This window comes from Rattus norvegicus, chromosome 12 (assembly GCF_036323735.1).
Source record: "Rattus norvegicus strain BN/NHsdMcwi chromosome 12, GRCr8, whole genome shotgun sequence".
NCBI classification, from domain to species: Eukaryota; Metazoa; Chordata; class Mammalia; order Rodentia; family Muridae; genus Rattus; species Rattus norvegicus.
The window spans coordinates 51850333-52292832 of record NC_086030.1 but is presented as its reverse complement, the minus strand read 5'-3'; the positions used below and the strand labels follow the sequence as shown (position 1 = coordinate 52292832).

The 442500-nt window shown below is 46.1% G+C and overlaps 14 protein-coding genes, 2 long non-coding RNA genes and 2 pseudogenes across 93 annotated transcripts; 8 read left to right on the top strand and 10 right to left on the bottom strand.

Moving 5' to 3' along the window:
* Window positions 1-1498: 1498 nt before the first annotated feature.
* On the bottom strand, window positions 1499-6936 carry LOC120096018 (uncharacterized). 2 transcript variants are annotated; one of them, XR_010056636.1, is made up of 3 exons: window positions 5797-6936; window positions 5458-5589; window positions 1499-2506 (listed from the first exon to the last, which is right to left on the bottom strand). It is a non-coding gene; the product is annotated as an uncharacterized LOC120096018 (long non-coding RNA). The 2 variants fall into 2 exon arrangements; XR_005492107.2 differs by having other exon boundaries at window positions 5458-5585.
* Window positions 6937-7037: 101 nt separating this feature from the next.
* Ube2n-ps2 (ubiquitin-conjugating enzyme E2N, pseudogene 2) lies at window positions 7038-8608 on the bottom strand (annotated as a pseudogene).
* A 3642-nt stretch (window positions 8609-12250) lies between these two features.
* On the bottom strand, window positions 12251-21736 carry Zfp950l15 (zinc finger protein 950 like 15). 2 transcript variants are annotated; one of them, XM_063271815.1, is made up of 5 exons: window positions 21172-21736; window positions 17502-17628; window positions 17132-17192; window positions 14498-15996; window positions 13261-13481 (listed from the first exon to the last, which is right to left on the bottom strand). In XM_063271815.1, exons 1-5 carry the CDS (start codon window positions 21484-21486, stop codon window positions 13384-13386), a joined length of 2100 nt encoding a protein of 699 aa, XP_063127885.1. In that variant the 5' UTR covers window positions 21487-21736; the 3' UTR covers window positions 13261-13383. The 2 variants fall into 2 exon arrangements, with proteins under 2 accessions (XP_038946136.2, XP_063127885.1); XM_039090208.2 differs by having other exon boundaries at window positions 12251-15996.
* Window positions 21737-37806: 16070 nt separating this feature from the next.
* B230307C23Rikl (RIKEN cDNA B230307C23 gene like) lies at window positions 37807-52010 on the bottom strand. Its single transcript, XM_063271814.1, has 5 exons — window positions 49970-52010; window positions 48560-49034; window positions 42370-42496; window positions 42059-42119; window positions 37807-40924 (listed from the first exon to the last, which is right to left on the bottom strand). The coding sequence occupies exons 2-5, from the start codon at window positions 48872-48874 to the stop codon at window positions 39871-39873; spliced, it is 1557 nt and encodes a 518-aa protein (XP_063127884.1). The 5' UTR covers window positions 48875-49034; window positions 49970-52010; the 3' UTR covers window positions 37807-39870.
* On the top strand, window positions 50949-54383 carry Plcxd1 (phosphatidylinositol-specific phospholipase C, X domain containing 1). 4 transcript variants are annotated; one of them, XR_010056361.1, is made up of 7 exons: window positions 50949-51052; window positions 51439-51528; window positions 52030-52166; window positions 52418-52546; window positions 52703-52858; window positions 53004-53183; window positions 53667-53806. XR_010056361.1 is itself a non-coding variant. In NM_001427696.1 (7 exon segments), coding segments are annotated over 6 exon segments (924 nt in total). In that variant the 5' UTR covers window positions 50968-51052; window positions 51439-51449; the 3' UTR covers window positions 53906-54211.
* On the bottom strand, window positions 54255-58187 carry Gtpbp6 (GTP binding protein 6 (putative)). 4 transcript variants are annotated; one of them, NM_001135840.1, is made up of 10 exons: window positions 57815-58124; window positions 56868-57005; window positions 56452-56522; window positions 56236-56366; window positions 55942-56012; window positions 55430-55588; window positions 55082-55290; window positions 54771-54919; window positions 54515-54667; window positions 54255-54435 (listed from the first exon to the last, which is right to left on the bottom strand). In NM_001135840.1, the coding sequence occupies exons 1-10, from the start codon at window positions 58122-58124 to the stop codon at window positions 54285-54287; spliced, it is 1542 nt and encodes a 513-aa protein (NP_001129312.1). In that variant the 3' UTR covers window positions 54255-54284. The 4 variants fall into 4 exon arrangements, with proteins under 4 accessions (NP_001129312.1, XP_063127636.1, XP_038945575.1 ...); XM_063271566.1 differs by lacking the exons at window positions 54255-54435; window positions 54515-54667; window positions 54771-54919; window positions 55082-55290 and having other exon boundaries at window positions 55450-55588; window positions 56452-56589; window positions 57815-58187; XM_039089647.2 differs by lacking the exons at window positions 54255-54435; window positions 54515-54667; window positions 54771-54919; ... (1 more) ...; window positions 55430-55588; window positions 55942-56012 and having other exon boundaries at window positions 56176-56366; window positions 56868-57060; window positions 57815-58187.
* On the top strand, window positions 58051-90346 carry Zfp605 (zinc finger protein 605). 24 transcript variants are annotated; one of them, XM_063271807.1, is made up of 6 exons: window positions 58244-58383; window positions 70860-71013; window positions 79339-79459; window positions 79893-79985; window positions 82921-83320; window positions 84662-89826. In XM_063271807.1, the coding sequence occupies exon 6, from the start codon at window positions 84724-84726 to the stop codon at window positions 86698-86700; it is 1977 nt and encodes a 658-aa protein (XP_063127877.1). In that variant the 5' UTR covers window positions 58244-58383; window positions 70860-71013; window positions 79339-79459; window positions 79893-79985; window positions 82921-83320; window positions 84662-84723; the 3' UTR covers window positions 86701-89826. The 24 variants fall into 24 exon arrangements, 15 of the variants coding, with proteins under 15 accessions (XP_063127881.1, XP_017454060.1, XP_063127877.1 ...); XM_063271812.1 differs by lacking the exon at window positions 58244-58383 and adding an exon at window positions 64556-64870; XM_063271808.1 differs by lacking the exon at window positions 58244-58383 and adding an exon at window positions 69653-70254.
* A 4626-nt stretch (window positions 90347-94972) lies between these two features.
* On the top strand, window positions 94973-128619 carry Chfr (checkpoint with forkhead and ring finger domains). 3 transcript variants are annotated; one of them, XM_006249535.5, is made up of 18 exons: window positions 94973-95172; window positions 95281-95424; window positions 99732-99831; window positions 103617-103726; window positions 104499-104558; window positions 104678-104893; window positions 106328-106492; window positions 110064-110223; window positions 110878-111032; window positions 111804-111966; window positions 113697-113842; window positions 115355-115474; window positions 117503-117586; window positions 118621-118691; window positions 119949-120036; window positions 123816-123923; window positions 125051-125123; window positions 127468-128619. In XM_006249535.5, the coding sequence occupies exons 2-18, from the start codon at window positions 95292-95294 to the stop codon at window positions 127508-127510; spliced, it is 1995 nt and encodes a 664-aa protein (XP_006249597.1). In that variant the 5' UTR covers window positions 94973-95172; window positions 95281-95291; the 3' UTR covers window positions 127511-128619. The 3 variants fall into 3 exon arrangements, with proteins under 3 accessions (XP_006249597.1, XP_006249598.1, NP_001009258.1); NM_001009258.1 differs by having other exon boundaries at window positions 95130-95172; window positions 115358-115474; window positions 127468-128616; XM_006249536.5 differs by lacking the exon at window positions 115355-115474 and having other exon boundaries at window positions 95008-95172.
* On the bottom strand, window positions 109382-131663 carry LOC134481217 (uncharacterized). Its single transcript, XR_010056627.1, has 2 exons — window positions 131528-131663; window positions 109382-118028 (listed from the first exon to the last, which is right to left on the bottom strand). It is a non-coding gene; the product is annotated as an uncharacterized LOC134481217 (long non-coding RNA).
* Window positions 131664-132521: 858 nt separating this feature from the next.
* Window positions 132522-180704, top strand: Golga3 (golgin A3). Of its 8 annotated transcripts, none has more exons than XM_063271404.1 (24): window positions 132522-132945; window positions 137365-137683; window positions 139915-140184; window positions 143573-143685; window positions 145073-145719; window positions 147050-147161; window positions 149431-149737; window positions 152783-152985; window positions 153587-153724; window positions 156431-156592; window positions 156959-157327; window positions 158954-159031; window positions 159947-160210; window positions 161213-161307; window positions 162772-162988; window positions 163742-163885; window positions 164769-164966; window positions 167284-167400; window positions 171733-171872; window positions 172528-172660; window positions 172815-172937; window positions 175105-175266; window positions 175977-176137; window positions 177219-180704. In XM_063271404.1, the coding sequence occupies exons 2-24, from the start codon at window positions 137548-137550 to the stop codon at window positions 177388-177390; spliced, it is 4461 nt and encodes a 1486-aa protein (XP_063127474.1). In that variant the 5' UTR covers window positions 132522-132945; window positions 137365-137547; the 3' UTR covers window positions 177391-180704. The 8 variants fall into 8 exon arrangements, with proteins under 8 accessions (XP_063127474.1, XP_006249625.1, XP_063127475.1 ...); XM_006249563.5 differs by having other exon boundaries at window positions 175974-176137; XM_063271405.1 differs by having other exon boundaries at window positions 175974-176137; window positions 176606-177465.
* Window positions 180705-182057: 1353 nt separating this feature from the next.
* Ankle2 (ankyrin repeat and LEM domain containing 2) lies at window positions 182058-214970 on the top strand. Of its 4 annotated transcripts, none has more exons than XM_008769343.4 (13): window positions 182058-184912; window positions 187455-187931; window positions 189326-189532; window positions 191035-191228; window positions 191324-191512; window positions 199192-199314; window positions 201255-201321; window positions 205588-205757; window positions 206802-206908; window positions 207383-207573; window positions 211032-211659; window positions 212184-212315; window positions 212694-214970. In XM_008769343.4, the coding sequence occupies exons 1-13, from the start codon at window positions 184324-184326 to the stop codon at window positions 212911-212913; spliced, it is 3294 nt and encodes a 1097-aa protein (XP_008767565.3). In that variant the 5' UTR covers window positions 182058-184323; the 3' UTR covers window positions 212914-214970.
* Window positions 214971-216701: 1731 nt separating this feature from the next.
* On the bottom strand, window positions 216702-223810 carry Pgam5 (PGAM family member 5, mitochondrial serine/threonine protein phosphatase). Of its 2 annotated transcripts, none has more exons than XM_006249534.5 (6): window positions 223543-223810; window positions 220874-221052; window positions 219919-220044; window positions 219748-219836; window positions 219520-219650; window positions 216702-217944 (listed from the first exon to the last, which is right to left on the bottom strand). In XM_006249534.5, exons 1-6 carry the CDS (start codon window positions 223728-223730, stop codon window positions 217794-217796), a joined length of 864 nt encoding a protein of 287 aa, XP_006249596.1. In that variant the 5' UTR covers window positions 223731-223810; the 3' UTR covers window positions 216702-217793.
* A 4739-nt stretch (window positions 223811-228549) lies between these two features.
* Window positions 228550-238882, bottom strand: Pxmp2 (peroxisomal membrane protein 2). The gene is made up of 5 exons (NM_031587.2): window positions 238731-238882; window positions 236629-236739; window positions 234384-234546; window positions 232154-232273; window positions 228550-228862 (listed from the first exon to the last, which is right to left on the bottom strand). Exons 1-5 carry the CDS (start codon window positions 238850-238852, stop codon window positions 228794-228796), a joined length of 585 nt encoding a protein of 194 aa, NP_113775.2. The 5' UTR covers window positions 238853-238882; the 3' UTR covers window positions 228550-228793.
* Window positions 238883-239071: 189 nt separating this feature from the next.
* Pole (DNA polymerase epsilon, catalytic subunit) lies at window positions 239072-287678 on the top strand. 13 transcript variants are annotated; one of them, NM_001107152.2, is made up of 49 exons: window positions 239171-239275; window positions 242293-242434; window positions 242827-242907; window positions 243578-243622; window positions 243757-243849; window positions 244105-244259; window positions 246378-246519; window positions 246821-246901; window positions 247445-247552; window positions 248246-248356; window positions 248586-248671; window positions 248877-248996; window positions 250500-250632; window positions 250855-250968; window positions 251226-251438; window positions 251707-251814; window positions 252148-252276; window positions 252355-252457; window positions 252545-252691; window positions 252856-253001; window positions 254807-254955; window positions 256396-256488; window positions 256677-256821; window positions 259026-259183; window positions 259580-259775; window positions 261680-261894; window positions 266135-266237; window positions 267113-267193; window positions 267282-267404; window positions 269632-269841; window positions 270072-270281; window positions 270530-270673; window positions 275000-275140; window positions 275385-275538; window positions 275615-275721; window positions 275981-276157; window positions 276243-276466; window positions 276637-276857; window positions 277072-277276; window positions 279146-279319; window positions 280859-280984; window positions 281995-282136; window positions 282820-282997; window positions 284467-284598; window positions 284730-284923; window positions 285843-286043; window positions 286507-286632; window positions 287189-287278; window positions 287359-287678. In NM_001107152.2, the coding sequence occupies exons 1-49, from the start codon at window positions 239214-239216 to the stop codon at window positions 287470-287472; spliced, it is 6852 nt and encodes a 2283-aa protein (NP_001100622.2). In that variant the 5' UTR covers window positions 239171-239213; the 3' UTR covers window positions 287473-287678. The 13 variants fall into 13 exon arrangements, 5 of the variants coding, with proteins under 5 accessions (XP_038945444.1, XP_063127466.1, XP_063127465.1 ...); XR_005491633.2 differs by lacking the exons at window positions 286507-286632; window positions 287189-287278; window positions 287359-287678 and having other exon boundaries at window positions 239072-239275; window positions 284798-284923; window positions 285843-285980; XR_005491635.2 differs by lacking the exons at window positions 282820-282997; window positions 285843-286043; window positions 286507-286632; window positions 287189-287278; window positions 287359-287678 and having other exon boundaries at window positions 239072-239275; window positions 284798-284923.
* Window positions 279494-279612, top strand: LOC120096104 (small nucleolar RNA SNORA70; annotated as a pseudogene).
* A 2527-nt stretch (window positions 287679-290205) lies between the features above and the next one.
* Window positions 290206-293726, bottom strand: P2rx2 (purinergic receptor P2X 2). Of its 11 annotated transcripts, none has more exons than XM_006249516.5 (12): window positions 293228-293719; window positions 292949-293120; window positions 292780-292851; window positions 292625-292700; window positions 292450-292546; window positions 292216-292296; window positions 291976-292114; window positions 291523-291653; window positions 291266-291359; window positions 291059-291124; window positions 290896-290973; window positions 290206-290688 (listed from the first exon to the last, which is right to left on the bottom strand). In XM_006249516.5, exons 1-12 carry the CDS (start codon window positions 293401-293403, stop codon window positions 290584-290586), a joined length of 1287 nt encoding a protein of 428 aa, XP_006249578.1. In that variant the 5' UTR covers window positions 293404-293719; the 3' UTR covers window positions 290206-290583. The 11 variants fall into 11 exon arrangements, 10 of the variants coding, with proteins under 10 accessions (XP_006249578.1, XP_006249579.1, XP_017453725.1 ...); XM_006249517.5 differs by having other exon boundaries at window positions 292949-293084; window positions 293228-293713; XM_017598236.3 differs by lacking the exon at window positions 292216-292296 and having other exon boundaries at window positions 293228-293724.
* Window positions 293551-307047, top strand: Lrcol1 (leucine rich colipase-like 1). Of its 2 annotated transcripts, XM_017598231.3 has the most exons (7): window positions 293551-293760; window positions 295166-295239; window positions 303730-303857; window positions 305131-305256; window positions 305425-305550; window positions 305661-305783; window positions 306809-307047. In XM_017598231.3, exons 3-7 carry the CDS (start codon window positions 303744-303746, stop codon window positions 306809-306811), a joined length of 492 nt encoding a protein of 163 aa, XP_017453720.1. In that variant the 5' UTR covers window positions 293551-293760; window positions 295166-295239; window positions 303730-303743; the 3' UTR covers window positions 306812-307047. The 2 variants fall into 2 exon arrangements, with proteins under 2 accessions (XP_017453720.1, NP_001257347.2); NM_001270418.2 differs by lacking the exon at window positions 293551-293760 and having other exon boundaries at window positions 295145-295239; window positions 306809-307019.
* A 6070-nt stretch (window positions 307048-313117) lies between these two features.
* Fbrsl1 (fibrosin-like 1) lies at window positions 313118-401622 on the bottom strand. 11 transcript variants are annotated; one of them, XM_017598560.3, is made up of 19 exons: window positions 400924-401598; window positions 386372-386572; window positions 370996-371100; window positions 369083-369118; window positions 349063-349092; window positions 334331-334376; window positions 332198-332522; window positions 331823-332040; window positions 331357-331425; window positions 330957-331186; window positions 330235-330285; window positions 329307-329375; window positions 329178-329207; window positions 328932-329003; window positions 327070-327199; window positions 324686-324763; window positions 324404-324487; window positions 324047-324251; window positions 313118-314579 (listed from the first exon to the last, which is right to left on the bottom strand). In XM_017598560.3, the coding sequence occupies exons 1-19, from the start codon at window positions 401209-401211 to the stop codon at window positions 313736-313738; spliced, it is 3111 nt and encodes a 1036-aa protein (XP_017454049.1). In that variant the 5' UTR covers window positions 401212-401598; the 3' UTR covers window positions 313118-313735. The 11 variants fall into 11 exon arrangements, with proteins under 11 accessions (XP_017454049.1, XP_222254.5, XP_063127875.1 ...); XM_222254.11 differs by having other exon boundaries at window positions 331823-332043; window positions 400924-401597; XM_063271805.1 differs by lacking the exon at window positions 400924-401598 and adding an exon at window positions 400690-400879 and having other exon boundaries at window positions 331823-332043.
* Window positions 401623-442500: the final 40878 nt, after the last annotated feature.

The window sequence follows — 442500 nt, the reverse complement described above, 5'->3', positions numbered from 1 at the left end:
AATTAATAAAGCTGCAGTGGACTACATGCAGAGAGAGGATGGTTAAGTGCCTGACACAGTAATTCACAAGCAAGAAAAGGCTTTGTTATTTTTATTCAAAATAAACAATGCACCAGGGCCTTCAGGACCATTTGCCTTATGTGTTCTTTTGTAACACAGCTCTTGGGGCAGCCTAAAGGCCATGACCCTGATATAGCTACATTCACTGTCTAGATGGTTATTCTCCCGTTGTCAAAACCCCAGGTGTGCTTGAGACTCAGGTAAACGATGATTGGATCTCACTAAACTTGACAACCCCTTATCAAAAGCTGGACTAAGCTTGGGTACTGGAGCCTGGAAGGGGTGGTATCTGCAGTAGACACTGTAGGGAGGGTTTTATTCACTTAGGTGCATCAAAAAGTCCATGACAGAAAACAGCTTGTCTAAAGCCACCCTTGCCAAGCTTGGATGCTGTCCTCTTGGTACATATAGCACTGGACGAAACCCATCAGAGCCAAGCACAGCCAGAAGACCAACTCCTGGTTCATAATAAAATCGGGGATATCAGGGAGCTCCTGCTGGGCTTCACCCTTTCTCAGGACTCCTAGGGACTTTGGTGTGCATCATCATTTACAGTCATTTAATTGGGGTTATTCTCCTGGTGTATCATTTTACCTGAAAGCAGAACTCCTTACCTATGGCCCTAGGTGTCCTTGGTAATCAAGTGAACAATTGCAATGATGGTAGGAGAACTATTCTACACCAACTGTTAATCCTGAGGTTGGCCAAAAAAACATTTTGAGCCAAATTTAAAGAAATCTTTAAATATTAAATATTGACCTAGGGATAGACTTTGCTCAGGATCATTTCCTGGAATTTTCCAGCTGAGAATGGCCTCGAGCCATGCGTTGCAGGGGTTTATAAGGACAAACCTATAGGACACTTATTTTCCCATGGGACCTTGTTGTTTTCTAAGAACGACAGCTTCCAGCTTCCCAGGAAGTTACTTGGTCCCTGGGCAGGTGAGGCATACGGGTTAATTCTGGGAATTACACAACCTCAATCTGTTGTCATCATAGTCTCTTCACCTCTATCCATTGTTCCTCTAGTAAGCAGTGTGTATCATAAATGAGGTTTTGCATATCAAGTAATGGGTATAAACAAAATTTCTACTGCTATGATCCATTACTAGCTTGAGTCCATTCTCAATGTATTTAAATGAAAGCGCTCTTTCTCTATCTATATATCTATATATCTATATCTATATATCTATCTATCTATCTATCTACCCCCTCTTATATTAAACTGACAAGAGGATTTCTTTTTTTTTTTTTTTTTTTGGTTCTTTTTTTCGGAGCTGGGGACCGAACCCAGGGCCTTGCGCTTCCTAGACAAGATGATTTCTATTTGAATAGATGGTCACGTTTTATTTGGAAAACACTGGATTTTCTTATATTTGTAAGGTTCAATAATACGTATGTGAACCATTCGGTTTAGGGAAAAAATAAGACCAGGCTGACTCATTCCAGCAGTCTATTTTGGTAATTTTAACTTCTCATTCTTACAAGGCTCTGTGGCCTGAGTTGGGGCCTGGTTCTCTCAATTCTAACACTTGGTGACTTTCCAGATCTAGCAAAAATGTTGTAAACATCTATGACTTACAAAGCAACAAGGGGGAATGGAAGCGGGGGTGGGGGGCATTGACCTTTAGGAAGAAATAGCAACGTTTGAAGAAGGTAGAAGAAAGAACATCCAGAATTTAAGACGGGCAGCGTAGCTGGAATTTCCAACCCCTTAAAAACCACACAACCCAGCTGTTAGAATCATAAGCTCTCTGCCTAGAATGGGCAGATACAACACGACATTACCTTATTCCCCAGCTACAGGACCCCCTGCCTACTTGCGGTTTCTCCTGGCCACAGGGTTCTGGTCCATCCTGCTTCCTCCTCCTGCGTCCCCTCTCCTTCCCTTCCGTCCTCCTCTCTGCTCACCTGCCCCACCCTCTAAGACCTCCCACCCCGCCTTTCCCCTCCACTGCCCAATCACAGACTCCGGCCTTTATTGTCCAGTTGAAATGGGGAGAAGGCTCGCCTTTCACCGAGTAGGACTGTGCTCGCCTGGGGCAGCCCTGGGAGGAAGCAGAATTAACATCAGAATGTGAACAGCGTCAGGCCAACCCGTAGCAGGACTGAACCGGAGTTGGAAAGGAGAGGCCAGTGCATGGGCAATTACTGGATGCCAGAGAGGATGGGAGAGGACGTCGTGGGGCTGAGAGGAGAGAGAGTCCTGATGGAGAAAGAAGGATTGAGCCAGTGAGGAATGTCAGGGCCTGAGGGCTCCTTGTGGGCACTGGGCAGACAGGGGAGGCAGCCCCGTGTAGGTGGAAAACATCAACAGGAAGCAGAAAAGCCCGTTCCAGATGACTCCAAGGGCCTTGAACGCCACAGCAAACTCTCGGGATTTCTCTCTGTAATTCGTTCCGAGCCCGGGAGCGCCACGATTTGTTCTGTCTTTCCTAGGAGAGGTCCTGGGAATAGAAGGAAATCATAAAAATTAAGTAATTAATTAAATTAAAAATTTAAAAATAATTGGAGAGGGAAAGAAAGTTAAGTTTAGATTTTATATAAAGGAAAAGCCACCACTACTGCAGAAAAGAGAATCTGAATGAAAAGGTTGCCATACACGCACGTGGTATGACATGCCTACATGCCTACAGCTTGGACGTTAAGGCAGAAGAGTGGAGAGTTTGAGACCAGACTGAGCTACATACGGAGGAGACCTTGTCTCAAAAATAAAACAGAAAGAGCAGAAAAGAGAAGAAGGAGACAAGAGAGGGAAGAAAAAGGATGGGAGGGAAGGGGGCTGCTTTCAAGTGGGGGTAGCTCTTATAAATTAATGGTTGGAATTCATTGTAAACAGTGCCAACGTCTACAGAAAGGGTAAGAACATGACAGCTAAATAACGATTGGGGATTTGAAAGTAAAAAAGCAATCTGGCTTGTGTTTGACCTCACGTACTTATGTATCAGGCTGGCTCTGCTGTGTTTTACAAGCAACAGTAACTAATGCTTGTAAAGTACAGAATATGTTTTGGAAAGCAAAATACTTTTCTTTAATGCTTCAGACTCATAAACGTAATTCAGAGAACACATAATTTGACTGTCCTGTTAGTTCCTTGTTGGGAGAGATGCGGCTCAATCATTGAGAAAACAATCTGAGTGCCTAGGTCTTCGGAGAAGGCTGGCTTAGGGGCTGATGCTGACAATGTGGAAGCAGCAGATGGGTCCCTGGTCAAGGTTTAGGCTGTGCAGATCGTTCCATGTTTATTCCTAAAAATACACTTCCAGAAAGCTATGTGAGGCCTGGCAACATGGCTCAGAGGGGATAAAAAAGCTCTTACCACATAAACCTAAAGACCTGAGTGCAAGTCCCAGAGCTCATGCAAAGGTAAACAGAACCAATTCCACAAAGTTACCCTGATCTTCACACATGTGCCATAATATGTATGTGCCCTCGCATTCACCATACACACAACAAAATTAATAATTTTTGTCAAAAACTTTAAAAATAAATGTGATGTGAATACCATATTTTAGAACATTGGATCTTATACAAAGTGCACTCAGATAATAACATTAGTGTGGCAATCTCTTTGCATGTTATTTAGAGTAATGCACAATATGTGTGAGTGGTATAATCCCTGTTGTTCATATGAGAAAAGTGAAGCTCTCAGGAGACGAATGGTGGAGTGACGAACCAGCATCGGAGGAGTGAACAGAAGAGCCAGAGGAGAAGGGGCTGTGAACATGAGAGATGAGTAGCAGAGCTCGGCTCACCCAATGGACAGGAAGTGAGGGCTGCAGAGGCTCAGAGAAATGGGACCAAGGTGGAGGTGGAAGGCAACCTGAGCAGTGCAGGTGTCCCCTGCAAAGCTGTGAGTTCTGTGCCAGGAGTAGCTTAGGAACAGAGAAGCCCTCAGCACAGTTTTGCGCTGTCTTTCTCGGTCTCACACCTAAGATGCAAACCATCCCTTTGTCTGTATCCAGTCTGTGTAGTCACCCACCCATGTGTTGCTCCATCGCTGTCTCTGTCCCAAATCTACTGTCACTGCAGCTCTGTGTTCAGATAACTTCCATAGAAGCCCATTGCTACCACAGTGCTGTGTTCTCTCGCTACCTTTATCTTACTACGGAGTGGCATTGCCATCCCACATCATCACAGGAAGAACAGTGCACGTATTATTTTAAGGGTACAACAGCCGATTTGCGTCACTTTTATTGTAGGTTTCAGTTAAAAATGGCTGTTAACCTGTTGTTGTGTTTAATGTATAGGCTAATGTTTATCATCAACATCCGTGTACAGAAAAACAGCACACATAAGGTTTGCTATTCCACTGGAGTCTCGACATGCATTTCCCATGGATAAGGAATTACTGGTCCTACTGAAGGACAGAGCACAGTACAAAAATACATACTGAATGCACTTGCCAGGATTAATGTGTTTATGCACACACCCAGTCCAAAGGAGAACATGGAAGCCATCATTTAATCAAAGCCTCCTTACTAAATGTGTTTTCCACATGATGACGCCTGCACTGCCATGGTACCAAGAACCAGGCGAAGGCCTGCAAGGTTTAAGAGAAAACACATACTCCGATCATTTGTGTTATGAAAATGCCAAAACATTTACTGAGGTTCACAGAAGATATACCCCAAGCCCACCAGTGAGAGCACAATGGAGAAACAAGTTTACATTCTCAGCAGAAAAACAGAAACCTTAACCCAGCCCTGACTTGAAAAGATCTTAGTGCCCGGGTTAATCCACCATGGCCAAACAGAAAGGCCAGGATGTTCCTGTGTTAGGAACAAAAGGCTTCCAGGGCTCGGGCCAGGCTCAGCAGGGGCAGCCACTGACAGGGCCCAGGAGGGTCCGACATCCACATATGAACAATTTTCAGCCAACTAAAGCTTAAGTACTGAAATATTTTTGGTTAAAGCTGTTTTATATGGGAATATTTCTACAATGAGATAATCCCTATAAAGCATGGAACACAAGTCTCGGCACACAGAGTTCAGTAAGTGTTAATGATTCTTAATGTTAATTCAGTGTATTATGTAAGCACCTGCCTTAGGAATCAGAGTAAAGAGCATAATTACTCCTCTTGGTGGCCCAAGGTCCTCATAGTAAATATTAATTACTTAATGGGGCTCTGAGCACGAGGACATCCTGGAAGTGGCCAGGAATTCTGGGGTTGTTGGCTCCTGCACAGCTCCAGTGCGAGGGCTGCCTGATGGTGGGACTGGCAGTCACTTGATTACCACCCACCCTATCGAGCCGTCGGTCCTCACGGCTGTCAATGTGCCTGCACTGGCCATTTCTCATCTCACAGTTTCCTACCTCCGAGCATCTCTGAGCCGGGACACTGAGCCAATTAAATATTGGAAAAACATACAAACGAGGACTGGACTATTTAACCAACCTCAACCCATTTGCCGATTGTTCAGAAACCTTGAGGTTTCCAGAGTGAAGTCTGTGAGTCTGTCCAGGTGCGATGCTGCATAGCTATAAGAACAGCAATCAAGAAGCTGAGGCAGGGGGATTGATGCTCTGTCTCAAAAAATAAAATAAAGGAACAGGTAAGAGGCCCACCCCCCTCAGAACATTCCCACGCCCTCAGTTTGGATCCCAGGAAAACCTAACCAAGAAGATCCCCAAAATCAAATGGGTGGTGTCTTAGTTGGGGTTTCTCCTGTCGTGAAGAGACACCGTGGACATAGCAACTCTTATAAAGGAAGATACTTAGTTAGGGTTGGCTTACAGTTCACAGGTTTAGTCCATTATCATCACGGGGAAGCGCAGCGGCTCGCAGGCAGACATGGTGTGGAGAGGCGGCCGGGATTTCTCCATCTGGACTGACAGGCGTCAAGAAGAGAAACGGAGCAACTAGGCCCGGCTTGAGCTCCTGAATCTCGAGGCCACAGTGACGAACTTCCTCCAAGAAGGCGGCACCTGACAGGGCGGCTCCTCATGGGCCTACGGCAGCCATTTTCACGCGGACCTCGCGGGCCGAGTGTCCTCAGCCGCGGGATGGCGTCAGGACCAGAAACACTTTCTAAAGTAAACAGTTTGCTCAAATGCCCGCACGTCTCGTCCTTCGTCCCTGTCCTTTAGAATGCGGAGCTGACATTTAATCAGGATTCAGGGGAATTAGAGCCCCACACCGCCGCGCTGGACTTGTGGTAGGTGCTCGCCGGGCCAACCCTTTCCTCTTACTCTTCTGACGTCGCACAGGCGCGGGCAGGGAGGACGAAGGGCCCTGGCGGCTGCAGTGGAGACCGGGATGGAGCCGTGGGTCCTGGTCATTTCTGTTCCTCCTGAGGACGCGATTTTAAAGACAACTCCTCCTCGTGACTGAAGGAGATTGCCACAGCAGGACATAGACCGGTAGCCGGCAGCCGCTGCGTCGGTGCCTGTCGTGGCGTCGCTCTGCACAGGTGCAGGGGAGTCACCGACTGGGATGTGGAGAAGGGACTGCCGGGGTAGAAGGTGTGAGAGTCACAGTCTCTTGTTCACAGAAGTGAATGGCTCATCCCCACTGTCTCAGTCCCTCTTTGTTGAAGTTTATCTTTCTCCTGAGAACGCGCACTCCTGGAGACGTCTGTTTTCCAGTCTCACCTGCGGCCAGCGCTCCTTACACAGGACGCAGGTGGAGGACAGCGCTCAGGCGCCCCCTGGTGGCTTCTACTGAACGGATTTCAAGTAATGAGACGCCGAAAGAAATTCTGAGAAAGGTGCGGGACTGTGTACAGTAAATTTCCCTTACAGAAATGTTCATGTGTGATGCTTATTTTATTAGAAAACAATTATGATAGTTTTATAAATAATTAAATTTAATAATTACATTATATTATATGTAAATAAATTTTAAAAATACAAGATTTAAAATAAAATTAAATTTAAAAAAGTTTTCACAGACTTTAATTTTAGAATAGCAAAAAATATTTTACTAAAACATAAGATTTACAGAAGTTTCCAGACACTCCATACAAAATGGTCACAAGCTTTTTCTTTGTCCTTGGGGGCTGGGAGAGGGGGCGGAGAATCTACACTTGAGAGCAAAGTCACAATGTTATTAGTGAGGGCTGTGATGTTTATTTAATGTTCCCATTTTGGATCAGACAATCAAGCTTGTCCATCTACAGCGTCTAAGGTTGGACTTGGCTACAGAGCATATTCTAAAAAGCTGGTTACCTGCATTTAACCACTGCGATTAGATTCCTTGAGAGAGTGGAGGGGACAGGAAGCCATAAAATTAAAATAAAACTACTTTCCCCCTAAAAAATAAAATAAAAATACCCACGCCCCTGGCAGCTAATCCTGACAGCTACCTTCATTCACAGCGCCTTGCATTTAGACCATGATGGGGAAAGGAGTCAAAGCAGAGAGTCCCGCTTCTCAGCAACCAGGGTGATGCTCCAGCCTCTGCTCATGCTTTACAACAGCGAATCAGGAGAAGACAGGTCTACTAATGTGCATGTGATAGCCAAAGATGAAGATTCCTGGGCTCTTATTCTGTAATGTTTCTAAGACTGTGTCCATTAAATGCAAACAAAAAAAGGAAGGAGTCTTGGTAGAACAGGAGAAGTGGTGTACACTTGATGATCTGATCGACTTAAATGTTGTTCATGGCATAGAGCCTCGTCCATGCTCTCGCTGTTTCTATGGCTTGGGCTTCGTTGCTTTTCCACTGCTCAGCTACATAATTTGCTAATGGATCATCTGGATTAGGAGCACTTAACAAAGCCTGGATTGACAGCAGAACTGTCCGGATCTGCAGTGCTGGGGACCACTTATCTTTCAAAATATCTAAACATCTTCTTCCCAACTTGTCTACATTAGGATGATAAATTTTGGTCATGAAACCTACTTTAGGTGCTGCCATTGGGTATTCTTCTGGAAGGAATAGTTCGAGTTTAAAAGTCCCTGCCTCAAAGTGGGAATCCTGGGACCAGCAATGACCACATGAAAATAACAGGCGCTGCTCTCATCTGGTTCTGCTTTCAAGCCAGTAATTAGTTCTGCCAGCAAACACTGGGTTTCCTTGATGATCCTGTGGGGCAGCCCGGCCATCTTGTCAGATCCCGAGTTTGGCCTCTGCTCCGCTCGTCTCACGACGGAGTCGGTCTTTAATTTTAAAAGAAAAATTGTTTCTGGGTGAGTGAGTCTTTGAAGCACATTTCAACAGCCTATTCCCAGTGTGATCAGGACTCTGGCTGGAGGTCAGGATGTGCAAACTTGCTCAACTACATGGATTTTACAGGACTGTGCTCCCACACCAAAGGGAACCTTCTGATCTGTAGTTTAGGTGCAGAGCATCAGGGTGACAAACCATCTTCTTCAAACAGACATAGAGCCTTTTGTCATCTCAAATAAATCTCACCTACCTTCTTAGGGAAGAGACAAGGATTCTCCCTTTTTTGGCAAGGGTTTTGCATTTTTATTGTTTTTTAAAAGATTTATTTATTTATTATATACAGTGTTCAGCCTGCACACTAGAAGAGAACACCAAGATCCCATCACAGATAGCTGTGAGCCTCCATGTGGTTGCTGGGACTTGAACTCAGGACCTCTGGAAGAGCAGTCAGTGCTCTTAAGCACTGAGCCATCTCTTCAGTGCATTTTTATTCTTAATATAATTTCCCAGGATCACTGTATCCATATTTCAGTGAATGTACTTAAATTTAGTTTTCTGATCACGAACAAATTTATAGTAGATCAAGATGACTGGATGGAAGGAACATGCGTTGCACTTGGCAACAGTTTTCAAAAGCAAACTCTGTTAACCATCAATGAATTGTGAGTTAGATGCTCAGTGAGTCACGCTGAGCAGCCACAACAACGCGGTTGAGTTACACTGCACAATTGTAGAATTGTGTAGTAACAGCACAGAACCCAGACACATCCTCCTTACACGTAAGTCAGCTTAGATGTTTTACACTATTCAGTGTAATGTGGATTCTAAGAAAACACATTGAATTACTAGGAAATCGTGATCTCTGCATGAACATCAAAGACCAGAATTCATTGCCTGTTCGTCAGACAACGTTACCAAGGAGAAGCGGTGCAGGACCTCAGAGGCCAATCACGGACACAGGAGGGAAAGCTGTAAGGAAAACCCGCAGGACTTTTCTTTCCCTGCCCATCACTAACGTAGCCAGGGGCACTCTGGTCATTGTGTGTTCTTCCTATGAACCTTTCAAATTCTGAAGAAGCTTGGAATTAAACATTTTGAAAACTGATAGTCACATAACAGGGATCTTTCTGGAAATGCTTCAAAGTGTCAGCAGCAGATCCCACGATCTGATGCTCTGTTGAATGGCAAGGAGGTGGACATGGAGGATGGTCTAGAAAGACTGCCATGTGAATCTTAAAGATACTCATCTCTACCCTGTCCAATCTGTGTCTGTGTTTAAATAAACACTAGTTTTTAAATAAAATAAACACTGTCAGAAGCTGGAGGGAGGCACCTTGGAACCGTCTCTTACATCTCATAACACCATGGGGTGGTCCTCTCTGGCCAAGGATCATTGACTCTGAGAGCATCTCCTGGAGTGATGGAGTCTGGCTTGAGACGGCCTTTCCTGTGCTTTAAGCTGTAGTCCCTCCTGGTCATTTTGATGCCTCTAATTGTGTCAAGTGAAACAGACTGTGTTAGAACTGATGCCTAGGTTTACGCCATACCCTAGAGGAACGGGCGTCAAGGAGCCAACACCAGTGGAGGCTGCTCTCTCTGAGTCTACTCCTCAATGTTGTCATCACCTCAGCAATTTCCCAAAGATTAGACAGATAATTTGCGGCTCAGGGTTCCGCATCCATGAATTACTGCTTGGAAAACTTGGGCATGATATCCACACCTATAATCTCACCCTTCAAGAGGTAGAGGTCGGAGTATCTCCAAGACGACCCTGGCTGCATGTGATATTCTGTCTTAACACATCACTGTCCTCATGGGGAAAAAGAAATGGAAAATAAAAGGAGGTGTAGAAGGAAATATTATCTTCATAATGGGTGTGACTTTGAGTTTTATGGTTATATTATTACTCTGGGAGAGAGTGCAAGATACAAGCTTTTGTGGTTATAAGGAACACAGTATTTTGGAAGAAAGATTTTGTCTTTGTGTTTTTAAAAAGTGTGATTAGGGACTGGAGAGATGGCTCAGAGGTTAAGAGCACTGTCTGCTCTCCCAGAGGTCAAGAGTTCAATTCCCAGCAACCACATGGTGGGTCACAACCACCGATAATGAGATCTGGTGCCCTCTTCTGGCCTGCACGTATACATGCAGGTGGAACTCTGTGTACATAATAAATAAATCTTAAAAAAATTTAAAAAAAAAACAAACAAACTGTGATTAGGCTCTGGGAACCTCAGAGTCATACTGATCAGATTTGAGAGAGGGAGACTGCCAGAAAAATTAGATTCAGGAGAATCAAACAGGATATCTCGATTCTAATCTTTTGTCTTGAGAGTTGTATTTTGCAGAATGTGCCTACTTGGATTCCTGGTCTCAAGGACTTTCAGCTGGGTCAGGTCAGGACACATCGGCTACAGCATTTGCTTCATTCTTCCTACCCCATACCCACAAGGATATCTCAATGCCCATGTACAGCTTGAAGAAGTTATGGCGGAGTCGTCACCCCAATTCCCTGGACTTTTGAGGGGCTGAAACTGGTTATTCTAAGGTTGTTTTATGAGGAATTTAGAAATGGTTGTAATTTAACAGGGAGGAATTAGCTAGATTTAGTTATACAGTCATAATCTCATTTGGTAACTAAGCTAAAATCATATCTATACTTTGGAATAGAATTTGTTAAAAAAAATTGTAAAAAGTACAAGGTTTAGACTCAGCCCTTCTATTGATGCCATCACAAATTTATGAGCTGATTACACATGTGAGTTCTGGGGCCAAATAGCAAATTCATGGCTCTGAGTTTGCTAGTGTACTTTCAACATAATAAGATAAAAACCCCTAACCCTAAGCTCCCCACCCCAACCATAAACACTAAACTTAAATCCTAAACCGAACCCGAACCCCCTAACCCTAACCCAGACATGGAGTTGCAGAGTTTGGAGTCTGCCCAGCTGGTTTCCTGTCTTGCTGTGAGGATTACAGCTCAGTGATTCCATGAATCTGAGGAGAGACTTTGAATTTTTAACATTGTTGAGACTGCTATAGATTCTGGGGACTTGGGAAGTTGGATTAAATGTACTTTGCATTATGCTATGTTTAAGTATGGGCCATAGAGACTCATGTGTTTGAACAAGTCAATGGGAACCAGAGAGTGGAATGGGATGATTTGTATAAGCTCTGCCCAGGGGGGTGGCAGTACTAGGTGTGGCCCTGTTGGAGGAGGTGTGGCCCTGTTTGAGGAGGTGTGGCCTTGTTGAGGGAGGTGTGGCCTTGTTGAGGGAGGTGTGGCCTTGTTGGAGTGGGTGTGTCACTTTGGCATGACCTTTAAGACCCTCATTCTATCTGCCTGGAAGCCAGTATTCTGCTAGCAGCATTCAGATGAAGATGTAGAACTCTCAGTCCCTCCTGCACCAGGCCTGCCTGGATGCTGCCCTGCCCCCACCTTGATGATAATGGACTGAACCTCTGAACCTGTAAGCCAGCCCCAATCAAATGTTGTCTTTTATAAGACTTGCCTTGGTCATGGTGTCTGCTCACAGCAGTAAAGCAGTGGGTGTGGATTTATAGACTGATGGTCTCTGGTTTTCTATGTCAACTTCAGACAAGCTGGAGTTATCACAGAGAAAGAGGCCTCCCTTGAGAAATTGCCTCCATGAGATCCAGCTGTAAGGCATTTTCTCAATCAGTGATCAATGGAGGAGGAACCAGCCCACTGTGGGTGGAGCCAACCCTGGGCTGGTGGTCCTGGATTCTATACAAAAGCAGGCTGAGCAAGCCATGGGGAAGCAAGCCAGGGAGCAGCACCCTCCATGGCCTCTGCATCAGCTCCTGCCTCCAGGCTCCTGATCTGCTTGAGTTCCAGTCCTGACTTCCTTTGGTGATGAACAGCAACGTGGGAGTGTGAGCTGAATAAACCCTTTCTTCCCCAACTTGCTTCCTGGTCATGATGTTTTGTGAAGGAATAGAACCCTGACTAAGACAGTTATGTAGTCTTTGTTCTATCTCAGTGGGAACTGAGTGGCTCTAACTTTCAGCCTGATAGTCCAAGTCGAAGTCGCAGAAAGAAAAAGGAACACTTGGAAAAGTGATTTTAGCATTTATTACTAAGTTGTAAAATGTTTCCTATGAAAGCTCTCTAAGCAAAAGGGGGAAAACAGAATGAATGAAAAAGGGGCATAAGGGAAAATATTTCGCTCTCCTCTCTTTGTCCTCAGCACTTATACATCTTTCAGAATAGAAGAACGCATGTTAAAGAGTTGAGCACAAGTTTACACAGAAATTTAAATCAGACATTGAATAAAAAGCTAACATCAGTGAATGTTTACATGCATATCCATTAGGAGAAATTACCTGGCTAAACGTTCATCAACTGTCTCAGCTTCCACAGGCTCATCAAGATTTTAAAACCAAGTAACTAAGTTATTGGTGAAGTTTTGTATAGATAAGCTCAGTCAATATCTTATCTTCTGTCCTAAAATAAGTCATTAGTTCCTTTTGATGACTTTTGGTGAACGGTTTTACAACCTCTTGGAATGTGCTCTGAGAGGTAGAAAATCTGACTGCCATCTAGAAGCCACGAACCGCTAACACGTGGGGAACTGGCAGAGCTCTCATTGCTGTTTTGACTATCAGAACTGACTTACTAGCAGTCCTGCTATAAAATATCTTAACAAATACTGATATAATTTCAGGAATTCTTATAGGATCATCATTAAGTATCAAGAAATCATCTATCTCTCTATGTAGCCTCACTGCAAGACAGAAAATCTTCATAAATGTGCAGAGAGCTGCTCAAAATGGTGGGCTAATACCTAGTGATTGTCCCATATGTTTAATGACAGGAAAAGCATATTAATAGCAGGAATCTTTCCTAGAGTGGTTTTCTCCTGGGCCCTGACTACGGGAGCAAATCTGAAATGGATTATTATAACCAAGGCAGACCATCTCAGGAAGATCACCTGCCAGTTATTAGCTTGTTGGCTCCTGACACTAACCTAACCATGACCCGGAACTGCCCTTCCACCCCTAACCTGCCCCTAAGCTCAGCCTCAGCCCTGACCGTCTAATCATATCCCCCTAACCCTCTAACCCTAACCCTTAACTTTGTAACCACAACCACATTAAACCCTAACCTTCTAACCCACCCGGCCTCACTACATCAAACCCTTGGCCTTTACTTTGACCAGGTCATTGAAGTGTTATGGATCTATGCAGATTTCAAAACACAGAGACTTTACCACACTGAGCACATCCATAAGGTTTTTCTCCAGTATGGGTTCTTTTGTGCATCCAGACATAACTGTGAAGGGCAAAGGCTGTACACTGCTTCCATTCACAGGGTTTCAGTGAATGGAAGTGTGAATACTTCTGCTTTAGTGAGGACTACAGAAATGTGCAAAGGCTTCGCTATATCCAATACTTTCACAGGGGGTCTCTCTGGTGTAATATCTTTTATGCCTTTTGTCTTAATTTGGATTTTATTGCTGAGAAAATGTACTATGACCAAGGCAACTCTTATAAAGGACAACCTTTAATTGGTGGGTGGTGTACAGATTCAGTCTATTATCATCAAGGCTGAAGAATGGCAGTGTCCAAGCAAACACGGTGCTGTAGGAGCCGAGAGTTCTACATCTTGATCAGAAGGCGGCCAGGAGAAGACTCTTCTGCCCTGGGTGGAGCTTAAGCATAGGATCTCAAAGTCCAGCCCCACAGTGCACAGTTCCTTAGAGGCCACATCTCCGAATAGTGCCACTACCTATGGGCCAAGCATATTCAAACCACCCTATCTCTGAAGATCATTCCGACCTGTAAAGACTTTACCACGTTGGTTACATCCATAGGGTTACTTGCTAGTATGTGTTCTTGTATGCACTCGGAGGTGACCTGATTGTGAATAGCCTTTACCACATTGATTACATTTGTAGGGTTTTTCTCCAGTGTGAATTCTTTTTTTTAAAGATTTATTCATTTATTTTATGTACAGCATTCTGCCTGCATATGTGACTGCAGGCCAGAAGAGGACATCAGATCCCATTACAGATGGTTGTGAGCCACCATGTGGTTGCTGGGAACTGAGCTCATGACCTCTGGAAGAGCACTTAGTGCTCTTAACCGCTGAGCCATCTCTCCAGCCCGTGAATTCTTTTATGTACTTGGAGATAACCATAATATGCAAAGGCTTTACCACATTCGTTACATTTGTAGGGCTTCACTACAGTATGTGTTGCTTTATGTATTTGGAGATTAGTGCTAAATGCAAAGGCTTTACCACATTCATTACATTTGTAACGTTTCTCTCCAGTATGAATACTTTCATGTCTTTGAAGATGACCAGGATATGCAAAGGCTTTGCCACACTGATTACATTTGTAAGTTTTCTCTCCAGTATGTGTTACTTTATGCATTTGGAGAAACACATGATGTGCAAAGGATTTACCACACTGATCACATTTATAAGTTTTCTCTCCATGATGTGTCCTTTTATGTCCTTGGAGATGACTGTGTTGTGAAAAGGCTTTACCACACTGACTACATTTGTAGGGTTTCTCTCCAGTGTGAATTCTTTTATGTACTTGGAGATGCTCATAACGTACAAAGGCTTTACCACACTGATCACATTCATAGGGTTTCTCTCCAGTGTGACTTCTTTTATGTACTTGGAGATTCCTATGATGTGCAAAGGCTTTACCACACTGATCACATTCATAGGGTTTCTCTCCAGTGTGAGTTCTTTTATGTACTTGGAGATAACGATGACTTACAAAGGCTTTACCACACTGATCACATTCATAGGGTTTCTCTCCAGTGTGAGTTCTCTTATGTACGTGGAAATAACTATGATACGCAAAGGCTTTACCACACTGATCACATTTGTAAGTTTTCTCTCCAGTATGTGTTACTTTAAGCATTTGGAGATGACCGTGTCGTGCAAAGGCTTTACCACATTCGTTACATTTGTAGGGCTTCACTCCAGTATGTGTTGCTTTATGTACTCGGAGATTAGTGCTAAATGCAAAGGCTTTACCACATTCATTACATTTGTAAGGTTTCTCTCCAGTATGAATCCTTTCATGTCTTCGAAGTCGAGAAGGATATGCAAAGGCTTTGCCACACTGATTACATTTGTAAGTTTTCTCTCCAGTATGTGTTACTTTATGCATTTGGAGAAACACATGATATGCAAAGGATTTACCACACTGATCACATTTGTAAGTTTTCTCTCCAGGATGTGTTAGTTTATGCATTTGGAGATGTCTGTGTTGTGCAAAGGCTTTACCACATTCGTTACATTTGTAGGGCTTCACTCCAGTATGTGTTGCTTTATGTACTCGGAGATTAGTGCTAACTGCAAAGGCTTTACCACATTCATTACATTTGTAAGGTTTCTCTCCAGTATGAATCCTTTCATGTCTTCGAAGATGACCAGGATATGCAAAGGCTTTACCACACTGATCACATTTGTAAGTTTTCTCTCCAGTATGTGTCCTTTTATGTCTTTGGAGATGACTCTGTTGTGAAAAGGCTTTACCACACTGATCACATTTGTAGGGTTTCTCTCCAGTATGTGTCCTTTTATGTCTTTGAAGATGACTCTGTTGTGAAAAGGCTTTACCACACTGACTACATTTGTAGGGTTTCTCTCCCACAGGTATTATATTATGCATTTGGAGACTACTGTGATGTGCAGAGGATTCACCTTTTTGAATACCTTCATAGGGTTTCTCTCCGGTATGAATTCTTTCACACCTTTGAGGATACCGGTGACATGCAAAGGCTTTACCACACTGAGTATATTCAGAGGGCTTCTCTCCAGTAGAACTTCTTTTATGCCTGTAAAGATAATTGGCACAGGTGAAGCTTTACCAAATTCTATATACCAATGAATCTCTTTGCCTGCAGGACTTAATTCTACAATGTGGTCTAATTGTAAAGAGAAATCACATCTTAAGGTTTTATCACTGTGTTTACAATCATGGTTTAAGGCATTTGTAATGGTAATGGTAATGTAATGTAATGGTAACATGGCTCACATCCGTAGCGTCCTTTTTCTCTATGAGATTTTTTTCACATACTTGAAGAGGAATGGAAGATCTCAGAGCTTTACCACACTGAGTGCATTCATAAATTTTCCTATATTGTGAAATATACTATGTTTGCATACTATATTGATTGGCAAAGAAAACCTGGACAAAACAGAACACAATTTCCACATTCCTAGTACTCATAGGGATGTTCTGCAGTGTGAGTTTATTCCCAGTGAAGTTGGAAATTCAACCAATTATAAACTTGTTCAAACTGAGAACGTCTACTCAAATGGGGACTGCTACATATATTCTAATTGCTCTGGGAGAGAGAGAGGTACATTGCTTCTTTCCATATCCCTATGTCCACATGGCTTGTATCCATTGTGACACATGGTATAGCTATTAAAAGGAGAATAAGAAATTAAAGATTTCTACATTGCATTCACACCGTTTGAATTTTTATTCATCAAAGACATGTGGTATAGGGATTAAGGTTTCTCCTAAACATTCTTGACTCTCATAAACTGCCCTTCACTTAAACTTGGCAATATTACTATATAAGTAATCAATTTTACTATGGGATATTTGCTTATTAGAAACATATACTGATCCTATTCAATATGCAAATATAGATATAAATATATATCTTTTGCAGTATGTGAGTGGTGTGAAACTAAACAGAGTGGCTGTTCAACAGAGTAGCTTTAGTGTTGCTAGGATTCAAATATTAATATCTGCTGAGGCGTCGCTTCCTTTTCTTCTTTCTTAGAGGAAAACACAATCAGACGCCTGACATTGAGGCACATGGATTTGTGAGAATTTAATGATAACAGATGTACTTGAAGAAGTGCTTTTTTACATTGTTGCTTTTCTTTAAAACTTCCAGGACACATTAAAATTTCTTCAAAGCATATTCATAGCAATTTGCACTTGAAAATTACCTTCCATGTCTTCTGGAACTTTGACAATATTCTTCAATATTACGGTCTCCCCAATTGTAGCCTAAAATATAGTTCCAGAAAATGTATAAATATGTTATTGGAAATTAGGCAAAATTAAACTTGCTATGTTTAGCAAACCTGATTTATTCACCTCCTTCTTCCTCACTGTCAATTGAAGTTACAGAAAAGCATTAGTAGCAAAGAGATAGTTGTTCCCTTATTTTAAAGAGTGAAAGAGAGGTTGGGGATGTAGCCCAGTGGTAGAGCGCTTGCCTGGCAAGTGCAAGGCTCTGGGTTTGGTCCCCAGCTCAAAAAAAAAAAAAAAAAAAAAAAAAAAAAAAAAAAAGTGAAAGAAAGTTCTCTATCTTACCTACAGCAGTTAGGTTCCAGTAGGTCTCCAGCATCACATCTTTGTAGAGATTCTTCTGTGAAGGATCCAGCAAAGCCCATTCTTCTCGAGTCAAGTTCACATGCACATCATCATAGGTCACTGCATCCTAACATATCCCACACATGTGTACATCAGAAACCATGATACTGACATCACTGTAAATGTATGCTTCACCGACAATGTATCTGTATGATTCTGGTGCTTCCCCCACTTATTTCTTGACACAGAAGTTCTAATGTAATTACCAAGTCATCGAAGAAGGAAACTGAATAATGAGGTTCACCTCTGTCACCTCATTGCCCTTTGAATAGGATATAGAGCCTTGCAAGAGAAATACCAATTAAAAGAGGGAGGAAGAGGGAGGAGGGGAGGGAAGGAGGTAGGGATGGGGAGACAGAGAGAGAGAGACAGAGGCCATGACAAGCAAAGAGTACTGAGCACATCAGAGAAATTGTATGAACAGTTACTAACTACGGAAAAAGATGGGCAAGCTGAGTGTATTGCCTCTTGCAAGCCTTGAATCCCAGCATTCAGGAGGCAGAGGCCGGTATCTCTCGCTGAGTTGGATGCCAGCCTGGTCTATCCAGGACGTCCAGAGGTGCATATTAAGACCGTCTCCCCTGTAAAAAATCAATCAAAGACAGGAAGGACTCGGAGGTTTTTACTGGAGTTCCTACAAAGAATTACATATTCACTCCAGTTCTGTATTCATCCTCAGGAATCCTGAAGTGCCCTGAGCTTAAACTCTAACAGTAATGAGATCTTACTAAGGGGGATGCATCCTTAAACCATACAGATGGACAGGTGAAATGTTGGCAATGTAAAGGTTGATTCTAAACCAGCAGCATAGGACAGGAGAGAAGGCTCAGGCTGAAGAGCTCTCGCTGGTCCTGCAAATAACTGGGCTCAGTCACCAGGACTTACAAGGGGCTCACAATTATTCATTACTCAAAGTTCAGGGATCTGAAGCCACCCTCTGACTACTATGGGGACCAGGCATACATGATGTGCATATTCATGCACAGGCAAAATACTCATATTCATTCAAATAAATAAAAACAAACAAGAGGTAGGAAGAATGTCACCTGCAATCCAGTGACTCAGAAAGCTCGGCAGTGAAGCGCAGGCAGTATTAATGTCCTGAATACCCGCCATACTGAGAAAGGGAATATTCTCCCTCCCAAATTTCAAAGTTCACAATGTGGATGAAGATCGGCACAACAGCATATGCTTAACTTGTACCAAAACCAACATCCCACGCCCACCAGTCAAAAATATAAAAACAAACAAACAAACAAACAGCAAAATCTAGGCATACTGGACCACATCTGGAGCCAGGGTCACATGGACCTTTATGTTTGAGGCTTGCATGTTCTACACCCCTACTCCCAGGACAGCCAGGCCCACACAGAGAAACTTTGTCTTTAAAAATTGAAACCTTGTGGGCTGGAGAGATGGCTCAGTGGTTAAGAGCACCGACTGGTCTTCCAGAGGTCCTGAGTTCAAATCCCAGCAACCACATGGTGGCTCACAACCATCTGTAATGGGATCCAGTGCCCTCTTCTGGTGTCTGAAGACAGCTGCAGTGCACTCACATCAATAAAATAAACAAATCTTTAGAAAAAAAAAGAGAACAGGTGTCCTAAGTATACTTCAACAAATTACTTCTTGTTAGCTTTTGGCTTTGCTTCCCACACTACTGTGGGGTATAAAAAGTCTATGAAAAATAAACTTAAGGCTCTAGTGCTGCACTAACCAGCAGGCCTCCCAAATCTAACTCCTGGCTTTGCATCTTTTTTCTGCCTTTCCTATCTTTCATCCTCCAATCTCCTCAGACACTGTTCAACGCATGCTGGTGGGTTGACTACAAGGAAAGAAATTAGATTCAAGGAACTCTTTCTCTTCAGTCCTTGTTTCTCTCCTATCTGGTGTTAGCGGTGGAAGGGGGAGGGGGATTAATGGTGGAGAAAAAGAAAAAACCATAAAGTAGCAAAGCCCAGCTACACTGGTTATTTCTAAAAGAGGAGCTGACCTAGGGCACATTTTGCATCCCGTGTATGCTGTCACCCTTAGGTCCCTGTTAGGTTCAGGTTGCAGGTTATGCTCTGAACGATTTAAACATGGACTGGAGACTGCAGGTCTAGCCACTTAGACAGATGGCACATTTACACAGCGAGTGGAAGGTCCCAGACGATGAAAAACATAGACGGGAGGTCTTACACAAGCGATGTCTTATGCTAAGTTCGCTTCTTAAGAAGAGTGTCACCTCGTACACCACTCACATGTGGGAAATGGAAGGAAACGAGAGACTTCTATGAAGTCACAGAAGCAACGGGTCACACTCAGGAGTCTAACCAAACAGTGGGAACTCCGGGAATCTCAAAAACATTACTGACCAAGCCAACAGTGGCCTTGGGACCGACACCAAAACCTCATATGGTGGGAAGAGTTGTGTTCTCCGAATCTGAAGCAACCCTTCCCCGAGGCCCTGGCCTCTGACCCTTACCATCTCCCCCAGCCATATTCATGGTGTAGAGAAGGAACGCTGTTTTCCGTCTATACCTCAGCCTCAGGAAAAGCTCACAAGGCCTAGGCCTTAGACTGGCTCTGCCAAGCATGTTCCTGGGTTTCAAAAGGAGCTATGTCATGGGGACCTCAGGGAAAGAAAGCCTTGCTTGACCTGCCCAGCACTCAACACAACCATGGATTTTAACCTTTTCAAATGGTTGTCAGCAGGTGTCATCCTGCCCATGTGGCAAAACTGTGTTTTTCTCAAGAAGAACTGAACGTTTATTGCACACCAGGCCCTAATGTTGATTGTGCTCCTGTAATACCCCACTGAGCAGCTTGTTAGAGGCCTGCTCTTTGACATGGGGATGGGCCTGGTGGCTGGTTGTAAGTCACACTTGTTTCCTTTCTTATGGCTTGGAGCCATGTTTCTGGACAACCCTGGTGGCATGCGGATCTCTAACAGGCCAGGTTAGCACACTTACCTGTGGGGTGCTTTACAGGCAGTCCTCCCTCAGCTAAGTTCTCGTTGTGACTTTCGATATCCTAAGAACTAGTAAATACTTTACATCGTCAATTCTACTGTTTTACATCACAGCTCGATATTGAATGGCTACCCAGCATGTGAGATGCCTTTTACAACCTCCACAAAATAACTCCAAATGGATTTTACACCTTAATTTTAAATATTAAGAACGGAACTGGTGGGCTGGAGGGATGGCTCAGTGGTTAAGAGCACTGACTGCTCTTCCAAAGGTCCTGAGTTCAATTCCCAGTAACCACATGCTGGCTCACAACCATCTGTAATGAGACTGGATGCTCTCTTCTGGTATGTCTGCTACAATATATATATATAATATTTTTCTTTTTAAAGAAAGGAACTGCTAGAAACTAGGGCTCTCTGGATTTGGCATCCTGACAAGCACTCTCCCAAATGCTGTGCGCGGATGCAGCCCCACTGTGAAGTTATTCGGGGGCTACCACTGGGTCGAGCTAGTGGCTAGGAGCACAAGAGATCGCACACGTGGCCGCGTATGGATGCGGGTTCCCCCAGCCCCCGCCCCAGGAAAAACCCACCACATCGGCTCCCACAGCCCAGCCCCCTGCTCCTCCAGGTCGTTGGCAGTGACCCTGTGCTCACCATGCCACAACTGCAGAGCCTGCCTGAGCGCGCCCCACAGCATCCAGTTGCAGGACAGAGGATTCGAGCCCGTGCAGCTACTGGGAAGAAAACGCCGCGTGGTCGCAGAAGATCCCGCCTCCTATTCTGATTGGTACGACTGGAGGCTTTGATTGGCCAGTGAGTCTTGAATGACACGAGCACCTTCCTTAGGATTAGAGCGTGAGTAAGGGACTCAGTAGAGGTTTTTGACCTGGGCTTCCTGTCCAGGACCGGATCTTTTCCAGATCTGCAGAGATTGTAGCACTTGTGCCGGTCCACCGATAGCCTAACCATCTGTCTCCGGGACCAGCCCCAGGGAGGCCCTACCACTCCACCCACCACTGCTCAGTCGCCTGCTCCTCCCCTGTGTGGGCAGTGACCCTGTGCTCACCAGGTCCTGACTTCAGCCTGAGCTCCCCTCGCAGCACTCAGTAGGCTCTTTCCCTTCTTCCTCCTGGAATCAGGGTAAATAGCTTGCATAGCCCATTACTCAACTTGCAGTAAGTTATCGATCTGTCCCACAAGCGGAAGGGGGCCCACGATATTAATAATTAAAGAGAGGGGGTTGGGGATTTAGCTCAGTGGTAGAGCGCTTGCCTAGGAAGCACAAGGCCCTGGGTTCGGTCCCCAGCTCCGAAAAAAAGAACAAAAAAAAAAAATAATTAAAGAGAGATTTTGGGAAAATAGGATTTTTGGTTTGTGGCTGCTGTGATTCACGTAATTTAACAGGGAGGAATTAGCTAGATTGAGTTATACAGTCATAATCTCATCTGGTAACTAAACTAAAACCATATCTTTACTTTGGTATAGAATTTGTTAACAAATTTTAAAAGTACAAGGTTTAGAGTCAGTCCTTCTATTGATGCCATTACGAATTTCTGAGCCGATTTACACATGTGATTTAAGGGCCAAATAGGAAATTCACGGCTCTGAGTTTGCTAGTATACTTTCAAGATAATAAGATAAAAATCGAAAACAGTCCAGATTGTTCTATATAGATAGACGGTTTTCTTTTTTTTCTTTTTTTTTTTTTGGTTCTTTTTTTTCGGAGCTGGGGACCGAACCCAGGGCCTTGCGCTTCCTAGGTAAGCGCTCTACCACTGAGCTAAATCCCCAGCCCCGATAGACGGTTTTCAAAAATGTCAGAAATCCACAACCTCTCAGGTCTGGAAGCCGATGTTTATAGATAGTTGGTCATTCTCAGATTTCTGACTGGGTGAAGACTGATTATAGTCTCATAGCCTATCAGGCTGTTTAACTCTGAAAATACATATTTTATTAGATAGTTATCAGATAGGATACAAGCTAGCCAGGATATAACATAGATTTTAAGCCTTTCTTAAGCTGGAATGGATAACTAAATGTTCTGCTTAACTGGTTTTTTTTTTGTTTTTTTGTTTTTTTTTTTCCGGAGCTGGGAACTGAACCCAGGGCCTTGTGCTTCCTAGGCAAGGGCTCTACCACTGAGCTAAATCCCCAACCCCTGCTTAACTGATATAGTGTTGGACTGGGTGTTAAATATATGTTATGCTTTTATACAAAATGATAATAGTTGTGCTCAGCTTATATTTGAGAGAAAAAAATTTTTTAATTAGACAAAAAGGGTGAAATGCAGGATGGTGTCATACAGGTGAGGCAGGTACAGGATAGAATGAGTCCTGTCATCAGACGAGCAGGAAGGGTGGGCGGGAGAAAAGCTTGAAGGAAGAGGAGGAGACTGAAACGGAAAGGACTGGAGACTGGAAGAGAAGGTAGAGAAGCCACGGAGAGGACATGGAGGCTGACGTTAAGGTTCCACTCTGTGTATTTACAGGTTGTTATGAATGTTCTTAAGGGATGGATGTGTACAGGGCCTTGTATGTCTAAGTGGGCGATTATATCTTATCCATCGGATCAGGGGTTGTTGTGTTGTGTGTTCTCTCATGTGGAGGATTGAGGTTGGGAGAGTGTGTGGCAGCAGAGACACTGGGCCGCCCCAGGGTTGGGATGTGAGTTTCTGCCAAGAGCAGATATCTTGGGGCACTGCAGTGATAGACCCAGTGGGAGTAGAAGAAAGCCATTTAGTATAATTTTACAGCAACAGATATAGATGAGGAAAAATGAAAGGAGAAAGGAGGAGGACTGAGAGACATTTAAAAGATGTTACTTCTGTATCAAACATGCAGAGATCTATCTGCTTGCTTGTCACGATTTCCTGATAAACCAATGTATTTTCTCAGAATCCACATTGTATTGAATATTGAACACTACACAATTTTACATAGGAGGCCTGACCAGACGTGATATCGATGAGGGGGGCCTGGAACCAACGTCCCATGTGTACACAGAACTGACTATTACCTACACCTTACAGAAATTGTCAAGGTGATCATCAGAATCTAAGGGAAAATGCATTAATGCAGATGAGTCCAACCCATGTATGGCTACACAGGGTCAGTGTGGGGAGGTGACACAGACTCAGTGATCAGCAAGGTCCCTCCCTCCTGTCTCTTCATAGCCTGCTCTATGACCAGAGTTGCCCCAAGAGAAAACAGAAAACAAGACCCAGAGATAGTAACCATTGCTCTCTGCTTTTTAACTTCTCTCTGAAGATATTGGTTGGGAAGTCACCTATAGGAAGTGCATTAAACAGCATCCACCATAAACCTGACGGATCTCCCGCTTCTGTGCACAGCAAATGCCCATTACTCACAGGTGCAATGGTACTTTTCAAGGGAGGACACAGGGAGAGAGGTGGGATCCACTTCTCCTACTTGTCGTGGGCCAGCCTCTCTGTGGTTGATGGAGCAAGATTTCTTCCATTCAAAGCAATGAAACATCTACTGCTGTGCGCTAAGAGGCAGAGCTTTTGCTCAGTGTCTTCATTACCTGCCCAGGACCTTGAGTTTAGATACGACCATGGACAGAATCCCGCACAGTGGCTTTATAAGGACAAGTAGAGAAACCTGGTTCTCACATGTGCTCTGTCTCCCTAGTGATGCCCTGGTCATGTTACGATGTAGCAAGAGGGCCCTAGTCAGACACTGTTGCTGGGTTCTTGAAACTCCCAGTCTCCACAGTGGAGAGCCCAACAAATCTATTTTCTTTAAAAAATTACCCAGGCTGTGGCATGTGGTTACAATTACAGAAAATGAACTAAGATAGTATCTTTTGTTTTCTAGTCAATTTGAGTATAGAAACTTTGAGGGATATAAATATAGATTTAAAGAATGTAGTAAGGGCCAGTGGAGTGGGTTGATGATCTGAGTTTTAGCCCCAGGATTGATATGGTGGAAGGAGAGAAGTAACTTCTGAATGTTGTCCTCTTGTCTCTACACGTGCACTGTGGCACTCACATGTGTGAGGGTAGGAACTCCACCCACACAAGTAAATAAATATTTTAAAGTCATTTTATTTGTACCATTTAACTCAACAATATTAATAAATATATTTATTGATTTAGTGACACAGTATCCTAAAGCACATGCCATACTGTATTCATTCAATACCATTAATTTTTCTACTTTTGTTTCCAGTTTTATATGAACTTTTCATGTGACTATTTGCTATAGGTATTTTTTAAATATTTATTTATTTATTATGTGTACATTGTACAGCTTTCTGCCTGCATGTAGACCTGCAGGACAGAAGAGGGCAGCGGATCCCATTACAGATGGTTGTGAGCCACCATTTGGTTGCTGGGAATTGAACTCAGGACCTCTGGAAGAGCAGTCAGTGCTCCTAACCACTGAGCCATCTCTCCAGCCCCGCTGTAGGTATTTTTATAATTCCTACTGCCAGTGTTCAGTCTCTTAGAATCATTCTAAAGTGCAAGACTTTTGGTTCTGGCCTATTGAAGGCTGTGGCCGTGACAACTAGGAAAGAAGTTCCAACCACAAGCTTCCGTTGACTGGAAAATAAGCTCAATTCATAAGCTTCGACCTTATGATTGACTAAGGAAGACGACTTTTTCATTGATCCCATCATAAGCTTCAGAATTTGAACAATTACCCCTCTCTTGATTGAGGTTTAATGTCAGTGTATAGTGACTTTCAACCATTCCCATGTGAGGCCCTTATTCTGATTATTAGCCCTTTCTCAAGTGCATTTCCTTTTTTGCTTTTAAGTGATCTCTCCAGTGGCCTCTGTTACCAGCCTAAACTGACATTTTTGAAGGTGTTTCCAGATTAAATGTCGAAAATAATTTAGTTGTGGTCACATTCTACATTGTGAAGCTTTTAATGACTGGACATTAGACATTTCTTCCTAATGAGTAAACTAACCCTAACCCTCTAACCCTAACCCTCTAACCCTAACCCTTACACTAACCCTGTAATCCTCTAACCCTAATCCGTCTAACCCTTACCCCGTCTAACCCTAACCCTAAACCCTAACCCCTAACCCTAACACCTAAACCCTAACCCCTTAACCCTAACCCTAACCCTAATCCCTAACCCTAACCCTCTAATCCTCACCCCACCCCTAACCCCTGAACCTAACCCTAATCCCTAACCCTAACCCTCTAACCCTAACCTTAACCCTAACCCTAACCAGCCAGATCGTAAACCCCAACTCTAAGCCCCAAACCCTAACCTGCAACCCCAGACCCACAACCCCCACCACAACCCTGACCCTAAGGAATTTGTCGATGACTCACAGTCTGTAGTCCAGCTCCCAGTGTTTGTCAGCTGAGCGTTCTAAGTCCAAGAATCTTGTAGTTGTTCTGTCCCAGGAGGCTCGTTGTTTTCGGGGTCTTACGCACAAGGAGTGGATGTCCTGTCAGAAAGTGCAAGCAGGTGAAGAGGGAATCTGTCTTCTTCCAAGGTCCCATGTCTATCTCCACCTGAAGCTGTGATATGATTAATGGTGTGTATTCAAGCCTCAAGGTCTGGATCACAGGTGAGCCCCGCAGTTGTGGATTGTAGTTAATTCAGATATAGTCAAGTTGACATCCAGGAAGAGCCATTACCTACACTAATAATATTTCCCACCTCCTGCCTCTCCAGTCTTCCTCTACACCTAGCCCCTTCCACTTCCACGTCTTTCGGTTGAAATGTAGATTATGCATAGAACAGAAAAATCCAATATTTGTATTTCTGAGTCTGACGTATTTTCTTTAACATGATACCAATTTGGCCCTATTTTCCTGAAAAGATCTTTCACAATTTCGCTCTTTTTATGGCTGAATAAAATTCCATTACACGTGAGGCATAGTTTGTTTATCTATTCATCTCGAGCATCTAGATTGGTTCCACTTCCTGACTATTGTGGCAATAAACACAGATGTGCAAACGTCTCTGTGATGCCCTGACTTAGACTTCGGGTCTATAATAGACTTGGTTGGTGTAGCTACGGTGCAGTTACATGGTCATTTCTTTGGGGTGCATTCCATGCTGATGTCCTTGAGGCCCCAATAATTTACATTCGGTGATTTGCAGTCAACCTTTTGTTACTAGGAGAGGTCGGGCTGTCAGGGTTTTATGTTTTTGACAAACTGCATGCAGTGCCCTCATGCGCAGTGTATGAAAGTCTGTGAAATGTCCTTAGAGACAGAGTAAAGCAGGACAGGATCCAGCCACGGGCGGTGCCCTCCTCCATCCTCGATCCTCCTACTTAACCTTAACAAGGAAAGTCCCTGCCATGACCCGGAAGAGGGGCCACACTGGAGCTGCAGGGGCCGCACTGGAGCCTGAGGGGATTCACGGACAGGTGAGCCACGTGACAGGAAGGGAGCAAGGACAGCAGGAAGCCTTTTGACACAGTGACTAAAGCCGGAGAAGAATGATTTTCACGATCATCCTGGCTGACAATGTCACAAGGACGAGCTGGAAAGATTTCCGTGCCCGCCCTCTACTGCGCATTATCCGTAAAATGACAACCTCGATGTGATAAACCGATCAAAGGATACGTGCCAGCATCCCCAGGTACAAAGTCCTCCCTTCCCTAAATAGGACGCCTCCCCAAGACTGAAAAGGGGATCCCCAAAAGTTGTACCTATGGAGAGCCCGCTGTGTCTGCTCCAGGGAGACAGTCGCTATGCATTGTACTTCCCCACCCCTGCTCCTTCCATCTGCTGCACCCACAGGAGGTAAGGGGTGAGGGAAGGCACTGCTGCGGTCTGAAGATCACTCCACTGGACGGGCGGGGCAGAAAGACACAAGGGAAGAGGAAAGTTGTTAGTGTTTCCAGTGTGTGTAATCTGTACTGAAAGCCATGCTGCAGAAGGAGCAACAGCCTGGGATTCATGAATGAAAGACATACACACACATGCATGCACACATGCATGCACACATGCACGCACACAGGCACGCGCGAACACACGCACGCACGCATGAACACACACCCACACACAGGCACGCACACACTCAGGCATGCACGCAAATACATACATGCACGCGCACGCACGCACGCACGCACGCACGCACGCACGCACGCACGCACGCATACGCGGTTAATTTTACTATGCCTTGACTCCTTAATGCTGAGCGTTTCTAATCCTCCCCGTTGCTGGCAAACGCCCCCCCCCCCCGTACCCCCGAGTTAACTGTGCGACCGTGAACGGTAGCTTGGTCCCTGGTTGAGCTAAGGCTCCAAGCACCAGGGTAGGAGCTTTGCCTGTTCCAGCGCACCAGGCCCCGTCAGTAGCTGCAGCCCACGGACACACACAGATTTGTGGCCATCAGTGACCTAAGAGCAGCGCCCCAGGCCCCTCCACAGGCAGAGGACGTGACCTGTGGTCAAGAAGGCTCAAGACAAATCTGCATTTTAAGAGGCACCTAAAGCCTGGAGGCCTAGCCAATGAGCTTTCCTTCCTAAAGACTCCTCCCTGCAAAAGGGATTTAATCTCAGGACCGCCCTGAGAAGTGGGGTACGGTTTTACACGTGCACTTTCCACCATGACAATAAACGCCTCAGAACCTGGCCGCCTTTTCATCAGGATCCGCCGTGGGGAGCCACGGAGGCCTCCGCCCACAGAGTCGCCGTCTGATCTCCGCGCACAGCCTCCCCGCGCTCCCAGCCATGACCACCAAGCCCAAGCCTGCAGCCACCGTCACCCCGAAGCCTCCCCGAGGGCCGGGGCTGAGCTCCCCGCTTCCCCACCGCAGCCCCGCGCCTGACCCAGCCTGCGGCCCCCACTCCGTTCCCAGCTCCTCCGCGGCTCCCGGTGGCGCCGGGATGTCTAGGAGCCTGAGTCCCCGACGGCCCCGGCCTCCCTGCAGTCCCCGGGACCCCCGAGCCAGCTCCTGTCCTGCACCGCAGACTGAGCTTCCCCACCCCTGGAGCGGTGTCCGGGGCGGGGGGCTTCCCTGCGGCCCAAAGCCTGCCCTGCGACAGCTCGGGGTGAACTCCCTCAGGTTTCCCGCGCTCGGCCCCCGAGCGGCCACGCCCTCTGGCAGAGCGGACGCAGGACCCACAACCCTGCAACTCAATCTCTTAAAGTCTGGACTTCACCTCTGCTACCCCAGGGGCAGTTCCCGCGTCCACTTACCCTGCTTCTCACGTGACTGAGGCCCTGAGGTTCGACCTTCTCACGGTCAGGGCGACCTGCGCCGCCTTCCTCTCCCGGTTCCTCACCTGCGCGAACCTCCGAGCCCCGCCCTACTCACCTGCCCGCCCATTGGCCCGGGGCCCGTTATTGATCGATCAGAAACCAACCCGGGGCGAGGACCCCCCACTGAGCACAGGGAATTGCGACGCTGGAGCGGGTTAAGTCAGGCCTTAGAACCCCAGCAAAAGCACAGGTGGAGGGACCACACTACGGGGAAGGAGCGGGAAGGGTTTTTCAGTCTTTTCCACACTTTTTATTCCGTCCTGTAACACTCGAAACCTGCATTTACCAACCTCAAAACACCTTAGACCCAAAAACTCTTCCTCAGAGCTTTTGTATCCTCAGACCTTGCATGAACTTTAAACTTTACCCTTTCCTCCTATCCGGTTGTTCACCTTGAGAAGCGGGAGGTCGATAACCGGGATCCCTTACGGAAAAGAGAGTTTCTTGAGGTAAAGGAACTCGTCCACTCTTCAAACCCTTCAGAGCTGAGAGCAGATTTTACCTGAGTAGGCGGGAGGATAACTCACAGGCCTACGTGAAAGACCCCTGGAGTGGGGAGACCCTCACTCAAGTCTCGGGATGACGCAACCCCCCAAGAACTCACACAAGACCATCCTTGTTGTAATCACATGAGGTTTATCGATAGCAACCAGTGCACTTGGGTCGAGACTCGTATCCCACGCAGGGGCAGTGGAGTTCGACCCCGAGAGGCTGGGAGAAGAGGTATTTAAAGGGAGAAACCACAACCCGAGGGGGCAGGGATGGCGTCATAGAATAACAGTGAAAAATCACAAGGAAGAACTCTGTCCCCCAAGATTGTTTCCTAGGAGAAGCTGTCTCTTACTTCTCAGATTGTTTAACTTTTAGTCGGCTAGTTCCTAGGAGAAGTTGTTTCCTGCTTCTCAAGATGGTTCTCTAAGATTTATGGTCAGCTAGTTTCTGGGAGAAAGCTGTTGAGCTGGCCAATGTAATTATCCATTCTATAGCCCTAGGAGAGGCTTCTTGGAACATACAATTCTGGGGCCTAACCTGTTTTCTTTTTTTTTCTGCTCTAAACTTTGTGTCTAGGGGGGCAACTTTAAAACTTTTATCTTTCATACGTATCATTAATGGCAGAGACTGACCGGTTACCCGGATGCTCATCCGACTGGGATCCTGTGGTTTCGATGGCTTCACTGGGGACCAAGGTCCCACCTCAGGGTCAGCCTTGGCCGCCAGGCCTGGCAACCCTGACCTTACTGGGGGAGAAACTCGGGAGACCGACCTGACTCTGTCTTAAGCAGCACAAGGCCTGCCCTGTGCCCCTTTTGTCCAAGGTTTGGGCAGGGTCCTGGCAGTGGGGAAGGCATCGGGGCAGTAACGCCCAGTGGTCAGTGCACCCCAGTCCACGTGGAGTCCTTTGTCATTGTTTCCACATCTTGGAGGCCTTGGAGGGGTCACTGCTAGGGTTTGGGGGTCTCTGTCATGGTGAGTTTAAGCATCTTAAATGCCATGTTCAGCAGGTTCTCTGACAGGTTTGAGGGCTGCTACCTACCAAGCGAATCTGAGTTAAACAACCTTTGTCTGTTTTTAGTTATCTGCTCTAAACTGTCCCTGTGTGTTAAAATAAATACCTTTTAAAGAGTAAAGACAGCGCATAACCATAATTTTTGGAAGACAAAAACTAAGTTCTAACAAGAGAAAACAATGTAACGTCTTCGAAATTAATACCAAGTGGGTTACTATTACGTTACAAGGTTTAACTGTCAGGGCCACCAAGTGTTCCTTTTGTTTTTTCCCCCCGAGCCATAACAGAGACAGATGCCAGCCACGTACTGCCCTTAAGTCAGTGAAGCTATGACCCCTCCTTCTTTATCCCATAGTCAAGATGACAACCAGCCCTGTGTTGTTTAAACCATTCCTCCTGCCAGCCCGGGCGTGGCTGTCCATGCAAAGTTCTGAGACAAACCCAATTGGATAAACGTCTCAGCAGACACCTGGCAGCATCTGACAATCGAGGTTTAGACCCAAAAGAGTCCATTTCCTAGTCTTAGCTGGAACCCGGATGCTCAGCTGCACATAAGCCTGGGGCTGTACAGTTCGGAATGAGGGTAGCTTGGGGTCAAACATCTAATCCTCTTGCCTCTGACTCCTGAATGCTGGGATTACAGCCATGAAAACCACCCTGCACAACTCAAAAACGGAGTCCTGAATTTACATTTGTGGGTTTGCACATTTTCTTCTGCTTTTTGTTTTAAGCTTTGTTTGTTTGTTGTTTGTTTAGACAGAGTTTCTCTGTGTAGTCCTGGCTGTCCTGGAACTCTCTGTACACCAGGCTTGGCTGGAATTCACAGAGATCCTCTTGCCTCTGCCTCCCAAGTGCTGGGATTAAAGGCGTGAGCCAGCACCACCTGGACTCTTTTTGAGGCTTTATTCCACCTCCTTATAAACTCTCACATTCCATGCACATACTTTTGGATTGCTATATATTCTTAGTAATTATCCTTTTCCTCCCAAGCAACATCATTCTTCATAATTTTATCTTCTGAGTTATACTTGGTTCAACATTAGTATAGCGACTTCAGAATTCTATTGGTTAAGGTATGCACCATAAACATTCTTGTAGACAGTACAAAGTTTATTGTTGCTTTTTAACCAGCTGAATACTTGCTGTCTTTTAATTGGTGTGTTTAAACAATTCATGATTAATGTATTTTTATGTGTTTAATATTAAAATCTGTGGCATTTCTAGTTATAAATTGGACATTTTTATTATTCACTTCATCATTACGGTTGAATTATTACTCATTCCTTGTTATTCTCTTTGAAAAGCATTTTGTTAACATTTAATGAATTTCCCTACATTAGACTTCAAGCCACCAAGAACCACTGCCTTAGTTAGGGTTTCATTGCTGCGAAAAGGTGAACATTTCATTGGAGCTGAAGGTTCAGTCCATCATCATCTTAGCAGGAAGCATGGCAGCTGCAGGCAGGCACAGTGCAGGAGAAGGCATCCAGGAAGTGACGTCTTCCGCCCTGGGCGGAGCTTATGCGTAAAACATCTCAGCCCAGCTCTACAGTGAAGCACTTCCTCCAACAAGGCCAGACCTACGTCCCGGGTCAGCTCTACTCTGACTTCCCAGGAGACCCCAGTGCTGTCTGTGCAGTAAAGGACCTCATGGTTCTAAAATCCCAGGTCTTCCTTGACCTGGAGGGCAGATTGTGTTCATATGAAAGAGCCTCACAATTATGTTTAATACTTGTAGTTACCCCGGTGTTTACAGTGTACGCTTTTAATGAATCAGAGTCTACATTCAATTTACATGCACTATGAAGACCTTAGCATAATAAATTCTCAATTTTCCTCCCTAACTTTGTGGTGCTGTTATTAGCGTTAGCACATATTTTTCCTCTGTGTGTTCTGTAAACACATAGACTATTGATACTATTTTTACCACTGCAAATTTTCTTTTAGAGAATGTTAAAATAGAAATTATTTAAACTTTCATTTATTTGATTCTTAAGTTTTCTGCACAGTATAGATCCCGGTTTCTCTCTGGTGTCATAGTCTTTCCTGCCTGAAAAACGTTTTATCATGAAATTGATCCACTGATAGAACGGAGTACACAGATGATGTGAACTCAACATTTGTTTCCCTGCACAAGGCTGTACTCTCTTTACTTTACTTTCTGTGTACAATTATGGGTTAGTAGTTTCTTCCCGTAGGTCATGTTAAAGATAAGTTCAAGCTACTACAAGTTCTGGTGGACAATGACTATAATTTTTATCTTCACTTTCTGCATTAATGTTGCTATTATTTCTCTGGTTGCCTTCAAAATAATTTCTTCTCAGAAATTCAACTATGGTACAACTATGTGTATAGGCTATGTGACAGACTTGTTGTTTTGGGTATAGATGTAGCTGGTTGGATTTATGATTTATAAGGCTTTATATTTTTAATTTCCAGATCTATTTATCTTTTTAATATTTTATGAATTTTTAAGTTATGTTGCTGGTATCAATCAATTTTTAAAATTTATCAGCAATTGCTTCTTCAAATATTTCTTTTTTTTTTTTTTTTTTTTTGGTTCTTTTTTTTTCGGAGCTGGGGACCGAACCCAGGGCCTTGAGCTTCCTAGGTAAGCGCTCTACCACTGAGCTAAATCCCCAGCCCCCAAATATTTCTTTTATATTAAAGACGGGTTTATTGGGAAGATGCTTTCTGGTGGGCAAGGTCACTGGCCCCAAGCACCAAGGCCAGGGAAGTTGCCATGGGGAAAGGGGGTGAGTAGGAGAGAGGAAGGGGCACTGAGAGAGGAGAAAAAAGTGCTCTGTTTTTTTTTTCAAATCTTTGTTCTGTTCCTTTATGATCCTTGATTTTAAAACATCTTCATCTAAACCAAGGAGCTTACTGTGTGCTTTCAGCACCTATCGAGTGGTAACAAACTGCCCCAGGTTAGTTCCTAATGTCTTTTTAAGTGTGGCTTTTCCTGTCATTCATGTATGTATGTATGCATGTATGCATGTATGTATGTATGTATGCATTATTTCTAAATTTATATATAACCTATATTCTACAAGAATATAAACTGAAAACACACTTTTGATAAATTACTTAACCAATCTTTCTCTCTATTTGGGGAGGCCAAAGAAGGGAGAGACTGACACTGGCCTCACCTCGGTACTGCGGATCTGTGAGGAAGCAGCTCCACTCTCAGACAGGAGACCCGAGTGACTTGTCACTCACTCTCATTACCATGAACTCCTCATGCTTGATTCTGTCTTTATAATATTACAACACCATCTTAAGTCTTACACAGAGACTTGCATGTACGACAACTGTTAGATGTAGACCACGCCACCTGCACTTTGGTGATAGGATAAACCATACATTATGCATATTAAGCTGCCTTTAACTCTCAAAAACATTAATTTTATGTGGCTCAGCATAACACTAAACTGCTGAAAGATATTATAAATCCCTTCTTGAAAGACTCCTAGGTTAAGGTCCAAGAATACTAAATTAGAAATGAAAAATTTAGTGCTTAAGATTGGAAGTTCAGAAATCAGATTTCCGGGCTGGGGAGATGGCTCAGTGGTTAGGAGCACTGACTGCTCCTCCAGAGGTCCTGAGTTCAATTCCCAGCAACCACATGGTGGCTCACAACCATCTGTACTGGGATCTGATGCCCTCTTCTGGTGTGTGTGAACACAGCGACAGTGTACTCAGAAAAAAAAATCTTTAAAAAAAAAAGGAAATCAGATTTCCATTATCAGTTTATTCTTCAGAATTTTTTCAGTCAACATTCATGTTCTGGTTAATTTTATGTCAATTTGACACAAACTGGAGTCATCTCAGAGGAGAGAACCACAATTTAAAAATGTTCCCGAAGACTGGGCTGCAGGCAAGACTGTAAGGCATTTTCTTCATCAGCCATTGATGTGGGAGGCATTGTGGATGGGGCCATAGCTGGGCTAGGGGGTTCCTTGTGCTATAGAAAAGCAGGCTAAGCAGATCACAGTGAACAAGGCAGTAAGCAGCACCCTTATATTATTATTATTATTATTATTATTATTATTATATTATTATTATTATTATGTTACCATTTAGGCGACTTGGTCAGCTTCATTTTCTCTACCAATTAAAGAATCAAAAGGTTGGAAAAATCTTGACAGCCTGCTGGTGGAAAAATGCATTATAAAAAAATCTTTATTTTGGGGTGGGGATTTAGCTCAGTGGTAGAGCGCTTGCCTAGCAAGCACAAGGCCCTGGGTTTGGACACCAGCTCTGAACAAAAAAGAAAAAAGTCTTTGTTTTAAGCTGCCAGGCTTTTCTCTCAGGTCAACAAATTAGAGGGACAGAAGAGATGGCTCAGTGCTCATGTGCAAGCATGAGGACCTGAGTTCAAATGCCCAGAACGCACCTGCAAATTAGGCGTGGTTCTGATGTGTCTGTAACCTCAGTATCATGGAGTATGAGGGAGACAGACAGATCCTAGAGCTGGCTGGACACCAGTCTCACAGAATCAATAAGGTGTATCCAGGTGTAAGGGTGCATGAGTTGTATGTGAGAATATATATGAGTTTGTGTGTGTTTGTCTTAGTGCATATGAGTGTGTGAATGTGTGAGTGTGTGTGTGTGAGATGTAGGGTGAATTGGGTATAGAAGCAGATGCGTATGACCTGTCTGGATTTGATGAGGAGAAGAGTAGTCATTCTGCACATTCTGAGTTTTAATCGTCTAAGATAAAATCAGAAGCTCTGAGACTTTTACAAGAGCAGGGAGCACAGTGGTCAGGACGGCTGCCTCAAAGGCCAAGTGGGCTAACAGTAGGGGGTACCAGATTTCTGCCTCGTGCACAAAATGAGAGCCCCTAGGAAAGCTTTATAGCTTCTGTGCACATGCAGCCAGCAATGTGGAGCGACATGTGAACACATCTGAGCCACAACATCCAGGACGATGGCCTCTGGCAAGCCTGCCTTTCCAAACTGCATGAGGTTTCTTATCATTCAAGTCTAACACAAGAAGAAAAATGGGAGGGTCCAACTCAAACACTAGCAACCCAGGCATGGTTTGGACATTTTTATGAGACAGACCTTGAGTTGATTCAAATGTGAGTGCATAGCACCCTCCATTAAGTCATCTCACCCCAACTTAGCCACAGAGTTCACACAGTCTTCCACATTAAAAATCCACTTACTATAAAATGCTTCTAGCACAATTATTGTGAATATGACCACGATTCCTGTCAGCTACCATCTATTTTTTATTTTTTGTTTTTTGAAACAGAAAATGTCCCGCGCGCGACTTTTCGCCGGCAAGGAGCACGCGGACATTAGAAATCCTTACTGTGACCAACTTTATTAATCTTAGAAGAGGAAAGGCCACGCCACGCCAACATGGGGCGCTTATAAAACCCTCGTGCAGCGCACCCACACCTGATTGGTTGTTACCCATGATCTCATAAGGCACGCCCCGGAGTGGGCAAAGACCTGGCACGAAGGCACTCTTGCACATGCGCACAGTTAACTACCTGAAAGGGGGGCCGGCTGGCGCGGCGAAGGTTGGTGCCATCTTGCAATGGCGGAGTCTATCCTGACCTACCACGTGGGGCGCAGTGGAAGACAGCGCCAACTAGTGGTTGCGAATGTTTTGCGGCCCTCTACATCTCACCCTTATAATTTATATAATTTTATAGCAGAAATGATCACCCTATCGCGTGCAATGAGGAAACCTCAGCGATGTGCAAGGGCTGATCAAAGGAACACTGAGTCTCTCTCAATCCCAGTGCAATGGATCCACAGATCCATGGGGTGCAGGAGCAGAGAACTCAGATACAGAGAGTATCCCTCTCCTCCCAGTGCAATGGACCCACAGATCCATGGGGTGCAGGAGCAGGGAACTCAGATACAGAGTAAATCCTGAACAAGATAACCAAATTCCAGGTGAGGCCCTTTGTACAATGGCCACAAGTGCTTGAGTGATAATGGCCTTGTCACGTTACTGTTGAGATCTGAGTTTGTAAACCAACCATGGTACAAGTACAAGGTTTAGACTCAGTCCTTCTATTGATGCCATTACAAATTAATGAGCTGATTACACATGTGAGTTCTGGGGCCAAACAGCAAATTCATGGCTCTGAGTTTGCTAGTGTACTTTCAACATAATAAGATAAAAACCCCTGGGCTGGGGATTTAGCTCAGTGGTAGAGCGCTTGCCTAGGAAGCGCAAGGCCCTGGGTTCGGTTCCCAGCTCCGAAAAAAAGAACCAAAAAAAAAAAAAAAAAAGATAAAAACCCCTAACCCTAAGCTCCCCACCCCAACCATAAACACTAAACTTAAATCCTAAACCGAACCCGAACCCCCTGATCCTCACCCAGACATGGAGTTGCAGAGTTTGGAGTCTGCCCAGCTGGTTTCCTGTCTTGCTGTGAGGATTACAGCTCAGTGATTCCATGAATCTGAGGAGAGACTTTGAATTTTTAACATTGTTGAGACTGCTATAGATTCTGGGGACTTGGGAAGTTGGATTAAATGTACTTTGCATTATGCTATGTTTAAGTATGGGCCATACAGACTCATGTGTTTGAACAAGTCAATGGGAACCAGAGAGTGGAATGGGATGATTTGTATAAGCTCCGCCTAGGGGGTGGCAGTACTAGGTGTGGCCCTGTTGGAGGTGTGGCCCTGTTGGAGGAGGTGTGGCCCTGTTGGAGGAGGTGTGGCCCTGTTGGAGGAGGTGTGGCCCTGTTGGAGGAGGTGTGGCCCTGTTGGAGGAGGTGTGGCCCTGATGAGGGAGGTGTGGCCTTGTTGAGGGAGGTGTGGCCTTGTTGGAGTGGGTGTGCTTTGGCATGACCTTTAAGACCCTCATTCTATCTGCCTGGAAGCCAGTATTCTGCTAGCAGCCTTCAGATGAAGATGTAGAGCTCTCAGCCCCTCCTGCACCAGGCCTGCCTGGATGCTGCCCTGCCCCCACCTTGATGATAATGGACTGAACCTCTGAACCTGTAAGCCAGCCCCAATCAAATGTTGTCTTTTATAAGACTTGCCTTGGTCATGGTGTCTGCTCACAGCAGTAAAGCAGTGGGTGTGGATTTATAGACTGATGGTCTCTGGTTTTCTATGTCAACTTCAGACAAGCTGGAGTTATCACAGAGAAAGAGGCCTCCCTTGAGAAATTGCCTCCATGAGATCCAGCTGTAAGGCATTTTCTCAATCAGTGATCAATGGAGGAGGAACCAGCCCACTGTGGGTGGGGCCAACCCTGGGCTGGTGGTCCTGGATTCTATACAAAAGCAGGCTGAGCAAGCCATGGGGAAGCAAGCCAGGGAGCAGCACCCTCCATGGCCTCTGCATCAGCTCCTGCCTCCAGGCTCCTGATCTGCTTGAGTTCCAGTCCTGACTTCCTTTGGTGATGAACAGCAACGTGGGAGTGTGAGCTGAATAAACCCTTTCTTCCCCAACTTGCTTCCTGATCATGATGTTTTGTGAAGGAATAGAAACCCTGACTAAGACAGTTATGTAGTCTTTGTTCTATCTCAGTGGCTCTAACTTTCAGCCTGATAGTCCAAGTCGAAGTCGCAGAAAGAAAAAGGAACACTTGGAAAAGTGATTTTAGCATTTATTACTAAGTTGTAAAACGTTTCCTATGAAAGCTCTCTAAGCAAAAGGGGGAAAACAGAATGAATGAAAAGGGGGCATAAGGGAAAATATTTCGCTCTCCTCTCTTTGTCGTCAGCACTTATACATCTTTCAGAATAGAAGAACGCATGTTAAAGAGTTGAGCACAAGTTTACACAGAAATTTAAATCAGACATTGAATAAAAAGCTAACATCAGTGAATGTTTACATGCATATCCATTAGGAGAAATTACCTGGCTAAACGTTCATCACCTGTCTCAGCTTCCACAGGCTCATCAAGATTTTAAAACCAAGTAACTAAGTTATTGGTGAAGTTTTGTATAGATAAGCTCAGTCAATATCTTATCTTCTGTCCTAAAATAAGTCATTAGTTCCTTTTGATGACTTTTGGTGAACGGTTTTACAACCTCTTGGAATGTGCTCTGAGAGGTAGAAAATCTGACTGCCATCTAGAAGCAATGAACCGCTAACACATGGGGAACTGGCAGAGCTCTCATTGCTGTTTTCACTATCAGAACGGACTTACTAGCAGTCCTGCTATAAAATATCTTAACACATACTGATATAATTTCAGGAATTCTTATAGGATCATCATTAAGTATCAAGAAATCATCTATCTCTCTACGTAGCCTCACTACAAGACAGAAAATCTTCACAAATGTGCAGAGAGCTGCTCAAAGTGGTGGGCTAATACCTAGTGATCGTCCCATATGTTTAATGACAGGAAAAGCATATTAATAGCAGGAATCTTTCCTAGAGTGATTTTCTCCTGGGCCCTGACTACGGGAGGACATCTGCAATGGATTACTATACCAAGGAAAACCATCTCAGGAAGATCACCTGCCAGTTATTAGCTTGTTGGCTCCTGACACTAACCTAACCATGACCCGGAACTGCCCTTCCACCCCTAACCTGTCCCTAAGCTTAGCCTCAGCCCTGACCGTCTAATCCTATCCCCCTAACTCTCTAACCCTAAACTTTGTAACCACAACCACCTTAAACCCTAACCTTCTAACCCACCCGGCCTCACTACATCAAACCCTTGGCCTTTACTTTGACCAGGTCATTGAAGTGTTATGGATCTATGCAGATTTCAAAACACAGAGACTTTACCACATCCATAAGGTTTTTCTCCAGTATGGGTTCTTTTGTGCATCCAGACATAACTGTGAAGGGCAAAGGCTGTACACTGCTTCCATTCACAGGGTTTCAGTGAATGGAAGTGTGAATACTTCTGCTTTAGTGAGGACTACAGAAATGTGCAAAGGCTTCGCTATATCCAACACTTTCACAGGGGGTCTCTCTGGTGTAATATCTTTTATGCCTTTTGTCTTAATTTGGATTTTATTGCTGTGAAAATGTACTATGACCAAGGCAACTCTTATAAAGGACAACCTTTAATTGGTGGGTGGTGTACAGATTCAGTCTATTATCATCAAGGCTGAAGAATGGCAGTGTCCAAGCAAACACGGTGCTGTAGGAGCCGAGAGTTCTACATCTTGATCAGAAGGCGGCCAGGAGAAGACTCTTCTGCCCTGGGTGGAGCTTAAGCATAGGATCTCAAAGTCCAGCCCCACAGTGCACAGTTCCTTAGAGGCCACATCTCCGAATAGTGCCACTAGCTATGGGCCAAGCATATTCAAACCACCCTATCTCTGAAGATCATTCCGACCTGTAAAGACTTTACCACGTTGGTTATATCCATAGGGTTACTTTCTAGTATGTGTTCTTGTATGCACTCGGAGGTGACCTGATTGTGAATAGCCTTTACCACATTGATTACATTCACAGGGTTTCTCTCCAGCATGAGTTCTCTTATGTACGTGGAGATAACTATGATATGCAAAGGCTTTACCACACTGATCACATGTGTAAGTTTTCTCTCCAGTATGTGTTACTTTATGCATTTGGAGATGACTGTGTCATGCAAAGGCTTTACCACATTAGTTACATTTGTAAGGTTTCTCTCCAGTATGAATCCTTTCATGTCTTCGAAGATCACCAGGATATGCAAAGGCTTTGCCACATTAATTACATTCATAGGGTTTCTTTCCAGTGTGAGTTCTTTTATGTACTTGAAGAGAACTAGGATATACAAAGGCTTTACCACACTGATTACATTTGTAAGTTTTCTCTCCAGTATGTGTCCTTTTATGTCCTTGGAGATGACTGTGTTGTGAAAAGGCTTTACCACACTGACTACATTTGTAGGGTTTCTCTCCAGTGTGAATTCTTTTATGTACTTGGAGATTCCCATGATGTGCAAAGGCTTTACCACACTGATCACATTCATAGGGTTTCTCTCCAGTGTGAGTTCTTCTATGTACTTGGAGATAACCATGACATACAAAGGCTTTGCCACACTGATCACATTCATAGGGTTTCTCTCCAGTGTGAGTTCTCTTATGTATGTGGAGATAACTCTGATATGCAAAGGCTTTACCACACTGATCACATTTGTAAGTTTTCTCTCCAGTATGTGTTACTTTATGCATTTGGAGATGATTGTGTTGTGCAAAGGCTTTACCACATTCGTTACATTTGTAGGGCTTCACTCCAGTATGTGTTGCTTTATGTATTTGGAGATTAGTGCTAAATGCAAAGGCTTTGCCACATTGATTACATTCATAGGGTTTCTCTCCAGTGTGAGTTCTTTTATGTACTTGAAGATAGCCAGGATATGCAAAGGCTTTACCACACTGATTACATTTGTAAGTTTTCTCTCCAGTATGTGTTACTTTATGCATTTGGAGATGGCTGTGTCCTGCAAAGGTTTTACCACACTGATTACATGTGTAAGTTTTCTCTCCAGTATGTGTCCTTTTATGTCCTTGGAGATGACTCTGTTGTGAAAAGGCTTTACCACACTGACTACATTTGTAGGGTTTCTCTCCCACAGGTATTATATTATGCATTTGGAGACTACTGTGATGTGCAGAGGATTCACCTTTTTGAATACCTTCATAGGGTTTCTGTCCAGTATGAATTCTTTCACACCTTTGAGGATATCTGTGATATGCAAAGGCTTTACCACACTGAGTATATTCAGAGGGCTTCTCTCCAGTAGAACTTCTTTTATGCCTGTAAAGATAATTGGCACAGGTGAAGCTTTACCAAATTCCATATACCAATGAATCTCTTTACCTGCAGGACTTAATTCTACAATGTGGTCTAATTGTAAAGAGAAATCACATCTTAAGGTTTTATCACTTTGTTTACAATCATGGTTTAAGGCATTTGTAATGGTAATGGTAATGTAATGTAATGGTAACATGGCTCACATCCGTAGCGTCCTTTTTCTCTATGAGATTTTTTTCACATACTTGAAGAGGAATGGAAGATCTCAGAGCTTTACCACACTGAGTGCATTCATACATTTTCCTATATTGTGAAATATACTATGTTTGCATACTATATTGATTGGCAAAGAAAACCTGGACAAAACAGAACACAATTTCCACATTCCTAGTACTCATAGGGATGTTCTGCAGTGTGAGTTTATTCCCAGTGAAGTTGGAAATTCAACCAATTATAAACTTGTTCAAACTGAGAACGTCTACTCAAATGGGGACTGCTACATATATTCTAATTGCTCTGGGAGAGAGAGAGGTACATTGCTTCTTTCCATATCCCTATGTCCACATGGCTTGTATCCATTGTGACACATGGTATAGCTATTAAAAGGAGAATAAGAAATTAAAGATTTCTACATTGCATTCACACCGTTTGAATTTTTATTCATCAAAGACATGTGGTATAGGGATTAAGGTTTCTCCTAAACATTCTTGACTCTCATAAACTGCCCTTCACTTAAACTTGGCAATATTACTATATAAGTAATCAATTTTACTATGGGATATTTGCTTATTAGAAACATATACTGATCCTATCAATATGCAAATATAGATATAAATATATATCTTTTGCAGTATGTGAGTGGTGTGAAACTAAACAGAGTGGCTGTTCAACAGAGTAGCTTTAGTGTTGCTAGGATTCAAATATTAATATCTGCTGAGGCGTCGCTTCCTTTTCTTCTTTCTTAGAGGAAAACACAATCAGACGCCTGACATTGAGGCACATGGATTTGTGAGAATTTAATGATAACAGATGTACTTGAAGAAGTGCTTTTTTACATTGTTGCTTTTCTTTAAAACTTCCAGGACACATTAAAATTTCTTCAAAGCATATTCATAGCAATTTGCACTTGAAAATTACCTTCCATGTCTTCTGGAACTTTGACAATATTCTTCAATATTACGGTCTTCCCAATTGTACCCTAAAATATAGATCCAGAAAATGTATAAATATATTATTGGAAATTAGGCAAAATTTAAGTTGCTATGTTTAGCAAACCTGATTTATTCACCTCCTTCTTCCTCATTGTCAATTGAAGTTACAGAAAAGCATTAGTAGCAAAGAGATAGTTGTTACCTTATTTTAAAAAGTGAGCCCTGGGTTTGGTCCCCAGCTCAAAAAAAAAAAAAAAAAAGAAAAAAAAAAAAGTGAAAGAAAGTTCTCTATCTTACCTACAGCAGTGAGGTTCCAGTAGGTCTCCAGCATCACATCTTTGTAGAGATTCTTCTGTGAAGGATCCAGCAAAGCCCATTCTTCTCGAGTCAAGTTCACATGCACATCATCATAGGTCACTGCATCCTAACATATCCCACACATGTGTACATCAGAAACCATGATACTGACATCACTGTAAATGTATGCTTCACCGACAATGTATCTGTATGATTCTGGTGCTTCCCCCACTTATTTCTTGACACAGAAGTTCTAATGTAATTACCAAGTCATCGAAGAAGGAAAGTGAATAATGAGGTTCACCTCAGTCACCTCATTGCCCTTTGAATAGGATATATAGCCTTACAAGAGAAATGCCAATTAAAAGAGGGGGTGGGGGAGGAAGAGGGAGGAGGGGAGGGAGGAAGGGAGGGAGGGAGAGAGAGAGAGAGAGAGAGAGAGAGAGAGAGAGAGAGAGAGAGAGACAGAGGCCATGACAAGCAAAGAGTACTGAGCACATCAGAGAAATTGTATGAATAGTTACTAACTACGGAAAAAGATGGGGAGCTGAGTGTATTGCCTCTTGCAAGCCTTGAATCCCAGCATCAGGAGGCAGAGGCCGGTATCTCTCGCTGAGTTGGATGCCAGCCTGGTCTATCCAGGACGTCCAGAGGTGCATATTAAGACCCTGTCTCCCCTGTAAAAAATCAATCAAAGACAGGAAGGACTCGGAGGTTTTTACTGGAGTTCCTACAAAGAATTACATATTCACTCCAGTTCTGTATTCATCCTCAGGAATCCTGAAGTGCCCTGAGCTTAAACTCTAACAGTAATGAGATCTTACTAAGGGGGATGCATCCTTAAACCATACAGATGGACAGGTGAAATATTGGCAATGTAAAGGTTGATTCTAAACCAGCAGCATAGGACAGGAGAGAAGGCTCAGCCTGAAGCGCTCTCGCTGGTCCTGCAAATAACTGGGCTCAGTCACCAGGACTTACAAGGGGCTCACAATTATTCATTACTCAAAGTTCAGGGATCTGAAGCCACCCTCTGACTACTATGGGGACCAGGCATACATGATGTGCATATTCATGCACAGGCAAAATACTCATATTCATTCAAATAAATAAAAACAAACAAGAGGTAGGAAGAATGTCACCTGCAATCCAGTGACTCAGAAAGCTCGGCAGTGAAGCGCAGGCAGTATTAATGTCCTGAATACACGCCATACTGAGAAAGGGAATATTCTCCCTCCCAAATTTCAAAGTTCACAATGTGGATGAAGATCGGCACAACAGCATATGCTTGACTTGTACCGAAACCAACATCCCACGGCCATCAGTCAAAAATATAAAAACAAACAAACAAACAAACAAACAAACAAACAAACAAACAGCAAAATCTAGGCATACTGGACCACATCTGGAGCCAGGGTCACATGGACCTTTATGTTTGAGGCTCGCATGTTCTACACCCCTACTCTCAGGACAGACAGGCCCACACAGAGAAACTTTGTCTTTAAAAACTTAAGGGGCTGGAGAGATGGCTCAGAGGGGCTGGAGAGATGGCTCAGCGGTTAAGAGCACCGACTGCTCTTCCAGAGGTCATGAGTTCAATTCCCAGCAACCACATGGTGGCTCACAACCATCTGTAATGGGATCCGATGCCCTCTTCTGGTGTGTCTGAAGACAGCTACAGTGTACTTGTATATGATAAATAAATAAATCTAAAAAAAAAAAAAAAAAGAAAAAACTGAAAACTTGCAGGCTGGAGAGATGGCTCAGTGTTTAAGAGCACCGACTGGTCTTCCAGAGGTCCTGAGTTCAAATCCCAGCAACCACATGGTGGCTCACAACCATCTGTAATGGGATCCGATGCCCTCTTCTGGTGTGTCTGAGGACAGCTACAGTGTGCTCCTCTACAAAATAAATAAATAAATCTTTAAAAAAAATTAAAAAATAAAAACTGAAACCAAAACAACAAAATTAGAAATATAAAAACACCAGGGTCCCAAAAAATAACAACAGTTTCAACTGCTTCTCCTGTGATTTAGGGAGTGTATAATGGTGAAGGCAAGACAACATGAGAACAAAGCTGACTGATCAGGTTCAATCACAACACAGTATACACACACACACACACACACACACACACACACACACACACACACAGAGGGAGACAGACAAACACACACACACACAGACAAACGCACACAGACACACAGAGACAGAGAGACAGACAGAGACAGAAGACACACAGAGACAGAGAGATAGACAGACACACATAGAAGACACACAGAGACAGACAGACAGACAGACAGACAGACAGACAGACACACACACACACACACACACACACACCAGGAAACAGGGTGAGTCTACAGACACTCAAATCTCATCCACAATAAGCAACAGAAAGGTTCCTCCTAGAAAAGCTTTTATTCAGAGGACTGAGTTGGCCAGAGCCAGGCTGACTCCATGACAGGCTGAGAAATGACAGTTTGGGAGAATAGGCCGAAGTCTCTGTTTCCCAGAACTGGAAAAATCCTAAAAAGTCGATTCCAGGAAAACCACCCCTCACAGGAAGCCAATCAGGAGCTGCCAGGAGCTGCCCCTGCCACCAGTACTGAGCCAAGAATAGTTAATCAGCAACGGTTCCAGAAATTTCCCTAAATTCCCCAGATATTGACCAATCCCAAAGACACCAATAGCCGGAAATTGAGCCAACCAATCAGGATAAAGGTCACCTGCTCCTCTCTGGAATTCCCCTCATTGAGTTTCAATTGAGCTTGCAAAACTCGCATGTCTGTCTCCACCCTGGTGAATGGTAAACCCCTGCATGACAGAATTCTGCAGAGTAAAACGCTCTTTCCCTTTGCAAGGTATTTGAGTCTGGGGTCTTCCTTCAGTGACTCTTGGACCCTAACATTGTAAATTCGCCCACAGAAAGCTACAAAGGAGAGAAGCGTTCAAAGACATCACCCTGTCTGGGAGCTTTCTGACTCCATCAACTACATTCTGACCCCGATCACTGTAGGCTCATGGTCATCCATGATGAAAATGCATTTAGTTTAACTTCAATGATCCTAGCAGCCTGCAGCTGCCCCTACACTCTACAAATGCCCAAAGTCTCGTCTGACACTCCTGATTGCCACAGCTTGTAAAATCAGAGAGCGAGTTATATCTTTCCAACACACAAAGGCACGGAACACCCTTCCCTTTCCAGTAGAGAGGAATGTGTACACAGGGAGGGAGGATTGGACAGAAGCAAGAAACCCAGCAGGACAAACACCAAATCCCATAGCTCTGTCTCAGACACATGGAGCCTCAGCCTCAAAAGGCTTACATGGCCCTATCCCGGCAACTTCTCATACATCTCTCGGCTGCGTTACCTCCACTCCCTACATGCAGCTCTCCATGACAGGTGTCCCATAGCTTAAGGATCTCAATATCTTCTGGTCTCAAAATGCAACTCAGGCTTCATGCTCACCGGTTCATGCAATGCACTCTCACAGCATCCTCCCTCCCTGGGGTTCTGCCAAACATAGATGCCTGAACAGTGCTGAACTGAAACCACAGGGAAAGAATCATGACTTAAATTTTACATCTTTCTTATTTCCAGAACTTGGGTGATCCTGCAAGGTTTGGATTCTAAATTGGGGTGGACCCTGCTCCACCAGCTTGGACCACAGCTGTAGTAGGTTCCTTCCTGGGTCTAGGATTCACTTTGCCTACTCCTTCCATTACTTGAAGGCTTAGCATGAGGGAGTGTTTCCCTCAGGACACCTTCTGCGATGGTTTGTATATGCCTGGCCCAGGAAGTAACACTATTTAGAGGTGTGTCCTTGCTGGAGTAGGTGTGCCGCTGTGGCCATGGGCTTTAAGACCCTACTCCTAGCTGCCTGGAAGCCAGTCTTCTGCTAGCAGCCCTCAGATGGAGACCTAGAGCTCTCAGCTCCTCCTGCACCAGGCCTGCCTGGATGCTGCCACGCTCCTGCCTTGATGATAATGGACTGAACCTCTTAACCTGTAAGCCAGCCCCAATTAAATGTTGTCCTTGGTCACGGTGTCTGTTCACAGCAGTAAAATCCCTAACTAAGGCACCTTCTTAGGCTTTCGATCCTGAGCAAGGACCTGCTCTTTAGTGGTGATGATCTCTTTGAAAATTCATACCTGTCTCAGCATTTGGCTGCCACCTGAAACGTCCCAGACCTGTTTTTCTCTATAAACCACAGACTCTGTATTAATTCTGCCCCATTTGTTGCTTTTTTTTTCCCCACTGTAGTCATGAATGAGGTACTAGTAATAATCATCCAACAGATTCAATATTCCACGTAAAAATACAGCCTATTATTTTTTTAAATTTATTCATTTATTATATATAAATACACTGTAGCTGTCTTCAGATACACCAGAAGAGGGCATCGGATCTCTTTACAGATGGCTGTGAGCCACCATGTGGTTGCTGGGAATTGAACTCAGGACCTCTGGAAGAGCAGTCGGGTGCTCTTAACCGCTGAGCCATCTCTCCAGTCCCAACCTATTATTTTTTAATTCTGCCTTACTCAATTTCTCATGGCATGAGAAAAATAAGAAAGATTCGAGGTCAAAATACCACACAAACGACCTCTGGCTAAATTTTTCATAGAGCCTATTTTCGACTGAAATTCCATGACTTCTCTCTGCATTTCTGACAAAACTCAGATCTTCCAGGTGCTACAAGATGAGAGGGAGGTGCCTTTGGCTATGAGTCCCAGATGGGTCCCAGATGATGAAAAACAGAGGGTAGACAGTAGAAAAGCTGGGGTGTGGAGGTCTTACACAAGCAATGTCTTATGCTAAGTTCACTTCTTAAGAAGAGTGTCACCTCGTACACCACTCACATGTGGGAAATGGAAGGAAACGAGAGACTTCTATGAAGTCACAGAAGCAACGGGTCACACTCAGGAGTCTAACCAAACAGTGGGAACTCCGGGAATCTCAAAAACATTACTGACCAAGCCAACAGTGGCCTTGGGACCGACACCAAAACCTCATATGGTGGGAAGAGTTGTGTTCTCCGAATCTGAAGCATTCCCTCCCCGAGGCCCTGGCCTCTGACCCTTACCATCTCCCCCAGCCATATTCATGGTGTAGAGAAGGAGCGCTGTTTTCCGTCTATACCTCAGCCTCAGGAAAAGCTCACAAGGCCTAGGCCTTAGACTGGCTGTGCCAAGCATGTTCCTGGGTTTCAAAAGGAGCTATGTCATGGGCACCTCAGGGAAAGAAAGCCTTGCTTGACCTGCCCAGCACTCAACACAACCATGGATTTTAACCTTTTCAAATGGTTGTCAGCAGGTGTCATCCTGCCCATGTGGCAAAACTGTGTTTTTCTCAAGAAGAACTGAACGTTTATTGCACACCAGGCCCTAATGTTGATTATATTATTATAATACCCCACTGAGCAGGATGGGCCTGGTGGCTGGTTGTAAGTCACACTTGTTTCCTTTGTTATGGCTTGGAGCCATGTTTCTGTACAACCCTGGTGGCATCCTGATCTCTAACAGGCCAGGTTAGCACACTTACCTGTGGGGTGCTTTACAGGCAGCCCTCCCTCAGCTAAGTTTTCGGTGTGACTTTTGATATCCTAAGAATTAGTAAATACTTTACATCGTCAATTTTACATCACAGCGCGATATTGAATGGCTACCCAGCATGAGAGATGCCTTTTACAGCCTCCACAAAATAACTCCAAATGGATTTTACACCTTAATTTTAAATGTTAAGAACGGAACTGGTGGGCTGGAGGGATGGCTCAGTGGTTAAGAGCCCTGAATGCTCTTCCAAAGGTCCTGTGTTCAATTCCCAGTAAGCACATGGTGGCTCACAACCATCTGTAATGAGACTGGATGCTCTCTTCTGGTGTGTCAGCTACAGTATATATATAATTTTTTTCTTTTTAAAGAAAGGAACTGCTAGAAACTAGGGCTCTCTGGATTTGGCATCCTGACAAGCCACTCTCCCAAATTCTGTGCGCGGATGCAGCCCCACTGTGAAGTTATTCGGGGGCTACCACTGGGTCCACCTAGTGGCTAGGAGCACAAGAGATCGCACAGGTGGCCGCGTATGGATGCCGGTTCCCCCCCTGCCCCAGGAAAAACCCACCACATCGGCTCCCACTGCCCAGCCCCCTGCTCCTCCCGGTCGTTGGCAGTGACCCTGTGCTCACCATGCCACAACTGCAGAGCATGCCTGAGCGCGCCCCACAGCATCCAGTTGCAGGACAGAGGATTCGAGCCCGTGCAGCTACTGGGAAGAAGCCACCGCGTGGTCGCAGAAGATCCCGCCTCCTATTCTGATTGGCACGACTGGAGGCTTTGATTGGCCAGTGAATCTTGAATGGCACGAGCACCTTCCTTAGGATTAGAGCGTGAGTAAGGGACTCAGTAGAGGTTCTTGACCTGGGCTTCCTGTCCAGGACCGGATCTTTTCCAGATCTGCAGAGATTGTAGCACTTGTGCCGGTCCACCGATAGCCTAACCATCTGTCTCCGGGACCAGCCCCAGGGAGGCCCTACCACTCCACCCACCACTGCTCAGTCGCCTGCTCCTCCCCTGTGTGGGCAGTGACCCTGTGCTCACCAGGTCCTGACTTCAGCCTGAGCTCCCCTCGCAGCACTCAGTAGGCTCTTTCCCTTCTTCCTCCTGGAATCAGGGTAAATAGCTTGCATAGCCCATTACACAACTTGCAGTAAGTTATCGATCTGTCCCACAAGCGGAAGGGGGCCAAGGATATTAATAATTAAAGAGAGATTTTGGGAAAATAGGATTTTTGGTTTGTGGCTGCTGAGATTCAGCCCTGGGACAAGGGGCTGAAGTGCACATTGAACAGAGCAGAGCCGCCAGGCCTCCAGGTTCTCCCAGCGTTCCTCAGGCCCCACCAATTATGGGAGTGGCTGGCGTACCCCGCCTAGCACCCTGAGCTTTCCAGCCCAGGGGCTGGGCTTTCCCTCCTCCAGAATCTCTTCCTATACAATCCAGACAGGTTGTGCTCTCTGTCTCTCTGTTTCTGTCTGTCTCTGTTGCTCTCGGTCTCTCTCTGTCTCTCTGTCTCTGTGTCTATCTCTGTTGCTCTCGGTCTCTCTCTGTCTCTCTGTCTCTCCTCCCTCCCTCCCTCTTCTTTGCCTCCCTCTCCTCCCCCCCCTTTCCCTCCTCCTTCTCCCCTGTGCTGTGTTTTTCTCTCCCTGCTTGCCTTGCTCACTGTTCCTCTCTTCCTCCCCACGCCCATCCTAATTCTCCCTCCCCATAGTGACTTCCCTGACCTCCTTGGGTCTGGTGAACCCTCTGGTTCCTTGGGATCAGTGAACCCCCTAGAGAGCTGCCCCCAAATACTCTAAACTGGCTTGGGTTGAGTCCTTCGTGGTGAGCTTAGGGAAGCTGCAGCCACCAGGTGAGAACCCTGGGAGACAAACAGGAAGCGGGTGAACCCCAGGGAGCCCCGTCCTTAGCCAGCACAAGGCGAGCAAGCATCCTCGCTCGGAGCTGAGTTAGTAAATTTCTCTAGATGAATCTGATAGGATGAGTGCATGTCTGTAGAAAGTGGATTTATTAGGACTTTTCACGGGCTGTGGTCCACCTACCCCAGAAATGGCTCATAGCGGCTCAGTCCGTGTTGTGTCTCAGCTGCTCTTCAGCATCCACCAGAACTCTTGAGGTGGATTCCTGTTACTAAGATGATTTTCCTGTTAGTACAAACATAACCGCAGGGCATTGGTCCCCACTTCGGAGCAGAGCTCTGCAGATCTATGGAGATTTCCCCGAGGTGCTTACGTCTTAGTGATGCTCTTCTAAGAATTCCTAAAATTATATCAGCGATTATTAAGCTCTTTTATAGCGGGACTGCTATTAGGTCCTTTCCGAGTCGCGACTGCAGTGAGAGCTTTGCCAGGCTCTGTCCGCAGCCCATTGCTTCTGCTACCCAGAACACATTCCAGGAGGCTGTAAAAGCAAAGGCCATAAAAAGGGGACTAATGATTTACTGTGGGCGCTAGGACAGATGGTAAGATGCCGCCTGGGTTTATCTGTACAGAACTTCCCCGACAACTTAGTCGTGGTTTGGTCCTCTCCACGAACCTGCGCAGCTGTGACGGGCGATGTTCCAATAAAAGGGCCCGGGAAACACAGTTTATTTACTTTGCTCTGTAGCCTAAGGATGAAAGAGAAAAGCCTCGCGGTTTGGCCCGGGAGCCAGGACCGGGGAATGCGGGGCCTCCCGACCCCGTAAGGGAAGCCATCTCAGGGGCTTTGGGGTGGCTTCGAGGAGCCTGTGACACAGTGGAGCCTGGCGAGGGAGGGACGCGGTGCCTCAGTTTCCCCCTCTGTATCTCAGATGCCGCCCGGGTAGAGTTATGGCTGAAGAGCGAACCGGTCAGAACCAGTTCCCACGCGATCCCCCCGACCCCCGATCCCGGACCACAGCCGAGAGGGCGGGAGGGGTGAGTGACGTCCCGGCTCAGGGCATAGGAACGCGCTGCGTCCCAGCGCACACAGTAGGCACCGAAGGTATGCGCGCCAGTGCCCTGACTGTGCGTGACATCACGGAGGACACGCCCCCGGGGACACAGTCTTTGGGGAGGGAGCGCGGGCCTCAGACTGGCTGGTCGGGCAGCGTGGACGTCGGCGCTCCCCTTCCTCAGTCGCGAGTGGAAACCTGCAGGGGGCAGGTCAGTGACAGCCGGGTCACGCGGTCACACGTGGGGGGGAACACAAATTCCAGGGTCACAGGGGGGTGGTGTGGGTCGGGGTCACACTGGTGGGGGGAGTGCGGGTCCCGGGTCCCGGTATGGGGGAGCAGTGAGGGTCACGGGGTCACAGGTGGTGGCAAGCGGGTCCAGGGGTCACCCAGGGGCGGGAATGGGGGTCCCCGGGTGTGCACAGGGGTGTGGAGCGCGGGTTCTCAGCACAGTTCAGCCTCCTGCCTCAGTTTCCCCTCTAGCTCTGTCTTGCACGGCCCTGCCCTGTTCCACCCATCACCCCGACCCCACTCCCCGACCCCTCAGGGCGCCGCGCCCCTCACTCACTGCGCCCCCACCCCCCTTCCCCGCCGTAGCTGCAGCCCTCATGGGAGACCAGGCGGACTGGATGTCGCAGCTGTGCCCGCGGCTGTGGGACGTCCCATTGCACCACCTGTCCATCCCAGGTGAGTGCGGGGCCCGCCTTCTCAGGCTGGGAGGGGGCTTCCGTGGGGAAGCTGTCAATCACTGTCAGTGGCTCTGTCAGGCTGGGGGGACCGCCCACTGGCTGGGGGTGACAGGGGCTGGGGGGAACAGGGGCTGGGGTGACCGGAGCTGGGGGAGCGGGTCTGGGGTGACAGGGGCTGGGGGAGCGGGGCTGGGGTGACAGGGGCTGGGATGACAGGGGCCGGGGGTGACAGGGAATGGGGGTGACAAGGGCTAGAGGAGGGGGGCTGGAGGTGACAGAGCCTGGGGGTGACAGGGCCTGGGGGTGACAGGGGCTGGAGGAAGGGGGCTGGGGGGTGACAGGGGCTGGAGGAGTGACAGGGGCTGGGGAGTAACAGGGGCTTTAAGCCCCGCCCCTTCCAACCTGTCAGTCACAGGGGACCCTGACCCGCTCGGGGCTCCGCGGGGAGTAGGGAGCGGGGCATGGCCGATGACGTGGTGATGACCGTGCGTGTCCCCAGGGAGCCACGACACGATGACGTACTGCCTGAACCGTAAGTCTCCGATCTCCCGCGCACGCTCGCGGCTGCTGCACTTGCTGGGCCGGGTCCTGCCATTCCTCACCGGGCCCGCGGTGATGAAATGGGCGGTGACGCAGGTGAGGGCGTGTGCATGCGTGTGCGCGCGTGTGTGCTTGTGTGCATGTGGGTGTGTGTGTGTGCGCGCGTGTGTGTGTACGCGCGTGTGTGTGTGCGCGTGCGCGCGCGAGGGCGAGTCTGAGGGAGGGGTAAAGGTGGGCCTGGTGACGTGTGGGGGCGGGGTTAGGGCCCGGTGATGTAACTCCGTGGGCGGGGCTAGAGTCCCCCCCAACACAAATCCCGTGCTCGGGTGTCCACCCCCACCCTGCAGACCCTGGACGTGACGCGGCAGCTGGATGCAGGTGTGAGGTACCTGGACCTGCGGATCGCGCATGCGCCGGGGGGCTCCGCACGGAACCTGTGCTTTGTGCACATGATGTACACGAAGGCGCTGGTGGAGGTCCGGGCCGAAGTGGGGGTGGGGGTGGCGGTGGGCGGGGCACTGGTTGGTAGGGGAGGAAGCATGGAGGGTGGGAGGGGTCCGGGTGGACACCGGTCCCGCCCGGCTCAGTCCGTGGTGACCCCACCCCTGACCCGGCCCGCCCCGCCTCCCCAGGACACCCTCACCGAGATAGCCGAGTGGCTGCAGCTGCACCCGCGCGAGGTGGTCATCGTGGCCTGCAGGGACTTCGAGGGGATGACGCGCGAGATGCACGACTACCTCGTGGGCTGCATCGTGAACATTTTCGGGGACACGCTGTGTCCCAGCGGGGTGAGGAGGCGGGGCCTCCGCTGCGTGGGGCGGGGTGGGGAATGGGGCGGGGCGGGGGGCGGGGCGGAGCTGGTCCTTGGCTGGTGTGGTGAGAGGGGCGCGACCCTTGCCCTGGCCCTCACCCCCTGCCCCTCCACCCAGGAAGTCCCCACCCTGGGGCAGCTGTGGGCGCGCGAGCAGCAGGTCCTTGTGTCTTACGAGGACGAGGCCACGGTCAGCCGCCATGATGAGCTGTGGCCCGCGATCCCATACTGGTGGGGCAACGCGGTGAAGACCGATGTGCTGTTGCAGTTCCTGGAGACCAAGAAGGGCCATGGACGACCAGGTGACGTCACTTGGGGAGGTCGTGGTGACGTCTTAGGTACTCTGAAACAGGGACTTCAGTGCTGTCATCGTGGGGGATGGGGACAACAGTGATGTCATGGGCGTAGAAATGTTAGTGACATTACAGGATGGTGATGATGTCACGGGGACCAGTGACACATGGGATACGGTTCAGTGTGACATCATGTGGGGCAATGGTGATGGCTTATGGGATACGGGGAAGTGCAGTGATGAGGTATCATGCAATGAGGCGGGCGTCTGGCAGGGGATGAGGGCAGACATCGGCGTGGGCGTGAATGGTGCCTGTGGGGATCGGGAGGGCACCTGACAGGTGCACTAGGTGTCATCCTGACACCACAACTACCCTCCCTGATGATGTCCTCAGTCACAAAGGGAGGGGACGAGGTGTCTGCTGTGTTTATGTGGCTGTGTGGTGTGGTTTTCCCTGTGACATCATCCACATAACATGGCGTCACAACCCTAGGTGGCCTGTTTGTTGCTGGCATCAACGTCACCGAGAACTTGTGCTATGTCCTCCTGCACCCGGGGGACTCCCTGGAGGAGATGACGCGGCGTAGCGTCCCGCTCACCACCCAGTGGGTGCGCGCGCAGCAGCCGGGGCAGCGCCCTCACTGCACCAACATCATCGCGGGTGACTTCGTGGGTGCAGATGGCTTCGTAAGCGACGTCATTAGCTTGAACCAGAAACTAGTGTCTCCCTAACCGCCACGCCCCCAAGTCAAGCGTCACCACTTCCAGTAACTTGGTGCAGGACAGGGGCCCGAATGTTCCACTGTGCTGCAGGACGCACGGCGGCCACTTCCGACTGTGTCACTTCTGTGCGCATCGCCAGAAGCTCAGTCCTCCGCTGATTAAGGAATTTCCAAGTAACGCACACGTGCGGTTATTTTTGTGGTCTCTGGTAGCCCACGTTAGACCCTGGCCATGGAAAATCTGTGACTTCCCCCCCTTCGCCCCACCTCAGCTTCCACCGGAAGCTCTGCCCCCCCCCCCCCCCGTCACTGAGCACAGCGCTTTCCCACGTGAAACGGACGACACGACCCAGGCAGGCAAGGGGAACACAACCGGCTTTAATGAACTGTCAGTCAGTGTGGGGGTCAGAAGTGATGTCAGTGGGGAACAGCTTCTGGAACCGGCCATAGGCGGCCTGGGTGATGACGACTGTCACGTGGGCCGCACCGCCCTCCGGAAGCTCCTGCACCTGCTGCACCACGGCCTCATTGTAGAGCCACCTGCACGACACAGGAGAACCAGCGCCAGACATGCTGGAAAGCGGTGCGGGCGCGGGTCGGCCCCCCACGCATGACTCACCCAAGCTGGGGTCCCCCGAGGCGCACGCGTATCGTGAGCAGCTGCCTGCCGGTGGCGCGCAGCACTGACGCCTCCAGGGCCGCCTTCAGCTCGTCCAGCCCACGCCCTGAGACTGCAGATACCGCCAGGGCTCCAGAGCATGGCGTGGTGTGCCTGCCGGGGTGGGGTTAAGGAGTCACATGTGGGGTGGGCCCGGAGATCGGTGTGGGCCACCACCCTACCCACCGCACCACGCTACCCACCGCAGCATGCTCACCCAGGCACCAGGTCCACCTTGCTGTGAACCTCCACGGCAGACTCCAGCAGTGCAGGGCGCAGACCCAGGCCCCGCAGTGTGGACAGGACCGTGGCTTTCTGCAGTTCTGCGTCGGGATGGCTCACATCGGTCACGTGCACCAGGACGTCCTGGGTGGGGTGTGACCAGGGGTCATGAAGGGGTATGGTCAGGGGTCAGAGGTGGAAGGTAATCGAGAGAACAGTGGTCACAGACAGGCCTGTAAGCGGGGACACCCCACACCGCTGAGCACTGCGCAGGAGTCAGGCTATAACCACTGGACTGACACGCACCGAGTAGGCCACATCCTCCAGCGTGGCAGAGAAGGCGTGGATCAGGCTGTGCGGCAGCTGGGACAAGAAGCCAATGGTGTCCACGTACAGGACACGAAGGCGCGAGGGCAGCCGCCCCTCGTGCACCGTGACGTCGAGCGTTGCGAATGGCTGGTCCCGCGGCTGCAGAGTGGCCTCGCCCGTCAGAGCCCGGATGAGCGTGGTCTTCCCTAGGGGCGTGGGCGAGACCATGGCTCCTTCGGCCTCCCCGAAGCGCCTCGCCCACCCCGACACAGGCCACGCCCACCCCGCCCTGGCAGCACCTCGCTCACACCACGCCCACCCAGAGCAGCGCCCCTCGGTCCTCACCGCAGTTGGTGTACCCCACCACAGACACCACGGGGAACTCGCGCCGCACCCGCTCCTTCCGCATCAGCCTCCGCTTGTCACGCAGCCGCTCGAGGACACGGCGGAGCCGCAGCTCCCGGTCTCTGAGTGCACGCGCCCGCAGTTCCGAGAACGACTCACCTGGGAGGGCAAGGGATGCTTGTGGGGTGCGGGGTATGGGGGATGCGGGGTGGGGAGAAGCTGGGGCACGCATCCGCGGATCCTCCCGCGAGAGTCACACCGACGGTCACAGAAGGACACACAGTTGGCCCTACACACAGCCCTGAGCTCGGAGCAGATTCCGTGTGCATAGATGCACTCGGGGGTCAGGAGGAGTCATGGAAAGGTCAGGGGTCACATGGACTCGCCATACCTTGCAATGTCCCTCGTGCCCCCTCCCCCGCTGTGATCTCAGGGCTCAGTAACGTGCTCCGCCCACCCCCAACCCCACCCCGTCTCCCCACCGTCTCCCTGTCATCCGCCCCGGGGCTTACCTGACCCCATGATGTACCGGGAGCCCCAGCCTTGCTGATCCTGCTGCTCAGAGTCCCCGCTCACGGAGGACCTGGGGGAAGACGAACAGGGAGCACTCGTGCCTCAGCGTCCGGGGTGTGTGCAGCGGAAACGCGAGAGGAAACTTGGAGACCCCCGCAGCATCCACAGACATGCGAGAGTGCGTGGGGAGGGCTGCGGGGAGCACCACAAACACTGCAGCACCCACAGACGCGCTAGGACCGCAGATAGTGAAAACACGAGTGGAGGACGTGCGGGGGGACAGCACCGCGCACCTGAGGAGCGGAATCTCGGCCAGCGCCAGCTGCATCCTGGCCTCCCTGGTGCGCGCGTTGCAGCGGAAGATGTGAAGCACCAAGGTGAATCTGTCGAACACGCGCAAGCCCCACGCGGTCTCCAGCTCCTTCTGAGGAGACGGGGGTCATACGGGGATCAGTCACGGGGTCACGTGGTATCATGGGTCACGTGGGGAGCAGAGAACACAAGGGAACCTGGGTCTGTGGCGTCATCCTCTCCACGTTCAGGAAAACCGATGTGATATCCTGGCATCCCCTGATCTTCTCTGGAGCACAGGGAGTGGCCGTCAGGGGTCAGAAGTGGGGGAGGCGGTGTGTCCTGGGAGGCGACATCTACACCCGCCTGGGTAGAGGCAGCAGGCACACACACACACACACACACACACGCACGCACGCACGCACGCACGCACGCAGGGGCGCTCAGCAGCAATGGTGAAGTACTGCTCACCTGTCACACACATACACACACACACACACCTGTCACGCATGCACACAGAGGCGCGCCCAGCAGCCAAGGGTGTAGTACCGCTCACCTGTCACACACACACTCACCTGTCACTCACACACACGCACAGAGGCACGCCCAGCAGCAAGGGTGTAGTACCACTCACCTGTCAGGTCCCGGAAGTTGCCCTTGCCGAACACCTGCCTGCTGCCAGGCGCTGCGCTGGACACCACCAGGGTACGCGCGACCGACCATCCCGGGAGCGCGCGCACGAGCGCGGCTGCCTCTGCCACCTGCCACTCCGCTGCGGGGACACACGGGTCCCGCGGTCAAGAGCCGGGCAGGGAGACCCCGGAACGCTGCTGGCGCAGAGGTTAGGTCCGGGATGGAAGCGAGCCCACGCCAGGCCCGCCTCCTCCCCCCACCCTACGCCCCCACCCTGCGGCTCACACCACGCCCCCAAACAGCTCGCCCTGCGGAGCTCCAATGTTCGACTAGGGCAAGGCACCGAACGTCAAGGGCACGCCCCCACCGTCCGAAGTTTCCCCCAGACTCCGCCTACAATTTAACGAAAGCCCCGCCCCAGAGCAGCCCCTAAATCTCACGCACACCTTACCCACACACAACCCGGAGCACACGCAGCCCCACCTATGGAGTAGCCCCAGGTACCATCCCACTCTCAGCCAGATCGAGCCCCCTCAAACTCCCCAGACTCCGACTCCACGCTCAGAGTAGCCACGATCCCCAGCCAATCCGACTTTCCACAGTGCGTACCCCATGCCGATGTCCATCAGATCACCCCAGTGCTCCTCCCTCGGCTTGCCCTTGTTTTGGATCCGCTCCTCCCAGACCTCCACCCGCCTGTCAGTCTGACCCGTAGCTCCTCCCTTCCGCTCTCAGTACCCACTTCGGTCCTCTCTGCAATCTCTTCCGGCCGCGGCGCTCTGATGCCTCCATCGTTTCCGGCCCCGCCCTCAGGCGGCACCGCCGCCCCGGTTCCTTCCCGTCAGCCCTCCGTCCGGCGGCCTCCCGATAGCACCGCGCGTTTCCGCCTTCAGGTCCCCGCCCCTTCCGGCTTCCCTACGCGGTCTCCACTCTGGCCATACCGGTTACCTGTGCTGCGAGGCGTTTTTCCGGCCGGGCGTTTGACGTCAGGATGCAGGACGCACACGCGCTGTGCGTCAAAGGGCAGGAGGGGCGGTACACGGAGCAACTCCTCCTCCTCTTCGTCCTCACGTGGATCCTCCGGGCCTCCGCCTCGCACGGGCCCGTCTGACGCCCACACGCTCCCCAGTGCCCGGCTCCCGGCGCTGACAGCGCGGACGGGACGTGGCAGGGTCCCCGCGAGGCTCAGAGCGTGTTGGACACGCCTCACACGCAGGAGCCAGATGCCCGGGAGCGCGGCCACGCGAGGGAACAGCATGGCGCGTGCGCGCGCACCGGGGTGGGTGAAGCAGTGACAGACAGGAAGGACAGCACGGCGCATGAGCGTACGTGAAGGGCTCCGTGCGGCGGGACAAAAAACGGTGCTAGCGCGCAGCGAAGAACCAGGCGAGGGGCGGGGTCAGAGAGAAAGGCCAGCGAGGGGCGGGGCCGGAAGGACAGTGCTCCTCCCCTCAGGGGCTGCTTCTGAGCTTGGCTCCTGATTGACAGGAGGCAGAGCCCCGTGTTGTCACTAGCGGGTAAGTGTGGCCTTAAGGAGGGGATGTGGTCTCACTGAGGGGGCATGGTCTGTGCTGTAAGTCACGTTGCTCCTTTATCGTGATGTCACGTGTGTTATCTCCTGGACACCGGGGTCAGTACACCTGTCACACACCTGGGATTATCCACTATAGCCGAGACGAGCACCCACCCCTGTCACTGCTCAGCCCAGCTCCACCCCCCCACCCCTGTCACTGCTCAGCCCAGCCCTTTGCTCTACAGCCCGCCCCCTCACCCTGCCTGTCACCGGCCAGCCCCGCCCGCACGGCCCGCCCCTTCACACCTTCCCAGTCACAGCTCAGCCGGGTCCCCTCATCCTGCCTGTCATCGCTCAGTCCCGCCCTCACAGCCCACCTCTTCACACCTTGCCTGTCACCGGCCAGCCCCGCCCGCAATGCAGCCCCACCCCCTACCTGTCACTGTTCGGCCCCGCCCTCTCACTTACAGTACGCCCCCTCACCATTCCCTGTGCTCAGCCCCTGTCTTGGGCCCAGAGATACTGAGCTAAAACGATTTTATCCTAACGTTTACTTTCCTTGCTCTGTTCTCTGTTCCCTCTTCCGTCGGGAAATTACAAAATCGACGGATGAGGAAATGGTTTTTGTGTATTCTTGAGCCAACAAAATGGTTCAATAGGTCAAGGTGCCTCCCACCAAGTCTCTAAATTTGTGTTCAAGCCCGGGGACCTACATTTTTGAGGGCGAAGGCAACTCTCATAGTTTGTTTCTGACTCTGTACCGGCGTATTTTCCCAAGCACACATTCCCCCCCTGGTAGATAAGAAAATGTAATTGAATAAAATAACACTTCTGTTTTCTAGACTTTAAAGTGAAAATAAGGGTTTTTGTGATTTAGTAAATATTCATTTTGCTGCACATACTGTTGTAATGGAGCTATTAATATAACAGTACGGTATTCATTCAGTTAGTGGTTTTGCATTTTCTAGAAGCTGTGTACAGACAAGGCTAAAATGCAATTTCACATTCAACCCGGCAAACATCATCTAAAATTAAAGCGTTCCATACTTCTACCAGGTTTTTGACAAAATTCTTCTCTGCGTTTATCCAAGCAACTCTCCATTGGTGTGGGAAGTGTAAAGCTTGTTTTCACATTTCACGGCCACAGTGTTCTGACCATTTCATGATTTACACATAACCTGGACTCAACTCACGAATCAGATTCTCCTCATACCCAAAATTGTTAAGAGTTTATCTGATACCGAGGAAGTCAATCTTTTGAGATTCAGGGAATACTTGAGTGTGTGAATTTTGCTCAGCTCCTGAGTCTTAGGATTCTCCATCTTCCATGTAGAACAGAATTTTCAGTTCTAAGGAAATTACAATAACCTGGCAGGATACGTGACTGCCAAAGGTACAACTGGTTTTTCTTCATCTCTCATCTTCATCTCACTTCATCAGTGGCACATTTCTCTGAGATAGATCCCTAGGCCAGAGCTGTCCTGCATCCTCCATGCCCACTTTGGATGAGTTTGCCTTTGGTTCTTTTATTCTTTGGAGGTTGTTCTGTAGATTCCGTTCCTCAAATTCTATGTTGTCTCCATTTCTGTATTCCCACTGAAAATCATGGAGATTAACTTACATTTTTTCTTTTGTGGGAGTAGCACTGGAGATAAGAAGTCTCATTTCTTTTTATATTTCAGAGTTAAGAGACACTTTTGATTCTCATCTGAGGATATTTGTACCAGTGCTAGTCAGCAGTGTGGTTTTGTTTCAGTGCCTGAATTGGGACATATGTCTACCTTTCTTTTCTTTTCTTTTTTCTTTTCTTTTTTTCGGAGCTGGGGACCAAACCCAGGGCCTTGTGCTTGCTAGGCAAGTGCTCTACCACTGAGCTAAATCCCCAACCCCTACCTTTATTTTCTTAATATTTTATGGATGAGTATACTGTAGCTGTCTTCAGACACACCAGAAGAAGACATCAGATCCCATTACAGATGGTTGTGAGCCACCATGTGGTTGCTGGGATTTGAACTCAGGAGCTCTGGAAGAACAGTCAGTGCTCTTAACCTCTGAGCCATCTCTCCAGCCCCAGTGGTGCATTTCTAAAGGACATAAGTTTAATTCCCAGCACCCACATGGGAGTTCACAACAGTTTTAGGAGGATCCAACACCCTCTCTCTGGCCTCTGTAGGCACTAAACATGCACATGGTGCACAAGCATGAGACAGAACTAATCCACATGAAATAAACAACTTTAAAATAAAGTTTTAAAAAGTAATATTCAGGCCAGTGAGACAATACAACACAAAAGGACATTGCTGATGACATCATCCTTCGGAAACAAGTATGTTGTGGTACCCGAGGTAGCGTGGGGTGTGGGGTGGGTTCCGGAAGTGAAGCCCACCTCCAGTCCCTGGCACATTTGTGCCAGTGGATCTCTGGAAAATGTAGTTCTACATGGACACGTCCTCTACTGGGCCACATTGACTCTGCAGCTATCAGTAAGCATGAGTGAAGCGAGTGACAGATGATACGGTCCTGTAGGGAGCAAAGCCTGTGTCCATCCTGGTCTTTGGCAAACTCGAAGAACGTTCAGGATCTGATTGAAGCCAGCACAGATGCTTTGGACAGGCTTGGTGCGCATGCGCAGAAGGGCGTTAGGGGGGCGTCCTGGTTTTGGAGAGGATTAAGGTGAGTTGTGGCCTGGAACATTCTGAGGGATTGTGGCCAAACACCTGGTAGGAGGTTGGGGGAGGTGGCTGGGGGTGAGAATGGGGGTTGGGAGTGGGGGGATGAGGGAAGATGGGGGTGGCATCGCTGATGCTGCACCCTGTCGGGGAGAGTGACTTGATTCATTGATGGAGGAGCTCTGAATATCAGATCATTCAGGCCTGAGAAAGTGGGTGTCGGTGCCAGGTACATGAAGGGCTAGTGGGATTCCCCAGACAAGCCCTTGTGGGGTTGGGGAGCAGGGGCTTGCTTTCTAGGTTTGTAAACCTATGAGATCTGGACAGCATCCATGTGCGATCTTTTTGTTGGTGAAGACAGTGATGATCAGTCATTTTGATGCCAGTGAATTATGAGGCTTGGGAGGTTGATTTACAAAATTCTCTTGTGTTGTGGATTTCCTTGACTGGAAACATGTAATTGTGAGGACATTAGGACCCTGTCTTCCTGAGAAACAGCAGAAATTATAAAACTTTTCACCGTTTGGATTCTAGGAGATGCTCTCTGTAAAGAATTATCATCGGATACAATAGTGCTTAGTTAGCACTGGCTGTGCTTCTTTGTTAGCAATAACAAACCTGAAAGTGATGCTCTCCATTCCATTCTTGTCTCAGAAAATTATCTTCACTACCCACCTATCAGTCCCAATGAAAAGATTTTTAAACAAACTGAATAAGTTTCCCTTCTTTCTCCAGTTTTTTGAATCTTGTACTGCACGCAAACTCTCCCTAAGCAGAGAAATATTCCTATTTGCTCTCCATCACAGACTTTAATCACACTTGGCTATACTCAGTTCTTTATACAAGTTTTAGTTCTTTTAAAAGAAAATCTAAGCTGACAGTCCATGCTTTTCATCCCTGCTCTTGGGAGGCACAGTCAAGCAGATCTCTGAGTTTGTGGCCAGCCTGGTCTACAGAGTGAGTTCCAGGACAGCCAGGGATAACTAGAGCTAATCCTGTTAAAATAAACTAAAAGAAAGGAGGAAAGGTAGAGGGAGGAAGGTAGGAAGATGGGAAGAAGGACAGGAAGGAAGGAAATAAAGAGGAAAGAAAATCCAGCTGGGCATGTGACCCACGCCTTCTGTCCCAGTTACCTCCTTGACTATATAGTTTAAAGCCACCATAGCCTACTGGAGACTGTATCAGAAAAGGGGGAAAAAAAGCTAAAAAAGAAAAGCTCCTAGGACCACATTGGCCTTCAGGTCTTCTACAGGTTCCCTGTTATCAAATTTATCCCTAAGCATGTCCAACCCCATCCCTCTAAAGGTCTCTCTTTGTGACTGATCTTCTCACGGCCTTATTCCCACAAGCTGCCTCTTTTGTGGAGAATTCTTCTTCTTTTCCTTTAAACCCTAATAGGTTTATTCATTTAGAAATATTTATATTAGTATTTGCCTGCATATATCCACAGATTCTGAAGAGGGCACTGGAATGGGTTGGGGATTTAGCTCAGTGGAAGAGTGCTTGCCTAGCAAGCGCAAGGCCCTGGGTTCGGTCCCCAGCTCTGGAAAAAAAAAAAGGAGGGCACCGGGTCCCCTGAAATGGGGATAGAGGATGGTTGTGACTACCATGTGGGCGCTGGGGACTCAACCCAGGTGCTCTGCCAGAACAGAGCATCCTCTAAACCCCTGAGGCACTGCTTCAGCTCCAGAAAAATGGAGATGAGATTTCAGTCACAGTCTTCTCTGTATTGAGGCACAAAGATTGAGACACAAAGGTAAGTCAGAAGCCTCTTGCTCTGATCTTGCTCAGTCTAACTTTCCGACGTTGTCACCCACACTGTGTCTTCTTACCTGGACTATCAGAGTCTGGTCAGTGGAAATTAAGGCTTTACTGTGGCCTGCTTCGACATTAGTAGTTTGATAGTCAGTCTGCTGTCATGCTAACCAGCTGAACACTCTCTACAGGTATAGTTTGTAAGTCTAGAACACGTTGCACTTGCCAATATTGTTATATAAAGTAGAATTTTTGTTTTTCTTATCTACAAGTTTGTAAAGTAGGAGTTTTCCTTTTTTTTTTTTTTTGATGCAACTCACAGCAGAGTCTTTAATTTATTTGAGCTAGTGCAGACTCCCCCAATGCACCACTGTCACACAGGATGGTTTTGGTGGTGGGGGAGAGCCACACATCAATCCGGTCAAGGTGTTATATAGTAAGCAGCAGCCAGGGAATAAGTGAGCAAGCATCTAATTGGACAGCTACTTTGGCCTCATAATTGGCTGGTTAACACTTAGGTCAAGTTCTCTAAAATAAAGTCTGAACTTAGCCTCTCGGTAGCTGGCTAATAAGAATTTCTTTTTTTTTTTTTTTTTTTTTGGTTCTTTTTTTCGGAGCTGGGGACCGAACCCAGGGCCTTGCGCTTCCTAGGTAAGCGCTCTACCACTGAGCTAAATCCCCAGCCCCAAGAATTTCTATTGTCTCAAATCCATGTCCAGGCAATCTTCTCTAGTGGATACCCCACAACAAGGTATATAGATGGTGACCATCTAAACTATGTATTTTAGTAAATGGATATGAGTAGCTAATAATATCCCTAAAAGAGGAGATTATTTGGGGAATTTTTAAAAGTGTGCATATTGGATGAGTTAGGATAGACATCAAAGGTAAAATTTTAAATTACTGCAATTATAGGATTTTTAATTTTGATAAGTGTTTTTCAGTGTTTCATGGTGAAATTATGTTTGAATCTACAATAAGAATTTATTATTTTGTATATGTTTGCCAGTACATGAAGACCCTCACCTGCCCACGCACATACTTGTGGAAGCCAGAGAAAGTTGTACCCTTTCCTTTCACTCTCGGTGTTACGCCTGAGTCTGTATCTGTCACTGAACCTGGAGCTGGACTGGCAGGCTGCAAACTCCAGCGATCTTCTGTCTCTACCTCAACAATTCTGGGACTACAGAAGCCATTGTGGCCACCAGCTTTTTACATGGCTGCTAGGTAGTTAGACGAAGGTCCTCATGCTTCCCCCTGCAAGCAGTTTAACCCCCTGAGCCATCTCAACTCTAGGAATTATTGCTTTTAGGATATATCTTTTTACAATGGATAATTTCTCTAGTAAAGAGAACTCTTTGTTAATGCTTTATGTCACTCTGGCTGGCTTGGAACTCTGTGTAGACCTGGCTAATTTCGAACTTGTGCTGGGTCTCCTGCCTTCTGGGCGCTGGGATTACAGATGTGTCCCACCAAGAGTGGCAAGTACACCCCCACATTTTTTCCAAAGAGAAAATATTTCATTAGTATATCATCTTGAAAAATGAGTGCCAAAGGCAGGGTATGATACAGCTGCGTGCACGTTGCTTGTCTAGGAAAGCGCAAAGTCCTGGTTTTGATACTCGGCACCTTAAAGTAGTTGAGATTTTTTTCTGGCAGAATTTCAGAAGCAACTTGGCGATAGATTCCACGCTGGACCTCTGGGTGCCGCTGTCGTTCAGTCCGTGGCCATTCTGACCCAGTGATCCCCGCGGGCTTTCGTAAACACATCCCTAAAATGCTCGGTCCTGCGCTCAGTTTGAATCTCTTAGCGCCTTTTCTCCTGCTTTGCTGGCCATCATCTCCATCATGTTTAAAGACTCTGAGCGAGGAAAGCTGGGAGTAGCTGCAGGAAGTAAATTCGCGTCTCAACGGCTGCCGGAGTTTTCCTTTTTTATCTTGGCATTTCCTTGGGGGTTATTCTTAGGAAGAAAATATCCCTGGATGATCCATACCTGTAAAGTCTTTGACTCTGACTTCACATCTAGTTAAATGTGACTTATACCATAACAATGAAGGAACACAACTGTAAGTACCCATGTGTATTAGAATGTCATTTTTTTTGGAGTTTGTTATACTTACATTGAGTATTGTTTATGTTTATTTGACATGCTGATGTGACTTGCTTCAGTCTGCAATTTGCAAGTTGAGCCAGGGTTTTTCTTTTTTCTTTTTTTTTTTCTTTTCTTTTTTTCGGAGCTGGGGACCGAACCCAAGGCCTTGCGCTCGCTAGGCAAGCACTCTACCACTGAGCTAAATCCCCAACCCCTCTTTTTTCTTTTTTTTAATAGATTCATTTATTATGTATAAGTACACTGAAGCTGACTTCAGACACACCAGAAGAGGGCATCAGATCCCATTACAGACGGCTGTGAGCCACCATGTGGTTGCTGGGATTTGAACTCATGACCTCTGGAAGAGCAGTCAGTGCTCTAACCGCTGAGCCATCTCTCCAGCAAGAGCCAGGGTTCTTAAGGATGGAATGTGACCTGGGCCTGGCCCAGATGTGGCCAGGAGCAGCAAGATATGCCATGATGCCATACGCCATCTTTTTTCATACCCACTGTTTGTGACATCTAGCATGAGGCTTTAAATTATTTGAGTTCCCATCAAGAGAAAACCAAGATTTGCACATCCAAAGTAATGATATTCACTAAAATGATGTATCTGGTATCTCCACAGGCCATTGCTTTCAGGAATAAAACAATTCCTGTGAGACAAACAAAAGGGGGACTCAAGAGTGAGAATGTAATCTTAGGTTCCAAAGATTTTCTCTCTGGAATGAAGATGATTGTAGTAGTTTGGCCCAGGGAGTGGCACTATTTGGAGGTGTGGTCTTAAAGTAGGTGTGTCACGGTGGGCATGGGCTTTAAGATCCTCATCCTAGCTGCCTGGAAGTCAGTCTTCTCCTAGCAGCCTTCAGATGAAGATGTAGAACTCTCAGCTCCTCCTGCACCGTGCCTGCCTGGAGGCTGCCCTGCCCCTACCTTGATGATGATGGACTGAACTTCTGATTCTGTAAGACAGCCCTATTAAATGTTGTCCTTTATAAGAATGATCTTGGTCATAGTGTCTGTTCACAGCAATAAAACCCTAAGACAGAAGTTGGTACCAGGGATTAGTGTATTGCTGTGATAGGCCTGACTATGCTTTTGTTTGGAGGAATGTTGTTTGGGACTTTGGAAAGCGGTGCGATGCATTAAGTGAGGATTAATGGTTTATCCTAGTAGGAATATGGAAGACTTTGTTGCTGAGGGTGATTGGATCTGTGGATGCTTGGATGTGGTGGTTTCAGTGGAGAAGAATTTTAGTATGTGACCAAAACTATGTTCTTGTGTTAGTCTGGTGAAGAACGTGGCTGCTTTTTGCCCTCGTCTGAAGAGTCTGCCTGAGGCTAAGGTGAAGGGAGTCAAATTAATTGCATTGAAAAAGGAGGTCTTAAAACAACCCAGTTTAGACTGTGTGCTATAGAGTTTAGTCTCATGAAGAGCACTTTGATGAGGGGTAGCAAGCTTAAAAAGAGCAAATACAAAATGTATGCTTGAAGTATTAAAGGGGCACTAAGAAGTAGAATGGAATTTTATCTCCTTTGTTCTAGGAGATAAAATTAAGGGAGCAGTGACATGGAAGCAAGTTTCAGGCATGGCGGTAGAGGCAAGAAGATCTCTGAGTTCAAGGCCAGTCTGGTACAGAGCCACTTCCAAGTAGAAAAAAATAGGTCAAGATACAGTCGTACATGCCTTTAATCCCAGCACTCAGGAGACAGAGCCATGCAGATCACTGAATTCAAGGCCAATCTACAGAGCAGGTTCCAGGACTGCCAAGTTTAGGCAGTGAAGGAGTTAGAAAACAGAAAGCTGGTGAGGATGTGATAGAACAAGGGTGGCCATGTTCCAACTCCAGCAAGCAGCAGAACTCAGCATCTTCTGCCATGTGCCTCTGACTTTAGAATCAAGAGTGGAAGGAAACTACTGGAACAATTGATGCTGCTCAGCCAGAGCTAAGAAATTAGTGACGATTAAAAAGAGGCTAACATCCCTCAGGTTAAATCTTCTGGGAGGATTTCTGAGAGCACAAAGAAAGTATGTTCCAAAGATAGCCAAAGTTGTACATGTGCTTCATCTGGACTTGATAATGTGTAAGAATCACCCAGGTGGTACTGGTTTTGAAGGCATGAACACATGAATGTGTCATGAAGAACAGCTGAGGCTTGGCACTGAGAGAGGCCAGGGCATTGGTGAAGGTGCAGCCTTAGTTACAATTGATTGCCCAGGACTGAAGGGATCAGGCAAAGAATTTGAGGCTTGACACATGAAGAGAGCCTGTGAGAGGCTATTGGTGAAGCCTAGTTCCAGCAGAAGACCCCACGGTATTGGAGAGACCAGTACCATGGGATGATCACCAAAAACAGTAGCAGCAATGGAGTGGATCAACCTGAGCTTAGAGTGCTACAGAGGGCAGAGCTGCAGAAGTGACCCAAGCCCTTTGATCATGTGTGGATCTCAGACATTGGAACAAGAAACTGAAATTTGAAGTTACCTTGGAGACCCCGAAAGATGGAGAGATGCCAGGGCTGTGGGATATGTACTGAGGAAAGCTGCTCACAGGGAGGGGAACCAGCTCAGGAGAAACAAGTTTGTTGCAGTCAACAAAGATGAAAGGAGTTGGAGATCTGGACTGCTTTGATATCAGACATGGAGATGCAGAGTTTGGGAATTTACCCAGATGGTTTTTGGTCTGTTTGGTCCAGTATTTACTCACTGTGACATTTTGGAATGGTGGTATATCCTGTGATGTTTAAGGTATGTGTTTTGCTTTTGACTTTAAGGGATTACAATTTAGTGATTGAATCTCAGAGGAGACCTAGAACTTAAGATTTTTTTTCTTTTTTTCAGAGCTGGGGACCAAACCCAGGGCCTTGCGCTTGCTAGGCAAGTGCTCTACCACTGAGCTAGAAATTAAGATTTTTAAATATTGTTGAGACTGTGATAGACTATAGGGACTGCTGAAGTTCAGCTAAATGTATTTTCCATTATGCTGTGTCTAGGTATGGCCCCATAGACTCAGGTTTGAACAAGCCTACGGGGGCCAGGGACTGGAATACGTTTGGCCCAGGGAGTGGCATTATTTGGAGGTGTGGTCTTGAAGTAGGTGTGTTACTGTGAGCATGGGCTTTAAGACCCTCATTTTAGCTGCCTGGAAGCCAGTATTCACCTAGCAGCATTCAGATGAAGATGTAGAACTCTCAGCTCCTCCTGCACCATGCCTGCCTGGATGCTGCCATACTCCAATTAAATGTTGTCCTTATAAGAGTTGCCTTGGTCATGGTGTCTCTTCACAGCAGTAAAATCCAAAGACAATAATTAAGTCAAAGGTGAGTTATTTGTTTATATCCTACGGCAGTTTTTTCCCCCCACATAGAAGTAATGAGGCATACATGAATCTGTAACTGGAAAGGCCTAAAATTAGTCTCTATATAGACGTGAATCATAATAAGAGAAAATATAAAGCTTTAATAGCTATTTAATTAGATGGTTAGTGAACAAATTTCTAAGTAGCAACCTGTAATAACTATATTTCCCAAGACTGGTTCTTACAGAATTCCTTAATATGAGCTTAGAACATGAATTTAAATAACTTGGACCATTGTATTAGAAAGTAAGACAGGCTGTTTCCGTCATCTTGGTGCCTTTGGAGGCCTGCTGGGAACAGGACTCCTAAAAAAAAAAACCAAGTATGTCTGGAAGGCTGTGGTGCAAGGCCATTTTTGCTGGCTACAAGCTAGGCCTCCGGAACCAAAGAGAGCACATGGCTCTTCTTAAAATTGAAGGCGTTGGGGTTGGGGATTTAGCTCAGTGGTAGAGCACTTGCCTAGCAAGCGCAAGGCCCTGGGTTCGGTCCCCAGCTCCAAAAAAAAAAAAAAAAAAAAAAAAAAAATTGAAGGCTTTTATGCCCAAGATAAAACTGAGTTCTACTTAGACAAGAGGTGTGCTTGTGTGTACAAAGCAAAAAACAATACAGTGACTCCTGGAGGTAAACCAAATAAAACCAGAGTGATCTGGGGAAAAGTAATTTGAGCCCACGGAAACAGTGGCATGGTTCATGCCAAATTCTGAAGCAACCTTCCTGCAAAGGCCACTGGACACCGAATCTGTGATGCTATACCCATCCTGGATTTAAACTAATGGAGAGTAAATATTACCCATCCTTGATTTAAACTAATGGAGAGTAAATATTACCCATCCTGGATTTAAACTAATGGAGAGTAAATAAATAAAAGTATATTTGTGGGGCTGGGGATTTAGCTCAGTGGTAGAGCGCTTACCTAGGAAGCGCAAGGCCCTGGGTTTGGTCCCCAGCTCCGAAAAAAAGAACCAAAAAAAAAAAAAGTATATTTGTGATCTTGTTTAAAAAAAGAAAAAAGAAAGTAAGTAAGACAGGAGTCTTAAATACACATTAGTTTAGATTATGGTTTTAGGAAGGAGAACTAAGTCATATAGCAGGGTGGTCTTAGAGTGTCACTTAATAGTTATAAATAGATGGACCAAGCTGAGCTTTAGGTCCCATGTGGTAAGTTTGAAAGATCCCCGTGTGACTTAGTGCAGCCATTTCTTAAGTGATATTGGAAAAGCTGTGCTGACATAGCTGTGGCCTTGTCCTGGGAGCTCCAGGAGGGGAAACATCTGCCAAGTCAGATATCCTTGGCACCGGAATAGTTGAGCTAATAAAGCTGTGTGGCCTTGTAATGACTATATATAATATATATATATATATGTCAATCAGCAGAAATATATATATATATATATATTTCTGCTGTTCGAGGCTCTTCACATCCCTCCTGCGTGAGGACAGTGTCAAGCCCCAGCGCACTGGTATCCCGAGTAAACCTCTTATTTTTACATCAAGAGTGAGTCCCGTGTGTTCGTGGGGTGGTGGGTGTCCTCAGGATTGGAGTGAGTCTCCTCAATCTGAGGGTCTTTCAGTTAAAGCAGCAAACCAAAAAAATAATGCACTAGCTTTCTACCGTTTCAGCTACTTAGGCTGTGTTGGGGAGGGGGGGGGCTTCCGGAAGTGATTTCTGGGAGTGTGACGGTGACAGGTGAGGTAATCTCCAAGGAGCAAAGTCAACAACCTCAGAGCATTCAAGGTCTGATTGGAGCCAGTACGGAGCTCTAGGACAGACTCACTGCGCATGTGCAGAGTAGCGAGGTTGGCAAGATGAAGGTTTAATTGTGATCCTGGTTTTGATCAGAATTAAAGTGGGTTGGGGATTTAGCTCAGCGGTAGAGCGCTTGCCTAGCGAGCACAAGGCCCTGAGTTCGGTCCCCAGCTCCGAAAAAAAGAAAAAAAAAAAAAAGAATTAAAGCGAAGTATAGCCCGAGGCATTCTGAGGAACTGCAGGCAAATGCCAGGTAGGCCATTGATGCTAGAAGAGAAGGTCAGAGGCACGCGTGTGTGCACGTACACGTGTGTGTTTGTGTGTGTGTGTACTCATGCGAGCGTCTGTGTGTACATGTATGCGCATATATGCGTGTGTGTATGCGTATGCATGTGTATGTTTGCATATGTGGGTGCGCGCGCACGTGTGCCTGTGTATGTTTGCATATGTGTGTACGCGCGCGCGTGTGTTTGTGTGTGTGCGTGCGCGCGTGCGCGCGCCTCAGGGAGCAGGTTGAGGCTTCCATTGCTGCTGCGTTCCGTGGCGAGAATGATTCTATTCCTCCATTCTTTGGTGACGCCTGCGGATTAGATGATGGAGCATCTGAACATCATAGCGTTCTGGCCCGAGAGAGCAAATGCCCGGTATATAAAGGACTAGCGGGATTCCCCAGACAAGTCTTTAGAGGGTGTGAGTCCTGGGCTGCATGGATGTGTGATCTATGGGGTTTGGGGAGGTTGAGTTACAAGGTTCTGTTGTAAGACTTTAAATCATTTGAGTTCTCATCAAGAGAAAACCAAGATTTATACCTCCAAATTAATGATATTTACTAACATAATGTATCTCGTTTCTCCACAGGCCACATCGCTCAGGAGTAAAACAGTTTCTGTGAGAGACAAAAAAAGGTCGATGTGTTCTTAGGTTCCAAAGATTTCTCCCTGGAATCAGGACAGAAAGACATCATGACATATTGAGTTTCTTAATATAGCAGAAGATGATGGAATCATCCAAGGTGAGTCATTTGTTTATATCCTATGGCATGGGTTTTTTTCCACCGTATGTAGAGGTGATAAGGCTTATATGAAACTGCAACAAGAAAAGCCTAAAATTTAGACTCTAAATGGATTTGAATTATAATAGAAAATATAAAACTGTTTAATAGCCATTTTAAACAGATGGTCTAGAGAACAAAGTCCCAAATAGCAACTCTGTAATTACTCTATTTCCTGAGATTTGAAGGTCTTCAGGCTGGAACCGCATCAGTAAGGTGAGACTATCCACAGAACTTAGTCAGACAGAAATCGTAATGTACAGTGTAAGAAGAGCTATGCAGTTACACCAATAGGGATCCTGCCCCGGAGTTCTTAATCTGGTCTAGATCATTTGTTTCATATGAATTTTATTTGTCTGTTATTATTTTGTCTGAGAGAGGGTCTTTTTTAGATCAAAGACCATTGCCATCATCTTTAGTAAAAGGATAACCCTTGTATCTTCATGTAGTCTTAATTCCTGGGTCATTCTGTTTTGAGAGCATATGTGAAAGAGTAGGCAAGAATTTGAGGCTAGCATGGGCTACATTATGAGCTCCTGCTAACCTGGGTTACATAGTAAGATTTTTCAAAGTGGGTAGGAGAGAAAAAAATAATTGGCATTCTGTTTTGTTTTGTTTTTTACAAAATGTATCTGAGAATTTAGCCCATACACTCACATGAAATCTACCTACTTGACTGGGAGTGGGAGCTCATGCCTTTAATTTCAGCACTCAGGAGGCAGAGGCAGATTGATCTCTGAGTTCAAGACCACCCTTGTCTACAGACCTAGTTTCAGGACAGGCTACACAGAGAAACCCTGTCTTGAAAAACCAAAAAGCAGAAGAGGAAGAGGAGGAGGAGGAGGAGGGAAAGGAGGAGAAGAAGAAAAGAAAAAGAGAATTGGTTTCTACAGAAGGAATGTCTGGTTCTTCCTTCCAGCCCCACACTCCCAGAAATAAAACTCAGGCTCAAAATGTATTTACAAATACCTTGGTTATATAGCTAGGCTCTACTCTGATGAGATCAAAACTTAGATAACCCAATTTTTTTTTTTTTGGTTCTTTTTTTCGGAGCTGGGGACCGAACCCAGGGCCTTGCGCTTCCTAGGCAAGTGCTCTACCACTGAGCTAAATCCCCAACCCCAACCCAATTATTTTAACATACAGTCTGCAACATGGCTGGTGACCTATGCTCATGTACCATGCATCTGTCTGTCTCCTCGCACCTTCCCAGCAAATCTCCCTGTTCCTGCCTCTTTCCCAGAATCCCTTCTTTCTCTCTCAGATGTCCCACCTCTATTTCTTGCCTAAGTCATGAGCCATAGGCTTTTTAATTGACAGGTAAATTGCTTTTAAAGATTTATTTATTTATTATATATAAATACACTGTCGTTGTCTTCAGACATAGCAGAAGAGGGCATCGGATCCCATTACAGATGGTTGTGAGCCACCATGTGGTGGCTGGAAATTGAACTCAGGACCTCTGGAAGAGCGGTCAGTGCTCTTAACCGCTGAGCCATCTCTCCAGCCCATCTTCTTAAATCTTAAACAACTTAAGCTTGAGTGAGATTATGACTATCCACTCTTCAACTCCAAGAGACCCAAGAAGGAATAAATATTACCTGAGTATGCAGGAAGCTCAGAGATGCAGCTTCTGAAAATTATAGAAATGACAGCGACAGGTGATTGAACAGTCCCCAGTATTGTCTGTACAACATTGGAGCGACTGTCTTCAGCCTTCTGGCCCAGAGTGTGACACACTTTTTCTGAAGCAGGACTTAGGAAAGACTTGCTTACCCTGTATTGGCAGAGCTTGGCAGTCGACTTCCCTGCATCCGTTTGTCCTTTCTGGACAGCATGTCTGCAGTTGAAGCATGGCATTTTCTTTACCGGTGGTTAGCTTGCCACAGTTGAAGCAACTCCACGTGGAGTTATTGGTGCTCATCATCTTCTTTGAAATGAAATAGGATATTGCCAGGAGTAGACTTGTCTCATAGTCAAAAGATCTTTTTGTTGTTGGAATCCCTAACCCTATTAAGCCTAAATGACAAGCATAATCCAGATGTTATAAGTTATATGTCAGATTGGACAGATACAACACTATATTAACTTGTTCCCCAGCTGTAAGACCTCTTGCTATTAGCAGTTTCTCTCAGTTACGTGGTTCTGATCCATCATGGCTTCTTCTCCTCTACCTCTGTCCTCTTCTCCACTTACCTTCCTACTCTCCTCCTGCCCGCCTCCCACTCTTGAACCTCCTGTCCCACCTTTCCCCTCCACTGCCTAATCATAGGCTGTAGTCTTTTATTGACTGGTGGACATTAGGAGAAGGTTCACATGAGATCACCTGAGTACGTGATGGACTGCTTGTGGGCAACGCCTCTTGAGGAAGCAGTATTAATGGTAGAATATAAACGGCATTAGGTCAACTCACTACATCTTTTAATAATGAAATAATTTTAAATGCCATATTCTGTGGATCTCTGATAGACCATCTTCTGTCTATTTATAGCATATTAGACCAAGCAACAGGATTATAATTTTGGGACAATTGAGAGTACAATCTAATATGACCATGGGTTCAATTGATTGACTGTTAACTTACATTACTTAATTATCTTAAAGTTTGTACTAGAAGCTGTTGAAAGGACTGGGACTAAACTAAATTTATATTATTAAATGAGTTTCATAGTCATAAAACCTATACAAGAGTTGAAACGTACAAATATTATGTTATAACAAATTAATCTTAAATTTTGTATCAATATCCAACCTCATACCAATGAAAACCTTGAATCTGTATCAGTGTACAAAGTTTTGTACCAATGTAACAAAACATAAAGATCTCTTCCAATGTAAGATTGTGGCTATAAAGTGTTTTTTGGTTTAAGAGTAGATTCAGTAATCTACCCCATTTGTCTAATTTCTTGTAGTTATCCCCCACCCTTTTTTCTTTTCAATCCCCTTCCCTTTATCTAAGGAAGAAAGACAAAAGGGTAGAGAAAAGAAATTCCTTAATCTAACCTCTCTCGTGCATTTTCTCTCTATCCAAGACCATAACTATTTGTATCATCCCTTAAAATGTCCACATATGTATAATTTATAAAGTAACCAAACCCATGCCCCTAATTTAAGAGACTGGGACCACTCTTTTTAGAATTGCTTCCTGTTGAATTGGGGTGAAGAATTCCTGTTTGGGAGACCAAGAAAATTAGAAAAATGGATAGTTTTAAGAAAGCTAGCTGTAGGATTTGGTGTCCAGTCTCTGTATGTTAAGAAAATTCAGACTTAAATGAAGTCCTGACTGGATGGAATGGACCAACCAAAGACACCTGGGATCAGCAGCCTTTCCTGAAGCTGTTCTGGAAGCAGCTCTTTTGAGGAAACAGCAGGAAAATAGGCATCCCAGAATCTTCACGATGGATTTTGCCGGCCTGCTGTTTTGGCCTTCCATTCTGCAATATACAAACTTTACAAGCAATATCTGAATCTATGAAGACATTTGTATGGGATGTGCATGGTGTACAGACCAATTGAGGATGATTTCCTGCTCTTTGTTTAAGCAGGTGCAAGGCAAGTTTCTTTCTTTAGAAGTTAGTTTGATCATATAATCAAACTGTGATATAAGTCTCCATTCATACCACATGAAAGGTGGTATGTAATAATAAGTCATGAGAATGCTATAGCCAACAAGACTTACTGACAATGTAAGCTGAAGTTCTGGCTGGAGACATATATATGTCCCAGTCAATTTCAGAGTTGTTTCAATAGAGGGTTTAGCAACACATATTACCAGTGCATTTGGTCCTCTTGATTTTCTCCTGTCTGAAGCTGAGATCTTCCAAGGTCTCCCTCTACAAAGCTGATCCTTATTACTTTGGAAGGAGTCCAAAGCCTTCTCTTCTTTCCTGTTAGCACAAATACAGTTTCTCTTCCAACATAACATGTCCTTCGTGTGGCAGTCTAAAGTCACTAAAAGTCTACATTGATCCACATTAGCAGCCCCTTTCCTACCTAGGTCTGTCTTATTTTGGCCTCTCTCATAGAGGGTGTGTAATACCATCATAACCACCGAACTTATAACCACCTTCGTTTTAATAATTTAAAACAATTAAAGCCATCGGAAACCATTATTTGTTGAGACAGGGTTTTTCTGTGTAACCTGAGTTGACTTTGACTTGTTTTGTAGATTAGGCTGGCTGTTAACTTATGAGGAACCTTTCTGTCCCTGCCTTTGTCTCCCATGCATTGAGGTCAAAGGCTTGGATTTATTGATTTATTTATTATCAATGAATCCTTGAAGACATTTGTATCAATTCTTGTTTTTTCTCCCTTCTTTGAGGATTATTATCTATGTGGATTTATTTAACATGCTCTTTTTTCTCTTAATTATTATTCTCTATATTCAATTTTATTCAGATTCCCTTCTATTTGTTGTATAAGCTTATTCCCAAGTAATATTGTATATGGTTAGAGGTTTTTCCTTGTGTTTGTTTATATGTCGTGTGCTAGCGTGAATTGTAAGCAGGTCTCCCACGGGAGCCCATGTTGCTCAGACGAGTATGACACCCTATTTTATGTTAGTTCTCGTGGGAACCCCGCATTCCAAGGAGACAGGCTGGCTGCTCAGACTAGTGTGAAACTACCCTCTGTTAGCTCTCATGAGCATAGCTTTTCTTTTTTTATTGGATAAAAGCAAAGCAACTCTGCCGAACCCCAACTCTGGGTCCCCACATCGACCAGCAAAATATATCTTTCCTAGGGCAAAATGCTTTTTGTCAACAGAAAAGCACTATTTGAAATTATAAACATACCTTATGTGAATAAATATGCCCATATTCCCTTTTCTTTATATGAATTAAAGACTGATGTGTATTTTTTTAATTACTCAGGCCCCCTCCCATTTATTATTAAGCAAAATATAGATACTATATAAATATAGATAGGTACTATATAGATAGTACCTTTAAGGAAAAAAATGTCATTTTGAATTTTATACTGTCATTTACAAGTGGCTGTATCTTTAAGTAGAGGGTCTTGTCCTGATTTTATTGTACAGACCTGCCTGTCTCTGTCTCCTGTGTCTGCTATGTTTTAGCGCAGACATTGTGCTGCCGGCACTTGTCCACAACCGCATTCGTTTGTTTACAAGAAAAGGCATTTCTGCCTTCCTCCCGATTCTGGCTGAAGCAGCCAACTTAGAGCTGCATTTCTGCATGCATGAGCACAGGGCACTGATTCCCACGGGACAGGACAGGGGCGAGCCAAGTTTGGGAGAACCTGAAGAGGCTTATCCTGAAGCTGTGGTCTCCAGGAAGTCTCCCAGGTTTCACCGTCCGCCCTTGCATTCAGTCTGTGTGTAACCTGGAGCTGGTTCTCCTCTTCAGCTGGCGCTACCTTTAGGAGAAGCCCCAACTTCCGTGTTCTGTTTTTAAATTCAGTGGCGGCTTCTTTAAAAGCGGTCTTCTGCGCTCTCCGTAGGTCCCTTGACTAGGAAACCCCTTCCCAGCTGCTGGTCCTGTGCTGTTCTGGAAAGCTTTTGCTTTCCTGTTTTCCTTCCTTCCTTCCTTCCTTCCTTCCTTCCTTCCTTCCTTCCTTCCTTCCTTCCTTCTTTCTTTCTTCTTTCTTTTTTTTTAAAAAAGAGACCAGACCTCTTTTTCCAGCTAGCCTGACTATTCCCTGCTTTTTACACGGGCCTTTTTTTTTTTTTTTTAATTAACTTGAGAGTATTTCTTATATACATTTCGAGTGTTATTCCCTTTCCCGAAGCTGGGGACCGAACCGACGGCCTTGTGCTTCCTAGGCAAGCCCTCTACCACTGAGCTAAATCGCCAACCCCCCTCCCCTTTCTTATGAGTGTTCCCCTCCCCATCCTCCCCCCATTGCCGCCCTCCCCCCAACAATCTAGTTCACTGGGGGTTCAGTCTTAGCAGGACCCAGGGCTTCCCCTTCCACTGGTGCTCTTACTAGGATATTCATTGCTACCTATGAGGTCAGAGTCCAGGGTCAGTCCATGTTTAGTCTTTGGGTAGTGGCTTAGTCCCTGGAAGCTCTGGTTGCTTGGCATTGTTGTACATATGGGGTCTCGAGCCCCTTCAAGCTCTTCCAGTTCTTTCTCTGATTCCTTCAACGGGGGTCCTATTCTCAGTTCAGTGGTTTGCTGCTGGCATTCGCCTCTGTATTTGCTGTATTCTGGCTGTGTCTCTCAGGAGCGATCTACATCCGGCTCCTGTCGGTCTGCACTTCTTTGCTTCATCCATCTTGTCTAATTGGATACACGGGCCTTTTTAGGATGTAAGCTTGAGTTCTAATTGCCATAAGTTGAGCACCATTTTGTAGATGTTACAGCTGGCTCTTCCTCCTAGCCCCATGCTCCCAGAAATAAAACTCAGACTCAAAATATATTTACAAATACCTTGACCATATAGCTAGACTCTACTCTGATTAGATCAAAACTGTATGCAGTAGGCATACATTGCCCTGGCAGCAGCAGCAGAACGACCAGTTCCTCACTACCCACCCCAGTGTTCTGAGTTCCTGAATGAAACGCGCGCGCGCGCACACACACACACACACACACACACACACACACAGAGAGAGAGAGAGAGAGAGAGAGAGAGAGAGAGAGAGAGAGCGCCTTATATTTAATATGCCTAAATCAGCTCAATGGCTAAGCCATTCCCAAACATCCACATAGCTAGCACACTCTCCCCTCCCATACTCCTGAATTATTCCTTACTAAAACCCATATTCCACTCTGGCCACTCAGGACCCAGTTGGGGGAGCCCCTGGGGCTGCTCTTTCCCTGCTCTTACGTGTTTGGTTTGCTCTCCCTTCCTGCACTTCTCAGGCCTGAGTGTTTTGACTTCCCAGCATGGTGGTTCTCCTTTTGCTCTTCAACCCCTTGCTGGTGAACCCTAAAGTCCCATCTCTGTCTCCTTGCCTAGCCACTGACATCTGACAGCTTTGTTCACCAATCAGAACCAACTGCTGTCAGGGACCCTCAGTGTCTTACATTATGAATTCTCATCCAATTTTGGGAACTCAAATAACATGATGCAAGCGTCAGACCAAATCCACAACAAAGCCTTAGATAAGTCAATTATTTTAACCTACATTTTGCCATGTGCCTGGTTACCTGTGCTCAGGTACTTATCTCCTCACACTTTCCCTGTGAATCTCCCCATGCCTGGCTCTCTCCCAGATATCCCACCTCTATTTACTGCCTAAGCCGTAGACCGTAGGCTTTTTAATTGACAGGTGATGCATCTGTACAGTACACAAGGCATTCTCTACAGGCCTCACTGTGTGGAAAGGGTGGCCTCCGTAGACGCACGTGTTTGAGTACTTGTGGCCTTATTGGAGGAGGAAGTGTGTCACTGTGTAGGTAGGCTTTGAGGACTCCTATGCTCAGGTTGTGCCCAGTGCAAAAGTTAGTCTTCTCCAGGCTGCCTTTGGATAAAGATGTAGGACTCTCAGCTCCTTCTCACCATGTCCGTCCGGATGCTGTTGCGCTTCCTGCCATGATGACAATGGACTGAACCTCTGAACCTGTAAGCCAGCCCCAATTAAATACTGTCTTCTTGCCTTGGTCATGGCGTCTCTTCACAGCAATGAAACCCCAACTAAGACACGGTGTACCCTTGGCTGGCCTAGAACTCGATGTGTAGACCACCGCTCCTAGTCAGGGAAGTCTTGCTATGTAGCTAAGGCTGGCCCACCCCAGCCTCCCCAGTACCCGGGATTACAGACGTAAATCAACCACATCCAGCTCACAATTATACAAACTTGAATAACATTTTCGTTCATCTTCAAAATATAATATATTATTATATCACAGTATTTATTCATCCCAATGATGCGCAGCAGAGAAAAGCATTTATCTTACAGTTTCTGTGGTTTATTGGTTTCTTCTATCTCTGGTTCTTGAACAGAGTCTTGAATAACACATAATACCAGATGTTCAAAAAGATTGAGGCCATCTCAAGGTGCACTAAGGAGAAGATCCAGTTCTTACGTCTTCGTAGGAACGTTTGAGCCTTGGTTTCTTGCTGTATGTGGCTCAGACTTCCCTAGGGAGAGAAAGAACTCTTAAGAAGGAAGTTACATTCTCTGAGAACCTAATCTATGACAGGGCACCACTTCTCTTCAATCCTTATGTCCTGTGGTCGGTGAGGTCACTTAAAAGCCTAACACCAGTGCTAGCAGTCGGAGACCACGGAGGTTGTCTGCCACGGAGACCCCAGCCTGTGTCCCACAAAGCCCCACGAGAGTCACTTCACATCAAACAGAGATTGTGCTTTTCAGATATCATTTGAGGATGTGGCTGTAGACTTCTCCTGGGACGAGTGGCAGCTGCTTAGCCCTACTCAAAAGAGTTTATACAGAGATGTGATGTTGGAGAACTGCAGCAGCCTTGTCTTCTTGGGTGAGAGTTTCTGCTGTAATTTAGTGTGTGGCTAGTAAGCATTCCTTTGCTGTGTTTGCTGATTTAGATCTTAGTCTCAAATTTCAAATTTCCTCATTTATATACCATTCCTATATATATATATATAATGATTTTTTTCTCTCACTTGCTTTATTTTGTGGTCTTTAACGGTTCTTTTAGATTCATGTATTTTGTGTGCATGTGTGTTTTGCTTGTATGCATTTGCATCACATACATGTCTGGTGCCCACAGAGGAACTAGAATTACATATGATTATGAATTACCGTGCTGGGAACTGAACCCTGGCGTATGCTCTTAAACGCTGAACCATCTCTCCAGGCCAATATTTCCTGGCCTTTATAATAAAATTTCTTTATGCTTGAGTCTCTCAACTAAAGCAACTGGGCTCAAATTCTCTGCTTCTAATTTATAGGTAATCAAACCATCAAACCTGATGTAGCTTTCAAGCTAGACCAAGAAGAGTCACGGATAATGGATGAAGAAATCCTAACTCAAAACTTTTTAGGTAAGAAATCACAAACATTAGGAAAGGTAAAAATTTAGTTTTAAAATTTTCAGGAACAGGTGAGTACATTTGAAATGTTGTTCATAGATTTTTATTTAAAGTTCCTAAATCTTGAGACAGCTATGGTGGCAAAGGTCCCAGGGCAGAAAATATCTTTGTAATTAAATATTTCAGAGTATTTATGAGATGTGGTAGAAGAGTCGGGGGAGGAAAAAAGGGCTATAAAGGCTTGGAAATCATGATAAAATTTTCAATCTGTCAGAGTTTTTTAAAGATTACTAGATGCTGTGCTGAAGTCAGAAGTAGGACTATTATTTTGGAGAAGTAGGTAGAATTAAGGATTCTGTATGCCAGCATGTGACAGACACAAAGTGCAGAAGTATGCACGTGCCCCACACAATAGCAGCAGTGTGTAATTAGCCTGGCACACATCGTGCTTTAGAGTGCTGGGATTACAGGCATAAGCTGTTATGCCTAGGTTAATGGGTTTTTTTGTTTTCATTTTTATTTTTTGACACAATTCTATTCCTAAACCTTTGAGTTTATATATACACAGGGTTTGTAGTACTAGGGATTGATGCCAGTATCTTACATAGACTAAGCAAGTAATCTACTACTGAACTACATCCCAACTCCTTTTTGGTTTGTCTTTGAGACAGAGTTTTACTATGTAGCCCTGGCTGTTCTGGAACTTGCTTTGTTGGCCAAGCTGGCTTTGATCCTCCCAACTCTGCCTCCTCAGTACTGAGATTAAAAGCATGTATCACCATGCCAGACTTTCCAGTTTTTTTTTTTTATTAAAGACATGGATCTCACTAAGTTTCCCAGATGTGATATGAATTTGGAAGGCTCCCAAGTAGCTGGGATTCGATAAACATAATCTATAATCTTACGTGGATTTTTCTTAGATTTACCTATTTCATATGTGTGAATATTTTGCCTGAATATGTGTTATATGCACCATGTGTGCCTGGTGCTCAAGGAGGTCAGAAGAAGGCATCATGTCCCTTGGAACTGAAGTTATGAATGATTTTTGAGCCACCATATGAGTACTGGAAAGCAAGCCTGGATCTTTCACAAGAGCAACAAGTGCTTTTAACCACTGAGTCATATCTCCAGCCCTTTATTTTTATTTTAAAAGTACAGTCTTTGAGTCTGGGCATCGTGGTGCGTGCCTTTAGGCCCACCACTTAGGAAGTAGAAGCAGGAGGATAAGGAGTTCAAGGCTATTGGTTACACAGTGAGTTTGATTGGCTAAGTGAGATATTTGTCAAAAAAAAAAAAACTCACAAAAAAACAAAATTACTGTTTCTTTCTCTCATAATTCATAAAATGGCTTGCTGCAAATTCTGCAGATAGACTCTGTTTTTATCTTATGATTCTTGTTTTTTTTTTTAAATTATTATTTAGATTTATTCATTTACTATATATAAGTACACTGTAGCTGTCTTCAGATACACCAGAAGAGGGCACCAGATCTCTTTACAGATGGTTGTGAGCCACCATGTGGTTGCCGGGAATTGAACTCATGACCTCTGGAAGAGCAGTCGGGTGCTCTTAACCGCTGAGCCATCTCTCCAGCCCATGATTCTTGTTTTTAATCACCAGATTTAAGCTGACTGGTGGTCGGGCATGGCTTTAATCCCAGCACTTGGGAGGCAGAGGCAGGCAGATCTCTGTGAGTTCAAGGCCAGGCTGGTCTACAGAGTGAATTTCAAGACAGCCAAGGGTACAGAAGGAACTCCATCTTAAAAAAGCAACCCGGGGCTGGGGATTTAGCTCAGTGGTAGAGCGCTTACCTAGGAAGCGCAAGGCCCTGGGTTCGGTCCCCAGCTCCGAAAAAAAGAACCAAAAAAAAAAAAAAAAAAAAAAAAAGCAACCCAAACAGCAACAAAAACAAAACTCAAACAAAAACTATAGACTTTACTTCCCCTCATATCTGTGCATGAACCATCAGGTCTTTATTTTGTTCTCTTTCATATCAGCAGCACTTGTTGGTTCCTTCTCTCAGATTCTAATATTTGATAATTGGATGGTACCTTTATTCCCCACCAAAAAACTTGTCTCTCAGGAAAAGGGTAATCCATCTCTGAACTTAAGTAAGATGGAGGAGTGCTACTTATTGGCCTGTTCCTCCTGGTTTGCTCAGTTTCTTAAGACACCCCAGGACCACCTACTAAAGGATGGCACCGCCCACAGTGGGCTGGGCCCTTCCACATCAATCATCCATCAGGAAAATGATTGATTTTTTACAACCTTGCCTATAGGCAAATATGATGGGGCATTTTTCTCAGTTGAGATTTCTTCTTCTCAGATGACTCCAGCATGTATTAAGTTGCTATTCTCAGAGGACAGTGATCCACAACGTCACTTTCAAGTATTCAGTAATCTGGACATGGTGGCACGTGCCTTAATTCCAGCTCTCAGGAGGTAGAAATAGGCAGATCTCTGTAAGTTTGAGGCCAGCATAATCTACAGAGAGAGTTCCAAGACAACCAGGTCTATGTACAGAGGTGCTATCTTAAAAAAAAAAAAAAAACCCCTCTCTCTCTCTCTCTCTTTCTCTCTCTCTCTCTTTCTCTCTCTCTCTCTCTCTCTCTCTCTCTCTCTCTCTCTCTCTCTCTCTCTCTCTCTGAAATCTTCTAATCTTAGCACCTGTGAAGTAAATTGGAAGCCAGCCTAGACTTTATCATGCATTTGAGTCCAGAATTCACAGTGAGTCCTTCTCTCAAAAAGAGAAACAGGACTGGATGGGTTTGCATAACTTGCACAAGGCCTTCGGTTCAATTCCCATTACCAGAACACAAGCAAAATTACAGAAAAATCAATACAGTGAACAAGTTTAATCAGCAATCATGTGGAATTCAAATGTAATTGCACTTAAAAGGAAAAATACTATCCTAATGTAATACAAATATTTTTTTTCTTTGAATAGGGTCTTCCAGGCTCGTCTCAAGTTCGTTAAGTACTCAGGAATAACCTTGAAGTTTTGATCTGCCCATTCTAAAGTTACATAAAACCTTCTCATGGTTTGCAATAACTTCTATTGCTAGCATCATCTATATATGATACATATATATATATTTGTTTATAGGTTTAATTATTGGCCCAATTAAAAAAAGGATTAATGTCAAACGTTGATAACAGTAAATTTGAGATGCTGAGACAGAAGGAACACCACAAGTCTAAGTTCAGCCTGACCTTCAGAGCAGGTGTTGAGATGGCTCAGTCAATAAAGGCATTTGCAACCAACCATGATACCCTTAGTTTGATTCCTGAACCCCACATGGCACGCGAAAAGAACTGACTCAAGCTGCCCTTTGATTTTCAAACATGTATGTATGCTGAGGATGTACACACAAATAAAAAAATTAATATAAATATTTTAAAGGCAAAAATTGTTTTAGTGATGGTCAAGTTACTGATGCCAGTGATTCAGTTGATGTATTTTTTAAAAAACAGATTTGTTTATTTTATGCATATAAGTACACTGTCTCTGTCTTCAGACACACCAGAAGAGGGCATCGGATCCCATTACAGATGGTTGTGAGCCACCATGTGCTTGCTGGGAATTGAACTCAGAGCCTCTGGAAGAGCAGTCAGTGCTCTTAACCACTGAGCCATCACTCTAGCCTCTCAGTTGATGATCTTAAGGGAGATTATTTAAAGGAATTTTTTTTCATTTTTATTTTGTGTGTTTGTTCTCTTCTTCCACTGTGTGGGTTCTGGGGAATGAACTTAAGCAGACACTTTTAACTCACTAAGTCATTTTGCTGGCTCTGAGATTGTTTCCGTCCTTCCTTCCATGATTGATTGATTGATTGATTGATTGATTGATTGATTAAGACAGGAGCCCACTGTGTGGCCTGGAACTTGCTATGTAGACCAGACTGGTTTCAAACTGACAGAGATCCACCTGCCTCTCTGCCATCCAAGTACTAGGACTAAAAACGTGTGCCAACTCTAGGCAGTAGTGGCCCAGGCCTTTTATCCCAGCACTTGGGAGGAAGAAGCAGGTGGGTCTCTGAGTTCGAGGTCAGCCCGGGCTACACAGAGAAACCCTTTGTTAAAAAAACTTTTTAAAAAAAGTGGGTCACCATTACCAGCTACTGAGGGTTTTTGTAATGTAATTATGGTATGGAAAATTAGGGCTTCTCATCTTCCAGATATAAGGTTGGTAGCCTGTGCTTGCTCTGCATCTCAGCCAAGGTTTTTTTTTTTTTTTTTTTTTAAATATCATTCAAAAGCTGAGTGTGTTACAATGTTAATATTTGTTTATTTCTCAGTTTTCAGTATATTTTGTATGAGTAGTTACCTGCCTTTTATGATCTTTTGCATCTGAGTTCTAGACATATACTCGAAAATCACAGGTTACTGCATATTTATATCATTTGAAATTCAGAATTTAATTTTTATGTTTCATTATCCAGGACAAATGCCTGGAGTTCTAGTATTTATGAGATTTAAGTCAGGAGGATTTTTAGTTTGAGGTCTGTGTGAGCTACATAGAAAAACTGTTTCCAAAACAAACAGAAAACCAATTAGTTCTAATTAGCATATATTATATGAGGGCTTACCTTCTTCCCAGGATAGTAGGCTTTATTTTAGAAATTTTATTTATAAATACAATCACTGAAGAATTCATATAGTGTGGTACATTTCTCTTTTCTTTTTAGAAATCTGGCTAAACAGTAATTCTGAGCCATGGCCTCAAGATAAACAAGACAAGCTTAAAAGGATGGAAAGAGGCAATGGAGATAATGTTTTGGAGAAACTGTTTCAGCCAAGCATGAACTCTGTTTATTTAGAAATGAGATTCCATATATGTGGTACAAGTGAAAAGAATGTAAAAAATCCTTTAAATTTTTTTATTCTAAAAAGTAACTGTGGAAGAATAAAAAGTAAAGTGAGTAAGAAATTATTATTTTATCTAAAATTTGACAGATCCTACAGTAAAAGAAAATTCCATGATTGTAATAAGTATAGAAAAGCAAACAGTAATGAGTCACAGCTTGTTACAAACCAAATGACACATTCTGGGATCTATTTATGTATGGAATGTGGTAGGATTTTTAACAAGAAATCACAGCTTACTGTACACCAGAGAAATCATACAGGAGAGAAGCCCTATCAGTGCAATGGATGTGGGAAAACTTTTGCACAAAAGTCCCTGCTTGCTCTTCACCAAAAGAGTCACTCAGTAGAACCAGATGGTTGTGATGAACGTCAGAAGGCTTTCAGTGGGAAGTCCCTGGTCATTCAGCAACAGAGAACTCATGCTGGACAGAAGCTCTGCACACATGGGAAAGCCTACAGCAGGAAGTCACAGCAAAACAGGCAGGAGATGATTCACACAATGGGTAAACCTTATCGTTGCAGTGACTGTGGGAAAGCTTTCTCTCAGAAATTGAAACTCATCATTCACCGAAGAACACATACAGGAGAAAAACCCTATAAATGTAGTGAGTGTAGAAAAGCTTTCTTTTGGAATTCACAACTTATTACTCATCAGAGGTCACATAGAGGGAAGAAACCTTATGTATGCAGTAAGTGTAAAAAAGCCTTCAGGAGGAACTCACTTCTCATTAGGCATCAAAGAATTCATGCAGTAGAGAAACCACAGAGAAGCAGGGAATGTGGTGAGGCCTTCATCAGAAAGGCACAACTTACTAAACATCGCATGACCCATACAGGAGAGAAGAGCTATCAGTGTTATGACTGTGAAGAAGCCTTTTTCAAGAAGTCACAGCTAATGAGACATCAAAAAAGTCACTTAGGGGAGAGACCACTTAGGTGTACTGAGTGTGGAAAAACATTCCCTGAAAAGTCACAGCTCCTGACACATCAAAAAAGTCACTTAGAGGAGAGACCACTTAGGTGTACTGAGTGTGGAAAAACATTCCCTGAAAAGTTACAACTCCTGACACATCAAAAAAGTCACTTAGGGGAGAGACCACATAGGTGTACTGAGTGTGGAAAAACATTCCCTGAAAAGTTACAACTCCTGACACATCAAAAAAGTCACTTAGGGGAGAGACCACACAGGTGTGCTGAGTGTGGGAAATCATTCCCTGGAAGGTCGCAGCTCCTGACACATCAGAGAACTCACACGGGGGAAAAACCTTACAAATGCAGTGAGTGTGGAAGGGGCTTCTCTCAGAGGTCAAGCGTTGTATCACACCAGAGAACACATACGGGTGAGAAACCCTACAAATGCGGTGACTGTGGGAAAGCCTTCACTGAGAAGTCAAGCCTCCTTCATCACAAGAGAACCCACACTGGGGAGAAGCCTTTTGAATGCAGTGACTGTGGGAAAGCCTTTGCATGGAAGCCACAGCTCCTTCGGCATCAGAGAATTCACACGGGGGAGAAACCCTTTGAATGCAGTGAGTGTGGGAAAGCATTTGTTCAAAAGGTGCAACTCATTAAGCATCAGAGACATCATACAGGAGAGAAGACCTATAAATGCAATGGTTGTGAAAAAGCCTTTTTTGAGAAGACACAGCTTATGATCCATCAGAAAATCCATACGGGAGAGAGGCCCTATACTTGTGGTAAATGTGGGAAATCTTTCACTAGAAAATCACATCTAATGAGGCACGAGCCAATTCACACAAGAGTTAAGTCCTATAGGTGCAGTCAGTGTGGTGGTATCTTCAACAAGAAGTCACACCTCATCAGACACCAAAAAGATCATACTGTAGAGGCCATATAAATGCAGGGAGCTCGGATAGATGCTGTCAGGTTCAGATGTCCCCCTAATACTTCTTGAGAATATGCAGAAGAGTCCATCAAGACCATGACTGCTGAAAAAGCTTTAGGAGTTGGGGATCAGAATGTGGAAAAGAGACTGTAGAGACAGACCCTGTGAAAAGTCGTTTTTCCAGAAGACACAGCTTAGTGCACCTGAGGTAAATTATGGTGACACTGGTTTCAGTGCCTCTAGTGATAGTGCTAGAGCCTCTACAGAAGTTACAAGCATTGAACAGGAGAAAAGCCATACAGCAGGCAAACCAGAAATCTCATCCGAAAGGGACAACCCATTGACCACTAGAGAATGCTAACAAAGAATGCCCTGAATAAGAGTTCAAACTGATGATTCAAAGACTGTGATTAGTGTGATCCTACTCAAGTGATTTTGGTGAGGGAGTTGTGTTCATTACATATAAATTATTTCCAAAAAGTTGCCTGTTTTAACCAGCAAATGTGTTTATGGAGACATCTGCTTGCTACTGTGGAGGAGTAATAGACCAGATGGACTCTCCTGCCTTAAACAGCTAGAAACTGTACAATATATGTGAAATATTGTTTAATGTTTTTAATTGCCATCTAGAAGTTGTATGTATTTTGGAGGTATAAAGTATGTCATTTCAATACACATTCATAATGTGCAAAGATCAGACCTGGATAATTGATATAATGTGTATTATATCAATTTATATATTTATCATTTTTCTGTTAGGAATATTCAAAAATCCTAAAAACAACAAAAAAAGCTTTATGTTGTTGAGATGAGTCTCACATAGCCTCATCTGGCCTGGAACTCCCTATGTAGACCAGACTGGCTTTGAACTCACAAAGAGATGCCTGCTGCTACCACCGGAGTGCTGGAATTAAGGACACGCACCAGCACACCTGGCTTCTATTGGCTAATTTTAAAAGCTTGGTTTTGTTTTGTGCAGTTACATTGCTGTGCTGTGGAGCATTTGAAGTGAATCCCTGTGGTTGTGCACCTGAACTTGTTTACTGTCCTCTACCCATTCTCTTTCTACACCCTCCCCAGGTTCTAGTAATAACTTTCATTTTCTCCTTTAAGATCTTTATCAGTCTTTAAAATCTACATGTGCTGTTTGTCTCTCATTATTGGACTTATATCATGTCACATGATGTCCTTGACTTCCATATGTATTTCTACAAATCACCAAGTATGTGTGAGTATGTGTGTGTGTGGGTGCTTGTGTCTGTGTCTGTGAGTGATTTCTCAAGCTTTTGGCTAAGATCAACTGTAATTAATAGAGTATCAATAAATACAAACTTGGTGAAACCTGAGAGTCGAGATACATTCCCAAGGTCAACTGTGATACACGTCTGTAATTCTGTTCTTTTAAGCAAGAGGATTGCAGCATGTCCCAAGATAGGTTGGGCTACACAGTAAGACCTTGTTTTCCTTGTTTTTGTTTGGTTTTTAAAGTGTGTGTGTGTGTGTGTGTGTGTGTGTGTGTGTGTGTAAACTTTTAAAAAGTTCAAATGGAACTAGTAGAGATCAAAACATTACTGAAAAGATTTTTTTAAATGCTTAAAGTGGAATTTAAAAAAAGCAGTTTGGACATTGTAAATAAACCAGTGAATTTGATAAGCAAAAATAACAATTATTCCAATGATATATAGAAAGAGAAGACATAACTAAAAAAAAAAAGAAAGAAAGAAAGAAAAGAAAGGAAGCCTTTGAAGTTTGGCATATAAGCTAGTTGGCATAGCATTTATCTGGCCTGAGTGAAACACTGGTTTAACTGCCTGCACTGCCAAATGAGAAAAAAGAAAGTGTTTGAAGCTAGATTGTCTCATCAGCCTTTTGTTAAGTGGGACAGGAGGATAGTGACTGTGTCCCAAAAACCTAAAAACCATTTAAGGAAGAGCTGAAAATGTTCCAAATACGATTTTTTTTTTTTTTAGTTCTTTTTTTCGGAGCTGGGGACCGAACCCAGGGCCTTACGCTTCCTAGGTAAGCGCTCTACCACTGAGCTAAATCCCCAGCCCCCCAAATATGATTTTTTAAAACAACAATAACAAAATAAACAAAAAACTAACCCTGCATTTTGAGGACGTCCCAAGAACCCAGGGCTGAAGTGCATGGAAGACCTCAGGAATGCACACCAGGCTGGTGAGGACTAGTGATGAACCGAACAGGTTTGAAACACCTGAAGAGGAAGAAGGATAATACACAGGAACAAAGGGTGGCAGCGTGTCACCTGGGCAGAGATTTAAATTAGAAGACAAAGGGGCCTCAAGGAAGACACATCAAAGGAAGCTCGGGGGCTGCAGGGAACAATTCAGAGTGTAAATTTGGAATTAGTTTGAATAGGGAATGAAGAATTCTGGAAATAAATGCTATATGGAAAGATTAAAAGTAGCTTAAGATACTTTGTTTGTATAAATTGAGTGTTTAGGACCAAAGCAACATATTTTAAGCTCCTAGGCACCTAGATGTTCAATGGGACTTAACAGACGGTGTCATCTGTTCCTGGAACTCTGGCGAGCTGCTTTTGGAACAACTGAAGATCAGGAAATGTATGTGGTACTGGTTCTGTGTTGATGGCCCCCTACCTCTGTCTAGCAACCCAGTCTCTGTCTTCTAGAGACAGATTCCCTGGAACGTCTTCCTAGGTTTGAACCCATAAGAGGCGAGATCTGTCCTACTCCTGTTTCTCTGCTGGGCCTTGGTTTTGGTTCTTCTCTGTGATTAGCAGCCTCCCTTCTGTGGCTTTCAGCTAGCAACACACACCTTGCTTTTCAGATGGTATTTCCCCTGAGTGCTTGTCCGTCACTGGTTGATTTAATTCTGAACACTTATCTGTAAATAAACCCTTCATTAAATGTTCTCTTTAAAAATTTTAAAGTTTTGTATGTATGAGTGTTTTGCGGGCATGCATGTATATTTGTGTACTAGATCCAGGCTGGTGCCAGTGGAGAGCATGAGCGGGCATCATGTTCCCTGGAGTGGGAGTCACACATAGTTATATCCCACCGTGTGGGTGTTGGGAATCAAATGTGGGTCCGATGCACAAGTGCTCTAAACCACTGAGTCACCTTGTAGTCCCTATTAAATGGTATTCAAATTAAAGCTTTGGCTGTGTTGTTGTTTTCTCTTGTTAAAATGAACATTTGCTAATTGTGAGCATCTGCTCCTAGTACATGTTCTCAAGGAACATAAGAGCGACATTTGTGAAAATCTTACCAAATACCTCATTTCCACTTTGTTTTAGTATTACAGTAGACGTGACAAATGCCAAAGTTTTACAGTTTGTGCACATGTTAATAGCCCTTGAATCTGTTTCCACCTGGAACTTATACCTAAACCTCTGTGTTAACCCAACCCAAAAAGTTTATAAAGCCTTGTGCTACTTCCGAGCCGGCTAAGCAACCTACAGAAAACGTGGGATTACCTATGCATGACTAAAGACGACAATTAAAAAGGAAGAAGTCGTTTCCAAAGTATGAGGGAACTTTCACATATTTTCACATGGAGGTTGGCTCATTTTTAAGCATGCTTAGTTTCTGGTCATGATACAAATTTAAACAAGATTATGGACAGGAATGCTTATCGATATTCCAAAGTTAAATAAAGGTGAACTATCACTGGAGACTTCCCTGTTTATTTCTCACTGTCTCACCATGAAATTGTCTGCAAAGAGTCCAGTAAACCATCTTGGTTCTCATCACCATCATCATGCCAGGAAGAAATTTCGAAACAGACTACCCATGAGGCCTGACTCAGGCAGCACCATACCCGATCATTTCCTAAGTATCTGCTTTAGAAGCATTGCCTTCAGGCGACTGTGGTGGTCCATGCCTGTGATCTCAGAAGTTTGGAGGCTGAGTCAGGAGGATTCCCATACATTCAAGGCAGCCTGGAATACATAATGAATTCCAGGCTGGCTTGAGCTTATACTTTGAGGGTGTAGACTCAAACCAGATCATCCGTGTAGTGCGAAGAAAACTGTTAGTTTGAGGTAAAGCCCATAACAGAGGACTCTAAAATGAAATAGTCCGTGGTGTTGCTTTTATACAAACTGTTCTGCCATGTGGGCTACACAATCCAGCCAAACCAGTGGTGTCTGATTTGACGGTGACAAACATGGATGTGATTTACAGCCTATGCCAGCTCCCCATAGACAGTTTTGGAGCAGAGCCTCAAGATTTTTTTTTCTTTTTTCTTTTTTTCGGAGTTGGGGACCGAACCCAGGGCCTTGCGCTTGCTAGGCAAGCGCTCTACCACTGAGCTAAATCCCCAACCCCGAGCCTCAAGATTTTTAAACAGATGATCTCCTTTTGAGAAAGTAAGAACACATACCACCGTGTACAGCAGATTTTTTAAAATTTTGTGTTTGTGGTGTTTTGCCTACAAATATATGTCTGCACCACCATAACCACTATAGAGAATTCAATCTCTCTCTTTTTTTAAAAGATTTATTCATTTATTATATATAAGTACACTGTCGCTGTCTTCAGATACACCAGAAGAGGGCATCGGATCTCCTCATAGATGGTTGTGAGCCACCATGTGGTTGCTGGGAATTGAACTCAGGACCTCTGGAAGAGCAGTCGGGTGCTCTTAACCACTGAGCCATCTCTCCAGCCCAAGAATTCAATCTCTTAGTACCAAAGTTTACTATAAAGTTCTGGATATGGCTCCTTTCCCCAAGGTAACCAACCAGTGATCTGGTAGCAAGTGGATGACAACATTGCATTGGGAAGGGGGCAATATTTTCTTACTTGAATGACAGCATGGGTATTGATTTGCCTACTCTGTATGAAATGCTTCTACACAAACTATCATCTACAGACTCACTAATTCCACCATCATTGTTTTCTATACAGTGTTGTCTTTGATCAAGGAATTCACACCAAATAAAGTGCACCCTGGCTCCATGAACATGGAATTCATGAGTCTTGTTATGCAGAGAACATCAATCTACTATTTTTATTTGAATTATAGAACCCAAAATGATACAACTACAGTATTATGCACCACATAGCAACAATTTAGTTAACAATATTACCAGTAGTGACTCTGAAAGACTGTAATGAAACTTTAAAACTCCTATGTCCAGTATTAATATTGTTTCTTTTCTACACTTAGATACACAGATACCATTTTATTACAAGTACCTACAATTGTTAAGGCCTAGGTAAAATGTTAAGGCCTACTAACAGTTTCCTGGCTAGCCTGCTATTATAAGGAAACTTTCTCATATGTTTCTGCTATTACTAGGAAAATTTCCAATGTCAGGTTGATTACATAGCCTGTTATGTTCTATCCCCTTGGAAACCAATCATGATAGGTGTCAGTAGAACTGTGTCAATCACAACAAGCTTGGACCTGAAGCAACCACTCAGTAGCTCTTCCTGCACCTGTGTATAAACTTTCATGATATAAGCTGCCCCTGGGATGAATCCCAACATAAGAGAGATACCCACACCAATATAAGAAATTATTTGGGGGTTGGGGATTTAGCTCAATGGTAGAGCACTTGCTTAGCAAGCACAAGGCCCTGGGTTTGGTCCCCAGCTCTGAAAAAAAGAAAAAAAAAAGAAACTATTTGGAATAAGACTTCCATTTTGAGTAGTGGTGGGGTAAAGTTTAAGTTCCCAAGACCTCCTTGGGAATTGACATCCTACTTGGCAGAAAGAAACATGTACATGGGTAACTGTGGCAAGTTAAGACATGAATATTAGACAAGTCACTGCTACAGTTGAATATCTCAACCAATGGGAACAGGATAAGTATACAATAAAGACATATTCCTAAGTAACCCTCATCCCTAAATCCTAATTGGTGGAATAACTTGACACAGATGTTTACGGATTTTAGGCTTAAAAACCCTGTAAAATCTTAACTGGGGGTCACAATTCAATTCCCAAATGTGGACAGTGGCCCTCGTCGATCAGTCCTGAGGTATATGCTCAACAAACTGTCGCTGTCTGAGGTCATGTTTGTGAGGTGATTCCTGAACCCCAACACAATGTTCATTGCAGTAACAGGTTATTCAGTTTGGTAGCCTAGGAGCAATAGACAGCATATAGCTTAGCTACATAGTAGACTCTACCATCCTGGCTTTTGTAAATCTATGATACACCACAATGAAATCATCTAGTGAGGCACGCCTTTGAACACACTTATCCGAAGGCTAGGAATGGCTATAAATATTGGATGCAAGTCTAATCACCGTGCTGACTTTGAAAGGACAACATAAACCCCATTTGTCTCCATTTAAGGACCAGGCCTGATTTCGAAAAGAAGGCCATAGACACTAGCTCTAGGAACAGACCATAAGTCCCAGAAACTAGGCGGTAAGGCACAAGGCTCAGGAACAGATCATAAAATCCAGATAGAAGGTCATAAAACCTCCTCCCAAAGAACAGCACAGGGATAACAACAAAAATGGGAAACAAGGGGTTGGGGATTTAGCTCAGTGGTAGAGCACTTGCCCAGCAAGTGCAAGACCCTGGGTTGGGTCCTCAGCCTCGGGGTTGGGGGTGGGGATGGGGGTGTTGGGGAGTGGGGGGGGGTGAGTGTTTGGCTGACGGGGTGGGGGCTTGGGGGAAAACTATCTTATCCCAGTTGGGGTCATCTGTGCTGGGCAGTCCTATCCGTCCTCTAGTTAAACATTCATTGAAAGACCCCCGGAGCGGGGAGACCCACGCTCAAGTCTCGGGGTGACACGACCCCCCAAGAACTCACGTGAGACCGTCCTTGCTGTAATCACACGAGGTTTATTAACGGGAACCAGTGCACTGGGGTCGAGACTCATATCCCACGCAGGGGCAGTGGAGTTCGACCCCAAAAGGCTGGGAGAAAGGGTATTTAAAGGGAGAAACCACAACCTGAGGGGGCAGGGATGGTGTCACTGGAAAGTGTCGAGAATACTAATGAAAAATCACAAGGAGGAGCTTCCTGTTTCTCAAGATTGTTAAAGTTTATGATCCATCAGTTCCTGGGAGGAGCTTCCTGTTTCTCAAGATTATTCTCTAAGTTTTAATCTAACTTTATGATCAGTTAGTACAGGTAGAGGGCAGGGTCTGGAATTTGAGGTATTTTGGCTTCTTAGGGGTGAGGTTGCATTTTTTTAAACTTCTGACTTTTTGGCTATATTTTTTTATTCTTTCATCATGACATAGGTATGCAGACCACTGACCACCAGTACAAGCCAATCAGAAGCCGACCCTTGCACCTCCCCAGCACCCACCAATGAAATTTTAGATTACCTAACTCACTCTCTAAATATAGAAGGACTAACATAGTTACCAATCAAAGTTATACTATGTCGTGGCTTTGCGGCTGCTGCCAATCACATTAGAGATCACCTAATCCTACTTGAGAGTTCCCCTGGTTCCCTATAAGAAGGCCTGGGCACCTTTGCCTGGGGTCACCATTTCAAAACATGGTTGACCCCTACACGCCGGTTGCTTCTGCAGAATAAACGTTCTTTGTTTTTGCATATTATCTGGGTCTGGGGTCTTCCCTCAGCGATTTTTAGACCCTTACAACTCCATCTCCCTAGAGACAGCCACTGCTACTTCCTTTTATATCCTTTCAGAAGAATTTCAGTAAATATTTATAGATAAAGACTCATTTCCACGTATATTTACAAGTATGTCAGTGCATGTGTTTTCTTTTTTAAAAAAAATCAGATGTTTAATAATTTTTTGAAGCTGTTCTCTAGCAAAGACATTACTCTGAGCTGCGGAAGTATCACTGTGTGCAATTGATTGTCTTCAGTGACGTCCTTCCAGGGCATTGTTTTTGCCAGTGTTTCTCTTTCATCAGAGGCCACAAACATGTTTGAGGTATACAGCTCGGGAATGACACAAGACTCTAAGAAACAGGATTTAACTTGGAAAGATATCGCAATCTGCCCTCAGAGACGAGTTACCAATTTCTATTCTAATTGACATCTTAATTATACTGTTAGTGAAGGGCTGGCTCACTTCTTTACCTAACTTCCACATTTTATAATCTGATGTATGAAAATAGCACCTTATCTCGCTACAGGTTAAATGGCAAACCGTATCGGTATAAGATTTTAAGCCCCTCGCATTTAGAAGTTACTCGGTCCTTTTTTTTTTTTTTTTTTTTTTTGCCTGAACATAACATGGCGCCCTCCACAGCTTCTTCCGTGCTTTTGCAGGAGGCTAAGTTGGCTTGCCAGCATCAAAGATGGCAACCAAGCGCACATCCTCTTGTCTGCGCAGGCTCAGATCGCTCCGCCCGGCCCTCTTCGGATAGCCTTTCCTGGCACCGCTCTAGCCGTCGCTCTCGGTGGGCACCGCCGCCAGCCAATCACGGGGCACACCGCCCTGCACCCCTCCCCCTCGCCTCCCGTGGATCAGCTGGGTCCCCGAGATGTCTGTTGACAGCGGTGGCGGCGACTGTGCTGCCGGTTCCGGGATCCGCGCAGGGAGGGGGGTAAGCAGGCGGGCGGGTGGGGTCCCGGCTGGGGAGGCGGCGGCCGGGGTAGCAGCGGTGCTGAGCTTTCCAAGTCGTCCCTGAACCGGCGTTTCTGGGTCTCTGTAGATGTGAGTCCTATGGAGCCACACGGGGAAGACGAGCAGCCGCCACCGCGGGAGCCCTGGGGGAGGCTTCTTCGCCTAGGCGCAGAGGAGGACGAACCCCAGATCCTTCTTTGGAAACGCGAGTGGACCATCGGAAGGAGGAGAGGTGCGGAAGCCGGAGTGGAGTGAGGACGAGGATGAAGGCTGCAGGGGTAGACAGGGGGGACCCAAAGTGGGTGCCCAACTGAGTAGACACTGAAGGCCTAGAGCAGGACGGAGACCCGGTCAGAGTGGGTTCAGATGGGGGAACCGACGGGGGCTTGAAGTGGGAAAAGTACAGGGCTGCCGAGGCTGAAGCTACCAGAACGGGGAGGCAGGTGCACTGTGCTTTCCTTCCCCCCCACCCCCCATAAAATGGGGTTATTTACGTGTGCAGTTGCTCTTCTGGATGTTGGATGATGGCTATCGGTTAGTTCTCAGTACAACTTTATGAAATAGATCTGTAAATATATCCTTCAGAATACGATCTTGTGCTCACTGCTGTACACTTCTCTTTCTCAATGAAACGCAATTAGAAATCAATAACAAGGAAAACCGAAAAGGTGTGTAGAAATTTGACACCGCTGTTAAACAGTTGATGGGTGGAAAAAATAAACCACAGACAGGTACTTTACAGAAATGTTTTGTGACCAATGAGAACAAAGAATATGTTCAGAGGGCGATTTATAATGGCAGGGTTTCTATTTGAAAAGGTCTCAAAGTCCCAGGAACTAGAATCTTTTATTTAATAAACCTGAGAATTTGAACAAAGTCATACACAGACCCCAACATCCCTAGCTTTGGGTCAATGACATACATTTCTATAACATTGTGTCCACCTTATTTTGCAAGGAGGGTTGATGAAATATTATATGAACTGCTTGTACCTAACCTAAATTTGGGGCCGGAGAGGGCCTAGGTGATACAGTTTTTGAGGACCTGAATTCAGATCACCAGTACCTATGTAAAAAGCTAAGTTTGGTGGTGCATAACTAATCCTAGTTCTGGGGAGGCAGAGACAGAAGGATCCAAGTTTGCCGGCCAACTCGTTTTGCAGACTTCTTGAGCTCTGGGTTGATGGAGAGACCCTGTCTGCCTCCACAAACAAGATCATGTACACATGCATACACATACATTAGAGAGCCCTGTTGTCACAATATCAAGATACAGCATTGCATGTTAAAACAAGAAACAAAAATCTGCTTTCTAATAGAAATGCTTTTAGTAATTACTTTTGCTAACAATGTAAAGTTCATTGCACTCGTTTGCCGGTACCGCTATGTGGAAGGCTAGAACTAATCCCTGGTTGGTTGTCCTCTAAATCTTCACACTAAAAGTTTTATGGGATTTTTAATAGAATTGAATGGAATTGGCTTTGAATGACAAAGGAGAAGAAAAGTAGTCTTTTTTCCTTACTTTTTTTTTTCCTTTTTTGGTTTTTTTCATTTTTTTTTTCAATTTTTTTTCCCGGAGCTGGCGACCGAACCCAGGGCCTTGTGCTTCCTAGGCAAGCGCTCTACCACTGAGCTAAATCCCCAACCCCCTTTTTTGGTTTTTTGAGACAAGGCTTTTCTGTGTAACAGCCCTGGCTGTCTTGGAACTTCCTTTGTAGACTGTGCTGACCTCAGACTCATGGAGATCTGCCTGCCTCTGTCTCTGCCTCTGCATCCGCCTTCCAAGAGCTGGGATTAAAGGCATTTGCCACCTTGGCACAGAATCTCCTGATATTTCCATCTCCCCAAGCCAATGTCACTGCCAGATGCCCTCACTGTGTCTTGCTGTAGCTTCCACTTGTTGTCAGTTACTTTCTCCTTCAGGGGTCTGGATAGAACCTTTGGGACTAGGAGCATCCACGGGGCCTTAGCTGGGCCACGTCTGTGTCTTTCACCTTTTCATGTCCTCACCTTCCTCTTTGGTAGCTAAATTGTGCCTGCATGCTGACTGCGTCTGTCGAGGTACTGGCAGGGAATGCAAATGTCACTGTGTAGAATCTCAGTGATTGTCAGACCAGAGTGAGCACATGGCTGATACTCGTAGCAGGGGCTTGAGACCTTCTGCAGTCATCACCACCACTGCAAGACCGTGGAGGACCTTCAGAACAAGATTCTTGTTGCCTTCATTGGCAACTCTCGATTTGTCCACAGATCGGCAGTTAGATGCCTGTGATTTCTAAATCCGTTTTGAGATGTGTCAGAACAGATCCTGTGTCTGAAAACCAGCATCAGTAAACTTGACCATGAACAACCTGGAGATGTAGGTTATAAGCCTTGAAGAAAAGCTGGTGTACCTGCAGAGTCACAAAGCATCTGATCAGACTGGTAGGGACATGTGGGCATTGACCTATATGTGACCTTAAAAGAGACAAGGCAGTATGAGATTGTGGCAGAGAAGAACTGGAAGGATGAGTAACTGAGGCTGAATCAAACCAAGTAGCCGGATTCTCTGGTGGTCACCACATGGATGACTCTACACGAGCAAGTCTTAGGTTACCAGCCTACAACATATCCTTTAGAATCTCGAAATACAGCTTCCGTTGTAGCTTGGCATGAACACTTTCCTGGAAGGCATGCTAAGGCATGTTAACAGAGAAGTTCGCTTTAGGGCCCAGTTGGCACAAATCTAGGCAGTGATTAGCTGAACCTAAGGCTATCTAGGTCCCATGCACGCTGATATCCGGGAGTGCCAGCAGCTTGTGGACATCAGCTAGTGGCTAGAGTGGAGCATAGCGAACTATGCAGCCTGGTTAATGTCCAATACACTCACCCCCAGGTTCTCTGAGTTATTATGTATCTAGACTTTTTTTTTTCTTACAGAGGGCTTCCTCTGATAGATGAAGGGAGGGATCCTCACCTTAGCTCATTTCCTTTCCTGCCGATAAAAGTTGGTGGTTCAAGGATGGGGAAATGTTGGGTCTTCTGATCTACCAACACATATATAGTGGCAATTTTGGAATTTTTATTTCTTAAAAAACAAAACAACAACAACAACAAAACAAACAAACAAACAAAAAACAGGAATATTGGGCTGGAGAGATGGCTCAGAGGTTAAGAGCATTCTCTGCTCTTCCAGAGGTCCTGAGTTCAATTCTCAGCAACCACACAGTGACTCACAACCATCCGAAATGAGATCTGGTGTCCTCTTGTGGCCTGCAGGTGTACATGCAGGCAAAATGCTGTATACATAATAAATAATCTTTAAAAAGCGAGGAGTATTGTAAAAATACAGTATGGAGATGTGCAGCCACTTCAGATTGCCCATGCAGCGGACTGTGACTTGCTTTTGTGCTCCAGCAGGAGTATTATTTTGCCAGTGGCAAATAGTTTCTACAGTTGTGTGACATTTGGTTAGAATTCTGGGGACTTTTCAAAAGGTCTATGAATGCTAGGGTCCTGAGAGGCAGGGTGGGCTGTGGGTTGTTGGTCGGTTGCTGTTGATCAAAGTTTATTAAGTTGTTGTACCCAAAGAAGAAACAAGAAGAGGAAATTAGATATCCTGATGGCAAAGGTCAGATTTGCCTCAAGGAACTGGATGCCCCTAATCAGCAGGAAATAGTTTAAAGATAGTGCCAGTCCCTCTCCTGTGTATCTTTTCTCCCTCTTATCTATCGTTAGGGGGTCGAAAGGGTGGAAGAAAGAAGAACCCACAAAGTCTCCAAAGCCAGCCTCACCTATAGCTCAGTGATGAAATCAAAGCATAGGGTGAAGCAGAGTAAGGTGTGGTTTCTGGGGGACAGTGTGTCCCCCTTACCCTTATTTTGAGACAATCTTACAATGTGTAGCCCAGGCCGGCCACAGCATAGGCTCCTGCACTAGCCTGTGGGGTACCTCAGTATGAACTCTTGTCTAGCTGTCATTTACATTTAAAGAGAGGAGCTCTAGTGGTGCTCCAGCTATATGTCTGTCAGCACATATACTTCCTTAATTTAAAGAAAGCACTGATTTTTTTTTAGTATTTTCTACTTTGCATTTAATAAAGATCCCTTTCTATTTTAATTTCCTTATATATGTCCTATGATACTTTGATTAATCATATTTTCTGTCTGTCTTTACTTCAGTTTTATGATTTATGAAACTCAAAATTTCCATAGAGGAAAAACTTGAGAACTATTTTAAAATATTAAAAATTAATTAATTTTTGCTTAGGTTAGTTAGTTGTTTTGTTCGTTTGTGCATCTGTTTTACAATCTAGATACTGTTATCTGTTGGGCTGTGTGATAAACTGTCATGCAGCTTTGCTGATGTGATGGGATGTCTTCCAGGTGACTGGGTTGAAGAAGGTTGGGATTTACATCCTGTCCCTTTACTTTAGGTTAACACTTGAGTATTTAAATGTTGTTTGTGTCCATGAGCACAATTGGTCACAAACTGGAAAAGCAAGGTGGTGGTACTCAGAGCACCCACACTAATGTCCAGTGTCTCTTGCCTTCTGTTTTAGGCTGTGACCTCTCTTTTCCCAGCAATAAACTGGTCTCTGGAGATCACTGTAAACTTAGAGTGGATGAAAAATCTGGTGAGGTGACACTGGAAGACACCAGGTGAGCACTTTGCCTTCTCTTTCCCTTTGTAAGTTAGGGAGCTGGCCATGTAGTCGCATTGTGGTGATACAGCTCATACGTCTCAAAAATAAGACTTAAAATATATAGGTTGGTTTTTCTTTTTCCTCCTGATTATGGTTTCCTCACCCTGTACTTTTCCCAGTTCCTACTTACCTCCCTCCCATCTGTATCCATGCCTATTCTGTCGCATTAAAAAAACAGTCATCGGGCTCAGTGGTTAAGAGCACTGACTGCTCTTCCAGAGGTCCTGAGTTCAAATCCCAGCAACCACATGGTGGCTCACAACCATCTGTAAAAGGGATCTGATGCCCTCTTCTCGTGTCTGAAGACAGCTACAGTGTACTCACATATAATAAATAAATCTTAAAAAAACAAAAACAAAAACAAAAAACAGTCATCAGGATCAGGGTCTGGTGAAGGGGCAGGAGGCACCATGTGGGGCTGTGAAGGTGTCAAAAAGAAGCCCCTGAAACAGCCCAAGAAGCAGGCCAAGGAGATGGATAAGGAAGATAAGGCTTTCAAGTAGAAACAAAAGGAGGAGCATAGAACGTCGAGGAGCTAAAAGCCAAGGCCGCAGGAAAGGGACCCCTGGCCACAGATGGAATTAGAAAATCTGGCAAAAGTAGGCTGTTCCTCACATCTGAGGTGATGGTGACCATCTGAATTCCCTGCCGTAACATCTTTGCCACCTAACAGCTCGAATGAAGTGTTATCCTGGAGCCTGCTGTTGTACATTGTAATGAACTTTTGTTAAAAAAGAAAAAAAGCAATATACTGAATAATGCAACAAACAAGCAAGCAAACAAACAAACAAACAGTCATCTAGGGCTAGAGAGATGGCTCAGTGGTTAAGAGCACTGACTGGTCTTGTAGAGGTTCTGAGTTCAAATCCCAGCAACCACATGGTGGCTCACAACCATTTGTAATGGGATCTGGCGCCCTCTTCTGGTGAGTCTGAAGACAGCTACAGTGTACTCGCATACATAAAATAAATGCTTCTTAAAAAACAACAACAAAAAAAAACCCAACAACCTAAAAACAGTCATCTAAATAACAATAAAACATAAGCAAAGAAACTCAAATAAGACAAAACAGATAGAAGAAAGAGAGTCTGAAAAAAAGCACAAGAAAAAGATACAGACAGAGACACACTCATTCACACACTCAGGAGTCCCATAAAAGCACAAAATCAGAAACCATAATATATATGTAAACGGTATGTAGGGTAAAAGTAAATAAAAATGAAAAATAAAAATTGAATTTTTAAAAGGCCTGACGCAACATTTTGAGACAAGGAACCTTCAAAAGATACCAACAGAAACACTTGAGTTCATTTTCTGTTGGCATCTACTGATGGGCATACGGTCTACCCTGAAGAGTGGTTTCCCCAGTGAGGCTTCCTCGGAGAAAACTAATTTTTCATTTGCAAGTGGTTATCAATGAGAGCTAGCTGTTGGGAATGGAGGCGTGACCTCCTCTTTCTTGTACTGGTCCATTCCTGCTCCTTCCGTTTCTGTGAGTTTGTGTGAAGGCCTCGTTTCCTTGGTGTCTTCATCCCCTCTGGCCCTTATACACTGTTCTGCAGGACTCCCTGACCCTAGAGAAGGATTTGGTGGGAGACGGTCCATTTACTCATGAAAGCTTATCATTTCCCTCCTCTGATTTCTTTCCTTACTATAAGTAACACTGCTGTAGATCTCTAACTGTGTTACGTCTGCTTATCTTTTAAAGGGAGATACTTGGTTCAGAATGTTAAATTTGGTACAAGCAGTAGGCAGTCTTCTGGCAGTACCTTGAGTTGTACACCAGTGAGAGAAGGTTTAGGGACCTTGTTTTGTTTGTTTTCATACAATATCACTGTTCTGTGGAACTCATGAGGTGTGTGTACTTATAGAGATTAGGCACCATGTCAAGGGATAGAAGCTGGGAAGAGGTTTTTCTAAGAAGAACTAATGGTCTTTTTCTGTTTTAGTAGATAGTAGATTAAATTTTTCTTTAATTCTTTTTTTTTTAAAGATTTATTCATTTATTTATATAAGTACACTGTAGCTGTCTTCAGACACACCAGAAGAGGGCATCGGATCTCTTTACAGATGGTTGTGAGCCACCATGTGGTTGCTGGGAATTGAACTCATGACCTCTGGAAGAGCAGTCGGGTGCTCTTAACCGCTGAGCCATCTCTCCAGCCCCTAATTCTTAACACTGTATAGAAAATGATGCTAATTCTAAAGTCATCTTCCTATGACAAGAAGTTGCCACAAACTTAATAGCGTATGAGAATGGTGACTTACTTTTGACACTTGTAGAGGTTCAGAATCCAGTGTGGGTCTTGGCGGGCTAAGTCCTTCTGGATGCTCTGGGATAATCTCCTTTCTGTCACAGGTGTTGCCTTGTGGGCAGAGGTGGGCTAGAGGAGAAGCAGTAGTCAAGGCAGAGGCAAAAGGACATGTGGGTCAGTTCAGACAATAAGTAGAGATCACAGCAGGGCATTTGGGCTTCAGCCTGAGTGCAGGGGTTCATTTGTTTGAGAAAGAGTTTAAAAATGGACAACTGGAGGATACCTGGTTGCAGAAAGCCAGTTAGGCTTGTGTCAAGATTGAGGTCTGCATAGCATTTCATCAGTTACTGTGCCATGGTCCTGCCTGCGTATTTATGTCCTGCCCTTGGCTGCTGTCAGGCTACAGTGGCAAAGCTGAGCAGTTGGAGTGAGACTTTGTGACCACAGAATTTGAACTAGCACCATGTGCTTTCTGGAAAATTTTTGTCATTCCTTGACCTGAGAGAATTATTTTGCAAGTCTGAAATACAAATTCCTTCCAGTACTGGACCTCAGGAATGAAGCTGCAGAGCCAAGCTTGGTTCAGTTGAAATTTATTTTATGTTCAGTATACTGAACTCTTTGGCCATCATGTATTCATTGTCTGATTTTTCCAATAGCTCTCCACCAAAACGTTCTTCCCAAGAGAATCCTTCCTGTGCCCACACTCTGGACCTAGGACATGTATTGTGGTTCCCCATCTAGCAATGTGATTATAATTGGGTTACTAAATCTTTTGAGCACAGGAGCCACACAACCTTTAGTTGAAAGCCCACAGTTTGTTTTCCTTTTGTCCTGAATGCATCTTTTGGGAGGGATCAGTACTCACTAAGGAAGGAACTGACAGGGGATAGTGAGAGAGAGGGAGAGAAGGGGCAGACCTATCCACAACCCAGGAAAGAAGGAAATGGCAGCACTGTGCTGCTTCAGGATCCAGATGACCCAGATTCAGTTTTCACCCCACATGATGATTCAAAACCAAATGTAATTCCAGTTCCGAGAGTTCCAGTGCTCTCTTCTGGTGTGTGTGCGTGCGCATGCACGTGCGTGCGCACACACACACACACACACACACACACACACACACACACACACACGTACATCACAAACACAAAATAATCATACACTTAAGAAAATAAGGCAGAAAAAAAAAAGAAAATAAGGCAGGAGTAAAAAGTAATCTTTTCAGAAAAAGAGAAAACCACTCTATTAGATAATTGGGTTGCTAATTTGCTGGTAACTGGGTAGTAACAGGTAACCTTCTTGTCTAGATCATTGTCAGGAGATGCTTGCATATATAAATGGTTAAATAGGTTTTTTTCCCTATGAGTATGTTCAGAATAGTAATGCTGAGCAAATTTCTTAATATGGTAGAAAAATGTTTATCCTATTTAGTGTCTCGAGTGGGGTAACGTACACTTTTGTTTTTGTTTTTGTTTTTTTTCAGCACCAATGGAACAGTAATCAACAAACTGCGAGTTGTTAAGAAGCAGACTTACCCTTTACAGAGTGGGGATATCATCTATTTGGTGTACAGGAAGAACGAGCCAGAGCACAGTAAGAGGACATTAACTGGTGTAGATCCTTTCCCAGCTGTTGCACCAAGAAGCCCTCTAGCTGAGGCTGGAAACACCCTCAGGAAGGCCGTGCAGGAGGGGACATCTCCGTTAACTGACAGTTATGGGGGTTCTTGGTGTAAGCACTTGGATGGAGTGCTGGCCTTTCAGCTGGGCCTTCCTTCAAGAAAGCCCCAGGAGGTGCACATCTCACAGTGGCAGCCAACGAGGAGAAATGAGCTGCACTGGCATGGACAGTAGAATTTGGAGTGTGGGGATAACTTAGACAGGGCCCAGAAGCCATTGGCAGTGCTGCCTTTGGACGGTTTACAAGAGACAGCAAAGGTTAGACTGGATCTAGCTCCATGTGCGGCAAACAGATTGGGAGAATCTTTGAAGGGTATCCTGAATACTTGAAGGCCACCATAAAGTCATTCTTGGCAAGGAGAGAAAAGAGGACACCTGTATTCTTTAAGTCCTCTTAAGTAAGACCAGCCTCTTGCCACACGGAAGGATCTTGTACCTTCTTTCTGGTGGTTATTTCACAGTTATTAGTGAAGTGTGTCTTATTCACCCTTTTCTCCCTTATGAGACCATTTTCCCCTTTGGTTGCTTCCTTACACTTAGGTTGGTAAGTGTGATTCACTTTTATTAGAATCAGATGTTAAGTGAAGACAATCAAAAGACAGGTTGTGATGTGATTATAGGAGGGGAGCACTGAGGTCGCACCTCCCATGGGGCCTCGGCTCTCTGACTTTTTAATTTCCTTTTAGATGTGGCATACCTCTATGAATCTTTAAATGGCAAACAGAGCTTAACTCAAGAATCCCTTGGTAAGTGAAAGGAAGACAGAGGCCTGGGTGTTATAAAGGGCTTTGTTCTAGGACGGCCCTTCAGCCCCTTAGTGCCTTTCTGAGTTGTGAGTGTACTCCCTTTGTTTTTGTGCCTGCAGAAGCCAATAAAGAAAATATGTTCCATGTGACCAAAGAATCCTCAGGTCCAGGGCAGGGTGATGACCCCCAGGTTCCACTCTTGTCACCCATGGCTCAGACATGCTTAGAGGAACCACAGCCATCAACATCGACATCAGACCTCCTTCCCACGGCCTCTACCTCTTCTACGGAGCCAGAGCTGACCTCTGCAGGGCAAAAGCATTCCTCTAGCTCTGGTGAGACACTATCACAATGACAGTCACAGTTTTGTTTCTGGAGATACAGTAAATCCATTCATCAGTGAGTATTCTGTAGCCATGTTTACTGGTTTATTCCCAAGAGAAACTAAACATTAAGGACCATGGTAACATAATATTTTTATAATTTTATCTAAATATGATTCATACAGTATAAGTATCACTCAATTGAAGTGTCATTCATAAGGTTATATGGCCATCACTGTTAATTACAGAACATTGTCAGTTCAAAGGAAACATGTTTCTCTGCATTTGCATGTTCTGAGCATTTGTATTCATAGTCATACAGTATGTGGTCTTATGACGACTCCTTCATGTGTCAGAATGTTTTCAAGGCCTATCCAGAACTGTCTGTTGCTTAGAACCGGTTTTACAGGCCCCGGTCCCCGTGGCTAATCCTTTCTTTTTTGATTCCCATCAACACACACATAAACACTGAAAGCCTACTTTACCATTACACGTGTATTCTGTTCCGTCTCTCCACGTACACTGTGTGTAGTCTAACAAGGCTTTATTGATCTTCTGATAATCAGATCTCTTACAATGGCTAACTCCATTCATATCATCTCTGTATATCACACTGGCACAGTTACAGTTACTATGAGTGTCTACCAGTGGCGATACAGTGTAAGTGTGTGTGAATATCCATTCCCCCTCTCTGGGACCTTCCACACATGTGCCATGATCTAATGTTTGTTCTCAAATGAAAAGCTGGACATGAAAAGCTCTGACGATCAGAGGATGAGTAGGTTCCAGGGCCAGGAGATAGCATGGGAAGGTTGTTCATTTTTAGTATATGAGTTCCTATGTAGCATATGGAAGTATTATTTGTGCCTAAAATAATTCCATTCCCTCGCTCCCTCCCCTTTTTTGGGTTGATAGTATAAACCAGTTTCTTCTTTTTCCAATACTGGTACTTATTTGGATATAATAAAGCATATATGTATTGTGCTATTATAAATAAGGTAGGGATAGTGAAAATTTTCCTGACTATTTAACGAAGTTCATTTAGCTTAAGCATGTGATGCTTAAGCTTCTGCCTGTTTAGATCAGAACTCCATCTGTTAGTTCCTTGACAGTTTCCTCACTCCTGTCAGAAGTATCTGCCTCATAGCTTTTGCAGGTATTTAACATGTAATATGCATTTTGTAATTGCAAAAATGCTCAGTTGTACATCTTAGACCCAGTATTTAGGGATGATTCTGTTGTGGGCCTCCCTGCCTGTCTTCGTGAGCGCAGTGATGGGCTCTAGTGCACTTGAGGTCTGACTCCTGGGTGAGTGTGGAAGACGGGCGTCATTCTTAAGCTGAGATTTATGATTACAAGCAGCACTTGATTTAAATCGATGACTCTCTCTTGACTTTATTCTGAAGCAGATAAATCAGAATCGTTCTTATTCGTTCTCTTTTACAGGACCTGGGACTATAAGCATCTCCCCAAAAGAATGTAGTTCACTTGTTGCAAATGGTGAACTCTCTAGCCTTTCTTCAGTTTTCCAAGACAACGAAGCATCCTTTTCTTTGTTGAAAACCGAAGACACTGAGGAATTGGAGCCTGCCAAAAAAAAGATGAAAGGAGGTTAGACCACTGTTCCGTGTTGGCCTCTTGTGCTCTGTGCTGTGGCAGGTGTTGCCTGTAGTAGAAGTATGTGGATCTGCCTCAGGTTTAGTAACAACTTGCATTTTCTGTATGAAAGTCTAGAATTCCTTCTGCTTGCATAATTTAAATAGAACTGTTCACTACTAGGTGAACATGCTATTGTTCTGAAAACTGCATTTTCAATTACAAAAGGGTGTCCTCCATCTTTGATAGGATAGTAATTTCTCTAAAAAAAAGTTGTCTTAAGCAGGGTATGGTGACACATAATCTATAATATGTGTCAGTACTTGGGAGACAAAGGCAGGAGGGTCAGAGTTCAAGGCCAGCTGGCTGTGGGAATCGGGTGATAGAAGAGCTGTTGGAATGATGTCCTGGGGAAAAAACTAGATTATCTGAACATTTTTATAAATTAAATTAATTGGCTTGTGAAAGGCATGATAAATCACAACAGTTCCATAGGAAAATGTAAGTATAGGGCTGGGGACATGGCTCAGTCAGTAAAAGCATTTGTTGTGCAAACCTGGCAACCTCAGTTCTCTCTCTGGAACCCATATAAAGGTGAAAGTAGAGAACTAGCTCTGTAGGTGTCCTCTGACCTCCACATGTGTGCCTTGGCATGGACACACCACATCACACACACACACACACTCTCTCTCTCTCTCTCTCTCTCTCTCTCTCTCTCTGCAGGACAGCGAGGGCAACACAGAGAAACCCCATCTTGGGGGAAAAAAGGTATTGATAAGAGGTGACTTTGAAATTAAACAAAAATGGAAAATTAGAGGCTGGAGAGAGGGGTCAGTGGTTAAGAGCTCTTCCTCTTGCAGAGGACCTGAGGTACCACCTGAGGCTTCCAATCACCTGAGAGTCCAGTTTCAGGGGACCTAGTGCCCATTTCATGTAATCTTGGGCTCTTCCTCTTGGCCACGTAGTTCCCAGAAATAACGACTCTGAGACTAAATTTTTTTTTTTCTTTTTTTTTTTTTTTTCTTTTTTTCGGAGCTGGGGACCGAACCCAGGGCCTTGCGCTTGCTAGGCAAGCGCTCTACCACTGAGCTAAATCCCCAACCCCCTGAGACTAAATTATTATGAGTCATGGCTTAGGCCGAAAGCTGGAGCTTGTTCCCCAAGTAGTTCATCCCTTCCTTTCCCTGTTCATTCCATTCTGTGAGTGCCACATGGCTGCTTGCCTCTCCTCAGGTTATGCCAAGCCTGAACTCCTCCTCAGAGCTGCAGGCGAATCTCCTATGTCCTGACTCCCAGAATTTTCTCTCCCTGCTGGACGTCCCACCTTCTACTCCTGCTCCTTGTCCATAGGCTTCTTATTGACAGGTGGAGCTTAAGAGATTCTCTCTGTAAAGTCAGGCTTCGGCAGGCACCAGGCATGTACATGGTACACATACATACATGCAGTCATTCACACACACATAAAATATATTTAAGAATAGAAAATTATGTAAGTTTGACTACTTGACTAAGCAATGAATACTTATATTTATAATGATGGCCATAAAAATGTAGTTTAAGCAAGCAATACTTGCTTAGTAATTTTAAGAGGACCTTAATATTTGATAATTTGATAAATCAGTTGAGGGTAACTTAGTGGTTGAGCCTAATGTAAGGCCCTATATTTAATTCCAATACTGTAAACAGAGTGAGTCAACTAAAGAATTATAATACAGATACATAGCAAAAAAACAATCATTTCCTCAGATGAGGAGACTAGGTAAGGAAAGGCCAAGGCAGAGAGTAGCTGCATTTATTTCCCTCTGTGTGACTTTAAAAGTTGTTTGCCTTTCATGCTCTTTTTCCTTTCTTTTCAGACAGACTTTTGGTATGTAGCCCTGGCTAACCTGGCACTTGTTATGTAGACCAGACTGTTAGCAAACACAGAGATCTGCCTGCTTCAGCCTCCCAGTGCTGTGATTAAGCATTTGGGAAGAAAGGTGTGCACTGTCATGTTTGGCTTTTTTTTTTTAAATGGGTACATGGCGAACAGAGAGGACATCGGCTCTCTGGAGCTCGTGTTAGAGGTGGTTATGAGCTGAGAACTGAACTCAGGTACTTTGAAAAAGCAACAAGTTCTCCAGCCCTAAGCATTTCTTTAATTAAACATAAAAATTGAGTATTAGTGAGATGTCTCAATGAATAAAGGAGCTTGCTGCTAAGCCTGAAGACCTGAGTTCAATTCAGCAGGACCTACAGAGTAGAAGGAAAGGACTAGGTAAGTCCTGCAAGTCCTATGGAGGATCTGACCTCCACATGCATCCCCTTCCCTCTCTGCAAATCAATAAGCAAAATGTAATAAATCCAACATTTTGTTTGAGATCTAGCTGTCTATCACAGAATTCACTCTGAAGACCAGGCTGGCCTCAGACTGACAGAGATCCCCCTGCCTCTGCCTCCCTAGTGTGTCATCACACCCAGCCTGTATACCCAACTTTTAAAAATAAATTAAATTGAATAAACTATGATATTGCAAGCCTAGAATCCCAGTCTTGGGGAAATGGAAGCAGGTGGAGCAGAGCTTCAAGGTAACTCTCAGCCACATAATGAGTCTGAGATTAATGAGGGCAGCATGAAGAAATCCCCAAAAACAATCAAACAAACAAAAAACCAAAAAACCCAATAATAGCAGTATAGTTTATGTACATAAATGTACCAGAAGAAAGGATTTTTTTCCTTTTTTGTTTTTTTCAAGACAGGGTTTTTGTGCATAGCCCTGGCTGTCCTGGAACTCACTCTGTAGACCAGATTGACCTCAAACTCAGAGATTGACCTGCCTCTGCCTTCTGAGTACTGGGGATTAAAGGCGTGCGCCACCACTGCCTGGCAAAAGGACATTTTTAAAGTTTTCAGTGTACTTTAGAGTTTTTTTTTTTTAGTACTTTTGGTTATATTTTATTTGATTAAACAAAAGTGACATTTATAAAAATACTATACAACTGATCTGTCCTCCTCCCACTTGTCATCTTCACGTCTTATGCATGTATCCTAGGTGTATGTTTTACCCCCCTTTTAGGTCAGCAACTCTTTTTTTTTTTTAAAGATTTATTTATTTATTATATATAAGTACACTGTAGCTGTCTTCAGACACACCAGAAGAGGGCATGGGTTCCCTTCACAGATGGGTGTGAACCACCATGTGGTTGCTGGGAATTGAACTCAGGACCTCTGGAAGAGCAGTCAGTGCTCTTAACCGCAGAGCCATCTCTCCAGCTTAGCAAGTCTTCTTTTAAACCAGAATTTAGGCAAATAAGAACATTGACTCATTTGGGACCTTCTTTAAAAAAGTTTTTATAGCTAGGCATGGTGGCACATGCCTTGAATTCCAGCACTCAGGAAGCTGAGGCAACCAGATCTCTTGAGTTCTAGGGCAGTCTGGTCTATACAGTGAGTTCCTGGACAGCCAGCGCTACACAGTGAGATCCTGTCTGAAAAACAAGAAAAGTGGCTTTGTTTCTTCTGCTATTGGTAGACAATAGGAATGTGAGGATCTTCTGTCTTCACGTTAAATGATTGTGACTGTTGGGACTTGTCCTTTGTCTTATAGATGGGGAGCTTGACTTGAACCTCCAGTTATCAGTTGCAGACCAGCGTGGAATTGCCCAAACCTCAAGTGAGGATGTCAAAGATGCCTCTGTGAAACCAGACAAGATGGAGGAGACACTAACCTGTATCATCTGTCAAGACCTTCTGCATGACTGTGTGAGGTGTGCTGCTTCACTTCATATCCTAGGGTGGCTTCAGCAGTACCAGCTCCCTTGACAAGTGTGAAGAAGTGGCCATAAATAAAACAGACTTTGAGCTTCTTTGCCCTGAAATCTGTTCAGGTTTCCATTTTACTTGTGTCAACAAGGAGAAACTATGAGATGTGATCAATCTTGGTTTTGACTGACAACAGGACATGAATAACCCTGCAATAACAGAGCAAACCTGATCTTTCCTCTGTAGGGGAATCATGTGAAGTATACTGGGTTTTAAACATTTCCTGGGTAAAGACATAATACTTAACAATAGAATGAAGTTCCCAGGATTCTCTTTGGGAGAAACTTCCCTTGGTTTTTGTTTGGAAACTCAGGGGGTAGATCCTACCCAACTTTTAGTACTCAAATACTTGGTACTTGATCTATGATTTATTCTCCCTGAAAATAGGCATATAGCTCTGATTTTTTTTAATTACTATTTTTTATTTTGTATCTTCTAACACTGAGCTTTAAGTATTTTTAGGCTAGATGGCACCGTTCTCCACAATTGGCCCATGGTTGGGAATCTAGCTTGCATTCCTGTTTGGGTCAGCCTGCAGCTGTCAGATCTTGGAAGATTTTGTCAGAAAATGTGTTCTTTATTCCTTCGTATTCTGCCAGTTTGCAGCCTTGTATGCACACATTTTGTGCGGCTTGCTACTCTGGTTGGATGGAGCGTTCATCTCTGTGCCCTACCTGCCGATGTCCAGTGGAGCGGATTTGCAAAAACCACATCCTGAACAACCTTGTGGAAGCATACCTTCTCCAGCACCCAGGTCAGCGCCAGTAACTTTTCTCTGCTAGGGACCTGGGGGCTGACGCTCTGCCCTGAGCCATCTAGAACATCTCTCTAGTCCTGTCCTGTAGTAAGAAGTATTAAAAACCTGGTGCAGGGGGGTTGGGGATTTGGCTCAGTGGTAGAGTGCTTGCCTAGGAAGTGCAAGGCCCTGGGTTCGGTCCCCAGCTCCGAAAAAAAAAAAAAAAAAAAAGAACAAAAACCTGGTGCAGGGCTTCTTCCCCACCTTAGACCATTTATGTTCCCGGACGAAGGATACACACAGCCTTTATATTTTAATAAGCGTTATGTAGCATAACATCTAGGCCGCTGCCTACCCTCCATGCTGTTAGAATCTACTTTTCTATCGATGACCCCAAGTTATCACTTACTATTTACTGTGTTCCATCTGGGCTGCTGTTAACTCTAATTGGCCAGCCCTCTGGGCCCTGTTCTCTTGGCCTTAGCCCAGGCAGCGCTCTATCTCCCTCCTGTATGTTGTTCTTCATGCATGGTGGCTTCTTTTTGCTTTTCCTCCTCATGGTCCTCTCTCTCCCAAGTTCGTGAAACTTCAACCCTACCTATGTCTCTTCTGCCCAGCTATTGGCTGTCGGCATCTTTATTCACCAATCAGAATTAACTTGGTCCTAGGGGCTAAGTACAGACGCTAAATCTGAGGGTCCAGCACATAACATTACAATAGACAGTGGTAAAAGGCGAACCCTCAATGCTGTCCCTTGCCAGTGACTGTTGCTATGCCCTTTATGTCTAGATAAGAGTCGCAGTGAAGAAGATGTGAGAAGTATGGATGCAAGGAATAAAATCACTCAAGATATGCTGCAACCCAAAGTCAGGAGGTCTTTCTCTGATGAAGAGGGGAGTTCAGAGGACCTGCTAGAGCTGTCTGATGTTGATAGTGAATCCTCAGACATCAGGTTAGATCTGTGCCTGGGATGAGAAGTCCATTAGCACTGTACTTAACTGTACTGTGGGGTGTACAGCTATAGGACTTCAGTCAGTCAGTTTCCTTAATGCTTTTAGCTTATTTCTCAAACTGGAGTATGACCAGAACTGAATGGACTCAGAGCAGCAATGAATAAGTTAAAAACCACAGGTAGCCTTGATGAACTTTTTAATTAACTAATTTTGAGACAAGGTCTCTTTATGTACCCTTTGCTATCTTAGAACTCACTGTCTAGACCAGTCTGGCGTTGATCTCACAGGGATCCACCTTCCACAGCCTCGTGAGTGCTGGGATTAAAGGCCTGTGCCACCACTCCTAGCTTAGTCTCTCTCTGTATGTAGCCCTGGCTGCCCTGGACTTATTTATGTAGACCAAGCTGTCCTTAACTCATAGAGATGTGCCTACGTCTGCCCCTGAGCAGTGAAGTTAAAGGCATGCACCACCATTGCAAGACTCTTCAGTGGGTTGTGAACTCCCCAACAATACCCTTCATTTCTTAGGCTCTTCATCATGAGTCCTGATTCACTGGCAAAGCAGAAAAGTCATATGTATTGTTTTACTCCCATAAGCACATGTAATTCTTTTTTTAAAAATTTATTTATTTTATGTATATGAGTACACTGTAGCTGTCCTCAGACACACCAGAAGAGGACATCAGATCCCATTACAGATGGCTGTGAGCTGCCATGTCGTTGCTGGAAATTGAACTCATGACCTCTGGAAGAGCAGCCAGTGCTCTTAACCACTGAGCCATTTCTGTAGCTCATCACATGTAATTTTTATAGTTAGGGATTGGGAGTCCTTGGCTGTAAATGATAGTGTTATAATTTCTTAGAGTAGTATCACAGGAGAAGCATAATACCCAGGCTGAGAGGAGATGGCTCTTTGAGACCTAATTTTACTTGGTGACACATTGGTTTCAGGTCTTCATTTTGGGCCAAGGCCCTGAATGATTTTTTTTTTTTTTTTACAAATAAATAGAAAATTACCTTGTCTGGCTTAGAGTGAGTTCAAAGCTAGCCTGAAAAGCTTAGACTCTTGTCTCAAAACAAAACTATTTTAGAAGGTCTAGAACTGTAGTTGCGTGATAGAGTGATTGCCTAGCATGTGAGAATGTTCGGGTCAATCTGGCATACTAAGTTGGGTGTAGCCACTGACACCTTTAATCCTAGCTCACTAAGACCCTCTTGCCTCAGTCTTGACAGTGCTGGGATTGCATCTGTGCTCTGATTCCAACAAGAACACACATGAATTGAGAGAATCAGCAGTACTTGCCGTGTAGTTTTCTCTCATGAGCCTGGGTTTCCTTGGCCTTGGAGTCTGAGTCTGTGTGCACTGAGTAGGGACTAAGTGGCCCAGGGTAGAGTGTGCTGAACATGGGGTGTGAGGGATTGAGCAGGAACGTGGCTGAGCTCAGAGCAGCTGTCGTGTGGTAGGTGCTGTCCTCACTTTCAGACTCCTGTTCCAGGTAGTTATGGGTAGTGTCATCCCTGTGGTAGGAGCTGGGCAGAAAAGTAGGGTTCACTGCCATCCTCACACGTGCTGAAGTGGTGCTGCAGATGAGCCGAGGTAGAGCAGAGGCCTTGAAGGATAGAATCCCAACAAGTGGAGCTGGGGTAGGTGATGATGCAATGATGATGTCTGTGTGTCTGCCTGGAGCCTGTTCCTTTGTAACTGCATCTGTGCTGCTTCTCCTCACAGTCAGCCATACATTGTATGCAGACAGTGTCCTGAATACAGAAGGCAAGCAGTGCAGTCTCTTCCTTGCCCAGTCCCAGAGAGTGAGCTGGGAGCCACACAGGCCCTTGGTGGGGAAGCACCTTCAACATCTGCCAGCTTGACAACAGGTAAGACAGTGGAGTCTAACCGTGAGCTCTTCCTTCCACTGTGTTATGGCTTGTGATTTTTGTTCTATTTTTTTTTTTTTTTTTTGGTTCTTTTTTTCGGAGCTGGGGACCGAACCCAGGGCCTTGCGCTTCCTAGGCAAGCGCTCTACCACTGAGCTAAATCCCCAGCCCTTGTTCTATTTTTCTATGGCGTGATTCCTCTATGATATCTTTCCTGCCCTCTCTTCCTTTGCGTCAGCTATCTTCTTGCCCCTCATAGCTTCTTGCTTGGCATAACCAGTATTGGTAAGAAATCACGGGAGCCGGGTAGAGATAGGATCTCTGTACATTTGAGGCTTCCCTGGTTTTCATATTGAACTCTAGGATATCTAAGCCGAAACAGAGAGACCTTTCTGTCTCAGAAAGAGAGAGACAGAGAGAGGAGAGAGAGAATTAATGAATTAGGTGAACATCTGTTTATTTGAGTCTCCCCTTTTGGACATATCTAATAATTGACAGTTCTGGTTTTAACTTTGGTCTTTCTCCAGCCTACTGCTTCAGGGAGTTTGCTTAGTGGTTTTTTCCAAAGCCAAAATGATCATTCTGTATCTGTTACCCAAATTAAGAGACTGGCTTCTCCCTAGCAGTATGCCAAATTCCCATCGGCTGCCTTGCATGTCTATAGAGCTGTCCATCATTTGTGTATTTCCAACAGATCGGCACCTAGATGCTCTGAGAAAAGCAGAAGACAGGCCAAGACATAGAGCTCTTCCCAAGAGAGGGCATGCCGAGCATTTATTTGTAAGGCATTGGGTTTTACTCCAACTTAAAAGAAAAACAGAAAAGATGAGGAGAAGGGGAAAGAGAGCTGCTTACTTGCATGTAGCATGCTGTTCTTAGCTCCAAGGGTTGACCTCGCTGCAGGTAGCATTCCAGTGCTCTCTGCCTGGGGCTGACCACTCTAGTTCTAGTTCTGCCTGTTCTTAGTACAGTCAACACCGTGATCATCGCCAAACTGAAGATAGCCTTAGAAGCCCCGGCCCTTTAGCTGCCATTTAGCCTGAGTGTGTTAGGCGGCCACTAACCTAGGATTGTAGTTAGGAGGCACATTCTAAGGGTTGCCCAGGACAGCCTTTTGATTTGCTTTTTTGAAACAGGGTCTTAATTTGTAACTCAGGCTAGCCTTGAATTTGATCTTCTGCTTCAGCCTTCCAATAGCTAGCATTATAGGTGTATTCACATTGCCTGACTTGAACTACCTTAGTCCATTTACTTTTTTTTATTTTTAATTTTATTTGTATATGTGTGTGTATGCATGCATGCATTATGTATTTTTGGTGCTGTCGATTAAGCTGGGGATTCTCAAATGCTAGACAAATACTGAGCTATAACCAGCCTGAATTCCTGTGTTTCAAATACCAGACTATCATTTGGCCACTTAGGAAGTAGTTTGCATTCCTGCTGGGTTCTGGCACTCCTCCTGTCTTTCACTTGATACCTAGACATGCTCTGACCTAAGTATGTCTGCTTCAGCAGCCCCGGGTTATACATGCCCTCTTCAGGGAAGCCATGCCATATGCACCTGCTGCTTCCAGCCTATGCCGGACCGGAGAGCTGAGCATGAGCAGGATTCCCGCATCGCCCCTCAACAGTGTGAGTATGTCAGTCTTCCTGGGGTGCCGCCTGCCCAGGAGGACATTCTTGTGTATCCTCCATGGCTTGGTTTTCTTTTTTTTTTTTTTTTATAGTTTTTTTTAAGGATTTATTTATCTATTTATTTATTTATTATATAAGTACACTGTAGCTTCAGATCTCATTACAGATGGTTGTGAGCCACCATGTGGTTGCTGGGATTTGAACTCAGGACCTCTGGAAGAGCAGTCAGTGCTCTTAACCACTGAGCCATCTCTCCAGCCCTCATGGCTTGATTTTCAAATGAAATCGACTTTATGTAAGCTATGAAAGATGTTTTTTTTCCATCTGTATATAATCATAATCATTTGATCCCACTTGAGCATGTTCCCTACCAGTTAATAACACTGCCCTGTAGAGACCACATTTCCATATGTGTATGGTTCTCCTTCTGGGTTCTGAATCTATATCCATTCTCTTATCAGTACTATAGCCGTTATATAATATGTTATTTATAAATCTAATAGGTGAAATATCTGGTTTTTAATTTATATTTCTTACCATTAAAAGAGGTCTTTGGATAGAGACATAGCTGAGTGGTAGAAGAGTTGTTGGGATGTACAAGCTCCTGGGTTTCATTTGCGCATTTCAAAACTGACTCAGAAGCACTCATGGAGCTATTCATTTATACAATGGCTGCTTGAATTTACCTTTGCTTGAAATGCTTGTTTATATCTGTTTCCTTTTTAAAATACTTATCAACTTGAGAGTTCCTTGAATATTCTTGCTGTTAAATGAAGAAAGACATAAACTCATGTGGCCACATCAACAAGTTCCTACCGTACCTGAGCCACTCTTCTGGATGTGAAGGGCACAATGTCTGATACAGCGTAAGCTCTCCACTTCAGTGATGTAGTGCGTTCTGTGCTCAGAGACTGCTTCTGGGGAGAGTGTTCTCCTAGCCTGGATTTAATTCAGCACAGAAGAAGAAACAGTTTCTCAGAAGGGGTCTGCATGTGGGAATAGGTAGTTCACAAGTCCCAGGCCTACCAGTGTGACTTCTAGGCATGTCGAGAAGAATCCCTGGAAGAGTCCTGAAAATACTTCACTTTATATCCGAGAAATACAGAACAGCAAGTGGCAGCTGAGGTTATGTTCTCAAAATTTTGCAAAGAGGGCAGTCTTTGCTAGTTTAGTAGATATTGCTTTTATAGATACAGGTATTTACAAAATGATTACTCCCTTTAAAAGATTTACTTACTCAGTCCTGTAAGAATTTCAGCTAGCTGGGGCTGGAGAGATGGTTCAGCAGTTAAGGGCACTGACTGCTCTTCCAGAGGTCCTGAGTTCAAATCCCAGCAACCACATGGTGGCTCACAACCATCTGTAATGGGATCCGATGCCCTCTTCTGGTGTGTCTGAAGATAGCTACAGTATATACATAAATATACAGTATATTCATATACATAAATAAATAAATCTTTAAAAAATTTCAGCTAGGGTTCGTTCAGTAACATACTCAATGAAATTGCATTGTAGAGAATATTAAATATTTTTTTTTCTTTTCTTTTTTTTTTCGGAGCTGGGGACTGAACCCAGGGCCTTGCGCTTGCTAGGCAAGCGCTCTACCACTGAGCTAAATCATCAACCCCTGAGAATATTAAATATTAAAAACCTTTTCTACAAAGGCAAGCACAATGACAATGTAAAAGCAATATTTATGGTCTGTAGAAAAGTTCTTTGCAGACATGAATGTGCGGTTCCTTCAAGTGTATCACATACTCAGATCTAGGAGACGATGAACTAGGGCTTTTTGGGGCTAGGGTCACAGACCAAGCTGTCTTTAAGATCACTGAATTATCATAATTCTGTCACCTTTTATTTCGGATGTCACTTTGGCATGTTGTCTCTGCTCTCTAGTTCCATGAAGACACCTCAGAAATACTGTTTTCAAAGAGTCGAGCTCTTGAGTCTGGTGCTAAGTGTCCTCAAGGTATGAGAGCAGCCTCAGTTCTAGGTTTCAGTTGACCAACTGTCCTCTATCCTCAGGTGCAGTGTGCCTGCAGCCCTTCTGCCACCTGTACTGGGGCTGCACGCGAACTGGCTGCTTTGGCTGCTTGGCCCCATTCTGTGGTAACGTCAACTCTTCAGCCCTTAGTTGCTTTGACATTTCTGTGTCCTCTTAGTGAATATGGGACAGGTGGCGTTGAATGGTGTTCAGAGAAAAGAGGCTTCTATGAGCCATCAAGTGATTATCTACCCTTTTCTGCTATACTGCAGACAGTTCTCACTTAGAAAGACTCAACCCACATTGCTTCAAAAGCAAGCGATATCAGAATAAGAAAAATAATGGTTTTCCTATACAGGAGAAATTGCTTATTCACATAAAAACACTACTGCTATAATCCCAGCCCTCCAGAGGCTTAGAGGAGGATTAAAAACTCAAAGATAACAGGTGTGTGGTGTTGCATAATTTAATCCTTACACTCAGAGAGGCAGAGCCAGATGGATCTGTGGAAGTTCCAGGCCAGCGAAGTCTAATAAGAGTTCCACACCAGGTCTATACAGTGAGATCCTGCCTCAAAGAAAAAAGAGTTCAAGTTTAGTCTACAGAGGAAGCACACCCTGTTTCAGTACTGAGATGGGGATCAGTTTTACCTGTTCTCTATTTAAAGTTGCATTTTAGTTTGAGTAGATGGTGCTCTCTCTCTCTCTCTCTCTCTGTGTGTGTGTGTGTGTGTGTGTTGTGTGTGTGTGTTGTGTGTGTGTGTTGTGTGTGTGTGTTGTGTGTGTGTGTGTTGTGTGTGTGTGTGTGTACAGAGAGAGGACAAAGGTCAGCATTGAGTGTTCGCTATTGATTCCTGCCTTATTTTTAGAGAATTACTCATTTATTTTGTATGTGCACACACATGCCATGACACATATGTAGTCAGAGGAGTTTGTGGGAGTCAGGCCTCTCTTCTCACCACATGCATCTCAGAGATTGAACTCAGGTTGTCAGATTTAGAGGCAAATGCTTTTACCGGTTGAGACATCTCCTTAGCTCTCCACTTTAAAATTTCTATTTTTTTGTTTGTTTTTGTCAGTGATAATGTCTTTTAACTTTTGTTGATTTTAAATGATGTTATATCATCCTTAAAAAACAATATTCTTCCTTCCTCTGGCAGAGCTCAACCTGGGGGACAAGTGTTTGGATGGAGTGCTGAACAATAACAATTATGAGTCGGATATCCTGAAGGTATTGCCTCCATACTTCTGGGGATCAGTGAAAACCGTGAAGCTTTCCTATAACCTTTGTGGTTTCGTTAGGATACACACTTTCCTCTTTAGCATTAGCCTGCCAATGTATACTGTCAAAAACACTGTATTTTCTGACCAGTACAATCAGGTAGTTCCATGGTTCTAATAGGTCAAGTTTTCCATGTGTTCCAAAATGAATTTACTGTCTGTTCATCATGCTGTCAGACCATAGGAACTGGTTGATACATCTTACAGAGAGGCTTTCTAAATTCTGGCTTGCTCTGGTGCCTTTCTCTGAATATTTTCTTCTGTGTTTGAGGACGCTAGCTCAGGTCTTAGAATTGTAACATGTTCAGTTCTGCACCTTCTGCCCTTGCGTTGAGAACTTTGCTTCCCTTTGAGTCCTCTCATTGATTTGAACACATCACCAGACATAGTTAGCTAAGCACCACTACACCCAACTTTTGTGTACATTAAAACACCTTTTAGTAACAGCCTGGACAGTGTCAGGGAAAACAAAGGCCTAGCATTCAGCTATACTTGTCATCCTGGGTGAGGAGAGTGGAGGGCAAGGATACAAAAATACTCAGAGGGCTGGAGAGATGGCTCAGAGGTTAAGAGCACTGGCTGCTCTTCTAAAGGTCCTGAGTTCAATTCCTTGCAACCACATGGTGGCTCACAACCATCTGTGATGAGATCTGATGCCCTCTTCTGGTGTGTCTGAAGGCAGCTACTTCTACACAAATAAATAGATCTTTAAAAAAAAAATACTGAGATAAAAAGCAGAAATTCTCTTTGGAGTGTGCTCCTGAAACCTGTAGCTTCTATTCAAGGAGATTTAGCTTCTACCGGAAGTCATCCGTAGCTTATCTAGGCCAGGCAGGATCTAAGCAGACATTGGAGATTGTCCCTTTTCAAGGGCATATGTCTGCCTTTCCAGAAAATAAGGGGAGGGGTTCTGGTATGTTGTTTACTAAAAGCAGATGTTGGCAATTTAATGATTTGATTTGAACTATGTTAGAAGCAGCACTGTGACTAACAGTCTGTTTTCTTATTTCTCTGTCCCTTTTAATAGTATTTAATGTTAAAGCTTGCTGTTTTCCTTCTCCCCTTGAGTGTCTTATCTGTCCTTGTGCTTTGAAAGCCTTTATGGAATTTTTTGAGAGAATCATGAGCCTTTTAGTTTAAGTATCCCCTTATTAGTTGAGTGATTCATCTAAACTAGAATTCCTTTTCACCCCTTTTCCCTCCACAGAATTACCTGACAACCAGGGGTCTGACATGGAAAAATATGTTGACAGAGAGTCTCCTGGCTCTACAGCGGGGTGTATTTATACTGTCTGGTAAGCAATGTTTAGCTAGTCCTGCCCTCCAGAATGCGCATGAATTTTTAAGGGTGTCTTAGTTTCATATAAAGTGGTAAGATCTTGGCAGTATTACCTATCTGTTTTACTACAGATTTGTCTTTGACTCTGACCCTTCCTAAGAAGATAGAGGAAGGTCTAGATACTTTATATTTATGTTTTGATTTGACAGAGCCCCACAGTGTAGACTAGGCTTTCTCTGAACTCCTGATGCTGCTGTCTTCCTCGTTAGTGCTGGGATGACAGATGTGAGCTGTCATACCTGTCAAAACACTTTTTAAAAAAAGCGATTTATTTATTTTATGCATATGAGTACACTGTTGCTATCTTCAGACACACCAGAAGAGGGCATCATTGGATTCCATTATAGATGGTTGTGAGTTACCATGTGGTTTCTGGGAATTGAACTCAGGACCTCTGGAGGAGAAGTCAGTGCTCTTAACCACTGAGCCATCTCTCCAGTCCCTGCCTAATCACTTTTGATGTTTTAAAAACTTGGCTTTTTAAGAACTTGGTGCACTTGAAACCTGTATATCATGTTCCAGCACCTCCTCTTCCTACTAGGGCAAGAAGGGAGCGTGGGCTTAGTGTGACTAAGGGAGCGTGGCTAAGCCTCCACAACTTTGTCACCAACTTGTCAGCACTCAGTTGGCAAATAAAGTCAGCATTCTGCTTTCTCCCAGAGGAATGCATAGTGTGGAGGCTATAGAAATTGTAACAGTTTTTTTCCTCTAAGACTTAAATGTTTTATTAAGAGAAAGTGAGCAATTTGCTTAAGATCCCTTGAGTTATTTCTTTCTGGTGATCATGTTCTGGTGTGTCTTGTCTGTTGTTGCAGCAATTTCTACAAACATCTTTGATTTCTTGATTGTCGTATTGTAATAGGAGAAGCTTATACAGAAATATGAGTGACTTCCTGTTCTCCCAGTACACTCAGATGAGTCCCAGCACCTCTTATTGGTGCACAGCCACCTGTCAGTCCTGCAGGGGATTGGCACCCTGCACTGGCCTCCATGGGTATACACTCTAGCACAACTATAAAATAAATAAGGAAAGAAAGAGAAGGAAGGGAGGAAGGAACGGGGAGAGAGAGAGAGAGAGAGAGAGAGAGCGCGCGTGAGCGTGTGCGCATGTGCAAGCGCTCAGTGCTGGAGAGATGGCCCAGTGGTTAAGAACAACAACTGCTCGGGGCTGGGGATTTAGCTCAGTGGTAGAGCGCTTACCTAGGAAGCGCAAGGCCCTGGGTTCGGTCCCCAGCTCCGAAAAAAAGAATCAAAAAAAAAAAAAAAAAAAAAAGAACAACAACTGCTCTTCCAGAGGTCCTGAGTTCAATTCCCATTCCCAGCAACCACATGGTGGCTCACAACCATCTGTAATGAGATCTGATGCCCTCTTCTGGTGTGTCTGAAGACAGCTACAGTGTCCTCATATAAATGAAAGAAAGGGGGGAGGGGAAAAAGAAAAGGCTGGATATACACATATAATCCCAGCACTCAAGATGCAGAGGCAGGAAGATCTCTGTGAGTTTGAGGCCAGATGGCCAGCCTAGTCTACACAGCTAGGGCTTTGCAGACAGACCCTGTCTCAAAAAAACCAAGAAAGGAAATACAAGTAACTTTTCGGAAGAACATAGGATAAAGTAAAATTCACTTGAAATCCCACAGCTGATCACTGGCCGAGTGACCTGGGGTAGTACTCATGTACACACTGCTTACCTAGCATTTGTGATGGCCTGGGTTTTGTCCCCAGCATTGGAAATCATAAACAAAGAATAAAACCAATATGGAAATAGTGTTTTCATGTATATCCATCCAAGCTTTTCCAAAAGGTCCTCATTTGCAGGTTACATTGTAGATGGTGCCCTAGTATTGAAGATCCTGTTTGCCCAGCATCTATCACACACTCCTTTCTGCCAAAAAACTCCAGGCAGTGTTTTTGAGGTAGTGGGAACTCGTCAGGGTTCTGAACTAAATTCCCAGCCTTACCTTGTTTTTTTATTATTTCATAGAGTTTTCGGAGGGGACAGGCTTAGGGAAATGGTTATGTCCCTGACAAGGCTCAGACTTGCTGTATAACCAGGACTGACCTCGGACTTCTAATGTCACCTCCCAAATGCTGGCAGAAGCCAGCCTATACTACTATCCCAGTTTCATATAGTGTTAAGGATCAAGCCCGGGGCTTTGAGCAGGCATTCTACCAACTAAGCTACATGGGCAGCTCCCCACTGAGCTTTCATCTCATAACATGGTTAGCTACTTCATTAAATGATATTTCTGGTTCTCCACTACATCGATGCCATAGCTGTTGAGAATGCAGTGCTATATGCCTAGAAGTTTTCATTTTAGAATAAGTGGCAGGATTTTTTTTTTTTGACTGTGGTTTGCACAGCTGAGTCTTTGCCACGTGAACACACAATCTTCCCAAGGTTGAGCAGGTTCCCCTTCGTGCCCGAGGCAGCTCTTGCCCCTGGGCTTCGCATTTGGCATTTAGTTGTGAGTATGAGAGAAGCTGACAGTGACTTATTCTTTGAAAGCCTTTGTGTGACTGTTAGCAGAACTGAAGGCCTTTTTGTACCTACAGATGCTTATTTATGGTCCTGGGCTCTACGTGTGCGCTCTGGTGTGTGTGTGTGGGGGTCTTTGGCAGCACTGACTGTCTTTGTTAAAGTGTGCAGTACTGCCCTTGTGTTGTAGAGATGCTCTTACTGTAGCATTACAACTTCCCAGTTTATGTTTTTTATATTTCCATTTCAAATTTTAAATTGTAGGTAGTCAAATTTACCACTCATTTCTTATATGTGATTTTTATTCTGAACACATGTAGGTTTAGCATTCCAAATTTGAAAATGCCTTCAACACTTTAACCGATAGAGTGCCAGAGATATGACAGCACAAGAAAAACTCGATCTATCCCAGACCTGTGGTGAAATCACCTTCAGGCAGTGTGTGAGATGTGTAGAAAATGTAAATGATTCTGTGGTGAGAATTGGGTCCTCCATTCTCATTACGTCACACAAATCTCCAGGGATGGTGCCACACACCCTTAATTTCAGTACTGGGGAAACAGAGGCAGGTAGATCTGAGTTCCATATCAGCCTGGTCTTATCTCAAAAAACATGTAGGGAAACTGGAGAGATAACCCAGCAGTTAAGAGTACTGGCTGCGGGGTTGGGGATTTAGCTCAGTGGTAGAGCACTTGCCTAGCAAGCACAAGGCCCTGGGTTTGGTCCCCAGCTCTGAAAAAAAGAAAAAAGAAAAAAAAAGAAAAAAAAAAAAAAAGAGTACTGGCTGCTCTTACGAAGGATCCAGTTTGATTCCCCAATCTCACATAATGGGTTACAGCTATCCATAACTGCATTTCCATGGAATTGGAGGCTTTCTGACTTCTGCAAGTACTAACAACACATGTGGTATCCATACAGGCAAAGCACTGGGACTCATTATTTTAATCCTTGGGAGCATATACACAGATATCTCCCCATCTGGAAAATCAGTCTAAACCAGAGCACCTCTGACCTTCATGTTTCAGATAAGGAATAATTTACCATACTAAATACCTCTTACACATGTGATGCACAGACATTCATGTATATAAACACTGATAAAATAAAAATAAATCTTAAAAAAAAATCCAGTCAAATTGGTATTTAGATTGATTTTGGGATTATTTTCCAAATGTCTAACCCATTTTGTTAGTGTGAAGTGTGTCTATTTTGGTGTTAGAAAATGGCATTGCTTGATAAATGGCTGTGTCCCCAGATTACAGAATCACTGGAAACACCGTGCTGTGTTACTGCTGTGGTCTGCGTAGCTTCCGAGAGCTGACCTATCAGTATCGTCAGAACATTCCTGCTTCAGAGTTGCCAGGTAAGGCACCCACAGACCATTTCTGTCTGTATTGGTGTCTCCTCAGTTCTAACAGGCACTTACTATGACATTATACTCCATACTTAGCAGAAGTTGTAGGCAGAAGACAGGCACACAGGTTGCATTTGCTTTTCAGGCTTGATCAAGACACATACAGACATTATAGACATCACTAGAGCAATATCATTTCCTTTACGTGATTTTCAGATAGATGTGTTTTTCTTGTCTGACAATCTTGGCAGTCTATGAATACTGATCATAAGGAGAGATAAGATGTAAGCTAGCATGAGAGCTTAGTAAAGGTCTTGCTGTGCTGGTGTGAAGACCTGAGTTCAGTCCTCATGTTTTATATATATATATAAAAAAAGGGGGGGGGGGTTGGGGATTTAGCTCAGTGGTAGAGCGCTTGCCTAGCAAGCGGAAGGCCCTGGGTTCGGTCCCCAGCTCCGAAAAAAAAAAAAAAGAAAAAAAAAAAAAAAGGTTATGTGGATATTACACATTACAGAGGTCCCAGGTTCAGTTCCCAGAACCTACATGGCAACTTATCTGGCACCTTTTCTGGCCTCCATGATGACCAAGCACCTATACTTACATGCAGGCAAAATATTAGTACACGTAAAATAAATAAAACTGTTTTAAAAGCAAAGAAGAAGGCTGGCCGGTGGTAGCACACACCCTTAATCCTAGTACTTGGGAGGGATAGGCAGGTGGACCTCTGAGTTCAAGGCTAGCCTGGTCTATATGGCCAGTTCACAGAAGTAGCAGTAGCTGCCAGAAGCCAGGTGTAGCATCTCATGCTTATAATTCCAGAACTAGGGAGGCACAAACAAGCAGATCCCTAGTTTGGCCAGGTAGCTTAGCCTAATTGGCATGTCCGAAGCTAGTGAAAGACCTTGTCTCAAAACAAACAAACAAACAAACAAAAACCCAAGGTAGATGATGCCCAACATTGACTTGTACACATACATTTGTACCCACACACTTGCACCTTGAACATACATGAACACACACAGAGTGACAAGAACGCTTTGTGCTCAGACAGTTTCCTTGTATGTCCAGTTAAATTTATTTAGCTACATGAAAAGTATATGATACATCTAATGTGGACATGTACTTCTCTTTTCCAGTGACCGTAACATCCCGTCCTGATTGCTACTGGGGCCGCAACTGTCGCACTCAGGTGAAGGCTCACCATGCAATGTGAGTGAGGCTGGGGAACATTGGGGAGACAACAGTAATATAAATTATATGCTAAAAAATGCTCGAATTTGGGGACTTTAGGTGTACTTCCGTAGTAAAGCACAAACTTCTGGCTTCAGTTCTCAGAATCCTACTCCTTCCCCCAAATACACTTATGTATGCTAATTTAATCCCTATACTTCTATAAAATCATGCAGTATGCAAAGTAGTGTTTTCAAATAGAAATTGTGCTCTTGTTACTGTGTTTCCTAAACAGCTTCTCTGCAAGTGTCCTCCTCTGTCTTTTATCTTTGTCTTCATAGATGAGTCACATTATGCCTTGTCTGACAGCTTCCAGAGCTGACAGGCAGAGTCTAGTGCTGGCTCTCTCTGGGCCAGCAGCTGTGGTCTAGTCATGTCTCCCAAGTTACTGGCCCAATTTGTGTGATGGAGTAACACCTGGGTTTTTCTTCCTATCGTATGTATGGAGGTTATGCAGTAACTTAACCACTCCTGTCTTATGGTTTCACTGCTATGAACAGACGCTATGACCAAGACAACATTTAATTGGAGCTGACTTACAGGTTCAGAGGTTTAGTCCATTATCATCAAAACAGTAGCATAGCAGCATCCAGGCAAGCAGGATGCAGGGAGAGCTGAAAGTTCTACATCTTCATCTGAAGGCTGCTATGAGAAGACTCACTTCTAGGGAGATAGGATGAGAGCCTAAAGCCCACACCGACAGTGACACACCTCCTCTAACAAGGCCACACCTCCTAATAGTGCCACTCCCTGAGCATATTCAAACCACCACAACCCCCATTGTGGTGTCTTCAAGTGCTGTTCAAAGCAACATCTGCATTGCCTTATGGAGTCAGAGTCAGTGCACAGCACTAGTCTTTTTGCTCCTGTTTTTAAAGCAACTAATGCCATGGTTCTCTGCCAGTCAGTCCATTGGCCAGTTCTTAATTTTTGGTTCAGATTAAGGCACTGGAGCTGTTGCCCACAGTATAAGAGAGAAGAATAGAGATGACTTGTTGGTTTGTTTGTGTTTTTGTTTGTTTGTTTGTTTTTTGGTTGGTTGGTTTTTTTGGGAGGGGAGGTATTATTGTTTTGTTTTTTGATTTTTGAGACAGGGTTGCTCTGTATAGCCCTGGCTGTCATGGACTCACTTTGTAGACTAGGCTGGCCTTGAACTCACAGAGATTTGCCTACCTCTATCTCCGAGTGCTGGGATTAAAGTCATACATCACCACATCCAGTCCTAGAAATGAGTTCTTAATGGGTAGTTTTGTGGCATAAAACCTTGCATTGTGCTTCAGCATGAACAGCAGACACATCTGTTTCAAGAAAGGAAATTTTAGGTTGTAGATGTAGCTTAGCATTTAAGAGTGCATGTTAGATTCTGGCAGTGGAGGCACACACCTTTAATCCCAGCACACAGGTGGCAGAGGTGGATCTCTGTGAATTCAAGTCCAGCCTGGTCTACAAAGAAAATTCTAGAACAGCCATGGCTGCACAGAGAAACTGTCCTGAAAAACAAAAATACAAGCAAGCAAGCAAGCAAACAAACAAACAAACAAAAAAAGAGTGCATGCTGCTCTTGCAGGGAATCTGAGTTCAGTTTCCAGCATTCATTCTGGGCATTAGTAACCACCTATTCCTCTTTTGTCAGAGGATTAGACATTGATAGCCTCCTTAAGAACCCACATGCCTCCAAACAGACACACACAACTAAAAGTAATAAAAATAAATTTGGCGGGGGGGGGGGGGGGGCATTTGATCACCTGTTCACCTTTGTTCACGGTCGTATGGATGTGGGTAGCAAAGACAATGCCACTTTCTGCAAGGATCTCCAATGTTGCCCTGGTCTATGGAGAGGGGGAAGTGGCCCCTGTTTCCATAGGGTTTGTCTCCACCTTGCTGGCTGAAGTGCAGGCACAGGCACACACTAAGGAGGCACTGCTCTTATTCTATGATAAATTATCATAGTGTTTTTATTTTTATTTTAAAAAGAGAAAAGGAAAAAAATACTTAGTGGAGCTAGAGAGATGCCCCAGCGGTTAAAAGCACTTGCTGTTCTTCCAGACAATTTAGTTTGGCTCCCGGCACCCATGTCAACATCAACCATCTATAATTCCAGCTCCAAGGGATTTGATTCCCTCTTCTGGCCACCATGGTCACCTCTACACACATGGCATATAGATGCATATAAATACACATATATTTGAAATAAAAAAATGAAACCTTTTTTTGAGGATAAAAATTGTTGAGTGGGCTCACATGATTCACACATGTTCTTATGTGGCAATTACAGTGTGCAATTTCACAATTTGAATTTGATGTTTTTTTTTTCTCTCTGCAGGAAATTCAATCACATCTGTGAGCAAACAAGGTTCAAGAACTAAATATTGGAGGAGACACATGAAACAGTTACAGAGCACAGGAGGCAATGATACTATGGTTTTTTTTTTTAAATACCATGTACATTTTTACGGTTTTCCCTAAGCAGCACTGAGGTTTCTGGTCAGACTCTCTGGTGTGGCGAGCTTTATCTTCAGTCACACACACACACACACACACACACACTCTACATGCCCCACTAACCTGGGAGGCCTACTGGCCACACTGGCCTTCTAGTCAGTGTGAGAGGATGAGCAGACTGAGATCCCCCCTCCCACTAGACAGCTCTCCCTTCCTGTGTGGTGGGGCAGTGACAGTGCAGGTTTGCAGGTTTGCAGGTTTGTACTTCTGTGTCTTTTCTACCTTGTACCTTGACTACAGTTAAATGGGAAAGTTTGTGGGAAAAGCTGTCAGATATGTTAGAAACATTCTCCGGAAGGAAAGGAAGCATACGTTTACAGCCTCCAGGGATGTATAGGATATTCTTCTGTCTGAAAAGACACAGCCTTTTGTATATTTTTTATTTTAATAAGTTTGGTGGTGCTTATCTTCTAATAAGATTTAAATATTAAAAACTGTAGCACAAATACTATAATTTATAATTTACAAATTGACTAAAATTAGGAATAGCCTGACATTTGGAAGAATGAGCATATGTTTTTGTTTATTTAAAAACTTATCAAATGTCCAAAACTGCTAATCCTGGGGAGGATGTCTTGAGTATCCAGGTCCTTGACACAGGGCTGGCCAATGCCTCTTGTCCAGCAGGCCAAGCCCTTAGCCCTCCAGTCCCTGAGAGCAACTCCCTGCTGAAGCTCCAGATGGCTCCAGACTGACAGGGCCTTGCTTCTCCAGCCCTGATCTGGTACATTATTAGGTTTGCCATGTCATCTGGAATAATACTTGAAATTTTGTTCTTAGTTTTTTTTAAACTTTTTATCTTTTATTGAAATCACCTGTTATATTTGTTTGCAAACTGGTAACTTTTTGCTTCTCAGGAATACAATTTTCAACTGTTGTCTTGCTCTTGATATAGACTGAGAGGCAGTACTCTGTGTTTGTGGGAGATGGTTCTCTTTTTTTAATTCTAATAAATGAGCTGTGTTTGTTTCTCTTCTTGTGTTGTTTTCGTATGTGAGGGTCCACATGGTCCGTGCTAATGCACACGAGCACCACTAACTCTTCACTACACTAATCGTTCACTATTCTTAGTGTTTACTTTATTGCCTGCTAGTCAATCTGGTAGCTTCACCAGCAGATAATGTCAACAGGTAAGCAAACGGGATGTTTGAGTTCAAATCCTGAGCGTCTCTAAGCATGACACCAGACATCTTTATTTTCAGACCTGGGCAGTGTTGAATGTGTTATCTGCACCTTGAGCTCTGTGCTTGGTATTTAATCCCTGGCCCCTGTACTCAGGTCTACAGGATCCTATTCCAAAGGGAAGCGCCTGGGGCATCAGCACCAGGACATCCAGATCCTTGGGAATCACTTAATCCTCAGTTCTTTAAGAGAGCATAATGTCTGAGAGTCACTTCAGAGGGGCTGCAGGGACTCCACATGGCAGAGAGAATAATGTCTACATGTCAGGCTGTACATGTCTCTGCATAAGAGAGCTCTGGGCATTGGTGAGCATTGCTGGGCAAAATTTGAGTGAGCTGCTTATCAAGGCAGGTTTGTGGGACTCAGGCAGTGTCTTTATTTTTTTTTTTTTTTTTTTCGGAGCTGGGGACCGAACCCAGGGCCTTGCGCTTCCTAGGTAAGCGCTCTACCACTGAGCTAAATCCCCAGCCCCAGGCAGTGTCTTTATGATCATCTGAACTTCATTTCTCTAGATTCTGTAGTAGTTCCTTCTCTTGTTGGTATGTGAAAGAAGGAAGGGCTTATTTTGGTTCTTAGTTTGAAAGTATAGTCCATCCATTGTAGTGGGGAAGGTATGTTGATGGACACGTGAGACAGCTTGTCACATTGAATCTGCAGTCAGGAAGCAGAGAGAAATGAACAATGGCACTCAGCTTTCTTTTTGCATTCCGTTCATGTTGAGGACCCAGCCCATGGGATGGTGCAGGCTACACTCAGGGTTGTCCTCCTCAGTTAAATCTTTCTGAAAACAACCTCACAGACACACCCAGAGTTGTGATTCCTAGGTGACCTCAAATCCAGTCAGGTTGATAATAACATTGAACCGCTCCACCCCAAAAACCAATAATCTGGAGTTGTCTTGCTGGCTGTTATCACCTATAGGGTATGACTTTTCTCTGTAGCTCTTGAGCCTAGCCTTGTGAACATACCCAGAGTGGGGCCTGCAGATGTCCACTGAGCCCCTACTTCCGTGTGCAGGAAGGGGCACTCCATATTCCTCCAAATTTGTGGTTAGCTTGGCCTACATCTCTGCCTTGCCAGCTGTTGTATCTTTCTTTTTGCTATCAGAAGGAACCCTTCCTGCCCTGTAGGGTTCCAAGCTCAAGCCAGAAAAGGGTGGTAGGGGTGCTAAAGGAACCAGGCTGACCCCAGTACAACCTCACTGGGTCAGACTCCCAATTACAACTGAGAAAACTGGCTTAAAACAAAGGAGACCCTACTTCCAATTACAAAAAGCTGATTAAATCTTCAGGCTTACTCATCTTGATTACTTTATATTGTAGGTTAAGGTGTAGTGGGGAAGGTCAGACCAGGACTCCAGCAGGCTTTCCTACCCTGGAACTGGTGTTTGCCTTAAAGACACAGCTAACCCAGAGGTGTAGCTGGGAGTTCAAAGTGGGTTTCTGCCAATTGAGGGGACCCTGGTGACAGCTTACCCTGCATTGGTCTGGCAGCCTAAGAAAGAGCGATAGAGAGCCAGGATGGCCTTACATAGCTACAGTGAGGACCAGGTAACAGACCTAGAAACTTGCCACCAGAAGCTCAGAAGTAGGAAACTGAAACTTAATGAAAAAAGAACTCATAAGTCCAGTGTGGATCTAACTTTGTACGATGGAGGAACCCAGGCATTGTCCCTGAGTGTTCTCCGGCTTTGCCTTTTCTATGCCTCCCTTCAGGTTTTGTATGCACACCTTTGTTAATGTTTATACACTGTCAGGGCTGTATAAATGGGCTGGGCTTCTCCTCAAGAAATGAGAACAGAGGCCCATAAAGTAGGAGAGGCCAGTCTTACAGACTCACCAGATATAGTAGCCACATGAAGTAAGTTCGGTGATCTATAACAGGACTGCCTCCAGAGTACTAGTACCATTAAACAGACAGTTTAAACATCATATAACATAAAGCACCCATAACATATTAAAACCAAAGGGAAAAAACACTTGGACTTAAAATACTTCCTAGTCTACTATAACCACGGGTCTTTTCACCAGCACTCAAGTTCCCCAAAATAACAACTAAGACTGAGTTATAGTTGAATAAATGCTTAGGCCAAAAGCTTGGGCCTATTCCCCAACTAGCCCATAATCCAATAATCCATTTGTTCTATTCCAAGCCCCGCCACATGGCTTGTTCTCTCTCCTCAGGGTTCACAAGACAGTGGTCAAGAGTTCCAGGCAAATCTCTCCCAAGTCTCAGACTCTATTCCAGAATCCTCTTTCTATACAGGAACTCCCACCTCCCTATTTCCTGCCTAAGCTCATAGGCTAACAACCTTTTATTGACAGGTGAAGCTTCCATACATTGCACAAAAGATTCCTTCCACAGTCTATTACTCTCTGAGAGTAACAGACCCTGATGGAGTTGATGCTGTCTGGGCTCCCTGGACTATGTGATATTCTTGTGCTGGTGACTGGATAGTGTGTTACTTGTCTTTCTGACATCTCAAATTTTCTTAAAACTCTAGACGCTATAACACCACCCACACATACCATGAAAGTCTGCCTTCATGATCTTCAGCATCTCAGAAAATATGACCTGTGACTCGGGTCAAAACCCAGGCATTGTCCTTCATCTCTCTGGAAAAGCAACTGCATTATACATGACAAAAGATAGGCCTGTTCCCACCAGAGGCCAGAGTCTGTGCCTGGGCCAGTACTTACCTCTGATTGCTGTAGCTGTTGCCATCTCTGAAAGTTCTGCCTTCCCCTTGCCACAGACCCTATGTGGCTATTCCCTAGCCTCACACCGACCTCCAATCCCTGTGCTACTCATATTTAACACTCTCCTAGATCTTCTCATGCTCACTACCTGCTTAGGCAAGTTTAGTTCATAGCTTACTTCCTCACGGGAACCTGGGAGCACTTTGGACTTCTTAAGCACCTTTCCGCAGTTATGTTTTGTTTAGGAACTGGCTCAGATTGATGAGAGGTTTCTAAACCTTTTTAAAATTATTACAGTACATGTTGATGATATGTGTAAATATATGTGGTGAGTGTATCACGGTGCACGTGTTGAGATTAGAGGACAACTTGTGGAGTTGGTTCACTCCTTCCACCTTTTTATGAGCTTTAGGTTGCCAGTCTTATGCTGCAAGCTTTGAGGTGGGGAGGTTGATAGACATGTTCAAGGCCCAGCAGTCTCTAGCTCTGAAAAACAACTGTATACTTAGCATTTTTCCCATGTAGCTGTGGCATCAGTTTAATTAGTATATTGTTTGTTGAAAGAACTTCTTCTCTCTTCCTATCTCTTCACATACTAGAGGCCAAACCCGAGGGTTCTGAGCTACATTGCAGACATTTTTTTTTTTACTTTTTAAGACAAGTCCCGGGCTGGAGTGATGGATGGCCCAGTGGTTAATAGCACTAACTGCTCTCTTCCAGAGGTTCTGAGTTCAATTCCCAGCAACCACATGGTGGCTCACAACCATCTGTAACGGGATCTTGGTACCTTCTTCTGGTGTGTCTGAAGACAGCAACAGCGTAGTTAAATAACTAAACTAAATAACTCTTTAAAAAAAAAAAGACAAGTCCCACTCTATAGTCCGGTCCTCTGCCTCAGACTTCCTCGTGCTTGTAATGCAGTCGCGTGGCACAGCGTCCGGCGGTGAATAACACTGGCATAACACACGCTAGATTTCCCAGCACTTGCGAACAAGTTGCCTGTACAGTGGTGGAGGCGGTGTCTGGAGGGCGTGGCCACGTGGATCATCATACCCTCCAGTCAGAAGGCCGCGAGGGGCCGGATCCTGGCGAGTCCTGGTTACGTCACTGCCGCCGGAAGCACTTTTTTCGGGGGGGAGGGGAGTCTGAGTTGGTCCTTTAGGCTGGAAGTTGTTTCTCTGAAGGGAAGGCACGCAAAATTTTAGGGCCAGTTTCTGAAGGATACCTCAGTTCTGTTCGAAGATCCGTACCAACCCTAATTCGATAGTGGCTACTGGTCGCAGAGGACTGCTTGTCTTCCGGAACGAAGACATCGCATACAGTTTGTTTCCGGGCGGTTGCCCGAGACTGGTGCCCTGTTGCGCCCCGCCCCTTGCACGGCCACGTCCTACCGGAGCCGCAGGGTTGGGCCGCTACGGGTGAGGGTTGTGGGGCCGGTCGAGGAGTGGGGTGAGGAGGGTCGGGAACCCTGTGGTAGAGGACTGTGGAGGGACTGCTGGGGCAACCCTGACCGCGTCAGGAGAGGCGTACACGGGCAAGGCGGATGCGGAGTCCGGGGAGGGTCGCGCAGACTTTGGGTCAGCGGCGGTCAGCTCAAATCAGCTTTTCCTTTTACTCTGTGGGGCTGGAAGCCTGCCTCGCAGCTGGTGTCAGAACAGGGTTGTGAATGCAGAGGCTTCCTCTGCACCTCACGGGATGCGGTCGGCCCTGAGAGCGTGTGCTACTGTTGCTTGGTTGGGTCAGCGTGTTTGAAGTCTGCTCCTTTTGCAGTTGATGACGAACGTGACAGGGTGGCAAGTGGTTCAGTGCGTGGGGAACGTATTGTTTTGACTCTGGTGCTCAGAGGTGTCTCACGGTGCTGATGAACATGGTCAGTGGAGTCAGTGACCGGAGAGAGCTAGGCGAACAGCTTATCACCTTCCCACGGGCGACGGCTGAATGTTTATAGAAAGAGAGGCCCTGTTTGTAAAAGGTACCAGGATACAGTAGTGTTGTGGTCTCTGTTTTCATCACTTTATGGTGGAGGTATACGAACAACTCAAAACAGTTGAGAGGATTAGCTTTGTGCGGCCTGCGAAAGAGTACTATTGAGTCAAGGCAGTCCTCCATGACAAGAAGCGTCTGTACAAAATTATTGAGAGGAATGTCTCAAAAAGAGTGAACAAGTATAGAGACCCTATGGAGACTCAGTTGTACTTCTGGATGCATGACATAGCCAGATAATAAAAGGCGCAGCATGTGAGGGGTACGGACATAAGTAGGAACCCCTTTAAGCTGATCTCCAGTTTAGGCTAAGAGGTTTGTATTTTGTTGTCAGTAGGACATTGTAAACCATTTACAGGTGCCTCCTGACTTTTATTTTTATAATCCTTTAATGACTCAGACACAGTGTGCCCTGAATAGAAAGAAAAGGAAAAAGCTGGATATGGTGACACATGTCTGTAACAGCTCTTGGGAGGTCAAGACAGGAAGACCACCAGCTTGAGGCTCAGGCTACGTAGGGAGATTCTGTCTAAAAACCCAAAAGCAGATTGAAAGACTTCTCAGTGGTTAAATGTTATAGAGTCTGATAACCTGAGTTCCCTGGAAGTCCCGTGGTGGAAGGAAAGAACTCACCCTTCAGTTGTCCTCTAATCTCCACACACCTGTGCATATGAACACAGACAACGATTTGGAAAATCTTGTTTTCTCCCTACTCCTCAGAAAAGAAAAGAAACAGAAGAAATGAAAGTTACTCAGATTTAAAAGTAGCTGCGTTTTGGCCAATTGCTTTAAATAGTGTTATTTTCTCAAGGAGAATATATAATTACAATTGGCTTTTACTATTAATGTTTAATAGCTGTTGAAATGAGAAATAATTAAACTTGTTTAGCAAAGGCATAACAGATCCTATATCTTACTGCATCAATCCTAGCAAAAAAATTTGTATTCATTTTTTTTCTGTTTTTATTGATGAGGAAATAAGCTAATCGTGACTCAGAAATCTACCTAACAAGATCTTACAGCCAAATGGAAAAACAGGATTTAAGGCAAACATGTTTTGCCTCAAAAGCTATCACTTATGTCCTTGTTGTACCTGAGGCTGTCCTTTGGTTTTTACCAAAACCAAATGGTATTTGCTGTTGTTCAGTAGTGCAGCGTCAACCAGACATCTTCAGGAAGTCCTGTTTTATCTTTGCCTGTGCCTCATGTCTAGTTGATGATAACCACAGTAATGGGGTAGCAATTGTTTGTGGATCACGTTTATGGACTTTTGGGAAAGCTGGAAACCTGTTGCACCTGAGATGGTAGTCTCTCAGTGTGAATCTGGGCAAACTGCTGAAGTGAGGTATATCTTGGGAATTTCTCAGTGATATCTTTGTTTTGCCATCTAGAAATAGGAATGCAGATGGTTAGAAATGAAACTATAAACTGAGTGAAGTAGTACATGACTATAAGCCTACAATTCAGTACATGACTGTAAGCCTAGCATTCAGTACATGACTGTAAGTCTAGCATTCAGAAGGTGGAAGCAGGAGAATCTCCATGAGTTGGAGACTGTCCTGGGCCATATATTGAGCCTATGTCTTAAAAAAAAAAAAAAAAAAAAACCAAACCCAAAACAAACAAATTGAGCTGGCTGAGATGGCACAGTCAGTAAAGTGCTTGCTGTACAAGCATGAGGACTTGATTTTGATCCTTTGCCAAAGCCTATGAAGCTAAAGAAAGCTAGGCACGGCAGTGTACACTTGTAACCCCCACACTGGGGACGTGGCAACAGTCAGAATTCTGGGCCTTACTGGCCAGCCAGCCTGTTCCTAGTGATGAATTCCAGGTCAGTGAGAGATAGTGTCTCAAAAAAAAACAAGATGAATGTCACCTCAAGATTTGCAAATACATATGCACAAAAAGAGCCAAATTGACCAAACAAAAGAAAAAGATAATTATAATGAAAATAATCCTTTCGTTCAAAAAAAAATCACAAATGTAGTGTATATTACCCACAGTAGGGTGTGTGTGTGTGTGTGTGTGTGTGTGTGTGTGTGTGTGTGTCTGTCCGTCTGTCCGTCTGTCTGTCTTCCCGTCTCCCCACCAGCACCCCGCTGTCTCATCTTCCTTGGTGTCTAGAGATTTGCCCTTGTCAGCAGTCTGAGATAATGAGACCCTGTATGACTGATTCATGCCTACCCAAATTCAAAGAAGACTGAGGTTAGACAGTAAATGCCAGATGACTACCCTTCAGGCAGGACTGCTGTCAGAAGCCTAACTCCTAGCACAGTGCAGAAATTCATCTGTAGATCCACGTCAGGAGGAGCTAGCTGACTATGAGCCATCTGAGAGAATTAACCAGAGTCAGCTATAGCTGGGGGTCCTCTGTTCTGGAGGACTGTATCATTCCATGCATCTCTGAAAAGAGGAGGGACTGCTTAGGAACCAGATGTCTTGCTCAGCACAAACTCAGAGTAACAGGAATTAAGAGGCGAATATGTGATGGTCTCCAGCTGTGACAGCCTGATTCATTTGTCATCAAATTTAAATCAATGGAACTTGAATGTTCTTGACTAATATTTATCTATTAGCAGTCTAAGTCATAGGCATTGCCCTGCCTCTAAGGCACATTATCTCTGGGACTCTTTGGCTGCACTCCTTTTGTGTTTACCGTATACTAGACCTGTATGGCATTGGCTAAGTTGATAGACTAAGCTGACTTTATTATTGGTGAGTTCCTTCATTCATAGGTAGTCGTCAGTCACAGAAGACAGATGGAGTCAGAGGCTGTGTGTCTGTAGTGACAGCTGTCAGTGTGCTAGCCCTCGTTTTGAGTCAGCATCACACATCTCTCAGGCTTCTTACCTGCAATTTCTCTGTGACTTTTTTTTTTTTTTTTTTTTTTTTTGGAGCCAGGGTCTCAACTTTGTGGCCCAGGCTGGCTTGTAACTCACTATGTAGACCATATTAACTTCGAACTCTGAGATCCACCTAACTCTGCCTCCTGAGTGCTAGAATTAAAAGCATGTGCTACCACACCCAGCTTCAGTGTGATTTATAAGATCAGGAAGTAGGTTATTTTGTCATGAAACATGTTAAGCATGAAAGAATAATAAGGAACTTATTCTGAAAAATAACATAGATATGAATATTTCTACTGAGTGCTTGGAAGCTTATATTAAAATCTGACCATTTGATAAGAAAGTAAGTTAGTAATACCATCAGCTTACTTCAGGGTTGATAACTAATTGTCAGACTCACAGTGAAGTTATATTTTCTTAAACTTAATCCACCATAGTGATTACTGGTCCTGCTAATAGAGAAAGGTGGATGGTTACCTACTGTGAGGTGCCTTCTCTGCCCACCTTCTAAGTTAGCTGCCTTTCTGTGTATCCTTGGATCTCCCTTCAGGATTCCCATCTAGCATACGATTACCTCATCCTTTAGTAATCACTTCTTTAGTTTTCTCTCCTTAGCCTTGGACTTGGTCATTCCAGGTGTTTTATGAGTATCTAGCTGGGCACAAATGGTTATTTACATTCAAATTATACTTAAATAAAATGTAAAGTTCAGTCCCTCAGTTGCCACATGGGCAACTACAACACATTACAAGCACTTTTTAAAAGCCTCGGAGAATCATTTGTGGTAGAACTTCTTAACGCAGGCACCAGGAGAGACTGAATACCTTAGAAAAGGGCTAAAGTGTTGTGGGGTTTGATATTTTACCCTCAAAACCTAGGATGTTGTAGGTGCTCAGGGATTGTTTGTGGGCGGAAATCTGTATTTCTTTTCTGTACAAATCAGGAGCCTTGTTACTTGAAATCTAACAAATTAAGTTTCACAATGTATTTTTCTCTTTGTCCTCACAGGAATCATGGTATTGCTTGGTTTGACTTCAAGCCATTTATGAGACTTTAAACCTTACCCTGAAAATGGAAAACAGAGTAAGATCCTTCTTAGAAGCTCTGAGCTGTTGCTGATGGCAAAAAGCAAACTTAATCCAGAGTTACCTGTAGCTCCTCAGAGTCTTCTTAGTCTGGGCTGCCCTGACCATGGATGGAGCATCAGCCAAACAGGATGGCCTCTGGGAAAACAAGTCTAGCAGTGATATTTCATCTTGCCCTGAAGCCTCACTGGAAACTGTGGGCTCTTTGGCCCAACTGCCTGACCAACAAGATACAGCTCAGGGTAAGTCATCAGGTCATTCTATGATCTAGCCCTTCACTCTGAAGAAGAGGAGGTCAGCTAGTGTTTTGGAGGGGGACGTAGACTTTTCATTAGTAATCTTATAGTTGTTTTCATTTGGTGCTAATGTTAGATCAAGCACAGTCCATAGTCAACAGAATAGGAGATGTGCCATGGCCTGAAGCAGAACCGATTCCTGAAGGCTTCTATTGGATTTCCACTGGCAAATTATTGTTAGTGCTTGGAATTCTACCTTTTTGGTTGATTGGTTGCCGAATTTTGAATAACTGGGGCTGATTAGTGGTGTAGGATTCTTGAACCATGTGTCTCTGTTGTTTGTGCACCAGTAATAACTCAGGGGATTCTAATATCCCATGCAGTCAGGAGCTAGCAATGCAATAAGGACTTTAAAAAGATAATTATCTACTGGTTCTCTAGCAGAAGTTGCATTGTAGGTCTTATAAAATGATGTTTAAGCAGTTAACTGGTTTTCATGCCTGAGACAGTGGGTTCTTGCACAGAACAACATCTTAGATCAGCCACTTGGAAGATTTATGTTACCTATCATGCATAGTTGTGGGGGTTAAAAGAAGTAATGTGTGTAACCACTTAGATCTACCATTTAGTGAGATTCATAGAACCTATGCATAGGGTAGTCGTGAGGGTTGTGATGTATATAACATGAAAAAGAGCTGGAATGTAGCTCAATGGTAGAATGCTTACCTGGCAGGTATGAAGCCCTGAGATCAGTCCCTACTACCTAGTGAGCATTTAGTAAGAGGATTTTTGTCTTCTGTTTGTCGCAATGTTTATATTTAAGCTTGTGTTTGCAAACAAAATCTTCATACATAGTGGATCTTTTTGCTAAGAGATTTTAAGTGTAGTATGCTGCTCATAACTCATTTTGTGTATCAATCTACACATCAGAAAGTGGTATTTACTATGTGTAACTTATATCAGAAATGCAGAATCCCTGCACCCTTTAATAAAGAAAGGGTGAAGGTGCAGGACCACAATCCCCGCACCTTTCAGTAAGTAGAGACCTTTAGTAAAGCTAACGGTGAGGGGCTGTGCCATATGCAAAATGTCTTGGGCCTTGATGGTTTCTGTGCTCTACTCTCTACTTGTAGCTTTCATTTTCAAGGAAGAATGAGAGTGACTAATAGGAATTTGTGTCTGTGAATAACAACTCGGTTTTCACTTGGCTTGAGCAAAAACAGGGAATTTCCTGCATGCCTTCTGGACATATCTTGGTACCCATTGATTTTGGTGCCTATGAGGTCTTAGGCCACTGAGCCTGGGAATACTTCAGGATGGACCTCCCTCCTTCCCTCCTTACTGATGACTGGTTACCCACTAGAGGAAGGCAGAAGAAAAGCTAAAGTTGAATTAATTTTGAGAACTTTATCTTTTTGAGGAAGAACTGTGTTTTAGTTCTGTATACAGTAATGCAGCATGTAAGGCTGGGTTTGGGCCATTAGCGGAGTCCTTGTGGGTAAACTTGGGTTCTTCAGTTTTTAATGTTTTTGAGATAGGGTCTCTTGGAGAGGCTTTCCTCAAACCTGCTATCTAGTTAAGGATGATCATGAGCTCTTGATCTGTTTGCTTGTATCTCCTAAGTGCTGAGACTATAGGCATGAACAGCCACACCCAGCTTGTGAAATTGTTTTTTTATAATATTTAACTCTTGCTCATCCAGCCAAAACAAAATTTGATTTCTGTTCACTCTGATATAGCAAATTTGATTTCTGTTCACTTTAGCATAATCACTCTGATTAGATCATCTACTTCTTTGGAGAATGTATTTTGACTTTACTTTGAATCCAGCCCTTGGAAATGCGACCTTGGACTTTGATTAGCCCTGCTGTCACCTATACATTAGAAAAATCTGCTTTGTTTTAAGCCTCTGCTCCTCCCAACAACACTTAAAAAAATAGGTTTTCAGAGGTTTTTGGGTTTAATTTTTCTTATTTAAGTGGGAAGGAAACATGAGTTAAATACAACAGCCATAGTGTAAAATATGAGCCTAACTTAACAGGAGAGGACATGAGGCGTGGCCCCAATGTCCCTTGCCTTAAGATAGGTGTGGTGGCTGTTTTCCTGAGAGTCAGAGAAAACAGACTTATAAACCACAGAAGTGCTATGCTCATAGGACTTACATATAGCTGTATGTTTGGATATAACTTAAAACTTTTTCAAACAATGTGTCTAACACACGTTCTCTCTCTTTCCAGATGGCAGTGTTGAGGTAAACAGAGTTTTTAAGGAAGAAGGAAGCCCAGACAGATCCAGCCAGGTGCCCATCTGTCAGAATGGGCAGATCCCAGACCTTCAGTTGTCTCTTGATCCCACAACAAGCCCAGTGGGACCTGATGCCTCTACAGGTGTGGATGGTTTCCATGACAACCTAAGGAAGTCTCAGGGAACTAGTGCTGAGGGCAGTGTTAGAAAAGAAGCTTTGCAGTCTCTCAGACTCAGTCTTCCCATGCAAGAAACGCAACTGTGTAAGCATCCGTTCCCTCTGGACTCTTCCTGCCCCTTGCTATCAGCACCTTCTACTTGGAATCAGTGCCTGACTGCTCCTGTGTCAGCAGTTCTGACTTGCCCTGTCTTATTTTCCTACTGTGTGGGGGAGGCAGGGGGATGCACCTTAATGATTTAGCTTCCCTTTAAGGAGTGCGAGTATGTCTGGATGTGGGGACTTCCTGCCATCTAGTACTAGCAGTGATATCAGACTCCTCGACAAATACCTCCCATGTCATTCTTCATGGGTGGCCAACAGACAGACAGGGAATTCATCTAAAGACGGAAAACCAGATTCTTACAAGATCCTTTGCATGTTTATATAAAAACCTGGATGTTTTGTCATGGTCTTTAAAAATGAAATTTATATGCCTATAATTAGCTATTTGAAAGACTGAAGCAGGAGGATTGAAAATTGAGGTCAACCTTAGTGCCACTTAGCAAGGCCCCCATAAACAAAGCAAAAGGAACCTTAGGGGCTGGCGAGAGAGCTCGGCAATTAAGCGTGTTTGTTGCTCTTGCAGAGGACCTAGCTTTGGTTCCCAGCTCCAACATAAGGCAGCTCAGTAACCTCAGCCCCAGGGAATCTGATGCCCTCCCCACACATCTGTGGATATTTGCACCTACAATCACACACAGTGATTAAAAATAAAACTTATAGAAAGGTAATATTAAAGTGGGATTCAATTGTTCAAATAATTTTTCAGGATTAGAACACTTGGTTTTATCTTATGACATGGTCCTTCCACTCCCCAGAGCACCTTAGAATATGCAGACAGCTCCCTATTTCCTGGTGCTTTTCTTTTTCTCTTTTTCTTTTGTTTTCATTTGTTTGTTTTTTCTAGACAGGCTTTCTCTGTGTAGCCCTGGCTGTCCTGGAACTCATACTATAAACCAGGCTGGCTTCAAACTCAGAGATCACCTGCCTCTGCTTCCCGAATGCTGGGGTTAGAGGTGTGGGCCACCACTGCCCAGCTTTTCTGATGAGTTCCAATTCTTGACCATAATGGGTTCATGTATCCTTGCGCCATTAAGCTTGTTTCTCTGTGGGACAAGCAAGTCTTTAGTGTTGTCTCACATAGTCATATGGCCAGTGACTGGTGAGGACACGTTCCCCTCAGATAATCTTCCTTTCCTTTTTTGTTTTTGTTTTTGTTTTTTGTGGAGTGTTGGTTTCCTTGTTGGGTTTGGGTGTTTTTGTTCTTTTTGGTTTTATTTTTTGTTTTGTTTTGGAGAGTCTTGCTTTGTATCCCAAGCTGTTATGCAAGACTAGCCTGGAGTTTATGATTCTCCAGCCTCAGTCTCTTAATTGCTGGTATACAGGCTTTCACCCACTTTTTTTTTTTAGTTAGTGTTTTTGTTGTTTTGTTTTGTTTTCTGAGGTAGGGTTTCACTATGTAGCCCTAGCTGACCCAGAACTAACTATGAATACCAGACTAGCTTTAAACTCAGAGATCTGCCTGCCCTAGGCTCCTGAGAACTGTACTTGACCAACTTTTGTTAGTTTTCACGATGAAGTCTGTATTCCCAGGTTAGCCTATGCTTCCTAAACTCCGGTGATCATTCTACTTCAGGCTTCCCAGGAGTTGAGACCACAGGCATGTGCCCCTGTACCCAGTGCCTTATTGTTTTCATACATGACAGTGATGTGATGATTCATCATTTTATTTCAGTTATCAAAGGACTTGAATGTCTTTGTATCTGTTGGACATTTGTAAATTCTTTTCTAAATTGTCCCTGTGGTGTCTGGAATTATTTGCCTTTTTCCATCGCTGGCATTATTTATTCAGTGCTATAGTGTATATATATATATATATTTTTAAATTCTGGAGAACTTGCCAGCATTTAAGTCAAGAAATAACTTGTAGGCAGGGAAAAGTTCTGATGGCCTGTGTTTGATTCCCCAGAATCCATGTAAAAGTAGAAGGAGTTGTCCTCTGGCTTTCTCACTCATGCTGTAACATGTATTTGTAAATATAGATAGTGAATGAAAACAATTTAATAAATTTAGGGTCTGAGGAGATGATGGTTCAGCTGGTAAAGGTATTTGCCATCTATCCTAAGTTCAATTCCCAGGACACAACATGATGGAAAGAGAAGTGACTCAGGCAGCTTGTCCTCAACCTCACAAGCATGCTCTGGGACTTGTTTCCACTTTTCCAGGAAATAAATGGTAACTATAAATTTTTAAAGTGAGCTTACAGATTTGATCTTCCCTCCCTGTTCTGGGGAATCCCTACCCTGCTAGGATTGATGTATGGATCGATGTATGGATCCATTGTCATTTTCATCCTGGCCTGAGCTCCGTCTCACACAGCTTGTCATGGAGCTTTAGTGGTCTTTAAACCCAGGTTTATTTGCTGATTTGTGACATCTGTACAATGGCCAGAACTCTTGAATTTGTCATCCTATGGCTACACCACTAGAACTACAATAGCTCTGTGGAAAGCCATTAAAGCCATTGCACAGAATGCTAGCCAAAGTGGTGAGATCCTAATGAATTTGGTAGCTGCCCTGATTTTAGAGATCTCAGAAATCTCATATATGTATGTATATATGTACATACCTACATACATGTATATATATGTATGCATTTTTCAGATTCTATGTCTGAAGAGGGTGATGTATATAAAAGATCGTTAAATTATTGCATTTATGCTCTTTTTTTTGACCTCTTAACCCTCTGCCGATGTTTCACAGACACATCTGCTGGTATTAGGATTAAGCCACAGCCCCAGTCCTGGTGAGAGTGTCTGCCTTGGTTTTGCAAGTTACCCCCCTTACACACACACACACACACACACACACACACACACACACACACACACACGAGAAGTTGGCTTTTAATATTTTAAATCATTCCTTATATTTAAGAGTTCCCATTTATATTTACCGTCCTTGTGTGTGAGTTCTGGATTTGAGCTCATTTGTCAGGCAACTGATGTAGCCTGCCCTTGGCCCTCAGAAGCACAGCTCCGTAGGTCTTCAGTCTACACAAAGTGCTGCAGCAAGACTAATGGGTCATTTTGTTTATTAAATGGACAAGGTCTGAATAAATAGGGTTAAATAAGCTCTTGACGTTTACATGGCGTTATGACTTGTTACTGCAGCAGTTCAGATGATGTGTGCCTGTAACTTCCTATGAAAATGTCTCTGTGATGGAAAGAGGTTCATCTTGGCATGTGTCACTTGCAAGTGCAGTTCTTAGAGCCTCAATTTTCTCAGTCTGGAAATTGTCATGGAATAGAGGTTGCTGTGTGTTTTTCACAAGCTAAAGCATATTGGTGATTAAAACAACCAATCTGTGATTACCAACTTGTTTCCGGTACCCTGCTCCCTTTAACCTCCCAATGGCTGTTTCCCTTGTAGGCTCTACTGCATCTTCACTGCCCTTGGAAAAGGAGGAGCAGGTCCGACTGCAGGCCCGGAAGCGCCTGGAAGAGCAGCTGATGCAATACCGAGTTAAGCGCCATCGGGAAAGGGTGAGTCTCTTAGATTGGAGTCTGGACTGTCTGCTGTCTCCTCTGTGTGAATTCTGAGCAGCTCTGAGTTGTACAGCATGGAACTTGTCCAGTCCACAACTGTGCGTTCCAGTCTCCATCCTGTGTTTAACTGCTGCATTTAGAGTGCATGTCACCCTGCCCGTGTCCCTGCCGTGGGGTACATCAATTTGGTAGAATGACAGGATTGATGTTTTGCTAGAAGAGGAAGTTATGCTGCAGCTGGAGAGATGGCTCAGCGGTTAAGGGCACTTGTTGCTTTTCCAGAGGACTTGGGTTTGATTCCCAGCACTCACAAGAGGGCTCATAGCCCTCTGTAGCTCCAGGTCCAAGACATCTGACACCCTCTTCTGGCCTCCAAGGGAACCAGACATACACATGGTGCACAGATGTGCACACAGGCAAACACCTATGCACATAAAGTAAAAATAATTTTTAAAGAAAATTATGTTGACATACATAGCTTGAGTTTTTCCTTTATTTCAAATATCACTCAGACCATTTTGGAATTTCTAGCTAGTATAAAGAGATAAGAGATAGAAACACTGACAACAGGAGAATTGGTGTTATTTGCAAGTTGATAATGCCTCAGAAGATTATGAGAAATCAACTGAAAACTTACTAGGTATAAATTTTTTCTGTTTGTTATTCCAGTTTATTAATGGGAAAAATCAGTAATTATCTTGCCATGATCAGTTGTAAAGTCACTTGGGAAAGAATTTGCAACAATAAAAATGATAAAATAACTAAGAACTAAAATGATAATAAACAGTGATTATAAGTTATAAAATGATAATAACATTGGAGCCAGAGTTCCACATGGTTGGGCGTTAATGGCACATTTACATTCCTAGACCAAGATGGAGGCAGGGGGATGGCGAGGTTTCTCTTAGTGTGGACCATGAGACCTATATGTCAATATCCTCCTCGCTTCACAAGAAAGGATACCGTGTGTATTTGCTGAGTTTTGCATAAGCAGACATGAGTAAAGAGGCTCATTACCTCTGAATTAATTATAAACCAAAAGTAGACCCAACTCAACAGAACTTCTGTTTAAAAACATTTTCTGTATCTGAGACACTAACCAGGACAATAGCCAGGAACATTTTGCCAGGAATCTGAATGAGAACTTATTATGTAACTCACTTTAAAGAGTTTTAAAGTGTTGGCCATTAAAGGCCCAGGGACGGTCAAGTCTGGTCATTCAATGCAACCTGAGATGTGATTTTTCAGATCTGCTGCATCCAACATTCTAAGGGCCTGGCAGACTGTTGGTAGAATGTTCATTCATGCATGTTTTCTGGATGACAGTTTTAAAATGCTGCTTGCTAATCTTAGTCATATTTTTATACTTTTGTTTGTTTCTCAGTCCAGTCAGCCGGCAACTAAAATGAAACTTTTTAGTACACTTGATCCTGAGCTCATGTTAAATCCAGAAAACTTGCCAAGGGCCAGTGCTGTAGCTGTGACAAAAGAATATTCCTTCCTGCGTACCAGTGTTCCTCGGGGGCCCAAGGTAGGCAGCTTAGGGCTGCTGGCACATTCTAAAGAGAAGAAGAATTCCAAGTCAAGCAAGATTCGGTCTCTGGCTGACTATAGAACTGAAGATCCAAGTGACTCTGGTGGCCTTGGTTCTACTGCTGATGCTGTTGGAAGTTCCCTGAAACAGAGTAGAAGTAGCACTTCAGTTGTGTCTGAAGTGAGCCCATCATGTGAGACTGATAACCGTGCAGAGAGTGCCTCACTGGCTGGGGACAGTGTGTCAGAGGCTGATGGAAATGAGAGTGACAGTTCCTCACACAGCAGCTTCTCTGCCCGAGGGGCCTGTGCTGTCCTGGGGAATGTCGGCACACCAGGAGCAGCTTACGTGGTTGATGGCCAGGAGATTTCTGCTGAGGCCCTGGGCCAGTTTCCTTCGATTAAAGACGTGCTACAGGCTGCAGCAGCCCAGCACCAAGATCAGAACCAGGAAGCCAATGGGGAGGTGCAGAGCCGCAGAGACAGCATCTGCAGCAGGTAGGGCAGCAGCCTTGAGTCTGGGCTCTTGCCTGTTGCTATGCCTTGTGTCTTTGCTAATGCACCCCAATCTTTACATTAGGTTTTCATCTATATACAGCTCTGTTACTTCTCTATAAGTAGAATCAGCTCTAAACCACTTATGTGGAATGAAAAGCACTGTAGACCCGGTTGTCTCTTAAGACTTCCTGGGTTCTTACAAGTTCCTGTTTCTAGAGCATGTTCTTCTGTAGAAGGCGTGAACCTCAGATTCAGTTCACTTTTTTTTAAAATTTGTTTATTTTATGTATGTGAGTACACGTCACTCTCTTCAGACACACCAGAAGAGGGCATTATCAGATCCCATTACAGATGGTTGTGAGCCACCATGTGGTTGCTGGGATTTGAACTCAGGACCTCTGGAAGAGCAGTCAATGCCTCCTAACCACTGAGCCATCTCTCCAGCCCCCTCAGTTCACTTCTTTTTTTTTTTTCGGATCTGGGGACCGAACCCAGGGCCTTGTGCTTGCTAGGCAAGTGCTCTACCACTGAGCTAAATCCCCAACCCCTCTCAGTTCACTTCTTAAGTTGTATGTTTAAACTCTGGGAGAAGATGGAGATGATGGAGCAGGATGATCCAGATCCAGGTGGACTAGGTCAATATTATCTTGTCCAGGCGGGCAGTTTATATCTTTACTAATTGGCAGTGAATTTATTGTGTGGATGTATTGTGCATTGAGAATTTAACATATAAATGTTATTGTTGGGTTACATTTTTTTAGCCTTGATTTTACTGGGTAGTTGGGAGTTTATACTTTAACTACCAGGGGGCAGTTACTGGGAGTGTGGGCAGAATCCGTGGCAGGGAGCCATGATAGGCCAGCCACTGCTGGACTTCTGGAACCATGATTTTACTGGGTAGCTGGAACCAGAGAGTTCAGGACTAGCAGAGAGCCACTGAAAGAGTTACTAATCTGAGATAAATTAGTGCTAATTCCAATGGCCTGTTGGAGCCTGAACTAGCGACCGCCAGGGTAGCGCGGACACAGTTCTGATGCTCTTTTATTTTTACTGCAACAGTGGTGCATACCTATGATCCAAGCACTTAGGAGGCTGAGGCAGTAGGATCATACATTCAGGGTCAGTCTGGACTACATAGTTTCAGGTCACAGAGGACCTATGTATTGTCTACATAAAAAGAACTCTCTTTTAAACAAAGCAAAAAAACAAAACAAAACAAAAAACAGGAGAAGCAAGAAGGGAATGTAAAAATTGGACAGTATGATGAAGGATAAGAAGGAATAGCAGTTATCATGTTCTTATCTCTTGACTTTGTACTTCTGACCCCTAGTGTGTCCATGGAGAGCTCTTTTGCTGAACCACAGGAAGAATTGTTGCAGATCCTTAAAGATAAGAGGAGACTTGAAGGACAGGTGGAGGCTTTGTCATTAGAAGCCAGTCAGGTAAGGGATGTTTGATTGCTGCTCAATAAACTGAATCTCTGAAAAGATATGTAGGTCTTTGCTGTATGGAATTTTACAGATAACTTGAAGTGTAATTCATCAGCCAAGTTATCCCTGCTACTCATTTGTGTCCGCTCGTTGTGTTGGTCTCAGAGTTGTGCTAGTTTATTTATGGCTCATTCTTTCCCTTTGTCTCCATCAGAATTTGCCAAGACCATGTCCTAAATATACCTGAGAGTTTGTGACAGTTAATTTCTCCTGGTGTCTTTCCATTTCTCTGACAGAGTAAAAGTTTCATTGTATCCACATTACTACTTTTTGTGTGTGTCTGTGTTTACTTAATAGTTTTTCATTTCTTAAAGATTATTATATTTATTTATTTGAGTTCGTATATATGGTGGGGGTGGATATATATATATATATATATATATGTGGTATGAAACATTTTGAGACAGCTTCTCATGTAGCCCAGGCTCGCTTTGAACTTGCTATGGAACTAAGAATGACCTTGAATTCTTGATCCTCCTGCCTGTATCTCTCAAAGGCCTGTGCCACCATGCCTGGCTTGCTTCTCTCTCTCTTTTCCTCCTTTCCTCCCTTTTTCTCTCCCTCCCTCCCTCCCTCCCTCTCTCCCTCCCTCTCCAATCACAAAGAACTAGATCTTTATCCTTCTGTTGATAGTTTAGAGTGAATCTGTTCATGGGAATTGAGGTATATGCTTTGTGATGGAGAACACAGACACACACACACACACACACACACACACACAGACATACACACTCACACACAGTCACAGATGGAGAACACACACACAGACACACACAGACAGATGGAGAACACACACACACACACACAGTCACAGGTGGAGAACACACACACACACACAGTCACAGATGGAGAACACACACAAAGACACACACAGACAGATGGAGAACACACACACACACACAGAGTCACAGATGGAGAACACACACATACACACACACACACACACAGTCACAGGTGGAGAACACACACAGTCACAGTCACAGATGGAGAAACACACACAGATACACACACACACAGTCACAGATGGAGAACACACACACACAGACACACACAGTCACAGTCATAGATGGAGATGACAGACACACATACACACACTCACAACAAGATGGCTGACCAGAAGTTATGAACACATACAACAGGAGGAGAGCAGTGGCTACAGCCATGTGTGAGATTCAAGTGCTTGCTAAGTACATATGTCAAGCTTTAACAATCGTTAGATACAAGCCAGTTTGTTTAGTTATATATAAAACAATCTTCTAAGGCGATTTCAGAGATTTTAAGAGAATTTTTGATTGTACACAGTTTTCTGTGCTAATTGAGACTGTCCCTGTCTCATCACATCCCTGATACTTCCTCTGGATACTCAGTCCTGAGGTGGGTCTAAGCACCTTTACTTCCTTCCTTCTGATGCACTTGTGATCAACTCTGGATGGGTATGGCTCTCTGCCAGTGTCCTGTGGATGTCGGCTACATTGACTCTAAACTCCTCTTGATCTGGGGTACAGCTCAGAGCTAGAGCATTTGGCTAGCAGGAATAAATCCCTGGCATCAGTCCCCAGTACTACAAAGAAGTAAAATCTTGTTAAGTTTTACTGATTATCCCAATTCCTTTGGTGTTTGCTCCTCTGTCTGTGGACATCCTGTTGACACACTTCTTTAACACGTTGAGTGGTGCGTTTCCATACTTAACTCTCAGATAGATCAGGTGAGTTGAGTGCTGGTGACTGGGGCTTGTCTTTGTCTTTTTAATTTTTTATTTATTGAACCCCCTTTTGTAGTTCTAGGGATTGAATTTGGGTCCTGTTGCGTGCTAATCAAGCACTCTGCCACTGAGCAATACTCGCAGCCCTCACTTGTCTCCTAGCTGTTGTCTGTAGCTCCTGGAGCCTGTTTGCTGTCTGTGGTCTGTCCTGTGGCACTGTTGCTATGGTCACTGAAGTCTACTCTTAAATCTGTGTTATGGCTTAGCTCTGAATTTCTGCAATGGCAGCATTTCCCTCACTGATCTCAGTCTGACTGCTTTTATCTCTCAGGGATCTGTCAACTTGTTTTACATGGGGAACAGGTAACTGACACGCTTAAATGACTGCTTTTTGGGTAGGCCATTTTTCTCTGTCCCACTGATTGTAAACATAATAAGTTTAAGCAGTCTTGTGAAAACAGTAGTTGAGAGGGACTTATTTTTCTGAAAGCCATTATGGTTTTTTGGGGATATTTTCAGGCACTTCAAGAGAAGGCTGAGCTACAGGCCCAGCTTGCTGCCCTGAGCACAAGGCTACAGGCACAGGTGGAACACAGTCACAGCAGCCAGCAGAAGCAAGACTCCCTTAGTTCTGAAGTGGACACTTTGAAGCAGTCTTGCTGGGATTTGGAGCGGGCTATGACTGACCTGCAGAACATGCTAGAAGCTAAAAATGCCAGCCTGGCATCGTCAAACAATGACCTACAAGTGGCAGAGGAGCAGTATCAGAGACTGATGGCCAAAGTGGAGGCCATGCAGAGAAACATCCTTAGCAAGGACAACACAGGTAAGGTCTGCAGCCCAGGTGTGATTTCTGGGTCCTGTAATTGGTTCAAGTTAGCAGACGATTAACACAGAGACCCTCTGCATTGTTAAAATAAAATAATTTGGGCTGAACTCCTGAGAGTCTATGGTTTTGCATAAAGAAGGTAGCCTAAACTCAGGAATTGACTTTGGACTTTTACCACTAGAAGTATTTCTTTCTGCTCTCCTTCCTCTTAAATCCAGTGTTTTGGGAGTGGTTGAACTGTATATTTATTCTACATTTTGTAGCTTGTCTTTCACCATTTTGTGGGTTTTTCTTTCTTCTGCCCTTCTCCACCTCTTTTCTTCTATGCTTTCAACCCCCTACCAGTAGATAGGAGAGGAAAAAGGGTACAGGGGCACATTACCATTAAGACTACTTTCTGGGGGTTGGGGTTTTAGCTCAGTGGTAGAGCGCAAGGCCCTGGGTTCAGTCCTCAGCTCCAAAAAAAAAAAGAAAAGAAAAAAAAAAAAAAGAAAAGAAAAGACTACTTTCTGCTATTAGGGGCATTGAGTTCCTTGGGGCAAATTTGATCTTCGACATCAGGATATCTAATATCTTTTTGTTTCTTCTTGCACATAACTACTTGACAAACCACAACCAACAAAAAACAAACAACCACCCAACCAACCTTGCTTCTTGGGGCACCAGCCCCTATAATGTCTTCTGAAATCCCCAGAATTTCAAGCATTACACAATTGCAGAAACTGTCTGCAGCTGGCAAAGTCGTGTTCCTGCCGGAGCATGAGGCAAATCACAGTCAGCTGCTGTGGACCATCTGAAGCAGCTCCATCCCACATTTGGGGTTAAAATGAAAGCACAGTCCTATTTCTGTGTTTTTAAAAGAAACCAAAATTCTCACTACAACATTTATTCCTGCTAATTTCAGATGCTGTCTAAAGTATTTTAAGAGCAATGTGTGTGTTAGTGGTTAGTAACCTTTGCTCATTATGTTGGTCTATAGCCCTTGGGGCTTACCTACAGGTCATTCATAAAGATACCCTGCTTTCAGTTTTCACCTGAGCCAAACCCTGATACTAAAGGATATTATTTGAATATAAGTCAGAAGGAGAGGGGGAAGTGGGGTTGGGAGATTGAAGGCCTCGTGATAAAGGAAATGCAGGCTTGTTAAGTGAGGCTTTTGTCCAGTACAGTGTAGTGATGAGCTGCTACCCAGAAGCTCATTCCCAACACTAGAGCATCGAAACAGTCCCTTAAATTGCTATTTTTCAGTCTTTGAGCATTTTATGGTTCATTAGTTCATTAGGGGAAAAAAATCTGAAAATTTCTAAATAGGTTCATTTCGTTCCTTTCTAAGTTCTCATTACTTTGGAATTGAAGCACTGCAAAGGGATCGTGAACTCTTAAACAATCTTTTTATTTCTTTTTGAGACAGGGTCTTATGTAGGTTAGCCTGGCCTTGAACTTGCTATGTGGCTGAGGATGACCTTGAACATTGGATCCTTTTGCCTCCCATCTCCCAAGTGGTAAGCTAACAAGCTGGTGCCACTGATACCTGGTTGTCCTAGTTAGGGTCATTGTTGCCGTGATGATCACCATGACCAAAGCAACCTGGGGAGAAGAGGGTTTATTTGGCATCTGGTTTTTATACAACCCAAGACCACTAGCTCAGGGATGCCACTGCCGTGAGTGGTGGGCCCTCCCACATCAGTCACTAATTAAGAAAATGCCCTACAAGCTTACCTACAACCTGATCTTACTGAGGAATTTTCATAATTGGAGTTCTCTCCTCTCAGATGACTTCAGCTTCTGTCAGAGTGACATCAAACTATCCAGCAGACCGGTCACCCCTCTCTGTCTCTGTCTGTCTGTCTCTGTCTTTTTCTCTGTCTCTCCCCCCTCATTTAAAATATTTATACCAGTTTTCGTGGCATATAACTTTAGTCCCAGCTACTTTGAAGATTAAGAGAAAGGAATGAAAAGCTTGTGGCCTGGACATCTTAGCAATCCCTGTGACCACATAAAATAAAGAAAAGAAGGGAAATGTCTTCACAACACAAGTACTTTCTCAAGCTCAGGATATAATTTAAAATTTAAGATGTCTGACTTTGTTTGTATTGTTGACTTCTTCGTCGTCCTTCTTACTTTCCTCCCACCCTGCTCATGCTGAGTTGACCAAAGGACCAATTAGCAGGTGCTGCTTCGGAATCAACCATCCAATGCTCAGGCTGTTTCTTTATGGCAAATCGATGATGTCACTGGGTACTCAAAGATGAGAGCCACAGTGACATGGCAGTTTCTGGGACACATGGTTGGGTTTCGGTCCTTGCAGATTCCATAACTGGAGTTTCTTCCCGGCATAATTTTTTTGTTGTTCCAGCTTTACTCAAGCACATTTATAATTGTTAATGGATATGGCCATGATATTAGCTAAATATTTGAATTACTTGATGTGTGTTCTTCCACCTCTGTAGAAGGAACAAGGTAGTAATCATTTCTCTTGTACCCTTAGTCTTGCCCTCAGCTCAAGTTGTTATTATGTGTCCTTTTTGTATCTCTTTCGTGCCACAAGTAATTGCTATTTAAAATGGCTCCAAATGATGTTATTCTGTATGTGAGGAAGCTCGAAGCAATTTTATAGATTAGACAGTTCCTTACAGAAACTTCCTTAAGGCATTGTAGCTGACTTACATAGAGCTGCTGGCCATGAGCTTTATAGTCATTCATAATAATTAAGGTAATAGATATGTGGATGAATAATTAATAGATAATAGATTAATAATTAAGCAGATATTAATTAAGGTGTGTTTAAACTAAATCACAGGTAAATGAACAGACACTTTCATCAGTTAATAGAACTGTTGTGACTCCTTTCTCTGGGAGCAGTGGTTCTCTGTCTAACACTGCTGTTTTTGTGGTAACTTTATAGAACATGTCCACTGTGCAAAACCAGCATCAACAGTACTGCTTCTCTCTGTAGACTTCAACCTTAGGTCAAACGACCCCAGCTGTGGCTTTTTTGTTGGTGCTGGCTGGTCTGAGTTGGCTGTGCCTGCTTACTTTCAGTTCATGACCTGCGGCAGCAGATGACAGCGCTACAGAGCCAGCTCCAGCAAGTACAGCTGGAGCGCACAACACTGACCAGCAAACTACAAGCATCACAGGCTGAAATCACTTCTTTGCAGCAGGCCCGGCAGTGGTACCAACAGCAGCTTGCTTTGGCCCAGGAGGCCAGAGTCAGGCTGCAAGGAGAGATGGCCCACATCCAGGTACAGTGCCAGAAACTCCGTTCAGAGCTGTGGGACACGCTTCCCCTGAATTGCAAAGGTGTGATGGCATCTAAAACTCCAGAGGCTAAAACAAGAGGATCACATGTTCAAAGCTAGTAAAATGGTGGTGAAAGGTGTTTATAGTTTTAGATATCATGGATATGTTTTTGTTTAGTAACTGCTGATTACTTTCCAACCAGCACCCATCCTCTATAAGAGCTTCTCACGCCTTCCCTTCCGTCACAGGGAGCTGGTGGGGATCCAGTGGGATCTGCTTATTTATAGGTGTACCTTAAGTAGGAATTCCAGTGTAGGTCATGTCCAGACTACACATTCTCAGGTGTGAATGCCTGATCTGGTGGACAGTCCCCTGCCCCATATAGAACTCACATGGCTCAAGTTCAAGGTAGGTTGGCAGAGGGTTTGTGTAGGTGAGTCCTGGGGTGGAAGACAGAAGGGCAGGAGCTTTCCCTGCAATAGGTCACATTGATAAGTTCAGTCATTGTTAAAAAAGAGAGAACATCTTAGTGACTAGGGATAATGGGCCACACTTGATGCCTAATTTTAAGTTTCTTTTTACCTCCTGGGTTTTTCTTTGAAGGTCGGACAGATGACTCAAGCGGGCCTTTTGGAGCACCTGAAACTTGAGAATGTGTCCCTATCGCATCAGCTAACAGAAACTCAGCACAGATCCATCAAGGAAAAAGAGCGCATAGCTGTTCAGCTCCAGAGCATTGAGGTGAGGACTGTGGTGCTAGTGGAGTGATACTTTTTATTCCATGTTGGTTCTTGCTAGCAAGTGTAAAGCATGCACAAACATAATCAAAATACCCACAAGTAAATACGAATGTGTCTTCTGAATATGTATACTTTTCTATCTTATTTAATATTTCAAAAAATGCTTTTGTGGCTACAAACATGGCTTAGTGGATAAGAGCACTTGCTGTGCAAGCAGGAGGACGTGAGTTAGTTACGTGGAAGTCAGACATTGCTATAACCCCGGCATTTGCAGGAGGTTGAGACTAGGATTCTGTGAGCTTGCTGGCTGGCCTAGACAAAATGGCAAGCTTCTACTTCAGTGACAGACATTGCTTCAAGGTAGTATTGTGGAGAAAAACAGATACCCTAAATTTTTCTTGGGCTTGTATATACATGCAGGTAATTGTGTGTTACCACACATTTATGTGCACACACCACAAAAACATAACACACACACGTAATCCCTTTAAGCTGCATGCAGTGTAGCTGTTCAGCATTTTGGAATTCTACTTCTTGTGTGGCCCAAGTGCCCTTGGGACCTTGTCGCTCTTCTTTAAAGCCTCCCTTGGAGTTCCTACCAGTGCACTGTTGCAGTCTTGGGACAGAGCCAACCACAGAGTGAATGGAGAAAAGGGGATTAAGGATGTTTGTACGTTAGACAGTATTTCCAGGCCCAATACAGGGGCTTGTATTTGTTTGCAAGTGTTCACCCTCTTCAGTCCTCCAGTGACAGTGTTCTTCTGAAGGCATTTTCATTATTGCCTGCTGTTTCTCTAGATGATGATGGGGAATGAACTGTATTTGGCTTGGATCTCAGTCCTGTTCTCTAACACCTAGGTCAGAAGCTCTCAACCTTCCTAACGCTACAACCCTTTAATACAGTTCCTTATGTTGTGATGACCCTGACCATAAAATTAATTTTTTGCTACTTGATAACTATTTTGCTACTATTATGAATCATGGTGTAAATATCTGACATGCAACTCCCAGGTTGAAAACCACTGCCCTGGATGATTTCTTAGATCCCCCATGTTGAGAACTGCTACCCTGGAGGATTTCTTAACCACTCTGAGAATTTCTTTCAGTCTTGCTTTTCATAACAGGCCTGTGTGGCCCAGGCTGGCTTCAGACTCTCTATAGCCTAGGATAACCCTAAACTCTTAACCTCCTGCCTCTTATCTCTGGGTGCTTCTATCTGAGTGCTGTGATGTGTACATGTCCCACAATTACCCATTTTAATGTGATATGGGGGTCAAAACCAGAGCTTTGTGAGTCAGGCAGTCATTCTGCTATCTGCATTCTATCACTAGCCCTTTGCCCTGGTCTTTATTTTTTTTATAAAATAGATAGTATTACTTGCTTAAGATTCTTGTTACAAAAAGCAAAAAAATAAAAAGGAAACAAAATACAAAATATCTAATCAGAGACTGGTAGGATGGTAAGGTTGCTTGCTGCCAAGTCTATGACTTAAGTTTGATCCCTGCAGCTCATATAGTGGAAGAAAAAACTGACTTCTGTAAGTTACCCTCTGACCTCAACATTGGCACTGTGGCACATGTGCTCACATGCACACACGTACACAGACATAAACGAAATATAAAAAAGTTTTTATTAAAAAAGATCTAGTCAGTAATGACTTTGAATTGTGTGCCTGGGCCAGTTTTGATCCTGATCTTTCATAGATGATCACAGAGGCATTTAGCTTTCCTGTGGCTTTTCTGATTTCTCATCTTTTCCTACCTGTACTTTTGTCATATGGAGCAAACAACCATTTGGCTCAGGTAGTTGAAGAGAATTATGTTGAGAGCTATAATGAGTAAAGACTCTGTTAAGAACTAGAAACAGTTTTGAAATTATTTCCTGGAAGAAATGTACCTAGGTTGGATGTGATGGTGTCCACCCAGTGCTATCCCAAGTATGTGTCACCATGTGTAATTTTATGTAATAGTTCCCAGGCCCGAAAAAACACTTTTTGTAGCCGAAATATATCTCCAACTCTGTTTTCTCAGGTTCTCCCTTCTCTTCCCCTCCTTGGGACAAGCCCAGGTCAGCTGGAGTAACCGTCCTGAGTAGCCTGACTATGCCTCCACCTTTAGTACGTCCGTAGGTACCACCTACGGACTAAGCCTGTCAGGTTGCAGTTCATAGACAGGATGGAGATACGGATAGAGACTGCTTACATAGCAGTGGGTTTCTCTGTGAAGGATGAGACTTGAAGTTTGTTATTGGTGATCAAGTTTTTCTGCTTTTTAATAAATAGAGTGGGGCTGGAGAGATGGCTCAGTGGTTAAGAGCACTGACTGCTCTTCCAGAGGTTCTGAGTTCAAATCCCAGCAACCACATGGTGGCTCACAACCATCTGTAATGGGATCTGATGCCCTCTTCTGGTGTCTGAAGACAGCTACAGTGTACTTATATATAATAAATAAGTAAATGAAAAAAAAGAAAGAAATAGAGCTGGCAAGATGGCTGAGTGGTTAGGAGCAATTGCTATTTTTTAAAGGACCCAGGTTGAATTTCTAGCACCCATATACCCCTCACAACCATCTTACCTCCAGTTTCAGGAGATTCAATGCCCTCTTCTGGCCACTAAGCATGCATGTGGTACCTACCCATACATACATGCAGTAAAAACACACATACACATAAAATAAATCTTTAAAAGAAATACTATTTTCTTATTCAGGCTGACATGTTAGATCAGGAGGCAGCATTTGTACAGATTCGGGAGGCGAAGACAATGGTGGAAGAAGACCTCCAAAGGAAGCTGGAAGAATTTGAAGGTGAACGGGAACAGTTACAGAAAGTGGCGGATGCAGCAGCGTCCCTGGAGCAACAGTTGGAACAGGCAAGCAATTGTGCTCTCTGGACCCCAGGCTCACAGAGATCTCTGTGGATGTGGGCCTTGCCTGGAGTGCATGTCTAAGTGCAGTTTACACATGCTCAGTGTGCTCTCTGGCATCAGGCTGGGTTGGTAGCTAAGGTTTGCTTGGGGCTATCTGTTGAATGTATTTGATGGTCACTATCAGACTGTTCTGTCACTAGCTTGATCATGGGTTTGCTTCTTTCTATTCATGTTCTTCTACTCTAAAATTTTACATAAAAAAAGGCCTTTTAATGAATCATCAAAATTACTTAAATTCTAAACATCAAAAATACATAAATTCTTGTGCCAGGTGGAAGGCAGCATGTTAAATTTATCACTTATTTCCAGGTGAAGTTGACATTGTTCCAGCGAGATCAGCAGCTGGCAGCACTTCAGCAGGAGCATCTAGATGTGATAAAGCAGCTTACATCGACACAGGAGGCTCTACAGGCCAAAGGGCAGTCCCTCGATGACCTGCAAACACGTTATGATGAGCTACAAGCAAGGCTGGAAGAGCTGCAGAGAGAGGCTGACTCCAGGGAGGATGCCATTCACTTCTTGCAGAATGAGAAGATTGTCTTAGAAGTGGCTCTGCACTCAGCCAGGAGTGACAAGGAGGAACTTGACAGAGGAGCACGGCGTTTGGAAGAAGATACTGAGGAGACATCAGGACTTTTAGAACAATTGAGACAAGATGTGGCTGTCAAGTCCAACCAGGTAACACTAGCTTAGATGTTTTCTGAAGGACTTGTGTAGAGCATGTTTTGGTCTTTGAAGAGGAATAATTTTAATATAGAAAACCTGGGTACTCAACAAAGTCTTCCTATCTCTGAGGCATTGTGTGCAAGTTGGTGCCCCAACTGCCTTACATCTCAGATGATGCTCCTAACTGCTGTGGGGTGAACATGATTTCACGGCCACTTCAGAATGTAATAATTATAAATAATGTAATATGTCTGGTTATCTCTATCATATATCCTGGACATATACCATGCAGAATGCTCTAAGAGCCCTGATGGGGTGAGTGTGGCTTGCTCAAAAGCAATTTTTTTATTGAGTGTGGGGTGTGATTTAGTGGTGGCACACTTGCCTCATGTCCCAGGGTTCAACCCCCAGAATTTCTCCATCTTTCTTTCTCTCATACACAATAACAAAGCAGCAACAAGCTTTTTTTTTTTTTTTTTTTTTTTTGTAGCCTTTTACATACATCCTGTATTCCTGAGTCCCTGGGGCTCTTCATGTGCATAGCTGAGGTAGTCTAAGGCCTGAGATGTCAATTTCTACCAACTTCCAGATAGTATGGCTGGGCCAGTCTCTGGTATGGGTTAAGTCAGAAAAATATGGGGTGTTGTAAGTTGAGACTCATTGGATTAGAACCCCATTCACTCCTCTATGTAGTGTTTGGCTGCTTTCCTGCCACAAGAACAGAGAGAGCTGAGACTCTGTCGCTAGATGTGTTGCTCACAAAACTTAGAATTCCTCTCTGGCTATTCCAGAAAGGGCTTACATCTGTCTACTCTAGAGCATCCCCTGCCTTACCCTTTCTTTCACTGCACTGCCCTTCACCTAGTCTTTGTACTTTTAAGTGGCAAGGAAGAAGGATACTGGTCATGTGTCCTCCTTGAGCAGCCTCTGGGCTATCAGCATGTGTCTGATTGAAAGCCACCTTCTGTGCTCTAGATGGTGTTGGCTCTTAAAAAATGTCAGTGGGCACAGACTAGAACTGTCAGACTGTACTCCCTGTAGGCATACATTTTTTGTAACCATCTTTTAATAAGGGTTGCACCTCTCCTCTATCGCACCACCCAGCAGAGGTCGTGGAAGAGAAAAGTTATCAGGATGTGGGGAGTGGACCTGCTCAGCAGTAGTTTTTCGAGTACAAGCTCACTCTTCTTTGGCAGCAGTTCAGTCCTGTAGCAAACACCAAATACAGCTCAGCAGCTGCAGAATAGTCCTCTAGGCAGGCAAACAGCACACATGAACTGGCAGCTACAGACCAGTCCTTTCGGCAGGCCCACACCAGGGACAAACCAGCAGCTGTTGTTTAATCCTGAGGCCGTGGAAGTCGCATACTGCCACAGGAACCTCACAAGCAATTTTGGGGCAAACTTTTCTCAATGGCAGCATTTGCACAAGTTGAGCTTAACAACGCTGTGTAAGGTGAACCAATACATGGGTGTCATTAGCAAAGAATAGCAAGGCAGAGCAAATCAAAGCAATGCTCTCCTTTATCAAGCATCCTTTGACCCGTGTGCCCCAGCAAAACATCATTTGACCTGAATAACTTTGCAAAGAAACTAGAGTTTCCACGTCAACCCACTCTTCTGCAAACCTCTCCTGTAGGTGGAACACTTGCAGCAAGAGACAGCCACATTGAGAAAACAGATGCAGAAAGTAAAGGAGCAGTTTCTTCAGCAAAAGGTAAGGAGACATAGGAAACAATTGTTGGGCATTCTGCTGAGTAGTCTGTTGCAGTAGAGCAAAATCAGAAAGAGGGAGGCATCTGTGTCTTTCTTACTGTTTTAAAGGTGTACTTATTCTAATGTGTCCCCACATTGCAGACAGTGAGACATCATACCCTTTCCCCAACCATTGTGACAATGAAGGTGCCCTGTCATTATCTCTTCCAAAAGCCGTGTGTAATTTTTTGGTCAGCGTGTACTAGTTGTATTTTCTGTATAGAGTGTAAAAAGCTTACACTATAATCCAACTTTAAAACAAATGTAGTTTGTACCAAAAAGATCCATGACATAAGTTTTGTATTTTGAAGCTCATGTTTCCTGGTGGAGGGATGGCTCTGATTCCTTACTTTGTTGCCAGCCATCAGTTGAATGTTTTGTTCTAAGAGAGGAAGATCCTCCAAAGCTTGTTTATAAGTAGTGTTTCAGTTTATTACTGCGGTACTCAAAGGATAAACTTTCAGATTCTAAGCACTGCAACCAAGGGAAGATAAGTCCTTGTACGATCACCTAGAAGATACAGGGATCCCAGGAAGATAATGGGATGCTTCATGCAGTGTTTGGCTTTGGGGTCATTGTTTGTAGAAATTGTGTGACAGAAATCCAGACATGCCATCATCATTGGTGTTTCTCCATGGGCAGTATCAGATTTCAGTAACTATTATTTTGTGTAAAAAGTTACACCCTAGGGCTAGAGATGTAGATTAGTGGTTAAAGCATTTTCCTCTAATCCTCTAAGCCCTGGGTTCCATGCCTAGAATGTGGGCGAGGAGAGGGTTATGCCGTGAATTGTTGATAAACGCTTTTATAAAGCAGCCTTATTCACTGAGTAAGGTGCTGACTGTCACTGGCTTATTACTTGTGACTTGTCCCGAAGGTGATGGTAGAGGCCTATCGGCGAGATGCTGCTTCTAAAGACCAACTCATCAATGAGCTGAAAGCTACCAAAAAACGCCTGGACTCAGAGATGAAGGAACTGAGGCAGGAGCTGATCAAGCTGCATGGAGAGAAGAAGACTGTGGAAGTAGAGCACTCACGGCTGCAGAAGGACATGTCCCTGGTTCACCAGCAGATGGCAGAGCTTGAGGGGCATCTCCAGTCGGTGCAGAAAGAGCGAGATGAAATGGAGATTCACCTGCAGGTGCAGTGCAGTAGATTGGTTCTTTTGAGTTGTGAAGGTTCAGCCAAGTGTGCTGGGGGCTTACTGTGTGCGGGGTGGAACAGGGAGCTTCAACAAAGAAAGACTTTTAAAACAGTTTAAAGACAAGGCTTCCTGAACTAATATTCCGATAAATCCAGGCTGTGATGCTACATGAAGGAAACAAAGAAGAGTGAACATCGGGTCATGGCACCTGTTACATGGTCTGGGGAGCTAGTTTCTTGAGACTAGAAGTCCACAGAGTTGGCACCAGACAGAAAGGAGAGAGTGCTCTGCAGATATCCTGAGTTTAGGCAGGATGCTTGCACTGGGAGGATTGTGTAGCTGCCTACCCTTTCCCTCTGGGCAGCTCTACTGCCCCTGCATCTGGCTGTTTTAATGAGTGCAGTGACTGACTGGCTTGGTGACCAGACAAGGGTGTAAGAGGTGACTTTAATGGTAAAGATAGAGATCTTGGTCCCAAATAAGGAACACTTCCTGGGATGAGAAATTTGGAGAGGCAATAATGAAGGATGCTAGAACAAAAAACACATGCTGAAAGTCCCTAAGAGGTCGTGGCCCCTTTCTTGTTCCTTTCATGAGGTATCAGGTAAGGCAGGGGCTAACCTGAACTCGTCTTTCCTGACAGGAGAACTTTAGGAAGGCGTGTGATGGTCTGGACATAATGGACAGAAATCGGTTGTGGTTTTGTTTTATGTGTATGGATGATTCGGTTGCATGTCTATCTCTGGACCATGAATGTGCCACCCACAGAAGCTAAAGGACGATATTGAACTGCTTTGACCTGGAATTAGAGATGATTATAAACTGTTATGTGGGTTTGGGAATTGAAACTGGGTCCTCTAGGGGAGCAGCCAGTTCTCTCCAACCCCCAGAAATGCATTTGATTGCTAGGAAGTGTTGTCATCAGTGACAGATATCTGGAGTATACAGCGTTTTACTAACTGCACATTTTTTTTTTTGTTGTTGTTGTTCTTTTTAAAGTCTTTGAAGTTTGACAAAGAGCAGATGATAGCCCTTACTGAGGCCAATGAGACACTAAAGAAACAAATAGAGGAGCTGCAGCAAGAGGCCAAGAAGTAAGTCTGAGCAACATACACCTGCCTGTGAGGAGCACCATCTCTGCTGGAAGAGGGACTAATTTGGATAGTCCGTGGTGTTGGCTGTGCTCATAACATATCCTTATTAAACTCCAGCTCATGGAGAGGTAGCCTGGAACGTGGTTCTAACATTCCTTCGTGATTGGCAGTTACCTTTTTCTTACTTATTTATCTGAATTTCTAAGTTGATTTGCTCGAGCATCTTTTACAGAAGCACCCCCTCCTGCCCCAAAGCTGGAGATGAAAGCCAGGGCATTGAGTATAGTAAATAAAAGCTCTCCTATTAAGCTACATGCCCTAGTCCTACAATCTCTTTATTTAATTTGACTTTTTTATGCCATAAACTGGTGCCAGTATCCTGTCATCCCTGCTCTCTCACTAGGGTTGGCACTGAGACTCATCTGTCACAAATGGAAACACATGACTCTCACCAGTCACTGCTCATACATGCATATGTACACTTTTGCAAATACCCTTTTGGGTAGTTTATTTATTTTTATATTACTTTATTTTTCTAGAGAGGGTAGCACTATGTAGCCCTACCTGGTCTAGAACTCATTGAGATTCAGCTATCATTGCTTTTTTGGCTTTTGAGACTCTGTCTCTCTTTATAGCCAAGACTGATCTCAAACTTGTGACTTTTCTACTTCACCTTCTCAAATGCTGGGATTACAGTATGAGCTCTGACTCTTGGGACCTCTTTACTCCATGGTGCAATCTGTGCTGCTTATGAATACCTTCAAAAATCTACCGAGTGCTTTTGACCTTCAGGAAAAATGATGGGGATGTTTTTTGGTTGAAATTTGCTGTTTCTCTGCCCTCACAAGATCATTTTGTTTTGTTGAGTAAAAGTCTCTGTAGCCCAGTCGTCCTGTGTCCAGCATAATCTCTGACTTACAGGTATCTTTCTCCCTCAGCCTTTCAGATGCTGGAATTACAGGTGTATACCAATGTGCCCATCATAGAATCACTTTTAAATTGTGCAGAGAGGAGGGCAGATCTTGATGATTGTGGATTCAACTCGGTGGATTTACAGTTTCTTCTGTCCTAGCATAGATCCCTGACAAATTCCTCTTTTCCTTTAGTAACCAAACCAAAGCAAGAACACACTTGCCCAAGTTCACCTGAGGATCAGCCTGGTTTGGGGAACACAGAGTGGTTAAGCTAAAGTGGCCTCTCGAGAGCCAATACCCTAAGCCTGGTGTGCTGGTAGGCACATCTCTTGAGTTTAAGGTGCACAGAGCAAGTTCCAGGACAGACAGGGCTACACAGACAAACCCTGTCTCAAAAAGGCAACACAATACAATACAACACAACACAACAAAACCAAAAAAAATCCTGCATCTAACCCTAAAGGATGAACATGCCAACATATGCCCTTGGTGTTTGAGGTCAGGAGCTGGTTGAGTGCACTAAGATTAACTCAGCTTTCTCATGTCTCAGGGCCATCACAGAACAGAAGCAGAAGATGAAGCGGCTGGGCTCAGATCTGACCAGTGCCCAGAAGGAGATGAAGACTAAGCACAAGGCTTACGAGAATGCTGTGAGCATTCTCAGCCGTCGCCTACAGGAGGCTCTGGCTAACAAGGAGGCCACAGATGCGGAGCTGAACCAGCTCAGAGCTCAGAGCACAGGTGGCAGCAGTGACCCTGCTCTACATGTAGGTAAACACATTTCTCCCAGTCGAAGTCCTTAGGACTCTTGGTTTTCTTTGGTTATGTTTTTCTTTTTTTCGGAGCTGGGGACCGAACCCAGGGCCTTGCGCTTCCTAGGCAAGCCCTCTACCGCTGAGCTAAATCCCCAACCCCGTTTTTTTGTTTTTTAAGACAGGATTTTTCTGTGTAACAGCCCTGGCTGTCCTGGAACTTGCTTTGTAGACAAAGCTGGCCCTGAACTCACAGCAGGCTAAAGTAGGATGACCAGGATTTCAAGGTTAATCTTGGCTGTCTGGCAAGTTCTAATGAGACCTATCTCAAACAAAAGAATAGATAGAGCCTTCTGAGTTGGGTTTAGTAATGTAATCTCAATACCTGTGAGGCGGAGGGGAGAAGTTTACTACTTCAGAGCCATCCTGTGCTGTTGCATAAGGAGGTTGTGTTTCTAAAACCAAAACAACGGGGATGGCTGAATGGCTCGATGGGTAGAGGCCCCTTGCACCATGCCTGATGACTTGAGTTTGATCCCCATTCACATTGTAGGAGTCAGGAAGAGACCTGACACCAGAAGTTGTCCTTTGAAGAAGTTTGTCTATGCACACAAGAGCACCTACACACATGCACGTACACATGTAATAAATGAATAACATGGAATAAAACTTTTAAAACAAAATCTAGAATGTGATCAGGTATGTGCCCATAAGAGTTGAAGGAGGAAAAGACCAGTGACTAAATATGTTTCCCATTTTGACTTTCAGGAGAAGATTCATGCTCTGGAGGTGGAACTGCAGAATGTTGGCCAAAGCAAAATACTGCTGGAGAAGGAGTTACAGGAGGTGATCACGATGACTAGCCAGGAGTTGGAAGAGTCCCGGGAGAAGGTGCTGGAGCTCGAGGATGAGGTAACACCTGCACTGCTAAGCGCAGCGTGGCTGTGCTTTGCTCCTGGATCACCTGTAACTGTTGTTGGACCACACTGTTGCCAGTATCTAGGGAAGATCAATAGTTACCACCTTTGCAGCTATTACATGGCTGAGACTACTGAGACATGTGGAGGCAGGTATGTCTAGCCTGTATGCACATGAGTCCCATGATAGCTGTGAGTCCATCCTAGCAGATTTTTAGGTAACAGATTTCTGATTAATTCAGTGTTTAAAGGTTAGACAATCCTGTTCTTTTCCCAGTTAGAATGCTTTGATTGTAAATAACGAACCCAAGGTAAATCTGCCAGAGAGCAGACACCGCAGTTTATTGGCCCTACTCACTAAGGTCCCGTCTCCAGCCTCTGGCTAGCCCTGCCTACTCTGTTGCTACAGCAGGGCCTTTAGGAACTTTACATAACTTTCAGGGATGTGTGTTTTATTCAGCAATCTATCCTATCCTCAAATGGGTATTGCTGAGGTCAGATCAACTCCATGTTCATTGGTGAGCAGCTCATTCAAGGCCCTGAGCAACTAGTTTCTGAAGTGGCTTCTCTGAAGCCTGTGAACCCAGAAGAGTAGCGGACTCACAGGTAATAAGTCGAGGACAGTTTGTGCTTTAGTATTAACTCTTGGTGAAAATCGCTTACCTTTTCAGTTGAGTATTTTTAGTTTAGTAGTCTGTCTAGCAGAGTATGATTTTTTTTTTGTATGTGGGAAGGTGTTGCTTTTGATACAGGGTTTCCATATCCAGGGTGGCCTTGAGTTGATCCTTCTGCCTCTGCCTCCCAAGTACTAGCGTTATGGCCATGGATCTCCACACCTGCCCAGAGCATGACATTTTACATGTACCAATATGTTTCAGCTTCAAGAATCCAGAGGCTTCAGAAGGAAGATAAAACGTCTTGAAGAGTCAAATAAGAAGCTAGCTCTGGAGTTAGAACATGAGCGAGGGAAGCTCACCGGCCTTGGACAATCTAATGCGGCTTTGCGGGAGCACAACAGCATTCTGGAAACTGCACTAGCCAAGAGGGAAGCTGACCTGGTGCAGCTGAATCTCCAGGTGCTGAGGCCTATGTCTGCCAGGAGCAGCATGAGAGTCATGTGGACCATACTTATGATCAGTGTCTCACCATACTGAGTCATAGCCACTTTCAGGGGACCCCACACCTGGCTCAGAGGAACCTGGCCATTGATTGCATAAACCGGGATCCCCAGTTGTGAGAGCCTGTGCTTACTGTCCCAAGTTCATTAGTCCCTTTTGTGTGGGAGGCTTCTCGTGGGACAGGTCAGTCTGTCCTAGTTCTAGACAGAAACCTGTACAAAAGACACTCGTCTGAAGTCATGATAGGAATTAGAGATGGAATTTGAACCCCAAATTGGCATCTTACTGTAGATTCTGTTCTTAGCTCCTTAGGTTCTACAGTGCTTTGGAGGTTGGTGAACAGTTCAGGGAAAGTTTCAGAATGTCACTTAAGGGTCACTTAACTACATCTTCACTAATGGCCTCTCACAGCTACTCTGCATGACCCCTTCATGTCTTCAATACCCACCTGAGTGACTCTTAAACTACCAAGTTCAACTGCTAGCACAAGATACAACCTTGGCCAGTTTTGGAACACAGCTTTTCTGTGTTCTCAGGAAACTTCCCATATTTCACTTAATGATAGTGGTCTCTTCTCAATCACCATTAATTTCTTAGCTCTAGCTAACCAGTATTCATTGTCCCAGCAATGCAAAGTTTTCATTTCAGTGGTCTCTCTAATCCTAATCACAGCTGACTCTTCAGACCCTGCTGACCAAAATGACAGAGTCTTAATTCAAAGTAGCAAACAGTCCTGTCAGAGTTTCTAACTCTGAAACTTCACAAGCCAGGCCTCCATCTCTGCACTGGTCAGCATTCTTAACCTTCCAGGCTCCTAAAAAACATCCTGCTGAGTTCTTAATGAACTCAGGGGCCCTTCCAGCTCGAAGTTTGAATGACATTTCACAGTCATCCCCACATGTCAAGTCTGTCACAGCAGTAACCCACTACTGTCTTAGGATTTATACTGCTCAATGAAATACCAAAAAGCAAGTTGAAAAGTTAAGGGTTTATTCAGCTTACACTTCATATTTGTAATATGAAATATTTTATGTGTCCTTTAAATGACTCTGTGCTCTTCAGTGACAATTGGCTCTCTGTAGAGGCTGAGAAAGAGAGAATAGGGAGAAAGGAGTTGAAGAGAGCAGTAGGATTGAGGAGGAGAGCAGTAGGGTCAGGAGACAGAAGCATAGGGTCAGAAAAGAAGAAAGAAGGTTGAGTAGGACTAAAGAAGGGAAGAGATTTTGAAGAGCGAAAATAAGAGACAGTTGAAAGGGAATTGGGCTCCCAAACTGAAGAGACAGTTGGTGTATTGTGGTTCATCACTGAAGGAAGTCAGGATGGGAACTCAAGCAGGGTAGGAACTTGGAAGCAGTAGCTGATGCAGAGGTCATGGAGAGGTGCTATTTACTATCTGGCTTCCTCCAGCTTTCTCATTCTGCTTTCTTATAGAACACAGGACTAGCAGACCAGGGATGGCACTACCCACAGTGGGCTGGGCCCTCCCCTGTTGATCACTAATTGAGAAAAATGCCTTACTGCTGAATCTCATGGAGGCATTTCCTCAACTGAGGTTCCTTCCTCTCTGATGACTCAAATTGACACAAGACCAGCCAGTACAGCCATGTCCCACCCATGCCTTGAAATAGTAGTTACTAGAAGAGTTTAGCCAATTTGCATTTTGTTCCAGTTTCCAAAACTCCTGTTCTTGCTGGTCTGACTTCCTTGTAAACATCTCTTATGATACATTCGCTTCTTTGGGAGGATGGTTCAAAGCTGTGTTCTTGAACATAGCTATTCAACAAAGTGACACACTCCTGTGAGGTCAGACTTCTGCATCGATTGATCTCTCTCTCTCTCTCTCTCTCTCTCTCTCTCTCTCTCTCTCTCTCTCTCGTCTCTCTCGTCTCTTTGTCTCTCAGGTGGGGATCATACATCTGGGCTGGCCTTAAATTCACTCAGTAGCTAAGGATGATGACCTTAAACTTCTAGTTCTTTTGCCTTGAGTTCTGGGATCATAGCTATGCCTGCTTTGTTTTATGTATAAGAGCTGTGACTTGAATCCAGGACTTTATGCCTGCTAGGCAAGCAGTCTACCACCTGAGCTACATCTCCAGCCCAGAGTGGGGTTTCTTACCTTCCCGACCTTGTTCCTTTCCTGTGATGCCATCATTTATGCTGTCCTACTGGGTTCCACGTGATGGCCGACTAGAGAGGATCTCAGATTGTATTGCAGATTGTATGGGTGCATGGAATTTATACTTCTCTTTATTTATCCTTTCAAAATGTGATATAGGTGCAGGCAGTTTTACAGCGCAAAGAGGAGGAGGATCGCCAGATGAAGCAACTTGTCCAAGCCTTACAAATCTCATTAGAGAAAGAAAAGACGGAAGTGAGCAGCCTGAAGGAACAGGTGTGTGACCAGCTTCAAGTTGATCAGGCCTTCCGGGAGGTGTAGCTCTCCACATGATAACTTTGTTTCTAAGGACTGGGCAGTCATGACACAGACTGCATAGGACATGGCATTGTTTCTTTGTAGAAAATGACATCATACGAAATGACTTTAACAATGTAGGACTGGGGAGGATAGACTGAGCCACCCTTACATACACACATTGGTCTTTGCTAGGAAGACATTCCTGTAAAATTAAAAACCACACTTCCTGTTTGTGCAAACTCCCAACACTTAAAAGACTGAGGTAGGAGGATTCTGACTTCAAAGCCAGCTTGAGCTGCATGTAGTGAGTTTGAGCCCAGCCTAAGCTCTATAGCAAGACCTTGCCTAAAAATAGTCATCAAAGACGGCTGCATACAGCCTTAAAAGTCTTTGTGGCTGGCTCCTCTCCATATCCCAGTTTTGCTGGTCCATTGTATAATCATAACAGCAAAGGCCTGTGGTGGCCAGTGTGCATGCCGTCCTATGCTCCATTCTTGGTTTTGTTTTTTGTTTTTTCTTCCTGAGACAAGGTTTCTCAGTGTAGCCCTGGCTGTCCTGGAACTTGCTCTGTAGACCATTCTGGCCTCAAACTCACAGACTCCACCTACCTCTACCTCCCAAGCCTTGTGCCACCACTGCTTTGTAACCTCCTCTCTTTTAGAATGTGATCTTCCTGCTGACATTTCCCCTGGCACAGAACAAATACTCATGGCCACTGTGTGTGTGTGTGTGTGTGTGTGTGTGTGTGTGTGTGTGTGTGTGTGTGTGTGTGTAACATTGTTACTTATATACACATAGAGTTTTCTTTTTATTTTTCTGAGACAGTGTCTCTTGAAGCACAGAATGTCCTTGAACTTGCTGTGTGGCTGAGGATAACCTTGGACTCTTATTTTTCCTTTTGTATTTTTTAGATAGGGTCTCATGACGTAGCCCTGACTGGCCTGATACTGGCTACATAGACCAGGCTGGCCTCTCATGGAGCTCTACATGCCTCTGGCTCCCAAATGCTAGGATTAAAGATGTATACCATTGTTCCTGAAAACCTTGAATTCATGATCCTCTTCTACCTCCCAAGTACTGGGGATTATAGGTGTATACCTCAGTGGCTACCTGAGATTGTGAAATATAATTATAACTTAAAAATTTTTTTAATTTATCATGTACATGTATGTATACATGCATATATACATGTACATGATGTGTGTGAGTCATCACACACACACACACACACACATGTATATATATATATATATATATATGAAAATTTAGGGACAACTTTGTCCCATAGACCACACGAACACCAATCTCAGTCAGACAGGGATGATTTATTGAACACATAACTAAAGACTGATCCATGAGGGCAACAGACATATCAGACTCAGGAGCAAAAAGCTGTGCACTGAACATTTCTCAATGTTAGCTCTTAAAGGCTAAAACAACAAAAACCACAATGAGCTCATAGGAGATACAAGGGGAAGTAGAGTGGTCAGTCTTCCATGTTTCCTTAGTAATTATGGTAAATTTCCTTCGTAATTTGCTCTTAACCATTGAGCCATCTCTTCAGTCCCAAGGACAATTTCTTAAGAGTAACAAACCTCATAACATATAGAACATAACAGGGTATGTGGTCAGCATGAACCTGCTCTGAGTCAAGTTTTTTTTTTTTCTGCGTCAATGATTAGTAAGCATAGCAATAATATGAAGTAGTTGGCAGGCATGGAACAAAATGGCTACAACTATGCTGTGGGGGTGGGCCTCAGTGGTGTCAGTTCACTTTTCTCCTTCACAGGGTTCCAGGGATTGAACTAAAATGGTCAGACTTGTGTGGCAAGCACCTTTACTTGATGAGCCACCTCATTGGCCCAGAAAAAGTTTTAAAAGTGAGACAATTTCAAGGCGTGGTAAACACAGTTTTAATATGAACATAATGGTATATCCATGGCTCCCATTTGCTTATCTGATTAGCTACCTGGGCTGTGCTTGGGACTTTGACTCATGGTCTATTGCACCCCACATCGTCATTCCTTCTGTGTTAAGATATCACTTTTCTTTGTTTTGGTTCTTGTGCATCTAGTCATAATTTTAACAATAGTCATGATGATAATATATTTTTGATATTTTTATGGTTGTTTGCATGTGTGGTATGTATATGCATGTTTGCATTTGTTGGGCACATCTGTATATGCAGATGTTAGTTCATGACTGTGTGCTTGCACATGGAGACCTAAGGCTAGTGTTTGGAATCGTCCTTGATTGATTTTTCACCTTATCCTTTGAGGCAGGATCTCTTAATTAAATCTAAAGTCTGCTGATGGCTAGTCTCCTTGGGGATCCTATCTTTGCCTTTTAATGCTGTCCATTTCAGATGGCCTACCATGCACACTTTGTTTTTATGTAGACACTAGTGATAATGAATTCTGGTCCTCTTGCTATCATGGCAAGTACTTTAATCACTGATACATCTCTCTAGCCTATAAGACATTGATAATGAACTTTGGAACCTTCAGAAGGAAAAGAAAATTTGTGGGAGATGTTTGTTTTGGGGTTTGTTTTTTCTTAGACAGGGTCTTCCTATGTAGTAGCCTAGGCTGGCTGAACTTATAGTGTAGACCAGGCTTGCTTCAAGCACACAGAGATCTGCCCCCCAAGTGTTAGGATTAAGAGTGTATATGTCAATGCCCATCTGGAGAACGTTTTAAGAAGTGTGTGTGTGTGTGTGTGTGTGTGTGTGTGTGTGTGTGTGTGTTTGTGTTTTACTTGTTTTAAAAGTAGTCTTTTTTTCTCATATTAAAACATTTTTATGGGGTTGGGGATTTGGCTCAGTGGTAGAGCGCTTGCCTAGGAAGCGCAAGGTCCTGGGTTCGGTCCCCAGCCCCGAAAAAAAAGAAAACAAAACAAAACAAAACAAAACATTTTTATACAATCTATTCTGATCATGCTTTTCCCTTCCCCAACTTTTCCCAGATCTTCCTACCCCTCTACCCAACTCTATATATACCCTTTCCTTCTCTAAAAATAGGCAAATAAGAGAAACTTTAAAAAAAAAAAAAAAAAAAAAGGCCATTGAGTTCATTTTGTGTTGGCCAACTACTCCTGAGCATGGGTTCTGGCCTGAGGTGTGGTTAATACCCAGTGAGATTCCACTGAATAAAACTTTTTCTCTTTGTAAGTGGGTATCACTGGCAGATAGTTTCTTGCTTGAGTTGGGAGTCCCTGTGCACTTACCCTTCTCATTGTTTGGACCCTGTGTGTGCTGTCACAGTTTCTGTCAGTTCTTACGTGTTTCAATCCTGCTGTGTTTGGAAGACAACATCCATCCCCTCTGGTTCTCCACCCCTTTTTTGAATATGTATCTTCCTGAGCCCTGAAGGGAAGGATTTGATGAAGGATTGAGCACTCTGAAATTTCTCATTCTCTGCACACTGTCCATTTGTAAATCTCTTTGGTTCTCATTTTAAAAGCAGACATTTTGAAAGGAAACAACCTGACCAAAACAATCTGTGACACAATTTGAAGGACCATTAAAGTGAAAGTATAGAGCACATTGCAGAAGTAGTGATGATACTGATCGTGCCTTCTTTTTTCTTCTTTGTAGTGAACCCTAATCCTCTAAAGTGCTAAGCACAATGTTGCTGCACAGACAGCTGTAATTGTTTCTCTAATATTTCTAAACTATTAGAAAAGAAAATGTAATTTTTTTATGCATTCAAGAATTTGCTTGGAAATCTTGTGAGAATCTATTGTTGACTTTGAAAATCACCAAATATTCAGAGAATGCCAGTTACATTAAGAATAGGATTAACTTTTTATTACAACTAGATGGAAATATAAGAATTAGGGGTGGCTGGAAATGGTGGTACTTGCCTTTACTCAGGAGGCAGAAGCAGGCGGATCTCTGTGAATTTGAGGCCAGCCTGGTCTACAGAGAGAGTTCCAGGACAGCCAGGCTGTTACACAGAAAAACCCTGTCTCAAAAGCAGACAAGAAAAGAACTAGGAATACTCTTAATTACGAATAAACAAATATAGTTGAGGAATATAAAACCTATTTAAACTAAGAAACTGTGATTGAGTTTTATTCATTCAGCAGTCTGTCAGCTACATGTTACTGGTCCACTGCATGCTAAACGTACAGCCAGTTACCTTCATCTTTATCAGTAAGTTAGTCTTGAGAGGAAAAAAGAAGTGATTGGTCCTACATGGGTTTGAGGGGGCTTCAGTCCTGCCACTGGAAATTCCATCAAACTTGTTGCAGTCATCATGGTACAACTTGTGTGTGAGGAATGTCAACTTCTTCACTTTCTTCTAGATGGCTGCTGCCAGGGTAGAAGCTGGGCACAACCGCCGCCACTTTAAGGCAGCGACTTTGGAGCTGAGTGAGGTGAAGAAAGAATTGCAGGCCAAAGAACACCTGGTACAGACACTGCAGGCCGAGGTGGATGAGCTCCAGTGAGTGCCTGATGCTTGCACAAGTATACTCCAGGGCTGGCCATGGCGATCGCAGTCAATTCCATATACTGACTGCATCAGAGCAATTAGGGTTTTCTGTCATTTTTATTTCATTTTGGATCTCACAGCAAGAATCATCTGTCTTTTCCTAAGATACCAATCAGGGCAAGTCAAAAGAACAGAATTATCTGACTCCTTTCTTAGGAAGTCTGAGTTTAACCATAACCCAGCTCTTCCTTGACTTCTTCCTGGAATAGAAAGAACCCCCACTTGAACCCTTAGTCAAGGGATATCCTGGATGTTTTGAGATCCATTGTAGCATCACACTAACAGAGTATCAACTCCGACGTGAGGAAAGGGGCAGGATAGACCTAGGCTGCACACACACCTCTACAGAAGCCTCAGAGGCATTTGTTTATTTTGTTATGAAAGTGCCTGACAGCACCGTAATCTGAGCTTTGCGAAGTGTCCAGAGTGCAGAAGACTTTGCAGGGTTAGGGAGGGGTAGAGCACTGGAAGGACTTTATACTGTCTATGGCCAAGGGTAAAGGTCTCATCATGACATCCTTGGAGGACAAATTGAGAGAATTCTGTCATTTTTAACCTGTTTGTTTGTTTGTTTGTTTGTTTATTTGTTTGTTCGTTTAAATGCCAGGATTCAGGAGGGAAAGCATTCTCAAGAAATCGCTCAATTCCAGACTGAGCTGGCAGAAGCTAGGACCCAGCTCCAGCTCCTGCAGAAGAAGCTCGAAGAACAGAGGAGCCAGCAACCAACAGGGAGCCAAGAGGTAACAGCCAGGTCCCTGTTTTCCTACTGCTCAGACAGAAAGTGTATGCTTTTTTAAATATAATACTAAAAGATGAATAGACATTCCTTAGAACTGCTTTACAGAATAATACAGCATTTTAAAATTATCTTAGTCATGTGATTTTATTCTTTAGATGGAAGATCTCAAATGGGAATTGGATCAGAAAGAACGAGAGATTCAGTCCCTGAAGCAGCAGCTTGACTTGACAGAGCACCAGGGCAAGAAAGAACTCGAGGGTACACAACAGACACTGCAGGTCGGTCCTGTCCCTGTCCAGGGTCCTGTATCTGTGTTGAAATGGTGCAGTTCCAGCCAGGCTGAGTGTTACACATGTACCAGGAGTTCTCACTGAAGTAGATCACGTGTAGGCTCCCTGACCCCACCCCAGTAATCTGAAGACATTGTTTCCGTTTTAGAATGAGGCGCAGCATGGTTATCTGGTTCAGGTCACACACTGGATGGAGGAGAAACTGAGGGAAATTCAAGTACTACCCTTTGTTAAGCTATATGAAGTGTATGTACCTGGAACATGGTTTTTCTTTAGCTCCAGCGAGTAGTCCAGTGAGTAGTATCAATATGCAATTTGTGCTTATTATGATCAACTTCTCCATGAAGGCTCAAATGAGTAGTCTTTACTACTCAGGGAAAGGACCAGAAACATAACTTGTTAATATTCCTCACTTGTTTAAAAAAAAAGGGGGGGGGCAGAATTTATTAGATTGCTTTATACTGTGTTTTTAAGAATGATTTATCTTATTCTAATAACTGACTTTGGAATTTAAAGATTCTTTGGGGCTAGCTGGCGATGCAGATTTGCTGTTTGCAAAGGGCTCGATGTTGACTGTCAGGGGTGCTGAAGTGATGCTCAACAATTACGAGCACTTCCTGCTCTTGCAAAGGACCTGGGCTTGGTTCCCAGCACTCACTCAGTAGCTCACAGCTCCCTGTAATTGCAGCTCCAGGAAATTCAGCAACCACTTTTGGCTTCTGAAGGCTCTTGTGTGTTTGTGCTACCCATAAACACACATAAGCAACTCCAGCTCTAGAAATTCCAGTTCTCTCTTCTGGCCTCTACAGGCACCTGTGCTCATGTGCACATACCCATGCACAGACACAGATACATATAATTAAAAACACGATAAAAGGGTTGGGGATTTAGCTCAGTGGTAGAGCGCTTGCCTAGCAAGCGCAAGGCCCTGGGTTCGGTCCCCAGCTCCGAATAAAAGAATAGGAAAAAACAAAAAAACAAAAAAACACGATAAAGATTTTTTTTAAAGTCAATGGTTTGATATCAGTGAACTTGTCAGTGCCTAGGAAACTGCTTAGATGAAAAGAAAACTTATCCTAGGGAAAAATATGTTGCCCAAACTGACATACAAGTAACATCTTTTTTTTTTTTAAGGTATGTGCTCCACCTAGGAGTCACTTTTTTTTTTTTTTTTTTTTTTTTTTTGGTTCTTTTTTTCCGGAGCTGGGGACCGAACCCAGGGCCTTGCGCTTCCTAGGCAAGCGCTCTACCACTGAGCTAAATCCCCAATCCCTACAAGTTAACATCTTAAAGTGTGTTTTAAGATGTTTACTTTTTGAGACAGCCTCTTATGTAGCCCAGCTCTTATGACCTCAGTTTGATATGTAGCTAAAACTGGCCTTGAACTCTTTTTTTTTCCCATTAATTAACATCCTGATCAAAGCCCTCCCCTCCTCCCAGTTCTCTCACACAGTCCCTCCTCCCATCCTCCTTCCTCTTCTCTAAGACTGGGGGGTGGGGGGAGCCCCTCTGCATACCAATCCACCTGGCACATCAAGTCATTGCAGGACTAAGCATGTCCTCTCCCACTGAGGCCAGACAAGGCAGCCCAGTTAGGGGAATAGGATCCATAGGCAGGCAACAGATTCAGGGACATCCCCCACTCCAGTTGTTGGGGGACGGGTGTGAAGGCCAAGCTGCACATCTGCTACATATATATGTGAGGGGCCTGGGTCCAGTCCCTATCTGCTTTTTGGTTGGTGGTTCAGTCTTTGGGAGCCCCCAAGGGTCCATGTTAGTTGACTCTGTTGGTCTTCCTGTGGTGTTCTATCCCTCTGGGGCCCTCAATCTTCCCCATGTCTCTTTCATGAGACTCCCCAAGCTCCGATTAATGTTTGGCTGTGGGTCTCTGCATCTTTTTCAGTCAGCTGCTGGGTGGAGCCTCTGAGAGGACCGTTATGCTAGGCTCCTTGCTGTTAGTGTAAGAGAGTATCATTAATAGTGTCGGGAATTGGTTCTTGTCCAAGGGACGAATCTCAAGTTGTGCCAGTCAGTATTAGTACTGGCCTTGACCTCTGAATCCTGCCTCCTGAGCCTCACCAGTGCTGGGATTGTAGGCATGAGCGACTCACTATGATCTTTTAGCTTTACAAAAGTGTCTGATCATTTTCCTTAGACTATCAAGTCTGAGTTGGAAACGGTTCAGGAAGATCTGTCTGAGACCCAGAAGGATAAGTTTATGCTTCAAGCCAAAGTGTCTGAACTGAAGAACAACATGAAGACTCTGCTGCAGCAGAACCAACAGCTCAAGCTGGATCTCCGCCGCGGTGCAGCCAAGGTTGGATTTAGGCGGCGTCCCTCACAAGTTAATGGTCTACCTCACTTAGATTTTGGCTGGGGATGGGGGTGGGCAGGCAAGAGATTGGCAGGTCTAGATTGGTTTTCTAGTCATTCACAGATTAAAACACTTAACCAACATTGAACTATCTTGTGCACAAAGATCATAAAGAATTCTGCTTGGATAGTGGCCAAATAACTTTATTTTGTTACCTTGTTCAAGAGCATATTTGTTCTCTTCTTGAACACATATCGTCTTGCTGTGATACTATTTCCAACTAATGAACCCAGCCAGGATGTGCCGCCATTGTGAGTCATGGTGCCATCAGCTTGGCTCAGGTGGGAGCTTCATGTAGTATCAGCCCTGATGGAGGGTTTGAGATCGCTGGCAGATAATTTTTGCACAATCGAAGTAAATATTGCCTAATTTCTTAGTGAACCTCAAGTGTAGGCTTATATCTTAGGAAACTCCTGTAAGAGAGCTCTGATGCCATGTTCAGTTATTTCTCCTGAGGGACAGTGCACAAGTGGTTTGTGCTTAACTAAGTGCATTAGGACTACTGGACTGGCTAGTAAATCTTAACTACTAACTCTCCGACCATCTTCACAGACCTAGCAATTCAGCCCTCTTCTCAGAGTGGGGATGCAGGGAGGTTCAGTTGTCACAGTAGAGAATGAAGAAAGCTAATGGTGTACTTTTACAAACAGAAGAAAGAGCCAAAAGGTGAGTCCAGCTCATCCAGTCCAGCAACACCCATCAAGATACCAGACTGCCCTGTCCCAGCCTCACTGCTGGAGGAGCTGCTGAGGCCCCCACCCGCTGTGAGCAAGGAGCCCCTGAAGAATCTCAACAGCTGTTTGCAGCAGCTCAAGTATGATTTGTTTTCTATGGCCCATTTTGCTCAGTATTTAGACATGATATGTTTTTCCTGGGGGCATATCTTACGTTGTTTGTAGAGTGCCTATGTCTTTGAAGCCCTTGTGAAATAAAGGATTTTTACTGGCAGAGCTTCAGGGGTCCATGTTGTAAGGTGAAAACAGCTAGGTAAATCTTGGTGGTCCCTTGAAAGGTCAGGTGTTACTGAGCCTCTTAGCTGAGGACAGAGGAGACTAGCACCAGGGGCAACCTAGCACATGGGACCTTGATAGGCAGGAGACCTTGCTGGGGGAAATCATGGGTTACAGTAGCCCCAGGTACAGCTTCTAAACATTGGCATCAGGCCTTCAGGTCAGTGTCCCAACAGAAGCACCGCTCAGAAAACAGAAGCCTGTGTCTGATTGTTTGCTGGTTTCTGCCCAGAGTGGAAAAAAAGTGTCAAGAGTTTTTGCTTTCTTTGCAGGATATTTGATGACACTGGGAACCCCATGGTTGTATTATCTACTGGAAAAACCTGTTTCTAGTTGTGATGTATCTCAGCCCAGCACACACTTTAATCCAACAGCTTTCTGTTTATCGTAAACAGGATTAAATAAAGTCAACCATAAGTCTAGAGGAGAAGCAATCAACCAGTTGGCAGGGAGTGAACATAGGGGAAAAAAACAGAGAATAAGAGGAAGTCAGGAGGATAGATAGATCAAAGGATGTGGAAGAGTGGAACATTAAGTTTGAGGGGGTTTTGAGACTGGGTGAAGAAGGAGAGTTTCCTTTTCCTTTGGGTTGTGGCTGAGGAGGGAAGTCAGCTGGAAGTTTTCTCTGCCTTTCTGCGTTAGCAGGCTTTCACCCCAGCATCTGGCTCCTGAGTCTTCATTAGTAAAATTGATAGATGGAGATTTTGTTAATAACAGAAAACAGATTCCAGCTGATTTTGCTGGTCTGTGATACACTTATTGGTAGAGAAACACATATGACCGGTGGTGAGCCCATTGTATCCACTGTAGTTTGTTAGAGCCGTGGCTGGGGTTCTATCTGATCCTTGTATGATTTAGGATTTCTTCTGCCTTCTGTCTCCCCAGGCAGGAAATGGACAGTCTACAGCGCCAGATGGAGGAGCATACCATCACTGTGCATGAGTCCCTGTCCTCGTGGGCTCAGGTGGAAGCTGCCCCAGCAGAGCATGCCCATGCCCGGGGAGACACAAAAGTACACAATCAAAACAGTGTTCCTGGAGAAGGGCTGGGCCAATGACCACTGTTGTCCTTATCACCAAGTATTTGTGGCTGTTGAAGGAATACTCTTGTCAATATTATTTATTTGATTGAATGCTCTGGTGGCTTTCTTTTTTTTTCGTTTTTTAAGAAATTACTTAAATTTCCCTTCACTTTTTATCAAGGATTAAAATAACAAACATCTGGGAGGTGGTGGCACACACTTTTAATCCCAGCACCCAGGAGGCAGATGTAGGCATGATCTCTATGAGTTTGAGGCCAGCCTGGTCTACAGATCAATAGTTCCAGAACAGCCAGGGCTACAAAGAGAGACTCTTGTCTCAAAATAAATAAATAAAGGGATGAGGCAAGAATTAAAAACATAGTCATAGCTTTTCCCATGAAATGACCAATTCTTAAAAACATCAGAGTTTGGACTGCTGGTGAAATCTGAGTGTGTATATCTGAACAGTCACTTGCAGAAGGAGAGAACTTCATGTGTGGCTACAGACACACATAAGACCTTTACTTTCCTACATAAATGAGTTTTTATTTACACCTTTTGCTTTTTATTTCATTTGCCTTTCAAACTATTCTACCTAAATAGGATGTATATATATAAATACCAAAAGTCTTTTGAAAACATACACCTATGTTATTTAAGGATCTAATTGTTTTACTACTGATTTCCCTTTGAAAATTTGCTACTGGGAAACAGTATACATGTAGCTTTAGGGGTGTCAGTTTAAAAATGTATTTTAAGAAGTATAACTTATTTTCTATGCATCCTAAAACCAAATACTCTTGGCACAGAAAGAATTGTGTTAGTTTTAGTCTTTTCATTTCTGAGGGTCTTTTCTACCAACATGTCCATGAATTAATAACACTGACCTTTTAGGTCTGTGGCCTTACGTGGTTTTACTCACTTTGGCTTACCAACAGGCAGGGCCAGTCAGGCCTTGAGGTCAGTTAGCAGGGGACAAAAGGACCTCCAAGGTCTCCTCATACTGACCTGATATTTGGAGAACACTGGTGGAGGCAGCCTTGGGCTGTGGGTTATAGGCTGCAAACACTGTGTCCCAAAGATGGTGTTTATGAAACAGTGAATGTCTGTCTGTGGGCATCAGGAACCACCATGGACCTCTATTGAATACTTGTGGCACAACAAGCCAGAGTAATACCTGGAAGAAGGTAGGCAACTTTGGTTTTCTGAGACAGGGTTAAAAGACAAAAGCCTTGTTTAAAGTCAGCACCAAGTGTGTGATTTATTGCTGTCTGCTTCCCAAATCATAATAATATTTACATAGAACACCTGACTTGAGGTCTGTAATCTTTGTGAATGCTTGTGAAGAAAATTTAAAATAAAGTAGATTTTTGATCCATGACTGTAACCCCAGCACTTGGGAGATAGAATCAGGAGGCGAATCTGTTCAAGACTAGTTTTCAGCTACACAGCAAGTTTGAGGCAAGACTGGGTTACATGAACCATGACTTAGAAAGACAGACAAGCTGGAACAACAAGAGAAACGATCTGGAACAGTGTTAGAAGGAAAAGGGAGAAAGACCTGAAGGAAGCTGTAAGCGTGTTCAGCTAGTTGGTGTCTTTGAGTGGGTTTCTTGTCTATTTTATGGAAAATCAGTATGGCATTTTTAATCTGTGTTCTCTTAAAATATCCTATTAGAGCGGTAAATGATGTGGTTAAAGTAGAATTATCAGCAGTGATGTCTGGTGTTTGAAAAATATTCTTTAGCAAGTATTGGGACTTTAAAGTGTGTATATCACTTGTACAGGGTTAATCTTAAAAAAATCTTTAAAACGTTATTGTAAATATACCCTTTTATTCTCTAAGATAGAAATTAGAAAAAGATGGTAATTTACATTATTTATTTTGTATTTTTAATGTCAAAACCAAGAAATAGCTCTTGGTTTGGACTTACTCTGCAACAGAGCTAGTTTCTCCTATGTAAAGAGATCTTCAAGTGAGTTTTGTTGATTGTGTTGTCTGGGGAAGGATAAGCTAATTCTGAACTCATTCAGATGAAGGTTGTTTTCATGTCTTAACCCATTTCTTCGGTTGCTTTGCTGTCCCATATGCACGTCCCATATGTCCCTCAGAAATGTCACTTCTTCTAAACTTTGTAGTCTGCCTTGTGAATCCTTGGCTAGGTTCCTTTTGGTTCCATGAAAGGTCTGACATGTCTTGGCTTCTTTCTCTGTCCCTCTTTGCATGTCAATGTGTCTTTTCTCACAGTTGTGATTCAGAGGACTCTTAGATTGGAGCCGGGATTCTCTTAGGGCTCTTTAAGTCACATTGAAGTTGAGTTTTCAGGTTCCCTTTTTTTGTTTGTTTGTTTTGAGTTTTTCCCTTCTATTTTTCCCTCTTATTTCTATTGTACTTCGCCTCCTTGAGCTTATTCCTGAGTGAATATGGCTTGACTACTGTTGCCTCTGCAGCCAGACCTGGGGGTTTTAGTTTGCTCATGAAAAAGTGCAGGCAGGTATGGAGAATTGCTTTCTCAGGCGGGCTCACACCATTGTGTACCATTTCTGCATATATCATATATGCTGAATCTTGTCCTATACTGGACACCTTGGCTTGCATGCTTTATACTATTAGTTTTCTTATGTTTAAAAATTACCATGAAATTTCTATCTTTGTTTCTATGGTAGACGTCCAATTGATGCTGTGATTTTAGATTTTTATACCATGGTAGCAGGCAATGATTTTGAGAGATGTGAGGCTGACTTTACGTGGACGTGGGATACAGGGAGCTCAGAAGGTAGACTTAGTGCATATATCAAAAAGCTTGGTTAAATTCTTCTCCATTTCAAAATAAACTTTCCAGTATGTGGACACTGTAAAAGCCATAGGCTTATAGGTCACAATGATATATATTTTTCATATATTTTGAAACAAAAATTGGCAGGTGAAGATTCTGGATTTAAAAGGGACCATCATATTTGAAAAGTCCTGGAACCTCAGAGGACCCCTGTGATAAAAATAATACTGTGGCATGAGATATCTCGAGTCTTAATCTAACATGCTCAGTAGTTTGGAAATCTAGCCCAGTCTACTCTGTAGTGGTCATAGGTTCTGACAGGATCTTTGGGTCCATGTACGGTTTGGAGGGTCCAACATTTCAGTGCTTTTTGAGTTTCTCATTTCTATAAAAAGTTATCTTACAAGGGAGTCAGTCTTCATGTTGGGGCTTTCCCAGGGAAACTGTCATCACTGGTAACAAACTGTAACTTTAAAAAGGCATGTTGTTGCTGTTATTGTTTTGCCTTCTTTTTTTAATATAAGTGTGCTTGGGAACTCCTTACATTTTATGCAATAAACTATTTTTGGTAAAGGTTTTCATAATTCATTGGGGAGGGCTTCCTTCTTAGAGCTAGTGTTTTGTCATATTTGGGAGTAGCTTTTGTAGCTCATGTAGTTTTCACACTATTTTAAAAGGTAATTGTGTCCTATCAAGGTTTGAGGGTAGGATACGAAGATTCACTCCTTGTTGTGTGAGACCAGCAGAAGTAGCATGGTAACCATGTCTCTTCATTGGCCTGCATCCACCATCACCATGAAGAAGGAGCACACTTGCAAAATCATGTGCATGAGCAGAGGATGTTGGGAGCCTGTCTGCCCAGTGCTCTTGAGCTGACCAGTTTCTGCTGGGTTAATTTTCATACTCAAGCAATTTTTTCTTTTTCATTAATCCTTTATTTTTGATCAATGAATTATACAGGCCTATTTCAGCTAAAAGTTATTAATAAGCCACAGAGTTAAATCAAGTACTGTAAAGGAGAAGTTTATATAAATTCCTGAGGCACTCAGAAACCTGATTGCTCACGCAGTATTAGAAGCAAGTTATGAGGGAACTACAAAGTGGGTTATTTAACACCCCTGCCATCCATGGTGGGTGTCTTAGTTTGAGTTTCTGTTGCTATGATGAGACACCATGACCACAGCAATGTGCATGTGTGTGTGTGTCACCCACCCGTACTCATGTATAAATGGGAGCTAGGCAAAAGCCTATTTAGAAAAAAATAAGCTTGCTCTCTACTTAACACTAAACACAAAAGTAAACTCTAAACAAGATAAAATTGTGAACATTCTTTTTTCTTTTTCAGTTTTTCTTGTTTCCTTTGTATTTTGAGACAGGATCTTTCTGTTAGGCCTCCATCTGGCTGTCCTGGATCTTACTCTCTAGATCCTCCTGCCTCGTCCTCCCATGTGCTGGAATTAAAGGCATGCACCACCCCACTGCCTTGCAACCACCACTCTCATAAAGGAAAACATTTAATTGGAGCTGGCTTACCGTTCAGAGGTTTAGTCTTTATTGTCATGGTGGGAAGTGTGGCAGCACAAAGGCAGATGTGGTGCTAGAGAAGTAGCTAAGAGTTCTGCAGCTGGGTCAGCAGGCAGCAGAAAGGATAACACTGATACTTCAAAGCCCACCCCTGTGATGCTTCCTCTGACAAGGCCACACTCCCAATAATGCCACTCCCTGTGAGTCTGTAAGGGCCATTTTCATTCAAGCCTCCACAGTGGGTAACCATTGAATGGTCCCACAGCCTAAGTAAGAATTCTTAGAATCTGTCTTTCACTACCCTTTGCCAACCTTTGTATAACTACACTATTTCTATATCCATCCCCGTGGCTCTTACAATGACGAGATCCTGGCTCCCAAAATAAACTGGGTGGTGACCTGAGAGGTAAACAACAGTGTTCACTCTGGGGAAGCAGTGAGATTAGTGGGGTTCTTTACAGAGCATGGCTGAGAGAGGTAATTACATGAATGTGGGTGCAGTTGGAAATCCTCTACCCTGCAAGGAGGGCTTCCCGGTAATGGCACAGATAGAGCACCCCTTCCCTGTTCTTTCCCACTCTAGACTCTGGTTTCTCCAAATACAGCAGATGGTAGGAAGCAACTACATATTCAGGTAAAGTTCTCATAAGGGGATATAAAAAGTCAGAAAACCCAGTAGGGACAAACCTTTTACAAGGGGAACAGCTGAACTCCCAAAAGTAATGATTGCTTGACTCAGAGGACAGTCACTCACAACAACCTACATTCATAGGTCTTGTGTGTTCTTCCATAATTGAACTAGAGTTAGAGTTAAAGATGGCACCTACTAGGCTGCAGTTGTAGCAGCCCAGATAAGAAGTGCTGGCTCTTCCTCAAGTCAGCTCCAGATAGCACCATGGATATACATCTTCTGTGCCCCATCCTATGCCGCTTCAGGTAGGTATGTGCAGGTGATTTGTAGACTTTCTATATACATAATTAGGGTCAAATATTACCTTCACAGTAAAATACTCGTGTGTTCTGTATGAATATCCTAGAGTAGTGGAACTCTATGGAGGAGTAGCCTTGACCTATACACCCCACATTAAGTTTTCTGAACATTACATTAGCATTTCCTTATGCATTCCACTACCCTTGTCTACTTTGTAGATCTCACTGGATGGAGATCAGGAAGATCGAAGTGGGCTTTCTCAACAATTTTGTACCTTGTCATTCTGAAAGAAAGTCCAGAGCCCCTTGCCAGCCTATTGTTGGGCTAGCTACAACCCATAGCCCATTATTCCTGCTGTTTTCCCTACCTTAGTCGGATGAACTAGCATAGCATGTCTCTGCCTGAGAACCTCAGGCTCCTGGTTGCTGTTCTCTCTACTGAATTATCTGCTATGGGCTGAGACCAACTGCATATAACTTAATATATGGCTGGATCTCTGAAAATACAGCACATTTCTGTTAAGTCTTTGGTTTTTGAAACAGGCTGGCCTTGAACTCAAGATCAACCTCCTCAGCTACCTGGGTTTCAAATAAATGCTTTAGTCATCACACCCAGGTCTAACAATCTTAATGAACATGGTCTTTTAAAATACAATTTTGAGGCAAAGACAAAACATTAAAAGTTGTTCTCCACTGCTCTATGACATATTCCTGTACCTGTTTCTTGAAGGAATTAAGACTACCCATCTGTCTCTGTCTACAATTAAATTTACTTATTTGGATTTTGGGGACAGGGTTTGGAAACTTAGTCCTGGATGCCCCTTGGGCTCGATCTGTAGACCAGGGGTGCCTCAAACACAGAGATCCACTTGTATCTGTCTGGGATTAAAGATGTGCACCACTACACCTAGCTAAACTGAAATATATTGGCCTTCTAAATCCTGGGGCTAGAAGAATAAATGGAAATTCATCTTAGCATTTCTGGTTGGTTTTTTGTTTTATATCTAGTTCCGCGGGCTTCCCTGGGGAGTAAGTAACATCTTTAACTGAAGACATGAGCTTAAGGTGTGTATATCTGACTCTTGGCTGGTAGCCTGTAAATTGATTCTGCACACAACGCGTTGGGGCCTCAACTCCGGCCTTTTTGAGGCTATTCCTCAGGGCACCCTCTAAGGATAGTGAGAATTGGTCTTATCAAGGCCTCATTGGCAGGAAGGTAGGGTACACATTTGAACAGAACAGGCCTCCATTCCAGCGTCAACCCTGCACTCTGCCTTCTAAGACCCCAAATAAGCAGCCTGCACTTCTTGCTGAAGACCACTCAAAGTACATGTGAGATGCTTCTCCGCCATCACGGGCTTCCACAGTCTTCGGTCCCAAGGGAAATTATGGTGACATGCTTGTAATCGCAACATTCTGCGAGCTCAAGGAGGCAGATCTCCAGCATGAGGCCAGTTTGGGGGTATATAATAAGACTCAAGAAGGGGAGAAGGTTAAAGAAAAGTCTTTAAAAAACTATAATTATCGGCCTGACATCTTCAATCCCAGTGCTAGGCAGGCTTTCGTGTTATCCGTCAGAATGGCACAGGCTTTTTGCCGGACGTGTCCGTTGTATTCCAGAGAAACATCTCCATTAACAAGAGGCAGAGTTACAGAGTAGATTTCTGGACTTGGCCGCCGCGTTCACCCTCAGCCCCTACCAGTCAAGGACTCGGCCTCCTGCTCCGCTGGCCTCAGGATGCACACGTCTCGGTGGCCCAGGAGCTGGCTCTCGCTCTCCAGCGGGCGGACCAGCGGCGAAGAAACAACTCATGGCGGCGCGCCAGGCAGTGCGCCGCGTCCGACTCAGGACCCCGACGAAGCTGCCCGAGCCACTGCCGGGCTGCGCTCGTATGAATCAGGACCCCGGCTGCCTCCGAAGCCGCCTGAGGCTGGGGTCCTGGCGCGTTCTGGCCTTGGTCGTTGGGACACGGGAGGCTCCGCACTGCGCGCGCAGCGCGCCTGGTTTTCCCACGGCCGGGGAGGAGGCCTGAGGCAGGCGCGGCTCCGGCGGCCGGGCGAGCGGCCTACAGAGGGCCCCAGGCGGGCGCGGGCGGTGGCTGCGGCGGCCGCGCTCGAGGCGTCGGCGCCGGCGGTGGCGATGCTGTGGCAGCGGTTGGCTGTGGTGGAGTGGGCGGCCCTGGCCTGGGAGCTCCTGGGCGCCTCGGTGCTGCTCATCGCCGTGCGCTGGCTGGTCCGGCGCCTGGAGAAGCGGCCGCGGGACCCGAACCGCTGCGGGACACTCTCCTCTCTGCCTGGCGCGTCTGCAGCGGTGTCCGCTCAGCCCGGTAAGACAGCGTTAGCGGTGGGAGGAAAGCCTCACTCTCCACTCTCGCGGCCCCCGGTCCTCTGGCGGGTGTTTTGGGAACTCCTGACAAGGACCCACACCCCTGTTTTTAGCAATTTTCCTCTCAGCCCTCCACCTCTCTAGACTACAATCCCATGCTTACTTACGAGGTATGTGTTCTTCAGAAGCCACTTCACTAACACTCACTTTCTCTTAAATCTAGTTTTTAGTGTAAGATGAATAGTAATTCCCCCCAGATATTCTAGAAGGAAAATGGCATTTTAAACCGTTGACTAAACCTTAGAACTTTAGAGATAACCCAAACCTAACAAGATCTCACGGGTAACTGAGAGACTCCATTTGCTACTATGAACTTAAACAAGTTTCATTTCTTTAAATTATTTAGGGCTGGGGATAAAACTCATGGCCTGGCACATTTTGGAAAGTCTTCTACCACGGACGTACATACCAACCCTTTCTTAGTAGTCATTGGTTTCTTGGTGTTTTTTGTTTGTTTGGGTTTGTTTTGCTGAAGAAACGAGAACAGGAAAGTCAGAGTCGTGCTGTTTATTTTACATGGCTGTGGAGAGATAGCATGTTTGTGTAGTGAAAACGGGCCAACACCCTGTCTTTTGGTTTTTACATTCTCCTGTTCCCCTAGGAAAAGAACACATAGTCTTACTGCAACTTGATGTGCCTTGTCTGGTTAAGGGGGGGTGGGGGGTACGGGGGGCGGGGGGGGGACGGACACGGGACTGGGAGGAGAGGACGGGCAAACTGTGGTCAGGATGTCAAACAAATACTTGAGTTTGAAAAAATGGAGTGGCACCTAAAGAGGCTAGTCTCTGACTTGGGAATACATACACATACACCTGTACATGCAATTATAGGAAAGCACAAAACAGTAAGGGCATCGTTAATAAATATAGTGTGCGATAGTCCGTTTACTCAGTGAACACAGTACCAAAAACCAAGAGAAGGTCACAGTGAAAATCATCCAGACACTGAAGTAGAGTAGTGTACTGGCTAATAGTGTATAGAGCCAAACCCCAGTGAGACATCTCCTTTCACTAAAAGATTCTTTTTCAGTTCTTAGTTTTTAGTTTTGAAATCATTTTAGATGTATAAAGGATTATAAAAACAATATAGAACAGTTCAACTCATGCACTAAGATACTCTACCAGCAGTAGGGGAAGAAGAGTTCAACCTAAAGTGAGGTATCAGTGCATATACCTACTAGATTGACTAAGATTTAAAAGGCTGATGTTCGCAAAAGTCTGCAAATGCTGAGAAGATGGCTCTCCTGCATTGTTGGTGTGTCTGTTTATTAATGGTATAGTCCCTTTGGAGATTAGTCTAGCAGTGCCTCAAGGAAGTTAAATCTGCCCTGTACCCATAAGCTTTTGTCCTAGAGAAATGAAACTCTTACTTGTTTAATGTTCTTGCTATATACCTTAGGCTGACTTTGAAATTTTATTATCTCACCCAGGATGAATGGATGGATGGATGGATGGATGGGTGGTGGGTGGGTGGGTGGGTGGATGTGGTATGTTGCTATAATCTTGTAACATTGAGACTCAAAAAAAAAAAAAGAACCTACCTGGATTAGCAAGTCCAAGTCTGCTCACTGTGCTCACTGAATTGTTCTGTGAAGTCAGTTTCCTGTTTTTGATGATGTGCTATCGTTGTAAAAAGTGTCAGCTTTTAGGGAAAGCTGATTGGCCAACTGGAACTCTACTGAGTTCATAATTTCTTGAGTCTACAAATTATTTCAAAATAAAAAGGTAAAGGAATTCTGTAGATTTTCTATACTACATAATCACACCACAAGTATGGCAAGGAAATGAACAGTGACAGAACACTGTTGTCTCATCTGCAGACCTAATTTAACTTCTCATGTCTCTATCAATCTATCCATCTTTCTGAGACGACAAAGGTGCTAACTCTGAGTTCAATGAGTTCAATACAATGCAGTTGCCAAGCTATTGCCCTCACCTGTTTTGTTAGAGGCTTTTTGGAGAGCAGCTGTGGCCTCTTTATGTGTCCGAGGTGGCTGCCCTTGAGTGTCTGAGAGGGTTTTTGTTCTTGCTGTTTTGTTTTTAATTTTAATTAACTTTCCAGTGTGCTATTACTCATTCTGAGGACTAATAAGCCTGTGTTCCTCAACAGGTCAATAGCTGTAGCAGACATTTATGGGTATTATATCAATGTCAGACCCAGTGGTACAGAATTTATGTTCATTATTTTATCTGAGTCTCATTATAACTCAAGAATGGACCTTCATTATTTCTATTTTGTAGGTGAGGAAATTAGGACTTGGGGTCTCAATAATTATCCTAAGGTTGAAGTTAGTGATGTGTGAAGTCCTGTTTATGTGTTAAGTTGCAGGGAAAAACCTTCTTTGAACAACTAAGGTTAAAAACACAGCTTTCGAGTAGGAATACAGATCGTGTCTGAGGTGAGGAAGCGAGCACTTCAGCATGTGCTGAACCACTGAGCTGCAGTCCTGTGGTTCACGTTGCTGTTTGCTTTCTTGATCTTAGGTGAAGTGATGACAATGGACGCTATGTTGGCTCGACTGAAACTCTTGAATCCAGATGACCTCAGACAAGAAGTTATGAAAGCTGGACTGAAATGTGGGCCCATTACATCAACTACAAGATTTATTTTTGAGAAGAAATTAGCGCAGGCCTTACTAGAACAAGGTGGACTGCTGACTTCCTCTCTTCCAAAGCACAGTGAGGTGACTGGCACGGCATTTATCCATGGCACTTCAAGGACTCCTGCATTTGTGGACAGGAAACAAACTCAGCAGGCCTGTTTATCTGAAGACAGAGATTTTGGTTATAGTGTGGGCTTGAACCCTCCAGAAGAGGAAGCTGTAACATCCAGTGTGCACCCCATACCCTTTAGTGCCTCCACCAGGAATGACAACCACAAGGCTGGAGTGACAACTGCTAAGGAGCCCCTTCTGTACTATGGAGTGTGTCCAGTGTATGAGGATGGCCTTGTGAGACACGGTAACATGCTGTGTAGTTTCTCCTTACACCGAGAAACTATAATCTTACCAACCAAGATTAATTTTATTATTCATATTTGTTACACTCTATTCTCTGGTTCTTTTTTTTTTTTTTTAATTTTAAACTCTAAGGAATACTTTTTTACTTACTAAGAAAATGGATTCCATCAGATAGATGTGATTTGCAAACGATTGGCTCGCTTCTGTTCGTTAGTAATTGCTGATTAATCATCTTCCTTCTACCTCTTAAATTCATTACAAACTGAGCAGCTTTTAGGTTAATAATGCAATATGTAGGGGGTTGGGGATTTAGCTCAGTGGTAGAGCACTTGCCTAGGAAGCGCAAGTCCCTGGGTTCGGTCCCCAGCTCCGAAAAAAAGAACCAAAAAAAAAAAAAAATGCAATATGTACCAATAATAATTGTAAATGTACCAATTGTGCAACTGCAATTTTGTAGAAGGAATTGTACATTTTAGGCTAGAAATCTACTGTAGTTGGTAGAGCATTTGCCAAGCATGCATGGAGCCCTATATTCAATCCCCAGAGCCATACAAACCTGATGTATCCACTTGGGTGGATGCCAGCATGTAGAAATTGTCTCTTCAAAGAAAGAAAGAAAGAAAGACAGACAGACAGACTTGCAATTTTATTTTAGTCAGGATTAAACTGTGTGCTTAGGCCTGGATCTTGCTATATGGCCTAGGGTGGGCTTCAAATCTCAACCCTCTGACTTTTCCTTATGACTGTTGAGATAATAGGAATAAGCCACTGTATCTGATCCAACAATTTTAAATTTAAGTTCGAATTTTTTATTTCTATCTTTAATCCACTTAAAATTCATTTTTAGTAAGTTATTACTTTTTTATCATACTTCTCATGAATGCGTCACATTTTGTAAGTTATTGTACCTCTGAAATTAACATATAGGTATATATTATGGTATCCTTGCTTGCTTATATACATACACACACACTGTCAAGTGTATTCATGTGAATTTTTGGATGGCCAAGGACCTCTTTAAGATAAAAAATGGTGAGTGGGTGGAGTAATGGTTCAGCGATTAAGAGCACTTGATAATCTTCCTGCATAGCCCAGCTCACATGTTAGAAGATTCATAACCTACCTATAACTCCAGCTCCAGGGGCTCTGATTCTCTTTAGGCCACCAAGGGTACTCACACATTATATACATATAGTTATAAAAAACACACTGATATACTTTTTTTATTCTAAAAAAGTATTTTTATAAAAGCTTGAAAATCTGAACTGTGACCATGAGAGAGTGAAACCAAGAGACTTGTTAATAAATGTAAACTGACTGCTGAACTCTGGGTACAATTAATACATGGTTCAACCTATTCATCTCTAAATTTTCCGTTGGTACTTTGAAACCCAGAAAGGATCCATGTTTACGAAGATAAAAAGGAAGCCTTACAAGCTGTCAAATTGATCAAAGGGTCCCGGTTTAAAGCTTTTCCAACAAGAGAAGATGCTGAGAAATTTGCTAGAGGGATATGTGATTACTTACCTTCTCCCAGCAAAAATATGTCCTTACTGTCTCCTGTAAAGGCAATGCCCCTCTGCAGCAATGATGGGCCAAAAGGTAAGGCACTCTGTACCTCCTACCTTGTCATTGCTGTTAGTTACTGTCTTGTTTTCTTTCTTGATGTACGGCAGGCATCACGATTTCTTCATCTAGGAGATAAATCTGGTGTAGGAAGAGGCATTAAGCTGAGGTGTCCTACAGTGGAACAACCAAAGAGAAAGGGGCCGGGGGCTGCCCTGGAAGGTCTGAAGTTATGCATAAGGCTGGATGGACCTGGTACTGGTAGACCCTGAAGCTGATGAGCCAAGACTGGGCACGTGGACCACAGAAGCAGCAAAGGGAACAGTTCCATGTCTTGGGGCTCTAGCTATAGTTTGAGTTGTGGGTATTTTGATGCTGACAATCTATAATCCCACCTGGACATACACCTCCTTCTAAGATGTTCAAGAATCAGTCTCCCTATAGAAGCTAGAAATCTGACTCCGCCCTCTGTGTGACTCAAAACCAGAGGCCTGTTGGAGAAGCTTGACTTTGATTCACAGCCTTTGTAGGAAAAGTCCCTTCCGTTGTTTGAGGTGGACCTCTGGCATGTCTTTTGCTTTCTACTCTTCCCTCACTCAGGTTTCTCTCCTTTCAGCTTGGGAAAGTGCCCCTGCAGGAAATTATTTTACGAAGCTCTCAGGTTTTTATTAAACCTTTTAGAAACTGTATGTGGAACTCTTTTTCTCTAAGGGAGTATTATGGTTGAGTATTGGGTTTTTTGAGACGAGGTTTTAATCATGTTAATCCACACTACCTTGAACATGCAATCCTCCTATCTGAACCCTCTGAATACTGGGATTATATGTTATAAATTGTAGGATACAGATTGTATTATTATATTGGTATATATCATGTTAATATAGATTATATTATTATAGAATATAGATTGTAGGTTATATCTTCTTGACTTAATCTTCAAAGTACACTAAATGGTCAGACATGGTAGTGCATGCCCTTAATACCAGCACTCAGGAGGCACAAGCAGGAAGATGAGTGTAAGGTTGAGACCAGTGTGGGATACATAGTGAGACCTTGTAGGGTGACGTCAGTATGCAGCAAGGCAGGTCCAGGATAAGGTGAAGCCTATCATTGGATGAGAAGAAAGGGTAGGTGGAGGAGGGGGGCCTGGGAGAGAGGAAGGAGGAGAAGTAGGAGAATCAGGGTGGAGACAGGGAAGATAGGGAACAACCGCCCAGGTCCGAGAAAACCAGGGGGCTAGCGTGGAGTGGTGAGGTATGGGACCTGGCCACTCTCTTTTTTATTTTTACCACAACAAGACCTTCTCAAAAAAAAAAAAAAATACACAAAATTCTATCTTTCTCTCGGTCTTCAGCCATCTGATTGGACTCGGCACTTCATTAGTGCTGTGGTGTGCTCTGTGTCCTGTCCCTTCCTACCTGTCACTCCCAAGAGCTGCACATCCTCTGTAGAGAGGCGGCAGCCTTCACCACAGTAGACTAGGAAAGAAGGAAATGTTTGTGCAATTAAGTGTCTTCAATTCTGCTTCTTGATAGCAGATGGCTTGTGCCTGGCTGAATCAGAAACAGTAAACAAAGAACGAGCAAACAGTTATAAAAACCCCCGTACACAGGACCTTACTGCCAAGCTGCGGAAAGCTGTTGAAAGAGGGGAGGAACACACCTTTTCTGATCTTATCTGGAGTAATCCTCGATATCTAATTGGTTCTGGGGACAACCCAACCATTGTGCAAGTAAGTATGCTTGTAATATCACTTCTAGTCACTTTGTTCCTGAACAGTGACAGTGTTTTAACAAATATGAAGCTCAACATGTGGTCTTCTTTCAGGAAGGATGTAGGTACAATGTCATGCATGTTGCTGCCAAAGAGAATCAGGCGTCTGTGTGCCAGCTGACATTAGAGACTCTGGAGAACCCTGAATTTATGCGTCTTATGTACCCAGATGATAACATGGACATGCTACAGAAACGTATCCTCTACATTGTCGACCTGTATCTTAATACTCCTGACAAAGTGGTAAGTATTCCTCATTTAGTTTGTCTGATAAAGGTTTGGGTTCCTGATATGTGAGAGTATTTTTTTCTGTGCTACATCAACGTGCAAGGCTTATGGAGTACTAGGGAGACAAGAACTCATTGACTTAGATGTTTATGAGGGTATTACATAACAAAACTTATCTTTGGGAGACACAGCACACACACTGGGAACTCCTCTTGACAGACCAAAGGTACAGATACCACCAAAGCCCAACTTGGTGTTACTTCTAGGAATACGGATGAGTGGTTACTTACAGGAGCAGAAATGACTCAAAGACAGTTGCATCACCAGGGCCCACACTAGCATGGGTGACAGCTTACAAAGAACTGGGAACCTAGAACACATTATACAACCTGCAGGCAGCTCAGCAGATGAGAGGATGGTCTTTCCAGGTGCCTCAGTTGGTCTCACCCATGTCTAGGCAGCTGGTCTGTCCTAACATCCCATTACTGTGAGGAGACAGCAGGATTGCAGCAACTCTTATAATGGGAAGCATTTAATTAGTTCTTGCTTTCCGTCCAAAGGTTTAGTTCATTGTCATCATGGTGGGAAGCATGGTGGCATGCAGTCAAACCTGGTGCTGGAGAGTAGCTGAGAGTTCTGCGTCTGGATCCACAGGCAGAAGGAAGAAGAGAGATACTGGAGCTGGCTTGAGTTACTTTTTTTTTTTTTTTTTTTTAAGATTTATTTATTTATTCTATGTATGTGAGTACACTGTGGCTGTCTTCAGACATACCAGAAGAGGGCATCAGATCTCATTACAGATGGTTGTGAGCCACCATGTGGTTGCTGGGATTTGAACTCAGGACCTCTGGAAGAGCAGTCAGTGCTCTTAACCTCTGAGCCATCTCTCCAGCCCTTGAGTTACTTTAAAACCCCAAAGGCCACCCCCAGTGATACACTTCCTCTAAGAAGGCCACACCCTCTAATATTGCCACTCCCTCCAACCAAGCATTCAAATCTGTGAGTCCATGGGGACCATTCCTGTTCAAACCACCACATTCCATTTGGCTATAAAGCAAAAATTCATTTAGTCCAACTTCAGCAGTCTTCATAGTCTATAATCTCAGCACTGTTTCAAAATTCAAAATCTCTTTAGAGATTTTTCTCATGGCAGTCTCTTAACTCTAATCCCTATAAATTAAAAGTCAAAAAGCAGGTCATATACTTCAACATACAATGGCATAGATAAACTTTACGATTCCAAAAGGGAAAACTGGGAACATAATGAGGAAATACTAAACTGATAGGACCAAGAAATCAGCAGCGCAAACTCCAAACTCTGTATTTCCGTGTCTGATATCGAAGCATTCTTCAGATTTCTAACTCCACTCAACTTTATTGACTGCAGCACTCTTGGGTTGCTTCTATACTTGGTTTGCAGTTTTCCTTGGCAGGTATCCCTTGGCTCTGGCTTCTCCAGCATCTTGGGCTCTCCAAAGCAACCTAGGCTTTACCTCCACAGTTTCACGAAATGACCTCTCTGGGCCTCCATGCAGGGTCATCCCTGACATTGCAGCAGCTTAGCAGTGGAGGGATGTAGGGTTAACTGGCACCTGTTGTAGGGTTATTGGGAGGGCTCAGGGCCACTTGGGGAGGCAGGAAGCAGGAAGTTGACCGGGCTTACCCCTCACAGCCCACTGGGCGGGTGTCTGACTGTAGGGCAGCCATGGGACACCGATCAGGGGTGGGAAGCACAGTCTGGGGCACAGGACACAGCCAGAGCTGGCTCAGGGGTTCCCAGGCCTGCAAGGAGGCTGGACCTGTCAGGTTCTCAGGCTCATGTGCATCCAGGCCCTTCTGGGATGCTTCGGAAGAGCTGAGAATGGAGTGGGGGCTGCCAGGCTTGATGTAGCCTGGGGCCAAGGGGGAAAGGGGAACTCCGGCTGGTCCAGTAGGGGAGGTGGCTGGGAGCGCAGGGAGGTCTTCTTTGGGAGATTAGATAGCAGCTCTGTAGGCGATGGCCTTCTCTGTGGCTCCCCACAATAGATCTTGATGAAAAGAGACAGTCCATGCTTTTAAGACATTTATTGTCATGGAGGAAACTGGAGTAAAACCGTACCCCACTTCTCAGAGTGGGCCTGAGATTAGATACCTTTTGCAGGGAGGAGTGTCTGGGAAGAAAAGTTCATTGGCTAGGCCTGGAGCCTCCAGGCCTTTAGGTACCTCATTAGCATGGAGATCTATCTAGAAACTACTTTACCTGTGATCTCATCCTATACCTGTGGAGGGGCTTGGGGTGTTGCCCTTATGTAACACAAATCTATAGAGGGCTGCGGGCTAGTGACGGGCATGGCTTCCTGGGAGTCAGGTGAAACGCCTACTGTCCTTTCAGAGTGACTAAGGTCTTAAACCTCCTCTACTGGGAACTAGGGTGCCTTTCAGGGTCCCACAGAGGGTTGATTCCACAACCACTTTCTTATGTCCTTGACTCTAAGACCAGAAGCAGGTGGCCAAAGCTGCCAGGTTCTTCTGCTTGCTGTGGCTGGAACAGGTCCTCAAATACATTTCCACCAGCTTTCAGGTTTTGTTTTGTTGCTTGTTTCATTTTTGTTTTGTTTTGATTTGGGTTTTTTGTTTTTGTTGTTTTGGTTTTTTCAAGACAGGTTTTCTCTGTGTAGCCTTGGCTAGCTTTCTGGTTTTGATGTTTTCTTTCACTGACTAAGCTTGGCTATTTTAGAAATTGCCCTGTAGATCAGGCTGGCCTCAAACTCGAGATCAGCCTGCCTCAAACTCCTGAGTGCTGGTATTAAAACTTTTAATTCCTTTTCACAAGTTGGAAGTTTAGTTGGGTAGGTGACACCCTGAGGGTTACCACTCACTCCTTTTATTCTATTTAAGATCAGACTTTCTGTTAAATTGTTGATTTAACTCTGAACTTAACTCTGATACACTCTAGTGCTCCTTTTCTCCTCTGTATTTTGTATTTTTTCTTGCTCAGCTTGCTCCTTTTCTTTATAGTTCTGCATAAAAGTCACTATCAATAACAATAGGTTGCCCTGAAATCTCTTCTCCCAAGGTCATTAATCCAAGAGTCATTTTACCCTCAGGCAGATTTTTTTGGACAAGGGCAAAAAAGCAGCCTTCTATGCCCCTAGTAGCATGGCCCATTAAGTCCCACTTAAAGTGTCCACTTGGTTTTCTATTCCAGAGTTCCAAAGTGTTTCATATTCCTCCAAACAAAACATGGACAGGGGTGTTGATGGCGTACACCTTTAATCCTAGTGCTGTGGAGGCAGAGGCAGGTAAATCTCTGTAAATTCAAGGTTAGCTTGGTCTACAAAGTTGAGTTCCATAAAAGCCAGGGCTACACAGAGAAACCTGTCTCCAAAAAAAAAAAAAAGTCCGATCTCCAGTCCTATCACAGCAGTACTCAAGTCTTTGATCTTAGTCATTGTTCTGTTGCTGTGAAGAGACATGGTGACCATGGTAACTCTTACAAAGGAAGGCATTTAATTGGGACTTGTTTACAGTTCACAGGTTTTTAGTCCATTGTCATCATGGCAGGGAATGTGGCAGCATCCAAGTAGACATGGTGCTGGAGAAGTAGTATAAGAATTCTACATGTGGGTCCACAGGCAACAGGATGAGAGAGAGCTACTGGGTCTCACTGGAGCTTCTGATATCCCCATAGCCCACCCCTAGTGACAGACTTCCTCCAACAAGGCCACACCTACTCCAACATTGCCACACCTAGTAGTGCCACTCCCTAGTGACCAAGCATTCAAATCTATGAGGGCCATTGCTATTCAAACTACCAGGTGGTCTGTCTCACTGTGTTTGCAGCTCAGCTTCCTTCAGTATGAGAGGTACTCTTTGCTTTTATTGTTTACTCTGGCAGGGAGGAACCTAATAAATATGGTCAATTTCAGGGACTTCCTGAAGCTATTTTGAGTTATTTTTCCTTCCTGTTAAAGAGCTTCACCGCAGGATGGAAAATTTGAATTTCAGAGAAAACTTACAGAACAAGGATGGCAGGGGCATGTAGCTTAGTAGATAGAGTGCCTGCCTAGTTGTCAATTAGTCCTAATTAGGTTGTCAGCAGCATAGAAAACTATGGTGGTATATGCCTTTCGTTCCAGTACTTGGGAGGTAGAGGCAAGAGGAGTAGAAGCTTACCCAATGAGTTTAAGGCTACTCTGTGCTATGTGAGACTACGTGTTAAAACAAACCAGCCAACCCCATGGCTCAGCAGTTGAAATCACTATATATATATATATATAATATTTATATATTATATTTATATAAATATATATATCCTCCCCCCCCGCCCCAAACATCTAACTCTGCTTCCTGGGGATCTGACTCCCTCTTCTGACTTCCCTGGGCACCAGGAACATATGTTGCATACAGACATATTTACAGACAAAACAACCATACACATAAAATGAGATAATTTAAGATAACCAAAAAGCCTCAATAAATTTGTGGTTATGAAAGTAATACTCTCTGATGAAGAGATTCCATAGGTAGTGAGTAGACAGAAAGCAGCTAGATGGAGTATTCTAGGTGGCTTGCCTTCTGTCAAGAAAGGGCAGCTAGGCTGTGACTAGAAAGAATGCCAAAAACCAGACAGTACACAACCTTGTTCAGAGTGTGTAACTGGTAAGTGTAAGGCTCTATTTGATCCCTTGTACTACTAAGGAAAAAACATTAGTGAGGTGGTTCATCAGGGAAAGAAGCTTGTCCTTACGGGGTTAATCCCTGGGACTCATGGTTAAAGGAAAGACTCAGTTCCTACAGGTTGTTCTGTGACCTTGTAGCATGTGTGCACACAATGTGTACTATATAAATAAATAAAATTCTAAAATAATGATTTGGAAAAATTTTCAAAAGTATAGCTTTTAGTTGTGTAAGTCTTAAATAAGGATGAGACATAGGAATTTATTTTACACGAAGGAGAATTCAATGACAGGTTAGAGCCAACAACTAAACTCTCAGAAATCTGGGAGTTTAGAAAACAGTGGAGAAGAATAAAAGAAAGCACTGGAGGGCTGAGGCAGGAGGACTGTTTATTCAAAGTCAGCCTGGTCTACAAAATGTTAAGAGAGGAGTAAAATTTTACAAGAGAAGAATATACTTTAATATGTATTTTTATAAGTGATTTCAGGTAGCTAGCCTAAAACTCATGTATGGGAATGGGAATGCTGGGAACTGAACCTAAGATTTCATACAGGCTAGGGGGCCCTCTACCGCTAAGCCCACAGTTTTAGTTTCTTTTAAAAAATGATTTTTAGGTTTTATTATTGTTATTTTGTATTTATTTGAAAGTGACAGCTTGGCTGTTGTTTCTAACATATTTCTGTTATAATTATCCAAGGGCTTAGGAAATTGATTCCAGTTGCTGCAAAAATACACCTGTCTCAAACAATAAATAGGAAAAGAAATTAAAGATAACAAGATAGAAGTAAATTGTATAATTAGAGAGAAATTTAGTCAACTAAGCAAAACTATAGAAACAGATTTAAAAGAAAAAGGAATAAAGTCAAATTTCCATACCCTCAAAACACACTCCTGCTATCAGAACAGTGTGGAGGATGCCAGTTGGGTGTACTCCAGCTCAGCTCTGGTAATATGGAGAGTCCCACACAATCAGGGCTTAGTCACAAATGATGATCCTCACCTTAGATATTAGCCATGTGCCCAGTTTGTCCCTGCTGACTTACTCAACTCTTAGAACACTGTTTCCCTGACTGTATACTGGGTTCCAAATTATTAAAGTTAAGATTGACTATATACCTTTGACTGTAAGTGTCTCCTTGGATCTGGGCACTTGACATCAAATGAAGAGTGACAGATATTAATGTGCCAGGCTCAGGGTCTGGCAAGCAATGTCTATATGCTAGCATGCCAAGTGCTTTTGCCAGCAATAAAAGCAGTATCTTTTTGTTTCTGAGGCCCTTATTTTGGAGTGTTCAATTTTGAGACAGAGTTTTTTTTTTATTATTTTTATATACAATAGTGCTTTGCCTGCATATATGTCTGCTGCAGGATATTTGATCACACTATGAACCCTGAGACTGTGTTGTTTACTGGATAAACGTGTTTCTAGCTGTGGTGTGGCTCACCCTTAGTACACGCCTTTAATCCCAACAGTGAAGGTAAAGTTAGTTTTAGAAGGACGCCCATGTTTGAAAGTGATGTCTAGTTGAGTGGCAGACAAAGTGATAAATCAGAGAAAGATCTGACAGACTGGGATATGCCCAGCTCTCATGAGAAGAGAAGAAAGGGAAGCTACTTCAGGGGTAGTCCAAAGGAAGGACCAGACAGAGAGGAGGCAGCAGTCTAACCAAGTGATTTTTACAGAGACGGGTTAAGAAAGAACAAGCTAGACACAGGTGATGACCAAATGAGCCAGAGAAGGAGAAGGAACCAGCAGATGGGAACAGATGGCTAGAGGTGGTTTGAGGTAAAGCAGAGCAGTTCAAGAAAGGCAGAGGAAGTGGGGGCAGGGGTTGAATCAGCTAAATGGAAGGGGGTGTTTTGAGCCAGAATAGAGGCTAGAAACTCCCAGAACTAGGCCTAGGTTAGCAGATTGCCATGTGAGTGCTAGGAATTGAACCTGGGACCTCTGGAAGAGCAACCAGTGCTCTTAACCACTGAGCCATCTCTCCAGCCTTTGAGATAGGATCTTATGTAATCCAGGCTGGCCTCAAACTTACTATGTAGCTAAGAATGACATTCAATTCCTGACCCTTCTGTCTTCACTTGTCAAGTCTTATCATGAAAGTCTGAGGCTTTTTTACTTTTTGTTATTTTTTTAAAAAAAAAAAAACTTCTAGAAATGTTTGCACGTATCTTTAATGCCAGCACTTAGGTACAGAAGCAGGAGGATCGGAGTTAAAGCCACCGTGGTCTGCATAGGGAATTCCAAGCTAGCTAGAGCTGCGTAGTGAGACTCTGCCTCGAGACACACTTTTATTATATATTTATTTAGTGTGTGTGCTGGGGGTGAGGGGGTGTAGATGTCACAGAACACAGTTCTCTTTTTCCACCCAGGGATTGAACTCAGGTTGTCAGGCTTGGCGGACAGCCTGCTGGTTTTGTTTTAAATTAGTAGTTCTTCACCAACAAAAGAGTATGCACGGATGACTAGGCCCCCTACACATAGATGTACAGCTTGATCTTCATGTGGGACCTCTGATAGCAGCTGCTTGGACCGTCTCTGACTTTGTTACCTGCTTTCGAATCCCTTTCCCCTAACTGGACAGACGTGCTTGTCTAGCCTCAGTTGATGTACCCATTCCTACTACAACTTCATATGCCAAGGCATGTTAATAACATGGGAGGTCTTCCCTTCTCTGAGGAGAGACGGGGAGGGGGTCAGGGGGAGGAAAAGAGACTGGGAAGAGAGGAGGAGGAATCATTGGTTCTCAACCTGTGGGTTGCAACTCCTTTGGAGAGTAAAATGACCCTTTCCTAGGGGTTGCCTAAGACCATTAGAAAACACAGGTATTTACATTATGATTCGTAACAGCAGTAAAATTACAGTGATGAAGTAACAATGAAAATAATTTTGTGGGGGTTGGGCGTCACCCAACATGAAGAACTATTAAAAGTTGCAGGCTTAGGAAGGTTGAGAACCACTGTTTTAAGTAAACACCACTTTCACTGTTTCGTGTCAGTAATTTGAGTAAGCAATTGTGCTTCTTTCCCAGGGCTTTGACACACCATTGCATTTTGCTTGTAAATTTGGGAATGTGGATGTAGTCAACGTGCTTTCTTCCCACCCTTTGATTGTGAAAAACCCAAGGAATAAATATGGTAAAACACCTGAAGACGTAAGTGACGTTGTAATGGCTGCTGTCTTGTGTTAGAAATTAAAGTATGTAAGTCTGCGCTCTGTGACTAGCAAGTAAAAGCACGTAACTGAGTTGTGTTTGCCTGGTGGGGCACATTAAGAATGCTGACTGCTGAGCATGATGTACTCTGAAACCACTGTATTTGTGGAGCCAGGAGGGAATGGGCTAACCTAGTCTTGCTGCTTTTATTTTTCTGAAACTGGCCATCAGTTGTTCTGAACAACCCATTGTTACCATGTTCCTTCTAAACACATGAGCCAACCGAGTTCAGAGAGAAAGCAGGTGGTGGTCATGAGGCTGTGGGCCTTGGTGGTAGCGGTGGTGATGATGGCTATGGTGGTGGTAGTGATTGTGATAACGTGTAAAGCAGCTGATTGCTGTCAGTTAGGGAACCAGCCCACATACATACTGTTGCACTCAAGCTGAATGAAGATTGCCTTTTCGTGTTCCTAGCAGTAGAACGAAATATGATACGTGTGCACACTGCGCCTGTGACGTAAAGTCAGACCTAGAACTCCTAAGAACCAAACTGCTAATTTAAGGATCAGGCATTACATGCCGCTAGCTGACCTAGGTCTCCTGCTTTGAGAAATAAAGCCTAAAGGACATTGTTGTACTAAGAATGTCTGCCCTAGGGCCAGGCCCCTTCTTTAGCTATTACAACATTTTATCACACTCACATACCCCAGTTGGTAGAAAACTTCCCTGACATATATTAGGCCTTGGTATTCAGGAATGGAGGTAGGAAGAAACAAAAAACAATAAAATTTTACTACAGAGAGATATAGTTTTATTTATATTTTTAATAAAATGATTTTTGATAACCAGCCTAAAATTGTATATGTGACTGTTGTGTGTCATATATACAGTGTTAGGCATAGCACCTGTGTCTCAAATATGCTAAATAAGCCTTCTAAAACTGAGTGAACAATTTTAGTTTGCTTCACAAAGTGGATTTTTTTTGTTGTTGTTTTGATGTTATTTGAAAGTAACTGCTTTTCTGTTGTTTCCAACGTATTATTACTATCGCAATTGCATAGGAGCTCAGAAAGCTGATTCTTGTAGCTGCAAAATGCATCTATGTTCTATATGAGATTAGAGCACTGTTTGAGCTCAGATACTCAACAGCAAAAATTTGTGTAGAGAGGGAATACTTTCAGACTGTAAAACTCCTTCAGATGAGAAGCTGTAGCATGTTCATGTATTCATACTAGATATACTTTTTAAATTATTTTTACTTTATGTGCATTGGTATTTACTCACATGTCTGTATGATGCAGTATGTCTGTTGCAGGAGTCAGAACCCTGGAAATGTAGTTACAGACAGCTGTAAGTTGCCATGTGGGTGCTGAGAATTGAACCCAGGTCCTGTGAAAGAACAGCCAGTGCTCTGAACTGCTGATCCATCTTTCTAGCCCCCTAGCACAGGTTTTCTGAGTGTGAGTTTTGTGAAATTTTTAGCATTAAGATAATGCTAGGGCTGGAGAAACAAGCTCAGTGGCTAAGAACACTTGCTGGGGTGGTGCCACACCCCTTTAATCCCTGCTCAGGAGACAGAGCAGGAGGACAGCTGGGGCTATACAGAGAAACCCTGTCTTGAAAAACCAAACAAAACAAACTAAAAAAGAGCATTTACTGCTCTTGCAGAAGACTGGAGTTGTGTTCCCAGCACCCAGGTTGGATGACTTACAGCTGCCTGCAACTCCAGCTCCAGGGGAACTAACACCTTCCTCTGCCCTCTGGGGCATCTGCACTTATACCACACATATACACAACATATACCCATAAACATAATAAATAATACAAATTTTAAAGATACTATCCTATTTTACTAGCTTTAAAGTTAAGAAAACATTTATTTGTTAGGAAATAATATAGTAATATTTAGAATGCTCACTTTGTCTGTTTTGTTTAAATAGGTAATTTGTGAAAGAAGCAAAAACAAATCTGTAGAACTGAGAGAAAGGATTAGAGAATACTTAATGGGTAAGTTGTGGATTCGATGTATGAACGAGTGGACCTGGGCAGTGCAGTGGAGATTGAAAAAACAGTGCTGTGAAATGATTGTTTTTCCTAAATACTGCAGTTCTGATTTTAGGCTTTCTTTTACTTGATTGATTGCTGCTCAGAGACTCACTCCAACTCTGAAGCAGGTGTCGCTGATCATTTCTCACTGGGGAGGGCTGAAGCCCAGAGCTCCTTGTTTAGTTATTTGGCTTTCGTTTTTGGCTTGTCTCAAAGAGGCTGTATCTTGGGTCTGTCTCCCTCTTTTGCCCCTGTGAGTGTCCAGCTCAGCTTAACCTTTCAAACCTAGGACCCAGTCAGGACCATTACCCTGCTGGACTGTGGAGGTACGATATTCATTCATGTTCATTTTCTCTTTCCTTGCCATCTCTTTCTTCCCCTCCTCTCTTTCTCTCCTGCACTTTCTTCTCTTCCCTTCTTTCTCCTCAGTCCCCTCTCTCTTTTCCTCTCTGGTATCCACCAAAGAAAACTGCTTGCACATGGGTTTAAGCCAGTAGAAAGTATTAGCCTGCCAGCAACTTCAGTAGGTGCTCAGGATCCCAGCATGCCCATGAGTCTTTCTCAGGGTGACCTTTTAGCACAAAATCCTTATCTTTGGTCAACATATTCTAGTTAGCCAGAAGTGGAAGGAACGACAGAAGCCCAAAAGCAAGGTTGGTATGTTTAGAGCCCTTCCCAGAGGTACAGACTGGTGGCTCATTACTCACTTTGGCAGGCGGTGCTGTCTGTGTGCTGAGGTCTGAGGGCTGTTACACTTCTCTCCTTTTCTTTCCGTCTTATTGTGGCTTCTGTGCTTCTGGTCTGTGGGTATGTTAGTTTTTCGAGGACTGTCCTACTATGTTATCTTCAGTGCATCTCAGAAGATGTGATGATACTTTCCCTTTGTCTCCACCCATGGACCCATTTGTTGTTTCTGCCGACCAAGTAAAATTGAAGTTTTCTGGCCTCTGTTTTGACTTTTTTTTTTTTCTTTCTTAGGTATATAGCTATGGCAATGGCTTGGCACAGTGTCTCTGGGTATTTTCTCGAGTCAGAGTCCCTGTAGCCTGTATATCTGACATTTTATAGAATTGGGTACTAACTGTCTTAGTTAGGGGTTCAATTGTAAAGAGACACCCCATGACCAAGGCATCTTTTATAAAGGAAAACATTAATTAGAGCTGGTGTACAGATGCTCAGGTTCAGTCCATTTGGAGCATGACAGCGTCCATGCAGGCATGGTGCTGGAGGAAGAGCTGAGAGTTCTACATCCTCTTCTGAAGCAAACAGAAGGCTGTTTTCAGGCAGGAGGAGGGTCTCAAAGCCCAACCCTAGAGTAACACACGTCCTCCAACAAGGCCACACCTCCTAATAGTGCTACTGCCTGGATCAGGCATATACAAACCGTCACAGACTCTATCTAGATTTTTAATTGTACTCGGATCTCTTTCAGTCCTTTCTGCCTATGTGCCCATGAATCCCAGTGTGTGGTGGAGGAGGCAAAGGTGTCTCTTGCTGTCGTTTGTTGGAGATTCCAGTTGTGTTACAGAACACAATTAAACTAAACTGCCAGAAATACCTTAAAATGTATTTAGTTACAGTCTGTGGTGGGACTTCTGTTATTTGTAACCATGTGATTGATCACTGCTAAGATCATCTTGTCACCTAGCTTTCTGTGAGATTAGCATGGTATTTCTGCATCCATGCTCCTTTTTGTTACTCAGCCTTGTGGGATTTCGCATACCTTCCCTGTTTCTTCCTGAGGGTCATTAAAACCCAGTCAAGAGCTTCAGTGTTTGTCTTGTGGCAGTTTTCACATTCAAGACTTACCGCCCCAGGGAGCATGCTGCAGAACTGACTGCTTTGCTGCATTGCTGCCCAGTCACCCAGAAGACACCCAAACTAGCATAGAGGGAGAGAACAAACTGCTATTTATTTGTTTATTTTATGTGCATTGGTGTTTTGCCTGCATGTATGACTGTGAGGGTGTCAGATCTTGGAGTTACAGACAGTTATAAGCTGCCATGTGGATCCTGGGGATTGAACCCAGGAGCTCTGAAAGAGCAATCAGTGTTCTTAACCTCTGAGCCATCTCTCCAGCCCCCAACGCACAACATTTTAAAGAAATGAATGGGATAAAAAAGATAGACACAAAACCACTGAGGACATGAATCCTGGTTTGTTAATGTAGTATTGTTGCCTTCTCCAAAGTGCTGGGGATTGAACTCTGGTCCTCAAGCAAGCGGGACACCTCTACCTCTGATCTGCCTCACAGCCCTTTATAAACAGGCTTTAACATCGTGCGGTGGTGAAGTATATTTCTGGAACATTTTAATACACAAAGCCCTAGGTTCTATCCTCAGCCTGTGCACACACATACTCATACACACACATACACACACTCCAAACTTTTAAAAGACTTGAATATTCCAAAGAAAGGTAAGCTATATTTTATGAATAGCTAGCTTATACGTGGGTTCTGTTGTGTACTTTCCAAAAAACAGCTATTTTAAAATCCCTGAAATGGGAAGGGGATAGAAATCTGTCATTTATGAAAATCTTATAGGTATGTGATATCAATCACAATCTCAGATATTGAAATGTTAAATACATTTCCCTGGTTGATTTGTTTGTTTTGAGGCAAGGTCACACTATATATTCTTGGCTGCCCAGGAACTCATTCTGTAGACCAAGCTGGCCTTAAACTCACAGAGATTAGCCTGCCTTTGCCTCCAGAGAGCTGGGATTAAAGGCATATGCCTCTATGCCCAACCATTTTCCTATTTTTAAAAATTATTTTTATTGTATATGCATGAGTGTCCTGTGTGTATATATGTGTGTGCATCGAGTACATATCCCTGGTACCCAGAGAGTGGAAGAGGATATTGGATTCTGTGCAACTGGATTACTACGAAGTAGGTAGGTAGAGTTAGAGAACCAAACCCTGGTGCCCTGCCCAAGCAGCAGATTCTCCTGACTGCTGAACTCTGCCTCCATCACCCACTTGGTTTTTTATGTAGAATCTCATGCAGCCCAAGATGGTATCACACTCACTAACTCAGGATGGCCCTGATTTCTGGTCCTCTTCCCTGTCCTCCCGGGACCTGGGATTATAAATAGAAGCCACCGTGCCCAGTGTTATGGAATGGTCAGTATCAAACCTGGGCCCTTGCGGGCGTATTCTAGACAAGTAATAAATTTTAAAGATATGTCTTAATGCTGTGGGTTTTTTCCTAGGTGGGCTCTATGTTAACACTCTTTTAAGTAGAAAAGGAAAGATATAAAAGCTATTATAAGCGCTTGAAATAAAAAAATTCCCAGGAAATTGTGAGCAGCATGACAAGCTGATATTCCAGCAACCTCTTCTACAAGAATGAGAAATTGAGTCAGGGAAGAAGAAAGTGTGACCTCATCAGACTCCTGGCTGCAATCTTACAGCTTCCTTGGGTTTCTGCTTGCCTCTTCTCTCATTCCTTTTTTATTTTTATTTTTTAATGTTTTTTGTTTTGTTTATATTCAGTATGTTTCAGGGCAGGAATTTGTTAGTGTGTTTTATAGATGGATATAGAGAAAAGAGTTTAGAAGTGTGTGTATGTGTGTGCATGCATGTACAGGCCTGTGTGTGTGCCCGTGCATGTGTGTATAAGAGAGATGATGGTGACTAGGAATAAGAAAAGAATAGGCTTCAGAAGTTTTACCATAAAGTAGAATTACCTAGAAGTAGTAACAGATCAGATAATTTTTAAAGACAAAGGAAGAATTACATGATGCCTTCTAGATTTGAAGTTTTGGTGAAATAACATTGATAAACTACTGAACAAAACAGGAAGCTGCAGATTGAGTAGAAGCAGTATGGGGTAGGTTTGTTTGTTTGTTCCTATGGGATAGGACTGAACCTTGCTGACCTTTTTCTCATAGTTCATGTTTTTACGAACATTTCCTCTTGGCAGCTCATGTATTGAAGAATACCTTAAGTACGCATCTTCATTTGTAATCTCAAAGCCTTGCAAGGAGTAGCACTGTCTCCATTATGCATGCAGGGCTCAGAGAACAAAAACAAACAAAATCCTGCTTTAGTAGAGAGTGGAGAAGAGACTCACTTAGTAGTTGTTGACACAAATTGGTCTTGGACCCCAAACCTATCTTATTGCCTGGTCCTTTCTGTCACTGTTTTCCTTGATGTTCTCCTAGACCCTGACTCAGACCAAATTACGTAGAAGCTTGGGCTGACATTTTTCTCCTATTCAGGTCACTACTATGTACCACTTCTGAGAGCCGAAGACACCTCTCCTGTCATTGGGGAGCTGTGGTCCTCAGACCAGAAAGCTGAAGCATCCAGTGCCGACCACTGCAGAAGTAGCCCCAGGGATCCTGTGATGACACTGAGAGCTTTTGTGGGGCCTCTGAGTCCATCCAAAGTAAGTGGCCAGGAAAAGAAGTTTTGGGAAGTCCTGGCTAACTCCGCTTTAGGGTTTGATCTGTTGGTTTGGGTCGTGGAGGCCAACCATGCATGCCTAAAGTCATCTTTATCTGAGGTCACCTCTGAGGGAGTATTACCGAAGCCTTGGAGTGTTTATTTTGTTCTGTGGCCAAGGGAAGGTGTACTTGAACCCAGGCCTCCCAGCATATTAGTGTTTTCCTGGCCAAGCTCCTTTTGTTCCTTACCAGTCCATTGCAACTTAGGGAGCTCCACATTTGCAAATTCAGATTCCAGACTGAGCTTCCTACACATGAAACTCTTACCCCTTCCTCCATGTTCCTGAGTTCCTGTCATACACTGTTTAGCCGGCTTCTACTTACAAATGGTGGAATTGCTGGGTATACATGCTTTTGCACCATGTTTACGGTTGACCGCTTTCTCCAATGAAATCTCTTACTGATGGATTATTTAAAACTTTCTAAGTAACCTGGTCATAGTGGCACATGCTCTAATTCCAGCTTCTTGGGAGGTTAAGGTAGGCATATCATAACGACAATAAGCCTGGGTAATAACACATAGTAAGATCTTGTCACAAAACAACTTTCTAAATAATTTGCAAGAAAATTCCGGTAAGGATTGCTTCTGAGAGAGAGATGTCCACTTTCCTTTTACGTGTAAGGGGGAGGGAATATGAACCAGTGAGGTGGCAAACTGACAGACAATGCCTGCTGTCCGTGAGGTGGGGCTTCATATGTAGGCTATCCTGGGCCAGATCTGACCCTCGACATTAAGCAGCACAAAAAGACAGCTCTCTTTCGTGTCACTTTTCCTGGAGGTGTAAGCAAACATCTACCTAGGAAAAGTCAGATAACCAACCTCACCTTTCCCAGATCCCTTGAGGCCATTCTCTGTCTTGGCTATATGTAAAAATGACTGCAGAATCTGTAAAATGGTAGAAAGTCATTAAGTCAGTGGTGTTGGTGGTTCCAAGTCTCAAGTGAGCTGCATGAAGCATTGCCTATCTTGACACTTTTTCTTCCAGGCAGAAGATTTTCGAAAGCTTTGGAAAACTCCACCTCGAAAAAAAGCAGGCCTCTTCCACAGCATCAGGAAGTCTGACCCAGAAAGAGGCATTGAGAGAGTTGGAAGGTATTCATAGGTCCATGACTGCCAGGCTGAGCAGAGTGTGCTGTGTGGTTGTGGCTAAATGATAAAAAATATTAATTATGTATACTGAAATGTAAGTTCCCAGAAGGAATTAGAGCCTTTTCTCAAAAGATGTGCCCACTTTGAACCTGCTACAGACCTCTAAAGTTTTACATACTTAGCTAAAGCAAGGACATACGTTAGGAGGATTTGTGTGTGATTTTTATTTTTGCTCTGAAGTTATGGTTGTACACTAGGCTTCTTCTATGAGTAAGAGTCAGTTTGCTATGTCAGAGTAATTCCTCAAAGAACATGCAGGTCCCCCACTGGGGGGGCATGAGAGAATGCCCCAAATTAGAGCAAATAAAATACCCAAAACAACAGTGGCCCTTTAGAGATTACATGCTATTATCTGTGTAGTTGGGGTTTTGTTTTTCTTTTCCTGTTTTCTCAACTATTGTGTTTTATTTCTTACAGGGAGCTAGCTCATGAGCTGGGGTATCCTTGGGTTGAATACTGGGAATTTCTGGGATGTTTTGTTGATCTGTCTTCCCAGGAAGGCTTGCAAAGACTAGAAGAATACCTTATCCAGAAGGAGTTAAACCAAAAGGCTCAACATGAAATAGGAGAAGAGGAAGGCTGCCTTCAGGACAGAACCTCAGATTTTGGTAAGTGGGTGCAGGTATCTGTGTGGTTCTCTTTTCTTTTTTAATATGTTTTTACTGTAAAATCAGATCTTTTCCTCAAACTGATGTCAGAAAATGTACATATAGTTGTGTTAAAACAAACATGCAAACAAAAACAAGGTATCACAGCAGGCTCTGTGTCTGGGGCACTTGTGTTTATGCAGGTTTATGAATTATGCTGTATGCATGGGTTAGTATATAAAAATTCAGAATCACGGGGTTGGGGATTTAGCTCAGCGGTAGAGCGCTTGCCTAGCAAGCGCAAGGCCCTGGGTTCGATCCCCAGCTCCGAAAAAAAAAAAAAAAAATTCAGAATCACAGCAAGCAGCGTGTGTATACTACACGAAAAAATGTGGCATCCTTGCAAGGAGTCTGGTACTTTGAGCTTCTTTTACTGACCTAGATATGTTTTATATTTCAATATAGTGTGTAATGTCAGAAAAAGAGTAAGGAGCATAGCTTTCAGAGTACTGCACATTGTATTTTGTGAAGTCATTGGGTATAGCATGTACTGAGTACTAAGCAAGTTAGTGGGGTGCTTAGAAAAGGTTAACCTGAGTACAAAAAGCATAAGATAGGTCATCATTCACCAACACCATTGAAAAAGGTAAAATTAGTCTGGGTTGTAGCTCAGGTAGAACGTGCTTACCATGAACAAAGCCATAGATTCAGTTTCCAGCACTGGGGGTAGGAAGGCATATTAAAGTTTTTAATGTTATACACCTAAAGTGAAATGGGACAAGAAAAATAGTCTTTAAAGGAAGGAAAATCATGTATCTCACTCAAATCAAAGAAGTACTGGGACTGGAGAAATGGCTCTGCAGGTAAAAATACTTGCTGCTTTTGGAGAGGACCCGAGTTCAGTTCCCAGCACCCACGTGCGTGGTGGTTCACTGCCACCTACAACTCCAGTTCCAGAGGCTCCCACACCCTCTACCTCTGCTGGCACAGGGCACACGAAATGCACATGACACACAAGCAAGCAAAACACTCACGTAATAAAATATATTTTAAAAAAATGTTTTAAAGAAACACCTTAAACCTCTATGCCAACGTGGAGAGTTTCCCAGAAAATAAATGTGCTGTCCGGGCTCTGGACAGACCGTTGGCTTAGTCCAGTGTTCAAGCATATAGTTGAGGGACCCTCACCTACAGTTGAGGATTGGCTGAGGAAGTAAATAGTTCTATCCTTGAGCAGAAAAATCATGGCTTTAAATAAAATTATGCTTTAAAATTCTTTAAAGTAGTGAATGATGTAAACAATTAGAATGAGTGATGTAGAATAATCAGTCATTAATGTAGAAAAAAACTTTATATTTACATAATGTTAGTTTTCAAAATGTTTTTATGATTTTAAAAAATTTAATAATTTTATTTTTCTTGGATATTTTATGTATTTAAATTTTAAATGTTATCCCCTTTACTCCCTTTCCCCTCCCGCTCCTCTTGCTTCTATGAGGATGCTCCCATGCCCACCCACCCACTCCAAACTAATGCCCTGGCATTCCCCTACATTGGGGAACAAGCCTTCACAGGACCAAGGGCTTTTCTTTCTACTGATGCTGGACAATGACATCTTCCGCTACACATGTGGCTGGAGTCATGGGTCCCTCCATGTGTACTCATTGGTTGGTGGTTTAGTCCCTGGGAGCTCTGGGGGAGGGGGGTCATCTGATTGGTTGATATTGTTGTTCTTCCTATGGGGTTGCAAACCCCTTCCACTCCTTCAGCTTTCTCTCTTAACTCCTCCACCAGGGTCCCCTTGTTCAATCCAATGGTTAGCTGTAACCATCCTCATCTGTATCAGTAGGGCTCTGTCAGAACCTCCTAATTTTCAAAATATTAAGATGATTATAGCAACATTAGAGTTACATCTCACTTCAATGTTTTCCAACTAACATATTATCATTTTTGTAATTAAAACTAAAATGAAACAAACCTAGTAAATTTGACAGCACATTGGAAACAAGCTGGAAAGTCAAGAGTCTTCACTGTAGATATGTCCTCTAGCTAAACTCCCCTCACTCCTGCACTTCTGTTCTTGCAACGTAGAGCACCGCCCTCCCTGAAGAAACAGCTTAGGGTTGCTGTTGGTCTAGCAGCTCTTTATTCTATGTCAAAAATAAAACTGTGTTATGAGTCCAACTAAAGATAGTGGTCTTAGCCCAGTATAGCAGTGTCTATAGCATTAGCATCTAAGAGTAAGAGGGGCTGGGAAGGAGATCAGTGCATTGAAAACTGCAGCTCCACGGAAGGTTAGAGGCCAGGCTGGCCAGCTGGATGAGGCCCCTCACACACGGGTGTGCTAGTGAATGCCCAGAACTGAGGTCAGGAGGCAGGAAGGATATGGCCAACCTAATCTATGCAAGAAGAGGCAATCCAGGAATAAAGTATAGACACCCTGTCTCAAAAATAAAATGGAACAGGCAGGCCCTGGTGGTTCACCCTTTAATCCCAGCACAGGTAGGAGGATCTCTGAGATGGAAACCAGCCTTGTCTGCAAAGTGGGTTCTAGAGGAGCCAGGGATAACTGCAGCTTTGATTTCCCCAAAATAGAAATTAATGTCATTTAAAGCTTTCTAAGTTAAAATTGAAGTACTGACCTACAAATTAAATTTTCTGTAACAATGTAGGGAAGGAGGGAGAATATGATATATGTAAGTAGAAATTGGTTCCTTGAGGTGGCATAGCAAGTAGAAGCACTCGCTACAGATGCCTGGTGACCAGGTTCTATCCCTAGAACCCACATAAAGGTGGAAGGAGAGAACCCCACAAAGTACTCATGACTTCTAGTTTCATGCCACTGCCTACACACACACAGCACATGTTATGTATGTAGACACACGTCATACCAAATTAAAAATGAGTCTGAGAAGCAACCTTGAGTCTGCTGGAGAAAAGGCTATGTCCGTGGGCTATGGAAGAAGCTGCCCCAGGCTGGCAGTCAGTGTCAGGATGCATCTTTATGTGCTTGACTTGACTATAAGCAATTAGTTAATGTTGAAGAATTCTCTTATAGCAACTGACTTCAGTGTTACTCTCAAGTTGTTGATATTTCATGAGGTAGTTTTATTTTATATTTATTTTTTAAAGATTAGTTTTATGTAAGTGCGCTGTCACTGTCTTCAGACAGAGCAGAGGAGGGCATTGGATTCTACTATAGATGGTTGTGAGCCACCGTGTGGAATTGGACTCAGGACCTCTGGAAGAGCAGTCAGTGCCCTTAACCGCTCAGCCTTTTCTCCTGGCCCCATGAAGTAATTTTTCACGAGCTTCTTCTACATAGTATTTCTAGAACCTTATCAAACCAACTTGAGGGTAACTGGCCACGTGGTCCTTGTCTCAAAGCCTAACCCAGTGCAGTCATTTCTTGCTCGAGTTGTAGGGTTAGGGTTATAGTCTCATCCTGAACACTGACATGCAGTGTTGTTGCCTTACAGGCAGTGGAAAGAAGTACAGCAACTCCATCTCCGTGGGAGCGTTTCTAGATGGGGGTGATGACATTAGCTTGGAAGAAGTTAAAAATCAGCAAAATACAGTTCCAAGTCAGAGTCAGCCCTCAGTCGACAAATTCCAAAACTCCAAAAGTGGTTCCCCTTCCTTGGGACAGAAGGCGGACCCTGGAGAAGCCGCAGTTGGATTTTACCCAGATAACAGCAGAAATGGGTTTTGTTATCCTCTGAACAGCAGGACTGCAGATGGAAGGGAAACAGAGGCCACCAATGGAGAGGAGGCCCTTCCACCACCTGTTTCTATTTTGACTCAAGAGTTTGATAAACTGAATTTGCAAAGTCTAGGAGATAACCTTTTCGAGACACCAAATAAAAATAGGGAACTAGAGGATAAGATACTGGCTTCAAGTAAAGGTGTAGTAGAAAGTGGCTTGGCATCTCCTGCTGCAATAGCAAGACTTGAAAATAAGCAAGTCAGGACCAACAGTGAGGTGTCAGAGGCAATGGCTGAAATGTCTTTGGGCCCCAACAGCCCCCAACTTGGGGTTCAGGCTGGTCTGGAACCTGGGTTCTCATCTGCCACAGCAGATCCCACCAAGAGGCTCTTCCTGTCTGGGTAAGTTAAAGATGTTTGTAAACTGTAATGAGTGTACAGTTTTCTAATATCCTTGGGGTCTTCTCTCTGGGCTGTGCTAATCCAGTGTCAGTAAGGATAAGTACCTACAGAATGATTTCATCTGCCCTATGTTTAAGACTCAAACCCATGTTAGTAATAAGGGCACACGATACGACCAATGGATGGAAGACCCATTCCTGACAGCACTTACCTTGACCAGCCCTGGCCTTGCATACCAGCTCCCCCTACTCACTCACCTTAGGCTGGTTTAATATGCTCAGCCCAGATTGGTGGTGTTTTGTTTGTTTGTTGTTATTGTTTTTTTTTTCATTTATTTTGTGCTTGTAAGCTTTCCAACTTGGATACTAGAAGCCAAATCCAGTCCTCTGTAAGACCCCTTAGCTACTAAACCATTTCTTTAGCCCCTCCAGATTGGTTCTTGAGTTAAAAATACAATACCTTAAAAGTGCCCCCAACCCCAGTGTTTCTGCTTTTTCTTATTTATCTTCTGTTCTGCATTCTAGAGAGGAGCCATCAAAACTAGATCGAGATGTTTTAGCAGCCCTTGAGTGTGCGATTATTGACCCTGGTCTGTACCCAGCAGTCCACAGATGGAAAAGTACCGTCATGGGCTACTCGCCCTCAGACAGACAGAGGTACTACTAATCACAACATCAGAGTGCAGAGACTGACAGGGTTATCATGCATAGGTGGCTTTCTCATAGTAATAAAGCTAACCGGGGTAGCTCCCCAATGCAAGCCTGGCCTGTGTCCATGTAGATGTGGTCACAAAGGCAGATGTCCGTTGAGTAGAAAAGTAGGCCAGGCTTGCTCCTGGCAAACTGCATCCGGGGAGGCAGTGTCCAGAATTTATAGCTGGAACATGGGTGTTGTGGGTAAAATCTTCATATTTGGGATGTAGGAGTATCTCCTCTCTGTTAATACAAGTGTCGTGCCTATGTCTTTGTTTTGTTCTTAAATCTCGACTCTCTGGTGTGCCTTTCTGTGGTAACAAATCTTTTTGGTTTCCGTAGTTGGCCAAGTCCTGCACTCAAAGGGAAGTTCACAACTGAGTTGGTGGATCTTGATTGCTGTCATAGCTGCTCAGGACGAAGCAGCCCGGCTGGGAGCAGCCCCAGTAAGCCTGGCCACACCACCTTCTCTTCTGGCCTGCACAGCCCTGGACGCTACAGTCCAGCACATGGGAGACACTTCCAAAGAGTGGCATGCATGGCCCGACTTGCAGCTCTGTAGAGCCAGCCAGTATGCTCACTCCTGGGATTCATTTACTTCTTTGTTTTTTAAAGAAGAGTAATGCTTATTGGTAAAAATTCCATAAAAGAATTGTATAATCCTCACTTTGAGGGTACCAGAATTTTAGAAAATAACAATGTTCTGGTAGAATTTGAATGTCTGATATTTTGGAAGAAGTTAATGAAAGCAAACTCAGATACAAATTGTTTGAAAGTGTGGCTATAGTAATGATTCAGACTTTTCAGGTGGAAACTTCTGATTTTGAAGTGGAGCAAAGATACAAAGGCAGTTGACAAGTGAGGTGCTGCTCTGATTGGATGTGTTAGCAGCAGCTCTGCAGCATGTGCCAGCACACCCAGTTTCTGAGACCGATGAATTATGTGCTGTCTCTCTTTGGGGAGGGACAGCTTTCTGATATGCAATTGCAAATCTGTCACTTCATCCCAATTGTTCCAACAGTGAGAAAGCAGGTGTCAGAGAAGCAGATGGGCCTTGACTGTCTCAGACTTCAGTAACAATGCTCAAAACACTGCCAGGAAGTGGGGCGGGGAGACTTAAAGCCACTGAGAATCATGCCAGTAATCATAGAAAACTCAGCAGCAGTAACTAAACACAGAACCATTTCTCAGTGCTCGTCAATGAATAAGCAATCTGGGAGTTGTTCCCTAGTCTTAACATTTATCCTGAGATGTCACTGAGCATGATTAACATGACAGATGTATCCCATATTCACTCGAGACCTGAGTTCATTTCAGTGGCTTGAGGTGTTTACTTTTGGCTATCCCAGGAGATGTGTGAAGAGTGGCACTGCAAACCCTAAGGCACCAAGATAAAGCCACCTTGCTAACGCTGGGTCCTGGCTATGTGGCACGGCCGCTTGCACAAAGCCAGTAGTGTTCTACAGACACTTGCAGTCTTAATCCCACTACAGAAGTACACCACTGATTTTACCAACTTCAGTGCCTTTTGTGAGTCATTTTTTAATTTTTCCAAATTTAGATTTTGAGACTATAGTGCTAAATGGGTGTTACCAGGCACTCTTTTAACCCCATCACCCATTAGGCAGAAGCAGGGGGTTCTCAGAGCTTTGAGGCCAGCCTGGTCTTCATAGTGAGTTCTAGGACATCTAGAACTACACAGAGATCTTGTCTCAAAAACAAAAAACAAAACAAACAAACAAAAAAACAATAAAGTAAAAATTCTGAGCTCAAATGTTTAGGTCCTTTTTTTTTTTGAAGCATTTTAATGTGGTAGGAAATATCAGAATTGAGATTTTGGACTTTGGATTCAGTTTGTTTTCATTCCCCTTGTAAGCAGCTGAGCTCTAAGTACAAGACAGCCAATAACGTGACCTGGAAACAGTCCCAAAGGGAATCTTTGTTCTCAAAAGAAACCAAACCCCACACATTAGATCCAGCTATGATCTTGTTTTCTCTAAAGTCTTATTGTCCTGTGGGGTTATTTTTGTTGTTTTTCCATACTCAAATAAAAACCAAAGTACTAGTTTTGCCCTTTTTTAACTTTTTCTTTTTTTTCCGGAGCTGGGGACCGAACCCAGGGCCTTGCTTGCATTCGCTAGGCATTAACTCTTATTTCTTTTTTTTTTTTTTTTTTTTTTTTGGTTCTTTTTTTCGGAGCTGGGGACCAAACCCAGGGCCTTGCGCTTCCTAGGTAAGCGCTCTACCGCTGAGCTAAATCCCCAGCCCTAACTCTTATTTCTTAATGACATTTACGTAAGACAACTTTTGGGAGTCAGTTCTTATACCATGTAGGTCTCAGGGATCCAACTCAGGTCACTGGAATTGAGTTTTACTTGCTGAGCCCATCTTGCTGGCCCATTTTAAACTTTAAGCCACCTTTGGACTAGACTATTTTTCCACTAGTGTGAAGAATATATGATGCCTGTTAGTAACACATGATTCTATATCATAAACACTGTTTAATTGATCTTTCTCAAAGTGTTGTATAAGAAATGATTCCTTGTTATCTGGACAGAATCCCCTTCTTAGTAAAACTGTAAACAATATTTTCATTAAAAAGTACATTGAGTATCACCACGTTGGTGTCTGTGAAGTGGTCTTACTCTGTGCATGCCCTGATGATGGCCTTGAACAAGATAAGTTTACTTGCTGTGTTTCGGATGATTCTAGCACAGTTGATAACATTTGATTACGTAGCAGTATAAGACTTCTTCTGATTAACAGCTATGAGTTTTTAATGTGTGATGGGGTTGTAAAAGGCATCCTTCCTGCAGTGGCTTGGTATGGATGAACTTGTAACAGACACCCTACTACCACCACCACCCCTCATTTCTAGAGGAGGATACAATGTTGAAAATAAGTGCTTGCAGCTCTATGGCAGGAACCAACAAGAGATGCTACTGAATAGTCCATCTTCACTGCTTCTGGAGGAAATGGTTAAGGGTTTTGTCTTCTAGATTTGGGCCTTGCTTGCTGGGCAGTTGACAGACACTTGTTATGTCAAGATCTAGTCATTTTCTGACTTAAAATTTTTATTAGCATTTCTCATTTGTCTCATAGTAAACACTGGAATAAAGCAAACCACAGTAGTCAAGAAGTCATAATCAGTACTATGCAGCGGCATGCCATTCTTACCACTGTGATTCAGATTCCCTCAAATTATTCGTAAACTGTTTTCGCAAGACTTACCAATACTGTCACCAGTGTTTCAGAACTCTTTAAACATTTCTCTTAAACCAAGGAATATGGTTTCAATATCCAGCACCACACAACATTTTCTGTCACAATCTCATTGGGCCTCTAAGACCCACTGGTCAGATCCCTCCCTAATATGGGGTTGGTGGTCACTCTTGCCCAAGTATTCACAGCAGGTGCAGACCATAAGGAAACCTAATTTCACATGGTTGCTTCAAATCAAACAATTAGTATAGTTACTTTAGGAGTTGTATTATAGTATTTCATTCCATTGTTTTCCTGAGACAAATGAGAAAAAAAATGTAACTTTGAAATCAGAAAATAGTGAGATTTTGACATAGCATTGTGTAGATCAACAGCCTAGCAAGAAAGGTCCAACCCAGGAACATTTAAAAATTACTGGATCACAGATTTTGAACTAGCAAATGTGAACAGCCCAGCAAGCAAGGTTTGACTCAGGAGCATTCTTTGAAGTCTTATCAGATTTGTATCATGACCAGACAACAAACTTCTGCAGGCCTTGCTCTAGCCTCTTGTCCCTACTGTTCACTTTGCAGTGTGAATTTTGACTGGTGATAAGGAGAAGTAGAATCTGAAGGGTTAGAACTGACTGGGTCAGACTGGGTCAGCTTGCAGGGCCACTGCTATTACAAGCAATCATTATGCCTTACAGTCCAAGAAAGGTAACTCATTTCCCATACAAGGAGCTCACCTCTCATCACAGCAAAGGCTTATTCCCAAAATACTGCCAGTTCTTAAAGGTCTGCTATGAAGTTTGTACCACACGGGGATATCCTTAGTACACTGACCCTGAGCAAGTCACTGTCTCCTGTGAAATGCTTTACTTTCCCATCAGGTCAGATGAGGAGTCCTGACAGGTGAGAAATTGACAGCTTACCATTCTTGCTTCAATTACTTCTAGAAAGCAGCATAAGGGTAGCCAAAGTTAACTCCAAGGGATACCTCTCAGGCCTATTGTTGGACAAGAAGCAGTGTGCCTTCTGGCTTGTAGGTAGTCCTCCAAACAGGAAGCCTTGGGATTAGCCCTGGGATAGAAGGCACTGAGAAAGGGCTCTAGACACCTTTTTTCTTTTAAAACAAATAAACAACAACAACAAAGTAAAATTTTATTATTTCCAAAGAGGGCAGAGAGATACATCAAATATTCCAATTCATTGCATTGATTACAGAAGATGCTCACAACCATTTCATAGAAACTGTACTGGGTTTTTTGGAGGATAGGGGGACGAACGGACAGGTGTGGTAGTATATACCTGCAATCCCAACAATTACAAGACTCAGAAGGGTCTCAAGTTTGAAGCCAGCCTGGGCAACAGTTAAGATTCTGTCACAAAAACAAAAACCACACATACAAAAACCATTTTTTTCTTATCAGAATATCTGGAATAAACACATCATTTCTAAATAACCTACAAGTTCAAGGTTAACAGTAGCAAACTAAAATGGAACCGTCACTCAGGGATATTTTTCTGGGTCTTTTAACATAACTCAGGCTGGCTAGAGACTCACGATCCTGCTTCTGCCTCCCAGATGCTAGAATTACAAGTATATGCCACCTCTTCTGGTCAGTGGGGCTATCTTTGCTTCCAAGGAACCTCTTACAGAACTATCACCTACTTGCCTTATACAGGCCACAGTCCTTTAGCAGTGCCACTTTCTTGGCTTTTATCTACCTTATAGGAAGCCAGCCCCTTTGTCCATCATTCAAATGCAGTAGACACAGAATCTCCTAATTGAGCTGAGAAGTTGGTTTTCAAAGCAAGAACCCACATGAGGAAAATCTTTGATAAATAAGCAACCAAAGTCCCTAGATTGCAGTGAAATAACCACCTGTAAACACCACCCCACTACCTGACAGGTCTTCCAGAGGTCATAGAGTGTTCGGTTGATCTACTACAATCCCGTGATACAGTACCCGTGACAGGCCCGCCTTCTGCCTAGGAAGGCTCCTGTCGCACCTCCTAGGGCTATGCTGGTGGTAATAGTAAAGTAGAGAGCTTTCAAAAAGGCCATCTAACTCATACGTTGCCTTCTTCAGCCTGAGCCAGAAGTAAGCACCCAAATGTGACACTTGAGATATCCTCTTCTGGAGACGAACGTGAAGCCACAGCACAGCTGTGGAAGACAAGGGAAGGCTGTAGGCAGGCCACCAGCAGAGGACAGGGTGCAGTCTTACAGACAGCCTCAGGACCGAGTAATCTTGTCTGGGGGCATGAACCCTGTGTCCCCAAGGGTCCTGAGTGCAACACGACCATTGGGTCGAATCACCAGGTGGGTGATACTACCATTGTTGAGGGACAGGCGGAGCCAACCTTCTGGGGGAAACTGCAGTGCCCTGGGGAAAGAAAGATAACGCTAGCAGAAAGTTCAGAGTGATATACAGTTGCTTTTCTCAGGGAGAGAGGCTGGGTTCAGGCAACTTGACAGTCTTAGAGTAGATGCATTCAGCTAGGCCAGTAATGGAGGTCTTCAGGGAAGAGAGTCCAGGGGAAATGTCTCAATAGAGCTCTAAGTAAGGTACTTAACCTGTAGGGACGAGAGCTTGACCCAAATAAGTCAGAAACTAGTGATATCAAAGCATTTAATGTTCTCCACTGCAACACAAATTTGTGCTACAAGTATTTCTGACAAGACGTGGCTGGTCTCCCAGGACAGAGGTATGGCTCATGCTCTCCCATATTTTTAAGACAGGGTCTCTCTATGTCACACTGGCTATCCTGGAGAAGAGCTGGATAGATGGAGCAACGTGCTGCTCTTCCAGAGGAAGAGTTCAATTCCCAGCACCTACGTTGTAGTCTTAGTGTTGCCCTTTACAACTCAGAACGCTGACTCCTGAACAGAACTAAAAACTGCCTTTCTTCACAGCACAAATACTCTTCCCAGGATCCTAATTCCTTCTGCATTTTCATCATTAATGTCGGTTTTCAGGGACTACTAAAGAATATAAGATAATGAGGTGCAAAATAAATAATCCAGGACGTTCCTGGCACCATCATGGCACGGGTAACAGTCCAAAAATAGGTAGCAAGCTACTATGATGGCACCCATGGAAAAGTGGCCAAAGCAAGGATATGCAGGGAAACAGCATGAGCCTGGAATGTTCTATTGTATAGAAAGTAAAGAAAATCCAAAACACAAAGCGGACTGAGCAGCAAACCAACGATCGTACGTCATAACGTACAACAGGCCCAATTACATGTGCAGGAGTAGCAGAAAAGTATCAGGACCCCCAAGGTGCCCAAACTGTTCACAAACACTGAGAAAAATGATGCTTATAGAAGTTCTGATATCGGGGCTGGGGATTTAGCTCAGTGGTAGAGCGCTTACCTAGGAAGCGCAAGGCCCTGGGTTCGGTCCCCAGCTCCGAAAAAAAGAACAAAAAAAAAAAAAAAAAAAAAAAGAAGTTCTGATATCAACAGAAGGAAGGAAACAAAATCTCAGAGCAAGTCCATGTTGACTGCTACTGGCACCATCTACCGACAGGCAACTGGAACAGGTATGTAAAAATAAAAAACAGGCCAGGGGGTGGTAGCACACGCTTTTAATCCCCGCACTTGGCAGGCATTTGGATCTCTGATTTTGAAGCCAGAGTAAGTTCCAGGACAGCCAGAGCTACATAGAGAAACCCTGTCTAGAAAAACCTTAAGACCATTCTTATAAGGTGGTGGAGGCCAGGACACAGCTCCTTAATCACATTATACACTGTCATGGCCACTTTCACTCGAGGTTTATCACTGATAGAGCAGAAGAAGGCAAAACAAAGGTATTCTACAATCGGTCAGGCTTCACCAGTATTCTCCTGTGAGTCATACGGCACCTGGGCTGAAGAAGCACAAGGCCAGGAAGGATGGTGGCAGGGAAACTGGGAGCGGACAGTGTTCTGGACAAAGGCGCTGTTGCTGGCACTTACCTACAAACAATATAACGGATGACATTGGCGTGACATATGAAGATCTCGTAGCTGTCCTCCTCCTGCTTGGCATCAGCTCGGTGGATGTAGTTCCTGAAGGCAGCCTCAATCCGGGCTCCATCTTCATAATACTGCTAGGAGCAAAGTAAGGAGTTGTCAGTGTGCAAGCAGACAAGGGTAAGGGCAGGCCTTGCCCTAATCGAGTGGTACAAGGGGTGACATTTTTACCACAGCCTCTGGCTTCCAGTGAGACACAGGTGGATCCGGTTCAATGGGGGCACCTTCCCGTAGCAAGTCTGTGCTGACTCTGCAGACACCTGGACAAAAGCGGGTCCCTGGTCAGCAGTGCAGCCCAAGGGTCAATCTACACACTCAGCACAGTCGACAACCAGCACTCACCTGGCAGGTGCTTACTGATGATGTCTGTGGTCTCTACTGCACGGGTCATAGAGGAATGGACGATTTTATTAAACTTCAGTCCCAGGCTTGCAAGTCGGATCCCCGTGAGTTCAGCCTGTTCCCGACCTTGAAGGAAATACACCCGTGAAGGTCATAAACCAGGATCCTCCACTTACTGCAAAAACAGGTGCCAACACTGAAGACGTTATCCTCATAGGCTTAAACAGGGCCTCAGGGAGCAAAGAAACAATCAGTTGTCCTCGACCCCGAGAGAAAATACACTGATTTCAATTAGCAACATGTGTAAACTTGGCAGCAGTGGAATGTAGACCTTTTGCTATTCCTATTTTTATTCAACTACATTCAAAACCAAGTTCTACTTGGGAATAGAATATAGCCCACTGATAGAACTGCCTAACATGCAAAACCCTGGGTGCGATTCCCAGTACCGATAAGGGGAGAACAAAATCCAGTTTCAGCATCATGGTAGCCCGCCACCTCATGACAACAGATTCAACATAACATGAAGAAAAACATGAAAACTGGACTGGTTTTGGTGGTGCAGACTTGTAATCCCAACACCCAGGAGGCTGAGGCAGGAAGGTTGCCATGAGTTCATGGCCTGCCTCATAAAACAAAACACACAAACTACAAACTGATTCTCTGGAGTCACAGGAGACAGTGACAGCAAATGCTTTTTCCTTAAATGTACTTTAGCATATAACTGAAAACATTCTAAGAAATCATTTTCCTTTTGTTTTGAAAATAATTTCCTGCTGGATATAGTAACCTGCATCACCAGAGTGGTGACCTGATATCACCAGGAATTCAGACTACATAATGAGACTGCCCCCATCATCACCATGCGGAAAGGGGAGAGGGAGGAGAAGGAAAGAAAGGAGAGAGAAGTTACCAGGTTTAGCTGGTAACTTCAAGGCCAACCAATGAGTCATACCTAATGGGGTCAGGGTGCGGTCCTTCTCCATCGAGCCATCCACATTGTACTGGGAATGCCGGATGAGGAATATGTGTCTTGTAGCCTTTGCCTTATAGTGGTCCAGCCTGGAAGCCAGTTCATCTTCTCCAGATTCCACGTTCCTTTTCTTCAGGTTAATGAGTGACAGTGGCTCTCGCCTAATTATGAAAGTATGTCTTGTCTTGTGACCTCTTGTCCAAGACACCTTTCAGTGCTTGGGAAAAGGCCAGGGGGGAAGCCCAGCCCAGAGAGCCTAGCCTCACAGAGCACATCTTCACTCTTCCCGAAGGCCAGCCTTGCTCTGGGTGATACAGATGTGTGCATAGAACATGAAGCCTTAGGCTCATGTTTCTGTGAAGACAGGCTGGGGAGATGGCTCAGAGGTTAAAGTGCTTGTTATACAAGCAGGAAGACTGGAGTTCAGAAGCCACATAAATACTGGATAGTGACCCACCTATAACTCCACCCTCAGAATGTGGAGGCAGGATGCCCACAAGAAGCTGTGTAGTCAGACTACTTCTATTAGCAAGTTCTGGGCTTGACTGAGAGACCATGCCTTAAACGATAAATCTGAAGTATGATCAAGAAAGAACTTCCATTATGTGCCTCAGGCTCTCACACAGACTCACACATGCACGAGAAGGAAAAAAAGGAAAACTGTCAATAATGCCACAAATATGCAAGCAGTGATAGGACAGGGGTAAGAATGGAAAGTTGCATTGCAACAGAGCCTAGAACAGGACTGTCTGTATGACTCCGGTAGTCATGGGGCTGTTTCATTGCTTTTTAAAGATTTATTTATTTTATGCATATGAGTAAACTGCCGCTATCTTCAGACACACCAGAAGAGAGCAACAGATCCCATTACAGATGGTTGTGAGCCATCATACGGTTGCTGGAAGTTGACCTCAGGACCTACGGAGGAGCAGTCAGTGTTCTTAACCACTGAGCCATCTCTCCAGCCCATGGCTGTTCATTCACTCCTTTTGTTGGTGGTAAGACAGGCCCTCTCAGTGTAGCTCAGGCTGACATCGCAGCAACCCTACTTCAGCCTTCTAAGCACAAGGAGGACAAGCTTGCACAAACATCCCTAATGTAAATTAAAAATATCAGACATGGGCCCTTGGCTCTATTTTCTCATAGTATGAGTCTGGACTCCTCACACATGGAAAGCTGAGGAGGAAGGGTTGCAAAAGGCCAGGTTGAATAAGTAAATTGAATATGCTTAGGTCTTTTGTAGCTGAAGATTCCATACTCAATATTCAATCAACCGGGCATCAAAAATACTCAAAAGTTCACACCTGAATTAAAAAGACCTTTCTGTATGTGATTTTTACCTCAAGCTATATAATTTAACATCTACTTAGGTAGCAATTTTATTGTATTGGGGGTGGTAAATAATCTAGGAATTACTTAACGTATACAGGAGGATAAGCTAGATGTCTAGGTTATCTGCAAATACTTCATCATTTTGAACATCCACAGAGTTTGATATGTTCAGAGACCCTGGAACCAATCCTTCAGCATTAGAGGGATTACTATAATTAAATTAAAACTAAATAAAAATAGAGCTCTTTTCTAAGTCACACTAAACACACTTTAAATGTTCACTAGTCACGAGGTAGTGACCATCACAATGCTGAGGACCGCAGTTAGTGGACTGGATGTAGGAGCTGAAGAAACTGAAGCTACTCAGCTAAATGTAGGAGGCAGGAACAGGACAAATGACAGCAATGGTGAAGAGGAAGGTTTGCAGAGTTTGGTGGTGGCTCAAGCATTATCTGAGCAGGCTAACCTGGGGTGTTAGCCCCATATACAACCAAGCCAAAGTCTTGTTGCAGATACAGGAATGTGTGGGGCTGGCTGGACCAGACAAAATTTGAAGAGGACTGTCAGAGAGGAATGCACAGCAGAAAGAAACCAAGTGGATATGCCAGTTTTAGTCCCTTCCTGTCTTGTTTATCCATCTGTCTGTCATGCATCCTTCCCCCACCTAACAAAGATCCAGTCACTGTACCTACCGGTCCATCTGCATATGCAGACATGGCAAAAAAAAAAAAATGAAACATTTAATATCAGGTAACTTCATTTTCCTTTTTTAGAGACAGGGTTTTTCTACAGAGCCAAGAATTCAGGGATCTGCCTACCTCTGACTCCCAGTGCTGGGATTAAAGTCCTACGCCACTATACCCGGTTTCCATGGGTTCCCTTGGTTCTATTTCAAGCACAGGTTCTCTGACTCTGGAGGAAAAGCAAGCTCGTAGTCCCAATTTTCCCCCAAGCTGCATCAGGACAATTTGTGAGGCAAACCTGATCAAGACCCTGACTATAAGTAAAATTTAAGCCTTTAGAATTTCAGGCCCACAAAGGTCCTGGGACGAAGTCCTTCGGGTGGACGGTCTCTGAACAAGGACTCTTCGAGGATGGGGTCCGAGCGAGTATAGGTCCCTCAGAGGGATGGATGGTCCAGGCACGAAGACCCTCGGAAGATGCACCTTCTGGTATGGGAACCCTCAAAGGGCCGTCGCCCCGATTCACACAAACTCAAGACCCACTAACACACACCGTCCCCTTCAGGGCACCGATATCTGCCACACCGAGATGCATGTGAGGGCACAGGCCTGAGCCCCACCCTCCCGTCCCCGCACCTGTCCCAGTTGGAGTCCCAGACGCCGTGCCCGGGGCGCGCTCCGGTCCAGGCCAGCGGCTCTGTCGTGCGCGTGTCTGCATCCCCGCCAGCTCTCGGCTTCCCTACCGCTACCGCCGAGAAGAGAACAGCGGCCGAGCCACCCGCCAGACCACAGGCCGCCAGCTGAAGAGCCTGCCGGAAAGCCATGCCGCAAGCCGCACGACCGGACGGCGGGATGCCAGGGACACGCTTCCGCTTCCGGCTAGTGGACGTCCCACCCCTTTCCCCGAAACAGCAGGAAACGCGATAAGGAGTGCCACCTGCCGGTGGTTTTAGGGTAGAAGGCGCAGATGCCTGCCCTTTGGCGGGTGAGACTCCAGGGGGACGAAGTCAGTCAGGCATTAGATTTATATGAATTGAAAAACCTCAGGATTGGCTCTTGCTCTAGATCTAAAGTTTTTTGTGTTTTCTTTTGTAATCCTTAAGTGTATACATCTTCCTAACACCTACCATCGCGCCTCTGCCTAGTTGTTATTGATCAAATGACCAGGTCTTTCTGTGTAGGAAAAGTGTCCACCTGCCCTTCCAGTGCTGGCAGTTCTAGACCCTGCCAAATTCAAGGCCTAGGGACTAGACTAGCAGGCCCAGTGACTTATAGGCTTGGGCTTATTGCTCTGGGCTTTAACTACCGACAGGCCCAGCACTTGGCAGCTATTATAATTTTTAGCTTTGAGCAGTAGTGAACAGCAGCAGGCATTTGGTAATAATAAGGTAATAAGGCTCCTGAATGAACCCCTAACCTCAGACATTCTCAGGACCCTTGGCCTTTGACAATGACTAAAATGGCCCTAAAACTCTTAGCAACAGAATCTCTCATTTTTTCCACAGCCTTCTATAACCTCAGCTCTCTATTCTCTCTAGCCTCAGTCAGCCTTTTTGTGTAACCAGCTCAGCCTACCCTACTACTAATAAAAATAAACTAAACTATTTACAAAAATCTTTAAGGCCTGAAATTGTAATATCAAATAAAGGGACACAAGAAGCTGTATTTCCACTGACTGGAAAGTGAGCTTCAGTTGGCTTATATATAAAGAGAAAAGGGATGTGGCAAGGGTCTTAGTCCCAGTCCTGGCAGTCCTTCATGCGTTTGCATCAACCACAGGCTTTCTGCAGAGCCACCGAGGAAGTGCTCTCCATCTGGCTTGGATGAGATTATCGCAAGGTCATCGGCGTTCACCAGCATGCATGTCTTGTTCATACTACTTTTCAGTGTCAGTGGAGGCTGTCTGGACTGATCACGATTGAAGCAAGTGTTCAACAGAAGTTTTGGTGGTCCACTGTGGCTGCAGAGGTGCCTGCATAGTGGGCCCTGATATCTCTCTAAACTGGCTGCCAGGAGGGCAGTGTGGCAAGTTGTCCGTAAGAGTCTGCTTTCCTGACAGGGCCTCAGCCAAGCACCAGAGCAGGACCTGTTAAATGCTTTAATCTTTTACAGGAAGCATCAATAAGGTGCATACATAAAGGCCTAACAAAATCTGTAACAAAATTACAGTATAGTTCTTAACAGTGCTTACTTATTGGCTCCCTGTCCCATGATTTGTATTCTAGATACCTTAAACTATTTGGACTTCCACAGTCTGTCTTCTTGGAACTAGGTGTCTTTTCCTGTTTCTTTTTTCTTTTTTTCTGTTTCTTTTTGCTTCCTCTGAGATGGAATCCTGTGTAGTGTTGGCTGCCTTGGAGTATGCTGTATAGACAAGACTGGCTTCAAATTTATACAGATCCACCTGCCTCTGTCTCCCGGGTGATGGGGGAACGGCCCTTGCCACCAAGCCTTGCTTATGTGGCTATTTTGAACATTAAATTTGTAAACAAATAAATGTGTTGCTTCACCCCAAGAAACTGCTTCTATTTCTGCAGTACTCTATCTTACATCACAGCAGTGGGGGGCAAAGGGATCATGGACAGGGTAGGCAGGAGCTACGTGCTGAACTGCGGCAACATATAACAGTACAGTTGTAAAGCCATTTCATGTGTTGCATATAGATATTGGTATACTGGGTACATAGCTCAGTTGGTATTAAAAGCCCTGAATTCAATTCTCAGTATTGCCTCAATAAATCAGGTACAGTGGAGCACACCTATAATCCCAACAAATGAGAAGTGAAAGTAGGAGATTCACAAGCTCAAGGGCATCCTTGGAGTTCAAGACCACCCTGGCATACATAAGATCCTACCTCCCCTCAAAAAAGAGAGTGGAGTGGGGTGGGGTGGGTCAGAGAGATGGTTAAGAGCACTGGCTGCTCTTCCAGAGGTCTCAAGTTTAATTCCAGCACAAGCCTGTGACTCCAGTTCCAGGTGATCCAAAACCCTCTTCTGGCCTCTAAGGGCAGTGGACACAAATGGTACACAGGCATAAATTCAAGCAGACATTCGTACACATAAAACAAAAATAATAAAATCTTTTAAAAATAAAGAAAATGTTGGTCAAAGTATCCAGAGCTAAATATGAGGAAAAGACTATTCTCTTACCTACCAAAACTATTCCCAGTTCATTTACCCACTTGTAAGGACAATGATGTCTGAGTGGAGGAGACTATGTAGAAGAGTATGCTCTGACCTTCTTTATATGTGGTTGTGCCAACAAACATGTATGGAATAAGCTGAATGATGTGGGCTGTGAAGTTCCGGAAATAGGAATTCACAGCATCTTAAAGCAAAGAGGCTGACATGGTAAGACATGTAAGTCCAGGACTTTAGAGGAAGAGGCAGGATATGGCTGACTGTGATGGCATACTCCTGTAATCCCCATGTTCTTAGGTGAAAGGCAGGTGGATCTCTGTGAATCCAAGGACACCCTAATCTACACAGCAAATTCCAAGCCAGGCAGGATTACCTAGTAAAAACTTTACTCAAAAAAATTAAAATTCCAGTGTCATACTTTATAAAAATTCCAGGTTACTATTAACTACACAATGAGTTCAAGGCCAGCCAGGTAGCCCTGGTTACCTGATATCATGGCTCAACAAACAAACAAAAACCTGTATCTACTTTAGTGACCTCACCATACTGGCCTAGCACTGACATTTCGAGGCCACATGCTAAGGTGGTAAAGAATGCTGTTGTTTTCAAACCCAGCAATGTAAAAATAAAAAACAAAAAAACAAAAATAGGCATCGGAGGGTTGGGGATTTAGCTCAGTGGTAGAGTGCTTGCCTAGCAAGTACAAGGCCCTGGGTTCAGTCCCCAGCTCCGAAAAAAAAAGAAAAAAAAAATAGGCATCGGAGACTACACCTGAACACATGAATTAGGTTCCCCATCCGTGAAATGCAGAGAACAGCAGTACAGCGTTGTTACAGGATCAAGCGATGGAAGCTCATGAAGGGCACTGAAGACTGCTGGCACAGAAATCCCTCAGGAAATATTATCATGGCTGACCTCTAGAACTGAGTGGTGGGAAATCTAATGATGGGGTTTTACTGCATTTTCCAGGCTGGTCCTGAGCACTTGAGCTCCAGTTATCCTCCCACCTCCATGTCCCATGCAGTTAGGACCACAAGCATCAGCACTGCAGCTGCTGGTCTCTAGAGCTGTGCATGGAATCCAGATCTCTATCACAACCCAGCAGGGTGGGTCAGACTGAGATGTGTCCAGCTAGGGCTATGCTGTAAATTGTGTAACTGGTATCAATCATGGGCTCAGTTATTATTGTCGGGGTCCTAAGTTGAAGGCCAGTGTAGGAACAAGGCCTACACACCCATGTTCACACCAGCATCAGAATGACCAACTCTTAAAAGTGATGCAGAGGTCTTCTGACAGAGGAATAAACATAATGTGGTATATACACTTTGGAATATGTAGCCTCGAAGAGGAAGGGAATTCTGACATGCAATGATACAGATGAATTTTAAATAAAACAAAATACCACAGACTATTCAACACACAACCGAAACTTACGTCTGCTTGGAGGCTGAAAAGCCCAAGATCAAGCACTGTTTCTGAGATGGTACTCCTGGAAGAGGAAGGTTCTCCTCACATAGGCAGAGCAAGAAGGAAATTCTATGAAGCTTCTTTTAATAAGGGCATTAATCTGTTCTTTGTCAGATTTAATAACTGCCATAAAGACCCTAACTCTAAATACTACAACGAAGATTAAGTTTCAACACAAATTCAAACCATGGCAAAATGTAGTTACTTTCCTCGTTCCTGTAACCAAATTCCTGACAAGGAACTTTAGTAAGGAAGTATTTACAGCATGGCTGCAGGAACATGAGACAAGTGCTACTGCTCTGCTCGTTTTCTTCTCATTCAGTCTGGGACCCTAACCTATGGGAATGGCACTGTTCATATCTGGGGTGGAACGTCCTTCCTTGGTTAAACTTTTCTTTATTTTTATGTGTATGAGTGTTTTGCCTGCATACATACCTGTGCCTGGTACATGAGGACCTAGTGCCTGTGGAGACCAGAAGGCATCAGATTCCGGGAAACTAGAATTACAGGTGGCTGTGCGCTGCCATGTGGCTACTGGAACTCAAACCTGGGTCCTCTGCAAGAGCAGCCAGTGCTCTCAACCACTGGTTCTGCAGACCCAGTTAAACCCTTTTGGAAACACCCTCACAGACACACCCAGAGGTATGTTTCCATGGTGATTCTAACTCCTACAAGCTGATCACCAAGATTAACCAACGTGCAGCTATTATGCAGGGGAATAAGCTCCTAAAAGAGCAGTATCAACAGATGCTACGAGGGACGTGGCTCACACTCAAGACAACACAGGAATGGTGTTACTAGGATGGAAAGAAGGGGAAAAGGGGAGCTGGTGTTTAGTAGGAACAGCTCTACTTGAAAATGAAAAACACCTAGAAATGGATGCTGATGTTTGCAAAGTGCCATGATTGTACGGACTGCTGCCGAACTGTACACTTAAGTGCTAAGTGTTGATGCATTTTGGTGAAAGAATTTAAAGAGTCTGGCAATGCGTTTTTCTCCAAGCAATGGCTACTGTTCTGAGAAACCACAACCACCATGGAAGCAGCTGCATCACTGTTTATTGACCTTTACCTGTTTGCAGTGACAACTAAGATTAACTCCACCGAGACTAGTGCTGTCTCTTTGAAGCACATGATTCCGACACTGACACGTTCCTCCCTCTGTAATTTTAAGGCATCTTGAATCACATAATTTAGTCATGAGGTGTCCTTAATGATGGATTCTGCTCTCTCCTGCTGGTGGTTGGATCTCCCCACACCTCATCCACGGTGTATCAGACATCACTTCCCCAGAGAGGCCAGGTAGGCATACCAGAACAGAGCTGCCATGTTGGCAAAGAGCACCCGGAACTGCCAAGAGAACAATCATTACTCCCTGAGTGGGAATCCTGACCACATCTCTCCCACATTAGTCACCCAAGATGGAATTTATCCCTTCAATGGTTTGCTGTTGATATTTTACCTTCCCACTATTGAATGTCCTGAGCCTTTCTAGCAGAGGTAGGAGTATCATTTACCCTCTCCTAACAATGTTCTCTGTGACTTGACCTCAGCCTAGCCCACCACTCCAGTGCCTGCTCCAATCACCTGGACTTAACCCACCCGAAAGCACCTTCAGTCAGGTGCTATCTCTTCTAGGCCGACAATCTGCCCCTGTCTTACTAATTACGAGTCTTTGGCACTGGAGCACAAAGTAGTGCTTAGCAATACTTGATACATAACTTTCCTGTCCCTCAATCAGTCCTGTGCAACTGTCTAACTAAAACCTTAAGCCTAGCCTCACATCCCTGCTTTGAAGCAGTTTTCTAGGCTCTTCATTCCTCAACTCACCAATCCCTTTGTATCTTTCCAGGATGCCTTAGGGTTAAAGGTCTCCCGAGGACTTTTGAGTGTAGATTCCAGTACTATGAGGAAAACAGCCCCAGGCCCACAACGAAGAGGGTTTCTTATTTAACCTTATTTAAGAGGGTTTTTCTTCTTAACGCAGAAGTTTTATTTTCTTCCAAATACCTAACTTGCTTCTCTGCTCAGACCCAGAGGGGAAAGGCCAAACAGTCTTGACCATTCATATCGACTCTCTGAAATCACAAAGAAAGAGCACCCACCTGCCCATGATTCTGCACTCAACCAGGGAACCCCATTCACTCACCCTTCTAAGATGGCTCTACAGGACCCTCTTTTTGGACCTGAATGTCCACCCATTTCAGAGGCAGCCACATTTATACATAACATAGTTTTGGGGTTGGTTGCTTGGTTGGTTCGGTTTGGAGACAGGGTTTCTCTGTGAGCCCTGGCTGTCCTGGAACTCACTCTGTAGACCAGGCTGGCCTTGAAATCACAGAGGTCCACTCACCTCTGGCTCCCAGCTGCTGGGATTAAAGGTGGTGTGAATCCAGCTTTATAAGACGGGAAAACATGGTATTATTTCCTGACCTCAAGACCCCTCTATCATCCTGGAATTCCTGGTCCTCCTGCCTCTGCCTCCAGAGTGATGGATTACAGGCACCAGCATGCTCGACTTGGGTTGTGATTTGTGTGCTTCCCACGCACTCTTCAAGTCAAAGCAATCTGGCTTTAGCTCCTAATTCATCCCAATATGGCTCTTAGGAAGGTCACTGGTAAGGTTACGTCAAGCTGGGCATCTGTTAGGTTTTTTTGGGTGGGGGGGAAGGTTCTACTATTTCTGCTATGGTTGACCAGCCCTTTGTTATATCCTAAATGTTTGCTGGTTTCCTCCTACTTTATGGCAATATATGTATATGCATATAGGCATATGGATAAGTACTATAGGGTGTGGTATAAAGCGAGGCTTGTATATGGAATGATGTATATGTGGTGTGTATACATGCTAACTCACTCATTCTCTCCCTCTCATCCTCCTTGTATGTATGTGTACCTAATGTGGTCTGTGTATAGAGTGTAGTTTACATGGCATATAGGTTGATGTCATTATGCAGGTGAAGGCAGGTACAGGATAGAATAAGGCCTGTTATTGAACAAGAAGGAAGGACAGACAGGAGAAACAGTTTTGAGAGGCAGAGGAGACCAGAGCAAGGCAGTGGCAGCTGAGAGATCATGGCAGCAGATGTTAAGATTCCTCTCTGCACACATTACAGGTTGTTATGACTATTCTTAAGGGATGGATGTGTACAGGATTTTGCCTTGTCTATATGGGAAAAGTATATCTTATCAATTGGATCAGAGGATATTGTGTGATGTGTTCTTTCATGTGGTGACTTAATTGAGTTCAAGAGAGTGTATAGTGGTCAGATGCACTGGGCCACCACAGAATTGGGATGTGTATGCCTGCTGTGGTGGAAACTAGCCAAGAGAGCAGTGAGTGAGGGCGGGGCAACCTGACAGGATGCAGTGTTGGAACGGCTCATGGGCATCAGGGAGCCTCTGAGATAAATTGGTGCTAGTTTTGCCAGAGCCAGAACTATCAAGAGAGCGCGACGGCCAGGATACATGTGGGAACCAGTTCCACCATTTTTTATTTTTACTGCAACAATGGTATATATGTTTATAGTATATAAGCTGTATGTGTATGCACACTGGCCAAGCTCCCTCGTCTTTTACTCAATAGAAGTCTTATGTTGACCTACTCTGTTCCTCCTTCATTGGGCCCTTAGTCTGTGAGATCCCTATAGAAAAGATGTTTAACAGAGCACAGAAGAGGATTAAGTTCCCAGAATAGACTAAGGTTGCCATCCAAGAGAGACCTGGTTAGAAGAATGGCCCTGGGTGGCAACTTGGGTGTCAATGTTCTCACCTTTTCCTTCTTCAGTGTGTATAGACATAGCGCCTTGGTTTGGAAATTGGCAGAGGTACCCAGTACCAAGTCTTGGAAGAACTGTGCTGGTTCCCTGAGCAGAATCAGACCCAGAGCCAAAGGAAGAATGACCTTGGAGAAGGAAAAGTCTGCATCTCTGATGGCCCTTCTTCCTTAGGGTTTAGCAGGATCCTGCCATCCACTGTGTAGACTTACTGTGACTGTGAGTCCTTCCAGATGCAGGGAGGTCTTAGGTAAACACAGGGGATGGGCCTGGCACAAGGACAGCTAGTACACAGCAGCCTGAAGCAGTGCACAAGTGCTATAGAATTTGTAGAATTTCTGTGTAACATTGAACCAGTGAGTACTGCCCACCCTCCTGTGCTCTGCACTGTGGAACACTGAACCAGTGGGTGCTGCCCACTTTCCTGGGCTCTGCACTGCTCAAAGCCAACAGCTTCACTCATCCTTCAGCAGGCAGTTTCCTCAGCATCACCTTTGTGCCCACAAGCACTGCTGCAGTTCTCCCAGTTACCTCCAAGGGCCTTCTCTTTGACCAGTCAGTCCTTTGAAGACCCCGCTCCATGCCAAGATCTTCTCTATTTACCTACTCCACTGCACTTGACTGTTGTATCTGCCTGTTCAGCTGACACTGAAGTAGCACAGATTGTTTCAGTTACCAGAAAACACTAGGCTGAAACCGCTGCTTGGGAGTCTCTGTGCAACTTTGCAGCTGTGAATCCAGAGCTCACAGACAATGATCTGGGATGTACCAGACCTCCAGATATGGGTGAGAACATGGCTTGAGAGTACAACCATTTGTTAGAAGAAAATGACAAAGGCCTTCAGTGGAGACAAGCAAACCTCACCTGCAAGGGCACATAGTTGATGTTGATGAACTGTAAGGGTGTCCACATCCTCCAGTTCATTTGCAGAGCAGGCCAGAAGCCACTCCTCATCTTGGCAACAAAGACACTGATGTTTTTTCCCTGTAGGGAAGGGAAGGGAAGCTGTGAGCAGTCCCTCCATCGATAGAAACTATAATATGGCACCCTGACCTTGACGATCAATTATAAAACCTGTATTATATTTGAAAACACATCTGCATGTGCTACTCTGCAGCTAAAGGAGTCAACTATCCAGGTGGAAGATCTTCAGTGACACAGCTCAGCGACACACTGCCTCTCATGCTGGGTGGAATCTGTCCCATCAGCTCCTTATGGCTGTTTGATGATGACTTGTGCTGTGGTAGCCTCAGCTATCAATGCTTCCTACATTAACTTTCAAAGATGATGACTTTCTAGTCAAAACTTATCAGTTTTTAAGAGACGACCCCCGCATAAATGTTATCTAGAAGAATAAATGTATTAAGAGTGACCATGCTGAAAATGGATAGAAGCACCTGCCTTGCCAAAGTTTTTTTTTTTTTTAAGATTTATTCATTTATTCTATATAAGTACACTGTAGCTGTCTTCAGACACACCAGAAGAGGGCATCGGATCTCTTTACAGATGGTTGTGAGCCACCATGTGGTTGCTGAGATTTGAACTCAGGACCTCTGGAAGAGCAGTCGGGGCTCTTAACCTGAGCCATCTCTCTGGCCCAGGACTATTATTCTTAATCTATCCAAATATACAAGTCCCTCTAAGAAAAAAAAAAAAGGCACAGTGGTGCACATCTGTAATCTCAATACTTGGGAGGTAGGGGCAGGAGGACTGGGAGGGTAAGGCCAGCCTGCGTTACATGAAACCTATCTCAAAGAATACCCTTCCACAAAAGGAGAAAAAGTGAAACCCACTAATATAAAAGAAGCAAAGTTCACAGAATACACAGCATTTGGCATATAAAAATGTCTGCCCTTACAAATGAGGTATAAAAAATAAACAGACAAGCAAGAGAAGGCACATTCACCTGACAGTTACAAACTCTTTGTGAAGGATTTCGCAACATCTCAGGCAACCTTAAGATATCTACAGCACAGGCCTCTTTGGTAAAGCCTTTCTCGGAATCATGTGTTAGTTTACTGTTTATATTTTTATTTATTTAGGTTTTAGAGACAGGATCTCACCTTGTACTCCAGGATGACCTTGAACTTGTGGTAATCTTCCTTTCTCAGCCTCCTGAGTATGGCAATTACAGGCACAAGCCACCAAGCTTGGCTTAGAACCTTATTAGTATATATACAGGTTAAAAAACTATACTAAAAGTTATGAAAATATTTGGAAGCCAGTCTATGACAGAGTAGCATATATGCCTCCTGGACAGCAGAAGTGGTACTGAGACCTAAGGGCAACAGCCACCACATGAGGCTCATAACCTCGACTAGGGACAGACAGGCTCCGTTAACACTCCTGTGCTCGCGCTCACATGGAAAACATGAAAACCGAAAGTTGAGGACTAGCAAGATGGTGCAGCAGGTAATGGTATTTGCTGTGCAGCCTGATGGCCTGAGTTCAATCCCTGGGACCCACGTAGTGGAACTCCTACAGGCTATCTTCTGGTCTCTACATACATCCTGTAGTACATGCATGCAGAAACACAAACACACGGAGAAAACAGGGAACACCGTTTGCTGAACTTGACAGCATTATTGTACACAACAACTCATAGAAGCTTTGACTCTGTGCATAAGACCCAAGCAAGACCACGCCAGGAAACCCCAGTATGGATAGGAAGAGGTTCATAAAGTCCTCCCCCAGCTGAGGAGCTACTGTAAATTAATAGCTTCTCAGAAAGAAAGAGGTTTTTTTTTTTTTTTAGGTATGCAACTCCTGAGAGACCTATACCCAACACATACATGCAGCACTAAGTGAACTCAGCAGGTTTTAAGAAGAGAACACATGAAAGTGAGGAAGGAAAAGTAGAGTGAGGATGGGGGTGGACACATTAGAGGCATGCACAAGATTCTCAAAAAAAATTGTAAAAAGAGAAAAAAAGGAAGGAAGGGAAGGGAAGAAGGGAGGGAGGGAAGGAGGGGAAAGGAAAGAGAAGGGAAGAAAAGAGAAAGCTGAGAGTTCAGAGCCTGGGGCCCACCCCAGGAAGCAGGCTACCTATCCATCTTTAACTGGAGACACAGCAGATGCCAAGACAAACACCCACCTCCAGCAAGTTCATGACGAAGAAGAACAGCAGCAGAAAGGTTGGGGCAAAGAACAGGCGATCCAGCAGGAGCCTCTTGACTCTGGCCCAGGGAACCTCAGGAGGGACCCAGTACTCCATGAAGAGGTAGAGGTAGTGACTCAGGGGACCTGTGACAAACAACCTGGACGCCACAGGGGTGTGAGCTGCACTGTGGTTCTTTCTACAGTTCTGTCTCTGGTCCCAAGATTCACCTCAGATCCTAAGTCCTCTTTTCTTCCTAAAGTACTTATTGGCCATGCAAATTTATAAAGACATTCTAGGAAAAAAAAAAAAACAAACTTCCTTTCAGCCAGTTTCAGGCAGTCTTTTTGCCCACAAAGACTGAAGTTACTTCTGCCAGTTCTTCCATTTGGTGAGCTGGGACAGCCACAATGATGGCCCTGGCTGAGGTCTATGCCCATCTGACTCCTCTGTGTTCCAGGCAATTATGCTGTCTGTCCTTGTCTGTGCCCTCATGCCTTAACAGGCTCTGAGAAACAAATAGACATAGGTCAGCTCCCAGAGATTTTCAAACTTTTGGTGGAAACTGGCAAGAGAAAACCTGGTACTACCCTCTGCCTTCTCTAAAGTGCGGATTTCTAGTCCACACTTGGCTCACCTGGGAATGAGCCAAGTCCAGCTAAACTGAGTTTCACAAAGCACAGTAATACAGGGAAGGGCAGGAACCGTCAATTCCAACAACCGAAATCTGTTAACAAGGCTTTCAGCTGGACTTTCTTGCATCACTGTGGGCCACTAAAGTCTTTGGGAGGCCAAGACCATGTGAGAGGGGTAAAGGTTACTTGTTAAAGTATGGGGGGGGGGGTGTTGCTTCATAAACATTTTAATAAATGGTGTGGAATTATTATTCTTGGGAGCTTTTTGTGGGTATCAAAAATCTCAGTTGGTAGAGTAAATCCCAAGTATGCAAAACAAATAAACAAATAAAAAACCCTGGGTTTGATTCCCAGCACTGCAAAACAACAAACAAAAACCAAAAAACAGATAAGGCAGCGCACATCTATAATCCTAGCACGCAGGAGGCAAGGGGATCATCAGAGTTCACAGGATATATGAGAGAGTTCAGTCTCTTTTATTTACACACATTGGGGGGGGTCTTTCTGATTATTTATTTACTTACTTATTTACTTATTTATTTTGGCTTAATACAGGTGTAGCTGACCTGAAACTCACCATTTAGACGAGGTTGGCTTCCCAAGTACTAATACTAGCACACCCAACTAAATGATGAAGATAGGTGAGATCAGTGACAACGTATATGAAGCCACAGGTTTAAATCTAACACCACACACCCACACAAAGTTTGCTTCTTTGTTTTGGACACAGGGTTTACCTGTGTAGTTCTGGCTGTCCCAGAACTCCCTCTGTAGACCTGTCTGGTCTCAAACTCAGAGATTGGCCTGCTTCCACCCTCCAAGTGCTGGGATTAAACGTGAGTTCCATCACCATCCAGCTTTCTTTCTTTTTTTTCTTCTCTTTCTTTCTTTTTTTTTAAAAATCACTCCTATTGGAAAGACTTCAAATCATCCAGCCAGTTCATTAGTGGTGGTCAAAGAACTCAAGGAGGATTTTGTTTTAAAGGCAGATCTCTGTACATAGCACAAGCCGGCCAGAAACTTGTGGCAATACTACTGTCTCTGCCTCTGCCTGCAAAGGGCTAAGCTAAAAGTCTCTGTCATCATATCCGGCCTCTGATATTTCTTTTTTGTTGTTTTGTTTGAGACACGGCCTTACTATGTAGAACAGACTAGCCTCAAACTCACAGAGATTCACCTGCCTCTGCCTCCTGAATGCTGGAATTAAAGATATACACCACCATACATACCTGCTCTCTGATGCTGCTTAAAGAATTATTTTTTTTTCCTTTTTCTTTTTTAATTTTAATTTTTGTTTTCTATTTCTTGTGCATGGATATTTACATTACAGGTATATTCGTGCACCAAGTATGTGTCTGGTGCCTTATGAGGTCAGAAGAGGTCATCAGATCTCCTGGAACTGGAGGTTACAGATGTTTGTGAACTGCTACATGGGAGCTGGGAATCAAACCTGGGTTGGCTATAAGAGCAGTTAGCGCTCCTAGCTGAGCCATCTCTCCAGCCCCAGAACTAGGTTTTTAAAACAAAGTATCCCAAAGGCTTAATGCTGACAGGCAGCTCTGCTGTGCTCAGTCTGCAGAGATGAGGCAGCTCTCTGTGGTACTTACCCATAAACTAAATATCTGAGAAGCCCACTGACTTCTAGACTTCGAGAGTCTTTTTTCTGCTTCTTCTCAATCATCTGGGCCAGAAGGTTTCCAAGGGCTGACAAAATGCCACTGTAGAGGAAGAGGCAATCAGAAAATGAGCAACAGACACAAGGGCCTGCCTCTCCTGCATGGCCATAGCAGGGCTGCTGTAAGATCCTGCTGTGTAGATCATGGGATACTGGAGTCCTTGTTGAAGTAACTTGCTTAGATAAAGACGGAGACTCTAAGACCTAAAGCCAAACCACAGATGAGCACAATGAGACTTCCACCTGCTGGACTGCGTGCCTTCCAACATCCCTACAGCTGCTCCACGGAAGGCATGGGTATAAAAGGCAATGGGGGGATCCTCCTGAGGACATTTCTGTAGTTGACCATGGTCTGTGGGCTGTATTCAAGCTGGAAACTCTATGTTATGCTGTAGTTTTTTTAAATAAACATTTGGGGGTTTTTTTGGTTTTTTTTTTTCGGAGCTGGGGACCGAACCCAGGGCCTTGCACTTGCTAGGCAAGCGCTCTACCACTGAGCTAAATCCCCAACCCCTTTAAATAAACATTTGAAATGGGGCAGAATTCACCAGGGATTTTTTTCTTTTCTTCTCTCTTTCTCTCTTTGAAAACAAAAAGAAAGCAACAACAACAAAAAAGCCAACAACAAAACACTTCTATAATAGTAGTATGTAAATTTACACTCCTGAAGTGAAATTCTCAATAAGAAGACAGGACCAGTTGCTTCTTTAAAAGGATGGGTCTTGTCTTAGTTTCTTTTATGTTGGTGTGATTAAAAAAAAAAAAAAAAAAAAAAGCTAGCACACTTTTTCCACTTACAGTCAAGGACACCAACCAGGAATGGGGCCATTCCTAGTGATCTTCCCAGGTCAATTAAGTTAATCAAGATAATCCCCTCATCAAGTTGACAATTAGCATTAACCACCACAGGTCTATAAGCTGTCTTCTTTTTTTTTTTTTTCTTTTCTTTTTTTCCGGAGCTGGGGACCGAACCCAGGGCCTTGTGCTTGCTAGGCAAGCGCTCTACCACTGAGCTAAATCCCCAACCCCAAGCTGTCTTCTAAAAACTATAAAATCCAAAACTTTTAGTGTGGATCATAAGGACCCTTTTGACTTGACCCCTAGTTACTTCTTCCTTCCATTTACATTTTCTCCCCTGAGTCCTTCTCTTCACCCTTCCAACATGCCCTGTATTCTTCTCTCAGAACTTTTGCACTTACTGTGCCCTGTGAACAACTGCTTCTCTTCTCTGTGCTTCTGATCAATGTCAACAACACAGGAGAAATTTCCCTAACTGCTCTAAGTTATACATTTATCTGCCTTTTGCTGGGGTGGGTGTGGGGGTGGGAGCGTGGTCTAGTTCCTTCTCGGCTCCAAGACAGAAAAAGCATATGAGCCTGTTTTGATCACAGCTATGTGCCCAGAACACAGGAAACACTCTGTACACACTTGTGAAAGGTTAAGTTAGTAGAGAACAAACCTAGAAAATTCACTAATAAAAATTAACAGAAACAGGGTGATATCTCGTTAGGAAATCGAAAGATGTAGATCAAAGGGCAGAGTTCACCAGCAACAGTGCATTTGGTGGCTCAGGGTTGGAATGTGTCCCTGACTCGCGGGTCTTCACAACATTCAGACTGCAAAGGTTAGCGCTTGGGACCCAATACACAAACTGGCATTTAGTGGCTAAGCAGAACAGGGCGCACCTTAATGCAGAACTCTGCCTTTGGTACCCACATTCCTCCATAGCAGTGGTTCTCAACCTTCCTATGTTCGTGGTGTAGTGACCCCCAACCATAAGACTGCTTCCATTGCTACTTCTAAACTGTAGCGCTGCTGCTGTTACGAAACTTAACGTAAATACCTTCTATACAGGAGATCTGATCTGAGACCCTTGTGGAAAGGCCGTCCAACCTTCAAGGCTGAGAACTGCTGCTCCACCCCCAGGATTGGAGCTGCTTTGTCGGCCGGCCCCCTCTCTCTCACCCTCCCCTGCACGAGCGTCTCCCCTGTTGACAGCCCTCCTTTCCACTTCTCTTCCCAGTGTGCGCCCACCTGCTGACAGCTTTGGTGACCACCGGATAGAACTTTAGAAACAGCAAGTATTGGGCGAGCGCTCGCTTGGGAAGCGACCCGAGCTCGGATTCCACCCTCAGCCTTGACGCGGCAGGTGCCATCGCGATCCCGGCTCTGAGTCGTCCCGGGCGCCCACCCAACAGCTTGGCGGCCGGGCGCCCGGCCCGGGACCTGGGGCACAGGGCGGGGACGGCCTGACATTTCCTGCTCTGCCTCGGCCCTCAGCGGACCCAGCCGTCCCGCCACCCGCGCAGCCAGCCTGCACACTCTTTTCCCTCAGTCCCTGCGACCCAGCCTCCCCGCTCGGCGGACGATTGGAGAGCCGAGGGGCGCGGCGGGGCGGGCCCCGGACACGTCCGTCTGAGGCCGCGCCTTCTCATTGGCCGGAGCTGTAGTCTCGCGAGAGCACATGAGAGCGCGCCAAATTTTCCCGGGAGCTGGAGGGAGCTCAGGAACCCTGCGATGGTGCTGAGGAACAGTGGACGGAGGCATCCCGAGCCGGGCGCGGACAGCGAAGGCAGCCGGTGAGAGCCGGTGTCCTACTGCGAAGGCGCTGGCGGCAGCCGCGGCCGGAGCAAACCTGGGCGGGCGCCGTGTCCGGGGGAGCGGCGGGCCCGGCGCGCGACGCGGTGGACAGGGCGGGCTCCAGTCTTCCCGTGTGCTTCTGTAGTTTTATTGAGATGCTAACTCACTCCGTGGCTCAGGCTGCTTCTCTAGAAATATTTGTGCCTGTTGTGTGTCTGTTCTCATCAAACGAGGAGGTAACAGGAAAACCAACGAAAGACTCTGTCTTGTCCGTCTCGGCGAAGTAAAACAGTTTATTGAGATTAAAGAAGCATCAGTTACTCGTGGGCACCAAAAGCCGCAAGCCTTTTATGCATCGGCAAGAGATACTAGAGTATGGCAACAAACGAGATGTGAATAGCGTATACTGAGATTGGTGACACTGCCTAGTGGCAGAAACAGTTGGGTGAGCCATAAGACTATGTGTCAGAGTGCGAGCCCTGAGTGGGAAACCTGTTCAGAGCTGAGTAGTGACAGTGTTTTTCGATGATATGTGAAGCCCTGGGTTTGTTGTACAACAGCTGCATAACAGCAGTGGTAATTGACCTGGATCAGTAAGTAGTTCTTCAATGACAGGTTCCTGAGAGTGACGGCCAGGGGGATGTGATCCTGAAGATAAGAACGTTTAGGATCAGGAGGTGTCACACAGGCTGATGGCTCCCACAAGCAAGTTTTTTAGGTAGTAGAGCATCTCTTTTTAGTGTGCATGAGTATTAGTATGTGAAGACTCAGTATCACCTATGTGCCTGGTGCCCGTGGAGGCCTGAAAAAGGCATCAGATCTCCCGGTACTTTTAATTACAGATGATTGTGAGCCACTGTGTAAGTGCTGGGCATCAAACCTGGGTCCACTGCAAGGTCTTAACCACTGAGCCATTTCTTCAAGCCCAAAAGTACAATGTCTTACATAGAAGTTGGGGGTGGGGGGGGCGCACACAGTGTCATAAACAGAGCACATAGCAGCCTTGGGACTGTGACCCATAGTCCCTTAGGATGTTCCGGAAGACTTGATTTCTCAGGACCTGGATCCACAGCTCCCTCAAGGCCCAGGTCTCAGGCTATTACCTGCCCCACCAAGCTCATTCCTGATTTAGAAAAGGAGCTGTGTTCTGTTTCATACATTGGAGCCTCAGTCTAACCCTCCAACAGTGATGATAGTTACTGTGCTGTCTTCATGTCCATAATGCCATGAAAAGCCACGAGGTGGGCAGTACTTGTACTGTTACGTTCATGCTAGACTTCAGTTTAGAGGTGAGAGGTGGATGGGAAGTATTTTATCTACACTCATGACTTGTGTGTGTGTGTGTGTGTGTATATATATATAATGTGTTATATATTAGATTTTATGCATTGTATTACTACATATTATTGTGGCACGGTATATTGGATATATAATACATACTTTCTGTATTACATATGTATATGTAGCTAGAAGTGGAATAAAGAACCTCTCATACTCTACCACTAAGACATATCATCAGCTAAGGACATGCCCTTAGTCATCCAATTTTGCCACGTACTTGAGCAGATGAAAGCTGTTGTTGCAGTAAATAAATAAACAATAGCTTTTGGAAGGCTTTTATTTGTTTTTAAGAATTTGGTTAAGGGGTTGGGGATTTAGCTCAGCGGTAGAACGCTTGTTTAGCGAGCCGAGTGCAGGGCCCTGGGTTCGGTCCCCAGCTCCGAAAAAAAGAAGAAAAAAAAAAAGAATTTGGTTAATAATCACACACATACCCTACTCCTCTGAATTCTTCCCAGATACACCCTTCTCCAACTTTGAGACCTTGTTCTTTTTAAAATAACCCAATTTGTACTGCCTGTGTGCTCTTAGATCTGAGGACAAGTAATAGCGTTTAGCGTATGCTTATTCCCTGTGTGTTTTGTGTGGATTAGCTCACTTAATTGTTGAAAGAGTCCCATGAGGTCAGTGTGTGTCCTTGAAGCTGCAGGTAGAGGTAGAGAGTGAGCTTTAGGTAAGACTGCTTCCGTATTCACTGAATGAGGAAATGGGTGGTCCTCTTCATGGGTGTTGTCATGAAAATGAACTGAGAATGCATGCTCAGAGCGATTTGACACTGTCTGAGGTAATACGTAAGCAGGTGTCTGGTACTTTCATCATTTATTTAGATTTTTACACTATGGCTGAATAAAAAGTAAGGTAGACAGCTTAGAGCAACCCATGTTAGGAGGAGATGATGTCTGGGTAAATAGTTTTCTAGTCTACTTTACCAACTTACTCACTGGAATGATATTTAAAGGCCAGGGAGTTTTGTGCTCCAAAAATAGTAATACCTCAGAAGTCGCACTTCATTCAGCCCTGGTTTTGTAAAAGATCTGGATACAGACTAAAGCTCTTTTTCTCTAGCAAAGTTAAAAACAGTTTCTGATTTTAATTTGAAGTAAATCCAAGCAGGATGTGGCATTGCACACCTGTAGTTGCACCACTATGGAGGCAAAGAAAGACTATCTCAAAAAGAAGCAAGTAGGGCTGGGCGTGGTCGTTCCCCTCCAAACCCACTACTTGGGGAGTAAGTTTTCATTTCTCTGGGCATAAACTCAGCACTGCCATATTGCTCTTTGTGTGGTTTTAGTATCACAGGAAGCAGCAGCACCCTGGTGTGACTGGTGTTTTGTTAGTGTTCTGGTGGTAAAGTCAATGTTGAGGTGGGGGTTGACTTTGTTGTATTTTTCCTAGACATGCTGTTTGTTTGTTTGTTTCGTTGAGCCTTCTACCGGCCTTGATGTTTTTCTAGGAATGTATATGCTATGCCATATCAGAAATACATAGTCACCAAATGTGGTGGCACACTCCTTTGATCCCTTGGGAAACAGGCAGGTGGCTTACTGTGAGTTGGAGGCCAGCCTTGTCTACATTGAGACACTGTCTCAAAAAGACAAAACTAGGCAAAACAGCAATAAAAACATAGATGAAAGTTAGGGGTCTGAGTGGTGACGCCTGGTTCTCTTCTTTTACTCAGGGATGATGGTCCCTCCTCTTCAGTCTCAGCACTCAAGCGTCTGGAACGGAGCCAGTGGACGGATAAGATGGACTTACGGTTTGGTTTTGAAAGGTTGAAAGAGCCTGGAGAAAGGACTGGCTGGCTTATCAACATGCACCCTGTATGTCCCTTAACACTGCCCATCCTTTGCTTCTGGGGGATGGCTGCACCTCTTCTTGTAAATGTCAACCTTGTCTAGTGGATGAGTGATAGAGGAGAGGAAGGCATGTCTGAAAGACCTGGTCATTGGAGGTGCTTTTCCACAAAATGGAATCCGTTAGCTCTCAGCAGAACGCTTTCAAGAATTATTAAAGAAAATTCAGAAGACTCCCCACTGAGGGACCATAATGCAGTTCTTACAAAGGAGGCTGGTGGTGTTTGTATAGGGGTGAAGAGAAGGGCTAGGTGTGAGGATTTCATCTTTAGAGTACTCAGTTTCTCAGAAAGTAGCCTGGAAAGAGCTCTTAGGCTTCACAGAGGTTAACATGCTTGTGTTCCATGGTTCTCTCATAGACAGAGATTTTAGATGAAGACAAACGCTTAGTCAGTGCAGTGGATTACTACTTCATTCAAGATGATGGAAGCAGATTTAAGGTAAGCCCTTGACTCCAAAAATCTAAAAACCTATTCGTGTTAAATAAGTTGTCTAAAATAAGGGGTATTCATTTATTCTGGGGGGGGGGGGGGGATGGGAGGCTGTAGTGAGTGTGCAGGTGCTTGCAGCTCATCGAGAACATGCCCCTGTGAACTTCATCAGTCACATCTAAGATATCCTGAGGGAAGGTAGCTCAAGAGCTTGAACAGTATTGCTTCTGGGGTTCTTGCCCCTGAGAGATATGCAGGTCCAAATTTCATGTATGCAGTATCTTTCGGCAGGGTTGGGGGGGGCGGTGGTCTCTGTAGCCCTAGCTGACCTGGAACTCACTCTGTAGAATAGGCTGGCCTCAAACTCACAGAGATCTCCTGCCTCTGCCTCCTGAGTACTGAGATATAAAGGCATGTGTGTGCCCTCACCACTAGGCTCATGCGTCCCTCTTCTGTTGTCTGTGGGCATCAGGCATGTACTTGGTATGTAGACACACATGTAAGCAAAACATCTATACACATAAAATAAAAATTAGTAAATCGATCTTAAAAGGAAAAAAAGCCGTCAAGGTCCAGGGTGCCTTGCATCCAGGTTGCTCATCAGTTGCCACTCTGAAATCTTTTTCCCCTTTCTCTCCCTTTTTCCTTTTTTCTTACACCCTTTTAATGGTTTTTATAGGTGGCCTTGCCCTACAAGCCATATTTCTACATTGCAGCTAGAAAGGTAAGTCTGTGCTTGGTAGAAATTGGTCAAATGATCTGTTCCTTGTTCTACTGGGTGGGTTTCAGAACTGATACAGGTAAATACGGAGATTGATCTTATTAATGGAAAATACATGAATTCTGATCCTAATTTAGGGTTGTGATCGAGAAGTTTCATCTTTTCTATCCAAGAAGTTTCAGGGTAAAATTGCAAAGTTAGAGAATGTGCCCAAAGAAGACCTGGACTTGGTAAGTATCCCCAGACCTCCCAGGAGCAGGTGAGACGGACAGTGTTGGATGAGGTAGAAGGTCAGGTCGTTTACTGGGTTGTGAGGCAGCCTGGAGGATGAGGGATGGTAGTTGTTCCCAAAGCCATCTTTAAGGAACTCGGTGGTGTTACACACAGGCAAAAATAAGCTAGGTGCTTTGACTTGTACATGTTTACCTCGCAGGCTTACCCTCCTATTTCTCATCAACCCATCAGCTTGTCCTTTTACTTTATAGCCAAACCACTTGGTGGGCTTGAAGCGGAGTTACATCAAGCTGTCCTTCCACACTGTGGAGGATCTTGTCAAAGTGAGAAAGGAGATCTCTCCTGCTGTGAAGAAGAACCGAGAGCAGGACCATGCTAGTGACGAGTACACAACAATGCTCTCCAGGTAACTTTCCTTCTCAAGAGCAAAGTGCCAGTTACTCTAGAATAACAAGCTAATGGAGGCAGGAGCTCTTCAGAGCGACTCCCCTGATGTTTGGCCATGTTAGATATCTTTCTGTTAAATTAACGCTGTCTTCCCAAGATTTTGTTCTGTTTTGTGCTTGAGCTCCTCTTACATAGGAGAGAGGCTTGTGGCTTTAAAATTGAGTTGCTATAACAATGAGAATATTTTAGAGTGCTGCCTCCACCACTTTAACATGGTCTACAAATGTTATCAAGTGTTTTGTTTTATAGATATCTTCTCCAGAGAATCTGGAGTGTACAGAGAAGTTTAAGTGCAGAACACCATGTACTATTATTAAATATTTAGGCACGTTAATAACAGAAAAGCAAGATAAAAATGAAACATGATTTCAGAAACAGTGATCACAGTCTTTTGATAAAGAATTAATTTTAGGGGGTTGGGAATTTAGCTCAGTGGTAGAGCGCTTGCTAGGCAAGGCCCTGGGTTTGGTCCTCAGCTCCGAAAAAAAAAAATTAATTTTAGAACCAGGTATAGTAGCATACACCTTTGATACCAGCACTTCGGAGACAGGCAGACGGATCTCTGAATTTGAAGCCAGTAGGACTATGCAGAGAGTTTCAAAAAAGAAAGCAAGGAGGAGGGCAGGTTTTGAATCTACAGAACACACATAAAGCTAATGTATATGTAGTCCCAGTGTTTCTGTGGTGAGATCAGAGGCAGAGGAAAGAAAATTCCTGAAGTTCACAAGCCATTTGGCTTGGTGTATGCAGCAACAAAACAACAGCAAAGAGACCTCATCTCAACAAGAAGCAAGGCAAGGACCAGCACCCAGTGTTGGCCTCTTACCTTCCACCTGTGCACTGTGCCACACACACACACACACACTAAAAAGTACATCAACATCGATCTGAGACTTAGGATACTTCCTCAGTCTGCGCGCCCACCTCCACTCATCTCTACTCTTCAGAATATTTTAAGATGCAGTTATTAACTGAACCATAAGGAGCCTGTAAGCCATCTGATAGGTGCTACTTTTTCTCTCTTTTAATTTAGATTAATTTATCTTATTTTATAGGCATGAATGTGTTGCCTGTGTGTATGTGCTTATGTGTGCATGCTTGGCCCCACAGAAGGGGTTAAGTCCTCAGAAGTAGTTACAGATGGGTATGAGTTGCCAGGTCTCCTGCAAGAGTCATCTCCCCATGCTCTTTTTTTCTCTTACAAAGCCATTTGATTTTAAACTTAGAGTGATAGAGTATATTGTCTAATTTTAATTTAAGTTGTGTGTGTGTGTGTGTGTGAGAGAGAGAGAGAGAGAGAGAGAGAGAAAGAGAAAGAGAGAAAGAGAGAGAATGAGGATTGAGCCTAGAGCCTTATGCATGCCACAGAGCTTTTCCCTCTTTCCCTCTTCCCTTTTTCCCCTTATTGGTTGTCTCCTTGGTTCAGTGGGTCATTGGTTGGTTGGAGTCAGGGTCTCACACTATAGTTTAGTTTAGCTTGGAGCACACTATGTAAGCCAGGCTGGCCTTATGTTTAAACCGGGTGTCCTGCCTTTGCTTCCCAGTTATTAGGATATTGAGTGCTATTCCAGTGTAAGGTTTTCTACTTGAATATAGACTTTTATAGAGGTAGTTGACATTACCTAGTCACTTCATTGTACACTAAGCTGGATGCTTTATGATATCTTATTCTTACTTCACTCCTACAGGATAATCTAGTTACCATCATCTTTATTTTAATAAAGAAAGGGATGTTCATTTGTTAACTGCAGCTCTCCACAGTCTCTGTGGTGCCAACTCGACTCTTCACGCTCGCTGGAGCAGGCTGCTGGTAGAGCTGATGCACTGGGATTAGCCACACTGGAGCCCTCCTGACTACTGTGCACAGCCTAACTTACATCATGTAGAATGCACACCTCTCCAGTATACCTTGATTTTCCTTTCTCTGTGGCCTGCTGCTTGTGTTGTGTGATGATCCAAGGCCATTTCTTAAGAGATTACCCTGGTCCTCACAGCCTCCTCAGCTGCCTTTGTCTTTACTCCTGTAGTTCCTCGTAGATCATAACTGAGTTAGTGGCTTCCTGTGTTTATTTGCCAGTATTCTGCAAGGAGGCAGTCTAATTACTGATGAGGAGGAAACCTCTAAGAAGATAGCTGACCAATTGGACAACATAGTGGACATGCGGGAGTATGATGTTCCCTACCACATTCGCCTCTCCATTGACCTCAGAATCCATGTGGTAAGGAGAAGGTGGCTGTTGCTTGAGTTAAGTTCCTAAGAGCCAAGGGGAGCTATGGATAAATCTGCATAAAAATTGATTTTGCTGGAGCCAGCAAGATGAGCTGGTGGATTAAGGCTTCCAAGTGTAATGACCTGAGTTTGATCCCCAGGACCTGCACGGTGTACACAAACACATACACACACACACACACACACACACACACCACTCACTAAGTAAATAATTAAAACATTTTTGTTAGAGAGATAGACGTTTCTGGATAGAGAACTTTTTAGTTAATGTGTGCTTCATTATTCTTTAGGCCCACTGGTACAATGTTAGATTTCGAGGAAATGCTTTTCCTGTGGAAATTGCCCGACGAGATGATCTCGTCGAACGACCTGTAAGTTTTTACATTTCTTCAGTCCTAAAATCTATTTCTTTAAATACTTTCTGAAAATAATTAAGGAGGTTTTTCTCTACCGGTCTCCAACCTAAAAACATATTTTTGCACTTATGTGTTAGCCTCAAACATTAGTATTTGAGTTAAGCTGGATTTGAACCCTTGAGCTTTCGTTTAGGTAGTTGATAACCCAGTGACTGGTGAGAAGTAGATTCGTATCTCATTCAGGTATCCATGTCTTCCGTTTTCTTGTTTGCAAGATGAAAATGTTGTCCTGGACAAGGTTCCTTGCCAGTGCTGTCCTAACTAATGTTCAAGTGAGACAGTAAATGAATACAAGGGAGCTTCGGGTCTGAGGTGGTCTGACCAGGAGCTTCATTCCTTGTGTGTTTTCATTTTCTTACCCCCAGTGGGGGTTTTGTTACTGTTTTGAGATATGTATGGTTATTTTGTTTTTGGTGCTGGTGATTGAACCCAGGGCAGAATGTGGGTGTCCAAAGGATGAATGCAGACCTGAATTCATGGTGTATTTTGTCGTTTTAGGATCCTGTGGTTTTGGCATTTGACATTGAGACAACCAAACTACCTCTCAAATTCCCTGATGCTGAGACAGATCAGATTATGATGATCTCCTATATGATTGATGGCCAGGTGAACAGAGTCTCTGTTTGGGAAACTCAAAATGCTTTTGTGATGTTTTGCTGTTGTTGTTTTTTTTTTTTTTTTTTTTTTAAAGATTTATTTATTTTATGTATGTGAGTACACTGTCTATGTCTTCTTCAGACAACACCAGAAGAGGGCATTGGGTCCCATTACAGATGGTTGTGAGCCACCATGTGGTTGCTGGGAATTGAACTCAGGACCTCTGGAAGAACAATTAGTGCTCTTAACCACTGAGCCATCTCTCCAGCCCCTTGCTGTTGTTTTTTTTTTAAAGATTTATTTATTTATTCTATATAACTACACTGTAGCTGTCTTCAGACACACCAGAAGAGGGCATCAGATCCCATTACAGATGGTTGTGAACCACCATGTGGTTGCTGGGAATTGAACTCAGGACCTGTGGAAGAGCAGTCAGTGCTCTTAACCACTGAGCCATCTCTCCAGCCCTTTGCTGTTGTTTTTGAGGCAGAGTATCACTCACTCTGTGGCTCAGCTTGGCCTTGTACTCTTGGTGGCTCTCCTGCCTCAGCCTTCTGAGTGCTAGGATTATAGGCAGGTCACCTTTATGTTTTTGTGGAGTTCTTTGAAATTATTTTGTTGAGACGCTTGTGGGTGGGCTAGGAGTCTGCGTCTCAGCTTTTCTGTAGCTGACTTGTGTTGTCTGCTCGTGAACTTTACCAGGGCTACCTCATCACTAACAGGGAGATTGTTTCAGAAGACATTGAAGATTTTGAGTTCACCCCCAAGCCAGAATATGAAGGGCCTTTCTGTGTCTTCAATGAACCTGATGAGGTAAAGAGACTTCCTGTAGAGCCTGCCTGGTATTTGGCATGAGGCGCCAGGATGCAAACCGATTCTGGTCAGGTGTTTGTTGTTCAGCTTCCTCTTCCCTGGTCAGGCTAGAATAGTCCTGGGCATCTGGGCTGACGTGAGGCTGCTGTTTCTAAGTTTGGGGAAGTATTGGCAAGTTGCCGAAAGCCGAGAAAGGGTTCCGCTAACTTCTGTGGTTTGTTGAGCCCAGGTCCATCTGATCCAGAGATGGTTTGAGCATATCCAGGAGACCAAACCTACCATTATGGTCACCTACAATGGGGATTTTTTTGACTGGTGAGTCCAGCTTCCTGTTAAGGTTTAATTGTGTCAGGGAAGGGTGGGAGAAGAGCAGCTCTGCCTGCTGGTATCAGTGGTTTTCTCACTTTCACAGAGAAGTGCATGGGACCAGTGTTTCCTGGGAGCAGTCTGCCTACACACAAGGATCAAAGGAAGCACTGGCAGCTCATTTATCCCCATTGCCTGTCTCTTTTGTTGTTAGGCCGTTTGTGGAGGCCAGGGCAGCAATTCATGGCCTAAGCATGTACCAGGAGATAGGCTTCCAGAAGGATAGCCAGGGGGAATATAAGGCACCACAGTGCATCCACATGGACTGCCTCAGGTATGTATACACCACATAGTAGGCAGCTCATGCCTGTGATCCCATCAGTGATAGAGAAAGGCTCCTTGTACAGACTGTTTGCACATCTGTTGGGAGAGGTGATTGGCCTCCAAGAAATGGCTTTGGGCCGCAGGGATTTGCTGTGTGCTTGCTGCTAGTCCTCCATTTAGTCAAGAATGCTTAACAATACCCTGCGAGGTGGAAAAGCTTGGCTAGAAAGAAGCATAGAGCAAGATTCTGATGCTTGCATAGATGAAGTCAGATGAGGCTCCCAGAGGCTGTATGTTTTCAAGATGAGCTCAGTGTGCTTCATGCTGACTGAAAGCGAGTAGTTACCCCAGGTATTGAAGTCATGGTCTTTAGAACATAGGTCCATGTAGGTAGGAAGACAGGTATGAACGCATACATACAAAGAGCTAGCTGAAGAAGGTGGCATCTGAGCTGGGCCAAGACATGAGTTCATCAGCCTCCAAGATTGTCTGAGATCGGCTGTTGCTCCTTTTTCTCTGATAGTCTAGCCTTTGGGTTAGAGGAAAGCCAAGAGGTTGAGACTGGTTCATTGATAAAGAAAGATCAACACTCAGGTTTGCTAGCATGGGCGGGGGCTTAGGGATAGATAGGTGCCTAACGTCTCTGCTCACTTGACTTGGAATGAGAAAGAATAAATTTAAGATATGAGAGGATTCTGTTGTAATCATGCTTTTGTGGAAGTCTCTGTGCACTCGGAGGAGCCCAAAACTAGATGGTGTCACCTAGAGGCATAGGGTTGGTCAAAGTTCTAATAGATGGCAAACTAGCAAGGTTAGAAGTGTAATGAGAGGGGTTGGGGATTTAGCTCAGTGGTAGAGCGCTTGCCTAGGAAGCGCAAGGCCCTGGGTTCGGTCCCCAGCTCCGAAAAAAAGAACCAAAAAAAAAAAAAAAGAAGAAGTGTAATGAGAGAATATCTGAACATCTACAGAGGAAGGGGCCACAGAGAAGTTGTAGGAGCAAACAGCTGCTAGGACAGGTCATGGGAGATAGAGACTAGGTGTGGCCACTGGACAGTGCAGTCCCTAGCTTTTACATGGATGCTGGGGCTCTGAACTCAGGACCTTATGCTTGAATGGCAAGCGCTTTGCCCACTAAGCCATCTTCCAAGCCCTAGAGAACATCTTAAGGGGATGCTGTTGCGAGAGTGCATACTGAAAGGACAGGGTAAACAGAGGACAGATGGACAGGTAGTTCATGCAATACAGTTTGATAGGCTCATAGAGGCCTAGGGATTCTTGTTGTGTTACCTTTTTATTTCTCCGTAGCAAGAAGCTGAGTTCTTTGCTGAAAGTGGAGGGTGGGGTAAGGGTACAAAGGATCCTGATTCTTACATATAATTTTTTGAGTGTTCCTGCGAGGCAAGTGGATGTTCAAGCGGCACTGGTCCCTTGAATGTCTCTAAAACCTACATTATTGTGATATGTCTGGTTTTGCCAGCCTTGTGTTCATCTCTAGAATCTGTCCTTTTTCCAGGTGGGTGAAGAGGGACAGTTACCTTCCTGTGGGCAGTCATAATCTCAAGGCAGCTGCCAAAGCCAAACTTGGCTATGACCCTGTGGAGCTGGACCCTGAGGACATGTGCCGTATGGCCACTGAACAGCCCCAGGCACGTAAGCCCATTCCCTAAGCCCATTCCCTTTCCTGTGTATCCCTGAAGTCATAGACATTGTGACTAGAGAGCCTCAGTTACCTGAGATATGGGTACCAGCTTTTCCTTCCTGATCACTCCTGCTCAGCCTTGCCTCCTTCCTGAACTTTACTTTCTGTATTTCATGAATTTCTTGGACCCTTAGTTTTTAATGATCTTGCTCTCTGATGTTCTCCCCAGACTCTGGCCACTTACTCAGTGTCAGATGCTGTTGCTACTTATTACCTGTACATGAAATATGTGCACCCCTTCATATTCGCCCTCTGCACCATTATTCCCATGGAACCTGATGAGGTCAGTGCACCGATGCTCCAGGTGGGATGGTTCTGGACTCTTACGGGTGGCACCATTGGCATCTTCCTGGAGTCTGGGGCACCAAAGTGAGAATAGCCACAGGAGGCAGGGGCTTCTGTTAGCAGCTGCACAATTTTCCTTCCATGGTACAGTCAAGGTTTCTGGTGGTCGTGGTCTTGCCTAGGAGTCAGGGCTTTTGGCATAGATTTGGGATTTCGGGGTCGGCGTGCATAGCTACAGCTGCATCTTCCCTGCAGGTGCTGCGGAAGGGCTCTGGAACATTGTGCGAAGCCTTGCTGATGGTGCAAGCCTTCCATGCCAACATTATCTTTCCCAATAAGCAAGAGCAGGAGTTCAACAAGCTGACAGATGATGGCCACGTGCTAGATGCTGAGACCTACGTTGGGGGCCATGTGGAGGCCCTAGAGTCTGGTGTCTTCCGAAGTGATATCCCCTGCCGGTTTAGGATGGTATACCTCTTTCCTGGGCCTTCTGGGGTTCTGCTCTTCCCATACTTGTGCTGTTGTAAAACCCAAGAGGCAATGGCCTGAACAGTCTCACCTTCATCTCTCTGAGGCTCAGTATCACTCCCGTCCCCCTTACATAAGACGAGCTTTCGTGTGGTGCCTTCTAAGACACAGTCTCCTTGCAGAGCACCTCTGGTGCCTCCTGCCTTGTTTTACACTGGCAGCAGATTGAAGCTCTGCCTGACCTGTGTCCTCTCGTGTCTTATACTAGAATCCTGCAGCCTTTGATTTCCTGCTGCAGCGAGTTGAGAAGACTATGCGCCATGCCATTGAAGAAGAAGAGAAGGTGCCTGTGGAACAAGCCACCAACTTCCAAGAGGTAGCCATCTAAGAGTCAGGGCTGGCCTATATTTGACTCTTGGAGATTTTCGTCTTACTCCCTCTAGACTTGCCATCCTGGCTTGATTACCATTATTGTACCTCATTCTTTTGGGTTTTGTATTTGTTTTTGTTTCTTCAAGATATGATTTCTCTGTGTAGCTCTGCCTGTTCTAGAACTCACTCTGGACCTAGACCAGGCTGGCCTTGAACTCGGAGATCCATCTGCCTCTGCCTCCCTAGTGCTAGAATTAAAGGGGCGCACCATCACCACTCAGTGCACCTAGTTCTTACGTTGGCCACCAACGTCCCTTTGTTTTTCCCTTCTCTATAGGTGTGTGAGCAGATTAAGACCAAACTCACCTCCCTAAAAGATGTTCCTAACAGAATTGAATGTCCTCTAATCTACCATCTAGATGTGGGGGCCATGTATCCTAACATAATCCTCACCAACCGCCTGCAGGTGAGACCTCCCTTCTCATATCATAGTCATCTCTCTTTGCAGACCCAAGTTGATTCTGACCCTCCCCTCCTTTCATAGCCTTCTGCCATAGTGGATGAGGCCACCTGTGCTGCCTGTGACTTCAATAAGCCTGGAGCAACTTGTCAGAGGAAAATGGCCTGGCAATGGAGGGGAGAATTCAGTGAGTGTCAGGCCCTAAAGGGTGCTCAGCAGGTCAGGACAGACCTAGATTCTGATCTCGGAACCTGTCCCATCACTTCCTTTCCAGTGCCAGCCAGTCGTAGTGAGTACCATCGAATCCAGCATCAGCTAGAGTCGGAGAAGTTCCCCCCTTTGTTCCCAGAGGGGCCAGCAAGGGCCTTTCATGAGCTGTCCCGTGAAGAACAGGCTAAATACGAGAAACGGAGGCTGGCAGGTGAGCACCTGTTCTCTTTTACAATGACAATTAGCAGTATCTGGGTTTCCCATTCCTTTATGTTGCCTTAGTTAAGTGAGCTCCTTAGCATCCAGGTGTCCCAGCTTGCTCTTTTGTCATCTGGAAGGTCTCAGCTACCGTCCCAACACTCTGAATTGTCTTAGATTATTGCCGGAAAGCCTATAAGAAGATCCATATGACCAAGGTAGAAGAGCGCCTGACTACCATCTGCCAGCGGGAAAACTCATTTTATGTGGACACAGTGCGGGCCTTCAGAGACAGGCGCTATGAATTCAAAGGACTGCACAAGGTGGGTCAAAGTAAACTGGTGTCTGAAGTGAGAGGGTCTTGGTTTGGCTCTGTGGAAACACCTTGGTCAACTACAAATACCTTGTAGTTTGTGGGTTGCCATATGCATCCTGTGAGCCGCCATATGCATTTGGATAATAAGTACACTTAAAGAATTAATGGCCAGAGAGGATGCAGACTGTTTGTCGTGGCCTGAGCCCTTGGAACTGTGCTGAGTAATTGTTTCAGAAATAATTATGTAGAGCAGCAGCTACAAAAGACACTAGTTGAGCTGACAAAGACTTACTGAGCTAGATACAACCGTGAGTTGACTGCTTTCCCAGTACAAGCAGGTAAGTCATCCCTACAGACTCTAAGGCCACCATACACACTGGATTTAACTCTGTGGTTTGCTAACCTCTGACTTAGAAGAATTGGGGAAATGTTTTTTCTTTTCTCTCTCTCCCCCTCTTTTTAAAAATTTCATTATTTTTATATCTATATTGGTGTTTTGCCTGAATGTATGTTTATGTGAACCTGTGTGCTTGGTATCTGTGGAGATCAGAAGAGGGTGTCAGATCCTCTGGGACTGGATGTACAGACATTTGTGAGCCACCTTATAGGTGCTGGGAATCAAACCTGTGTACTAACGAAGAGCAGCCAGGACTGTTAACTGCCATCTCTAGCCGCAGGGGAAGTGTTTTCATGTACATATTTTATCTCCTGGTATAAAACCTATCTCTTTATATAGAGGTTTAAATGGTTTCTTCTGTTTTACCAGGAACCACCTGAGTTTTCCTACTAAAAAGTGAGTTTTATGTTTTATCGGGTAGTTAAATTCTGAGAGCTTGTTCCTTGAGGCCAGTTTTGGTGAGATCCTTGCTTGATGTCCCTTGCACTCCTCGCTGTTCTGATACACAGTCCTCATCACTCTCCTGACTATTATTGGTTCTCCTTTTATAGTGGTGAGCTGTCGTATCTTGAAGTTTAACATTTGTAATTATAGTTGGGTGGCAGCTGTTATGCAACTGTCACTGCTCTCTTCAAAGCCTTTTATTTTCTGTATTATTCAGGCTTTCATTGCTCTGGCCAAGTTCTTAACATCACTTTAAGATTTATTTTGTCTTACAGTTTCATAGATCTCAGCACATAGTTGGCTGGCTTTGTTTCTCTTATGTTGTTTTACTTAATTTTGAGACACAGTTTCTCTGGATAAAAACCTGGCTGTTGTAGAATTAGCTCTGTAGACCAGGCTGGCTTCTAAGATCCACCTGCCTCTGCTGGGATTAAAGGCCTGTGCTGGCTTTGTTTTTAAATCAAGGTGACAATATTGATGGGAGGCCTGGTAGACTAGAAGTACTTGTTTTATGGGGATAGATGTCATGCGGGATGGAGATGCGCTAAGGTATTAACAGGTGGCCAGTCTGAAGAGGGATTGGTCTTCATTATCCTTTTTCAAGTTCTCTGGATTTGAAAGTTGTTCTTTTCTTCTTTGTTTTATATTGTTTTTTGTTTGTTTGTTTGTTTGTTTGTTTGTTTTTACTGTGTTTGAATGTTTTGCATGTGTGTATGTATGTGTACCTGATGCGCATGGAGGTCAGAAGAGAGCATCAGATCCTCTAGAACTAGAGTTAAAGATTGTTGTGAGCCGTCATGTGTGAGCAGGAAGAACTAGAAAACAAACTTTGGTCCTCTACAAGACCCACTGAGTCATCTCTTTAGCCCCAGACTTGAAAGTTTTTAATATTGAAATTGTATGCTTGTTGATTTTTGTGGACTGAAATTGGAGAAGCTGTAAGGTACTTAGGCTCCCCAGTGTTCTTCCAGGTGTGGAAGAAGAAGCTCTCGGCGGCTGTAGAGGTGGGCGATGCATCAGAGGTGAAGCGCTGCAAGAACATGGAGATCCTTTATGATTCGCTGCAGCTGGCTCACAAATGCATCCTGAACTCATTCTACGGCTATGTTATGCGCAAAGGGTACGGGACATATGCGGTAAATGAACAGGGAGGGAATGAGCAAGATGGGATGGCAAAAAAGCAAGAAGTTGTGGGGGAGGAGCAGTTCAGTTATCGACAGAGCGAGCAGATGATGGGTGTGGATGGGAATGTTCTTCCTGCTCACAACATGCTGGTGACACGGGCTTAATTGGGGCTGAGTCCATCAGAGTAGGGCTCACATTGGCTCAAGGGTCCAGTGTTGAAAAACATTACTTTCTTTTTTTTTTTTCTTTTCTTTTCTTTTTTTCGGAGCTGGGGACTGAACCCGGGGCCTTGAGCTTGCTGGGCAAGTGCTCTACCACTGAGCTAAATCCCCAACCCCGAAAAACATTACTTTCTACTCGGCACTTTGATGGAAGCAAGCATAGTGGGCTGGAGATAAGATTAGGTTATTTGACGTTTTATATCACTGTATCCTCGCTGCAGTAGAAAGGGCTTTTGGTATTTAATGGCATCAGTTTATTTAAAGAGTGGGCAGAAGAATGACCAATGAACGGCATAGAACTTGACTGGTGGGCTGAGGTCTCACAGCCAAGGTGGAGACTGTTCTAGGAAGAGAGAATAGGGCATGGTTTGAGTGGTATGGCAAGGAGGGCATGGGCTCTCTTCCTTGGACAAAACTAGTTTGGTCTTCTAGGGAAACAGACCAATAGACTGAATGTTCAGGAACATAGGAGAAAAGAGGACTTCCAACCTGTAGCTCCACAGAAAAGGAGAGAACTGACTGGAGTTGATTGTGAGGAGGTCACATCTGATTGTGTTTATATGTTGGGGTCTTTAAAAATTGGATAAGAGTGTGGGCGCACACGTACTAGAGTGTTCGTGCAGAGGTCAGAGGACAACTTGGAGAGTCAGTCCTACCACGTGAGTACATCGTGTCAAACTCAGATCATAAATCTTGGTAACAAGTGCATCTACTCACTGACTGAGCCATTTTACTAGCCCTATTGGTTGACTTTTAATAAGAGTGGATGTGCTAAATGCTGCTGGGTCAGAATGAAGAGGGGACAGGGAAGAGGTCTAAACCCAGACAATGAGGTGGATGGCAGGAGGCTGAGAACAGCTGTCCAGATATGGGTTTAGAGTTTCTGGAAGTAGGTGGGTGAGAGTAGGATTTGGAAAGAGCTATGACAAGAATAAAGAAGGCATGGGATGGAATAGAGTGGGATTGAGAGGCCTGTGACTCTGAAACTCTGAACTGTCAAGTGACAGCTTGTTAACCCTTTGTGAGCCACAGGGTCCACCCTGACTAGGGATAGAAGTTTCCCTAGGTCAAAGCCAAATTCCACCTTAGTTCTGTCCTGCTTCAAATATGTTTGACTGCTTCTATCATCTCTTCTGGGGATCTCCTCCCTCCGATTCCCCATGGAGGGAGTCTCCTGTCAGTCCTGCTCACCGTAGACTGGCTGTCCTTTCCAGAGCTCGCTGGTACTCCATGGAGATGGCTGGTATCGTCTGCTTTACAGGAGCCAACATCATCACCCAGGCAAGAGAGCTGATTGAGCAGATCGGGTGAGTGTGGCCTGGGGTTGGCCGCAGGGCTTGCACCACAGAGGCACAGCAGGGCAGTGATAGGAAATCGTAAAGACTGAGAAGACAGAACTCAGCTTGATATTTTCATATTTGAGGTTTTGACACCTGGCTTCTAAGGACTTGGGGGCATTGCCCCATATCCATGAATTTTACTCCTTTCTTTGAAGGAGGCCTTTAGAACTGGACACGGACGGAATATGGTGCGTTCTACCCAATAGCTTTCCTGAAAATTTTGTCATCAAGACAACCAATGTGAAAAAACCCAAACTGACCATCTCCTATCCTGGTGCCATGTTGAACATCATGGTCAAGGTGAGTGGGCCTGCAGCAAGTAAACACATATAATATGACCTCTGGCCTGTCCCCAGTGTGGATATTTGGAAAGATCTCGGCTCTTGGTATCTTTGGCCCCCTACAAAAACCACCCATCTATAACGTTCTTTTACCTCGGATGTAATGTTCTAATTTCCTCAGCTGTTTGGTACGACTGTTAGATTCATGTTGCAAAGAAAGTTACTTTCGCAGAACCATACTGCTTTTGCTCTTACGTTTACTTGAAAGCAATTTTAAACTTATCCAAAAGTCTCAAAGAGTACTAAAGAAGGGAGGGGCTATGGCTCAGCACAGTGCCTGTCACACAACACTGAGTTGGATGCTCTAGACCTTTGTAAAATCGGGACATGAGCACATACTGTGTCCCGTGCTGCCTCGGGGACCCAGGAAAGGTAAATGCCTGGGCCTCATTGGCCAGCACCCCTAGCCAAATTGATGAGCTTCAGGTTCAATGGGAAACCCTGTTTTGAAAAACAAAGTGAGGAAGAGTTGAGGCAAGCATCCAGTGTCAACCTGGCCTCCATGTGCACATACCACACACAAATATTGCAGGAAACTGTTTTATACCTTCCAGGCTGCTTACTTAATGTTAGTATCTGCCTGAAGCATGCTTGTTGACATACCCTGTAACTAAATATTATCTGAAGTCCCCAGTTTCCAGGTGCCCACACTATGTCCTCTTTACCCTGGATAGTGCCTTGGTCTGGAATTTTGTTTTCTGCTGTCAGTTTGGAGACCTCATTCTAAGGCTATTGTAGCCACAAGCGTTTATACATAGCCTCTTTGTTCCCAGAATAACTACTCTGAGACTTAGTTATTTATAAATAAATGCCTAGGCCATGGTCTTGTCTTATTCCCTAGTAGCGTGTAACTTATACAACCCTTTTATTCTAGTCTATGTCTGTCACATGGCTAGTTACCTCTCCTCAGTTCCATTTGTCTGTTTCCTCCAAGTTCAGTGCAAAATCTTCCACTCTTGACTCTCTAGAGTCAGTCTCTCTCTCTCTCTCTCTCTCTCTCTCTCTCTCTCTCTCTCTCTGCCAGATGTCCCACCTTCTAATCCTGCTTCAGTTAATAAGCCATCAGCTTTTTATTGACAGGTGACACTTCCACACAGATTCTCTCTACAGGCTGTTATCTGGGTCTCCTTGGAGGAATATCATGGGGGTGATGCCTGATCATCACTTCCTCCTTGTTGGAGACATTGGCTTCATCGCCAGGTTGTCCACATCAGCCAGGTGTCTCCACAAGGAAGTTCCCCAAGTCCCTATTCATCATGCTGTTCTTTCCTCAGTAATCACACCTGAGGGAATGAGTGTCAAAGAGCATCTGAGCGTGTGTTAAAGGCACCTCATATCAACACGTATCATGAAGGCGTGCTATGAGATGTTTCTTGACCTTTGTTGAGGTTTGCAGGCATCAGTAGTGTCTCCTGCATCACTGCATACATCTCCTGTGCTGGCGTAGGTTCATGGCAGGTTGCTGTTTATCCCATTCCTTCTGCTTGCTCATTGGAGTCTATAGGGGGTAGTGTTACCCTTCTCTCATTTGTATTCCCCTGCTTGTCCGTACTGATTTACAGCAGCATGGATTCGCAGACTCTTTTATACCTAGGAGGATAATCCAGTGTGATCCTCATGTCTTTTCTTGCTCAATTTGTTCCTAGCTGGCCACAAAGAGACACACAGTTTCCTTTTTTAGATCTTGTGTTTTTTTTTTTTTTTTTTTTTTTTGAGCTGGGGACCGAACCCAGGGCCTTGCGCTTCCTGGGCAAGCGCTCTACCACTGAGCTAAATCCCCAACCCCTTGGAGCATTTTCTTACTTGCTGTTATAAGATACTCTAGCTTTGTGTTTATCTTGTATCTTTCTTGTCTTAGCTCTGGGGTGAAGCATTTCTTCAAGGAGTCTTTCCACTGAAACCTAGGCAACTCTTGTGTTTTTGTGCTCTTTTTTCCTTTCCCAGGTCATATTTATGGAAACATAGACCATGCAACCCTAGACCCTGTTAATTATACTTGAGTCTCAGTATGTTGCTGTCAGAACCCTCTGCTTGTCTGCTACCCATTTTGTCCATTGTGTGGTAGAGTTAATTTGCTGACCTACCCGCTCCCTGAGGAGAGGAGGTGGGGCCTGGGTGTGAGCCCATAGGAGTGAAGTTACCTTTCCTGTTATTGATTCTTAGGAAGGCTTTACCAACCACCAGTACCAGGAACTAACAGAGCCTTCGTCTCTCACCTATGTCACCCGCTCTGAGAACAGCATCTTTTTTGAAGTTGATGGACCATACCTTGCTATGATCCTTCCAGCCTCCAAGGAAGAAGGCAAGAAGCTGAAGAAAAGGTAGGCATCTCAGAGCCTATGTTTTAGAAAGGAAATGCAGTAGATGGACAAACTAAGGACTCAGGAAAGAAAATAAACCTGGAGCCAAAATAAGAACAAACTGGGTAGGGTTTCATTGTTTGTTGTTTGTTTTATTTGCTTAATTTGAGGGGGAAAAAAACTGGATGCTGATGTGTCAGTCTTCTATTCTGGTTCTGTGAGCAGTGGTCCCTCAATGCACTCCAGTTTGCTAAAGCCATCAACCTAATGGGCAGGGGCGGGGTGTTGGGGTGGGGGTTGCTACTTGCTGCCTCAAAGACAAGAGGGTCAGGCAGTGAAGCAGGAAGGCAGAAGGGAGACAGAAAGCACCTAGCACCCTGAGGTTCATTTCTCTGTGGTGTTTCCCTTGCTTTTTAGATATGCTGTATTCAATGAAGATGGCTCCTTGGCTGAACTGAAAGGTTTTGAGGTGAAACGCCGAGGGGAGTTGCAGTTGATTAAAATCTTCCAGTCCTCAGTGTTTGAGGCCTTCCTCAAGGGCAGCACACTAGAGGAGGTGTATGCCTCTGTGGCCAAAGTGGCTGACTACTGGCTAGATGTGCTCTATAGCAAGGTAAGGCTCCACCCGCCTCCTCAGCTGGTTCTCAGGAGTAAGCATCTTTCAAGGAATTGGACTTGTATACTAAGCTCCTGGAGAATCAGGTAACAAATGAACCTGGATCAGTTTGATGAACCCTAGCTTCCTTAGCTCTGATACCCTAAAATTCCCTAGCTTTTGGAGTGCCGGCATGATAGTAAAAGGAGTCAGAGGAAAACTTAACAATTATCAAACCAATTTCTTTGAATTTTGAAGTCTGTGTTTTTTTTTAATTGTTTTTATTTACTTTATGTGTATTTATTTATTTATTTATTTATTTATTTATTTATTTAGACTATGTATCTGTGTTCACTGTGTGTGTCTGCTGTCCTCGGAGGCCAGAGGTCAGCATCAGTTCCTCTGGAAGTAGAATTATAAGGCAGTTGTAACCTGCTGTGTAGGTTCTAGGAACCAAAGGCAGGTCTTCCATAAGAGCAACAAATGCTCTCCCCATCCCCTCTTAAAAACTTTTAAAAGGTGTGTGTGTGTACGCGCACATGTATGTGTGGAAGTGAGAGGACAACCTATGAAAGTCAGTTCTTTCCTTCCATTTTCTGGGTGCTAGAACTTGAACTAAAAAGTCTTCATGTTGGCAAGTTCGTGCTGAGCCATCATGCTGGCCTCGATTTTTTAAAGTCTTTTAATGTGCACATAATTTTTTTCTCTTTTTTTTTTTATTCTTTTATTATATATAAGTACACTGTAGCTGTCTTCAGATACACCAGAAGAGGGCATCGGATCTCTTTACAGATGGTTGTGAGCCACCATGTGGTTGCTGGGAATTGAACTCAGGACCTCTGGAAGAGTAGTCGGGTGCTCTTAACCGCTGAGCCATCTCTCCAGCCACTTTTTTTGTTTTTTGAGATAGGAGTCTTACTATGTATCCTGGCTGTCCTGGAATTTAGTGTGTAGACTAAGCTAATTTTAAATTCATAGAGATCATTTAACTTCTTCCTCCTCCTAGAGTTGGGAATAAAAGTATGTGCCACGATACCCAGCTATAACATCATTTTCATAATTTATCTTGAGCATTACCAAAGAAAGAAAAGGAGGGAATGCCTTTAGTTCTGCCTTGAAATATTTGACTATTTCTGTATTGTTATGTTTTGGGCCACTTACAGTCCATCTGTCTGCACATTTCCATCTGTGAGGAAGTTTAAGAATCCCATTGTTCTAGCCAGTGTCACATGAACTTCAGTTCTTTTGGGCAGATGTCACCTTACCTTCTGTATTGGGCATAGTTATTCCCCACAGTATGGCTTTCAAGTGACATTTATTTTGAGGATAGGGGACACTGGAGTAATGGAGTGTACATGTGGAAGTCAGAGGACAACTTGTAGGAGCCAGTTCTCTGCTTACATCATGTGGGTCCTAGAGGATCAAGTTCAGGTTAACATGGGCTGGAGAGATGGCTTGATAGTTAAGAAGACCAGGGTTTGAGTACTAACACCCACATGGCAACTCACATTGTAATTTTAGTCACAAGGGATCTAACACCATTTCTGACCTCCGTGGGCACAAGAACACAGTGATGCACAGACATACATTCAGACAAAACCTTTCACACAAACTTAAATGAAAAAAAAATACTCAGTTGTCAGCCTTGGCAGTAGGCGCCTTCACCCACTAGGCTATCTTGCCATTGCACTATCCTACCACACTTTAATTCAGTGCTAGGGCTCTAACCGAAGGTGCTAGGGTAGCTTTTTTAAGGGTGTTCGTTTGTTTTGTTTTGTTTGTTTGTTTGTTTTTTGACATTACTCTGCCCTTTGAAAATCCAAAGCCTGCCTTCATCTTTCTAGGGAAGAAATATGTACAATCCGACAGAATCAAAGTGAATACGCCTTCATCTTCCTGGCATGTGTTGTTTCTTTCTCCAGGCTGCTAATATGCCCGATTCTGAATTATTCGAACTGATTTCTGAGAACCGCTCCATGTCACGGAAGCTAGAAGATTATGGGGAGCAGAAGTCTACGTCCATCAGCACAGCAAAGCGCCTGGCTGAGTTCCTGGGAGACCAGATGGTCAAAGATGCTGGACTGAGCTGCCGCTACATTATCTCCCGAAAGCCAGAGGGATCTCCTGTCACTGAGAGGTAAAGGCCTCTTTAAAGAGTTGAGCAGGGGTTAGGGATTTAGCTCAGTGGTAGAGCGCTTGCCTAGCAAGTGCAAGGCCCTGGGTTCGAACCCCAGCTCCGAAAAAAAGAAAAAAAAAAAAAAAAAGAGTCGAGCAGATGGGCAAGTGCCTATAATCCTTGTACTCAAAAGGCTGAGACCAGAAGATTTTGAGTTTTAGGCCAACCTGGACAATTTAAGAGACTGTCCTGAAGGGGTTTAGGGTATCAGGAATGATGGTATACACTTTTAAGCCCAGTATTTGGGAAACTAAAACAAAGGTTTCATGAGTTCACTGTTAGTCTGGACTATAATGAGTTTGAGGCCTAACTGGACTGGGCTACATAGTCATTCCCTAGCTTTAAAAAGACAAAACCGAAAACTGGCTTTGTAAATCCACACCTGTGGTGGAGCCTCTAGACCCTTATAATAGAGTTTCCATAGGAAGAATGTGGATCTGGTAGCTGTTGAAAGAAGGAAGTCTACCTGGTATGGTAGTGAATGCCTTTAAATCTCAACACTTGGGAGGCAGAGACAGATGGAACTCTGTGAATTCAAGGCCAGCTAGTACTACAGGTGTGACCCTGTCTCAGAAAGAAAAGGGAAAACTGGCCTCATCGAATGCATATCAGTTCATAGGAAGGCCTCCTGGGGCCCAAGTAGAACTCTGGAAAGGGAATGGTAAGTCTGGAGGATTTTGGTTTGAAGGAAGTCAGCTTCTTTTTCATGGACATAGATATGGATATCTTGGAAGGACAGGATCTAGGCTGCTCATACAACAACTTGATGTTGAGAGTGGCTCTATGATGAGTCACATAGAGTAGGACTCTGGCGTACAAGAGGCTACTTTACCTGCCAATAGCACCAACACTTCTCAGTCACCGTCACAGGTGAGAAGAAAACACGTTTCACCTCCGAGGATGTATCAGATAAAGCGGCATACCAGATGGGCTACATCCGCAATTCCCACTTGGCACTTAGGAGTACATGTCTCACATAGCTTTACATACCTTGTAACATGTACCTGCCTTAAAAATAGCATTCTTCTTGCTGGGCAATGGTGGCACACACCTTTAATCCTAATGCTTGGGAGTCAGAGGCCAGCCTGGTCAACAAATCAAGTTCTAGAACAACTATGGCTAAACAGAGAAACCCTTTCAAAAAAACAAAAAGAAAGAAAATAGCATCTTCCAGAAATGGACAGCTGGTTTTTGGTGGTAATATATTCTGCAGGAGCTAAGTATGGAGGTATAGTATATAATCTAAAGCTGCTGGAGAGGCTCATGTTGCTGTAAAATTATAAAAACAAAAAAAAGCTTTCTTTTACCCACACTAAGTCTGGCACTGTAGTGCCCCAAGGTATCTGTTAGATGTCTTCATCTCAGTCAGCAAAGCGTCTCCCCCGCTCTACTCTATCCCATATCACACTGCTGATGGCCTCTTTCTACCCATCTAGTTCCGAAGGCAGGGTGCCACCATGCCAGAAATATATCACAATTCCATGGCAGCTCAGTGTCCCCAGCCACCACATATTCTCTTGAATTTAAATCACCACATGAAAGAACACACAACACAGTAACCTCTGATCCAATTGATAAGATATAACTGCCCACCTAGACATACAAAGCCCTATACACATCCATCACTTAAGAATATTCATAACAACTTGTAAATGTGCAGAGAGGAATCTTAACATCAGCCTCCATGTTCTCTCCACGGCTTCGCCCCTCTTCCCATTCCAGTCTCCTCCACCCTCAAACTTTTCTTCCACCCATCCTTCCTTCTTGTCCAATGACAGACCTCGTTCTATCTTGTACCTGCCCTCACCTGTATGACATCCTACAGGCTGAGAAAATTTAGCAGCATTGTCTCAAAATAGAAATAAAGGGCTGGGAGTATTTTTCTGGGAGGCCCTGAATTCAACCCCTAAGATCAGAAAGATGAAGTAATCTTGCTTGTAGATTAGTTGTAGTACACTACCTGTGTGAACAAAGCCCTGGGTTCAGTTTCCTACACGGCAACAAGAGATGAAGACATGCTGTGTAGCATCGAAAGGGTCTAACTATTATCACAGACACCAGGGAGGAGCTCAGACAGCATCTCGCCAAGGCTACCACGTAGGAGCTGGGTTTGGCAATGCACACCTGCCATCCTAGCACGCAGGAGGCCGAGGCAGCCCAATCTGGACTACATAGAGGTTCCAGGACAGTTTAGATCACATCAGGAGACCTTGCCTCAAAAATAATAGCAATAATAATAATAACCCCGCCACCTAGTTTTCTTTACTATGGCTACACCAAAATAAAGACATGCACAAAGGTAATAAATACCAGAGAAGGGTTGTGCTGTCGTCTCTGTGAGGAGGGGATCTGCAGCGTTCCTCTTTACTGTCTCTCATAGGAAGTGACATTTTAGAGCACTGCAGCTTGACAGAGCTGAGTATATGAGTACCTGCTGTGTTCTAGGTTTATAATGTTTCATAATAAAAAACATTTTGTGGCAACTGAATGTTGCCAGCTGCTTTATTGATAATATGAAAACCAACTCACTCCTTAGTAAAGCATTTCATCTCCTGTGTATCTACCCAATGGACAATGTTTTAGATGTGTACTGCCCACATGTAAGAATGGCTGTAAACAGCTCTGAACAGTGGCTGCATACGAAGCTAACACAGGGCAATGTGCATTCAGCTTCAGCCCCTTCTTCTTCAGTTATGTGTAGTAGTAGGGGACGTCATGATAACACATTCATACCCATAACATACTGTGATCGTATTAACTTCTGGGGACTTCGTTATGACACGTTCATATATACAGTATCTGTGATCATATTAATTGCCATTGTTTTGTCCTGTCCTGGTTACTTTTATATTGATGTAATAAGACACTGACCAAGACAAATAGAAGAGTTTAATTTGGGGTTACTGTTCTAGGGTTAGAGTCCATGATGGCAGAGCAAAGGGGTGGAAGCAGGAACAGCTGAGGCCCTAACCCTAACCTTAACATCTTTTTTTTTTTTTTTTTTTTTTGGGGGGGTTCTTTTTTTCGGAGCTGGGGACCGAACCCAGGGCCTTGCGCTTCCTAGGTAAGCGCTCTACCACTGAGCTAAATCCCCAGCCCCTAACCTTAACATCTTAATGCCCGAGTAGGATCAGAGATAACTGAAAACGAGGGAAGTCTTTTGAAACATCAAATGCTGCCGCCACCAAAGCCACACCCCCTAATCCTTCCCAAATGTTACAACTGGGACCAAATACTCAAATATGAGTCTATGGGTCTCATTCAAACCACCACAGTCCCCCACTCCTGTTCCTTTTCCAAAATAGGCTCCTTTGTGCTTTAATATCTTTAAATTTAGGTGCTGCATGTGAAAGAAACATGAAATATTTATCTTTTCTCCTAACGTAATCTTTAGTTCCATCTTTCTTCCTGTAAAGGATATAATTTAATTTTTCTTAATGACCGAGTAAAACAATTAATGGGATGAAAATATACTTAACTCCATATAGTTTACCCCATTGTGTGTGTGCCAGTGCCATATTTTCTTTCCCTTTTTTTAATTTTAAAAAAAAATTTTTTAGAGATTTGTTCGTGTATTATGTGTACATTGTTCTGCCTGCATGCTCGCACACCAGAAGAGGGCACCAGATCTCATAATAGATGGTTATGAACCACTAATTAGTTGTTGGAAATTGAACTCAGGAACTCTGGAAGAGCAGCCAGCACTCTTTTTTTTTTTTTTTTTAAGATTTATTCATTTATTATATATAAGTACACTGTAACTGTCTTCAGATACACCAGAAGAGGGCATTGGATCTCTTTACAGATGGTTGTGAGCCACCATGTGATTGCTGGGAATTGAACTCATGACCTCTGGAAGAGCAGTCGGGTGCTCTTAACCGCTGAGCCATCTCTCCAGCCCCTGCCATATTTTCTTTATCCATTCATGTATTTCTCTTCCCCCTCGTCTTCTCCTCCTTATTCTTCGTTCTGTTTTATATTTTTGAGAATGGAACCCAAAGTCTTACATACGATAAGCAAATCCTCTACCAGTGAGGCAGGTCCCTATCCCCTAAGCTAAGTGTTTTATCATGACACAGCATCACTCAGTCATTGAATGTTATAAAGATTAAGTGTGTACAGAGTCTTTATCCCATGTACGTTTGATAAGACTTATAGTGGTTTTGCATTGTCTTTGATTCTGGTTGTTTTCCTAACCTAGGGCCATTCCACTTGCCATTTTCCAAGCAGAGCCTACAGTGAGGAAACATTTTCTCCGGAAATGGTTAAAGAGTTCATCACTTCAAGACTTTGATATTCGGACAGTGAGTGCCAATTTTTTTGGAGAGAGAGTTTGTGTGTGGGGGTGGGTGGAGATCAGAAGATAACTTAACCTGAGTTGGTTCCCTTCCATCATGTGGGTGCCAAAAATCTAACTCAAGTCATGAGACAAATGTCTGTGTCTACTGAGCCATATTGCTACCTGCTAGCTATTTTTATACTATTAAAGATTTAGGAAAAAAAAGCTCGTCAGAATGTATCTGACCTTTCACAGTGATCACCTAAGACAGAAAACACATATCTATGTACATTATGATTCATAAGAGTAGCAAAATTACAATTATGAAATAGAGATAAAAATAATTTCATAAAGAACTAGCTGTAGGGGTTGGAGATTTAGCTCAGTGGTAGAGCGGTTGCCTAGCAAGCGCAAGGCCCTGGGTTCGGTTCCCAGCTCCGAAAAAAAAGAAAAAAAAAGAACTAGCTGTATTAAAGGGTCACAGTGTTAGAAAGATTGAGAAACACTCACTGCTCTGAGGCATCAGGAAGCCCTTAAGCTGCTGGAATAAAGCTGGGGTACTACCTTAACCATCTACCATCTCTTGATCCTATAGTTTTATTAAGCTTTAAATGAGCACATCATTCCTAGAAGATGAAGTGAATCACAGCGTTTAGTAATCTTTTTTTTTTTTTTTTTTTTTTTTTTGAGCATATAAGGTTTTTAATCCACGTACGTGCGGTTCCTCATCCACGCAGGGAGAGGCAACCCCGAACCCAAAAAGCACACAACTTTTATTCATTACAGAGGGCAGACTTCAGTAACAGGGTTAGCTGGCCTATTCTCATTAGTGGTAGCATTTAGTAATCTTGACATGTAACAGTGTAGACAAGTGCTACTTCTCATTTTTTCTGTATGCAGATTCTGGACTGGGACTACTACATAGAGCGGCTGGGGAGTGCCATCCAGAAAATCATCACCATCCCTGCAGCTCTACAGCAGGTGAGACAAAAGCCATGGGTGCCATCCTGGACCACAAAGACCAGTAGACCCACAGAAGAACTTCCTGGTGTGTGTTATCCTCACTTAGGTGAAGAACCCAGTTCCACGTGTCAAACATCCAGACTGGCTGCACAAAAAGCTACTAGAGAAGAATGATATCTACAAACAGAAGAAGATCAGTGAGCTCTTTGTGCTTGAAGGAAAGAGACAGGTAACACACAGGACCCAGGGTACCAAGTCTGCAAGCTGCTATCCATAATGTATAAGTTTTGTTTTTGTGACATGGTCTCATTTAAATTATTATTTTATTTATTATTATTTATTACTTGTATGTATATGTTGCATGTATGTAAAGGTCAAGAGAATCAGTTTTCCTTCCACCATGTAGGACCTCAGAGAATCAAACTCAGATTCGCAGGTTTGGAGGCAAGTACCCTACCTACTGAGCCATCTTGTCTCTACAAGTCTTGATTCACTAGGAATACATAATTCTAACAATGTAGCCTTGATTCAATCAAAAATTACACTGAAATATTAAATAAAAGAAAGATTGACGATCATTTTTGAAATTTTTAACATAAACAATGTTAAATGAATACATCACAAATTAGTAAAATATATAAAATTAATGTATGTAAGTATTTGGCCTGAATATGTGTGTGCATGATGTGCATGCCTGGTGCCACAGAGGTTAAAAGAGCCATCTCCCTAGCCCCAGCTATGTTTTTAAATAGCTATACTTAATGCACAAATAAAACCTTATGCTCAGCAATTAGGGGCTAAAGAGATCACTTAGTACGTCAGAGCATGGGCTGCTTGTTCAGACTATATGCATTAGTGACGAGCTCCCAGTCACCAATAATGTGCTGGTATTGAATTAAGGAAAGAAATAAAAGCACTTCCCCTTGGAGTCGTTTAACCAAGATCTGGTTAATATTTAAATTCTCTACTTCATGTTCCCTGTGTCTCCATCCTCTGTCCGTCTGTTGTATGAGTCTGAATCAGTGCCAGCCTAAATTTTATTTTATGAGTTTGTTTCTGCCTTTTGCTTTTGTTTGTTTGCTCCTGTGTCTGTCTGTTGGTCTGTATGAGTCCACGTGTGAATGGTATCTGTCTGTGTGTCTCCCTAACAAGGGGTTTCTTACTATATCTATTGAACAGCATAGAAAGCATTACCTGGGGGAAGGAATGGCGTACTTTACAGAAATCTTACCCAAATAACAAGCATCATCGTTTTGGGGTTTTGGGGGGAGGGGTAGTTAGGGTGACTGTTGGGGTTTTGGGTTGTTTGGGTGCTATTGTTGTGTTTTTGTTTGATTGGTTTTCAGAACAGGGTTTCTCTGTGTAGTCCTGACTGTCCTGAGACCTGCCTGCCCCTGCCCCTGCCCTGCCCCCTACCCCATACCCCATACCTCATATCTCATGCCTCATACCTAATTTAAGATTGCAGACATGCATTAGCTTAAGTTATAAAAGTTGATTATATGGGAACGTCAAGGCAAGTGAGGTTGTTCCATTGTTCTCTTAAAAGCAGGTTAAACAGTTTTGAGTACACAGGAGGCTAGTAGTCTTATTTTAATTGACCTCAAGTATACTTTGGCTGTAAAGTCCAGCAAAAGTTCCAGTCCTTTAAAACGTAAGAGGTGCTTTCATGATAATAACAACAACAGCACATAGTCTTACCTGGTTCGAGTGTGGCAGACCTGTAATAACAGCTACTGGGTCCGGAGTTCAAAGCCAATTTGGCCTATGCAGTGAGATCCTATCAAAAAACTGAACAGGAGCCACCAAGATGATTCTGTCTTGGGAATCACTCGCATTTGGGTATTGTTCTTTCCCTAAGTGCTCCCTTCTTTTCTCCCTTCATATTCAGGGTTAAATTAGTGTTAAAACTTCAGCTCTGACTCAAAACACACAACCTTGTAAAAAGGCTTGCAGGTACACCTTTTTGAAAGAACTGACATTCTCTGATAAGTACCTGAGAAACTTAGGATGGAGCTTCCCTAGGAGAATTAAGGCAAATGATCTAATTCCAGTGCTTCTAGACAAAAATAGGTACATCTCTGAAAGTTTTCAACCTGTCTGGTCTACATAGAGAGTTCCAGGGCAGGGAGAACTACAGTCTCCAAAAGGGGGATGGGAGAACAGGCTAGAGAATGGCTCAGCAGTTAACAGCACATACCATTCCTGCAGAGTACCTGAATTCAGTTCCTGATATCGGTATCAGGAGGTTCACAACTGTCTATAACTCCACCTCCAAATGGTCCAATGTCTTCTGACCTCTAAGGGAGCTGCACTCATGTACATACACATGATTAAAAATAAATCTTTTTTTTAAGTTATGGTAATCTGTTAACAGCCCTTTTCAGGGCTGTTACTGTGAATAGAATTTACCAGATTGAGATTCTAAATTATAAGGCTGGGTTTTATTTTTCCAGATTGTGATGGCCCAGGCTTCAGAAAACAGTCTGAGTCTCTGCACTCCAGACATGGAGGACTTTGGACTCACAAAGCCATATCACTCTACAGTTCCAGTTGCTACTAAGAGGAAGCGAGTCTGGGAGAGCCAAAAGGAGTCTCAGGATATTACACTAACTGTGCCCTGGCAAGAGGTCTTAGGGCAGCCTCCCTCCCTTGGAACCACACAGGTGAGACCTCTGAGAAAGTTGCTATGGCACTCTGTCTCCTAGTGGTTTGCTCCATGGTACAAGGATCCTAAAGGCAAAAATCCTTAAGCCTGGAACAAATTGGTTGCATAAATGCCTGAGTGTTAGAGAGCATTTAAAGCTGCCGAAGCTTAGGAACACGAAGCAGGCTGTTGGAGGAAGGTATTGATGATCAGCGTACGTTAGCAATTGTTCATTGCCATCCATCCCAGGAAGAGTGGTTGGTCTGGCTCCAGTTCCACAAGAAAAAGTGGCAGCTGCAGGCTCAACAGCGCCTAGCCCGCAGGAAGAAACAGCGCTTAGAGTCAGCAGAAGATATGCCAAGGCTTGGGGCTATCCGAGAGGGGCCTGCCACAGGACTGGGGAGCTTTCTGCGACGGACCGCCCGCAGCATCATGGACCTCCCCTGGCAGATCATACAGGTGTGGGCCTTCTTCCATGAGAGTGGCAGGATGTTGAGAGCAGTCCTTCATGGGCCTGGAGGAGGGAGTGTGCAGCTATTCCTGTAATATAGGATGGAAACTAAGAAATACCTTCAGCTTCCTGCCCGTCACAGGGGCCCTGCACATAGGAAGATGTGGCCAAGGCTGGAGGCTATTGTGGGAGGTGACCTGTTCACAGGTGTCAGTATGTTCCTCCGTTATGTATTATGTATTCTGTGTTTTCTCAGATCAGTGAGACCAGACAGGCTGGTCTGTTCCGGCTGTGGGCTATCATTGGCAGCGACTTGCACTGCATCAAGCTGAGTATCCCTCGAGTATTCTATGTAAACCAGCGGGTAGCCAAAGCAGAGGATGGGCCTTCGTATCGAAAGGTAAGGAGGCCCCTGGCATTGCTTGTCACCTCTGAGGTGTCTCCATATGCTGGAGGCCACATAAAAAATTGGTCAGAAGCATGGACTTTGCCAACCCAAGACCACATAGCTAGTGAGCAATGTGGCCTGTTCCCATTTCTCAATTACCTCACTGATCCTGGGATATTGAAAGAGTTACTTAAAACTGTTCAGGAATGGACACTGCTGCTCTCCATCAAGCTGATGAGCAGGGAAGAATTGGATATAGGTGACAAGTAGTTTGTGTAATAGCAGTTTGTACTATTGTAGTTACTAGGATCGTTAGGATATAAATTCATCTACCATATAGCCTGTTGACTGGAAGACTAACTCAATGGCTTTTAGTGAAATTGTAGCATCTGAACTATAGTCATTCCCAAAAGAAGCGTGTACTAGTCAGCTGGAAGCCTGCTCTTCCCTGCAACCCCAGGCAGCCAACCACTCTCCCACTTCCTGCCTGAGGACTTGCTTAGTCACGGCATCTCAGATATGGAGTTGTACTCTAGGTAGGTGTACTCTTTGCACTGTAACTCTCTTCAGACAAAAGAAGAGGGCATCAGATCCCATTACAGATGGTTGTGAGCCACCATGTGGTTGCTGGGAATTGAACTCAGGACCTCTGGAGGAGCAGTCAGTGCTCTTAACCACTGAGCCATCTCTCCAGCCAGACTTAGAAGATTCTGAGGAAGGCTCTCTTTATGTGACATCTCAGTTGGAGCACCGCACTTAACTCAATATGTGACTCAGGGTAAAGCTACTTAATGATAGTGTCTGCTCCCAGGTGGACATTAGCTGTATACAAGGAACACCTGGGAGAGGAGACGATTGTAGATGGAATATGTGAGGCCTGGTTCCAGCTCATTGACGTGGTAAAATATGAACCTAGAAAGTGGGCAGGGTCAGCAGGATAATGGACACATTGGACTAATGGATTTTCATACAGGTAGCGCTGTGTGGTGGTGAGTGTCTGTGTAGGAGAATGTCTGCACTACAGAACCTTTTTCCCTTGTGATTATCTGCTCCCTTCTGGCTCGGTGTACATCACTGTCCTTGGCATTGGCATTTGGTAAATCCCTGGGGAGTCTCGGAAGGAGCATCTCTGCCTCTCGCCTTTCTGTGTAAGAACTTTGTATCTCACTCAGAATTGAATTGTTTCAGGGTGGAGGTGGTCATTGTTTGAGACAGGGTCTCATGTGGTTTAGGCTGGCCTTGAGTTTGTAATAAAAGTGAGGCCGGCCTTCAATTGCTGACCCTCTTGCATCTGCTACCCACATGCTAGGATTATAGGCCTGTGTTACGATACTAAGCTCATGAATTGTGTTTTTCTCAATGCCAGAGACCAAACCCAAAGACTAGTGAGTTGCTAGGTACACATTCTTTCCTTAAGCTGCGTCCTCCAGCACAGAAGCAAACTAGTTTCTTCCTTAAAAAGTGAAATATTTACTATTTTGCCCTTAAGTATTATTGTTTCCAGGGTAATGAGTGGCAAGTAGATTTCTTTTCTTTCCTTTTCTTTTCTTTTCCATTCTTAATGTGTTTTTTGTTTTTTGTTTTTTTTTTTTCCCGGAGCTGGGGACCGAACCCAGGGCCTTGCGCTTGCTAGGCAAGTGCTCTACCGCTGAGCTAAATCCCCAGCCCCCCATTCTTAATGTTTTAAAAGTATTCCTGTGAGCTGGGTGGAGTGATCCTTGCCTGTGAGGCCAACACTCAGGATGCCAAGGCAAGAGGATCTCAAGTTCAGGGCCAGTCTGGCTGACGTAGCAACACTCTTGTTTCAAAAACAAACAATTTTAAACAAACGTTACTGTGAACTTGGGACTATATTGTTGTTATAGTCAGTTGCAACCTGCCTTCCCTAGTGCAGATAAGGAGCATAGGTGTGGTCACTGTTGACTTGCATCAGTTTTGAAAAGTATAGCTACCTGAATCGTTCTCCCACCATCCAGGTAGACATTGCCACTCCCCAGAGCATGCTCCCCCACTCCTTCCTGCTGCTGTGTGAGATCCATGTTTCTGTAACTGTAGATGCACTTGATCTCCTGCAGCTTCGTGTCAGTGTGTCATTCCATTGACCCTATAATTACCTTCCTGAGCTCATGGTGTTCGGTGTTGGTGCAGGCATTGTTTGTATTAGTGGTGATGTATTAAGATAAGAACTACACCTGCAGTGTGTGCATAGAAAGTCCTTGTCAGCAACATCGAGAAGCTGAAATCTGTAGGATGAGCTGGGAAGTTCCCTCTTTCATCTTTTCCATTTTCTAATTAGATACCGAAGACACAGCCATCATCAATTTGGTATTTATTTTTCCAGGCTTTATTTTGTTTGTTTAAATACAGTAAAATGTTCTTTTGACCTTAATATTGCATGGGTGATGGCAGCCACAGTTCCATGATTTTCTTTTTTTTTTTTTCTTTTTTTAAATTTATTTTTCTTGGAGTGCTTTATGTATTTACACTTTAAATGTTATTCCCTCTCCCCCTGCTTCTGTGAGGATACGCTCATTCCCACCCACCCACTCTGACCTCAACGCCCTGGCATTACCCTCCCTACACTGGGGAAAGGAGCCTTTGCAGGACCAAGGGCTTTTCCCCCATTGATGCTGGACAATGCCATCCTCTGCCACATATGTGGAGTCGTGGGTCCTTTGCCCATGATTTTCAAGATACAGATCATTTCTTTTCACCCCATCCTTGGACACTGACCTCTGTCGCTATAGCATAACCTTTTTAGAATGCCCCTTTATGGACTCATACTGTACTCTGAAATTTCAGTCTGACTACTGTCATGTAGGGTAACCCATTGGTATTTCCCAGAGGGAAACCAGGAAACTGTTGCTGGTTGGTGCTCTGTGAGCTCCCTGGTTCCTGACTACTTTCGTTCATTCTGAGGCTTCATGCTGCTGCTTCAGGCATGCATTCAGTAGGATTTTTTTTTTTATCATCTTCATTCTTTTACTGAGCTCAGATGCTGTGGTAGGTTTTGGCTCTTGGTGTGTATGTGTGTATATGTATGCACCTGACTGTGTGGATGCCACTTGTGGAAGCCCAGAGTCGGCATCAGACATCTACCTCAATCACTTTGCGCCTGAACCTAGAGCTCACTGTTTCTACAATCCATGTAGGGATTTCATGCATCCATTCATCTCTCTAACGCTGTGACGTAGACATGCGTCTCTATGCCAGACTTTCTACATGGTGATAGGCATCCAAAATCAGGTCCTCGTGTTTATACCGCAAGCACTTTACCAACTGAGCCATCTCCTGTGGACGTTTTGTTATTTTATTGAAACAATTTTATTACATAGGTCAACATTATTCTCCGCTGACTTTCCTCAGCCTCCCTGCTGGGGTTCCAGGTATATGAACCTGTAACAGTCTAGCTGTAACAGTCTAGCTGTAACAGTCTAGCTGTAACAGTCTAGCTGTAACAGTCTAGCTGTAACAGTCTAGCTGGCTCATGGTAGGTACAGCTGTAGTGGCCATAAAGCTGTTATTAGTTGTGATGTGTGACTCAGCACAGGGCTAGCATTTGATGGTGCTCTCTTGAGAATTACTCATTTTCCCCTGATTTCTACATCAAGAAACGTGTTCCATTGAGGACAGCCTGCATTTGATATTTTGGGCATTTTATAAATCCGTGCACTGGTAAAATGACTCAGTGAGTAAAGGGAACTGAGCCCACATTGTAGCAGAGAACTGATTCTTTCAGGTCCTTGTTTTCACACACACAAAATAAATAAACAAACAAGCAAATGCTTTCTTTAATTGTTTAATCTTTTAGAGAATGTTGAGACAGCCAATCCTGTTAATTTAGATCTCAAGTTCAGCCTTGCCTTCTTTGTGTAAAGGTTCCATTGTCAGCTCAGCTTTCAAATTGTGTTCCTCTGACCATGTCTGTGTTATTGCAGCTTGAAGTGAGATTGTGTTTTATGTGGAGATTAATGAAGAGTCAGTGTGTATTCGCTCCATGCTCCCATACATGCAACCAGTACACACATAGGACTGTCTGATCATCGCTTTTCTAGTTCTCTGGCCAAAAAAGTATGGTTTATTCGTGGGTTTTAGGTGCCGAGAACCTCCAATTGATAAAACAGAGATCTGAGAAACATTGACTGAGAGCCCATCCTCTAGACAAGAGTTGACGATGCCTCAGTTGGAAAGAATTTATAATCCAGTTCCAGGTTGCTATTTTATTATACCGTGGTCTTTTAGTTGTAATCTTTGAAATCTCGGGTCCTGAAAGCCCTAGGAGTTGGTCAGTGATCCACTGTGTAGGCTATGGTAAGCTCATCACCACATTGTCACCAGGTGAATCGGGCTCTTCCTCGTTCCAACATCGTCTACAATCTCTATGAGTACTCAGTACCAGAGGACATGTACCAAGAACACATCAACGAGATCAACACTGAGTTGTCAGCACCAGACATTGAGGGCGTGTATGAGACTCAGGTGATTTTCTCCCTGGCCACTGACCACCTGGTTGATAATGAAGCTGGATAATCAGAGAGGATCCCACAGGGAATTGGGCAGGGGGCAGTGGTGGGTAGGTGGGTTAGATAGTCATGGCTGTCAGCAGCATGTCTACCTAAGGTGGTCTCTTCTGAGTAAAGACAGGCTATCCTGGGGCATGTCCAAAGATAAAGCTGTGGGTGCTAGGGTCCCATTTGACCCAATATACTCACCACTCTCCCAGGTCCCATTGTTATTCCGGGCCCTGGTGCAGCTGGGCTGTGTGTGTGTGGTCAACAAACAGCTGGCAAGGCAACTTTCAGGCTGGGAAGCTGAAACCTTTGCCCTCGAGCACCTTGAAATGCGTTCTCTGGCCCAGTTCAGCTACTTGGAACCAGGTATGACCTTACCAACAGCCTTATCACCTGCCTTGCCTCCCCTACATCTCAAGCAACGGTTTGCTTTCTTCTACAGGGAGTATCCGCCACATCTACCTGTACCATCACACACAGGGCCACAAGGCACTCTTTGGGGTCTTTATCCCCTCACAGCGAAGAGCATCTGTGTTTGTGTTGGATACTGTGAGTCATTGGGCCCAGGGCATGTGAGAATATGTGGGTCAGGCAGAATTTGGGGAAGGAAGACACTCCTCTTGCCATTCAGTTAGAAATAGAAAGGCACCTCAGTGGTAGAGCGCTTGCCTAGTAAGCGCAAGGCCCTGAGTTCGGTCCCCAGCTCCTAAAAAAAGAAAAGAAAAGAAAAAAAAAAAAAGAAATAGAAAGGCACAGTGATTGCCCAGCTACACACACACAGCAGACCTAACAGTTGGTGTCTGCTTAGGTGCGCAGCAACCAAATGCCAGGGCTCAGTGCCCTATACTCAGCAGAACACAGCCTGCTGCTGGACAAGGTGGGCCCCAACCTCCTGCCTCCCCCAAAACACACCTTTGAAGTTCGTGCTGAAACCAACCTGAAGACCATCTGCAGAGCCATCCAACGCTTCCTGCTTGCCTACAAGGTAAGAGAATTGGGGTCCAGTGGTAAGTGTCTCCCCTCCCGAGGCTTTGTCCACTGAGCCCTGTCTTTCTGCCTTTTCAACCCAGGAAGAGCGCCGGGGGCCCACGCTCATCGCTATCCAGTCTAGCTGGGAACTGTGTAGGCTGACCAGTGAGATTCCAGTCTTAGAGGAGTTCCCACTAGTGCCTGTCCGAGTGGCTGACAAGATCAGCTATGCAGTCCTGGACTGGCAGCGCCACGGAGCTCGCCGAATGATCCGGCACTACCTCAATTTAGACATTTGCCTTTCACAGGCCTTTGAGATGAGCAGGTGAGGAGCTGGATGTAACTCAATAGTAGAAGTTAGCTAGAAAGTGCAGTTCCCAGTACCACACACCCAAGAAGAGAGGTAAATAAGCTGGGAGCCTACAGTGTGTGGCCCTGTGAATGGTCCCTAAATGATGCTAGTATACTTGGGACTAAACCTGTACCCCTAAATAGGTACTTCCACATCCCCGTTGGAAACCTGCCAGAAGACATCTCCACCTTTGGCTCTGACCTCTTTTTTGCACGCCATCTCCAGCGCCATAACCACCTACTTTGGTTGTCCCCTACCTCTCGGCCTGACCTGGGTGGGAAGGAAGCTGATGACAACCGCCTTGTCATGGAGTTTGATGACCGAGCCACTGTGGAGATCAATAATTCCGGCTGTTACTCTACTGGTGAGTGAGAGAAGGAAAAGATGGGGTTTCTGCTCAACCATGTGAAAGAAGCCCAAAGGCAGGTAAGTCTTAGGAAATGGGTACCATCAAGTTAGATGTTAGTTGGAGGTCACGTGCCATATCTGACCTTTACTAGGCAGCAATGACTGGCTCAGACCTGGGAAATGATGCTAGTGCCGGCTGGGGCTCGTGGACAAGCTGTGTTTCTCTGCAGTGTGCGTGGAGCTGGACATTCAAAACCTGGCAGTCAACACCATCCTCCAGTCCCACCATGTCAATGACATGGAGGGGGCTGGCAGCATGGGCATCAGCTTCGATGTGATCCAGCAGGCCTCCCTAGAGGACATGGTTACAGGCAATCAAGCTGCCAGTGCCCTGGCCAGCTACGATGAGACAGCCCTCTGCTCCAGTACGTTCAGGTATCTACCCTATAATATGCTACTTCCTAGCCAAGGCAGCAGGGGAAAGGTAACCTCCACTTAAGAATGCTAAAGCCAGAGTCACCAAAAGATACATATTGTCGGGCTCTCTCTGTAGCTTTGGATTGCCTAAAACTCACTGTGTAGACTGGACTGGCCTCATTCATAGAAGGCACATACCACTGCCTGCCAGGTGCTGGGATTGATGGTATGTGCCACACATTCCACTTTCTTTTTTAAGATTTTTATTAAGTCATTTACTTTATATCCTGATCCAAGCTTCTCCTCCCTCCTCTCCTCTCAATTCCTCCCTCTCACCTCCCCTTCATCCCATCTACCCTTTCCTTCTCAGAAAAGGGAATGGTTCGTGTGTGTGTGTGTGTGTGTGTGTGTGTGTGTGTGTGTGTGTGTGTGTGTGTGTGTCTATACAGTGCATGTGAATATGAATGTCCAAAGAGGCCAGAAAAGCCAAGATACCCTGAAGTAGTTACAGGAGGTTGTAAAACACCTGGTTTGGGGGGTTTGGGGAGTGGAACTCCAGTCTTGTAGGAGTAGTGTGTGCTCTTAACTACTGTGCCATCTTAACTACTGTGCAACCTTAGAGTCAGCAGTCCTGACATGCCCTCCCTTGAGTCTGCCATAATACAATCAAGGACCCTCCTGTCCCTGCCTACTTGATAGTAGGTAGTACAAGTGCTCTCATCTGACCTTTCTGGGGCCAGAGGCTTTTCTCACAAAGAACTTTTTGATACATAATTGCTTTCAGTGTAATCAAAGGTATATCTGCAGGAAATTCCCAGGATACCTAGCCTAGTGAGTCATTGTAGCCAGTATCATCTGTCAGAGATATGTCAGCCCTGGCTTCTAGAGATGGAACAGTGTATACTATAGGGTGCTTCCTTTGTGCCAGAAACACAGAGCGCTTTACTCTGCCTATTCCCATAGCCCTGCAGGGTGGTACAGTCTTCACCCAGGCTAGGAACAGTGAATCCACGGTTTAAGGGGCTGTAGTCATGATGTGTTACTGTGGCTAAGTATGAGGTAGATATTTCATGTCTGTGATTCTAAAACATGTGTTTCAGCCCTGTTGCCTCCAAATGAAGGAAGAAAAGAATTTGATGAAGTAAGAACTAGGTTAGGAGGCCTGGGATCTGAGCAGAGTTGTAGCAGAGAAAGTGTTTGAACCTTGAGGAGCAGGTGAGGACCAGACACAGATGGAGCAACCCAGATGAGGGAAGTGGGCGTTTGTACAGAAAGCCAGAAGAGTGACCTCAGCATCCGTCTCTGATACTCTGGCCCCTTCATGACCCAAGTCCAGTCTGTTCTACCTAAGCATTGGATTGATTCCAGGAACCTCCCCTGAGTCTCATTGGTGTCTAGAAAATGCAGCTTGGGCCCGTCCCTGTTTCTTCACATGGAAGATACATAATCAACTCTGTGTCTCTTCATTCCTGCTCTTCTGACAGTGAGACCCTGTCGTCTCAGAAAAATAATAAAGAATACTGCTATGCAGAGGACATGAGTTTAGCTCCCAGAATGCATGTTGAGTAGTTGACAGCCACTGTAAATCTAGCTCCAGTGTAGTAAACACTGGGCACTCAGACCCACCGGACAGACCATCACAGCTACACAAAGGCTTTGAAAAATTAGAAATAGATCTTAAGAAGGACAAAAGCCTAATGTGCGTCTCCTTGTCCGGGTGTGATAAGCAAGTCCGGGAGTTACATGGAGGGAAGTGGTGAGGAGGCAAAGCTCACAAGTCATGGGACCAAGGAATGAATCTCAGACAAGCAGTTGGGGATTATGAGAAGGGTCAGTGATGCCAGCAGCTGCATATGGTAGAGTTCATCCTCCTTTGCCACCTTTCAGGATCCTGAAGAGCATGGTGGTTGGCTGGGTAAAGGAAATCACACAGTACCACAACATCTATGCTGACAACCAGGTGATGCACTTCTACCGCTGGCTCCAGTCGCCGTGCTCTCTGCTCCACGACCCAGCCCTTCACCGGACACTGCACAATATGATGAAGAAGCTCTTCCTGCAGTGAGTGTGTCACCCTGCGCTGTGGGTGGAGGGACACGAGCCTTTGTGCTGTATAAAGAAGCCCAGGGCAGTCTTAACTGTATTGTGACAGAGTCAAGGCCAGCCTGATCTACAGAGCAAGTTCAAAGAGAGCCAAGGCTACACAGAGAAACCCTGTCTCAAAAAGCCCAAACCAAACAAAAACCTGAGAGGAGTTCCCATGGGGCCCTTGTGCAGTGGTCGTAAACAGCAACCTCCTTAGTGTATACAGCTGGTTGCCTGTATGGTTGTCCTAAGGGACCTTGGAGACTATTCTCTGGCAGTTATTCAAGTTTCTGATCTCAGCGCTGTCCCCAGTCTAGGCTCCACACAGGTATTCATGGTACCTTTGGGAAGCCCCAGGGCTCAGTGGTCAGGGTTCTCATTGGCCAGGTCCTCATGTCCACCCTCACTAAGCTGCAGAGTAAGCAATATGTGATTGAGGTTCTTTGTGGAACTAAGTTCAAGTTCCATGACCACCAGAAGATCCTCACCGCAAAGAAGTGGGCCTTTATCATTAATTACTTTACTGCAGCTGGATTTGAAGACATGGTTGCTGAGAAGTAGCTCGCTCCTGATGGCTGTAGAGTCAAATATGCCCCAGTCATGTTCCCTGGATAAGTGGCACATTCAGGAAGCTGAGAAAAAATGGCAAGTCCAGGGCTAGCCTGGTTTATGTAGGAATTTCTCAGTCAGCCTGGACAATGGAAATCACCTCAAAATAAAAAACTAAAACCTAAATGAGTTCTGTATGGAAAGGAGCCATTTATATATTATAGATACATATATAGTAAGAGCTAACCGTCTTCTCTTCACCTTTTTATTATCTATTACTTTTGTTCCTGCTATTTTTCTGCCGTGCTGCACTCCCATCTAAGCAAAGGAGGGACCTTGCTCTGCTGTGGTGCACACACCTGTGGTCACAGCTACTCAGGAGGTTGAGACCTAAAGTTCAGGGTCAGGCCTAGTAGTGCAGCCAGAGCTCATCTGTCTCCATTTTTTTTTTTTAATGTTTATGAGTGTTTTGTCTTTGTGTATATCCATACCATGTGTGTGCCTGGTACCCAGAGAAGCCAGAAAAGTGTAGTGGATCCCCTGGAACTGAAATTATAGATAACTGTGAGCATCCATATGGGTAATAAGAATCAAACCTGGGTCTTTGGGGAGTCTAACCAGTGCTCCTAACACTTTAGGCATCTCTCCAGCCCCCAAACCTCATCTTAAAAGAAATTTTCTTTTTGGATTACTTATTTTATGCATGAGTGCACTGTAGCTGTCTTCAGACACCATCAGAGGGCATCAGATCTCATTACAGATGGTTGTGAGCCACCATGTGGTTACTGGGACTTGAACTAAGGACCTCTGGAAGAGCAGTCAGTGTTAACCGCAAACCCATCTCTCTAGCCTCAGGATACTTCTTGTTTCAGTATCACCATGGTCTTCTTCATGGTTTCTTTTTATATGTTTTGGCTTCGTTTTACACCGAGGCACCTCTTCCATTAATACAAACATACCCCATAGGCTCATTGCTGAGTTCAAGCGCCTGGGGTCATCGGTCATCTATGCCAACTTCAATCGCATCATCCTCTGTACAAAGAAGCGCCGGATAGAGGATGCCCTTGCCTATGTGGAATATATCACCAACAGGTTAGTGGAAGGACATCCTGGTGATATAGCTGCCATAGAGAGAGGCCTGAGGGTATCTCTATTGCTGATGAAGAAATCACACCAAGGTTTAAACACAGCAGCTGAAAGAGTGACTACTACCTTGAGGTCTACCTATGGTCGACAACTCAGATACAGAGCATGCTGTTCACGTCTGAAATGTTAAAGCAATGCCGCCTTCTGTTTATAAGAAGGTTCTATAAAGTGCTGTTACATAAACGTTTCCCAGATGTGAGCTGCACACGGGAGTGTTGTGATTCCAGGTCATCAGTTCTCAATTGCAGGACGCTGTGCTGTAGCCTTGGCTTCAGGCAGTGACTACTGCCTGGATGAATCCTATTCTCAAGTCTGTCTGGGCCCAAAGACTCCAATGTAAATAAGAAGAAGTCTTGAGGGTTTGACTGCAGGCTCTTTTAGGTTTGGGGTGGTTTGGTTTTGTTTGTTTCTTGAGAAAGAAAATGTATGTGGGTGCCTTGAGCAAAAGAGGGTGTCAGTCAGATCTCTTGGAGACAGTTAAGCCGCCCAATCTGAACTCCAGTTCTGATAGAGCAATAAATGTTCTTAACAGCACACACTCATATACGTTAAGGTAAATAAATAAACACATCTTTTAAAAAACGAGGAAGAGGAGGATCTGTTTAGAGTCTCCTTCCCTCCTCACTGGTACCAAGGGTGGGATTAGGGATAAAGGCCAACTTAGCTAGGAATGGCACCAATGAAGAAAGCTGACAGGGCTTGAAAACAGGAAGCTGCTGCCAGTGACATGTACCTAAGGTAGACGCAGTGGATCCGGTCTTGTCCTGGCTTTCCTCTTGGTCACCTTCATTACGGGAAGCTCCTTCAGTATGCTAGGAAGTTTGGGGACTGTGTGAATCCACTTAAAGTCCATTTGTGAGTAGAAGGATGAGTGTAGCTACAAAGGGGAGGAAGGGAAGGGAGGAACAAGGAAAGCTGCTACGTCGCTTTCACAGTTTCTGTCTGTCTTCTTGCAGCATCCATTCTAAAGAGATCTTTCATTCCCTGACCATCTCTTTCTCTCGATGCTGGGAATTCCTTCTCTGGATGGATCCATCCAACTATGGTGGAATCAAAGGAAAAGTCCCATCCAGTATTCACTGTGGACAAGTAAGGGAGGTAGGTATTGTCCATATATATATATATATATATATATATATATATATATATATATATATATATATATATATAATGTGACCACATTTACCCCCTGTGGCAGGTGCTGCTTACCTCTCTGAATCCTGTTTCCCGGGGCTTACAGGAAAAGTTAGGAGTATGGTGTTAGCCCCAGTAAGAGCAAAGAGCTTTCCGTGAGGCAAAACCTATCAAAACTCATGGAAAAGAGGGAGGAGAGAGAGTTGTGAAACACTGGCAAAGCCAGACATGTCAAGAGAGCAAGACACCCTGGGAACTGGGCAGCTCAGGCACATTGGGTGTTTGGGCAGTAGTTTCAGGTGATCACAGAGAGCTGGCAGTGCCCAGTTTTTGCACAGAATGGAATTCAATGTTAAAATAGAAATTCTGGCATTTACTTGCTCCCTTTGAGACTACCACATCACAAGGGAAAGAAAAGCAGGCAATGTCAGTTCAGGGGAGTTGTGAAAAGGCAGGATTCTCTACCTTAGCATCCTGAGTATCAAGGCATAGGTTAAAGGCACTGCTCCCAGCTAAAGAAGAAACCGTTAAAGGACCAGAAGCTGGTCACTGGGAATTTCTTGTTTGTTATCCCTAAATAGAAGCACATGTCTTCTTGTTTACATGTTACTGCCATGGTAGAAATAGGGGTTGTCTTTGTGTTGTAGCAAGACTCCCAGACAAGGGAGGAAACTGAGGATGAGGAGGACAATGAAAAGGATGAGGAGGAAGAGGAGGACATGGGGCAATCTGAGGTTGAGGACTTACTGGAGAACAACTGGAACATTCTACAGTTCTTGCCACAGGCAGCCTCTTGCCAGAGCTACTTCCTTATGATCGTTTCAGGTGAGCCACGCTGAGGCTGAACCAGCTGAGTTATTGAAAGTGGTCTGGCTCCTTGATGTGGAGAGGACAGTGCCAAGCTCAGTGGAGCTGCTGCTGTCTTAACTTTTCCCAGCAAAAAGACCAGAGAACAACTAATGGAAGGGCTTTCTGTCTTCTCTCTGGGCCTCCTGAGCAGCTCCCCTGAGGGAGTTTTCCCAGTTCTTTTTCTAACATCCCTGGGAACATGTGCATGCTCATACAGTAACGAGACTGGCCTCAGGGGCCCACTAACTAGGAAACTCATACCTTGAAAGTATTTGTAGACCTGGTTATTGTGGTCAATATGCAAATAAGCATAAACTTAGACTTTTATAATCCAGTGCCATTCATTAAAACAGAAAAACAGGGAGTTGGGGATTTAGCTCAGTGGTAGAGTGCTTGCCTAGGAAGCACAAGGCCCTGGGTTCGGTCCCCAGCTCCGAAAAAAAGAAGAAAAAAAAAAAAGAAAAAAGAAAAACAAGTGATGAGCATGGTCATTACACTGTGAGCAGATAGACAGGACTTCCCACACATCTCACGTCTGTACCAACAGGTGGTTTCATTTGCGATTGCTTCCGTCTTGTCTACATCTTTTAAGTCTTTACCTTTCCAAGTTGTCTCAAGAAATATTCCAAGTTAGCTGAGCAGTTGTGTGCACACCTTTAATCCCAGTATTTGGGAGGCAAGTGCAGGTGGATCTCTGAATTCAAAGCTAACGTAGTCTACAGAACAAGTTCCAGGATAGCCAGGATTATACAGAGAAACCCTGTAGAAAAAAACCTTTAAAAAAAGGGGGGGGGGGATTTAGCTCAGTGGTAGAGCGCTTACATAGCAAGCGCAAGGCCCTGGGTTCGGTCCCCAGCTCCGGGAAAAAAAAAAAAAGAAAAGAAAAGAAAAAAAAGAAGGAAGGAAGGAAGAAAAGAGAAATATTCCAGGCATGTGGGCTCAGGTTTTACAGTACGGTCGGCATTTGCTGTTAAGGATCTGTTTTTATAAACTGTCCTATTTATTCACTATTCTGAGGGTGAATTTAGGCATCAGCAGATTCCATTTTCATAGGATTTTCTTGGTTGATTGGTAGGTAGGTATTGGTTGTTGGGTGTTTTGTGCTTTGTTTTGTTTTGTTTGTTTTGTTTTTTGAGACAAGGTTTCTCTGTATAACCCTGGTTGTCCTGTCTTGGAATTTGCTATGTAGACCAGGCTGGCCTCAAACTCAGCCTGCCTCTGCCTCCCAAGCACTGGAATTAAAGACGTGTGCCATCACCACCACCCTGCTGCAAGTTCCCTTCTGATATTTAGTTCTCTATTTGACTTTGGAATCATCAAAGGGCAGCAGATCTAGCATTGACATTTCAGATGAGCATGTCTGACCATCTAAGCAGCCACCGGGCTCCTTCAAATTCTGGAGTCTTTTCCAATGTTCCGTGACCTATATCTGCTTCTCTCTGCAGCATACATCGTGGCTGTGTACCAAAGCATGAAGGATGAGTTGAGACACAGTGCCCCAGGCAGTACCCCTGTGAAGAGGAAGGGGGCCAGCCAGTTCTCCCAGGAGGCTGAAGGGGCAGCCGGGGCCCTTCCTGGTGAGCAGTCCCTGGTCACAGGATACTGCTGCGTGCCGTGACCTGATAGTATGCTTCAGATGGTATAGGCAAATTGGTAGGAGATGTCCAGTGCCAGCAGAGTCTGTCCCTTAGCACTCTCTCTTTCCCAGGAATGATCACTTTCTCTCAAGATTATGTGGCAAATGAGCTCACTCAGACCTTCTTCACCATTACTCAGAAAATTCAGAAGAAAGTCACAGGCTCTCGGAACACCGCTGAGCCCTCAGAGATGTTCCCTGTCCTCCCTGGTTCACATTTGCTGCTCAATAACCCTGCTCTGGAGTTCATCAAATACGTGTGCAAGGTGAGGGCCAGTATAAGTCCTTCAGCCATTCCATAAGCATCTGCTGGGTCCCTATCAAATGCGACCATCACTGAGGGACTTGAGCTCAGGTATTACAGAAGAAGCCCTGCTCTGATAGATCCTAAGCCTGGCAATAAACAGTAAGAGATGTGGGCACTCTGGGGGACCTGGAACCAGGCACAGAGGCTCTGGAGTAGGAGAGCAGAGTGCTGGGAAAGTTACAGCCCGTGGAAGTGGAAGTAGTCCATGGATCACCTGCCACCAGTGGGCCTGATGGGCCTGATGAGTCAGAGCAGACCTCTGAGACCAACTGAGGTGACAGAGTCTGTTTTCTGGGAAAGACGGGCCAGCATGGTGAGATGATATTACCGGTGCCATGTGGGGTCATTCCTCAAAGCACTTATTGTTCACTGTGCCATCTGAGCATCCCGGTGCTTCACTCTGAAGCTGAACACTGAATATCAAGTGACTACACCTTGGGGTTTAACATGGTGAGCTGGGGGTGTTTCTTCTCCACAGATGCACTTTGGACAGTCACTGACCTATCTTTCCCAGAAAACAAGCTGTAATGAACTGCACATTAGATCTGTGGTCCATTTTTAGTTCATCTTTACAGCGTATGCACAAGTCTCCAGGGTGTCCAATTCCAGAGCCCTTTTCCGTTGAGTATTTACACCCTTTCAAAGCACAATTGGGCTGGGCATGTTAGCTCACACCTGCAGGCCCAGGGACTGCTGAGGCAGGTAGGAGGACCAGTTTGAGGACAGTCTGTATCTTCAAAAGCTATTGAGTAAGACTCTGTTAAAAGTGGGAAGAAGGACTGACATGGTGCTGGGAAATGAACTAAGAAGAGGTATTTGGTCGAGTCAGAGCGACAAAGGCCTAGGAGCTTCTTCATGATGGCCTGTGGTCCCCATAGGTACTATCTCTGGATACAAACATCACAAATCAGGTGAATAAGCTAAACAGAGACCTGCTTCGCCTGGTAGACGTTGGTGAATTCTCTGAGGAGGCCCAGTTCAGAGACCCCTGCCACTCCTACGTGCTCCCTGAGGTAATCTGCCACAGCTGTAATTTCTGCCGAGACCTGGACCTATGCAAAGATTCTTCTTTCTCTCAGGTGAGCTCAGCTGATGATCAAAACCTCTAAATGTCCCAAGTGGTTGGGACATGTAGCCCAACCTGTAATACTCAACATATGTGGCCTCAATGACTCTTTTATGGATTAAAAATAGGCCGTCCCTTAGCCACTCATTGCAGCATGCTAAAAATCTGTTTTGAAAAGGTCTGATCGGGGTTGGGGATTTAGCTCAGTGGTAGAGCGCTTGCCTAGGAAGCGCAAGGCCCTAGGTTCGGTCCCCAGCTCCGAAAAAAAGAACCAAAAAAAAAAAAAAGAAAGAAAAGGTCTGATCAGCACAAACAAAAGGCTCAGGCTCCATGGAATGCAGCCAAGAGCAGCAATGGCTTCCCTTGCCCCAGCACTCCCCTTACATCTTCCTTTTACACCAGGCCTCTGTGCTGTTGCCCACGTGGGCCTTGGCTACCACTCACACTGACATCTCAGCCTTCCTCCCGTTTCCCAGGACGGAGCCATCCTGCCTCAGTGGCTTTGCTCCAATTGTCAGGCCCCCTACGACTCATCTGCCATTGAGTCAGCCTTGGTGGAAGCCCTGCAGAGGAAACTGATGGCCTTCACACTTCAGGACCTGGTGAGCTCCCCAGTCCACCCAGGAGTTTCCAAGCACTGTCGGCATTTCAGGGAAGCCAAGTCATGCTTGGGTCCTGACTGCCCCAGGAGTGGTCCTCATCCATGGACCTAGCCCACTCACTGTCATTATCTGTTGATACCTCCTGAGGGCACATGCATCTGTCCAGTGGGGGGAGATAGACAATGGGCAGTAAAGGTGTTGGTAGAGCGCAGGAGCAGAGCAGAAAAAGCTTCAGCAGGTTTCTGAGGACCTGAGCAGAGCCCTTGGGTATATCCCTGGACAACTATTAGGACACAGCCAACTGGGACACAGGATCTCCCACCCCTCGTAGTCCAGGTTGAGGATACCCACAGCAAGGTGGGCACCTTGGAGAAGGAATGGCAAGAGTTGAGTAACTCTTGAATTTCATCAAGCACTGAGTCCTGATATGACTGCCGGCAGCAGGGAAATAAACTTGCCATTGGTTCCATAGATATTTCTCTCCTCAGCAAGGCTGCAAAGCTGCAGGTAGGATCCAGTTTGAGCCAAGATTAGTGGTGCTGCTTGCTTGTTTCAGGTGTGCCTCAAGTGCCGTGGTATGAAAGAGACCCATATGCCTGTGTACTGCGGCTGCGCAGGGGACTTTGTTCTCACCATCCATACTGAGGTGAGCCATTCTCACACCGTGGGGCATTTCCCCTCCTGTCTGAGTAGAACCCAGAGTCATTGTGCTTCTTTGTCCTACAGGTCTTCATGGAACAGATTAGAATCTTCCAGAACATTGCCAAGTACTACAACATGTCATATCTCCAAGAGGCCATAGAATGGCTGCTACAGACAAGCCCTGTATCAAACTTTTAGCAAGCCTAGGCTGAAGACACCTTGGAATCCCACACCTTACTACCTGCTCCAAAAGTCTGAATCACCTGGCTTTTCCAAACTCATGACCACAGTCTAGGAAGAACAGAGAGAATACTTCCGGGAATGTCAAAAGGCATAAACAAGCAGTGATGGAATGACTCTGTCCCTTAGTTACCTGCTAAATAAACAAGTTTTTGAAGCTTCTACTTTATGCTTCCATACAAACCTCTTCTGCCTCTGGTCTAAGCATGAGATGTTCTCAGATGAGCTGAGGGGATGTGGACAGAGAAGATGCAGAAGCCAGTAGAAAACCCTGACTGTGACCAGCATCTTGCTTATTTTCAGACAAATGGACCTTTTCCTCAGCTTCATGGATATAGAATTCAGGCTGCTTTCTGGGAAATCCAGAAACACAGAGACCCAGGGTTTTTTCTTCAGAGCAGAGTATGAAGAGGGTCATCTATCACTCAGTGTCTTGAATGAGACCTGGATCTCTGTCCAGAACTAGGCTGAGGTGGGCCTAAAGGGTAGAAAATCTTTGCCCTGCCTGGCCTATATGGAAAACCCACTCTTTGTCCACCAGGACTGCTATAGCAAGGACCTCTTAAGCCTGAGGCCCATAAGCATAGGGTTTTTTTTTTTTTTCCCCCCTTCGGAGCTGGGGACCGAACCCAGGGCCTTGTGCTTGCTAGGCAAGCGCTCTACCACTGAGCTAAATCCCCAGCCCCAAGCATAGGGTTTTTAAGTGTTATTTATCATAGTCTTGAACACCCTAAGACCTAGATTTTAGAAAAATGTCTTCTCGGTTGGGGATTTAGCTCAGTGGTAGAGCGCTTGCCTACCAAGCGCAAGGCCCTGGGTTCAGTCCCCAGCTCCGGAAAAATGAAAAAAGAAAAAAAAGAAAAATGTCTTCTCACATGCATGATTTGAGGCTTAACTGAAGAAGAAGCAAGGAACATGAGGGAAACACAGTCCTGTGAGGTTTCAGATCTATTGAGGGCTTGTACTCAGCCATCACTTCTTCCTCGGAATATCACAGACCCAGAGCACGGAAGCTGGTACCCTCTTATTAAAGGCTTGATCTCCAGCCTTTTTAATATGATGCCTTTTAATACTGCAAGTGGAGTACGTAGCTGCTTTCACCTCCTACTCTCTACTGACACTGACTTATCTGCTAGATGTGCAGAACCTTTCATTGGTTTCATGAAATAAGAGAACTCTCGAATCTCACTGAGCTAAATGCAGCCCTTGTCTACTGCTTCTTTCTGGTCCAGGCCATAGTTTACCAGGGCAGCAGCCAAGTGCCAAACTCAAATACTCCAAATAATGAGATCCCTACAAGGAGATGGGAAACCCTACTGAACTTAACTTGTGTGAGTATTTTGCCTATGTGTATGTTTATGTACCAAGTGTATGCTCAGTACCCACAGAGGTCAAAAGAAAGCATTGGATCCCCTGGAACTGAAATTATGCTTGTGAGCCACCATGTATGTGCTGGGAACCAACTTCCAGTTCTCCGAGAAAGCTGCAAGTGTTCTTATCTGCTTAGGTACCTCTCTAACCCCCTATAGTTTGCAATTCCTAGTTTACTATTTTCATTTGTACAGGAACCCTATACACATGAGCCTGTGCAGGGAGTCTCTGAAAGGGAAGGGTAATATCTAACATTTATCCATCAGGCATTTGTCTGAACCTTGGTGAGCTCAGGCTGTCTGCAGGGAGAAACATGATACTTACTTGATCCCTCCCTGGTTGGAATGTGGACTGAACTGGCAGTGCTGGGACATTCTGAATGGAAATCAAATCAAATTATACGAGGGGAGGAGGGAGCTAGTTAACTTAGCTTCCTGGATTTCTGGGCCCAAGAGACATTGCCTTGTCTCCCAGAAAAGCCAATCTACAGCAGCACAGGGTAGGTAATGGAGCCAAACATACCACTCAGCCCTGGGTTCAATCAGAGGTCAGTTTAGAGATTCTGAAGTAGAAAACTGTATTTCTGGCCCTGGTTTCTGAGCTGTGGCCAGATACCAAATTGAAAAGGGCTGTTTGTCTAAAACTAGATAAACTTAAAACCAAACATAGAGGGGCTGGGGATTTAGCTCAGTGGTAGAGCGCTTGCCTAGGAAGCACAAGGCCCTGGGTTCGGTCCCCAGCTCCGAAAAAAAGAACAAAAAAAAAAAAAAAAAAAAAACAAACATAGAGGAAGTTAAACATATTTGGTGGCCTGTGGAGGCCATGACCAAGGAAGGAAGGCTCTGGGAGTATCAAGAGCCCCTGTTCTTCCAAGCATCCTGTAACACTCGGTGTGACAGTCAGTGGCCAACACAAACACCATCTTCAGGTAATGTGGGCAGAAACTGAAAGGACTCCTTCCTAGTTCTTTGGCCACTCTGCTACTTGGTGTACTGCTCCAAGCTAGGACATGCTCTCTGGTAGCATTCAGCATAGACATACCCAGGGAACTAAAGGGGAAAGATGCAGTAACTTGATTACCCCAGGCCCCGATGTTAGTACTGGCTTTGTGCTTCATCTGTTCACTGTCCTCACCCCCATGCCATTGATTCTGAACACAGCCTGATCCCCTTGGCATGTAGCCTTACTGTATACCCAATCTGGTTAACAGACCTAAGAATGCAGGCAAACTCAGAGTACAGGACCCATAGGAAGGAGATTGACTCTCCTGTCTTATATTCCTGAGTCCAAAGCTACTCTCAAAAGAATTGAGGCCAGAAAGCTCATCACTGGTTTATTGAACTCAGCATGCTGCAACTTCTAAAGGGGGGCTTGAAATTATACAACAGGAGGGCATAGCCCCTAACTTGGGGTCCCTGAATACTGTATGAGAGTACAAGAGGTGAGCAGGGAAAGGTCCTATGAGGAGTTCTGTTGGGAAAGGAGATGGCAGGGAACCCACTTCTCCCCAGAGGCCTTAGGGAGAGGAAGAATGTAAGCTTGGGCTAAAGCAAGACGCCTGTCCTCTTGCACAGGTTTCTGTTTCCCAGTCACATGGACATGGTTACTGAAGAGCGCAGATCTTCTCTAGGACTGCCTTAGCAGCCAAAGCTGTCTCTGCCTTCCCAGGTCCAGGTCTGTAGTTTAGTGAGGACGAGATCAAAGTTGGGCCAAACCTTTGGGGTCCGTGGATGTGGAGTCCTGTTGGGAAGGCTCAGGGACAGGAGGTCTTTGTCCCATATGCTGGCCAAGTGTGTCCACCACCTGCTCAGTCAGAGCAGAGATGGAGCAAGGCCGAGGAGACTGGACAGCCAGTGGTAGCTCTGCCCCTTCTCCCAAAGTTGGTCCTTCACCTGATGGAGGGCTGGGTGGCTGATCCTGGGAGTAGTGACTAGGTGGGGGAGGGATCTGGCCCAAGACAAGGGCAAGGGTCACAGGCCATCTACTTGAGGGATGCTTTGGAGTACGCACCTTGTCGAACTTCTTATGGCTGTAGAGCTTGTTTTTGTTCATGAACGTTAACAAAATCCAGTCACACAGGAAGGAGCCCTAAGATCAGCAGATGCCAGTGGGTAGAGGCCTACCAAACACTCCCTACCTGACCCAGATCCCCAAGGGAGTTTGGATTTCTTACCACCCCGATGGAGGTCAGAGCAGTGGCCAGATTGATGATGGTGGGAATGAGACTGAATTTCCCTGCCTGTAGAGAACAGACTTGCATTTAGTTAAACCTTCAGCACGGGCTGCTTGTGGCAGAAATGGAGCTCAAGGGTGGGATGCTATAGGGGACACGGAGCTAGCCCAGCACAGACCTAAGCGGAACCCTTCAGGCTGTGCATACCTGTCCATGCACGATAACATCGATTCGAATCCCATAGGCTTTGATGAGAGTTCGAGTGGTGGTAGTGCCGTTTATCTTGTAATACTTGGCAAACCTAGGGTGGAGCGAACCAGAGTGGTGTTGAAGCTGTCATTCTGAGGACTGTGGCATTTGAGCACACTCATCTTCCTCTCTTCAGGCCCATTTCTGGTGTAACTAGAATCGACGCCACCATCACTGTCTATGTCATGGATCCAGACATTCAGGGAACAAGGTACCTGAAGTTGTAGCCTGAGGAGGCAGGGTCATACTTGGGGTCGAGCCTCCGGAAAGAATATTTGGGGTTGCACTCTGATTCAGACAAGTCCAGGTCACAGTTCCAGTTGATGATGACTCCAATGACACCGCCCTGCAGAAAAGTAAGCCAAGGAGGGTTGAAGAGCACAGAGCAGACAAACCTGAAGGGGTAGGGTTCAGCTCAGAGTCAAAGGTCCAGGGAATAAGTGACTCTCTGGCTTTGGAGGCATAGCGAGGTACTAGCACCAGTCATGGGACCAGGTATCAATAATTGAGCAGGTGCCTGCACAGACCATGATCACATTTCTCCCCTCTGCCTAAACCCAGCTAAAGCCAGCCAAAACAAAGAAGGGACATCTAGATGCAGTAAAACCCTTCCCGGGTAGCAGATGCTGGCACCCAGCTTCTCTGTCCCCATGCCCTTTGTCCCTCACCTTGTGTGCCAGTTCTGTGAAGTTCTCTCCTGCCTTCTCAACAATGAAACCCAGCCTGAAGATGGGACAGTATGGGTCAGAGTCCTGATCAAATGTGCAATGCTTGAGGTAGTCACTCTTCTGGCTTGCAATGTTGCCCCTAAGGAGTTGCAGAAGACACAGACCTGTACTCTAAACACCTGGCTTCCAGCACAAGCCTACACACTGGCCAGACATTTGATCTCTGTCCCTCAGACTCACTTTGAGAACTTGAACTTGGGGTAGTGGATGCTGTTCTTGATGAGGATGGTGAAATTTGGGGCCATTTTACCCAGAAAATGGCTGTAAAGGTACAGACAGTGGTTTAATCTCCTTTCCCCCAAAGTCCCGGAGAAGGGAGGGCATGGTCTCCCTCCCCCCCCCCCCCCCAGCTAATCTGATCTTCATCAGTAAGGAGAGAGGAGACTGCCAATGGGGTCTTGGGATCCTGCATACTTGTCAGAAGTTCCATCCTCCACCGGGCACCAGGCTGACACCTCGCAGGTCTTGGAGTCCCCATGGTAATAGGGTACACAGTGCCCTGTGCGAATCCCTACAGGACACACACTGGTTAATCTGCTGAGGTCTGTGCTAACCCCGCCTTCCACCACTGTCCCTGGTGCACACTGACCATTGCCTTGCATGTCCAGCTGTCCGGCAATACAGTCGTCGTCTGAATGGCAGGTAGAGCTGTGAACCCTCATGCTCTAAAGTGGAGACTGTAGGTCAGAGGGTAGACTCTGTAACTGGCTTAGGTTTTCCCAGACCGCCCTTGACCCGCCTCACCTCTGGGCATGTTCCCAAGGTCTGGGAAGGGGTAACCTCGATCCTGGTGATGATGCTGACTACACTGCCCCCCTGGGTGCAGAAATAAAGGCGCGGTGGGCCTGTCAGCTCACTCAGACCAGTCACACCCCGCGGAGGAGCATCTGGCCTGGGGCAGGAAGCGCCGCACCTCCGGGGGCTTTACGTATTCCTCCACGTCCCACACTTTGTCTTCCGACATGGTGATCCCCTTGACTTTGGTGATGATGGAGCTCTCCGGTCCGGTCTCGCTGTCCTGGTAGCTTTTCTGCACGATGAAGACGTACCTGTGGGACAGGGCGGTGCCGGCTCCGGAGGCAACCCTGGAGAGACCTGGATGTCCCTCTCCTGAAGCCCTAAGGGCGCCCGCGCAAGCCCCAGTTGAGGATCCCCTTCCTCCCGATCGCCCACTGTGCCCCGGCCCGCGCACCACACGAAGTAAAGCAGGATGAGAAGCTGCACCATGCGGTGCACGAATCCCAGGCGCCGATTCCGCACCACGATCACCTTAGGCGTCTCGTAGTCCCAGAACGCGGACCAGCAGCCCCGGGCCAAGCGCCGGACCATGGCCGCCCCCGCGGGAAGCCGGGGCTGTGCAGCGGCCATGGCCCAAGGAGCTCGGTCCACCAGGGCTGCTGGAGCGCCTCACACCCTCGGCTCCAGTGGGCAGGCTGGGGGTGTGGCCTCGCTCCCCGCCCATTGTGACAGTAGCCATCTAGTCCCTGTTTCAAAGCTGATGGAGTTGTATGTACTGGTCTCCCTGAAGGCTGCAGGTGCGGCAGGGTGCGGCTCAGAATGCAGCCTGGTGGTGCTGCTTGGTGACAGGGGGGAGAGGCCAGGCCCGCCTGGAGAGTCCTGGGGGAGCCCAAAAGAAGCTCCACACTGGGAGAGTTCAACCCTCAACCCACTTGAGGCTCAGGAAAGGCCCAAGGGATGGCACCCCAGATTTCTCAAAACAGACACGTAAGGGCGCAAGCTCCAACCCTCATTTCCCCCACGGAACTGCCCAGCATTGCGCTGTTAATTCTGTTTCCCACCCCCACCACCCCTTGCAAACCAAAATTGTTTCCTGGTAACTAATTATGTCTCTCCTGAGCCCAGGTTATTTGAAGCAAATATCAAACATCTTAATATGTCTCAGAGAGATGATTTTAAGCTGTCTTTTGTGGAAATAAGATGCATTTAGCGTATGAAAAATCCAACGAGTGTAGTACGTGCTGAACGTTCCCTTCCCTGGACAACACAAAACATGTTCTTCCACCTCAAAATAAACCCCTACCCATGAAGCCAGATTCCTGTTCCCCCCTCCTAAGCTCTATCAGACAGTAGTCTTCATGTCTCGAAGGGTTTTTCTTTGAAATACGACGCCTGCATCCATCTGGCTTTATCATGTTTTCAGGATCCACCCATATGATCTTTGCTAATACTTCAAAGTGAGGTCAGAGCAATTCCATCCTCGGTAAACCTGGACATCTCTTTGCTGTTGCTAACAGCACAGTTAAATTGCATTTTTGAGCTGTTTTATTAAATCTGACCAGTGTCTAGGGAGCAAAGGCAATCTAATTCAGAACAACCGAATGCATAATTTTAGGGAATATTTTGTAACAAATGGCTGGGTCTTAGCCCATCTCAGACTGCCAATTGCCCAGATCCCTTCCAGACAGAACCTCCTCAGCGGAAATCATCAAGCTGATTACATCCCTCATGTTTACCACCAAGGACCTCCACAGACCTCAGTGTCACTATTCATGAGTCCTCCTTTCTTAGCTAAATCCTGGTTTGATTTGCCTGAGGCTGAGCATGCATAAACAAAACAAGTAACCCCACCACTTGGGAAGGTGGAGGCAGGAGGATTGTAAGTAGTCAATCCTAGTCAATCCTAAAGAGCTAACAAGGAGTGCTGGAGCTATCCCTCAGAATAGTTCAATGGTGGAGCACTTGCCTGGTGTTTGTGGGCCCCTGGGTTCAGTCCACATGCCCCACACAAAGCGAAAATCTCAAGTGAATGAACAGCCCACACACTGTAAAACAGACAGAAGCATAGATAAATGAGAACAAACTGAGACCATTATCAGGAGGTGGAGTCGGCAACAGACATGAGCACTGACAGTGGAGACCTGGGGGCAGAGAAAGGGGACTCTAGGTTCCTGAGGTGTAGTGGTCCTGTAGAGGGGTGGCCCACAGGTAGCTGGTCCTGATTTGGAACAGAAGCAAAAAAGCGGGGAAAGTATGCTGGGAGGCCATATCCATGTATCTCTACATCCTCTGCTGAGGGCGGGGCAGGAAGTAGGAAGCGGAGTGGAGTAGAGTTACTGCTCAGAGACTAGAGGCCAAGTTCGCTGACTAACCTGTAACCTTCTACTTCAAGGCTGACGTCGGCTCGGAAACTGCAGTTTGGCTGCTCTCACTGTACAGAGGAGCAAGTGGACCTGAGGCAAGGAGGTAGGGCCACTGGGTACTCAGCAGTACCAAAAACTACCTTTCTGCTCCCAGGAATAAGTCAGATTAGTCTGCCCTGGGTGGGTGGTACCTGACAGGAAACAGTATAGTTCCTGGGTCTACCCAGCGGGGTTGCAGTCACCCTGAAAAGTTAATTGTAAAATGGCTTCTTCTGTGACAGCGCACAGCCTGGAAAACCCCTGCTTTGTACAATGTGAAATAACTGAGAGTAGGGTGTAGCTTGACCTCAGCAGTCACCACAAAGCCCTCCATGCCCCACAGAGCACATCTTCCCATTAAACCATGCCTTCCTAGGCCCTGACACCACTCTTCTGTCTGTCTCCATGGATCTGACAACTCCGCGGCCTTCATGTAAGTGGAGTCCAACAATATTTGGCCTTTTGTGACTAGCTGATTTACTTAACACGGTGTGCTCCGTGCTTTCCTGTCCAGTAGACCTTTGTGAACAGTGGTGATCTGTGACCTTTTTATACCGGGCTTCTCATGGGCAATAACACAAGTGTTCTCGGGCTGTGTGAGGTATACCCTGCCCAACTTGGAAACAGGGCCTGTGACCTTGTCAGGACCTAAAGGAAGGGTTGAGGCTTAAAAACAAAATCTTTTCCTGGTTTCAAGCACAAAAAGGACATGGCAAGTTTGAAATTCAAAAGTGTTCTGGTTGTGGCTCAATTTATAACATATGAGGCCTATTAAGCTACACGGGAAGAACACTTGATGAGTTTGTACAAAAGCTGTAGATCTACTACCTTGACTGGGACAATGCTATGTGCCCCCGAGTACCTGGTGACAAGGGACATCTGGGACCCTTGACTTACTGTCATGGAAACGAATAGATTCTTTCTACCCTTAGCAGTCGGTCCCATTCCTGTGGCTGGCACAGGCAGTGACTGAGAAAGAGGAGAAGAAGGGGCCATTGGTCAGCATGGGGAAGAGGGGGTATCTCACATTACTGACAGAAGTACAATTGGTCTTGAATTGGCAGAGTAACTAAAAGCCATGGAAGCCGAGGCGGGAGAACTGGCTCAGCAGATAGGAGCACTTATTGCTTTTCTAGAGAACCACATGGTGGCTCACGATCATTTGTGATCATGGTGTGATCACGATCACAATTCCAATTGCAGGCATGTATGTGGTGCACATACATAATTACGTGCAGGCGAAACAAACACAGCTCTAAAAATAAAAATAGAAAAAAAAAAAAAAAACAAAGACATGGAGGCAGAGATCTGGCGGAAGATCTGCCTGCTGGAGCAGACATGGTTGGCACCTCAGGCTGTGGCCTTACGCTTTGCCGTCGTCATTGTTGCTTATGTGTATGTATGTCTATTGTCATGTGTGTTCATGCCTGTGGAAGCAGAGGACAGCCTTAGTATGTATCTTCTGCTGCACTGAAATAGAGTCTTTCATTAGCCTAGCTCTCATCAGTTAGGCTTGTCTGGCTGGCCAGAAGGCTCCGAGGATCCTCCCCATGCTGGTATGCTTACCACCACCCATGGCTTTATTCTTATCTATATTTTTATTTTAAATATACATATGTTTATGTGTGTGGGTATTTTAAATTGCATGTATGTATGTGTACCATGTGAGAGGCCAGAGAGGGCATTGGAGTCCCCTGGATTTGGAATGACAGACGGCTGTGAGCCATCATGTGGGTGCTGGGAACTGAGCCGTGTCTTCTGAAAGAGCAGGCAAGTGCTCCTAACTGCGGAGCCATATCTCCAGCTCCCACTTTTTATTACATTTTATTTTGTGTGCATTAATATAGAGGAGGAGCTTGTATGGAGACTCGAGGACAACCTGTGGGACATGGTTCTCTCCTCCCACCACATGGGTCCTGGGGATCAAACTTGTAGGCAAGGATCAGGCTTGTAGGCAAGAGCCTTAACCTACTGATCCATCTCACCATCCTCACCTCTGGCCTTTTTTACATGAACTCTGGGATTTAACTCAGGTCCTCCTGACAGCTATCTTCTCAGCCTCACAATAATGCTGGCTTTTCAGAAGTCTTTTCTTTTTGATTATATATGTGTGACTGTCTCTGTGGATCTGTCTGTGTGAGTGCAGGTATCCAAGAGGCCCAGAAGAATTGCCTGATGTGGGTGCTAGGAACCAAATTCAGGTCCTCAGCAAAAAGCAGCAAGCATTCTTTATTGCTATCTTTCCAGCCCCACAAGTCTGATTTTACATAATAGGCTGGACCTGTATATTTTGTTTCAGGACCAAAGATTGTTTCTGGCAGAGGCATGAAACATTGTGGAAACATTGTGCACAGTGAGCCCTAACAAGATAAAGTCAAGAGGTTATGAAGAAAGGGCTCTCTTTCACACTGCCTGATGGCGGCCATCTCAGACGCCTCTGCTAGGACCAGCAGCTTGCCTAGAGTATCCTACAAACTCATACACAGTGCTGAAACATGGAGGGAGGTTGTTAATCACGTAGTCAAAGATGTAGTTCCAGAGCTGGGAATAGTAGTGCAAGTCTTTAATCCCATCACTCCGAAGGCAGCAGAGACAATCATATCTCTGTGAGTTCAAGGCTAACCTGATCTCAGTGAATTCCAGGCCAGCAAGGACTACACAGTGAGAGTCTGTCTCAAGTAAATGAATAAACAAACAAACAAACAAATAAATCATTGTTTCAAGAAGGGGGAGAAAGAAAATTATTGTTTCAACATGTCTGATATAATCATCGGTTTTGTCTTTAAAAACTTCTTTACGTGGCTGGAAAGACGGCTCAGTAGGTAAGGCATTCGAGGGCACTTGGGAGCACAAACCTGAGTTGATCCCCGCAACCCATGTGGTGGAAGAAGAGAACTGACCTCACAAAAATTATTCTTTGACCTCCACATACACACTAAATTAAAACATAAATCGAATAAATTTTCATGCCCTTGAACCTCCAGGAACATACCTATAGTTAACCAGAACACATATCTTCCTAGTGCAGTGCTGTCCACTCCAAACAAACGCTAATGTTTTTTGGAGGGTTTTTGAGGTTTTGTTTTTGAGATAGAGTAGCACTGTGCAGCCATGGGTGTTCCAGAACTCCCTATGTAGACTATGTAGACCAGGCTAGCCTTGAAGAGATCTGCCTCTGCCTCCTGAGGGCTAGGATTAAAGGTGCATGCCTACTTGTCCAGCCCAGTACTTCTGGCAAGGGATCTACAACGAAAATGATGAGACCACAGGATATAAGAGCCACAGCAGTAAGACTCAACAATGGAAGGGAGTATCCTCCAGAGTTTCTGGAGTTTCAGAGTTTCTGGAAGGAACCAGCCCTCTTGATGCCTTGATTGCATGTGGGCTTTTGGGTCCAGAACTGTCTGAGAATAAATTTCTATTGTTGCAAGCTAAAAAAATGAAAAGTGTTTCTTGGGGTCCAGTGTAAGCAGTTATATCAAAAGAGAAACTTGAAGCTTGCCATGGAGGCAAGAGACTGAATTTGAGGCCAGCCTGGTCTACATAGAGAGTTCCATGACAGCCAGGACTACACAGTGAGAGTCTGTCTCACCCCTCAAAGGGAGAACTCTAAGATAGATAAACATGGCAGACTTTATTGGAACAAAAAGTGACTTGGAATTGGGTACATGCAGAACCATGAAGAATCATGACTGGGCAGCCTAACAATGCAAGACTCACAATTAATAAAAACAGGGCACTTAACCTGGTGGGCTTTGGGGGGTTCAAACCTCTGTTGCACACAAAGCAAAGTGATGTGTTCTCTTTTTTTAAAAAAAGTTATTTATTTTATGTATATGAGTACACGCTGTCTTCAGACACACCAGAAGAGGGCATCAGACCCCATTACAGATGGTTGTAAGCCACCATGTGGTTTTTGGGATTTGAACTCAGGACCTCTGGAGGAGCAGTCAGCGCTTTTAACCACTGAGCCATCTCTTCAGCCCAATGTGCACCTTTAAATGGTGGATTTTAGAAGAGGACGTGTTCATTCCTCGTAGTAAGCCCTTTTCCCACTGGTTCTTTATCTTTTTTCTTCCTTTTATTTCTCTTCCCTTTTCTTTTTTAGTGCAGGTCAAAATAAGACTAGGCCTTCAGGCTGTAATGCTCTCTCCCAAAACCAATGAACCAGACTCTCCGATGAAATGTTCCAGCGCAGTGAGCTGTGGCTTATTGTGTACCTATAACTCTGATGTCATGAAACCCAAAACACAAAGAAACCACGTGTCCTGCTGATTGGTTGAGGAAACTCTTTGCTGAGATTCACTGCCTGGTGGACTTCATCCTCAGGGAGGCACTTGGTTGGCAGAAAGGTGATCTTAGGATATCATTTGGGCAAACACGTCACACAGCAGGTGCTCAGTAAAAATGCCAAGCTTGGTGGCATGGAACAGAGCTCTGGAGGAGATCAGAACCCTTATGCCGTCCCAGTCCTCTCTTTCTGCTCCTGCCTCCCAGTGTCCCCAGTTTAGGAATCCAAGAGGGAGGAGAGAATGCCCGATGCCCCTGGGCCAGTGTAAAGGTGCTGGGGAAATTCCCACCTCTGTCCTGAGCCTTGGGGTATGGGTTTCCTCTCCTCCTGATACTCCAATCTGTGTCTGTTCCTGGGCTCGCTCAGGTCTTTCATCCTGTAGTCCCAATACCCCACCCCCACCAAGACCAGTGCAGAACCAGCAGCAAGATGGGGGATGCTAGCTAGAGACCATATCTGAACTTCCTAGTGTCAACTTCTCTTCTAACAGGATTTCTTGCTCATAACCCCAAGAAGTCTGGGGTGTAGCGCGCGCGCGCACACACACACACACACACACACACACACACACACACACACAGACACACACAGACACACAGACAGAGACACACATAGACATTCTCTCTCTCTCTCTCTCTCCTTCCCTCTCTCCCTCCCTCCCTCCCTTCCTCCCCCTGCCCCATCCCACTCTACTTTACACAGAGATTTCCCAGGAAGAACAGAAAAAACCAAATAAGATGTCACTGGGAATCCCCTGAAAGCCAGAGGCTCATGTGATGCATGAATCAGCTTGCCCTTGGCTGCTGTGACAAAATGCCAACAGAAACCAACCTGGAAAGAAAAGGTTTATTTGGTTTCCACTTCCACATCACAGCCCTTCCCTGAGGACGGCTAGGGAACCCTGGAGGCAGGAAGGGAAGCAGAGACGGTGAAAGACGGATTCTTATTGGCTTGCTCTTCTTTGCCCACCTCACACTCAACCCAGGACCGCCACCCAGGGATGGCACTGCCCACAGTGTGCTTGTCCTTCCCACTCAATTGTCAATCAAGACGCTACCTCACAGACATTCCTGAACACCAGTCTAATGAGGGCAATTCCCTAACTGGGGTTCCTTCTTGTCAGGTGTCAAGAAGTTTGTATCACATCGACAAAACCAGTACACCCGACTTTACAGGAGAAACGGCTAAGTCCACAAAAGACTCCTTGATGTCCTTGTCCCTGGAAGTCCCTGGTGGCCAAGACTGTGTGTATAGAATGGAGCCCAGTGTGTGTGCTATCCTGGACCCCAAGGCTGGCATACCTGAAAAGAATGAAGTAAAAACTGGTGTTCATAAGATTTTAAAATGTGTGTAAAGCAGGGGTTTGTGGGGTATCCTGGTGAGATGGGGATCGGGCTGGAGATTAGTTTAGGGGTGACAGCATGAACAACAATTTTAGGAACTCACCTGATCAATTATGCAGTGTGGGAAGGGTCACGTCAGGGCTTTGGGGGCATTGCATTGCTGAACTGTAGTGTTTGGAGAGCCTGGTTTGTGTTGGAGTGAGAGACCCAAGGACCTGTCCAACAGATCTCTGAGCCACAGAACATCAAGCACGGGGAAGGCTGGGTCCAGCTTCTCTGGCATTGCAGGCGGTGACTATCCTGAACTCAAGATCCGTGGAGCTATGCACTTTAAATGGTGAATGGTGTGCTGTGACACTTGCTGCCTGAAAAACATATGGAATCCGAATTCCGCCCTTCCATAGTAGTTTCTTGAGCAGCAAAGACTCAAGAGAACTGAGACTGACAGTGTGGCACGTAGGAGCTGGAACCTAGGTGTTCACAAACACCACAGGGGCTGCCTCTGGCCTGAGCAGAAGGCAAGGCCCTCAGGGAGGCTCTTCCTGAAAGGTCATAGTATGACATTACAAGTAGTCCTATTGGGCGTATTTGCATGTTTTCTGTGAGATTGTAAGGAGGGGAGAATCATTGCATTCTGTTCACATCATTAGGAAGATAGGAAAGATGTTCTCTGGCTTGTCCCAGGACCACACTGCGCTTTGCAAACTCACAGTAGCCTCTGGCATGAGAACAACCGTCTCTCACAGATGCCGGTGATAACTCGGCATGGAATACTTTAAAAGGGACTCTGAAGCTTCAGGGGTGAAGAGGACATAGCTACTTGTAGACAGAGAGGGAGGCACTATGTTTTGTTAATTGAGGGCAGAGCAGCTGGACGTGAGAGGGGCAGGGAAAGTGAAGAGACATATCCCAGAGTCCCAGCATTCTGCACTCAGACTCCGCCAGGCTATCTGGTCCCCTAAGCACTCCACTGCTTATGCCAGACCCACAGAATCAGACTTGGACTAGGCCCAGCCGGTTTTAACTGCTTCTTGAGATAAACAGACATTGTTCTTAGAAACAAAGGAATCCTGGCCGTCCTCAGCAAGTCATTCAGTGTTTAGGGCACACCGAAATAAAAACACAAAGAAACAGGGACCATGACCCACGACAAGGACAGGCTGAGCAGAAACAGTTCCTGTAATCGCTGCTGGGTACAGGGAAGGCACTGTGAAGCTTTCAGCACCTGTATAAAGGCAAAAACAGGGAGAGTATACTCTTCTGATGTTACTACACTCTTTAATGTTTGACCTCTTTCCTGACTTTCACAGAGAATCTAATCCATTTGGAATTAGCTTCAATGGGAAGAAGGGATGTTGAAAGTTCAGGGTCAGGCTAGAGATTCAGCCTAATCAGTACAGTGTTTGCTGCAGAAGCGTGAGAATAGGAGTTCCATCCCTAGAACCCACATAAAGAACTCCAATGTGGGCCAGGAAGTAGTGGTGCATGCCTTTCAGCCCAGCACTGGGGAGGCAGAGGGAGGCAGTTCTCTGTGAGTTTGAGGCCTGCCTGGTCTACAGATTGAGCTCTAAGATAGCCAGGGCCACACAGAAACCCTAGATCAAAAAAAAAGAGGGGGGGTGAGCTAACAAATCAGAAAGAGACACAGAGGATCCTTAACCCAAATGAAAGAAACCATTCTGAAAAGTCACAGACTGTGGTTCCAGCTAGAGCCTTCTGGAAAAGTTGAACTGCAGAAAAAAGAAAAAAAAAACTAGCAGTTGCTTTGCTGGGCTGGGCGAGGATGAACAGGAAGAACAGGCAATTCTGTGTGATATGACGGTGGACACGCCGTTTTCTTTTTCTTTTTTTAAACTTTATTATGTATACAGTGTTCTGCCTGCACATATGCCTACAGGCCAGAAGAGGGCACCAGATCTCATTACAAATGGCTATGAGCCACCATGTGGTTGCTGGGAATTGAACTCAGGATCTCTGGAAGAGCAGTCAGTGCTCTTACCACTGACTGAGTCACCTCTCCAGCAGTATTTATTTATTTTTATTCTATTTATATGCACCAGAATACATTTATGCACATGTATATGCTATGACCAAGAAGGTCAGTAAAGAGTGTTCGATTTCCTGGAACTGGATTTACAAATGATTGTGAGCTACCGTGTGGGTACTAGGAATTGTATCTGGATCCTCTGCAAGAACAAGTGCCCTTAACCACCAAGCCAGGCCACCTCTCTAGCCCTTTATTTGTTGTTTCTTTGTTTGTTTTGAGGCAGAGTCTCACTGTGTAGCTCTGACTTGTCTGGAACTCACATCCGACTACCACTTCCGTGTGGTGGAGTTAAAGATGAGAGAGAGAGAGGGAGGGAGAGAGAGAGGGAGAGAGAGAGAGAGAGAGAGAGAGAGGAGAGAATGTGTGTTCACATGGTCAAAGCTGGCCTCCAAGTTGCTATATAGCTAAAAAAAAAAAATTCTGATCATCATGACTTTACTTCCAACTTCTAGGAGTCACGACCATCTCATCGGGTTTATGGAGCGATGGCGGATCAAACTCAGTGTGTTCTATATGCTAGGCAATCAGTCTACCAGGTCTTATACACATTTTTTTTTCTGTGAACCCAAAACTGCTCATAAAAACAATTATTTATGGGGGCTGGAGAGACAGCTCAGAGTTTAAGAACACTTCCAGAGGTACTGAGTTCAAGTCCCAGCGACCACATAATGGCTCATAGCCATCTACAATGAGGTCTGGTGCCCTCTTCTGGCCTTCAGGTGTGCATGCAGGCAGAACACTATACATAATAAATTAAGTCCTTTTTAAAAAAAAGAATAAAACAAAAAAAATTACAAAAAAATTGTTTATAAAAGCTATTTTCTAAGAGAAATTTCTGGGGAGGTCAGGGCTTACTCTATAAAACCCTGACAGGCCCAACGTGAGATATGTCTGTCATGGTGAGGACGCTGCTGCTGCTGCTGCTGCTGCTGCTGCTCCTGCTGCTCTGGGCTGTGCCCACATTCCAGAATGACAACGTAAAGGTGGTTTCAGCCTACAAGGTGAGCTCAGGCCATGCCCTCCCATGCATGTCTACTATCTAGAAGGCTGGAGGCAGGGTGGGGAACCCAGGACCTGGGTGGAGCAGAGGTGACAGGGGCCTGGAGCATGTGGGCAGGCCCAGTGGGGAGGGATGATGAGTGGTAGTCATAAAGGCATCTGAGGGTCTCTATCCCACTGCTGCACACCTAACCCTCACGTAATGCCATCTCTCTGTGAAGTCCTAAAGAGACAGCAGACTGGGAGAATACACCAGAAGGCAGGGAGCAAGGACTGTGCTAGGCTCTCCCCTGACTTCTTTCTGTGCAATGTCATATCCCTGGTTGCCTTGCTCATACCCCAAATCACCCAACACTGTGCCCTGTTGATCTGTGATTTCCTTCTCCTCAGTCTTCTCTCCTGTGTGCCCTGCCGTGTCTCCTTACTGACCCCTGGTTGCAGTGGGCTTACCAGTTCCTCTGCCTTTAACCTACAGCCAATATGCGGTTTCTGTTATAAAGAATTATTTGTTTATCATATATAAGTACACTATTGCTGTCTTCAGACACACCAGAAGAGGGCATCAGATCTCATTGCAGATGGTTGTGAGCCACCATGTGGTTGCTGGGAATTGAACTCAGGACCTCTGGAAGAGCAGTCAGTGCTCTTAACCGCTGAGCCATTTCTCCAGCCCCGGTTTCTGTTATAAAAACAAGACAAACATGTCCCTGGGTAGAAATCCCCGGTTTTCCTTTTCTCCGTCCAGATGAGCTGTGTGACCCCGGGGAAAGTGATTGTCTCTAAGCATTGATTTCTCTAGCTGTCATCAATGGTACTAAGGCGGACTGTGCAGGATTGCCCTGCAGCCCTCCTTGCCCATGTCCCGTGTTCTGACACTTGTCTCTTTCTTCTGTGTCCCAGCTGACCTTCTGGGCACCTGGCCTATGACAGACACTTTTTTTTTTTTTTCCTTTTTCCTTTTTGGCTTTTTCGAGGCAGAGCTTCTCTGTGTAGCCCTGGCTGTCCTGGAACTCAGTCTGTAGCTCAGGCTAGCCTGCCCGTCTCTGCCTCCCGAGTGTTGTAATTAAAGGGAGTGCACCACAATGGTCAGACTCACACGCTCTCTCCCACTCTCCCCACTCCTTGTCTTCCCCTTTTCCCAGGTCAGACAACTCTGTCTTGCATTGAAGGGAGGTTAATACAAGGAAGCCAGAGTGGGTGGAGCCAACGTCTAAAGGGAGAACTGGTTTTGCTGCTGCCGTGAAGCATGTGAACAAACCCCCCTTGATGTTTCAGGGGATCGGAGAGATGTGTCAATACAATTCTGAGTGTCAGAGCAACTGCTGTGTCACCAACAGCCTGAACCCACAGAAATTCTGCACCCCCCAGACGGTGTTTTTGCAATGTGTGCCCTGGAGGAAGGTGACTGGGGCCCTGGGTAACCTCGGGAGGGAGAGAAACCATCAGGGGACACCTTCTATCCCCACTCCTACCTGCTTTTAGATGAGCTAGAGGAAGTGGGCCCCTGGGGAGGGAGAGGGAAAGGGAATCCCTGGCAGCAGAGAGTGCTGGTACCCTGATCCCTCACAGCCAAATGGGTACCTCTGTGAAGAAAAGACAGAATGCCACAGCAACTGTTGCATCAGGACTAGCAACAACCCAGACAAGTTCTGCTCAGCAAAGTCCATCTTCTTGCAGTGTGTGTCTTGGCGCAAGGTGATCATGGGAACAAAGGAACCATGGACCCATGAGGAAGGGTCTCTGGTGAGAGGAGGGGGAAGAGGGACTTCCCTGGGGGTAGATGATATCTGACCGGCTCTCTCCAGCCTGAAGGAGAAGTATGCCAAACCCACTCTGAATGCTGGAGCCTGTGCTGCCTCCCGCTGAGCGAGAACAGCCTTCCCCACTGCACAAAGCGCACCGGGCTCCTGGCCCTCTGCCTGCCCGTGGTGAGTAGGGGTCCCAAACCTTACCTAACTGCTGCGGTAGGGGTAGGGTGAGGGTTGTGTGTGAAACCAAATCCCACCAACAAAGGGCACAGCGGCTCCCTGTACTTAGTGTTCATTTTGTCTCTGTGGAGCAGATTTGGGGGGATTTGGGGTGGGGAGCTCCTGGACCAGACACTGAGCACCCTGGGTATGAAAGTATAGAACACAATGGTAAACACCTGGAGGGCCAGAAACTTTACGTCAGGAAGCTGGTGTTGAAACTACCAGGAGCTGGAGCAGGCCTATGAGTGTGAGTCTATATCTGTACATGTGCACACATGCCTGCTCTGTCCTGCTCAGACTCTGTCTCTCTCTCATAGCTTTGTCTCTGTTTTTCTCTGACTCTGTGAGTGTGTGTGTGCGTGTGTGGATGGTGTGTGTGTGTGCATGCATGCCAGCATGTGTGTGTGTGTGTGTGTGTGTGTGTGTGTGTGTGTGTGTCTGTGTGTCTGTGGTGTCTACCAAGGAAATGTATCATTACACCTACCAGGCAGAAAGCGGTCTCCTAGCTTCTCTCCCTCCCACCTTCTTTACTTTCTGCTGGCCCTTAGTGGACCCAGTGGACAGAAGCTCACAGAACAAGGGCTATGAAGAATAGGGCTTGTGGGCATGAGCAGCCTAACTGCGTGCATGGGCTATGAATGCCACGGCGGCCGTGTGGGGTTAAGTACATATTTTGTTAGACATCATGATAACTTCTGGTGCACAGGGGTCTATAGCTTCTAAGGTTAAGAATATGGCCCCTGTCAGGAGAGCCCAACCTATTGGGTGTGTTTTAGCGTGATTACCACTTCAGACATCCTGACACATGGCTAGCTATCGGGGAACAGTTTGAATGAGGGAAGTAGTCCCATCCACAGTGCCTGGGCCCTAGACAACAGTGCTGTGGCTGGTGCTTAGAATGAAGCTCATGCGATCTCTCTCTCTCTCTCTCTCTCTCTCTCTCTCTCTCTCTCTCTCTCTCTCTGATCTTTACTGTCTCGTAGTGAGTGAACATGACCTTGTGGGATACAGAACTAAAGCTGGACTTCAGAGAGCAGAGAATGCTTTGCTCACATCCAGACCGTTCCCTTATTTGGGTTCTGAAAATCTGTAGGGATTAGAGATGTCTGTTGCTTGTTGTTAATGTGAATTCCTCGAGTCCCACTCGTGAAGCATCCGGGGACAGATCACAGGATTGCTGCTCTGTTACTACACGTAAATAAAAACTGCTGATTGACGAGGACCTTGTCCAGTCCGTGTTTTTCAATAACGAGTGTATGGAAATCTTTGGAAACCCTGAAGACACATTTGGATTTGCTCAGCTCTACTGGGATCACCAGAAGCATTTGAGATGTTGGTGTCCCTCTTTAAGAAAAGGATTCGAGGACAGGAGGTGACCCAGCCTGGCCTGCACAGGGCTGTACGTTCAAACTTCGGTACCACAGAAGAAGACAACTTTAGCTTAATTAGCTTAATATTGTTTATGACATCAGCTCTCTATAAAAATTATAAGTGTATAAGTTCAAATGACAATATGCAATTCTTTGTTGTTGTTCTTTTTTTTTTTTTTTTTTTTTTTTTTTTTTTTCGGAGCTGGGGACCGAACCCAGGGCCTTGCGCTTCCTAGGCAAGCGCTCTACCACTGAGCTAAATCCCCAACCCCGACAATATGCAATTCTTAACAATTGCTGACATTCCTAGGACATTTTATTTCCAACTTTTTGGCTTCATCGTCATCTTTAACTGTACTTAACAAAATAGCATTTTGGAGCCAACAAAGATGGCTCGGTGAGTAAAGGCATTTTCTGCCAAGGCTGATAATCTGAATTCTATCCCTAGGATCTAGAGGTTGTGTAATGGATTGGTCTGATGCTGTTTGTATTCTTTCCCCCCCCCCCGCACCCCCCCCCCCCGCTGTTTGTATTCTAATGTTAATTCTGGTTCCTCGAGAAGGGTTGGTCACAGGGCTGGAGAGATGGCTCAGTGGTTAGGAGCACCTGCTGCTCTTCCAGAGGTTCTGAGTTCAATTCCCAGCAACCACATGGTGGCTCACAACCATCTGTATGTGATCTGGTGCCCTCTTCTGTGTGTCTGAAGACAACAACAGTATACTCACATATATAAAATAAAAATCTCTTAAGAAAGGTTTGTCCCTGAAGAGCAGTCCATCACATACACGAACCTTCTCCCCATTTTAAGTGATTAATAAAAGGCTATAGTCTGTATTGGGCAGTGGAGGGGAGAGGTGGGACTGGAGGCTCCAGAGGGGATGGCAGGTAGAGAGGGAAAGAGAGAGGACTGAGGAGGAGGAAGAAGAGGAAGGGGAGAAGGAGGAAAACGTTGAAATGGATGAGAATTGCTGGGTCGGGAGAAACTGCAAGCAGCTATAAGCAGGGGTCTTATAGCTGGGGAACAAGTTAGCACTAGTACTAGACCTGCCCAATCTAGGCATGCGGTTTATAATGAAAATATCCGGATTGTGTCTTTCATAAGGGCTTATTAGAGTTGCCATCTAATCTGTCCTATGCCTTCATATGCGGAGGTACACATACATATACACACACATTCACACACACACATATATACACACATATACACATACATATACACACACATACAAACACAAACACACATATACACACATATACATACATACATACACACGTACACAGATGAGGGGGAAAGGTATGCCTTCCAACTGAATAAATGCAAACTAAATAAATAAAATAGCATTCTGTGATGTCTTCTAACAAGAGAAAGGAAAAGCAGCTGACTTCCCACTGCCTCTCAAGTCCTGGAATTTGTGCACCACCATTCCCAGCTGAGAGATGTTGTTTTGTTTTGTTTTATGTGGGAAGGCCTATTTCTGACCCCGATCTTTTCAGGTCCTTCTGGATTTTCCTATGAGGATCAGTCGGGGCTAGTATGCAGAAAAGTCTGTCAGCAGGTTAGGATTCCGGTGCTGACTGTGGGAGGTAGCCATCCTCTTAAGGGAAGGACATCCTAACTGTGGTCAGTTTTATGGTTAGTGCCTGGTTTGGGGAATTCGGGTTTTTTTTTATTTGTTTCATTTTGCTTTTTAAAGCAAGGTTTCAGGGATTGCACAATGAAAACCATGAACTGAGACTGAAAAAGACACAGGAGTAGAGCAAGCAGGAACCCTGAGTCACAGGCTCAGGTGTTTTCTTTAGAAATTACCTCTAGTGAATGGGCACCAGCTCAAGACCGTGTGCTGTTCCAAAAACAGCCACCAGATGGTGATATGGCCTTGGCATGAAAGTGCCTGGGCAGGAATTGATACCTGATTCAGAGAAAATAAAACAGCCAAAAGTGGAGTAGACTCCCCCTTTGAGCCCAGACTTGATCTGTCCCTGTAACACTTGTTTTTCCTGCTGAATAGTTTCAGCCTGAGCCAAGTGGATTGCAAAAAGAAACATAAGGACAAAAGGGATCACCGCTCTGCAGAACCCAGGGCTGGAAGCCTCTGAGGACAGTCTTGAATCTCAAAAGTCAGACATCCGGGATGAAGGTTAGCTCTGGAGTTGATTCCCAGGGCCGTTGCATCTGAAGCTTGGTCCGTGGAAAGTAAAAACCATGTTTCAAGATGCAGCAGGCTGGGTAGTGCTGGTCTCTGGAGAGCCTGCCCAAGGCAACACCTCAGAAGTGCCTTACGGCTTTAATAATATGGTGGTGGAAAAGGGGGTGGCCGCTGCTCAGCACATGTTTTACTCATGTCAGGAAAGACTGACATCTACAATTAGCACCAGAAACCACAGCTGAGCAGGGCCACTGGCTGGTCCTGTGGGGCTATCACAAGAGCCCAAGCTGCCAGGCAGGTCACACAGAAACGCGGCTGGTGGTGAGGCTCCTGCAGGAAGTGACCTTGGAGGCAGTCAGGGGTCCTTCTCGCTAGAAGTCTAGAGCATCACATAATGTGAAGGTGGAACCGAGGAGGAGAATCTGCTTATTAACTTGGGAGTGAGGACAGACCCAGGTAGCAGTGAATTGCAGGAACAGTGAAGAGGAACTCGTGGGTTTATCAGTAGAGTGAGGGCAGAACGCTTGAGGAAAAAGCTGCCGAAAGGCAGAAGTTGCTCAGAGCCAAGATCACTCTTATGTGTAGAGCCTCATAGCCGCAGACCACTTGAGAGGTACATCAGACTAGGGGACTTGCTACAGTTGGGGTACAGATGGGGGTCTTCCAATCTCGACTCGCATCATCTAGGAGTGAAGATGAGTGACTCCATGCAGTGGCAGCAGCCAGAGGGGTATTGACAAAGCTCAAGCCTCCACCTCTCAGAGAGCAGGCTTCTGCTGCAGCAGCAGCTGCTTCATCCAGAGTGCAGCTTCTTGTAGAGGTCCCTGGCCTCTTCTGCTGCCCACTGGATCCAAGATGTTCCCTCCCAGTGACATCTCATCTTGTCCCCTTTGTCTTCACAGATGCTGATACCTAGGAGCTGGTTGTTGGCTGGAGGCCAGCTGCAGGCAGGCAGGTCAGTGAGGGCTGAGACACTTATGGCATGGGCAACTATGGAGTCTGATGGGCCAGTTCTGTTTCCATGTTTCTCTTGATGCACCTTTTGCTCTGGGTCTTCCCAGGTTGTATTGCATCCTCATTCAAAGACACCCACTGGACCCAGATTCTCACAGACATGCCCATATAGCAGAAGGTATCACGAATCCTGCCCATCTGAGACCATCATCCTCAAAAGTAACATTCCACTCCAGAAAGGAATGAATGCCTGACTCGAAGCCCAGTGACACACTAATGAGGGGCCAGCACCAGGTAAGCACCCTTTTAGACCTTGCATGAGCTTGGAGCCACTCGCTCCCTTGCTCAGGGCTTGAAGTATTGTATTCCTTGGCTGCCAATTCAGTAATCATCTACACGAACTCCTTAGACACAAGATGGTCTTAGCTGGAGAACACCCTTGAGCTGCTGTCCACCCCTCATGGTGAGTTCTGTGGCCCTGGCAGTCCTGTGGCATTTGAACAGGGTTCAGGGCTCTGGCAGAAGATGTGAAAACAAAATAAAAAAGAAAGAAAGGAAGAAAGAGAAAGACAGGTGTCACTGGGTAGCCTGGCTGGCCTTGACCATGCTATGCTCTCACAGAAATCCGTCTTCCTCTGCCTTTGCTGGGGTTAAAGGCATATGTGGTCACACCTAGGCAACAACATATATTCTTTTTTTTTTTTTAAAGATTTATTTATTCTATAAGTACACTTGTAGTTGTTTTCAGACACACCAGAAGAGGGCATCAGATCTCATTACAGATGGTTGTGAGCCACCATGTGGTTGCTGGGATTTGAACTCAGGACCTCTGGAAGAGCAGTCAGTGCTCTTAACCACTGAGCCATCTCTCCAGCCCCAACAACATATATTCTTGAGGACCAAGTTTCGGAGTCACTCTAATGCAGATGAGGAAGGCAGATGAATCTCTGTGAGTTTGAGGCCAGCCTGGTCTATATATCAAGTTCCAGGCCAGCCTGGTCTACATACAGAGGCCCAGTCTAGTCCAGGCTACCCTGGGAGGAGGTAGATGTCAGAAAGACCAATCTGCCTCACGACTTTCTGAGATGCAGGGGACATTCCCCTCTGCCACCCACTCCAAAGCATCATGGTGCTCACGGTGCCCTTCATTCTGAGGCTTGGGGAGCCATGTGGTTGTCGAGCACTGACAGTCATCAGCAGAGCTGCTGTGACAATTTTCAAAAAACCTCTAACATCTGGCTTGGGGTCTATTGACATCTCCTCACAGGAGGGGACAGAGAGGGTCACTGACCTTCACTTTTTACATGGTTCTTCTTGCACCTCCTGGTCAGTTGGATGTAATTCTGCCCAAGTTGAACACAGCCTTGTGTTAGGGAGGCACTAGTGTCAGAGCTGGGGAGCTACAGGGGAAGCTTATTTATGGTGCTCTAAGTTCTCTTTTGGGTTCTCATTTTCTGGTCATGCAGCTGCTTTCAGGGCCACCCATGTTCTGAGAGTTGGCCCAATAAACTCACTGGTTTCCCAAGTTGGACTCCAGTGGAATACTGCTGTGGTTTGTCACTGGTGTCCTGTCACCCAGGCCTGTCACTCATCAAGGTGACCTGATTCAGACTCCAGTTCAAAACCCATAGTGACGGCTACACCAAATCAGATGTACAGGTGTCCTGAGCTTCATCTGTATGGGCAAGGGTGAAGGAGACCATTGGCCACCTCCTAACTCAGGCATTCATTCTAAGTTTTCATTTACTGGACAAAGGGTTAACCTGATTCTGTGTAGCGCTAAACACAGTGGGAGTCAAGTCCAACCCCATGTGGTAACTAACATGTTCCTGTGAGCCGCAAACCCGATGCACAAAACGTGGGAACTTGAAGGGTGGGGTCCATGCAGAAAACCTGACAGACTCTGGTAACAGGGGCTGCTGTGTCTAGGGTGGCTAGGGTCATGTGACACCCAGGGCCAACCGGTTACGGTCAGTAGAATGAAGACAGGGAGGGGGTTGCTGCAGCAGAAGTGCCACAAAGGAACAGCTCCAAAGGAGCAAAGGAAAGAGCTGAGCAGCAAGGATGGATGCCAGCCATTGTCTCAGGATGTCCTTGAGGTACTTTGAAGCCCTGAGCCCCATACCCCAGGGAGGGATGCAGGCAGTGAGGTACCTACCTCAGAGCCAAACAAAACACTGCACCACGGTTCATCCAAATCACGGCTGTATTTGTCTCTCTGTGTCAACTGACGTGAAGACAGACTGTTTAAAATAACCAGAGCCCACTTCGGGAACCAGGCTGGAAGGAACTAACAGAGTGGTAGACCAGCACATTTATGCTGGTCAAAAAGGACAAGCTGACAACACATGTACAACACACGGGAAAGCTTGAGAGGGCAGGGATGCAAAACCAAAGCCAAATGGGAACGAATGGATGAGAGGCTTAGTGGTGGGGAGGAAAAAAAAAACCTCATCTCCTGGTAACAAACCTTTACACGATTGAACTTCTGAGATTCTGCCTGACCTACATAAATCTAGAGAACACTGCATTAAAATAGAACATGGGTGCAGGTTGGTCCTTGTGACTAGAGCCCGCCAGTCCTGAAGTCCACTATGAGTCTAAGCAGAACCCCAGAAGTGTGGCTCTCTGCAAGGTCCAACCACCTAGATAGGAAGCTCAGAAACCGTCTCCCCCCTCCCCCAACATCCCGCTCTGCCCTCCCAGGCGTGCATAGCTGAAGGATAGCTGTTGCAGTTAAACTGTTGAGTGTGTTCACGACTGACAGTGGAGTGGGTTTTTGCGACCACATACACAAATAACCAGAGGGGTTTCTAGAAACTTTTATAGACTGTCCAGGTTAAGAATTTAATAAGTTTTATAATTATATCAACAGTATTTACATTTTTTCCTAAAAAAAAAAACAAGGAAATTCTCTTACACCTATGCATAATAGAATAAGGCAGAAAACCCAAAGTTTTGTACATTATTATTAATTATTATTTTAATATATATCTGTAACGTCGGTTCCAAGTACCAAGGGAAGGCCAGAGCCGGGCCTGAGTTCGGAGCCTCACAGTGCGCTGGACAGAAAGACTGTTTCTTTCCATAAATAAGACAAACCCTGGGGCTCAAATGGGATCCGAGAAGTTAAACTGCAAATCCCAACTAAAAATTCTTTTTTTTTTTTTTTTTTTGGTTCTTTAAAATGTCGTTAGAGCACAAAATTAAGAAAAATACAAAACCATTAAAAATGCTTGTCACTTGAGAGGGGGGAGATACAAAGCTAAATTTTTCCCAGTGACCTAATTGCAAGCTCGGAAAATGATGTTACCCCCAGAAAAGCGAAAAGTCCTCGACTATGTAGGCTGCAGCGTGGAGCGGGTGGCGCTGCTCCCGGACTCAGGGAACTGTGCTCAGGTCCCAAGAATTTAAAGTGAGCCAGCTCGCTACTCCGGGACTACCGCGCCTCCACCTCGGGCGGATTGCACGCTGGCGAGTAGTCTCGTGCCTCGCCAGGCCCCAGCGCCAGGGGCGTCGTCCTGGGACGGGCGGGAGGCGTGGGAACCCCGCCCGCCGTCACCAGTGGAGGAGGCGCACCGAGCGCGGCGGCGGCCGGCGGGGTGCGGGCCAGGAGCGCACCGTGCAGCGCCCCAGGAGCCAGGCGCGGGTAGTGCATTGCAGGCAGCAGCGCGGCGTCTGAGTCGGGGGCGCGCGCGCGCTCCAGCTCCTCCCGGCGCACCTCACGCAGGCGCTCCGGGCTGTAGTCGTGAGACTCGCGGTCCCGGTAGGCGCGCTCGGAAAGCTCGAACGGAGCGGGTCCCGCAGCGGGCGGCGGGGCTGGGAAGGAGCGGCGCGGCAGGTCCAGGCCCCGGTAGGTGTCGCGAGGCGGATCCCACACGAAGCCTGACGTGCCCAGGCCCAGGTGTGTAGCTGTGGAGTGCACGCTGACGCCCGTGAGGTCCGGTGTCTCGTCTTCCCTGCGCTCTTCCTTGACCTTAACGTCGCCCTGGGGCCGATCGGGCGTCTGTTTCCCGGACTCCCGACCCAGTAGGCCTGCCAGGCGTAGGCAGTCGCCCAGGGCTGCCTTGCAGTAGGGCGATGGAGGTCGCGCAGCCAGTTTGGCGCCATCCTCTTTGCTGGGTGAATGGTTCTCCTTGACCCGAGTCTCAGCCTCACGCTCTGTGAGGACCCCAGGACGGCTCAGCTCACCGGAGTCTCGCTGCAGGAGGCTGCTGATGGGGTGGCCCACTGGTGCTATAGGCGAGCCATGGCTCAGCAGGCGCGTCTTCTCCAGGAGGTTTCTGGGGACAACAGGATAGAGCCATTACCTACAGCAGCTGCTAGAAAACTGTTTGTCAAGTTTCTATGACCTCAAGTTTCCTACAGTGTGAAGCCTCTTTGTATCCTGAGCTCCTCTGAGATAGCCCAACCCCAGCTCTCTATACTGCTCTGGGTGGCTGCAGTAGAGCAAATTTAGGGGAGTTCTCCCACATGGGGTGCAGGTGGGGGAAAGCAAGGCAGCATGACTGCTCCAACCCTGGAATTCTCAGACACCAAGTGTGTGCAGCTGCTTTCTGTTGACTTAACCCCAGATGGATGGAGAGCTGCCTTACATTCATTCCCTTAGCAACAGCCTAAATATACAGGCCTGTAATCTAGTCGGCGAGAGGCTGAGACAGGACTCATAGGTTCAAGAGCCACTATAAAGTTCAAGGCTAGCCTGGGCAACTTGCCCTGGGGTCCTTGAGGGTCCTGTGGCAGGGATCTACTGCCACCCCTGGGCCAGGAGAGGAACCTGACAATAGTCCTTTACACCCACCCTTTCCTGGTCCCCTGCAGTGCAAGCTCTTCTCCCACATCTGCTCCAGCACCGGGAGCAGGCCAGGGCTCATTTCTCACCTAGCCCAGTCAGTCACAGGGAAGGCATGGGGGAGGGGGGGTTGCGAGGCAGAGGTGGTGGTGGTGCGGGGAGGCAACTCTGCTCCTTAGGCCTGGAGGCCGGACAAGGCCCTCTGAGACTGACCAGGGGCCTGGGAGAGCACCCTAAGCAGGGTTATGCCTACTGCAGGAACTGCATGGTTCAGACTGGCCTTTACCTCCTGTGGACCTTCCGCCTCATCTTCAGCTCTCAGTGCTTGGCACAGGTGTGGGCTTGAGGCCACCCTAACTGGATACTGGTGACCTCCTCTCCTACACTGACCCACACATCTGCTTTACACCCAGCCAGCTCCTTCCGTGTCTCAAAAAGAATTCACTGTCATCCTCAATTCAGAAGACACCCATGAGGGGCCCTGCTTAGGGTTTACTGGACTTGAGGGCATCGCTGTCTGGGCAACTCTTAGGAATGTCAACCAAGCAGGCTTTCGACCCTCAGCTGCCTGATGAAAACACATATTACATTGATTTTGGTAGCCTATACCTTGCCCAAATATGACTGAAGTGTACCCCTCAGTCCCACAGATGTGGGGCATCTGTGGAGAAAGAAGGAACCCTTAAGCTCTAGGTCTACCCATCTATCTGGAGGCCCCTCCTGCCTTCTGATATTTAGGGAACTCTTTACTTCTGTGGTCCTAGGAACGGATGCCAGAGCCAGGCAAGTACATTTACTGGGCTATATCCTCAATCCAAGGAGGATTTGGGGCCCTGCACCCCCTTCTTCTCACCCTTTACCCAGCTCCTTTTTTGACATCTATCTCACCCAGAGTGTGGCTGCTCACCCAGCTTACTTCCTGAAACCTCTGGGTCTACGCAAGCTTTGTCCTCATACACAGTACAAACCCCACTCTGAGGTTTTATTGGTGTACCACGTAAACTTGGTTTGAAGTCTTCCTGGTCTATCCTGCATTCCTCCCTCTTGCTAATGCGGACCTCTCACCAACTGTGAACCCCTAGAGCCTTGCCATTCCCCACACCAATGCATACAACACCCATACACTAAGGTTAGATCCGAGTTCAGTTTATAAGCAACTCATTGACAACTCAGAGGTCTTCCAACTCTCTGCTTCGCTTTGCCTGCCTGATCACTGTAATTGTGGTCCCTGTTCTGGCCCCCCGGCCCCCCACATCACTTTCTGGTTGCAGCTGACCATTCATTACCATAAGTGAGCTTTGCACTTACCTTGTCTAAGGTGGGATGCAAGACTTCCATTCCTACACACTTTTGTCTTGCCTTAAAGTAAATCTGAAGACATTAGTAAGTCTATTGACTGACTGGACCCAATACAAATTGGGTAATATTTTTGGCTTTCAAAGTCTCAGACTTGGGTTGAGGATTTAGCTCAGTGATAGAGCGCTTGCCTAGCAAGCGCAAGGCCCTGAGTTTGGTCCCCAGCTCCGAAAAAAAGAAAAAAAAAAAAAAGTCTCAGACTCAGAAAATGTCCTAAGACAGAAGGGGAACGGATGTGTCTTTCTGACTACTCCTACCCTGACCTTTACGTCTCCGTTTCTACATAATCAGGTAATCCCCCCACCCCAATCACCATCCCCAGATAGTTTCTCTGTGCAGCCCTGGCTGTCCTGGAACTCACTATAGACCAGGCTAGCCTCCCTCAAATTCACAGAGCTCTCTCTGCCTCTGCCTCCTGAGTGCTGGAATTATGCCTTTTTGTTTGTTTGGAGTCAGGCTTTCTCTGTGTGTATCCCTAGCTTTGAAGACCAGGCTAGCCTAGAACTCAGAGATCTGTCTCCCCAGCGCTGGGATTAAAGGTGTGCTCACCATGCCTAGCCCATCAAATTCCCTAGCTTCTCAGATGCTAATAATGTGACTGACCTCCCTATGTCACAGGAACGAACTGAAATACAAATCTCTTTGACAAAAGGTCCAACTAAGATCAGGGACCTCAGCCCTCCCGGGAGGGGCCGCATAAATTCCGCCCAGAACAGAAAGACAGTTCTGTTCCATAAGGTTGTTGATGGTTCAGGTGTGCCACAATAGAATTTTATCTCCTTTAGTGCCAAACAGTAACTGCTGGTCCCCTCCACCATCCCGAAACTGGGCTGGCAACATTCCTTCAGGAGGCTGAGGTTGCTCTCCAACTGGAGACAAACATCAGCTTTTTTAAAAAGCACCTTTATTCTCTTTCCTTCCCTTCTCTACTCTGCAACTCAGGAGAGAACTCATGCTATGATCCTGGCTACTCTAGGATCCTAGCTATTGTGGGGCCCGGCTTCCTCAAGCTGGGCTATGGCACTCTTACTTCTGTTTGTCATTTCTGCCTATGTAGGCCACAGGGTCCATCCCCGCCCACGAGTGTCCATCCACACTAACTAACGTGTCTTTGTAAAGTAAAGGGTGTAATGAGTCCTGTTTGACCCTGGGATGGTGGATCTCACAGGGATTTGTGCCCCGGTTAGGGTTACTTAGGGCTGAGCTCACCTTGCAGAAATGTGGTTGCTGCCATCTTAGCTGGTGAACTCATTAAAATGGAGGCAACATGTGACTTGGCCACCATCTTTGCTAATGATGTCACAACATGGCATACAGCATGTGACCTTGCCACCATCTTGGTGAAACCATTTGGTACCAACAAAGAAACAGCACCATCCATAAAACTCCTTGGTACTGCCTAGTCCTCCTTTTATGATAAACTACAGAGATAACTAGTGAACCAGCCTGCCTCCATCTTGGTCTTGAAACTCATCTTACGATAAAGACAAACTAGATTTACTTAGGTTTTGCTTCTGTCATCCTGCCGATTTTGCCCAATCCCCATTTGGAAACACCCTTCCCCTGAGCTATACAAAGGTGTATCTTGCCATGTTCAATGCTCACCTCTTTAAACTGCCTTAAGAGGAGGCAGCCTGTGCATACAAATAAAAAGCTTGCCTTAATTAAGTTGTCCATGATGATTACTTGGATAGGTTGTTTTTTATTACATCTTTGAGATTAACAGTAACATCAGAAGTTCAAATATATATATATATGTAATTATATACAAATATATATGTAATTATATAAAATGATATTAACATTGTTAGTTTTGACAGTGTGGTGACCTCCTAGGCTCTTATGGGTGTGGCTTTGTTGAAAAAGTGTCACTGGGGCTTTGAGGTGTAAAAAGCCCATGCCAGGCTTAGTCTGTCAGTTTCCTAGTCTTTCAATCTGTCTTTTATCTTGTCTGTCTCTCTCAGCTACTTCTCTAGTACCATGCTTGCTGCCACATTCCCTGCCTTGATAATGGACTCTCTGAAATTGTAAACAAGTCCCCAATTAAATGCTTGCTTTTATAAGAGTTGCCACGATCATGGTGTCTCTTCACAGCAATAGAACAGTGACTAGGACAGAATTTGGTACCAGGAGTAGGGTATTGCTGTGCAAGGTCTAACATGCTGCTTATTGAAAGAACAGAGAGACTTTAGGACTTTAGACTAGAAAAGTGGTTGAACACTTTAAATGGTATTTACTGGACCATCATAGTAGGAACACTGACATGGTGCTGAGGGTGGTATGAATTGTGTTGGCCTAGTTCAAGAAACTTGAACTTGTAACTTAAGTACACAGTTACTTTAGTAAGTGGCCTAGAGACCACTTTGGCAAAGAATGTGGCTGCTTTTTGCCCTTGTCCTGAAAATATGCCTGTAGCTGAACTGAAGAGTTTTTAATTAATGGCACTGGCAGAGATTTCAGGACAGCTTAATATTGACTGTGCAATGTTGTTATTAGTGATGGCTCTTATGCAGACCTATCATGAAGAGGAACAAAGAGGGACAAAGAGATAAAAAAAGTTTAAAGAAAAGCCTGATCCTAAACAGAATAAAGGGAATCAGAACCCACAGAAAGACTCTATCCAGGTTAGCTTCCAACCTGTGCAAAGGAATCAAAGGGAAACAGGCAGTGAAGGAAACCATCAACGGAAGGAGGGGGCCGAATTCCATTTGCATCAAACAGAAGAACCTGGCAGCTTCTGTCGTGTGGTTCTGGTTTTAGAGACAAAGGGGTTGTGAACTCTCTCTCCACAGCTAAGGAAAGCTGCTGAGGCCAGGTGTATGTCAGGAGTGTCCCGGCATGGAGGCCTGGAGAGGCCATGCATGGAACTGTGAAGGTGAAGCTTAGATTGTGCTGGAGACTCCAAGATGTTGGAGATGCCATCTGTGGGGTACCTTCCACGGAGAGCTGCATGCTGCCTGTGGAACCAGCCTAAGAGAAAGGTATCGTGTTGCAGTCAACAAAGCTGGAAGGAGCTGGAGCTCTGAAGATCGATTTGACATCAGACATGGAAGATATATAATTAGGAATTTGCCCTGTGGGTTTTGGTCTTGCTTTGGTCCTTAGTATGCTCTCATTCCTACCTTTTCGGATGATAAAATATACTCTGTGCCACTGTGTGTGATCTGCTTTTTGACTTTTGGTTTTGATTTTACAGGGCGTTGTAGTTACACTGCCTTTTGAGACTTTGGACTGTGAGGCAGTCCTGAGACTGAGTCTATGGAGACTCGTGAGCTGAACTAAGTGCATTTTCTTGCATTGTGATATGGCCACAAGCCTGTGGGGGCAAGGGAGTGTACTATGGTAGTTTTAGTAAGAATTCACAGGTTCATAGGTGGGGCCTTGTGGGAGAAAATGTGTCACTGGGGGTGAGTTCTGAGTTTTCAAAATGTAGTCCGGTGTGCCAGCCTCCAACCACCTCCTTTGCAGATCAGGAGGAAGCTTTCAGCTACTGTTCTAGTGCCATGGTTGGTGCCAGGTTGATAGTGGACAGACCCTCTGAGAGTGTAAGCAAGCCAACAATTAAAGCTTTCTTTTACAAGACTTCCCGTGGTCATGGTGTTGCTTCACAGCAATGGAACAGTGACTAAGACACAGTTTTTACACAGCACATTTACTGGATCCTAAGAAGGACCTAAGTTTTCCCAGCCACATTCCTGCAGCCCTGGGACACTAACAAAGGGAGCCAATACACAAGATCTGTGGAGAATCAGAGCTAAACATTAGTAAAGCACAGATCCCAACACCATGGGAAAAGTTGCTCCCAGTGAGGAGCTGCTATAACAGCTGGGTCTCAATGCCTAATACTCTGCCAGTGTCTCCAGGCCTGGTTTCCTCTAACTGAGGTAAAATGTTCCTTCTCCTCCTCCAGTACCCTTTGGTTCCATACGTACCTGCTTTTGTTTCTGCTTTAAAGATCTTTATGTTGTTTCCCTTTCACAAAGGGAACTATAAAGAACAATCCCAATAAACAATCAGATTCGAAATTTGGATTCCTTAAATTGGGGTTTGGAGAGATGGCTCAGTGGTTAAGCACACTGACAGCTCTTCCAGAGGACCCAGGTTCAATTCCCAGCACCTACATGGTTCTACCACGTGGCTACAGCCTGTAGCTCCTGTTCCCAGGGGATCTGACACCTCATACAGATATACATGCAGTCAAAACACCAGTGTACATAAAATAAAAATAAATTTAAAAAATATATGTTCTGTGTGAGTATGAATACATAAAATGACAAAATAAAAACAAAAATACATTTAACCAATGGGATGACATGGATAAAACAAACAGATATGGCTAATGGCCCTAAACCTTTCTTTGGAAGAATTAAGAATTTCTAAATATAGGGCTGGAGAGATGGCTCAGTGGTTAAGAGCACTGACTGCTCTACCAGAGGTCCTGAGTTCAAATCCCAGCGACCACATGGTGGCTCACAACCATCTGTAATGAGATCTGATGTCCTCTTCTGGTGTGTCTGAAGACAGTGACAGTGTACTCACATATATAAATAAATAAATCTTTAAAAAAAAAAAAAAAAAGAATTTCTAAATATAAAATCTGCTTTTAAAGAAAACACACAGTCAAGATATTATCTCTTAATCCTTAATTCTGGTTCTATAACATGGTCCCCATTGCTTAAAGATATAAAATAACTTTTAAGAGGTGATTAAGCCTTCCTGGAGAGGTAGCTCAGCGACTGTATTATTCAAGAGGATTAGAGTTCAACTCCAAGCACCCACATCGGGTGGCTCACGACCACCTGTAACTCCAGTTACAGGGTGATCTGACACCTCTGACCTCTAAGGGCACCTATACTCACATGCATAAGCCTGCACACAGACACACCCATATACATAACTGAAAATAATAAAAATAATTTTAAAATTAGAAATAAATGGCTCGGGCTGGAGAGATGGCTCAGCGGTTAAGAGCACCCGACTGCTCTTCCAGAGGTTATGAGTTCAATTCCCAGCAACCACATGGTGGCTCACATCCATCTGTAAAGAGATCCGATGCCCTCTTCTGGTGTATCTGAAGACAGCTACAGTGTGTACTTATATATAATAAATAAATAAATCTTTAAAAAAAAAAAAAAAAAAAAAAAAAAAAAAAAAAAGAAATAAATGGCTCAAGAAACAATTATTCCTACTCCAGGGTGCATCCTCCTTCTGGACAACTTCCTTCCCTTTAGATAAGAGGATCATGTGTCTATGCTTTTCAAATGTGCTCTGCATATGATGATGTATATAAAATGCAAACATTTAAAGGATATTTTGACCACTACTATTTCTTTAAAAACTCACATATGGACATGTATGGTGGCACATGCTTTAAATCCCTGTGCTCAGGCTGACTTTGAGGCCAGCATGGTCTATGTTGAGAGTTCCAGGACCTCTAGAACAACAAAGAGAAACTCTGTTTTGAAAAACAAACAAACCTGGGCCTGGAGAGATAGCTCAGCAGTTAAGAGCACTGACAGCTCTTCCAGAGGTCCTGAATTCAATTCCCAGCAACCACATGGTGGCTCACAATCATCTGTAATGGGATCTGATGGTGTATTTGACGACAGCTACAGTGTACTCATATATATTAAATAAATCTTTTAAAAAAGGAAAACGAACAACCCCTAGTATCTCTTAGAATGCAAGGCTTCTGTCCTATCTTCTAAGTTAAACCATGGCCATCTTCATGCCTTTAATTGTGCTGGCCCTAAAAGGATCACAGTGGGACTTGCTAAATGTTAGTACTCCTTCACAAAAGAGGAGGCAGACAGGCCATCTGTGGTACCTACAGGCTCAGATATTTGAATGCTCCGTCCCCAGTTGGTGGAACTGTTTGAGAAGGATTAAGGTATGGTCTTGTTGGAGGAGGTGTGTCACTTTTAGGGTTTCATAGGTCGCACTAGGTCCAGTCTTGGGCTCTCTCTGCCTGCTACTATCAAATCAGTTGTAGCTCTCAGCTACTGCTCGAGCACCATGCCTGCCTGCTGACATAACCACTGCAGAGGAGGACCACACTTCTAAGTTAAACAGTGGTCAGATAGGCCTTAGACATATCGTCACATAGATGGAGACAGACTAACTGGTGAAAGACAGACCAGAGGCTCCTCCCACACCCACTGACCCCAGAGGACAGGATCTTTAATTGGCCCTGACAGTACAAAAACAAAAGTTAATTTTGGCTACCTCTGTGGTCTCAGACACTCAGCAGGAAAGTATATCCAGAATTAAAATGATCAGTGTGTCTCTTTCAGTCCAATCCTCAGATTATACTTAACTACATGAAATGTTACTTGGATAGCTATTTCTCACTAACAACTCTTTTCCTGATATAGCCACTACCCAGATATAGGACGTGACCTTTGGATTACTTCAGTTCAGCAGTGTCTCTCTACAGCTGACAAAAGCAGGCCTATATCCTTAAGCACTGAGGTCAAATCCAATTTGTGTTTACCAACTATGGCACATTATCGCTTCTCATAGTGTGATGTGGCTTTCTGCACCCTCACCACCTTGCAGTGCTGCTAGATACTCTGTCATCAGACTTATAGGTCTGCAAAATTATGCAGGATATCCCATGGTATCCTTGGGACACTGCTAGACAATACTATAATAGGGACCCAATAAGGTGCCAATTAGACTTTAACTTGTCTTACAGACTTTCCAAGTGCTTGCAGGAGTCTGAAATGGATGCAGTAAGCAGCAATTACACAGTTACCTTATTCTTCTATGGGGCTCTGGTGCGTGGTTCAGACAGTTGTACAACTTTACCTTACTAAACAAAACTTGGATTAAAAAATTTCCTCATCAGCTTCAGTCTCTTAATGTTCTCCACAAGGTTGTACTAAAGGAGCTCTGAGGACTAATTCTGAACTTATGCTGGCCAATGACAAATGTCTGAAGCTCTTCCACAAAACCAGTGGCCTCACATCTTACAAGGGACAGTAATGACAAAAGCCACCGGTGCTGCTAGCGCCTCTAACAAAGCCGCCGAGGGTTCTGTACATGGCTGTCTTGCCTGTTGTTACTTTATTATGTTCCCTTATAACACATCCCTTATAACACAGTCCAAGAATGCATGCTGTCACCAGATGGCTGTCTTATATTCTGCGTCTTTGCCTTTTCAGGTCAGCTTAATATGCTTCAGGACTAATTAGATTCTTTGGTGCAAAAGTTAAAGAGGGTATGTTGTCTATCCCCTAACCCCCTGTGCATGTTCTGAGGGTCTGGAACCAAGGGTTAATGACCTAAAGACCTCCGGTAATTTGAGAAACTCCTGACAGCTAAGTTGACATACTGAGAAACCTGCAGGCAGTTAGAAGCCAGGAAGCTCCTGATGAGGTAAACGTAGACCATTGCTGGCATTTACAAGTGTGAGAGAGACCCTTTGGGAACAGATCTGCAGATGGAATCTTCCCGGCACCCAGCCTCCTCCCGTGGAGATTTAAGTTCGGTCTTTCCTTCTCTACTTTCATGTTACTGCTTTGGTCAATCCTGATCTAACACACTTGCCTGGTGAGAAATCAAACCAGGCAGGGAGGTCTCGGGGCCAGATGAACTCACCGCTCATGCTCTTCCTGGCCCTTGTCAGGCTCTCGGTCGTGGTTGGTCAGGGCTGAGAGGCGCTCAGTGTCCATTGGCTTGGGCCACGGGGGCGGGGTGGGGAAGGAAGGTGGCACCCGGTGCAGCCGGTTCCAGGCATCATGGGGGCTAGGCAGGCCGAGTAAAGCTGTGCCCTCCTTGGGGGCAAAGATGCTGCTCCCCGGTGCTAAAGTGGGAGATGAAGACAGGGCCAGGAGTGTGAGCTGAGCAAGATGCCCCGCCCCCAGCAGTGCAATGCTCAATCCTAAGAGGCTGTGAGAAGGGTGCGGAGCAGACAGGAGGGCGAGGGGCAGTGCAATGGATGTGGTAGTCACTCACTCAGTGCATGGCTGCCCAGACCTCCAAACGCATGGTTGCTCAGGCTCCCCAGGCCTCCAAAAGTGCTGGATCTGCTGAAGGGGTCTGCAGGGGGTGAGGGGAGGGCAAAAAGGGGTCAGAAATCTACAAGTCTTCGACCCTGACACCAAAATGAAGCCCAGAAGCTTCTAGTCTGGGCAAGTGCCACCCATACTGGTCTGAGAGGCTGTGGGACCTCCATTCCACCCACTCATATTCCTCTTAGCCCATGGAAGATGCCACCCAGGCTTCCAGGTTACCTACCTGTCAGATGACCAGTGGGCAGGAAGCTGCCATGATGAGCAGAGGGTCCAAATGGGTTGGCGGTTGGATGGGTGGCACCTGGATAGATAGTAGCCAGGTTGATAGTCACCAGAGCTGGGACCTCCTGCCTCTACTGGTGGGTCACAGGTGGGACACCCCGGTTCTTTCAAGTCTACATCACTGTGCAGGTGTGTAGTTAGAGCATGAGGTTGGGATTCAGTCTCCCCAGATCTGAGGCCCCTGGGTGGGCAGGGGCAATGGTACTGACAGTAACAGAGCTCACACAGAAGAGGAAGCCAAGATGTGGGCAAGAATGGAGAAGGCCCAAGTAAGTGAGCCATCATGGTACTGATCCCCCAAGTAGTTACCCCAGGTTTTAAGACTGGAACTAAAAATGATCCTGACCACCCAAGGGAGGAAGGTGGTCTTGGGTGCATGGCCTTCTGTGGAGCCCTGAACACAGGGTTCTACCGGCAAAGGTCATCTGACACCAACTTGGCATCACCAACAACCAAACCCTGGGTCTCCACGAACCAGGTGTGGAGAGCAGTGCAGGGACTGCTGAAGGGGGTGACTTTTATCCATGGGTGCTGAAGCAGAGACAGCCACCATGCTCCAAGGCCTGTCGCTGCCCCCACACCTCCATCCCTACTCTCCACCCTCTCCCTCCTCAGCAGCCCAGTGTCTTCAGGTGTCCCATATAAGATCCGGTTCCTTTTTCCTACTGGCCTCTAGGTTTTCCCAGGCTGGAACCTGTCAAGAACCCATTCTGCATGGGGCAACAGGTGGGGCAGCAGCAGGTGGGGGGCAGCAGGTGGGGGGGAAGCAGCATGTGGGGGGCAGCAGGTGAGGGGGCAGCAGCAGGTAGGGGGCAGCAGGTGGGGGGGCAGCAGCAGGTGGGGTGGCAGCAGGTGGGGTGGCAGCAGGTGAGGGGCAGCAGGTCGGGGGGGCAGTAGCAGGTGGGGCACATATTCTAAGAGGACAGATGTGGGTGAACTTCCCACTCCAGCCATCAGAGCTTTTGGTCTGCACTGAGGCTCTAACAAGCAAATAACCCATCTTCTCAATTGGGCACAGAAGTCAGCCCTCTCAGAGCAATGCAACTCCACTGTATCAAAGCCAAAGGTGTAGTTTGGAAGATGAGCAGAGTTGTAGGCATTGGAAGAAAGGCCGAACTCTAACTCTCTAAGCTCCCAACTTAGTTAGAAAAAGGACAGCAAAGAAATAACAGTCAAGGAAGAATACACAGAGAAAGTCTTATGTTTAAAGTTTTTTTGTTTTTTTGTTTTTTTTTTTTTGGTTCTTTTTTTTTGGAGCTGGGGATCGAACCCAGGGCCTTGTGCTTCCTAGGCAACCGCTCTACCACTGAGCTAAATCCCCAACCCCATGTTTAAAGTTTTGATGAAGCCGGTCGTTGTCTGTCCTAGTGAAGGGAGAGATGCAGGGCTGGGCAACATGAGCGACTTTTGTCTCTGAAAGGAGCCAGCACTAATGAACCATTAGTCATTGTCACTTAAAGAAAGGGTTTCTATACTGTTCCGCGGGGGCACTAAGGGACTTGAGCCAGGCTGTGAGCCATCAGGAACACCTCTGCTTTGAGGGTCCACATCTGAGGGGTCACAGTCCAGAGGCCACAAGGATGCCAGATAAAGGAACAGGGAAAAGCCACCACACTGTGAGGCCAGCTCTGGGTGGTTAGCCAGCGCTGCTGTCCTAACATGTTAGCAAAGGTAGAAACATACTTGCCTCATCCACCACAAGTGGGCGCCAAGTGGGAGAGGACGGAGATGAGGGTAGCTGGGGCTCTGAGGTAACAGACCTGAGACCTCATGGACGCAGGCTGGAAGAACATTCTCAGAGAGGCCCTCAACTTGTCTCTACCAATATCTGGGTTTTGAGTTTAAGGAAGTTCCTTCCATGCCCATAACTGATGGGCTGCACACACTGTGTCTAGACTTCATTCATGTAGCCTTATGCTAAGCCTCTTTTTCCTCCTGGAGATGCGGCATTTGGATACATGTCAGACAGGTGTCCCCAATAAACCCTGGGCGTGAAGTCTTACTGCAAAGGGCTTCCAAGGCTAAGGGCTAATAACTCTGCACTGCCATGCACTTAGGGAAGGCTGGGGCACAGGTCGTTGGAAGCAGTTTCCTACACGTGGAAACAGCACAGATACTGTCCTGGGGCGGTGAGCTTAAGGTGATGAGGGGTTCCGGGATGAGGAGGGACCAGGTCGCCAAGCATCAGGTAATGTGGGACAGAGGCCCAGGTGACACACAGTGGTCAGGGCCCTGAGTAAGTAGCACCAGGGTCTCAGTGTTTCTCATCCCCACAGATATTTTGGCCCCACTCAGACCCCTGATTCCAGCTACCCTTGGTCTCACCTGTGCTGGAGAAGAGGGGCCGGGCCAGGTCCTGTGGGTAGTGGAACCCAGAGAACATGCCTTGGGCGGGGGGCCGGCTGAACAGGTCCAGCTTTGTGCCAACCTCTAGCTTGTGGGGGTCCAGCTGCATCTGCAGGGGGACAGAGTGTGTACCAGGGCTGTGTGCAGAGGCTTGGCAACTGCCCCAGGTAGACCGTGAACTGGTACCCTGGACTATACAGGGACCTCACTGGAGGTGCCTCCTTAGGAACCGCCCATGCTCTGGCAGCCGCAGGGAAGGGGGAGGAAAGCCAGTTTTAGTGGGTTTCATCTGGGACAGGAGAACCAGAACCTTACTACAGCATGCAATGCGTGGAGTCACAGTGGCATGCTGCACCTTTATGCCATGGCTTTCAATCAGCCTGCTCTTTACAGCATAGCACATCTGTGCACTTCATTTCACAGAAAATGGCTTCATTTGGATGTCACAAAATTCAGCTGAAAAACACAGCCACAGGCCTAAGTTGTCCCAAATTTGCTTGTTTTCCAATGATGCAATTTATGTTTAAAGACATGAATCGGGCTGGAGAGATGGCTCAGCGGTTAAGAGCACTGACTACTCTTCCAGAGGTCCTGAGTTCAAATCCCAGCAACCACATGGTGGCTCACAACCATCTGTAAAGAGATCCGACGCCCTCTTCTGGTATGTCTGAAGACAGCTACAGTGTACTTACATATAATAAATTAATAAATCTTAAAAAAAAAAAGCAAGAAGTTTGAAGGAAAAAAAAAAAGGACATGAATCTCCATCAGCGAGACAGCTCCAGGTAAAGGCTCGTGCCACTCGCTAAGTCTGAGGACCTGCATTCAAGTCTTAGGGCCCACATGGCAGAAAGAGAAGTCCAATTCCTTCAGGTTGTCTCTGACCTCCAAGTGCATGCCATGGCACACATGTATTGCATATGCAGGTGCACACACATGTAAGCGCACACACAGACACACACACCCAAACCATGACTTTATTCAATTTATGTAGAGCTGAGGTGCTTGTTCTCCTTTGTGCTGGCCATCCCTTGAGGGCTCTGTGGCCAGAGGCTCCACTGAGTGTGGCTTTGAGGACAAGGACAAGGGTTCTGTCCTCTTCCACCCTTGCCTGTGTGACCTGCCCTGCCGTGCCTTGCTATGTCCAGCATTTGGGAGCTCATATTCCTCCTACTTCCTAAAGTGTCTGTCTGTCTGTCTGTCTGTCTGTCTCTCTGTGTGTGTGGGGGGGGGGGGTTTACACATCACCATGTTGGAGTGTTCTGTGATAGGTGGAGCAAGTGGTAGAACTTCATGTCTATAATGACATATCCAACCAGGATCACAAGTTAACAGCTGAGTGAGAACTGAGCTCTAATTTCCTAAAATATCACTAGGGATCACTCAGGAACCACTGTGGTCACCCCGAGTTTTACCACTCCAGTCCTGGAAATCCACACTTTGAGTACCTTCCCACCTCCACCAAGGCATGTGCACTGGGCTGTAAACAGCTCTCTGACGAGACCCTCTCTGTTGACTTCTTTAAGGTCTTTAGGAGACTTTTGCACATGTACACAAAGGTGCAGTAAATCAGGGGTAGCATCTGTACTGCAGACTGTCCTGATCCTGGTGAGGACACTGTCCCTCTCAGTTCACCTACCACCTGCCAATTAGACACTTGTGCACATGCATGTGGCCCTTATCCCTGGTCTTCCCGACCCAGGCTCTTCCCAAGAAGTTCCATGAATGGTTCTCACTGCAACCTTGGAGCTGGCCAGAGCCTCTCGTCACACACCCTAGAGTCCTCCCAAATGGCCCCACCAGGGAGGCCCTGGCAGTGCACCCGCCTGGCCCGGCCTCACCTTCATCTTCTGCTGCTGGTGGTAGATCTGCCAGGCGATCTGCACGTGTACCGCACACCACTTCCCTGGTTTCTGTGGCAGGACCGGGATGTGCTCAGAGAGCCCAGCGCCTCTTCCCAGGCCTCATCTTCCCCAGATTCCTACCATCAGGACCACCCCAAGGCCACCCAGGAGAGAACCGGAGTCCTTCCCAGCCACAGCCCTGGGTGTGCTTCCAACTCCTCTTCCCAGCATGCACTCACTCACCCTGACTGCTGTCCGGTATGGATCAGACACCTGTGGTGAGGAGGAGAGAGATGGGTCACGTCCAGGCTCTATGGGAGCACAGACCTGAGTGTATGCTGCCAACGTACATGGGTGATTGCTGACACCTACCCCAGGGGCTTTCTGCAGGAAAGTATGAACCGCACTGGACCGGCCTGTTATCTCGATTGAGTTTGAAGTCTGGAGGTGCAGGGAGAGAGGGAGAGAGAGCATAAGGGACCTATATGCTGAGGAGGGAGGAAGCAAGCAGGAGGCCTCTGGGAGCCCCAAATTCTGGGATAGACTATGCTTTGGGTCTGCTGGTGGGGCCCTGTAGTTACCTCAGTCCCATCACAGACCACTTCTCCTTCAGGCAAAAGGGTTTTCCAGGGCAGTTCAGGCTTACGACCTCCCTGGGGAGTATGAGAGGCACCTACACACCAGGGATAAGGCAGTTCCGGAAGGAACAAGCACAGTCCACAGCCCTGGAGACTGGGGAGCTGCTGCATGAGCATAGGAGGGCTTCAGTGAAATGGGGCCTACATTCTCTGCGTGGAGGGAGAGGCCATGGAACCTCTGCTGCTCAGCTCCTGGCTCTTCCTGTTCCTTCCCGCCTGGGCAAGCTGATGGGTTTCACAGTCAGCTGGCCAACTCCAGCTTGGCTCTGTAGCAGGCTTTCTGACTGCAAACAGGCCCTCGACCAGCAGGGGTCGCTCACAGTAAGGCCAGAGCCCAACAAGAACTGGAGCTACTCTGTAGCCCCGCCCCATGCCCTAGACCCACCCACCTGCCAGCCTCCTCCCTGACAGGGCTGAAAAGAGCCCTGAAGGGACCCAAAGGGGCCAGGGTGTGCAAGCAGGGTGGGCAGCCCAGGGCCTGTGGAAGGGAAGGGCAGGAAGAGCTGCAGGAGAGAGATAGAGTTCTGGGCTGTGGGCCCCACGTGGTGAAGGGCCCTTGAGCACTGATTCTCCCCTCCTTATCCAGAAGGGAGCAAGGACAGGTTTGTAGCTTCCTCACCCCCCCTAGCGGGCTGCAACCTGGGTCTGAGCAAGGGACTCACGTTGGAATGTCGGAAGTAGGGGCTGTCCAGCTTGGGTGAGAACTTGTCAAACTGCAAGGAAAGAAAGCAAAGGTAAGACTTCCTGTACAGGCCTAATGCCCTCCATTGGCCCAGAACCCACCCACGGCTGGGGTGGGCAGTGACCAGGCTGGCTACTGCTTTCTGAAGCAGATGGCCTGGTGTCACCTGGCTCTTTGAGAGCACTAGCCTCTGGCCCTGTGGGGCCTAGGCTCCTGGTTCAAAGAGGTTGATGTTTACTCAGCTGAGGCTTGAGATAGGGGAGTGGGCATGAAGCCCTAGCTGAAGGAAAGCCATGAACCTCCGCCCCCTCCACCACCCCCATTCCCGGCTGTGACAAAGAGGAAGTGGCTGCACACAGCAAGGTGGAAATGGCCCAAGGGACACACGAGAAGACTGCAATTGCCTGGTCTATGCATCCTTGTTTTGTCTAGTCTTGGAGATCTAAAGTCAGGCCAAGGACAGCACTGTTGCAGTCAGCCCAGGCTTAGGTCCTAGCAGGGGAGACCAGAGGGTGGGCTGGGGTTCAGGCCCACAGTCTAGCACCCGACATGACAGCCAAGTGAGGTCTACACACACCGGCGCGAGACACCAGGGTCATCTGCTCAAGGCCTATGTGCATGAGAGTGAGTGTGCATCTGTGTGTACAGCTGCCTATCCCACCCAACCCGCCCGGCCAGCAGCCAGCACTCAGGCCTACGCACCGGCGAGGGTGCGGTGGGCGGCATGAGCGGCGTCGGGGGCAGCCCCGCAAAGGGGGCGAATGTGTGTTGGTGCTGGTGTGTGTGCTGGTGTGTGTGCTGGTGCGTGTGCTGGTGGGTGTGCTGGTGGAACTCGGCCCGCAGCAGAGCCCCCGGGCCCAGGGAGGCGCCAGGCCGCTCCGCGTTCTGCACCAGAAACCGCGTGTTCAGCTCTTGCCTGAGCAGTTCGTGATCTACAAGAGAAAAAGAGAGAGAGACAGAGAGGCACGTCGGCCGTGGGCTCCCAGCGGGGCGAGGCGGATAGTCACCTGGCACTCCCGGGTTCGGCAGGCCAAGCCGTGGTGGCCGCTCATTACTTGCGGGCCCAGGGGTGGAGGTAAGAGAGGAGCCTGTGACCAAGTACCAATCAGAATCCCCGAATGAGGCTGGCAATACATGATTGGCTGGTTGAATGAGATCAACAGACTGGCATCTAGAGGCAAGGAGAGAAGTCTGTGAGCCCCATCCAGCAAGGCCTGCGGCCTCAGGCTGGGATACTGGCACTGCAGGACAGATGGCTGACTCCGCTCAGAAATCCTTCAGATTAAAACTTGGTGAAGGTTCCAGCCAGAAGTAAGAGGAGGGACTTGAACCCTACTCGGGGTCTTCTGGAAGTTTCAAGTAGCAAAGGTGAAGGAGGCCAATGCGAAGTAGGGACTGCCTGCCTGAGTAGGGATGTTATGCGCACGACCCACAAGTCCTCTAAGATCCCCTCCACCACAACCCTCGAACGAACGGCTAGCTCACAAACTTCCCAGGATCTTCACTTCTTTCATCCAGGCCCAGGGCCCCATTGAGATTGAGCATGCACCCCTGGGTGTAACACCTACCGGTGGGGTGTCCTGGGATGACCAGGCTGCTGGCGGGCAACGCCGGGGGCGGGGGCAGTGTTGGGGGAGCAGCGAACATTGCCGCGGCGTGATGCTGGTGCTGCGCCTGGGACCTGAGCGCCAGGTGTGAGGTAGACAGGTGGGGGCCAGGGCCGTGTGGAGACAGTGTCACGTGCTTTGCCAGGCCCAGAGGGGTGCCACTGACCGTGCTGCTGCTCCTGCTGCAGGACACAGGGCTCAGTGGCATCCTTGCTGTCAGAACCTGGATATCCCATGGCCACGTCCCCTTTCCAAAGCCAGCGACACCTCCCTCAGCCCCGAGATGGGCAGGAAGCCACAGCCCTACCCCAGGCCGTGGCCTCACCCACTCCCCACCTGAGGCTGTGCAGGTGCAGGCTATTGGATGCCACCTGGCCAGGGCCAGGGCCCGGGCCCACGAAGGCGCCCAAGGACAGAGGCACGTGTGTTGGGAGTGAGCCCCGATGCTGCGGGGTAAGCTGTGGCTGCGGAACGTGGTGAGGTACGATGGGGGCTTCTCTCTTCACCAGGGGGCTGGCCCGAGCCCCTGGCAGAGGTCCTGAGGGTGTAGGTGCTGTAGCAGGCAGGAAAGACTCAGTGCTGAGCTCACTGCTGCGCTCCAGGCCTGACACCTTGGGCACTGCCCCCGCCTTGGCCTCTGACTTCTCACCTCTCCCAGAACCTGCAGAGAAAGGGCATGTGTGTTGTTGGACCTGGCCCTATGTGCCCAAGCACCACCTGCCACTAACCAGAATGCTCAGACCCTGCCACTGATCTTGGTACAATGCTAAGGGCCCAGGGATGATTCCCGGTGTCCAGTGGGGCAACATAAGTCCTGTTCTTTATCTGAGGTCACACAGGTCTGCCAGGCTCCTGCCTGGTGCCCAGCCCCAGGTCCCTTTCATAACTCCAGAATTCTAGGCCCCAAGGTAAGGCTAGCGTGTAAGCCCATTTTTAAAGTTTCCGTGAGGCTCCCTATAAACCCCATGTTTATTTTGAGTGTGAGTGTTTTAGCTGCAACACCTGCTTGCCTGGTGCCTTCGGAGGCCACAAGAGGTCATCAGATCACCTGGAACTAAAGTTGCAGATGGTTGAGAACCATCATGGGAGTATGGAAAATCTAACCCTGGTACTCTAGAAGAGCAATCAGTGTTTTTAACCATGTCTCTCGCCCCCTTTCCTCCTTTTCTCTTACTTTCCTTCCCTCCCTCCCTCCCTCCCTCCCTCCCTCCCTCCCTTCCGTCTTTTTGGGGCAAGGTTTCTCTGTATAGCTTGGCTGTTCTGGAACTCACTCTGAGAAAGTGTTCTCAAACTCAGGAGCTCTGCCTGCCTGTGCTTCCCAAGGGCTAGGATTAAAGGATTGCACCACCATGGCTCAGCCCCTTTTTTCTTTTAAAACAAACAAATGTGTTTTCAAGGCATGTGTCTCTGTGAGTACACCTGTGAGTACACCTGGAGAGAAGTGGCGTTGGATTCCCTGGAGCTGGAGTAACAGCATGTGTGACTTGCCTGACACGGGTGCTGGAACCCAAACTCTAGTAGTCCTCTTAGAGAGCAGTATGATTTCCTCATCACTGAGCCGTTTCTCCAGCTACTCCCTCCCACTAAAGACAACAGAGTCTCTATCAGTCCTAGCTGTCCTGGAGTTTGCTCTGTAGATCAGGCTGGCCTCAACAATCAGGAGCTCCTCCTGCATCTACCTCCCAAGTGCTGGGATCAAAGGTGTCTGATACTATGTCCTTATTTCTCTTTAAAATATTTTTCTTCACATTGTATACATGGGCTTGTGTGTGCACATGCCATGGTACACATGTGGAGCTCAGAGGAGAACTCATAGGAGTCAGTTCTCTCCCTTTAACATACGGATTCTGGGTGTCGAACTCAAGTCCATTGAAGATGGACTTGGCAGTGTGCACACTTGGCACCACCTTAACCACTGAGCCATCTCAGTGTTGCAAGATGAGTTTTGCACATGCTAGGCAAGTGCTGTGCTACTGTGCTACCTCTCTAGCTCTCTTTGACTTTTTAATTTTCAGACAGGGTTGCTTTAAGGCACCCAGGATAGCCACAAACTCACTCCATAGCCTATAATGGCCTTGAATTTTAATCCTACCTCAGTCTCCAATATAGCTGGGAAGATAGGCCTGGGACATTAGGTGCAGCTCTTGTGACCCCATTTTGTAGACAAGATCAGGGTTCTACAAGGACTTGCCCCATGGCTGACACTGTCCAACCTCTGCTTATTCTCTTGGCTGCAGCATGCATTATCATACATTCATAGAGGCACACATGTGCCCACTAATACCCATCTCTTTCTGATGCCTGCAGTGGTCAGCAAAAGCTGCCCCTACAGTAAGACTGCTTCCCTTTGCTCCACTATTTCTAGACCACCATTCTTGTCCAATGAGATAAACAGACCCTCCCAAGTCTCCTTCTGCCCTTGGGTTTCTACAACCGGAGACCCAGGAGCTGGGCTGGGGATACACTCACCTTTGTCAGGTGCCGGGGCAAAGAGCTTCTCAGAGCCCACAGATGCCTGAGGAGAGAGAAGAAGCTAACAGGCTGGAGCTGAGAGTGACTACCCACCCCAGCAGAACCCAATCCCTGGTATATTACACACTTCTGAGGGAAGACACACTTAGTCCTGGACTTGGCATTGTGCACACATATTTACAATGTTCATAAAGCTTCAATGGACTTGCTCAAAATGGGCCATGCATGATGGCCTTGTGGTGGAACGATCTGAGAATGGCAGTGGCCTGGCAGGTGGCCCATCTCCGTGCTCAGGGCTCTGCTGGGTCTGTCTCAGCCACAGGCTGAAGGCAGAGAACGGAAGACAGTCCTTACTGTGGCTGCCTTGTGTCCAGGGCACAGAGCTAGTGTCTGGAGAGTTAGAAAGGGAAGAACCACCTATTCAGAGATGCACAACCTTTTGACACTGTGGCTTGACATTGCCATCACAAATGTGCCAGGCTGCATTCGAAGATATCTTGGGGTGCATTCAGCTGTGAGCCACAGTAGTGGTCCGACTAGGTACTAGGTGTGGGGTGGGTCTCATGCTGTGGTACAGTGCCATTCTCAACATTCCCAACATCTGGGACTGCCCAAGTCAGGCTTGGCTCATGCCGTCCAAGCACATGAAACTGAGGGATCTGCAGCTCTCTCTTTTCCATTTCTCCCAGAGAAGCATATTCCTTTAGTTTGCAGCTATGCAAGTAATTAGAATGAGAATGTGGCCATGGAAGGTGAATGGAGGGCCCATGCTCTGAAGGTCTTGGCAGTTTGAGAACACTTGGTAAGTGACCCTGGATAGATCTTTCTGTCCCCTTAGATCACTTCCTCACTTGAACTGAGTGGGTCCTCAAAAAATCACACTGAAACTCTCAATGTGACGGCACCGCGAGCGATCTGTGGTCAATGGAAGGAGTGCAGGATCAGTGTGTCCTTGTGATGGAGGCCCTGGAGGACTCCCTGACATTCCACCATGACAGGACACTGAGAGTGTGCCCTCTGTGAACCAGGGAGCACCACACAGATACCAGATTCTCCTGTGCCCCTCTGACCTTAGACTTCCATCTAGCAGTGAGCTGCGAACTTTTGCTGTCTTCTGTGCTACATCACATGTATGGGGTGAGTGGATCTGGGGAGAGCCTCCACCAAAATCCAGCACAGAATCAGTTCATCAACAAAAACAGGGCCTTGAGTTTCTAGGTTTTATCTGAAGCCCCAAGACTCTCTGCCTCTCCCTGTTCTGCAACTGCACACAAATGATTCGATGAAGTTTGGGGTTTGTGAAGACCATCACGCCCACTTAATACTTTAAAGGTACAGCTCCAAAAACGTAGCAACAATGAGATGACATTCGTCGGCCACAAACATGTATACAGGGCACCTGCATATGTGCACTGTACAGGTATATATATATATATATATGCACAGGTGTATGTACAGGTGTGTACTGGACAGATGAATGTACAGGTGTATGTACAGGTATATGTACAAGTACATGTCTGTTCGTGCTTTTGGGTGCCTATACTGTATAGGCATAAGGCTGATCATGTGTAAGCAGGTATGGGTAGCTACATTAGTGCATAAGTTTACATATCCTGGCACATACAATGAGTGTGAATGTATGTAATTATGTCCGTAAGGCCTTAGGAAGTTCTGAAAGGTATGTGTCCACTGGAGATTGCTGAGGTTTGGTGGTCTCGGGTCATGGGCTCAAAACTACTTTATGATTTTAGAAAAAAGAAATTCAGTTATCACTGAATATAATGAAATAGCCTCTGTAGGGGAGGGGAATAGGCTTGGCCCAAGAGAACTCATGGGAGAAACAGCTCAGAAGAGTAAACTTGAAGTCAAAAGAACAACCTCATCTAGGAAGGCCATACTTGGCCGACACTTAACGTAATGTAGCTCTACTACCTGCAAGCTCCCCAGCGCAATCTAACAGGACAATGTCAGGATGTGTGAGCTGTTGAGCCCTGACAGTCCACAGAGCTATACGGCCTGGCCCAAGGCCTGGGATGGGGTTGTGTAGAACTGGGTTTATTTAGGATGCCAGGCCCAGGCCCAGCTGTCATGGGGTGAGGACACCCCAGTGTCCATCCACAGGCAAAGGGGACATAATATCTAGTCCAGACTACCTCAGCCAGAGAGCTGTGGTTGCGGGATAGGATTCTGATTGGTAAAGTTAAGGAAAATCCCAGAACACTGGAGCTGGGGAGAGATGGCTCAGTGTTTAAGACTAGCTGTTTTTCCAGAGCCCAAAGCTCAGTTCCCAGCACCCACTCAATGGCTCATGATCCTCTGTAACTTTGGTCCCAGGGTATCTTCTTGTCTCTTTTGTACATGTTACACATATTATGCAGGAAAAGCACCCCCCACCCACACATTAACTAATTAATTAATTTAATTTGAGACAAAGTCACATTTTATAGTTCTGGCTGGCCTGGAAATTACTGTGTATACCACAGGTTGACCTCTGCCTCCTGGGTGCTGAGATTAAAGGTGTACACCACCACACCCAGCTTTTTTTCCATCTTTCTTTTCTAGTTAAGAAAGAATACCCCAGGGCTGGAGAGATGGTTCAGAGGGTAAGAGCAGTGACTGCTCTTCCAGAGGACCTGAGTTCAAATCCCAGCAACCACATGGTGGCTCACAACCATCTGTAAAGAGATCCGATGCCCTCTTCTGGTGTGTCTGAAGAGAGTGACAGTGTACTCACATGTATAAAATAAATAAATCTTAAGAAAGGAAGGAAGGAAGGAAGGAAGGAAGGAAGGAAGGAAGGAAGACCCCAGAACGGTGAGGGGCAGAATCCATCACTGGACAGAGAGGCAGGCCCTACCCACAGACCACTCTGACTACCCAACTGTGCTTTCTCCTGGGGAGGGCTCCTGTCTTCTATGATGCTGGGTACTTACTACATGTTGGGTGACTGACTATAGTGCTCTAGAGCACAAAGCAGGCCACCTCACCTCTCATAGCATTTCTCAGTGTCCTGACCTTAGACTTCCAGTCAGTCAGTGAGCAGTGAACTTCTGTAGTCTATAAGCCTCTGTGCTGCATCGCACACATGGTATGGAACCAGCGGTTCCCAATTCCTTGGAGGTTGAGGGGTGCTGCCAAGGGTGGGTAGAGGAGAGGGTACAACCAAACCTCTAACTCCAAGTGTAGCATGTGCTGGAGTCCAGTTGCTTCCGACACAAGTTAACACAGCTTAGGCCTAATCAGAGGTCTTTACAGTTAAAGCCAGTGAGGCCCAGGATCCCACAGATTACCTAACCGCACCCCTGCCCAGTCCTTTTGCACCATGCCGACTTGTAGCTGGGGCTTTCCTAACCCTGACCCCTCTGCTCTTTCTATAGCCACCACTTCAAGCTAGTTTGGTAGAGGAGAAGGCCAAAGTTCCTCAGGGTCAGGCTGTTTTCCTTCTTAATCCTACTTCTGGACTGCTGGGAGGACTGACCATCAGAATCACAAGGACTAGGGACTCAGTCAGTGGACAGGAGAAGCCAGAGACCTGCTGGGCAGGCGAAGGGGGCCTGATGGGGTTAGAATCAGCTGTTTACATATCACTCTGGTCTGCAGACAGGTACACCAGGGTCCTGACCAAGCCCTGCCCCTACTGCCTTGCTCTGTCTGCCAGGACACCCAGGGCTCCAGGAGGTTCTGTCATGTCCCCATCAGAGCTCAGGTGGGCCACTTTGTCATCAGTTCCTGTACAAGGACTATTTGGGCTACCGTAGCCTTTACAAAGTTCTTTATAGCAAACCAAATCAGAACAATGGCACCCAGCTGAGAAAACATAAGGCTTACCCCAGACCAGAGCACAGACTCCACTGACTGTAGTGGAATCCTGTAGAATCTCTGGATCCTCCTATCCTATCCTATTCTGCACACAGAGCCACCCACCATGCATGCTCCCCACGGAGCTCTCTTGGCACCTCATGCAGCTCCTCTGGAGTCGGGCCTGACTGAGCCTGTCCTGCTGATTATCTGTAGCCGCCTGTGCAGCAGCTCTAGGAACCCCAACTCTTGGGGCCCTCTACATAACCAGCCCCGAAGGCACCAGGGGATGGACAGCAGCTGGCCTTCCTCTGAGGGGGCTGCCCTAGGTCCACCACTATCAGCCCCACTGACAGGGCCTCTTGGTGCCACCCAGCCCTTACTACAAAGTCTGCATGCCCATCTTGGGACTCTGCACACATGTAGCTTCCAAGTAAGCGTGGGCCCCTGCAAGCCAGAAAAGAAGAACTGTGACCTCTCAATTAGGAAAATGAAACAAGCCATCAAGGTCAGGATCTGCAATTCCACATCCAAGCCAAAAGGAAACTTCCAAAGCTTAGGGTGTAAGACAAGCAAGCAAGCAGTGAAACAACTCAAATTTGGGTGGGGAGAACGACCCCTACTCTGCCTGCCTCTAATTGAGATCTAATGACTTGTAAGCAATGAATGTTCCTGGGGGGTGGGGATCCCAGCAGAGAACTGTTTTCCCCAAGGGTAGATGTGAAACCCAAACTTTCTATGGACCTAGATCTATGATCCAGACTCCAGGAGAGGGAAAGGGGTGGGGAGCAGAGTAAGGAAAAGCAGGGGTGGCATATTCTCTCCATCATAGAACAGTGCCTGGCATGGCCAGCCAACTCCCTCCAGGCACAGGCAAATCTGCTGAGGAAGACCAGGGGTGCATGCAAGCATCCTAGTGCTTTGCCGGGGCGGGGGGGGGGGGGGGGTCCCCACACGTGGCCAGGCTGGTCACTCTCATTCAGGAAAGCTCTGACCCAGAAGACTCCAGTTTCCAGGACTTCCCGGGGAACCAGTGGTGGAATGGTAGAAGTCTGAGTGACTGCCTTCCTAGGCAGACAAGCCCTTTCTGCCAAACTCCAGAGCTGGCTGGCTAGCCAGGCCAAGACAGGTGTCTCATAGAGGCCAACAGACTTGCGTTAATAACTTTCTGGGCATTATCTACAGGGATGAGACGCAGGTACGCAGTTCTCCTCCAATCTTGGTGTGGAGCCAGAGTACAGAAGAAAAGAATGCGATCCCGTCATTCTAAGACGCATGTGGGAAATTCCCAGGCTGCAGGCTTGTGGGACCACGCAAAAGGCACGTCTGGCAAGAAGACACCACTAATCCTCCAAGGGGCGTCAATATGGCTCGGGGATAGGGTCACCGCGTGCTTTGTTTGAGACTTATTGGACGCTAGGGACAGCTCTCGGATCAGATAAGAAACATAGCATTGGCCGCACCCCGCCCCAGACAAAGAACTCAACTCCAGGCAGGTAAGCAAGGCACCACGCACTCGGTGGCGGACTGAGCACTGGGGCGCAGACAAAGACGCGCGCCCCTACCGTACTCCGCCTGCCTACACCGCGCGCCTGATGGACCCAGGACCCTCGCCAGACAACACCCTGCCGCTTGCCACCACAGGCGCCCCAGGTGCAGCCGCGGGAACACGGGGACTCTGAGGAACCTGCTCCGGTGGAGGATGCGTGAGCGGGATTTCCAGAGTCGTCCTCTTGTCCGTTCCTTTAAGGAGTCGGTGCTTCCCCACCTGCGATACCCTAAGTCCCGCTTTGCTCTTCGCGAACTGACCTCTCGGGCACCCAGATCCTGCGCGCTTCTCTGCGTTCGTCGATGGTCTCAATCCTAGGTGCTGCACGGACGCGGGTGGCAGAGAAACTCCCGCGGGCCTGCCATCCAGGGAGTCTCTTTCTGCATGCCCAGCTTAGCCAGAACCCGGGCCGGGGACGCGCGAGGCGCACAAGACCCCGCGCCTTCTCTGAGCGCTGCCGGCGCTCTGGGCAAAGCCGCCAGGAGCCGTCCGGCGGGCGGGGTGGTGGTGGCGCGGGCAGGCGGAGCGCTGTGTGGGCGGGGCACGGGCAGGCCCAACTAATCCAGCCCCGAGGCGCAGATCTGCGCGCACAGGACGGTTGTCTGTCTGATCTGACCCAGTGGTACCCCAGGCTCAGCGTTCAATGGCCACAAGAAACGCCCGTGGGCTCTACTCCATGATCATCACAAAAACAAGTTACAGACAACTGGCACTCCACTTACATTAAGGGAAACAGCGCCAGAAAGAAGCGAGACCACTGGCAAGTCCAGGAGCTGGGGTATGAAGGGCTGACAGGATCCCCAGAGCCAACAGCAAATGTGCCAACCAACCCCGTTTTTGCTTTGAATCCAGATCTGACTCTAAGCCATCCCACGCTGAAAAGGGCTGTGGCGCCAGGGCTACCCCCGAGCCCTAGTTACTTTACAGAAGGCTGGAGACACAAAGCATCTAGTTTTGTTTGCTTGCTTGTTTGTTTGTGAGGACAGGAGAGCTGCCCAGAGTCCACAAAGAAGCTGAGTATGCTTGCCTGCCACACAGACCTTAGCACAACGAGCCCTTCAAGTACAGCACGCACACAGGTGAAACACAGAGCTCTGCAATTCCATGCAAAGGCCCTTGAAATTCAAGGACCCACACAAAGCTTGAGGTGGAAGAAGGACCCCTACTTGGGCTTCAGAGGCCTGGTCCAGCATGGGCATCCACTTTGTGGGAATTCAGCCATTGCTAGGCCTGTGGGAGCCAGCTCCACGGGGTGCATTAGAGGTAGAACCAGCATTTATCTTTACAACTGCAGCTCTTGGAAATCCAGTGATAACTGGAGACCTGTCAGAAGTGTCAACAGTATCTTCAGCTCTTTCATTATGTTTGACTTATTTACCAAATAAAGGTCCTCTCCTTACAAAGGAAAAAAAATAACAAAAGCAAAATCACCACCAAATCCTGTTATTTGCTCCCACAAAACAAAACAACAAAAACGGCTGTGCTAGATGCCTAACAGCCACATTCTCACAAGCACCAGTCAGCAATCAGAAAACTGACAGGGAGGAGAGACTGATATGGTCAAGAGTCTGGTTCCAGGGGCCAGGATTCAGTAGGCCAAGTTCCTCCTGGGATGGGAGTGGACTGGCTGTAGGGAGTCAGAGCTGAGGAGCAGTGACAGAGCATGGTCACCTGAAGTGATCCTTACACACACCACGGTAAGGGCTACAGAAAGGTCGGCAGGGATGTACGGGAAAGGGGTACATGTGTCTCTTTCTGGATGCCTGGCCCAGGGCAGGACCCTCCAGCTATGGCCTGCTCCTGGGACTTCACTCTGTACTAACTGGCTGACTTGGCTAGCTGGCCCATCGGCCCTCCAGAGCCCAGGGGAGGCAAGTGCTATACTGTCTCATCCATCCAAGCCCTGGTGTAGTTTCTGCTAAGCACCACTGCTCTGAGAGTTGCTGTGTTCTGGTTTTCAATTGAGTCTGTAGGAGAGTGGTACACTCTTAGCCTGGAAAGGTTTATTTCTCCTGGTATCATCTACAGAAGAGAGCCACAGACAGAAAGGCCCAGAGGTATGACAATGGCAGTCTCATAGCATAGGTGAATGCCAGGGTGGAAAGTACCACTCTTGGCAGTATTTGGGTCCCAGGAATGAATGGAATGGAAGAGCACAGGCCGTAAACGCATGAGTGCTACTGGAGAAACTTGGGGTCTATCCTCTCTTAGGGCAAGACCCTGCCCTGAGGTTCCCTTCTATGGGGCCTCGTCTACTCACACATCCAAACCACAGAGGAGTTGTTATCGCATAACAATTATGATTGTCATTTCTTGTCACTCCCGAGGCTATCTTTGGCAGAAGAGCCCTTGAAGAGAGATCAATCCAACCAACGGCTTAAAACTCACAGCAAGAGACAGGCCCTGAGCCCTGTTCACAAGCCTCCCACCCTGGTATGGAAGTAAAATTAGACTTTCAGAACCTGGGGCAGGCCTGTCTAATTTTGTTTAGGAAGGAAAATAACTGTGATATGAGAGGTTTAATGAGGTTAGAAATTGAGAAGGAAGTGGAGGGAGAATAGATTATCATGGGAAATAAAGGCAGCCGCTAGAGGTAACACTGATATCAAATATCAGGCTTCCAAACCAAATATCTATAATCCACTGGGGCTTAACAGTGGTATTGGGGCACATTTATCCAAAACCCACGTGAGTTCAACAACTCACATTATAACTTACTCCGTCAACATTCCATGACTCTAGGGGAAGATGTGAGCACTGAGGGGCTTCCCCTGGAACTGAGAGATGCTGGGACTACCTGGAGTCCTTTGGGCTGTGCTATTGTGACACCCCTGAGTACCCCAACCTTCACTTGACTAAAGCTAGTACCTGAGCCTCCCTGAGGGCCTGCCCTGTGATAGGATCACATTCCAGGGAAGAGCTTCTCCCTTTTGGCTGTTACTCTGTGAAGACAATCCCTCAGAAGCTGAGTCTGAGGCCACAGGGCAAAGAACTGTGAGATGTGGCTATGGAACAGTGGCCTCCAGCAGAGGCACGGGCACAGGTGGTGTGTTGGAATCTGGGGAGTTGTTGGTTCTGTCCTGTAGATCTGACGTGAGCACCTGAGCCAGTTGAGCAGGACATCGGGGTGATGGCGGCTTCCTGGGCCAAGGGCAGGAGCTTTATGTTCAACAGTGTGGTGAGTGGCAAAACGTGCTGCCTATAAGTGTCCATTAATAGATGACCTTGAGAACACCCAGCATCTGTGGACCTGTAGACCATGCTTTGAGAATTACCATAAGAGACTCTATAAAGACTTGTAGTCATGAGAGGATGGTCAGAGACTTGGGGAGGTGGCCACAACTCAGAGATACCCTGAAGCTGCCAGGACCTGGGCAAGGGAGGGTAAACTCAGGGCCTGTAGATGGACAGGCCCTGCAGCACCTTGACTTTGGACTGTTGGGTTCCAGTATGGGGGACTTCAGTGCTCAGCAAGGGACAGTGTTTAGACCAGCCCTATATTGCTTTGTTAGAAAAAAATATGACCCTCTTACCAAAAGCCACTTGCTTCTTTGAGAGAGTGGAACACAGCTGCATGTTTATTAGTGGTTGCCAAACATTAGCCATCAGAAAGCCATAGCCAGCCTGTTCAAGGCCATGGTCAACACAGCTCTCTTGCCTCACGGCTGTGTCAAGGGAGGAGGAACTTTTATTTTCTCCATTTTTCAGGCAAGGAAACAGGCTTGGAGAGTCCCTGGCAGCCTGAGATCCCTGTGGTTTGTGGTCACCCCTGGTGGGGGCTGAAGGCAAAAACCAGTTTGTGTATGCTCTGGGGCCTGGTAGAGGGGAGGCATGGGCACAGGAAAGAATACTGCAGAATGTTGAGCTTTTGGCTCTGGCTGCAGTCGTGAAGAAAGCCACCTCCTCACCCCCAGTTAAGCTACATTCCAATGACTACACATGAGCTACATGAACACGCCTCTCGCCTGTTCTTTCCTCGCTTCCTTTTTCTAGACAGGATGTTACTATGTAGCCCAAGCTGGCCTGGTTCTGCCTCAGCCACACAAATGCTGAGGTTACAGGTATACGCCACCACGCCAGGCTTCACCTGCTGATCTCTGAACCCATTCCTGCCAGTCCCACTCACCTGTCTGAGGTGGAACCCAGCCTGAGGTGGAGCCCATGACATGTCTAAAGACTCGCCAGGATATGTGTTCAGTGCAGCTCCTGAGGGGAATCAAGATGCCTTCTTGTATCAGAAAGTGAGAATGGATAAGCATATATCTGTGTGTGTGTCTGTGTGTGTGTGTGTTTGTGTGTGTGTGTGTGTGTGTGTGTGAGAGAGAGAGAGAGAGAGAGAGAGAGAGAGAGAGAGAAAGCCCAAGATCCTTTCCTGTCTATTGACCTCTCCCCCTCAAAACTGCCAGGGTAGCATCATGGCATTTCTATAATGAATCAGATGCTATTCTGGGAACCCCATATATATAAGACCATAGCCTTCAGGGCAACACTGGCTTGGGTCCAATGACCAGCTCTACCTAGCCAACCCAGGGCTGAGGCTTGAGGTCTCATTATTGGTTCTGGAGTTTCACCCAACTCCCTTCTACTCTGTATCCTACAGATCCTATTTGAGGCTGGCTGGATTCACTCCTCTCCTGCCCTGAGATAGAGATCACCCCACAGGCATCTATCTAGCTGCTCCCACCTGGCAGAACCCTAAAGTCAGCAGGTAGAGGGTGTTTATGGCCAGTGGTAGTTCTCCATGCACAGATGGGAAGTGCATCCTGCCTAGGCCACCACCAGGTGAAAGGCACCCACCTGGAGGGATAAGGGTGGCTACAAGAACTACTTGCCACTCACTAGGGACGACCATCAGGTACAGCTCTTTCTTCTCTGGCCTGTTCAAGCTGAGGCACTCAACAGGCCCACCTAGGAACCCTAGCCAATTCTACACATGAATGGTGTTGACCCTGGGCCAAAGCCTCCTGCTGTGTATAGGAGATACACAGTAGGATTCTATAATACCCTTGAGGTCCAGGAACTGTGCCTGGGCCCCCCATGGGATACCCTTACTCCATACTGGCTTTATTGCTGAGCTCTGAGGTAGAATCAGGTACCCAGGACAGGCATGCCCTCGTTCCCTTTCTGTGCACCTCTGTGCAGCTGTCCTGTCATCTGCTCCTACAACTTAGGGCTCTGAACCTCTGCTAATCATACCCCTCTACTCACAGCAGGAAGTTTCTGTCCCTCAGAGGTCTGGCCTCTAACAAAGTCAGTGAGTAAGTGGTATCATGGGGTTGTCTGGGTCCCAGGAAGTACCAGTCATAAGCAGATGCCTCCGTGACCTTGGACCCCATGTTCCATGCCCAGTGGGCTTCCTGTATACCAAGTCCAATAGGTGCCCATGCAGAAGAGATCAGGGTGCCAGCCTGCCAACCAGGTCTGGAACCCAGAGATGTCCAACTCAGAGACGAATCACCGGACACCAAAGCCCAAGGTACACTGCGCTGGTGGATATTTGTTTGTCAACTTGATACAAGCCAGGGTTGTCTGGGAAGTGGGAACCCCAATTGAGAAAATGCCTCTATCAGCTTGGCCTATAGGATATTTTTTGATAAGTGATTGATGTAGGAGGGCCCTGTGCCGGTGGTGCTGTCCCTGGCAAGATGGTACTGAGTTGCACTAGAAAGCTGGCTGAGCAAGCCATGGGGAACACCAGCCCCTGTTCATGGCCTCTGCTTCAGTTTCTGCCCCTAGATTCCTACGCTGAGTTCCTCCCTTGGCTTCCTATGATCATGGATGGCAACCTGTAAGCTCAATAAACCCTTTCCTCCCCGAACTGCTTTTGGTCATGGTGTTTTAACACAGCCACAGAAATCTAACTAAGAATACACAGGGTAGCAGAAGAGGTTGGCAGGCTTCAGTCGTACCCCTGAAGTCACTTCAGAGGGACATCACCCCTGAGGGAAGCAGTATGCACTACTGTGCCTAACCTGTGCTGTCCTTCACATGACCCATGTGGGGTCTACTTACCCCTGGAAGGGCCTTCTTGGTGGCCAGAATGTAAGGAGCATCTCCTAGTAGACAATGCAGATGGCTGCAGACTAGTCCTGGGGGCTGGCTAGCCTAGGCACAGAGCTGAGGCCACACACAGCAGGGAGGAGGCCTGACCAGATGGCTAGCCGCTAGGGCCACTTGGGCAGGACTGGCAGCCGGCTGGGACTTAATGGGCTGCCTAATGAGCCCCTTTACAATTTTTCATCCATATTTTTCCAATAAAAAAAGCAGTTAGACACCAACCACAGTCCTGAGGAGGAGCCATCTGTCTGCCCACTCCTGAGCCTGAGGTAGCACTCCCTACACTGCCAGCCGCCATACTAGAGTGCAGCCTGGCGGGTGGAGGTGCACGGCTGTCCTGTGAGGGACCAGGGGAGCTTGTAGGTTGCTGACCTTCAGGTGACAGAGAGATCTGAGAGACTTTCCCAGAGTGTCTGGCTCCTAACTTGCACCAGAGCTCCGGGCTTGTCACTGTGGGAGAAGCATAGAGTACTAGAGAACTAAGCTCAGGTTCTGCCAGCATTGGAAGAAAGGACCACTCTACCTATGTGAATTGGCCAGCTCCACCAAGGGTGTCCAGCCTCTCTGAGTCAGTGCTGAGGCTCCTGAACAAGGAACTCACTGGGGATCCCCCTCACCCCTAACAGGATCTCTACAGCTCTGGCTGTCCTGGAACTCACTGTGTAGACCAGGATGGGCTTACACTCACAGAGATCTGCCTGCCTCTGCCTTACTGAGGGTCTAGGCACACTCATCAGTGACCCTGCTCATGGCTTTCACGCCACGTGGAGGTGAGATAGTGGCTGTGAGTTGTTTAAAGGCCTCTCTTCCTCCTGAGTTCTCCCTGTGTTGAAAAGGTGGGGACAGCATCATCTCAGAAATCGGGCGGACTGGAGAGAGATGGCTCAGAGGTTAAGAGCACAGACTGCTCTTCCAGAGGTCCTGAGTTCAATTCCCAGCAACCACATGGTGGCTCACAACTATCTGTAAGAGATCTGATGCCCTCTTCTGGAGTGTCTGAAGATAGCTACAGTGTACTATCTATCTATCTATCTATCTATCTATCTATCTATCTATCTATCTCTTTTTAACAAAAAAGAAAGAAAGAAATAGGGCAGTGAATTGGCCCTAACTTGCTCCTCAGTAGGGAACCTGGCCTTGGCAAACTATGCCCAAAAGACAGGATCTACACACCTGGGTCCCAGCATCAAGAAGAGGAAAGAAGCATGGGATCTGGACTCTCTGACTCACAACCCCTAAACTCAGGATCCCAGCATCCAGGAAGCAGCATTGTGTTGTGGCAGGAGCTGTGGTGTCTGGACCAAGACCTGTATCTGTGGTTTTGGGGTACTCGGGAGGATACAGCTCCCACACAAAGCCCTTTGCTGTACATTGAGCCATCAGGGACGGTAACTTCAAGAGTGTCAGAAAACGGCAATCGTAACTGCTACAGGACAACAACTCTCTTCTGTAGATGACACCAGGACAGTAAACCTGTCAGCCCTCACACAGAGACCCAGATGCTTGTAGAAAGGGCAATCTGAGTTAACAGGGCAGGCATGTGGCCTGTCCCAAAGATCCAGTGCCCCATGGAAATACGTATATAACTAAATATCCTCAGAGCAGCAGCCATTCTGCTGCTTGTCTATACCAGTTCAGACTGCACTAAGACCACCACCATAGTGACAAAACAGAGACACCGTGGAATGGGACAGGTGCTACCTTGGCTACTGTTGAAACCTTGGTCACTCCTCTTGTTCAGGGGGACATGAGTAAAGGTGACGGGAGCTGTATTCTCCCACTCTCCCTGGCAGCTACCTCTCCATAGGGCCCTACTCACCTCCCCAGCATGGACCTCTCTCTGAAGACCCAATAGTACCTGTCTTTCTGGGACTCCACCCAGCAGGCCTAGGAACAGCCCTCGGACACAACAGTGGATAGGATACCAGGTACCCTGTAGGCTCAGGGTCAGCTCTGGCTGCTGTGAAGTTAGGGAAACGATGGGGACCAGTCAGCCAGACTGGCCACCTGCCCTTAGGTGAGGGGTGGGTTTGCTTCCCCTAGAAGATATGAGGGAAGAACAGGAGTTTGAAACCTCTTCTCATGCCCCTTCCAGTCTGTCTGCTCTGAGCAGCTCTGGGCTATGGAGAGAATGTCTTTCTATGGTAAGCTTTATATTAGAGGTGGCACCATGGGAACTGCAGGCTCAGTCCTTCTCCAGGAGCTTGTGTAAATGTTCTATCTGTATGAGGTGTCTGCAGCGAAGGAGGCAGCAGCTCGAGACAGTGAGGGGCACAGCTCCAACTTCCCCACAGGTCTCTTACCCTGAGCCCCAGTGGCTCCATCTGGACACACTGACCTCCAGGACTGTTTTCCTTGACCTGTTCAAGGGACCTGTGAGAAGAACCTGCACTACAGAGGGACCATGAAAGCACCAGAGCGGCTTGAAACCAGATGGTAATGGCAAGTGGCCAACAGAGCCAGAAGGGTCTGAACCTGCCAAGAGGCCAGACATGGTTCCATGGAGCCCTGCACTGCAGATTCTGCCTAAATAAACTATACATGACCAGACACCAAACACCCTCAGTATACCCTGAAGACCTACATATAGAAAACCCTTCTCACAAAAGCTTGCCTCAAACCAATGTCCAAGTCTAACTTCTAACCCGCTCCCGTGCATGCCGGGTGTCTGGGAAACATCTCCCTTTGTGGCCTCTCCTCTATATTTGGGATTGCCATATCCAACTCAGGATACCAGCACCCCAATCCTATTGGCTAGGACTTTATTTGCTCAGGGGCCAAGGCCAGTAAACAGAAACAGAATTCTGTACCGGCTTGATACGTGTGACCTCTGCTAAGTCCCCTCCCTCCTCTCCCGACTTCTGAACCATCTGTTAGGACGTGCTACCCGGAGGGCCCTGAGAAGCTGTCGTGGTGGCAAGTGACTCCAAAACTAAGCACAGAACAGCACAAGCCCTAGATTAATGGGGGCATTTTGTTTTGGACAGCAGAAGGCAACAATGACCAACAGCTCCTACCCCACCCCTCAAAGATGCCTGCTGCTGCTCAGCAAAGCTCTGTATCCTCCTTAAAACCAGCCAGAGCCTAGGCTGATCTCCATCAGGGTCTCCGCAATGGCTGCCTATCTGAGGTCTACCGTTGGGATGCCTAAATCGCCATCAGGGTGGGCACAGAAGCAGGGAGAAGTTCCCTACGTTCCCTCCAGTATCAGCCTCTCTAGTAGGGAGAAGTCCCAGATACTAGTTCTTCCTAGCTTCGTGGGATGGATAGACAGATTATCCCAGGTCACTCCCACAGAAGGGGGTTGGGGGGAAGCCAGGCTCACCTTGTCATCCATGCCACTCTCACTGTCGCACTGTGGGTCAGAGAGAGAGAGAGAGAGAGAGAGAGAGAGAGAGAGAGAGAGAGGTGAGTCAGTGCCTTTCATACTGTTAGGGCCACAGAGTACATGTGGGCGAGCATGGCTAGCCACATCGCAGCCAGGAGGGACAATGTGAAGGAACAGGGACAGATGGAAGAAATAACATGGCTAGTTTCCCTCAGGAAGGGTAGACTCTAGTCCCCTAGAACCAGGCCAGATCCTGTAGCTTCAGCATGACCTGTGATGTTTGGAAATGTGCAGGAGTTTTACCCAGTCCACATGAACTCAACCATCCCAGGAACCTCCATGGCCCACTTCATCTTGTGAGGAGGACCCAGGTTGAAGGAGGCCCTCACCATACTCTCACTGCCAGGAAGCAGCCCCAATAGCTATTCTTCAACACCCAGATGGGATGGGGTACAGAGGATGGATAGTCCCACAAGAGCCAGTGAACCAGGAGACAGTGGCATGGCTGCCCAGCTGAGAGCTCATGTTCCTTCTCCTGGTCTGAAACCAGGAATTTAACAGGAAATACCAGCATCCCATTCAGCTGCTCTGGCCTCTGGAGCAGGTCACCCTTATGCTGTGTAGCCTTGACAAGTCCCTTGCCCTCTCAGTGCCTCAACCCATGCTTCTGTAAAGAAGGGACAGCAGCTTCTCTTGGTGGGAGTGTAGCTAAAGACACTGGCCTTCAGTGTGCGCCTGGGATGCTCAGGGTGGAACTCCATGAATGGAGTCAGATGACCCTTTTGTGAAAGACCCATTTGTGAGCACAGCTGGTTAACTCAAGAAAACAAATCGTTGCTTCCCATTTTCAGTAAGCAGATTTGAAAAGGACACATTGCTAGAGAACAATGCAGTTTCTTCTGAAATAAGTGGGGGGGGGCTTGCTAGTAACTGCAATTACGATCGTTCATGTCAAATAAATTATATTGCTGAAATAAATCTCCCCAAGACACACGAGATGGGGGCTGGGCTGTAGTCAGATATGCACAGTGCTGGCTTTATAAGTTGTACTCAAAATGATTCATACACATTATCAGATTATAATACCTTCCACTGCCCCAACTGAAGGCCACAATGTCTTCAATGACAGGGTTCAGAGATAGATAAACATGTGTTTACCAGCCACCCACTGCAGCTGAAGCTTTATTCTAACTCAAGGACCACATGCGGGCCAGCTGAGATGGGCTGCGGGGGCTTCACACCTGTAGCTCATAGTCCCCTGTGAGGTTTGTAGTGTGGGTCATGACCTGGGTGGCCAGGCACCAAGAATCTGGATGCTAAGGCCATGGAACACATCATTTCCTAGAATAGTGGTTCTCATGCTTCCCCCCTTTTATACAGTTCCTCATTTGTGGTGACCTCCAATCATAAATTATTTTATTGTTACTCCATAACTGTAATTTTGCTACTGTTAAGAATTGTAAATGTAGGACTGGAGGGATGGCTCAGCAGTTAAGAAGGTGGACTGTTCTTCCTGAGGTCCTGAGTTCAATTCCCAACAACCACATGGTGGCTCATGACCATCTGTAATGAGATCCGATACCCTCTTCTGGTGTACTCATATACATAAAATGAATAACATCTTTTTAAAAAAAAGAATTGTAATGTAAATATCTGATATGCAGGATATCAGATATGTGACCCCCAAAGGGGTAGTGACCCACAGGTTGAGAGCCACTGTCTTAGAGGAAAGAAGACATGTGTAGTTCTTGAGGTGTGCATACAGCCAAGCCCCTTCCATGACCCCCTCCTTAGAAGCACAGCTGCACTGGCTGCACTGGCTGTTCTCACCTGGGCTCTTAGCGTGGGGATCAGCAAGGACCCGGCTTGGACTCCTCAAGGCCCTGACCCCTCCCTGACACTGTGAGGAAGGCAAGACTTGGTGAGATGGCATAAAACAGGGCCTCTCTGTGTTATGAGAGTTTGCCAATGAGGACCTTCGAGAAAGTGGGAGATGAGACTATGGAAGTGAGTGGAGCCTCAATACAACAGAACATTCTAGTGCCACTGCAATAGGGCAGTGCGGGTGGCATGAGTAAGGTAGTCGTGCCAGCTCACTGAGACCAATGTGTGTAGGTAGAGTGGAGGTGGCTGCTTGGGGGTTAGGGGCACGTGTGGAGCTTGCCAGCTGGGCTGCCATGACCAGAGGCCTCTTACCATCAAACCTCACTAAACTGTCAGTATAGCAGGATCAACCCCTGCTTGGCATGTCTGTCACTGGGGCAGCCTGGGGACAGCTGGATCATATGCCAGTCCTACCCTCTGCTCCTTCTTCAGCCCCAGAGCCCACCTGTACCTTATCCTATGGCCAGGACAGCAATTCACAGACCTAGACTGGTCACAGACTGTCTGATGGCTTTTACATCTGAATGTTTAGCCCAGATGAGCAGGGCTAAACAGTGGAACATGGGGATGAGGAAGGGCAGCTTATGGTGCCTAGCACCAGGTGAGAGAACCCACCAGCAGGCACAGGAGAGGCCATCCAGATCCTATAACTGTCAGTGCTGCACCATCAGCAGTAGTCAAATGGATCCAAGTCATTAGGTTCCACTGATTTAACATTTAACTGCAATGGAGTTAGAACTGAGTGAGGTAATTAATCAGAACAAGGTGGGGAAGAGACACCCCCATCCTTTAAAAGTCACCTAAGCACGATTCAGGGCTGAACAGGGCTCAGGGGCCCTGGTCTTGGTGTTAGCATGGACAGGCCTTTAGTATAAGGAGAAAGGATGTATAGATCCAGGGACTAAGACATCGGCTCTAAAGACATCTGCTCTAATGCTATGTTACCAGCTATGCTGTGCCCCAATTTACTTGTCTATGCCCCAGTTTATGGTTCTGGTAAAACAGGGATGATGGCTCATTTACAGGAAGGTACTGTGGCTTATGTGAAGATATACATACATGCATGAATAGCACAAGGCAGGTGTAATGGTGATCACACCATCACCGTTGTGTAGGGGTCCCGCTTTGATGGCTAATCTAGTGAACTTGACAGGACAGGATTTGGCATGTCTCTGAGGTATTTCCAGACAGGTTTCACTGAGGTGGTAAGACTCACCCACAGTACGGGTGGCACCATCCCACTGTCTGTGGTCCTAGATTGAGAGAAAAGGAAAGCCCGAGCTAAACACTACCATTTGTCTCTGCTTCTTGAGTGCATGCATGTACAGAGCTTCCTCATACTCCTATTGCCATACTTTCTCTCACGGACTATATCTTCTAACTGTGAGCTAAATAAGTACTTCACCAATTTGCTTTGGTCAAGTATGTTGCCATAGTGATGACAACAACAACAATAACCAAGGAAACTGGAACTGAGAAATGTCATCTTTGCTGTGATATATCAACCATATGGCTCACAAGCCTTTGGAACTGGTTTGTGGGAAGAACATAGAAGCATCTGAAGCTGAAGGGAGAGGAGCCAGCACAGAGCGGTGCAAACAGAACATAGGGGCCGTCCTGGTAGTGGTCTGCAAGACTAGACTGTCAAAAGCAACATAAACAGTGGGAGCTGGAGATTAGGTTTCAGGGAAGAACAGGCCTCTACTAGGAACTGTGCTAAAATCATCAGTAACACTTTGGCAAAGACTCTGATTGTATTTTACCCATGTCCTGAGAACTTTGGTGAAGCTGGTTTAAAATATGATGGGAAGAATTCGTTTGGTAAAGGAAATGTCAAGACGGCACAGCAGTCAAGCTGTCGCATAGCCCTTACTCAGGTCTACAGCAACAGATAGCAGCAAGTGGAGTAGAAAGACAGGGAAGGCATTGGAACCCATTGAAAGTTGCAGACAAAGAAGGCCTAGTGAAAGCTCTATAATTCTTTAAGAGACTAGTGCCATTGAGGATAAGCCTTCTTGATCAGGAAATAGAGAAGCTCATAAATTACTTGTCACACAAGCATTAAGACCTAAGTTTGAGTTAAAGGCCAGCCGTGGTGGCGTGTGCTTGTACTGGAAGATCCAGTCCTAGTCAATGAGCCTGGGACTAGAGAGAGGTCAGGTATCAAAGAACTAATGAGGTAGCCAGGTACAGGGGTGCACACCTTTAAGCCCAGCACTCAGGAAGAAGCAGGACAATCTCTGGGAGTTCCAGGCTAGCTTGGTCTACATAGAAAGTTCTAGGACAGCCAGGACTACATAGAGAGCACCTGTCTCAAAAAACAAAACCAAAAAAACTAAAGGTAGACAGCTCCTGAGATATGACAGCCAAAGTTGAACTCTGGCCTCTACACAACATATGCATATATAATGTACATATGTACATATGTACAAGTATGTGTATGTGCACGCATGCCTACACACAACACACATACATACATACACACATACATACATATAAATACATTTACATACACACATACATACACATACACACGTACATAAACACACATACATACACATATATGTATACATACATACACACATACACACACACACACACTTTTCCAGGCATGGTGGCACACGCCTTCAATCCCAGCACTCTGGAGCTGGAGGGAGGCAGATCTCTGTGAGTTCAAGGCCAGCCTGGTCTATATACTTAGAGACCCTGAATCTGAGAAGGGAAAAAAGAGAGAAAACTCCTATGTTCTGGGACGATAGAAAAGATGCTGAGTACAAGCCTACTTTTTTAAAGCTCTAACTTGTGATAATGCAAATTTATCTAAAAGAGGAAGCCTGAATTAAAAGTCCCTAAAGAGTTTTCCTTACTAAGAGACAAACTATCTACTAGGGAAAGGTTTTCTCAGAAGCCATTACAGCTGAGGTGGAAAAAGAACGTGACAGAACTGTCCACATTGGTGCTGGTTTTACAAACATGCAAACACAAGACCTACGGGGTCAAGGAGGTGTTCACCAGAACTCTAGAAAGCTGCTCGGGCCAGGCAATGTGTGGCAGGACTGGATTCCCTGAAAGAAAGGTGTGTAAAGCTATGAACTTACGGGGAGCCCGGGATGTTGTAGATGTCAGGACTATGGGACACCTGCCATGGAAAACTGCCAGCGCAGAGCAGAATGGACTCAAGAGGGAGGCTGTGTACTTCAGGCAGAAGAACCAGAGGGGTACGGCTATCAAAAGCTACTGGAGGTTGGGGATTTAGCTCAGTGGTAGAGCGCTTGCCTAGCAAGCACAAGGCCCTGGGTTTGGTCCCCAGCTACGGAAAAAAAAAAAAAAGCTACTGGAGCCCAGACGATTCCATCACGAGTCCCAGATTCTGCATATGGAGCTGCAAGACTTGGTGATTACCCTGCTAGCTTCTGCTTTATCTTGGCCTGGTCATTCTTTGCTGTACCTCTAGCTCTCCTTTTTAGAATGGGAATACATTTAGTTCACACAATTGAACAGCAAAGGTCTATAACGTGTGTGTGTGTGTGTGTGTGTGTGTGTGTGTGTGTGTGTGTGTGCGCGCGCGCGCGCGCGCGCGCGCGCGGCGTGTGAATGTGTACACTTCCCGACTGTGGACACAATGTGAACCACCTCATCTTCCTGGGAACAATATGCCTTCACTGCCATGATGAATTATATTCAAACTGGTAACTGTGAGTCAATTAAAACCTTAAAACAGGGGTCGGGGGTTAGCACCTAAAAAACTGAGATGGGGATGCTGAGGTGTAGCTCTCCACACTGGATGGCTCTGGTGGGGGTTCAGGTGGAGAAGGTCTCAGCTCCCCTGTCCGGCTGGACGCTGGGAGTTTGACCATGCTCCAAGGACTATATGGACAATATCAGAATGGATTTTTTCTTTCTTTTTGGGGGGGAAGGGGAAAGGTCATGGAGGAAAGGGGCAGACATGGGAGGACTGGGAGGTGAGCACGATCAGGGTGCATGATGTGAGATTCCCAAATAATCAATAACAATATTAGGTTGAGAGAGAGAGAGAGAGAGAGAGAGAGAGAGAGAGAGAGAGAGAGACAGACAGACAGACAGAGACAGAGACAGAGACAGACAGACAGAAAGACAGACAGACAGACAGACACTCTCTCTCTAAATAGCCTTGGCTGTCCTGGAACTCACTATGTAGACCAGACTGGCCTCAAACTCAGAGAGAGCCACCTGCCTCTGCCTCCTAAACTCTGGGATTAAAGGTGGCATCACCACACACAAAGAAATAAACCCCTCTTTAAGCTGCAAGTGCTAGGTGTCTTGTCATGGCAACTAGAGAACTAAGCACTATCACTACCCACTAAAGCTCCACTCCTGTCTGTCACCTGTTCAGCTTGGCAGCCATCCCTAGGATGGACCTCCCTGTCCTGAGTTTCTAGAGACCTGGTCAGCTGCCTGCTGGGGTGGGCACTCCTGTCACTCCTACAAAGACACAAATCTGCACAGCTGTTAAGGCAGGAGTAGCACCATCCTTTCTTCTCTTTGTGAATGTTAATTACAGCTTACAGCAGTATTCAGAGGAGAACCACTGTCTCCCACCACTCAAACAAAAGCATGAAGATTCATGAAGAGAGCCTTGCAGCCAGAGTTACTCCCAGTCATAACCAAAAGCCCAACCATGTGTATAGAGGAGGAGAGGACAGAAAGGAAGGCCTCCCTCAGACTCCCACAGGTCACCCATACCTGGGCCAAGGCAGGGCTGCAGGAGCCTTAGGCAAGTGCCAAATGTAGGTTGGGTTTCTACCCAGTGACCATACAAGAGCTGTGAGATATTACCTCAGGGCTGCTTGGGACAAAGGGGCCTGTCCCTCCTGGTCAGCTAAAACATATTCCCAGTGGCACTGCCACCTGCAGAGGCCCCAGGAGACGCAAACGAAACAGGACAAAGGAAGCAGCAATGTAAGAAGATGCAGGTTCAACATGATGTGCACAACAAAGTCTCAGGAGAGTCCACGGAGCCTGGCCCAAGAATGGGGTAGGGTCTCAGTCACAGGGACGCTGAACACCAAAGGGGCACTGGGGGCTGGGTATAGGTTGCCTGAGGCAAGCACAGTTAGAATAACATGCAGGTGTCCCGCTGGCTTCTGCTGACACACAGACCTTGTATATTCCATGCACATGACAACTTTATGGTGAGTACCAATCAGCCCTGGGATGTGTGCACATGTATTTTAGTACGCCTGCATGTGCCTGAGTGTTCCTGCAGTATATACTGAAGCCAGACCTCACACACCGTTCTTGGCACCCTGATTTTCTCAACTCCTCCCTGGATCCTGTGAGGGTAGTCAAGTGTCATGACACTGACTGGGCTCAGTCCTGTGCCTCCAACATTTGAATTCTGGCTTCCATACAGGCTTGGAACTTTCCAGAGAAGAATCCAAGGAAGGGAGTGAGGACTACATGGTGCCAGCCTAGGAGACGCATTGCCTCTGCAGGTATGGAATGGGAAGACACTCACCTCGATGCATATTCTAATTAGCAATCCAGCTAACATAAGGATAATATAATATAATATAATATAATATAATATAATATAATATAATCATATGTGGGGTGCCCCTATGGGACTCAAGAGTGCACTGAAAGGTTCTGATGACCAGATTGGGATTAATACATGGAGTCATGTGGATGCTGTATGTAGTGAGTTTGGCAGGCCAGTGCATCTACCCTGCACAGCTAGGTCACCAATTGGGTCCTCCCCATGGCTGCCTGGTATCCTTAGGGACCAGGCAGTCCACAACTGACCACATCAACTTCTTTCCCCCTTGACTCCTGGAGCCTTTGAACTGATGAACCTCTGAGGACAAGAGTTCCTGTCCTAGATTGTGGGTGCTGGGATATGAGGTAGCCACACACTCCAAGCTCACTTGTCCATTTCAGAGGAGAACTGGAGGCTTACAGGTTAGAGGACCAGCTGTAACACGTCAGCCGGCAGAGGCTGGGAGCTCAGTTTAGGGCCCAGAACCAGGTTCTACGTGCTGTCTAGCAGAAATATATATAGGGCTGGTGACAGTTGAGGGTGAAGCCAGCAAGGCAATTCAAGTGTTGCTATGCAGTTCTTACATGTTGAAGTCCAGATGAGGGCCATCAGAAACCAGGAGGTGCCAGACAGAACATCCCTGCACAAATATGATATCCCTGTCCTTCATATGCGGACATCGTCGCTTAGGCCTCCATACAGTGACTGCAGCAGAGGCCTTGTGATGCATATAAGGACCCAACCTCAGAAGGAATGTCAGAGTCAGAGGAGACTGACAGGGAGGAGGAAAGTCCTTGAGAGGTCACGGTCAAGAGATGGCTGGAAGGGTTGGGGATTTAGCTCAGTGGTAGAGTGCTTGCCTAGCAAGCACAAGGCCTTGAGTTCGGTCCTCAGCTCCAAAAGAGAGAGAGAGAGAGAGAGAGAGAGAGAGAGAGAGAGAGAGAGAGAGAGAGAGAGATGGATGGCTGGAAAGGGAGCGGGTGAAGTGACGGAGCTGAAGCCTGGTGATAATACTGGGTATGATGGAGCCACGGATAACTGAGGATCAGGGCGGCTCAGCTGGACCCCGGCTGGACCCTGGCTGATGTGGTATGCTTTCAAGTGGACCAATAGGACCTGACAGACTACATATGGGCATATGAGGGACATGGATACAGTGGGACCCAGCAGCTGGGGATGAATGGAGAGCTATATACAAGTCTGTACGACTATATACAGTCAACTTCTGAGATGGGACCGGCTGGGCCAGGACTTAATGGATAGGGTCATAGGAGGTTTTCCTCAGGTTAGAACCTATAGCCTACTCATCCCCATTTCTCCCTCCTTCTCTGGATGGGTTTCTGGCAGGCACTGGTACAAGCCAGATGGGAGCCACATGTCCCATCACATAACTGGTCATTAATGGGGAACTGAGACCCAGAGGGGTAGCATCAATCCTCAGGCACAACTAGGAGTGACTGAGTCCTGGATTTAGGTTGGACCCTCAGTTGGCATATCAGTGGAACACAGAGCAGTATTTGTGAGGGATCCAGAGCAAGCGGTCACTTCTCTAACCAGGCTTAACAATGTGAACTCATTCCTCAGCTGGGAGGTCTAGGCCCTAGCACACTTAGCAAATACTCATGACCTTGGTGCCTCATGATATCCTCAGCCTCTCATGGAGAGAATCCTAACGTGAGGTCACTCTAACAAGTTAAATAAGCCAGAGTATGATGTCCTGAGCCACAGACAGTGGCCTGCAGGGTAACCGTCCTGGGAGGGTGCTCTTCTTAGCTCTGTGTAACAACTGGGGGACAGACCTAGAAAGGACACTTGCCTAGCATCTTTTATCAATCTGAAATGTTCCAATAATTTTCCCACAGCTAAAAACCTGCTTAAGCCCAATTTATGCTTCGGTCTAATTCTATTGTGAAAATAGTTAGTATTCTCATATGTGTTTACATAACACTGAGGAAAATCTAGACAAGTGTTCCTGATATACTCTCTGTGGGCCACCACCCAGGAAAGCACAGAACACTGTACCTAGACCTGCATCACAGACATGCCTCATCTGTGTGCTCCACAGGGTCATATGTCTAGGGCACAGACTGGTTCTGCCTTTCGGACTTAGCCTGGCACTCATCACACGGGATTCTGTGTGACTTTGCTTGGAGTTTCCTCCATTTCCCATCCATGTCTCAAGGGTACATACTCTCATTTTAACTGGGTTGATGATTTCGTGATCTTTGTGTTCCCAACCTACAGAGAAGTGTATGGCACAATGTGACATGTTGCTTAAGTTCCAGCCCAACCCACACACACCTGGACATCCACCCATGCACCAGCTGCCTACCCTACTCTGCTTGGAGCTAACCAGGACCTTGGATTACCTTCCTGGTTCCTACAGGCCTCTGTGACTGTAATTACAGTCACAGGTAATTACAATCATACTGAGGTACAGTCGCAGGCACACACTTGAAAGAGCAGGAAGCTCCTGGAACATCTCCTCCCCAGTGCTCTAGGTAAGTCACCCTGGGTACACCCACAACCAGCTTTGGCACAGGTCCCTCCGCCTGCACACTGTGTGACCTTGTCGAACAGCACAGGGCCCTCCGCCTACACGCTGTGTGCCCTTGTCTAACAGCACAGGGCCCTCCGCCTGCACGCTGTGTGCCCTTGTCTAACAGCACAGGTCCCTCCGCCTGCACGCTGTGTGCCCTTGTCTAACAGCACAGGTCCCTCTGCCTGCACACTGTGTGACCTTGTCTAACACAGTCCCTGCTCCACTTCCCTTGCCCATAATATCCTCCTTTAGATCCCACCACCCCATCACTGGGCCTGTGAGGTTTCTATGACCCTTTAGCCTCAGTCCCAGGAAATACCAATGGCAGCTATGCCCAAGCCTGGCACTATCAACTTTCCTCTCTAGTCACACACTGTTGTGTTCCCACTACTCCTCTTAGCTCCCCTCCCAGCAGCCCAGGCTAGGTTGGGATAACTGACAAGCCTGTGTCAGGGGATAAGTAAAAGATGGCCAGGCCCAGCATGCAGCTGACCTTTCTCAGAGTCCACTATATTAGTATATTCTCCTGTTGTCAGACTGAGAGTGCTAATGACCTCATGAAATATTTATCAACAACCTCTTAAACAGAGCCCCTGTTAATACTCATCCCTAACTGTGGTGTCACGGCAGCTCTGGTTTGTTCTCAATAACTGAATTTTGGCTTTGCTCTGATTTGGCGAGGTCACCCTCCATCATCCAATGCTACCCCAATTTTCCTCCCAGCAGCTAGCTGTGGCTTCTGAGAAAGAGGGGCCTTCTCTAGTTTTCAACTATGGCTAGTCATGGACCCTCTACAGAAATCTTTTAGCCAAGGTTGCTGGGAGGTGTTCAGGGTGTAGAAAGATGGGGCAAGAACTCAGGAACCAGGCTGCCCTGAGAGGCCTGTTATGGTTCAGGACCTACAGTCAGGGGTCCCTGTAGGTCCCTGTGATGACAGGAAGCACTGGTAGCCCCAGGAGGGACACAGAAAGAGTGGGGCACCAGGCCACAGCACTTCTGAGTCAGAATTGCTGGGGTTAGGGGATGTTCCATCTCCTTGTTGACCTCTGACCTTCTGTGGGGACCTAAGGCCATGGAGTAGGAATGCAGCTGTACTGGGTCAGCATTCAACTGCCCAAAGGGTCTAGTGACTCCAGCCTAAAAGGCAGGACCTAATAGGCTTCTGAGCTAGGAAGAGTGTGGTAGCCCCACAGACCTGCCTTACGTTTGGCCATGGCACACAGTGTTCTCTGAAGGTCTTAAGCCTAATGTGCCAAAAGAGCCTATCCCTGTAGCTCCACTGTCCAACACTGGGGAAGCTGGGCAGAGAAGTGGAGTTTCTAACCCATGAGCTATTTCACTTCTCACAGCAAAGCCCAGTGGCCCAGGCACATAAGTTAGGGGGGAATCACCTCAAAGTTATAGGCAAGAAAGGAACTGACCCCCGAGAAGGCAGCATTGGGCATAGGGGGAGATAGGGAGGAACTAAGGAGGCCATGGGGGTGGGGGGAAGGGCACCCTTGTGAAACTAGGTCTATCCCAAGCCTGGAGCAGTGTGACTGGTTCGACCTGGGCCTGCCTAGGCTGAGTTAGCTACAACTGGCTCCATCCAGAGCCTGGAGATTCCTGACTTCCCCCTGGGCAGACCTTGAGAAGGTGCCTTGAAAGACCCTACCCAGGGCTGGGTGAAGACACATTCTAGATGGCCTCCAGTCCAGCCCAGCCACCAGCTTATGTCCTCATTCTGAGGGTAGAAGTACTTGATAGTTGAGCTACATAAATCATGAGTCAGAAACAGTGACAGGACCTCTTAAGCCAGACATCAGTGTGAGTAGAAGCTTGGGGTAGTCTCTGCAGGGTCATGTCCTGTCTCTGAGGGTAAAATGGGACAGGGAAGGACCATGCCCACTGTCCCCATCTAGACATGGCCCTTGAGGGACCACTACTTCGCTATGCAATGTTCATACTGAGGATTTGATGTGTGCCTGTTTCTGAAACTGTAAGTTGCACTATGCCTCTTTCAAAAGTCAACTGCCACTGTGAAAAGATAACTGGAGGAACTTTTAGAAGGGACGGGATACTGTGGGAGAAGAGAAGTCCTCAGAAATGCTGTGGTTCATGTTGCACCCACATCACCTTCGCACAGAACCACATACCCACAGAATATGGCTGGACCGTCATCTTCCAGATCCTGCAAGACCTGCCTATGCTCTGGTTGACGATAACTCCAAACTCACCAAGGAGACTTCTCCTGAGGTGACCCAGCTGCAGCTGTGCCTAAGCCACTGAAACGGTCCTCACCCGGCACCACTCCCTCCCTCAGGCTTGGGAGTCTCATCTTCTTAACCATCTAACCTAAAGCATGCAGAGAAGGACCGGTACACTTACTGCCTCATAGTCCCTTGCCTCCACACTCTGCTTCTCTGGGCTCCTCATCTAGCAATACCCACCTTCTTCTACCCATCTTCCCTGAATATGGCAAAATACCACTGAGTAGAGCCCTCACCCAACTGCTTGCCATTTCTCCCTTGAGTCTCAGCCCTGGCCACTGGGGTGGCCTCTCTGCAATCACAGTGCTATCCATCCCTGATCACTAGGGTGGCAATATATCTCTCCAGCATGACCTAGTGCCACTTTTCTTCTAAGTAGTTACTCTGATGTCACTTACTTATCTTTTTTGGGGGGGAGGGGTGTTTGCTTCAAGACAGGGTTTCTCTGTCTGTCATGGATGGATAACCTGTAGACTAGGCTGGCCTGGAACTCAGTGATTCGCCTGCCTCTGCTTCCACAGGGCTGGGATTAAAGGCATGAGCCACCACTGCCGGCTTCATTTCTGTCTTTTGTGTGCACTATCCCTGCAGGAGTTTTATCCACGTATGGCTTCTTCTGCACTGGTAGCCCTGCATCTCTAGTCCCCCCGCGGAGGGATCAGCAGAGTGCAAGTAGATTGCCCATGCTGTTGCCCTCAGACTAGGTCATTCTACAAGGTTGATGAGTGGGAGGCATGGGTTCAACAGCTACTCCAGCTTTAAAGACTCCTGTGCTGAGGTCAGGAGGAGAGGAATAGGTGCCCCCCAATTCCCCGCCCAGCTCCAGAGAGAGGCTGGCAGGTTTATTGCTTTTGTTCAAATTACGATCACTTGGAAGTGGCACTAGGAACAGCACAATGGATGTCATAAACCTGCCTCGTGAATGCAGAGCCTACACTACAGGGCTGCCAGGCTGGGGCAGACACGTGACTCTGACCAGGACAGAGGCACTGGCATAGGATAGAGGATAGAGGGGGGCTCGCTTTTGTCACTGGAAGGCACAAGGTAGAACAGGTATATCAGAATGGCTGTGTTCCCTTCAGGAGTTGATGAAGGGGTGACAGCTCTGCCCGTGTATATTGTTAGCCCCAGCTCTGAGGCACATCTACCTCAGGCCACCCCTATTCTGTTCTCTTTTTGATACCTCGGCCACCTGACCAAATGACACACCTGGCTTTAAGCACAGCTAAGACCTGCATTTGGGGAAGTGGTTGTATGGCCCAGTGTCCAGAGAGATTCCAGTCTATCCTCCTTCCAAGCAGAACAGCCCTAACTGCTCAGATCACACTGTCTGGTTCTGGATTGCCTGAGCATAGCCTAGGGACTCAGTGACACTCACAGGTATTCGAGAGGCAGGCAAGACCGTGCTTTGGGGGAGGCAGAGGCATCTTTAGGCCGTTGCACAGACGAGCAAGCCAGTCAGTCCCAACTCAGCCAACTCAAAGCACAGCACTCAGACCCAGAAGAAAAATGGCAGGGTCAGGGTGTGGAGCCCAGTAGCAGTGCCACAGCTCAGGCATGACAACCTAAGAGAGGCCAAAGAAGAGTATCCACGTGATAAAGAATTCCTTCCTTCCCTGGTGCTCTTGGCCCTCAGGCACCCTCAATAGGACACTGTTGCCCACTCAGGACTCTCAGGCTGGAACCTCATGTCCTCTGAGGTTGGGGTAACGTTGGTCGAGAGCTGGGCTATGAGGAGCCACACTGGCTCTTCTCTGCAGGCACAGAGCAGGTTCACATGGTCCGGCAGGATGGAAGCACAGCCTCCACTTCTACCCCTAAGGACCCAGGATTAGTGCCACAGGGCCATAGAGACTTTCCTCGGCAAAGAACAGATGTGGGGGTGATTACAAAAGGATGTTCATGGTGTAGGGTGAGGGTACAGCAGAGAGCCTAGAGCCCTGGATGGACTATGCTCCAAACCAAGTGGCCCATGTATGATAACTTCACTGGGTGAGGGTCCCTACGCCAGCCACACAAGATGGACACAGGTAGTAGCCTGTTTGGGGTCTGAAGGAGACCTGTTACCCTTTCCACAGACTATAGCCCTTCCTTTGACTGTTCCTGTAGTCAGGCAGGGGTCCTACAACCTTGAAGTCTGCAGAGACTGGCATCTTGGCTGAAATAGCAGCCTCAAGCGGCTAATGTCCAAGGAGCATGTGGCCTCAAAATCTTCAGAACAGACACTCTTCCAGTAGTGAACAGCGCTCCTGTTTACCCTCAATCTCTGGGGATCCTTCAAGCTGTGTAAGGGAATCCCAGGCTCACAGAGCTTAGCTGCTGGGATAAAACCTTTGTTTCCTACGTGCTATGAGCCCTGCACACTGCAGACAGTCATTGTGGGCCCAAACCTGGTGTGGTCTCTGTGGGAAAAAAAAAAGAAGTAGGGTCCCTGTAATCAAAATATCAGCTACGCAGATCATATGAGGTGACCCTGAGGGTCCATTCACAGAAGCACCAAGCACCAACCTCAGTTTGAAAATACACAGATGAGGCAGGCTGGCAAGGCTGATGCTTAGAGGGCCCAGATGCTGGGGAACAGCTATGGGTGTTCTGTGTGAACTCCTGATGTGTGGACTAAATTTCTCACGAGCTTCGCAACATCACCCTCAGGGTTACTTTGTTAGGCAGTCAGGCTACCTACGTGATGAGGGGCTTCTGACACAGGAGCATCGCCCTGTGGGTAAACAGCAGAGGACTGCCCTGGCATTTAAGCCACAGCAGGTACCGAAGCCCTACCAGCATTCTCCTGCACGTTTCCCTATTTGAAGCGTAGGGAGCAATGAGAAGTGCACCCCAGGTTCAGCTGCCCTCAGTGACTCTTTAGTGTAAGGATCTTCAGTGGGATGAGCTGAGAAGGAAGTGGCTCACACAGACATTAGTAGGTTACAGTCTAACAATGTAAAGTTAATTTTTGAGGGATTGAGGGACGGCTCAGCAGTTTAGAGCATCACTTCCTGCTCTTGCAGAGGATCTGGGTTTAATTTACAGCACCTACATTGGGTGGCTCATAGTTACCTGTAACTCCAATCCAAAGCCCTCTTCTGGCCTCCAAAGGCACCTAGAAGCACACAGTACACATAAACTTATACAGGCATGCGGGCGCGTGTGCGTACACACACACACACACACACACACACACACACACACACACACACACACACACACTAAAAATAATTTAAAATAAGAATAATAACTATAATAATCAGCTAATTGTACCCTGTGCCAGGTGCCAAGGGGACTTCTCCAGCAGGTACTGCTTGCTGGTGGGATCCTGATTCTGTACCTGGCCTTGATGTCTGCCCTCACACAAAAGCATCCTCACCTGCCCTAACCATCAAGGCTGGAAGAAGGCAGTGCAGCTTCCTCACCACGTCCTATCCTCCTGCACGACTCGTATGCTGCACCACAGCCAGAGCTTCCCTGGCTCACTGCCGGGGAGCCTCAGCTCGAGAGCTTCTTCATCAGAATTCTCACCTGCCTGTGGCCCCTCAAGCGTCCTTAGGCTTCTACTGCAGGGCCTTCCTGTAGCTGCCCTTAGGCACAGCTCACACAGGCCTAGCCCTACCTACCACAGAAGGTAAGCAACACCTACCTGGCCCTTCTGCTTCTCCTCTCACTCCCCACCCACAGCAGGCTCCCGACACTCGGTACTGAGGATGCTCTGGAAGTGTCCACGCCTTGCAGGTGCGCAGTTGCCTAAGATCAGAAGCAGGGATGCAGCTGACTTGATGGGACCAGTACGACGGAGGCTGGAGACTTTTCTGGCCTGTGAGGGCAGCCATGCCTTTGTTGTCACCGTGGTCAGACTCTGAGCTGTGTGCTACTGTGGCTGACACACAGGAGATGCTCACTGAACACTCACTGGAGGAGAAGGGTAAAGAAATGAGCAGTGTCTTTCTCATATCTGTAACTAGGTCCCTATGATGGAAAAGACCAGAGGGCAATAGGAAGACCACAGGGAAGGCGGTCTCGGGGCTACCAGGGTTCCTGATGGTGCTCCAGGCACCAAGGTGGAGGGTCTAGGCAGGACACTCAGACAACAGTTCCTTTCTAACATGACAAGGTACTTAGGGAACTTTGGGCCAAACTGCCACGTAGAGGACCTTGAGTTGTGTGGTGTGTGTGTGTGTGTGTGTGTGTGTGTGTGTGTGTGTGTGTGTGTGTGTGTGGTAATGGAGGGAGATGTAGACCTTGGACCTAGCAAACTCTTCCTGAAGCCAGAGCCTGGCAGGTATGTTCTGTAGCCTCTTCAAGCCTTGAGACCTCATCTGCAGAGCAAGAGTAATACCAACAGTTTAACTCCACATTACAGGCTAGCTAGGTCTCCAGTCTGCACCCTATCAGCACTGGTCAGTTCAGCTCCACTATGGCTACCTCCATCTCCTCTGCTCCTGATCCTAGACAATGTCTACACTTGCTGGGCATGGGCACTTCTAGAACATTCTTAGTACTGAGGACGGGAGGCCAACTGGCGATTTTTACGTACAGAAATTTTTCTTATTTCTTTTCCTAAAGGAAACCTCCGAGCCCCACTTTCCAGGAGACACATGATCACAACCTTGGCTGTGAGCAATCAAATTAAGAAAATCACTGACTAATTTTATGGAACTAACAAACATTTGGTGGCATATTGGGGAGGTGTGCCTACCTTTCAGAGTGAAAGCTACTAAGGATGAACAATAAGGATTTTTCTAGGGATAAATCTCAGCAAAATTAACCTACTTTAAAAACACAGTTTGCAGGCTGGAGAGATGGCTCAGTGGTTAAGGGCACTGACTGCTCTTCCAGAGGTCCTGAGTTCAAATCCCAGCAACCACATGGTGGCTCACAACCATCTGTAAAGAGATCCGATGCCCTCTTCTGGTGTGTCTGAAGACAACTACAGTGTACTTATATATAATAAATGAATAAATCTTTAAAAACAACAAAAGCCCCCCACAGTTTGCAGGTGGGGATGTAGTTTAGTGGAGGAGTGCTTGCCTAGTGTGTACAAGGACCTCAGTTCAAATCCTGGTGCTACAAAATTAACTCATTAATTTAAAAAAACGGAGTCTGAAACTGGGTGTGCCTTTAGTCTTGGCACTGGGGAGACAGGTAAATTTCTACAAATTCAAGGCCAGTCTACATAAATAGATTGCTTGACAGTGACAGCTACTCAGAGAGGACCTTATCTCAAAACAAGACCCTACAAAGCTAGGTTAGAGATACATAGTGGTGTGAGCACAGTGATGCTCTGGAGCAAGGAGAAGAAGTGCTCAGGTAGGGAAGCATTCACCCACATCCACACCAGTGCTACAAACAGCCAGAGCTGCACACAGACACAGTGAGAAAACGGGATTAGCTGAGAAGCCAGAGGGACATGTGAGTAATGTCTACAGATGTGCTGGAATGCATAAACCACAGATGATAAAAACAGATACACAGGCCAAGGAAAGACAACAGTTACTACATAAAAAGCCATAGAGCCACATGATCTAGATAGCACATAAAGTCCCATTTACATGCAACACACATTCAAACATGTACACCTGCTGATTAGACTGGGCAGTGTCTCTTGCTGTCTGCCTGGAGCTCGGCTCCCGTCTGAACCCATAGGACAAATGGACATGAGGTCCCAGGTAGAGATAGTGTGTTAAGTATCAGGGCTTGCAATGGCACTCTGAAGCAGAAAATTCTACACAGGAAGACCCTAGAGATCTGTTGATTCAAGCCAGGTCTAAGATACCTGCATATGCTAGGACCTTGGCTGTGTAGGTTCCAAGGCCCTTCTGGGTCTGTTGCTCAGATGGGAACCCTACACTGCAGACCAGCTGCCTCTTCCCTTCCTGCCACCTCCTGTCACTCTTACGCAGCTGCCACAGGGGGTTAAACTACAAGCATCTGGCAAGTTAATTGTGGGCTTTTTAGGAAAATAGAAAAGCAAGGTCTTGAGAGAAGTCTTATATGATGATGGTGGACTTGGAAGCAGAAAAATGGCCAGGTAGCTCAGAGCAGCGATGCCCCAGATACTCCAGGGGACTCAGGCCAGAGATCATTTGTTATCAACTTGGATTAGTTTTAGAGCCTCTGTCCAAACATTAGTGTCATACAGGGCCACAGCATCAGGAGTATGTTCCAAGACGTAGCATTCTTCCTTCCCATGGGATGCTTCAGACCCCTGGGAATTTAGATTTAAGCCTGTGCCCAGGTACTAGCCCAGACATGCATGGCTTGACTCCAGTGCCAGCTGCTTCAACTCTCATGGTTCCGAGTACTGCCAGCAGATTCTGGTACTGGAGCCCTCTATGAAGATGGCTTACTTCTCAGTGTCCAACAAAGTCCTGGCCACAAGCCATTCCCAGGAGCATCAGGACATTACACAAAGGAGGGTGACAGAGAAGGCCTGTCCATCAAACTAGGGGCATCACAATCACTCTCAAGGGCTGCTGTTCTCAGTGCTCAGGTGTGAACAAGGCTGCCTAAGTCCCGTCATGAAAGGTCCCTTTTGATGGTCACCTACAGGAGTCACCTCTCCAAAGTGTCCATAGCCCCTGTGATCGAAGGCCCGAATACTAGATATTTTCAGTGGAACCCATACTGGAAGTGGAGCAAGGTCTGACGAGCCTTGGATTTCTACACCTCAGGTAGACAACATAAGAGGTGAGGTTAGGGAGGTGGGAAGTGTAGATGGAGAAAGAAGAGGCCAGGCCCCTCCTCCAGCCAAGGCAGGGAGCCCCACCCTTGATCTGGTCTCTGGAAAGTCTGCTGAGCCTGGGCTGCTGGCCCAACTCGTCCTTGCTTTCTTTCCAGTGTCCAGGAATCTGGGGTAGACACCAGGGTTGGGAGAGCTGTTCCAATAGGCCCCACTGGGTAACTAATGGGTTAATTACATACCCTATAAAAAGCCACTGTGATTTAGAGAGTGAACTAGGCAGGCCTAACTGGCAGTAAATCAGGGCTGCAGGGATGAGGCAGGCGGAGTCCCAGCCCCAGACCTCCAATGAGCCAAAACGCCTATAAATCTGCAGAAATGGCTTTTATGAAGCTCTGGGTTTTATGATGTCATTAATGTTTCTCTTGATATTCAAGGGGAAATGAAGTAAGCCATGAGGAGGTTCAGAGGCTGCTCTGGTTGGTGCCAGGGCCACTCCACCAGCTCAGGTAGATGAGGGACTCGACTGTGCCTGAGGTCATACCCCTAGTGGACCTCACTGAACATGTATCAAGCCCCTCCAGTAGACCTGGGTATGCCTGCCCACACCGGGATATTTGCAGCATGAGCTTGCTGAATGCCATCCTGCCCCGATGTGGCTCTCCATTGGCCACAAGCCCACCATTTGGACACACATTTGTCTCCCCACAGTCTCTGCACACAGTAACTTTGGACCTCTCAGCTTCCAGCCTAAGCCCAAGCCCCTCCAGCAGATAGATGAATGGGGCTGAGAGCTGGAATATGGCTGCTCACACACCACAGGCATCTTTGACACCCAAGACCCTTGGTCCCTAACCAGATCTGCTCACCTTATTAGCAGCAGCCTGGGGCTTCCCACTTCTTGGCACCCTGCTCACCTGTACAGGGACCCACTTCAGGTTCCTGGTCAAAGTCCTAGAGACTCTAATGTGTATGTCCCAAGATCAGTGCCTGCCAGGAAGCTGCTGAGGTCAAACCCAATCAGGATTCTAAAGGAGAAGATTCCAGGGTGGTGGGACCCTCTAGGCACTGGAGCTGTGAGGCAGCTTTGGCTGAGGGATGGCCCTGAGGCAAGGACAAAGACAATAAAGGAGGAAGGGCTGGAGACTTACTGAGTAGCCTCTCCCAGAAACCGCCTGTGCCGAGCTCTGTGGGAAAAGGAAAAAGACAGTCAGTGGCAGGCTAGGCCCCAGCCAGTGGCCCCAGCAGACAGGCAATACACCCTATGGCCAGTAAGGCCTCACTGGAGACTAGGAGGGCTGGGAGAGGGACAACGATGAACGACACAGGGATGAACATAGTCTTTCTGTGCACCAGACAGCTTCTGGAGCCGCCTTTGAAGTAGTAGTCTCTCTTCTGGCTTAGACAGGCCAGCAGTTATGCAATAGCTCTGGGTGGCCCTGCAGGGATGCCCTTAGCCAATCCACAGCTCCTTTGGGACTAGGACGCTAACTAAAACTGTTCCCCAAAGTACAGCAAGAAGATCCTGGCTGGCCTTTCACCACTTCTTCTGGAACCCACAGGGAGGCCCTTCTGGAAGAGGGAGATAGATGGGTCCTAAAGGCCAAGTGACCATAATGGAAGCTGGCATAAGGACCCAGGAGCAGCTTGAGCTGCCAGGGATTTCATAGCTCCAAAGATAGGCCACGGAGCAGATTCAATCACGTGTGTGTGTGTGTGTGTGTGTGTGTGTGTGTGTGTGTGTGTGTGTGTGTGTGCCCGCGCGCGCACATGCAGCAAAAGCCGTGGAAGGACGGGGTGCAGGGAGAGGCTGAGCTCCTGCAAAGTGACAGTGGGGGTTGGGTGGCGGGGAGACTTCATGATTACTCGTGAGACACTAAGATGGGAAACAATCAGCAAAGGGGAATGGATGCTAGTAGGCCGAGCTACAATCCTCGCTTCCTTCAAAGCAATCAGTGCCTGGTATCCTTTCCTAAAGGCTACTGACAGGACTAGGCCTAGGGCCACTGCTTGGAAGGCGGAGCCCACCCAAACCTACCCCTGTGTGGGTCCCACCTGCTAGCCACAGGCAGCTGATGGGGTGGGGGTGGGGCATAATTGGTGAGTTCTCAGCTTCATGTCGAGCTGTGTTCAGAATGCAGCTTCATTCATCCTGGGCCGCAATTAGAGTGCTAACTAGGGCAGCCCTGCGGCCCCAGACAATTACCAGCCTATTTTCCCATCTTGCAGCAACAAGATCAGGAGCCTGGCAATTATGCCTCCCTCTGTGGCAGCAGGCTGCACCCCCAGCCCCTATTTAAATGATAATGAGACACGACTCATTCAATTTAGTCCTTCAAAAAAAAAAAAAAAATGTACCACCCTGAGGCCACTTCAGGAGCTGGGCAGGGTTGGTGTCAGTAGCCATCTCCTGAGACAGCAACCCCACGGGTGGCCCCTCTGTTTTTACCCCAGTTCTTGAGTCCCTGTGTCTCGGTTCTAGTGAGCCTGGTTGCTCTGACTATGCCCACTAGGCCAGCCCTGTGTCAAGCTCCAGACCCCATCCACTTGGCTTTGGGCCTGACTATCCCAAAGACCTAGCACCCAGGGTCCTCTCTCAGGGGCACTGATACGTATCCCCAAATCCCTGTATCGCTACATATGTACCCCCTACCCATCCCTCCAGCCCCAGGTTCCTCAGGACCCATGCCAACATGTGCAGCTGCCTACTCTGCTTTGGGCAAGGTGGCACCTGGTATTTCAGACACATTTGTGGAGACATTCGTACCCAGGTATCAATGCAGAATGTTGGTGTAGCATCTGCCCTAAGGCAGAAGGATGCCCACCTGAGGATTACAGGACGAGTTCTCAGGCTGCTACTGTGCACTTAATGTTCCAGAAGGGTTCCTGCCAGCTCTAACTGCTGCCCTTCATTTAAACCTTCCTACAGCTGAAGACCTAATTTGCTTTGGAGAGAAGACAAACTGCTAATTGCTCACGAGCAGCCTCCATGTGAGTTGCCAGGCATGGTCAAACCATGGGATACCTTCAGAGGGACACCAGGATGTCAGTCAGGGGTACTCACATCACTTAGCTGGTCCCTGGAGCTGCTATGCTGAGAGCTGGAAGCTTCAAGGACACTGTCATCATCACTGTTCCGGTCACCCCCTCTGGCCATTGTGACCTTCATCTGGGGACAGGGAGAAAAAGTCTCAGACAAACATGCACTGACCAGTAAGACTTTCTGGCCAGGGTTATACCCTCCCCACAAACTAGAGTTAGGTTCATTCCAGGGCTGGAAGTGACAAACAGGGCAGGAGGACATTTCCCCTTAACTTTTTGACATGGGTCTGTTGGAAGAGTCATCAGAAAGAACAGAGAGACACAGGGCCAGAAAACCCACCTGGATGACTGCAAATTTAACACTGGGCAGGACAGGAACGAAATGCCCCAAGGAGCCACACCATGACTGGCTCTGTCCTTGATTCCTCCAGTCACTGACTTTGAAGCTACCCAGGGGACTGACAGACTCCAAACCAGGCCTGCTCTCCCTGTTCACAGCCTGGTCTCTCTTCCTGCTGAGGCTCTGCTGAGCTGGGCTACCCTTCCCTACCACAGTACACAGTAAGACATCACACCCATGCACCCACAGTGCCTCCTTCAGGAGTCACAGCAACTCCTTAGGTTTGTGATCTTGAGCTACTGCTTGACCTCCGTTTGCCATTTGTAGGATGGAGCTGATGCACTGCTGTAGGCACAAGCAAACACCCCAGGGCTGCCTGGCACTGGCTATGCTTAATGTTTTACACATCTGAGCCTGTTGGTTGTTTGGAACAGCCCTTGGGACAACCTATTTCACTCTCAGAAAAAGAAAACGGGCCCAGAAAAGGCTGGACCCAGAACTAGAACAAACTGACAGATATCACTGGCCTTAGATACCAGCACCAGCAGGAACACTCACCCACACAGCTAGGCTCACAGCATTCCCAGACTATTTGCAGAGGCCACATTCCAGCCCCAGACATGAACACAAATGTCCAGGCATGATAACTTCACACTTCTGCCCAGTGCGGGTCTCTGGTCTGTTTAATGGGGAACATTCCCACAGCTTGTAATAGATGGGCTTGGTCTCCTCATGAACAACCTGGGTGCAGTGTTCAGCTAGCACGGGACAGCAAGGGGTTATGTGAATGCACATGAATGAACATTCATCCTGCTTCCATCTTTTATATCCCTCCTGATCTAACACCCCAGAGCCACTGGTATGGATTTGGTCAAGGCCCTCAGATTCCAATCATTTCACCATAAGCATGTGCCATGCCAGCCCTAGAACCAGTTTAGGGCCCCGAACTTTCAACTTCTCCCCAGTTCCAGACTGGCAGGAGCTAGATATACCATTTCCTATTGGAGCTAACATAGTACCAAGACCATGACACTGACTGGATGAAAGTGTATGTGCACATGGCTAAATGGGGCCCCTCACCCAGGCAAATGTCTAAGGCCCCAAAGATGTGAATGTTGGTATCTTTGGTTTATGTGGACTGCAGAGGAACTAGCCCAGCCTGAGGAGCTAAAGGTGATCATAGTCACTGACTGAACTAACTCTACAGGGACTTTTCATTAGTAGACCGACTGAGAATCTTGTATCTTTCTCATCAGGTTGAGAGCCATGGGGGTGTTCTCTCTTCTGACCCACAGTGCACAAAGACTCACTGGCAACTCGTGAGGGCTGAAATGTACACCTATGAGTTGAACTGTGAGAACACCGGGCATGCTTTCTGCCTGATACATATATATAGAAGCCATCTTTTCTATAAGCCAGACTGGAGTGAGTGCTGTACCCCGTGACTCTATGGTGGAGCCCTGGAGGTGGTGTGGGCTGCTGTCTGTTATCGTTTCTTAAGTAGATGTCCTCAGATTGAAAACCCCACCTCCTGCAGTTTTACAGAGCCAAGTCCTGTATTCTGGAAACAACTGCAATCACAGACACATGGGACAGTTGTCAACTTCTGTAACCAGGTGGATCCCAAACAGCGCCACCTGCTTGCCCTTTGGTCTTTCTTGCTTTTTACTCACTCTGAGGAAGTTTCCTACTAGCTATGCTAGAGGTGGAGAAGATGCCATGCTTCCATCCCTAGCAACTACGGAAGGATGAGATCAGTATACCTGGACCTCTGTGTCTGCATAGAGCCAGAGGGTGGCCTATTTGCTCCAGTGGGCAGGTGAGAATACCTATACTTATACCCACCTCTGGGCCTTGTAGACCAGCCACCAAGCCACTAGCCCATCTACTCATCTACCCAAGCAACCAGTTATCATCAGCTCATCATCCACCCACTCACTATCCACCCACCCACCCACCCATCCATCCATCCATCATCCCATCCATCCATCCATCCATCCATCCATCCATCCATCCAGCCAGCCAATCAGCCACCCAACCAACAGTCAAACAACCGACAAGCCAACATTCCGAGTTCTTTCTTGTACACTGGGCTCCTTTGGACAATGGACATACAGACACACACCTCTCCATGCATGGAGCCTTTAAAATCACAGTTAATGAAGGGGAAAAACAAAACAGCAGCAAAGTGCTAAGGAGGCAAACTGCAAAGAAAGGTGGGAGGACCATCAGAAAGGGCTGCTCTGTGCCACAAGGCAGGCAAGCTTACTGCCTATGTTGGACAGTGTTTCATTTGTTCTGTGATGTAACCACTTTGATGGACAAAGGTGGGCTAGTCTGTATGCTCCATTTTAGGAGGCTCCAGACATGGATCAGAGGTCAAGGCCCATCCAATCATTTGAAGTTTGCTCCTGCAACATGTCTGAGTGACTATAGCCTACAGGCTCCTATGCACCCTCAGCAGCCCAGGAGCCAGGAAGTTTACAGGGAATGGCTGCAAGCCAATCCTCAGGGAGGAACCATAGGTACTGTACCTACACAAACGACTTCCTTACAAAGCCATGCCAGGTTTCTGAGCAGTTCTCTTGGACTTGGATGTGGAGCAGGATGTCTGCCAATATGGATCCATGCAACTGCACATGCACCCCAGGAGGACACAGCCACATTCAGTCTCGATCTCTCCCCTTGTAGTCCTTTCTAGGTTTCTGAGGTCACCTCTGAGACCACAGTTCTTTTACCAGTCTTGTAGGCTGGCCATGTCTCTCATTGGCCTCATGTAGGAGATTAATTTATAACTGTGCTGTGTATATATGTGTGTGAGTATGCATGTCACAGTGTGTATGTGGAAGTCAGAGGACAAGTTGTAGACATCACTTCTTTCCTCTCACCATGTGGGTTCCAGGAATTTGAACACAGGTTGTCAGGTTTAGCAGCAAGTACCTTTACCTACTGAGCTGTCTCTTTGTCCTAATGGGTTTGATGGTTTATAATTCTTTTTAAATTTTTATTTTGTGTGGAGGTATTTTGCCTGCAGGAATGTCATGTGCATGCATTGCCCACAGAGACCAAAAGAGGTCATGAGATCTCCTAGAGCTGGAATTACAGATGTCTGTGAACAACCATCTAGGTACAGGGAATTGAATCCAAGTCCTCTGAAAGAGCATCCAGAGCTTTTGGCATTGAGTGACCTCACTTGCCACGAGCTTTAATTATTCTTGACCGTGTACTTGCCAGACAGTGGCGTAAACCCAAGGCATCTTTGGACAGCACCCGAGGGCTCACAAACTTAGGGTCACTTAGCAGCTCCAAGAAGCAGGTTTAGAAGCCAAATTGGCAGCTGTGGGACTAGAACTTTCATGGGCCCTCAGTATTGTTGGGATTCAGTCCTTGACTCTAGGCTTTGCAGATCTATGAGGAAGTTGCAAGGAGAAGACTCCCAGACAAGGGGACAGGAGAGTTCCATTCAGGAAGTGACACGGAGGGAGGTGGGGCAATGATTAGGTGTCCAGACAGATAGAGCTCACGAAACCTGAGAAAGGCCAATATTGTCCCACTGGGTTCCCAAGCTTACAATGAACTGATCTTGCAGCCCAGCATTTCCCACAATCCATAAATTCGACTGGAGTAGGCTGATGAGCCAGGCTGCTTCCCAACATCCAGCAGCCACTGCCAGCATGTACTAGTGAAACATCCCCTACTTCCTGGTATGAGTCTGGGTAGGACATGAGACATAAAAACTAAACTAAGGGGGTTGGGGATTTAGCTCAGTGGTAGAGCGCTTGCCTAGCAAGCGCAAGGCCCTGGGTTCAGTCCCCAGCTCTGAAAAAAAAGAAAAAAAAAAAAACTAAACTAAGCCGAAAGAGACTTGCACCCGTACCTGTTCAATGTTAATCATGCTATCAACTGGGCAGACAGGGAAACGGAGGTGTATACAGAACTGTGCATGGACTTCTGCAGGGACCACATGTGATAAGAGGGAGCTTGAGGGTGGGGAGGGCCCTCCTTGGCACCAGTGCCTGCTAAATGCTGGAATACACACAGGGTTTCAGTCAGTCACTCCTTGGGAGACAGGAGGACAGGGTGGAGAGTCCTAACTCACTCCCATTAGAAGGCTCAAAGCAAAGGCAGTGTTGTCTGGTAAACCAGCTTTATGGGAGGAAGAGGCCTTCGGAAATGCTTGCCAATTTCCACCGAGTTCCTCTAAACAGGGCAACCAGACTGGGAAAGGGCTCTAGTAGCCATGAATGGTGGCTCTAGCAATGAGGTTCCTCCTTCTCCCTACTCAACTCCCCACTGCACAAGGAAGTGATTGCTTCCAGGGCTGGTGGCTGGTGAACTGCTGTCCCAGGCAGGAAATATGTGGTTTACTCTGGTACTCAAACACACTGAGGTTTTGGGTACAGAGACAGCCTGTCCAAGGGTTGGGTCCTGGCCATCTGTAGCTGAGCAGATGATAAAGGGCCCAGAAGTATCCCTTTTCATTTGCAGAAGTTAGAAAGTCTACCAGAACCCAGAGCCAGAGAGCACATGGACACATGTTATCATGTACACACACCAGGCTGTCCATGAAATGTGTACTATACACACCTCACCAGCTCCCCTGACACCTTCATGCTCTGGAGCACTTCAAGGGGCACAAAGGCCCACTGGAATCCCATCATTACTCAGGCTGAGAACACACACAAGACAGAAGGAACGGCAACCCTGAGTAAGTGCAGCGCATGACCTGAATGGTGTGCGGGAGTCTGATTGGTCACATACATGCTGGAGTATTTGCAAGGAGACAGTCACACAACCTCAAACTGTTCCATACCCAGACAAATGCTTAATTTGTGGCTTCTACAGTCCACCTAACTGTGGGGCAGTTCACTTCCTGGATTGAGGATGAGGAGTACGGCTGCCTGGTTGCTTTGTGCTGTAAGCCCTGGGAGATCCCTGCGAGGAGCAGCCATTCCCTCAGGCATCAGACCCAGGTTAGGCAGAGAGGCGTGGCTAGGTTCCCGTCACTCAGCATGTCATCCTCTATGTGTATCCTGTATGTACATCCTATACATACAGTGAATTCTGTATGCACAGCATGTCATCCTCTATGTGTATCCTGTATGTACATCTATATGTACAGTGAATTCTGTATGCACAGCATGTCATCCTCTATGTGTATCCTGTATGTACATCCTATACGTACAGTGAATTCTGTATGCACAGCATGTCATCCTCTATGTGTATCCTGTATGTGCAGCATGCCAAATGTACACACCATGACCAGCTTATATGGTGACTCCTGTGTGCTGTAAGTACATTTTTAATACATGGCATTCTATGTGCACAATATATCCTATGTGTACAGTACATCCCATATGCATGATATACCATGTGTACATGGTGTGTCCTGAACACACACTGCACTTCTTACATATGTTGTGCCCATACTCTGTGCCACTCTTGGGTCTAAGCTTGAGACTGACCCAAGTTACCCAAGTAACTGATGGCCTCCTGCAATGAGCTGTGCCAGGCAGGAACCCTGACTCGCTGGATCTCACAGTGCTGCAACCAGACTTCATCAGAGCAAGACCATGCTGAATGAGACTGAGTTATGACTCTCTCTGATGTTCTTTGTTCCTCAACCATAACCCCCTACTCATTGTCAGGGGTGAGTCCTGACTTCCCATGTCTCCTGAGAATCTAGAACAGATGCTGGCACAGCAAAGACCTCAGCCAGTACAGCAAGGAAACTCATCATTTCTGTTGTGCTGTCTCCAGTACAGATGGTCCCTACCCCTGGCCAGCAGCACTCACTGAGTATCGCTGACTACACCCCACAATTCCCCTCCACAGGTACCCAGCAGTGGCTCCAGACCTAGGCACTCCATACAGACCTCTCCTTTCAGAACTGAGCTCTCACGTAACTACCCCAGATCTACCTGGCCAAGACACTCCATTTGCTTCTTTCCCCATTAGCACCAACATGTCACTATTATTCACTACTGTCCCCAGTGGAGGGTTGGAGATGGCTCAGGGTGTATATTTCTATTCCAGAGGACCCAAGTTCAGTTTCCCAGTGGCTCACCATTGTTCCCCACTTTGCTCCAGTTGCTGGAACAGCTCCTCGTACCTACCTATGTTTTGCTGAGTGGCCACTCACTCACAGCTTGAGCCCAGATGGAGAGAAAGCAAGCACAATCCATCTCTGCCTCAATAAAGTATTCGGGTCTGCAGAGTCCGATGATGGACAGCACAGAGAAGGTCACAGCCAAGGGAAGAGGATATTCATGTAAATGTGTGAGACTTGCACCGCAGACCTGGTGAAGGGGATCCCTAGCTCTTCCACCCACGCCACCCAACAAGACCTGGATGGAGTTCACACTATACCCACTATACCGTCTGGCACTGAGGGTCTGCTTTGTCAGACACAGCCCAGAAAGGAGAAGCACTCATGGTTGTAATTAGCATTAGGGCTCCAACTGGGAAATTTCCTTTCAGTGAGCCTCTTCTGTCAGCAAAGTTTCATGTTCGTCTGCTCTGGGCTCAGTTGGATTAACGCAAGCCCTGTCTGCTACTTCTAGAACTATACCGTTTCTCTGTGTTGGCAGACTTTAAAAGACTCGAAGGGTTGCTACAGCTCCCTGCTGATCCCTGTGAGAGTAAAATGGTACCATGCTGGTCTGGAGCACCCCTCACAGCCCACGTACTAAAGAACACGTGTTGGCCTCTGGAACTGCCCTAGGAATCACAGGTAAGAGATCAGACTGAGCCTCTGAAACCCCGAGTCCAATTCTTTCTTTGTTACAAGTTGTTTACCTCAAGCATTCTGTGCACCGTATGTAAAGCTTACTAGTTAACAGACTGCTGGCTCATTTCTCTCCCTAATTCAGTGTGAGAGCTTGGTAGCAGGGAGTTTGTCACCTCTGCCTGGCATAGCAGGCAGGCCCACTGAAGGGAAGCTCAGGCAGTGTTTGGGATGATTTTATCCCCACACTCAGCAGTACTGGAGAGCTGAGTGCTGGCCATCTTCAGGTTTCTCTACATGCTTCTAGGATTCAGTTCTGTGGTAAGGCAATATATCCTTGCAAAGGCATGAGGAATTAACAGAGACGGAGACCAGCAGGGTTCCAGAGAGCAATGATACCCTTCAGGAGCATGTGTCCAATAATCTGACTTCCTCTTACTAAGCCCCGCTTTCTAGGGTTTCAACTGTGTCCCAGCAGTGCCAGAGGCTGAGCATTTGCACATGGGCCTTGAGGGATGCCCCAGATCTAAACCAGAGTGGTCTCATTTCACCTTCACAGGGATCTGCCTGGAGCCCTGGGAGCCCAATGGAACTTCAGCAGCCTGGGTCCTGAATGCACCTCCCTGACCCCAGTCCAAAGGTGCTTCACAAAGCTATCACACTTGAAACAGTCTGGCTTGGACACAGCAGGGGATTAGACAGTCTTCTTGGACACAAAGAAGGGGATTGGGCCTGCAGATAATGGCAAGATGAGCCTCCAGGCTCTGAGCCTCAAACCAGCAAAGTGGTATAAGAGGAAGAAACCACCAAAACCAGAGTAGAGTAAAAATAGTAACCATCACACATTTAGTTTAAGTCTATTTGCGCCTTTTTATGTTTTCTTTTTTTTTTTTTTGTTTTTGTTTTTTGTTTTTTGTTTTTTTTTTTTTTTTTTTTTTTGACTACAGGGTCTCAAGCAGCCAAGGGCGGCCTTGAATTTACTATGTAGGGGAGGATGAATTACAGGGTACAGTCAACGCACCCTGCTGACTTACTCTTTACCTCTCATTTCCATACCCTGAAGACATACGTAAATGAACATTCTCACTCCATAGGGATAGGAGACTTGGGCCTAGAAAGGGGATGCTGCCCAACTAGAAAAGGCAGTGCAAGGAATGTGACAGCTTGTATACATGCCCGCAATTGTCAAAAACAAAAAATATTTTAAAAATTACATTCCTCCTACTATCACATACACACACACGCACACACGAAACAGTGCTAGAGTATAAAAGTATAAAAGTATCATCCAGTCCTCAAGCGGGCATCCATTTCCAGCTCACTGGGCAATGAGGAAGCCACAGGTCTTGGCCCCTAAGAAAGTGGCAGACGTGAACAGGTGTGTGGTGACTGCAGAGCTGGCTGTCAGGAACAGGGATCTCCCAATGCCTGACTGACGTGGCAGAAATGTCTGGTCACAATGATGAGCAGACACTGCCAGGTGCCAGCTAAAGAAAGACAAAGCAGGTCAAGCTCACTAGTCCTCCCAATAACCTTGAAGGTGGGCCGTCATGAGCTGGTTTCACAGGCTAGGAAAGGAACAGACAAGCTCACACCTCCTTCAATGGGCAGGCAGAAGAGCTCCTGGTCAATAAGGATAGAAGGGCCTAGTTGGGGAAAAGTGGGCAAGGGGTCACCACACAAGGACAGCCAGGAGAAAACCCACAAAGGTGAGTTAGCCCAAGGGAAGTCAGGTCCTGAGGGATCACACACAACGTACAGGAAGCTGGGCTTCAAGCTGGGGTAGAGGGAACACTCTGAAGGCCCTCTGACACTGGCCATATTTACAGGGAAGCCCCCCTGCCTACCTACAGGCTAGCCAAGGAGAGCAGGACCTTGTCTGTGGAGATGGCCAGGCCATCACTGTTGCCTGTGCTGGAATCCTGGTTTAGTTATTGGGTTCATACTGGGGAGATTATTGGGCTGTCCAGATTAGAGAGAGGCTAAACAAGGCGTGAACAACACAGTGTGCCTAAAATACCATCAGACTGCTGTGTAACAGGAAGAGGAGGGGGCTGATGGAGGGGTGGGCCCTGGAGAGGCAGTCACACATGTTCAAATTCAGGCTGGCAGCCACAGTTCAGATGTCCCTGCCATCTGGTAGAGACAGAGTACCACTGTGAACAACTTGCCATGCTCCTGCCTCAGCCCCCCAAATGTTGAGATCATAGGTATTTGCCATCACGCCTAGCTTTCTACCAGTTTTGTGACTAAATTTTTTGAGGAATTTATCTGTGTCACTCAGTTATTGACTTGGTTGGAATAAACCCATTCCTGATCATCTATTTCATGTCTACAGCACCTAAGACAAGGCAGTCTGTGTTGTTTTTCTTGGTTAATTTAGCAAGGGACTTCTCACCTTCATCACTTGTCCCAGTTACTTTCTATTGACAATTTGGCAGAACCTAGAATCACCTAGGAAGAGCTCTCACCTGGGAAAAAGGAGCCTGGATCAGATTTGACTGCGAGGCCATCCCCGTCCACTGAGGGTCTATCACTCAAACACTGTATGGGAAAACCAGCTGAGCATAAGCAAGGAAGCCAGCCAACAAGCAGCCTTCTCCCACGGATCCTACCTTCAGGCTCTTGCCCTGAACTCCCCTCCTGATGCCCTTCAATGACGGGCTATCTCTTAGAAGCTTAGGCCTAGCAGATTTACTAGTAAGTCTTTTCCCCATAGCTGCTATCGCTGAGCTAGCTGAGACCCTGTGTCTGATTCTGCTAGCTCCCATCTCCAATATATGTCTCCCGTATCCTCAGGCCCCGTGCTGGCTTTCTAACATTCCATGTGGAAACACAGACATCTACACACAAACACACACATACATCTCAGTGATATTTTTAAAGACAAGATTTAAGTAATAAGGCTGAACTCAAACTCACGACCCTTCCTCAGTCTCCCAAATGCTAGGATCACAGGTGCGCACCTCTGATCCATTCCTGATTACTTTCATAATTATATCTTAAAATGATAACGCTTTAAGTAAGCAAACTTAAATGATATCTATTATAAATCCCAGCACCAGCACTTGAGAGGTAGAGGAAGGCAGAACTCTGGGAGCTCAAGGCCAGCCTGTTCTACAGAAAAAGTTTCAGGACAGCCAGGTTTACACGGAAAAATCTGCCTCAAGAAACAAAAAACTTCATTCTGATGGTTTACTTTTGGTTTGGCTTATAAGACATTTCGAATCTTTGTGGCTCATGTGTAACTTCCACCAGCAGTGCTACTCTAAGTCCAGGCCCTACACACACCTGTCTATACCTTTCTTTTAGAAACTGCCCAGAAGGTTCTGTAGTGGGACTGAAACACCAACTCCTGTGGACTTTCCCTATCTCTGCCAACTGTGGGGGGGCATCCACCTGTCACTTTCTCTTCAAGCTGAAGGCCATTCTGCCACTTGTGCACTGGGAATCTGAGCCCATCTAGGAGCGTTGACAGGCAGGTAGAGACCCCAGGTCAGACCATGCCACCTGCCATACCCAGGGGCAGGGGCAGACACCTCCTTTCACCCAAATAAGCAGCTCCAAGGCCCTAAGACATTCTCCTCCTGTTTCTGGATGGCCTCACTTTCTTTGCCAAGGTTTGGTTGTTCCCTCTGCCATGTGTCCCACTTCTAAGATAGTTAGGCCCCTGCAGGCGTTATCAGCTGGGATTTTCTGGGACTAGTTTCTGGATGAAACCTGGTGAGCAGTTTGGGAAGACTGGTAAACTTTAGTTCACAAGCTGTATTTCTAACATGGAGGGCAGGATGGACTAGCATCTGCCTAGCTAGAAAAACCTCTGTAGCCTTGCAAGGTCGGGTGAGTCATGTAAAATATGCACGCACGCACGCACGCACGCACGCACGCACGCACGCACGCACGCACGCACGCACGCACGCACGCACGCACGTGTAAATGCCTTGGGGAGGTCATATTCAACGTAGCCTGTGCTTGCATGCTTCCCTCCTAGGCTGCCCCAATTTGCATTGACTCATCCATCATAAAAACCCAAGAAACATTCTACTTCCAGACCCTACAACAGGGGCTACCTAACCTCCCAGGGAACTTAAAACCACTCGCAGGGCTCACCTTTCCATTACACTCAGTGGGGATGCCACTGGCTTCTTCAGGCTCCCCTCCCCTCCTTGGTTATGCTACGTCACTGGCAGCTAAGGAGAACTACACTGAACCTGGTGTGGAGGCCCTAACAGTAAGAAGCTGCTGATGACCACTGAGACATGCAGATGACGGCACTGAGCCCAAGGTCCATTTCCAAAGGATCTTCTAGACCCTACTCATGTCACCCCAACTTGGATGGGCCCACTGCCCCCTACAGCTGTCATGACCCCAAGCTTCCTTCCAGGGCAGCTCCAGGCAACCTCACCTCAGGACCCATACTCCCAGCTGCATACCCTGGCAAGCCCACATAGCCTTTGGTCAGACTACAATCTGACAAATCCAGAGGAACCTGGATCTCCAGCTGTTCAGAGTTATCAGTATACCACAACAGCAGATCCCCAAGAGAGGTTGCAGAACATGGCCCATGTATGTGACCCAGCTATCAGGATCCTGGCGATGCTGCTGCCCTCCCTATGCTGGGTGTAGTCTTTGTGTAAATGTATATATTTGAGTGCAGACATACATGTATCAGTGTCTCAGTGTTCTCAGGCCTATGAAGGTCTGAGAACAGCTCTCAAGAGCCTGTTCTCTCCTGCCACCTTGTGGCATCTAAGGATGGGGCCTGTGCACAAGCACCTCTCTACCTGCTAAGCTATCCTCTCGTCCACCAAGTTCAAGTATTCTTAAGTATCCAATGCCAAGTCCTAGTTCCCAGTCCTAGAAACCCAGCTGGCTATGGCAACCTCAACCTTCTATGCTAACAACTGGTCTTTTGACCCTGGAATAGGCTAAGCGATGCAGTGGAGGACGCTAACAAGACCTTCTGGCTCCACGCAAGACCAAAGGGCCTGTGCGGGCATAGCGCCTCACCAAGAATAGATTTCCCTAATCCTTGTAGATCCAGGGCAGTAACATCGGCCCTAGGATCCTTGGGCTACCCCATGTAACCAACCCTCCTCAAAACACTGGCACAGGGAGGCCTGGTTCAGAGGGGCATGAATGCTGTCCTCAAGAACTCCACCCTTAGTGACTCAACATCTCCCTCAAACCTCTATTGCTTATGCCAGGACAGTGCTTAGTGAATGGAAAGCCAAATCTAGGTACACAAAACCACTCAATGGAATAAATCACAGAACACGGAGTACTTAAATTATAAAACACTAGTATTATAAAAATGGTGTGGCACTTTATTTTTAAAATCAGAAAAATAAGTCCCAAATTTCTCAGTTCAGAAGCTGTAGTTGAACAACAGAATGGGGCCTTCTCAGGTAAACAGGTACCAGGTTAAGACTGGCAGCCCTGGCCCACTCAGCCCAAAGAACCCCAGGTAGGCAGCACAGAAGGTCCAAATCTAGTAGTATGTCCTCTGCTCTGGTCACTTCCCCTTCAAGGGCTCAGTTTAGCCACTTGGACTCCGGTGTGGGGCTGCCCTGAGATGGGACTGGGGAGGAGTTAACAACCTCGATCACAGGTAGAGTGGGCTGTGGGACAGGTGCAGGCCCAAGGATGTCTCTGTAGTAACAGGTGTCAAACTCAGGGCTGAACACTGTTATAACAGGAATAGAGTTCAGACAGGGGCTTCCAGTTGCCCTACCGTGCCTCTGGGGTAAAGGAAGAGCCCTGAGAGGTGGGGAAGCAGCCACTGAGTCACCACCCTTCACATCTCTCATGTAGTTGAAGGATCTTCAAGTAGACACTAGCATCATCCCACAGGCAAGAAAACGGTGGCCTGAAACGCAGCCAACCAAATCCACAGTGTGGTCCTGAGTCACCTAAGCCATTGTGCTCAGGGCAGGGAATACATTGGTGGGAAGAGGGAGTGAGGGGGAGACAGGAGAGTGAAGCCTAGGCTGGCACTTCATCACACATGTCCACCACATACAGGCATACATAAGCATACCACTCACACCTGCACACATGCACGGGAGACTGAGATGCAAAAGACAGTGTTGGCAATTAGAGGCATCAAAAGATGCTGAGGGATCCCAACAGCTCCAAGTCCTTAGTGTGACTGTGTAACCTTGCCCAGGAGTTGTCCATCACAAAGCAGCACATGTGAGGAGCATAGGAACACCAAGAAGCCTGACAACCGTGGAGGGGACAGTGGGATGACATGGAGTTCATCTCTCCTTCTGATGCGATGGGCCCAATCAGGCAAAGTAGTCTGGAAACAGCCTTGGGGCAGTCTGGGAAACCATCTTAGGCTTAAAGAGAGCCGGCTCTCATTAGTGCAGTCCAATCGTAGCATTAACAAATTCACCCAGGAAGTCATCTACAAGCCTCAGGCTCCAGGACTCACAGATGGGGCTTGGCGGGCCACCCCTGGGGCAGAGTGTCGAGTCCACTGTGACCTCAGGGGCCTGAAGGGATGGCCCAGTATGGAAGGCCGGGGACGACGAGCTGGCACCAGTCCCAGTAGGGACTGCCGTCTCAGCTGACAAAGAGGCCTCAGCAGAGGCTGGGGGGCCAGGCCTGGCTGCCCCAGAAGGGAAGGACGATCAGGAAGAGGAAGTAATGGTTGGGGTTTTCGAGGCTGGTCTGGGCCCAGAAGTGACCGCAGGGGCTTCTTCGGGCCCATGAGGGGCTGCTTGGGTATATGGGATTGCTCTGGGCTGGGACGTGGGCACTTCTGTTGTGACTGTCTAGGGCTCAGCAGGGCAGGCTTGGGAGGACTGGTTTGTTCAGGGCTTTCAACTAATTGTTGAGGCTGCTTGGGGCCCACTGATGACTGTTGAGAGCAGCTAGGCTGGCCCAGGAGGGATCTATGGGGCTGGCTCTGCTGACGTGGGGCCAAGAGTGCCCGCTGGTGGCAGCAGCACTGGCCTGAAAGGCAGCTGTTGGGACGACGGCGTGGGCGTGGTTGCAAGGTGAGAGTCCGAGGGGGCAGGCACTGCTGGCACTGGACTAGCAGAGACTGTGGGGGTGGGCAGTGCTGTCCTGTGGCAGCCCTACAGGGCTGGTCACAGGGACACAGTGTGGTCCATGACCGCAAAGGCTGGCAACGGTGCCATACGGTCAGTAGAGACCGGCAGAGGTGACACGAGGTCAACAGGGACCGAAGTGGGCGGTAACGATGCCATGGAGTCTGGATGGACCGCAGGCGCTGCCTGGAGCCTGGAAGTGCCAAGAGTGGCATGCGGGGCTGAGCCAGGCGTGAGCGCTGGGTCTGGCTGAGCTGATCTGGGGCCGGAAGCAGAAGCTGGGGACGATGGTGCTGACCAGGGCCCAGAAGTGGGCGCCGGGGCTGGCAGGGCTGTCTCAAGCCTAGAAGTGATCGATGGGGCCAAGCACGCTGACCCAGGGGCGGCCGCTGGGGCTGGCAGGGCTGCCCGGGGGCTGGGAGGGGCCCCTGGGGCTGGCTGGACTGGCTGGGCTGTTGCTGCTGCTGTTGCTGGGTCGGGCCGTTCTGGTGCCAGGGGCTGGCTGGGAGCGGCCCCCCTTCTGGGGAGCACACCTGCATGGAAGAAAGAGTATGTGTCCACCTGGGCAGGTGCGCCAGTGGACCCCCCATCCTGCCCAGGCCCAAGACATGCTATTCCCTCTCCAGAGCCCAGTTCCCAAAGGAGCTCAGAGCAGAGGCTTAACTGCTGAGAAAACCCCTTTCTGTGAAGAGGGCACAGAAGTAAGAGTCCCCAGGAAGGATGCAGCTGCAGCACTGAGCCATGACCCAGGACAGACCCATGCTCAGGCAGCCCAGCCCAGCTTCCACCTGCTCTGACAGACCTCATCTGGGCAGGAACGCTCCTCCAGGGGGCCATCCTTTTCCTTGGTTTCTCCTTTCACTCTTGGACCACCAACCTGAAGCCTTTGGCTGACATTCCCCTCATCCATTTACAGAGACACTCTAGATGTCTCCAGACACCTAGTCGGCGGAACCTGACGGACGCAGTGGGAAACGGGGCCGGCCTATCAGCTTGGCACTGTCACCCATCCTGGCCAGCACACGCCCCTGTACTCCTGGGGAGAAGCAATAGCACTGGCCAGGTAGGCCTTTCCAGCTGGGCAGACAGACAGGTCCCCGAACCTCTGTGACCAGCCTGGCTCCTGTCTACCCCATACCCCAAGCCCAGCAACGATGGAGTGCATTGCCAGGCAGGCCAAATGCCGAAGGGTGGGGTCCAGGTTCTTGTATAGTCCTGGTACAGATCCCACAACTCCAGGTCTTAAGAAAGGAAGGGCACAGATGCTCACCTGTTTTGAGGGCTGCAACGGGACTTTCCTAGTCCCTTCATCGCAAGTGGGCTCTGTATCACAAGTGGGACTGCCCACTTCCAGGGGCTGCCTGTTCTCACTCAGCTCCGCAGATGGGCAGTTTTCTGACTCTCGGGGCTTCTTCACAAGGCGTTGATCCCATTTCTCCTTCCGCTCATGTGGCTTGAGAGCCATGTCCTTCTGCAGAGGGAAAAGGGAATGCTGGTCAGCCTGTGGGAACCCTAGGAAGACAGCAGATTCCAAGGCTAGGGTGACTCCTGTGTAAGGAGCCTCTAACTTGAAAAGGCCATGTTTAAAAGAGAATGGACAGGTGATGAGTGGATGATGTATGAGGCCCTAAGTCCTCATGGGCCGGTATACAGCACTGTAGAATCTTCATGTATGGCAGACCTGGGAACTCTCTGAGGTGACATGTTGGCCTGGGGCTCACCAGGTGACACCTAGGAAGTGTCCCTTGGCAATATGCTATATAGAAGAAAATAGGAAATGCCCCCAGGTGACATCAAATTCCCCACAAGTTACCTACCCTCCCAGGTGATACCAATTCCCTACAATGCTTCCTAGCTGACATACTAAATGGTGGCAGAGAAGTAAGGTAAACACACACATGTACTCCCCCAAAATCAGTGACCAGCAAAGAGGTCTACAGAAAAACAAAACTTCCCATAAAATAGAAAGTCTGTATGTAAGGGAACACCATGAGGAAGACAAAGGAGAGCCACCACAGAACCACTCTATTTTCACAAGGCCTCAGAGGCAGAGCCACCAACCATGCTTCCTCCTCCCAGAGAGAGAAGATTTAAGTCTCCTGGCTTGCCTCCCTGCCTTAGTCAGAGCAGGGTTGAGTTATAAGGACTTTCTGCAGTATACACAAGTGTCCTGACCTCATTGTCCCCACACTGCAGACTATCTGGTCACCTTCCCACAAGGGCCTGGGTTGTCAGACTGTCCTGCTGCTAAGGGCTGAGAAGTACAAAAGCAAAGATTTACAGAACTCTGATGTTACAAATGACATGGTGCTTCCAGGGTGTATTAGACCCAAAGTCTAAACAAACTGAGGTCAACTTCATGGATACTAAGCAATAAGTTTACTAGGAGGACACCAGTCAGGAGGCAAGCCCTCACTTTCCAAAATCCAGAAAGGGAGAAGGGAGGAAGAAATAGACAGGGATGCTGACAGCCACATGGCTGCAGAACCAGGCCCCTGCCTCAGGTTTAAACTGACTATCCTCTCTCTGAATCTATTTGGCACTTTGCTTTTAAAAAGCCAAAAAGACTCCACTGGCCCCTCCAATTCAGCTGGTAAATTCTATGGTCTCACCTCACACATGGGATTGTTTTATTGGCCATCTGCCCCCCTTAGCCTAGAGAAGGGCTGGTGAGTAACAGACGGCAGCTAGTCCCTGCCCTAAGAGACCTTCTAATTTTCCTTCATGAATGTACCTTGTGTGTACACGAGCCTGAGGGAACAAAGGTGACTGAAGAGGTACTAGAAGGGCTGTCACCAAACCTCTATTCTGAAACTCCCCGTGTAAAATCACTTTTGCCTAACATATTAGAACACAGGCAACGCATACCTTTAATCCCAAGGCTAGGAGGCAGAGGCAGATGAATTTTTAAGTTCAAGGCCAGCCTAGTCTACAGAGTGAGTTCCAGGAAACCCCATCTCAGAAAAACCAAACAAAAAGAGCGTTATCTGGCCTATCTTGGGAATAGTGGGTCATTCTGTCTGTCTGACCACAACACTACCCAGTAGAACCTGTCTCTAAAAGCCCTGACTATAGAGCACCAGTGAGGGAAGAGATCCTCACTGGCCTGACATATACTCAGATCATCAAAGGGAAATAACACACAATGTGGGGCTGCCTTTAGCTGTTCTACAATCTACCGTCCCCTACTGGACAAACACTGAAGCTCAGAGAGAGGTTGTACAGCCACAAGTCAGGGCCTAGGCAGCCAGCAATGGAGCATGGGACTGCCGACTTGAAACTCAGGTTCAGGTACCACAGGTCTAAGAGAAAGCAGAGCTCTAGAATGGCTGACTTCAAGTGAGCCAGGGAAAGTATTGGCCACTCACAAAAGTGCCGGGACACTAAGGAAAGAAAGGCTCAAAACACTCATAGAATGCAGAAAACTTAAGTTTCATATTCTTGGCTCAATGTAGTGCCCTGCCTTAGGCATTCTGTGAGATACTCACTGGATCTACATATAAAACCAGTACTGAGTACCTTAAAACTGAAGGTACATACTAAAGGCTCAAAAGAGCCAACCAAAACAGATACCCTGGTCTTTAGTGCTCCAGATCCTTGTGCCAGGAACCTTCCTCTAGTACTCTGGAGAATACAACTCCTGCCTAAGCTTCTGGCAGAAGCCAAAAATTGGGAGCCCTGAGCAGATCTGACTATCATATGCACCAATGTTACCCACCAACATTTAATCCTGCACACATGGCCCTGCTTGTAGCAACAGGCTCATAATCATAGCCAGCCTTCAAGCCCGTTTCCCTCCTCAGGAAGAATACCAAAGCTGAGTGCGTATTAAAGCAAACTGCCCATTCAATTTTATTTTTTTCCTTTCTGGTTTTGAGACAGGGTTTCTGAGTAGCTCTGGCTGTCCTAGAACTCACTATGTAGACCAAGCTAGCCTCAAACTCGGAGATCTGCCTGCTTCCATCCCAAGTGCTGGAAATAAAAGCATGCACCACTACTGCCCACCTTCCCTACATCCATTCAATTTCCAATGGTAACAGCGTAACTGTTCCCACCAAGTGCTACTATGCAACACCAACAAAATTTCTAATTGCACTACAGTAAACTAAACCACAATGAGATTTGCTTCTTTTTGGGGTCCAAGCTGCTTACCCCCATTGTGGCCCTCCTGAGGCTCAGCCCCACTCCTTTAGCCAGGAAGGTACATGCTCACTCATATTCCTGTGACCAACAAGCCAAGGCTGTCCCTTTAGACAAAGCAGAGAGGCCTAGCCCAGAAACAGTCTGTTTGAAACCTTGTTCAAGAACCCTACATGGGCAACTATTGCTCCAGCATTCAACGACCCCTCTGACCAAACCAACTATTTAAAAATCCCAGCAGCCCTAGCCAGGTCACCACCTGGCACACACCTTTAATCCCAGCACTCAGAGGCAGGGGCAGGCAGAGCTGAGTCCAGCCTGGTCTACAGTTAAGTTCCAGGACAGCCAGAGCTACAGGACATGGAGAAAACCTTATCTTGGATAAAAGAACGCCCCTCCCCAACCCCCCCCAGGAGTTAGATAATTCAGTGGTTAAAATCACTGGTTGTTCTTCTAGACAGCCTGGGGTCAATTCCCAGCACCAAGTGGCAGATTGCAGCTGTCTGTAATTCCAGTTCCATGGGATCCTAGATTCCCCTTAAAGACAAAACACCAATCAACATGAAGTAAAAACAAGTTTAAAGAAAAGTCCCAGCAGCCCTCACACTTCACCTCGCTATGAACCTGCTTGCTTGCTTTTCTCTGGGCTGCAGGCAGGATTCCCATGAACCACGAGGTCCCTGCAGTCCTGACTCCTGTAGGCAGTGCCAACTATCACGCTATCTAATTGCCCCTCCAGCTGCAAATAGAGCTCTCCCTCTCAGATCTTCCACCTCCAGCTCACACTTCTTCCAAATGAGCTTCATTCACAGCACCTGTGTCATACGTTCCCCAGAGGAATGAATATCCGTCTCTGTAGGCCCTCATGACCTCTTGCTGGCTCTAGACCATTGCACGCCATCTCCGAAATCTACAAGTTTATGGATCTCACCTTCATACCCACTACCCAGCTGCCAGCAGGCTGTAGTGTACAGGCCAAGTAAGCAGTGGGGGCTGCCACATGCTACTCCAGAGCTACTGCTATAGTGCTGGGGTCCATGGGCCATAGCCCATCCTGCAACTGCTGAGCAAAGCATCTTGACCATTCCACCCACCAAGGTTCTGGGCAAGAACCTTCGTCCCTTCAGATCTCAGTCTAGTGGCTGCACTATACACAACACTGTCTGGGCAGAGGGTCAGCTGGAGATAAAGCAGACCTTGTTCTATGGCTGAACGAGGTGCGGAAGGTATGAAGCACTGACATTAGTAGTACTTACTATTCAGGGAGAAGTTGCAATTAGAGAAGGAAGCATGCAGGCCACTTGTAGTAAAAACAAAAAACAAAAAACAAACAAAATAACCAAAAAAAAAATTTAATCTTACCCCGGACTAGCTTACAAATGAGACTCAGACTTTTATTTGACTTTGACAATTACTGGAGTGGGGAGGAGTAATAACCCCTAATCTACTCTTCCAGCTGCCGGTCTGGCCACCTCCCCAGCAGTGTACCCCAGACCCAGATACTTGCAGTTTCTCCTGGCCATGTGTTCGTGCTCCCTCCTTGTGGTGGCTTCATTCCACCAGGCTAACCCAAACCTCCAACCCCTCCAGTAACTGGCTGTAGCTAACTTTATTTAACCAGTAGGTTTCTTTTCCTATTTTTTGATTTACATTCCAGTCATAGTCCCCCTCCTAGAGTTCTTCACATTCCTCCTCCACCTTACCTCCCTAGGGGTGCTCTGCCCCACACATTTAACCAATAGTTTTAAATAAAGGAACAAGGTTTGCATTAAAAAAGCTTGTAAACTTGAGAAGTCACACCTAGGCCTAGACCTTCCGTTAGAATTTAGCATTACAATACATAGCAATAGACCAAACCAGGAGAGGCACGTGCTTGGGTTCACATTACCTACTATGTGTGACCCTAACAAGCACAAGTCCATTGCTGGCCTGAGTAATAGTACTACTGGTCAGTCTCCACAATCAATACATCCACAGCCTAACATTTCTTTCCTTTCAGCTCCAATCTGTTGAAAGGCCATGGTCTGTTCAGACAGACTATATACAGTCTTGTTCTCTGATCTCATGTCTTTTTGGGGGCATTTTTTCCCTCTGAGCTGCTGTGAGGACTAAGCCCTAGGGCAAGGTCAATGAGGGAGATGCCCAAAAGATAGCAAGTAGTTTGTTACAAAGGAGAGAACACGTAGGAGGGACCTATGGGCTCTCAGGTCTAATGCCATGGCCTGCTTGGGGCCACTCTTGTGTAGGATGTGAGTTCTGTTTATTCTAGACACAGAATTTCCCACAGCCATAAAAAGTGAGAAATAAGATCATGTAGATTTGCATGAGGGCAGTTAAAAGTGGGAACCCAGATGAACAAAGTGGTCCCAGAGCAGAAACAAAGTGTGGCAAAGGCAGGAAAGAAGGTGAGAAGGTTTGGGGCTCTAGGGCAGAAGGCCATTTTCCCAGCCTATCCTCTTTAGTCAGGAACAGGGCAGGCCAACAACCCATCTATCTGCACAACAGCACTTTTTCCTCTGAGTCCTGGGAAGACACACCTCATGTCTGATTTCTGCCACACTCCAGGCCCCTCCAAGCTTCAGCACAGCTGCTGCTCAGCTGTCATCCAGGGTGTCCCCCAAAGCCTCTTCTGTAGTACAGGGGCAGCTGAAGCCAGCCTGGATGTTTCTGATGCCACAAGTCTGGGACATGAAAGGATCTGGGTGAGTTAAAAAATGGGTGGAGCTTTCTTGGCGTTGGGGATTTAGCTCAGTGGTAGAGCGCTTGCCTAGGAAGCGGAAGCGCAAGGCCCTGGGTTCGGTCCCCAGCTCCGAAAAAAAGAACAACAACAAAAAAAAAATGGGTGGAGGAGGGGAAAGGGCCTGCTCTCCTCTCTGCATTGGAGTCCACAAGTGGCCCAGTTGTGGTCCAGCAGTGTCTGTCTACCTAGGGTAGATATGAGTCTAAAAGGTCTTAGACAGACCTAAGCATGTTCATCATGGAACTCTCATCCTAGTGTCCAGTGCCTGGCAGGGAGAATAAGCACATACTGCCTCATTACCCTTCCTGCAGATAAGGAACTAAGCCTAGAGCAGGAAAGGAATTTTCTTTCCCAAGCAGTTTACAGAGGTCCCTGCTACGCCTGGCTGGCAAGGTTGAGGGGCAAAGGGCCTCTTCCTAGGAGGTAGGAGATAGTGGCTTACTGCTAGGGGATGTGTAGAAGCCCTGAGATAGGTCCATGGTGCTCCTGGAACCCTAGAAGAAAATGTAGATTTTATACCTGGGTGACAGAAAACTCCTGCATTTAGAGCCTTGAGAAGCCAGTATAGTCCCAACTCTGCTTGACCAATCCCCATCTCAGATGGAGGGGGGAGCTAGGGATAGTGAAAAATATGACCTCACCTCATCAGAAGTCACTTACTCTCCCCTGGGCAGTCACTATGTTCCTTCCCTGTCTGGGTCTGGCCAGTCAAGTTCCAGTTTATAGGCAACAAGGAATGAGGGAAGGGCAGGTCATACAAAACAGAATCTGGTCAAGGGCAACAAAGTGCTACAGATGAGCAGTATCCCCATAGCCAGGGGCTGAGGGGCAGTGTGGCCAGGGCAGATGAGAAGGACCCCTGTGAGGTCTCTGGCTTTCAAAGAGAAAGGTCTCTGGGCCTTTTGAAGAAGAGAAAATTGTCAGGTTGGGGATTTAGCTCAGTGGTAGAGCGCTTGCCTAGCAAGTGCAAGGCCCTGGGTTCGGTCCTCAGCTCTGAAAAAAAAAAAAAAAAAAAAAAAAAAAGAGAAAATTGTCAGGACGGAGAAGAAACTGCAGGGAGGGGTGAGGATCACAGCCAAAATGCAAAGAGCTGGACATGGAAGCTAGGAGTCGGCTGGTCAGTCAGATGCCAAGGCAAGTGTTACCAACACAAAGAAAGTGGGGACAAATGGAGCTGGCCACTCTGGGAATCTAGGCCTGGATCTCACCAGTGACTCGCCAGCAGTTTACACTCAGAAAATGCCCTACTCTGTCTGTGCCTGTTTCTGCAGGAAGATGAGAGCACTGCTGCAGCCTCTTGAGAGGATACACAGCACATGAAATCCTTCGACCACCTGTACCTTGAAGACAGTGCAGCACTGACCTGTTTCTGCCAGTAAGCAACAAGGCAGTGATGGGTTAAGGCTAGGGTTTGCTCTGAGGAGCAGCTACACCACACTCTGGCACTCGGCTACTCCTTACAGGCAGAGGGACAGCATATGCAGGTGCCACCTGAGAAGTCTAAGGGATTGTTCCTCCTGGGGCAGCTGCTTCACGTGAGAATCAGAGCTGGGCTGTTGAGCCATGTCATGGCCAGGTTTCTACCAGAAGGCACCCCCAATGCACAACTGTGTACACTACACACACTGCAACTGGCAAGACACCTGTCTGGGCTAGAAAAGCTCTGCACATGAGAGGCCACAAACTCAGCAGCTCTCCATCCAACTTTCAACAGAAACCACACATTAAAGCTCATGGTGCGCTGAGGAACACTAATACCTACCTGGGACATCACAGGTAGAGCACGGCACTAGAACACTACCCCACAACACTCATCTCACACTGCTTTAAGAAGCTACCTTGGATACTTTGAGGCCCTCCTGTCCCAGCCTCCACACGATCCTTAGCTTGCCAACCTAAAATGAGCACTTTCTAAGCTGCTATGCAATGACCAACCTCCCCCAAAAAGTCACCAGCACTCCCTCTCCTCTCCCAGTTGTACTCTGGCCAGTTCCCTTCAAGGGGACCTGAAACCCACCATTCTGAGCCTCTTTCTCCACAACCCCCAGACTCTAACAATATCTCTCAATGCCTTCTGCCACTCACTGGTGACAGATCTTACAGGTGACCTTTGAGGCTGGCACAGGTAAGGGGGAACAGATAGGATAGAGGCTTACCCCAATGGCTCAGTCAGCCTGGTCACCCCAAACCCAGGCCAGGACTACCTGCTCATGTACTATAGACAGACCTGGACAGAGCTGGAGACCGGATGAAGTCTGATGGGATGCCAAAGCCTCACTGGTTATATACTTAGGGACTTCCTGCCAACTGAAACAAAGGGATCCTTTCTAACCTGAAGTTCAGAGGGCTGACAACAGGCTCCTGACAAAGAGGGCCTGGGTGGCATCACCCTCCCTCAACCCCTCTACAGTCTTACCGATCTGAATCTGTTCAAGTGTTAGAATCAGCAGGCTCTCCCAGGTGGGTGAAGCAGATCGACTGCACACACCTTAGCTCAGCCTCTACAGTCAAAGGGTGCCTTCTGCTTTGCTTAGAGAAAGTAGTTCCTGGCACAGGTGAAACTGCACACACACCTTTGGAAGGCCACAGGGGTCCAGAGGCAAACTCCACTCCAATGGCTGCAAAGCAGAGCTCTGGGGCCTACAGGCTGATGTGAGTGCCAGCCAGCCACCTGTGTTCCTCCGTAGTTCTGATTAGTTTCATACCCTCTACTCTATCCTATACACACTCCATGGCATCCCCTCCTACCCCCTTACCCCAGCTATCTATCAACCAGAGCTGGAAGCCACAACCACAGCCAAGCACAATTAGAGGTTCTAACCCACCTAGCAGAAGTTGACCCAGTGGGTAGAAGAGCTGTAGGCTAATACTGGGCCTGGATTCAAGCCTGGATCATCTTGGCAGGCCCAGTTAGCTCATGGAAGGGAACAAGGAAGTTGTCTAATGACTGGAGTCTGGATGGAGGGGTGCTGAGGTAAACAGCTTGGGTCACTGGGACTTGAGGGGACTAGGCCCCTCCCAGACTTCTGAACGCTATAACCAGGCTGAAGTACCCAGGGCTTTAGCAGATGGGCATTGCTAGATACCGTGTATACATCAGATCTTAGCTTCTGCTCATAGGTTGTGCTCCTGAATAGGTTTCCTCACTCAAAAGCCAGGTCTCGCCACCAACCACACTGATCAACTGGTCACCAGTTAATAAGGCTGGATTCAGGAACCTGAGAATTTTGTGTAGTAATAAAGTAGCTATTCTAGAGGGCAAAGAACCTGTCAATCCAGTAGAGCGGACAGAACCACAGTCTCAGACCAACCCCACAGGAATACAGGATCAAAGCTCACAGCAAAACCTGGAATGGACTCCACCCATACATGCAATCCTCTCTGGGGTTCCAGAGACACCTGCAAGAGCTAACAATGGAAATGTTACTGGATCTCAAGTACAAAACCAAGGTTCAGTCATCAAGGCCCAGGAAGGTGCTTCAAGAACAGTGTCCCCATGAGATGCTGCACCTCAGAACCAAAATTAGAGGGACCTCACTCACAAAGTAAAGATGCCAGAGAAATAGCAGTGCTAAAAAATGCAAGACAAAATGACAAACTGACAGCAGAGTAAATTTACGGCTCTAAACAAAAGCAAGATGGTCAGAGTCAAGCGCTGGTGAGAACTCAAGAGTACTGCTGCCTAGAAGCAAATGAGTGCAGCTTTGGGAAAACCGCTTTCTCACTGAAGCAGAACAAGAATTGAGGGGAAAAGGGTATCAAACAACAAGTTCTACTCATGGAACTACCCTCAGAGCCCCACGTTGACAACCACTGCTGGCTCAGTCTCTCCAGGTGACACACTAGTCTGTTCACGCAGATCTGAATCTGTTAGGGGGTGTGGGTGTGTGTGGCAGTGGTAGGTCAATGGTGAAGGGAGAAGAAACAACACAGATGTCTGCTGTCTCCCCTGAGGAGCAGACAATCAGAAAGGAGCAGCCTGTTAGAGGACAAGAGCAGAAAGAGCCCCGATGGGACAGGAGGTACTGCTCACTGTTGTGTCCTTCCTAAGCAAGCAAGACAGTTGGGGAAAGAGCCTTCCAAGCAGAGAGTAGTTCCAAGCCAAGGTCCAGGTTTGAAGTGGGTGTATGGGGACACCAGGGAGGCAGATGTGGCCATAAGGATCTAGATGTACAGAGAAGCTCAAGCCAAGAGGTTAACAGGCCCAGTGAGCTAAAAAGAAAAGCTATATGTGGCCAAAGGTATGGAGTTTCCAAAAGATAAATGAGACCTTTCAAAAAGCTATACAGTTGGGGGGGGGGATGCCTGCATCACAGTGCGAGGCAAGGCAGGCCAAGAAGTTGTCTGCTCCAGACAAGGTTTTGGGGGACAGGCTGCCCCAGGTGCACTGTGCATTCATGTGGGCCAAAGGGCCTGAGATAGCCTTGCCTTCATATGCTATGTCCACTTATCCCCTGAGGGATTGGTCTTCCTCTCACCCCCGACAGCTGTAGGATCAACACCCCCACCCAACCCCGGGGAATGCCCAGTACAGTCTAAGAGAAAGTTAGGTCCCAGACTTCAGACCTGTGACTTTTGGACGAAGCATGTGCACACACTGAACCTCACACCAGGAAGCAGCCACAAGGAGGTACCACAGACTCCTGAATGGAAAATGTTGCCGGCCATAGCTCTTTTCTATCCTCACCTAGCAGTCTGTCTGGTCTCAGTTCCCACAGCTATGTACAAAAACAGACATGGAGGGTATAGAGATCCTGAATCATGAGGCACTCCCTACTCAGCCGACCAGCAGCTCACAGAAGGACCACCCCAGAACACAGCCTTCCCAAACTGTGTCCCAAGAACCTGTACCTGCAAACAGGAGACTCACAATAAACCCACGGATCTAGTTTGCTGCTCAGCCATTCTCAGCAGTCACAGCAGACTGGTAGCTATTAGCTAGGCTGACAGGTTTTTGCTTTTTTGGGCTTTTCCCCCTTAACACAAAGTCTCTCTACATAGCCCAGGCTATGTCATTTGCACATAAGATCCCTTATAGTGGCCATAGAGAGCAGGGAAGGAGATTGTTCTTCACAGAAGGAAGGTACACAACTGGGCACGTAATGTGTCATTTATGGCGGGTTAAGGATCCTACAGTGGAGATGCGGATGCGATGCCATCTACAATGGGAGGAGGAGAATTTCCAGAGGAGACACAACTGGGTAGCCAATATCACCTACATGGAGTTGAGGAAGGTACCTCACAATGGAGCTTGGTAGAGCTATACTGCCTACACAGGGAGGGAACATTATTGCTTCTTACCCCTGTGCAGTGTGAACTATACTGGGGACAAAGATGAAAAGAAAAATTGCCCCAAATGCTGTGTGCTGTGGTGCTCATGACATTTTCTAAGTGTTGTGGGTTGTTTTGTTTTGTTTTGTTTTGTTTTTTCTTTTTCGTTTTTGAATTCTCTGGTCAGTACATATGACTTATAATTCATAAAATATGCTGTAAAACCACACCGTGTACAAAGCTGTACATAAGAAACTGTTTGTGACAGGGCATGTGCAAATGACATAGCTGTTACTTGCTGTGACTCCATTGGGAGTAAACAGCACCTCTCTCTTTATGTGTAAGGATACATCTGTTCCTGGCTATTTCCCCAGACAGAGGCTCTAAAAAATGGCAGATACCCATGGAATGTTGCATTGGAGCTGAAGCAACATGACACTCAGCTTTTTTTGGTCTTGTTTTGTTTTTGTTTTTTTTCTTTTCTTTTGTTGTTTTGTTTTTCAAGTCCTGGGATCAGCTCTATAAACCAGGCTGCCCTTGAAAACACACACACACACACACACACACACACACACACACACACACACACACACACACAAACAGATCCACCTGCCTCTGCCTCCAGAGTGCTGGGAGTGTACCACCACCACCACCACCACCACCACCACCACCACCACCACCACCACCACCACCACCACCACTTACACTCACCTTCTTAAAGAGCTCGACCCTCAATCACCCTCAATCAACTTGCACAAACAAATCAACAAAAGCACATGACATGAAAGCACAGGTGGTTTCTGCTTGGGGATAGTAGTAAAAAACTAGTGCTCTGGATGCTGGCCACCTTAAAGCCACATGGACCTGAGCCCTGCTCCCCATAGTCTTAGCTCTAAGGGATAGAAAGTGCTTGTCTGCCTGGGGCTGAATGCCGGGATAAGTCAGCCTCCTAGAAATACAGGTACCGGCACAACTTGTTCAGTGACCTAAGGCACATGGACTGAGTGGAGAGGATGCTTCTGTCCCTAAACCAGGTCCTCACCCTTTTCACTGCAGGGTGATGGGAGCACAGTGTCCTCTTACCTTTGTCAGTACAGAAAGAGAACTGTCACAAGGAAGAAAATCTATTTTTCCTAAATGCCAGAGGGAGGAACCAAGGGTCTATGGATCCCTGCCCTTCACTCCCCAACATGTTAAGAGAAGACCAGCTCGAATGCCCTCAGTTACAGCATGAGGCTCTTAGTTTAAATCTGTGGTTAAGTATCACACTGCATCCTCTCTAGCCAACAATCACCACCATGACATTTGGGAAGGTAGTTATCCTCACAGATACAAGAGTCAAAGGTTGCAACCCCTACAAGGACAAAGGGAGATGAACAGAGATATCTGAGGGTGCCCCGGCACAGGGAGCCTACACACACATTTTCAAATAAGTTAATGGGACATTCTCCCATACATCCCACAAGTCATTCACATATACTGAACTACCTTTGGGGGGATTATGTAGACTTTGCTGACACTCAAATAATGTCATAGCATGTGGGGATCCTAAAGTCACTGTTGAGAAGCGCTCTCTCTCTGTGCTGGAGTCCTGTTGGTCCTGAGAATGTGGCAGGCCATCTCCCCCAGCAAATGAGGGAGGCTGCAGAGCAAGGGAACCAGCAGCAGAACAGACTGTAAACTCCAGTCTTCTTGTGTCTCGGATCTCTCATCTATAGAGTGGGGAGTGTCCAAACCTGCTTATAAGGTCATTTGATGGGATAAATGAATTCGTATCTGTAAAGACAACTGGCAGAGTGAACTAGTCACCACTGTGATAGGATGGGGTTATAAATTACTTGACTTCAGGGAGAAAAACTAGTTTCAGTAAATGAGACCAGCAAAACTCTTCTAGACATGATCTAGATACTATGACCTGTCCAGATATCAAGTACTTCCCAAGGCCAAACTCAGAAAGGTCAGAAGTGAGGCTGCGCATGAGGTGTAAGGCAGAACCTGGAGTAAGCAGTAAGATTGTATGAGTCAACTCTCTATATATGTGGCCTAGAAGAGGAGGGGAAAGGCCAGAGAACACAAGCGGAGCCAACACAAGCAGACTACTAGATACAAATGGGCTGTTCTAATGACAGTGTGATGTGTGGCCTTAAGGCAGTAACTCTGGACTTCAAGGGCTATTCCTCCTTTCACAGGTATTCATTTCTCACTATGTTGAGTCTTGGTTGTTTCCTTCTGGGTACTGGGGGAACCTGTAGTCACAATTCTCCCATTGACAAGTTTGAGGGGCAGAAAATCCAGGGATACCAGTCAAGTCTCCACAGAGTGGGAGAAGGCGAAACCAAAAGGTAAGGTGAATGGAATTAAGAATACCTTCTTCAGATGAGATTTTAAATCGACGGCTGAGTTAAGCTGTACAATACAAACAATACACAGATAGACAGAGCATTTAAGGTGAGGCGGTAAACCCCAAGACCCAGAGAGGCCCAAAGAAGAAATGCGGAAAAGGCTAAATGCATCTACAGGCTCTTTGGAGCTCTTTATGGGCCCAGCAGACACAGGCGTGGCAAGGTAGGAATTGAGATTACAGATCTGGAGCGTGTGGTAGCACCATGGTTGTAATGTAGGAGCTTTAGCACAGTGTCTGACTGTCATTATCATGCCTAAAGCAGAAACCCGAAGCCTTCATATGTCTTAGCACATCAGCACCAGACACAAGACAACACACCCCACAAAATCGTCTTAGTTTAAGATCTTTGGCTTCGGCCCAGAACTCATCTCTTGTGTTCCCCAAAAGACACAAGGGCTGAACACAAGGTGTGCCTCGGCCCTGCATTCATTCAAATGTGTATGGAACAAACCCAACTCAGGGCTACTCATGGTGGCCATCACCATCCCACCCTCACTGAGCTCTACAGACCCAGCGGACCCCAGAATTAGGATATGAAATGGGGGGGGGGCTCAATTTAAACATGCCATGACCAACTCCCCTTTCTCAAGCTTGGCCTGAAAGTGGGGAATCGCAGATATCAGTCAGGGCAAGAGTGAGAAGGGTTGCAGTTGTCCCTAAGACCACAGCCCAGGGAGTGAGATATGGTTCCCAAGGTGTTCACTCTGCATTCCTAGGGGCCTCTGAAGGTTCTGCTAGTGCTCTTTAGGCCTGACCGGCATTTCCAACCACTTGTCCAGAGACACAGTGGCTACCCGCTCGCCCACTCACTCACTCACTCGCTGACCATCTCTCTCACTTCCTTCTCTCCTAAGATAGGAAGGACACTTTGCTCAGCAAATACTGTGCATGACAACTCATTCAGACATGTATTTTTAGAAAACCTATTACTTATACCCATGCAATAAGTAGTCACCAAGAAGGATTTGACTCCCGGTCTCATCCAAACAACCCTTAAGAGATCACCCAACAGGAAGAATCCCCAAGTGTCCACCTTATCATCGCTGCCTCCCGAGGCTCAACACTGTCCAACTCCCCAGCTGGTCCCGGACGCAGCGTTAACTTGGCAACAAGTAACAACCGCTGCAAAGCCCGCTTGGTTGGCATGCTTTAAGTCCTTCCACACACCCCTCACTCCAGGTCCTCTTCCTGGCAAGGTGCAGCGCGGGCCCAGGAGGCGTGCATATGGGTTTCCTTGGTCCCGGGTCTGGCCTTCCAGCCCACCTACCTCCAGGGCCTCCAGGGTGCTGAAGCTGGCTATAGCGAAGCCGTCAATAACCTCCTCCTCCTGCGAGCTGGACTCGCGGCGACGGCGCCGCGGGGGGCGCGCAGCGCGCAGAGGCGTAGGGCGCTGAGGCGGCGCGCCGTGGAGTCCCGCGTTCTCCTTGCCAGGACTGGGCTCTGGCTCCTCACCGGACGACGGGCTCTGCGCGCGGGCGTCCCGGGCAGCTTCCCGACGCCGGCCGCGATCTCGCTGCGCGCGCGAACGCCGGCTCGGCCGGACCTTGGCCTCCATGGCGGCGCCGCGGCGGTGACCTTGGCGCCCCGCGCCGCCTGCTACGCCGTGCCGCCGGGCTGCGAGGGCGCCGTGCGGGCTCGGGGCCGGGGCGGGCTCGGGGCCGGGACGGGCATGCCGGGCGCGGGCTCTCAGCACTGGACGCCGCGCGGGCTAGGACCCCGGGTCCCGGCCCGGCGCACCGGAATGCGGCGGGCTCTCAGCGGCCCTAGACCAGGCCCCCAGGGACACAACCCATGGCGACCGGCGGGCAGCAGCAGTGGGCGGCCGAGGACGGCGGGTGGCGGAGCTTCTGAGCACCGGGACGGTGAGGCAGACACAGTAGTGGCAGCGGCCAGAGCGGATAACAACTGACGCACTTCCGCCGGGCCGGAGTGCCAGAGGAAGCGGGCGCAGCTGGGGGAGGCTGACCCGTCGACTCCGCCCCACCCTGGCCCCGCCCTGACCCCGCCCTTCCGGACTAGATGGCTCTGCGCTGAGCTGCCCCTCGCCCTTTCACATTAAGCCCCGCCCCGGGAGGGGGTTTTCCCTTTGCCCCGCCCCCGCAACAGGCCACACCCGTTTGCGCACTTCTCTTTAGAATTCCGCCCCCATCCCCGTCAGACCACGCCCCATTCTTCCGGGCTCCACCTCTCTTGTCTAAGCTCTCAGTTCCTTAAGCCCCGCCCTTGCCTTCCGGTCCTGCTCACCTGTGCAGGACGCTGAGGTTAGTCCTGGTCAGATCCCGCCCACTTCAAGCCCCGCCTCACTGACCACGCCTAGTAGGCAATTAGCGCTCAGATACTTATACTACCCAGCCACCAGCTTCGAGTTTGTGGCGGTGGGCGCCGCCCCTTCCGCCTTTCACCTAGGAGGTGATGGGTCTATGCACCTACAGCAGCTTCCGGCAAACTGAGTGTAAGCCTGTGAGAGAGTAGGCTGGTCAGTTCTGGAGTCCACAGTGGTGGAGTCCTGTAAGCGTCGAGTATGTCATCCTCCACCTGCAAACCCTCAAACCCAGTCTCACCCTGGTCCCCAAGCTAAATTAGGTAGCTCTCTTAAAACCCTCCGGCCTCGAGTATGCTTTCCTTAGAGACCTGCCTACACTAGTCAAGGACCTGGGGACTGCTGCTAGGAAGTTCAAAGCTAGACAAAACCGTGGGTTTCCTCAGCAACTTCCCCAGTTGGAATGTCACATGGAACCGACCACTAATTCACACAACAATTACCCAGAAACCTCTGAGGTGCTTTGATGGCCTTGAGAAATGGGAACATTTGACAGGAAGAAAGGGGAGGTTGTTACAGCTTGGGCACTGAGTGAAAAGGAACACTGAGCCATGCCTACATCTTAGCAGCAGAGGCCCTGAAAAGAAGCAGTCACAGCTGGAGAAAGCCCCTGGACAGGACCTCAAGTGCACATTATCTGACTGCTGAGAAGGGCCACAGGCTCTCTGCCACTCTGTCCCTTGGGGCATCTGGGAACATGGCGTACCATCCACAAGTGCTCTTCTTTCACATAATAACACAGGACCAGCATACCTGCCAGCCTAACCAGGGTGAGGGGGTGGAAGCCTCCCTCCTCTTCCCATTCCAGATTTTATTATGAAAACAGTCTAACTAGCTAAGAACCTTGTTCGGAAGACACAAACCAAAGCAGCTTCTCATTCCTGCTCACTCTATTCTCTTTTAGACACCTCCTCCCAAGACCACCACACCCCCAGCTTGCCGGGAGATTCCCTCCCCTAGGTCAACCCTTTTCTACTCCAAAAACAAGGGCTGAGACCCAGTTTTTTTAAGTTTTCAACAGAAATAACAGGTATCCTTGCTTACCAGGTCTCCTATATTCTCTGATGCAATGCCTCAGTGAAAGGCAGGGGCTCCAGAGACCAGGCTAGGAAGAACTTTCTTTCTGGGTTTCTTCCCAATTTCCTTAGCTCTCCCGGGATTAAAGACACTGTTAATTCATTTCCAACTTAGAGACCAGTCATGGCCACCCTGGAGGAATAGGGCTGTAGCTCAGTTGTTCCCTAGAGGAGGTTTGCTAAGGAAAGACATGTGTACTGATTTTCTCCCACAGACACAGGGAGAAAGGGAGGCAGGCCTAAGAGGGGCTGGGACATTCTTCATTTGCTTCCACTTAGAGGGTCATTTTGTTCACCCAGCTTGGCAAAGACTTGATAAAGTTGTTGATGCAATTTTTAAAGGATTTATTTATTATATATAACTTACACAACAGAAGAGGGCATCAGATCCCATTACAGATTGTTATGACCATGTGGTTGCTGGGATTTGAACTCAGGACCTCTGGAAGAGCAGTCAGTGCTCTTAACCGCTAAGCCATCTCTCCAGCCCTTATACTAGTTTCTTAGTGGAAATGATAATCCTAACTGTAAGTGGAAGCCCCACCTTCTGGTGTCTGTAAACTGATGCCTCCAGTTCAGGTCTTGTCAGGTCCATTTGAAGTAACTCTTTCTTTTTTAAATTTGCTTATTTTTATTTTATGTGCATTGGTGTTTTGCCCACTTGTATGTCTGTATCAGGGTATCTGGTCCCTGAACTGGATTTACAGATAGTGGTGAGCTGCCATGTGGGTGCTGAGAATTGAACCCAGGTCCTCTGGAAGAGTAGCCAAGTATTCTTAACCTCAGCCACCTCTCCAGGATTAGCTCTTAAAAGATTTGGTTGTTGAGGCGCTGAAGAGATGGCTCAGTGATTAAGAATATGGGCTGCTTTTCCAGACCACCTAGATGGCACCTCAGTTGTTTCTAATACAAGCTCTAGGGTATCCAACAGCCTCATACAGGCATTCATGCAGGCAAGACACCAATGCACATAAAAAACAAAAACAAGTCATTTCTTAGAAAAGATCTGATTTTGAAACAAGCACCTTAAGCCCTGGGTAGCGTCCACTATAGCCTAAGCAGACCCTGAACATCTGATGCTCCTGTCTCCACCAGCCAGAATGGGAGGATCACTAGTATTCATTGTAGATTAAGTGTAGAAGGAAGGAGCAATAACGTAACATTGTAACCTTACAATCTTTTGGGGAAGTTTAGGACGGTGTATTTTCACCCAAAGTAAAAGATACATCTTAAATTCCATTCTTTTGAACAAAAGTGGTGTAATGGGCACTCAGGAGGAGAGGCAGGAGGATCTCTGTGAGTTTGAGGCCAGCCTGGTCTACCTAGTGAGTTCCAGGACAGCCAAGGCTATGAGGAGCATAGAGAGATCCTGCCTCAAAAATAAAACAAACAAACAGAACAAAACAAAAATATAACTCTGTAGATTAAGCAGAATCAAAGAAAAAGGAAGTAAATCTATAAAATAGCCCTATTTTGGCAGGAATAGCCTTCTACTATTGGCTTCAACAAACATTCCACCCCCGCCTTCCTCCCTTTCATAAGATATTTTAAATATTTTTTAAACAATATATTTTCCCCATCATTTTATTTATTCACTTTACATCCCAGTCACAGCCCCACTACCTCCTCTCCTCCCAGTCCCACCATTATCTCCTCCCCTTTCTCTGAAAGGAATTATCCCCCTTGGATACCACCCATCTTGAGACATCATGTCACCACCCACCCCTGCTACAGTTGTTAGGGGACCCACATGAGACCAAGCTGCACATCTGTTACAATTATGTAGGGGTGCCTAGGCCCAGCCCCTGCATGCCTTTGGGTTGGTGATTCAGTCTCTCAGAGACCCCATGAGCCCAGGTTAGCTGGTTCTGTGGTTCTTCTTGTGGTGTCCTTGACTCCTCTGGCCTTCTCAAACCTCTTCCCCACTCTTCTACAAGACTCCCTGAGCTCCACCTGAGCTCCACCTGATGTTTGGCCACGGTTCTATGCACCTGTTTTCCATCGGCTGCTGGATGAAGCCTCTCAGAGACAATTATGCTAGGCTCCTGTGTGCAAGCATAGCAGAGTGTCCATTAGTAGTTTCAGGCGTTGGCTCTTCCATAGGCTAGGTCTCAAGTTTGGCCCAAGTCACAAGTTGGCTGTTCACCCAGTCACTGCTCCACCTTTATCCCTGTGCATCTCGTAGGCTGGACAAATTTGGGTTGAAGGTTTTGTTGGTGGGTTGATGTTCCCCTCCCTCCACTGGAAGTCCCCCCCACCTGGGTATTTTAAGTCTTAAGGGGGGCAATTGGAGAGGCAATTATGATGCTTTTTCTCTTCCCTTTCAAATGCTAAGGAGGGTGTTTGTGATTATTTTACATTTCTGTTTTACCTTTTACGGAAAATAGTTGCCCTAACTCACATAATATATGGTGATTAGTTTCCCCTTCCTCTACTCCTCTTAGTTCCTCCCCACCTCCCCTCCCTTCTGGATCCATCCCTTTTCTGTCTCTCAGAAAAATAAGCCGGCTTCTAAGGGAGAATAATAAAATATAACAAAATATGATTTAAAAAAAACTATCATAATCAGATTTGGACAAGACAAACAGAAAGAAAAGAGTCCAAGAAGAAGGATTTGTTTGAACACTCAAGAACTCCATAAAAGCACCAAACTGGAAGCCACAATATATATGTAGAGGACTTGGCGTAGACCCTTACAGGCCCTGTGCATGCTGCCTCAGTCTCTGTGAGTCACGTGATATAGAGGGCCTCCCTTGTTTTTTTGGTGTCCTCTCACCTCCTTTTCCTGGGAATTCCCTGAGCCCTAGGAAGGATGTGATACAGACACCCCATTCAGGTACATGTTTAGCTGTATTTCTGTGTTCCATCCCTTCTGCTGCAGGAGGGAGCTTCTCTGATGACGGCTGGGCAAGGCACTGAGTACAGCAGAATGACATTAGAAGTCATTTCATCGCTACTGTTTTGTTTGTTTAAAAAAGAACTGTAGTATTTGGTTTTATCCTAGGTTCCTGGACTACCTAATCTTTGGTTCTTGGTCAGGTTTGGGTTCCATCTTGCGGGGTAGACCTTAAGTCAAATCAGGTATTGGTTGGTTACTCTCCCAAGCTCTGTGCCACCATTGCTCTATGGGATTTTACAGGCAGGACACCACTGTAAGCAAAGGATTTGTGGCTGGCTGGTGTTTACAAATTCTCTTTTGGTATCAGGAAGAGTACTTTCCTGTAGCAAAGACACCAGAACACAGCAATGAAGGTTTTATGGATCTCACTGAACACAGGTTAAAGGACTTATGTGGTTGTTATCTCCAGCCACGAAGCCTTGCTGTCAGTTTGTAGAGAGCAGCCCATCGGCTTGGCTTTTTTGGGAATTCCCATGGGAATCCTTTGGCCAAGGACTCCATTAGATGCAACCCAGTCCCGGTACTGGATGTAAATAGTCTTTGATATTTTGTGGGGTCTTCTTTTTCCCACCCTTTGTTCCCCACTCTGTTTACCCCCTATCACTAGATAGGAGAGAAAGGAGAGAGGGAGAGGGGGGGAGCGAGCCCTGAATCTAATTTCTTTTTTTTGTTTTTCTTTTTTTCGGAGCTGTGGACCAAACCCAGGGCCTTGCGCTCTATCACTGAGCTAAATCCCCAACCCCCTTTTGTTTCTTCTAACGAACCACAACCAACACCAACCACACAAAGGGAGGGGGGGAGGGGGGGAGGGAGGGAGGGAGGGAGGGAGGGGGAGAGAGAGAGAGAGAGAGAGAGAGAGAGAGAGAGAGAGAGAGAGAGACCTGTAACCAACACCCACAATATTCTCAGGGCCCTAGCATTTATATACCCTCCGAAAAGTTCCCAGATGCCACAACATCACAGAAACTATCTGCAGCTGGCAAAAACCCTGCTTCTGCTAGAGCACGAGGAAAATCGTAGTCAGCTGCTGTTCCGAAGCAGTCCGGTATCCCCACACCTGGGATTAAAACAAAAACATATTCTTATAATATTTCTGTGGGGGTTTGTTTTGTTTTGTTTTAACACGGAAACGACCAGCTGCGACTCTGCCTCTCCCATTATTTGGAGATTTCATTTATATCTCTTCATATTTGTATATATTTAAGGAAGCTTCTACTTTATTAAGTTTCCGTACTACCCCATACGGCCCTTACTTTTAGCCGTGTCTCCCCATGTTCGCTCCCTTTCCCCCTTCTCCCTTCTTCCTCCCCACCTGATTCTCCCATTCCAGCTCTCCCCTCCCCCCTATACATGGCTCCTGTTCTATTTCCTTTTCCTAATGAGATCTGTTTGCATGCCTAGTCCCTAACTCTATACCTAACCTCTGTGGTTCAATGGACCATAGCTTTTTATCGTTGACTTAACAGCTAATACTCCAGGTCCAGAGTGACAAACATGGTATGTATTTTCCATGTTTCAAACTTATAAGGGGAAGGGTAGTTGATACTCAAAGCTGATCCAGCAAGAAAGGGTTCATCTTCAAAGGGCTTCCAAGTCATGCAATGCCTGGCTAAGGAGCTACTCCACACCCCCGTAAGGTAAGCCCTTGTCCTCACCCTCTCCCAGTTCTAGCCCTGACTCACTCTCTTTGTCAGCAATACTATGGAGACACAGCTTAGCACCACCACCAGCAACTTGGGCTTCCCCATTAGGGACCTCCACAAAGCCAGATTCTTAACTTTGCGGCAGAAAGTAATTTTGAGACTATCTAGTATGAAACAGAGTTGGGGCGTATTAAAAAGTAAGCTTAGCAGGGCTGGGGAGACGGCTTAACAACTGTAAGAACACTCGTTCCTGCAGAGGATCTACGTCCTTTTCCCATCACCAGTGTAATAGCTGACAAATGTCTGTAACTTCAGTTCCAGGGGACCTAACACCTTCTGACCCTCAAGGGTACCATGCACACATAGTTGCAGGCAAACCACTCAGGAGCATAAAATAGAATACATTTTTTAAGAAAAAAGAAAGTTTAAGGGGTGGGGATGTGACTCAGTTGGTAGAATGCTTGGCTAGGTTACATCACGCCCCAGCCTCCGCCCAACAACTACATAAACCTGGCTTCGTAGCACACACCTCTAAGCCCAGCATTGAGTTGAAGGCAGGAAGATTATAAATTCAAGTGTGTTGAGGCCTCCTTGGGCTACATTAACCTCCCATCCCCGCTTTATGATAAAAATTTACATCAATTTTTTTTAATTTTTATATTTTATGTGTATGTATGTGAGTTTTGCCTACATGTACCTGGTGAGGCTGGATCCCCTGGAATTGGAGTTATAGATGGATTTGAGCTACCAGGATTTGAGCTATTAGGTGCTAGAAACCAATCTTAGGTCCTCTGCAAAAGCAGTAAACCACCTTATCTGCTGAACCACCTCTCCAGCTCCAAGTTGTGTGTAGATATAAACATGGTAATCAATAGAAAGCTTGGTGCTCAGGGAAAGACTACAGCATACCCAACATTGGCTTCTCAAAGGAGAGAGTCACTCGGCTCTTGACATTATTTCCCAAAAGATTGCCTTTGGGAAGGATTCCCAAAGGTGTGGGCACACCTTTAATTCCAGCGCTCTAGAGGTAGGGCGGTCTGCAAAGTCAAAGCCAGTCTAGTCTGTTCTGCATAGTTGAGATCACAAGCCACTTCCTGATGTCAAGTAGTTGGGATCAGAGCTGCTAAGGAAAAAGCCTACATCTCGGGTCAGAGGAAGTCAGATGCTTTTACTGTAAACAAGGGTTTAGTGGTTGTTTGCGAGATTCCCATAAATTATCTGAAAAAGATGACGATTCTTCATGATAATGTATACTCAGGCCTTAAACCTGATCATGTTACCAACCCTCACAGTCAAAAGCCCCTAACTGGGCTAAAGTTCATCTATCTATCATCTGTCTGTATTTTTCTTTTTGTACTACAATTCTTTTGGGCTTTGTTTTTCTAGGCAGGGTTTCTCTTTGTAGAAACTAGCTGTCCTGGAACCAGCTCTGTAAACCAGGCTTGCCTCAAACTCAAGAGATACATACGCCTGCCTCTGCCTCCCAAGTGCTGGGATTAAAGGCGTATGCCACCACCACCTGGCTGCACTGGAATTCTTGATGCTCAGCTGGAAAGAGGCTTCAGACTCCATTACCCAGAACTCTCCTTGTTTTTCTACCCTGCTTCATCCACAATTTCTCAGGGCCTCACCTATTCCCCGCCAGCCCATGACTGCACTTGACCACTGCTGCAGCCTGGGCACCTGGCCACTGCTACCCATAGCAAAGTGTCCTCCCCCTGGATCTCTGAGAGGCAGTGTGGGTATTGGTTGCTTCCAGCTGCTCCATCAGCTGAGCTAATCAGTCATCTGTGGAGTTTGCCTTTGAGCCCCACCCCTCTTGTGCTGGACTCTGTGCAAAGCCAATCAACACGGACATCTGTGAGGTTAGCCATTCAGTATCGGTTCATCTGCTTCTCAGCTGCATGTGTTTGGGATGCTCATTGCTTCTATGGATGTTCAAGAGTATGGCCAACCCAGAAGTTCTATGCTCCCCAACCAGGAAATGCGGTCAGGCATCCATGATGCTACCTAATACTCAGCCTGGAAGCTTCGGGTTAAAACTCCAGCTGTTGGTTGTTACTTTGGGACAGGGTGGCTTAGAACTCACTGTATAATCCAGGACAAACTCCCTAGAGCTGGGAATATGGGGGTGAGCCACCACACCCAGCTTCAGCTGTTGGCTTTTTGTTTGTTGGTTTGTTTTTAAGGCAGGGTTTTGGAATAGCTAGGCTGACCTAAAACTCTTAGCAATCCTCCTGCCTCAGCCTCTTAAGTGCTGGAATTATAGGCATGTCGTTACCACACCCGGCTTTCAACTGTTGTTTTCTTGCTCACCGGACTGTAGGCTACCTGGAGGGGCTGAACTTTAATTGGTGGTCAAAGAAAAACCTATTCCACAGTTTTGTGAATGCATGCATGCATGGGTGTGTATGTGTGCCTGTGTGTGTCTGTGTGTTTGTTTGTGTCTCTGTGTGTGCCTGTGGGTCTATGTGTATACCTGTGTGTATATCTGTGTGTTTGTGTGTATGCCTGTGTAAGTGTATACCTGTGTGTTTGTGTGTGCATCTGTGTGTGCCTGTGTGTCTGTGTGTATGTCTGTCTGTGTGTGTGTGCCTGTGTATGTGTATCTGTGTGTGTTTGTGTGTTGTGCTTGTGTGTCTGTGTGTCTGTCCATGTGTGTATCTGTATGTGTATATGTGTACCTGTGTATTTGTGTGTATGTCTGTGTTTGTGTCTTTGTGTGTGTGCCTGTGTGTATATCTGTGTGTTTGTCTGTGTGTATGCCTGTGTATGTATATATATGTGTACCTGTGTGTGTGTGTGTATCTGTGTGTGCCTGTGTCTATAAGCCTGTGTGTGTCTGTGTGTGCCAGTGTATGTATATATTGTGTGCCTGTATGTTTATATGTGTGTGTCTGTGTTTGTGCCTGTGTGTATGTCTGTCTGTCTGTGTGTGCCTGTGTATGTGTATCTGTGTGTGTTTGTGTGTTGTACTTGTGTGTCTGTGGGTGTGTGTGTCTGTCCATGTGTGTATCTGTATGCATGTCTGTGTGTCTATGTATTTGTGTGTGTGCCTGTGTATGTGTCTGTGTGCCTGTGTGCCTCTGTGTGTGTGTGTGTGTGTGTGTGTGTGTGTGTGTGTGTGTTTCTACACTGCAGAGTGGAGGGAAAGTAGAAGGCTTAGCTCACCTGACCTTGTGCTTCCCACCTTGCATGGGGCAGTACTGTTGGTGGTGACAGCGGCAGCTTGGTACTGCAAAGCTGCCGAGTTACAAAGAAGGACAGCACTGAGAATGACTCCAGTGTGTCAGTTCCAGAGGTCTAAACTGTAGTCATTTGTCCTGTCTTTGGAGCTAACCTCCTGAGAACTCATGTTTAGTCATCCTTGGTGGCCCCTTTGCTGGCTGCTGTTCAGAGATCTGCTCTTCCACCTGCTTCTTCTGGGCCCAGGCACGTCCCTCCAAGTTCAGGTCTGGGGCTCCTTGGCATGAAGCCCTCCCTCTTCATCTAGTCCCACAAAAACATCATCATTGCTTGGAGGCTGACTCCTGGCCTGTCTAAACAGGAAAGACATTCCTGGTGGCCACGGTCAGGCACCTGAACAATTTGTATGTACTCAGTAAAACTGAAGGAGGAGTGGAACAAACAATTTTATAGCCCAGAGAGACCTACGTGGCTCTATCTAATGACAGTCACATTGAGGACCTGATTTCTACACGTGACTCCTGGGCCAAGAGCATGTAGGCCTCCTTTTGTCATAGGTAGAGGTAAGGACAGTGGCTTGGGTATCTTGAGCCACTAACTGTTGCCTATGGATACCAATACAGGTAACTAACGTCTTGTAGGAACAGCCCAGGTGCTCAAGTGTTTCCCGCCTCTGTCCTCTACTAGGCTAAGAGGTATCACTTCCCAGACCATCCATGAGGCCATTCTCCTACCAGCACTGCCTCCCCTTGTCACCAGACCCAAGCCCAAGAAGAGCAGAAGCCAGAACTTCATTAATATGTCTACCACACCTCTCAGTTCTGTGAAAGAGCCCAGTTCTGGATGCTGGGGTGGAAGCTGTCAGGCTTTGTGTGAGTGTCAAGCAGAACAAGACTATCTGCAGGACGTCTCATGAAGCTTCTCAAACCTGAGTATGGCCTATGTACATAGCTTGTGGGAATGAGGACAGTCTAGGGAAAATGGTCTGAATTCATTTTTTTAAATAAGTATTTTTTTAAGATTTATTTATTCTTTTATGCATGAGTGCATTGTCACTGCCTTCAGACACATCAGAAGAGGGCACGGATCCTGATACAGATAGTTGTGAGCCACCATGTGGTGGCTAGGAATTGAACTCAAGACCTCCGGAAGAGCAGTCAGTGCTCTCAACTGCTGAGCCATCTCTCCAGCCCCTGAAATACTTAAAAATCACAGAAAACCAAAAATGATTGGCTTATATCACTGTGAAAGTTTGATATCTGCCTGGGTTTCAAACAGGGCTGGATTCAGTCACTGAATGGCTTTGGGATTTCTTTCTTCTCTTCTAGGTTTTCTTACCTCAAGTTTTCTGTTGGCTGTTTATTGTTTTTTGTTTTTGCTTGCTTGTATGTGATTTTTTTAAAGATTATTTATTTATACAGGTGTTTTGTCTGCATGTATAGCTGTATACCAGAAGAAGGCCTTGGAATTCAAGGCCTCTGCAAGATATCTACATTCAAGTGCACATACACATATCCACACACAAACACACATACACACATAACTAAAGACAATAAAACAAATCTTTAAAAAGGAGAAGCCAGGAAGTGGTAGTGCATGCCTTTAACCCCAGCGCTTGAGAGGCAGAGGCAGTTGGATCTTCGTGAGTTCGAGGATAGCTAAGGCTACACGCAGAGACCCTGTCTCATAAGAAAAAAAAACTTTGTAGTTCTTAGAGGTCCTACCTTCTAACTACTAACTAGAAGGAATTGAGTAGAACTAAAGGGGTGTGTGTGTGTGTGAGTGTGTGTGTGTGTGTGTGTGAGAGAGAGAGAGAGAGAGAGAGAGAGAGAGAGAAAGAGAGAGAGAGAAGGATAAGGAACTAGCTTATTATCTGTCACTGTGTCAAGAAGAGACCATTGAAGCTTCTGAAACTAACCTTGGGCCTTGGAGACTGAAGACAGAATTCAGAATCTATGGTCAACTGTACACATCACCAGGATGTCCCTGTCTCTGTCCAAGTAGCTCCTTAAGAAGCAAATGGAAGCCAAGTGGTAATAGCTCACACCTTTAATCCTATCACTCGGGAGGCAGAGGCAGGTAGAACTCTGTGAGTTCCTGACAGTCAAAGTTATACAGAGAAACCCTGTCTCAAAAGTCAAACAAACAAACAAAAAGGAAGAAACAGTGAGTGAGACTCTAGAGACAGAATTCGAGGCTCTTGAGACAGGGACTTTCTTGGCTTGCTCAGGGGTCAATGTCACTGAATCTTGAGGAAGTCAGCCCTCTTCTTGCTTCCTCAGACTCCACATGTGCACATGGTATACAGATATGCATGCAGGCAAAACACCTATACACATAAAGTATTGAAAAGTAAGAAGAGGGAATCAGGAGAGTTAGAAACAAAAAAAAAAGGTGTGAAAAACATAGGTCTTGTAGCTTCAAAGAAGGGACTATAAATATATACCTTTAAGTTCCTGGTGATGCATGGTGGTAGGTAGAGTGTGACTAGGCCCATTGGGCCCCAGTCCAAGCTGACCCTGAACTCTGGGCTATTAGATTAACTCACAGAGGGCCCTGGGATGTCACATGGGTCTAGAAACCAGGATCTGTCTTTATCGGGAGCATAAGTGAGGTTCCCATACCTGCTCATGCGGCCTGAGCCATTCAGGGCCTTGGGAGGTACTTGCTCTGTTCCAGGCATAAACTGAGAAGTACATGTATTTGTGGACATAGATCTTCATATCTTCTTCATCTGCACCAGTTTCGGCATCAACCCTGCCAGAACATCCCTTGTTGTTGAGTGGGTGAATAAGGTACAGGTTTAGCCATCGTCAGTTGGCAGAGGGAGATGTTTCATTGCCCTTGAGTACATCAAGGGTTACTTTAGGTATACTTAGATGACTTTTCATATCTTATTCCCTGCAAGATCCTTGCTGCCCCCAGAGAGTCACTGGTGTGTAATGAGCCCTTGGCCCATGTATAATAAAGATCCTGGACATCAGAAACTCAGGGATGTGGGAATAGATGGCTCATGGCTACATGCTTGTGAGCAGGACGGCCTTTGATGCATGATAGATGTAAACACACTTTTTTTTTTTTGGTTCTTTTTTTTGGAGCTGGGGACCGAACCCAGGGCCTTGCGCTTCCTAGGCAAGCGCTCTACCACTGAGCTAAATCCCCAGCCCCGTAAACACACTTCTTATAAAGCACTCAGAGTGGAGTCAGCCCAAACCAACTCTTAGAGTGCCAGGCCAGAGGTCTGAAGTACGACTTGGGTCTGTCCTCCTCTCTGACTTCAAAAAGTACGTACTCCTCTTGTATGCATCTTCAGGGCTGGTATGGCCCAGGGTCTATCTATCCTCATTCCTTCTGTCTCCTAGACCCACGTGAAAGGACCTTGTGGTGGTTTTCACACCCACACATACTGCTAGTCTCTTCTGCTATGAGGAGGTTTCCATCAAGGTTCTCAGGGTGAAGTTGGGGTATTCTCTGGAGGCTATAATTGAGATGGTCATAAACAGAAATCTTGGTAGCAGGAAGTTTTGTGAGAGACCTGGGAAGAGTATCCAGGAAACATCAGAGCTACCCAAGTCTCAGAGAAGCCTGTGCATTTGGACTCGGGGTAATAAGCTGGGGCTACTCAGGGTCCAGACACCAGGCAAGTCTCTGTCCTTGTAACCTTGGGAGATGCTGGCACCTTCCCCATGAGAGCTTTCTCTGTGATGGGAGCATGTGCAGGGCTGGCGATGGTGATATTTCTCCTCAGGTGGAAAGAGGACAGCAGTCAGGCCTGGGCACTGACCACAGAGCTGCCCGATTAGGAATAAGATATTTAAAGAGGTGGCAAGATAAGGTAAGGTCCCTAGAGTGACTCTTATTCTGTGGGGCCGGTGACTTTATAGGAAGAGAATAAAACATAGGTACCCACAAGGGAATGATGGCCATGTGAGGATATGGGGAGATGCCATCTGCCATGACAGAGGGTGACCCCAGGGACTAGGGTCTTGAACTTGGGCCCCTGGAACTGTGAGAAATGAGTGCTCTGCTGTGTGTGTGTGTGTGTGTGTGTGTGTGTGTGTGTGTGTGCGTGCGTGCGTGCGTGCAAGCGTGAGCACGCATGCCCACATGTGTGCATCATTGTTCTGGGTGACTCTACTGCAGCTGTGGATGAGGAAGGAAGTCTAGGCTGCCACTTGGGTCCAGTCAGTGAGTGGTCACCCTAGTCTCAGGAGTGTTAACTAGTACACACTTCTTTAAAAGGTTTATGTATTTATTATACATGAGTACATTGTAGCTGTCTTCAGACACACCAGAAAAGGTATCAGATCTCATTACAGATGGTTGTGAGCCACCATATGGTTGCTGGGATTTGAACTCAGGACCTTTGGAAGATCAGTCAGTGCTCTTAACCACTGAGCCATCTCTCCAGCCCTAACATAACCTTTTAATCCTAGCTCTTGGGAGACTGAGGGTCAGGGGTGGATTTGAGACCACCCTCTTCTGCATAGGAAGATACTGTCTTTGAAAAGCGAGGCCTGGGAGTACAACCAAGGGATAGAGTGCTTACCTGGCACTTAGTTTGATTCTCAGCACCACAGTTTTAAAAATTAAATAAAAATAAAAAGGATTCTGTAAGGATAAGCCTGCCATGATGGCTCATACTCCCAGAACTTAGGGTGATGAAGCCAGATTGAGAGTTTGAGACCAGACTAGGCAAGACAGAAAAGTTCTATTTCAAACTCCTCTCCTTTCCCCATGAAGGATGGCTGCTCAGGTCTACAGTGGGCCAGATGCCGCAATATCCAGACACCAATCCAAAGGACTGGACATCCTATAGTTATATGGACACTTCAGAACTTCATCAAGGGAAGGGATGGCCAGGAAATAGTAATGATACAGTGGCTAGAATGAATCTGAGGACTCTGGAGCTGGGAGCTTTAGGGAATCAACGTGGTGAGCACTGTTCCACTACTCCCAGGGAGGTAGCCTTGTAAGAGGGTCAGACGTTACAACATGGCATAAAACTAAAGTGACCAGGAGCTGGAAGAAAGCATATTCTTCACCAAACAAACAAATGAACAAACAAACAAAACCACAGTTTAATATTTTGCATGTTAGGAACAGTAAGAAAACTGAGGGCTAGGGGTTGGGGATTTAGCTCAGTGGTAGAGCGCTTGCCTAGCAAGCACAAGGCCCTGGGTTCAGTCCCCAGCTCCGAAAAAAAAAAAAAAAAAAAAGAAAGAAAGAAAACTGAGGGCTAGGGATCTAGGTCAGTCTATAGAGTGCTGGGCTGGCATGCACAAAGCCGTAGACTTGATTCCCTAGCACTGTGTACAGTTGGGCCCAGTGGACCAGGTACGGTGACACATTTTGTTCATCTCGTTTTATTGAGACAGGACTTCTCTATGTAGACCTGGCTGTCCTGGAACTTGCTACTATGTAGACTGGGCTAGTTTCAGCTCACAGAGATGTTTCCTGCCTTTACCTCCCATGCTGGGATTAAAGAGAGGAGCATCAGCATTCCCACCCAGCACATGACTTTAATCACAGCACTTGTTGGCAGTCTGATCTCTGGGAGTTCAAGCAGAAATGAAGAGGGTAGAGATGTAACAGAAAAGAACTGTGTAGAGTTGGAGGTGAGAAACTGGTGTTTTACAAGAGTCCTAGGAAGCTGCCAACCCTCGAAGGCTAAGAGTGCCTAGACTCTAGGCCCAAAGTATCATTAGTAAATTTAGGAACTGGAGGTCCCGTTTTCTAACCTTATTCAGCAGCTGAGATTCTAGCAGACACTGCCTGTGGCTGATACTCAGAATCACTGCTGCTGGAAGCTGAGGGTTACAATGGCTACCAGCTGCTGGCCGGTAAAAACCCAGAGCAGTAAACCACCATTGAGATCCTCGAGTCTCTTCTGGCTCCGAACGCCTAAAACAGTAAGATTCTAGCTCCTTCCCTAGTGCACAGCTCTAACAGAAACCGTGGCTGAGGCTTCGTGACAAGCTGCACTGATCCCTCTGCTTCTGTTTCTCTGTTGCTGTGTGTGCTCTTGGCTAGGTGTGGGAGACCATTCACTAACACTGGCTGTCCCTCCCTGGGGCAATAGATCTGGCTAAGAGCTATTTGTGGGCGGTGAGAAAAGAGTTGATGGTATCTAAGCCACCGACCAGGCCCCAGGGCTGAGAACTCCTCAGCATGTCCTTGCTTCCTTCTGACAGGAGACCACAATGGCTTGGTTCCAGGGACAATGTGGCTCAGAGCCCTGGTGACCATAGAGGACATGGAGTGTGAGGAGTCACATTTGCTGCAAGTGGCTAGACAGAGGCTGCTTTTTACAGAAGATAGCCGAGCTTTCCTGACTGGTATGGTTTGTTTGTATGGGCTGACTCCACACTTCTCAGGGATGGTCCTGGGACAGAGCTTCTGCCTCCCTGTGCTGTCAGTTGCTGTAAATTTAGAGGAAAGGAGCTAGAGGATCCTTCCAGAAGATTGGAGTTCAATTCCCAGCACCCAAGTCACAGCTACCTGTGACTCCATTTCCAGGGGCTCTCTCCTGAACCCTGAAGGCATTCATGTGGTACATACACTACATATACATAAATGAAAGTAAGCCTTTTTTAAAGATTAAGGGGAAAGTCAGAGAAAGGCTCTCCTCTCTCAGGACTTTCTGTTGCAATTTCCCTTGGGCAAGACTTCCTCATGTATAGAAGACCAGGAGAACTGTAAGAAACTGCCTTTCCTTGCTGTCTCCACTCCCCGAATTTGTAACAAGCTCATGTTGAACATCTTCCAACTCATCCGGGTACAGACTTGGGTGAGAATCTCTAAAGGAGGCTCTGGTCTGAGCTGCTCTCTCAGGGGCTGCACCCTACCCCACTTTGGCCCGTTTTCTCATTCTGCCTCACACACAGAGCGGTCACACTCAGATGTCTGGCAACTCCTCATCTGCCTACAGGCCTCCATCACAAAGAACATTCTTGATAGTTGGTATCTGATCATGTTGTTCATAGCTAAGGACACCAGTGCTGACCAGTATCTGCAGGTAGCAGCAAGCACTCCCACTGGAGCCCATAGGGACCTGCAGATGGACCTTAAGAGACCTCCAAGCTGTTGGTTCACTGATGAGGGCCACACAGCAGCCTCCTGTGCCTCCTCCTCCTTAGGGCCTTTGTGACAGAACTTTCCTCAGTTCAGCTGACGGGATAAATGGTCCTGTTTGCCCTGGTCAACTGGGCTCAATCCTCTCGCCTCTTGAGATCATCTTCCACCCCAAGTCTTATATCAGCCTTAGGATCTCCCACCCCTGGTACAGGGCCCTAGTTCTTGGGTCTCTCTGGCTCCTGCCTTACCTAGGTTGCCTGCTCTACACAGAGCAGCAGCTGATGTGGCCTCCTCTCAGATCATGTATCTCAAGAGGGCAAAAGACAGGATGGTATACAAATCTACCAGGCCATCCCACCCCTACCCCCACATATAAGTCCTCTTGACCTTCATTATTTTTGCTAGCTTCTCTGTCTTTCTTTTTCTTGGTGATTTTGCTGTTTGTTTTCAGATAGACCAGGCTGACTTTGAACTTGCACTATACTCCTTCCTCAGACTCCCTAATGCTGGGATTATAAGCATGTGCCTCCATACCCAGCATCTATTTTCTTTTGGGAAATGTTAATTCAAATACATTGCTTCGAGGTGTTCAATTAGGGTATTTGTTTTCCTGCTATTGAGTTGTTTGAGTTCCTTTTTATTTTGGACGTTGGTTCTCCCTCTGTGGTTTGTAAATATTGCCTCTCCATTCACATGTTACCTCTACAGGTCATTTCCTTTGCCGTGCAAATGATTTTTAGTTTTAGATTTGCTTTCGTTGTCTGTGCTCATGGGGATGTATGAAAAAGCAGTGTTCAACCCAGCGTCACGAAGCTTCTTCTCCATGTTTTCTTCTGATGACCTTACGTTTTCAGATCTTAGGATTAGTTAGGGTCCTCGACCCATACTAAGTTGATCTCCATACACAACGATAGTTAAGGATCCAGGTCCATTCTTCTGCATGTAGACATCCTGTTTTCCTACTAACACTCATCAGAGACTCACCTTTCTCTTCTGTAGTCCTCAGCTTCTTCTTCTTCTTAGTGGTTGTAGAGAAGGTGGTTGAGGACTGGAGAGATGGCTCAGAGGTTAAGAGCACTGACTGCTCTTCCACAAGTTCTGAGCTCAATTCCCAGCAACCACATACATGGTGGCTCACAATCTGTAACGGGCTCCGATGCCCTCTTCTACTGTGTCTAAAGGCAGCTACAGTGTACTCACGAACATAAAATAAATTAAAAAAGAAAAGAAAAGACATATGGTTAAACCTTCTTGACCACCTGAATTCTTATTCCCAGCACGACCTCTTCTTTTTATTCCAATTGACTTAGCAATATGTGTTGACTCCTGACTTGTTACATATTTTAAACTTTTTCTTATTTATTCTGTTTTCCTCAAATAGGCTATACATAGTCAAGGGCAGGTTCCTGTCTTAGTCATTGCTCTACCTCTTGGTGTTCATGTTACTACAATCACCACTACCACCATCACCATGATCACCACTATCATCTCTTTAAAAATAATTAGTTTTCCTGGTGGTAGTGGCATGTACCTTTGATCTCAGGACTCAGGAGGCAGAGGCAGGTGAATTTCTGAGTTCAAGGCTAGCCTGGTCTACAGAGTGAGTTCTAGGACAGTCGAGGCTATACAGGGAGAACCCTGTCTCAAAATAACAACGAAAAGATTTATTTTTATTCTATGTGTATGAGGGCTCTGTCTGTATGTATGTGTGTGTACTTCCTGTGTGCCTATGTCCCCAGAGACCAGAAGAGGCTGTCAGATCCTCTCTGGAGCCTGAGTTGCAGACAGTTGTCATATGGGACCTGAGAACTGAACCTCTGCAAGAACAAATGTTCTTTTTTTTTTTTTTTTTTTTTGGTTCATTTTTTTGGAGCTGGGGACCGAACCCAGGGCCTTGCGCTTCCTAGACAAGCGCTCTACCACTGAGCTAAATCCCCAGCCCCAAGAACAAATGTTCTTAACCACTGCACCATCTCTCCAGGGACCACTATCGTGTTCATCACCATCACTACCATCATCCTCTTCATCAATACCACCACACCCTTAGCCTCTTCACCACCACCCTAACCACTATTCCTGCCCATCCTGCCACCATTACAATGATCAACAATGTAATGAGTCATCTTGATTGTCAGCTCGACAGGACTGAGAAACACCTGAAGCATTTCTGAAAACAATTGACCTGAGGGAAAACAACCAATTCAGAAAAAAAACCACCCTGATTATGAGCAGTCCCATCTACTCGACTGGGGGGTTGGGGAGTAAAAGTAGAAGAGAAAGCCAGCCAGAGTATGCAAGCCTCGTGTTTCCTGAATGAATGCATTTATTACTGCTACCATAGCCTGTGAACATCAAACTCCAATTTCATCTTTTCAACATAATCACATACTAGTGGCTCTCCAGGGAGCTTCTAGGCCTGCAGCTTCAGACCAAGACCACACCATTAGTCTCCCTTGTTTTGAGGCTCTTGGCCTCTTGGGCTGAGCAGTGACTGTGTCCTCTGAATCTCTAGTGTGCAGATGGTCATAGTTGAGCTATTCAGTCTCCAATTGTGTAAATCAACTTGGTAAACCTCCTTGATAGTAACATTCCATTCATCCTATTGGTCCTGTTCTTCTAGAGAACCAGCGTCTTTACCAGGTCTCTCACCATCCCGTACAATACCCAGGGGATCTCTGGGGCTCCTGACCAGGAGGCAATCCTAGATGTTAGTACTTGCTCTCCATTCCAATGAAAACCGAATATCCTGAGGTTAGCACTATGTGGAGAGGGTCTCTTCCTAGCACCTGGTCTGGGCTCCACCCTAGTGTAGCTAGAACAAGCTTTATCACCTACTCAGTGGATGTTCTGGGAAGGCTGAGTGAGGTACAGTGGTGGGAGGTGTCTCAGTGAACACCTCACTGTCCCTCAAGAAGACCTGCTTACCCTTTAAAGGGATATACTGTCCTGGATGAAGTCTGTGGGTTACTCCCTGGCCAGAGTTCAAATGTTTGTCTCATTTCTTCTGCTGCCATGGGTCCTTTCTCTGGACTCAGATGTTCCTCTGTGCTGCCCAGTCCTTGGTCAAGATAAGTTGTAGGAAGCCTAGATCTGGCTCCCTTGGCAACCAGGGCCCTATTCCTCAGGAGTGACTATAGTCACTATAGGACAGTATAGTAGTCCCCTAGAGAGGAACCCAGAAAACCCAGGGTATGAACAGAGCCAGGTGATAGCTGGGGCATGGGTTGGGAGCAACCAACATGACCTGCTGTAGTCTCCAAGAGACAGACTGGACATCCCCTCCAGTGTGGTTCCTTAGGATAGGCGCTTATTACTGACCCAGAGTATCCTTAGAATAGAGGCTATTTGGGCCGAGCCAGGGTTATGGCTTTGCATCTTGCTCTGCAGCCCCATGCTCATGTCACAACCACCCTTTTTAAAAAAAGATTTTATACTTATATTATATATACGTACACTGTGGCTATCTTCAGACACAGCAGCAGAAGGCATCAGATCCTATTACAGATGGTTGTGAGCCACCATGTTGTTGCTGGGATTTGAACTCAGGACCTCTGGAAGAGCAGTCAGTGCTCTTTACCACTGAGCCATCTCTCCAGCCCCCCATAACTACCCTCAAGCAGGGCAGTAATAGCACTGGTGGTCCCCATAAGGATTCACTTTGTTCCCTGGGATGGACCTCCAGCTAAACCCACAATGTCTTTAGCTGCCCATAGGAAGGGGATCCACACTCTGCTTCTCACAACTCTTTACAATGCTACCCCCTTCTTCATGGAGATATTGCTGTTTCTTCCACAGCTCCTGGGTCAGTGAAGCTTCTTCTAACCTTAGTTCCCTCTTGGGCACTTGACTAACCGACAAAGTGGACCCACTCAGTGTGGCCATGGGCTTCGTGCATTTCTGACTCTGGGATCTTGGCTAGCCCAAGACTCTGCTGTCTTCCTGGAAATAGCACTGAGTGCACAGTGGGTGCCTGTGGCACACACATTTTGCCATCCTGGAACCATTCCTGGGTCCCCATGATTGTGCTTGTATTGGAGTCGCAGCAAGGGCACTGTTTAATCTTCCTTCTCCCTGTTCTTGCTGCCTGTGTTACAGTCACCTCTAGCCCTACAGGCTGGCCAGATGCAACTTCAGAGTACAGCAGTGTGTCTCCTGCCCACTGTAGCCCAGTGCTGGCCCAGAACCCTAGGGAAAACTCCTGTGTGAATGTCCTGGGTGCCTTACACTGTCGTGAAGGAGGCTGGATTTAAAACACAGGGGCAAGTCTGTCATTGCCCTTAGAGCCAGAGGCCTGACCCAAGCTGTCCACAAGCACTCATTCTTGTTGCCCCAACTTGGGGTCTTCCTGCTAGGAACCCTGCTTTAGAGCTTTTCACCTAGCCTGTGTCTTGTCCTTAGATGCGTTTCCTGGTGTTTCTGTGCCTCTCCTCTCCCTATAAGGGCACCTCCTCTTGTTCACATCTTAACTACATTTGAAAAGAAGGATCACATTCCGAGAGGCAGAGGCTAAAGACTCCAACACAGGTTAAAGATTTGTTTGTTGTTCTTGTAGCCCACTTGAAGTCACTCTACATAATAGATGATGACCTTGAACTTCCGATTGGCTGCTACCTCTCAAACAATGGGATTACAGGTAGGTGCTGCCATACCTAGTTTATGTGGTGCTGGAGATAAAAAAAACAAAAACAAAAACAAAAACAAAACAAAACAGGCTTTTCTACATCCTAGGCAAATACTCTACCAACTGTACATGTTTTTTGGAGAACATAGTTTATTCCACATGAGTACTTTCAGGCTGCTTCCTGGGGACTGGGGTGCCAGCCTGGGTCACCTTAGCATGGGATTGGGGCCAAGTGAGAAACCAGCTATGTGGAGGGTGGCAGTGATGAGCATACCAGGTCAGAGTGGTGGGTAGGCAGTTCAGGGAACTGCTCCTACAAGCAAGGGCAGGGAGGAGCCCAAGAAGTAAGGAGAAAGTCCAGACATGTTTTTCCTCTGTCCCTAGGCTTCCACTCTAACTAATGACTCTTGAGGGAGTGCTGGTGTTGGGCTAATAGGTCACTTACAGTCATTGTCACCTAGGATGGCATGGCCGTAGGTGAGAGTGAGGCAGTGTGAGGGATGTCTGTTCCTGGGACTTCCCCATGTGGAGAGAATGTGACTCCTTCCTATTGGACTCTGTTCCCATGAGCGAAAAACTGTAACAGATCAACCAACACCAAGGGTGCTCAAAGAAGACTCAAGTCTGTCCCCTCTCATGTTTTGTGGGTCAACATTAAGGTTGACGGTAGCCCAGGGGTCACAGTCACCCTATCAGCCTGTTGGAAGCCTTGACTGGGATCAGAGGTCACTATGTATCAAGTTGGTGCAGGCTAAGGCTTTGATTCTGCCACATGCTCCCTTTGGGACCGCAGAGCCCACCCCTTAGTAATCCCTTCCCCAGTAATACACAAGAGGCTTGGCAGAGGTTATAACAATTCTGGATCTGCCAGGAGGTCATGCAGCACCCCTCTGGCAATATCTCGGCATACAGATTCCCAGTCAGTCACAAGCCTTGCAGGAAGCAGATGGTCATCTCAGTGTTGATAATTTTAAGACTCTAATGAAGGCCTGTTTGCACAGGGAGGGGAGTGTGGGGAAAGCAATGGAGCCTGTCAGTGTGCCTTGGGGATCAGGCAGAGGCGCCATATGGGGAGGGAACCCTGCATTCTGGCTGGAAATGACGACTGAAGGTCATCCACGAGACTCTTTCCCCTGGGTGCCAGCCTCACCCCCAATGAGCTCATCTTCAGTTTCTGGATCTCTCTCTTTTTACCCAGGCACAGGCTTCCTGAGAGCAGGAACTTTCTCCTCCCAGTGCCGATTGCATATTTACATATTCATGGAATGAAGAAGTACCACTGGCGTTCCTCTGGCCAAACAGCCCAATGTTGAGGCTGCCAGATGACCTCTTTTGGCTCCTGCTGTGCCACTCCCCTCATCCTATAGAAAGAACCTCAAGGACTGCTTTTCCAGTGCCTCGGGCTAGCCAGGCTAGCAGCTGGCAGCAGTGTCCTCTGCCTTGGCCAAACCCTGCTCATTGCCTGGGTGTTGGGAAGAGGGGTGGCTGAGCCACCAGGAACCACAATACCACATCCAGTCTCCTGAAATGTCCTTGAACTGTGAACACATACACCCACATGCTAACACAAGTGCACACACCCTGCATACACATGTGACCGTGGGTACAGTTCACTCACGGACTTCCCTCATGCACCCACAGACAGGCATGTGTGGATATTGGCTTTCACCCACATGCACACACACTTGGACACATAGCTGTACATACAGCACAATGTTTACCATGCACAGGCATGCATACACATTGCTCCAGATATATGAAGCCAGCCCTGCAGCCACTGTACCCACAGAAGCACTTTTGTCTTTCCAGAGCATAGGGTCACCTCAGACTGCCCAGGGAATAACACCTGAAGGCCTGTAGGGAGGAAAAGGCTCCTTGCCAGGCAAGGATGTTTCTTACCACCTCCAGCTTTACTGACTCAGCATCCCTCTGGGGATGAAATGAGGCTGATCAGTCAGAGACTCCTGTAAGATCTGATGGCACAAAAATGGGTGAGCAGAGGGTCCCTGGTAAGCACTGGGAATCACTTATCTGGAGACAGTGATCTCCTCAGTACCATAACAGCTTGGGTGGAACCAGGACACTAGCACAAGGACACAAGGGGGACTGTCACACCAAAGACCAAACAGCCCAGTCAGATGTTGAGTACAAATGGAAAAGTGCTTAAGTGTGGGGATGTCAGTTAGGCCAGCTGAAAAGGTTTGTGCCTGTTGTCTTATTGACAGCTTCCTGAGGGTTTTCCTTCCCCCAGGGGACTGCCTATAGGTTTTGCTCAGAGGAGGCTGGGAGGTTTCTCAGGTGGCTGAGGCACAATTAGTGTAAGAAGAGGGTAAGGAGGTTCACCCAGGGAGTACAATAGCCTCCAAGGGACTCTGTGGCCCTAGGCAGCCATAGTCTAGGTCCATGACTGCCTGTACCCTCTGCTAGTAGGCTCCTTGCTGTTCTCACAGAGGGTGCTTGTAGCAGGTGCCCTGCCACAAGAATGTGTGTGCCAGGCAAGATTCTCACACTCTGGTGTTTCCATAGCAATAACTGGGTCATTTCCAGCAATTGGCAAACGTTTAGTGGACCTCCAATACGACAGGAGGCAGTGGTGCTGTGTATCCTGATGAGCATGGAGTAGGAGTCACTCCCGATTCCCCACTTGAGAGTCAGAACCTGTGTGCCCAGAAGCTGCAGGAGGCACTAGAGGATCCCTGGGACAGCTAGACAGGGGTGGGACCAGCTTTCACTCCTTTCCCAGCTGTGCCAGATGTCCGCCCCAGGACCAGCCCAGTGGCCGCCTTGGGTGCATAGGAACTGGGCTAGAAAGATATGCCTGCCATGATTTAGTCCCAGCCCTCATACACAGTAGCCATCATGCTGAGAAAGTGGTACTTGTTCAGAGATGGTGGGAGCTTTAAGAAATATTGTCCAGAAGGAGGAAGGGGCCACAGGGAGCCCAGCTTTAAAGGTTTTACCTGGTCCCTGGTTGCGTCCTCACTCTGTTTCTTGCCTGCTATGAAGTGAGCAGCCTTCTCCTTTGGGTACTGATCTGCATAATCGTTTTGCCAAAGCACATGGATCCCAGTAACCATGAACTGTGCTCTTTGAAACGGTGAGTCAATGTAAGGCTTCCTTTCTTCTTCTTCTTGCTGCTGCTGCTGTTTTGAGATAGGGTTTCTCTGTGTAGCCTAGGCTGTCCCTGAACTCACTCTGTAGACCAGGCTGGCCCCAAACTCAGAGATCCACTTGCCTCTGCCTCCCAAGTGCTGGGATCAAAGGTGCATGTCACTACCACCACCACCAGGCTGTCTCAAAAATTTTTGGGGTGGGGGTGGGGGTCAGGTCTTTGTTGCAGTGAAGAGAAAAGCAGTTCCTGGCTTACTTAGCGCTGTCCTCATCATTGTTATTGCGACCACTACCTTCATCATCCTCAAAGCACTGTGACCTCTGGGTGAAGGGACTACAGTGGCAGCCCACAGGGGAGGGTGCTAATACACCTTTAAAAATGTAAAAAAGTTAAGTGGTAGTGGCACGCTGGCTTTCAGGGAAGTGGCAATCTTTTGTGGCTCTGAAGGGCCACTTATCCACTTATCCAGTGCTAACCCTTGAGTCATTTCTCCAGCCCCTTCTCCTTTTGTTATTTTTTTGTTTTTGTTTTGCAGACAAGGTCATACATAAACTCCAAGAAATCCACCTACTTCCTGTCTTCAGAGTACTCAGACTAAAGGCTTGCATTACAATGCCTGGCTTGTTTTTGTTATTTGAATAAAATTTCAAGCCTCTCTGGCTGACCCATCTCAGCTTTCTCCAAGCTGAAGATGACCTTGAAACCCCCCCCCCCCCAGCTCCCTTACTCTACTTCTCAAGTTAACACTTGAATTTCAGATGTAGTTGTACCCTTTTCGCCACAATCATTAAATGTAAGCAAAGACTCACAGGTACAGGTCCCCAAAATATGGGAGACGAATAGGTCCTTCTTTTAGATCTGAGCAAAGAGAACCCTCCTTAGCCTTTATGCTGGGAATGGAATCAGGCTTGTGGCTTGAGGTTGGGTGGATTGAAATTGAAAAGCATCTTGTGGAACCCCACAGGGTTAGAACTGTGGCAATTGCTAGAGACACAATTGGTCATTTTGTTTTATAAAAATATAAGGAGAAGGAATATACTTGGTGGATGTGCAGTCAGGTGTGGGGGAAGGGGGTGCCTTTGTGGGCCCATGCTGAGGCATCCCTTTCCCCTTGAGGGACCAGCCACACAGACGGTATAGTATAGAATAGAGTTTATCCAGGGCATGGGGATGGGGGGTGGGAGTTGAGGGAGTGGAGAGAAAGGGAGAGAGAGTAGAGGAGTAGAAGCTGGCCATGAGCACATGGGGAGAGAGGAAAAGGGGGAATGGGGAGAGAGAGGGAGCAGGAGCAAAGGACAGAGCAGGAGGAATACAGCGAGAGAGGAGGTGGCAGGCTGTCCCTTTTATAGTAAGTCAGGCACATCTGGCTGTTGCCAGGTAACTGTGGGGCAGAGCCTAGACAAAATGCCAACGCTGGTGCCCTTCAACTGCTAGTCAATACTTTAGCAAGTGGGAGAAGGGGAATAGTTTTGCATTTTAACGATAAATCCGTCCACCTCCTTAACATTTTATCACAGAAGGCTGTCAATGCCTGCTGTGTGTCCTCAGGCCATCCTCCCTTTGCTTTCCATTGGTTCCAGGGCTTGTTGCCTGTTCACCCTTATCTCTCCGGTTCCCTCAAGGTCTTCTTGGTGTGTCTTCTCCCACCTCCTCTGATAAAAGCACTGGACCTTGGTTCCCAGCCTGTCCTAACCCTGGATAACCTAACCTATATATACTTTTTGTTTGTTTGTTTTGAGACACGGTCTCTGCTCGGTAGTCCTGGCTGTCCTTGAACTGTGTAGATCTACTGCCTTTGTCTCTGGAAGGTCATGCCCTGGCACACCTTTAATTCTAGCCCTGGGGAGGGAGAGGCAGGTGGGTCTCTGTGTGATTTCCAGGACAGCCAGCCTATACAGAGAAACCCTGTCTTGAAAAACCAATGGAAAACGTGCACAATGGTACCTAAGATTTTCCCAATGAGGCCCTATTTTGAGGGTTTCAATAGATAAGATTAAGGGCTCCTAGCCATCCCCCACCTTGACCTGACTTTTTTGAGATGAATTTCAAAGAAAATTTGGTGTGGTGATACACCCTTATAATCCTAACAGTGGGGGAAAAAAACGGAAAGAAAGAAAGAGAGAAAGAAGAAATAAAAATTAAAGGACATGGGCTGGTGAGATGGCTCAGAGGTTAAGAGCACTGACTGCTCTTCCAGAAGTCCTGAGTTCAATTCCCAGCAACCACATGGTGGCTCACAACCATCTGTAATGGGATCCGATGGCCTCTTCTGGTGTGTCTGAAGACAGCAACACTGTACTCATACATAAAATAAATAAATCTTTGAAAAAAAATAATGAATGTTAAAAAGGAAAGGACGGGGTTGGGGATTTAGCTCAGCGGTAGAGCGCTTGCCTATCGAGCACAAGGCCCTGGGTTCGGTCCCAAGCTCCGAAGGAAAAAAAAAACGCTAAAAAAAAAAAAAAGGAAAGGACGTCTTAGGTATGGAGGAGAAAATGTATTGTAGATTAGAAGGGAGAACAGCTAGAGGCAGCACATCTGGGAAGAATCCAGATGTAAGCCTCCTGAGAAGAGGAAGGGAAAAGAGAAAGAGAACCAGGTACAGCAGCTAGAGAGGAGTATATAGGGAAGGGCGGCTGGGGGAAGGGCAGCTGGGGGAAGGGCAGCCCGGATCCTGGGCTGGAGAAAGTTTAGAGTGGGGGGCAGGGTAAGGGTATACAAACCTGGAGGATCCAGTAATTGGTTGAGGCTGGGAGAACCTGGTGGCCAGGTCCACTTTGATATGTTAAACAGGAACCTCAGCCTTTTGTCCCGGGCTTTGAGACTTGACTCTAATCCTATGGCTGAGGCAAGAGTATTGTTGAGAGTCAGTGGCTAGCCAGGTCTATGCAGTGACAACTTTTCTTTTTATCCCCCCTTTCCTTCTTTCTTTGTTGTGTCTTACGACAATCTTTCTTTACAAACAAAACAAAAACAAAAACAAACAAACAAACAAAAAAAACCCCAGCTAGTCTTAGCCAGCATGAACTTTTCTTCCCAGTCCCTTTCCAACCTGCTCATTTCAGACTCGACCTCAGAGGATCTGGAAGGGCAAACTCCTGTTCTCAAGAAGCAGGGACAGATATACCTAGACCCTGTCCTCTTGCCCCAAAGCCCAGGGGGAGCTCTCTAAGGATCTTTGGGTCAGTGGGGCAGCCCCTCAGCTGTCTGATGACCCCATTAAGCATTAACAAGTGGTCAAGTGGTCGTTGCCTTGGTAACTAGTGCTAGGCCTGGCTTTGCTTCCGCTCCACCCACTGGCAAGAGTTACTCCGCTCAGCGTTTGGGGAACAATCAGCAGGTGATCAGTTTCCACGACTCCCTTCCCACTCTCCTTGGCCACTGCTTTATTGGTAGCGTGCAGTAAGGGTCATCTTGGAAAGAAAGGTCAGGACTGGACACTCACTTTGCTTAAGTGCCAACTGCAAGCTTCTGTATAGGAGAGGCACAGCTGGTCCTGTGCCAGTCCCAGCATCTCACAGCTGTGGCCAGGGAGGTTAACTGGAGTAAAGCCCTGGACAGCCAGCTGCCAGGCCACCTGCCGAGTGCCCTAGCTTCAATAAATCCCCATTTGATAGTAACAAGGCCCCGAAGGTCCTGTCTGCTCAGCTCAACCCCACAAACTGCAAGAATAAATTTCCCGGCTCCTCTTGGGGATGCTGAAATTCAATTACAGCTACAGGGCCTTGAATCAGGACTCTAACTTTGGGGCCTGTTAGGATCCTCCCTCTCTTGTTTTAACATTTTGGTTTTTTTTTTTTTTGGAACCTGGGTGGCCGCATGGATCAAAGCTTTTAATGGGGTTAAGCCCTGACCCGTAAATGAGGAACTTGGAACCTGACAGCTGTTAGGGAAAGCTTGGGACTACCAGAGAGAGAGAGGGAGAGAGAGAGAGAGAGACAGACAGAGAGAGAGAGAGAGACAGACAGACACAGAGAGAGAGAGAGAGAGAGAGAGAGAGAGAGAGAGAGAGAGCAGAGCGCTCACAATGTTTCAAGGGTATTATTAGGAAGGTGCCCCCAAGGGTGATATTAGAAGGAGTTAAAGGGATGAGTGACAAAATGGGGGTGGGAGGGGCATGGGACACAGGGAACATTAGGGATAAGACCCAAGACTCTGCAGGGGGTTAATGTTAAGTACAGAATTATGGGGCAAGGGATTGGGAGGCGAGAGGCAAGGGCAAGAGAAGGCCAGGGGTCAGAGGAGACAGAGGAGGCAAGAGCCAGATGGACAGGGGTCAGAGTGGCCAGGCACCAGATGTGGACAGATAACGAGGTGGGACTGGGACCGGGAGGAGAGGAGCTCCAGGACACAGATGCCTTCCCCCATGCTGTGCTCTCTTGAACTTCCTCTTTGGTTTTCTGAGATGTGGTCTAATGTCATCTCTGTCTGGGCTTCAATTCACTGTTTGGCTGAGGATGACCTTGAACCCCCTAAGACTCTTGCTTCCAATTCCTGAGATTCCACAATGCCCAGATTTTCTGAGATAGTATTTTGAGGACTTTGACTTTTATCCATGGGTGCTGACTCAGAGACAACCTCGATGCTCTGAAGGCCTACCACTGCTACCCCCACACCTCCATCCCCACTTCCCACCCTCTCCCTCCCTCCTCAGCAGCCCAGTGTCTTCAGGTATCCCACATAAGACCTGGTTCTTTTTTTCCTATTGGCCTCTAGGTTTTCCCAGGCTGCCTTACAGAAACCCAACCATTGGAAGGGTGTTACTTAGGCATTTTGGAGGATGCCTTCTGGTTTGTTTGTTTGTTTGTTTGTTTGTTTGTTTGTGGACTTTTCCAGTATGGTGTTCTATAATATGGTTAGGACTGAGCAAATGTTTCATACCACAAACTGTCCACGTTTAGCCCTGAACCCTGACTTGATGAGTGAGTGGGGTGAATGGATAAGAGAGGAGAAAAGAAAGGGAGGGAAGGAGGGAGAACAGGATCAGTGGGAAAGCTGGAGAGGGCCGGTGGAGAAGTGGCCCAGCTGCTAGCTGCTGATGCACAGACTATCTAGGGTGTGGTGGCATCAAGCTGGACCTCCAGTGCTGTTTTACTCTGTATGGATCTGATTTTATACCAGGCTGGGCTCTGTGGCGCTGACAGAAGCCACTTGGGATCCTCACTGGTGGGTGGACTAGGGAGGGTTAGGATGGACACCATGTCCTGAGCAGCCTGGCCTGCTGGGCCTTAAAGGGAGGATATAGCTCTACCAGCAACAGGAAGGGACTGGGGAGGACTGGGTGGCAGAGTCCAAGACCAAGCTAGGGCTGTATCTCCTGTGTGGCACTGGATCATCTGACTCTGTGCCTCCTATATCCTGTCTCCTGCTCCTCCTCCTCCTCTTTCTCCTCCTACCCCTCCTCTGTTGTTATCTTCTGTTGGGGACTGAGTAGCTTATGTCCTTCGAGGCCACTCACAGGAGGTGGGAACGCCATGCGGCCTTCTCTAAGAATCTGGAACATCGGTCAGCTGGAATAAGCACCCTTTGTTAGAGTGAACATTTAGTATCCTCTTGATGATAGACTTGACCTGCTGCGAGCAGCTCCCTGTGTCTGTTCCGCTGTTCCCAGGCCCCCTCTGCTGATAGAGATTAGCCCGTGAGTGAAGGACACACTCGTGAGGAACAGCTGATTTCTCCCCGAGGAAGGCCACCAACTCTCTGTAGTTCCCAAGCTCCCCACGCAGCCTGCCTGTCTGAGGCCATCTTGCCTCGAATCAGTGTGGTTGAGTTTGGTCAGGGCCACCTCCTGGTCTTGTCAGCCTCAGGGGGACATCGGAAGACAAGTTCCTCAGGAACAGGGGGCATTGCTGCCTTACTTACCCCTGGGATGAATTTTCCTGTTCTGACACCCTCCCCAACCCTACTCTACTATGTTCTTCCCTTGCCCTACTCGGGCTCCCCAATTCCCATTCTACTTTGTACTTAACGGTCACATCAAGTCCATGTGGCCCTCCATGGTGGTTGCTTTGAAAAGGAATATTTGACCCAATTCTGTCTCAGAAACTAGGAGGGGAGAGTGGTCACTGTGGTCTGCAGAATTCCTGGAACATCTTCTATCCCCTTCAGGGTTTTTTTACACAGACTTCGGTCTTTGGGAACTTGAGGCATGTGATGTGCGGGAGCATATGATTTCTAAGACAGCAAACCAAACTCCTGGAACCCAAAATTTCATAAAAGAGTCGTTCTCAGGCTTGAGAAGCTGTGAACTGAACTGGGCCACAGTGGTCTCATGGCCCCACCCGTCGTGGTCGGATGGAGCCTGTGCAAAGGTCTGCTCCACCTGTCAGGAGGTCCACTCCTCCATTTGAGACTGACTCACCTCTACTTCTTCCAAATCCGTGCGATGTCAGATGTAAGAGGGCAGTCCATTTTACCAAACGTGTCCAGAATCTGTAAGTTTGTGGAGATTGCAGGGTGCCCAGGCCATAGGGAGGAAGGATCCTGTACGAGATACTGGAAGCGTTTTGAACCAGGCCTATGTGATGGGTTCCCTGGGACACCCTCTTCCAGAACTGTCAGTGGGCCTGCTCACTGCACAGTAACCAGACCTGCCTGTGGGCCTTTCTTTCCTTCGTCCACAGTTCTTTGCAGACTGGGTTGTGGATGCTTACCCAAAGGTTGTCTGTTTGTCTGTCTATTTGTTTTCTTTAGGTCTCATACAGCCTGGATTAGTCTCAAACTTGGCATCAGCTGATTGCTGCTTATTCTTGCTTTCTACCTTCCAGAGTGTTGAGTTGTTTTTGCACACACACGCACACACACACACACACACACACAATAATAATAGTAATAATAATAATAATAATAATAATAATAATAATAATAATAAAAAGGGAAACTTGTTACAGATTTCTACAACTTCTGAGACTCTTTTGTCATTTGTTGTTTATGACCCCCAGGTTTTTTTTGTTTTAACCTTTAAAAAAGACTTATGATTTGTGTGTGTAAGTGTCTGCCTCCCCAATACCAGCCTTCTTTCGACTGGGATAGCCACAGTGGGTTATGAGGTTGATAAATAGGTGTGTCCTTTCACAGAAGGGGAGGCAGCTGATAGCTGGTGAGTGGGAGTGAGTCCATCTTTGGGCATGTGTCCATGATCCCTGAGCCCTGGGGTTCCACTGGCAGTCCCCACCAGGACCCTCATCTCAAGGCATTGCCTGTCTTTCTGAGTTAAGGTCCCAGACCATGCCACCCCCTCACACACAGACAGATACCTTCCCAGTATCCTGGCAAAGGCTGGTTCATCAGATTGTGGGTGATTCCTGTAGGTAGAGCCCTTGCCACTGTGAAGCTAATGTAGACTGAGGCCTGCTATATCCTCAGCCAACTGCCCTTTCCACCTAAGTCTTGCTCAGCTTAGTAGTGTCACAAGGAAAAATAGAGGACAGGTACAGGGGTTGGAGGGCCAGGTGTGAGGTCTCGAGAACCCAGATATAAAGTCCTGGAATTTTTAACCCAAGTATTTGGCCCTGCGACAATGCCTTCATGGAACTTCAGTGAGGCAGGTATTATTATCATCCTTGCTTTGCCTACAGACAAGGCTACAGGGCACAGAGAGGTTATGAGGCCCTGGGTTATGAGGTTATGAGGCTTACATGGGTTCACACAGTGAGTGATCAGAACACCTGATCCCTGAGTCATCTCTACTGTCCTGTTTCCTGCCTTGCCTTCCACACAGGCGTAGGGTTGATGGTCAGTCTAGATCATGGCAACAACATACCAGGTCCATTCTCCCAGAGAGCTCCCTCTTCTTCCTGAGAAGAGTGAGGTAGTAGAGAGAAGGCTTAGCAGTTAAAAGCACACACTGCTCTTGTAGCATCCGAGCTTAGTTCCCAGGATCCACGCCAGAAAGCTTACAGCTGACTGCAACTTCTGTCCTAGGGGAACTGACTCCCTCTTCTGAACTCCAAGGGCACCTTGCACACACATACATATAAAATCTTTGTTGTTGTGGTGGTGGTGGTGGTTTACATAGACAAGGTTTCTAGATGGCTGTCCTGAAACTCAGTCTGAAAGAGATGTGCCTGTCTCACTTAGACTCCTGAATGCTGATATTAAAGGCATGTGTCTTAGTCAGGGTTTCTATTCCTGCACAAACATCATGACCAAGAAGCAAGTTGGGGAGGAAAGGGTTTATTCAGCTTACACTTACATGTTGCTGTTCATCACCAAAGGAGGTCAGGACAGGAACTCAAGCAGGTCAGGAAGCAGGAGCTGATGCAGAGGCCATGGAGGGATATTACTTACTGGCTTGCTCCCCCTGGCTTGCTCAGCTTGCTCTCTTATAGAACCCAAGACCACCAGCCCAGGAATGGCACCACCCACAATGGGCTGGGTGCTCCCCCATTTGATCACTTGTTGAGAAAATGCCTTACAGCCCGGTCTCATGAGGGCATTTCCACAACTGAGGCTCCTTTTCTGTGACAACTCCAGCTTGTGTCAAGTTGGCACACAAAACCAGCCAGTACAACATGTGTCACCATACTGGGCAGAAATCTTTTAAGAATTATTTATTTATTTTATGTATATGGGTACACTGTGGTTGTCTTCAGACACACAAGAAGGAGGGCATCAGATCCCATTACTGATGGTTGTGAGCCACCACGTGGTTGCTGGGATTTGAACTCAGGACCTCTGTTAGAGCAGTCAAGTGCTCTTAACCACTGAGCCATCTCTCCTGCCCCAGTCAATACTTTTTTTTTTTTTTTTTTTGGTTCTTTTTTTCGGAGCTGGGGACCGAACCCAGGGCCTTGCGCTTCCTAGGTAAGCGCTCTACCACTGAGCTAAATCCCCAGCCCCCAGTCAATACTTTTAATCTTCCCCGCATCCCCCATTCTTTTCATTTGCTTCTTTAATGGGCCTCAGAAGTGACTGACTCTCAGCCAAATGGTTATGGTGAGTGTTGGGTCATCGTGGATCGGTGGTCTGAGTTGGGGGACGGGGATCAAACTGCAGGGCTTTCTTTTTGAATGGTACAAAGAGGGGGTCAGAGGGACAAGTGACCCTATGACTCCTCTGGAACAGGCTTCCTGTGCTGCCTTAGAATCACCTGATCTCCATCTGTTTTCCTCATTGGACCCTAATCAATATATTTCCCTGCATGGGTTTCAATGGAAGATGGCTCAACCCCCAATGCAAGGGAGTCGTACTCTGTTGGCACAAGAACAAGGAAGGGGGAAATCATTGGGTATTTGCAATTATTTGTTAATTCAAGAAAAAGGGAGCTGTCTGCCATGGCTCACTCCTGCAATCTCAGCTTTCTTAAGTCTGAGAAGGAGGAGTACAAGTTTGAGGTCATCTTGGGCTACAATGTGGGACTTCGTCTCAAAAACAAACAAATGAAACAACAATAATTGGGGGCTGGAGAGATGTTTCAATGCTTAAGAGACCTAGATTACAGAAGACCTAGATGTGGTTCCCAGTATCAACACTGTGGGTCATTACAAGTTCTGGGGGATCTCGTATCCTCTGTCCTCCATGGGCACCCGACACACACCAGGTACATGTACATACATGAGGGCAAAATGCTCATATGAATAAAATAAAATTTAAAATATCTTAGCTACAAATTTCAAAGAATGATCTCGAATTGATTTAAGGTTTCCTGAGTTCTCCTAAGAGGATTACAGGAATGGGAAAAAAGTACCCACGTGTCTCTAAAACATATTCTAATCAGGACTGAGCACAGGACACCGAGGGAAGCAGTGGTTTCCCAGGGGTTCGGGGGATCTGGTGAGAGCTCCGCTGGTCAGATCAGTGTAAGAGACCAGCCCCAAATACTTCAGGACTGACAGAAGGCTGAGTGACAGTCGGGTATGGAGATGAATGTGCCAAAGCCAAGAAAGTGGTAGACGGCTTGGGGAAAGGAACAAGGCAAGCAGTAACCACAACTCAATATTTTTACTTGATTATAATGGTTAGTCAGAAGGGGCTCATGGAAGTTCAGTGGGTTTTACTGGGAGTGCAGAGAGGTTGGAAATGCAGCTGAGACAGGAGGATCACTGGACTACAGAGTGAGGTTAAGACCGAACTGGGCAATGCAGTAATATCCTATCTCAAAATAAAAGGTATAAAGGGTACTCAGCAAAACGGCTCGTAGAACCCGATCAGTCCTATGTCCAGGAGGTCCCACTCACGAAAACATGGGGATGGAGATCGATGCAATAAGCAAGAGGTTTAATGATCTAGTACACTGGGGTGACCCTGTAATCGGGACAGAGGTGACCCCAAAGAACAAAGGCCACACCCTTTATACTTTTTCAAGGTATAGGCTTTAGGTTACAGCATGAGTTGGTTATTTCTCATTGGTGGGGCCTATTACCTTTTGAATTCATTGGTGGCCACCTATTGTCCTTTGAATTCATTGGAGGCTCTTGGTGGGGGAAATATCTTTGGCACGAAGAGGGGGTGGTGACAGAGGGGGTGGTGACAGAGCGGGTGGTGGCAGAGGGGGTGGTGGCAGAGGGGGTGGTAACAGAGGGGGTGGTGACAGAGGGGGTGGTGGCAGAGCGGGTGGTGGCAGAGCGGGTGGTGGCAGAGGGGGTGGTGGCAGAGGGGGTGGTGGCAGAGGGGGTGGTGGCAGAGCGGGTGGTGAAGGATCCCAGCTAAGGGAGGTTAGCCCATTTCCTGGAACAGGGTGGTATCCTAAATTCCACCTGGTGCTTGCCTAAGGCAGCCTTTGTCCTTAAGTTTGAATCTTACATGCTCAGTTGGTAAAATGCTTGGGTTCTATTCCTGGGAACCACAATGGGTAAGGAAGTCCTGAAAGTTATTGTCTGATCTCCCCACACAGCACTGTGGTGAGCTTGAGCACTCACGTGCACGCACACAGACACCCTGTGGTGGATTGGGTGGAATGTCTCTCATAAACTCATGTGTATGAAAGCTTGGTCTCCAGTTAGTGGAACTGTTTGGGAAGGATTAGGAAGTGTGTTGCCTTTTTGGAAGGGATATATCAATTTGGGTCTTAGGGATTCAAAAACCCACCCCAGGATGACAGGATGATTCTCATTCATATTCTCTCTCTCTCTCTCTCTCTCTCTCTCTCTCTCTCTCTCTCTGTCTCTGACTGGTACCTGAAGATTAGAATTTTGAGCTCTCAGCTACTGTTTTTTATTAAACAATATTCAACAATCCTCAGGTTGGACTGCCAGGATACCTAAGCTGGACTTTTAGGGATCCCCAGCAGAACCCTTAAGGAGCCTTAGGTTAAACTCTCAAAAATTCCTTTATTAGAATGGCAAGGAGTCTCAATCTGGACTCCTAGGTTGAACCCGTAGGATCCCCAGGCTGTATGGGAGTTCTTCTCATACGTGGTAGGAGCTGCAGAACGAGACTCCTTTAAGAAGTTGTAGGCTTGCCCCCCACCCTATAGCATTTGCCAAAATTTTCTCCAGGGAGAATGCTCCTGAAGGTAAGGGATTTGGGTAAGGGAACAGGAAACGGTGTCATGGTCATGGCCAGTGGACAGCTCCATCTTGCATTGTCAGGCATGGTTTTTAGACCATTAGCTGTAAAACCATTAGCTGTACCCTTGAGTGGGATGCTGAGGTGACCAACAGCACCGGGACAAGCACAGGTGGTCTCTCTGAGATACTGCTGATGGGTCTTTGTGAGTAATGGAGTCTGCTGGAAACCAGGGATATCCTGATGCAGCCAGGAGCCAGAATTCTGCTTAGATGACTATTGCCGTGCTTGCTTTGCAGAGAATAGATACCCTGTCTGAAGAGGAAGAGGAGGAGGAAGAGGAGGAAGAGGAAGAGGAGGAGGAAGAGGAGGAAGAGGAAGAGGAGGAGGAGGAGGAGGAAGAGGAGGAGGAGGAGGAAGAGGAGCAAGTAGGTCTGGCCTTGATGCTGGTGAGCACTAGGCTTAGACCAGTCCTTCCCTGCACATAGGAGCATACATATACAACATGCATGTGGACATGGGTATGAGGCATGTATTCCTGTATCAAGCTGTGTGTACACGCGTAAGGATACATCTCCTGGATTCCCTGAAAACTTTTGTATGTAGAGGGAACCTACTATGTTCTGGAGGGAGGGAAGGGGTGAGAGGCTGGTAACACAGTTATCATGTTGATAGGAAGAAGTAAAGGCTCAGTGGAGTTCCTCGAGAGTCCTAGGGTGCAGCCCAGCCCTGAAGTCCTGCTTGGCCACAGCTCCAGAAATGAGCTGCTGGTTCTGGGATCAGTCAATTCCAAGTGCCTCACCCCTTCTGTGAGCGTTCCAGGAAGTCATGAAAGCTACCAGCAATGAAGAGGTCTATAGGACAAAGACCTCTAGATAGTTGTACTTCTTACATACAGACAGGTCTTTGTTCCAACTTCTAACCCACCTCTGCCAGAGGTTTGACACAATGAGTGTGGCTACAGGCTGGTGAAGGAACTCAGCCTGCTGTCCCCCACTGGGGTTCCTATTTTTTGTTTGTTTGTGTTTTGTTTTGCTGGTATTGTTTTGTGTTTTTAAGATAGGTTTTCTCTCTGTGTAGCCCTGGCTGTCCTGGAACCTGCTTTATGACCAGGCTGGCCTCGAACTCACAGAGATTCTCCAGACTCTGCCTCCTGAGTCCTGGGATCAAAGGTGTGTGCCACCAACGCCTGGCCTGGGGTTCCTGTTTTATAGATTCCATCAAGATAGTAGACCATTTCTGCTCCAGAGAAAATGTCCTAGAAGAGAGAGTTAAGGATGGACCTCTGGAAGAGGATTTTATGTACTACTGCCTTAAGTTCCAGATTATTACTATTGTGTGTGTGTGAGCACGGTGCATTTGGTGTGTATATGTGAGTGTATACATATGTTATGGTGCACATGTGGGGGTCAGAAGAAAATTTTATGGAATTGGACAACTTTATGGAGTTCTCTCCTCCTACCTTCCCATGGGTTCCAAGGATCAGACTCAGGTCTTCATCCTTGTACAGTGGGCACGTTGCCAGCTGACCCAACTTGCCAGACCCCAAATTGGGATTTTTTTTTAAAATTTCTTCTAGAATCCAGAGAGACCAGGTTCTTTCAGAGACAGTATAGGCCACAGCAACTGTTTATACACTCATGGTACAGTGCCATGGTGGGAATGTGACCGGTTTCAGTTCTGGACCTTAGAAGTCTGAAACCAAGATGTTGGCAGGGCTGGTTCTCTTCCAGGGCTCTGGGGAAGACTCTTCCTGCCCCTTCAACTCCAAATTCTCTGTACCCTGTTGAAATGAAGCTTTTCCTCTTCCTCTCTTATTCCCTTCTCTCCTTCCCCTTCCTCTTCCTCTTCCTCTTCCTCCTCCTCCTCCTCTTCCTCCTCTTCCTCCTCACAGAATTTTGCAATGGTTGTCCCAGTAGCCTATGGCTAACAATCTTCCAGCCTTGTCCTTGAGTGAGATTATGGGTGTGCTCCATGCCCAAAACCAGACTTTGTACGCCTCTTCTTGTAAGGACAGTAATCCTCCATATCCAACAGAGTTATCTCACCTTATTACATCTCTGAAGTTATTACATTCACTACGTTTCTCATTGCTGCTCCCAAATACCTAACAGGAAGCAGCATTAGCTAGGCGTGGTGGGTGTGGTGGTGTATGCCTTTAATCTCAGCACTCAGAGGCAGTGACGTGTGGCTCTCTGTCAGTTCAAGGCCAACCTAGAGTATGTGACAGAGCTAGAGACCCTGTCCAAAGAAAAAGCAACTTAAGGGAGGAAGAGTTTGCTTCGGCTCATAGGCTGATGGGACACAGCCCACTGTGGTGGGAGGACACAGGAGCAGTGGGAACATGCAGCTGAGAGTTTTCACACCCCCGCACATCTGTGGAATGGGAAGCAGAAGAGGGAAGCCTGCACTTGGCTGGCTTTCTTCTGTTTCCTTTTGATTAATTTTGGGGACTCTAGCTCATCCCACATACACAGCAGTTCCTTCTCCCCCAGATAATTTACTCTGGAAATGCTCTAGACATCTAGAATGGGGTCTCCCAGGAGATTCTGAATTCAGTTAGTAGTCAGGCATGGTAGCCTGTTCCTGCATTCAGGAGGTGAGAGAAGAGAACCAGAAGCTCTAGGATTTCTTCCTTTACATAGAGAGTTTGAGGCTAGTTTGGGCTAAGTAAGACCCTATCCCAAAACAAAAAACAAACTGGGCTGAAGGGATGACTCAGCTGTTAGGAGTTCTTCCTGCTCTTCCAGAGGACTCAGGTTTGATTCCCACTCATGATCCACTGTAATATCAGCTCCAGAGACTCCTACACTTTATTCTGGACTGTTAACTTGGTGGGCACTGACCACATGTATACACACACACACATACACACACACACAAACACACACACAATTCTTTTTTTTTTTTTTTTAAAGATTTATTTATTATATATGAGTACACCATAACTGTCTTCAGACACACCAGAGGAGGGCATCAGACCTCATTACAGATGGCTGTGAGCCACCATGTGGTTGCTGGGAATTGAACTCAGGACCTCTGGAAGAGTAGTCGGGTGCTCTTAACCGCTGAGCCATCTCTCCAGCCCCACACAATTCTTTAAGTGCTGGAGAGATGGCTTAGAAGTTAAGAGCACTGACTGCTCTTCCAAAAGTCCCGAGTTCGGGGCTGGGGATTTAGCTCAGTGGTAGAGCGCTTACCTAGGAAGCGCAAGGCCCTGGGTTCGGTCCCCAGCTCCGAAAAAAAAAGAACCAAAAAAAAAAAAAAAAAAAAAAGATTATTAAAAAAAAAAAAGAACCCAAAAAAAAAAAAAAAAAGAACCAAAAAAAAAAGGGGGGGGGGGCTGGGGATTTAGCTCAGTGGTAGAGCGCTTACCTAGGAAGCGCAAGGCCCTGGGTTCGGTCCCCAGCTCCGGAAAAAAAAAAAAAGAACCAAAAGTCCCGAGTTCAATCACCAGCAACCACATGGTGGCTCACAAACATCTATAGTGTGATCTGATGCCCTCTTCTGACATGAGGTGTACATGCAGGTAGAACACTCATGTACATCAAATAGGTTAAAAAAAAAAATCCCCCCCCCCATTTTTCTTCTTTTTTTTCTTTTTTAAGATTTATTTATTTTATGTATATGAGTACATCCATATTTTTTCTTAAAAAAAAAGCACGAAACAACCTCCTCCCAGATAAAATATAGGCACTTGTCTGTAGATTGATCTCTGTGTTCAAGGTGGGCTTGGTCTGCAGAGAGAGTCCCAGGTCAGCCAAGGCTGTTACACAGAGAAACCCTGTCTCGAAAAAGTTTGCTACTAAAAGATCTTCAAGTCAAAATCATGATTTTTAAATTTAGACTTAACAGGAACAACACACAGAGTCCTAGTCTTAAGAAAGCTACTAAATTATTATGAACGGTTAAGGATAATTAAAAAAAAATACAAGTTTGTACCTTCCCGTACCCACTTGATATTGTTTTTAGAAACGCTAAATTGTTTATACTTTTAGAACTTGGTTTTTGCCTCCTGAAAATTATGGTTATGGTTCATGTCTTCACTCTTTAAAAGGTACTTTATTTTACTATTATAAAACACAGTGGAGAGATTTCAAACATTATACGTTTTAAAACCACATTCTACAGCTGAACAAGTCCGTGAAAACTAGATATGTCTGCCCACTAAAGCAGTCTTTTCAAAGAAACAGCTAAAATCTTCTGGACTAACGGGGATCCAGAAGGGTGGTGGCTGACATTGGGAGTCCCCTTGGCCCTCCCACCCGGGAGCTGTCCAAGCAGCCCAGCTTGGGAGGCAGCCTTAACGCTTGAAGTGGACCCAGAGCTGAAAGATGCTACTGGTGAACTAGCAAGGAACCATGGAGGTGCGAATACTCCACTTGTGACTGAAGATGTGGAAGGTGATGTCATCATAGGTCGGCCGGTGTGGAAGCTCAGGATGGGCTGTAGGCTCTGGCCTCCAGGAAGTACTCGGTCATGGCGTGCTTGCAGATGAGGTCTGAGTAGGAACTTTGTAGTCCTGCATGATCTCGGGCTGCGAGTTGTCGAAGTCCTAGTGCGAAGTCCTAGTGCGTCTGGTTGTACTTGTTCCACTCGAAGCCAGTGTGCATGCGGTTGGTGGCTTGTGTGGCCGCCCAGCGGCATTTCCACCCTGAACTGTGTCTCGTCCTGCCCCATACCCTTGGTGCTCCTGCTCGCGACGCCTGTGCTCTGGAACCGCTGGCTCGACAGCTGCAGGAGCTGAAGGTCCTCACGGCTTCCACAGGTTCGTGTCCAGCGGCAGCTCCTGTGCCCTGAGCACTGAAGGATAAGGTCCTCCTCCACCAGCACCACCTCACAGTCTGCCTTGGCCCCTGGCTCTGCATTCCATTCCCTCCGGAAGGCCCTGGACTGACTTCCTGGACACAGCTCCTGAGACCCAAAGCTGTGTGTCCGCGGGCTCAGATTTGTGGACTGTGAAGAGCCTGCCCTGCTTCTCCTTCACTTGGGACAGCTTCTGCCAAAGAACAGTCTAGTGGCGCTCACGGAGCCTGGCCCTGACCATACGTGCAGGCAACTGCTGCAAGCAGGCTCTCCCAGCAACCTGTGTTGAGGTTGGGACCCCGGTATGGTTCTTGCCTTCGATGCCCTGGAAGATGACCTGCAGCTAGTTATGTCTTCCCCTTGAACACCGACTGCACATCGGAGCTGACGCACTTCTCCAGCAGGTCGAGGGCTTGGGTCACCCATGTCTATTTCAGTACTTAGAGCGAAGCTAGGCCTGCTGGAGGTGGAAACTGTCCTACTCCGCAAGACCGCAGATGCCCCAGGGCTCCGGAGTGTCTTAGGGATTCCAAGCTAGATGCAGATGACCCTGGGGAGCACTTGAGACTGCTGGTCCCAAGAGCCCAGCTCCTTACCGGAGTTAGAGTGTGAGGACTGGTCCTGTGAGTGACTTCCTGGACCTCTGCCACTGGTCT

Coding starts and splice junctions, on each gene's coding strand:
- Zfp950l15 (XM_039090208.2), bottom strand. CDS start 21,486: ATGGTTAGGCTATCGGTGGACCGGCACAAGTGCTACAATCTCTGCAGA. Junction 17,629..21,171: donor GGCTCTGCAGTTGTGGCATG/GTGAGCACAGGG, acceptor GGGATATGTTAG/GATGCAGTGACCTATGATGA. Junction 17,193..17,501: donor CTGGAACCTAACTGCTGTAG/GTAAGATAGAGA, acceptor ACTATATTTTAG/GCTACAATTGGGGAGACCGT.
- B230307C23Rikl (XM_063271814.1), bottom strand. CDS start 48,874: ATGGTTAGGCTATCGGTGGACCGGCACAAGTGCTACAATCTCTGCAGA. Junction 42,120..42,369: donor CTGGAACCTCACTGCTGTAG/GTAAGATAGAGA, acceptor TCTATATTTTAG/GGTACAATTGGGAAGACCGT. Junction 40,925..42,058: donor AGTTCCAGAAGACATGGAAG/GTAATTTTCAAG, acceptor TTATCTTTACAG/GCATAAAAGAAGTTCTACTG.
- Plcxd1 (XM_063270978.1), top strand. Junction 52,547..52,702: donor ACACGAAGGCGCTGGTGGAG/GTCCGGGCCGAA, acceptor CCGCCTCCCCAG/GACACCCTCACCGAGATAGC. Junction 52,859..53,003: donor ACACGCTGTGTCCCAGCGGG/GTGAGGAGGCGG, acceptor CCACCCAGGAAG/TCCCCACCCTGGGGCAGCTG.
- Gtpbp6 (NM_001135840.1), bottom strand. CDS start 58,124: ATGCTGTTCCCTCGCGTGGCCGCGCTCCCGGGCATCTGGCTCCTGCGT. Junction 56,523..56,867: donor CAACTTCCGGGACCTGACAG/GTGAGTGGTACT, acceptor CCTGTGCTCCAG/AGAAGATCAGGGGATGCCAG. Junction 55,589..55,941: donor CCGGTACATCATGGGGTCAG/GTAAGCCCCGGG, acceptor TTGCCCTCCCAG/GTGAGTCGTTCTCGGAACTG.
- Zfp605 (XM_017598571.3), top strand. Junction 79,460..79,892: donor CAGCAGCCTTGTCTTCTTGG/GTGAGAGTTTCT, acceptor TCTAATTTATAG/GTAATCAAACCATCAAACCT. Junction 79,986..84,661: donor CCTAACTCAAAACTTTTTAG/GTAAGAAATCAC, acceptor TTTTCTTTTTAG/AAATCTGGCTAAACAGTAAT.
- Chfr (XM_006249535.5), top strand. CDS start 95,292: ATGGAGCCACACGGGGAAGACGAGCAGCCGCCACCGCGGGAGCCCTGG. Junction 104,559..104,677: donor CTTAACTCAAGAATCCCTTG/GTAAGTGAAAGG, acceptor TTGTGCCTGCAG/AAGCCAATAAAGAAAATATG. Junction 125,124..127,467: donor GTGAAGGCTCACCATGCAAT/GTGAGTGAGGCT, acceptor TTCTCTCTGCAG/GAAATTCAATCACATCTGTG.
- Golga3 (XM_006249563.5), top strand. CDS start 137,548: ATGGATGGAGCATCAGCCAAACAGGATGGCCTCTGGGAAAACAAGTCT. Junction 157,328..158,953: donor TGGCTGTCAAGTCCAACCAG/GTAACACTAGCT, acceptor CCTCTCCTGTAG/GTGGAACACTTGCAGCAAGA. Junction 161,308..162,771: donor CTGCAGCAAGAGGCCAAGAA/GTAAGTCTGAGC, acceptor CTCATGTCTCAG/GGCCATCACAGAACAGAAGC.
- Ankle2 (XM_008769343.4), top strand. CDS start 184,324: ATGCACACGTCTCGGTGGCCCAGGAGCTGGCTCTCGCTCTCCAGCGGG. Junction 201,322..205,587: donor GATTAGAGAATACTTAATGG/GTAAGTTGTGGA, acceptor TCTCCTATTCAG/GTCACTACTATGTACCACTT. Junction 212,316..212,693: donor TCGCCCTCAGACAGACAGAG/GTACTACTAATC, acceptor TGGTTTCCGTAG/TTGGCCAAGTCCTGCACTCA.
- Pgam5 (XM_006249534.5), bottom strand. CDS start 223,730: ATGGCTTTCCGGCAGGCTCTTCAGCTGGCGGCCTGTGGTCTGGCGGGT. Junction 220,045..220,873: donor CCGCACCCTGACCCCATTAG/GTATGACTCATT, acceptor ATTTCCTTCAAG/GTCGGGAACAGGCTGAACTC. Junction 219,837..219,918: donor CATCAGTAAGCACCTGCCAG/GTGAGTGCTGGT, acceptor GCTTTTGTCCAG/GTGTCTGCAGAGTCAGCACA.
- Pxmp2 (NM_031587.2), bottom strand. CDS start 238,852: ATGGCACCTGCCGCGTCAAGGCTGAGGGTGGAATCCGAGCTCGGGTCG. Junction 232,274..234,383: donor TCGTCATGAACTTGCTGGAG/GTGGGTGTTTGT, acceptor CCTTCCCTACAG/GGAAAAAACATCAGTGTCTT. Junction 228,863..232,153: donor TCAACTATGTGCCCTTGCAG/GTGAGGTTTGCT, acceptor TTCTCTTGGCAG/TTCCGGGTGCTCTTTGCCAA.
- Pole (NM_001107152.2), top strand. CDS start 239,214: ATGGTGCTGAGGAACAGTGGACGGAGGCATCCCGAGCCGGGCGCGGAC. Junction 250,969..251,225: donor TTCCCATGGAACCTGATGAG/GTCAGTGCACCG, acceptor TCTTCCCTGCAG/GTGCTGCGGAAGGGCTCTGG. Junction 270,674..274,999: donor ATGGGCCTTCGTATCGAAAG/GTAAGGAGGCCC, acceptor CATTGTCACCAG/GTGAATCGGGCTCTTCCTCG.
- P2rx2 (XM_006249515.5), bottom strand. CDS start 293,403: ATGGCCGCTGCACAGCCCCGGCTTCCCGCGGGGGCGGCCATGGTCCGG. Junction 292,701..292,779: donor CCTTGGGAACATGCCCAGAG/GTGAGGCGGGTC, acceptor TCTCCACTTTAG/AGCATGAGGGTTCACAGCTC. Junction 291,360..291,522: donor TCCTCAGGCTACAACTTCAG/GTACCTTGTTCC, acceptor GCTCCACCCTAG/GTTTGCCAAGTATTACAAGA.
- Lrcol1 (XM_017598231.3), top strand. CDS start 303,744: ATGTCTGTCATGGTGAGGACGCTGCTGCTGCTGCTGCTGCTGCTGCTG. Junction 303,858..305,130: donor AGGTGGTTTCAGCCTACAAG/GTGAGCTCAGGC, acceptor TTGATGTTTCAG/GGGATCGGAGAGATGTGTCA. Junction 305,257..305,424: donor AATGTGTGCCCTGGAGGAAG/GTGACTGGGGCC, acceptor GATCCCTCACAG/CCAAATGGGTACCTCTGTGA.
- Fbrsl1 (XM_222254.11), bottom strand. CDS start 401,211: ATGGAGGCCAAGGTCCGGCCGAGCCGGCGTTCGCGCGCGCAGCGAGAT. Junction 349,093..369,082: donor TTTCTGGGAGAGGCTACTCA/GTAAGTCTCCAG, acceptor TCTGACCCACAG/TGCGACAGTGAGAGTGGCAT. Junction 332,044..332,197: donor CTGCACCTGCACAGCCTCAG/GTGGGGAGTGGG, acceptor TGTGTCCTGCAG/CAGGAGCAGCAGCACGGTCA.